Below are 507944 nucleotides of genomic sequence, written 5' to 3' on the forward strand. Positions count from 1 at the left end.
GGGGAGTTGCTGTGGGAGGTGATCCCTTTATCTCTCTTTTAACATCCTTTTCACCCCCCTCAGACCACAGCCACTGGCAGACACTGAGTGTCCTGAGTGCTGTGTGACAGTCTCCAATTTGCCCATCCTAGAGCTTCTCATGGCCCAGGGCTGTCCCACAGCCTGGGGCACAGGGATGGAGCTGTGCTGCAAGGATGGAGCAGTGTCACTGTGCTTCTGCTTACACGGGCTTTTAACATGCTGTTTCAGCCTCAGAGTTGCAGAGGCAATCTTGAATGAGGCAGTTAACTCCAAGCCCTAGACTGAACATCTGAGGGGAGAGAAAGGTATAAGAGAGGAAGCTTTGGCAGTGTGCTGCACGCTGGGGCATCCCAAGATGGGCCATGCACATCCTATGTGGACCAACATCTCGGAAGAGGGACAGCACCTTCCTCCTGGGAGGCCTCTGCCAGCAGGGCTGGGAGGTAAGGGGCATAGAGACCCTCCTGCCCTAACTGGTTCCTTCTGCACTCACAAGCTGGTTGCTTGCAAAGTCTAAGAAGCGATGGTTGCTCCATGTGTTATCTCTTCTGGAGCCAGCCACTTTCTCTTGGTGTCAAACTTGGACAATTCCCATGGGCAGTGCTGAAAAGACTTTTTCCAGTTTTAAAGATCTTCTCTGAAAGCAGTTGCTAGGATCTTGTTAGTGAGGATTAAATACTTGGAACAATACAGCACAAGCGTCAGTTTTACTGGAAGTGAATAGGGCAAACTTTCCTATAAGCTGCCCTACTTACAACCCAGAGGTGCACCACGGGATGGCTTCCACAGCCTCACAATGGAAAGAGCCACAGTTCTCCATGCTGCATGGCAAAGCAAAGGCAGGAAAGTAAACACCAGGATTCACCAGGTGCAAAGCAAACAGCTCAATAACCCCCACAGACAAAGCCTGCCCTGCTCCGGTGCTCATAGGTGGAGCTCAGAGGTGAGTTCCCAGGTGCCTCCCAGTGCCCAGCCCAAACCCAGCTGCCTTCAGCCTCTCAGCTGCCACAGGTATGTGCAATCAGATATGGAAGCCAGCTGCAACGTGAGCTATGTTTTCTTTTCAAGCTTCCTCTCTTTACCTTAAATGCTACATCTTCCACAGCTTTAAGGTTCTCCATGCCTTTGAAAAAGAATGCCAGAGCAAGAAGAGCAAACAAAAGGCTGCAGCTCCCCAGCTCCAAGAGCAGAGAAGAGGAGTCCTCACCCAGAAGTGACCTAGGGGCTTTGAACACCAGGCACTGTTAGCTGTAAATGCAGACCACTACAACGTACTCAAGATTTCCAATTGCAGTAAAGGCACTGGAAGCAAGAGATGGATAGGTTGCCAGCTGTGTCAGTATGATAAGACAAGCAAGGACACCAAAGCTTTCATTTGAAAGCAAATTGAAACCTCAGCAGTGACACAGGGCAAATCAGCACATAAGCTGCACATGGAACTCTGAGCAAGGCACTGTGGACAAACGTTTCTTATCTTCAGCTGACGTCAATAGGAATAGCAGCAAAGTGTTTCCTAGAGAGGAGGAGGAGAAAGTCCAAAAGATTTTTCAGCAGTAAAAAAGTGCTTTTCATAAAGCAGTGCTTTATAAAATGTTACTGTTTTTCACTGACAGTGAGCAGACAGAATCACCCACAAGTTCTCCCTGAAGTCTGCTTGTATGGATTTAACAGTGCCATTCCTGCAGGAACGCTGCCTGCTATCTCCACTGCATCCCAAAGACAACCTGGGAAGCAAAGTCTCTCAAACAGCACAAGGTACAGCTGTGGTAATTACCCACTTGCTCTGATGGTGTGTGAAACAGGACTCTGGGAGAGGCAGGATGTGGTGATTGAGGCTTTCTGCAAGATGATGCTCCCCACAGTCACCTCCTCATTTCTCAGAGTTCCTGCTCCTCCAGCAGCCCATCTTACTGACTTCTGCTTTGCTTTCTAGTTTTATTATTTTCATTAAATCTAATTATCAGAAGAGTGGATGAGGCCCATCTTGGATGGATTTTTTTCTTTGTCAGTAGTTTTCATTTTGCCAAGTTTGTTTTTTGTTTGTTTTTTTTTTGCTTTTAAACTCTTTTGATAATAAGAGGCAGGTGACCCAGCGGCAAAAACACTGCTCATCAGCCTGGACAGCTCAGGGGAGGCTTTCTCCCCCCCGAAAGCCCAGAGGAACGAGCCTATACTGCTGCAGAGCTGGAATTGCACCCAGACCACAGGGAACTGTCCTGAGCGTCCCAGAATATTGCCCAGTCTACCTTTAGTATCTGTCTGCTGTTTTTGGGTTGCATTTGCAGAGCGGGGCTTGGGCTGCATGCAGACCCAATGGGTCTTGTTGTTGTGAGTAATGGTGTAAGAGCAGCAGATCCCAGAGGCTAGTCTGCCAGGGGGAACAAAGAGATGGTTATAGGTTTGGGGAGAAAAAATAAGGAAACGAAAAAGAAAAGAGAACAAAGAGCCATTGACAAGAGGCACAAATAAGCTAGGTCTTAAGTGTCATTCCCCATCTGATAAAACAAAAATGTCCAGAGCAACCATTAAGAAAAAAAAATACCATGCAGGATTAAATATCTGTTTGGCTCTATGCACTGACTGTACACAGAGCTCTTTTTCCTTTTGTGCTCTCAGTTATCTTTCTTCTTGATTAATGTGGAGCTGGCCACATACTCATATGCGGATGATGCAGACCCATATTTTGGGAGCTGCCTTTGTGTAGTCTGTACTTTCAGGAGCCTGGAGCAAAGCAAAACAGCAACATGTGTGTGAAGGAAAGGGGAAGGTGCTTGGGCTGATCCTATGAGATGCATCAAAGGGGTAAGGATGAGAGTTTGAGAAGGATTCAAAGCCAGAGACAACTCCAGCAATGGGTTAAAGATGGCAAGACAGTACTGAATAAAAAATACACAGCAGAAAAGGACAAGTGTGGGGAGTGCCGCTGTGGGCTGCTTTGGGGCAAACAGGACATTGGTGACCATCAGGCAGCAAGGAGATGGACGGTGGCTGCCCCTCACTGGGCTGTGAGCAGTGAGGGGGCTGCACGCAATTTGGCTTTGCCATGCCAAAGAGAAGGGGGATAATCCATTCTCCACAGCACGTGGAGGTAAATAAGGCAAGAAATAATGAGATTAAAGTGCAGCAAGGGAAGCTCAATACAGCTGTCAGAAAAAACTTCCTAATGGTAAGGACAGCTGCATATTGCAATTGCCTCTTGGGGCCATGGCATCTCCACTGGAGTGAGACGCATGGGGCTGTCAGGAACGGCTGGGTAAAGCTGCATGCATTTCTAGGCAGCAGAGATGTGCTGGTGCTTCTTGTTAGTTTCTCTTCCAGCCACACTTTTGGAAAACAATTGAAGGACTGCCAAGGTCAATGGCACTGCGGTGATTTCCACTGGTGACAGACAGAAAGCTAGGTAAGCCCAGTACTCCTCTCCAACCATAGTATTTGTTTGCATGGAAGTAGGTGTACTGCTCAACATTCCTTTCTCTGTGCACTTCCCTGGCTTCCTCTTCTCATCATGCAGATCACCAGTGTGTCTCTGAAGCACAGGATGTGATGTCCTCTTGGGAACCCAGCTGGGGAAACTGGAATTCAAAGGTGAATAAGTAAAAATGTGGGGTGTTTTATTTTCTTCTTCTTCTTTTTTAATATATATAAAATAGAGACTGAATTCTGCAAACCTATGTGTGGTTACTTCACTGTTAACCCAAGGGTAAATATCCTCACACTCAAGGCCCATCTCCGCTGACTGGAGCTCCCCATTAAAAGGTCTGTGCTTCCCTATAGCGTGTTCTTCAAAAACCAGATGACAATAAGAAGTTGTCTTACTTCAGCAAGGCACCTCTTTCACTTCTCTCACCACATCCATAGGAAAATAGCTGTGCTAAATACACTTTGGGATCAAAGCCCCGTTAAGCAGAATAGATTCCATGCACCAAACCGACAGGCTTCTTGCAGATTTGTTGCTATGGTGCTATTGCCTTGAGAAATTAAAATATCACTCATCAGCCTCCATGGGAGCCTACCCAGAAAAGTAACCACCACAAATTAATAGAACATTGTTTTGGCCGCAGTCACCGAGCAGTTAATTTGCTTTAAGCTTTAATCATCCTTAACTTCACATTTGGCTGTTAACCCACAAACTGATCATTAACTGCATGTAATGAATGACTGATTTCTAAAGGATTGTTCCAAAGCAAGTTGCTTTTTCATTTGTTGCCAAATGACTTTAATATCTCCCACCAGCACATGGGTGACCTATTGATTCCCCCTAGGAATCTGAGGTGAAACAGGGAGGTACTTGCAGGTTATCTGCCTATAAACAGGCTGCTCAGAGCTGATAAACTTGATGGGGCTGCATCCCACTTTCCAATTTCACTCAAGCTTCCCAAAGAGGCAGGAGTAACCTGGCTGGGTTGTTGTGGGTCACAGCTGGAGGTCTTTAATCAACATTCCCAGTGAAACAGCAGGAGTTTGGTTGGCCTGAAACCCAAATCAAGATTTCGCTGGTATTTACTTTGGTGCTTGTCCCTTTCATAGCAGCTGGTCATGGATGAATGTGATGTTGCTGCAGAAATGATCAAATGCCAATTGGACTTCTTGTTTTTTCTTCTCCCTTCAGTTTTAAAATGCCTACAACTGAAATGTTCTAGTGGCAACTCGTTTAGGCTGTTTAGATGTATCTGCTAGTAAATGAAAGGAGCAATTTTTTTGTTTTAGGTAAACAAAATCTTCTGACTCACAGTCCCTATGATCAGCCACGAGACAATCCTCCTCTCCCATCTTAAGGTCTGTAAGGCCCAAGAAGCTGACTCTGACTCACTGAGGAGGCATGAGGACTGGGCCATTTCCACAGTGTGCACCTTTCTTCCTGACAGCGCAGACAGAAGTAAGACGGGAGAAAGCCTGCACCGCACTGGCTCCAGTTTCTCTTCGGGTATCACTGGGCTTTGATTGTTCTCTTTGGTACAAGAATAAGTTAAACTGATATTTGCAAGTATCTATTTGAACTCCCCTGCACTGATAGGCACAGGCATTGGGAAATTTGTATTTAGTACCACCACTGCTGCATCTTTGAACTTAATTTTGGAAGCACCCCTGTCACTCCAGTGAAAGTAAAACACGATATGGAACTAAAAGCTTCCTGCCAGACTTACAATGCTAAGTGCTGCCAGCTTTTTCTGGAGAAGAGTCTTCAGTAAAATATTTTCTAATTGAGGAATGCTGATTCCTTCAAACTGTTGACTTTCTGTTGAGAACCACAAAGAAAAACATGCCCAATATATTTCTCAAATAAAAGTAATGAAGAAAAAATTAGGAATGTCTAATGTGTTTTCATGTTACTGGCATTTATAATGGTGTTTTCTTTATTCAAATGATGCCTGCTATTTAAATAATTTTACTTTCAAGTGAACAAAAAAAAACAGCGTGAAAGTATTGAAATGCAATGTTTCAGTTAACTCCCACTGCTTTTTTTGTTGTTTGCCTGCAAACATTTTCCACAGTTTGAGTTTTCAGTTCCTTTTTGTGACCTTAGAGGTATTTCTTCCATTTCAAGTACCTTCTATTTGCAGAAAACAGCAAGCAGATAATTGTGCCCAAGCAAAAAACAGGGTGAAGCTCCAGCTAAGGCAGGCCATGGAAACACCAGGAAAACATTCCCAGTGCCTCAGCACCTGGTGCCATGGCTTCAGTGCACAGCAGGGCTCTTCTGTGGATTGTTCAGACCAAGCATGCCATGGGCCTCCTGTGAGGAGCTGCCAGCGTGGGGCCCAGCAGGACAAGGAAATGGATAGGAGCAGGCTGAGAACTGGAGGGACAGTCATTTTTTATTTTTTTTTTCTATGTACATTTATTGAATTTTCCAGTTGCAGAAATGCAATCAAGTCAATTCATAGTCCGCAGGAAGAATGTCCTGGTGTAACAAAAACACAAGGTTTCCAGTATTCATTTCTACTGCTAAAATCTTGCAGAAAAGTATCTATTACCACGCGCAAGGAGGGAATGTTCTTAACGGGAACAAAGCTCCCAGTGAAATCCTGGATTGTAGCACTGGGACCAAGGCGATGCAGAGGCTGCCACTGCTGCTATTACTGTTTTTAACCCTGCTATGTCCTGCATCACGGTGGGACCAGCAATACACCAGTAACTTCTGCTGCATTGTGCACTTTTGTAAAGCTGTCTCCTCAGACCACACCAAACTCAAATTGGAAAGAGTTTTCCAGATCTCAGTGAGCTCCCAGTTCTGCCAGCAGAGCTGATAAGAGGGCCTGAGGCAACAAGCCTGACTATAGGGACAGCCACCTCTGTGATTGCAGTCATCATTGCTCCTGAGGGCAATAACCACAATAAAGTGGTTAATAATAATAAACCCAGATCTCCAAGCAGCAGCACTGCTAGCAGCACTCCATGCCTTGGGCCAAGATGTGGAGAAGCTTGGACTGCGAGGTGCTGAGTGCTGGCCTGCAGGGCTGCTGAGCAGCGTGGGGCTGGACACAGGATGCCGGAGTGAGAGTTATCTCAGGGCGCCAGGATGCAGGATGCGGGGTGCAAAGCAGAGATGGGAGATGCGTGCTGCAGGATAAGGGGGTGTGCGGATTTCGGGATGTGAGGATGAAGGATGCGGGGAAGCTGGGACGCGAGGCTGGAGAGATGCCGAGGCTGCTGAAGGGTTACGGTGGCGGCGGCCGCCCCCTGCTGTCGGTACGGCCGCGGTGCCGGTGGCTGTGGGGCCGGGGCTCCTCTGGGAGCTGCCCCGATGCCTCCCGCTGCGCCCCGGATCGGCACCCGCTGCCTGCAGAGCCGCCCCCCTTCTGCCCCTCGATAGCCGCTTCCCGCCAGCCGGCCCCCTGCTTTGGCCCGATTTTGCAAGATGCTGACTGATCCTTGTGTTTTTTGGTTTTTTTTCCCCACCTTTGTGCCAACACTTGGAGACAAAGGAGCGCGCATTTTCCGTGCAAGCTGTCCCGCGGTGCCGTCGGGTTACTGATTTATCCCATTAGCTTAGAGGTCAGAGTAGCACAATCAGAGGCTATTTGTCCACTAGCTGGAGTCACTCACGGCTGACAAAACCGTCCTCATTTCCAGCTCCCTGCAGCTGTGTGAGAATCAGTGCTGCGAGTAGGAATGGCGCCTGAGCCCTCTGCACCCCTTTTCCCAACTGCAGATCATCCTGAATAAGGCAGCACAGCGAACCTGTGCCTACAGGCAGCTCGGTGGCTCCAGCTCTCCTTTCCCAGGGACCGCTGGGACACCTGCACAGCTCTGCACTGTCACCAGCCACCTGTGGTGGGGCTACTTTCTTATTCCTTTATTGCCTATTTTTGTTTTCTATTAAGAAAAAAAAAAGGAAAAATGAAAAAAGAAAAAAGAAAAAAAAAGAAATAGTACAATTTCACTATTATCAGAAATGTCCCAATAAAGTTACAAACAGGCTGTGCTGTACTAATTTCTTAATCTCCTCTAGGATGAACTAAAAACTTACTCATGTGATTACCCAGTTCTCATCAAATATACACAGGACCAACCCTTAGGACTGGTACATGCAGTACAGCATGTTTTCCATGGCTGTTCTGTGCCACTTGTGCAGTGGTAGCAGCACAGCTGGTGAGAACCAGGCCAGGACGTCTCTCAAGCTTCACATCTCTGTCAACCACTTCAGGGGGCTTTTTAGGCAGCTGAAAACTGGTGCTTGGAAAAAAAAAAAAAAAACAAACAAAAAAAAACCAACAAACCTGCTCACAAAGAGCAGGAGGAAATTATGCCAAGGCAGAGGTGAAATCATCCCAGGGCAGAGGTGCGGAAGTCGCCCCTGCACTCTACAGGCAGATTGTTCAGGCACCACACTGCAGAAAAAGAAATGTGTTATTCCATGATCTTTAATTTTTATCCATTTTTTTATTGGTAGAGCCTGATATTTTCCAGCAGAGTTGTAAACCATCTGTCATGAATTCAAGGCAACTGACAACAGGGTTGATTTTCTTAACTGCCTTTCCCCTACAGATAACCCAGAGGTCCCCCCAGGGCCTGAAGACAATAGGTTGCAAACTGTTGGCATTGATAGATAGGCTTCCTCCCCCTCCGTTCAGCCTGGAAAAGTGTTTGCCTGTCTTGTTGCTTAAACAAATCAAATGTTCCAACCCCAAACAATGCTAGAGCTAATAATGGAAACAGGGACTGCTTTAGGGTTTGAGTCTCCTGCTTCCTGGTCCTTTCCATTCCCACCCCTCTGCTCCATCCAGCACTGAGATTGCATTTCATTTAATTATGAAGTGTGTGCACATGTGTGGCAAGGAATTACAGAAATCATTCCAAAGATACTAGTGTCTTGAGCTGTGGCATTGGTGCAGGATTTAAACTGGCAAGGTGGAGAATTAGTCTTCTAAAGAAGCAAAACCAACAAATCACCGTATGCCTTTTCCTCACCTGGCTGACTCCATCTGATCAATGATCTCTGTATTTGCTCCCAGAGATGGGACCCAGTCATAGGAAAAACCATGGCTGCAGCACCAGTGTGAATACAGAAATACAGAAGCAGGGACATGTTTACTGCGTGCTCCTGGTGGCAAGCTTGGCTTACAGCTCCCGCACCCGTGTGCCAAAGTACCTGTGGTACAGACGTGTTAAAACCCTTGCACCACAAAATACTGGATCTATTTTGAGGGTGAGAAAGCATCTGACTAGCAAACTAGCTATGTATATTTTGTCCTGGCTCTGTTAAAAACCTCCTTTCTAACAGAATATGGGAAGTAATGAAACTGCCTGCAGTAAAATACCTGATAAGCCTTTCCTCTTCTACAGAGTGGGTAAATACATGTAATTTTCCAATTAGCTCTTGCTCTGAGCAATTATGTTGATCAAATAATTGAATAAGTGACAGGAATGTGAATTCTGGAGACAGTTAATTTCCTTCATCTGCCAGTTTATAGCTTGACTTGCATGAACACATAAACCAGGCCAACGTGTTATTTATAACTTTGGAAGAACAACTAACAGACATGAAGAGCTATGTTTTTGGTGTACAGAGATGAAGGTTTCTGCTAGTAAATTACAATAATAGCATAAAAAGTGAGTTTGGTGTTTATAGCCAGCATGTGGGACAGGAAGGATGTGGGGCTTGCAGATGAAACAGTGAGTAAGGTCAGAGGCAGTGTTAGCAGGGCTGGAAGTGGTGCTGATAACTGTAGGGGGCAGAGGGGCAGCTAAAGCCTTACTGTCATGTTTGGTGACGCATGGCATTTGTGCTGCCCTAGGGACTGTCAGCACAGCTCCAACTCTCCTAAGCATCCCTGCCCTTCCGCACACCTACCCACCCCTCCTCATATTGAAGCTGAGCATCATTTTTGAGGAAGAGCAAGGACCAAAATCACTTTGCATGGATGATCCTTTGCAAAAGAAACAAACAAGCTGTTTGGTCCTGGACAAGAACCAAGATGCTCTGAAAAAGAAGAAAAAAAAAAACAAAACAGTCCAGCATGCTCAACACTGATGCACAGGAACAACCTTCACAGACCTGGTCCTGATTTCTAGCAAAAGCACAAGACGCAATGGGAGCTTTCTTCAGAATTAACTTGTTAAAAAGAGCTAGGAAAATGCATTTGTTTTTCTTCTTCAAGCTATCTTTAGATTGTCTTAACCAGTTGTACCTTTTATCTGAAGCCCCTGTAGCAATCCAGCCTCCCATCCAACAGGAACTAATTAGCAGAGACATACAGTAATAAAAGTAGCACACAGGCATGAGCCACTGCCTCCCAGGGAGCGTTACCTGGATGAGACCTACGCTGGCTGCAAAGAGGAAAATTGTGCAATTAATTGCTTCCTGATTAAAGATGTTTGCAGTCTGGACCTTACATCTTCAAGGCCTAAGAATAGACACCAAGGTAAATCTGGAGCTTGCCCACAGTTGTTAGAAGACCTCACCACAGACTGCAGCTATTGGTGCTGTAATTTTGGTTTATGAATAAATGCTTTCCTGTCTGGGCATATTATGCCCTAAGCCGAGTCTTCAGAAAGTCAAAACGTAGGGGCAACAGAAGGTCTTGTGTGGGTTTAACTAAATTTCTAAGCCAGTTTGGTTAAAGCAGCACCCTTCTTCTTTGGGACAAGATCCGAGGGGAATTAATTTCCCAGGCTGTGAACCAGAAGACACAAAACTCCCCTGGACGATGCTTCAGGCTAGGAGGCTATTTAAATGATGATAAACATCAGGGCAAATCAAGAAATGACCAGTGATTACAGATGCAGCAGGAGAGGGGCTGTCCTAGGTGAAGGGGCCAGGCTGTGGGGAGGCCTGCTGACTCTGCGCCCTGATGCGGCCGCACCAACAAGATGGGGCTCATCCTCAGGGTGGCCCGAGACCTATTGCTGCAGGAGCTGCTGGGCCTGCAGGCTGGCTGCCGTGCAGAGAAACCATCAGGGGAAAACCAAAGGGCAAAACAAGGGTATTTTAGTGCACAAAATTCCATTCTTGCTGCCTCCTGGGAAGCTGCAGGGCTGGTGATTTATGGATCCCGCCAAAGAAGAGCTTTGTTTGGCACCACAGTTTTTCACGCTTGAGTGTCGCAGGAATACACTTTGTTTGCCTGCATTCTGCTGTTGCCCCAGTATTGTCTCACCATCACTTCTTTGCTAGCTGGCTTTGTGATATTCAGCAGAAATATGCTGATCTTTCAAGCAAGAAAGGCATTTTAATATCTAATTAACTCCGACTATAGGAGCGGGCCTGTCAAGCTCAGGGTGAATTGTTATGCTCTTAAGCATTCACTTAAGCACCTTGCTGGATGGAAGTTTGAGGAACAAAGGTGACAGGTCTTTTTTGTGAGCCCCCAGCCCTCCTCCCCACATACATTGTGTTAGTGAGAGCAGTGGGGTGTTGTATGGCCTGTATTATGGAAGGCTGATGCACGGATAGCAATTTAACATGCGATTTGACCACCCTCCTCTACAAAACCAATCCAGTACCTCTACAGGAGAAGTTACATCACGGAGAAGGAAAATTAGTGGGAGGAAAAAAAGGAAAAAAAAAATGAGCAGAATGTAGAACAGGAGCTTATCAGAGACTCAGATTTTGGGAGAAAAATTCCCTGAATCCTGAGGAAGGAAGGATCCTCTGCAGAGCTTCAAGTGCCCTTCTGACAGCCCCATCTCACAGGAGCTGGGCCCCTTCCTCTTGTGAAAACAGGGCCTGGAGAGCTGAAAATGAACTTTAACAGGAGTCCCCAGAGTGCAGCAGGGCTTTGAAGCTGTAATTAAGCAGACTGGGTCTTAACAAATCTGACTGGCACAGGCAGTCGTGTGTGAACTGTGATTTTATAAACAGTAGGAATTACTCAGAGTGCAGACAACCAAAGCTTGGAAGCATCCGAGGTGGGGCTTTCCCTCACCTCACAGTCAGACCAAGTGCCATCTGAAGTTCAGATCTCAGTTTTGCCCAAGCCTGCAGGTGTTTACATCTGCATGCCTTATATTGCAAGGGATTTGGCTAACTCACCTCCACAAGAACTTGGATTTTAACTTGTTTAGGGAACAGCTGCATTACTTATTTTTACTGACAAGAAATCATCCTTAATTAAAGCATTTATAAGGACTTCCCCAACAGCTGTGAAGTAAATTTGACCTCTCCTCCTTAGTCCACCTCCCTATGCAGTGCTTTCAGCAATCACCTGAATCATTTAGCACATCAAAATGATATTTCCTACAGCTGCAGGTTCAAATTGTCTTTTGGGTAATCTAAGCCCATATTTAAGAATCCAGATCCTGCTATTATGTGAAGGGATTTGTATCTCTCTCTTCTTATATGTTGTTAGCTCTTGTCCTGATCTGTTAGAGCAAACAGAACACAATCGTATCTGCTTGCATTAATCATCAGATGCCTGTTTTGCTCTGCTCACCAATGCAGAGTGCTTGTGAGACACCCACTGGTAACCATGTGCCATCACAGCCCTCTTCAAGTAGTTAGGGGAGCAGATTTCACTTAATCCTCCCAACATAATTTTCTGCTTGGTTGTGAAGTGGGATGTTCAGCATGTGGCAAGGAATGTAACCATGATCCAGCAAGAGCATAGGGAGGGAGAGAGGATAAATAACACAGAGTCACAGAACTGTGATCCAAAATTGCCATAAAGCTGTCCTGGTTTGTCACGTAAACTTCTGGGAAGAGAAATGCTGTTCAGTGGCCAGTACAGTCCAGGCCTCATGGTATCATTTGCTCTCTGCTGTGTCAAACTGAGGACATCTGCAGCACAGAATCTTGCTCAACCTCTAGCCCTGAAGTCAAGGATGGTATCATGGGATATGCCGCAATCGTTTAAGTTTCATTGGCAAAGTTTCCTAAATACTCAGGAAGAAATTGTTCTCTGTTACTGTGGTGGCTCAAGAAAATTCTCATGTCTTACGCTAGTTAGCATCCATTGTGTTATAAAGAACATATATTTATTTTTTATAAAAGCAGAATACTACATGTGATTGGGAAACATTCTTTCCACAGTTTGTGATGTTCGTCTTTATGCTGGCTTTCAGAATTGTAGGCACTAGACATGCAACACTACACTTAAACCTCTGGGGAAAAGGATGTGTCTACAGGCTGTACTCACAAACCTCTGACAGACAGGCCACATTCTGGAGTTTAATTTCTTCACAGAATACTTGCTGGGAGCCTTAAGTAAAAGGCAACCCAATAAAAACACGACTTGCACAGCAAAAGGAACATAAGGAGTGCTTAGGTTATGAAGATGGGTAGTAAGGATCAACTGCATGGCTGTGCTAGAGTACAAATCTGCATTATGAAAGTGAGATTGGTTGAGCTGTTGTTTGGAATTTCATTTCAATATTGAAATATAATGACAAGGAGCCATGCAGGCTTGACTATGAGACCTTTCACTTAGCCAAAACAAGTTAACAACCATAACAAAGATGAAGCTGAGATAAACAAGTTTTCACACCCCTGCAGAGGCTACCAGTCAAGCAAAATGTCTCTCAGGGAGATTGAAAGTTACTTGTTGATACATTCCTCTAAAAAAGTAGACAGCTGAGAATCTGAGATCCGCTGAAAGATGTCTGCTGATAGTGGAGAAACACAGCAGGAAATCATGAGGAATTAAGAGCCTGATGGTACAAAAATCAGCACAGGAGAACAGCACTACCAAACAAGGAAAAAAAGAACTGTGAGATGTCGGCCCTAACACCCACATCTTTTGGTTGAGCATCTTCATTTCCTATTGTACTACAAAAATGTCCAAAAACAAGTTGCAAGGTAGCACAGATTTAATGCTCATACCTACCCATGGCATGCTAAGTTTCAAGTGATAAAACTCCACCTAGTGAAAAGATGGGGCTTACTGCAACATTCAAGCTGAGTGTGATAATGGGAAAGTTCTCTCTGGAAGGTAGCAAGCCTCACAACATTACACTCACCTAGTGTTGATATGGCTTAATATATCCACCTCAAATCATAGTAGACTACAGCTGATCCTCTTGATTTTACTGAGATAGTATTTTGAAAAAGACTTTCTTCAAATTGCACCTTATTAAGCCACATGCCAACTTTATAGAAATGGAACAAAACAGACAGTGCAACTGACATCCTCTGGCTTTTATCACCTTGCTGCCTCTTACAATCACATCACAAATGTTGACTGACCCGAAGCCCTTCAATATCACTGAAGATTTATTAATGGACTTGATCTTTGAATCAGGCCCTTAATATCCTTTTTCTGATGATGTAATAACAGAAATAAATCACTAGTGTTGTATGTCCCAAAAGTTTTAATATATCGTTCCCACAGTTCAGAAAAGTTATTGCATAAAATTCTAATACATAAATTCATCTGAATAACAATTAAAGAAAGTATACACCACAATTTTGTCAGAGCAGCTAAAGGAAACCAGATTTTATATGCAAATCCCTCATAGAGAAATAAAACAAAGCCTTAGCAAAATTACAGTTCTGTCTTCCCCAAATCAACAGAACTGCATTATTTAATAGTTACTGCAAATTTTCATTGGAATCACCCTCCCTCCACAAGCAAACAGCTCAGAAAAAGAAAAACCCCATTTCAAACTGATATATGCAAATCTGAAATGTATTTATTAAACAATGACTTTCAGCACACATTGGCTTTATCTGTTAACTGAATTAACATACAAAGTGGGTTTAATGCTATTTACACTCCATTTTCCTTAAGCCAATGTTTTCCTTTCATTATGACTTTAGAACAGACTCACAAGTCTCAAAAAACCAATGCTCTTTACAGTTTATAGAACTTGACCTTGTGTGCATTGCTAACAGGTACATGAATACATTTGAGCACCGAAACAAAAGGCCAGATTCCCTCATCTATTAAAGCCAACATCCATGTACGCCTACAGCTCCATGATGGCAGCTGATAGACCATCAGGAGGACGTGCATGCTTTTATTAGATTGATGAAAGGAATGGTGACAAGGACATAACAAAGTGCGTGGCAGAATTAGATCTTACATTTCACCCTCTGGTTAGAATAAGATGTGCTGTGCCAGCTTGTAACAGAAGCATGAATAGGGCTCTTCAATTTAACAGCGTGCCAGAGCCAAAAAATGGCATCTACAATTCAGCTTCTTACACAAAATCCTCAAGCATCACACTGAGCTGTAGTTCCACAGCCACCCCTCTCCTGCACAGCAAAAAAAGGAAGTGACCTAAAGCTCAGATATTTATTCTTTGCTCACAAGTAAATATACTTTCTTCTGCTTCACATAAAACGCTGAAATATACCTGTCTTCAGAGAAAAACACCCTCCTTTCTCCCCTTCTTTCACACTACCCATCGTAATGGTGAGTTCTCACTTACAGTTCACTGAGAAATTAAGCGAGGCCAGATTACTACCCTTGCTTACTTTAAACGTTGATAGAAAATACATTACTTCAATGTAATTCACTAGGCTCTGGTATCTAAGAGAGTTCACTGGTGGAAAAAAAATGCCTGTTTGGCAACTACAGCTATTTCAGTGGTCTTCAAACCCTTTTTAGCTCAGGCTAATGAGTTACCCTTTTAAAAACACTTAGTACATTGTTTTTGTTGCTGTTATTTTCTAGCAAAATGACCAAATTGGTCATTTTGGACTTGGATAGCAAGTAAGCAGATGCTTGGCAAAATCTGACAGTTCAAAAAGCACTTTAAGAACAAGAGAATGAAAACTAGCCACTAAAGCAAAAACTGCATAGAGCTGGAAGTGTGAAAACATGGAGAAATGACAAAGCCACAGTAGAAGCAGTTACACAGGATATTATACTAGTGATTTCTTGTTTCTTCATGCAGTCATGAGGCAATCATTACCATGACATAAATCGTAAAAGCTTTCATTTGAAAACACAAGAGGAATAAGATACTCAATTATTCCACTTACGATCTTGTTAAGATCTTATTAAGTGTCCAGTATAAGATTATGCAGCTGTAACAATTTTAGCTCAATTAAGAAGGCCTGCAAAATGAAGGGGAAGAAGTTTATGCAGCTTAGAAGGCAATGCTGATAGCCTTCTAAAGACAGCCTTTGCGTAAGCCTATTTCGATTTCAATACAGAGCAATATAAGCAGCACCAATCCAAACCAAAAAACATTCTCATGGCATGAGTACCATCTACATTCAAGTTCTCAATCAAATGCAGTCCTTGTGTGTTCTGTAAAAAGGATCGTTCTTCTGGGTTGGTTATTGATATATTACAGGAAACAAGGTAACATTTTCAGGAGAGTTACAGTATGCATTTTGTAGATCACATAGTTCACAAAAGCCCTTATGGCCAGTGTCTTTATCCTCTGCTGCTTCTGTAGGGCAAAACTAGAATTCTGTTTCTCCCAAATGACACAGTACCTTCATGAAGACCCTCTCCCTGACTTGAACATTTTGAGAGCATTTATGCCTCTTTGCTGTGGTTTCTAACCTGCAGGTAATGGCCCATAATGCACTTCAGACAGAACCTCTAGCAAGAATGCACAGTTCATCTGATGCACGTGACTCCAGTGAACTCTGTGAGAAAACAAGGGGAATATGAAGGGGAAGGGAAAGTATCCTTATTTCTTCTCTGAAAGGAAAAAGTGTTTCTGACAATAAGGAGCTCTGCTTTCAGAGCTGTAACTAGACAGGCAAGCTTATTAAAGAGAGACAGCCCTTACACTCAAACACAAAAAAATCAATTCAAGATTAGTAATTTAGATCTGTTCTAGAAATGAATTAAGAGATTACATAGTAAGAGAAACTGAGGAGTCTGCACTGCTATCAAACAAAGCTGAATGTCAAAACCCATGCTGTTTATCTCGACTGCTGAGTCACATCTAATGGTGGATGTGCCTCACCAAATACCACACCCTGGGAGCGTATCAGCACTTCCCTTCTACCAGAGCACTGCCTTAAAAAAAGCACACACAGAATGATGTGACAAGAAGTGATCTTTTCCTGCTGAACCAACGTACATATATTTAAGGTTTTCACAAACATTTGGCCAAAAATTGTACATCATAGTACTTCCCAAGTCACAAACACTACATTAACCATTCTTACAGGATATGCTGTACAAGGACACATGATTTCAACAGCTACCTCTCACTTTCCTGCACCCCCTCAGAAGAAGTGTTGGACCCTTGAAGCCTTTGACTGTAACTTCAGTCTCTGCAATCTTGCAACCAGACTTCCTCATTTTCCAGGAGCTCAAAAAACCCATTTAGTTCACATATGCAATGTACAGTGTTTTCACTAACTGCTTTCACACTCTGTTCATAAGAACTGTTCGTTTACTTCACACCACAGAGGTGGTACTTTCTGGATTTACTCGCATCAATCTTGAAGCATTTCTCAGATCCTGTAGCTGCTTGGCTGGCTTTCCAACTCCCTCCTCAAATCTTTTTTCCACAACAGGAAGGACAGTTTCATAAAGGAAGGATGCATTCTGCCTAATGAATGCTTTCTTCTCAGGGTCCTGTTCGCACCGTAAACTGTAATCAACATGCTGGACAGCCACTAGGATGATTTCCACAAGGCTCTCCAAAAGAACCATGTGCAACTCTGGAAAGTAAAGCTTTAATGCTTCCTCCAAGAAGGCCATAGTCTGCTTAGTGAAAGCTACTACAGTATAGCTAAGGTTGACCCAGCAGTCATCACCAGTGTATTGGTCAAAATTGCCTACGCCGCAGCTCTTCATCTCCTCCCTGAGTTTCCCCAGAGCTTCTGGAGTCATGAGGTTCATCCTCCTCCACATCTCCTCAGAGTTGCGGTGCTTGGTGGCCTCGATGATGATATCCTTGTAGCTCTGCAAAGCACCTTTGATATCCTTTACCAGAAGGGCATGAATGATGAAAGTGAGATCCAGTCCAATGTCGCTGAGCTGCTTGCAGTGCTCTTTAGCTACCTTGGGTATTAAGGAAAAACAAAGTGTTATTTGATAAATTGGGTAAACATAAATATAAAGTGGAAAATATAAAGGGATCACAGTTCACTTACTTCTGCCTTGAGAAACTCCTTATTACTGAGAAATCAAAAATCAAAGGACAAGCCATGGTTGCCAAGAACACTGGACAATTATATTGTAATCTTTTTCTCCCCCCATAACTTGAGAAAACTGGTTACATAAAAAATTAAGGAAGCGTAGTCAGGTTTGGAAAAGCAAAAATAAGTCTTCAAAATACTCACTGTTCAGATGAGATTATACAAATTTTAGGATTTCCAATTAAAAGCAAATTAAGGAAGAACATATTCTGCATTTCTGATAAGGGCAGGGTTTTTTTCGCTGTGCATTTTCATCTTAATGTTTTGTCTGTTAAATTTAAAAAACAAACCAACTCCAAATGAAGATGAGCAGTTTAATGAAGGAAACTCTCCCAGAGTTGCACCCAGTCAACAACTACACTAGAATAAGAAATGAAGACCTGCAAGCTTTGTTCAGGCCATCATGGCACACCTCCGTCTTTGGGCACTCTTACCTTCACACACTCCGCTGCAGTTGACAAGCTCTCTTTACTGTCAAACACTTGCTTACTAAAGGCATCTACAAACATCCTCATGGAAGAGCGGGCCCACACAACGAAGGCAGAGTAGCAGCCATTGTTGCCAGCAAAGTCCGTCTCAAACTCTCTGGCCGTCTCTAGAAGGCTGGTGAAAAAGACGTGGCAGAGTTTGTGGATGTAGAGCAGCGTGGCACCTTCAATGCGCAGCTGTCGGATGGCCGTGTGCACCGCGGCCGCCCGGTTCTTCAGGAAGAGCTCGCACGCCTTGGTGGACTGGCCCAAGCGAATGAGCTGGGACACGGCTCGGCGCGTGGCTCGTGGCCCTCCTCGCAGCGAGCGGTCCGGGGACAGCTCAAAGACCAGCACGTCAGTGAGCTGCCGGACCCGCTCATCCACCTTGGCCCGCAGCTCCTTCACGGGCTGGCTCGCAGGCTTGTCTCCCAAGTACTCGTTGAGTTTATCGAGCAGGTCCACGGCCCCTTCAAAGTCCCGCTGAGCGATGCAGACGTCCAGGTCCTCCGGCAGCTCCTGGATCCACTCAAGCGAGAGGTCAACCGTCTCCTCCTCAGCGGAGGGCTCTTCCTCCTCCTCCTCCTCATCCTCGTCCTCCTCGAAGGGGTTGGTGGACTCAGGAGGTGTTGGGGCGGGCCGGGGCAGGGCCTCCTGCTCCAGGCGTCGCTTCTCACTGAGGGCCCGGTTGCGCTTGGTCTCCTCCAGCACCTCCAGCCACTCCTTCTTGATCTTAGCGTTCTCAGCCTGGAAGATGCGGCTCTCGGGGAACATGAGCAGCTTGAACATGTCCTTCATGGGCGGGTTGTCCTTGACGTTGATCACGGCCAACCCTTCCAGGGGGTACAGGGCGTCGTAGCGGTAGGCGCCGCGGCGGTTGGGCAGGGCGGTGGCCACCAGCAGGCAGTCGTTCATCAGGAAGGCGTGCACCCGCTGGATCTGCGCCATGTGGTCGGCGTCGTACTCCAGCAGGTCGCCGTTGTACACCAGGTACTTGCCGGGGCTCTCGGGCAGCAGGTCGCGGCAGCCCTCCACCTTCTCCAGCAGGGTGGTGAGCGTCCGCTGCCGGCCCTCCTCGCTGGCCGCAGCCTCCTTAGCCGACAGTGGCAGGAAGGGGTCGGCGGCGGCGGCGCGGCGGGCGCCCAGGGCGGGGTCGTCGCGGTCGGCTTGCAGGAGTAGGGCCTGTGTGACGGCCTCCATGATGCCCTTCTGCTCGGTGAGGATGTGGCTGAGCTGGTACATCTCGCTCTCCAGGTAGCTGATCTCCCGCGCCGTCTCGATGAACTGCCGGTAGTTCTGGTAGACGTTGCGCTTCAGGCTCTGCGCCGTCTCCTCTTGGAGCGCCTGGATGCGCTGCCGGTGCTCCTGCAGATCCCGGTCGCCGTCCGACTGCTGCGACAGCTGCTTCACGTACTCCGCCGCCGCGAAGCCCCCCGACTCCAGTTGCCGCCGCAGCCGGCTCCCCCCGCCGCCGCCGCCGCCCTCCCCGAGCGCCAGCGCCATGGTCAGCACCCGCCGCCTCTGCGAGGGAAACCTCGACTGCGCTTGCGCACGGAGCCCCGGACGCCTCTCGAGACGGCTTTGCTGCCTCCCTTACGCACACGCAGCCGCTCCGCAGAAGAGCAGCGTAAGAGAAGCGGCGATCGGGGAGGAGCGCAGCGCACAACGCACGCGCCGGAGGAGGCGCAGTTCGTACGTAAGCGCCCGCATGCGCAATTGGACTGAGCTGGCCGTTGGAATGCATCGCGCAGGGCGCATAGTAACAGCGGTTCGAATGTTGACAGTAGTTAGCATGGAGCGGGAGCAGCAGCAGGAGGACGATTATAACTTCGCGCTGGCGCTGCAGCTCCAGGAGATGTGGGAGGAGGACGACGAGGCGGCAGCGGCGGCGTGTATAGAGGCCCCGCCGGACCCCGCTTCTCTCAGCCCGCTGTCGGTGGTGGATGAAGCCTGGGAGCTGCTGGACCCCAACCCCGACGTGCGCGCCCTCTTCATGCAGTTCAACGAGGCGTTCTTCTGGGGACGTCTGGCGGCCGTGGAGGTGTCCTGGAGCCCGCGCATGACCCTGTACGGCCGGGAGGGATAAGAGGGGAGAGAGGAGGGGGGAGGCGGGGCTGGGAGACAACAGATGCCGTTGCTGGGGTTGTGCCCCCTCCTCTGCTGGTGCGGCTCTTCGGGCATCCGAGAGGGTGTCGAGCTGTCAATTCTCAGCTGGCTTCGCGTATTGTAAAAGCATGTCGCTGTCACTGTTTTGTTCTCGGGTCTCTTTCAGCTGCGCCGGAGTGTGTAAATACGAAGGGAACGGTGGGATGTGTTCTATTCGTCTGAGTGAGCCGCTTCTGAAGTTAAGGCCGAGGAAGGATCTGGTTGAGGTACGTGAAGGCTGCTGGTATATCCAGACATGAAATAGATTGCACCTCGCCTCCCACATCTAATGTTTCATAGGAGTTTGTGTGTATGGTGACTCAGAGATTGTGAAATAGTGGAGATGCTCAAGTTTGCTCGATGAGCAGATGCTGTAATTTCAACTTTCTTACATGTAGCTCTCTGGTTGTGGAGGGGGTGATCTCTTTAAAAGTCTGACAAGCTTCAAGATTGTTTCTTTTTGCAGTGTCACTCCGTATTGCACATAGGTAAAATTAATGAGCACACATAGAATAACCGTTGTGGAATGTCACTCAGTATTATATAGAAGTAGAGTTAATGACCTCACAGGTAGAATAACTCAGTGTTTTTATGACTCAAGCGCAATGAATTTCATATGAATGTATGAAAATTAGATCAGTGCCAAGATGAATGAAAAAGATTAAAATATTTCCAGCTTAGTTTGTAAATTACGTGTAATGCCCTTCAATTAATAACGATTTTTATTGTTTCAGACACTGTTGCACGAAATGATCCACGCCCTGCTTTTTGTTACTAACAATGACAGAGATCGTGACTCTCATGGGCCAGAGTTCCGCAAACACATGCATCGCATTAACCGTTTGACTGGAGCCAACATCACAGTAAGCACAGTCCACTTAATGTAATATAGGTAGTCATAATTTGTTACCATAGTTTTTCAATACTCTGACTGTGGTACAAATAATGCACTTGTTTTTTTTTCAAGCACTCTGTAGTTGGCACAAACACAAATTTGCAGCCACCTCTGACAATTCTGTAGGTATTTTGCTGGGAGGGTAGAGGGGTGTTGGAGGGAATAAGTTGAAGAAGATGTGTTGTAACTGTCACGTGTAACCTCTATAAGAATTTTCATTTAACACTGGTTTAAAATTTGCAACAATTTGTGAATTCAGGGTCAGAATAACTCTATGGTAACAATAATGTTTGGGGAATAGCAGCCTGTTTTAGTTGAGACCAGTAGAGCCTGATGAGTTCATGATATTTTAAGATTTGTGTGCGTGATAAGACTAATTAAGATAATAGCCAGAGGAAGAATATAATGCTAGTATTGTGTACATTTAAAATAGGTTTTATTGCAGCTAATGTAAGGCAGCCAGGATATCTTTGTGTCATGTCTTTTTTAAAGCTGTGTTTTAATTGCATTTAAATGTTCATCAAATTTTGCCCAGATTCAACTATTTTAACTGATAGCATAGAAATGAGGGCAGTAAGGTATATCTTTGGGATTAAAATGTAAAACCAGAATGTGGGGAGCAGGGAGAACTTGTTTGTCACAATAGTAGAATAAAGTTTTATCAAAGAGGTGCAGTGAACTTGGAAGGGTGTTTCAAAACACAGAGCACGTGCCAGAATCCTTAGGAGAATAAACTGTTTATTTTGCAAGGAAGGCACTTGAAGAAGGACTTTGTGCTATGTCTATTCCATTAGCAGCTAAGCTCTGTTTCCTTCTTGATGCCTTACAGGCATGCAGAAGGACTTCACCTTTGACCTGTGTTATGAAACAATGGGGTGGTGATGGTGTATGAGTGTGTATGAGAAGTTTGTAGAAATAGCAACGACTAAAGTAAGAATTCTTCTGAATGACTGGAGCTTGTTATATTTTTGTTACAACCTAGATCTATCATAACTTTCATGATGAGGTGGATTCGTACCGCCAGCACTGGTGGCGATGCAATGGCCCCTGTCGGTACATAGGACCTTACTTTGGGTATGTGAAACGTTCAATAAATAGAGCACCCTCTGCACGAGAGTTCTGGTGGGCTGAGCATCAAGCGAGTTGTGGAGGTACATTCACAAAAGTGAAAGAACCTGAGAACTTCTCTAAAAAGCGCAAGGAGAGAACCGACACAGAAAAGCTCCAGAATTCCAAGTCAAGTAAGAAAGGTATTTAAAATTATTTCTTCATTTTCCCTACTGTTCTTATAAGCAGTCCCTTGAGCAAATATCATTACGTGAGATTTACGTTAGACATTACTATTACGTAGAAAAGAACAGGGCCCATCTTGTTCATTTCTAGGTTTTTCAACTTAATTGTTCTCAAATTTTATTTTGCTGCATTGTTTTCAAGCTGCAGATTTTTTCATATAAGCCCATGGTTTATATATAAAAACGATGCTAGTTTTTGTGTTTTCTTCTTTGCAGTCCGTGTGTGTGCGGATGATAAGGAAGATAAGATAGATCCAAAGCCTTCTAGTGGGAATGAGTATCGACTTGGAGGAGCAGACAGTGGACTCTCAGGAAAAAGCTTAACATTCAGCAGCAATGTTACAAATAGTGAAAGATCTGATTCACAGCATCGTTCAGCAACAAGCACAATACCAGTTCCTAAAAATGAGATAAAATTTGAAGAATCGCCCTCTCGTAATACCTACTTTCCTCTCTTTACTGGTGATGCAAGTGAGGAAATGAACTTAGCTTCAAAGCAGGAGTTCCCTGAGCTCTCTGTTGCTAATACCAAAGCATGCAAGAATGTTAATGGATCAGCTGTTAAAGTTGCTGATGTTGTGGAAGAAAACTCAAAACAAGGTTCTGCAAAAGGCAAGAGGGCTTTGTCACCGTGCTATCACAGGTCACCAAAACAAGTTTGTCTTCAGCAGACTGCAGCAGATGAGACTCTATCCGACAAGAAGAAAAGTTTGGAAAGTACAGTGCAGCAGTGGCCAAGAAAGGAGGACCAAATTACCTTTGAAAGCTATTTCATAAAAAAGACGACTGATGCGGCTTCAAGCATAAATACACCTCTGAAAACTGAAGCTGAATCTGCAGTGTGCTCTCCAAGATCCAGCACTGCTGAAAGGCAGGAAAAAATTGTCACTTGTCCTGTATGCCAGACTCAGGTTTTGAAGTTTAAGATAAATGAGCACCTCGATTTTTGTCTTATTCTTCCAGAGGAATCCTTCATCTGGAGCACTGTCATGAAGAAAAAAGGAAAATAAAACTGCATACTTTTAAGGCAGCTCTTAAAATGGAGACGTTCTAAATCCTGCTAATTTATCTTTGTTCCTTGGACTGTAATGTATTGGTTTTAATGTATTTTTGGCTGTTCTTAAAGTTAACTACCCATAAGAGAAAAGAATTACTCTCCTTGTTGCACTGAAGTTAAACAGTAGGTATCTTTAGAATAGCAAGTATTTTGTTTAAGCCATCATTACACATTCAGGTAGTAGTTATTTTCTGTAGATAAGATAATCTCAAGGGCTTTCATTGAAGGTGGGGGAAGCATAGGCACCACAAACGTAGCTAACAATCCATTTTAAGCTTGGGATTGTGGAACAGGAAAAGGGAAACTCTAGAAGTTCAGTAAAGATGCTAAGAAATCAAAGCATGTTTGGAAAATGGGAGGGCTCTGAGCTTAAGGGCTCAATTTAAAAAGAATTAAAGTAAGCTTTGTTTTCAAAAGGATTTGAAAGTTAGCCGTGCTGTTAAAAGGGTGAGCAAATGCAGGCTAATGATTCTCAATATTCTATGTGCCTTTTGGCCAGGGATCCCAGCTAGGTCTTCTAGCTACTTTTCTTTGATGTTTTGCAAAAACTCAGTGAGAGTTCACTATTTTTGATGATGCAGTTATTAAGTATGTGAGTAACTGCCCTGCATTGTATTGATAAGTAAAAGTTACGAGCAGTGGTAGCAGTGCTGCTAAAAACTGTTATTGGCCATGTTTTAAAAGCTTCCTCCTACTCCACTGAAAGTATTTAACTGATTAAACAATTTTTAGCTTGATTACTTAGGTATAAAACTGGTTATAAATATTTTTGCTAAAAGAAGAAATATATTTTCTCATATGGCATTACTACAACAACTTTAAATGGCTATCTTAGTTGTAGATGCACATATTTTTTGCCTTTATTTATAGTTCTTTTCTAAGACTAGGAAATAAGCTGATAGGGAATAGAGGTTGGTAAATGACATGTTTGCTCCTTTAAAATACTGTTGTATTTTAAAATACTGTTGTATTTAATGTTGACACTAAGGATGTTTAAAGTGGATCAGATTGTTCTTATATGTTCTAAATAAACTGGTTCTGAATTCTACACTTTTGTTAAGCCTGGTTTTCTCATGGCAGTCATGGCCATCTTACATTAGTCATCAGTGCTCATGTTTATGTTTCCAGTGGCAGTCTAGTTTAAAATACCCTTTCTATATCAACACTTTTCCATCTTACATTTCCCTCCAAAAGCACGTACTACCAAATACGTGTTTATTGACCTCTACCATCTCCATTGTGTGTTTAATACAGTTTTACTTACAGTTATATTTCTTTGGATCCCTCCCCTTTATTTTCCTCTTCCCTAGGCTGATCAGTTCCAGCTCTCTCAGCCTTTCCTTGTAAGGGAGATGCTCCAGGCATCACCTTAGTGCCACTCTGCTGGACATTCTCCAGTAGTCTCCTGTCTTTCGTGAACTGGGGAGCCCAGAACTGGACACGGAGCTCCAGCTAGCTGTGGACTCATCAGGGCAGAGCAGAGTGAGAGGATCACCTCCCTCAACCTGCTGGTTATGCTCTTTGTAATGCACCCTAGGATACCAACATACTGAAGGGTAGCAGGAAGAAAGCATGAAGGGTAGGTTTCTGAGAAAAAGGGTGATAGACATCTCCCCTGAATAACTGGAGCAGTTCGTGGTAATCATGAGGTGATGCAGCATGTCTTTGCTGCAGAATGTTAAGAAACTGTGGCCACAGCTGTGTGCATCATGTCTTCTGGAGGCAGTCATCCCTCAGCAAGGTGCCTGCACATCTGCTGTCCCATTTGGCCAACCTGCATTGAGTGGCCACTGCGAGGTCACTTTTGAACTGAATTCCTCTGCAAGTGTACAGTTATAGCTGCCTGACACAGTCATGCCTGACAGCCGTTTCCCATCAGCTGTTTTTCACACATTAGCCACCACTCATTAATTTTTCGCTCTAAATTCCCCAGGTTCTGACTTAATCTGAACTATTATAGTCTCTTTGAAGTCCGAGGATTATGAAAACAGTTGTTTGTAAGTTAAATCAGACATTCTACTTGCATTTACCTTTACAATGTGATTTACAGGTAGGGTGTCCAGGGGAGCATCTTGCATTCAGTATGTTGTGTGCTTGTACGTGTTACAAAGCCACCAGGCGAGGGACCTTTTGGGATTCTCCAGTACGCCGTTAGATGGCACTCCTTACACTTAAGGAATGCTTATTTCTCCCTTAAGCTGTGCAGGGGAAGGGAAGGAGTGGAGTTGGTAGGGCCTTATCCTGCCTCCACCAGCACTCCAGGCTGAGGGCAGAGCCACTGCCGAGGTGGAGGAGGAAGGATAGGGATAGGAGGGAGGAAGGGAGGTCTGGAACCAAGTGAGATCTGAGAAGCAAGATCTTCAACTCGCTTTCCTTGGAGTGTTTGGCATCTCTGCAGGAGGGACTTGGAAGATGACACAAGAGCTCCTTTTTCTAGCTCAGGGTTCAGCGAATAACAACAAAGGTGTCCTTTCATAGTGTACATGTACCATGCCTATTGCATCCATTGCAATGAAGAGTCTGATTTTGTCATAATTTGGCATTAGCCCAGATAAGGGAAGGAAGGCAGAGCTGTAAGGAGCCAGAGAGGCTTATAAAGCAGAAAATGCTTCTCCTGCTCCTTTTTCTAAGCCTGGGAGGTGTGACAAGCTCAGGAAAGGAGTAATGTACCGCAAGTGTGAAAGATTAAAAAAATAAAAGTAAAAAAAGAAATAGTCCATGGCCTTAATCCCTTGTTTCCTTTTTAGCTTCTGCCAGGCCAGGCTGTTTAAGACTAGATTAAGTCACTAAGAAGGTGCAGCAGCTTGGCCTGAATACCTCACCCTGTCCCAACCATCCCTTATCATTGGCACCATCTCAGTTGCTTTTTTGTCCTGGTCTGAGAGCCTAACCTTGTACGCTGGGCAACATAGAATGGATAAAGGAGCAAGAAGCAACAAGCTGAGTATTTGGCTCCCCTATTGCCCAGTTTGGAAGCAATGAGTACTTCTTTCTTTAAATGACATCAACCTTTGGGCCTTCACTTGTGTACTCACTGCACCTGCCTTCTCCTTACAGGTCTGTCAGAGGATGCATAGAAAGCTGGGGTTAAAATGAAGGCTAGATATTCCAGTGTGGTATCTTAGCTACAGGAATAGGGTTTAGTTGGGGGTCTTTCTTAATTCAGCAAGTCACCAATAGGGGGAGCAACTACAGGTCCTCCCTGACGCTGTTTCTTACTACCCTTACCTTCCTGCTTTGTTTCCTTCTCTCATGACACCATCAACCAGGCCATGCATCAGAGGCTACAGGAGGAGACGGAAAGCACCATGGCAGAAAACAAGGTAAAGGGAGGCTCTGCCCAGCCAAGGCTGGTGGATGAGCAGGCAGCTGGGTCACTGCTTCTCACTGCCCAGCCTGGGAAGGCATTTTGTAATTGCTGCTTCCTCGTCAGGCCCTGTGGGGCGGCTGGGTTTATTGGTGCTGCAGATGACTTGGATGTAATTAATTTTGAATGTACCTGTGAGAGATTTAGAAGGCAGGAAAAGCACCTGATGGTAGGAGGTGAGAGGTATTTCAGGCACTGTAAAACCCCAAAGGACTACTTGAGCTATCTGGCAATGTTTCCCTGGCAATTTCATGTAGTTAAGAGGACATCACCCAAGGAATTTTACTGCCAATGTTTGAGCAGGCCCTGGGTTCCTGAAGTGCGTTTTTGTCAAAACAGACACATAAAATGTAGTCATAGAATCTTTAAAGTTGGAAAAGACTACTAAAATCGTCTAGACCATCCATCAGCCCATCCCCACCATGCCCACTAAATGAAGTCCCTCAGTGCCACAGCCACACATTTCCTGAACACCTCCAGGGATGGTGACCCCATCACCTCCCTGGGCAGCCTGTGCCACTGCCTCACTGCTCTTTCTGAGAAGAAATGTTTCCTAATATCCAACCTGAACTTCCCCTGGCACAACTTAAGGCTGATACCTGTCATCCCAAAGCATTCCAAACGTGATGGTAAGTGATGGTGTGATTCGGAGCAATTTTGGAAGATGTTTTGGACACCATCATTCCCTAGAAAGAATGAGGAGACTTGAGATTAGAGAAGGATGTCTAAAATTCCCCTAATCCAGGCTTTCTTGTAACCCTTTTTAGGCAGAGCTCTCCTATGCTAAGTGAAACTGCAGGGACTGAGTCACTCATAGAGTCGTGGTCAGTCCATGTCCAACCTGGAGCAGATCCCAAGAGAGATGCTGCCTGGTTTCCTCAGGAAGGGCGGAGGAGTGGAGGTCTCTGCTGCTGGGCAAGTGTCTTTGGCACTGGGTTGTTAGAGAGTGCCCAGCCCCTTAGTTTTTGTGTTTCTCTGCTCCTCCATCCCATCCCTGGTGGATTTTCTGCTGCAGGTGACATTGACAGAGCAAGATAAAGCTGCCTCACCTTATCTAAACAACAGCTTCCGCTATCATATCAAGTACCAACAGCACAACCGAGAAGCATGTCCTGTGGCCGCTGGAAGCTGAAGCAGATTAGGCTCCTTTGGGCCACTGACAACGCTAGGGGGACCCAGCTGCTCGCTGTTGCTCCCCCCCAGCTCTGCATGAGGTTTCCGAGGTACTTCTGCATTCCAGCTACATGCGATGCAGATAACAGCTCATGTGAGCAAGTTTGCTGAGTCATGAATGAAAATGATAGAGCAGGGAAAAAAAAGCCCAGCACTTCGTACTTCCATGGCCTCGTGTGAAGTCTAATTTTTACTGTAAAATAGATTTCTTCACTGGGAATTTTATACCAGAAGTTGTTCTAAATAGAACAAAAATTCAGGTCCAAATAGTTAATTGACTCTGGTTTGGTCTTGTTCATTAAAACTTGACTGTGCAGAACACGTGCCCATCATTATCTTGTAGCCGGGGAAAGGAGGACTGAAGGGAAATATGCCTTACTTAGCAGCTGAAACCTTACCATCAGCGTATCATCTCTGCTGGAAGGAATGGTGTCCGCTAGACTCTCATCTCAGAAAACAGATCTAATTATTACACACGACCCTGAGTCCTTTTACCAAATATTAGCAGTGTTTTGAACCACACTGTCCTCGGAGAAATGAAAGGTAACACACATGACTTGCGCTAGTTTTGATCTTCATTTGTTTGGGCCTTTGTACGATCCTTGCTGTCTTTAGGTACTGAAATACTGACTCACAATGCAACTTACTGTTCAGCCACGTGAAGACAGTAGTTCTGGGCTCATGGCTAAAACAGCTGGTCATCCTTCCCAGCATTTATCACCACATTGTACACTGAGTAGGCTAGAAGATCTCCTGAAGAACACGCAAGCTATTGCCAATAGAAACGTAATCCCAAGCTGTTCTTTTAATAAGAGGGAAAAGTTCCCCAAAGTCCACATCTGGAAGGCAGACAAGGAAACAGCTCAAGTAGAATGTTCAGACCTCTTATCTTCAGACATAAAAGTATGATGTTTCGCAACAGCACCCATGAAGAGAAAGGCAGATGGGATGAATCAGCAATTGCCTTTCCTGAGGCAAACATGCAGCATATCCTCTTCTCTTGTCTGTCTCCCATGGAGACACCTATAACATTTTTGCGTGGTTATGTTCCATGTTCCCCACACCCACCCCATACATTTTATTTTGGTCTCATACTTCAGTTTTCTTCCTGCCCTGCTTTCCCATTTCTAATTCAACCCTTCCTTCCTCCCTGTCCTGCTATGGACTTGAGTTGGTGATCTGCACCTCATCTGCTCCTTCCATTTTTAGAGCCAACTCTGAGTACCGATTCCCACAAGGGAGTTCTGGGCTTGTGCCTATCTTTGCTCAGGAAGCAATACATGTGCTGTATATTCCCTCCTCTTCAAAGTTACGGGAAAAAGCATGATGGAACTGAGTAAATGGCAGCAAAAGTCAACAAGGTGAATCCTCTAGAACTGGCTTTGTCTAGTACAGCAGAGGACCTTGAACCTGCTTCTGATAGCTGCCCTCCCCTCCCACCAGGCAGGGGCATGAGTTCAGAAGGGCGCATACCTCACGGCCAGCAGACCTTCTGCACTGATGCAAGGCCTCAAACGGGCTTTGATGCATTTGCAGCAATCATTCGCATTCAAGCTTTATTCACGTTCCCCAAAAAAGGCTAAATAATATTTTGTACGAAAGCCCCAAGTTTCTGCAGATCCACGCCCACCCCCAGAAAAGCAGACGAGAGCCAAACCCAAGCGAGTCCCAGGAAGTTCTTCAAAGTCTTGGCCGCTGAGTACTCACTCCCACTATGCATTTGCAAGTGCACGCAGCCATCTGCATGCCTACAGGCAAAGTACACATGCTAGTTTCTGGTTTCTCAGATTTGAGTTTGCCTTTGACATTTAGCAATCTCCCCTCTTCTTCAAAGCATTCAGGAGGCACTGAAGTGGTACTTCCCAGTCCGATTGTACTTATCAGTGTGACTTAAGAGATTTGGTCCTTCCACCCCTGACCTCCAGGCGGTCAGCACGTCCAGATGTTTTGCATAAGATACTTGCCTCCAGCACTCGGGCTGTCAGCTCGCTTCCTGTCAGATTTGCAAGTGGCTTTCTTTTGAGCAACAGCCAAAAAAGACTTCACTGTTCCTTGGTGCAGCATTTGACTTTGCTACGCAAAATGATTTCTCTGCACGTTGTGCTCAACAATATGATTATAAAAAATCACATCTGTCCAGGATGGCTGTGAGCACTACAAGTCTCCTTCCTCATTCAACACAAAAGGAAGACAGGGAAAGATTTCAAGAGAACGTAAGTCCATATCAGGACCAGCTAGTGCTCCTGCACTTAGGCTTGAGCCTAGTGCCCTGACAGAAACCATCGCCGCAGAGCAGAGGAGAGACCAGCAGGTATCCATGTGTGACAGAAGGTGCACTAAGGCTGGCAGACTCACCCCGAGGCCCAAGGAACTCCCACTGAACCAGCACAAGACAGACAATCAAACAAGCTGGGATTTCAAACAAGCTGGAGCAATGGCAGAAGCACAGTCACTGTGATGCTTCCTCGATTACTGGACAGCCATTTTGAGGCCCAATGAGGAAGCATAGAAAATTTGTGTGGCATCTTGTGTGGGCTGGCCTCTGTAAACTCTATCGCTCTTCTACCATTTCAAAAGGGCTCGAAATTCATTAGGGACCATGTAAAACTGAAGAGTTCCCAGTAAACCTTGCCATTTCATGAGGCCAAAAATGTACAAGTCTATAGGGCCCGATGACATGCATCACAGGGTCCTGAAGGAAATGGTTGATATGGTCGCCAAGCCACTCTTCATCATATTTGAGAAGTCATGGCTGTTAGACAAAGTCCCCAGTGATTGGAAAGAGACATCACTCTTGTTTCTAAGAGAGGTGAACACAGAGAACTACAGGCCAGTAAGCCTCACCTCTGTGTCTAGGAAGGAGCAGATCCTTCTAGAGGAAATGTTAAGGCACACACAAGATGGGGAAGCGACCGAGACAACTAGTATGGTTTCACCAAAGGCAGATCAGTAGCCTTCGATGATGGAGCGATGACCTCAGTGGACAAGGGCAACTGCTGTCATGTGCCTGGACTTGTGCAAGGCATGTGACGCGGTCCCACACCATATCATTATCTCTAAGTTGGAGAGAGAGGGATTCGAATGATGGCCTATTTGGTGGGTAAATAATTGGTTGGACCACCTTAGCCAGAGGGGTTGTTGTCAACAGCTCTATGTCCAAGTGAAGGCAGGTCACAAGTGGTGTGCTCCAGCTGTGCATTTTGAGACAAGAGCTCTTCAATATCTTTATCAATGACACAGACCTTCAGCAAGTGTGCTGTGTGAAATCAAGCTGAGCGATGCAGCTGACACTACAGAAGGGTTTGCCACTGCATGAAACCTGGACAGGCTCGAGAAATGGGCCCACAGAAACCTAATGAGCTTCAACAAGGGCAAGGTGTTGCAATTTGGTAGAGACAGTCCCTGATTTGCATACTGGGAACAGAATTCATTTTGAGCAGCCCTACAGAAAAGCACTTGGGAGTTTTGGCAGGCAGCATCAATGAGCGGATGGCAGCCCTGCCAAGGGCAGGGAGGTTGCAACTTGCTAATCTTTAAGGTTCTTTCCAATGCAAGCCATTCTTCAATTTGATTATTCCTATGATAAATCCTTTCATGCTATGTTTCTTGCACATATCAGAAAATGGTGAAAAATTATTAGTGCCTCTATGTAGGTCGTCACTCCAACCAGTTTAAGCTTTGGGCTGTTTTTGATGGAGAAAAGAATGAGAAAAATGATCAGCACACCCACGTGATGAAGACAGCTCAGAGAAACGGATCATTCTCCAGAGTAGAAGTTGCTCTGGTTTAAAACAGAAATCCACATACTCTACTTCATCAGGGCCATTCATAAACTAGTTACTACAGTGGTTTCCAAAAATCACATAGATCACAAATAACCACATTGTTTTCAAGAACTTTTATACATCATCTTTTTTTAATTAGATTAGCTTTACAAGCAACTTGAGAGCTCTTTCATAATGAACACTGCTTTTCAAATTACACAACTTTATAGGCAACCTGTAAATGAATCCTGAATTTCTTTGCCTGCTATAGATAAAGGTCTCATATTTTACAGCTGGCTAACATCATGAATAAAAATAGCATTATGAAGCTTTGTCTTTAACCAGGACTAGACACATACAGATCATAAGACAGTTTAAAAAATATTTTTGAAACAAGGAGCTGCTTGGTGATGCTCAAGAATGAATATTCAACCGACATGAAATAAAGTTTCTAAAGGACACTGAAGAAATGGCTGACCTGATTTGTTGACCCTATTGTAATGACTTACACAGAGTGTAAAATTAAGCACTTTTTAAACCTGTCTGGCAAGCACAAACCTACGTGATTAGAATTTGATACGCTGTATAACTGCAGAAGTTTGAATTACGGAGGGACTGAAATGAGTTTAAAGGCTTATGCTGTACATTTCTAAATTAAAACCAACCGAACCTCCATTAACGAAGTATTAAAGATGAAGTAAAAGAGGTGGCTTTTTTACTTGTTTCATTGATAGTCTAAATGCACTGCAGACCAGACAGTTAACGAAGATTTGCACTCCTTGGCCAGGTTGGCAGAGGCACTTACAGTAAAGGTATCCTATCTGTTTTTTGTCTGGGAAGAAACGAGGAAAGAGGAAGAGAATTGCAAAGGGCAAGAACGTGTTAAGAAAAGGAAAAACAAAACTGGGATTTCCATTGGTTCTCCTAATCGATACACCAATACTGAATTTTTCCCCCTTCTGTCAGTTTGTTACTAAACAATTAGCTTTTTTTCATGTTTTACATGAACAATAGTAATCTTTTTAATAAAAAATTACTGAGCTTTCCATAGAAAAGGTCTCTAATTGAATACAAACTATACAGATGCTAAAATTGTCACAAGTTGTAGTATATACAGAAATATTTCTGTACACTCACATTGTTTTGGCTAAGTAAGGAAATAAGGGACAGATAGAAAACCACAGTGGGTTAAGTTGATCAACCCCCTAGCTCCTATATATATATAAATATATATATATATGTATGAATGCAGTCTTTTATAGGTTTGTTTTTCTGAAGCTTTTAAAGCTTAGGGGGAGGGGATGGGGAGAAGAAAAAATAGAGCAGTGTCCAAAACATTTATCTCTTAAAAATTAAAATACCTAAGTTTCTGCATGTCACTTTCATTCTGTGATGTCCCCTTCTCCAAAAAAAAAAAAAAAAAAAAAAAAAAAAGTAAAAGAAAGCAAAGGTTTGTTTTTTTTTTTTACTAAACATGCGTCTCAGTGTTGATCAGAGGCCAGTGTTTTTTTTTGGGAGGGGGAAAATCCTTCAGCACAGTGAGATTCTAAAGATGTATTGCAGAAGGAGCCTACAGTGATGCGCTTCACCTTCAGTGTGCTGACCATTTCCTTGACACTATATGATAGATCAAGGTGTCAACTTACTTAAAGACTGCATGGGACAGCAACATTTGGAAAGGACATTTTTTTTAAAAAGTGAGTTTTAGATATTCTGTTAACTTATATACAAAGGAAAGGGGGATGGCAAGTATTCTTTAGAAAAGGGAGAAAGCTCAAAAATTTCTGTAAAGTACACAGGGAGGTTCTGGGTACCTCTAATAGCCTAGGAAAGCCCTTGTATGTTCTTGTATCTTGATGGTATTTACCAGGTCCCCAAAGCCAATGACAGCAACCGATAGTGTCAAGTTCACTTAGTGCCAGTCACTTAAAAACAAAACAAAATAAAAACAGAACAAAACCAAAAACAGAGACCGAAACTTCCCCTCTGTAGATTCAACATACAAAACCACAAACTGAATGTTACTAGTAGCAAGATATTGATTTGCTTCTGTTAATACGGTTCAAGAGGACATAGTCAAAAAACAATACAGCAGCAATCTTTAAAAGTTAAGATTAGTGTGAGATATGATATAAAACAATCAGGTTTTTAGCTGGTAATTAAAGTGCTCCTTCTCTGACTTAAGGTGTAAAGAAAATTAAAGTGATTATCAGTTACTGGCAACCCTTACATTAGGTCTTTCATGGCAGAGGAGAACAGTATGAACAGTTTTACAAAAATAGATTCATGTTATTTTGGAGAATACTGTAGTTTTTTCTTTTCTTTTTTTTTTTTTTCTGTTTTTACTTTTTTTTAAGACTCAATTTTGATAAACTGTACCTGGTCATACAAAAATTACCCAAAATTCAAACTTTTACCATATAAAAAAAGGAGTGATGAATTTGATTCAGCTGGATGACAGGTCTGGCAAAATATAAGGATGAACAAATTCTATGTAGGGCACTTGTTTATGTCCAGATGCATATGTTGTTCCTTACTGATTGCTTATCTTCTTCACATAAGCAGTCACAGGCCTGGAGTGACAATCACATAGTACAATGCTTCAGCAGTCAAAAAAATCTTCTATTTGATGCAACATGGAAACACTGTATGCTTCTTTATTAAAACGTTGGTTTGTTGTTGATTTTCCTTTACCTTGTTATTCACATTCAAAAGTTAATAGATAGCATCAAGGTTTCTCAGGGAGAATAGCAAGAGGAGTGGCTAAAACAAAGGCTTATAAAACGCCTTTCCCAACCGAGTCAGAAGGTTTATTAAGTTCAACCCTCACACCTTTTTCACCTGCAGAAAGACAAAAAGGAATCCAGTATTATTTTTCAGCATTTATCAAAGTATGATCTACAGAACGGCTGCACCACTTTCTTCTAGCTTAGTTTTAAGAGAATCTTCAAGGATGACTCAGTACATGTGATGCATCCAAATGCATATTTCTGTGCACCTGCTCTGCATGCTGTGCTCTGGAAAGCCAGTATGCTGTGGTTACTTGTAACCTCTGAAAGCAGGCATTTAATTGGCTGCCAAACAGAAAGCTGGATACTTGAGTCACATGTGCAGTTTTGAAATTAATTACCTCGACCTTTACAAACCTGTAAGAACAGCCTTTTCAGATGCGAGGAGGCAGTCCACTACTCTGGATCAGAATATCCAGAGTCTCTAGGTATTTATCTTTGTGAAGAAACACTGAAGGATTTTTTTTTTAAAAAATGCAACATCACAGTTGACTCAATGCTAATAATAATAATAACAATAGTAATAATTCACCTTTTCACTCCTTACAATTAACTTGAATAACGACAAGTACACCCAATGAAAACACTAGCAGACAATATTCCATATCCATAGAAAATTCACATATACTTGCATGGCTTTTGCCAAAACCTGAATGCTCTTTTATAACTATAATATCAGTGAAAAATACAAAGACTCTTGTACGATTCTCAGTTCAGATAAAGAACAAACACCGCAATTTTAACTGCAAATAAAACTGCGATTGAGATAAATAGGAATAACTGGGTAATAGGAATCTGTGCTAGACCCAGCCAATCGCAAAATTAAAGCTTCCTCCTTCCTTCCTGCTCCCTGCAGCTGAGGGGGAGACACTGCAGAGGGAGGGGGCAGAGCTCCTGCTCACCCAAGCTGCTTCCAGGAGCCCAAGCTGTATGGAGACAAACCAAATGGCTCCGACTGCTCTCCGTCAGCTTTATAAGGCACAGGGTCACATGTGTGTGGGGGCTGACTTCCAGCGCCGACACACTTCCCGCAGAGCCCCGCGGGGCCGGGCATGCGTCACCAGCATTCCCCATGGCCTGGGAGTGCCACTGCCACCCCAAGCTCACCCCGACCCCTGCCCCTTGGCTTCTTGTCCTTCCGTGCAAGCCAGGCAGGAGCAGTGTTACTCTGGCCGCTCCCAAAAGGCACTGAGCCACGACTGCACCACAAGGCAGTGGAACTGCAGTCCCAATACTACAGGAGTGTTCCAGGCACCGAAAAGTTGTGAACAAACTCTGATTTGGAAGTGACTGGGCCCACGTGTCCAAAAATTGGCTTTTTCAGAGCGATTGGTGAAACCACTGAGAAATATGCTGCGCATATGTGCACCTGCTGTACACCTGATTGTTCTTTGTTCTTATCACAGCAAGCACAAAATCGTGATGCTTTTACAAGCACGACAAAAGTCCCAAACCACTTCTCCTTATAATGCTAATTTGAACAGGAAAATTAGATCAGCTTCCTCTTGAGGAGAAGTCAGAAAAGGAAAACAGATGCTTGATACGTGGAATTGAAAATGGAGGAAGTCACTTCGTTCTTTGATTACAGATTTTAATTTTAGGTTTTTGTTTCTCCAACACAGAGATTCTAGTCAAGTCAGATCGCCATATCCCATCAGAAGGACTTACATGGCGCTCAGACCTGTGGTGCATTTATTAACCATCACTCCTACCAAAGTGGCACAGGCAGGGAGAGGCCGCATCCCCCATTTGAAAAGCCCAACCAGCCTCAGATCCCAGAGGAAGTGTGTGCAGAACAAGGAGCTGACCTGGATTTCCTAAGTCATGGGCTAGCAGCTTAGCCACTGGGTCACCATCCCTGTAAAGCCTGACTAGATGAATTATGCCTTGGTTTTTTTTCCCCCTTATTGTGTAGAAGGTGGGCTGAGGACATGAGGTTGGACTGCTCAGCTATTCTTCCAGGAAAAAAAAAAACAAAACAACCAACCAAAAAACAGGAGATATTGACAAGAGTTTACCTGTTAGATATTTTACTTTAGCTCGTGCTCTTTCATCTGCATCAAAATACCACACCGTTATTGCGTACCTAGGGAAAATGATTAAAAAAAAAAATTAAAAAAATCCTGAACTGTACTGAAAAACATTACAGTGAAGCACTTAATGAAAAAAGTCAGTGAGACCATACTTCTGCAGTTCAGCAGAAGAAAACCTTCATGAAGAGAAAGCAAGCAGTACGCACTGTCTGAATAGCTACTGAAAGGGTGACGCTGACACTGTAAGTACTTTTTCCCCCAGTGAGTTGTTATTACAGTTCTTGCCCAGAAACTGGGCAATCACTCTGCCCCATGACCTCATCTTCAGCTTCACTTGGTCAAGTCCACTGCTGAGTCACACCACAAGAAATCATTCTTGGACACTTGCCATAAGGGAAAATTAACTGCCCGTTCTTACACAGCTCCTCTGGTTTTCCACTGCCCAGAGAGGATTTAAGTATGAAGTGCCAGCTATTGAGAAAAGACATTAAGGAGCTTTAGTGTATGGCATTTCACCCTCTGCACAGAAGGGGGAAGGGAGAGTGCTGCAGCGTTGGGAAAGGCTCTAAATAAGAGGACTGCAGACTGCAGTTTCAAATTACTTCTTGCAGAGGTGCCTGCATTATCTCAGTGCTCTAGTTAATGCTCAGTGCTATGGGTGCAACAGGAAGTTTGGACCAACAACTCCAACGATTTATCTATTAACACAATCTGTCAGTGTTTACTCAAGATGTTGGGCAGTGAATGCATGTACATTTAGCATTATCATCTCCCCTAAACAATAACAAAAGGGGTTTCAAGTTCCATCTGTGACTCAAACTGGGAAGAACCCTTACAATACTCCAAAGAAAAAGAAGAGATTCACGTACTGATAGTTATTAGTGATCTCCAGCCCTCCCCCTATTCCCAAAGTAATCCAACTATAGAGTTGAAGGGAGAGGGAACTGGACCATTTGCTACCACCTACTTCCTTCCCAGGGCAAGCAGGTACAAAACTGTAGCACCCTGTCAATCTTTAAAAAGTACAGTACTGTGCTAGTGACAATGGGGGAAAAAACCACAATATAAAGCCATTACTGAGTAACACAGACGATACTCCTAGGCTACAGCAGGGTCTGTTTATGCAGGGCCAGGTACGGTCCTCTCCAGCTCTACTGAGTACATGCTCAGCAATTTCTGGTGCTTTAAGTACCACAGCCTACCTACCCTGGCTAAGAGCATGTTCTCTCCAAAATATGTGATAAAACATGGGTACAAACTCAGCAGCACAGCAGAATTCTAATCAACCATCCAGAAGAGAAAAAACAAAATTTTTTGCCATAGTACAACCAGAACTCGACATCCAGAGACCTAGGATCAGGTCATAATTCATGATTTCATTTGTTTCTCATTGGGATTCCCTCACCATTGCATCATGCAATGTATCTGAGCCCATTAGACCTACCTTGTAGCAAATGCTGGCTGTACTTCATGAGGGTTGCGGCGATCAGACCAGAAGAATAGCAGTCTATCAAATTTGGGTTCAATGTCAGCAAATTGGGCTTTACCTTCTGGAAATATCCGAAGGATGCCTCCGCTTACCTACAAATTAAGTGTTTAAAACCAATGCATTAAGTATATAGCAAGACATTATTTTCAAAGTACCACATATCACATTTAAAAATATTTCACATGTACAGAGCTGAAATTAAAGCCTTTATCACACCCAGTTAACCATATCCTTTTGCCAAATCTACCTAAATCACTGAAATGCTTGGATAATCCTTATTAAGAAGTCAGTCACCACATCTATAGAGAGTTTTAAACCACCAATAGTGAATTCTTATTTAGACCACTCAAACTGTGCCATAAATACTTATCTATTCTAAACCTCTTATCCACAATAATATAAAGATATGTGCTGATCTGAATGACACTGACACTTTGAAGATAAATGCCTCATCTACAGAACATCTCACTAACTGCAGAATCAGAGGCAAAGGACGTCCAAGTCAATGCAATGTAGGAATACATCTAGGCAAAGACAGAAGAAAGAATGTGTACAAAGCAAAGACACATTAGCAGCAAAGACACGTTAGCAAGTATATGTAAAAATGTATAGAAAGAAGTTGCATACCTTGGCATCCCAGTCTTTATTAAGATAATATATACACGTAACACATCTTCCATCTCCATTTGGGTTATCAACATGGCGAACATATCCTGTTCCATTGCCTGGGTAACAAGCCACCATGGCCTACAGTCAAGGAAGCAAAAATAATGATTAATCTTTTTCCGCTGGCGGAAAAGCACACATTTTATCTGTATTATCTGTACATAAGCAACACATAAATTGAACTAGAAATAGCAGTACTTTATTTTTATTTTACGTCTAAGCTTTCTTTCTAGGTAAGAATAGCACACAAACTGATATATATGACAAAGGCATGAAACACATTGTGAGGAACACTGTTAACATATTGCAAGTGGGGCTGCTCTCATGTTGTGGCTAACAGTCAGACTTGGCTCCCTTGACTATGATACAGGAGAAGGAAGATGTCTCCTGCATAATTAATGCTTCTCGTGAGATGGAGACTGGTTTTCCAGACTCAAGTTCACGGACAGCTATCCTTTACATCTTGGTTGTGGTTTTTTTTCTTGCCCTCATTTCTAGTGCAAAGTGTTTCTCCGCGAAAAAATGGTGTAAAACTTTATTTTAGGATGCTTTATAAGACAGCACAATTAGCCCATCTTTCTCAATTACTCCAAGTGCATTTTTTTGGTCATGTTTTCCACTGTACATTGGAGGCCTTTGAACCCCTGTTGAAAGGATACAACAAAAACATCTTTTTGATTCAAGAAGTGAGAAATTTAAAAGATGCACCGGAAGTGAAATCTAATAACCCAAGGACATTAAACCATTTCCAGTACAGTAGTACTTCTACTATGTAAATTCCTATGCCGCAAAGACAACTGCAAAGTGATTTACTTCATCAGAATCCAGACACTTGCATGTGCACAGGAAACAAACTGGACATGCTGCTCACTGATGGTCTGATCAGCTCGATCAGGACTCAGATTGCAAGCACAGCCCATTTGTGGAACAGCATGTCCGCCCATCTTTAGACTTTTCTTGGAAAAGATAATAATTCCAGGCTTTTGAAAGAGATCAGAACAAAGTTTCCCTGGCCAAGGAATTTCACGTTTACCCTGCCATCACGGTACTCAGACATCTGCAGAGACAATGTAACTTCCACGAAAAGCCATAACAAGAATTTCAGGGAAATGCAAGAAAGCAAAAATCTGATATGCTATTAACTTCACCGAATATTTGGTTTCGGGGGGGGGGGGGGGGGGCAGAAATTGAACTCAATGATACCAGTGCAGATTTAGCCTGGTTGTTACAATATGAAGTTAGACCCACACAGATTTGCAACCTTCATCCATAACACTCTTCTGTAAAACACTCTTCTGTAAACTATCAAAAATAGTTTTCCAATTAAAATGCTAACTGTGGAAATGGAGACCAAAGTTATCTCAAGTCAAGAGTATCAGTGCATTTTTTTCTTTTATATTCCAAATTTAACCTTTTTTCTTTTCTTAATGGTATCAAGTAAAGCTTTCCAGTTTGCATTAGTTCCAAGAAACTGCTCTGAGTAGGCTCAAACACTAAAATATTTGTACACAGCTTGTAAACAGAATGGATATTGCTATAGCAGCAAACATTTTAAACTTTCATTTACAGATATACTGTAATAAGAGAAAAAGCAATGCTTTGGTAGATCTTTCTAGGACCTAAGAGAACATAACGTTTACCAAACTCTGTTCACATGAAAGAGAACTAAACACACTGATACAGCATTGCAGTATAATTACTCTGAAGTACAACATTTAAATATACTTGTAATTTTAAGGTTAGGCATTTCAGCTTCTCAGTTCCTTTACTGTAACCACAGTGTAGTCATCATTACAGCTCTCATGTTATGTAAACACTCTATATATATATATCAAATAATGTGACCTCCTATTTGACAAAGCCATTACTTATCAGTTTTGCCGCAGGAAGATAAACCCACAAAATCAAAACAGTGAGTTTAAGATACCAAATAATGTAATAAGGGTTCTGCAATTTCCTCTCTTAGCAAGAAAAAAAGGAACAAAACAAAGCGAAGCTGGGCTGGAAAAGGAAGGTATTTGGTTTCTACTGAAGCAAGTCCTCTTGAAGAAAGGTCCATGGGCCAGCGTCCCTGCTGAGCTCTTGTGGAACACACACAGTGCTGGACACAGATCCTGAGTTTTGCTGAGCCAAGTCTGTACAGCAATTCTAACAAGACAAGAACTTGCAGTTTTGCTGAGGTACTGAGAAAAGCAAAGGCTGACATTTGTCATTCGTCTACACCCATGAGAAGCAGCTGCTCCAACTCATCCAGAATGAAGAAAAGATGTAGGTCAAATAGCCGCAGCAGTTTCAGTTCTCTCTGAAATCACGAGGAGTCAGACTCAGATATGGAAATGCCTCCAGGCATGTAAATGACCTATCTGTCAGTGACTTGAAACACCCCAGAGTTAGAAGTTTAGAAAGCAGATTCCAAGTCTTTCTAGCAAACACCCTATTAATTAATTTATTTTTTTTCCAACCTTGAAGTTGCTGAGGAAAGAGCAAACCAGCAGCTGGAAAGTCTGGGGGCAACATCAGCTGCTGTCAGCATAACACAGAGATCAGCCATACTTCATGTTAGAAGTGTTTTGTACCTTCTGTCACTGACACTGTAAGAAAACAACAAATGCACTTGTTTTTGGCTTTGGAACCTCAAACTTCTGCTATCATTAACTGCAAGAGAGAGTTTTGCAGCGATAAGTTATCTAATATGCATTTGTTATAACAGTAACAATGACTCAGTCTTTAGCAGCGAATTGGAAAGCAAACAAACTGGCCCATCAGCCAGTGCAGCACAATGTATGTTCCCCAGTTAGCGTGACAATTCCCTTTCTCCAACTGAACTGTGATAAGGAAAGTAACCAACTTTTCACAGGACACGTGAAGTGTAATGCCTTGTGAAACAATGCAGAGCGAGCTGGCATCAAACTGGCACACACTGCAAAATCACTCACGTTCCTCTTCTGTGGGAAAGGATGGAAAAGCTACCATGCAAATAATGAAATCATGTACTTTTCTGTTATTCTCCCATATACATAAGCATGCAAATATGTACGTCAGGAAAAGGGGAAATTTGGGGTTTGTGACTTTTTTTGAATTTTTAAATGGCGGCCAAAAAAAGAACGGGCATTTGAGATCAGAATGTCCAAAATTCCTTAAAATTTTTATGCTCAAAACAATAAGGGTGTCAGCTCTTCAAAACAAAGCTATCTGTCCTATTGGTTCTCCCATAAAAGTTACCAGCAAATTTGACTCAAGACACTGCTTCCATTTTAATAACAGACAAGGTCTCCTCTTTCGTGCTCCTCAGACTCTACAGCTTTTAAGTGTTCGGTCATCGTAAATACATTCATATTTGTGCAGAATTGAAGTCACCACTGCATTGCTCTGCACAACACTTTCAGCGTTAGCCTTTAATCCAGCAGCACTCTGCCTGAGCACTCATGCCTAGCACATGAGAGCTGTCCTAAGATACCCTCTAGAATTTATGAGTAATTGAAAAAGCATGAAGGCGCCCTCGCTGCTCTGCAATCAGCACAACTTGTGTCTGTCAAACAAAATTAATCACACACTTAAGCAGCTGTTGATCGCTCATTCACACGCATTCTGCTTCCAAGGGTTCAACTCTGAAAAACGAACTGTAGGTTATCATCCTAAACAAGCAACATTAAGTTGTTAACAGAAGAAGTGAAAACATTTTTTTTTTCCCCTATGCATTGCCATCTTTAACGTGCCAAAGGTAACAAAGGCAACAGAAGGAATAATTCATTGTCCATGCAGTTTTGCTCACTCTGTAAAGAGGTACAGATAAGACATTTGACTCTGGCACACACAGCACTGCAGTGCAGCAGAATGTGCGAGTTCCAAGGGAAGTATCCCCAGCCTTGTTCACCAAGTACAATAGCCTAACCCCTAGGTAAAGAAAAGAGCTACAGGTAAACACACTGAAGCTTTTTCCTCTCCTCTCCTATTCCTCTTACAGCTGGGTATCTGTAAGCCTACCGTTCCTTAAAAGAAGCAAGCACTAACAATAAATTCATAGGAAAGGGAGAAAAATACTACTTACGCAGTAAAATAAAATTCCTCCAGGAAAATTAAAAAACAAAATCAAAACAAAGCAATAAAATGGAGAGAGGACATGTGTTATGCCACATTAATGTATTACTATAACTTTATTGTTTAACTCAGGTTAAAGAAAACTGCATCAGTCAAGGAGATGTCACTTTTGCTGTTTGCTGAAGGAACTACAAATCCCAGAGAGCAAAACAAGATGTCTAAATGCAAGACTGATGACTTCCTAACAAAATTTATCAGATGCTCTCACAAAGACTTGAATAGAAATCCTCAGTGCGGGTCATCAGACATATTCAAAGAAAAAAACACTCACTGGAATGAAGAACCAAACTAAAGAATAAAACTTCTGACTTGTCCCTTCGTGGTCTATCTAATGCAACTCTAGTTCAAGTACTTGTTCATCCCTGCCAAACAACAGTTCTGAGGAAACATACCACAGTTTCAACATACATCAGCCATTATTTTTTGCAAGGTGTACAAAATGACAACTGAACTGAAAGAAAAGGAGAAAAAAAATCCTGCATTGGTACATTTTGGCATGAGCATAGCCACAGAATCACAGAATTGTAGGGGTTGGAAGGGACCTCCAGAGATCATTGAGTCCAACCCCTCTGCCAAAGCAGGTTCCCTACAGCAGGTAGGGAAGATTATTATAGTCAAGATTATTGACTTTAGCACACTAATGTGGTACAACTCGCCTTGGATTCATATGCTTTCTACTGCACATTCCTCACAACCAGAGACAGAAACTTTGAGCAAAGGCTATCAACTGGAAAGAACTATTAGCTGGACCCAAAACAGAGGAAGTTCAAAGTGACAAAATAAACTCTTTGGGACACAGCTAATCCAAGGATTTCAGCACCGATGTTCATCCTCCAAGTCAGTCTTTATGCTGGTCTACTCCATGATCCAGCAAATAAGGACAGAGAGCCAGGTGTTTACAGTAGCCAGAAATGCGTAATTGGAAAAGCTGGAGAGAAATATCAGCATCTGCATCTTTCAATCACTGTCAGCTGGAGAACCTATGTGCTTAAAAACTTAAACAGTGGTGGCTCACATGTCCATGAGTGAGACTGGGGATCTCTATATTTCAGTTAGAAACTAACAAAAACAAGAGATCCACCCACTGCTGCAGCTCTGAAGCTCTCCCCCCTAATAAGTAAGTTACCACCACAGACATTTAATTTGCTTATTAGCAAAGCAGAACAACTTTTATTATCTGTAACATTTTTCTCTGCAGATACGCTAAAACCACCTAATTGCAGTTAAAGGAAAGAAAAAAATACAAAAATCCTACTTAAGGCAGCAACTATCTGGATCGCATTCTGGCAAGCACACAGCAAGCAGCTCTTCTAGGAAAAACCAACTGAAGGCAAGGACGAGAAGTGCAGGTCAGCCCAGGCCACGGGGGGGGCTGTGAAGACAGCAGCAGGGGTTTTTATCAGGAGCTTGGCAAAGCTGCCTGCTCTTGAGCTGGCATGCTGAAGGCAAACTGAACAAAGTTGAAAAACAAACTCAGATAGGTAGGGAGAGAGGGAAAACAGAGCTGAAATAACTTCTTGCACTATAAATAGGAGCAGCACACAGTTATGTAGGTGGTTTATGTTTTCTATGAACTTCCAGGCAGTTGAGAAAGTAATGGCAGGCCTGACCTAATTCACCCTTCCCCACACCTTTCAGTGCAAAGGCCACTGCAGGGTTTCCAGTCACTTTGGTAGAACTGTACTTTGTAAACAGGCAAAAAATAAAAAAAAATAAAAAAAATCAAGTAACATACCATCATGTTTGGCACAACTGATAAACACTTTTACCACTTACCTCTAACTTCCTAATAATATTCAAAAGATATCATATGAGAAATCACATGATTTCTCAGTTCAGAGAAAGCTGTGCCCAGTCAGCAGTCTGGCTGCTCAGCAGCAGCCTGCTCAGTTTCTCCCCGAGTTAACTCACTCCTTCACCCATTACAGCTGCCTTCAGATTTAAGGGACAACTACCTACTTTAAAGACCCACTGCAGCCCCTCTAATAAATTGAGGCATATCAGAAAGCAGAAACGCTCATGCAGTTTCACTGGCTGTGTTCGGCCCACCCACACCTACTTTGAATTTCTGCCAAATTCTCTGCACGTAGCAGAGCTGTTGCTTGGTAAACATGCCAGGCATTTCTAGCTGCATGGGAGTCAGCACCTCCTCTCCAGTGTTCATTTCAAACTGCAAGCAACAGCAAGATGACATGAAGCTGGTTGCCAAACACCATCTCTTTCCTTCATGCATTCATAAGCTTTTAAGAAGTTTTCATGAACTCTTAAAATTGATAAACTTTGGATGCAAACTTGGATAACTCATCAGTTTTTCCCAATGGCATACATAGAAATGCCATTGCTCAAGTTTGATGTTCGTAAGATAAACATGGGATGTGCTCATACTTTAACAGACAAACCCAACAGATGTAAAAAATGACACGTAGGAAGGAGAAGCTCTCATAAAACAATCAAACAGGAGCCATTGACCTTGGGGAGATCTTGAAGATGCTTGGATGGTTGGACAGAGAGAATCTTAGCAGAGCTCTGAGGAATCCGGGAGATACACCTCCAAAGGTAAACCAACAAGTGACCAAACCCAATGTCATAGACACAAACAGCAGGAAGACCTAAAACGTGCTTCCTCTCTCCCAGAAAAGAACTCTAACATTAGTTTTACAGCCTCCAACTAGTCTACTACTTAACTGAGATAACACCACTTAAATATTAACAAAGCTCTCACTGCTTTCGTACATCTGAGCTTGTTACCAGTCTCAAATGTCCAAATGCAAAGAGCTCACCGAGCCAGTTTGCAAACTCCAGGGGAAAAACTGCAGGTGATATCTTCCTTAATAGTTAACACACTGGCATTTTCCAGGCTGCTAGCCAAGACGCCTCTTTCCTCAAAGTTATGTTAGCTTAACCAAAAGGTTTTGTTTTAAAACTAAATCTGTGAAATCAGTGCAAATACCCTTGCAGTCCTCCAATCTGATTAAGATCTGGCTTCCCTTAGCTTAATCTAATTCCTTATTAGCAAAATAAAAGTGGTTTCAATTAATAAAGTCTACAAAGAGTTGCGCGCTGACTTGAACAGGATTATTTTTTTTAAAGTAAGGTTTATCTAACACATCTCTGAATATAAACGTCTTCAAGCTTACAATACTCTACTACAATACTTAAAAAAAAAAAAAAAAAAAAAAAAAAAAAAAAAGGAGTACATTTGAGCTGCTATTTACTGATGTGCTTCAAACCATTAATAGCTTCCGTGATGTTCAACATACATAGTCGGAGTTTTAATAGCACAGTCTGCTATAAACCTAAAACTCACCAACCCATAACAAACAAACAAAAACTAATCAAGGCTTCCTAAAGAAGGTAGATGAAAATTACTGTTACCGATGACAGACAGTTATCTTTCAGTAGCACAGGCACAAATACAAAACTCTTCTCTGCAGCTGAGAAAGGTGTTTAAAGCCTAAATCTGTCCACAATATGATTAAATAATTGACCAGAACACTTTCAAACAACTGCTGAAAAGTGTAAAACACATTTGAAGAATTGGCTGGCCTTCACACATAACTCCCCTTTCTGTCCAAGAGAAGCAGACTAGTGACTCAGTGCTTTGGCACTGTGTAAAAATGACAGAGAAATAAGTCAATCAGCACAAATTTTAAGAGTCTGTTTTTAATTTAACACCATGACTGCTTTGAAATGAGTAACACCATCGAAAAATAGTCTGAAACTGCTTTTTTCCAAGAAGAGGCAGAACATTCTGCTCTTGCATGACTCCAGTCAACTTACTCATCACTAACCATTCAGAAAAAGTACAGGGAAGCAGCATCTTTAGCTAATAATAGCACAACACTGAAACAAACTATGATAGTAAACTAAAATAATAAGAGGCTAAGTGTCATTCGGATACACTACTTAAAGTATCTTCTTACAGTGTTTTGTGCAGACCACACTCTCAGATCTAACCGCATGACACTGACAGACACACTGATGATTCTGTCTTACTTGAAACAATTACTCTGTTTCCACTTTAGGGAGCAAAAGAATTGGGAAAATAAAATTCAACTTGCAGGAAATATTTCCTAATATAAAGATTCAAATGCTGTGTGACTGCACAACAAGACAATAATAGGATTGTATCTTCAGCAGTTAGTCAAATAGAAGTTAATTGTATGATGTAAGCATCTTGAATTTTCAGCGCCTATAGAAAGCATTCAAGATCTCAGCACACATAAAATTTTATCTGTAGGATTTATTGCCACAAACTCTACATCAACTAAAAATGATTTAAAAATAATGTTCATGATTCTTGCAAGGGGTTATGGAGTATTCAGCAATGCTGACAGTATTCCCAACCTGACAAATTCTTTAGTATACCAAAGCACTCACTCCTATAATTTAAAAGAATTAGCTGAGTTCTTGAAGTATTCATAAAAATGAGTAACTACACAGTGAATGTTAGCATGCAAAGTGCTGCTTTAATTCATAGTAACCTTCTGTAGAAGTTCTACTGTGGTCTGAAGCCAAATAACAGCAAACAGTCTGTAATATGCTTTCAAATCATCTACAGTTTATAGGTAAGAAATGCTGACTGTCCATATAGCTTTTTATGGGCTTCCATATGTACACTGTCTCTATTCAAGCTCTTCTATACAACCCCATCACCGCAATATAACATAGCCTCTCTCAGAACTGGTATAAACAATATTTGGGGTTTTTGGTTTTAACCAGATGACTCTGCATACAGAGTTCAAACATAAACTGGCACCTGTGCTCAGCTCACAGCACAGCTGGTAGAAAGTCTTGAGAAACAGCTATGGCCACACAGAATTATAGGCTGCTCACAAATGCCGGCAGTCCGTCTTACGATGTTGACATCAAGACATTAAATTCAGCTTAGATAAGCGTTCAGTGGCAGTAAACCCAACCCTGAATACCTCCAAGACGACTTCCACTTGAGAAATCTAAACAAAAGGTAGAAACACACTGGCCACAGACACTGGGACAGACAACTTGTTTTTCACTGCCAGTTTCAAGTGTGAAGTAAAATGCCACAGAGCCAGCCTGGGCACACAGGACCACCATCATCAGCCCCCATACACTTTTGCTGCTCCTGCTCGCTGCCCCACTTTCAGGCCCACACAAGCGCATGCTGCGACAGGAAAATCTACGCAGGCACAATGAACTCCCTGACAAGACTGGCTCAGGAATGTGATTTATTTACTTTACGAGTACGTGGCCATGTGCACAAGAGAAAGATCTGAATGTACCAAGCACCGAGTCCAGGCCGCCAGAAAAGCTTGAGGGAAATGCCTGTCCCAGCACAGTCAATACAGAACCCCACTGTCTCCTTCAACACCAATTTTACAGCACAATTCTACAATAAATTTAAGCTCGCAGCAACAATAGCATTTCTGGTTTAGGAACTGCTGTTGTTCATACAGTCTTTCCCAATCTCCCTAAAAGTCACCTCCCCAACCGCTTTTGTCCCATGAGAGCAAAATGGCTGTTATGGTGGATGGCACACACCACCCTCATGCCCTGGGAGAAATACGTACAACCTGGTCCGTTACCAACTATGTGCTGATTAAAAGGCACACATCTGGCTCACTCCAACTCGCTTACACACAGAATCACAGAACTGCTAGGAAAATAGACAATCGAAGAAAGAAAGAAAAAAAAAAAGCTAACTACTTTCCTCCTTCCTACTGCTTCAATAAGGAAAATAGTATTTTATATCCTCATCAAATTATTTACCCTTTCTAAAAGGCAGGTAGGTTCCTCTGAAGATCAGTGTTTCTCTGTAAATAATAATTAGGCAAAAAAGTCAAGAATCTGCCAAGATTCCTGTCAACCATGTTGCTATAACTGTCACTCCACAAGTACCACGGTCAGAAGCACGGTGCTAATCTCAAACTGCCTATTTCCCACTCTGATAATCAGAAGGTAGCTGAACTAAAACCCTGCAGAGCTGTTGGGTTTCTTTTATTTTTATTTATTTTTATTATTTTTTAAGAAAGTACCAAACAATCCTGTTACAGATAACCGTTAACGTCTTTACAGCATCCTGTACTTACTGAGGAAACATGGTAGGGATTAGGAATCACAGCCTAGATCTGGGGTATCCTGTCAACCCATCAGAAATCATCTGTAAGATGCATTTATGCAATGCACATGCAAGATATGCAGAACATAAGTTCTATTTTTCAAAGTCTATTCCCTACTTAAGGTTGTAACCATGAAAAGGAAAGAAATAAAAACTGTACTTAAGAAAGTATATTTGGAAACCTCCTGAAAAAACTCATGGATACAAATTCCCTGCTGTCCTATGCATCAGTGGAGGAAATCACTGATGTGAAGATGATATATAGTGCAGAAAAAAGACAAAAAAAAAAAAAAAAAGGCAAGAATAGCAACACTGCCACAAGTCAGTAGTACCAGAAGGCAAAAATAATGCTGAGTATCACAAGAGCTAAAGCGAAACAATTGCTTCTGCAAAATACCAGAATTCTCTACAAGAAATAAACTTCCTGCTCAGGTCAGCAGGCAACCACTACAGATTTCAGAGTTGAAAGAAATGAACCTTTCAGCAACAGACTGTATTTTACAATGAAACCTCTTACCATTACTGAAAGTAAGTACAGGCCTTTCTAAAACATGCATATATTATTTAACTCAATGGTGGTTAACAGCTTCTGAGTAAGAGACAACACTTCAGGAAATTTCCTGTGAACAGGCAGGTAAATGACTGTCTTCTATTACATGTAGTGGAGGGCTCCATATATTACAATAAGGATAACACAGCTTCTTACCTTCATTTGATCTGAGATCTGCAACTAAAGACAAGAAAAAGCCATTTTGAAAAGAGCATGATGGAGGGGAAACAGTGAGAGGAGAACGAAGAGCAGGCAAGAACTCATGGAACGCAGCAGCAACTTGCCAAACATGCACTGCATGATAACGAAGAGGAGCAAGTTCCAAAGCATAGGTTTTAATGCTTGCCCCATTACTAACCCCAAGACATCAATAATAACTGAGATACCCCAGAAAACCTCAGCTTTAATTTTCTGAACCCTCCAGCCTCTAAACCGAATACAAAACATCTCAGATATGAGAAGCCAATATTAGCACACAGAATTGTGACTGAAAATCAGAAGGAAAAAAAGCCCCACTACACACAGCACACTACTGCCCTGCTCGTGTCCGCCCACTAGTTCAAAAGGCAGTTCAGATAATCTGTCTCCCAGATGTAACATTCACATGGAATGCATACTGTGGCATTGCAGAAAGCTAGCTAGAAAGAAAAACAATCAATTCAAATTGCAGGTGCTGTAACAGTAGGTAACTGCAGGGCTCCTAACAAAATTCTTCCACTAGTTTTAGCTGGAATTGACTGACTTACTGCTTTAAGTCATTAATTAGCTTTTTGCTGGAGGATGGGTACACACAGAACTGTTAAAATGAACACTGAGCTTGTATTTAATTGTAAATTCTCCAAGGGAGGGCATTGTTTTTGTATGCTTTATTCATACAAGCAAAATGGAATTCAAGCTTATGGGCAGTAACACATAACAATGTTCGCTGGGTACTGAAGAACTTTTAAAAGCTAAATTCTCAAGTAAGAAAACAGCTTACAATGCCACAGGCCAGGATGCTGACCCAAGCCAGCAACACCCAGGGCTGCAGCAGCACCCTCCCAATCCCCTGCTCTGAAGGGCAGCTCTGCTCTCAGGCAGACTGACTGGTCCCCCACCTGGAACACAAAAAAGCCCTAAAGCACAAGCAAAAAGCCTGGACTGTATTTAATTCCCAGGACCAACACAAGCAACACTATGCAGTTACACATGTTATTAGCTTTGTCTTTGCACGGGTGCATCCTCAAAAAAGCAGGATGTATGCTTAGAAAGAAGAAAAGGTATAGTAAAAGCTGAAACTCTGCAACATTCTTGTTGCAATGGGATAAGATTAAGCCAAAAAAGCTAGTTGATCGTTTCTTCATCTGTGTTTCTTGTCCTTTGGGTTGAAGTCTTTCATAGTTTTTAAAACTAAATTTCTAGAATTAAATGGGTAAAAAAACCCAGTTTCTCTCATTTATACCTGCCGAGCTTATAATATATAACTCTGGCCTGGCCTTTGGCTCATGAGAAGTTACCACTCCCATTTTCTGTTTTCTCTGAGGAAAATGACAAAGTCAGGACTTCAGTCTAGGAACTCCTGTGTTGTTCTTGAGTCTATGCCAACATTAGGAGGCCTCAGGGAGCCACTGTATGTCATTTTCCCCAGGCTGCAATGGAGATTTAGTCAAGGCATTAATTTTGATGCAAAAATTAGAAAATTTTAAGTATAAAGCACTTTAAGTATGGCCCTTACTCTCAAGGCATTCTAAAGTACTGGAACAGATAAATGCAAACAGCAATAAAACCATGAGTTGAAGTAGCAATTTCACCACAGCAAACTAATTTCTGTTCAGTGAAAAACAACAGCTCCCAACAGGATCCCCACAGGGTCTGTACTTTTCACGTGACCAGGAAGAGGGAGGGAGTAGCAGGCCAGCAGCATTTACACGCAATAAGGAAACACACTATGGGAACCATTCCAACACTGACTGCAGAAAGGTGCACAGAAGGTTGGAATGATATCAAGTACCTGGACAAGAAAATGGCCATTCAGTAAAGAGGAAGTGCAAAAGAGGGAGTAGCAGATGCACAGAGCTGCATAAATGGGCAACAGGAATGTACAGAGGTATAAAACAATACCCAGCCAAAGAAACGCTAAAAAGATTCTAATTCTTCAGTTCTGGAAGGAAAAAGTATCAGCTGAAAAATGTATGAAGGAAAGCATCAGGCTTAAAACCACAGAAGATAAAACTACTGCAAAAAGAGCTTTCACAACAAAGAATCTTGAAGACGTTGAAAATCATCAGGCTGTAGGCTTTAAACAAAAGGAAGTTCCTTCCCCATCTAATCAAACTGCAGGACTCATTGTTACAGGATATCACAGAGGCCAAAAGTACAAATGGCTCTTAAAACCAAGATTACGTAAATTAATAGCAAGTACATCCATCCATCCGTGCACACTAAAAGCAGCGGTTCAGATGCAACCTCTGGCCAAGGAAGTTTTTGAATTGCTGGAAGCTATACACAAGCATCATTTTGTCAGTATTTTGAAGCTTCACCTACACACAGACTATAGATTACTTGCAATAAATGCATTATGATATGAAGAGATCACATCCTTAGGAGAAAGAGACATTTGATAGGGAAGAACAAACACCAGAAGGCAAATTGCAAGAAACTGAAACAAGATTTAGGCTGCAAGAAGAGTGTAAGCTTTCAGCAGAAGAATCGGTAGTATTTGAACAGTATCAACAGCTGCTTTAAATGTAGCTTCATCAGAAATTTTGTTCCCAGTAAGACAGAGTACTCATCTGAAGTATTTCTAAAGAATACAATTCCATCCAGCTTCAATTTACTACTAAAGATGATCAACAGGCATCTCACAAAAGGCAGGCACTCTTTATCTTTCAAATGCAGTCCTTGCAGAGGATAGCCCACTGGAGGGGTGTCTGCCCTGCCAAATATCCAGCAGGGCACAGAAACTGAGCAAAGCCTCATGCTCTGCAAGCTCAGCAGGGTCAGGCAGCCCTGCCCTTGGTGCCTGCTCCTCCTCCATCCATTCAGCAGGAATACCAGCAGCACAAGGTCTTGAGGGGACCATAGGTAGGAGCAGCAGGTATCTGTGGGGAATGCACATGAAAGAAAAATTGACAGGATTAGCAGGATGGAGGACCATAAGCTCAGGGCTGCAGGGTTTTGATTTATACAACAGCCTGGAAACATACATGAGCCTGACCCCTGCCTGTTGAGAGGTTCCTTCTGTGTACATCTATGAAATGTGTAAGTGGGTGGCATTTTTCTTGGGTAAACTAAAACATCCTGAAAATAACTTCATCCAGATGTCTGTTACAAATTCACTGCACAGAACAGAGTAAATAATACGGAGAATATTAAAGAAAAGCACTTTTTGACAGTGGCTTCGGAAATGCCTGCTACTGTAAGTTCCAAAGGATCCCTGCTGCACTATACCCTCTCACTACAGAAATCCCCTTACAAACTTCAAAACATTTCTAGACAGAGACAAGCCTGCTCTACAGACAAGGAATTGATTTTATTTTCCTTAAATTTTTCGTTAAACCAATGTGTGAAATGCACACATACTCAAAAACAGCAAGCTGCACTAAGCCAGGACCGTGTGATGGGCACAGGTTAACTGTATAATAGGTAAACTGGGAGAAAACTGTCATTAAGCTGCAGGAGAGACTGCAGTACAATTACCACCTGCATAATGAAAAGGGATCCAAGCTAGGAACATTTCAGACTGTTTTAGCCAACTTTGATGATACGATGCCCCATGAAACTGCTGAAACTGAGCGAGTTCAAGATGCCCTTATCAACTGGCCACAGCTTCCGTTCTCACAGTGGCAAGGCCGTGTGCCAGCTGCTCCAACAACAATGCAGCAGCCAACTGAAACCAGAAGGGCCTGACGCCTTCAGCTGAGTACCAGCCACACACAGCAAGAGCTGTTCACACAGCCTGATGACCACAGCAAGAGCAGATGTCTGAACAGGACAGAGAGCAGCAACAGGAAAAATACGCCATTCGTCAGCTCTGAGCTGCCTGCTCCATTCTTAAGATTTATTGCTTTAATTTAACTAGAACCTTCAGAGACAGTTCTAGCTACATATCTGTGGCTTTCTGAACTACGTTAATACAGAGATAACAGATCCTGGCACTCCAACAGGGCAACAACAAAAAGGCAGAGGAAGGGTATGCCCAGAGATGCCTCTGTCCTCTGCAGCTTTGCCAACATTTTTGAGCTATCACAAAGTGATGCAAATTGACAATACAAACTCTTCTTGTAAACAGATTTAAAATACATTTACAAATCAAAAAGTAAATTAAAAAAAACTCAAATCTTCAGTCAGTTTATTGCATCTAAAGATTTGTGAAGTCACCTGACCATCTTACCATCAATTCCCATTAGCTGTACCCCACAGGCACGTCCTTCACGTATGTTAGGGCACCATGCGTAGAACACATACATTGCTGCCCTATATCACACAAATCCGTGCACAGGCGATTCCTACCCAATACCTATTTATAACATTATATGCTAACAAAAATACTCTTGAGTCATTTCGAGTTAAATACCAAAGAACAAGAAAGTCTTCAAGCGCACGCAGCTGTTACGTGCATAGAGGCACTGCTCTATTTTTGACAGACACTGTCCTGGAACAGCGAGTGAATTAGCTTTCAACCTGAGGCTTACGACTGCAGCTTACCAGCTAGTTCTGGAACAAGCTCACACTGAAAATATGCTTGATCAGCTATGGTTAACCAATAATCTTCGGAAACTGGGAGGAGTTTACAAGGACTTAATGAGCACAAAATGACTTTTAAAAAGGCCACAAAGACCAGCATTGGTTCTCTCCTTAAACGCGTTGTAAGTAAACCATGAACGTGAAAGGCAGAAAGGATATTGTAAATAATGATTACTCCATTTAGTAGTAGCCAGAAAGTCAAACAACTGCTCTGGGGGGTAGGGCAGGCAGCACAGTGCATCAAAGCAGCAACACCATCAGAAAATGAGCAATGCCACCAAGAGGAAAAAGTTAATGACCCACTGTACACAGAGGTTACTCAAGCACGTGTACCCCTGTGGTTTGTACACCTCTGGAACAGCAACGACTGAAAATCTAACTGCATCTGTGTAGCCCAAAAGGATTGGGAATGCAACATGCAGTGAGCCAACCCAGCACTTCACAGAGTTATATCCTCATGCACCAAGGAACAGAGAGGAAATGGGACAATAAAAATAAAGCAGTACTAAAACTGTCCACTTCAGACTGAGCCTCTGCAGCTATAGAGACGAAGAAGGGGACATGGCTGAGCAGGGGCCCTCTGCTCTCACCCTCCAAATTACTGAAGCTGGAAAGATTCAAAGAAAATGTTTTCTTTCTTGCGTATGTTCAATTGAAGAAAATCAGTAAAGCTTTTGTATAAAATTGTCAAAAGAAAGATTCCTGAAGGATAGAACAACATGTTTCTGACAGCAGAAACTGAATCTCATACTAAATATGCAAGGATAAAGGACAAAGAAAGCACAAGGGGAAAAAAATGATATAGGAAGCACAGATTTCTTAACTCTTATTCAAAGTTTCATGGGCAAATTTTGAGATAATCAGTCCCAAACTGTTAAACTAAGGCTGTAGTTTGGCAAACCCTTTAAGCTGGCATAAATTAGCACTGCTGTTGAAAGAAAGTCTCAGCATCTGCCAGTCCCCTGCGCCAGCACAAACATCCAAACACTGAACCAGGAGCATTTCTTTTGCCAGTTCATTTTTCAGATGGATCAGTTCCCCACTCCAGTTCACAGGATGGCCATGTAAATACTTGTACCAATAAAGAAGAGTGACTAATTTTTCAGCCTGAAGTGCTCGGTAAACTACAGACTAAATCACAAGGATATGGAAAAGCCAATAGGGGTCACGGGCAGTGCTCCCCAACTTTGGACACATCATATGACTCTTCAGTTACGATCACTATACTAACATGTGCAGAGGGTTTTACTGTTATTTGTTATTGACAAGTATACCCACATATGCACCTGCTCCTGGAGATCAATCTGTAGGGAAAACTAACTTAGTACTTTGGTACCTACAAAAGCTCTTAATCTATCTTTTAATTCTGACTGGCCATAAAGAAGTGTCTTTTCTGGACACCCTGTTTCTCAAGTGGAAGACTATCTGCATTTAGAAATAACAGCCTTTTGAGACCCAAAACACGAGAAAGGACAAATAAAACTGTACTCAGCTCAGAGCTTTAACCCAACAGGAATGTGAAGTCTGCGGGCTGCCCTAAGCATCCATGAATCACCACATAATCCTTCGCTGAACAGCACACATGTCTAGAAGAAAATGCAATTGCCAACAAAAACACCACCAGGAGGAAAAAATCTTTAAGCTAAAGTATCTGTAAAACTCTATCAGGTTCAAGGAATTTAAGCAAGTACTGAGAGACTGAGACCTACCCCCTTTTTCCCACAACCCAGTGGCCAATTCTGGTCCATGCAAGCATCCATTACTAACAAATTAAATCAGCAAGTTTGCTATCTAGAAATAAATTAAATGCAAGGGTGATGCAGAATGATCTCTAGAAACGGACATGCCACAGGCAGACTGAGAGGAAGCTCTTCTCCTCCACAGCTGTTGCTCAGCTTTAACCACACCTTCCCTCTGCCCCAGTCAATACCCATATGGCTGTCAAGTTCTTATTCCCTACCTTTGATTTTCATCTGCCATCTTCCCACTGCACATGTAGCGTGACATCCTGCAGAGTAAGATTTGCTGGAAAGAACTCACAGAAGTCTTGCTCAGATTTCCAGCACGCTACGTTGAATGGTATCTGCAAAACTCAAGAGATACATCTTTTGCTCCCTCTGCCTCTGTTCAGTGCTACACCAGACACTGACAGCTTCAACAGCTGATTACTGCTTTTTTAGCTAAATTTCTCTGTCTTTGGTGACACTACCCAGCCTCTTTGTAGGAAAGCTGCGACACAAATGTCTCAATTAAAAAAAAAAAACAAAAAAAAAAACCCCTCTCCCTTCCAGTTTCTAGAATAGCCAACTGCATGATATGAGAAATCCACTCACTGACAGAATTTATTTTCCAAAGGAGCATTACTAACTTAAGGATATTATAGGACACAGTCAAATCCAGAGCACGCAAGGACTTCAGAAAGCTCCAGGATGCTCTAGCATGTAGTATTATACTGAAAATTGACCAGTGCCCAGGAAATGACAAGCAGCAGATAAAGTATTTACAATCAGGTTAGTTTTAGATCAAGAACAGGAGTAATTCAGCAACTTTAAAAAAAAAAAAGAAAAGAAAAAGAAAAAGAAAAGAAGCATGGGAGCAGGCTTGAACAGTAAGCAACCTATAAAGCACATTTTTAAGCCACTGGTGGCTGAGGAGCAGTGGGTGTGCTGCCATGATGCAAGAGATAGGAGAGAGTTAAAACAGAGCTGCTCAAGTTGTAGCTCTTCTGTCAGGCTACAAAGGAATGGGAATGAAACAAAGCTAAAAGAACATAATGGCAATTGTCAAGCTGTCCAGGAACTCCCCCCTCAATAAAAGGGGCAGGATAGGGACAGGAGATGGGTACTGCTGGGTGTGGGGAGAGCACAAGTAGGAACAGCTGATGGATCAGATGCTTCTTTATACGGTGATTATTAAGTCCCAGTCTGTAATTACTATCTCCCAATATTACTGTAACACTAATAAAGAACACAAAGTTTCTGAACTGAAGTCTCAGCTAATCAGCAAAGCCCTCAACAGAGGAGAGAGATACCTAGCAAAAAAAAAAAATTATAAAGCTTCCTTCTTATCAGGCTCTGTATAGAGGGAAGAAAAACCTCACCTGATGAGATTCAGGAGTACTTCACTGCATCTTTGGTGAGCACGTTGGTGAGCCACCCTCAGCAGCTATCTAGGACAGGATAGGCAGGAAACAGAAATATGTGCACGTACAAGTGCAGCAGCCGATAAGAGAAAGGGAAGAGAATTAGCATTTGGGGAGGAGATGGAAGAAGAAAAACCTGGAAAACAACAGGAAGCAGGAGAAAGGCAGCAGAGTTCACATCTGCTGGTACCTGCCATTTCTACCACAGGGAGGAAAAAAAACAGCACAATCCAGAAGGGAACAGCAGAACAAAATAAGGAATGTACTAAGTCAGGACTTCTGAGATGAGTAAATACTGAGCCAGAGTGTCCGTCCTGCAACTGTATAGTCACTCCAAAAGGAGCTGGCTGTTTATACCTACTACCATGCAGACACCTCTCAACCTACAGAATGATCTACTGACAGTCTGGGCTAGGTAGGACAACATCAGCCAGCCAATTTTAGACAGCCCAGTTAGTTTAGAGAAAATCCAAATACAAAACCTCAGATTCCTCACATTTCACCTTATTTATTGTCCTTTTCCTTAAGACTAGAATTAGAGAATGTGTATGGGTTTAAAATAAAATACTCCTGTAAATCAATGCACTTTTTCCCCATAGACAGATTTACGTAATGTCCCTCTCTTGGCCTGTACCTCAAGACTAACTTCTTTTCCCTTTTTCATGAAGTATCCAGAATCAGTTTAAGCAACAGCAAGTTCAATGGCATAACACCAGCAGCTGTACAAGTTAAGCCAAAACTAAATTTGAAGTGACAACCTTCGTATTATATATTCTATTTGATTTACTTCCCACCATCAAAAACAATTAACCTTCCTTAAAACCTTTGATCAACAACCCATTTACCCCTGTTAAAGAATCCGGCTGCTAGTTAAAGCTCGGAGAACAGAACTCTAAGATTTGACAGGTATATTTGGTTAACAAAACACTTTTGAAGACACAGTCTAGAAAAAAGGTTAATTCCAGCACGCTGTGGAGCGGATTTATTTACGATTCATTCCCTCTAGTAGGATTTGCCTGTTTACAGAGCTTGGACTAGATATGGTAAAGGTTAAAGATTCAATAAAGGCTCCTGTGACTGCTGTGACACGATGCCAACCCTTGCACAACATTCGAAAACAAAGATAGTATTCTAAGACAACACACCGCTGAACCCAACAAAAATATCATAAAGAACAGTCTGCAAGTGGTTTGGGGCTTTTGGGCTTGTTTTACACGTAGAAGTCTATTTAATAAAAATAATAATAAGGAAGTTGGACTTTAAAAAAGTCCATTCACAACTGTCTGTACAAAATTGCCTTCTCAAAGCTGTAATAGTGCACACTGGATTTCCCAGCATGTGAGGCCACGCTGGCCCCCCACCCACACAGCTGCAGGGCGAGCAGGGCCGCAGGGGCTGGCATTCTTCAGGTGCTGGGAAATACCCGTTTCACCAGTGGCACGTTGGCTCATTTAGCACCCTCAGTAAAACAGTACACCCAGTTCTCCACACACAGACTGAGCAAACCACAGAGTTGCAACATATGCATACAGGAGTAGTAAGATTATTTGGTAGAGTCTATGCATGCTGCATTTCTATCCATTTTAGTCCTTTTACTTGAAGTAGACCAGTAAAAATTAGTACTGCACAGGGACAGGTTGTTAAAAATTGCTGCTGTGAGTGCAAATCTAACTGCAGGACAAGGGGAAATGGTTTTAAGTTGAGGGAGGGGAGATTTAGGTTGGATGTCAGGGGAAATTTTTTACAGAAAGAGTGGTGAGGTGCTGGAACAGGCTGCCCAGAGAGGCTGTGGATGTCCCATACCTGGAGGTGTTCAAGGCCAGACTGGATGGGGCCCTGGGCAGCCTGGTCTAGTATTAAATGGGGAGGTTGGTGGCCCTGCATGTGGCAGGGGGGTTGGAGATTCATGATCCTTGAGGTCCTTTCCAACCTCGGCCATTCTGTGATTCTGTGATACTCGCAAATATCTGGAAATTGGCTGTAGTTGGTTAAGCAAACTAAGCCATACACTTTACATGGTGAGCTAACAGAAAAGCTTTGGAGTAACTACTGAGTAGTAGCAGCATCTCCACTGCACACTCATCTCTACAGATAAGAACAAAACACATATACACTGCAACTCCTGCAAGAATGAGACTAAACCTTGATCCAGAAAAAGCAGAGGCAAGAAGCAAACAAAAAACAGGGCTTTCCCAATAACCCAGAGGTGTCACCATGTTTCTATCCATCCAGAGCCAGGAGCTCTGACAGCAGGTGCCAAAGAAGCTCCTATCCACGGGCCCTACTCACTGTGGCAGAAGGGTGGAGGGAAAGCAGAGGCCTCCAAGGATGCATGAGAGAGGGTGGAAGTCAGTGCATCACTGCTACCTCTGCAGACATTATGAACATAGACAAACCCACCAAGTCTGACTCTTCCACTGACGGCCCCTCTCACCGATACACCTTTGCGTATTTGTGAGCTCACTAGTAAATCTGTAGCAGTGATGGACAGATTTCCTTCTACTCTTGCTGAAGCTTTAGGAAACTGAGCTTTCCTGCAACACCACAAGCACTGACTTTAGGAGATAAGCAAGGGAACAGGAGAAGACAGAACGAACTGCTCCTCACTGGTACAGAAATGCAAACCTGTTGTGATCCCTGGAAACACAGGCATTTTAGCAGCAATTGAAAACCAAGTGGTGCTCAACAGTCTGCATAACTGTACTGCCACTCTACAGAAATGCAGAGCATGCTGCAGTTAGAGATTTCTTTTCCCACCTAGATGTTCCTTCTCAGCTAGCAGAAGCGTTGCTTGGAGGTGCCACATACAGAAGCCAAAAAGTCACATCTGTGATTCAGCACTGCAAGAAGGGACATTGGGAATTGCAGCCCTGGCACACATTACTTCCAGCAGCACATCACTGTGCACACAGACAGAAGCAGCTCTCCTCTTTGATGCATAAAACTGAAGCCCACAAGGCTACAGATGTTTGCAGCAGGTGTGTCTAAAGCACTGGCACCTTAAAGAATCATAAAGGCTGGAAAAGATCACTAAGACCATCCTGTCCCAACCATCAGCCCAGCCCCCCATGCCCACTAATCACTTCCCTCACTGCCACACGCACGTTTCTGGAACACCTCCAGGGACCGTGACTCCACCACCTGCCTAGACAGTGCGAGCCGCTGCCTCACAGCTTCTTAGATTAGAAATCTCCGAGTAAATAGGTCTGGAGGAGAAATCCAAACCACGTTTGTGATAGCGTTAATAGAACATTGGTTCAGTACGCACAGTACACACAGATCGCATTTAAGAACAAAAAGAAGAAACGAAGAGTTCCCCCCACGTTCTTCTGCGGCAGGAGGTAACTCAGTGCATCCGAACAGACCCGGGGCTGTCTCTCGCCTCCCAGCTCTCCCCCTCCCACTCCCGTTTCCCACCAGCTGAGGCCCCGCAGCTGCACCAACAACAGCGCGTCTGTGCCCGGGCCGGCCGCGCTGGGCGCCCCTCGGCAGCTCACTGCCCGCCTTATTCTTGAACAGAGGTAGCAAACTGTGAAGGGGCTGAAATGACAGTAATGAATATTCATCGCAGTCCTTCACGGAGGGTGCGATCTCATGCGGCGAACCTGAAGGGAATCACCAATCAGGCCGACACAACGGGGCTCGGTTCTGCGTCCTCGGCGCGCGGCAGCACGCAGCCGCCTCCGAGCAGCGCGGGGGTCGCGGGCACGTGCCGCGGCGCTCGCGGGGACGCGAGGCAGCGCAACGCGCAGGCACTCGGCGGGGCGCGCGCATGTGCGCGCCGGCGGCCACGTGCGCGCGGGCACGATCCCGGCCGGCCGGCGGCTCTCGGCCCGTCCCCACTCAGTCCCGCACTCACTTTCGTCCTGCCGTTGATGCGGTAGTTGCCCAGCTTGCCGTTGCAGTGGCGGATGAGATCGTCCATGCTGTTCATGAGCAGGCGGATGGTCTGGCAGCCCGGCTCCTTGCCCTCCACCCAGGTGATCTTGTCGCCGCGGATGTCCTTGGAGGAGTCGCTCTTCTGGCTGACCAGCTGCCCATCGGTGAAGCGACCGGTGTGATGCAGGGCTCGCACTTCTTGGGCCACCAGCCCGCCCAGCTCCTTGCCCAGGAAGTCGTCCACTACGCAGATGCCGTGCTTGTTCATGCAGGGCACGATGTACTCCAGCGCCAGCCGCTGAGGCACTAGCGACTTGGTCTGCCCGTTGGGACGCAGCGCGGCCCCTCCGGGCCCCGCCTGCACGCCGCTCGGGTACAGGTTCGACTTGTCCCGGTACAGCAGCACCGCCTCCGCGGCGGGAGCCGGAGCCGGGGCCGGGGCCGCCGCCTCTCCGCCTCCGGCCGCCGCCGCGACGACGCGGTCGTCGTCCGGCGGGGCGACCTCGCCGGAGGGCTCGGGGCCCGACGCCGCCCCCTTCGCCGCCGCCTTGTCCTGGCGGCCCGCGGCCCCGGCGCCGTGCGCACCGCGTGCGCTGCGGGAGCCGTGGGCGCGGGGCGGCGGGGGCTGAGCGCCGCGAGGCTCCGCAGCGCCCCCTGCCGCGGCCGCCGCGCCTCCCCCACGGCAGATGAGCTTGTGCTTCTTCCAGTCCTGCCGCTGGTGCTCCTTGCTGCAGTAGAAGGAGCTGCGGCAGCGCCCGCACCGCAGCAGGTTCTCCATCTTCCCGCACAGCTCGCAGTACTGCCGGTCCCGCTCGCTGCTGCTGCCGCTGCCGCCGCCGCCGCCTCCACTGCCGCCGCCGCTCCCGCTGCCGCCGCCGCCGCCCTGTCCGGCGCCGCCGCCGTTGTCATTCGCCATGGCGCTGGTGGTGCAGCCGCAGCCCCGCTCCGCCGCCGAGCGTTATGTAAGGAGGCGGGCGGGAGCGGCGCTACGCGGGCCCCCGCCCGGCCGCGCTGGGAGCAGCGCTCACTGCATCATGGCCGCCCGGCTCGCCGCGGCCCCCGCCGCCCTGCGCGTCCGCCGGCCCGCGGCCTCCCTCCCTGCTCCTCGGGGCGGCCAGGCGCTGGGCTGCAGCGGGGGCCCTCCCTGCGCCTTTAGCGCCGCTTCATCGCCGCCCCGCCAGCGGCGGCGGAGGGCCGAGGGGCGGGCGGGCGGCTGGCGCGATGCGCGGCCGCTCTCCCGAGTGCGCGGCCCGGCGCGGCCGCCGCCTCTGCCTCTGCCCGCCGCGCCTCAGCGCCGTGTCGGGGCGAGGAGGAGGCGCCACGCTCGCGGCCCGCTCTGCACGTACGCCACTTCCAGCCCGCCAGCGCCGCCGGCGCGTCAGGCGGGCGGGGCCGCGCCGCCGGCGGGCGGGGCCGTGCCGGGCAAGCAGCGCCGGGCCGGGCCGGGCCGGGCCGGGCTGTGCTGTGCCGTGCCGCGCCGCCCCGCCCCGCGCTGTGCAGAGGGCCGGGGAGGTCCGCCGTGCTGCGAAGCTGCTGGCGGGGCGTGGCTGGGAACCTCGGAGCGAGCCCCTGCTCCCGGCGCTCGGACCGGGTGGCACCGGCGTGCCGAGGGGCAGCTGGTGATGAAAGTTGGGCTGTGGGTCCGGCGGCCGCAGCCGAGCAGAGGATCGGGTTTTGTCAATCCGTAGGCCCCAAAATAACCCGGCGAAGCAGGAGGCAGCGCCGGCACTCTCCTAAATAATGTGCGGCTTCTATTCGACCTAACCCGGCCCCTGTCATACGCCGGTGTCAGGCAGTTTAAACGCAGTAGGAAGAAAGAGCAGGTGATGGGGCCGTGAAACCACGAGGAGCTGCAGTGAGCGGGACAAAGCCCCACAGGAAAAGGAAAAGGGTTTGGCAGAGTAACAGGAGCTGCGGGGACCGCAGAGAGGAGACTCCATGGAGGGAAGCAAGTCCCGGCACTGTCATATCGGCTGTCAGCAGCCACGCGAGAAGCTCTGGGATGACGTGTGTGCTCTGATCCACCCAGCTTGAGCCTTGCTGGCTTGCAGTAGATGTCAAGTGAATGCTGTGTATCCTGTACTTCTGTGCAGTACAGCTCAAAACAGTGTGTTGAGGTGCAGCACTCGGCAAACTCTGCACTAAGCTCTAGCAGCTGTCCTTCCTGGGCTATAAGGTTCATCTGTACTGTGGCCCAGCGGGCAAGCAGAGCAGAAACCTTGGTTTGCTAGGCTGGGCAAGGGCACTCAGCTGCTGTTTGCCTCTTCTCAGGACAGAAATCCATCCTAAAGCCAAAGAGGGCCAGAGAAAGGAGCCAACGTGCAGACCTGGGAGTAGAAAAGCAAAATGTGTCCTTTGGTTAGTAACTGAAAATGAGCTATGTGAATGTTCTGCTCATGCTCTGCCAAAGTCTCTTGTGATTTTGGGGACATCGTTTGTTTTTTTTTTCAGCACTGAAGAACATACACCCATATTGTTGCTCCTCACAGGCTGTTGTGAGGGCAGGGATTGTGATGTACTCTAGTAAGAGGGCTTCATCTGTGCAATTAAAGCAGCTCATTCTTACCATCTCTCTATATAGATCTAGATTTAAAATTAACAGATGCAGCAGGACTTATAGGAATGTCAGGCGCTGCTGGTACTATGTGAGGGCTGTAACAGGAGAAACAGAGCGCACCAAGGCCACAAACATCCATCATATGCGTACAGAAAATGGAAAGGAAAACCAGACTGGATTATGAGAAAGGCAGAAGGAGGACTGAGAGGACAAGGTCATGTCATACCCATGAATCCAAGGTGAATGAGATCCGGAAGTGCCTAGGCCAACTGAAAAAAAAAAAAAAAAACCAACAAAAAAAACCCAAAATAACAACAACAAAATCTGAAAGAACTGGAAAAGCTGGGAACTAGAACCAGATAGGATACAGGTCAGTAATTGCTTTGTTCATTGCTCTTAAAGGAAGGACAACATAATAGTAGAGGCAGAAGGAAGTGGTTTAAAGACAATGTTTGAGTCCAGAACATAACGTGAACAGGTTTTTAATCCAAGTTTAATGGGAATTGCTCTTTAAATCCAGAATATGAGGTATGACTGAAGTACCAGGCCAGGCGTTCCTCTAGTAAGCTTTGTGTTGAAGTTAATGTGGCTGAATTCTTTGGACTTGCAGCATTGTTAAGCCAGACCAAATGAGAAAAGAGTCAAGCCTGTTATTTTCAAACACTTTAGAAATGCAAGCAATTATATTCTGCTGGGGAGAAGCTGAGGAGGTAAAAGACCATTTTAATTTATTGTGTACTCCTTCAGCAAACATAATGGAGATGAATGTCACAGACTCCATCATTCTATGATTCTAACTCAACACTCAGACCATGAAACCAGTAAGAAAAGGACCAAGGTACAAATATGGCATCAGGCTAAAACCCAATGATAGTTATTAATTCATGGGCTAATTAGGCTTCAGAACTCCTTTGTTCTTTTCCTCTTTCCCACATGTCAATTAAATGTCTTAATTTTTACATTTGCTAATGTGCTGAACTACGTCAAGTTCTCTTGACACAACATGTTCCCAGCGTGGTCAGAAGAAATAACAGAATCCATTTAAAATATCTGAACCATTTGCCAGTGCTTCACCAGGGGCACAAAACAATGTAATAATGGTTGTATTCCAGTGACAAAACTGAAGTAAAGTGTGGCGACGGTAGGGAAGTTCTGGAAAACAATGAGTATTTTTATCACAATCGTATCTACAACATACTAGAAATGTTTTCCAAGCACATAAAGACTCTATTCATTGCCAGAGAGCTTGTTCTTTAAAAGACAACGTAAGGGCAAAGCATGACAGAAAAGAACATACAGTATACAAAGCAAAATGACCCATAGGATGGCTGCCAAAACTAATGGGGAGGGCATTACTTCCCCCCTTTTCTGCAGGTAATTCTTCACGTGTTCCTGAATTTGATATTTCCAAACAGCTCGTGTTTTTTGTGTGTCAGTGAGTGTTGGAAAAGGGCTTGATTGGTGACTAGGTAATGATGAGACACTACTGATCCACAGAGAATGCAGATAAAAAGTCCTCAAAGCTGTACCAGTCCTCACAGGGGGATGATGTAGGATAAAGTTAATGCAAGGTTGGAGGGTTTTTTTTTCTTTAATCACTACTTTGATATAGATCTGATATAGATATGTTTATTAGAAATGCCTAAAAGAATAGGTCAGTCAGTGAATAGCTTTTCTGTTTTCATTGAGTAGTAATAATAGCAGCGTCAATATATCCTTGTAGGTGCTCTATATATCTGGGGTTCTGCAGTGTTCAGGTTGTATAAGCAGTCTGGAAGAATCTTTGAAGCAGAGGGAAAGAAGGGAGTGCAGAATAGCAACATGAGGGGGATAGAATTCACAGAACAAAATCATCTTAGAAATAAATAAATTCCATCTTCAGACAGTTTGCTGTCAACAAGATAAAAGTCCCTTAGGACTCAAGGCTGAGATTTTTACTGGTGCCAGAAACCACCTGAAGCTTCACAGAAAGTGTGTGAGGCATTGGTCAAATGAGGATGTGGCTGTGATAGTGTCACTACTCAGGTTTAAGGACACGTGGGCTTGTAGTACTTGCTCTTCCCTTCCAGACCACCCCATGTCAGCCTACCTTGTTCCACATAAGCCATTATTCCTTGATCTCAACAGTGGCATTTTTCAGGCTTACTTTTCATACCAGCAAGTGAACTCTAACAGGTTTGCAGCTTTTCCAAATAAAACTAGAGAACTGCTTGTCTCTGTTGGATTCTCTGTTAAGCTTACTTCCTTTCTAATCAGGACAGACTGTACAAAGTACACTCACAGGGCTATGCAAGCGTTCTTCTGTTGAATGCACACTTTTCCTGAGGTACTCAAAGGGTTAGCACAGTTTATTCATCTTTCAAACACTGCCCCCATTTCTGCAAAGCTAGGGAGGGTTCATCTAGGAGAGATGGTGCCAAGCACTGAGGATTACTGACAGGCTCTGCTAGCGCTGACCCCGATGGAAAAGCACACCTAGTTTTGTGCGGTGATGTCTGGGCATTTTGAGGCAATCTGCAGCTTGCACAAGCCCTGCTACACCCAGAGATTTGTACTTTGCTGTTGTGGCTACTGACCCCAGCAAGCACAAGGTGCCCCTGTACGGTGCTGTGCATACATTGCTCAGCGCAGTTGTCAGGTGGCACAGCCCTTGGGATAGCAGAGAACCAAGCTCAGGGCCCTGGAGATAAACACAGCACTCTGGAGCCACACTGCATCCAGCTTATTGCTTGTTGACACCACTGCAGAGCTTCCCTAAACACGTCTTGCTGAAATTAAAGTAACAGAATACTTTGGTTGTTTATCACTGAATATCATAATGTTGCATTGTTTAAAGGGAAAAACCTTTCATTATAATCTGAGATTATAAGGGTTGGGCTAAATTACAAGGAGAAGTATTCTCAATTACATTGTGTAAGCCTGGATAGCTCAGTGTTTAATACTGCGGGATTCCTCCAGGCTCTTCAGCTGAAATTGTTTGCTCTGTCCTTGAATCTGTTTGACACGATATGCCTTTACTCCCCTGGGAACAAAGCCTGTTTTTATTACACCAACAATACAGGTTTACAGGTTACAGGGGTTGATCAAGAGAGATTTATGCAGATTACCATGTTTGACTGCTTTAATTATTTTATTCATATTTAAAGAAAGTGAGTTACTCTAGTGAGTTACAATATAAGACAATGCTCTATCTCTATAAGGTGATGGAAATGCAGCAGAGCTTATAAAAAGCTCAAGACTGACACATTTGTCCTCATCTTAAATTTTGTACCGTGAAAAGTTCAAAAGCTTTTTCCACATTCTTTGTGAAGTTTTTCTCAGGAGGGGGTATTTCTGGCTCTGGTTAGAAAAGAGCTCCCTGACTTGCTAAAGATTGACAATTATGTACGTTTTTTGTCTCAAACTTAAGCAAGCCTGCAGGCCCTGGGGGTGCTTTAAGTCCAGTTATGGACAAAAGATTTATTTTAAAGAACATTTTTAAAACACTATTTGAAGTCCACGTTCCGATAGAGTGATAAGGAGTTCTGAAAAAAGAAAAAAGAATTCCTCCTTTATCTTTATATAGGTCATATTTATCTTAACTGTTCCAGAAGTTTTTCATGATTTTGATACAGACAGGTCTTCTGGCTTTTCAGCAAGGAACTCAGATGCAAGGAAAGTCTCTTTGGTTTTTCAGAGGGTCACAAACATTACGTGACCTTTTTACTTTGCATCTGATATGTGCTTCCTGCCCCTGTGTCATCGTGGCTCAGCATCGTGACATGCTGAAAGATCATCAAGGTGGAAACAATGCAGAGCAGCGTTAGGATGATGTGGCCTGCCATGATAATTTGGTGTGTTCCTGATGTATTGCACATCATATTTTCTCTTTCCTCTTCTTCCAGCAGCCAGGCACGTAGTTCTCTCTTCTGCCAGTGGCTTACCTTGTACTTGGAAAAGAGAACAGAGACAGCTGGAGTGCTGGCAAGGACAGTTTGCTTCCTGGGCCTTGGTTTGGGAAGCTTGAGAGAGCCTCAGCCTATGGGTTACAGTATATCCTGCTATTTAGCATGTTACAGTCTCAGTATTTTTCTCCTGATGGCCCAGAAGCTATTATCCAGTGTGCAAGGGAGGAACTCAAGAACTGTTCCTGAAGCCAAGAAGATGTGCTTTCATTAAAGGACTGGACATCATAGTTTTTTGAATGAAGATGCAGCTTCTTTTCCCTTTCTGCAGCTGGCTAGCACAATTTTTGATACTTCCAAAATCTGTTTCTTGTGAAGACTCTTGTTCTAGTGAGAGAGATTCTAAGAAAATAAAAAGCCTAGGACATTTGCTGCTGCAAAAAGAGAAACCTGTCTTGGTAATTTAAGAGAGGAACGAAAGGACAACAGTGAGGGAGTTTTTGAACTGACAACACTGTCCAGGCATTATTCCTCAAAAGATTTTGTATATATGTTTTTTTCTTTTTGGGTAAAACAATTTCTCAAGAATGAGCAGAAGCTTCATTTCCATTTGTTTTCTATGTGAACAATGGTGTCCTTCCCTTCTCTTGATCAATAGGAATATAATATAGTTGTGTTTCATTAAACACTATATACTATATATTACTATATAAACTACTTAGCTTGCTTGCGCATCAGTCCTGAAGAGCTTACTTTTTTCAGGGCTGTCTGAATACATGTTCATATGCATAAGCTTTGTGAGCCCCAGAGAGTCAGCACAGTCTAGGTGAGTTCCACGCAGCTCACACTCTGTTTGTACTTCTCCCAGGACAGTACCAGTGTGTTCCTATTGCGTGTCAGAATACAGCATCTTACTGTTCTCCTACATTGCCCAACCTCACTGTCCCAAACCATTCCAAGGTCTTTTTGATGCCTTTTCCTGCATTTCCAGCCTTCCCAAAGAGGCAGAATTATTCCATGCCATTCTATTTGCTGACTGTGCTCTTGTGTCCCTCTCCAACATTTTCTTTGGTTTTGCTACATTTAAGTCAGGGTGTTGAGCTGCTGGCCACCAAAAGAGGTGGTTGTGTGTTGTCCAGCAGCATGCTCCTTCACCCTTCCTTACCTTAGCACCACACTTGTCTAGCCCTTGGTGAGTCAGTTCAAGAGAATGGTTTTCTGATGGATTAACAAGTTGGATCGGCTTACCATGTGGTTTGATGTGGTGCAAGAGAGGGTGTGGACCCGCAGGGCCAGGATTCAGGGAGGGACAGCTGGACCACCCAAGTCAGAGCAGTAAGCTGACTCAGTCACATTAGGTAGCTTCACCCTTTTTTACTTCATGTTATAGAACTTGACCCTTTCTACTCTATCGGACGGAAGCCTTTCCATGTAACCTGTAAAAACTGTATTGAGAGAATCATCAGATCCAAGGTGCTGGATATTGTTGTGTACCTGGACAGCTGATTCTCTATCTAGGGATTTGGGGAGTGGTGTTTTCTTCTGTTAGCTCCATGAACAGCATGCCAAGAACTCAAATGTTGGAGGCTATTTTTCAGATTTTACTAGATGAATGAATCTGTCTGTTGATTAGAATAGTTCTTAATACTCCAGAACTGAACGGATGGGGAAATGAAAATTGTGATGCGTATCAACACCCAATATGATGGTGCTTCTGCATCCCCTTGTCTTCATTGCTGACAAGCACAACCCTCTGTGTGAATACTGAGTCTAATATCAAAGTAGGAAGCTTTAGCATGTTTTAAAGTACTTCCCAAGCAATTTAACTTTCACCAAGAACAGATATTTGCTAAAACAGGAGCATAATGGATGTATAGTAATTTAAATACATACAATACTATGAAAAATTGTTGTTTCCCTCCCACAGGATCTGAGCCAATACTGCTTATTTCATCTATTTAAATGGACATTCAGTTGGCATAGTACTGTTAATGACTGGTAAAACATAATGCTGGAATTCTATTAATATTTATAAAATTGTGCCTTAATATTAGGTTCCAGAAAATTAAACTTAACAGGAGTTCTTGCAAACAGACAGCTGAACATTAATTATTAACATCTTTGTTTTGCTCTTGGAGTAATAGAGTACATGTTACTGAACTGTAATTAGGGCTGGGCTGGATCTGAGTCTTCTTATCATGCTGCATCAGTTTGTCCCTGTTGGAAGCATTACCCCTGAACCTGTTCCTGGCTTTGCCAGCCAGCCAATTAGTCACCTAGAGATAAGGTGGCATTTATTGGTAGTAGAAGAATGGCCTTTCATTTTTGTGCAGAAGCAAAAAACAGGTCAACAAGCAAATTACACATTCTTCATCCACCCACAGCTCAATGGAATCAGAGAATCATCGAATGCTCATGTTGGAAAAGACCTTAAAGATATAGATATAGTATCTCTCTATATATCCTGATATCTATATATAGAGATATCAGGATATATATCCTGATATATGGATATATGAATATGTATCATTCATATATAATATATATGAATATATCAGGATATATATGGGATATAGAAGGAGATTTCACTGGAGGGAATAGGCAGAGAGAATAGATAGACTGTCCTCACCTATTTACTGAATTGTAAGTGTTGTTGAAATTCGGGTGGGAGGCAAAGCTCCTCCCTTGTGCAAACAGTAAAAGCCACGTGCTGCAGGCAGAAGTAGCTTAGAGCTTTTATTTTTATGTCATTTTATTTTTTAAACAAACAGCAACTTATCAGTGTGGGAGACCAGATGTGGCTAGCTCATTTACACACAAAGGCTTGTGTGTTTGCGGATATACCTACTCGCTGTGTTCAGCCTGGTTGGTAACTTATTTTAGACCATTTATCCCCTATTTTAAAGAATATTCTGCATTTCAGTAAAAGAAATGATGAGTCAGAAAAAGCTATAGCATGAAGCTAAAAATTCTCACTTTGTATTACCTTAAGATATTGCTGGATCACAGACCTAGAATAAAAAATATTTGAGATTGTGGGGTCATGCTAGAGAGTCTAATTCTCATTTCTAATCCAGGTGTGGAAGAGGCACATAAAGAAGACTTTGAAGGTTCATCAATGTTGTGTATAGCACCAAATGTCTGCCCCATGCACATGTGTACTGCAGGGGTCTTATGAATGCCATTTCAGGTTGGATATTAGGAAAAAATTATCCTCATCAAGAGTGGTGAGGCAGTGGCACAGGGTGCCCAGGGAGGTGATGAGGTGGTGCCGTGCTGCTTGGAAGGGTGCTTTGAGTGTAGCCTTCATCACTGCATTCGTGTAGAAAACGTTCTATTGCTCGGATGGGCTGTCCTGTGTGAGATGATATGCTGACCCAGTAACCGCAAATGCAGCTCTAGAGAACATTCCTGGGGCAGAACACTTGAAACTTTGTTTCTAAAAGATATGTAAATATAGGAAGCAACCAGCTGACTGCTGCAGAGGCTGGGAAAAAAATGTCCCGCTACCACCCATGCCATTAACATAGGTTTCTTTATGGGGACAGCAGATTAAGAAGTCTTGTCTTACCAAACGTAGCCACGCTGTGTTTTCCAAGATTTATCTACAATTTAGACATGGACAAAAATTTATTCTGGACAAACACTGTGTGGTATTTTCAAAAGAAATAACTTTACAAATGTGACTGAAAAAAAAATTGAGTATGGCTTCTGACACCTCAGCATCATGGAAATATCAAAATCTCTGTTGTTATACATTTGTTTGGTTATCTGGGGGAAAGTCTAAAAATACAGGAAAGAAGCTTACTTTTCTCAAAATGCTGTGCTTTAGAACCAACAGTGCTGGTTTGGGAGACAGAATTCTGACTGTGGAAGAAGGAAAAATTAAAACCAGTCATTTTCCTGCTCACAGACTGCATATTGAACAAACTGAATTGCAAAGCTATTATTTGAGCTCAAAAAGCATTGGTGCATAATCGTTAAGCCTTTTTTTCTTCCTGTCTGCATGGTTTTAGCATTAAACAAGATCTTCATTTTGTTAGAAAAACATGGGTATGATACACATAGGAGCACTGAGACATTGCCCTGCAAAATAGGCATCTCTCTGCCCCGCTCCAAGTGTCATCCAGATACAGGTTATTTAGAGGTGTTGGAGATGTGCTTTGTGCTTCTTTCAGTGCACTAAGTTTTTATGGTAGTGTTTTGAAATCAAAATAACCTAATCTTACATGTGCTGAAGTCTATGATAGTATGTGCTGATTACATGGCAAATTATAAGGAAAACAACAACTAGGAACAAATAACTTAGTCCAATGTATGGCTTCTTAATATGCTGTGACAAAATAGGAAAAAATGGAAAGGGATTTCATGCAGTAGTGTATTAGCTCCCAAACCCTTCCCTTTGCTTTTTGATTGAGGGAGCAAAATGACCCTACTCTACTCCGTACAGAGAGCAGGCTGATTTTTTTTCTAGAAACATGAAGCCCTAATGAAGGTCTACATCTTAACTAAAGCCTCACCCATGTTTGTCAAGAGCTTCTTGTGAGAGGAGGTGTTCTTGGACATAGACTTTGAGTCCTGACTTTTGCTATTTCTCAAGATGTGTGGTTCCTTGTCTATTGCAATCTGAAATGCCAGAGTGGGAAGAGTTTTCTTTATGTAAACAAGACTGTTTACATGCATGGGGAAGCAGTCACCCTGAAGTTAGTGTAATCCCTCTGAGCAGCTTCACAGAAACCTTAAGGCTGTACTTTTTAAAGTGGTGCACATATAACGGAGGCACGTATGGTTGTTTTCAGAATGTTTGTTACTGTTTTACTGAGTGCTGAAGTACACTGTTCAGAAGTTTAGCTGGCTGCACACTGTGTTGGTGTGAGAGTACCTGAGAAGGAAGGGAGAGGCTAGAACCTGCTTCTAAGTGGTTTATTGACTATTAAACTCTTTCAGTCAGATAAAAGCAACAGCAAATAACCCGATACATGCATTACGACAGTACATTGTCTCAGCATCTCCCTCCCTGCATCGTGTTTCCTATCTAGGTCACCGTGCAGTGTGAGGCTGTTGGTTTACCAGATAAAGTTTCTGCATGGTGACCCAGACCATAGCAATGACTGGAACACTTTCAGGCTCTTTATGCAAACCACCAATATTCTGAGCATGTTCCTGGCACATCTTACCTTCTTATCTTACCTTCTTTCTGGCTGTTTCAGGGCTTGGTGCAGCTTGCCCAGCCCTACAGACAGAGTTGGCTATACTGGCTTTTGAACAGCTTTGGAGATAAAGCCATCTTGCCATCAGCCTGTCACACAAATTCCATTACTATCCTGCACTGCTGTGTAATTAAATCTCCTTCTGCTAGGCATACTCTGGTTTAACAAGTTTTGTGAGTCATGGCAGGAAACTGAGAGTCCCCAAAACCAAGAATGGGCACAAACACCCCCTTGATAATCATCTTATTTAGAGAGAATAAGATTGCCATCTGTCCAAGGCAGTGAACACCAGATCTCCTTGGATCCCTTATCAGTGTGTCTCAAACTGCTGTACACCAAGGTATGCAAAGAAAGTGATCTTGCAGGTCTGAATTAAATGAAGCTTTGTAGTACAGATGCTTGCAAGGAAGTGGTTTGGTGTGCAGCACATTGGTTTGAGAGTGCTTGAGAAGGAAGGAAGAGGTGAGGACTTGAAGATGCAGGTGTTTATTCTCACTAACTGAAACATGAACCTGTCTACACCACAGGACACTACTACGTGTGCAAGGAGAGTATTTCTCCTCTCTGTTGCACTGGCCTGGCAACCAAGGTTCCAGCATTTAAAGCAGCACCAAACCCACTTATTACTAGCTGCAGGAAATACGTGCGTGAAAGCAGCTGGAGCAAGAAGGCTGCTTAGTGGCACCGTTCTGGCCCTGGCTGAGGCAGCAGAGAGACTGCTGTGCATGCCCAGGTCCCCCCACATTGTTGTGCTTTCACACCTAATTGCAGCAGGGAGGGACTGTGCCCCAGCAGCATGTGCCAGGCAATAAAGCATTGCCTCCAGCATGGAGATATGTGCCAGCTTTAGAGGAAAAGGCCAGTTCAAGAGGCCGTTCTCTTACTGCAGGCCTCATTTGGTGGTTGTCCTAATCCATCAGCATGAGAGAACAGCATGAACTGCTTTGCAAACACTTGCCAACCTGAGACACGCGTGTGACCTGCAAAAAAGCAGTGGGATTCACACGTAGCCTTCTCCTCTAGAAGAAGGAGATTTCTTGCTTCTTCCTTTTTCAGCCCTCCAGGCGGTTCTAGAAGTTGCCATGAAAGCAGATGCTTGAGGTACTGGCAGAAAAGAGCAGCCTGTGTGAGCAAGGAATCATGCTCTGTAGGTGAAAAGGTCTAGCATACAGCACCTTCGGTTTGCACATCCCAGGAAAAATGAAACAGTAAATAAAACTGTGCTTTCTTTGGCTTGGGTGGCTGGAGGTTGTGACGACACATGATGTAGTGTAATTCACATTTCATTTCTCCTGTGTGCTGTGAAGTTCATGCTGATTTTCTGTATCTCATGACTTTCTCAGTCTTTACAGGCTTGAGCTCTGATCTCTTTTTAATCCCTGGTATCCTTGCTATTTTTAGTCTTGCAGACTATTTTTGGTTAATATATACAAGACGTTGTCTATTTTTAGCTAGCCAAAGCAGCATCCTTTCTCTGGCTGTGAGATCCACACATGCATGTGAATAAATGTGAGGGGCTTTCTTTGCTTGCCCTTTAATCAACCTTTTCCACTAACACTCTGATCTTGGTAGAAGTGCTCATCCCACATATGTTGTGGATGAGTGTGCTGTTCTGTATGAGCAGGTTGTCTTTCTGCAAAACCAGAGGGGGTCTAATGGGACTACACCCCTAAGAACTCAGTGTGAATGAACTGCTGACGGGGTTGCTTGTCCCCAGGACCACTTTTCTGTGTCCCATGTCCCCATGGCTGTCCCACAGAGAACACACACTGTTCCCATGGTGGAGCAGGGAGCCCTACGGCAAGGCAGCATAGGGTCCCTGAAAAGCTGTCATTAAAGTCCTCCAGCCTGCAGCCTAATTGCTGTGAGCTCCAAGTGGCCCCAGGAAGTTGGTCGTCCCAGGAAGGCTCAAGGCCAAGTGACCTGGTTTTCACTAGTATAATCCATGGCTGGCCACTGGGAAACTATCTGCACCTGCAGAGCGCTCAGAGCCTTCTTCCCTAGCAGAGTACCTGCCTGGAGCATGCAGAGATTCCTTCTCACTCACCAGTAATCCTCTCTCTCTGCTGCGATGCTGTGCATCCCATTTATTGTAAGCAGCACTTCTCTGTACTTTTTCTAAGGTGCATGCTGTACATATGAAAATACCATAATGCTGCTCTCAACAAGCACAGATTGAGTTTCCCCTGATTTTAAACCATCAGACACAGCTACTTGCCTTCGCTTTCCAAAACCTTCCAATCCCACCTTTGAGGAGACATTGACACCAACCCCTGTCTGTACCTCTTCAACTTCATTCCTGCAACTTCATGTTCTATTTCACACTGACTTTGCAGGAGATGCTTCCCTTTCCCTTTCCAAAACCTCTTTCAAACAGTCCACAGCAACACTGATTATAGCCTTGCCCTTGGGCTGGCCTGGCAGTGACAACAGTGACAGTGCCATAGAGATACAAACCACAACAGTAGTGTATTGCTAAATGGCTGTGATACCAAGCAGTATCACATACAGAATATTGCTCAATTTCTCTGCTCTAATTTCAGGGCTCTGCAAATATTATTTTTTATTATTTATTATTTTTCTTTTTTTCTTTTCTTTTCTTTTTTTTTTTAAGATGATAGTTTATTTATCCCCCAGACCATGTTTTAATATTAGTGTTGTACAAAATACAGCAATTATTTAGATATTTTAGCTTGTCTACGATAGAAAATGTTGTAACTATGCAGAATTGGTCATCCCAACCTCCCATGCAGACAGTAAGGAAATGTATTATAATAGAATAGCAGTTCCCAAATAATAACCGAAAGAAATTTAATAGCTTAAGTCACCTCTCGATCATCAAAAGTAGAGCTTTTGCCAGTATAAACTAGTTTGGTTACAAAACATCACAGTTCTGACAGTAATTATTATACCAGGAAAACTTGTAGATCCGGACTGCCTACAAAAACATGACTGCAGCAGCTGCTGATATCCTGAGGACTCATTATGCCAAAGTCAGTCCAGTTGTAACTCCAGATTTCATTGAGAGTTATTCTAAGAATGGCTTTGACCCACTGGACTGGATTCTTTTTCAAAACAGGAGAGTAAAATGCACTTCTAGTAAAATGACATGTTCTGGGAAATATGTAAAAGGCATTTACTTGTTTGTTTATCTATTTATTTATTTCATTTGAGGAAGGGACTATGGGGTGAAAATGAGTCGCTTGTGAACTGTAGGAATTCTGCCACTCTATGAATACTCAGTCTCCCACAAGTGTGCTGCTCTGAGTGTTGTGCAGCTCCAAGTGGCCTCCTTTTTCCCTCCTAGATAGTGCAGCCAGGTCTCCTGGCAAATAAAATGACTAAACAGAACTTTTTTTAGCTTGATAAATATATCTGCTGTGAAGGTATCGCGCAACATGTGCGGATCCAAGTGGGGCTGAGGTGCGGACCGGGCACTGAGCAGCTCAGGACTTAGTCACATGCTCGGCAGGAGGAACTTGCTCCCAGAGAGCACGTAAGCAATGGAAACTTACAGCACGTAGGGCACAGCAGCTCTAATCCCTCTCAGCTACACAGGCTCCCAGCCCTCTGCTTTGGTTTCTACAAGCACTCAGGTGGCTCTGTGTGGGGTGTGCAAGGTTACCTGCTGAGGCAGGCCAATGTCAGCCCCATAAGTTCCCCCCTTTGTGGGTCTTATCTGGGCTTTGTTGGATCTGCTCTGCTGCCCTGTGGATTTGCTAAGTTTGGCAGAAGAATAAAAGCACTGCCACCTTGTTGTCAGGGAAAATGGAGTTTCTTCTGGATACTGAGATGCCAAGGTACAAGGCTAACATGAATCAAGCTTGACTCTCACCATCAGCAAAGGAAGCAGCTGGGAAGCAGTGACAGCTTTGCTACATACTGTAGCCAGGCTAGGCAGCAATGCTGCAAGAGAGGCTGGGATAGGAGGGGACTGTCCCTGCTCCCACCTCTGCTACTTCTGTCTCCTCCAGTGGCAGTAAGACAATGTGTCCAATGCTCCTGTTTGGCCATTTCCATCTTCCTGTGAGGGGCATAAGCAGTTCCCAGCCCTCACCTCTTATCAAAGGAGTAACAAAAGCCAGCCAGAGTAGGAAGTGAGGCTGAGACCCTGCTGCTGCAGGACTTGACCCATGCACACAGGTTCAACTCCTTTGTCTGTTTTCCTAAAGCACTGCAAAGTTTACGTATTTCATATCTATCCTATGCACATATTAGTAATTTGTTAAAAGGCTGCTGGATATTCCCCTTCTTTATCTGTTACACTGAACTGCTGTTTATCCAATTTCGGCATTTGGAAAAATCTTGTCACCAAAATTACCTTAGCAGAAGGTGAAAGTGAGAATGGAGAAAACAAGGACAACTCCATTTATTCCATAGATAGATTACTTGTTCTTTTCCTATGGAACAACTGTGGATGTTTTTCTTAGGAAAAAAAAAAATAAGAGAGAGAGAAAAAAAAATTAAAAGAAAACCCCAAGCCCCTCTGGCTAATAACCAGCTTCAACTGCACCAGCTCTGCCCAGCTGTGTGCATGTCACTGAGCGCTGCCCCACAGAGAGGGCACATTTCAGCTACTTTGCTCTTTGGGATTAACTGTCCCTTCCATCAGGTTGGCCCGGACAAACAGTGCTGTTGATCATGCAGTGCAAATCTTCCTGAGAAAGACTCTTAGGCTATTGATTACAAAAGACAGCCATTACACAACATGATTCAACCCCCACGTGTTGCAGGCAGTTGCTGTAACAGATAGGAAATGCTTATTGATCACAGCCAGATATGAAAATACACATCCTTTACACTAAGTGATGTTTAATATATAGTGTAGAAAGATCAGAGTCACCTTTATGCCACGTGGGGGAAAGATCTCTGCCAGAATGTGAGAGGACGTATATTATCTAACATCCTACCTTGCACACAATGGCTAAGAACAGACAGGAGGAGAATGTGCAATGCTTCTGCTTGTGAAATGCAGTGCCTGAGAAGCAGAAGGGCGTGGATGTACTCCCACCTCATGCTCAGTGCCTAAATGAAGGATCAGTGTCAGGAGCAGAGTCTCTCTTTGAGTGAGCTGTTCAGATTTTAGGAAGAAGAAGTTGCTCTCTGCAGGCACCTCCCTTCCAGGCACAGCAGAAGACCAGCCACCAGGGATGAGTCCAGCTGCAGTGAGGTGGCACAGAGAAGATGCTGCTGGTTGGGGCCATTGATAAGGAGAGGATGAGGGACACCCTGAAATGATGAGCTCAGGATTCCTCTGTCGAGTGGGTAAGACTGCAGCCAGCAGAAGTCAGTGCGCACAGCAGACCCTGTTATCTCCAGCCCAGAGGTGCGTGTGGGAGAAAGGTTGTGCTGGGACAGCCACTGTCAGATAAGAACCTACTATGATCCCAACCCTGAAGCTATGCTGATTAACACTAGGATGAAAATAGCCTTTGGAGGTTTCATGCTCATGAAAGGTCAGTCAGACTAGGACATCAGGACCAGTGTTTAAAGGAGTGGGAGAAATAGTACCTTTTGTCCCTGAGTGCTTAACTTCTGCTCTAAAAATATACTTCTGAACTATTTATTGGCAAGATTGTGTATCCCCTCTGCCCAGAAACAGGTTTACCACTGAATGCTGTCCCCATTCATATGGGTATCAGAGGGTTTTGAGGAGCCCTGGGCTCTAGCCAGGCTTGCATTCTATTGACAAAGAATTTGAAACACAGCCCTGTCCCACATCCACTGCTCTCAATGTGTTTGTTCTCAATCCATCCCTTGTGAATGCTCCCCACAAAGACACATCAGATCTCAAAGCCCACAGTGATCTAAGCCCAGGGCTGCCTCCACAGCAGCCCAGCTCACACCCTGGTAAACTGCAAACAAAAATATTCTGTGCAACTCCTCAGAGCAAAGGTATGCTCTCTCTTTCCCAGCAGTGACAGCTCTCACTGGGGCAGAGGAATGCCCTACAGCTGCCCACTCCTTCACTGACAACAGAAGCAGCAGCAGAGGAGGAGGAGGGAGGGTGAAGGGTTGACTTCAGAAAGGGTTTGGAGTCATTTTAGTTGTGGCAAAGCCAGAACTGTGCTGGAGAGGTGGACAATTTGGTACAGAGGTGGACAGCTTGGCCAGCAGTGCCAAGATGACATAGGGTGTTTTTCTAAGGTCACGCTTGAGCTTGTGGGGTGGGTCAACTGCGTGACAAAGCAGTTGAGGTAGAAGTGAGCACTGCTGTAAGCACATGGACAAGGCTGCTCCTCAGGAGACAATCAATGGGGCCTGATGCTCGCCAGCTGAGTGGGCTCAGCTGGCAGTGCTCACATTCCACAGCCCTACATGGACCACTCTCTCCTCTGCCTATTCCAAGCACGGGGCCTGGATGTTTGTAAACAAAGCAGAGCACTCTGTAATCTGCATTAACACCTGGCTGCCCACCATGGCCAGTATGTTGTTTTTTCGGTAGCTGGGTCTAGAGAAGATCACATTAAACTTTTCAAAACACGTATTTCTTTCTCCTGACGGTGGCTGACCCACCACAGACATATCCACAGCATGGACAATGAATGGTAGCTGCACACCTTCTTTCCCTCTCGCTCTCTCACTCCCTGTGATCTATGTGTGTTGTTCTGGCACAGGCCCTTTGTGCATTCCAACCAGGCCTGCTGCTTGCTCCACAAACCCTTGTGTCACTACAGCCAAGAGCATGGAACAGAGGCAAGCACAGCATGGGGCAGCTCAGCAGACTGCCTTCACAGTCTGGTTCTTCCCTCCTTCTTGGCAGAGGAAGCACCTGGGCTACAGAAATGAGCCATTTAACTACCACTGAAGATCAAAATGAAGAGCACTTTTGGAAACTGGCAAGTGTTAAGCAATGCCTGAGGCAGCAGGAGAAACAGAAAAGGGTTTTGTATTTTGCCCGTCATTCTGGAGAAAAGGGAGTGACCTTCCTTGAGGGCTGGGAGACAGAGGTTCAAAGATTTGCCTCATTGCCTGTGCAATCAGTGAGGCACCTGCTTGTGTAAGATCAGAGCCCAGGAATGCCACACTGGGTCATAGGAGAACAGAGGTGGGAAAGGCCCTCTCAGATGGCTGAGCCTGGTGCCCTCCATCACTGCAGGCAGCAGTGTGGCACAGGCCCCTTAGAAACTAGCTACTACTGGAAATTGGTAGCATTTGTTTGCTGCTGTCTCCTTGTGTGAGATGCTTGTTTTTTCATGCCTAAGATAACTAGGAACTTTCCTCTAATTTCAGGGCTGGTTTGCAGTCAGATGTTTTTGTGTTGCACTGTCCTTCAAGTTGAATAGTTTGTCTTTCCATACCCTGCTATTTAGGGAGAGAAATTATAAGCTCTCTCACCCTCTGTTTTGCTGAAATTCTTTCAGTGTCTCACAAGAGAGGCTGTCTAATCCACGTAATTTTCCTGCACATCTCTTCACAGTGCCTCCTGTAGTTTGAGAGTTTTCTGATTGTATTATGTAGCTAAGTGGAACTCATACAGTATTTCAGAAGAGTTTCTCCTGTGCCTTTTTTTACAGTGATATCAGCATAATTTATGTCCTTTTCTTTGTAACTAACTGTATATCCCAAGATTAGATTTTTTCTTTTTTTTTTTTTTCTTTTTTTTTTTTTTTTTTCTTATGGCTGTGTTGCTCTGGGGGCTCACAGGCATCCTGTTATCATCAGGTTTATCTTCTGGATTCAAGTTCACCTCTTCAGATATTTCAAGACCTGTTTGTTGCACATGTTCTTGTTCTTTGTTCCCTCATCTATGAATTTTTACTACAGCATTTCACTCTGTTTGCATAACTTCAGCACTTAGGGACCTCTCCCTGTGATATCCATAACTCCTTGAGTACTGGTAACACCCTCCAGCTTTCTGCCATTGACAGATTTCATCACACATCAGTCCAGTTTCACAACATTTCTGTATTATGTTACTCTTTTTTTTTTTTTAATTATTACTATTATAATATTTAAATTGATGGTAAAATATTAAAAAAAACTGAACTGATTTTTGTGAAACTCCCTGACTCCAGCACGAGACATTTCCAACATCACTTATCTTCTTCCTCCCTTCAGGCAGTTCCTCATCCTTTATGATTTGTCTGCTAACCTCCAACTTCTCCAGTTTGCCTTTTGATTATATAAGCAACGGCACTGAATCAAATGCTTTACTCAAGTCTGATAGCTGATATCTACCATCCTTCCTTTGCCTGAGAGTTTACTTATCACATCTGGAAAGATTGCTTAGTTTGGCATCATCTAGATTGGAAAGACTCATCTTGTATCTTTTCCTACTTCCCAACTACTTGTAATGTGCAATTTGTAATTAATCATTCCTCTGAGTTTGTTCTAATGGTCTCATACTGCAGCTTGCTGATATCTGGTGAGGACACTTCCTCATAAATCAGACACAGGATTTTTGTGTGACAGATCTAAAGAATACTCTATGCCTTCTTGTGCTTTAATGCAATCTATTCTTAATGCTTGTTTGAACACTTAGGTGAGTTCTTGCCCTTGGAGGTGTAGACAGGTTTATTGCCCTTATTCAAGACCTTCCATACACGCTTTATGTGTTCTCATGTATTTTATAATTTAGTTATCAGGTTATGTGCTGTGTGAATGCTTTATGCCTTCAGGTTCTGGGGAGAATGGGTTGTAAAATTTGCAAAGAGTTGTTGGACTGGCTGGTGAATACAGTAGTGTTTAAAGGGAAGAGCAAAATAGGGTAAATACTGTGTTTCTCCTTCAAGTCATGCAGGTTGTTTGGGAGCTGCTGTGTTGCAGTGGTAACCTGATGTCAGGGAGCACAGGAATTAGTTTCCCTCAGAGAGATGTTCTCCCTGCCAAGCTGGCAGCAACTGCATGGGTGAAGCTTCAGCAGGGAAGCACTTTTATCATCCCTGTTCTAGATGTGGAGTCTCCACCAGCAACTGAGACAGTATAATGATCTCCACCTCCTGATTCCTTTCCTTCTTTCTTCTGCCATATTTTTCTTGTGTAGGGAATTCTTGTCACTTCCAAATTATAGTGATGTTTTTCACAGTGATCTCCACAAGCTCTCCAGCCGTTTCTCCCTTACTCCCTAAACAAGATGCTACATGGCAGTGAACATGTATCTCTAGGGATTTGCATATTGCAAGGGTAGAATTCATGAGGTAAAATGAACAATTATTGTGTAATTTTTACTTTTCCAGCTTAGTTTTCTTCAGTCTTCACTCTGTTTTACACTAACTTTTTGAGGATCATTTCAGTGGCCTGATTTGAGTAATGGAAGTTCTGGAGTAAGCTTATTTATAGCTTTCATCCTGAATTGGGCCTCTCTGGATTGTGAGTCCAGTGGCCTCCCTACCAGGCAGGTGATCCACTGTTTTCATCTAGCCTAAGAGAGAGATTCCCTGCAGTTAAGCATCTGACTAAACCCCAGTGGGGCACAGCCCAAGGTAACAGTTTGAAGGGATGTGGATGAGGCCAGCCTAGCGATCGTGTTTGCACTTGTGCAAGTGATCTTAGTGGTGGAGGGTGTATGTCCTAGTCATGTGAGCAAACAGCAAAGGAAACATCTATTTGCAAGGGTGAAGAGGAGGTCAGAGACATAAGCATTGTGATTATTTGCCAGAATAGGGCCTTCTGGTGTTCTCTCTATGGTAGGATACACACACAAATTTGGGAAGCTAGGAAAAGGTAGCCATGGCCCTGTGGATTTAGAAATACATGAAAACAGTCTCCGCCTCTTAAATTCTGTCTCAAATCCCTTGAGAATAGGCTACATTTTCATTGCTATGGCTATTTACGGGACTATTACAGAATAATTATTCATGTTTTGAAGGATGCTGTCTGCATGCACTTGAGAAATTACTGTCACATAGCCAGTCTAATCCACTTCTTGACTGCCAGGTACATAATGCAGATGTCTGTCATCACCAACTACTTCTATCCCAGCCCAGTCCCTCAAAGCTGTTCTCAGTGCTGACTTGTGATTTTGCTGCTTTAGTCATTACTGTATTTCCTGGCCTTCCTCAGGGTTGCTGTCTCTTCTTTCCTCTTCATGTTGAAATGGGGCTTTTTTAAGGACCTGGTTATCTGGCACTCTCAAAACATGGCCAAGGTCAATCTGTATTCTCCGCTGTACTGTTTGTACAGCTGTGGGTAATCACACAGGCTCTGAAATCTCTGCATTCCTTAAGCTCCCTGATTGCTTTATGATCACTGTCCCCTGCAGGCATCCCCATAGAAAGCACTTTGATTTCTGAGGAATAGACATGTTCTTCCAAGACTTCAACTTGTACAGGTGCATGTGTAATGTATTTTTAAAAATGGTGGCTCAAAAGAGTTTACAAGGAAGCTTAGCATTGATGCTGATGACTTCCATACGGGATGCTACCCTTGCTCCCAACGCCTGGTAATAAGAGCAGCATAACCAATGCTTTTTTTAAAAGCAAACAGCCATTATCTGCAGGTAACTTTTCACCTGCCTTAGTTCCCCCCACTTTTTGGCACTGTGAAAAGCACATTTGCTTGCCAGTGCAGTGAAAACCCCTGGCACAGAGACTCTAGGATGGGATGACCCCTGTCGTGAAGTAGGAAAGTAAAACAGCATTCTGCGTCTAGATCATGATAATTGCAATGCACAGTGATTATTAAGAAGTTGACCAGATCTGCAGAAGGACTAGGTGATTAAAACCCTGGCTAAAAATAAAGCTATGCTGATTGCTAAAAGTTCTAGGTAACAATAAGCTACATTGATAGCTATAAATGTGATAATGGAGCTCTAATTATAGTTGTAACGTTGTGATGTCCTCACTCTACCCATGATCCCTAAAGAACCTCCCTGTCCCCAAAGTGTCGGGTGACAGGGAAATATTCTTGTCATGGAAACAGAGAAAAGATTCCACTCATTTCAATCTCATATTCTTAGAGCAATGAATAGAGATGTGCATGTTGTGTATAGGCATCCTGAAAAGCCCCCTGCTCCAAGCTCATGTAATGTGTTCTACTCTTATGCAGGCCATGGCAAATTTAGAAACTATTAATAAAGGCATTTATCACTGGGAAAACGTTAGGATTAATGTTTTTGCAGTTTTCTAAATGAGCATTAGTTCTATAGGATTGTTGGTACGAGTAAATTTTCCTGGAGGACAGGAAAATACAAACTTATTGCTGACATGTTAAATACGGGGTTGTAAATGTACATATCAAACCTTTAGTAGTTTCCTGTCTGGGGCCTTTGCGCTGTGACAGAACAATAAAGTGTTTCGTCTCGTAATGAACACAGTTTTGTTATGATTCCCATTATCAGGTTGGAACTGATCACGCAGCACACCAATTGGAGAGAACAAGGCCGAGCTTTTGGAGACGTGGTCAAGTAATAGACTGACCAGGTCACCACATTGGCATTGGCGTGGTAGATTCTCCAGGGTAGTTTCCATCAGCATCTTCAAGGTCATCCCCCATGAAACAAAATTACAGTCTGAGAATAATTCCTCTTGGCTCTTGGCTCTGCAGCTCACTTTCAGTGGATATATGTCTGAAGCACCGTGGTACTTTATCTACTTGTCCTTAATTATTTGTCTTGATGCAGCCAGGTATGGGACAAGAATATCACTCTCCCCTGGGGCCCAACATAGACATTCTGATTTCTATGCCTGGACCAACATGTCTTTGCTTTTCTACAGAAAATGAGGAGGCTCATAAGCTTTCTGGCACAGAGGCTTGGATAGTCTGCTGGTGATATCAGACATTTTTCCTAGAGCACCTAGATACAAAAGGCAGAACTAATTCTGTATTAGCATTTGAACAATGAGATGAAACCTGGACAGCACTGGCAATTACGACTCTATGGAGCAGATGTAAGGAGCAGCTAGGTGCAGGGAGGAATAAAACTATGTGGGAAGATAGATGGAAGACCACCAACACATGCAGGAGCTAAGGTGCACACGTCTTCTTCTGTGTAAACCCCTTTAACATGAGATTTCATCTGCCCCAGCTAGGAGTAAATAATCCAGAAGAAGCCCAGATACAAATAGCTGGTGCAAATGTAACTACTGTTTGCAGAAAGGCAACCAGATTTACTTCAGTGTTAACATACGAAGTATCTTATCCTCTAACCTAATAAAAAGGAACAGACGATTCTTTATCTCTGCCCTTGTAATGGGTCTCTTCAGTGGAGTGGTGGATCAACCATGGAGAAAAGAGCCCGGCAAAACCAAAGAAGGCCCCTGAGACCAGCAGTACCAGCAGAGTTCATGCTCAAGGGGAATTTCTTAACATTCATTTTTCTCCCTGAACTGCCAAGGCCACTATGCATGCACCAGCCACTTATGTGAGAGTTGCAGAAGCCAGAGGGTTTTGCACTGAAGCGTGTAGGAGGGATGGGTATTTCATTTGTTTCTTTATCCCGCAGAACAAGGGAAGTTTCTTGTTGGAGTCTGTCACTGGGAGTGGTTAATATGAGGCGTGAAGGTTCACCTAACCTGTCATTTCTTGTGTGGGTGTGTTTTGCCCCAGAGCAACCTTAACTGCTTTTTAACAGAACATTTTGGTGGGAATTGTTAAGAAAGCATTTCTCTAACTATTTGTGCCTTGCTGTTTTTTGGCCCTACCTACATCACAGCATAAAACATTCTGTACTTTGGGAATTCTCAAGAGCAGATAGTCATCTCAGTGGTACCCAATTTAGACAGAATTATTTCTGATTTACATCAGCACGAATGAGGGTTTTCCATATGTAATATAATATTTTGCCTCTCTCACATGCAGACACAAACACCATTCCCAGCCTCTTTCATATAGAGTTAATAGCAGATCAGATTAGCTCTTTGGCTAAGAACCATTACTTCAAACCTCCAGCATTAGAGACAACCAAGAGAGTGAAGGAAAAAAATGTGTTTGGCACTGTTTTTCCAATGGGTATTGAGTTCTGAAGAGCATCACAAACTTCTCAGGATGGGTATTGTTCAGATCAGAGTGTTTCACCCAATGCTGTGTGAAGAGTTTTTGTAGGTAAAATGGGTTCTGCATAGGATAAGGACTGGCCACAAGGGTTGTGCTTGTATTTAGAGCTTTATTATCTATGTATCTATGTATCTATGTATCTATCTATCTAAAAGCAGCATAGCTTACCGTTATCAAGAATTTTTAGCAGTCAGAATAGCTTATTGTTACAGAGAATTTTTGGTAATTAGCATGCCCTTCTAGTTATAGAATTATAGAATCACCAAGGTTGGAAAAAATCTCTAAGATCATCCAGTCCAGCCATCCACCTATCACCAATATTTCCCTCTAAACTATGTCCCTCAGTACAAAATCTAAATGTTCCTTGAACATCTCCAGGGCTGGTGACTCCACCACCTCCTTGGGCAGCCCATTCCAGTGCCTGACCACTCTTTTGGAGAAGTATTTCCTAATATCCAACTTCAATCTATTAGTTTTCTCAAGAATTTTTAGTCACCTAGAACTTTTAGTCACAGGAATCCTCTGCAGATTGAGTTGATTTCTAAATAATTAATGCATGGTAAAATAATCACGATCTAGACTTGGAACACACATAAAAGCATGAGGTACTCAGTCCTTGGAGGAAGGTGGTGATGGTGGAGATGTCCCTGACTGCTGGAGGATCATGGGGTTTTGCCATCAAGCAGCAGCTGCTTGATTATATGGTAGTATCTTGTGTGCCATTATGCTTCTGTGTTCCATGGTACCACCATGTGTACAACCTGCGTGACCCAGTGCCTGGACTTTCATAGTGCTGGTGGGCAAACCTTCTCATCACAATGACAACAGGAGGCTTTCCTGTCCTATAGCAGGTGTCACCACATCCTGGTGACAGTGCTGATGGGCAAATGTTCCTTTCACAATGCTGAAAAAGTGGGGAGAGAAGGGAAAGAAAGGGAGTGATAAATGTGATTACCCTGCTTATAAATAACAGCCATTCACCATATAAAATTCTGTTGGTTCTGATAGCTATATTACAAGATGTCAATTGCTGTGGGTACCTGCCACAGAGACCTAGATATGTGCAAAAACAGTATGCAAATTCTGCTATGATGTGATTAGACTTGCCTTTTCTATTGAGGACTGCACTTTCAGACTTCCTTGCTTTGGTGACCTCCATTTTGTGACACTCACAGCTGAAGGCAAATGTTTGCTTTTCCCTTGTTCGCAGTTCCAGTAGCATCGTCTTCTAAACTACAACATACTTCTGCTTAAGCCCACCCTTTTTCTGTGTCCTGTCACTATGATGACACTGTACTGTCACTATCTCACCTAGAGACCCACTGAGCTGGGTCAACTTTTCCCTAACTGAAGCAGCTAGAAGTGAAAAGGACTGCATTGCCCTAGTTGTATTTTGCAGGGAGCTCATGCTCAGAGAGGAACGTGGGCTCCTCTCTGGGAGGCGACGAATTGTTAATCTCTGGATGGGGGACAAATGTTCATCTCTGCACTTCTACTGCACAAAGGGTGTTGGTGATGTAGACACAGAATAAAGATATTCTCACCTTGAATTCCTCCAAAGCAATTCTTTTATGTGGTTGCCTCAGTAGAATGAAATTGTTATGAAATTGCCAGCACACCCACCCAGACATAAGCCAGACACTATTTGTGTTTAGAAACAAATTTTCCCTATGGGTACATTATTCATAGCCTGTCATTTGCCAGTTTTCCCTGGGAAGGTATAAACTAAACATTGGAAGTAAAGACAATACGCAGTTGGGTCTCTTTTTTTTTTTTTTTTTGTTTTGTTTTGTTTTTTTTTGTTTCAGCTGAACATTGCAGCAAACCTGTAGGTTCTCTCAGTCCTCCTCTGCCACACACATTAACATATCAGCTAAATATGTGGAACATAACCAAAATCTCCTGCTGATTCACTCAGAGGCTGCGCCATGGTATATTTGCACTTGGCAGGATTTTGCTGCTTCCAAGAGAATTCCCAAATTCAACTATCTGAAAAACATTAGTGATTTTCAAACATTATTCGTGGAAAGAGGAAATCATCCTCTTGATCCATCCTGCCAAAAGAAAATGGACATCTTTGCAGCCTGAGAAACGCAACAGGTTGTTGTTATAACAACTACAAACCAGATGACCTCCCATTTCCTCTCATCAGCCAGCTGCAAAAGTCCCGTAACAGTCTCAAACTGAACATCTGACCCCGGTTTATGCAACTCCCCTGTGACGGTTTCATAAGCTTTTTGTCACTTCACTCAATTGTTTGTTGAAAGTATTCACAGCTAGTTCGCCTAATGCAAATAGTTCAGTATGACAGATAGCCTTATAGTTAGGCTCTCCATCTCCAAGGCAACCTCACAACTTTGTTCTATGAGTACACTGTGTCATGAAATAAAAAAGAAAACAATAGGATACTCAGAGATAATTCCAGCTCTAACAACCCATATTGCTACTGTGTCAGTTAGCTGACTTAAAGAGACATTCTCAGGCTAGTTATTTCAGCGTGGGAAGGTGTCGCAAGTAGAGCCTTTCTCCCTGATGTTATGTAAGCCATATGGTGTCCACGAAGAGGATGTTGTATACGTTGCACTTAAACGTGGAACTCAGGATTTTAAAGTTTCCAAAGAGTTACATCGAATTGCTTGAGGGTGTGAAGATATGGTGATCTCATGGCTTCACCAGAGCACTCAAACCTTACTTCTGTACAGTTCCCTCCCTTAAGGCTGCAGGCATTGAAGAGGCTTCACTAACATGGTTTTGAGCTGGATGTATCACACTGCTCCTGTCCAGCTGTATCTGCCCATCACAGTGCTCAGCTGAGTTGGTACCAGGCTTGAGCTTTTCTAGAGGAAAGATTCATTCTTTCCTTTTAGCATCATTTCAAGGTGGCCTCTGCGGACAATGCTGCAGCAGTATCCTGTAGGAGTGTTATTAATATGGGTCCCTACTGAGAGTAGCAGATCTCAGCAATAAAATGAATGAAGTTTGTCAGTCCTGTAGTGGTTACATATTCAGTTGGTTTGCCCACTCAGAAGGACAAAGATCATATGAAGTCCACTCAGTCTTGCTCTTTCCTTATGACCCTGAGTCTTAAAACTCATTTTTTCCACATGAAAGTTATTGCCAGCCTTGTCTTCAAATCTATATTATGCAGTCTCTCGATGCAGCTTTAGACTCTGAGAAAACTTTGTTGTGAGGTTGTTTGGTGTTTTTTTCTTGCCCTACTCTAAACCCCCACACCTTCTTTTACTATGTTCTCCCCCGGAATGTTGCTATTCTTTCTTCACTAGAAGGAGTCAGAGGGGTCTCACAATCAGCAGAAAGAAAGGGAAAGATTTTACAAATAACAACCTGTTTCTAAAGAAGAGTAACACTGCCACACTTAAAGAGACTGTCTCAGGAGAAATCAGTTCTTATTGCTGAGGGATGCCAAGAGCTGCTGAATATCTCTGGGCAAGTGCAGAGTGTTGTTGAATCTCAGTGGAAGCTGACACCTCCATCTCCCACAGTCAGTTGGAAACTTTCCACTGCTGGGAAGCATGTGAACATCATTACTCTTTCCGCTATCCCGAGACAGCAGCATAACCAAAAATGCTCTGCTTTTTGTCCAAATGGCTGCTGAGAACACAGAAATAACACTGTTGGAGGAAAAAAAAAAAAAAAAAGTTAAAAAAAAAAAAAAAAAAGGAGTAATTGTTTCTAAAAGCAGTTTTCTATGTCTTCTAAAATCAAAGGCTGAGAACAAATGTGTGCAGGGTTAACGCTGACAGAAATCATTCCGTGTTCTGATTCTGCTGCTCTCAAGGCTGGAAGCTCCTGTGCAGCTGGGAGCACAGCTATCAAAGCTGTTGTGCATCCCAATCCATGGGTTGGGCCTGAGGAAGTTCTGCTGGGATTCCCTCTGTACTCTGGCCTTCAAATGTGATTAACATCTGTTTTCTTAAATTAGGAAATAGGAGAGAGGCTTTATGCCTTTGAATACTTTTGAATGCTGCATGACAGTCATATATTCTAGGTATTTGGCAGTATGAGGGTTTGGTGATTCTGCCTGGCTGCCTGAAGACTGCTTAGAGCTGTTGTCAAAGCTTTATTCACGTACTATCTGAATTAGGTAATGTGTCACCCTTCTGCTGCTGTAATTTGGATCTTTGCATAGGAGTACCTCTGCCAACAGGACACTTTCTTCAGTGTTAGGACAGAAGCTACCTTCTGCAATGAACTTTATACTACAAACAAGAGCTATTAGTTCACTTGCAGTGTTCTCAGCACCTCTGACGGTCATCTTGCTCTGTAGCTTACAGATTCCCATTCTAGTAAGGTGGTTTTTTGTTTGTTTGTTTTTCCTTAGTTGTCGTTTTTGTGATTGTTTTTTGGCCGCTAACGTCCTGAATCAGTTGACACATTCACCTGGCATTCAAGCTGCCAACAGATGTACGTGTTTGTCGTCACGCACAGGGCTGGGCCAGGGTCAGTGTCCCCGGGCTCAGCCTTGTGGACTTAGACGCGTTTGCATCTGCTATCCAGGACAGCTCGGATCCCGGTGTAGTGCGAATTCCACCCGAACCTTTTCCCGTGGCCACGACGTTTATAATCGCTCTTGGAAACGCTTCCCCTCTGTCACACTGGACCAATTGATCAACAAGTTAAAAATTATTAAGGGTGTGGAAGAAGGAGAAGCACACACAAACGCAGGCCCATACACAAAGGCTGCGAGCGCTCCGCCGGCGTGCTCGGATGGGTCGTTTCACAGGCAGGCAGCAGCCGCGAGCAGGACCGGGCACCTGGCAGCGGGACAATGCGGCTGGCAACCCGCGAGCCACAGATTCCTTTCGCCTTCTGGTTTTGGGCACGTAGAGCCGCGAGTGCGGGCAGCCATAGCGGGGCAGCCGGACGAGCACCTGCCCGTCACCCCGAACTCGCCCCAACCACACAGCCCAACTCCGCCGGCCAGCAACACCACGCGGCCCGCCCTGCTCCGCGCTGGGGAAGCCCCCGGCGGGACCTCAGCGCGGCCGTCCCGAGGAGAGCCTGCTCAAAACCACGGCGGGGCCCGAGCTCTGCTCCTAGTTTGAGGTCACCGAGCCCGGTATCGTCCACCGTCTCCCCACGGCTCTGCTCCGCGCCTCCGTTCCCGTGGCCGACGGGCCGAGAGACTGCGGCACGGCGGGTCTTGCCGTCAGGCAGGCTGTCGGGCACCTCAGCGCAGTGCCGTGGGGCCCTGGAGGCGTTGTTGGGGGGGGGAAGCGATTCTACTTGGGGACGCCTGGCTCGGCGGCTGCAGCGAGATGAGCGGCAAGGAAGGTGACGGTGCGCCGCCTGCCGCTGCCTCCCGCGGGCCGGCGGAGCTCTCGAAGCCGGCGGGGAACGGGGCAGCGGGAGAGGCATGAGGAGGGTGGACGGGGGGAGAGGACCGGCTCGGCTGGGCTGTGTGGTGCCCCAGCTGTTCCCTCGGCCGGGCCTGTGCTAGCTCTTGCAGTTCCCGTCCCTGCTGTTAAAAAACACGCAGCAAAACCTGAATTTGTTATTGGGCCTGTAAAGTGTTAGGAAGTGTCTGTCAGATCTCGCCGTCAGCCTGTGTGCTGCTCAGACAGAGCCTCCTCCTACCAGAAAGCAGATAGCGTGGCCTTCCTTTGCTTTTCTCATCTATTTTCCTGTCGTTTTCTGAAATTCACATTGCTGTTTATGCAGCGGCCCCTCATCTCTCTCTATTTCTCTCTGATTTTTTGCCCCTGCTTCAGGAGGACCTGGTCTGTCTTATCTATCTATCTATCTATCTATCCTTTTATTTATTTTCCTGTGAATTATTTTGATGTTCCTAACGTCTGGTGCAAGGCAGCGAACTGAATGCGCTGCTTCAAGGGCTTGTGTTTGTAACGTGCTCAGTGCTACAGGGAAAACAAAGCCCTGAACCCACGTCCTAACAGAAAAGAAGGGAAAAATGATGTTCAGTTTCCTCTTTTAGAAAGTAACAACGCCCACTTCTGGTTCGAGTTTGGGATAATAAACAAACGGAAGCATTTTAAAATCCAGTGTTCTTCTGTAACTTCTAAGTAGCTTCCTTTTGTTTGTCTTTTAAGGAAATTAAGAGAACTACACGTGTTCAGAAAGGTTTGCTAGTATGCAAATGTGCCAAATATTGGCCTCTGCTCGGAACACAAAGCTTGCAGCTGTCACGAGGAGGAGATAACAAAGAGAAGTGGTTACAATGTGAATGATTCTCTCCTTGGTGAAGGAGAGACTGAAGGAAGGAACAGGACCAAGTGCAAGTTGACAGTAAAAGGCAATCCAGAAGAGAGGGGTTTTGAGTAATGGTTTGAAAAGGGACACTAAGACAGGAGCTAGTAATGGCAGTTGAAGGAAACAGCTTTTGCAGGGTAAAAAGAAGCCTTTAAATGAGCGGAGTGTAAGGACCTAAGGTGCTGCACCACAGGAGGTAAATCTAGATAGATGAATAGTGGCAGTCTGCCTAATTTATGCCTTGAGTACTTTTTTTTATTACCGAAGACCAATGACAAAAATTATGGTCACTTAGGAGAAGAAGGCTGAGAGGAAACTATAAGTGTCTTCAAATTGTCTTCAAATACCTGTAAGGTGATTGCACTCAGAGCGGGGTGGGTTTCTTCTCACTGTTGACAAGATGAGGAGAAATGGCCTCAAGGTGCACCAGGGGAGGGTTAGGTTGTATATCAGGAAAAACTTCTTTACTGAAAGAGTTGTTAAGCACTGGAATAGGCTCCCCAGGGAGGTGGTTGAGTCACCATCCCTGGATGTGTTAAGAACTGTTTAGGTGTGCTCAAGGACATGATATAGCAGAGGGTTGTGAGAGTTAGGGTGTTATGATTAGGTTTGATTGCGGTTTGACTTGATGATCTTAAGGTCTTTTCCAACCTGAGCATTCTGTGATTTGGTAATTATTGTACAATAAACTACTACTGGTAGGAGTTTAAATATTTTCTGTCAAGTTGGATATTAAAAAAAAAATAATTAAAAAAAAAACACAACAAAACATTGTCGAATGCTGTAGGTCCTTTTTAACGCAATAATTTCCATGCAGTTATTCCTTTATGGAAAGGAAACATAAAAGAATATGAACAGCTTATGACAAAAGTACTTGGGATCCTACTCTGGTCATCCATTAGAATTGGTAAAAGTTGTCCCATTATTCACTAGGAATGTGGTGGAACAAATAGTGTGGTATTGTAGAGATGACAGCAGCTGCTAATAAAAGTTACTTCATTCTATCATGCAAAATATCAATGGAGCCATAAATCCTCTGAAGACAGTGTTCTGACATTAGGCATGTTCTGGCAAAACTAGTTTATTTTTTAAATATTTTTGTTTGTGTGTGTTTGTTTTTTATTAATAGGATCAGGTGGCTTCAGAAAACGAAAGCACGATAATTTTCCACATGGTCAAAGAAGAGAGGAAAAAGAGAATGTTAATCCTTCTTCTCCTTTGATGACATCTTTTAAATGTAAGAAAGAATTTGGAAAGCCAGATTATTAAAAGTGTGCATTGCGGAATTTGCTAGGAATGATGTATTTAGTGATGGAATAAGCCAACTTTCTCAGGGGGAGAGATTTGAAACTAGTGTAACTTGTGCTTTCGACATTTAGAAGATGCTGTTTTGCTGTTTATACAATCAAGGCCTGAGAGAAGGGTTTGGCATGGCTGCACCTGGCGTGTGACCTGCTCCCTTTTTCATCTTGCGTCCTGTTCCCCTTTCCCACCCTGCTGAACCTGATGCTAATTAAACTGCAGCATTCCAACAGGCACTGGGCCCTTTGGTAGCAGGGAAATGCATGAATTGCACAGATGCAAAATCTTGGCTGTTGTGACAAAAGGACGTGGCTGCCTTTGGGGAGGCTGAGAAGGTTCCCAACTGCTGACCATAGTTATGGTGGTGCATGGATGACCAAGTTTCTTAAATGGAAATCTGGATGCGTGGATTTATGAATTGGTATCTGCTTATACGTGTGCTTTCTGAGAATCTGAGTTTAACAAACTGCAGTAGGCCGTTATGGAGACACTTTGATTGCCTTTTTTAAGAACAGCTTATATTTCAGTTTTGTTGTTGTTTTTCCCCAAATAAGCAGGTGTGAACTGCCCTCAAGCAAAACTGTTTTCAGAGTATTTACGTCAGACTCAAATGTTAGTTAGTCAATTCAGTTTGATTCTCTCAAACTCTCTCATTAGGTAAGCCCTGACAAGCAAAAGGTGGTCTTCAGAAATGAGGAACATTAACAGATGAAGGAAGGGAATGTGATACAGGGCACAGATCTGATCTCAGTGTAAAATTTTCCCTGCTTCCTGTATTATTATTATTTTTTTTCCTAAAGAAGATGAAGAAATAAAAGCTGGATGACTGTTAGAGATGATGCCTTGAGCACCATATAATTTCCTTGGTGTCTTTAACCACATGTTAAAGCAGCTGTATGAGTCAGCTTGGCAGATTATTAACTTTGACCCCGGCACTTTTATCTTGAATAATGTCTATACACTTGTACTCTAAATTGAGTAGTGCAATTGTACTTTCAAGTTTAATTTTTCACTCTCAAATGTATCAGGATTTTTCTTGAGGATGCTGCTAATTTGAATTCAAAACATCCCTTATTTCCCTCCTTTCTCATGAGATCCAATCAGTAGCGTTTGATAAATTTCAGAACAGAGTAAGGGATGCAGTTCATCCTGACTTTTCAGGGTTGTAGTGTTTGTGTTCCACAGAGTTATGAAGTATTTCTTGTTGGTAATTCACTGGTGGACTCAACTCAAATAATTTGGTGGAGACAGACCAGTCATGCGTATGAAAGACTTGGAGCTCAGCAGGGGCATTTGTGCTCATGTTTCAGAAGAACAAAAAAAAAAAACCAAAAAACAAACCATATTTTTTCTCAAGGCAATGGGAATTTTTAGCTTCATCTAAACTTTGTAAACTGCTACACTTTTCTGAGAGATATTCACTTGTTAGATACTCTATTAAAAAAAAAAAAAGAGAGAGACCTCTTAGCTTGCTTTCACCATCTTCTTGCGTGGATCCTTTAATGCCTCAGATAGTTATGCAGGAAATGTACTTAAACACTTCTAAGTATCTATTAATAGTTTATTTAGTGGACTAATGGTGTATAAAATGTTAATGTTGTATGTGAAACATTTGTTCACAGTTTTCACTAAGAAAATTACATATGCATCCTCTCTTAATCTTCTTTCTCGTTAGGCAGAGAAAATTTATGTCAGTAAGTCAGAAATCTTATTTTAAATAAGATTTTAAATATTTTAAATATTTATTTTAAATAATTGGCCTCACTTTTCTATTTTTAGTTCTTAGGGATATTAAAATACTTTTGCTCAATTCTAGTTTTGATGTAAAATAGAACCTTTCTTTTTAGTATTCTGTTCATTTTTAAGTGTATGGTTTGGGCTGCTTAAAACAGTATCAGGGTTGATGTGTATTTAAACCTGACTTACTAAACAAAAAATTATATTAATGATGAATTTTGCTGCTCAAGACTGAGGTTTCATAGATACGTAGCTGTCTAAATATACAGGTTGATCCCTCAAGGAGGCTTTTCAGAAATATGTGCGGTTTTTGAAGAGCCAAAAATGGGACCTGGGTTCCTGCATACTTGTGAGTCCCTGCCTGGTGCATACCTGCACCATAAGACCTGCTGTATTTTGTTCAGAAGTTCTTCTGTGCCTTTGCTCAGCGTTGAGCTGCAGGGTTGCGCAGTAGCTGTGGCAGGCAGGGGGCAATGGTGGTCTCCACAGCTATGTGCCGTGCAGGAGCACTGCCCACACTGGGGAAAGGCTGATGGGGACAGGGACCCACAGCTGTTACTGTGGCGCAGGATCTGAGCTTTTCCCTTACGCTGTATACTGTGATAATCATGCTTATTTCTGTAAACACTGCCTCTGCAGCATTTCAGCTGGAGCTCGACACCAGGCATGATAAGTATGAACGGCTTGTGAAGCTCAGTCGTGATATAACAATCGAAAGCAAAAGAACGATATTTCTACTCCACAGGTATATCAGGTGAGTCACACCGAGAGCTAAAGTGTTTGTGGAAACCTATAAACTGTCTTTTGTTTGTGATTCACAGCTGAGATCTTTTGTTGAGCAAGATTAATTTCTCATAAACATTCTTTAGCAGCTGATTGCATGCACCAGTTAGAGAATTAATAGATGCTGGCTCAGGTTTTTTAGTTGGTTTTATTGGAATGTTAAACAGGTTCAAAGTAGAGTGTAACAGCAGATGAGAGCTTTTCAGCTTTCAGCAAGCTGGGAGAGAGGAGCATGCAGCCTTCCTTCACATTAGTCACCTCTGCTGTTACTTCCCCTTTTGGGTTCTTGTAACCTCATCCTCAGTGATCAGTGCAAAAAGTGTGGGTAGCCTGGGTTGTTCACTGCATTCTTCAATCTAAGAGACTTGTCTGTGAAGTTTTGAACTTCTGTATGTTTTGTGTCCTCCAAAGCCTTCAAGCAATCACTGGAAGCCAGAAACGAAGCAGGAAAAGAATGGGAAAATTTAGAGCTTTGTGTATCCAGCTGAATAAAATATTTATTCGTCCTACATGTAACTGCTATAAACAGCTCTCCCTGTTCCTTCTCCCAGATTTATTTTTTTCTTTCTTACCTGTGCACATCTGTTGTGGTAGTATCTATTTATAGTTGCCATAGTAGTAACAGTTATAAATAGGGATTAGGAAATTGCCCTCTTTTTAACTTGGTCTTCTGTGAGGAGCTACTGCGATAATTCTAGTAACTGCCTCAACCTTGACTGTGAATAGCTGTTCCCACTGCAGGGGCTAGATGTGCTGGCAACTGGAAGAGGAAAGAACAATAATGAGACACTCATTTATTCTGAATTTTAGATTCCTGTTTTTAAGATACGTGTGTTATTGTGAGAGTGGAAGCTTTCTGTGCTATATTTTGATTTCCCAGTCCTTTGGTTTTAGCCATTATTATGGCTTTACTTTCTGAAGTCTGTTTGCTTTTAAATGTTTTCTTCAGACCAGTCTATCTGTGGTCTCCACATAGCCAATAAACCTATTAATATACTACGTTGATAGTTTGAGGTTGGAGGAGGAATGGTTTTAAACTAAATCTTATATGCCAAATATATATTGTTTGTTAATCAGGTATTTCAGCTGTTCTTTCACAACACAGTTCATAATTACTTTCTAAAAATGTGTATACTTCACGTGTGTTCTGTAACATGTTGCAGAATAGTGATATATTTTTTTAATGAACTTCTGCAAATACTGCTTGTTTCTCAGAATACTCTAATGAAGCATTTGTTCTTACTCAAGCAGTTGTTTAAAATTATTAATTAATTGTTAAAATTATTACCTGGAATAAATGTCGTGCTACCAGAGCATTTGACTAGCTGGTTCTGCATAGTCTCTCTTTCAGAGTCTACAATAAGTGTCAATGAAAGTTAAACCATTTCTGATTCCAATGTCTGCTTTATTTTCTTCCTTGAAGTCTATGAACGTGTATTAGTAATAGAAAACCTGTAACATTTTTTTTAAGTGTCTGCTCGTATTCTGAAAGCTGCTGTTTCATTTCAGTGCTCCCAATGGTGAAGAAGTACTAAATGAATCAGAAGTCAAGTTAGATGGTGTCAGACGGAAGATTAAGCAGGTTGCACAAGAGCTGATAGGTGAAGACATGTATCAGTTTCACAGAGCTATATCTCCAGGTAAATTATTTTAAGATACACAAAGTGTGCTATTTTGCACTGAACTTGATTTCTTGCCTAGCAGTGGTTCCTCTTCATGCAGCAGGTTTGAATGTAGCTCATTTCTGTGATTATAAAGCAGGACTCAGAGTTATCTTTGTGGTTAGCTGAGTTAGCTCTGATACTCAGAGTATCACACAGTCTTGTTAGCACTGCTGTTAAACAAGGATTTGCTGAAACTGGAAAACTTTGTACCCTGACCTACACTGAAGTTGGGAGTGATTCTAATGAATGTACTGGTCAGTTGTCTTTGACTGGGAGGAGTATGTGCTGCATACATACATACATTTACCCGAGTTGAAAAGGTTGTAACCTCAGGGAGGAAGAAGGAATGACTAGCTTGTGAAATAGTACCTTTGTGAATTCATAAAGTTCATAAATTAAAATCCCTAGATGAGCATTTTCTTTCTTATAAAGACTTGTAATGTGCACTTTGTATGTTTCAGTTACATCTTTTTCTGCTCTTCTCTGTAAAATAGCAATTTTTACTGCCATCCTGGTGACAGTATGTACCAGTGCTTTCATCACTCTTGCTTGACTTTTTTTTTGCTATGGAATTTGATTGTTACCTAAAATTCTTTTGCCTTGTTTATGGCAAAATATAAGTAGTATCTGTAACTGCTTCTTTCCTATCTTGGTCATGCTCTAGAAGTATCTTGCATTTACCTATTTTATATATATATTCCTGTGCATCTTTACTTGTTTAGGCAAGAATTCTTCAGTGACTTCAGGGGATTTCAGGGGAGAGCTGCCCAGATTTAATTTTTAGAAAGTATTTTACTTTTATAAACTGTTGATAAATAAGTCTGTGAAGAGATGTAATTTACAAGACAAACAGAGCACAGGTAAACTTTTACTTGTGTGTGTGAGCTTAAGGTCATCTAAGAGTGAAATGTCTCTTAACTTACAGTACCAATTTTCAGTGGTTCTAATTCAATTCCACAGCTTGCTTGTGGTGCTGCATTTGGTTATTCAATTCAAATGTGAACAGCTACTTTTAGGAGAGCCATTTACAACCTGTGTGAATCTTGCTGCTCTCTGTCACTTAGTATTTTAACAAGGCAATGAAAAAAGTGGTTCAAAACACTGTCACTGCAGATGACCTTGAACTGTGAACAGTAATTGTTCCAAGTGTTTGGATTTTCATTTTAAGTTCTGTTTATAAATGCTGAGAATCCAGTCCATTCATTCAGTTTTATGAATTAAGGCTTTTTAAAGCTTCCTTAAGACCTGTAAACATTGTCTGAATAACCTGTGAAGTTCATATTTTCTTTGCTATCTATATAACAGCATTGCTTGAGGTGTGCGAATCTTTGTGAGACCTCATGCTGCAAGCTATCAGCTTTGCCACATGGGCAGTTATTACAGGGTAACCAGCTACCACCTGTTGGTTGCTTTACACCAGTTCCTCCTGGTTTCTTAGTATGGGGCTTAGCGTGGGTGAATTCAGGGAGACATACCTACTTCTGTTTTTACAGAAAGTAGATTTTAGTTTTTAAATAAATGCTTCCTTGCCAACCTGAATAATTAGAGTTTTATGTAAAAGATAGGTAAACTTAGTTTATTTATTTTCAGGTTGTTATTACTAGCTTAACAAGTTTCTGTTCAGGTTTGCGTTGTTTGATAAGCACTCATATACAGTTAGTTACGCTAATTCGCCTTTGCTGATCTGTGACTTGCATAAAGATACCTTTTAATATCAAAATGGACCAGAATAAGCTCTTCACAAAGCAACTGGAAATACCCTGTCAGCTGCAGTTCAACATTTCTCAAACTTATCTTTGCTGTTTTAAATACTAGACTTTTAAAATAACAAACACATGTCCGTCCACTGTAGAACAGGCTGAATATAGACCTGTAGTAGAGGAAATTAGTTGCCTGCTGTGTATGTATGATGACTCAGTGCCTCCACAGCTGCAAAGCTTTTATATATGCAGTATATCCCCAACACTTGCATGTGGCTTGCAGTGAAGTGAGACTGTAGTAGAATTACAAAAAATCTTAGTAGTCTTAAGACAATTAAAGAGAATTGATCTTTAATAGGAATAGGAATAGAAGAGTAGAAGCAGGCTTTGCTGTCTATGTTTTCTTTTGATCAGGTATGCATACAAATGCCTGAAATTTAGCAGTTTTGTGGACTAATGCAGAAGATATAAAAATGCAGCCCTTCCATTGGACTTTTCCTTGTAGGTTGTTATTGACTGGACTTGGACTGTTTGGGTTAGAAATGGAAATGGTTGTGCTTTCACCTTTGTTTGCTCTTTAGATGTCCATGAATCAATAGCAAGTCTGGAATCTCCTCAGTTGTATAATACTGCCTAGCCCAGGGAGCTCCCAGTTGTTTCTGCAATTAGGTAGTTCTTTCCTCATTATAAAATATATATTGTATAAAATCCAACTGAAGTACAGTGACCTTCATTCTGTTTCTGCAGGTCACCTGCATGGTTTATTGAATTATAGAATGGCTTGGGGGGAAAGGACCTTGATGTTAGTTCCAACCTTAGTTCCATGTTAGACCTTAGTTCCAACCCCATGCTGTGGGCAGTGTTGCCACTCATCAGTTCAGGCTGCCCATCCAGTCTGGCCTTGAGCACGTTTAGGGATGAGGCATCCCCAGCTAATCTGGGTAGCACGTGCCAAGGCTTCACTGCCCTCTGAGTAAAAATCTTCCTCTAATACATGATCTAAATCTCCCCTCTTTTTACTTTTAAACCATTTCTCCTTGTCCTGTCATGATCTGCCCATGTAAAAAAAAAAAAAAGTCAGTACTTAAATTTTGGCTCTTCCCTCAGTAGGCAGAGTTTGTGTTTGCTGGTGCCTGCTATGCATGTTTTGTAAGGGAGCATGCTAGAATATAGGAGTGTGTCACTGGGAAGACAGAGATTGTGTTTAGGCATTGATTATATGAGCTCATGTCTATGCCAAGTATGAAAGGCGAACTTGTAGCACAAACATTCCTCTCACCTTGTTTGTTGAATCCTCCACTCTTCAGTTAGTCATTGGGATGGAAAAAAGAGTTGCTTAAAGACTTGTAGATTTTGATGCAGCTGACACTGGGATCAAAGTGACAGATATGAAGATGCTTGCTGTCAGGATCATGAAGCTGAGATAGAAAACCTAGAAGCACGAGGAAAGAAGGAACAATTAGGATAAGAACAACTGTGAGAGGGAATGCTTTGTCCGACCTGACCACACTGTTTATGAAATACTGTAATTGTAAGGGAAAACACTGATAAGAGTTAAGAATGTTGCTTTTGGTTTTGTTTTTAAGTCTAGTGATTTTTAATTGTTGCCTTGCTTTTTTTCGCAGTGGAAAAGTTTGCATGCCTTTCTGAGAATAAACATAATTAGGAAAAGTGCTAGATTGTTTAGGTATTTCCTGAAGCTGTAAGTCTTGACTTTCTCTTAGTATTCAAGTCTGATTTTGTGTTCTGAAGAATTTCTGGAGAATTTGTTGAAAGTGTTCTCATGAGCAAAAACATTGCAGTTAAAGTGTGGTTTTTTTCTTCCAAAAAGAATAAAGAAACGCCTGTGTCCCATATCTCAAAAGCAGCATGTCCAATTAACCTCAAACTTCCTAAAAATATTCTCCTTTGTCTTGAAACCAAACATGAAACATCCTCCTGTTCCCCACCCTATGTCTCTCTGAGTAAAAGGGATCAAAACTGGGCTCGTAATGGAAACTGCCGTCGCAGCCTCAGTTAAGGAGTCACAACTGTCTGCATCATAAAGCTGCCTAATACATATTTTATTCAGTATAATAACTGTTCACCTATAAATAGAACAGTGCTATGAGTATAATGCTTGGGAATATTGTTTTCCACTTGTAATTGTTAAATGCTTTTTTTGGGGTTACTCCAAACAGTTGTTCTTTTGACTCGAAGATAAAACAATTCTGGCAGAGCACTAAAGGAGTTTCATGCTTTCCCTCATTAAGATTAGTGCTAATGGCACGCAGGACGTTTCCCCAAAGGACACTTGCATGAGCTCAAACACTGAGTATAGCACTAATTGAACAACAACAAAAACTGATGACTGTTTTCTACACGTTTCTTAACAGTACAGATTGTCCCAGGGGATGATTAAACAAGCAAACAAAGAGATACTGAAATAATGAAGTCTTTTTTTAATGTGGAGCTCTTCATTTGTTATGTTAGGATGTTCGGCTTTGTTGATATTTTTAAAGCTTTACTATTTGTAATATAGAATTCCTGCTCTTTGCCCCACTTTGCAGTGTATACCTTATATATCCTGTGAGGAAATGTGTACTGTTTCTTTAAAATTCTTGAAAGATGCTGTGCAAGAAAAGGGCTGAGAAAGAGGTTATGAACGTATGAAGTGAAGGGAATAAACTTTTCAGGATTTTATTTATGTAGTATTATATTATTTATGAAAAACTCCAAAATATTACTGCAAAATATCAGCAAAGGACAGGAAAAAGCTGTATAAACTCTAAAGACAGAGTATGCTCTGAACATTTTAGGATTTATGTAAATATTCCAAGTATGACCTGCATGTGCACTGCATAAATGCAAAACATATATTGCAGAGGGGAGCTTTGAGTTCGTGGCAGGTTGGCATTGGGTGGGAAGGAATGGAGCACCTTTCTAACATGGCTTATTAAGTGAAATCTCTAACTGGTGGAAGCAAGTCTTGCCCAGTTTTTGTCCCTTAACAGTATGAGGTGGGATCATGTGTGAGAATTGTAAGGCTGTTAAGCAATCTGTTAAGAGCGATCACTTAAGGTACGTGTTGGTGTCTTTACAGTGAGGTCAAGATTTTGCTAGGGACAAGTATAGGTGTGGCATTATCTTTGCAGCTGATAGGCGCGCGTAGCTCCTTATGCAATGAGGAACCCATGTTTCTTTTGGGGCTTCTTTGCTAATACAGTGGAGAGTGATGATAACAGATGTAACTGGAAAGCTGTTGGCTGACCTTTCTGTTTGCTGTGTGTCAGTATTAGCAGTAACAGTGAATGGAGTGGGTTGCACAGAGGAGCTCATTAGCTCTTTATCATGTCTGCACTTGCTCTGAATGGGATTAGATGATGAGGCTGTAAAATGTCAGCACCTTGTCAAAACTACTGCCCTGTGACTGCTTCTCTGATGTTGATGCGGGAAATTCTGTGTAAAAGTTCAGCATTGACGCAGTGGATTTATCTTGTGCAGATGCTATTTATGCTCTGAGAGAATGTTATAATGTAGCTTATTTCTGTCTCCTACCTTATGCCATCTGAAGGCACTTCAGAATTCTTAGTGTGCTGCAGTAAATTGCACTGTTGGAGTGGATAAAGCAAACTGTGCTACCTTTTCCTATATATGTATTTGTAAAACAAAGCTAGGCTCAAGAACAATGATGTACCTCTGAATAAGAACTTTTTTTTTTTGGTCTTACAGTTTAAAAACTGTAATAAAGTAGGTGACATACAGAGGAAAAGCTTTTTACTGCTTAAGGAAGGGTATCATGAATTGTAATCATCTCACCCAGGAAAAAATTTCAATACACCTAAAACTTGAAAGGAAAGCTATCCGTGGAGGAAGCAATCAGATTTCTGCAAGATGGTGGGAAAACATAATAACACAGGAACAGGATGTAGCTAAAGAATTAAGTTCATCTCTTTGCTGTTGTGGGTGAGAGGTAAAACGCCAGAAATGGAATCAAAGTTTCCTGATTATACTGAAAAATTAATGGAATTTGCAGTGTAGAAGCCAATGTTTATCAGATACAATTTTGTTAATTTCTGTTTTCTTACTTTGTGCATTTCTTTGTTCTTGCACAGCCAAGAGTGCCAACAAACTATAAAACTGATTTCCAGTAAGTAAACTGCTTGTTTGAAACTCACTGTTATATTTTACTACTCTTAGACTATTTCTAGCTCATGCCTATTTTCTAGGTTCTTCCAAGGAAGGTGAAATATCAGTATAGTAACTGTGCTGAATTCAGCAAGTAACCTTGGTACATCCCTCAGATCTTCAAGGGGGGATGAAATAACTGGTTGTGAACTTATTTTCCACAGTGTCTCCTGCAAGAAAACCATTGTCTATTTGTACACTTGTTTCTAAAATTAATAACATAAGGTCAATTAAATTGATCTCTACAATGAGAGAATAAAACTCTCTGCAATTCTCTGTGGAGTTTTTGTGTCTGAGAAATAATTTAACTGTCATGGGCACTTATGCCTATTAAGTAGGAAGCCTGTGTTTGTTTCTTTAGTTTTGAGGAACACAGGCAAACCTCTGGTTTACCTTTCCCCCAGCTGTGGTGTGTATGCAGCTTTAGACTAAGTGCAAACAATGCTAACGTCTCAGCATCTGAAATTTATCACTTACACATGCAGCTGGGAAGGAGCAGAGCTGCAGGATGGTCATGGATGTGTCACATAGCAATTGACTAATCAATAAAGCATTTGGGATTTAGTAAGAGAAATTTTCACCAATTTAATTATTGATTTGATCGTAAACCAGCTTAGATAAATCGTTGCTAGATGCAATATATGTTCTGGTTTCAGTTGCTACCTTGAACTGATTAGTGATAGAATGCATACAGTATCTTTCTCTGACAAATATTCCTATATGAGCTTGCACTGACTGTCAAAGTGATTTCAAAACTGAATTGTTAAAATGGAGCAGTTTATCTGGAAATGGACTTGGCTGTGTTTTTCTCTTCCTCAGTTCCCTTTAAAATTCAAAAGCTGTGTATAGCTCTGCATGACATACATACCTGGCTCCATGAACGTATTACTCAGTGAATAGAAATAGCAGATTTTTTTTTTTTTCCAAATTCATGTGCTTTTAGTTGTATGTGGTAGTTATCCCCATTGTTCAAAACCTGCTCTTCAGGAGTAATATGAAGCCTTTTTTACAGCAATATCCAGGTGGTGAGTATGTCTGAGTATAGCTGGTTTTACAGCTGTCTTTAGAATCTTTCTGTAAGCTGTTAGAAAATTAACCTTTGATTTCGTACTCACAATCAACTAAGAAGCTGTTGGATTGTTTCATAGCCTCAGTTTTAATTACTTCAGTTTTTACCATTTCTGGACAGAAAGAAGTGTGAATCTAGGAATTGTTGCTGCCATCTGTGGACAAATTGAAATGGGTGAGGTGTGAGTTGTCAGTTTCGTCTTAATAGGATGGCAATGATGAGGTATGATTATTTTCTAATTGTCATTTGTTTATGGATGCATTTAAATTTATTGCTTGCACTTGTTTCAGTTGGTGTACTTGGTCCATGTAGTTATTTTACCAGTTCTCATTGATCAGCAGGCTTGTAGAAGTGGGTTCTTCTCATTCTACCATCTTCCTTGGGTTCTGCAGAGTTCACTGACAGAAGCTCTCCAGTTATCTTTGTTTTTTTTTCGCAGTTTGGATTTTCCACAACAATTTGACTTTTTTTTTTTTTTCTTTCTTCCTATTTTTAAGAGAGGGTCACTCACTAGCCTAAGTGTGATAAGGTTGTGTTGCTTTGATTTGATGATGAATTCACAATTGGGTAGCTTCATGTGACTTGCCCTAAAAATAATGTTCTGCACCGGTGATGCTGGTAGAAAACTGCTGCAACTGTGTATGTTTTCAGACAGCTCTTTTGGTGACTGCTGTTGGTTTGTGATTCCTGCTTCATGGTTTAGAGGAGGAGCTGGGAAGGTAACAGAGGCTGTCTGTGTGAGCAAAAAGATGCAGGTAGGGAGGAAAGCAAGAGGATGAAGGAAGAGAAGGAAGATAACTTGAGAAGAAATAGGGACCAACATCATTCAGGAAACTGACAGCTAGTGTTGGTGTTTATAACTTCAAGACCTGAGATGCATGGAACCCATTTTAACCCATTTTTAAGTGTTGAACAGATACTTAAATGAAAAAATCCAGTAAATTAAATGTTAAGAGACACTTTCCCCTTCTTTGATCTGTCATTTCAGTACATGCATGCATGTACATCTTAGGTAGAATTAGATTGTATTTACCTTAATCTGACTCCTCTAATTAAGGGACTGTTACCCATTGTTAAAATAGAAACATCTTTTCCTTCCTCTTACATGGTCATTTTTTTCTTGGAGAGAGTGCTACAATGAGCTGAGAGTTTGAAGAGACCCGATTCCTTGCTAATACGATATTAGTTTTGTTTGTTGTTTTTTTTCATTGCTTTAGAGAAATTGCTTAACTCTTACTTCTCAGAGTCTGTATATGCAGATGAATATTATCAGATGATTCAACTGGAAAAAAATTGTACAAACTTTTAGGCATGAAATTTCCTTCTCAATAGATGTGTGCTGAGAAGATACCTCTGTGTAACTTTCCAGTTTGTATGCAAAAAATATATTTTCAAAATATAGAAGGAAGATATTATATGTGTGACGGTAGCCTATCACTAGTACAAGCTATTTATACAGAATAAATATAATAAGATATCAAAATGTTTAACTTTCTGTAGTTTCACCTTTCTAATTTTAAGACATGCTAGTGGAAGTAACGCCATGCTTTTATTTGCAGTTTCCTATGTGTGTTCTAAGAAAAAACATGCATAAAAACAGTTTTACAAACTATTACTGGCAGCTCAATCTGTAAATAATCAAGTTTTGGAATAAATCCAAAATAAAAGCATGAGGGGAAAGGTACTGTTGGATAGTGTAGTGAAATGGGATGGAGCTTTTCACCTTGGGGATTATTTGCTGAACATAGCGGATGTCCTTCCATGAAGCTAAAACATAACATATTCAAACATTCTTCTACCTGCATATAAAAACGCCTTCTTTCAAGGTCTTGGGTCGCTAAGAGGTTATGTTGCAGCTACTTTTGGAAGGACTTAAAATATAAATATTTTTGCAGAGGAGTTGCTACCAGTCTATTTGTGATGCTAACAGTGTCACATAACGTTTTGTAACCTTACTTGTCAATACTGTGAGGTAGATTCCCAAACTGTGCAAGGTGAAATAACAAACCAGAATGTGTGTACTATATTCACATAGTGGTGTTAAAGAGAAGGGAGGAAAATAGTGGAACAAGTCAGTGTGGATTGGAAAGGAGGAGGTAAAAATGTGCATGTATTTGTGTGTGTGTATGGAGAGAGAGAAAGGAAAATAAATACATATAGATATAGAAATGAAAGGAGGAACCAAACACCCTGGAAAATGTGTGTGGAGGAGTTAAAGTGAAATGAGTTGAAGCTGGGGAGTTAAGATTGATCAAGAAACCTGTATATTGGAAGGTTTGAGAGCTGATTTGATCACTTTGAGAACTTGGGTAAGTGCCACGTTGATTTTCCATAACTGATAAGTCTATCAGATATCTCCATAGATAGGAGATTCTCACAGATGTTGTCATATTAAGTGCTGTGGTATTGGGTAACTTACAGCTTATCAATAGGAAAAGCCAAAATGTCATAATGAATTACTGGTTGTGTTATATCAGCAGAGTAAATCAGGAGAAGAAGCAATTGAATAAGTCTTCCTCTCTGCAACTTCTGAAGTTACTAGTTTTGGAAAATCCCAAGTAGTTTTCCTTTATTATTCCTCTGTGACTTCTGCCCAGAATGCTTCACCCGAACTCAGTTGATGAAGCTATTGCATTTAATTGGCCTTGCAGTTCCCTGTGTACGAGAAATGAGTGTGGCTCTGGTTGCTGGATCTTATTCTACTTTTCAAGCTACTGCTGGGTAGGAGCATGAAGGATGCAAACTGAAATGCCTTTCTCAATTGCCCTCACTCACTTTGCAAATTCATATTTCGAAGGAAGAAATGCAGGTCATTCGTTAAGCTTTTTTGATTGTAACATGAAAAGCATTTTCTCTTGTGGTCTCCTCTAGTTTTCTGGGGATCGTTCGGCTTTCCTCTGTTACTCAAGGCTGTGTTCCCTTGTTATTGATTTAGACTTTCTCTTTGATCCAAATGAAGCCTAAATTCTTTGCTTCCTAGATATCTCTTGTGGGCTGAGATTCTGGCCCTAGAGTGGTCAGTTGGAGTTTCTAAAATTATTCCAATGGAAACAGGATTCTGCTGCTAGTTACCTTGGGTACCTCCATTTTTTTTCACTTGACATATTGGCAAAGCTGTTGTCTATTCATGGCCCTTTTCAGCGTGTTACAGCAGTGTCACCTCTGAGCTTCTCTCAAAGTGAAACCATCCCCTTAGAATTGTTCAGTCCTTCTGCTAAGATCGATCATGTTACAGTATGTTCCTTTAACTTCCTCTGTTGGCTCTCTCTCTGCCCCATGGTCAGATACACACGTATTGTTATTGTCTTTAAAACTTTTTAGCTTAATCCTACCGTGGCTGTTTGCTCCAGATTCATTTCTGCTTTTTATTTTTCCACCATCAGAGCCAATTTCAGATTTGTGCTGAAATCCCACATGCTTCCCCCAGATTTCTCCTCTACATATAAGGAAAAATTAACAGAACCTATGAATCACCGTCTCAACATTCAAGCTGTATTTTTGATCTCACTTTTGTTGCTAACGCATACAGAAAATTGCCATCTGCTGAGTTGATAGTGAGAGGTAATTGTGACAGGTGGCTGCAGATGGCATATAAATCTGGAACAAGCTGTATTTGTTATCCTATCTTTTATTTCCTTGCTGGCACACCTTTTGTTCTTCCTGCATGCCTTATTTTCAGAGTGTAAGTTCTTGACGATAGGGCTGTCCTTCATTGTATTCATCTTGCCAAACATTGCAGTCTTGTCTGGCTTATTGTAATTATAACAATAATAGTTTTTGGTCTGGATTTGTTTGTAAGAAAATGTGCTTTGTCCTGAACATGTATTTCACCTAGCCTGTCTTTTAAGGAGCCTATTCACTAATTCCTACAAAACAAAGAAATGGGAAATGAAGTTTTAAACAGACATTTTCTGTTGCTAACAACAGATTTAAAGGAAACATTACCTGTATTTTGTGGACCATCTGCCTTGTTTTTGATTTATCTGCAGTCTTTTTTTTGTGTTGTGCCCCGTGTCTGTGACCTCGTGTAATATAAATGCAACGCTTTAGCAGCTTCGTTATGGGGAACAACTTCTTGATATGTTTCTGGGAGTGAGTAGCACTATACTTTCTACTGATATACTGAAGGATCTGAATAAAAAATGCACTTGTAGTAAAAACTCAAAAATGTTGATCTGCTGTTCTTTTAGTCTCATATGTCAGAAGTGTGCTATGTTAAATAGCTTTTCAGTGTTATTTCTGGATTTCACTTTCTGCAAGTAATCTTAAAATAGTTTCACATACAAATTTTCTAAAAAAAAAAAAAAGCAAGCATGGGTCATGGGTCATTGATCTAAAGTTTGAATCATTTGCTTAATAATTTTGTGGTTTGGTTGGTTTTTTTTCAGGACTTCAAGAATATATTGAAGCTGTTTCATTTCAGTATTTTATCAAAACCCGATCTTTAATTAGTGTTGAAGAGATCAACAAACAACTAATATTTACAGCAGAAGACAGAGAAGAAACAACAAACATGGTAAAAGTTTTTCTCTTCTCATATGACATATCTTTCTGGAATGGTAATGCAACGACTGAGCTTAGTCATACTTTTGGCATTTGATTAAATAAGTTCAGTTAATGGAATGGTATTAGATATACATGTGGGCTTTGACTCAGTCATTCAAAACGTGCTTTTTATTCTGAGACGTATTAAACTAGGTCAGTAGGCTTCAAGTTTATTCACTTCACATCCCCTTTAGGGCAAAATGAACACCTCCTGGCAGGGAGAAGGATTTGGGATTGTAAAATACCGGGAAGCAGATATGGAAAAGGGATTTTTAATGTCTGTGTTTGTATCTGTAACATCCACCAGTGTATAGTGGTATAGCAAAAGTTGGAGGAGACTAATGAATTTGAGACAAAATGAAATCTTCCTACCTCATACTAAGCTAATCAGGGCAGGCACTCTGATTAGCTTCTGTTAGTATTCATTATGTGTTTTAGCTTGGTAATTTGTAGCATTCCTAGAGTTGCTCTTTATGTTTTCAGGGCACAAACTCATTTACTCCTTTACCTTACACCTCATGTGGTATCTGCTGTTTCTTTATGTGGCCATACCTTTACCCTGCCCTACACAATTATTTGCACAGACACTGCTGCCAATGACCACAGTAAACTGGGAACACTTTGTAGATGGGGCTCAGAGGCTGTCTGTGGTAAAGTATAGAAATGGTCATGTAGTGCACATGCAATGTACAGTAATACACAGCATTAGTGCTTTAGAGACTACTTCTGTTGAAGAGATTCTGTTCTACAGCACTTTTTTTTTTTCCTTCCTCATTCTTTTAGTAAGATATTTGTAAAGAAGCCAGGTTTTCAGCTTAATTTCTCTTTTTCTTACCTACAATGGCATGCTTCTTTTCCCTATTTGCAAAGTTATTGATGTCTGCGTGCACACCTGACCAGATTGGTGATGTTTGGATGGGTGTTCCCTTGTGGGAACAAGGGGATAGAAGCAAACCTGTGCTGTCTCCAATATCACCAATATTTCGGAAATCAAAAGTATTGTAGCTTGGAGAGCAAATTTGTCACTTGTGGTAATTTTTTTCATGAATATTTATTTAGATATTTTGATGAATTCAATTGATATAAAAAACAGATCTGAGAGGAATCCACTTGTCAGCTTCTTCTAGAAAGCATTTTGAAATTCAAGATATTATTACAGAATGATGTGATTTGTTTTTATAATGCAGACTCTCTTATTGTTTCTTGAATGTTTGGATTTGTGTATCTTTGGACAAGACCATTCAACCAAAATTTAAATCCATTAGGCTGAAGTTTGCAAGCCCAAAAAAAAAAAAAAAGGCAGATGCAAATAAATGTTCATACAAAAAAATGTTTGTTCTATTTGCATGTAAAAATTGTAGAAGCATGGTATGTTTGGTATGTTCATCATGCTTTTCAGAGAGGAAGTCACATCTCAATGGAATGGATACTTTTATGTCTTACAGCACGCTGGAGGAAGGATTAGTAAATAGTACTTCTGAAATCAGACTGTGGAAGTGGCATGCACTAGAATGTTTGTAATTCCTATTGCTTTACAGTGCATTAGGTAAATTAGTGTGCATTTGAACCATTTTAGACTGTCTTTTTCCATAATCCTCTGAAAGGAACTTTGCTCTATTCTGTCCTCAGACCTCCAGTTCCCAGGATAAACAGCCACACACTTGGAGCCTGAAGGTGACACCTGTAGATTACCTGCTGGGAGTGGCTGATCTAACTGGAGAGCTGATGCGACTGTGCATCAGCAGCGTTGGCAATGGTGACATCGACACACCTTTTGAACTGAGCCAGTTCTTACGTCAGATTTATGACGGTTTTACTTTCATTGGCAACACTGGACCTTACGAAGTATCCAAGAAACTGTACACTTTGAAACAGAGTCTGGCAAAAGTAGAGAATGCCTGCTACACATTAAAAGTACGGGGCTCTGAAATCCCAAAGCACATGTTGGCTGATGTGTTCTCCACCAAAACAGAATTGATTGACCAAGAGGAAGGCCTTTCTTAAAATAAGGAGACTGTCACAGCCCAGAAAGGGAGAGGACTTGCACGGAGAAATCTTGTTAGTTGTGATTTTTAGGTTTTTGACCCTCAACGCTTTTTAGGTAGAGACATTTTTAGTTTTATCTACGACAAGATTGTTTGCAATAGTGATTTGTAACCAAAAATACTTTTTTATGGTGTGCAAGAGAACAAATGTTTGACTTTGTCCTCTCGGCATGGAATTTCCTGTATTGCTCCATTGTATCCTCTTTCAGAACAACCAGATGTTCCACTGCGTTTTGCACCAGTGACTGTCAGTGGTGCCAGTCACCTTGAACAGGTGTGGTTGCTCTTATCACTAATTAGCAGTGGAAAAAAATGGTCAGGTACTGGTTGTTCAGCATTATCCGTAGGTTTTTGCTGAGCTTTGTTTTCTGACTGTTTGGGTTCTATCTTCACATTGTATCTAAAATAGCACACCTACATGTGTGAAAGTTCGACCTTTGACTTGAAGTTGAGGTGGTCTTGAAACTGAAGCTAAGTCAGCTTTTCTCCAGTTGGTAATGAGGCTAATTGCACCAGGCATGTGTTACTGTGTACTCATCATTCTGGGACTCGGTTAAAATTGAGCTCTGTTTTGGTTACACAGATTCTTTAGATATTTTGATATGAGTTAGGAAATCATTTAAAAATGTGGAACTTAATGGTTTAAATTTTGGTAACATGTTTTAATGCAGAATCTGCCATTTTTTGTAGACAAAAGCAGAAGAAAGACCTGCCAAGTATGCTTAACACACACAAATTGGTTAAGGCAAGAGCTTCTTGAACAAAACCAATGAGGCTTTGTGCTGGAAGTCTGTTCTCTGGTGTTTGTGCTGCCCTGAGGACCTCCAGTGGGGCTGAGCTGGTACAAGTATAGAAAGGGCCAGCAAAGCTTTAAATATCTGTTAGCAGGAACTATATCATGTGCATGTTCCTATGGAAAGGAAATTGCAAACAGAAATAAGGCAGACATTCTGACTTCCAGGTTTATCTTTGAGGTGGGTATGTCACCGCTGGCAAAAAATCAGGGCTTTCTGCCGGTGTCTGAAGTTATGGAAGTCTGATAATGTACGTTATGCTAAAGGAAAACAGATAAAACAACATGATCTTTAGACTCCAGGAAATAGGCCTCCCAACTGCAATTGAAAATACTGCATGTTTTTTATTTTCACTTCCATATGCTGTGATAGTGCCAATATTTTTCCCATGAGCATGTCCTGAGTAGCACGGATCATCTGATACATGGACAGGAACGGGTAAATATATTTCTGTCACATTTTTCCATTGTTTCCACATAAAGCAATATGTGGTGGGTGCTTTATTTTCTTCCTATTATTACTTTTTTTTTTTTAATTATTATTTTTTAAACAATAAATTCTGAAAGCAGTCACTGCCTGGATGTTGTTGGTTTTTTTTTTTTTTTTTTTTTTTTTTTTTTTTTTTTGCTATTTAGTCCTAGAGGTAAGTAAAGGTGTGAGCTTCCCCCTGATGTGCAGAACTACTTTCTCAGCCGTTTTATTCAGGGAAGTCTAATAGTAGCTAGGTTTGAAACTTCATGTGATCCTCTTGAGTTAAAAAAAAAACAACAATTAAAAAAAGCAGCAAGGGATTCAGATGGCAGAACAATTTTACACTAGTATAAATCTGCAATGGTAGACAATATTTTTTCTTGTTGTTTTCCTCTTTTTTGGCGAGGGGGGGGAGGAGAAGTGAGGAGGAGTAAGTGAAACCTATTCATAAGGAATCCTTTTTAAAAATTTTTCTTAAGTTTACGTATGCTTTTAGTGTTTCACTTGAAACAGGTGCAAGAGTAGTACTGTGTCTTTTGGCACTGCTAAATTTACTGCAAGTAATTGCAGGAGGACGTTTGTGAGTTGAAAGCCTATCGTATCGTTATTAGATGTATTGTCTGATACTAAACAGAAGGCTGTATGTTGTCTGTCCCAGCAACTACTGGGCAGAAGCTGAATATTTTCATGTCACAGTTTGACAAGGGATGAGATGAGTGACATTGAAAGCCTGCCACAGAATGAGCACGGAGCGGCCACTGCTGCAGTCAAACCACTGTTATCCCCGTACAGTCGTTTGTGATTATGAAATTACAGATGTATAAAAATGGTATTTTTTAGCAGAATTTAGAGGTTTCTTCAAAGAATATGTTTTGATTCCAACCTTAAAATTTCATTAAGCCTAGAGAACTTCCTTAAGGGCAGATGAGATTTCTGAATTCCTTTAGGCTGCCTGTTTATAATCAGAAGCCATAGTAATCCCTAATAGGGAGGAAAGTGTGTGTGTGGTGTATTAGAGCAGCAGCACAGATGGGAAATTGCTAGCGGCCTGCAAACCTCCTGCTCAAGGAAATATTTTCCCCAAAAAACAATTAGACTGTAGCTATTTGAAAAGTGACAGACATTTATCAGCAAAACAAGTTCCTAAACAAGCAATGGCAATTTTCCCATTTCTTATCCCATTGCTCTGTGGAGCCATTGATATGCTTGGTCTACAGCCAGAGCAGGACTACGTCATAGCAGATGTTTCATGGGGGCAGCTCTGTGTGCTAAAAACCATCTGCCTTTCTGAAATCTTTCTCAGAGGTGATATTTCTTCATGCTTGACTTTTGTCCTGGCTACTAATTTGCAGAGAGGAAAATAGATTCAATCACATTTAGCTTTCCAGAACTGCAGTGAAGTTATATAAGAGAAGCTTCCTGTTGACAGGACACGTGTGTCTATCTACTCGGTCTTCCTTACTTGGATTTTTCAGTGAGTTTATTCAAAATAATTCAAAAATAATAATAATAAAAATTACAATAGACTTTACATTATATATTTTGCCTTCTAGAATTCTATGGACTAGACTCTGGGACTACCCTCAAAGAGTTTCTGAACTTCAGAGCAGACAAAGGAACATCCAAGAAAAATAAAGGGAAGATGGTGGAGGAAAGCGATGAGATGGAAGTGGGAGGACAGGACCTTTACCAGAAGACTGCAGGATAGCAGTTTGGTTTAACACTTCTGATTTTGGAAAGGGAACTTTTCAAAACTTTTAAAAGTCTGAAATGTTGACAGTAAAGAGTTAGTTGGGAAGGAAGAAGGCAGTAGAGCAGGAAAATGGAAGGAAGTAAGGTGAAAACAAAGAGGGGAAGAGTGGCAAGGAGTGGGAGAGCATGGAGGAAGAGCAGGATGAGCTGCAGGACAGAAGGGACACACTTAGGGTGGGACTTGGGGAGGACATGGGACAGGAAGGCAGCCCTGCAAGAAGCTGGAAACTGCTTTGCAACTGAGTGTCTCAGCCATAAAAGTCTTGGAGCTGACCTTTAGGAATGGTAGGACCACAAGATACCCAAAGCATCTACTCTTGAGTAATGAGTAAAGGGAACTTAATTTTCTGAGCTGTGAGAACCTGCAAGTCCTGCTTTGAGCAGGGTTTATAGCATCCAGCTGTGCTGTCACAGATTTAGCTCTTTGTTCCCATACCACCCCACCTCCCATGCTTGTTCACCATCATTCCCATACTGGTAGCCGTAGTCATTGATTGGTGATCTACCAGTGTTTGCAACTGCTAGAAACAAGGTTAGATGTATTCTGTAACATAAAGGAATGCTTACTGTGACCACTGTTTTCCACTTGCATGCTGTTAATCTGTCAGTTTCGCTGTCACTGTTGTTGCTGCTTCAACTCTTCCTTTTCTTCCCTTTCTTAACTTGTAATTTCTTGCACTTTACTGTTCTTTTGATTCATTGCATCCATTCCATGGTTTGGTCTTTTCCATGTCTGGCTGATGTCTTGGGGTAAACCATCTCCATGCAGGAAGAAGAAGAATCAGTTGGTTTCTTAAGCAGGCTTGTCTATTCACACCTCCAAATCTGAAAACATCACTCAGCTGTGGGGGGAGAGTTCTGCTATTCCTGCACTCCAAAGACCTGGTGCTATGTTCTACGGCAGCCATGGTGCTGTGTGTCAGGATGGGTGGGTAAGCACATCTCGTGATGCTTTTGTGGCTGTGCAAACCTCAGTTATTTTGAGGCCTGCAATCATCGCAAGCCAAGAGAAATGGTCTACAAAGATGGAGGCAGCTGCTTCTCCAGTTCTCAGGAAGGTTGTCATTGAGGAGTATTCCCACCAGTCCCACCTTTCTTTACCTAACTGATTACCCCTTTGAAAAGCCTGTTTGCAGACTGCAGCAGGAGACGCTTGCCTATGGGTTCTTCTGGAGCCAGTCAGCATCTTCCTGAACACTGGCCAGACTTGAGGAGATGGCTCCTCTCAGCTCCTCCCACAGGCTGACACCGCTGGCCCTGGTTGTCCCTCCTGCCCCCCAGTGAGGGGGGCTGAGCGCCCAGCCTGCCCTACTGGATTTCACAGACCAGTGTCATCTTCTTTCTTCCTACTGTTCTTTTCATTCAGATGTTTACTCCTCCCGAAGAAAGCAGCTGTTGTGTGAGCTCTGCTCCTCCATTGCCACAACAGGCCAGATGACCTCCTAAGCCCATCGTTAGATGCTGTTCCTTGGCTCCTGATGCACAGCAGGTTTCGTGGGACATCGCTTATCTTTGGGCACTTCTCCCACAGCTCTTTGCTTTCTTTCAGGCTTATGAATTCCTTTTAATCTGGTTGGGTCCCACCACTTCTGTTTAGTTCCTTCTCAAGGTCCTCTCCTCTCGTGGCTTCAGGAAAAAACACCTGGCAAAACTGACTCTCCGTAAGTGGGTTTGGAAATACCCCAGGTTTTGTTAAAATGAACTTTTTGAGGACAGGAATCAGGTGTTTGAAGGATGCAATTGTATGAACGGTTTCAATGTCACAGGAATACTGTTAAGTGCTGGCTGTCTTGTCTTGGATGTGTATAAGGGGGTGGATCTCTCCTTGCAGCAAGGGCTTAGGTTAAGAAGATTTTGCTTTGTATACCTCACACCTCCACGTGAAGATGACAGACAGGAGATGCCATGACCATGAAGGAAAATAAGTAAGATGAAATGGTGTAAGGTCATATAGCAAATCAGTCAGGAGCCAGGAGTTGGACTTGGCTCTTTCAGCTTCCAGTCCAGCTCATACGGCTGCTGATCTGAGCACTTGTTGCACTCCAGAGCTTGTGAGCTCGTGGGGCAGCCCAAGCCCTTTTATGGGGCTGAAATGCTAAGGTCCCTCATGTGCCATCCAGTCATGTGCAAAGTGTGTGCAGCATCCTGCAGGCAGATAGCAACATTAGAAGCACTCATTCTGAACTTCCAGCTGGCTTTAGTGAGCTGCTGTGCTTTATGCTCTCGGTGGAACCTGTTTTCCTGCTGGTTTCCCATTCATTGAACTGCCCTGGGCTACTGGATCTCCAGACCTTGCCCCATCCTGCAGCTCAAGGCAAAGCCAGAGCTGGGCCACGCTTGGGGCACAAACCTTGAGCGAGCGGTGTCTGGTGCCTGCAGAGATCTCATAGTGCACAACAGTCCTGCTTGGTTCTTCTCAGGTCTTTTTTTTTTGCAGCATTTTCAGCCCAGCATTTACCCATGATTACTCTTAATTATTTAACTGTTTAAATAGGTATATTCTTCCTCTGGAAGAAGTGTTGCTTTGCGGGAGCAAATAATTTAGATTCTAATTACGTAATGGTATCTACCCATGAAGAGCATTCCACTGATTGGCAGCTGCACTGACGTTCCTAAATTACTTGAGCTCAATTGAGGTTTCTTATCTGCATCTAAAAACTTGTATCACCCACTCAGAGTTGTGGTAGAGTTTTCCTGTGTCCTACTTTAAACGTGTTGTGTGAGAGAAGGGAAGATGCTGGCGTTTGTTCAGGGAGATGGGAGCTCGTGACTATCACCAAATTGAAGGTAACACTCAGGGTGAAGGACATAAAAAGTTTAAACCTAGTCTTATCAGAGCCTGTGCTCTACAGGAACTGATTGGCCCAAGTGGAAAAGCTGTAGGCTTTCCATTTATTTCAGATATAGTCTATTTCAGCTCTCTGGTCCTGCCTTGCTATTAAAAGGATGCCTCTTAGGAAATTGTTAGAGAATGTTTATTTGTTCTGCCATCTAGTGTCCATCTCTAGAAATACAAGAGGCTTTTTTTCGTTTCCAGTCACAAGTTATTTGTTGTTTGCCTTTTATGCCCTTAAAACACAGTTAGCAGTGCAGCATAAGCTTCATTTTTAGACTTTAGCTACATCTCTGGTAGTAATAAATGATATGCAGCACCTTCTGCTATTCAGAAATTTGGGGAATATGAGGGAAAAGCGTATCTCATCATGTGTGTATGGTGGTTTGGAGAGAAAGAAAGAAAGAAAAATGCATGAGAAAGTTTGGCCAGACATGTACTTGCAGACCTGTACGTTATACAAATGCTTTTATCTGAAGCAGTACACTGGAGAGTACTGGTGCTAATAAGGATTCATAGACCAGAATCCTAATTCCTTAATATATATTATAATTACGTTTCCCATATAAGAAAATGCAAGTCTTTTAGCTGTTGAACTTCTGGTATAAAAGCAAACAGTCCGGCATGTGTGAACATGTCTGTGTGCCTACCTACTGTGACCATGCTTGTCACAAAAACCCCTTGGTTAGACAGCAGTTGTCCCCAGGCCACCAGGAGAGACCCAGCACACTCCATAGAGCATCACCAGACACCACAGCAGGCTTTGAAAGGGGATCACGCAGCCTGAGCTGTTCCTTGTGCTGGGCATGACTTGTGTGTCTAAGAATGTGTTGGAGATGGCTATTGCTGCCCAGGCACCTCTGCAATACAAAGTTGTCCCTGTAGTACATCATATGGTCACGGTCCTATCTGAGCATCTTTGGCTTAGCTAAGCTGGGGGCTCAATTCCCCATTCATGTAAACTGTTTTCTGGATTGCAGCCACAGGAGGAAGGAGATGCTGGTTTGTTTTAGGGCAGTTCCTTTGCCTTTGGAAGATCACAGGTTTCAGAGGGATTTCCGTCTTTTTCTACTGCTGTTTAACAAATATTGAGATCTTGTATGAGCCTCTGAATTTATAGGATGTAACTTGCACTGCGAGTAAAGGAAGGAGAGTGCTGGAGTCCCTTGAGTTTCCTGGATGAAACTGAGTGAAATTCCAGCTGTGGTCCTCCACAACAACATTCTGAAATGACTGGCTCTGGTGGGAAACTCAGCGGCTCTATCCTGTGGCTGTGCCTCAGGTCAGAGCTCTCCCTAGAGTCACCAGGAGCTTTGCACTGATGAGACACTCTCTCTGGGTACCAGGAAAGCCCTAGGACAGCTGCTACACGTGTTCTCTGTGCCCCACAGCCTTTCCGTGGCCATCTATGGACCTGCTTCATTGCTGATGCCGGGCTCCTTTGCTTTCGGGAATTGCATTTTGCTGTATTGTTACCAGCAGGGTTTGCTAGTGCAGCACCTGAAAGCAGAACAGCTGGCATGTGGGGGTGTTCCTGTAGTTTTGCCTTGTTTCCTGGGCACTTCTTCCTTGAAATGCACTCTGAGCATATCCATGAAGTTGTGGAAAAAGAGGTGAGCGGTGCAGTGAACAAGTTTGTTAATAGAACAGAATATTCTGAGCTCCATGAGGATCATGGAGCCCAATCCTTGGCTTTGCACAGCAACACCCAAAATCCAAACCTTATGTTTGAGAGCAGTGTCCAACTGCTCCTTGAGCTCCAGCACTTGTGGCTGCGCTACACAGGTTTCCATGTCAATATCCTTAAATTGTTTGCCTGTGCTTGTGACAGGCTTGTATTGATTTAGGTTAATTTGGTTTCCCAAAAAGGGTTGTGCTGATTGCTCTAAATGGATTAAATAGTGATTTTAGTTAAACTGCTGGTTGGATGGTGTGTAGACAGGGCCTGGAGCTTTGTAAGCTAATGACTTGGCAGTAGTACAACAAGATTTTTTTTAGACACCTGAGTCCAAGCTGTTGTTTTAAATATAGGACTGTAAGTGTTACTGTTCTAGAAATTGTTCCCAAGCATAAGAATTTTCCAGTAGATCAGTTTCCTGGCACATCTCTTTACCAACTCATGCTTTTCTGATAAAAATTTGACAAGCACTCGTAATGTAAATGGATTTTGGATTAAATTCAAATGAATAACATGGAAAAAAAATTTTTTTTTGCAAGGTTCCTTAATTTTTGTCTACTTTTCCAGCCTGCATTTTTTTTTCTCCCACATTTCTGGCAACGAAGAAAAAAAGTTGTATTCATTTTTATCAAAATTCAGATATTTTGAAGAAAAATGTGAATGTGATCACCTCCTGCCAACACCAGCAAATCTTTCTCCCAGGTGAGACCTGATAGGAGGGGTCTAGGAGCAGCCACCATTTAACTTTTCACTCAAGAAAGTACAAACAGGTTGCACCTCACCTTGTGAGGTTATGCCTTTCAAGCCCACGTCATCTCAGTTTGAAGAAAACCTTGCATCTGCATAAAGAGGAAGGAGTACAGGAGGACGGAAAAGCTGAGGTCTGCCTACAGGATTGTGATTGCCTATTGAGCCTATGTATCCTCTCTGGTTTGCATCGGGTGGTGACTGATTTCCTTCTAAACACCTTCAAAGCTGCCCTGGGCTCATACCACAAGCCCTGTCCTTGAGGGATACCACACCCTGGACCATGGTTCTCCCTGGGCTGTGAATCATAAGATAAAAACTCAGATCTGAATGGCCAGCTTTGCAACAGAGGGGTACAAAGCTCACAGTCGACAAAATAATATCCTTCAGAATCCTCCTTCATAATTTGCTGAGCCTCTTCCATGGAACAATTAGTGGATGCTCTTGTTTGGAACTCCATGACTCACTCCTGTTCTTCAGTCGTGGTTTGTGGTCACTCAAGTCACTCAGTGCACCATGGGGAAACAGGCAATTGTGAGAATTTCCTCCCATTCTGTGCTATGTGACACCACAGCTCCGTATGTTCATGGGCTGTGTGTTCATGTCCTGGACGTGTGGGCTCACCCCTCAGGCAACACTTTATGGCCTCAGTGATCAGCAAGATTTGTCAGAAAGAAAACACAATTCACAGCATGTTGCAGTACTTTGTGATCTATCTGCAGGCATAATTCTTTTGTCATTGAGCTGTAACTCTTACATCGTGGCTCGGTTCCAGTAGAATTTTATTTCTACCTGTGTATCTTTGTGTATGCATGTGTGTGCCTGTGCCTGTGCGCTCTTGTAGAAGCTCCAGTAGAAATAGTAAACACCATTAAAGAGGTTACACTAGCTCATGCCTCCCACATTCTTTGCTGTTAGCCATACTCAGATTTGCCAGTCGGCAATGAACTGCTAGGAACTAGTAGGTGATCTTAGCCATTCTGCATCACCTAAACATCTTTGTAACTTTCCAAGTGTGTGGTGGATGTGAAGGACTCTTAACAACTAAAGTTCCAGGGATTTTTCCAGGGATATTTCCAGCAATTCCAAAGAATATTTGGAGGCTTCTGTGAGCCCACCTTGCCTTGATCACGCTGTGATCACTTTGGTAGCAGATCAAGTAAAAAGCCTTCAGTAATTTGTAAACTTTTGCAGATCTAAGAGAGAATGAAAACACAAAACTGTGGTGTACTGCTGGTATCAAGCATCAGAGACCTTGCTTGATGTCCATCAAACAGTGTCATGGGCTTGTCACAATGGGCAGATCATTTCATTCTGGCTGCTGTCTTCCAGGTATTGCTCCCCTGTGAGTTTTGAGGCTTTTCCACGGAAAGCACAGATTTCTCACTTGTCAGCTTTTGATTTTCCCCTGCTCGATCCCCTGCTCCAACTCCTTGTTCTCTTGGTCTCTTTGCTGTTTCCCTTTCGTGGTTGCTTTCATTCTTACCACTCATCTTCATTTTGTTCCGTTTCTCCTCTTTCCCCTCTTTTCACTTCCCTTTTTCTTATTTTTCCCTCTGACTGCCTAACAGCACACACCACCTTCTCCATTGCACATCATTTTCCAATGCACTTCACTGTGGCAACTCTTTTTTCATGTTCTAGAGTCATCTCCCTTAGTGTGTGTCTCTTGGCTGAGGAATGCAATCTACCTGGGGAAAGAAGAGGGCCTTCAGAAGGTGCCTCAGCCCCTACAGGTGTTAAAGGAGCTTGTGAAGACTCTGCTCTCTTGCCATGGTCTGCCAGTAACACAGACAAATCAGAATCAGATGTTTTGAACTGGGGGCCCAAAGTTAGAACAAGTTTCTTCCACTCAATCTTCTGCTTTAGACAGTGAGCTCCAAGCAGGGCATTTTCCCTCTGCCCAAGGTGCCCGCCTCGTGGTGAACATATGACATGTTCAGAGAAGCTGCAGCATTGCTGGTAGAGCCTTGCAGCACCTTTCTTCCCCCATCATCCTGCTTCTGTGCTACAGACAGGGCATTCAGTACTGCATTCAGAAGACAAGGAAGCATTTTCAGTCCTGTTCCGTTTTCGCTCTAAAAGTAGGCATAATGTAAGGAATAAGGAAATAAAAGTGAAAAGGGAAGAACAACTTTAATCCTTAGCCAGGTGCTCTGAAAGCAGTCTTCTGTACTGTTTCAGTGGCTTTCACTCCACCAGTTCTCCTAGGGGCTGGCATCAACACTGTGAGAGGAGCTGTGCTTTGGCCTTTTCTGTAGCAAATCACACAGGAACTGTGAACTCCGAATACAGCCTTATTTCCACCCAGGCGTTCATTCCTGGAGAGATTTTTCAGTTTGCTGTGATCAGACCCAGAAAATGCAAGAGGCGTTATGGCAACCCCCCCAGAGTTTCTGTGCAGGCACTCTGCTGAACATAGTGGCTGCAGACAAGCTGCTGCATGCTGAAGGTCTATTTTGCAGGCAAGACTCTGGTCCCACCACCCGCCTGTGAAATGTTCTCAATGGCTTTTCTGTGATTTATCCCCCAGTCTGGATCATTATTTTGTTATATACTGGCCCAGCAATGCAAAGGTTTGTTGAAGTCACAAGCCTCCTTCCCTCTTCGTGCATCTCTGCCTTCCTATCATGGGGGATAAATATGGGGGACACTGGAGGGACAGCTGCTCTCCAATGCAGGTCACTTCCCCAGGGCAGAAACACTCTGCACTGGCCCAGTGGGACCCTTATCCCCTCTCTTAGGTCACTGGTGAGGGAAAGCTGGGTCCATATCCGTGTGTTCCTTGGCACAAATAGCTGTTGGGAGCAATTTCGTTCAGTTTCATCACTGACCATGAGAAATGATGGACCGTTGGTCTTGTATCTGACTCAGGGGCTGTCCTGGCAGTGCCTGTGTGACTCTCTTTCTCCCCACCATTGCCATCCTGTGCACAGCTGCCCCTGTGACTTTGATAATCAATTTTTTATTGGCTTGTTAAATAAAGAACTGGCACCGAGCCATTGGCAAGTTACAAAGCTGGCCAAATAATTGGAATAATAATTCACTCACATGGGAAGTGATCCGTTTAAAGGTGTTGTGTATTTCCTGGATGGAAATGAATCTCTTCTAAGGGTTTGGTTTAGATTAGTTCTCCATGCAGTTTACAGGAGCCCTATTATATTACCACTGATACATAAAATAGGCTCATAAATACAGTGATAGAACCGGACCTTGGCTGTGCTAGGAGATAGTGCTGTGCATTAATGTGTATTATAAATGTAAAGCTAGAAAACCTAGCAAGCCCAGCTGGCAGACTTCCATGTATTATCTCAAAATAATTGCTTCCAGCCAGTAGACATTTTTTTGTACTGCAGAAGACAGGTTATTTATATTATATATTTAGCCTAAAACTGTAATAACATCCTCTGGCAAAAGTATTATCTGATGGCATCTGAAATGGAACCAGCTTTCCTATTTCCAGGCATTAAGAGATGACAATCTTTGAGTCCTCTCGTGGCATTTCCTGAATTTGTGAATAAAATGCGGATGATTTTTTAATACGTATCGTTTATTTCTTAAAAAGTAAAGATGTATTTCTGACAACCAAGGTTTCCCAGAATTGTTACATGTGGTTTGTACCGCTGACCATGGGGAATATTTCCTTTGTGATTCTGGTCGGGCTAAAACAACGGTAGTGCTGTCAGGGTTGCTGCTTGGTTTAGCACAGTCAGAAAAATACCTGTGAGCAGCAAGGGATGCAGAGGTCACAGAAAACATTGTGTTTCTTCCTGTTGCCTCAGACATATTTGGATGCTCGCTCTTTTGCCCACCGGTGCATTTTCAGGCAAACAGTAGTGAGGATGTGAAGTGTGAGAGAGAGAGGATAAGAGGGGCTGATTCTAACCTAAAAGAGAGGAGATTCAGGTTAGATATTAAGCAGAAATTATGCACTCAGAAGGTTGTGAGGCACTGGCACAGGTTGTTTGAAGAAGAATCAGATAATAGATTTATTTGTATATCATTTAATTTTTTACTTTTTAGAAACTTCGTACTATGTATAAAATCAATATGTTAAATGTCATGAGGCTTGGCGGACTGAAAAAATGTAAATGTCTCAGGAGGGCTGTTAAAGAACAGGTGCTGCTATAGTGAAGTCTGTATAGAGCAGTATTAGACTTAGTGCTATTCAGTGTTTTTTGAGCAACCTGATCTAGCTGTTGGTGTCCCTGTTCATTGACCGGGAGTTGGACTAGATGACCTTTAAAAGTCCCTTCCAACTCAAATGATTCTGTGAGTTCTGTGAGTTTTTAATCTGTGAGTTAAGGAAAATAGGAAGTGGAAACAATTACCAGATGGCAAATCACATGGAGTTGCCAGGACTGCTCTGTAGGGAGCCCATCCCAACAAGACATGTCTCAGTACAGTTTTGAGATACCTAGCTAAATTAGATACCTAAAAAGAAGAAATGCGGGTTATATTTGCAGGAGGGGAGTTTCAGAGAGTATACAGTGACTCTGAAATACTTAAGAAAGGTCAGAACAGAGAAGCAACTCAGTAGGACCTCCCAGTGTGATAGGGAATAAGGTGTTGACCATCTTTGGATACACAATTGGTGAGAAGTGGGGAGGGATCAAAAACACTGTGTGAAACCATTTCTGGAATACATATCCTGCTGGAGTGACCCCATTTAAAAAGAGCACTGAAGGATTCTCTGCCAGCACATCAAAGAGTCACAGAAGTAAAGGCTTTTCATCAGCGGCTGTAGAGTTACTTAATTGGAAGAGGAAGATAGCAGTCTTCATCACCTTGGGTATAAACACAGATACTGGAGTAAAACCCCAAGGAGGGACGTGATTGCCTGAAGTGTGCTCCCCTCCTCCTCTGGGCAGAGGGAAGGCATAGTAAATTCTCAGTGCCTTGCGCTGTCCTGTACCCAGACTCACAGTAAGGAACTGCCTGCATTCTCTGTACAAAGACCCTCAGCCTTCCTCTGGCAGTGAGTTCCCCCAGCTGCTCTAATGGCAGAGCACCAAAAGAAGCCCAAACTCACAGTTATTGCCAATGTAGTCACATACACTCAGTATATAACCTGCAGCTCCTGGTGTGAAGGTGGTTTCAGTGCAGATATACATGGATCAAGTGCTTCATGCAGGATTAGAAGCCAGACCGCACCAACCAGCTACAGACAAAATGCTTTACGTGTTCACACTTTTAATACTGTGTGCTTAATAAGTCATTCAATTACTGCTACATATGTAAGATGTACTGGCAAATGAGGAAATCAAAGGAGCTTGGTGGTAAAGCTAATGTATTTGCGTGCTCTTTGTGTTGCATTTGAGGGTGCCTTGGGGACCCCTGTACAACCCGGGACACTGACTTCCCACCTCTCGAGTCTGAGAAATACTGATTCCCTCAGCATTCCCACCAGCATGCTCAGGTAATTGCAGGAGAACATGCATGCAGCTACTCAGGTATGAGTGCATCATGGGTGCTCCCACATGGCCTCAGCCAGTCCCTATGCCCTGATGCTGGTACATGCTCCCATGAGAGACTCATGCCAGCTCTATTTGTCTGTGTGAGAGAAATGAATCGGAGATGATCCAGCATTTCTGAGGTACAATAAAAAGGATAGTGGTGGAGAAAAACACACTTATTCTGCTTTTCAAAACACCAGTGATGCTGCTTTCATTTTTCCCAGTTTTGTTCCTTACTGAATTACTAAGAGTTCATTCTGTCTAGTCCACACTAGCATGAACAACACATGGCCAACACCCATTTTTGAAGCAACAGCAATATGAACTTGTTGGCTTTTTGGCTACTGATCAGGGCGTCTGCAGGGAAACTAACTCTTTTCTTGTTCTAATTTAAATTTACAGGAAAGCAGTGAAAATAGGCATTCATGCTTAACTTTTTGATTTGTCTATCCAGCAGATTAGGGCTTGAAACATTTCTAAGTTATCATTGATATATGACTCTTAATCCTGTAAATATTTTGAGCTGACTGGTAACAAGCTACCAGCTTTACTCTTGTTTTGAAGTCTGTCCCAACACCAGAAACAAATCAAATCAAATCAAATCAAAACAAAACAAAACAAAACAGCAACCCCATGCAGTTGAGCCACTGTCTTTGGAAAAAAATCAGAAAATGATGACCTGAACCACTGATTGAACACGTGGGGAAAGAACCCAGTCAGCCTTGGGAGCACAGGTGAAGGCAATTCAGCTGTGTGACTGGAAGGGGTGGAGCCTGGCTGCACCTCTCATAGACCTCATTTAAGGGCTGACTGACCACTGGGAAGGATCTGTGGTTGGAGATCCTTTCTTTATGGAGCTTTCCTCTTCATACTTGGAATCTTCTGGTATAGACAGGCAATCTTCTTCCCTTCCATTATTGTGATTTTTCTATTATGCCAGTTCTTCCATCATTACACCTTTGTTGCAATGTATTTCCTGTTGTCTAATTGCTACAACAGGCAAGCCGTGTTTGGGCATGTGCCTCATCACCAAAGTTGAAACTGGTTCTTTTGGTCTGGAATATGAAAATGAAGTAAGTGTGGAAGGAAGAGCCAACCTTCCCTGTGAAGGATATTGCTGGGGAAAGATGAGGTGGCAGGCTGAGTGATGCAGTGAATGGATGACAAGGCAACAGCTCAGAGCTCTGGCTCTGGCAGGACCTGGCCATGGAAAGGCACTCTGTAGGTTCCTCCCTATGCAGAGCAGAGCAATGTGGAGGTAAGGAACCCACAGCTGTGGCACATCATTGCTGTCAGCTGCTGTTTTCCAGCCCCTGGGTGGCTCTGGTCATTGTCCTACCTTGCCCTGGGTATGATGGTGAGATGCAGTGTCCCCAGCCTGCACTGACAGCAGCCTTTGAAAGATCTCAGGTTTCTAAACTGTGAAGAAGATATCAGGATAAAAGAACAGCTTGAGAATGTCTGTAGCTGTGTGCTGTCTGATAGATATTGAGATGCCCTGTGTGAACCTAACTTAAAAAATTTGAGATGTCCTGATACTGGAAAGATCAAAATACATGGCTCTAGCATTTCTGGATTTTCTCATTTGTATGCTAGGTAAAAACCCTGTTTTTTTTCTGCTTGATTTGCCTAAAATTTGCAAGTAGAGTTGGCTTGACTACTGCGACATGTTTTGGTGAATGTTATTTACCACTGGAGTAGAAAAGCTCTCTGGTGTAACAATGAATGAATGAAAAATAAAAAAGAAAGATAAATATGAGAATAGGAAAAGGGGAGTTTGCAGGTGAGTTTTGAGATGAAACAGAGGTCATAAAGGACAGAGAGGGCTACAGGAAACCCATTCATGATGGCAGCAGGTGCCTGTAAGAGTTCTCATAAACTGATGTCAATCTGGTGTGAAAGTACCATACAAACAAGCAGCCATGTGTAGATGATGAGAATCAGAGAGACTGAGACAAGGAATGGAAAGCAGAGAGGGCAATTTTCAGCTGGCATGGGGTCTCAAGAAGTGGCTTGAGGAGGAAAGGGCACATGGGAGAGATTGTTAGGATTTGCCAGGATTTCTGGTGCAGTGAGTAGTGCTGTTGTTACACAATCACCTTCAATTGGAGAAAGGCTTTTGGTGAAAAAGATAAAAGGTTTAAACTCACACCTCTTCTCAGTGTGCTGTATAACAAATGCTTGCCAGCATAGAGCAGACAGTAGCATGGGGATGGGGAGGAAGGCGCAGCTGAGGAGGAGTGAGGTGTGTGTGTGGGGGGGGGAACAGGCACGGCTGTTTTTCCTGGCAGCTGTGCCTTGCATATACCAGCTCACTGGAAACCTGAAATGGAGAAGCAGCCAAACACTCCAACTGCCTCCTGTGTAATCTAAAATAGAAGATAGCCATGCAGTACACACCAATAAATAAGCTCTGCTGAGCAATTTCGTGCAACGTCTATCTCACTTTAAACACCTGAACACCATCTGTAAGTTATTAGGTCTTAACTGTAGGTGGAAGATTTCTTTTGTAAGATCTCATCTGGTCACTCGGGTCAGACATTCCATGAAGGATGCAATTTGAAAAGCATTAAAAACAGAAATTCTGTTCTCATGTGCTAATATGTGCTTCAGTTGTGTGTCTTCCTCCTGTGCCTTTTTCTCCAAGTATATTTCAGTCCTCTGTAAAATCTCCCTCCAGGCCCTTCCTGACAGGCTGGTGCTTGAGTAAGGATGGTTATCAGAAAGCAACTCTGTTCTTAATAAGGGGACAGATTCACATCCACTCTGCCTGACAAACACTGCTGATTATCTACCCAGCTAATTAATTATAGTCTGCTGTATTCTGTTATGGTGTAGAATTTGATTTCTTTGTTTAAATGTATGCATTATGTGAGTACGTATGCGATAAGACAAAGCCACTTCAAGCTGAAGCATTGAAGTTTTGGGTTAAACTTCAGCTTTTGGAGTAGATTCAGACTTCCAGAGTAGGAAAACTGATTAAAAGGGTCTCCTATCTGAGGATGGATTATGATTCTTTAGAATATTAGCATATAGAACTGCTGCCTTCTGGTAGCTTTGGGCAGTTTAGCTTTTCTAGGACCTCTGCTGTTCAACATCAGAGTGGTTGAAGCAAGCCTGCTGATGGTACTGGGTCATCTGCTGCAGTATGAACAAGAGCTGACTGCAAAGAAGTGCAGAAGGAAAAGTCAAACAACAAGTGGTGCATAAGCTGAATTGCTGCCTTCCACTATGAACAATACCAACTTCCCATTTAAGGTGAAAAGCTATGATACAACCACTACCCCTGAGAAGGAAGCTGTGGGGTTAGCTACATATCAGAACATATCAGCCAAGTGTGTGTCAGAAGTCAGAGGAAAGCAAATCAAATGCTATGACCTTCTGGTAGTGGAACATGGAATATGGCAGGAAACACAAAGATAACACTGCTGTAGCAATCCATAGCTAACCTTATCTGGAAAAACACAAAGAAAAGGTTTAGAGATGGGCAACAAAGGCAATCAAAGGTATGAAGCAGTTTCTGTATAAGGCAAGTCTGAATAACTCTGCACCATGTAGTGTGGAAAGGGGTCACAAGTTGTGATAGCACATACAAAAGGCATGAGCAGTTGGACAAGTATGTTCCTTCCAGCATAAAAACCTGGCATCTGTAGAAGGAAGCCAGCCATAGCTGGGCCTGAAGCAAACATCAGGAGCTAGTGCAATGCACAGTGCTGGAGACCTGGGGCAGTTTGTAATGAAGGGTGCTGAAGTGAGCTCCAAGAAAGGTTGGACAAGCAGCAGGGAGTCAGTGAGACCCAAACAAATCACTAACTAACAACGTGAACGGAGTAAGGAAACCAATAGGCTGACATTGGTCAGGAGGAGAGAGAGGCAAAAGAGGAAGTGCTGTGTGCACTGGCCTCATTCCTGCTCTTGAGGCCACTGCCTTGGGCTCAAGTTGGAGGAGTGCTGTGCTAGATGAGCCCTTTATTTGCACCCGTGCAGCTGTTCTTTTATAACAAATTGATCTCTGAGTGATGGGAGCTAGTACTGATATAAGCTGACATCATCCGAATCAGCAACAGCACAGCACATTTGAAGAAAGGAGGATGTGTGTCTATTTTTGGCTTGCAAGGCACAGCTGCCCATTGTCTTCTCTCACAAGACAGGAAGGGCACAGCCTGGAGTATGAGGTTACATCTCTCTTAGCATGTCCTGTATTTCTTAATAAATGGACCAAAACCCAAGAACATTAGTAAGTTCTTAGCTGTTAAATAAATCAGGGCTTTTTTGTAGCAGCATCTCTGGATGTCATGAAAACTTCTCAGCATGAGAGGTGATTTTTTAATGTATAGAAGCACTATGCATATCTGAGAAGACATTTTTGAATTCTAGGATGGAGGACATCTTGAAAAATGCTTAATGTGAAATTAAAATTGAAGAATGGTTGATGTAGTGGATGTGATGATAGCTAAGGAGAGATTCAGGTCATATATCAGTGAAAATTTCTTCTCCCAAAGAGCGGTGAGGCAGTGGCACAGGCTGCCCAGGGAGGTGGTGGAGTCACTGTCCCTGAATGTGTTCAAGAAACGTGCAGATGTGGCACTGAGGGATGTGGTTAGTGGGTGTGGTGGGCATGGGCTGATAATTGGACTAGAAGATCTTAGCGTTTTTTTCCAAACCTAATGATTCTATGATTCTATAATTGAAGCAGGTACTACTTGAGCAGACTTGATACAAAGCTGTTGTCGATAGACAGTCGTGAGCTTCTATAAAGCTGATAATTATGGCTATCAAAAGATGTAAAACTACCAGTTTAGGAAAACCAGTGAAAGCAAAATAGGCATGTGCTAAGGAGAAGATACCTCATAAATGAGAGAGCTCTAAAATTAACTACAATGCAAAACGGGAGAGAGTTTTAGCAGAAATTTATGCTGTTGCTGTGAAATGTAACTTAAAGGGGAGAGCCTCAAAATGTACAGTGAGTTCAGCAGAAAAAAAGTATATAAAATGTTGGGTTGTATATAAGGATGATAGCAGAACAAAACAAAATCGAGAAGTTGTGTTTGACTTTGATAGATCACAGTATTTAGTGAAGCCTTGCAAAAGTGATAGTGACAGGACAAGGGGAATGGTTTTAAATTAAAAAATGAAAGATTTAGATTAGATATCAGGGGGAAATCTTTCGCTGTGAGGGCAGAGAGGCCCTGGCACAAATGCCCAGAGAAGTTGTGGGTGCCCCAACCCTGAAGGTGCTTGAGGCCAAGTTGGATGGGACCCTGGCCAGCCTGAGCTGGCACAGGGCAGGAGGTTGGTGCTGGGTGGGCTTTAAGTCCCTTTCACCCTAAGCTGTTCTGTGATGCTATGGAAAGTAATGGAAGCACTGCAGTCGTTGGTGCAGAGTTTGAACTACAGAAAGCCAATGAGCTGTGTGTTACCTTGTTGCATGCAAGCCTTGTTGAATTCAGCAACAATCTGGCAGGATGCGGGGATAGGGTAGGGCTCCAGAACAGTCACATGATGGCTGTAAAACTAAAAAAAATGTGCAATGTGGATGAATCCTACAGCAAATTATTTCCTGATGGCGTGCTCGGTGCTCAGCGCCCTCAGCAGTAACCCCATGTGAAATAGCGCTGGGCTTGCAGCAACCAGGGGGCACGGGGAGGAGGCCGAATCCCATCTGGGTGCGTGTAGAAGCAGCCCTTCAGCTTGCTGCAGTCGGGGCTTCGGGCCACAGCCCCATCTTCCCCCTAGTCTAATCTAACGCCCGTGCGCTGCAAAGCCGGGGCTGCCCGCGGCTCGCAGGAGGCCGGCCCAGAGGAGGGGCAGCGGGTGCCGCCGGGCGGGCCGCGCCCCGTGGCTCCGAGCCGCCGGGGGTGTGGCCGGGGCCGCCGCTTTCCGCCCCGCTCGACGCGCCCGGGGAGAGCCGCTTCGTCCCTCCGGGGACGGGATGTGGCGCCCGCAGCCCCGTTCGGGCGGCACCGACAGGCGGCGCCGCGACGGCGGTAGCGGGAAGGAGGCGGCTGGCCCAGGTGAGCGGGGCCGGGGGCTGCGGGGCGACACGGCGCCTGGGAGGGAGCCGGGAGGAGCCCCGTGAGCGCGACGGAGCCGTGATGGGGCCCGGGTCGTCCCGCAGCGGCTCTCTCCGCTGCCGGAGGGGTCTGGGCGCTGCTCCTGGCCCCTTCGAGTGGGATCCGAAGTTTGAGTGGGTCGGGCGGCTTTGGGACGCTCGGTGCGGGCGGGCGGTGCGGAGGAATTAGATACAAAGACTCGTTGCTTGCTTCTTAGTTTCAAGCCCGCTTTGCTTTCTTAGTTTTCAGTCCCCGGAGGTTTTGTCTTGGCGAGGGTTCTCACAGCGTTGCCTAGGAAACTTTGTTATAATGCTGAAATAATACTTTTTTTTCCCTTCTTGCTTTAACCCTAAAATTCCTATTATTTCCCCACTGCTAATGTGGGAGCAGTTATATTACTACATAAATGTGTGTGATTTGTATGTATGTGTATATATATACATACATACATATGTTTGTGTATATAAGTGGATGTGTATGTGTACGTACATCTACATAACCATGTGCTGCGAGGGAAGTAGATGCACTCTTAGAAGTCAGCAGTCTGGTACCTCCAAACTTGGTTTAAAAAGGAAGCTGCCATTTTCATGAGAAAAAGCCAAGCTCATGTATCAGTCCGTGCATAAACGAGCACTGAATGGCTGCGGCTGGCGGGGCAGGTGAGCTGCTCTCCCTCCATCATACAGCTGGTAGCCTGAGCAGGAATCATCTCTGACAGTGGTGCTGGTGAAGGGCTGGAGCTGTGGGTAACACGAAAAAGTAATGTGCCCTTCTCAAGAGAGTTCAGGAGGGAAGGCACAGCACGCACCAGGCACATCAGCTGCCTTTCTGGCTTTTTTGGATACGCACTACTCGGAAGCAAAACTTCCTGCAAACACTCCAGTCATCCTTGCCAACGTATCAGTGGAGAGCAGCTCATTCATGTTTGGGTAATCCACGCTAATCTCTGTGTACAAGTGGTTGAGTAACTTTCTGCTGTGCTTCTGAATAGTGCTTTAAGAGCTCTGTGGTGAAGTGCCTTTAGCATAAAAGCTTTTCTATGTATATTACCGAGCATATGCCAAGTGGTGCTAGCAATTAAAGTAGAGTTTTGAAAGAGATGCACAAAGTACCTTGAGGTGCATTATCTCTGTTTTTGTCCTTTTATTTTTGTTCATTTACTTGCTAATTTGCAATTGGTCTTGCAATAACTCGTGAAAATGGGAGAAAAGTGCCTCTTTACTTAGTTTTGTTTAATTTCCAAGTATCTTTAGTTATCTTGTATTAGTGTTCTCTCATATTATTGCTGAAATCGAAGTTGTGGTTTCTTTTGGGAAGAGATTGACAGTGGTGTTACAGCCAAAGTTCTAGAGCATCATTTCCTATCAATAGGATTTTTAGGCACTTTGCAAACTAAGAAGGAGGGTTTTAAAATATGTGGTCAAAAAGAAAAATAGTTGAGTTTAGAGGTTTGTGATCCCTTAGAAATGGGACCTGGGATCTAAAGGACATGGTCTTAATATCAAATGTACAGAACATTTGTGAGTTCCATCTGTGTGTTTTTTCTTGCTTCCTGGTGCTATTAAACTTATCAATTTTCTGTACGGTTCTTTCAGATCGGTCAGTGAAAATAACCTAACATACACTGTACTTACATACACTTACATACACTTACATACACTTAGCAGCACAAAGCTCTGAAGTGTGGTCACAGGCAAGTGCTATATTGCCACTGGCTTTCTCCCTCTTTAAATTCAGATAAATCAGCTTTTGTTCTCTTCAGCAAAATGAAGTCAAAAAGTTTGGGCCTAAGATGCTGCTTCTGGAATTGTAGTGGGGTCGTGCAAGAAAGGAGGATTTATTAGCACCAGTATGAATTAATTGTAAGGAACAGAAGGACAGAAAGCACTGCAAACAATGTTTTGTACTCACAAAAGCACAGCACCCTAAAGGTTAATTCTGACTTTGTTCACAAATTAGGCACACTCGGGTAGGTTTTTTTTTTTTTTTTTTTTACTCAGCATAACTTGGGCCTCCCGCAGCTCCTGATCCACCTGACCTCTCAATTGAGATCTACTGGAGTGTGTGGCACACCCTGAGTGCTCATCAGGAGTTATGATTCTTTCATTTCAGTGTTTGGTTTCCTTGAGCAAATGTTCTTCCCAATTGAGTGTCAAGCAGTCTGCAGCCTTTCCTGCTTTTGGACGTAATACATATTAACAACTCCTGTGACAATAGCTTTTCTTACTTCTTTTGGAGTACCAGGCGCAAAGGTAAACGGGGAGGAACCTGTGGAGTTGCCGTAGAGATTTCCAAGTTCATCCTTAGCGCTGTTGCGTCTCTTTCCAGACAGCAGCCCTTTCTTGCTGTGTCACTTGGATTAGGATTGAGTGTGTGGTACTCAGTCCTACTCGGTGTTCTTGGAGGAAAACTGCCGCAAAGCCCTTATGTGTGAGGGATGAATGTGCCCTTTGTAAATCAGCAGTCACACAGGAAAAACTTGGCCCTCTGGTACTGAACAAAGGCTGCTGTGCCCATGTGAAGGTCTGTAGTACCCTTGTTTGGAGGTGTTTACTTAATTCGGTGTAACATTAACAGTTTAACAGTGCAATTTGTGCTCTGTTTTATCATTGCATTAACTGCTCACCTGAAAAGTGCTTTCAGGAAGAGATGTTTCTTTACCCAGTCTCCCAATCACAGATGCTATGTAACAGGAGCTGAAATTAACTGCTGATATTCTTTGTTTGCTAAATGTGAGTTTACCATATGAAAACTGAATCAGCAGTTGTCATATTTTATTGACATATAAATGTGCAGTTATTTCCCTGTTCACTGATGCTGCAAATGTAAAATGGCTTAATGACTAATCTGAAGTCTACAGGCAGAGTGGTGAAATCATGTGCTTGCCTGAAGTACGGTTCCTTTGTTCAGCATGATTCCTTTGGTGTACGCAGAATTTGGATTCTGTCTCCCCTTTGTGTGATGTGCCACATCTGCGTGCTGTACAATAATGCAGTTTTTATCTCAGATCCTCCTTCACCTAACAGCCTCTTCCCAACACACGCATCTCTTATTATCTCAGTATGATATTTAATAACAGGAACACTGTTGTCTAATGAATCAAATTGGTGGTACTTTCGATTCTTTCCCACAACCTCACCCCTCCCCCCCCCTTACCTACCTTTCTTTCTGTCTTACAAATAAGTTTGTTTGGTGTCAGAGTAGTTTATCTCGTTTCTTGGCTCTTTTTGCCTTCTGTCAGTATGCTTATTTGTAGCAGCACCAAGTGCAAAAACATTTGGATTTTACATTGAAAAAGCAAATACTTTCTACATAAGCAGTTGTGTAATCAGGATTAGAGATGGAAAATGCATTTTCTTGATAGTACTTATCTATCTCCCTTCTTTTCAAAGATAGGTGTTACCTGCGTTTATAGATAGTATCAAACTGTACTCAAGTCAGAACTGGAACTGCAGATGAGCTAAGCAAGGTGTATATGCTAAGATGATAAAATCTTCATGTAAAAGAACTGTATGAGAGAAGTGTCTGCTTCAACCTAAGAATAGAATAAATGTCATATATGTGAAATTCTCTTCCACCTTTCCCTCCTATGCACAGTGGCAGAGGAATGGGATTTAGCGGGCTCTGGCTGAGAGGTTTCTTTGTTAGGGTCATCAGGGCAGGAAACCATTATAGAGGAAATCTCTTAGTGGAGCAACTCTGAGGCAACCTGTGGAGTGAAAAGTCAAGAGGTTGATGGTGGGTATTGTAAAACTAAGTGAAAATGGAAGGGTTGGTATCTGTGGACAAAACAGGAAATGGGAATTGCAATAATTAGATACTCTGAACTGTTCTGCAGGTCTCCGTATTAGTACAAGATGAGGCATGTGGCATTGGTGTAGCTTTTCAAAACCTTGCTAAATTCCATATAGTAATATTAATGCAAAGTAGAGTCAAATGGTAGGGTTGTTTTCAATGTGCCTGTGTATAATGAAGTTTGACAGTGGCTTCATGACCTCAGTGATTGATGGGGTGAGCAGGATAGTCCCTAGCTCAGCTCATTTAGCTGGCCCCACTTCTGGATTTATTGTTAGTCGTGCTTTGGGTCTAAAAAGTGTTTTGAGCATTCTTAGAGTCTTTTGTTTTAGTTTTGGAAGACTCTAAGGTCTCCAGAGAGCCTGGGAAGGGAAGGCCTGGCTTGCTAGGCTGAGGCGCTTCCTGTTGCAGACTGTCCGTAAAGACCTGGGGGATGTGGAGCAGTGAGCTGGACAGCTGCTTCAGAACTGGGGGTAGGCTCTTCCTGTTAATAGAAAAGTGCATTGCCCTCTGAGTCTGCACTGATGCTTTGAACTGTGATCTGTGGGAGCCGAGCTGTTGAGCCCTGCTTCTCTCATGAAAGTGAAGACATGCCAGCCTCAGGAGAGTGGGACAGACAGTTGCTCAGTTTGGTGGTGTTTTGCACTTCCTGCCAGATCTCTTGCCTAGCAGAACAGCACATTTCTGTTTGTTTAGAGCAGTGAAAATCCTGAGAAACCCTTGCTGAAACTGCGTGAGAAATCTCCTGGCTGCCGTCACGTGTAGTGCAGCACCAGCACAGATGTTCCTCAGTGTGGTTTTGCTCCTTCATGTCAAGCTCATTAATAATCAACAGGTATTGCATTTCCTTTCCCTGGGAAATCTGAACGTGGTTGTGCTGAGACTGCTGCTGTAGTATTCACGTATTTGTGGTCTGCCTGAGTCCTGTATGGACTTGGCTGGGAGAAGGGCTGCTCAGCTAATGAGCAGTGGGAAAGGCTGCTTGCAGGCTTCCTGAGCAAATGAGGACAGGAGAAGGAAAATCATCTTTGTCAGGTGGTCTCAGTTTGCTGCAAGGTGAGCAGAGGCTAACTTTCACATCTCACTTTGTATGTGGTGAGCACTAATAGTTGTGTATCTGCTCTTTCAGCAGGAAGCTGGGGATTTTCCTGATTATGTTGCCAGTTTTGTCAATAGCAAAATTTTCCATGAGATTGTCTGCTCTGAGACCAAGTGAAAAACCATTTCACATCAGCTGAGAGGTGTTCTCTATGTGTCCTTAGTACATAATTCATAAGATGCTTACTTCCTTAGAGCTGTGTTTTTGGTTTTTCTTGTGTGTGATAGGACTGTGGGTTTACAATCAGTGCTACCATTCCAGAAAAGACAATCTATGGAACTTCTCATCACTCTTTGTGAATTGTGCTGGTGTGCCCTGTTCTTGTTGGTTCTTTTTGTTATCTCTTGTGGAATGGATGGTAAGGTTTTTAATCATTGCTGAGTACTATAGGCTGTGTATATTGATGCCATTCACTTTCTGACTTGATTATTATCATTTAAAGATAACTTACCTTTGTTCTGACTCTGTGATATTTGATATATATATATTTGATATATATTTGTGATATAACATGTGCACAGCCATGTTTCTGGTGAGCATGGAGTAGCACTGGAGTCCTAGGTGAGAGCTTGGACTTCTCCAATAGGTTTGCACACACTTGTTATATGTGTGGCTGCTTTCTGTGTTGCCAGGTCTTAGTGAAACTGTGTGCTTTGTGCATTAAATTGAAAGTCTGTGACCATAGCAAATGTACAGTAGCTGTATTTTTAATATTGAAAAGCCAGCATGAATGTTCTGTGCACTCATGTGAGAGGTGCCTCTAGCAGATGGTACCCTCTTGTCTTTCAGTTGAAAAGCAGCCTAGAAAAAGGTATCAGAATAATTTTTTTTTTTTTATAGCAAGCTGAATAATGCCTTGGGAGAAATGCTTTCCAGTGATTGTACAGCCAATAAAGAAGTCTCGGAAATAAACATTTTTGTGAAATAACTGCAGTAGATCAAAGTGACATTTAAGTGATGCTCATGAGCATCATTTAATCACCAGCTGACTACTAAAGGTCTGCTGCTTTGGAACAATAGGAGTTTTTATATTATAATGACTTATTGTGTCTATCTTGCTTATGGCACTGACTGTCACTGAAGCCTGTGATTTCTGTGTTGTGTGTATGTATGTGTGTGTTGAATGCTATTTTTTTATTTTTGAGAACCTATTTACTTCAAGTACTTAACTTTATTCTTAATATTGTTGATAGAAAGGCAGCTGTTTCCATCTTCCAGGATGTGTTGAAACTATTGTTTACAAACTTCCTTGTGATTTTAACTTCACTTCCTTTGTGAAGTTAGACCAGCTAAATTATGTTCTTTCTGAGTTGGATGTCTCGTCATGGATTGTATGCTTGAACTTCTGTTGTATGTAGAGAACACACAGTGAAATACTGTATATATATTTAAAGCTTGGTTGTATAGTGTGAGATTGCTTGAGTTGGAGGGCTAGCAAGTCTCTGGTCCTATACATAGCAGAGTTGGCTGAGGCTGGAGCAGGTTGCTCTGAGCTTCATCCTGCTGGGCCATGCATCGCTCCGAAGGCTGCACAACTAACTTGCCGTGGTCACTTCCTCCGCTGCTTGTCTTGCCTCAAGATGAAGGAGTTTTTATTCATACCCAGTCTGAAGCTCTCTTCTTTCCATTTTTCTCTGTTTCTTGCCTTTCCACGACATGTTGGTTTGGTTTTAACCTCACTGCATGTACCTAGCAGCTTGGGAACATCATTGCTAGAAAATGGAATCAGACTTCACTTACAATCTAATTAAAAGTTTTAGAGTAGAACACTTAGCATTCTTTTATTTGCTTTCCTCCCTGTGGCATAAAATAGCAACTGTATTTGATGAAAATTGCTGCAAGTATATCCTTATACCCAAAGAGGGCATTCTAACCTTAAAGATGTCCTTAGTTCTGTCTTCATGATTTCTCTGTTACAGAAGTCCTTGCTTATGACTCAGACTTTAAGGTAATATAAATTTAAGACATTTCATATGTTTTTGTTCAGTAACATGCTATGACATTTTTATTGTACAGAAATGAAAATCTATGCATCTTCTCAGTATCTCTCACAGCCTTGTTGTCACCTCTGTTTTTGTAGGCTGTTCTTGCAGCTCGCTCACTCATGTTTCTGCTCTCTAAGGGCTGGAGGGAGAGGATGACTTTAGGTTGCAGAGCTTTTGCAAATCACTTCAAAATCTTTTGAGTTGTCCCTTCTCTAGTCAGTAGAGGATTTAAAAGGCTTCCAGCTTAAAGGTGGAACTGTTTCACTTGGGAATTATAGGAGCCTATCAGTGAACCTATTCTTCCAATAAACTATCCTTCTGGACTGACTTGACATGGATATTTTATAAATAAATCTGCTCTCCTATATCAGCTCTGTGGATTAATATAAACCAGTTGAGTTCAGAGCACAAAAATGTAGGCGAACTCAAATTGTATTATAGGTAAGCTGAGGATTTATTTAAATAGGATGCTTGTATTTCTTTCAAATTTGCAGTGAAAAGTTATGTTAAACCTGAGTTTTCCAATGAAATTCTCACTTAAAATAGCATAATTGGCAGGATCTGCCTTGGGGAGATCTGTGGCTCCAGTTTGAGTTTTGAGCATACTAAATGTTGTTTTTCACATCTCTAGTCTTTTCAATAGAGAAAGGAATTCTAAAGGCGCAAAGCCTTATGTGTATTTTTATAATGACTTTTTTTTCCTATTGCTCATTTAGGAATCCTGTGTAAGTCATTAGCTCTTGTGGCGTGGCTCACTTGTAGTCTGTTTTAACCACAAACCAATGCATCAGATTACTGCTGTACCTCAGGACTGGAGGGATCAAGTGTCTCTAAAAATGCCAAGCTTCTCTTGAAAGGGAGCAGCAGCAGTGCTGTCTGCTGCTTTCTAATAACAAGGATACTGTGTGCGAAAGTGCTGTGCAACAAAAGTGCTCTACCCACCGGGTGGGACTGGCCACTGCCAGTTACCTTGTGGGGGACTCCGACAACCCTAGATTCTGAATTCATCTTTTTTAAAGCTTGCAGTAGATTCAAGAAAAAGCGTTGAAAATAGTTACGTGCATGACCTATGGTAAGTCTGGAAGATGGTTTGAATGATACTCAAAGTTGTGGGTGTTTTTTTTTTTTTTTTTGGCTAAGCATTTTGATGTTCAAGATGATCTTTTCAGGTGTGTGTGCTTAGCACCATGTGTTACAATCAACACTTTTTACCCCCTTTAAAATGCTAAGTTGAACTGAGAATATATTGACATGAAAGGCCTTTTCATTAGCTTGCTTTGTGTAGAGGATATTTTCCAAGGGTCAGTGTGAATGCTGTGGGTTTTTTTTTTTTTTTTTTTTTTTTGTGACTTGAAGTATTTTACCTAAGATTTCGTTTCATTTCAGTGTTATACAGGGCCTTTAGTGCCCAGGAAACATCTGCAAGCCATCTCATGAAAGGCCATGATTTCTTTGAAGAGAAGTACTGTTCTTTAACTTTCTTGGGTAACAAGAGCAGACAGGAAGGGTTCAACGAAAGGTGGAATAGCCTGTAGCCTCGTACTTAGGTAGGAATGCTTAGGGAAGGAGTTACAAATAAGTTGTGACAGAAGGTGGGTTTTTTTTATTAAACCTCTGGCAAAAATCTATGGTTTTGTTGAACATTAATAAATGCAACCTGTATTATTGGCCGAGGGAGAATGTCAGAGTAAATTGTGGCAAGTAATTGTCTTGATTTCCTAGATGTGAATAGCAGCAATTTACTGTCTTGAGAAAGAAGCTCTTAAAATAGTGTTTTCATAGAGATGATCTCCAATGGGATGAATGGAGCCATTGTACGCTTAAAGTGGAATAGAGTTTATATGAAAGAGGTAACAGGAGCCCTTCAGACTTGCTTGTCCTTGCAGCCAAAATGCTGCACACCTTGAGATGATCAAAGAAATCAGTGGGTACAGCTGATGTAGGATGGGGCTGCTTTTAAATGGGCTTGGAGAAGCCTGGAGACATATTAGTTGTGCTAGTGGGGCAAGTGAAGTAGAAGGGCTCTTCACTTGGGAAGGGATGGGGTGGTATGGAAGGGCTCAGAGTTCAGGAATGTTGTGCAGGAGGGATTTTTTTGCAGCATACTTGTTTGTTGTTGTGAGGGGTGTGCTGATAGAGGGGTTGTGGCAGAGAGGAGAAACTGGAAAGGGCTAAAGAGGTGGTATTGAGCGATGGTGCAGGGGAATCTGTGTGGCTCTGATTGTTTGGGAGCTTTGTGGAGGGCCATCACTCTGGACTGTATAGTGTGTAAGTGTGAACTATGCAGTGTTAGGTCAGATCCAGGTTTGGGAAAGTTTCTGGTTCAAATGTCTTTCATGCTTGCTATAAGAGGAATGAGCAGATTTGTGGGGACTAATTGGGGATTAAGAAGAGAAATGCAATGGAAGCTGGTGAAAAGGGAGGCTGGGTTTGGTGGGAGCAGTGGAAAAATTGTAGATAGCATTGGTATTGGCAGAGTCAGATGAAGGCACAAGTGAAAGAATCAAAGCAGAGCTGTCAGTGTTGATCACATCTCCCCCCTCAGCAGGGGGTCTGGCTGACTGCCACCTGACCGTATGCACTAATCCTCATTTGCTTCCAGCAGTCCTGACTTTGCAATTTGTGTGAAGGCAGGATTTCAGGTCTGCTGAGAAGCCTTGTTCTCTGGATGTGATATGACATATGTGGGGTGGCTCTCAGCTCCTGACTAGTGGTGACTTTCCTGAGCAAGCAGTCATACAGAATGCATGTGTTGTTGCTGCAGAAGTCCTTTGCCCAGACAGTGCTCCCGTGTTGTAATGGGAATCTCAGGTGATGAGAGTTTGCAGTACTAAGGTTAGCCTGTAGGGCCAGGGCTCTTGCCTGAGGGCTGCTCGCTGTCCAAGGCTGCTGGGTGCCTTCTTGACTTGCTTGTACCCTTCTGCCCTTTCTTCTGAACCTAAGGTTGAGTGCCATAGCATTGCCCCATCTGCTAAAATATCTCTTTCCTACTTTTTACAGAAACGCTGTGAACATTTACCTTTGGACTTTGGTCATGGCTTTGTGGCATAGCTGTTTGGTACCACCAAGGAGACACTGCTTTGCTTGTCTGGGAAATATGGGCTTACTGCTAGGAAATGCATGTTGGAACATGTTTGCTTAAATGAAAGAGGATCTTGGTAACAGCTGTAACAGTGTCTAAACATTGGACTTGTCACTGTACAAAGCTTTGACTGCTTTTCATGGTTTCAATGTGGCTTTTTTTTTGGTGGGGTATTACTTTTCTTCTCTTTTTTTTTTCTGTTACAGTTTTCTTCCTTAAACGTGAACTGCTGTTGATATCATACTAACGGCAACGTAAATTAGTTGTATGTTGTCAGAGTGGGAGGGAAGGTATAATTTTTCCTGTAACTCAGTGGATTTTTCTTTATACAGAGAAACTATATTCTTTCGTGAGGGATATTTATGTATTTATTTGAGATACCTGATTGAAGGCTGAGCATCTTTTGTCTCACCCTGTTCAGAAGGAGCTGCGATTTCTCAGTTGTGTTGTATGCCTATGGTTGGTATTCTGCTGCAGATTCAGCAGTGTTAATTACAGTGCTTCTTCTATGGCTCGTTCTTAACACAGTCCCAGATTTCACCTTCACTTTTTTTCCTCCACTCTGGATGAAAAGGATATAGCCAATATCTTCTTTTCTATGTTCTCAGACACAATAAAGAAAACTTCCAGCTTCCATTTTGTCTGCCTGCAGCCTCAAGTGAGTGAGGGTTGTAAAGGTCAAGCAGTATCCTTGTGGAAGTCCTTGGAAGGGATACTGCGTGCATCCTTCTCACCTACCAGCACTGGTCTCTCATGGAACCCACGCTTGACCCCTTGTTGGTTTCTAACATCTGTAATGTAGTATTGATGAACAACCTGCTGGCCTTTAGCTAGGACTTGCGTTAACTGCAGTTGTCTGTGCAGCTGTGGAGGTCAGGAGAGCAGTGCTGTAATCTGTACCTAGTCATTCAGCTTCATCTCACCAGAGTGGCTATTTCTTGTCAGTGCACAAAAGCCCAGTCTGCACAGCTGCTGTTGCAAAGAGTACTAGAGTGTGCAAGTTTTGTGGAAGCAGGAAGCATGGCAGGGATTTGTTCTAAATCCTGAGATTATATTCTGAGGGGAGCAGGGTGAGGGAATGTTGCTGTGTGTTCACATGCTTCCTTCCCACTGCAGCTGAGCTCTATGTCCCACATATTGCTATTACTGTGAAAATCAACTGTGTATACAGACTGCAGTATCTTATGCTCAGGCTGCATCCTAGTGGTGCTGTGTATTCTGTGTGATGTTTTTACTCAGCTATCCTGATGTCTGAAACTTCCCTTCACTTCCATTGTTGTCTAGATGGCTCCGACATTGGGTTCTGACAGCCTGGCTGGGGCTGGGAGGCAAACTTCCTTCAGCAGGCAGGGGAGGAGCGTTTGCCCTGGGACTTTGATATTAAATTGTGAAGTTAAAAGCATACTGACTCTTCACCCTTGACAATATAGGAACTGCCATGTTGTTTTATTTTCATTATATGTGATGACTACTGAGCTGTTAAGAGCAAATTACTTTCTATTTCAGTAAACTCAATTCTGCTTTCATACTGGCTGTGCATCAGATGCTTAATTTGGAACCTGCTTTCTCTTGGTGAAATTAAAAATTCAAATCTCCAAGCTGGAGCACTCAAACTGTGCTTGAATTAGAAATTGACTGCTGTCAATGTGCTCTCACACTTCGCTCTCTCCCTCACCCCGATGCGTTTTATATTAGAGTCTTGCTGTGGCTGATCTGACGGAGCAGAAGTAGTGGGAATCTGCACTATCACTCAGTAGACAGAGTGATGAAAGAGAAGTGTGGTGTGTTAAATAGACCATTCTTGAGAAGGACTGCTGTGTACCAATTTGATAATTATACACATGTTTGGTGAAATACTTTTATGGGATACGACTGCAAACCATTAAGCATTGTCGACAAATTAATTAAGGACCTGGGCAAACTTAAATTTCTTCTTGCGGACTTCGCAAGAAATCCTTGCTTCCTTATTTCTGTGTCATGTTGAAAGGTTTCCAGATCCAGGCTGAAAGAACAAAAGTATTCTCTCCCTTTGAGACATTAGCATGAGCTGCCTCTACAGACTGTTGCACCAAAATTGCAAATGTGGTTTTTTTTTCCCTGAAAGGAAAACAACAAATATAAAAATAATAATAAAAAGCACACCAACCAACCAAAAAAAGAACAAAACCAAAAATGCAACAAACCAAAAAACTCCACAGCATCTCTTCAAACTTGCAACTTCTGTGTCGTTCTGCCTTTTGAAAAAGTGGGAAAGCTACTCTCAAACATTTAGCTAAAAGTAAAAATAATGTCGGCAGACTTGAAACAGATTGGGGCTGGGTATTTCTGGGAAAGTGCTTTCTGTTACTGCCTGTGCTGAAGGCACCTAGTGCTGGTACTTGTGTTCCCAGACCCAGTTGCACCTTTACCTGTGTTGGTCATCCGTGGGGTGGGCTGTTAAAAGTACTGCAAATCTGAAGTGGGCTATGCTGTGACTGGGGAGGCTTGGCAAGTAACTGCTGTGTTGTGTGGCAGTGTATGTGACTTGGGCAGTTCCAGCTAGCCTAGGTCTATGGCAGTGAGTTGGAGCGTGAGCGAGCTGCATAAAGAAGTTTGGAGACTGGCTGGGCTGAGGCTTTCAACCAGAGATGCATTTATTTATTTTGCTTGTGACATTTTAACAGTAGCTGACTGCCTGAAAACAGAGAAGTAACAAAGCAGGAACATCACTTTTGAGAAAAGGACAGATGTAATTTTTCAGAGGTATTCTGCTATGTAAATGGTCCTGCTTTGCTGAGGCAGCAAGGTGTCACTTGGTTGCTCCTTAGTGTATTCAGCCACTTGTTCTACTCACCAACAAAATGAGCTTCCTTGTAGCACTGCAGTAGTGAGGTTATGAGGGGTAATTCACGTTTTAACTTGGAAAAATGCAATTTTCTGTGATAGCCAAGCATTGGATCGCCAGCCATAGGATGTTGATTAGTTATCAAATAGACCTCCGCAGTGCAACTGCATGCTTTCACAGACTAGGCAGTTATTGCCTTTTTAAATTTAAAAGGGTCAGAAATGCATATTTCTGGTTTTTTTTTTTTTCATATCCAAGTGAAGAGATGAGGCACTTGCTTGAGGAAAAAAGCCTGCTTGTATGCATTGTCAACGCACTGCTGAAGAGTGATGGATGCAGACGTGTACTTGCATTTTAAAGTGTTGGCAATATAAAGCACTGTGGTATGTGATTAAGGAAAGAGGTGTTTCTCTTATGCTTCTATGGCTAAATAAGTGTTTGTTACTAACACTGGGAGTGTTATGATATTTAAGAGCATACATCTTCATAGATCATGTATTTTTTCCTTAGAGTTAACAAGGCAAAAGCAGGTTTAAAACACCTTTAGGAGAAGAAAAAATCTGATAGGCGTATTAAAGCTGGTATCAACTAGTGAGATCATTACTCTAGAGAGAAGTGTTGCAATTTCCTCAAATGGCTTAGGATGAGTTGTTACATTCAAGCCACTTACCTCCTTAATATAACAACTCAATGATGTGCATTATGGGAGTGTATCAATAAAAATAATTTTATTGAAACACTGGCTAAGGAAGACCACTCTTGCATCTAAAATGTCTTTGAAGTATTTTTAACGAAGAATAACAACTAATAAACACTTAATGACTTCAGAGTATATTTCATACATGACATGCTGGAAATTTAGCAGCTAAATAACTGATCTCAGCATGTGATCTTAGAAATTGCAGGAGCTTTTGGTGAGGGAATAATTTCTATGTAGCTCAGCCATTGCTCGCCTTCTATAGATGCCCTTTGGGAAGTGCTGGATAAATCAAGGTATAGCTAACATTCAGTAATTAGGTGAAAAATCTGGATGAGGCATTCACATTTTATTATTTATGAAAAGCTTATGTTCAAAGGTAACTTTGTTTGAAAGCACACTTGTGTAAAGAAACTGTAATGGCTTATTTTGAAACAGGCTGTGTTGAGATTGATGCCACCTTATTTTGAGAATTCTGTGGTATCTTTTGAAATTCACCAAACAAGTCGAAATTTAGCTAATTAGAAATCACAGCGTATTTTGTCATATTTTTGATAGAAGAACTGATCCATAATAATAGTTACTACAATGTTGGATTGATTAATCTTTGAGAAAGGTTAAGCTTGTGTATCTTTGTAAAGAATAAATATTTTCATCTCACTTTATGTACAGTTTAATGCAGGTTTTTAAGGCTTCTTCAACAGAAGTAGCACTATAGAGTTTGATTGGAGCAGTGCTTTGATATCTGGCTTTGAATATGACCAAGTATCTTTCCTCAGGCACTATGGCTGCCACCCACCAATGTTCTATAGCTGAATTTGTTATTTTAATGGACATCAGCAGTGTAATGTAGGTGCAAACGACTGAGCTCTTCTTAAAACTACATGTGTAATTTCTCATTTATATTCAGGGATAACTTAATGATCCCGCAGGCATTCTGAGTTAGTGGACCAAAGTTAGGGCAGAGAGATTTTGTGAAATATGGTGTTTCTGTACTTTCTTTAAAGCCCCAGTGGATTTTGTAAGAATTTTTCACATTCTCCTGGCACTCTACCTATAGATGTAATTGGAGCATTTGGTCAGGAAGCGTGGATTTTGTGGCTGAAAATGGAGACTCATGATAGATAACTGTCCTGCTATGCGTTAGCATCAAGTTGAATGAAAAAGGATGTGCTGTTCCAACAGCAGTAAATGCTCTTTGGCTTCCCCTTTCCCTACTTCATCCTGCTGACTCAAACGAGACTTGAGCAGCATTGCTGCATGAGTTGCTTTGCAGTGTTGGAAAATGTTCATTCTGTGTTCTGGCTCTGAGTTGTTACTCATTGGGAAAGATTTGCTATGATGAAAGATTTGATCAAATCAAATAGATTCTTCTCTGAGCCTTCATAGTTAGGATTGGAAGCCACTTGCTCATGATAGAACATTTGATTGGAAAATACATGTTGCATCTTCTAGAATTATAACAGGCATTTTAAGAGCTGATTTGTAGTATTACAATTAGAAGACCTATGTGGTTTTTTTTGTTGTTGCTCCGAAGTATCTCATACAAGGCATAACATTGTAGTGTTATATAATTCTGAATCATCTTCCTTTGCTTTCATAGTGTTTCAAGGTGCAATTCTGATTTGGTAGTTACTTGCCAGAGTAAATAACTTATCTGCTCTTTGAGGTGCTTGAAAGAAAACTGAGAGAATCCTGAGAAAAGTGAGACCTGTCACTTGAACAAGCCATCTGAATTGTTCCACTGTAGTTTCTTTGTCAGGACATAAGATATACTGATGATATGAGGATGCTCCAAAAGTAATGCCTTCTGTTTACTTCCATGGAAACTGAAGCATCTACAAAGAGCACAATGACACTATTTGATAGAGCAAATTCTCAGCTGTAGAACAGTATTTTTCAACACAGTCACCACCAGTTGCTGTGCATTTTCACCAGCAATGAACAGAAGCCTGCTTGCCACGCTCTTCAAAATTTGTACCAGCAGAGGTGGCCCACTTTCACTGTCCTCACTGCTGAAACCCACTGCTTCCCTGTGCTCACATCCACTGTTTGGTCTCTGCAAGTGTTCAGCAAGAATGGATGAAGATCAATGGGTACCACTTTTTCCACATCGAGGAATTCAATGTCACACCTGTGCTTCATCCACTCTTCCATGTCAGATGCCATTTTGTTACACTGCCCCTCTGCTGCCATCTGTCCCATGGCAACATTTTATGGAACAGTGATGGAAAGTTTCAACCCCTACCGCTGTACCAACATCATCTGCCTCTTGTTCTAGGCCAACATCATGAAATAGGAGGCATTGCTTTCAGAGCAGACCTTGTAGTTTAGAAGGCTAACAGACTGTTTAATTAAATTTCAGATATGTGATGATAAACAACCAAAGTGATTCTGAACTTCACATCACGGGATATAATAGAAGGATGAAGGGTGTGAAAACAGTATGGCCAAAGCCCTAGAAATATCCTATCTGGATTTCATAATGGCTGAGTGTACAGAGGTGCTCTCTAGCTGGTGACTGGGCTCTGCCTGCAGTTTTCTTTTCCTTCTCTTTCCTCTGAGCAAGATAGGCCTTGGGGCCTGCTGGAATGTGCCTTGTGGAGCTCTTTAGTTTTTGCCTCTTGTGTGGGTCTAGTCAGCAGCTCAGGCTGTCTCAGTAGATCTCTGCTGGGCTATGGATGTAATCTTGGTGCCATTTTGGCTGCTGTGCAGTAGCCAGGTGAGGGGCTTGTGCTGGTGGGCTTGTGAGAAGGCAGATCTGGAGTCCACAAAGGAGCTGATTGGCAAACCTTGAACTAGAAAGATACTTGTTCGAGGAGGCATGTGCAGGTGTGGGGCTTCCTACTGTGTGGACTAATTCAGGATAATGAAGTCATACCAATTGTACTAAAATTGCTTTTAGAATTGCATCTAGGTAGTATGGTACAAATATTTAACAATTTAAACTTAACTTACATTAGAATAGTTTAAATGTGGTGTTTGAAGAGCTGTAATTATCTATTTGCCCTAGAAATTCATGGTGATTTGCTGTGATCAATTTTAAATTGGTCATAATTCAACCATGAACTTCTATTTTTATCACACAAGGCCTGCGGCTGGCCTTTGTAAACTGTGATAAAATATATCCAGTCTTAGAATGACTTCTTTTGTGTGATGGATTTTTTCTGCTGAAGGCCAATTTTGACCATTATTTTGTATATAAAATAATTAAATTTGAAGAACACTCTGTTCAATTTTTGTTCCCTTACATCAAGAATAGTTTCTATTTGTTATAATTTCTATTAAATTACTCCCAGCAGAGCATTTTCACTGTCTTTTTATGTTAGACAGGTTGATGGACTCTATGACCTTCTTTATTTCTGACTTCTGGAAGGTTTTTTTCCTCTAACAAGAGAGAGTGTGAGACAGCTGGGCTCCCCTAGTTTATGCAATAGGAAGCAAAATACAGAAACAACTGCAGTTCCATAGTGAGCTGCTGGTATTGTAATATGTGGAACATGTTCAGATTGCTTTCATTGAAGGTTACTTGGAGAAGACACAGTGAATGCTGAAAAAAGTCTGTTGGGAAAATTCAGGTTGAGTGCTTATATGTTTGTATACCGTGTCCTTCTGATGAGGTATGTTTTAGGCTTCTGTTAGGAGTTGCTGAGGTATTCAGAGTATGTGCAAGTCTGTCAATATAAAAATCGACAAAAGGTTGTGACTGGAGGTGAATATTTAATGCATTTTGTGGGGGGGGGGAGGGAAGCAAAAATTGCCTTTTGGAATACCACTATGCCTGTGATCAGAATAATTCTGGTACCTGGGGTTCTGGCAGTGGATTCTGTTTCAATGAATAGAAGGCAGCTAATCCGGGGCATAATTCAGCTAGTCACTAAGTTCCTTTGAAGTGCTAGTCTTGCAAATAAGCCATTTCAGTATGTTTTTGTGATACAAAATGGGTAACAGGCAGAGCTGATATTCCCCTGATTGTGTGCAAGATAGAAGAATGGAATACATTTCCAAAAGTAGTAAATCCTTAAGAAGCTGGGAGTAGTCTTCCTGTGATCTTTATCTTTGCCTCTTGGCACAGCAGACTTATTTAAATATATATATACATGTATTTAAAATGGAGGTAGCAAAAATAGAGTGCTACATTTTGATCTTTCTCTTTCAGTGATCTTTTTTTTTTTTAATCTTGATTCTTTCTATTGTACTCTGAAAGCAGCTAATCTGTGTTTTCATCTATATATATTGAATTTACATGGGGAAATTTAGCTGTTGAGTATAAGACCTTTTTACATAACATTGCATTAATGTTAGCAATCTTATGGTGGTATTAGTTTTCTCAGACTGAGAGTCCTGCATTCAAAACTTTAACGCTTATTATTTGGGTGACAGGTAAAACAGAATCACAGAATTGTAGGGGTTGGAAGGGACCTCCAGAGATCATTGAGTCCAACCCCCCTGCCAAAGCAGGTTCCCTACAGCAGGTGAAAACAGTAAATGAAGATCTATAAAATATCTCACTAGAATAACAGATATGCAGCCATAGATTTTTAAAGAGCTGCAGCTGTTCTGGAAGCTGAATTTGAAATGCTTGTATTAATAAAACACCAGAGAACTAGGCATGAGCAGTAACAAGTTATGTGAAAAATTTTCTAGTGTTGTTCCCTTTTTTTTTGATGCAGATTTGGTCTTATGTGATTGTATGTCTTTTCAGACATTGTTCTGTATCAGTGAGACTAAATAAGTTCTGTACTGTGAGTGATCTGAGAATGAGAAATAGCAGAGCACAGCTACAGACAGGAAGGCCACGGATTCATTGTTTGTGGGTTTGTGTCCTGTTGTATCAGCGAGTTCACTTAAAAGCAGGTGCAAGAAAGTGAGTGAATGCACACAGTTCTCTGGTAACACCTTATCACGTCTGTCTGCAATACAGGCAGCGTCTTTGTTTTGTTGAAGTGGAAATTGATGCATTGTCTGAAATTGCTGAATGCTACAATATACTACCCTTAAGAAACTGCAGAAGTGCTTTACTGACATAATTTTTTTTTTTTTTTTTTTTTTTTTTTTTAAACCCCCTCCAGATGGTCTGGAGCACTTGATACCTTCTGGCTCTCTTCGTAAAAAGAAACTGGCAAAAAGACCTGGATACATGAGGCCAGAGGCTCAGCGACAGCTCCAATTTCAGTCCCTGGGTGCCTGCAAGTCCTTCAGTCCAGAGGAGTTCAAGCATGACAAGAGGCACTGTGAAGAGCTGGAGGACTTCTCTCTCTGCAGAGAACAGAAAAATAACGTTGAGTTCTTATGCTGTAGTTCAATTGCAAGTAGTGCTGTAGTTCTTGCTGATGGGGTAACAGCTTTGGGCACTACTGTAAATATGCCAGGAAGTTGCAAAAATCTTTCATGTTCCAAGAATCCATGGTCAGAAAACATAGCATCGATTTACCCTGCTGAAACAAGCAAAGTTGTTTCTGTAGTAAGTGGTACACGGCAGACGAACTGCGGAACTGAAGTGGGTGAGCCCCTAAAGATACATGTGTTGGATCAGGCAGAAGTGAATAATAACTGTGAATATCAAAACAGGGAAGCTGTTTCTTGTTCTGGTGGTCCACGTGATAGTTTTCGTTCGAGTTTCAGCTTCATACAGCTCTCTCTGAATTCAGCCTCTGGAGTAAGTGATGCTGGACTCAAGACAAGTGTTCTGCATCCCAGCAGTGCCAGAGATCTGCAGGAGCCAGGAGAGGCAACAAAAACTCAGGAGCACTCAGGGGCTTTGTGTTGCTTCTCTAGGCTCAGTGAGGATTTAAAGTCTGAAATTGAGAACACAGTAAATGATAAACTTCAGGATTGTGAGACCTTCTCTCTCTCTGATACGGATGCAACACTGTCATATTCTACAGATTCCTCAGATGTGGCATCTGCTGGCTCCTCTGTTACCTCAGGCTATGAAAGTAGTTTTACTGTCAGTGACCAAAATTGGGATACTTTGATAAAAAGGTATGAACCAGCACTACTGGACTGCCAGCTTGGCAACTGGAGTACAATAAAGGTTTGTAATCTCGTTTCATCTTTGATTCCTCCTCTTGGCACCCAAAACATATATATTCGTAGTGTCGATGTCTTAATTTAATGTGGGTATTGGGATGTTAACAGGTTTCATGATACTTTTCCATAGAAGCTTTCAGTATCTGTCTGCATGATAAAAATGAAGGAACCTGTGTGTTTTGTTTTGAAAAGAACCAAAACAAGAGAAACCCAACAAAGTGATGATGTTGCAGTAATTGGCTCCTATGGCATACTGAGACTATGATCTTATTTCTACTGTCATACATCAACTTCTGAATTTAGCAAGGGCTGCTTTTGCAGGTGGATTTCTTGACTGCAGATTACTGGAGTGTATGTAGAGCAAAATTTGAAGGTGGTAACATCTTTTTTCCTTGAAGCATCATGATTTAATGAAACAGAACTTTGTAATTGAAAATGTGTAAATTTAGCCAAAGATTTCTAGGGGAAAGGCATACGTGTGAGGGTAGCCTTCAAACTAATACACAATTGCACTCCGCACAAGATGATAGATGGAGTTCCGTTCCCTGCTCTAATTCAGGCTGGGAATTAAATATTTTTTTTTCCTTCCACCTTACAAGAGTTATGGGCTGTTGATTAGAAGTCATTTTTTTGGATGTATGTGTGTGTATCCACATGTATACTTACCATGTATACAAGTAGCCTCATTCACTGTATTCTTTGTGGGAGGGGAGTGAGGAGACCTTAAAAAGGATCCATTATTCTTTTTATTGTACAGGAGGATTTTTTCTAATCTTTGATAGTTTTGGGGTGGCGGAGGAGCATCAGAAGAAAGCCATTACGAGCCTAGATGCAACAAGGAGCCAAATTTTGGTTCTGTTGTGCACTCCGGAAGTGGTAATCTGGAGTTCAGTATGGACATGCTGGATCTCATGAATTTTAAAACTATTAAAATTCCTCTGAGTGTGGGTGGTGTGCTTGCTGAGCCTCTCATCGGTGCCCTTAGTGCCCTGGAGCAATGCCTGGGATGTGTGTACCTTACATGTAGAAAGGTGCACCAGTTCTGCCCATGCTATCTGTGTTAACCCTAGAATGAAAAGCCTTCAGAAAGCAGGTTCTTGTGACTTCTTAGCACAGGCGTATCTATTGAGATGCACTGTGTTGTCTTGAGGCCTAAGGGAGTAGGGTGGCTGTTCACAGCCCTTCTATCTGGGTAAGGCAGTATGCTGAGAAGCATTATTCTTACTTTTTTGTCTGTGTCATCTGACCTGAGTTTACAACACTCTCTGATCCCTGTTTTTCGTGGGGATGCATGTAGGACTCAAACTAAGTTCTCTTGCACACTTATGCAGACTTTACACGCATTACCATGGAACAACTGTTTTGGCTTCAGGCCCGGAATGGCGATGTTCCCATAGTGTGGGATGACTTGGGAAATTAATTTTCTACAAATCTGGGAATGTATGACATAATAAAAATACAAAATGATTTTCTGTCTTTTTCAGTCTGCTTATTTGATAGGCACAAAGAAACATTGCTATCTTTAATTTCTGTATTCATTAATTCATTGAATGGAGAATTGGGGAATTGCGCCTTCAGATGTCTTTCTCTTGGTCCTGTGTGTTTAATTTGAAACACCTTCCTATTGCAATGATAATGAGCAACTTTCAAACTTTTCACAAAGGGAACAAAGACAACTGTAGTCAGAAAAAGGAGACAGTACCAAAGCTGTTAAAACTGTGCTTCTTCTGCACTCATTTTAATTAAAAAAAAAAAAAAAGAGGGTACTCATCACCTGGTACAGGTTTAGGATGTTCTGATCTGAAGCACCTCCTTCAGCAGTCAAGCTCCAAATGTCTTTCTAGCCTGCAAACAGGAGAACTTGATTGTTGCACCATCAGTCACTTAGCCATGGGCATGGCTGTACTGCGGTACCCAAGCAGATTTTAAATGACCTGCCATTGGGAGTGCATGATGGAATAAACAGTGCAAAAATCAGCAATGCTCTATTCGCAGTGTAAATGGTTGTTATATATCATATATATGAAAAAAGTGTCATTTGAACCATTTCTACTGTAAGCTTCTTTAGAACTCTATAAAAATATGCCATAAAATACAGAAAACGATTTATGGTGAGGATTCAGTACTTCTTCAGTTCCTTCTACATGTTATATGTTCATTGCCAGCCTCAGAGAAAAAACACTGATGTTTCTGTATGTGAAAAACAATACTACTGAAAACAAAACAAAAACAACAGAAATTTTGAGGGTAAGGGACTATGTGCAGTGGTTTGGTTTTTTTCATTTGTTTTTCCTCCAGAGGATCCTAGAGCCTGCTATTAATCTAGCTTTTTTTCCCCCCTCCTGCCTATACCTTTTATATATGTTTTCTGACCAGTCCATTTCACTACTATATTTGTAAGAGATGCAATTAATTTACATGTCTTGCTGGATTTGCACTGACTGTGTTGATGTGACAACTGAATGGTTCTAGTAAGTTACACAGCTGCACCTCTTTTTCTGTATGCTATTTAGAGTTTTAACTATAAAGATTTAAATACAAAAGTGCTTTAGGAAGGAGCAAAGTTTTTGTACATGCAGGATGCCTCAAGTATGAATTTTCTTGCTTTCCCAAGCACTTTCAGGCTTTGGACTATGAGGATATATGTTGATTCTTTTTCTGGGTTTACCTTTCTCAGTGCTGATAATGGCTTGTTGGTACAGGTCAAGTGTAAATTTAAGTAAGAAAACACTTCTCAAATTTATAACTGTAACTGTGCTAGACTGTGATGGGAATGGGGCAATGAGGAAAGGAGTGCATACCTTTAACCAAATTCTTGTTATATAATAAAAACTGTTAATATCCTTTGGATGCACACCTGCCCTTCTGAAATACTTTGGTAAAAGATGTAGATTCATTAGAAAGAAGCATTTTCTTTTGAAAGAAAACTGTACCCTAATAAGAATGTCTTTGGTATGTAAAGGCACTTTCTATGTGGTATAGGGTTTTTTTTTCTCACCCCTCCCACTTGTAATATGGACATTTCTAAAAATGCAAACATCAGTGTTTTCTAGATAAGCTTAAAATATATTTTAATTAAACTTCATTGATTGCAATTGAGCACAGTTCTCTCTGCCTTAATCTGAGTATTCTTGATCCAAAATATCCATTCTACATTTCTCTTTTTGTTTGCATACTGAAATTCTGGATGTTGTCTGTGCAAAACTTGTATAGCCACAAAGGTAAGTGGGCTAGAGAACAGAACAGTGAGTTAGAATGGGATCAGAAGTAGACGCTAGGTTGACAGAATCCTATAATAATCCTTACTTGGAAAAGGGTGAAAAATATCCTATGATCACACAATCTGTTTTGCTTTTCAAGAAAAGCTGTTGATGTCCCTTGTAGATGTTTGGACCAAAGCCATTCTTGACTGAAGTGGCTGCAGTTCAGCTGATTTCAGTAGGTCTGTCTACTTAACAAATGTGAGGTTTAATTCTCAAGGTCATTCTAGTGAGGTAATAGTAATTCTGTAGATTTATATGATGTAGAGATTAATAGTGATTCTTACATGTAACTTCTATATAACTAACTTTTTTTTCTATGCACAGGTAAAATCCATGATATTACGGATTCAGAGGCTTCAGCAGAAAGCAATAGAAGCAGATGATTATGATAGAGGTGAGAGTTGCCCCCTCCTTCCTCCCCTGAATCATGCTGCTTCCTCTCATTTCACTCCTCCCCCAGTTAATTTTATTTTGTATTTTTTACACTGCAGTGGTTAGGTATGGAAGATGAGTTCAATGAACTCTATTGTTCATTCTATAATGTGGCAGGAAACAAATTAAATAGAGAGAAGTAGGTCAGCAGCAGGTAGCAACAGTTTTTATTTTCTTGAGCAACATCACCATGTGGGAAGGTTGAAATGCGAATAGCCACCATCTGGATCAGCTGTTTTGAAGCAGCATGACTTTAAAAAATACAGAAATGAATTAAAGCTTTGAAAAGAGAAAGGACAGGCCCTGGCTGCTGACAGGGTGTGATTTGTTGCTTGCCACATTTAGTCATGACACTACAGCAGAGCTCTAACACAGAAAAATGAGGTCAGTAGCTATAATAAAAGTGAATGATACTGTCCTGTGGGATTAACTTGATGTCCACTGAGTTGAATAAAAAGCACCTAAAGAATGATGATACATCTGGTGTCGAGTATCTATATTTGAGTAGTGCTTTTCAAATGGATTGGCACTTCTGATAAGCTGTGTGTTAATAATTAGAGCATCCATTAACATCTCAGGTTTCTTATTATTTTCTGGTATGGCAGTCTGTGTTCAGATAATCATATTTTGACAATCTTGAAGTTTCATCCTAGATGAAATTCTTCCCAGCAGATTTATCTTTGTTTGGAAAGTACTGCAAGTGTTTCAGTAAGCTGCATTGATAATTCAGAGAATGCAGGTGGAAAAATACAGTTTTACCCTTTCTCTTCGTATTTTTCCTCAGGTTTTTATTGGGGAATGGAGAGCAGACCAACTTGCAGCTTTCCTATCAAAATTAATGTTTTGAGCTGTGCAGTTTTACCATGGGGTTTGAAAGACGTGGGAGGGAGGGAACATAACCAAGGTAACTCAAATGTGTTTTAACAGCGTCTGGGGAGTAGGTGGTTCTGCTGGCCTCTCAAAGCCTTGTCAGTATAGGAGACAAAAAAAAAAAAAGTCTGCTAGTCTCACAAGTCATTCTTCTAGTATGATGTTTCCCAAAGGGGAAAACCTTTAGCTATGTTATCAGCTGAGCATATTGTAGACATTCATTGGTTTAATCTCTGTCAAACTGAATAGATGTTATTGATATGTGTTTTAACTATGGTATGCTTACTATTCTTTATGTACCTTTTGATTGAGTTTCTGGTAGGAGACTTTCTGAGAGCTGTATAATAAGTGCATATGGTTCCTTCAGATTTTTAGCCAGAATTCACTGGGTACTCATATAATTCAATTAAAAACAAACAAACATATCAGGCTTAAGATCGGAGTGTGATGCCCTGTAGTTTTCTAGCTTTGCACAGAGAATTCTTGGGTAGTCTCCCTGGTTGCTAGTTTGGTCTATTCAAAACAGGACCACTGTTATGTTATCCCTGATTTTTATCAACTACCCTTTCCAGTTTCCACCCTGATTCTCACACGGGTAGCATGGAGGGCAATTGGCAGCCTTCTATTTATTTCCCTCAGGAAAATGGTCTGGATGAAAACTGATCTCGTTGATCAGAATAAAAGCTGGACCAGGACAAAGGCGAAGAGGAGTATCTGAGGGTGAAATTGTTCTCTTTTTGCTAAGGCTGGCTCATATGGGTGGAAAGCATTTGTTACGTTACGTGTCTAGATACTGAGGCACCTGAAAGATTTTGTGTTGGGCTCCTGCATCTCTGAGAAGTGGAACGTTATCTTTGATGCAAGTGCTCCTAGAAAATGCCATGTTACTGTGTAAAATGAGACCGTGTATCCTTAATTTTCTCCTCAGTTTTCGAGTCCTTGACCTACTTTCTGTCTTATTGGTCTTAGCTCCTCTTCTAATATAACCATCAGCCGTTTTAATGTGTGTGAAACTACTTTTCATTATTATCCTGACACCTGAACTGACTTCTGAGTTTTTTCTCCTGTGAAACATAGGCAGATTATCTCCTGGGAAAGACATATATGGAGAAGTTGTGGCTCTGCAAGAAGAGTTGGAGCTGTGATACTTCCTTCCTCTTCCTGAGCTTTCCACCTTTGTGTTTAGAACTAAAGAGCCCCTGCTCTTAGAAGAATACAAAGACTTGAGTGGTGTAAAAGTATAGTTTGAAAGCTTATTACAGAGCTTACAGGTTGGCCCGGTACCAATTTTAGTTCAGCTGAAATTTGAAATTAGTCCTCTTTAAATGGGATTTTATTGCCAAATACTGCTATCAGGGAATGAAATAGCTAAATGTGCACAGCTATGCATAATGCTACGTTGTGTGTTCCTGCAAACGTAGCATCTTGAAGTCAAATATCTGAATGACGTGAATGCTTTCCTGCTCTACAGAGCTTTGGGAGAGTTGCCATAGTTTCTAGTAAATCTTGAATCTGAAGTGCAATTAAAATGTTGCACCTATAGAGAAGGAGAAGTGGTGCACTATTTTCTTTTCCCTTATGGTGCAAGAGACAGACTCAGAGATAACAGGAAGTTTCTCCCGCTGCACAGCCATAAACAGATACCTTGTTGCAAACAGGTAGGGACTAAGGATATATCACCTATTTCTTGAAGGTGAGATGATATTTTTTTTGTGAGGGATGTTTAGAACCACAACCCTCCACTGTCTGTGGGAGTCATGAGAGCTTGTTTAAATGCTATAAGCCTCAGCTTCCTCCCCTCAAGCTTAGGAGGAGCACAGCAGAAATGTCTTTGCCATTACTTGTTTGTGTTCTGTGCCTTCCTTAAGTCTTGCCGTGGTTAGAGGGTTTAATCAGTCATTCAAATAAGTGCAGTTTATTCCCATGCTTTCTGGCAGTGCTGTATGTTTGCACCCTGAAAGCAGCAGAGGCTCAGCTGGGAGCAGAGTCTTCCCTCCTGTCCCACATCTGCTCCTCTGCTGCAGGTCACCAAATCAGAGTGGTGCTATGAGACCTGCCGGATGCCACCAAACTCCTCTCTTCATGCTCACTGAATGTGTTTTGTTTAAACACAGACGTTTCTTGTGTCAAATACATATATAAAGAAATGAACATCATCCTCAATCCTCACATAATTTTGATATGAGACATCAGGGTTTTTTTTTTTTTTTTTTTTTTTTTTTTCTCACTCTGTGCCTCTGGGTGACTAAATATCTGGAAGTAGCTTAGTTGCTTCTGTATTTACTTGTGATCTCCTCTTGATGGCCACATTACTGTATATTTTCCAAGCAGGTACTATACCATGGGAACATGATAACAGCATTTTGCTTTGCATAGCATGTAGTAAAAATCAGTCTGTTCACCAAGGATCACTTGGAATGTTGTCACGGCTTATTATTTCTGATGGAGCTTGGCAACTCCAAGGTTAAACATGTTGCTGAATGCAGGAGGAAAAAAAAGTATATTTTTGTATCTGTGGGAGCTGTGCTTGCAGTAGAAGCAAATGTATTTTGCTCAGTGCAAATCTTTTGCCTAAGCATTTTAAAGCCCTTTTCCTGTGGTTTCCCAACTTCCAAAGTTCACATGGTACAGATGGCAGAGGGGTTGGTGATACAGTGTCAAAACTGAGACTAGCTGCTGAACTACAGTACTGGCTCATGTGCCCTGGTGTTATTTCAGGTATAAGTATACACACAACTATTGTTTTCGTTTTTAGGTTGGTCTTTCCAATTTTTTCTTTGTGTTTTGAAGAGGAAAAGTATTATTTTAGTTAAGTTTTATTTGTAATCGTTGGTTTAAAACATTTAAACCAATTTGACTTTCAAGCGGGTGACAGGTATCTTGCTTTTTTCTTTTTCATTTCTTTCTTTTTTTTTTTTTTTTTTTCTTTTTTTGTTAATAGAACTATTTGTAGATGAAATTTTACTGTACTTGGAATAAGATGTTTTCTTGACAAGCAGTTTTCCTGATGGGACAGATAATGAATGCAAGTTAGCTTTGTAAGAATGAGGATCCTGGAGTTGCTTGGGTTGGAGGGACCTTAAAGACTATTCAGTCCCTACCCCCTGCTATGGGCAGGGCTGCTGCCCACCAGATCAGGCTGCCCAGGACCACATCCAATCTGGCCTTGGATGTGTCCTATAGTTAGGATAGCATGTACTTCCAGAAGTAGAATCCTTAAACTTAGCTGCATATTGAAAAAAGCATGAATTGTGATGCTGCTGATGAGGTAGAAGATGGTGGACACCTTTGTTTGTTTGTTTGTTTTTTAATCTTACTGGAATAAAGTTTTTAAGGGGGTGGGGGAGAAGATAATTTGCTCAAGCAAATAATCAGAATCAAATCTTCTTTTTATTAACTTGCTTATCCTGTCTTTGAACGATTCATATAACCTCAGAAAAGGTTTTGGGTGATTATGGAAAGCAAGTGCTTGTGTGAAGTGTGTGAATAAATTAAACCTGATTTTCTATGCAACAGAATAGCAACCTCACAACTCTTCCATCTTGTCTGAGTTTCTTTGTTTAAGACACCAGTCTGAAAATGAAATTGTACATTTTTTTTTTTAGAAATATCCATATCCATTTATTATTCGTCGTGTCTGTTCTTTTTTATTTCACAGAATTGAAAAAGGAATTGAGTTAGTTACAATTTAAAGGTGTGAAACTCCTTATCGTGCTGTCAGACAGCAGGAAAAACCCTGAGTTTATGTTTAAATGTAGTGGTTATTACTAGAGGTGTAGCACACGCATGGTCAGCAACTTCTGGATGCACTTTGGATGAGTCCTCTCAGTTTAGCTCTGTTGCTCAGTGTCTACCATGCCTCCCTGAAGCAGAACAGGATCTTGCTATTGGTTGGTTCATGCCCACACTTAGAAAATGCACCCACGTTTTCTTTATCTTTAATCCCTTAGTCAATATTGAAGAGGAATTTACTTTAGTAGCGCAATATCTGCAGCCCAAATGTTTTTTAGGAAGCAGCAGTATTTTATGGGTTTCTACTATGTCCTCTTTTAATTTGGCCAGTGTAGAAAGATTCAACTACATTTTGGGCTTCTGGAAGCTGCCTGAGTACAAGAAAATTGCTGAAGTTTTGGCATGCCATGTGCTTGGAAGCTCTCTACTCCCAGCCATCTGCTGTCTAAAACTAACACCACAGGCTACCCCTCCTCTGATAGCAGGACTCTTTCTCAGTCCATGATGCAGCCAAGCTGTTCCCAGACAGCCTGGCTAGTCTTTTACAAACAAACAAGCAACAAAGAAATCAGAACAAAATAAGCAGTTATGTGTAATTGACTAGAGTACTTGCTGAATTGCAGTTTGAGGCATGGAATTCTGATGGTTGTAGCTCATGAGAAGTGTTGATATGCTATCTGGACAGTACCCACTGACTGAGTGACACGGCTTTCTCGCTACACAGCCCATCTGCTTACTTTTCACTTGCAAAAACATGTAGCCTTTTATATATATATTTATATATTCAGGACAGATTTATCTTTCCCTTTCTCTTTAGGAATATTAACTCCAAATAAGAAAGTTGTCATCCATTTGCAATGTGACTCTGGAGGCAGTAAGACTATTAATTCAACCAACAACTAGAAATTGATTTTGCTGCTCTTGTCTTACACTTCAGGTATATGCTTTTCAGGGGAGTGGAGCCTTCTATTTTCAATTATTGCCTGCTTAATAGATAACTGAATGTGGACAGAAACTGCTAGATGGCATGAGATGGCATGGTAGCACAATTTTCATGTAATTGGGGGTTAAATATGTGCTGAGTGGCTGTAGCTACAACTTGAAAGCTAATATGAAAGACTTTCAGTGCCAGCCCTCTATGTGGAGCTGATAACACTTATTGCTGATTGCTGGATGATATCTGGCTGAATTCCTTAAGATACTTTTATTGGAGACCTCTATGAACCTTCAATTACTTGTTAAACTCATCTGCAAAGTGGGATTGCCTTGAATCAGTTAACTCCTCCTTTCTTCTGAGGTTTCCTTTTGGTCCCTCCCCACTCATGTCCCTAGACCAACTGACCATACTTGGGAGTACTCATAGCTGGGTAGGCATGTCTGACCTTCACATATTTCCTTGTGCTGCCTTTGGTGTGTGTGACTTTTTTGGACATTCCTTTCTTATCTGTCACCTATGGAAAGTGAGAGATGGCTAGAGTAGTAAAAAGTTCCTGTTAGCTTTTTTTTTTTTTTTTAAAGTAATGGTAGGGATAAGCACCAATGGAAAGGTAAAGACAGGAAATTTCAATTCCTATTGCTCTTGTGCAATAGCAAGCTTTGCAGAAAATGTTAAGAGACTGAAGGCTGCCAGTGGGAGTGTACAAAATGACCCTGTATGGGAATTGCTGAATCACACCCTGAACCTCTGATTGACCAGCTGACGCAAGCAATGTGTCAGCCCTGGGAGCACAGGTGAAGGCAATTCTCCTGTGCTACTGGAAGGGATGGAGCCTGGCTTCACGTCTCCTAGACCCCATTTAAGAGCTGACTACCACCGGGGAAGAATCTCTTTTGGAGATCCCTCCTCTTGGAGTCTTCTCAATGAGCCCAGGACAAGGGCAAGCTTTCCAGCCATTCTTCTTTAGTGTGGTAACTTGTTTATTTCTTGTATATTTCTTGTATATTTCTTAATTATAACATCTGTATATTCACTGATTATACAGACCCCTGTGCTGTGAGTTTTAAGCTTCTGCTGCAGATACCATACCATCCTATCAGTCTAGTGTTAGTCAGAATTTCTGTTTGATTTTGATTTTTTTGAGGGAGTTGTATGGTGATTGGAACATCTCCAGGTGCAATGGGATTTTTAAGGCGTGAAGAATTAAATGAATTTGATGAATTGGGTTTGTTTGATGTATGGCAAATTTGAACAGAAAGCAAAGTAATGTGCTATCTGCATAACTCAGATATGATGTTGGGAACAAGTAGAAATGAAGATTTACAGCCTTTCCAATTAGGTTATTGCAGAATATACTGTTCCACAGTTATTTGTGGGTGTTAATTTATGCACCCCCTCCAACACTGCCAAGTGCCTTCACTTCCTTACTAGTAGTAGCCCACCGGAGAAGTAAGTCCTGGGGAAAAGGCTTTGATTTTTGGATGGCTAGGAGCCATGCTAGGGTTCATTAAACTTCCTGAGACATTGTCAGGGGCAGTAAAGAACAAGACCAGACTTAGTCTGGATATGCTATGGCAACGTACAAAGCACCTGTTGTGTTGCAGCAGAATGCTGGTGATGGTGGTGTAGAATAGAGCACTTGTAATAAAAGTCTGAAAAAAAGGGCCTTGTCACAAATAAGTGAGTCTCCAGAGTTTCTTTCCCCCCCCGACCTGCTGAGATATTTCTATGCTGTCCTAATGTCCAACTCTAAAACCTTGACCTTGTAACAGATGCAGCTGAGTTAACATTGAGAATTACTAAATTATCTAAACTAGAAATGATCTTGTTTCCAAACTCTGCCTCTGCCTGAATAAGCACACTTTTGAAAGTGTGATGCAAATACTAACTGCTGTGTCCTGAAATGCTGGTGTGTAAGGCATGCTAAGTGAAAGCTCACAGAAGACAAAGGCTTGAATTTGACATGCATAACAATATGAATTTAATACTTATTACTCTGCCTTGAATAAATGTTTTTTTTTTTTTTTTTTTTTAATAACACTTTGTACTAGATCTAGGATTTCAGATGTGCAAGCTATGTGGGAAGTTTTTTTTGTTTTTTTTCCCCTCTCGTGTTGTGAGGCGGTTGGGTAAGAGCAGTCTACGACTGTAGCCACAGGTGTTGATGAAGTTAAACTGCAGGGTGAAGGCCATTGTGACCTCCTGGACAAGAGAAATATTTTTAAGTATCTGATCATAACCTGGCAAACTATTGGACACGCCAGCTTCAGGAAGGGTTTTTGAATTCTCTAGTTGTCTAGCTGTCCAGTTAGCTGGATAAGCCTTGTTCAACTGATTTCATAGTGTTATAGTGAAATGCGTTATAGGCATTGCTGTATAGATAATATTACTGTGATTTACGTGGGAATGAAACAGTTCTAGCTTCACATTATAAAATGGTAGACTTTGTGCCTACCGCTGAAATTTTAGGGTGAAAATATGGAAATTGCTTCTCTAATTGTTCTCTAAATTATCAACGTGGTATGTTGTGAGTTTTAAATGGGTTTGCAACTAGATGATCTTTAAGATCCCTTTTGAACTAAGCCATTTTATGATAAGGCATTTAAGCGCACATTATTAAGCACACGTAAGCTTTCATGTGCACAGTGGTTGCACAGGATGAGATGGCACGAGGGTAGTTAAATACAAATAGAGATGAACTGTGTGAGATCTCTCCTGGTACAAGAACAAAGGGGCATACAATGATTCAGGTTCCAGACAAACCAAAGAAAATGATTCTATGGTGTGCACTGTCTAATGGTTCAGGTGTCTATTGCATGAAGCTCTCTTCATTAAGGCATGTTCTGGATGCAGAGTGACAGCAAGGGCAGGCTGGACTAAACACGCAAGCAAACAACAACAAAAAACATGCTCTGGAAATCCCTGGAGCTGGAAAAATTCAGAAGCTGCGGAAATATTCAGGGGAACTATCGCATGTGTGCTTCCACCACAAGCAGCATTTTCTTCTGGTTACTGTTGGGGAAATTCTTAAGAATTAATACAATTTAACTTACAGAAAAATGCACTATTCTTATATAGACATGTTCATTTGGGCTGCTGGAAGTCTTCTGAAGTTATAGGTGGAGGTCTTGCTAGCATGTGTTTCTGTGACTTTTTCATCTTCAGATTATAAAGGTGAATGTCAGCCATGCAGACTCACCAGCAATATGACACTTGTAGAATTGTACGTGTTATTGAAGCAAATTGTGGCTTTTGAGAATGACATATCAATAGGGATGTGACTATCAGACAATTTCTTAAACTCTGCTTCATCATTTTTTTGACTAATTATTACTTCCAAAACATTTTGTAATTTATAAGAGGCATGTATGATGCAAAACAAAATAAAAAAAAACTTGTAAGTGAATTTATCTGATGTTATCAAATGCATATGAAAATATCTCATGTAGCTTTTGTAAAGGGATTATTAAATTGGTTTGCTACCCCAAAACAACAGAAAGCCATTAAAAAAGAGTAAGTTAAATTCTTGAAAAATGCAAGGCACCCCTCTATAACTATGTGCAAGCATACTCTGTTATCTACTGAAGATCAAATCTTCTTTGTATTAACTTGCTTATCCTGTCTTTGAAAGATTCATATAACCTCAGAAAAGGTTTTGGGTGATTATGGAAGATGCATTCCCAAATATTATGTCACTTACCAAAACATTTTTTTCCCTGAAAAATGTTAATGTAATAAGGAGCTTATGAAATACAGATATATTTACAGGAATGGTATAGACAATGCAGCAGATGCCCTGAAAGAGGGTCATCGGCTAGAGGAGAGGCTTACTTTCTGGAATGGGTTGCTGTTCTGAGATAGTTGCCTTAACGGTGAGACTGAATGCTCAGCTTTACTTACAGTAGAAGACTTGCATAACGTAGGCGGAGCAGCTGCAAGCTTTAGGAATGGTTGTTTATGCCAAAAAGATGACATGTCTTTCAGCTGACCTTGTTGATGTTTACTCTGTGTCTTCATCTATTACATCATCATATATTTAGTCGTTGTGAATTTGAACTGTGTGTATTCAAGTTGCTGTACACATTCCTCTGTTACTTTGGTTCTTGTAGGGAACAAATTGTTTTGTTGTCTGTTCATTACAGCCACTTCATCTGTGAGACCAATGGCAGTTAGTGGAATAGGTCATTAAATGATTGCTGCTGGCATGCTAAAATAAGCATAAGAGGCAGTTAGGGTCTTGCTGTACATGAAAAAACATATTTCAAAGAAAACAAATGACCTTGCAAGCCATTAAAGCAAACCTGAGGTTGATTTGAGAATTGAGGCCTTTCTTAGGAAAGAGAGGAGAGGGAACCTAACTTAGATCCACAGCTTTGTAGGGATGTCTGTACTGAAAAAGATGGCAGGATTTCAGTTTTTTGTGGGATTATGGGATGAAAGGAAATGCTATAGCCAGGAAGTGTGGTTTAGCATTGCATTAAATCTGTGGAGTATAGTCCTAAATATGGCTAAGTTCCAAATGGAAGCAGCAACTTATTTCCATCTTTTAATGACATCTAAATTACAACATTTCATACAGGCCTCAGGAATAGAAGGAAAGGAGCTGAGTTGTAGGAAATTATTAGCATGGTTGAATTTTCTGGAAGAGCTAAAGAGTTCAAAGAGCTTTAAGATCACAATAAATTGGACCTACAGAATTTGTAAAGTGCACGTGAATTCCTATTTGTTTGAGCTCAAGTATCTGAGGGTCTGTTTCTAAGGAAAAAAAAAAAAAAAAAGGCATTCAAATATTTTGCCAAAAAGGGTTTGTATTTTTTCCCCTCTTTGTTTTGACCATCATCTGCTCAGTCTCAAGGGCACAGGTGACTTCCACTGCTGTCGAATGCTCCAGTGTTAGTGGGATGACTTTTGGCTGCTCTGTGCTGGGTTCTTTTCACTCTGATTCCCCAGTGACAGCAAGAACTTTCTCAGCAGAATCTGCTGAAGTTATATGCCTCTTTTAATGATGACCATACAGAAATTCAGTGAGAGAAGGTCCCTGCTGCATACCATACTGCAGTGGACAGCCTACTAGTGGGATTTATTGCTCAAAAAATCCTTCTGTCAAATACCATTCAAGGGAAATCAATCTGAGAAAGAGTCAGGGCTGGTGAAGTGGAAGCAGAAAGCTCAATAGCACATTAATAATTCTTCTGAAGTCTTATTTTTTCACATTAAAGAAAGTAGCTCTGGCTACTAAAGGATGCTAAGCTTATCCCAACCTTCTCCCAGTGCATACAAGCCATTAAGCCAAATACCATGTTTTGTTATCCACGGACAGCAGATTCTCCATGAGCTGCCATTTAAAGAGAAAAATAATAACAGACCTTAGAGTGCACCAGTAATTAAAAGCAATGTGAAATACTATCTGTAAACACGGCACCCAAATTCATAACTTAGTGCAGGGGTGTAAGTTTGAAATATTTTAATTTGATTTCTTGTTGCTGGAGAAAACATTTATGAGCAAGAGTGGAAATTACCTAAATTGTCAGCTGAAGACAGGCTTTGACGGTTATGCTAGTGCCATCTGAGCAGGAAGGTTCAGGAGTTGTCTGCTTCTCAGGAATTAGGGGAGGAGGATCAAGAGTTTAAAATAATATAAGTATCTGACAGGAACTGGTCTTTGTTTCCCCATTGTGTTCTATTTGTGCTATTACCAAACTTGTTCATTTTTTTTCACAAGGACAGTGTTTCATCTTCTTGTGTCATGTATGTGCAATTCTGCTCATTGGTTGAACATGATATTTTGTGCAAGATATGTTAGAGATGTTTCTCTCTTTCTTGCTTTCAAAATATTTAGGCTATACTTATTTGTAGGTGTTGTACTGAATGCTCTGTTCAGTCTGAACTTTTTTTGAGCAGACTTATGTGCTCAGCAAAGCTATTTCATTGCTATTCTCTCAGGAAAAAAAGCGCTTTCTTTTTAAATTGAGCAACAAGAAGGTAAGACTGCATGTCTCTGAACAGCTCTCTAATGACTCCCCAGTGTAAGCAGGCAAGAGTTATTTAGAAGCAGACTAGGTAGCAAAGCAGTGGAGCTGTATTTGACTCTTCCTTCTCTCATGGAATTCTTACTTGTTGAGCGCAAGTGGAAAAACATTGTCTCAAAAAAATGTGAAACTGAGGTTTTTTTTTTTTTTTTTTTTTTTTTTTTGCTTGTAAAGATATCAAGAAAATTCTGCTTTTGATCAGATGAGGAGAAAAGTGAATCCAGTTCCTATCCAAGTCAGAGCTCGGTTATTTAATGGCTACAAGGAATGTAGGTTGTGTAATGGCCAGGGTTGTTTGTGAGGGATTCATGGCCTGCCTGGACTGCTGGACAAGCATCCCCTGGGTTACAGCTTTAAGGAAGCAAACTTGGACTCTGACTCCACAAGCCGGTGCAAGAGTTTCTTATGCTTCCATGTATGTTCCTGCAGAGAGTGTGCTGTTAGTGATGTCAGGCCTTGTTTCCTTGCTTCCTTTGAGTGTAAGCAACAGCATCGTGTCTTTTTAGAGGCTGTCTGCCCTACATGCTGTGCCTGCTTTAATTTGTCTACATGCCCTTTCTTCATTGCTTTCATTTTATAGGGTATAATTGCTTAACAGAAACTTGCTTGTGAAGTGCCTCTAATTATCCTTCAGAATAAATGCTGTTAAGAGGAACTAATGAAGAAATGAAATGGTCGTCTACAAAATCAATTTTTATTTCAGAAGTTAGAAGGATTGGAAAATTAGTTCCCCTGAGAATCTTATTCTCTTTGCTCTTACAAACTTTCCCTTCCCAAAGAGTCAGCCTTACTATATGTATGTTAGAAAATGTGAGCTCTTAGAGTTCTGCTCCAGAATTCTCTGCACGTGCTACTGTCATTTTGTGATTCTGCCCAAGTTACTTCTTTCCATAGCAAGTTTGTCAGGTCATTGGTTTGTCTACTTGTTCTAGTGCTGCAGCAGAGAGCCTAGACCTTGCAGAATTCTTAACCAAGATATGTGCTGTGGGCTTTTTCTTTTCCAGATCCCTCTTCCTACTTCCCTTTATGTAAGGCAGATTCCTGTGGGGCTCATATTTCTCTGTGTAGCAATGTCTGATCTAAAGAGTTATGTGGATGTTTGGTGGTTCTGATTTGTATGCTTGATGCCTGTTAGTTTTAGGCACATCTTCATTCTCATGCGTTTTTAAGATCTTGATTTCTTTCCCCTCACCATTACAAAGATATATTGTATGTCCACTTAAATTCACCGAGATATTTTTAATATTCAAAATTTTTCTGTCATTTGACTCAACAGTGCACATTTTTTCAAATATTTCCTATACGTACCTAAAAGAAATATTACTAAATGCTATTTGTGGTGTAGAGTTTTTTTTAAATACCTTGGGAAGGATACAGAAAGTATTTGCACAGCCCTGGTGGGCTGCCAGAAAGGCTACCTATGACAATATACTGCATAACCTTCAGAAAAATCAAGAAAACAGTGTGAAATATTAGATTTTTATTCAATTCTCATCTACAGGCCAATTGACTCTTGACAGTTGGAGTTCTTTAAACTACAGAGCACAAACCTATCATCTCAGCTTCTGAGCGAGTGGGTGGAAGGTACTGGGGCCAGCTAGGGGCCACAGGTGTTTGATACAAAGAGGAGCAAAGCAACAGCACAAACCTGCTTGCAGAAGAGAGGCTCAGAGACACTGGTGTTGATATTCTGCTCAGCTAAGGTTTACTAACTGCCCAAGATTTCTATAGAAGGTTAGGATGAAGCTGCAGTGTTAGTTCTAGTCAGAGAGCTCTCCTTGGGAGCTCAGGTAGGTTCAAATAGTTTAAAGAATAACTTAATCACTCTCAGCTCCTGCTGAATTAATGACTATCCTACCTATCAGGAAGGAGGCCTCCAATATCAGTTTGGAAAAGATTCTATAGATTTAGGAAATATTTAGCAGTGGTGTGTCATGTTCGGTGTCTTTCTGTGTGGGCAGTGCTTTTGCTGTGTATGGCTTTTTCCTATAGGTATTTGTGTGGCTGCTTGCTTCATTACTGCCTGGTAACTTCCAAGCATAGGCAGCTTCTTGCTAGTGAAATGGGTGTGCATAACAATAATGAAAAAGGGAACATTAATTTCCAGGGTAAACCCAGTGGGAAATATGTATCAGTCAGAACATCTGTCCTCATGAACTTTTCTCTTGGGCTTCCGCATGTGTTTGTTTAGAAATGTGTTACCTGGTACTTCACTCTGGCGAAAGGCTAGCAAGTGGTTTTCTCTTTTTACTGCCTTTCCTTTGTCAGGGGTGAGTTGACCAGGTTCTTGCTGTGCAATTCAGCCCTAGTAGATGCTCTTTTAAAATGAAGGTTTCCAGTCTTCCAAACATGAGAGCTGTACCTGGAAAAGAAGAGTACAGCCTGCATGTACAGGATGCTATGGTGAACTTCTGTGTCTGGAAGGCAAGAAACTCATTTTCCTGCTCTTCTCTGATTTTCTTCTTCTGCATTATGATATTAGGATCTTTCCTGGCAGTAACTTTTCCCTGTACTTCAGGAACATGCTTGGCATGTGCCTCTCATTTCCTACTCTGAGTCCTTGCATCATCTTCTCCTGGGTTCTTGGTATGCATTCATTCAGCCAGCAGGCTCCGTTAGACTGTGCTGCTGCTGTCTCCTGCTGTGTAGGAATTAGATTTGCTTCTCAACTCGTAATTGTGGTCATCTGAGGGTGGTAGTTGATAGCTGCTGCAATGAACTGCACTGATAGTAGCTGTCCTCTGACCTTCAGAGCTGGTATAAAAATAGTCAGTCTGTCTCCTAGTAACCTGAAATTAAGGCATAGGCATGATGACAGGTGCATCTTCCTTATCCTTCACTTAGTGAGTTAATTTTCACTAGACTGGAAAGCTATTGACCTTTTTACTACAGATGATGTTCTTCTGCCTTCCTTTATATTTGCCATAGCACCACAGGAACCTGAGGAACTATCAGGCTGGAGGCCAAGCCATTGTGCTCTTTGATGCTGGAGGGAGCTTCTCATGGTATATCTGTTTGCATCAGTTAAACTCCAGTGATTTGAATTTCCCTGGAAACTACTAAAAAGGATTTGGGTGATGGCAGCATGTTTCTGTGTGATGTTTTTTCTATTAGCCAAGAATACCTTGGGTCAAATTCTGTAGGCTATTTTCAGTCCCTAACAAAGTTCCATGTCCCAGAAGTTTCAAGCCTTTACATGTGATGGCAGAGTAAGAATAATAGGAAAAGGCATCACATGAATGGACTGTATTAAACTTTTTGGTTTTGTAGGCAAAAGGTGAACAGAACTGTACCTCTGTTTTGGTTTTTTTTTGCCAGGAGTTTTGTCCTTGCCCTTGTCAGACATACCTATTTTGGATGAATGAAAGGATTTCTGTAGGGTTTTTTTTTTTTTTTTTTTAATGCAAGCATTTACATTGAAATGTGTAGGGTTTTTTTTTTTTTTCCCACTTTGTGTTTTTCCATGAGAATGGTGGAGGTTATGATAAATACCTGGCCTCAAGTACCCCTGTTTTAGATTTCCTCCCTTACTGCTACCTCCTAGCTGAATAGATCACATTCTGTCAGACTTTTCAGCTTTTGTGTTCTCTGCCATGCCTTTTAGTACGGGTGGGAACATTTGCATCTTCTTAATCACATCCACCACTGTTTCTTTTTTTCCCTATTTCTAGTAATATTTCTCTATTTCTAGTAATTCCATGAATTTACATTCTTCCTTTACTACCTTCCTTTACTTCTATCTATCCTGTAGGAAATTTCCAGATGGCCTTTGCTACTGGGAGTGGAGCAGCAAGAAAAAGAAGTAATTTTAAGAGTCAGGTTAGGTAAAAATGATAAGTTATTTGAATTCCAAAGATAATTTTTTGAAGTGGGAATGTCTGAATTGGAGAAGACGTATTTTTGTTACTTGCATAAGATTTGCTTTGAGAATTTTATGCTAATTCTCCTACCTAATAAGAGGGGAGGAAGAAGGTGAATATAAATTAGAATGATGATGGTGTAAATTTAGCTGCATCAGGAAGAACTTATGTGGAATTTATTTGAAAAAAGTATAAAAATGGCTTTTGATCTTCAGTGAAGCTCAGAAAGAGAGACGTAAAGTAAATGTACAGAGGGAAATATTCTGTAGAAGGTTTCTGAAAGAATTACATACGGGCTTTGAAACTTTACACAAATTATTTTTGTATTTTGATATACTTTTTCATGTATTTGACTCAACACCTATCACACTATGATTGTGGCTTCTGGTTAGATCTGTTTAAAAACACATTTTTTTTGAGAAAGGTCTTGGAAACTTAGCATTCTGGAACTTCATTTGAAGGTTTGTTTCTCAAGACTCATGATAGCATAATTGCATTAACTATAGACTGTTACAGCCTTGTAATTTCTGGAACCTGCTGAAGAAATTGTTTGGATTTCCTGGTACTAGGAGCAGGTACAGCATTCCAGAGATTGGCAGACTGCCCCTGTATGCCTTTCTCTCCATCCTTAGAAATGTTGAAACAGCCAGTTGTCACTGCTGTAGGCAGGATCTTGCGCTAGATGGAAATGAGTCTGACCTAGTCTGTCATTGTTGTCATTTCAACAGTTTTTGATTCTTCTGCTGGTGTAATGCTCCCATGTTGTGTTGTATATACACACGTGCTGGGTTGTGCTTGGAAATGTATGAGATATGGTCTACGAACTTTTCATTCCCTTATATATATATTAAAAAAAAAAAAAAAAAAAAAAAAGGGAAAAACCAACCAACAAAAAATCTTTATTGATTTAGACCCTTCTTATAACCATTCCAGGCTGTGCACCTGAAGATCCTACTGACATCTGAGGCTATAAGACTCCTTATGTTTAGCTTATTAAATATGGATTTTTAAGCCTTTACCTCTTCAGGTAGGAGAAAGCTGCCAAGGATGAATTTTCTTTTTATGATAATGCACTCATTTGATGAATTTTCCTGGTGAACATAAGTAAGGTTTTCCAGAAGGGAGGTGGTATTTTTGAACTTACTATAAAGCATCTATGTCTCAAGGAAGATTCTTCAAATACAGGGCTATGTTGACAACACAACAATAAAATTCTTTTCTGTCTTCCTTGCTGAACAGCTAGAAAAAAAAAATAGCGTTGAAACTGATTTTGTTTTCCTCTGGTTGTGCTTTACTGCAGCTGTTTGCAACCTGAAGTTATGAAACTGCCATCGTTCATAGTACTTGTTACTGAAGAAAGCTACAGTTGCATTATGGCTGTCTAAGGTCTTGATAGTGTTGCTATTGAGTTTCTTTGAATAACGAGTAGAATTTGACACGCTTAGGAAACATGCCAGAGGGTAAGGCAAACATCACTTCCATTCTTTCATGTGGCAACTGAAGTGGCAGCAAAGAGGTCTGTGAAAAATCCCACCCCATCCTTTGGCCTGCATCCAACCTTCACAGGAGAAATGAAAATCAATGAAAGGAGCTGCAAGTTACTGTACTATTCTTCTCTCCTTATCTTTTTTCTCTCTCTTTTTTTTTTTTTTTCTTTTAATTTAAGAGAAGTACATTGAAAGCTTTAACTGAAGAATAAAGCATGCACAGGGTGCATACAGCCTTTGCTAATATTCAGTAGGCATTGGGGAAGTCTAGCAAGATCTAGGTAACTTTGCAAGCACTGGGCATCCAGGTTTGTCATAATCAGAGTGCTTACTGCATGCTGTGGTGAGAGAGATCCTTCGGGTTTTTGGCTTTAGAATCTGGAGTGTAATCTTCCCAGTAACTGCAAAATTTCTTTCAGAATTGTCTTAATGTACAGGATCTGAATTTTATGCTGTAGTGTTCAATTTTTAAACTTTCATTAATAATGAAGACTGAGAGTATACTGAACTGTAAATGAGCCACCTTTGGACTGATTAAGTGAGATGAGATGAACAAGTATGTTTTCCTTTCCCTTCTTTTCTGTCATTGTGCAGTGCAACCCAGGCATTGTCTGGAGATGAGGGTCAGGCATTAGCTTGTTGTTCAGCTTTACAACTATAGCTGCAGTGTTTAATGGTATTTTAATGCATTATTTCGCAAGTTATGACTTACGTATTTCCAAATAATACAGCTACACTTTTTTGGAGAAACAAACATTTTGGTGAGAGGGAATGAATTCTTATGCAGGGACAGGAGGATATAAGGGGGGAAAAAAACCCACAACCTTTCAACTTCTTAAAACTTAAGACTATCTGATCATTTTTGCTTGTGGATATTTTAACTTTAGGCAAGCTACTTTAATCTGCTTCAGACAAAGTGCCCATAAAATGAGTACATCGCTTATCAGACCACAGGAATCAGAATTTTAGTTGGACTTTAGCCCTTTGAAACCATATAATGACTGAAGCTTTAGGTTTGTAACACATACTCAGATTTTAATTTGTAGATTTTTTTACAGAAAAGTTGTCCTCAAGGAATTTTGTGTTCTACTTCTGTACTTGTGAAAGCTGTAGAAACTCTAGGTTAAGCTGTTCTCATTAAACTGTATTGGCCATAAGAAAACAATACTAATGTTAGTACATCACATCTTGGGAAAAAATGAAGGTTCTGAATATTTTTTTTTTCTTTTAAATCATGTAGATTGCAAGGTTATTTTCTGTCCTAGCAGTTATTGGATGGAGTGACCTTTACCAGCTTATGATATTGATGTAGTGGAAGGGACATTTTTCCACTTGACCTTTATAGAATGTGTCAGCTTGTCCTGTAGCAGAAAATGAGTGGCAATTGGCAGATTTGATGGAACACTGACTTGACAGGAGCTTATTGTTAGGAAACAGATATGTGTTGAAATGTGAACCCTCTAGTAAATAACATGAGAAAAGCCATTCACATGTTCGCTGTCACTGGAGAATGCCATGCTTAGAAATGACCACTGCTAAATTGCAATCCAAACACTGATTAACTGAGATTCTAGCAAAACAATCATCAAAGAGTGATATTTCAGAGTCAAATGTGTTCTATTAACTCCGGTCATCAGTCAATTATATTTTTCTTTATTTAACCTTGTATCTTAACACATTTGTCCTAAAAAGAAAGAGGAGTAAAATTCAGATAAATGGTTTTCAATATACAAAAAGACACTTTTTCTATACATTGAGTAATTATTATGTATATATAAATATATAAAATTACATTAATATAATACGTATATATTGTATATAAAATAATTATATGTTCATTACATACAATAAATATAATATATAATTATATATTATATTCAGGTTCAGTTATAGCCACCCTCTCACAAACAGGTTCAGAAAAGGCAAGGAATTTGCCATTTTAATATGAATTCACATACAAAAGAAGGAGCATATATCTGGCTTATATATATACAAGGAATATTTTTACATTAAAGAAATATTTTGTATTGAAGAAATATTAGATTAAATAAATTTTTTTTTCAGATATGTTGTAGAAAGAGGGAAACAGTATAGAAAGAAACATAGCTACAAGCACATCTCAGGGTCAGAGTGAATGTAGCAAAGAGAACTGTGAAGGAAGCCATGATAACTCTGGCCCATTGCTCCAGCTGGGAGAGTGCAGTACACAGCTTCTATTCAAATTTGGTGAAATAAAAGAGTAGGAAGATCATGCTTTTTGAGGAGAAATCTGAAAGCAAAGAACAGAAATGAGTTATTGCAGGTGTCTTGTAGTTCTGGTCTCTCTTTCTGGCATAGTCAAAGGTTTTGATGTTTCCTGTAAGTAGAGATGATTCCTCTTTAAAAACAGGGAAGAAAAGGTTGTAATGGAACAGGGATCTATCTGGAATTCTTTAAGAGATAAATTACCATGACTTTTGAAAACTACTGAGCAGGATTGATAAAAGAGCAGCAAATACCATCTGTCTTATTTACATGTTTTACCACAGTTCTTAAGCCATCCAGTTGAGGTAAGGAAAAAAGCAGCTGAATGGGTATGGAAGGGGGAATCTTCTATTGCATTTGCAGGAGGAATATGAAGAAGAAAAATAAAGTCAATAGAGGCTGATGTTTAGACATATCCATTCAATCCTTACTATTTCAAAGCCATGGTGTTCAAACAATACCAATGGCAGAAGATGCTGCTGGACAAAATCAAGGTGCAATGTCAGATGACAGTGTTTATTTTGCTATGGTAGAACAAATTCAGCATTTGTATAAAACTACTGAGGTATTGTGGATGTGTAGGTATCGTGTGAAATTCATATCAAAATTCACTACTGTAGCTCTAATTTAATTGTAATATTAATTTAATTAATTGTAATACTAAGCAGTTATATTTAATTGTAACTCACTGAGAAGGTAGATATTAAGTGTTGTGAACCTGTGTGCTAATGAACTTATTTCTTACAGTGCTTCCATTTGTAGTTACTATGTGCTACAGGAAAGAATGGGCTTCAATGTATTTATTTTACATTCATGCAGGGAATATGTGGAGAGTTTGGTTGCAGAGCTGAAGCAGAACCTGCATCCTCCATGTTGCAGTTCCAGGCCCTACAAAATTACACTTGTAAGGTGCTCCTTCTTTTGTATGTGAATTCATATTAAAATGGCAAATTCCATGCCCTTTCTGCAGCATCTGCTTTTCTGAACCTGCGTATGAGAGGTGGCTATAACTGAACCTCTGCCTGAGCTCTGTTGCTGGCAGGTGCTCCTGCGCTTGCCTCTGCTGGCCGAATCCCATCCATCTCTGACCTCTTTCTCCTTTCCTCCTGGCTCTGGTTCTCACCTGGCTCTCAGTCAAGGCACATACTGGTCTGGCAGCACACATTTCCAGCCAGGGAGGCTCTAGTGAGCAGGTGGAGAGGCTACTGGAGGCAGTGATTGGTGCGGTTGCCCTGGAACTGTTCTTCACTTGGATGGGACCTGCTTAGGGTGCAGCTGGGTGCCTGGCTACACTTTGGGGTCAGTGGGATATTCTTTCATTCTTGACTGTGTTGCCAAATGGGGGCCTCAGCACAGTTATAGGACTGTGGGACTTGCATAAAATCCAGGATGGAAAGAAGATCATAAATGTGGAAAGAGTAAGATGTGTGTAACAGGGAGGGAAATGGGCAGATGGAGACTTTTTTTTTGTTGGTTTGAAGGAAGGACTCAATACTCCTTTGAAAATAGGAAAGAGAGTCTGGATTTTACCTGTTTTCAAAATGAGAAGATTGGGAGATGATTCCAGGAAGTAAAGCTGTCTTTTATAGGGAGCAGAGTCCAGTAAAAGTGCAAGAAAAGCACCAACTTATGAGAAAAGGTCAAGTTATGAAAGGGATAATACAAGGTTTCTTATGCAAGAAGCACTTTATATTGTGTAATGATAGTAATCTTTTAATCTGAAGATCTCATGAAAGTGTTAATTAAGCTTAATGAGGCTCCTGCAGAGCACTTGTTAGAATATACATTTTTAAAGAGAGGGGACTTAGAAGCTGAAAGAAATGGTGCTATTTGTTTGATATGATGTAGCTGTTCTGTGGCAACCACACTCCTAAGAGAATACAGCGTGACTTCATGCAGCCTAACAGCCATGGACAGAACCCCTTCCATGCTGTATATCCCTACTGCTTTTTATTTTTCTTGAAAATATATGTATATGTAGATGCATAAAAAAGCCTCTGGACAAAGTGTTTCTAGATGATGTTTCTTGATCATACTCATAAGCCTGTAGCTATTCTTTAATTTTGTCTAAATGTATGCTTAGGGTTTACAGGGTCCCATAATGTTTTGATTAGCATTCAGTTTTATCAGAGCCTTATGGGAAGCAGCAAAACAGAAAATGTATCTGTGTTGGTGAGATTTTGTATGTAAATTCTTTCCTTTTTTCAGTTCATCCTTTCTGATGCAGAGCAGACTGAGGAATCCCTTTGTGAGTTTCCTATGTGGATATCAAACAACTCTTAGCAGTTTCCTTCCTGTAATTCTCTTAAACTGCAGCTATTTCAGCATAAAATTCTACCAAAAATGTAATGAATGGGTGAGGATGGGAAGCAGAAAATTTTGCACACTGTTGTCCAACTGGACAACACCCTCAGACTTAGCGTTTGAATTTTAGCTGGTGCTGAGTGGAGCTGGGAGTTGTAACAGGTGATCCTAATGAGTCCCTTCCAACTTGGGATATTCTGATTTATTAATGATGATTTTGTGGTGGAAGTTCCAGTTTTTCAAAGTTTTGTTCCTCAGGTGCAGAACACAAAGCTACTGTTCTAAGGAAAGTGTGTTATATCTGTTCATCTTCATAATAGAAGTTTACAGGCTGTGTAAGGGGAAATAGCTCAGCAGATAGAAGTAATTTTTGGAATGAGAACCTGCTGAGCAAGAGTTTTTGTTTTAAGGTGGATCTCAGAGAATAGCAGCCCTTGAAAGTGTATTGCTTCCAGTATGGAGTGTTATCCTTAGAGGGCTCTTTGCTGGTGGGCAGCTTGTCCACAGTAGTTGTGAAAACATAATCACTCAGCAACATGTTGGATAAGAATCATTTTTATAAGACGTGGCTTATAAAGACGAGGTCTGCTTGAAGCTGTTGGTCTTCCTTTGGGATTCTATTTTATCTGAAGGAAGATCTCACTTTGCTTCAGTGTGACAGTTCACGGCAAGAAGTAGGCACTGAGGGGGCTGTAGCATGTACATGTGGAATAGAGTGAATATTTCAGAGCAACATGATTGCACTGCAAGTCGTTGCCTTCTGCCATATGATGCAGCTAGGAAGCTGCTGATGTGAAGTACAGTGTGATAGCAGGGGAAGTTTCCTGTGAGGTTTTTGCAATGAGATGTGCTTTTGTTACAGATCAGCTTGAGAACCTGTTTCAGTAGAGGGGCTTACTTTTCACACTGCTCTGAAACCCTCAAACTTACTGTAATTTTATCTTAAAAAAAATGCTGATGCCTTTATGGATGTTTTGTGAAATATTTAATGGTTTGAAAATTGGGGTTGCTTGGACAAAGTATACTTGAGGGAGTTTCCAGAAAAAAAAAAAAGGGCTACAGCTTTTATGTTTGACTTTCTGTATTTCTTTCTCCTTTACAGTTGTTTGATTAAATTATAGTTGTCACTGCCCAAAATGAGTTAAATTATTTCTGTTCTCTCTATGCATGCATTACTACCAAAGCAATCTTAGGAAAGTGATGTTGAATGATAGTAGTTAGGAAACAGTCAAGATTTCAGTATTAGCAAGCCAAAGAAACTGCACCTATATGTCATATCGCTAAATCACTTTATTTTCTCTGTTTTGTTCTGTGTTCCACTGAAGGTTAACTTTATTCTAACCTTCAATTGAAGTCTGAATGCAGTGAGGGAGATGGGGGAGTTTTCAGGAAGATGTCTGTAAATCTGGCAGCAAATTTCTACATACAACAGGAATTAACAACAGAAATTAAGGAGGAACCCAGATTACTGTTGAGGAAGAAAGGAGACAAAAGAAATGCTGGCTGAGATGGAGGATATGGCAAGGGAGAAGAATGAAGGGGCAGAGCAATAGAGAAGGGAGAAACTGAGGTAAGAGTGTTCCAGAGAAGAGGAAACTGGATTGCAAAACTGAGTTTAAAAGTTCTCTACTTCTATCTTTTGTAGAATATAGCTTTCTGGATGATGCAGAACAATGTGACTGCTGGGTGCTAAAACAGCGATAGAGGGTGGAAATTAGAAATGGGACTAGACAACTACACTGACATCTTTTAATAGTTCTTAAACAGCTTTTGATTTGGAGTCTACTGATGCAGAGCACTTGGAGAGTGTATCCGTTTAATACAAGATGAAGTTTTAATCCTTAAAGGGTATTGAGGACAAAGAAGAAACATTGAAACAAGAGATTATATATATATTTGAAATTATATAGACTGTTAGAATTGAGACTTGGAATATCGACCACTATTGTGGAGAACTCATGAAGGAGAAATTGGGAAGTGAGGGAGAAGAAAAAGAAAAAAGCAAAATGATGGCATCCAGGTACTCATTCATAATGAACAGTTGCTTTTTTGGTCAGCTCAACTTCCATGAACATTTCTTTGCCCAATCTCCCACTCTTCATTTGTAGAGCAAAACTTCAAGTTCATTTGCAGTTTCTCACTGCAGAGTAATCAGTTTGAGGTTGTGTGTGCATGTTTATATTTTCATTGTAGTCAGCTGTATGTGATATCCTTTCTATAGGAACATTTGATAGATTTTCATCAATGTGCCCTACTGCAGAAGGAAAATAGTCTAATTGCGTTCTGATTTTGGTGCTACTGACCCATAGCTGGTAGCTTCAGCAGAACTGCAAGCCAGTATATTTCTATAGATATCACAATTGCACAATGTAATGTACACCACATTTCAAAATCTGTGTTATTTTCTTTCAGACTACAATGTGAAGTAACACTGCATCATCTTGCTGGTGTCTCAGCCTAGAATGTGTTGTTTTGTTGTGCATTTTTAGTGTGGTTTTTAAAACTATGAAGATTAATCTTTGAAGAAAATTCCTTTTCTTATCTACATGCTATTCTTATACTTCTAGCACATGCATGCACAAATCTTTCAGAATGGTGTATTAGGATGGTATTCTTAATATGCTCAGGTTAGTTGATAACAAAGGAGCCTTTTCTTTGTCTGACAGCTGGAACACAGAGCTTTAGATCCACTATAAGTGCTTGAATAGAGCCTGGTGCAAAAAATAAATAAATAAAATCCCAACATAATCTGCCTATAGTTGCAACAAAGCCAATGTGAAGTTCATTAGATATTATTTCTTGCAGACTGTTTAGAATTTACTTTGTAGAAATGACCAGTGTTACTCAATATAATGCAATTTGCTGTAGAATATTGCCTTGTTTCTCTGTTAATTGACTGTCTATACTCTAATTGACCAATGGCATTTATTCAGAGGCAGTTAAGGAAGGCAGACATTGGCTTAAAGATTCAAGAGTGAGGAAAGGGACAGTGTGGACTGGAGTTGAATCCTTCTCTGTTCAAATTAAAATACTGCTGACAGTCATTTGTAGGCAGTGCTGATGGGAAACCTTTACCCGTGTTCCTCCTCTTTCATCTCCAATAACAGAAGGAGCTGTACTGTAACCAAGGACCTTTCATTTCTGACAGCTTCTTGATTTTGTGGGCTCTGTTTAAGAACATTTTATGCAGAGCAGAGACCTATCCCATTGTGCTAGATAGTCTTGCCTCTTTTTTTAAATTCAGGTTTAGCCTGGAATCAGCTGTACATATTTCTCCTTATTTATGTACAATTTCATATATAGTGACAGTACTGTCAGTACTGCCTAGAAAATAATGTTGATATCAAATAAAGTGCACCAGCAATCAGCTTGTTTTTCCCTTTAATGTATCTTTAACTGCTCTTGGATATTATTTTTACTGTTAAGTTACATTGGAAATGCAGAGTTCTTGGTGGTTCCAGTGGAAATTTAATGCTTACAAAAGAATATGAAAAGCAAGCACTGTTTATTTTGAGCTATGAATTCAATTAAAACAAAAATGATGTCTCTAGAAAGTGCCTGCACATTGAAAAACTTATTGTGTTTGAGCGAACTTAACAATTGCAGCAAATCCGAAGATAATGACTGTATGGGCTAGATACTGCGTAGCATTGTACCATTATTTTAGTGCAATTAAAAAGATGAGTAAGGGGTTGTCATACAGAGGAAATTGTCCAATATTTTAGTAATTGTTACTCATGTCAGACACTTAAAAAAAAAAAAAAAAAAAAAAAAGTAATTACTCCAACATTTAGAAAATTATGGAAATGCCTACATTATGCTGCAATGCGAAATACTTATTAAACTCTTGCTATTAAAAATGTTGCTATTAAAAACACTTTTGAAATGTAGTGTTTTTCAAAAGTATATTAAGGGCAGTGGAGAATAAGCTACAGTTATTGTGAAAGTACTGTGCACCATTTTCATCCGTACTTTGTGACTTTGTCTTCGTCTTTCAGCTATCCTTTATTTTGCTGATTCTAACTTTACTGGTGTAGGACTCTTCCTGTTGTCTGAGCCTTGTACACTTGGCATACATTGGTGTCTTCTCTGTGAGACAGCAGTGGCAAATAATGACTGTTTTGCTTGCAGGTTGGTTATGCTACAGAAGTTTGTGATGTGAGTTTATCCAGATAGTCCTGACAGTCTAGAAAGTACAGCTGTAAGGATAAGTTAGCCTACATCACATTCTGGTGATAATGAGAAAGTATAACATTAGAAAGCAATATTTTTCTAATGCTGGCCAAGGTACTTAAGAGGTTAATCACACAAATCAGTATTCTGATATTTCCAGCTGACTGCTTTCCCCTGTTCTTTGCCAGAGGCATGTCAGAGGAACTTTTCAGTTTTTGTGGCTTTTTGCTCTTCTTCAGGCTAAGTTGACACTAACTCAAAATCCACTGAGTCTTATGGCTTGTGCTCATAAATCACTGTTTGATTTAGCTCATGTTATTAAGAAATATTAAAACATTACTGATTTGCTAGGAGTTTACCAGTGATGTTTCTCCTCTAGAAAGGTGTATGGTATCTGCTGAGTCACGGCCTGAACCCCTGATTGAGCACCTGGGGAGGGGACCTGGTCAGTGGCAGGAGCACAGGTGAAGGCAATTCAGCTGTGTGACTGGAAGGGGTGGAGCCTGGCTGCATCTCTCTTAGACCTCATTTAAGGGCTGACTGACCACTGGGGAAGGATTTCTTTCTGGAAATCCCTTCTTTGTGGAATTTTCCCCTGTGAGCCTAAATCCTTGGAGACAGGTGAGCAGTCCTTTTTCTTTCCCTTATAACATTTCTACTGTGTTAGTCTCTCTGTTATTACACCTCTTGTATCGCCTTTCCATTGTATTGATCTTTCTGATTGTTACAATTAGAAATGGGGACACTGCTCAAAGCTTAGGCTGAAAGTCTATACTAGCTTCTCACTTGTGTCCACCTGGTAAAAAGTTTTCTTATACAGAATAGGATTTTCGATGTTGAAGTGTTTTATGTATTTATTTCAGTTTTAAAAGTTTTGTTTAAAACATTGTTGTATGACTGTGTTGCCTTGAATGTGGCACCCTAGACTTCATTCATTTTTGTGGAAGATCTTTCTTGAGTGTTCTGAGAAGAGGTCCCAGCAAGCCTGACTTCACATTCACCAGTGCCTGGGAGAGAAAAGGAGGGCAGATTTAGTTGAACGGCAGATGGAGTGCAAAGAATCCATGGAAAACTATAGGGTGTGATAGGAGTGTGCAAAGATCTGGAGAGATTTGAAGCCACCAGCAGGGAAACAAAGGAAGACAGGAACACAGACAAAGCAAGATTTTTCATGCTTGACTATCAGGCAGCTAGCTTTCTGAAGGTGGCAAAGGAAATTCCATAGCATATACATGGGGAATAATCCCACCTCTTAAAGACCTGGCCACTGAAGAACAGAAAGTAAAGCTGTCTGTCTGAAAGAAATGCAGGTCCTCCACTCTGTCTTTGGTGTTGCCCAGAGTCATTGGTCTCACAATACAGAAATTTCTTTGTGGGTCATCCTGAGGCCTTTGTCCTTGGTTTCTGCTGGCCTTTCATTAGCTTTGCAAAAAAGGCAGAGGCGTGCAAGAACTGCTGTTGCTCACATTGTCACAGGTCTTCCACTACACTAGCAGGCCAGTAGGGTTGTAGATTTAGGGAAGTTGGCATCTGAGTTTCTTAGCCAGATGCTCTGCTTCTCACGCTTCCAAACTATGTTGTATTTATGGGACTTCTCCCACAAGGTAATAACAACACAGGACTATTTTCAGTGAAAACTCAAACTGAAGAGGCTCTGTCATGAGTGACACTGAATGGATTATTTCTGTCTCACAGTAATAATTCTTCTTTCCTTACCTCTAGTAGGAAAGAGGAGAAGATTACTGATAATTCTTACATGAAAACTAACTAATTTTTTCCTGAAACTTCAAAGTCAGAAAGGGAAAAGAAAAGTCCTCGGGAATAGGAGGGATCAAAGTGTGCTCTTGTGAGAAGTACTTTGTCTTGAACAGGCATCCATTATGTGGACTGGAACCAAGACAAGGATGTTGGATAGAACAGTCATGACAAGAGGAGGAATATTGTATTATTTGAGGGAAGACCAACCAAATGACAGTAAACCACCACCACCAAGAAAAGGAGAAAATGTTTTCACTTACTTGTCTTATTTATTTGCAAGGCTTCTTCTAATGTCCTCACCCACCCAGAACAGTTTTTCTGACAAGTCTAGCTCTGCTTGCCAGTGTGCTACTTGCCGCAAGCTCTCCTGATGCATGCTTTGGTCTCTCTCCATTTCTGATGTCAGAGCTGCAATTCTCTGCCTCTGTTCCTTTCTAAACGTTGCTTCTCTGGCATTGATCTCCTCTAGCTTGCTTTGAGAAGCTGCCTGCATCGGAAGAAGACAGTGCAACTTGAAGGAACAGGAAGAGGCAGACAGTGCCACATCCATGTGTCCTTGCAGCCAGTTCCCATACCCAATGGAAACAAGATAGCCCTGCTCGGTGAAGGAGCCGTGCTTCATCCCTACCATCAACACTCAGGGAAGAAGTCAGAAATGACTAAATATCATTTTTACAATGTTATTTTTACCTCAGAAAGAAGGTAAAAAAAACCCAGCTCTTCTGCTGTTTTTACATGAAAGCTGATATTGAGCCACCTCCAACTCTATAAGGAAGGGGATGAGGAAAAGGCTGCCTATTTCTTATGCACCAAGATCACACGACACACACAGAGACACTTTCACACATCTCTCTTCAGCTCTCCAGCTTCCTTACAAGGAAGCCAGAGGCTCTGCACTAACAGAACTAACTGTAAGAACTAAACGTGTAACAGAAAACTCCCAAAAGCAATGAGCGCAGCGACAACTCAACGCGGTGTGGATACAGATAGGCATGGCACATCAGTTTACCAGAGAAAAGAGGCTGGGCTCTTGCTTCAGCCCCATTTCTTTTGGAGCACTTTCTTCGTGCCACCTTCCACTCTGTGACAATGGGATACAGCCCGCTGCAGTGGCCTGTGGGCGATATTGGTGAGCCAGGTCCTGCAGCGCCCGATTTGTCATTTCTAGCTGCAGCGAGTTCTGCCGTTCCATCTCCAGCTGTACGGAAAGTTCAAACACCTGCATGCAGTGGAAAAAAACAATCTCCCTTAATCAGAGAGCTCTAAAATCCCCACAACCTGGGGAACTCATTCACATGTGTGTGTTGATGGAGCCCCTAGCGTAATGCACTAAGGCTGTAACTTTTGCCAAGGAAAAGAGGTGGGTTTTTTGTAAAGCAAGCACGACTTTCTGATCTTTGCTGAGAAGACTGCTGCAGTCTTGACCCTTCTTTCCAGAATGGCTCCAAAGGAAAGGCACTTGACTCCAACGGAATTATGCAACTCCCATGCCTGTGAAGTAATGCTCCCGCCACAGACCTCCCTGGAGACAGCTAGTAGGAGAGGTGGAGAACGGGATGCGTCCCAGTAGCAGTCAGTGCAAATGGTTTGCACAACACCCATCTCCTGAGCTGAAATTGTTTATAGGGGAGGAAAGCAGCAGGTGCTGATATTTTCATCCTGAATTACGGCGGCACCAGCGGGCAGTGGACAAGAAGAGCGGTCCTGTTCTCTGCCGGCGCTTTCACCGCAAACCAGGCTGGCTCCTTTCCTTTTCATTTGCACTCACCTGTGCTAATGTCCTCTCAGCGTGGAGGGAAAACGCGAGAGAGTACTTTTGTTTGTCACCAACTCTACTAACAGGGAACAAAGATCTCATTTTGCTGTTGAGAACTTGCAAACAGAGCTGCTGAACTCAGAGACGCTTTGTGAGGGCATGCCTTGTGGTGTCACAGTACTGCCACAACATCAGGAAAGGCATCAGGAAAGGCATCAGAACAGCAGTGAGTCTCGAAGGAGGACAAGGTGCTGCACTCTTCCTTCCTTGGATGCTGCTCCCAAGCCACTGCTTTGCCCCTCAGCCTGAAAATGAGCTCCCTGAGAAGCTGCTTGTGTTCTGTGAAGTGACAGGGGAGGAGGCAAGGAGAGTAATGTACTCTATGGACCAAGTAAGAGCTTCCACTGCCCCTCTGCAGCAAGGGATTGCCTCTTACTTGTGGCTGAAAGCAGATGGCTTTGTTGATGTTTCAGATCAGATCATGCTCTGATCAGGAAAGCCATTGCTAACAATGATGTGTCTTTTACTGCTTTCAGGTAAACGCATCCTGCACTTGTTTTCAGATTATTTCTTCTCTTGTTCATTTCTCCTAAATAGTGCAGCTTAACCTGCGCCAACAGGCATTGCATACCTTGGCATTAGCCTTGTCCAAGCCTTCGTTCAGCATCAAGATGTCGTTCTCCAGGTAACGGCAGTAATCTTCAGAATGCTTCAGAGATGTTTCTGAAGCCGACTGCTTTCTGAAACTGTTGGCAAGTTTCTTCTGCATTTTTTCTTCTCGCCTCTTTTCAAGCTGCAGTGATATTTTATAATCTGCTTCTGCAGCCTCTAGGCGCTGCTGGAGAACAGCCTCCTTTACTCGCAGCTCCTCATTTGCCCTTTTTTGCAGCAGCAACTTTGAGTGCTCCAACTCCAGCTGTGCATAAAGGTCACGCACCTGTACGCAGTGGAAAAACAACAGTGTCTTACGTTTGTTCTCATCTTATTTCTTCTCTTTCACTTGTTGGAGGAAATGAACAGCTTTGCCCCTATTAAGGCGTGTTCACAGATGTTGCATACCTTGGCATTAGCCTTATCCAGATCCTCTTGCAATTTCAAGTTTTCTTTCTTCAGTGAGTCACTTAACTCAGCAGAAGTTTTCCGGAATGCTTCTGCAATCTGCTGCTTTCTAACAGCCGTAGCAAGTTCTTGTTGCAGCTGTCCAACTATTCTCTAGAGAAATGTGTGAAACAAAAGGTAAAAAACTAAAGCCTGCATTTTTACTTCTGCTTACCAGTTCCTATACTTAGATCATATCCTTAAGTGAACAACAAAGGGAAGAAAAGTGGTAGAGGACAATTGCCCAACGCTCACTGGGGTGCAGAGCTGGGATTTGCCACTTTCCAAATGGCAGCAGAAAGGGAACAAAACAGAGGCAACTCAAGGAATGGCCTTCCAGGCAGGTAGCTCATAGCTGGTAAATTCTAGAAGCGCCAGATGCCTTTGGGAGCTGCTCTACTTCAGTGTCCACCTGACCTTTTTCTTGTACTTTGTTTCATGTTTAAAGACATCACACTGCTCTTACCTGGTTGGTGTTCCGCACATCTTCCAGCTGCTGACGCAGTGAAAGGTTTTCATGCTGGAGCCGGGCCACTTGTTCCTGCAGAACTTCCCACTCTGCAGTTTCTTTTCTTGGTTCACCTTTTGCAAGGCGTGAAGCACAACATTCCTTTGCCTGCCTCTGGGCCTGGGAAAGTGCTCTTTCTGTTGCTTCTAAAAGCAATGCCTCTTTCTTGAGCATTTCTTCCCATTGCTCCAGTGTTGTCTTTTGCCTGTGAGCTCTCCTATTGGATTTCTTCTGCTGCTGACTTAAGGTCCTGTTGCTCTTTTGCAACTCAGGGATGTTCCCAGAGAGGTTTTCCACGCAGGAGAGCTCAAGTTGTGTCTTAAATCGCTGCTTTTTATCATCTGCTAAGCTTGAGTGACTTCCAGAAGTCTCAGTGAGACTGAGCAGGGCAGAAATTTCCACTTCTACTCCATCTTTGTTGGAGAGAATGAATGCGGCAGAAGTTGCCGCTGCCACTCCATCTATGTTGGAGGGATTGAGTGGGGCAGATTTTGCCGCTGCAACTCCACCTGCGCTGCCCTCTGCCTGTTCAAAGTTAAAGAATAGAAATTGTCAACATTTAAGGAAATCAGCTCAAAAGAGGATGCCATGGCAAGCATTTTATAAAACCAGAAGAAGACTGTCACCTGTTTGACTTCATATTCCAAAGGGCCTTCTCCCTGGCTTTCCTGCTCTGTGCAGTCCCTGGGGTGCACGCGAGCACTGCGCCTAGAAAAGACAGAAGGCACGTTCAGTTGCGCACACTGCCTGTCGCACTCCTCACGGCCCTTTCTTGGCCACCCGTTCCAGACTGACAGCAAACTGGGAGAGAGCAGCACACACTTGCTAGTACACACTTAAATGTTGTTTTCCTGTATGCTACGGTATATCGGCAAGGTCTTCCTCAAAGCAAGACTGCTGTGAAAGACACAGCGCGCTTTACTCCCAGGGGTGCTGACAGCCCACAGTAGCCCAGGCAGCCTTTCTTCCTGCTTCCAGTTGATACTGGCCAATGGAGGCAGGAGATGGAGGGGGTGACCAGAGGGGAAGAAATGTCTAGAATGGGTGTCCCGTTATTCTGGAAGGTATATATGCACAGGACGGGCTATGTGCAGGGAGGCCAAATCTGCCTGTGGGTTGAGCTGCCGTCATCAGGACATGTGCTGATTTTGCCAGGCTTTTACGCACCCTATATGCCCTCGAGAACAGAAACTAAGAGGCACAGACCTTCTCCGTGTCATTCTCAATCTCCAGAAAAACTTCTGGATCTTCTCCATGATCCGTTGGGACTGGGCACTACCACCAGCACCACCACCAACGCTGCCAGTACCAATACCAGCACCAGCACTAGCACCTGCACCTGCAGACACTGTGCTTGTGTCTGTTGTGGGGCCTCAGTTCTGCTGAGTGCTTTGTGACATCACAAAGGGTTTAGTGACTCTTGGTGATGTGAAGTGACATGTGGTGACAGTTGCCAGGGCTACCAGTACCAGTGTTCCCTTTGTAAGGCCCTTGGGGTAGGGGGAAGGGCACGTGTTCATAGAATTATGCATTTACTGGGGCAATATGGCTGAAGAAAGCAACCTTGCATACCTGCAGGAGTACATGATGCTCAAGTTTGTTGCTCCAAATCTCTTCTATTGCTGTCATAGAGAGCCCCTCCATTCTCTGTGGTGTGTCTTCATGCCTACTCTGGCTGCAAGTACTGAGTTGCCCTTATCCCCTTAGTTCACAGGCACATCCCCTTCAGTCCTTTCCACAGCATTCCAGCATCCTCCTTTTTCCCTTTAGGGATTGCTGGAGTCCCTTAAGCATCCCTTCCAGGCATGCTTACATCCTTTCTGCTCCCTCCCAAAGCTGCTGGCGTAGCCTCTGCTCCCTCCCAGTATGCTCGCATGCCTTCCACTTCCCATGGCCAAGCTCATCTCTCTCCTCATTGCACGCTCTCCCCTTTGCGCTTCCATAGCCCAGTGCTTACTGCTCATCTATAGCCTTCCAGCTGCTCTTGTGGATCCTCTGGTCCCCTCTGGACATGCACTGAACCTCCACTTTTCCCACTGGCTAAGCTAAGTGCCCCTCAGTGCTTATCCTCCAAATGGGGATTTGGACTGAAAGAGAACACTTTGAATCCTGAAATGACTCTCTGGGTTTTAAGACTACGGTTTTGGACCCTGAAGTGAGACTCAGAATTTTTCAAATGAAGCTTTGAATCCTCAGCATGGAGGGTTGTGGCTTAAAAATGAGGCGGTGGGCCATGGAATGAGGCTGTAACCTCTGAAAATGGATAGGGATCTGGAATGAAAAAGGAGACCTTGCAGGATGCAATGAAGCTTTGGGCTCCCTGGCTGTCTGGATCTGGAAGAACTTCCTCACATTATGAGCATATACGCAGTTTATGGCGTTTCCCCCTTACACCATGAAAACATCTATACTTTTTGTAACATACTGTTTCCCTTTTAAGAAGGAATAAACCAAGAGTAAAATTTTTTAAATACAATGCAGAGAAGCACAATTTTTCTTCTCTTCACTTTAGGGGCAGCAGGACACATCAGGGAGCTGGTAGAAACAGGGAAGGGAAATGTCCCTGCAGAAAAGAATGAAGAGCCATTCTCAGGAAAGGGAAAGGCAGAGGCAGTGTCATGCCTTTTCCACAACGGGGGAACAGGGACTTGTAATATCAGTGTTGAAAAGAGGAGAAAGAAGAATCAAATTAGATACATTTAAAGTTCAACTCAGTGACAAGTAGTCAGTAAATATTCTTGACCTAAAAGAATGTACTTGAGAGGCAGTCCTTCCTAAAGTGAAATCACTGTCGTGCAGCCTGATGCTTCAGCAATGAGGGCTCAAATTAGCATTTCACTGACTGCCATAAAGTGATTAACTTATAATAAAAGTTAGAATTATTACAACATTGCTCTTGACCTCTAACGTAATTTGTCATCAGTTATTTGTTAAGGACAGCTTCCTTAAACATCTGCCAGCTCTGCTGTGCTCCCTTGTCCTTAAGAACAGATTCTCAGAGGGTTTTGTTGATTGTCACCCTGAAGAGCTGGAAGTTGGCTTTCTTAAGTTTTAGCACCCTGGTTTTACTCTTTGTTACACCTCCCTCAGGTTTGAAACAGCACTGTTGCATGGTCACTACAGCACAGGCAGATCTGCATGTGGATGTGCCTCCATTCACTCCTTTCCTTCTTGCCTTCAGCTTGGGAGTGAGAGGATATAGGCTGCCTTGGATCTTGTGTTTTCTCCTGTGGTAAAGCCTGTCTGTACGAGGGCAGGTTGTGGTTCCTCTGCTCCTCTCTTTTTAGCCCCTTTTGACACTTTCAAACCCATTTATTTCATCATGCAACCTCGCAAGCAGACTGAGCAGATTATCTGTGTGCTTGCACCTCGCACAGCTCTCCTCGTTGCTGTCACAGGATGCAGATGAAAGGCTCAAGCACCGTGGTGAAAACAGAAATTGGAACAAATGGCAACCAAGAAAGTTATTACTAAAACTAAGGAATTATCAGTTACCCTAAAAATGAGGTTTTGGACCTGAAATGAGACTGCATCTTTCAGATGAAGCCTTGAACCATCATGTTGTGGCTTAAAAATGAGTGAACCTCTTTCACAAACTGTTACATGTATTTATTTCAGTTTAAAAAGTTTTACTTAAAGCATTGTCCTGTGTACCTGAGGCCTTCTAAGGATGAGCATATTCTTTCCTTAGTTTCTGTGTCTATGGCTGCTGCACTAGAGCATGTCCTCTCTTGTATCGTAGGACTTTGCTACTCTGCTGTACAATTAATAGATGTGCAGAGGTTAGGCTAAGTAGGATTATCATAGTGGAAAGATAATAAATGAAAAATGCTCACCGGTGTTGTAGGCTTGCAATAAACTCCATGAGGAGTGATCTCCAGAAAGAGATCCTTCCTCAGCAGCAGTCAGCACAGATCTAGGAGAAGTGGAGCCAGGCTCCATTCCTTCCGGTAGCACAGGTGAATTGCCTTCACCTGTGCTCCTGCGGCTGACTCATTGCTTGCCTCAGGTGGTCAATCAGAGGTTCAAGCCGTGATTCAGCAGTTCCTGTACATCTGCTATCACTGCTGTGTTTTCCATCGTGTTACAGCAATACAGAGCAGAAACTGTGGGCAGGTAAGGTTGCATGCAGCAGGGGAAACTAGGAGTTGAATGTGTCATTGTGTCATTGCTGTGCTTTTTGGCTATTCCAGTGCCCGTGTCCCTGCCCTGCCCGTGGCAGGGAATTCAGGAGTCTGACTCTCTTCTGCTTTTTACATTACCGAGCTTCCAACTCTAAATAGCATTAGAGTCAGAGGTAAACATCCATCTAGTGTCTCAACAGGGTAAAGCAGGAATTAGAAGGATTTGTCACATATCTTAAGAGTGCCAAGTATCTGAGAAATACGTGTAAAACAAAGAGTTGTGGAATGTAGCATTGCCAACAGATTTTTAGGTGAATTCTGCGGTATTTGCTTCAGACTTCAAAGGATGTTCAGCACCTAGGAGTTCAGTTTGCTCAACTATTCCTAAGGTCATTTTGATAGTTCAGGAATCTTCTTGGTTGAAATGGAAAAATTAAGCAGTGGGAAAACAGGGTATTTACACCTGCATTACTCTCTAGCAGCCATTGTGCTCTAGACTTTTATGAACATGAAAGAGGATGTAAGGGGTTATAGCGTTGTCTGGAACACTTTATCCTCTATTCACTGTTAGTTCCAGCAGCTACTTTTTCACTGGCTATTAGAAGTATTCAGAAGACACTGACTCAAACAGTATTTCAGTTTGGATTAGGTGTATGAACCTTTGAAGGGGATTTCCCAGTTGTCTCATCTACTGTGCTTTGTTTCGTATTGTAGAGCAGTCAAGAATGCTTGAACTGTTTTTCTTTCAGGTGAAACAAGGAAGAAATGTGCTCTAGAGACTAACTGGCCTTAAGTGCACGGGACTGTGCTAAGCATAGTATGTGTGAAGACCCTTTGAGCTGTGAATATTAAGTTCTCAGAACTGAATTGTTTTGTTGTGCTGTTAGTCTGCAAGGTCAATAGGGTAGGCAGAACTCTGGAGTACAGCTGCTGCTCCTGTTGCTCTGGTTGGATCTTCTACTGGCTTTCCCCAGATCTGTGCCTTCTCGGAGTCTGCCTACCTTAGCAGTTTCACTCTCTTAAGTTTGCTGGTTTCCTTGTGCAAGTCTGAATGGAAGGTGGAAAGTGTTCACTAGCAGTGACCAGAAAATTCGTGGTGAGGGAAGCTGTCCATATGTAATGTAAATCTCCCTTTCATGCATATGTGATGAGCTAGGATTTGTAAGAAATTGAATATTTTCTATTATGCATCTGCTCACAGCTGTTAAATAGTTCATTTCTTTATTTTCTTCAATTATTTTATGATAAAAAATTAAAGAAATTACAAGTTGCTTGTAATGCCTTTGTTTCTGATCACAGTGCAGGTCTTTGCATATCATATTTGAATACTAATTGGTATGTATGTTCTCCCACAAGTGATTTTGCAGGAGACTAATGTTAGTAATTGGGCTATAGACCTCTTGCTTACTAAGCTGTCATCCAGCTTCACCTCAGCCACGTATTCAGGCTCCCAATTACTCCTTACTTTGTAGCCTTTGTAACATTGCTTCAGCTAATGTAAAGTCACTGTCCAGAAAAATGAGATGTGCAATGTGAATATAAAAGTGCCTAAATTATTAATGTGTAGGAAAGTGAAGAGAATGTTATCTTGCATTCATAGTAGTAAAAAAAATAAAAAAAATAAAAAAAATAAAAAAATTGATGTGGTATGTATTTATAGCATTCCTAATTCTATTTTGAAATTGTCTGTCATAGGATATTTTGAAGACGAAAAGCATAGATAGCTTCAAAAAAGGGAATTTTGTAGTGGATAGTTGTTCATCCACTCATGATTTTTTCCTACTCTCTCAAGGTACTGGTCTAAAAGTAGTGTCTTGTTCAGGAAATCTTTTTCCTGATAATCATCGTAGGTTCAGGAAGCAGCATTGAGGTAAGGGGACCCTTTGTGCTTTGCTTCTTTGTGTGCTTTCCTAAGACCTGCTCCTGTGTACAGGAGAAGGATGAGAGTCAGGATTGAGGAAAGAAGAATAGGTAAATTTTCAGAGTTCTGTAGTTCTTACAAAGCAGGTATCAAAATATTTTTGTTGCTGATTTTGCAAAAACATTCTGGTCATCTTGGAAGCTCTAAGTTTTATGAAAGTGAGTACTAGGAAGGTTATCTGGCTCTGGAAGCATCTAGCAGATAAGAAGGCAGCTTTAGAACTGCAAGGTGTGATTTCCATGTGTAGGCTCTGCGCTAATCCTGTTTTAGGATCTTCAGACTGTGATGGAAATCTTAAACATTTATTACATGATGATAAATAGTTTTGATAAAGTGAAGCTACTCCTCTCCATGGGAATAAAGAAAATGCATTAAAATATGTAAGAATTAAAATGGTAGCCAGATGTTCTTATGTGGACAATTAAGAATTAAGCAAATTGCTTCATTTGCCTTGAAGCTGTAACAAAACATGATCCTTGGAGGCAATGCGTTTCTTGGACTGCTCTCTGTTTGACTGAAAACAGCAGTTAGTCAATGTCTTCCAGGCCTGTAGCCTGAGTTGGCTTCAAGTGGAATGGGATGTTTGATGCACATCAGGGAATAACCTGTAGGAAGGAGGGTAACTTAAAGATTGATTTCTGCACAGAGTAGAAACCTGTATCTCTAGGGCTGCATCGAGTCAGTAGCTAGTAAAGTGATGAAATAAGAGAAAATTATTCTTTATTCCAAGTACTTGTCAGTATGTATTGATATACTGAAGTTCCTTCATTTTAGAACAAATATCTACAAATATGCTACTACTTCTAATAGAAGAATTGCTTTTTACACATAAACTGGTGTTAAATAACTTATTTTGTGGTGAAGCATGGGCTAGAAGACATCAAAAAAAGACATCAACATTAAACTTTTTCTATGTGATGTATATATTTGAGACCGTGTGGTTTCGTTCTGTGCTTCAGTTCATCAGTGAGCTTTGGAATTCTGTGGAGATCTTTTCTGTGTGCTTAAACTAATGCTTCCCTTTCCTGGAGGCATTCAAGGCCAGGCTGGATGGGGCTTTGAGCAACCTGGTCTAGAGGGAATTATCTCTGCCTGTAGAACTAGGTTTGAACTAGAATGTCTCTTAAATGTCCCTTGTAACCCAAACTATACAATGATTCTAAAATGAAGGTAAAGAAAAGTGGTGTTTTTGAGCCTGATAGCTCATGAGTAGCAAAGATTTTTTTTGTCTGATTTTTGGCTAGAAGGTCCTGGAAAGTATGGCGGAAAGAGATCTCAGGAGAATATATTCAATTTTGCTGGCTTTGACCTTAACAACTGTGCCAAATCTCCCCCTGAGATGCTTGATCTGGAAACAAAAGCTGATGGGAATTTCCTGGTTGCCCAAAGCAGCCAGTTTTAGTGCTTTACTGCCTCTATTTTTCCTGATGTCCATTGTTGCAATAGAGATTTGTTACTCAGGACCAAAGTTCTGAGTAAATGCATTTTATTAACTCTTTCTTTGCATCTATCTGGTATGGAATAGGACTGAAAGTTTTTCCCCTCAGTCTTTATCTTCACTAGATAAAGGGTTTTTGAACTCTTTCACGTATCATGTTTGTTAGACAACTGATTATTTCTGTAACTTCTGCTTGATCTAGGTCTTTCGTGATCTGCAGCACTGAAAGCTAGCTGAGGTGAACTTTATTAGCTTGGTTCCCTTTTCAGCAATTGGGACTGAGATGCCCTAATGTCTCCATGCACCAAAAACATCAGCCAGATGAGACCTCAAGGAGAGGAGCCCAAAAGCAGAAGTACTGCACTATTCAGATAGAAGGTGGTGGGGTTTCTTTGGACGTAACCTCTAATGATAGTGCTGAAAGGATAAACAGTCATTTAGTTCTGAAAGATGACAAGCAGATATGACCAGCAATAATACTTATAAAATACCAGTGGAACAAATTATTTAGAAACGCCTGTTAGTAGGAACTAATTGAGTTCTGTGTAACCTGGAATATACAGAGCAGGATGCAGCCAAGAATTAATGACAGAGATAATGAAGTGGCATATGGATTCCTTCAGCTGTTTTCATTCCCAGAATAGCCAATTTCAAGGACTAGGAAGGATGAATCAATGGATGCATAAACATAGTGTTAACATAATTATGTCAAAAAACAAGTTAAAGTATCATGGAATGAGTTTTGTCTCATGTAGTTCTTTGGTGCAAGTTTTCCAACTACTCACCCTGGGTACAGACAACACCAGCCTGCTGCCTCCTCCAGCTACACAGTTCTATACTGTGTTTTTAACTGCCCATCTCTCAATTACAGTAGTACATTTGAATACTGTCACATGGATCTCTTAGAATGATTCTGTGTTTTCCTGCCTTGTAAAGATGCCAGTCCAAACATGAGCTAGTTTTTTTTTTTTTTTTTTTTTTTTTTCGTTCTCCCTGGGCTGTCTTTTGTGACTTGCATCTGGACTTGAGTCTTTATATCTTCTGTGAAGTCTGCTATTTTACTGTGATCTGTTGTGGATGAACACTTGGGAGGCTTCGCAATAGTAAATGCTGCTACCGTGCTCTATGGGAATAGGAAAGCATGTCTTTGCATGTGTTCAAACTATTAAAGAGGACTTCCACAACTCTCATTCAGGTAATGCAGGAAGTCCAGCAATGAATGATCTAAGTAAAAGGAAGTAATTCTGCTTGTTTTGATGGTCAATAGATGTTGGCCACCATTTACTCCTTACTTTTCTGATTATAATAGTGATATTTTTGATACCAGTGTTTGAAGTTCTATATGAGATGAGGAATATTCTTCTGGTCAAAATCTGGTCTGTTTTTATGGACTTAGGAATCTCACCTAAGTTCTTGTATCATAGAATGGCTTAGGTAGGAAGAGACCTTCAAGATCATCTGGTTCCTGCTATAGGCAGGAATACCTCCCACTGGACCACGTTGCTCAAAGCCCCATCCAGCCTGGCCTTGAATGCTTCCAGGGAGGGGGCAACCACAACCTCTCTGGGCAACCTGTCTCACCACCTTCACAGTAAAGAATTTCTTCCTTGACGTCTTAAGCCTGTCCAGATCTCTCTGGATAGCATCTCTTCCTTCTAACATGAAAGGTGAGAAGGGACCCATAAGTGAAATTGAAAAGGCAAGAAGGATTCACAGTGACTGAGAATGAGGGAGGTGAAGGGGGGATAGTTAGAGATAGTTTATAGAAGTAAGAATGTAGAGCTTGTTAGAAAAATAAGGGATGGCAGACACTGGTCTGGGATAGTGAGGGAAAAAAGGCCATGCCAATAAGGTTTGAGAATAACCCAGAGACCTCTGGCAGGGAGGTGATTAGATGTCCACAGGGCTAGAAGAAACCAGTTTGGGGGATGCCCCCCCAGCAGGTCAGAAGTTTACAGTGAGAAGGGTCAGAAGCCTTTGTGAGGAAAACAACAAGTCTTCATCCCATGACCCACAAGAGGGGAGGGTCTGCATGCTAATGAACTCTTGGGGCTGTAATGAATGTGTATCTAAATTCTGGAAAAACTATTGATTACGTATTATTTTGGCCTATATCTGTAGCACAATTTTTCCAGACAGTGTGCAAGTTAGGTAGATCTATCACCCTTGCATTCAGCATACACGTGTCACTGAATAAACCATACCTGCTTTGTAATCTTACTTGGGTTACAGAGTTTGATTCTGCATGTCAAGCATGTAAAATGCACCATTCAGCTTGATGTCATTTGTAGATGTCCTGTGGAGTTGCTGATAAAGGAGGGTTTTGGACGTGTGCCAGAATGGAACAATCTTACCTACTTTGGCATCCAAGATCACCTGGTATTTCTTTTAAAATCTGACTGCTAGATGATTATATGCTACACACATAGAGTGAGTGCTTCTAGAGGTTGTTTCTGATCTTAAGACAGTAAATCTGTATGATGCTCTGCAATAGACATCCTGCTTTGGGTTGGCATTAACTTGGATGTTTGCTTATTACTTTTTTTTTTGTTTTTTTTTTCTTCCTACCTGTAAGAAGCTACTAATATATCCTTGTCGAAACCGTTGTCTGCTATTGTCTGCGATCAGTTGCTTGGTTGCCTCATCTGCTGTGACAGAGTCTCAGGGAAAGAAAGCTAACTCAAGGCGTTTCCACAAGGCTCAGGGCTTGTTCCACAATTAGTTGTCCTACTTTCTGATTTGAATAATCTGGTTTAGGTAGTGCATGAGGAGCTACGTCAGCACCCATTGCTCCTTGCAGTCCTTTAGGCCATGTTCAAGCAATGCCTGGAATCTGCAGTAACCTGGGAGATGACCATCTTGGCTAGAGCATTCTGAAAGCATTTTCCACCTTAATAATAATAATAGCATGGGTTAAGCTATTTTGAACAATGTACTGGCCTAGGGAGAAAATCTAGTCTTGTTAGCATGTTATATGTCTTAATTTTTCCCATCACCACCATAGCAGAAGGGATATCAAAACTAATGATGGATTATTGTGAAAATGGATCATTGTACTGAAGTAGCTAATGTAAACAACCCCTCTTCTAAAAACCTCTTTGAGAATAAAGAAGAAAATGAGCAGTAAAAAGCATTCACAAATGGGAGTTATTCTGGTAGTAACATGTATTGAAAATGTTAGAGGGAAAGGAATGCTTATCACACAAAAATTGTGGACAGTAATGTCACAAGGAAAGTACTGAGCTGTAAAGATTTTCCATTTGTGGACCAACTCAAAACTCTCTGATTTGATTAATGTATCATCAAAGGTGTTTCATCTTGTATCAGTGAGACTCCTTGGCTGTGGTTTTTTTATTTTTTATTAATTTTTTTTTTTTTGCCTAGTATACTTGCACCATATAAATAGAGGATAAATGTACCAGAAATAACTATCTGTGTTCGGAACCATTTTCCTTTCTTTTCTACACAGAGAAAGGAGACAAAGTAAAGACTAACTTATCTAAGAAGTGACTCTAGGTCAATAAAGATATAGTAGAGTCAAAGCACTGCCATTTGTGTTTGATAAGCTAGATGTAATTCAGGAGAGCCTAGAGTGAGAGAATTGTTAAGATTTCTATAACTGCATGTGCATTTTCTGCTGAAATGTAATCTTGGGATTCGGGCAGTTCTGCAGTTCTTGATCTAGTAACAATGCTGTTTTTCAAAATTCAGACTTCAGATGTGTAATCGTCATCTAAGATTGTTTTAAAATAGATCAGTGAAGAATGAGTTTTCATATAATTTAGTTTCAGAGTTATCTTAGGAAAAGAGTATGGATGATAACTTAGAGCTTTACCAAATTAAAACTCAATAAAATTGCTGAGAATCCTGCAATTTTGTTCTTGTCATAGAAGAAAGTCATTTAGCATCCTGATTATCTGATATTGACTGTTGTACTCTTAATACTTCATTCTAAAGGAAAAGAGACTGAAATATTTTATCAAAAGAGAAGAACTGTTTGTGATACAGATTTTACTTCCTATTGATCAATCTTCTTCAAGTAAAACCATTTTTTCTCACTTTTTTTTTTTTTTTTTAATTTCTTCTCTAGCTGAGAAATATAGACGGAAATTAGAAGAACTGGAGAAAGAAAAACATTCTTTAAAATTTCAACTTCCTTCTAGACATCCTTCAATTAGCAGTTTTTTGGATAGGTTTGTCACCCAAATTCAAGCAGTATTGTGTTGGGCTGCTGATGGGTAAGTTCATTGACTCCTTATATAAAATGACACTTCTGCTTTTCGTGAAGTATGGAACACAGTTTGTGATGAATTTTAATGCAAATTTGTAAGGACCTTCTGGCATAGAAATATGAAGCACATTTACGAAAAGTTGCTGTCTCCTCTTTTTTTCCTATGTTTCATTTAGAATTGCTTTTAAAAAGGCTGATTATTGTGAACTGGTGAATCAAACTGAACTTTTCTCAATGATGTTGAGTGAGAATGGGATTGAATCCTGACCCAGCAACAGTGTAAGGCGGTTTGAGTAATGGCTCCTTATGGAGTTAATTCTGGTGCTCCTTTTTCAAGCAATGAAAGAGCATTCAAATATCAAGTGAAAACAGGTTATTCTCCGAGATGTGTCGATCTTTGGGAGCTTCCTTTTATGCATTGCTTGTTAGGTGGCAGTAATGCACTCTGCACTGTACAAAGTCACAGAAATAACTTCTCAGCCTTCTCTTGAAGCAAGAACAGCTTCAAAGTCAGGGGGAATGTGAGATGCCTTGCATGACCCAAGGGAGGTAGTTAGCTTAGAAAGAAAAGGTTGTCTTTATTCCTAGATCTTTCTTCAGCTGTGCTACTGGTTACTGTTGTTAAAAGTAAGAGGATTATTCGTTTCCAGGTTTTGGAAGCTATAATCAAATAGCATAAATAAAAGAAGAAAAGCCTTTGATATCTTGGTAGCTTATACATATAAAGGCTGCAATATTGGCTAGTTAGTAAATTTTGGTATATATAAATTTTTAATATATCTGAAATTAGTTAAAATCTCTACAGATTATTTCTCAGTAAATCCTATTATCTATTGAATTTTAAAGGTCTTTTTAGCCAATATGTGTAGAATTTAGTAATGAGAACTGTTTAGCTCCACTCTCTATTTTCTTCTGCCTACTGTGCCCTTAACAAGATGTTTTACTGTTAGTTAAAGATTACTTTAAAGCATTTTGTCATTAAAATATTTTCCCTGTATTCATTAATTTATAACAATGTTTTTTACTTTAGAGGTGGGGTTGTTTTCTATGTCATGTGAATTGATTCAGTATAGCATCCCTGATGTGTGGCCTGCTAATTTTTATTAAAAAAAAAAAAAAAAAAAGTATTCTAAATATGTGAATACATATATCTGCTCCAAAAGTAATGCTTTCAAATTTATTTTGTTGACTCATGGTGTCAGAAACAGATAGTGGTGATACGATAGCAGGGGCTGAACCTTCCTGCCAATATTCTGTTACATGTTGTTGCTGCATGACAGATGGCAGCAGAGGGGCAGGGCAGTCTGGCAAAGTAATGTCTGACATGGGAGTGCATGGGAAGCAAAAGCGTGGCATGAAATTCCTCCATGTGGAAAAAGTTGCGCCCACTGACACCTTGATTGATGTTTGCTGAATGTATGGAGACCAAACAGTGGGTGTGTGCACAGTCAGGTGTTTGGGTGGTGTGTTTCAGTGATGGTGACAGTGGTCATCTCTGCCATGTTCTGGACTCCCATGCAGATATTTGAGTGTGGCATACAGGCTTTTGTTTGTTGTTGGCAAAAGGGTATAGCTAATGAAGATGACTGTGTTGAAAAATAGTATTTTGTGGCTGAGAATTTGTTCTATCAAGTAGTGTTATTATGCTCTTTGTGTCAGAAATAAGTAGGAGGCATTACTTTTGGAGCACCCTATGTGCATTATATATTATGTATACAGTTATGGAAGTTTTTCTGTTCTCTTTCTGATGGCTTTATCTGTAACTCTTCTCTTTGCAGAGGTGTGAGAGCATTGCCATTCTTGAGGGTCAGATGAATATCCTCTTACTCCTCACTTTTATGTCTTGAACACTCTCCTTTCTTTGAGCTTGACTGTTGTTGTGCACCTTTTATCTTTCTTGCTTGATTCGTAGCCTTTCACACCACTTTGTCTGCAGTCTGGCTGCTTTGTTGATAGAGCAAGCAAAACTTTGTCTTCCCCAGGGGTGAAGAATGGTTTAAAGTTTAACGTTCCAACAGTTTTTTTTTTGTATAAAATACAGCTGGAAAACACTACCACTTCCTCAAGGAAAATTTGTTGGCTTCATTCTTTGTTTTTTGTTTTGAATCAGAATAAAGCCACGATCTCCAAGGTTTCTTTTTTCATCTGGAAAATGAAGCAAATTAGACAGACTAGCCCCAGAAGACCAGAACATTATAGTTTTACAGTAACCAAGCCAATCTCATCTTTTTGCAAATGAAGAACCTTATAAATTTGAAGTTTATACGGCAAGTTTAATATATGAGACTGATATTCATGCCATGGATTTGTTTTATGTGATTAAGTTACAAGAACAATTTTTGGTAAATACGTTCACTATCTGACACTGGGATATTGTGGGTGCATGGTAGGAGTCAGGTTTGGATAGGAGCAGTGCCGTGTTCATTTGATCACATAGGCTCAGTGAGATCAGGGAGATCTTGTTTCTGTTTCCTTAAAATCAAACAAACAGAAGTACAGGCGATTTCCCAGGGATACTAAGAATAACGTTTGTTGATTGTGGAATATTTTCTAAATTTGGATCAGCTGCTCAGAATTTCTATTGCGTTCAGTTTTCAGAAAGGTACAGATTTTTCTTTCTTTCTTTCTTTGTTTTTTTTTATACTCTTCAGAGTTGCTGGGAAGTGTTGTTGTTCAAAACCACAATGATCTGTAATGCTAGGCACATATATGCAGAGATGGCCTAGAACCTCACACACAAGTGTTTGATTTACTTTGTCCTTGTAGAAATGCAGGTACACAATCCTTATGTCAATTTTAAGTATTAATGTCATTTACACTAGGACACCTCCTTTCGCTTCCGTAGGGAAGGGTGTAAAGGGTGTGTGTTCTAATGATCCTGCAGGAGAAACATGAATCGCTTTTGCTCCATATTGTTAAGCAACTGTGCATGGAGATCATAATTGTGTGATTAGTTCTGCTTGTACCACTTCTGATGCATGTTTTGTGCGCAGCACGAATGTATCTTTGGCAAGATAACAGTATGAAATCATGCTTTAAAACTGTCCTTCATCTGAGACAGTTTTTTTTTTTTTTTTTAATTTTTAAACAAGATATTGAAATGTATCATTATCTTTTATGTGGAAATGCATATGTTGCTTGTCTCTAGAGATGGACATGGACATGCAATTGGTCTTACAAGTGCGCATGCCCTTATGCAGAAACGTGTGACAGAATAGGTTTGCCTTGTTTGCAGGTGCATTTTGAGAGGATTATTATAAACTTGACACTTAATGTAACACACTGATTACCTTGGGGTCCAATCATGCAAAGATTTACAGCTGAGGGTTGTACCAACCACTGTGAGGAATCCCACTGACTGCGATTTTGAAAGAACTCGCTGTGCAAGAGGAAAAATAAAATCTGGCACTGTGGAGCAAATGCTCCAGATGATCTCTAGTGTGGGTTCCAAAAGCTGACAGAAGCTGCAAAAATGGCTTTGGCAAGTTTCTAAACTTCTGTCTAAAAGAGATTTCTCTCTGTATTGATAGAAATTACATGCCTTAGTTTTGTCTCTTTGAAGGCGGTGAAGGATAAATTTCTGAAAAGTGAAGTAGCTGGTGGAAGCCTCGAGCTACATAAGTTTTCCTTTTACTTTCTTCAGCGTGTTGTAAAAACAGTGTAAATGTTTGATATAATAAGGAAGATATGCCAAGGAGAATGTCTTGTTCTCTAACTGTGTAGATGTTTAAGATGTAATCGTTCTGGTGATGGAGTGTTACAGCTCTGAAGGTAACATGTAGTATTCTTGTCTCTTTAATCTTTGTGAAGTCAATACCCAGTGAGAAAACTGACTTTTAGCTTTTGTCTTTCCTCTCTGAAAAGGCATGGAAATGAAGAAACCCAACTTTGGCACGAAAACAGACATAAACTGTTGAGATCCACTTACCAGGAGAGGATACAGGTTTTGGCCATGAAACGAAATGACCTTTTGCAAGAAAAGAAATGTTTACAGGTAAAAGGACTGCCAAGTTATCTATAATAATCAGTGCTGTGTGGGGGAAAAGCTTGTAAGCTGCCACATAGAATTAAATAAACTTATTGTAGTATTTTGTTCAGTGCAGCAATTAAAGCCTTGGCTGTAGTCCATTTGATAATCTAAGTGATGATTGGAGATGGCAGCCATAGGAGTTGTGTTAATCTCATTAAAGAAAAGCAGAGCTGGAAGGCTCAGTGGCTTGTGTGCATGCTTTAATTTTTCCTGTTAGCCTTCTAAGTGTGCTCCTTATGTTCTAATTTGCCATTTTTAAATTTCACTAATCTTCAGAAGTTTTTATTTGAAGATGGGAGGAATTTTGGAGGAAGCAATCTGTGACCAATTTCTGGTTAGATTTGATTATCAATATGTGATTTGCCAGCTTTTGATCCTGAAAGGTGATCAAAATGTTTCAGTACAATGCAGCAGTCTGTATGGAGCACTTGTCATTTGTCAATGATAGCTTTACACTGTCACATGATGTCATTGTTGTGGTAATGGTTGGTAATTGGTTGAATGTTTTAAGACAGGTTCTGTCCAATTGTAAATCTACAAGCTTTTATGTATATTTTAGGTTTTTTTTCTCTGTCCTTCAAAAATCTGTTTCCTATCTCTTACAAGTCTTTGCTCCGTCTCCTTTTAAACTTCAGTGATCACACTCAGCAGTTGGACATCTTAGCTTTATTTCTGTGCTCTTTCTTTCCCTGAAATATCATTAATTTTGTTTTCCTCCTTTTTGAATCCAATAGCATTTCTATATAATGATGCTAGGGACAAATTAGCATGCCCATTACAGGCATGCTATGAGGGCTTGTCAAAATGATTGTGAATTCTGAGTGCTGAAGAAATCTGACCAGTAATGGTTGGTGACTCCTGGCATTTCTTAAAAATTGATCTAGCCTAAAATCACACGTAATCTGATCTATTTATTAATTTTCCTCTGCCCTACTTTCCCTTTCCTTTTGCTGTCTCTTATTCCATTTCTGCATACACATTCTGGGCTTCTAAAGTGCATGTCACAGTATCTAAAATTTAAATTGTAATATTTCTACCGTGACCTATACTTTGCGGACAACATGAGCCTGTACATGAAATCAGGAGCCTCACAATCAGTAGTGATTAGCTGTCATGTTAGAAATCTCAGTTTAAACTGAAATCCAAAAAGTAAATCTCTGGGTTATGTTTAGTGAGCTAAATATCATCTGTTGCTCCATGCTGAGACTTTAAGTCCTTTTTATCCATCCCTGGAGGCTGCCCCAGAGCATATTAAAAGCTCCTTGACATTTCTGGAAAAGAAAGAGAGAAAATTCCAGCTTGCAGGCTAAAATTTCCATTCTCCCAAGAATAAATGTATACTGTTCCTGAGCAGAATAGTTTTTTCTTTGTGAATGCTGATTCTGGTATCTGAGTTGTAAAAATGTTTCAGTACTAAAAGTGTATTTTTAAAACCAAATTCTGTTCATCTCCTGTTCTGTTCCCCTTTAGGCCGCATATTGCAGCGACTGCAATTACTACATTTTCAAAGAATATGAAGGTCTTTGTATTAAGTAGAGCTATTAAGATTTTGGCAGTATTCCCAATCCAGTAATACAGAGACAGAATTGTCCTTTGTGCACACTAAAAGCCTGATTTGAGACTCAGAGAAACAAAACTGATGCTTTTGGCCTGCTGACCTTTTTGTTCTTGACAAATGCCTGTGGGTTGAAATACGGGCCACTCTGTTTTCTTGTAGCTAAATCTAAAAGAATAAAAAGGAAGAAAACAATTGGTAAATGTAGTCCAGAGCATTAATATAAGTAGAATTCTTTGAGCCGGTTCAGTCTTTTAATGTGCAAGCATCTATTTCTTCTTGTTTTAAGTAATACTCCTGGTGTCAGAGAGCTTGCTAGAGCAACAAACCTGAATACATTTGTTTATAAAGTGAATATTAGTGAACTGAACTTCCCTTAAAATACACTGAAAATGTTAAAAAAAAACCTGAAAGTCAATTGTATAAGCATGCTATTTTTTTTCTGAATGTCTGCTTTATATATTGTTGAAAATGGAAAATGCTTCTTGAGATAGATACAAAGAATAACATTTTATCTTCATTACTCAATATTTGGCTTCCAAAGCTTTTTACTCTGCACCATTGAAACCTTCTTCGGATGCAGATTCATTACTTTGTGAATGGGCTCTCCTTAAAACATTAATCAACATGGTATCTGAGTGATTCAAATCGACTTAATTTTGTCTCTGCAATTGCCCTGGAGTGAAGAGATGTTTCTATTGCCATTTTACAGATAGAGAATTAAGTAGTGAATTATAATAAAAAGCTACATGGTACTTTTTAAAGTGAATTTTGTAATGCCTACTTACTTACCTGGAAAAGGTCCCTGAAAAAGGTCTTTTCTCTTTGATTGGTCTGAATATGGTAATGGGGTATTTGAGCTTTGATTTCTGTTGAGAGTCTCTGGGTAGCACTTCAAAGACTCTTCCTTTTGATTGTGTGGAAGATGGTGAACATTCAGTCTGTGACTGTGCATGCAGATAATAGATTAAGTGGCTTGCAGTTTCACAGAGAACATAAGAAATGTAGAAATAAAAGCAGATGCTCCAGTATGACATTCAACAACTTAGCAAATAGCTCTCCTTTGATTTTTTTTTTTTTTTTTTTTTTTTTTTCCTTAACTCGCTTTTCAAATCCTAGGATAAGTGAGCCAACGGCCATATATTAAGTAATTTTAGTAACTAGACAACTCAGATTCCTTTATGAAGTGCTCCTTCCCTTGGTGCAAGCTGTCTCTTGGATTTCCAAGAAAAAAATGGAATATTCTTTTGCAAGAAACACCACTACCATAAAATGTTTAATATTGAATGAGAAGTCTATAGGAACCACTGCAGGGATATGCTGCAGTAGGATGGACAGGTTGTTGATCACTTGCCAGTCTGATGTAGGATTCTATGACTGTGGTTGGACTGAGATTTTTTTTTTTAAAGTTTTTAACAGAAGTTTTTTAACTTAGGAAGTAGTGTTAATAGGCAAAATGTGCCTGTCACAGATGATTCTGTCATAGGAATCTGAAATACAGTGTTGAGAAGCATGGGGGGAGTTTCAGACTGTGCAATTGCTAGAGCTTCTAAGCACAATGGATGTAAGAAATTTTGCAAGTCAACAGAAGGCTGTTTACTCATCTAGTGTTGCATTAAATGGAACAACCTTAATTTATGCTATTTCTAAGATGTTTTCCTAGGAGCATGGCCATTTCTTTGATTTTGTTCATAGTAAACTGAGGTTTCTGTTCTATGCAGAAAGAAATTGAAGACCTCCGAGTGAGACTGTCTGTATTAGAAGAAAAAGATCAACAGCTACAGAGAGAAATTGAAGAACAGGATAGACTTATTCAGCCACAGGACTGTGAACTGACTACTTTACTTGGCTGTGTTTCTTTGAGAGAACTACAGGAAATAAGCAAGGCTGTGGATGACACTTTAGCATCCTCCTATCAAATTCCATTCAGATTGGATCTACCAGGGACAATAAAGAGGTATTTAAATATCAATACGTTATCATTGATGTAAAGTCTTGTACCTTTCCAGTGTGATGTAGAGTTCACTGCCAGTTGTTTTGTTAGTAATCATGCCTGCTAATTACCTGGATTTGGAAAGTAAAGAATTTCTAAGAACAGATATTGATATTCTAAAATATCCTTCCTTAGGAATCACAGATCACAGAATCACAGAATCACCCGGGTTGGAAGGGACCTCAAGGATCATGTAGTTCCAACCCCCCTGCCTAACAGGGCCAGGACCTTGTAGTGATTTAAAGATTTTGTACTTCATATTTTTATGTAAAAGAGTCATCAACAGAAAGCATTTGATGATAGGTATTAAAAACTGATGGATTTGATTTGAATTATTTTTTGGTAACTGGTGACATTTATTTCCTAGCTTGGTAATGCAGTAATTGCAGCATATTTCTCAGTCTGAAAGTGTGCACCAGGCACCATCCAAATAAATGTTAGAGCTGTCTCTTGCTTCAATGAACTTCCAAAATAATAAAGACTGCTATGAAGAATGTTAGGCTCAGACATTGGAATTGAGGTAGTGGGGGAAGGGATAGGGCTTGAAGGCTTTTGAGACACCTACAGTTAAATGCAGAGCATATGATTCTTTTAGATGGAAATGTGGCTACTTTTAGTAACTTTCTTTTTTTTTTTTTTTTTTAAATAACCTCATCTTTATTTTAAAAAGGGCAATAGAAGAATTTCAGCACCTAAACATTATAGATAGTCAATGAAACGTCAGTGATGGAACTTGGAAAGTGTTATTTCTTCTGTGTCATCAGGACAAAATAGAATTCCTATTTCTCCTAACTTACTTTCCTTCCAGATAAGCAGTAGTTGTGTTGCTTTCTCATCTGTTTTTCCTCTCTTTGCATTTATTGGATTTAGATTATTTGTATTAACATTCATGAGAAGCTGCTGCTCATGTGTGCTAATTTATACAGGTTTTTTCTTAAAGTCAGCAGAATGTCTCATAGAAGACATCCCTCTGTTTTGGAGGCTTGTTTAAAATTTTAAATTAGGTTGTGGGAATCTTGAATTTAGTTTGTTTTAATGGTTGCTTATACTTATGTTTCAAAGATTGAGGAATTAAAGGTTTCAAACAGTCTGAGAACATATACTTTGATTTGAGTTTTCTCTTAGTTTTGGGTTTGCTTACAAAAGAATATTCAGGTTTATTTTTTTTCACTCACATTGCTGATGCAACATTTTAGTTGCGCTTACTCTTTAAGAAACTCTTTAATGATGTCTTAAATTAGTACTGGTTCAGGAGCAGCTTTCTCTGAGTTATTCACTCACCAGTGGCATAAATAACATATTCACTTGAAAGAAATCAGGCATTTGTCATTGGAAGTGAGTTCAGAACTTTAACAAAGATGTATGAATACTTTTTTTTTTTGTTCATTTTTGAATCAGCCCTAGAATGATTCTTTTTTGTTTTCATTTTGTTTGTTGATCAAGTTTGGTTATCATGGGAGCCGATGATTCATAGAATCATAGGAGAGGTTTTCCATAGTCATAGAATCATAGAATGGCCTGGGTTGAAAAGGACCAGAATGATCATCTAGTTTCAACCCCTCTGTTGTGGGCAGGATTGCCAATCACTAGACCAGGCTGCCCAGAGCAACGTCCAGCCTGGCCTTGAATATTTCCAGGGATGGGGCATCCACAACCTCTCTGGGAAACCTGTTCCAATGTGTCACCACCCTCGGAAAAACTTCCTCCTAGAATCTAACCTAAACCTCCCCTGTCTTAGTTTAAAACCATTTCCTTTTGTTCTATTGCTACCAACCAATCTAAACAATTGTTCCCCCTCCTGTTTATACACTCCAAGTATTGGAAGACCACAATGAGATCTCCCCAGAGCCTTCTCCAAGCTAAACAAGCCAGTTCCCTCAACCTTTCCTCATAGGAGAGGTGCTCCAGCCTTCTAATCATTTTAGTGGCCCTCCTCTGAACCTTTTCCAAGAACTCTGCATCTTTCTTGTTCTGGGGACCCCAGGCCTGCACACAGTACTGCAGATGGCCTCTTCCCTTGCCTGTATTTTTTGGATCTCTTAGTTTAAACCACTTGCTTCTTTAGGTACCTGAAATAATTCCAGGGCTGTTCTGTGTGACGGTCATGTATGTTTCCAGGATGGGTTCTCAGCCACTTTTTGCTTCCAGAGTAAAATATATTTCCAGAAGTGATGAGAAAAGTAATATACTCCTGCATTGGTTTCAGCTAATAGTGTGATGTCTGTGAAATATTACTCTTAAAGAGATGGGTGTCTTTTTAAATCCATGCAATCCATCATACCTTGGATACAGTGATCTTATATTTGCATCCAGTTATACTGTTTTTTTTTTCTTTTTTCTTTATGTAAGGTGAAAACATTGCAAATGCATAAGTCAGCTAGCATGTGTACAGTTCCAGTGGGCCCATGGAAGTCCTCCACATTGTCATAAAGTTATAGGGTAAATTCCTGCTGAAAGCAGGGCTACAATTTCAAAGTGAGACCATGTCCCTTAGGGCCCTATCTATCTTGGTTTTGAATATCTCCAAGGAAGAAGATCTTGCAGCCTCACTTCGTGTCCTATCTTTGACCACTCCACTGTGTTCTCCTCTCCTACTGTATCTTGCCAAAATTTCTCTGGTTGCAACTTTCATTGACTTATCCTAGATCAGTATGTCTTGTGAAAGACAATATGTTAGGTAAGAGGTTGAAAACAAAACCAGTTCTGCATATTAGTTCTAAGTTTCAGAGTCTTATGCTATTAAGTAGAAATGTTCATTTTATTTTATGATCTATTACTTAAGAAAAAGTTTATTTTTTTCTGAAGTTTGGGCTACATATGTGAGAAATAAATAGACCTGTAATTAAAAACAGTGTTTATGTAGAAAGTCTGGTAGAAATACTGGTAGGCTGCTGACTGATGGCAAGTTTCTGGGTACCAGAATGAAAGATACTGTGCATTCTAACTGTATTGTGCTAGTCAGTAAAGTAGTGCTGTAATGTGCTTTTGCATAATTAATTGTTGAGTTGCTTTCAGCACTAGGATAGCACAGGGCTGATGTGAAGCATCTCTTAAGATAATTTCTGCTATAATGAATCATGTTCAGTAGCTTGCATTTCACCACAAAAATTCAAATTATTTTGCTTTTCTTGGTCTAAATGTTATCAGCTAGAAAGTTATTAAAGCAAACTTAAGGGAAAGTGATAGAACATCTTAAATGAAGAATAATTACCCATATAGAATGTAACATTAGCTTGAGCATTGTTTCAAGCTTATTTTTCTTGTCAAGCATTGTTATTTTCTGGAAGATTAATAATCCTTTGTTTAGCTTTGTTTATCTTTTTTATGTGGTAGATTTTTTTTGAAAATTATAAGCCTTTGTCAGTAATTTTAACATGCTTAGAGTTTGAAGACTTGAGAAATGTTACATGCTTTACTCTGGGATCTTTCTTGAGGTCTAGTAGAGGCCCAGGTTAAAGCAGGGGCAGGTAATTTCCAGTCAAGCTAGCTAGTGATTTGACAGGGATTCTTATCCAGCTTGAGACCATGAAATATGGTTATTTTGCTCATCAAGACAGGATTAATTACCCTTGATAAACTAAAGGGCATAATCGTTATAAAATGAGGAAATTGCTCAGACTCCTTGCATGGGGTTCTGTGCTAGAAACGTTCAAAAAGTGGTAGGAGCAGCTGGTCTTTCGTGTGCTCTGACATTATTGTGTGTTACTTGAAGACTATATACTGAAATCAGAGAAAAATAGTTCTGAGTGTTAAGTGTGAAGGACTTATTCCTGGTGATTGCAAAGATAAAAAAACAGCACAAGAAGTACAATTGCCATATCCTTCACTGACGAGGGGGCAGTTAAAAATATATATTTCTGAAACTGTGTAGCTTGTATCTTATTATAAAGTAAGACAACGTTAATTATTTGACTTATTCTCCACAGTGCCCATTCTTGCTTCTATCTGTGAGGAAGTTTGCACTTCTGTTCATATTTAGGTTCATTGAGTATTTTTAGTTTTGATTTTACATTTATCTTCATATATATATATGACCGCGCAGTATGTCATCCTTGAAATAAATTACACAGTTCCATATGGGTTATTGTCTAGGCAATGGATGCTGGTTGAAGGAAAGAAATTCAATTAAATATCTTTCAAAAATTTGAATCCTCCACCTCTTTTTCCATCCCTCTTGAATGGAGCAATTTTTAATTGGTAGGAATATTTTCCACAGTGGGATCTTCTAAAGATATGAAAATTTTCTACTCTGTGTATTAGTTATTATAGGACTGTCTTGGCTGGTGGCACAAGGAACTGACCTAGAAGTTTTATGCAACAAGTTCAGTCTGTTTTAGTTACCTGGAGCTTATCTGAAAAAGATTAATTCAAAGTGAAATGGAAACGTTCAAGGGACTGAAAGCCTTATTATATGGAATGTACTCAGAGCATTCAGCAGCTTCAGTTTAGGCTAAAGCCTGGTGAAGCCAAGAAAGGTGTTCTTTCTAGTGAAGATAGTTTTCTAGGGAAAAGCAGGGAGGAAAAACTTGTATGTAGTTTCCCTTATTAAGTTAGGAAAAGTAGAAGCACCATTGAGAACAGTCTACTATCGTTAGGACAGTTGGCATTATGCATGCTTTGTTGCTCTTCAAAATATATGTCTACTTGAAATTTCTAGTCACATTAGTGGTTAGCAAGCTACGTGAAATTACTGAGGAAGTCTGAGTGTAGCCATGAGCACTCACATCAGCCTTTCCACAAAAATCGGGACTTTACAGATTTGTATTTAGATGAAGCAAAACAAATTATACCCTATCATTCCAAAAAGGTATGTATTTTTTTCAACAAAATGTGAATTTTGTCCAGAGAAGTCTTTTTTAAATGTATGATATAAGGTTTTCTTTGGCTATTTCTGAGAAAATGCATACATATTAAAAATATCCTCTGGAAACAGAGGCATAGTGCAAATACAAAGAGCAAAGGGATGAAATGGATTTAGAATATCTAAACGTTTCTACTATTTGAGGAGAGAAATATATGAGAATATTTCTTAGTGTTTGGTGGGCCCCTATGTAGGATAGCAGAGAAGTTGTACTTGGAATGCCTGATACTCTGAGCCTTTATGTCTTGGAGTATTTTATTCTTTCTGGGATGATTTGAGCTTTTTTGTTATCTGCACTTTTTCTTGATTTTATTAATCTAGTGCTGCTCTGTTATAGGTAGAAAGTGATATTGGTAGATTGGTTGATAGAAGCAAATTCATCTCAACTTTTTTTTATATTCTTGAACATCTTGAGAGATTGCTATGCCATGATGTGAATCAGACCATGAAGACAGTTTAGTAGACCTGTAGGCATAATGTGTCATTTTGAGCTGCATTCTGGCCTCATTTGATGCTGGAGGACTTAGTTGGTCCGGGAACTGGGTACACATGGAGCTGTTTTAAGTTAGTTGCTGTTGCATTCTACTTCTGATGCAACTTGATTTAGTTGTCTGTCATGAGCTGTCAGGTGGGCTGACAAAGCAGATAATTTCTGTAGTGGCCGCTACAGCTAGGGATTAATCACTGAGTAATGGGAGTAAAGAAGAGCAAGCTCTCGGATGTCTCAGTAGTTGAATTAACTTAACTTTATGGGTCTGAAGAAATGGAAAAACAGATTGCATATGAATTACATCACATGAAGAAGCTCTGAGCAAAAAACTGTTCTTCCTGTTTTTTAACTTGTCCATCCATAAGCTTTGGACATGGGAGTCTTCAAGACTTCTGGCAGCTTCAGTTTCCCCTGCAGGCCTGCTTGTGTTGGCTTAATTTGTAACACTATCATTTTTCCATTGACGTGAAGACAATTCATGGGCCAATCTGAGTATTAGTTTACTAGTTTGACTTAAGGCCTTTCTAGTCATTCTGATTTTATTTTTTTTTCTAAAGCTCAACATGGGAATGTAAGCCTCTTCTCCCTGACAGGAGAGGTTTCTGACTGCACTACGTTAGGTGAACCAAAATACAGTTATGAGGTTCTTAATACGTAACAGTGCTTTTACTGCTACTGCTATAACAGCTAGATATGATAAAGACATGGTGTCCTGTTTTAATTGTAGAATTTTTCTTCTGTAATGATCCGTTAATCCATCTTCTTCTGTAGCTAAACTACAGACAGCTTCACAGAAACTATAGCAGTTTGCAGTTAAGATGCAGTGCCAGAGAAGATGTGTTCTGGTACTGTGAGAGGACCTTGCCCTTGGAAATTCCTCAGGCTTTTTCCCCTGAAAGAGTCTGAACCCACAACAAAATACCTCTGCCATGGTGTTTTAGGGTTTTTTTTGAAGAAACTCCAGATTTCAGGTCAAACATCAGATCTTAGCCTGAGTAATATTACAATTGCATCATTATTAACCATGTTTCACAGCTGGGTTTGTGTTTTGAGGAAGAGGTTGTCACAGCTTCCTCAAAGAATTTTTCTGCAAGCTTTTGTGAGAGGCAAGGTTGCATCATGGTTGAGAGAAAAAGCCTCTCTCTTGCTCTGTGATCTAACTGGACTCTAGAAATTCTATTTCTAGATAGGTAGAAGCTTTCATCACTTTGTCTACCTAGGGTTGATTTAATTCTCTTGTTCTCTGCTGAAGTTTGAAGTGCAGGACACTTGGGCATGTGGCTTTCTTTCTTTTTCATTTGTGGGAGAAACACTGGAAAAAACTTCATATTTTAACATGCCAGATAATGTCTGTGCTTCAGCACATGAAATGAATTTGTTTCTTGTAAAGTTGCTAACAAAAGTCATCAGGCAGAAGTTTCTCAAAGTTAGAAGTTGTAGCAGGGGACTTTTTCACTGAGTTGCCTGTGTGTCGATGTCAGTTCTGAACTCACTTCCCTTTTCCATGACTCTGCAGTTCAGTGACTTGGATCCCAGGGGTTGGAGCCCCTGTTGTAGGGAGGAGAAGGACTTCTACAAAGTCTGCTTGTGCACAGCAGACACTGACCATCCTTGGAAAGAGCAGGAGGAGCTGGAAATACAGTGGGAAAAGGAAAAAGTCAGTCTTCCAACACTCAGAATAAAACAGTGCTAGAAAACTGAAATTACAATAATGGAGGTAGATCTTTAACTTTCCAAAGCAGCAGAAAGATGAGTACCATTTGCTTGAGTACCCATGTGTGCTATGTAGTGAGTAATCTGTTTTCCCCTGCTGAGCATCTGGTTTCCCCTGCTTGCCTTAACATCATCCACTGGGATGCAGCAGCCCATAAAGCCCAGGTTACATGTGTGCTGATTCCTCTGGGTGCACGTGCATTTTAAAGACGTTTATTTCTCCTTAGGGAAAAATGACCAGCTGTCTCTGTCAGTATAGGATACTGCATTCATTTGTATGTAATAAATAGTTAACAACAGTCCATGGATAGACCATTTTGGCCAGTGAAATCCAGAGGATGTTATTCTTAAGGGAATATTTGCAGCTGCCCTGGTCATGGTCTATTTTTTGCTGTTCTATGACACGCTGCAGAATGATGCAGTAGAAAAATGAGAATTTATTAACTTAACAGAAAATTTAAGGAGAATGTTGATGAGTAGCTGCTGCAGGGGAACCACTTGATGATGCCTTTGTTTTCCATCTGATACTCCTGTTTCAAGTAGCAGTTTGAGCAACAACTGCCACAACCACTCTGTGGCAGCAGCTGACTGTAATGGGAATACAGCAGTGTGCAAATGGCTGGTTGGAACAGATGGACAGCTTAGCTCTCAGAACGGTGTTTTATAAGGCCAGAAGGCTTCTCAATTCGTGACAATAAAAATTCAGTTTGGTAACTCAGATGCCAGCAACATCTAGCTGTTCTTGTAGTACATTTTGCATGAATATGACTAAGATGCAGGTTTTTTTTTTTTTTTTTTTTTAGAGTAGATGAAGCCAAATGCAGTCATCCTATGCTTCAACAGGAAAGCTTACTGATGAGCTGAGGTTGTACAAGCATAACAGGAAAGGGTACTTCTAGTACTGCCTCTTAACAAATAGCAAGTTGAGAAGCACGTGTATTGAAGTCACCACATAAGACAACACCAAAAACGTACTGCTCTGCAGAATGATAGCTGGAAGGGCATTTGGAGCAAAATCAGCTCCCTGATGTTTCAGAGGTAGGTAGATAATTCTGGATTCTCATTCACATGTCTTGGAGAACTCACCTTGGAGAATATGGAAATGTGCAGAAGGTCCAATGTTCCTGTACCTTGAAGTATATCTCTTGATAATTTTTGTCTCAAATCAGATTGATTTTGAGATTGGAAGCTTTTCAAGGTGATACTTGACATTTTACTTCTTTTTCAGGTAGCTAGTCTTTATAACTGATACAAATTTCACTTTCATTATGAATTAAACACAATTTTTCTCTCCTTCTGCTTAGTGTCAAAGTCTGCCCCTCAGCAGCACTGACAGACAGAGAAATTGGATTCTTACCTATTCAGTTTGACAGAAATTCAGCTTTATTTTTGTCAGTGTTTAACTAGTTCTGTTGTCTTATAAATATTTTCCATGGTCTGCATATCTAAGGAAAAAGGAGTTACTTTGAAAAACTCAACATTTTATGTATCAAGTATGATTTTGCTTCCGAACCTGGAGATGAGCTACTGTGAAAACCCCATTGTTTAAGTCCCATGGATCAGTGCAAGAAGTTGAAAAGGAACTTATGTGCTTGACTGAAATATTACTATGGTAATATCCAGATATATAAGCCAAATCATTATGAACAGATCACACGGAATGAAGATAAAATTGACATCCATTGTCTTACGTGATTATGCTCCAAATTTGGTGTGGAATAGACGAATATATGAAGTATATATTTCACCTTTGTATACTTGAAGTGACCTAGTTCTGCAAGTTATTAATTTGGCAGAAGTATAGAACTGACAACATCCCTGTAGGTCTTGTCCTTGTGAAAATCTTCACATGGTTTCTGTAATTGTGAATTTGTTGAATTTACCCAAGAAAATTTAGATTTTACTCAAGAAAACTTACGTATGTGTGTTTTCTTAGTTTTCTTGTTCTTCACTCCTAGTGGCAGGTATCTAACTTAAAGCAGCCTTGTGCTAAGTACAGTTTTCCTCAAAAGCTTTTTTTTTTAATTTTGACTTCTCTTCAAAGTCTCTGGAAATATGTTCATTAAGAGAATTGTAGAAGTGCAAGAAAGTTATTTATTGTTTGAATTGATTTTTATACAGTGGATTTCTTCCTTGAAAGCCTGCTGACATCCCTAGACTTAAAATTTCTAGTAGATTTTTGCTTTGATGTAGGCTGATGTTTACACCAAATGTTCCATGAACAATGCTTCAGATTTTGTAAAGGACTGGACAAAGGCTTTTTTGAAGGTCAGCTACTGTTTATTGCTAAAAGCAAGATTACAAGTGTAAGGCTTGGAATACGTGTTTTTATCTTCTAAGAAACTACAACTTTTTGTTACTTCATAATCTGAGGAGTCCTCCTCTTAGGAACTTCACATCAGAAAAGCCATTCTGTCTGCAGGTTTTATTGGGTTATTGATTGATTATCAGGCAGTCAAAGGCCAAATTCAAACATACTGCAAGTTGTTTAATAATCAATAAACGTAAGAGGAAGGGAATGCATACTCATATAAAATGAAGTTCAGCCCATTGTGCTTTCTCATATGCATATAACTTGAATGTAATTTTATATTATTCTGATTGTACTTAGATTTATAGAAATGAAAGTGTGTGCTTTTTGCTGAAGGATATGGGGATAGTGAGTGAAATACCAGGACCTAGAAAAATCTTTCAGGTAACAGCAGTATAAGGAAGAATGCTTGCTGTAAAGTGTACCCTTTGTCTTTCAGTTTCTGCAGACTTAGCTCAAAAATGGTCCCTCACTCTCTTTATAAAAATAAAAATATCCAGTATAGAATTTACTTATTAATACTTGTACCCCATTTGTAATAAGTTCTTTTGTGCACTTATACAGACTACATTTTGACTACAGTTTTTTTGGTCAGTGTATATATATTTTATCATTAACACTGGAACTGTATCTGTTTAAGCTGTATATTTATGTATTTTGAACATAGAGATCAGCGTGACTTTGCCAATTTTCGTTCTTTGAGTTCTTTCTTAGGAAGCCAAATATAACATAAATACACAATAACCTCACATTTGAAGGGAAGTATACTAGCAAAGTGGAAGGAAAGAAATTCAGAAACATAGCTTCCTTTAGTAGAAAACCATTCTTCCCAGTATTGTACTATTCAGCCTTCCTCTGAACAAAGCTGCTTCCAACTATCTGCAATTCCTGCATATAAATCACAGATTCTTGGAATGTTCTTTAAACAGATTTTAAACTGTTACAAAATGAAATTTAACATCCTTTGTGGTCATATCGGAAATCTCTGATTGAATGACCAGACCTCTTGATTTCCAGTCTTCCTTCTCTGTCAGTCTGGGCAGAGTGGTTTTGGCTATTTTTTTTTTTTTTGGTCTACCTGCTGTTCCTGATTATGAACGTCATCTCAGCAGTTTCCAGCTGTGTTATTACAAATCGACACACCCAATGCCTGTATTCCTTTATGGTCACTGAAATGAGATCCTCACAAGGCGTTAGTTTGTTTGAAGTGTTTGGACCTTACAATTTTTCCATCGACTACAGTTGTGTGCTACGCCAGCCTCAGATCCTGAATATACAACATTTCTACATCCTTGTGCAATTCTTCATCTTAAGTCTATGTTTTGCTAATATAGTACTTGTTTCATCATCCAAAAAGTGTAATTCCTTAGCTCCTGATTTCCTAGTCTGATGTGTATACAGAGAGACCCCTTGACGTAGCAAGTCTATGCTGTTTTTCTTATCTCTTTATTAGGAATTCTAATGTGTGTGAATCCATTGCAAACAATTTAAATAGCTTATACAACTATTGTATATGACACATAGGGAAAATAGCAGATGATATATAAGTTGCCATCGGTTCTATGACTGTTAAAAGCCATTCTTCTCTTGCATTTAATCAGTTAAATTTGTATTAATTGAATTCCTGTCTTATTCTACTCCTTCCATCAGTCAGGTCAAGAACTTTGCATTCTCTATGATGGAGTTAGCTTATATTGGATTTGAGAAGTAACTTCTAAATGGCTCTTATAATAGATTGCAGAGGCTGTGAGAACAAGCAGTCAAATTCTTGATTATCTGTTCTACCAGAGAAGAATAGCAATGAATCAAAACTATGGCCGTTTTCTCAGGCAAGAATTAAGTGTTATTCCAAGGAGCTTTTTAATGCTGTTTTCACCAGTAGTCATAAGTAAAGCAACTTCTAAGCAGACAGCCTACCCCTTTTAAACTGAAATATGATGCTCCGGGGTGCTGGTAAAAGAAAATACTGTTTCTGGTTCAAGTCACGTGTAACAGATCATGGCTGTTAAAACCCTTTGTTGGTGGAATGAATCCGTATTGACCGCCTGGTTTCTGCTGTGGGTCAGCTGGAGCATTAGCTTGTCAGTTAATTGGAAACTTGTGAGGGGCTTCTCCATGATGGTGTTTGGTGGTAGAAGAGGAAAGCCTGGGAATAAGATTAATGATAAACCATTCTTGCTGGTAAAAGAAAACGCTGTTTTCTGTAAAAATTCTGGCTAGTTCATGCTCAGTTCTGATTATTGCTTGTGAATAATATGAGTTGATTTCTAAAGGGATAAGGAGTTCCTACAGTAGCACACTGATGGCTAACAAATAAATTCGAAGCAGGATACTACTGTGAAATTCATACAGTAAGTAATAAAGAAGATGGATGTGAGGGTTTGTATGAATGCTGTAAATGTAATAAAAAAACTTTAGATTTTGTGATCAATGCATATCAGTATCTTGAGTTAAAACTAGTTTATTGATGCTGTTGTTTTTTACTGATGTTGCTCAGATTAATGTAGAACTTTCTCAAAATTCTACTCTCACTGAAATAGCAGTTTGTAGTAGTTTGTATTATTTTTCAGTGGCTTTAATAGATGATCATAAAAGAAATCTGAGGATAAAGGTGCCTTTTCTCACTCAAGTATTAGACCTGAGTCCGTGTGGGTTTGCAAATTGTCAGTAAGGATTCTACAACTAGGCCATAGTTTGCAATGCTGTTTGAGACATGTGGTTTAAAAAGAAATAAAAAATTGATCTTGTTTCCTCTTAGCTATGTGAATTCTACAGAGGACTGAGACATCATATAAAGCTGTGTGTGTGTGGGGGGGTTCTTTGTGAGGAAAGTAAACAGCTGAGAGGAAATACATACTGAAGAGGTTTGTTAAATAGAGGTGCCATTTTGCGTTGTAGTTCTTCTGGCTATAACTGCACTTTACGTTTTTATTATGTCTTGGATCTTTGGAGCTGAATTTTATAAGTCAGGTTGAGAACAACTGGGTCAGTCACCCATTACTCATTCAATTACACACTGCAGCCCTGCTGCTCCCAGCTGACATCTGTACACAAGGCATGGCTCTTTTCTACATAACCTGCCCAGCTCCAATGCTACTTGTATAGATGCTAAGTCCCTGGGAACTCCACAGTCTAAGAAGAGAAATGGTGTAAGAGTTTATTCCCCCCGGAGTGCCCAGGGGCAGGCAGGAAGCTGCTAATGGCATAATTTTGCATGTAATATTATGTATTTTGCCCGTATATTGCTGTAGAAGAGGTTGCTTAGGGAGAAATTTGAGAATGCTATTTGGGAAATGTTGTTAAATCACTTTTGTGGAGGTAGCCAGTGTATTTCTGTTTGCTACTTTACACAGGCAATAGCTTACATTGTCATAAACTGTTTCTGAGTGGTCTGCTTCATGTGGAGCTGGGAGGGATCCTGGTGTGCTGTGGTGTTAATGAGGTGCTTGACCTTGCTGTTCTGTGGGCTGAAGGTGTGCGCTTTGCAAAGGAGGGTGTTAGAGAAAGCAATACAAATAGGTTCATCATTAACTCAATTAGATGATAATTGCGCAGCTGGATTCTGCCTGAGTCCATCTCTCTTTCTATGCGAAGTGGGGCAGAGTGTTTCAGCCAGGCTCTGTAGATGCTCAGTAGCTGAATGCAAGTCCAACTGCACGTTTGCTGGAGTTTGGGCTGAGTGCTAACTTTTGAAGCTGAGCCCAATAAGTGCTGTGCTTAGGAAATGAGAACCAACAAGTTATAGAAAGAAAAACTGAAACGCATGCAAGTAGGTAGCAGGGCTCACGTGTGTCTCAAAGTGAGCACTCAGTGTTAATGCTTGTTCTGATTAACAATGTCTTTGTGTTTCTCTCATCTGTTAAATGAATACAAAGGTGCCTTATCTTGCAAGGGTGTCACTAGAATAAATCCAATCTTTTTTTTTTTTCTGAAATGTTTGGGTACTTCAGTGATGAACATTAATGAAAAGCTCAGAAATATGTGAAAGTTTCTTTATTCAGAAAGAATATCACTCTTAGGTTGTAAAGGACAATTTTTATAATGCATTTAAAAGAAAGAATTGAAATATTGCTGAAGGGGGAGCAGTGTATGTGAATTGAGTGGTCTTATGGAAAAGAAAATAGTGTCTGACAATAACTGAATGTTGTATAAAAGTATACACCTGCAAAATAGGAGGGAGGGAATTACTGCAGTAGCAAAAAGTGTCTATACTCACTCCTGATGTTTTATTGGCCTAGTATTTGAACTTTGTTAAAAATGTAACTAGTGCCCTTGGTGCTTGTAAATAAATTCCCAAAGTTATGTCAACAAAATCCTAGTGTTAAACTTTGTATATGGAAGAAAACCTTGAGTTTGTCTTCACTGCGTGCATTATGTCTCAAAATCTGAATTTCAAATCAATTTTATACAAGTATTTTGCAGATTTTTATTAAACAATGGGAGATGAGTAGCAGTATTTCGTATAAAATCAGCATGAGAACAAATGACTGCATTTGAATTTTCACTGGCAAACTAACTTCTAAGAGGATAGTTGACTGCAAACTGTATTAGAATTGCCTTTCTTGTTAGGTCTTTTCTTGGTAGCTTAACAAGGCACCAGTTCTAGACCCTGCTTTGACCTCACATAGAGCAGTTACACAAGTGGTCATAATTGTGTTTTAGATGCTGAAATGTATTTATTGTACAACTCATTAACGGAGACATGTACTCTATAAATTGTTTTGCAAATTAAGGGAGTTAATGGATAGAAGTTGGGTAGAAAAAATCTCAGTTAACCACCAACAATGTTGAAACCAAATTTACGGATTTTATTTATTTTTAGCTCCTTGTACTGTTGTGAGTCACCTTAAAGCCTACGTATTTCATTTCGTATAAAAATGTGTCTTGTGTAGCAGACCATGATGAGTAGAGAAGGTCAACTTTATTTTATTTTAATCCTTTCTAGCCTTCAGGAAAAAGAACAGTCGCTCAGAGTGTCCATTAAAGAAACTACTGCCAAAGTAAGTACCCATCAGCTATCAGTTATTCTTCAGAATATTTAGAGAATTGCCTAATACATTGCATTATAATTGTCTGTATTCTGTAAAGTTTGTTTTGTTGTGTTTCCTCTGAACAGATTTTACTGTTAAATATTTTTAAACATACACCCTAAAAAAAGATAATTACATTTTGACGGGCCACAGAGATTATGCTTAAGGAAGCAGATGGAATCATCTATTGTTTCTTGCCTTATGTTTACAAGTGATCAGTCTTGTTGCTGGCCTCAATTTAGGAACAGACTCCTTAGTACTTCATGGAAAGAAAGTGAACTCCACTCACAGATGAATGTTTTCACGCTTTTGCCTCTTACTTCCTAGCTGTCAGATTTGGCTGGTGTGAAGAAAGAATAGAAACAAAGTTCCTCTTTCCCCTGTATTTCACTAATAATAAACTAGCAATCTTTTTAAAACTGCAAAGAAATGTAATGTTATTTGTCATATGTTGGTTTTTAATTGGAGGTGTTACAACTTTCCTTTTAGTTTTTGTTTTTCTCATGGTCGTCTTTCCATTAAATACACTACTGTATTTTCCTTGTTATTGCAAAAGTGGCTCATTGCACACCATAGCTTCCTTGCTCTGAGTACTCTAGGAAGGTTTATTTATTTATAATTCTTATAGAAATATATGGAGCATAAAGGGGAAAACATTTGTTATTCAATCATTAATTTTTCTGAAATACATTTTTTCTCTCATGTTAGTTCTCTAATCTCTCAAAAATTAATGAAATATTTATCCTATGTACTCTATTTTTCATAATCATTTTCCAAACACTTTTAGCATGCACTGTTAAAAAGAATGACTGCATCACTGCATCTGCATACTTCTCCTTCCCCTTCTCCTGCTTTGATTTATTTTTTTTTCCTCCTCTGTTCCATGCATATGACTATCTCTTGGGGAATATTAATATAGATCATTATAATACGGCACTCCTCTCTGTATTTTTTTAAAATGACTCCAAATAAAGTGTCAGGAAAAGGATTATAATTTACCTTTGGGCCATCCACTGAAATGAATAAGAGATTTGGTAGCTCAAATTGGTGTGTCAATCTATTGGCAAGTTAAAACATATGTTATGCAGTTTGTCTTTTCTCCTAAAAATGTGTGCCTGTACATTTTGAAGGTTTTTTTTAACCTGAAGTTAAAATAAGAAGTTTAACCTGAATTTTTGAATAAGAACTGAAACATTAGGTAGCAACTGAAAAGTGAACATGGAAGAATTCCACAACCTATTTTGTTTCTTTAAATATTCAGTAGGTAAAATATTACTTTAATTTCATTCCATTCTTGTGTGATGGCTTCTATTTATTAAAAACAGTAAATAGGAAGCAGGTAATCAGACTCCTCCAAATCACTTATTAAATTCAATTGTTCAAATCTCATCATATTTTCTTCTCAACCTTATCAGTGCTGCTCTTTTTAAACCTTTTCATTTTATGGGAAAAATATTACTCTGTGAAAGGCTTCTTCCTTCCCCCTGTACCACAAGTGTTTATGTGGCCTTTTCTGTCTCATCTGTGCTGTTTTCAGCTGGGGTTGCAGAAGGTAAGATCAGACTGTCAGGGAAGGCAGACTCCTTTATCTATAAATCCTTCATCTATATTCTTCCTGCAGCCATTAATATCAGCTTTTACAAATGTGAAGATTGTGCTGTGTGAAGGTATCCAGGTGGACTCCTCTTTCTTTTCGGGTGGCATAAAGACAATTTCCACGTCTTTTCTAAAGCACTGTTGAAAGGAAATGTGAAAGCTACTCAAAATTCTTTTTCTTTTTTCTTTGGGATGGTTAGAGGAAGAGTTAATTTCAATGTTTTGGTCTATATCCTTGTTCCTGTTTCTGCCACTTGAGATTAACATCATATGCTGTCAAGACAGAAAGAATAAAAATGGGTAAATTTTGCTTCTTTTCAGATTGATTCCACGTAGCTTTTCTAAACAGCATTCCACATTTTTAATTACAACTACCTTCTGAAGTGCTGTTTATGTACGTAACCAAAGATCTGTAGGATTTATTCCAAAAAAAAAGGGACACTTTTTTTTTTTAAGTCGACAGAAACTAAAACCAACCAACCAAACAACACTAAGGATTTTTAAGAGAAATACTTTAATATTAGGCTGTAAAGAAGCTCCCATTTGGTTTTAGGGAAGTTTTTTGTAACTGGAGCTCCTTGGTCCAATTACTGAGTCCTCAAACATGAGTACGGGCTATCTGAATAGGAGCACAATGATAGCATGTTCACCTGGAGCAAAGGAGGGTGTGAGCTTTGTGAATGCTCTTCATTATTGTTAGCTAGGAAATAAATAAATAAACAATTTTTCCTCAGAGGCTGAAAAAGCTGCTGTAACAAATAATGGTAGTTGCTGTTAGGGTAAAATAATAATAACAATAAAAAAAAATTACAGGAATTGGACCTCATAGATTAGAATTGATGTAAAATAGAAGCAGGGCTATTAGTTTAGAAGACGTTAAATTATTTGCCTCTTCCAGTCTTTCATTTAATTTTGTTGAACTATGCCATATGATAGCTCTGAAGATTAATGTTTTTCATTTATCTGCAGAATGCATGTGATGTAGATACACTCAGAGGCTCAGTAATGTATTTATCTCATGTTCCAGAAGAATTATCTCTGAGTTAGAGTATCCTTCTTTCAGCCTTTGGTCCCTGCATTTGGTCCATTAATAAAAAGTGCAAGCAAGCTTCATTCTGACAGTAATGCTTACAAAGTGCACAGTGTTTACTAGAAACTGTTTAAACCTCCTCCCATCTTGTTTTGCATAATTGCCAAATGTCTGTTTAGTGGTAATGACTTTAAGTTACTACCAGCATGAGATGTATTCACACAGTTTTCCTAGAGCTGAAAGACTCCCAATCTAATTGCAATTCACTGAGCCATTCAGTACCCCTAAAGAGAGAACACTGCTTAGAAGGAAGTCATTAAAAACTTTAAGATTTGTTTTGGAGATGAGGGACAGACATGGCCTTGGGTTCTATGTGCACATTTATTCACCTCTGACAGTTTTGGGGTTATTTTAACATTTAAAGTAAATCAGTAGGCAGATCACTGAGAAGGAAATATTGAAATAAAGTGAAATACCTGGAAACTGAAAAATTATAATTAATGCAAAAGTGACATGTGTTTTTAAATTAATAAGAAGATTCTGAATTGTTTACAGACTTGGATGATTAGATCTGTTCATTCAAAAACTCCATGATCCATCCATAGTTAATGGATACTCTCAGCTAAAGTAAGAGGGTATTCACCATTTAGTAAGATTTACAATTAGTGCTGTATCTGAATTATTATCCTTCAATTATGCAAACAGGTAAGCCATGAGAGCTGTAAGGCTCCTAAAAAGCAGAGTTAGAGCTGTGCTTTTTGTTAATATGCATGGAATATACACATGCTTTGAGAAAAAAATATCAGAAAGAGCTGAGAAACATTCCTCTGGAGATTTCATTTCACATCTCATCTCTTCACAACTGCCCTGCCTCTTTCTTGATTATTGCTTTACCCTTGGTTCCAATGAATGCAATGTTTTCTCAAGTGTCAGCTACAATTCTGAGCAACTGCTTGATTTCTGCCTTCAGAACAAGAGGGTTGGCCTTAACTAGGTGAGGGATTTTTGTTCATTTTTCTATTCTTCCCAGTTGATGCGATATGGAGTAAAAATCAACGCTTTTGAATACGTAGTGGTTATATAATTTGTGTACAGTGTTTGAAGTCATTCTGAGGTGACAGTGTACACTTCAAGTATACAAACAATCGAGCTACCTTTCTTCTCATCTTTCTCTCTCTCTCTCTCTCTCTCTCTCTCTCTCTCCATATTTCTAATACTAGCCATGATTCATTGCTGAAAGATGTCCAGGTTGGTTGGTTTGTTTGTTTTATATAGTCAAACCTGAACCCAATTCAGCTGTGTCTTCTGGTGGTGAAATGAAGTGTTGAGCTGTTATTGCCTTTTCGGGAGCATGGCAGCTACTTTTTTTCTTTTTCATTAAGATACGTGGCAACAAGTTCTGATTGAAAGTTATTGTGTATTCCGAGTTACGAGGTCTTAAATTCCAAACATTGGTTCATTTACATTCTACTCATTCCAAGAATCACTGCTAATTTTGAAAATGTACAGAATTCATTGGCTTGCCTATCTTCTAAATACAGCCTCAATGTCTAGTGGTAAAGCACATCCTCTCCTATATGGATAGCCAACGTCACTACTCTTCTCTATTTTTTAAGAGAATGTGTGGTAAGCCTAGAAATTTTGATTCACCTTTGATACTTCTCTGAAGACATCACTTTTTATTAAGTTTCTTTGCCTTGCTGTAGGATGTTATGTCATGTCTATAAACCAAGAACATTTGAAGCTCCATTTAAATTGCCTTATATTTGTACATGAATGAATTATATATCATGCCTGTCTGCCTCAATCTAGGTTTGCACGAGTCAGAAGCTCTGCAGTACTTTAAGGAAGAAAGTGAATGATATTGAGATGCAACTACCAGCTCTACTTGAGGCCAAAATGCTGGCTGTATCGGGTAAGTTTTAAATTCTAAGAAGGGCTGATGTTGATGAGTGGCACATTAGATCTTTATATAGCTGAACCATCTTGGGAAAAGTCATTGATCTACGCTCATATAGATCCCTTAGAGTCTTGGTAAGCATGGTAGGACCAGGCTGTGTCATGGCTAGCTTAAGGTACTTCAGGCCTCTCTCCACAGATGGGAACTACTTGTTAAGAGATTACTGTGTGGTAGACAGTAAATACGCAAAGAACATGATGTTTTTCCATTTTCCATAAATGACATGGGTAAATAATAAAACTTTTTTTTTTATTACTTTATGATTCTTGGACTATACAAGTTAAATACCTAGAGCTCTCAAGCTAAGGGTCATAATAAATTTATGACAAAGGTGCAATAATTACAAATATGGCTTTAAATGACCTTTCAAAATGGAATAAAATAATTGGCTACAACTACAATTCAGATCAGTAAACAACTAGTGTTCACAACGTAAAAGCCATTTGGTCATTGGAGCACTCATGCATGTTATTTACAACCAGCATAACATTAAGATGTCATTACAGAGTCTGACTTGTGACAATTTTACGTGACAGTTATTTGGGACTAATGCACTTTTTACTAAGGAAAGAAAGCAAAGCACAGCTATTTCTCTACACTGAATTACTTTCTATTGAAACTTTGTGCAGTGTCACATGATTTGTTTGTGAGAAGTGGATAATGTCAAATTTCAACAAAATCCAGAAGGAAATTCAAGTCGAGATCTTGTGATAGTAATGAGTGTAGCCACTTTCTTTTGCTTTTGTGACACCTTTCAGAGTAGAAACCCTATTTTTTTTTTCCTGTGTTCACCTACAAGGTAAGCTGAGCAAACGCCCTTCTCTGCCCCTTAGACCATTTGAGCCATTTCATTATTTTCTTGGGAATATAGTAGCCCAAAAACTGAATCTGCAACTGCTCCTTCTTGCCGGCAAGAAGTGGTTGGCTGGAAAAGATGCACTTCAGTTTGAGACTTTAAGAGAGCAAATAAATACTGGAGTACTATTTCCAAAACATTTGGGACAATATTTTGTACTTATTAGCTCTTAAGAGAGGTTGATTGCTTCAGAGATGAATTCAAGAGTCAATTTAATGCTGATATTTCTACAAAATGCTTTTTTACTACTGTGACCGTAATACTGTGTCTTTGCAAGATTTTTTAAAAATATTGGTACTATTTCTTTCTATGATAAGGAGCAATATTTCTTTTTTTCTTAATCTGAAAAACTCTTTATTCAGGGGAATTTTAATGACTAAGCATTACAATCTTAAATTGTTGTTAAGGTAAAATTCTTTAATTATCTTTCTGAGAATCTCAACAGGATTTGAGTGTTTTTTGCTATGTAAGTTCATCCCCAGCATCTTCCATGGCTGTGTTGAACAACTTTTGATATTGCCTTCCCATTCTGTCCAAAGTTTTTTATAGGAAACAATACCCACTAGTACCATGTTCTGAATTTGGTGCTACAAATTAAAACATATGAAGTCCATCTGAGTAAACGAATGCTATTTTACAATGTGAGTGATAGAACTAGGAGCCTTTTGGGATCTTCCACAACTGAAAACCTCTGAGCACTATAACATAAACATATATTTTCATGCGGTATAAATCTTTGTTTGACTACAGTATACGTAAAAGTAAATCCAAAAAAAGTGTGAAGTCCAACTGTGTTCTGCTGTAGTAGATGATGGAAAGCAACAATGATACTGAGAAGAGAAGATTTTTTGTCGTTTGGTGGCTTATTTACAGTGAGGTTGCAGGTGGAGACTTTTTCAAGAACATCTGGAAATTGTTTCTCAATCCTAGGCTTGCTGATGAAGAAACTGTCTGGACTCATATGCAAGGATTAGTTTGTCTGAACTGTATGCGAGTGTAAAATAAGAGGCACATTTATGATCAAAACCAGTTTCAGATAATCCCCATCTTAAATAGTGTCTACTGACATCAATATGAGGGCTTTGACTTAATGTGTATTTATCAAGACTTAACTGTTGTCTCCAAATCTAATCTGGATAGCTTTCATTTCTAGGTTATGCTGGGAGGCACAATTGCATAGACGTGCTGTACATTGTACCACTGTTCTTGGGTTTCTCTCTTGGAAAAAAATGTGGGATTTCAATTACAGCTTTGTAGAATGACCATGACTTTAAGTCTGTAAGTGAGCTGCTTTTTAGAAATGCTTAGAAGTGTAAAGAAGGAGAATGATGAAGCAGGTTATGTGCCTTAGATGTGTGTGCATGAAGAGAATGAAGAGAGTTTAAAAGAAAAAAGATGAACTTCTGGCATACCATCAAATGTGAATCAATATTGCAGAGATTTGGTAGAGGAAGCTGAGACGTGTAACTTCAGTTAGTTACAAATTATAGTGTATTGTGATAGGCAAGCAGAGGGAAAGATATTGCATTGCATAATAAATAAATAAAAGCAAAAATGTGACTTCTGAAGCTGGGGCAAAGATGTAAAACAATGTAATTTAATGCCCCTATGTGAGAATACTCGAACAATGTCTTGTTACCATTGTATCAGAAACAGAAGGTGACTGGGGCTCTTCAGGTCCAACTAGTAGTAGAGTTGAAAGCCTGGAGTTAAAAATAATGGGTGCTTGTTCCTAACAGATAAGTAATGCTAAAATGGGAAGAAAGCATCAAAGATGATTAAGCAAGGTAGTGAGTTGTGATGAAGATAACTTCTTTGCAGGGGCAGGGAGGTAGGAAAAATGCATACAAGTACAAGGGGAGCAAGTAATTTAGATCTCATTTTTGTACCTGGAGGGAACTGGTCAGAAATCAAAGGTGAAAGGTAATTTTGTAACAGTGGCTGCTGCAATTTCTTTCACTTGTATTAAGAAATGGCTAATTATATTAGATGTAATGGCTCTCATTTTTGTTAAAGGCAGAATAGTATGTAATGTATAATGGAATGACAAAAAAAAAAAAAGGTGCTCTGATGACTGGAAAGCTGAAAAGAGATTCTGAAGGAAAACAAACAAACAAAAAACCTAAAATAAAAACACTTTAGAGCACAAACTTCTAAAAATCAGAAAAGACAGGACACAGGCAGTAGGAAAGAGGGTCAGGAAGAAATTATTTGGTAAATTCAGAAGAGGAAAGGGGAAGAAGGAGATAAAATAGCAGGTGTGGATTTTGTTGTTGTTGTTGTTGTTGTTTTTTGTTGTTGTTGTTTTTTGTTGTTTTGCTTAAAAAGGCAAAAACAATGAGCAATGAATAATACAGAGAAAGCTGAAGTATTTAGGTCTTGTGTAGTCATGTGTCATACATAAATGAATGGTATCTCTTAAGTAAGGCATAGTTAAGAAATAAGTCTCAACCTTAAAAATACCAGTCATCATTTAAGCAAGATATTGTATGTAAATATCCCCTGAAATGGTGGTACTAAATCATGAGAAGTGACAGAATTCTCAGTTGGGAAATACGCAGCTGTTTAAATCGTAGAATCATTAAGGTTTGAAAAGACCTCTAAGATCATCCAGTCCAACTATCCACCTACCACCAATATTGCCCACTAAACCACGTCCCTAAGTACTACATGCACCCTTTCCTTGAACACCTTCAGGGACCGTGACTCCACCACTTTCCTGGGCAGCCTGTTCCAAAATGCCTCACTGCTTTTTCTGTAAAGTGTTTTTTTTTTTTCTAATATCTGATCCTGAGTCTTCCCTGACAACTAGAGGTTTCCCTCTCCCCTTATGGCTGTTACCTGAGAGAAGAGGCTGACCTCCATCTTGCTACAACCTTCTTGCAGGTCATTGCAGAGAGAATAAAGTCCCCCCTGAGCCTTCTCTACTTCAGACTAAATGGACAGCCTTGGAATAGTACAAAATGCAAAGGGAATTATTAATTGTGCAGTAACATTTAATTTTACTGGACATACTTTTCATTTAGTCTTGGAAACGTTAGGATAAACATTATTTCTGCTTTTTTTTTTTTTTTTTTTTTTTTCTTTTCACCGTAGCAACTAGATCATTCAGTGAGATAATTTCCTTAAACAACAATACTAACAATCTGAGAACAACTGTTTTCTTTTGAGCAGATGTTGCATTGTCTTCATTTAACACAGCATTTCCCCCCAGGAACAAGTTAGTGTTAAATGTTTTTGGAGCAGTGTCAAAGCAAGAAAGTAACTGAATGCAATTTACATGGGGCTTGTGTATCCCCATAGTTAAGCTAGGTAAAATTAATGTTTTAATACTTATTTTCTTTTCAGAGCTTTCGTATGTGTGATGATGTGATGGTTTGGAATGCATGATATACACCTCAGAATTAAAAAACTGCCTGAATAGCTTTGGAAAGTACTAATGTTCTATATGTACTGCACTTTCTATTGCAGTTACAGTGATTTACAGTTTTTGTGTATGTATACTAGAATATATGCAAATAATATATCTGGTCTTGTTCTGGTAAAAAAAAAAAAACCAGCATAAATGCAATGTAAGCATAGCAATTCTGCCATTTTGTCGATCCAATACCTTTGATTTTAAGACTGTGTAATAAAAGATTCTGTAAACCAGAATCAGATGACAGCAGAGATGATACCACGTATGTACAAGTTCTTCCTTGCTATTATTTCTTCTTTGAAAGAAGTGTAAAACTAAATTCAGAGGAGAAACAGAAAAGAATTAATGCTCAGATTTTTGAAGGCTGTAGAATAAATACAGCAGACTAATGGCATTATGATGAGATTTCATCAGGAAACAAACAAACAAAATCCTTATTATTGAATGCTCAAGAGCTATTTCTATCAATAGTTAAAATTCAGGTTATCTATATACGCAGCTCTTTAAATTCTGATTGGCATTTGCCTACTGTGATAGATAACTCTAATACTCCTGAGATGCTAGTTAAGAATTTTTCTCCAGACATAACTGATAGAATCTATTATATTGTTCACTGTTCTGAAGTTAGTAGCTTTAGCAAATTATAAGTAACAAATACTCTTCATTGCATGAGATTTTACTGTTGATGTACACATTTATAAATAATTTTTGGTAAAATCTTTTGGTTTACCATCCAATAGTTGGATTGCTATTTTTTGTTGCCGTTGTTTTGTTTAATTTGATGAACAAATGAGGAAAAACACCTTAATTGTCAGTGCTTGAAAACCTGTGTGCAAATGTTATAGTAATTGCTTCTTATAAGAGCTCTTAATGTGTTTATAAAATGTCTGTCATCAGTTATAGGAAAAATATGACAGTACACAATACAGTGTTCATTCTGCTAGTATGGTGGGTGTATTTAGCACAAAAGCTACTGGAATCAAATAAACCTAAAACATTAAGAAAAATTCAAAAATTTGGTACGTAAGCAACTGTGAATACAACTGCAGAAATATTATTAAAATTTGTTTTTTACTCTAGGCTGTTTTGTATGAAATCAAATAATATGTGAGAGGGTGCACTTCTCATTTTTTCCTCAGTGAGAAATTAATTAAGAACGAGGAGAGTTGTAACCTAAAATACATTTTTCAACATCATTTGATCTGTTTTCTATATGTGAATAAAGTAGATCGTTTGAGATATATTGCAATTTGTTCATATATACAAACATGTATACACATGCACACATACAATAGCTATATGATTTTTTTCTTCTCTTGAGGATGCGTGACAGTATGGGATCAGATAGCCAGAACTAGTGGGTAGTTAAGAAAATGTGAATGAAAAATGGAAAGTGTTATGTACTTATCTATGAGATGCACATCATTAACTTTCCTTATGTCTGCAGATGCAAATTAGGTACAATCACAGAAATTAGAATGAGTGACTTCTTAAGTAGTTTGAAAAATATATATACTTTGATCTCTACCGGTAGGAGATTTTGTGTCATCATTTTATTATTATCTCAATCTCTATTTCATTAAATATCTGCAAATACATCGGAACAACTGGAAATGTTGTAGGATGATTTCCAGCAGTACAATGAAAAGTGCAGAAGTGCAGCTTCTAAACAATATGACATGTATACTAAACACAAAATTTAATGCTGGCATTGTTGTTTCTTTGACTACTTAGATGCTGATTTAGGTCAAGTTCTGAATGGCTTAAAGGGCACCGCATGCTACAGAGAGGACATGTCCTTTGGTCTATACTGACATCTACCAGCCTGACTGCCGTTACCAAAACACGCAGATCCAAGGTTGAAAATGTGGATGCTTGTTTTCATTACTATATTGCTTTTTGTCACTTCATGCAGGTTAAGTGTAGTCACCACGTTCTCAACAAGATGTTGACATATTCCCTGCCACTCTGCATACTGTTTTTATTGTTTTCTGCTCAAAGGCAGTAGTGCTCCTGTTTGTATATTTAAATTTTGAGAGGGACTGTTTGGTGACAGATGGAAAACTTAACTAGTGTTAGAGACAAGAATACCAAGGCCCCTCTGTACCTTCTTATATAGGCTTAAGTTTTTTGGTGAATTGGTGTTTTACAGAAACCTGGGTCTTGTCAGATGACAAAATTGCTTCTCTGCATTTAGCATCTTACTTTTGGCAGCGGACTGGATTGATGCCTCAGAAGCATATTGCAATTTGTTCTTCATCACAGAATCACAGAAACACCAAGGTTGGAAAAGATCTACAAGATCATCCAGTCCAGCCATCCAGCTATCAACAGTAGTTCTTACTAAAATTCATGCTTGTATCACATCCTGCTCCGGCATACAGCGCTGTGTACTGGCATGCGTTCCCACAATTACCAGTTTATGCCCCATCCAAGTGTCTTGCTACAAGTTATGAACCTTCTGAAAAGCTTATTAACCTACTTACAAAAATAACTCTAGTGAGCTCCAAAGCTAAGTCCTTAACGGTCACATAGACCTAAGAAAACTATGCTATTTGTCTTTTTATCTTACATCCAAATGAGATTGACAGGTTTTATTGACTTTCAGTGAAAAAGATAAGTTACAGTAGCTGAAACTCCAAAATGATATGTGACCAGACAGCAGAAAATCATTGCTTCTGTTTGAGCAGTCAGTCAGCCATGCAGAGACTTACTCTCTTTCTCTCCTGTTACTTAACCTGCTCTCCCTGGAGGAAGGAAGAGAGGAATAATCTTTCTGGCAGTTCCTTTTCTGGATGGGCAGAGCTGTGAAGGGTGGATGTTCTCACCACATGGGAAGATCTCTGGGAAGGATGCAAGAAAACCTCTTGTGTGGTCTGTAGAAAGGGTTAGTGCTGTCCCTCCTACAATTTGTCCAGGAGAACATGATGAAAATCCCATGAATTTCAGTGTAGGCACTTTTAGTACAAAAATCTAGGTGACTTCGTTAGGTTGGTAAAAAGAGCATGATGATTTCATGAAGCCTTCTAAATAATGAAGATTTGGTCTGAGCTGTTCCCCTACTCTCAGGTGTGTCTGTCTTCTCCTTTGACAGTGGTGTGGAGGAGAGGCAGAGGCAAGAGAGAGGGGAGATGAGCTGATCCTATGCTCATCTCTCCCAGTGCAGGCACCAGAGCATCAGAGGAACACTGTGGTCACTGGTCTCTATTGCTCTTTAAAACAGGTTACATCTCGGCGTTGCTGAATTACCAACTTCCAAATCTGAGTTTTCTCCTCAAGGCTTTTGTGCCTTTTCTCACTGATAATTTTCACTTGAGTCTTTGAATTGTTAATACTGATTTAATTTATTAATTTATTTGATCAATGATGAATTTCTGAGTCGCCGCTCTTTGGTGCTTGATTATACCTGGTACAATAGGCTTTCCAAGGCAGAGAATTCCGCTTCTAAATGTATGTTTTGGGGTCTGTTGCCTACTTCTAAATGGATTATCTTATTTCATCTTTCAGAATCACATCAATCATTTCAGTAGCATTTGCTTCATAAACGTGTTAGCACATGTTATTACTTGACAAAAATAATTGCACAAATACACTGGCACTATCTCCAAAATCTTTTTATTCCCCCCATGTTTTTACTGTTTTTTCTTTGTGAGAAGCTGAATGATATTTATTTTCTTCAAGTTTTGTTCTGGTTGGAATTGTTTTGTATTCTCACGGCGTGGAGGATTTTCAGGCTTGAATTCCAGTGCCTTTGATAAATAGCATGGTGGTGAATGCCCTAAGCTAAAACGTGAATTTTCACTTCTTTGTGTCATTAAAGGCACCATTAGTCTATGAAGGATTAGCATATAGGTAATGATAAATACAGACCAGTTTCTTTCCTACATGGGTCTGAATGTCTGGTACATATGCTTCAGTGTTACGCAAAAATTGTTCCTTTGCTTGTATTGTAATGAATATAGTTTCAGAAGGGGTGATACGTACCTCTCTGCATCAAGCATAAATAATGGAAAATATGAGTGTACTTTCTGGCATAAATATGAGAGACTTAGAGCAAAAAGACTGCATCATTAACTTTGTCCTATGTTTTGAGGACTTCAAAGGATATTTTTAGTCAATTTGTTACTGGCAAATATTATAAAATTAATGAGATGTTAGTTTGAGAGAAATATGTGGACAATAATCTGCTTGATAAAGTAATATCTGATAATGTAATTACGAATAGAGAAAAGATATGTGTGCTGAGTGCCATTTAGTTGTTGTATGTGGCCATACTAGTAGAATTTTCAGAAAAGAGGAAAACAATCTAAGTTAAATGTTGGATGCAATTTAGTTTCACAATGAATAGAAAGAATTATATGGCTACTTTTTTCCTGGATATACTTCTTCATTTTTCAATTTTTCCAGTGTTTTGCTTAATTTGGCTGGTGTTTTTTGTGCTCTCATCAAGCCAGTGGAGTTTAGCTGATCTTATTGTCTGTAGGGATAGGGAGATGAACGATGCTCATAGAAATATGAGTTTTTCCAAGCAAAAGTGAATAATTTTGAATTTTATTATAATCCCAATTCCATGTGGTTCCTGGAAAGGAAATCCTTGCGTTACATTGAAACAGGCTGATCAGGGAGGTGATGATGCTACTGTTCCTGGAGTTGTTCAAGAAATGTGTGGATGGGACACTGAAGGATATGGTTAGTGGACATGATGGGGATGGGTTTGTGGTTGGACTAGATGATCTTAGAGGTCTTTTCCAAACTTTATGATTCTAAGAGCTATGACTAACTTTTTCATTTGATATCAGCCAACTTGTTCTCCCAGTGGTATGGCTATGTAAAACACAACTTTGAGTGCTTGATAAAGTATCAGGTTTTTTGTTCACTTATGTTCACTTTTGTTCAGATGAAATATAATTATTTTACCAAAAGAAGAATTTTAACATTTTCATGTAAGTAAGCAGAATAAAATATTTTAACATGTCTGAAGATTATTTCTACAGCATCCAAATTGACTTTGTCTCTTAAAAATCCCAGGAGGGCATGTCTTTTAATGCTAGCAGCTAGGGGTTGTGCATTAATTTTTAAATCAACCTTCTTATGGCATTTAGAAAACAGTTATTTTGGTTGCTGTGATTGAGGTCAGAAGCTCACTGATAATACTTATGTTGCCTGAGTTTGAATATGCTTTTCTGAAATTTCACTGCAGACTTTGACATCTCTGCTGTCAGGAGAAGCTGTATCAGGCAGTTTGGCTTCTGGGCATGTATCTGTTGCCATTCCCTCATAGCCTCAGTTTTGATATAAACTTTACCTCTGGGAATTAAGATCCATTTAATATGTATAAAACTTTCATATAAAATATCATACCTTTTTCCTTGCTGTCTTCTGAAATGTAAGAGAAGTTCCAGGTTCTAATGAAAAATTTCTTGCCTTCATGTTTTATTAAGGCTGTTGTGCACTGATGCTTGGGATGAGTTCAGGAGAAATAAAGGCACACTGTTTAATTATTTGTCTTGTTGCCTTAGAAACATCTGAATATCTACTTTTTTTTCCTGGCAATTTTTTGTGGCGGTCATGCTTATCTTCTGCTGTGTTCCATCCATTTGGAAATGTGTGCATTAAGATATGTTTGCCCTCTTGTTTCTTCATAAATGCACTGGCAAACAGTAAGATCCTACTACTTGTAAATAGGAAAATAAATAATCTATAATTATTTAATTGTATAATTCCTTGTAACATAGAACTGGCAAACTGTCAGAGGAGCAGGAATTAGGGGTGTTTTGAAGAAGAAATGATTAATTTAAGCAAGGAAGGGTTTGCTGAAACTGTTGTATCTTCATGACTAAATAAACAACAGGAAAAAAGGGAGTTTTAGCAAGGTTTAATCTTTAGACCTGAGTGATTTGATACAGTCTTATCCAAAATTTTGAGAAGTGCAATCTTCTTTGGTATGTCTGTCTTCATATGACTACTTGAATTTTCATCAATACCTTTCTTCAAGGACTTTCTTCAAGTTAATTGATGGAAGTGTTTCTGTTCACTCTTCTGCTCTGGAGGAATGGAGCCACTCTCAGCATTTAGCCATAATTTGTGGTCTTCTGATATGTATAAGTACTTGCACCTTGTTTTTCCTACCATGTCCTGAGAGAACTAGCCAGCAGGGAAATGTTAAGTGGCAGATGTTACTAATGTGCGTACTCGAAACCAGTTGGGAATTGAACTTCTGATTCTGGATCACTGTCCAGAGGGCCTGAAAACTTTTTGGAATTTCCAGAGCAAGGTAAGCAGGCAACATTTGAGGTGTTGTGCTACCTCCGAGGCTTAGGGACAGTCAGAAGCAGGGAGTCTTGACTTTAGTTATGTCCTCTCAGAATTTTCTTTTGAAATTCTTTACAGCAGTTGCTCGCTACCTAACAAATGCACTGTGCTTCTTTGCTCAAAAAGGAATATTTCAGAGTTCAGCAGATTGATGGCAGCTGTTGTAGAAGTATGACAAGTTGAGGTGTTCTCCAAAACATGAAAATGGTCTGGCAGGTGACAGCACAGTAATCAGTATGTTTCAGTATGAATTTTCTAAAGTGTAGGCTTAAGGAATAAGTGTTATTCAAGAATCTTAACTTTCTATGACTTTAGGTTTGCTGTAGTTATGACTTTTTTAATCTGTTAACATAATACATACTTGAAAAAAGACTGGTTTGCTTTATTTCCCCCTATTTGTCCTCTCCCAATTTGGTCTTACTGCTGTTGGGAACTATAATTGCTTAATTTTCCTTGTTTGCTGTGTAACTTACTGATGTTACAAATGTCTCCTTTATTGTCTCTTTCCTCCCTCCCCCTGCTACCCCCCAAAAATACGCAGGAAGTAATTTTGGTACTGCTAATGATCTGACAGAAGAAATAAGATCATTAACATCTGAGAAGAAAGAACTGGAAGGACTTCTCAGTGAGCTTCTAGTTTTGAGTGCCCGAAACATCCGGAAACTAGAGAGAATTAAAGATGATTACAACAAACTGAAGCAAGAGCTTGAACATGGAGAGACTGCCTTTGGTAAGTAGTTCACAGGCTGTCACAGCCTTTGCTCCGTCACAGACATCTGGAAGTCTACTGGCTTTGATAAAACCGTCATGCATTTACAAAACATACAGATTTTCAGTAGAAAGATTGGCCAGAACTTAGATAAGCAATGTGCTAGATAAGCTTTCATCTGTTTGCTCTGGGGAAGAGTGAGCTCAGGGAGAGAGGGGATATCCTGGCAATATACTGCTTTTTGAGCTCAGTTTTAACCCAGTTCTCAATACTTTTTTTTTTTTTCTAAATCTCATCAGAATTATAGTGATGATGATAATGTGCATGAATTCACATACAGAAAAACATATGCAGTCTTTTATGTGCTGACAGTAGGTGGTGTTGGTTGTAATAACAGTGCAGCCTATTTAATAAATCTCTGGTAATGACTCTGAATGAATGAGGTGTGATAGGTACATGGTTCTGAAGGAAAGAGTTATTTTCTTAAACTCATGCTTGAAGTGGTTTTAAAGCTTATCAAATGCAGCTTGAATTCAAACACAAGGGCAGTGTGCTGAGGTGGCACTGTTATGATGGACTGGGAAAATTCTCTGTAATTACTGGGAAAACTGCTGACAAATTATCAAAATTAGCAAAGCCACTATTAGTCTTGGATTACCCTATCTTCTACTGTTCTCCTTCCTGAAGTTAGGCAGATAAAACAGGCTTGTTGTTTGATTAAATGAATAGGCTGAATAACTATTACTTGCAAATATAGTTACTATAGATACCTCTAAATAGAAAAGTATAAATATGAGAGCTATTATGAAGCTTTAGAAACTTGAAATTTCTTTCCTTTTTCAGAATTTTATGAGCAGTAAGTTGGTTGAGAAGAGAAAGAATGTCTGCTTTTGAAGCACATGTAGACTCTTCATAGGGAATTGGACAGGCAGATGTATCTTAGAAACAAAGTTTTTGTAAACAACTGAATACATCCAGGGCTGTAGTTTTTAAAAGAAAAATAGAAAAATAAACACACACGCACCTTAGATTAGAAATTGCTCTGCTAGAAACTAAACGGCCGTTTAAACAATTTTTTGATCTTTTTGGTTCCTGATAGTGTGTAATTACCTAAGCCATGTCATCCAAACCCACAGAAAGAAAACACATCAGACAGTGTTTCCTCATCACCTAAAATTGCAAATCAGTTGAAGGGGGGAGTATTCTGACTTTCCAATCTGTCCATTGTGTTTCTCCTTTTGTTTCTCAGACAATTAAATCTCCTCTAATACATACACACTTCTCATTTGTGTTTTTCTTCAGCAACATTTCAAACAAAACCTCTGCAAGAGTATTGCTGAAGTAACAGAATTGTTGGCACTGAAGAGGCTCTATTTTTTTTTCCATTTGCATTTCTGTAACTGTAATGAGATTTCCTTTAGGTATGACCTCTACTGTCCTAAAATTAGTGAAAACAAATTGCGAAGCACTTCATGTTTACTGCTTGGATTGTTTTTTAATTTATTATAATTCTGTAGGCATAAAGAGAAATTTATTCCTTCGTAACATAACTCTACCAAGCACATAACGGTCAGAGATACATAAATTGAAATCTAAGATATTCTCATTTTCTTGTCCCTGACCTCCTTGCATGTATTCTGAACTGTTTTCTTCTTAAAAATATGGAAACACTTCTAGGTTTGAAATTGGTAGCATGAAATTGGTACCACCATGTTTAACTGAATAACAGCATTCTGATACACTCTAGAAAATGTGAACAAATTATGTCTTAAAAATGACATCCACTTTTATGAACCAGTTGCTATTTTGTGTGGTACTTTTATGTTTAGAAAATAAAGCACGAAAATTTGGAATAGGATTTTATTGCCTTGGCATAATTAAAAGATGTAGTATACTATGATTGACCAGGTTGTTGCTATAGCTGTTTCTCTATCTCTTGTTTGGTTGAATGCCACACAATACTGCCTATGGTGGCTTTATCATGGATGAGGAAGCCCATACCCTTATGGGCTTATGGGATACATTAGGGTGAAAAGAGAGCTGCCAAATGCTGAGAAATACATGTTGCTTTTATACATGGTGTGTCATGTTCGGTTTTGCTGTGATCTGTGGCATTTTCTTTGTTATTTTAAGTAACTGGAGAAAATCGAGTTTATTTTTCTGCACTGTGAAAGGTACAACTTGAGTGAGGGCTGGAGCACCTCTCCTATGAAGAAAGGTTGAGGGAGTTGGACTTGTTTAGCTTGGAGAAGAGAAGGCTCTGGGGAGATCTCACTGTGGCCTTCCAGTACTTGAAAGAGGGATGGGGATGGATGTTTTACATAGTCTAGTAATGATACAACCAAGGGCAGAATGGATTGAAACTAAAAGAGGAGAGATTTGGATTAGGTATTAGGCAGAAATTCTTTAATTGGAGGGTGGTGAAAAGCAGGAACAGGTTGCCCAGAGAATCTGTGGATGCCCCATCACTGGAGCCATTCAAGGCCAAGTTGGATCGGGCCGTTGGCAACCTGATCTGGCAGCCCTTTCCTTTGTCTTTTCTACTAGCCCTCTGCTCAGAGTTCGTAGTTAACTTGAGGCAAAATTAACCATGCTAATTTAAATAGCAAAAATGAGCAAGACTAGCATGATTGATTCTTGATACACAGTTGAGATGTATTTGTGATTTGTCCTTGTGCAGAGTTGTGCTGTGCTTTGACCCAGCTCAACTTCTTATGAGATAGCTGCCTGTCTATCAGTTAGAAGTAGGTTACTGAAATTAACACGTGGAAAGTAGTTCTAGTCTCAGGATAGTGGCATGGTTGAAGTTGGAAAGGATGCCAGCTGGTCCAAACCTCACTGCTCTAACAGGGCCACCAAGTTAACAGAGACCACCTCTATGTCTCTTAGTCTGTTATTTGTAGGCTTTGGTCTTGTTTAAATACATCAGTGGTTTTAAACATCTTTTGCTGTAGAAAAAAGATGCTTTGTTTTTCTCTTGAAAATGAAGTTAAGGTGGCAAGATCTGTTGTCACCTCAGTCTTGCTTTTCTCTTGTGTTCAGGCAATAACATTCTATTTACTCCCCTCCTTTGTTTTGTAACGTCTTGAAACCTTCTGCACAGGTATTCCTACTCATAGTTATTCCTGTGTAATTTGGCACTTGAACTGTTATCTTACATGCCTGTCAACTTCTTAAAACTTTTTGGAGATATCTTCTACTGAAAATAATACCACTTTGTCTGGGAAGCATTAGAAAACAACAACAAAGGAAATGCTGACATGTGTGTATGTTTCTCTTGCGTATAAATTGGTCACCTGTTTTTTTTTTTTACTTCATTACTAATTGTTGATTTCTCACAATAATGCAGGTATAAGGAAGCAGACGTCAAGGGAAGAGACTTAATCACACAATAATCAGAGCTGGAATTTTAAATAGTACAGATCATTAGTATGCTAATGAATTTTCTCACTTTTTGCCAGCTGCCCAAGTATAAAAGATATTGCAGATGTAGTGCAGTGGCTCTCTGTGCTGAGAGCTGTCAGTGCTCCTTATAAAGGAGATTTGACAAAAATCCTTTCATAATTTTAGAGATGCTCAAAAATGTTTTTCTTATTGGACAGTAGAGGCATTAACAAGTAACATATTGATCTGTATTTTAAAATGAATAGTACTGATTTTCCCTTTCCTATAGTAAATTTCTTCTGAGGGAATCAGAAAGCTTCTATAAATGGGATTAACTGTTGTTGCTGTTTTATAGTTATGAAAGCCAGACAAATGGGAGTTATGATGTTTTACCTGAAGTTTTGTTAAAACCAAGTTTTATGGTCTAATATTAGATATGGAAGTTGGTCTTGCCTGTGTCAGAGGTGTTGGAGCTTGATGATTCCTGAGGTCTCTTCTAAGCCAAGCCATTCTAGTTTGAGTTGAATTAATCACTTTCATAAACAGATTTGAAATGATGGTTTATGTGAGCTTTGAATTTTTCTAGACCACAGAAATTTTTGTAGCTTAAGAGTGGTGATTCAAGATTTCCAGTGCTTTTATCAGAACTTTGCTGTTGACCAAACCTGCCTTTTAAAGTCCAAAGATTCAGTTATGGCAAGGAAGATAATTGCTTTACAGCTCAGAACAGCCATAACCACACTCCAAAAACGTGAAACATAATTACTTCCCTGTCCAGCAAACTGCTGGATTGTACTTAAATATCCTGGCTTGTGCTGATTGGCCTTTGTAAGTTAGGACTGGAAATGAAATCTACCCTCCTTGTCTCAATTTCCTCATTATCACTAGTACCTCATTTGCTGAATTCTTCTTCTGTCTACATTTACCCAATTTTTCAGGGAAAGAGTCTCCTGGTAAATAATGTATGTATTTCACAATCTAATTGCTAGGTTATGCTCGCCAATTCATCTTAAGTAGAATTTCTATACTGAATTAATTTCTAAAGGAAATATAAAATAAAGACTATTGTGTACATCATAATCGCTTTTTAATAACTCCAACTTTATTTTTATTTTGTTTAGAATGTGATATTTTTATTTTTATTGCTGCACTCCCACTGAGGGTTTTATTGTCTAAGAAATTTCTGGTGTAAGTCTTAAAGCTCTTGCCAGCCTGCTTGTAGGCTGTTTAACACTATGTGGAAATGAACAAAATGAGAAGCTCAACCTTTCTGAGCTCTTTTTAGATTGTATTTGCCAAATGCAGCATGTGTAATTGCATTCTGCTCATTGGTACTCTTTTTGCTATTTCATTTGAGAAATTGGTATTTATGTATTTGCTTAGGCTTCTACTGTTGTGTATATTATCAGCATTTAATTGATTATGAGTATGATTCTCATTTTCTTGTATCATCTGTCAGATTAAGTGTAGCTACATTCTTTCTTTGGACTTAGAATTCTGTAATAGTAGGTAGAGGCCATGTTACGAATTGTTATGCAACTTTAAGGATCGAGTCTGGACTGACAGTTTTCATTCCATTTCAGGCTTTCACAAAATCTATATAGAATAAGTGAAAATGTGAGTTGGTTGTTGTGTGTTTGCATTTGTGTTTGCTTGTTTGTTTGTTTTTTTTGAGTGAGTACTCCGAAAAATAATATTCAAGTAGTTTTAAAGGGTTGTTTCTTTGTTTTTTGTTACGGAATTACCTTTTTGACAAATGTTAAGTCTATAATTTAGTAGATAAAGAACATGTTCTGCTGGGCATTTCCTATAACCAAAATATAAAAAATATATATTTTTAATACATAATTTTTTGTCAGTGTTGGAAAGAACAGAAACTAGTCTGTTTTAGCATATTTCTTTACCATATAGCTTAAGTCGCTTGTAAACTGTGTTAGTCATAATTGTGACTGTAAAGGTCTGCTTGTGTGGTGGTGTTCTTATGAATATGTGAAGTACTTCATTATTTTCACTTAGAGGATGGGGCTTTCATTTATATGAATTCAGTGAGGGTATTAAATTGAATCTGACTGTTCTATATGCTTAAATGCAGAAAACATAAAAACTGTGTTAATGCAACTTGAACTGTCATAGTCGCTTAATTCAAAGCCCACTGGTATCTGCAGGAGTCTTTTGATCAGGCCATTTCTATACCGAAGCTGAAAGGTTAGTGTCTCTTTTATTCCTTTCTTCTGAGATATGATGGAGTAAACTTTACTGAAATGTTATACTCATGCAGTATTTTCTTTGTAGACAGCAATACGACCTGATTACATAACGTAAAAGAAACTCCTGAAATGTCCCAGTGTTGGTTCTGTGATCGTGGAGAACTGAGTTTAAGAAATAGAACCTGTCTGAAGTTTTGGGCTGTCTCTCTTCATGGCAAATTATCTTTTAGTAGGATAATTAATAAAGGTGACAAGGTTTTCCAAGTTGCAGTGTCACAGAAATTTAGAGCGGCTCTTTTAGAATTACAGAAGTGTAATTTGATGGTGTAAAGTGCTACTGAACAACCCTCTGCTATAATAGAAGCTAGGAATCGAAACTGAGTAGGTAACTTTCAACTCTGTGTCATTCAACATTCACACCTTAATGTGCTGCTGTGTGTATAAATAAGTGCAAAGTTCTGAGAGAGAATGCCTGATGACTTGTTCCTTTGCATCTGAAATGCTGTTGCTCAGAGTATTGCTCTTTTGGGATAATGACAAATAATTCCCCGCTTGCCGTCCATGTTCTAGATTTTTATCACTTCTTAACATAGTTCTGCTTTGCATGATTAAGTTGTATTGGAATAAATTTGAAGCAACACAGAAGAAGGAATTTGAAGTCATTTTAGTAGTATGTGTCACCAGTTCTGATCAATTTCATTTGATTAAAGTTCTGCAACTGCATCTTCCTAAGATTCTGAGGGGCTCAGATTTGAACTTTCACAATTTGGTTTCTGTTTATCTTCTTGTTTTGTGCAGATATTGCCTGCGTGTGTTTGGTCAGAACATGTTGGATGGGGTTACAAAATGAGTCTTATATCATTGAGTTTATCCTGAAACACTGACAGATTACAAGTATAAAGACAGGGTTCTTTATTTTGTACTGTTCATTTCAGTTTTGATTCTCAGTGTCTTGATCAGGAATTCGTTACGTTTTCTTGCACTGTTGACATTGCTCATGTTATGTTAATGTGGAATGGTATTTTCTGTTCCCAAAAATTCATTCTATAGTGTATTTGGCCTATTTTGTGGTTTAACACAGCATCACAATTGTTCGTTTCCCAATGTGATGAGAGGGAGAACTGGGGAGAAAAAAAACAAAATAGAACTCTTGAGTTGAGATAAAAGTTACTTATTAAGATAGATAAGAAAATAATGGTTATTACAACATGTATATATGAACATATATAATAAGTAGTGGACAAGCAATTGCTCACCACTTCCTAATCGAAGACCAGCTAGCTCCAAGCAGCAGAAGAGAGTGAGACAATCTCCCACCCCCTTCAAAACTCCTTTCTCTTGATGTCATGAGGTATTGAACATCCCTTTGACCAGTGTAAGTCAGCTGTCCTAGTTCTGTTCTCTCACAACTCCTTGGGCCCTTTGCTGAAAATGGCCTTGGCTCCGTACAGCACTGCTTAGCAGGAGCTATATAAGCATCAGTGTGTCATCAACATTGTTTTTATCTTAGAACCTAAACGTAACATGATACCAAACACTATGAAAAAAACCAATTCTATCCCAGCCGAGGCTAAGCCTCATTTACTTTCTTTTGAGCATGGGTATGGAGATGGATAGAATACTTAAGGGACTGTGTCAGTTTGTTTTCAAGCAGCACTTCAGTGAAACCAGTCAGGCAGTCATTCTTCCATTAGTTTAAGCAGCCTGCAGATTGAATATGAAAATAGTACAGCATTTTACATTCAGTTTATGCTTTGGATTTTTGCTTTTTCTTTTCTTTCTTTTTCTTTATTTTTTTTTTTTTTTTCTGTTAAAGATAAAATGTTGTTTTAGATCATTTGAGATCACTGATGTAAAATTGATGGCCTGAAAAAGGATTACACCATGGCAGAAACAGAGAATTAAAGTGTTGTTTATCTTTTTAGCTACAGATGTGCTTTTAGGATATATTTTGAATAAAAAGGTCTTGGCACACCAACATTTCACCCCAAAGTTTTCATTTACGAGCGTTCATGGTATCCTTGAGATACTGCGCAAATCTGATTCCATGCCTTCATTAATATATGCAATTTGTGCATAAATCTAAAGATTTATACTTGCTTATGTTGGTGGTAAATTCATGTCAGTGACTACATGGAAAGTTTGATAATTTTCTGATACTTTTCATCTTTGTTTTGAAATAGATTGGCATTAGTCAAGTGCAGCATCTAAGAGTATGAATATCTAAGCAAAAGAAACCCCTGGGATGTCATTCCATTGGAATGGTATTCAAGGTGTCACTCTTATGAAATACATTTAGTTTCCCAGTTTTTGTTCTTAGTGATTGTCAGATAAAGATTAGTCTTTCTTTTCTGTTTTGTTCTTATTGTTACTGTTTCAAGGATTTCTTTGGGAAGTTTGCAAATACTGTAGTGAAAGTACAAGGTAAATGAAATCTTCTATTATGATATTCTAGAATGATATCATCCTTGTCTGACTTCTTGCTTAATGCTCACATGTTTAAAAAGAGTGAAATAACTATCTGCTGTACAGCATTACTTTAATCATACAGGGTTCTAAGCATGCTGCAGAATTTATATACATAGATAAATAGAAATAAAACCCAAACTGGAATGGTGGAAAATATTCCCTGAAAGATGGAGGAGGTATGATTTTGATTAAAAATATAATAGAAATATTGAAATTGTAATCCTTTACAGAACAGCTGGCTTTGTCCCCAAAATTATTTTGATGCTACATGCACGTATTATTCTAAAGCATGCTATACAGTAAAAAAGCAAAAAACAAAAAACAAAACTTGACCAATTCTCAGCTTTTACTAAGATATAAAAGTGATGCAGAGATTATTTGTTCCCAGTATTATTCCAAGAGGACATATATTTGTATTTCTTGTTTTTATGCTTGCTTTGTTTTTTGTGTTTTTTTTTTTTTTTTTTAAATATACTTCTACTAAATCCTAACTAATTACTGTGAGGTAATGTAAGCCTTACTACTCAATGGAGAGCCCTGTATCTCCTGTTCAGGAATTGAAATTTTTCATCCAAGAATTTTATTCCTGCCTCTGTCCTTGAAGATATAATCTGAGGTAAAAGAGAAAAGCAAGGAATCGCTAATATCTAGAGTCAAGAGATATAGAGCCGGAGTACTGCATCCATCAGGTTTGATTTCTGTTTTCCTGGTGCAGGAACAGAATGTGCTTGCTTGTGGTTCAGTTGGTTTCCGATGTGGTTCCATGATAAAGAGTGGAGGTAGTGACTGCTGCTTCTGCCATTACATTGTGAAATCTGTGGTCCATGGGCTCAACGCTTAAGCACAGGAGGTTATAGTAACAGCCTGTAGTATGAGACCAGGAATTTTGCCACGTATAATTACACAGAACCTGTGTTGCACAGGAGGTGCCAAGTGAGTAGTATTATTTCTGATTACATGTCAAGTTACAGCTGATAGACTAAGAATACAGAAACCAGTTAATTCTTCGTGTAAGCAATGCATTTAACTGGATATTCTAAAGAATTTACATTTTCCCAGTTGTGTTCAAACTCTGCTTTATTTCTTTATATAAAAATATTGTTGTAGGCGGAATATAATTAAAACTACAAATGAAGCTAACTGAAAAGAAGATTCAGTCATATTTGCAAAAGATATGTTTGGTTTGATGTGCATGTTGAAAGCTTGAGTAAAGATAAACAGTGTTTGTCAGGCTGCATAAGATTAAACAGTTCATTACCTGTTCGAATTATCAGCTGGAAGACATATTGTATAAATTGGACTACAACCTCTACATGCTTTTGCCTGGATTATACCTCTTATCATGTGAGGTGCATTGAAATATAATTAACATGAGCTGGAAATGACAGGCTGAATATATGTGTATTTCTGTGCAAATAATCCTATAACTAGATTAGCAGTACTGGTAACATTTTTCTCTGCTGTTCTTCCTTTCCTCCCAGTGTCTGTATTCTAAAACATTGTATAGGGAAGAGTTATCTATGTTCAATGCCTCAAAAAAGCAAATAGGCACCAACCACCTACCTTGTGGATTTGACATTAAGGATCTTTGAAAAATGTTAAGTTCTGAAGGGAAAAAAAGCAAGAATTGCTGATCTATTGTAATCTTGATATTGAAATATGGATTTGAAAGATAATTTTGAAAATACATGGAATCAGAAATTCTGGTACAATTGATATCAGTCAAAGGCTTGCCTCCAGTTTCTTCAGAGTTGAGTCTTTTACCTCAGGTGTCATGCTGCATCAGAATTTACAGCATCCATCTGAGCTACCTGGATGCAGGTTCTGTTTCTGTCCATGTAGAAAAGAGCAAAACAGTCAGAAATTATTATAATTAGAAAATATTTCAGTTTTGTCATAAAAAAAATAATACGTCTTGCAGTTGGAAGGCCTCTCCTATTGAATAAACCTGTTTTATTTTGTAGTCTTTAAGCTAAAATGTGATTGTTTTAGATCAGTGAACTTCAAGCCACTTGATTCTCACAAAGAGCTATTTCAGGACTTTGTTTCTTTGTATCTCTGTGACTTTCTGATTGTCTTAGCTGGCATTCAGTGATAGAATGAAGACGATATTTTCAAAAATTAAAGAGAATTTATAGGGGAGTCACAGGAGATTAAAAGTTTGGGAGGCGGCCCAAAGTGCTTAGTGTGTCTACTCAGTTCAATAAACAGAAGACTGAGATCATTTGATGGAAGTCTGCAACTGCCTGCTCAAACTTAATGGGAAGATTTTTATGATTGTAGATGAAAATATAAGTGATTACTTCTGATGGCTAGCAATTGGAGCTGACAACTTCAGTTTTAAAATGAGTCCATCTTTTAATGGAAAACAATTAGTTTGTCAGAGTTCTTCAAAAATTGTTGCAAATTTTCACACTGTTCTTTTATATATATATATAATTTATATATATATATAAAATTTATATATAAAAGAACAGTGTGAAAATATATATATATATATAAATATATATATATATATACCTAATTCCAACTGGATTAAATCCATGTTTTGTGGATAGCCAGCATAGGTGAATACAATATGCTCTATTAAACTTGCTTTCTGGAATTATTGTATTATCAGTATAATGATAACTGGATAACTCCAGATTTTTCAAGATGAATGGTATCCAATGCAGAACGTTAGTAACATTTTCTATCAATTCACTGTATTCTGCAGGTACTTCTTGTTCTCTTCCTTCTCCCTTTTTTCTTTCATTTTTAATTTACCAACTTCTGATGATTTTTTCTCCCCCAGTCTTTGCATGGTTTATTTTGTCTGGCTTATTAAAATATTGAAGTCCAGTTCATCAGAACTCCTAATTACACAGAACACAATTTCACACCTTTTCCAGAGCAGTACACAATGCCCCAAGATCAGTCTCTATCTCTACCTGAGTTATTTATTCTTGAAGCTGCCATGTACAAGACTTCTATCACTTCTCTAATTCCTCAAAGGCACAGTGTGTAGGTGTTATCTCATTCTTATGCTGCTTGCGTTTTTCCTCTCATGGTGACCCCTGCTGAGGTCACTTACATAGCGTGTGAGTGGATTGGTTAGGGAAATGGAGACTGCAGGAAAACACAGAACACTGTAAAAGTGCATAGCATCTTACAAGCTGTCTGCCTGACCTTGAAAACCAGTATTTGCTGGTCTAAATGGAAGATGTAATCACGGTTCTGCAGAGTACAGTATGAGGGCACCAAGATCTTTCCTGAGTTAAAATACTTTTTCACAACTCTGAAATGCTGAACTGTTAGTTCTGTTTCTATAGCATTCCCTGAAGTAGGGTACCAGGCGTCTTTTGTGCCTTCCCAAGGAATATAAAGAAGTAAGAAATTCTGTATCTTCTAGAAGTCTTTTGGGTTTTGGGAGTTGTTTTGAAAGTTCTGAACCCCTGGAGTCTGTCATCTTCAGCATTCCTATGTTTGTTTTGTGTGTTCTTTCTAAGCATTCTGTGAAACGTGTATTTTAATACTCTATCTTTAATAAATGCCATGCATCTTTACAGCAGGAAAAAAAGCATTTTAGCCTCTAAAATCTGAGTATTATGTTAATAACTTATTTTTAATTGCTCTTCTCATCTTATTTGTATGCTCACCTTCATTGCCCAGGTGGATGAAAAACATAACATGAGCCAGCAGTGTGCTCTTGCACCTCGGAAATCAAATGGTATCCAGGGCTCCATCAGAAGAATGGTGATCAGCAGGGACAGGGAGGTGATTGTCCCCCTCTACTCTGCTCTTGTGAGGCCCCATCTGGAGTACTGTGTCCACGTCTGGAGCCCCCAGTACAAGAAAGACAGAGAGCTGATGGAGAGGGTCACAAGAGCCACAAAGACGATCAGGGGACTGGAACACCTCCCTACGAAGACAGGCTGAGGAAGCTGGGCTTGTTCAGCCTAGAGAAAAGAAGGCTGCAGGGTGATCTCAGTGCAGCCTTTCAGTACTAAAGGGAGCCTACAAACAGGAGGGGAATCAACTCTTTGAAAGGGTTGATAACAGCAGGACAAGGGGAAATGGTTTCAAGTTGAGGGAGAGGAGATTTAGAATGGACGTCAGGGGCAAATTCTTTACAGAAAGAGTGGTGAGGTGCTGGAACAGGCTGCCCAGAGAGGTTGTGAATGCCCTGTCCCTGGAAGTGTTCAAGGCCAGGTTGGATGGGGCCCTGGGCAGCCTGGTCTACCAATTAGGTATGGAGATTGGTGGCCCCGCCCGTGGTGGCGAGGTTGGAGATTCATGATCCTTGAGGTCCCTTCCAATCCTGGCCATTCTGTGATTCTGTGATTGTAATCCTTCATCATTTCACAGTCCAGTTGACATGTACAGTTCATTTTATTATTTAATTTTCTCTCCTTTTTGTTTCACATCTTTTGGATTTTCTGGGATCTTTCTATTTGTATCTTGCTTGTGCAAACAAATTCTCCTATTTCGGATAGCTCTTTTCTTTTTCTTCTGCTGCAAATGGTTCCTGAAGTAAGCTGCACAGACAGGCTTTTGGTTCTAACTTCATTTTCTATTCTGTTTATTATTTTTATCAAGTTATTTTCCCCAGTTCAACTGTGCTTTCCACATCTGATGCCTAATATTATTGTTTTTTTAGAAAACAAAACAAGCTGCTTCCTAGTTGCAAACTGTATGCAGTAAACTTAAGTTACAGAAAGATTCTTCTTTCAACTTGCATAATTTGGGGACTTGCTAATTAGTCTACAGATAGCACTAAAATGATCAATACTTGACAAGTATTTCTCCAGCCTACTAGTGTAAGAGAGTAAGCCAAACAGGCAGATATTTCTGTGCCTTTCTCTTGAGTACAGGCCTTCTTTTTAGCCCACTGTAGAGCAAACGAAGGCAATGACAAATCCTTTATTTGAGAAATAGGTGCTATAGGAAAAGATATCGAAGAAGAATTAACTCATCCCTCCTGGTAACAGTTTGGAGAAAGGGATAAGCTGAGGAATGTGACCTCCCCCATTTGTACCATCATGCTGCAACAGAGAAGTATGGGGGGAAAGGGGACCCACGCAGACTCAGATGTCACGAGAAATATCACCGACACAGAAGGGGTGGTTCTAGACCACCCCCATGCCTGGTCCAGGCACTCATGTAGCTCACCCATTGGTTCAGGCTGTGACCTTGGAATTCCACTACACCCACTAAATTTCTTTAGACTGTATTTTACTCCGTGCAGTCACCAGCAATGTACTGTTATAGTGGTGGAAATAAACACATCTGTTCCATTGGTAGACAAGTTGAGTAATATTTTATTCTGCCAGGTCTCTTCCCTGTCCCAGAGTTAGAAGGGTGCCCTGTTGAAGTGCTTTCACTTAAAATATTGCTTTCCTATTCTACAGAGTGATTTGTTCTTGTAAGCAGTAACTGGACTAGAGACAATCCAGCACTGGTCGTGGATGAACATACTCTGTTGTATGGTTTCCTTATCATGAAGCTGCTTATTTCCTTACCATGCTTATTATCCCTGTTCAATGTGGTGTTCAAAGCATTTGTGGCTTGGTAGCTCTGCCATAGTTGTACCATTACACATTACAAACGTGTTTCTTTCAGCAGTGTTTTCCAAGTTGCCATCTGTTCTTTCAGTTGAAAAAGGCCCACGTTGGGCTGTGATGAAGTACTAAGCTTGTGAGGCACAATGTGATTATCCCACAGAGGAGTATTTCTGCTATGTTAAGCCTCAGTAAGCTCAAGCTGACGTGGCTATGGAATTATTCTCTTTCTTTATTTTCTCTATGGTGTTTTGCTACTGAGCAACAGAGCTTGTGACAAAATTGTATACCCGAGTTGTTTCTGTAAATTATGTTAGCTTTGAAGTTGAAAAAGGCAAGGAGATGTGTTTCTGGAAACAACCTACTTAAAAATTGTTTAATGAAGAACACTGAGATTTAGGAAGTAGAGATTCTTTAGGGAAAAGTTTAACTGTGAGTATTGTCTGCTTTTTATGTTATAAAGTAATAAGCGCAGTAATAAGAGTTGCTGCCCAAAAATAACCATATAAGAATTTGGGTAGAAAGAGTTATCATAATCTTATAGTCAAAGGTCATTAGCACAGGCAAAACTCATTTAGCTTTTGTTCCCCACTTGTATTGTAGATGATTGATTTCTTCACACATTATTTTCTTTATTTTTGCTCACTATGTGCAAGTGGCAGCAAACTCTTTAACTCTTCCCATCTTTGGCAAGGCTCCCTCTATGTACTGATAGTCTTGTATGTAGGTTTGAATAAGACATTATTTGAACTAAAGATAAAGTTGATTTTATTAGACTGAAATATGTTCTTGCTTCCTCCTTTGATGTGAGTTATTGCTTTAACAAACACAGGAAAATCTGATTTACTGTAAGAAGTTTTAACAGCAGAGTAGGTATGTGCGCTGTAAATTGCTTGGAAAACAGGTGCAAATTGCTAGAAGAGAGAAACTAGCTTTGAGTTAAACTGCTGTAGCATGCAATAGAGACTATATCATCAACTATGCCAGCTTAACTAAGTATCGCTGGCCTTATTCCAGATCTTGTATTACTATTTACCTTGTGCCACCTGTTGGAAATCTTAGATTCATCTCAGCTTCCCAAAGCAGTGGTCTTCATTAACAGAGAGCACTGATGAAATGCTTCCCTATGCTGTCAGGGCACGATACAGGCCCAGGTTTAATGCAAGTGTAGAAAATCAGTCCAGTAAGGAAGAAAAAGAAAGGGGCTGATTCTCCATTTCTGAGAGGGCAGTTGTGATTTGGCTACTGCAAATAATTTGTTTATCATTTTGTCTAATGAACTGGAAATTGAAGAGAAAAAACAATGCCTTGAGGGAATAGTTTAAAAGGAGAAAAGGGTTCTCATCAAAACCAAGATGACATTTGAAGACAGGATTGTAGTTTGGAAGAAATTCTTCTGGGTAAGTAACCAAGTGAATTTATTTATTCCTTTATTTATTCTTAATGAAGAGGTAGGAGATCAGTGATCTGGAGGCTAGGGTGCTATCTCAGTGTGAGAAACTCCCTCATCTGGGTCTCCTGGCCTGCAGGGCAGAGACATGGCTGGGGGTGAGGAGGGTGGGGGGGTGTTGTTGGTCCCTCTTCTCTGGAGCACAGCATTCAGCTGGAGAAAGTTGTTGAACATGCTCTGGAGAAGGGACTGTGCTATCACCTCTGTGTCCTGATGACTATTCTTGATCTTTCTTTTCCTGGATACTATAAAAGTCATCTCACTTTATCATTCACTGCTTTTCCTAGCACAAATTGTCTCTGGAGCCATGGGAAGTTGTAATTATGCAATTTATATGATTTATCTCTTGCACTGAGCAGCCACACTGCACTGCTGTTTCCATTACTTCTGAATTGGATCCATCTAAAAGTTTAATGTTCTCACAAATATAACATAAATATAATTACAGGTAGGATAACAGCATTGGCCAGTCTCATTTGGAGAAGAATTGTTTTCAATAAAAGGTATTTTCAAGAATGAACTGATTTAGAGAAAAGCCTCACTGAATTCTGTTTGCTGTGAGCTGAAAGGTCACTATTTTTGTACTAAAGAGAGATGCCTTACTGGACAGTTTTTCAACACAAGAAGCAATCTCTGTTATGAAGGCTAAAATTTCACATCTAGCATTAAAAAAGGCTTTTTAACATTATGTATTTTCTGCATGATACCCTTTATGCTGCCTCTGAGTGTTCCTTTTGACCTTGGTGAAGAGCTGTAATTAATCTGCAATTAAAGTAATGACAGCCTTCAGAGGCTGGGAGGCTCCTTTGCTGTCCTCGCAGCACGAGAGGGCGATGTTGTCGCAACAGACGTGGCTGCCTGGGGCCAGCGGGACAGCTTCCAAAGGGAGCATCTTTGCACAACCTTATTTAGGCTCCTCGTCAACAGAATAGATACCAGCGCAGGGTGGGCCAAAATAAGATAGATCAATGCAATTGCACTACTTTTTAATAGCAAAACGTCCTCCTAAAGCCTGATTTAAGAATGTTTTTCTTGGTTTTGAATTATACTTTGTTCTCTCTGGGTTGTTCTAGAATACCCATCTTGCTATAATATTCCAGATGGCTGTCGTCTTAACAACAGATAAGAATTAAGAATGGTAATAGGGGATTTTTTATTGAAATTCACTTCTTTATCTTTCATTACTTATTCACACTCTATTATGCCCTAGTGCAGTATTCAAAACACGTGAGATTGTAACGGAAAAAATAACCATTTAAAATTAGGATATTATGTCAGCCCCTTTTTGAATGGTAAATTTTTAAAGGAATAGTGCAGTGTGAAAGACCTGCAGCTGTTTCACGTAGTGGAAACATGAACTCAGTGTCATTCAGGTTTTTCATAGGCTGAGTTAATTCCAAAAGAGGAAAAGACCAACTGATACAGTTCAGTGGGTAAATGTGACAAGTAAGCATACTCACAGACTTCATGTGTACTGCTAAAATGATGGGTCTAGCCGAATCTTGTTGATCACGCTAATAATAATCTCTAAAAATGATAATTGGAGCTATACATGGAACATTGACACATTTGTATTTTGTTCTACTTCTGCTGCATAACAGAATAATGATATTCTGCATTTCCTTTATAACGGTTCAAAAAAAGTACTACAAAGTTTCAGTACAGAATGTGTAATAGGAAAAAAGTTGTAAAACTTCTGCTAAGTCTTTTGGTTTGTTGGAGCATCACAGAATGTTTTGATGAGGCGTCTGATTTCTGACTAACATTTCCTAAAGCAAAAGATGCAAAACAGATGGCAAATGCAGAGGGTTGGGAAGTGAAATATTCTTGAACAGGTCCATGTTTGACTTGTTTCAGAGCGATCTTGGACACCAATCTCTTCACAGAATGGGGTGGTGGAGGAATAGCAAGGTCACACTGAGCCCCTGACCCACCTTGCCTGTGAACCAGATTTCCTGGAGTGGATAGGGCCGTGTTCTTTGCTTAAAAACAGACACTTCAAGGGAATTATGTTTCTGAAGACCAGACAAGTCTGGGCATTGTCTGACCAAACTTCAGTACATCAGAATGCTTCTCTGAAACTGATTTATTATCCGTGATCAACACTGAAGATGCTGTACAATGTAATGAAGCCAAATTTTACAGTGTCTATATGGCAATGTGTGATTGGGCTGCATAATTTTTGCTGTTTTCATAGTAGATGAATCTCTTCAAATATGAGCAAAAGGAGGAAACAAGGGAGTATGTTAGTGCAGTGGATTTTTTTCTGTGTAGCCATTATACAAAACTACGCTGAGTTTTACCAATAGAGATAGGAAAGTGGAAATTTTCTATTGTTATTTGTGGATATGAACTTATCATTGAGTTTTTTGACTGTGGCAACTATGCTTAGTTTCAGTAGGGCAATTAGATGCTTGAAGTAACTGATAACAAAGGGCAAGCCCCTCTCTACCTTGATTTCTGTTTTGCTCTGAGATGCATCTGCTTGTGGAAAAATTTCAGTTGCTGGTAGTCCATATAAAATGAATTATTGATTGCTATTCATTTTCCTAAGCGCACAAATAGGTAGTTCAGCTGTTCAGTGTATCTCATAATCTTTTACACCTTGGTGGAAATAGCACGTGAGAACTAATACTGTCTTATAAGCATGGTACTTGCAGAGAAGCCTAAAAAAGAATTCAAGTCAGGATTTAATTGGAATAGTGACAGAAGGGGATATGCTTTAATGGTGAGAATGAATGCTCATATCTTGATGTGTACAATAGGAGATTTTGACTCCTGTGTTTTGTAGTCTGTTAAGATGATGTGCATTGTTAATGATTTTTAATAGTCCCCAAGTATCTCTCTCGACTACCTAAATACAGACTTTTTATTTTAGAATCTGCTATAAATGCAATTGTAGTTTTCATGAATGTTATTGATATCTTGATAAGCATATGTAATGGGACCTTTCAATATAATGTCAAAATCATATCTATAAAACTTAACGTGTTGTCCTCCAGTTTAAACTAGAACTCAGTGATTATGGGCTAAAAATATCAGGACCTGTATCAAGAGGGAAACTAAAAAATATTAATAATTTGCCAACATAAAATATATGAAGGAAATACAGAATGAAAGAACATGTTAAAAAAAAAAAAAAGTGGGGGGGAGATGGTGGAAGGAAACAGGATTCTTTTTACTTAACGTGCACTGCCTGACTATTTATGAAGCTCAACATAATTGCAGAACATGTATGTGTAGCTAAAAGCCCTGTTAGACTGGTTGAAAAATTTATAAAACTCTCTTGAAGAGTGGAGTAAAAATGAGATGAAATGTGTTTTAAGGGGGGATATTATTATCTGTTAGGATCAATACAAATGTTGTGGATGAATTACTGTTTCAGAATATGATACGTTGAGTTATGCAGCCATTTTCCTTTCACTGCTATCACTTAGTCATTTGCTCAAAATAACAGGAAAATATGAATTTCGTGATTGGCCTTACTGAGATGATGATTTTTCCTACTATTTTATTTTTATTTTAAATGTGTTCATATTACTGATTCTAACGTATGAGAGCCAAGAAAACCTGCCTCTTACTTTGCTGTTGGGCTTCTTTCTTTTTGTTCTTCAAGTAGTATACCTAGTATAAGATGAACTTGAACAGTTTTGGTGAATGCAGGTTCCTGAACCCTTTATATGCACAATTAATATGATAATTAAGGAAAAAATGAGAACAGCTGTTGAAAGCTAAGTTGTCATAGCTCAGTAATGCTTAGAATTATTGTGGAAGAGAATTTCAAAATGGTTGGCAGGTCTGGATCAGCAATGTCCTTTGGACCCAAAGTGTTTTGAACCCAATGTCAGGAGTTGGTATTTGCACAGATTTGTTAACATGACATGAGAAGTCCTTGTGTACAAGAAAGACAACTCATCAAGTCTTTTATCTGTCAAGTTTTGACTACAATTTCATGTTTTGATCTGTACAATTTGTTTGACGTATGCTGGGAACATATCTATGCCTTCCATACAGGGAAGTGATCTAGGTGGAAAGGAAGTAATTGAAACAGTTGTTCTTGAAAGTCCATGGCAAGTTTGGTGTACATGCACACATGCAACTAACCAAATGTGCCCAAAATGCCTACCCTGCTGTGTGGTAGTGAGTCTAGCATAATTTGGGACTGGACAAGGTCAGGAATATAAAGCCAAATTTGAATAATTGCATGTGGCTACTGGAAAAGGTGCATTCAAACCTTTGACTGTGTCCAAACTATTTTATCTGTTCAGAGTGCAGGTATCAATGCAGCAATACTATGAAAAGCTGTTTGTTTTTCAGAATTTGCTTCTACAGATTTGGCTGTCTCTAACTTGCTTTTCCCAAGGAAAATAAATGCTTCAGTAAAGTGTTTCTGGTGGTGTAGTTATGGACTTGTGACAAGCAGGAAGATTTCTGCCAGCGTTCTAGAAATCAAGGTTTGTTCTTGTGTATCACAGAAACATAGAATTATGATTCTAATAGGTTTGGGTTGGAAGGGACCTTTAAGATCACCTAGTTCCAACCCCCTGCTGTAGCATGGACGCTCCCACTATACCAAGTTGCTCAAAGCCCCGTTCAGCCAGGCTTTGATCACTTCTAGGGGAGAAGGGTGTTCACACCCTCTCTAGGTAACCTGTTCCAATTTCTCACCACACTCACAGTGAAGAATATTTTCCTAATATCTAGTCTAAAGCTACCGTCTTCCAATTTAAAACCATTTCCCTCATCCTGTATCCACATGTTCTTATAAAAAGTCTCTCACCAGCTTTCCTGTAGATCCCCTTCAGGTTCTGGAAGGCTGCTATAAGGTGGCCTCACAGCCTTCTCCAGGCTGAAGAACACCAACTCTCTCATTCTCTCCCCATAACGGAGACAATCCAGACCTCTGATCATCTTCATGGCCCTCTTGACCTGCTCCAACAACTCCATATCCTTCTTGTGTTGGGGGCTCCATATTTTTATGTCAAATAGTTTTGATGTGAGCATGACTGAAAAGAATTTTTGAAAGTCACTTTAAGAAAAAAATCAACCCTTACTTACAATGTAACAAGCTGAGCACTTGGCTTTGGATTTATGTAAAGGCAGTGGGCATTTCTGGTGTCAGTGTGAAATGAAGGAATTGGGTTTGAATGGGTTGTCAACTTTAGAAGGTGAAATGAAAGCTGGTGAGGGGTCTGGAGCACAGGCATTATGAGGAGTGGCTGAAGGAGCTGGGATTGTTCAGTCTGGAGAAGAGGAGACTCAGGGGCAACCTTATTGCTCTCTATAACTACCTTAGAGGTTGTAGTGAGATAGAGGTTGGTCTCTTCTCTCATGTAACTAGTGATAGAACTAGAGGGAATAGCTTCAAGCTGCACCAGGGAGATTTAGGCTGGACGTTAGGAAATACTACTTTTCTGAAAGAGTAGTCAGGCACTGGAATGGACTGCCCAGGGTGGTGGAGTCACCGACACTAGAGGTGTTCAAGGAATGTTTGGATTTTGTGTTGAGGGACATGGTTTAGTGAGAACTGTTGGTGATAGTGGATGATTGGACTGGATGATATTTTAGGTCTATTCCTATTGGTGATTCTGCGATACCTTCTCCCCCTGAGCAGCACAGTGGTGCAGGGAGTGGGAGCTGCAGTCAGTCTACAGTGCTTTTCCTCTGCTGCTTCTCCACAGCCCATCTCTGTCCTACCCCCTTGTGGGTTCCATCCATCCCATCCTTCCTAAACTGATTCCACATGTACTTTTCATAGGCTGCAGCTTCTAACGTGGCTCCAAAATGGCTCCATGTACCACCCTTCAGCGGCCATCCCTGCAATTCTCTACCAAAACCTTGCCATGTAAACCTAGTATATCACTGCATTCTTCCTAGCACAAGGTGGTTGTGGTTTAGATTCTCTCCTGATATAAAATCGAGTTCATGTAAAATGTGGCTGTTGTACCTTGTTTTTTACAGGCAACTACAGTGTGATGGGAGTAGTGCTTTCTTTTTGGCTCCAAACCAGGGAGCTCTGAGATTGTTCAATTGCTTTACTTAATTATGGAAGTTCACGTGTTGAAAGCAACAAAATAACATTGGTCATCACAGGGAGAAAGTGTTCAACTTTTCATAGCATTGAAAACTTTTTCCAGCTGTTACCACTTCTCTTTTCCCTCATCCATTCTCCTCCTTGGCATTTTTTTTCCTGTTTTTTCCCCTGATAATCAGTCTACTCAGATACCAATCTTCTCTTGTGGGTCTTTAACTGACTGCTAAAGAAAAGAGCGAAGAATTGCTTTGGGAATCTCACAAGGATAGGCTTTCCAATGGAATTCCAATCAGATTTGGTTGATGGGATTTGTTGCAGTTGTGCCTTTGCTTGTTGCTGTGGTAGTGGTAAGCTGAATGTTCTTGGCTTCAGCACAACTGGCATACAGTTAAGGCATCCTAAAAAAAAAAATAAATTAAAAAATACTTAACATCACATGAGATGACAAATACGCTGTTATTCTTCTTTATTTAGAGCTCATTTCCCACCAGTATTACAAAACTATTTGTCACTGTGTTTTTCTTGCCTTTGGTTTTTATGGGTTTTGAAAAATGCATCTGACTGAGAGTGCTACTTGACAATTGAAATGGTGAAGATGGCAGCAACCTTTCTTAGGATGAATGTGTCTCTAGAGTCTCCCCTCACTTGGCTTTTCCTATGGGGTAAATCATCCAAAGTCCCATTGACTTGGACAAGAAATTAGGCTGTATAATGACATAACTGACATAAATGACAATAAAAGTAAGATACACATCCTGCTTTAAATATATTACTTCATGCATATGTATTTAATTTTGGATCACTAATTATTTAATGAAAAATGAGTAAAAATATATTTTTCCATCTCAGTAAAGCTTCACAATTTTGAAAGAAAAAAAAAAAAAGGAAAAAAAACCAGTTCCTACCAAAATCAAACTTTGACGAAGAAAATAATTTCTATGAATAAAAATGTAGAAGTTTTCCACAAACACTTGTGTGTCATTTGACTGAAACAGAACTAGAAATGTTCAATTTTTTGTCTTTTTAATTCTTTCTCATATTATCCTTAGAAAGAGAAGCTACTTAGTAAGAGTTTCTGAAGTTTGCAACTGTGTAAATGGAATGTTTAGAGTATGTCATTAATGAGGTAGGAGTGTTTATCTCCATCATTTTACTTTAATGTAAGTTACTTTTTGGAATATCTTTTTTTTTTTTTTTTTTTTTTTAATATATGCAGAACAGTATGTAACAGATGCTTCGTATGCTTAATTAGGATCATTTAAGCAACAAAGTGTCTCTGGAAAACTCGTCCCTTTGTTGGTCAACAGTATTTCATGTGGCAGCTGCATTGCCTCTGAAGAAAGTTCACCTAACAGCAATGTGGGCAGGCAGTATCTTAGCCCAAAACAGACATTCAAGACAAGTATATAGTTGTTAGTGATACGTGATTCTGAGCTAATAATTGCGAGGAGTCTGAAATACATTAATATCCAGATGAAATATTTCATTTTTAAAGGGAGACTTTGTCAGAGGAGTATCTAGGTATGCTGCTACCAGCTATAACTTGCTCCCACTGATCTTATGAGTAGTTGATGACTTGATCTCATTCTGAACGCCTTAAAGGACAACATATCAATATATAGCTATGCATATCCCTTCATGATCTTTAGTTTTGGTAAATGCTAACATGGGAAGCAAATCCATTGGCTCTTCAAATCAAACAGGATTTCTACACTGAGTTTTGTATGAGCATCAATAAATAGTGAGAGCTCTGATTGAAACACATCCTTAGAAAATAGAGATGTGTGTTGATGCGGATTGTTATGAAAGTAACCCTAGAGGTGAATAGTTATAATTTGAGAAGTGGTGTCTGAACATGCACTTAAAGATGGAATCACAATGCATACGAATGTCCTGTATGTATCTTTAAACAATGCCTTTTCTCACTTTGTACTAGATTTTAGTTTCAATATTTACTTTTTTTTCCTCTTCTAGACAATTTCTATCTCCTTTCTGTCCATTTCCTACCAGTTTCCATACCTATCTTTTTTTTTTTTTTTTTTTTTTTGGAGCATTCTAATGCATTTTTTGTGTTTTTAAAGTACTTCCTCTTCCTAGGAGTTATTTTTCTACTGGAATGTACACGAAGTCCCCCAGATCCATCACTGATGTAAGAGTTTATGCCTTGAAAATAAAACTGCAGTTTGTGCTAACACAGACTTCTTTCCTCCCTTGGAATTGGCTATTATTTGTGGAGCACCATCAACACTCTCAGCACTGTGTAATATAAAGAAAGAGGAGGATGGGATTTCTGCCCCAAAGGGCTTGCAGTCTGTTAGATGCACAAAGCAGATTAGATAATGCTAAATATGGCACCGGTCAGATGCACAGATTAGTCTGAAAATGCCACAGATCTTTTTAATATAACTTCCTTCTTTGATGGATGTAGTCTCTGTTTTAATGAAAGTATAAAAATACTCTTGGCTTCCCTGAAGACTTTACAAAAAGCTACATCTGAATAACTGACAGGTAGGATCTATCATGCCAAGCTTAAGCTTATTGCTAAGCCAAAATATCTGATAAGCTGGTTTGCCTACTGGCAAAGAATTAATTGGATTTCATACTTGGAGTCCTTTCTTTTGCTCCATCATTATTATCATAGAGTTACAGGAGGCAGAGATACAAAAGACCTATTAAGTCATCCAGGCGATAGACTTCTCAAAGCCTTGCTTCTATTACCCTTCTTTTTTTTTTCCTTGAGTTTCAAACCTCCCTTAATTTCATCCTGTTGTTTCTAATTGTAACTGGTTTTTGCCATCCTCAATAATTCATTTTTCCTTACTGACGTAAATATCCTTCAAGTATGAACAGGCTGTTGTTGTATCCCCCAGAAAGTTTTTTCCTTTGGCAGCCTCTGTGTAGTTAACTTTTAAGGTCTCCATGTAATTAATCTCTTCAATCTCCACTTATCATTTTTGTTGCTTCTCTAATAACCTATTTAATGTGTTATCTTTCTGGTAATGAGTTGTCCAGAGCTGAATGCAATATTTCCTGTGTGTCTGCACCAGGGCTCCATGGAGAGGGACTTTCAGCTCTCTGCTCTGGGAACTGATGCATCTACAAATGAAAAAAAACAAAAAACAAAAAACAAAAAAAAAAAAAAAAAAAAAACCTTGAGCTTTACTGTGCTTTATTATGTAGGAAACGAGACCAATTGATTCAGATTACAATGGCTTTGTATGATTTCAGGTGATAAAGCAATATTAGATATGTTTATTTGACAAAAGCGTGTGTGGATTCATCTACATTTTGCCTCTACAAGAGTGAACTACATTCATAGAAAAGATTTGTTTCTATTATCTGCTCTTTGTAATGTGGACATTTAAAGCTGAACAGACAAAGGAGGTGAAAATGGCACTGAGGTGACTGGCAGTGCCCTGCTGGTGCTCTGTCTTATAACATCTGTAGGCACCCTCCAGGTGATGTGGTTAGGGTAGGAGTGATTTCTGCTGACTCTTGGTGGTTTGTTAGCACCAAATTGGATGTGTTGGTAGTGGAGATTTTCCTGGGGAAGTGGTAGCTAGAGGAACTGCTGCTCTAGCTATGGGTACGGTATGCCTGTTTTTTAATGATTAAAAATAAGTAAAACCTTCCACTGGCAAGGGATAAGGATTTGTAGTCAGGATGAGGCTTTGGGAAAGATTGTGAAACAACAAATAATGCAGAGTTTTAAACTCAAGGGAAGCAGCAAATGATTTGAAATTGGTTTGCTACTATTATGAAGCAGTGAAGGACTAAGCTTGCTATGAGATGTTAAATACAGTTTTTCATAACTAGCTTTCTGTGAACAGAACTAGTAATATTTTAACAGGAAGCTGCATCTGCTGATCTGAAGGGGAGTTTGGACTCCAGGCACTCAGGGTCCTATTTATTTGAAATACTGTAGTTTTGATAGCAGCTTATCTTCCTTGCCTCTCCTAGAGGAGCTGTGAGATCATTTTGTGTTTGTTTGACTGACTCAGTTTAGTGGCTGGCTTATTGAACACTGAGAAACTGACTGAGTTAAACTAGCGAGGAGCCTGTTTTCCTTCTTGCAGTCTGCAAATCACACCTGTGTTTGGACGTAAGACCTGCCAGGCTTGTAATCTTGGGAGACTTTGAGACTCAGCACTGGCTGTGTCCACTGTTTAGTTTGAGGCCATGCTTCCTTTTGTAAAATACAGTTTTGAATAAACCTGTCTTACTGTTTGTACACAACTTGTCAAAGTAATGTTTTTAGTGATTAATACAGTTTTGCAGTGTTCTTTTGTACCTTTTTAAAATATCTTGTTTTCGTTCATGCTGAGCTTCTTATAAATACTGCATTAAAATCACTCTGTAAATATATCTTAAGATTTTCTAATGAAATAATCAAGATGCAACTCTGCTAAGTAGTAACTTTTAAAAAATATCTGCATGTGACATAAGCACTATTTGTATTAAGCATCATCTGTTTGCAAATAAACCTGCTTTAATCATTGTTATTCAAAGAGAATCACATCTTTCTTTTGAAGATTAGCTAGAAAGTGGGAGTGCAGATTAAGACTGATTTAAAGCCGGGCTGCGTTTTAGTTATAATCCAAGATTGCAACTGTTTTACAGACAGGTACTTTTTGCTTTTTCTCCAGTTGTGTATTTGACCTCCGCATTCCTGTGCAAGTTCTGTTGTGCTGAGTAGCTGGCCTGAGAAATTTCTCCATTTGCTTTGGTACCTAAGTGTCCGTGGGGAGTGCCTGATCAATCCCAAGACTAATATACTGCGGTCCCTGTTATCATGTCTTTGAGACAGCATGTTCCCAGCATCTGGATTAGTATCCCTGTGTCTGAGATAGTTTTGCACTGTTCAGTAGTCTCTGTAATGTACGTACTTTGAATCAGATCCTGTTTTTTTGAACAGTGGGCATTGTGTACAGGGTTTTATTATTCCATAATTTGGATTGTCTGCCTTCAAATTGGATCTCGCAGTAATACATAAAGGAATTTTTTGTATTAGGTGATCATAATCTGGCACAGGTGTGCAGTCATGCATCATGCCCAATGTTCTGACATGTTGAGGACAACAGAGATGAAAAAAGAGCAAAACCTCTTTACAGTCTAAAGTTGTGATTTATTTTTAAAATTTTCAGTCAGATTAGCATATCCAGAATTTAAAATTGATGCTTTGAAGCAGAGTACACAAATGTAATTACTGAACTTATGAAACGGATTGAAAAGCATTCTACTTCCATGTTGTATTTGGTGCATTTACTGTGGGATCACAGATGTAGGCCAAGGGAAAGGGAGTCTGAATTAAATTAAACTGAAGAAGAATTAATACTCTGTAAGCAGAGTAACATTATTCTTCCAAGTTTCTGAAGACTGTTTTTAAAGCACAAATTAATTAGTTTCTCAGCCCCTCTGAGATCCTTTTACACAGGCTGAAGCCAATGGGGACTGCTGCATCACTTAGTATGCAGGTCTCCATAATGTGTGCCAGACAAATGCTCTCTGGATCTCTAGCAGGCAACCTAATGTGTCTTGCTTACTGGTCTTTGAAGAGTTACAGAGAAAACAATGTGAGAGCACTGGATGCTACAGTGCTGATTGCTGACATTTGGACTCTAGAACTTCCATGTGTAATTGTGCATGCACACAAACAGAATATCAGAGATTGGAAGGAACATTCACTGTGTCATCTGTATCAACTTCCTATACATACACGTATACTCCCTAGTACTTAGGGAGAATTAGTACCTTGAAGGAGATTGGCAGAAGCTGCTCGGAGTTAGTTGGTAAGAAAGATTAAGGAAAGAGGTGTATTCTCAGCTTCATGCCTCTCTGGAGCTTTGGTATTCTGCCCAGAACTTCAACGGCAGTGATTCTTTCCACTTGAGTTCATAGCCTGCAGCCCTGTTCTGCAACAGGACAAAGAGCTGCTTTTCTAAAACTCAGGTGGGTCTGGGTCCTTTAAAGATAATAATTATTTTTTCTTTTATCTGAAGGGTTAGATTGACAGATCTGTCATCTTTGGATAAAAATCCAGACTGCCAGGGAGGAACAAGGACCTAGGTTTACTGCCAGAACTCTGTCCCTAACAATGGAATAGGCAGCGTCATTTCCTGATTATCTCTCTTCTCTAGTGAGAAGTGGGATAACAGACCAATACCAGAGAAATAAATGTTGAGCATTGGGCTGTTGTCAAAACAGGGATGCTAAACCTGGAATGCTTTACGTGATGATGGATGTCGAAGGTTGATCTCAGAGGAGGTGTGTTGGGTGGTTTAGGTTACCACCAAATTACAAGGTTGATGTGTTCTGATTAGCTAATGAAGTAGGTTAAAATTTTAGTAGGGATGAAAATGTTTGAAAAGAGTCATATTTTGTTATAAACAGACTTCTCTTGATTAACAAGACCCAACAGCACATGGTGCCAAGTCACTTCCACAGAGGGTTCCTGGGATGTTTCATGCCTATTCCAAAGTCCTTCATTATTTCCAGCTTAATGCTTACATGCTTTTGAAGCATCAAACAAATAGTAGGAGCAAAAAAATAATTTCAAATAGAGTGTATTTTCCAAAAATTTCCTTTCCCCCAGACCTTTAAAATATTTTTCAAGTTGATTTTTAAAACAAAAGTTTTGTCCATTCATCTCTATTAAAACATCATCAAAACTTAGAGTACAAAGGACTGCTAAATTATTTTTTAATCTAATCCACTCTTGCCAACTCTAAGTCAGCACTGTCTATCATTTTTGCTAAGACAGCATTGTATTTCTTATGTGAATACTATAAATTCCTACCTACAAATTACTGCAGAAATCCAGGGTAAATTTAAGTTATAATGCAGTAAAATAGCCCTTCTGAAGAGGCTACATTAATCATGGGATTTTGATATCAGGACTTTCTGTACAAGGCTCATTTTCACCTTGTTTGGGATTTTAAGTTGCTCTCAATAGATCCAGTTAAACAAGAGGGAGAGAAGCAGATTTGTCTTCACCACAGTCACATCTCCTACTCTGGTGAGGATTTTGTTCTAGTTAGGGATGTCTTACAAAAGCATATTTCAATGACTGAGTAAAGGTCATGGTTTTCAAAAAGTCCAGTAGGATTTGGAACCTTAAGTTACATACTCCGAATGATTTGGTGCTGCAGAGCATCTCTTTAGGTGCTAGTGGAGGTTAGGCACCTTGGTACTTACACTACTGAAAAGGAGAATAAGGCTTCCTGTGGAGAATCTTGATCTTGTTTGGTTTTTTTTTGTTGTTGTTTGTTTGTTTTTGTTTGTTTTTGTTTGTTTTTTTTTTGTTCCTGGAGTTGCTGCATTTTACTCACATGCCTCTGAGGAACATTTACTTTGAGGTTGCCTTCCAATACCAGCCTGTTCTCTTCTGTCTTTTCCATTTTTTCCTCTAAGCAAGTGGGAAGTTCCTGTAATTAGGAAGCAATGGCTTTATACTAGGTAGATCAACACTCTTTTGAAGCACTGTTTTATGTTGTCATCTAGAAGCTTCCCATATATGAAAAGGTTGCTAGCATTATATTAGAAATCATCATTCAATGATTTTTTGCCTCCCATCTTCCTTTGTTACTGCACAGCTCTTTCAGGATTTTCACAGTCATTTTTCATATGACATCCATGTCTCAAATAGTTTCGGCTGGTTATGAAGACTGTACGTTTCTGAACACAGAAACACCAAAATCTTAACTGATGTAACTGAGATTCTGAGCAACGTTGTTGAGATGTTTGAGGAGTAGCATGTGGGAAGACAAGGAAAAAAAAAGCTTATTGGAAAATAATAGTGTAACACTTGTTTTTTCATCCTATGATGATATCTGATATTCATTTATGTTGGACCTTTGTAATGTGATCTTTCTCATGCGTATTGTCTAGTGCTGCCTTTTGGAAACATTTTATTTTTTTCTGTGCAGATCTTCTGGCACATTTTGTACCAGTTTAGTAAAGGAAATAACTATTGGGTTTACTATTTCATACCTCTTTAAGCCATTGAATCCTCATGGAAAACGTCTTGAAATACTCTTCTGTGGGGATGATTCTAGCTGTGTAGTATATTTGCTTTCTTTTGATAGCTTAAGTGAGATCTGCAGCAAAATGAATCCTACTGTTTATATTGGTTTGCCGATCCCTAGTGGTTGTCCCCTTGCTGAATTCTTCATTGTCTATGATGCTGGCAGTGGTGTGGTGGAAATATTAATGCTGTTTTAAGTGAAGGAGGAACACTTCAGAAAGTAAATGACCAGCATGGTCAGTTGAATTTTAGCAGTAGATTTTCTGGAAGAGGGATTCCTACTTGATTTTATCTTATTTTTTGCACATTTTAAAAAAAACTCCAAATACATCTCAAAGATTTGTGCCACTAGCTTTAACTATGCAACATGTAGTTTAGGAAACCATGTTCAGTTCAATTACTACTGAACGGAAACTGACAGAGAGATCTTGAAGAACTGATTTTACATAGCTAACAGGTCATTCACAGTTACAGTATGGGGCAATCAAGTGACTTGTAGTAAGCTATCAAACCTAATCAGGGGTATGATTCTATGATATAAGCTGGTGCTATCACTTGCTATTGTATTTATTAATTATCTCACTATGCTTTATACTTAGTGGTCAGATTGACCTCTACACTGGAATTTTAGTTCATTTTTAGTGCAACCTTTTTATTTGTAGTTCTAGGTGACATTTCAGATGAAGTTACTTTATTGAATCTCTCTGGGGAAATTAAAGGAGGAGGAGGAGATTAGAATTGAATTGTTAACACAAAAACATGCTTCGTTAAGTTACTAAAAGAGCTACTTAGGGGACCTTTTTTGCTGCAGCATGTATGGATAAAAGTGTATTGATCGTGCACCAAGCAATTTTTTTGCAAGCCTTCCCTATTCTTTTCACTGGAGGGGGATGGAGAAAAAAAAGAATATTTCTATATATGTACGCATGTATTCTTTCATTTAACTAGTTTACTTTCTTCCTTAACTGTGTTAGTCACTTTTAGACAACAGTAGTATGGTGCGTTGTTTTTTTTGCCAGCACTCCCTCTTTGCACAGCTTGGCTTAGATGCGCTTTGAGTTACCCTTCAGTGAACAAGTACAGGCCACTTATTTCACAGAAAAAGTGCTGAATGAATCATCTTGCTTTCCTCCCTCTTCCTTTTTCTCCAGCCTTCAGCATATTCGTATTGCCTGAAAAACAGCCTTGCTGTGAAATTTTGCAGAAGTTCATTATGCAATCTCTAAGCTTGGGTTGCCGTCAGCATTCTGCAGTGAACTTGCCACGGTTGCATTTATTCTTCTCTAGTTTGCTGTGATAGTGGCTTTCAGTACCTTTTGTGACCCATCCTTTGTTTTTCTGGAACAGCAATAGGGAATGTAACAGATTAAACTGTTGAGTGGTCTCACAGTATGCATTAGCTCGGGCTGGTCCAGCCCATGGGCTGCCTATAGCCCAGCACAGCTTGCACTGTGGCCCAGTCTCTGCACTGTGCCATCATGTTGATGACTTTCTCCCGTGTATCACTTAGCACCAGCCAAACATCAGTTCACTATTAACCCCATCTGGGCTGAAACCAGGATAGTGCAGTGCCAGCTCAAGTTATGGCAAATAATGCATTTTGATACACTGACTGAACACATTCCCATGAATAGCAAAAAATAGGCAGCTGTGCTTCCTATTCTCATAAAAGAATCTGAGAACAGATTTCAAGATTGAAAAAAAAAAAAAAAATTTTTTTTTGTATATTTGCCACCCCATTTCCAGTTGACAAATAAATTACCTGCAAATTTTTCAACTGTGATGTGTAGAGTTGCAATCAGACACTCAACTCAAAAGTCTGACTGGATCTCCCTACCAGACCTTTATAGGCCCTATCTTAGCAGAGAGAAACACCCTCTCACTTGACAGCAATAGTTTGTCACCTCCAGTGGTGCAGATTGTTATGCATGCAGTCTCCTGTCCATCACTGACAAAAAAGCATAGCCCAAGACAACTCCTCTTCGTTCAGTGCAGTCCAGGCAAACCAAAAGGTTTGGACAATCATGCATTAGCTGATGCCCATTGAATTTGCTTTACAGTGAAGTAATGAACAGCAACACACCAATTTTTGCACTTCCCACCCCTTTGCTGCTTCCCATAAGTGAAGGGGTAATTTTCCCTCTCCTCTCTTGGGAGATGACTGTGAGTAACTTCAGTGTGAAGACTTCTTATGCATTTGATTACATTGATTAGTTAAGCAGAATTCACATCCACAGTAGGGATCTGTTTTTCATATTTGTTGCCAATTTTAACTAATTTAATCCCCTTTGATTTTAAAGACTATATCAAGTCACTGATATTACTGTGGATGTTTGTTTGTGTCATCTGTTCTTACTTTTGAGATTTAACTATCTCTGCCTGCAATAAGTCAGCAATAACCTCAAAATTAACGAATATGGAACTTCTCAAGGCTTAAAAGTATCAAACCACCTGAAGTATAATTTATAATTTTGTGATATCTTTGCAGTTCACTTCCGTATTTTTGCTTGTTTAAGCTAGTACCTAATTCTTAATTCTATGACTGAAGACATTGTGTTACATTATTTGATCCTATCAGTCCTGCATCTTGGCTCAGTACTTGCTTCCCTCATCTTAGCATCTGTGCAACTGGAAGAAAAACCATCCACAGCTGCTGATGTCCACTTCCAAGCTCACCTTGATTCTCAGTTGCCTTAAGTCTCTTCTGAACATTTCAGTGTTCCATCAAAATTATTTAGTCTGGCACTTCTATCTCTTTTTTTTTTTTTTTTAATTATATGTGAGCAGAGACAGAATTATTTGGAAGATAAGGCAGATTGTTTGTTTTCAAATAAGGATTTTTTTCAGTGTTTAAAAAAATAAAACCTCAAAAAACAAAAAAACAAACAAAAAAAAAACCAACCATGACAGACTACAATCTAAAGTATGACTAATAACAAATTAAGCATGAACAAATCCTGTGCACCAGCACAAAAGCTTTGTGATGAATATGATGTTCCTATTGCAGTATTATCCCCTGGTTCATGTTAATTATTAAATTTCGAGTATCTGAAAGAGAAGATGGAAGCAACTGTGTTTCTAATGAATCTGTAATGAGTTCTAAGTCTGGGTAACCATGTGGAGTTGGGGGATTTGCATAGTAATTATTGTAACTGAAGAACAACTATATGGCTGTTGGGCTCTTTTGCAGAAGAAATGGTCTCAGCAGTGAGGGAAAATTCTGGTTTTGTAGCTTGGCCTGTGATACCACAACAGTAACTAAGGAAAAAAAGTATAAGGAAGATAGAGTGGTGGCACTTCACTCGTGCACACATAGAAGTGTGCCTGAAAGCAATGGAATTTATGATCTGTATAATTACCAGGAAATAAATTTGAATTTTATATTAATTGGATCTCCTTCAGTCATTATCAGAGCGCAGAAAAGTTAGGTAACTGAAAAGCATAGTGTAGGTAAAAACCTCCCCAGCATTGTTACACCACCATATGCAGAGATGATTCTTTTTTAGTATGATGATCAACCATGAAGGAAAAAGTACTGTTTGATTTCAATTACAGGAAGGTCTTTACTTAGCTCTTAGATATTGTATGCTAATGCTGATGGTTATTTTCTTCTTTTTGTTCAGTTAACTTTCTGCTTACATTCCTAAGAATACAATGAATAGTCCACAACTGTGCTTACTGATTTTGTGTAGTATACTAATAAATAATTAAAAATTTGTGTTTTGACTGGGTCCAGGGGCTACTGAGAGCTCTAAAACAATGAGTGCAAACTGTACAGTGATACAGTTCTAGAAGCAACTAATGTTTTACAACAAAATAACTTAATCTGTATGCTGCCTGTCTTTATTTACTCCATCTTTTATTCTGTCAGGAATTATTTTTCATATTGTATAAACGTAGCATTTTCTTGTAGATTTGACAGAGTAGAATTCAAATGAGCCCTGTTTTGTCTCCAAACGGTGTGACTGGAGAGCACTTGGTACACAGTATTATGCTTTCCATTCACAGCACTATGCAGGACTAATAATTAGCAGTCACAGTTATTATTCTTGTTGTTTTTTTTTTTACTCTTGTTCTATTAGGTAGTCAGTCCTTGCTGCTTGGCTTCATTTTACAGCTAACTTGCTTCTCATTCTGTAAGGATCCTTTTCTGACCTGTTTTTGCCAAACACTTGCTACTAATATGTTCTCAATATTTCTGTTACTTCACTGCACTGATCGTTTCCCCAGGTTTGTTCTCTGTTCTGCTGCTCTGTTTCTACTGAGGTTGTCCTGCTTGCATCTGTCAGCATTTTTCTGGTGACTCTATGGATGTTGGAGGCTCTAACAACACTGGTTGATTCAGTCACTGGCAGACAGTGAGGGAAAATACCTCTGGTTCTCCCCCACGACAGGAAGCCCCTGTCTGTGAAATTGAATAGGACTGTACTTATGTTGACTGTAGGTGTCTTTGAGAGTGAGCTCCTCGTTGGGTGTAGCAGGCATTGTCACATTATTCCACTCTTTTCCTTCTAGAGGTGTATAAATCTCAAGCTAGACCTTTTCTTTTCTTTTTCCCGTGAGCATACTGTGGTAATTCATTTGTCTTATGCAGTTGAAAAATCGAGGGCAGCAGCCACTGGCAGAGCACTCAGAGCAGTATGAGGTCAGCAGAACCAACCAGCTCACCTCTGCCTGTAGGCTAATGAAGCAGTTCATCTCAATGTGAGATGTCTTGTTGTCATGGTCAGTCCCTTGCAAAGATGGAATTTTCTTTTTCTAATCTCCAGAGAGGAAACTTGAAGTTGAATGTCATGGTGTCACATACAGAGACACATAGGTTACCTCTACTCTTATCTGATTCCTGTTGCTCTGGTACAATATAGAGGGAACTGTCTTTTCTTTCTTTTCCAATTTGAAATTCCTTAACATGCTGTCTTTGGTCCCCATTTTAACTGTTGTAGATGGGAACTTATCTGGTTTTCTACATGGTCTTCTGCCCCTAGCATCCAAGGGCTTTCCACTTTTTTGGCACTCTGGTCACATGGTGCTATAGCAAGCCTCAACAGTTGGAGTTTTCCTCCATTTGCAGGTAGGAAGTGCCTGTTGTAGCTGCACCATCTCTCCAATTGAAGTGAGGTGATAAACTGAGCACTTGTTGTTCAGCAGCTGACCTAATTGAAGCAGGATTTCTATTGCATTCAAGAAGTTTCTTTTAGGGAATTTCTGTGTTTCAAGTCCAAGAAACATGAGTCCAGATGAGACGCTCTGAATTCAAGTCAGATCAATACATGTCTGTTGCTGAGCTGAAGTGATCTGTTAATGGTGCCTGTAACAGTGAATGACTTGATTAGGAGGAGAAGAACTGATTGATAAGCTGCTTTTCTAGCAGAATGACAAAATGATCTGGTTTTTCTGAAGTCATGCTGCTTTTGAATTATTACCATGATATTTTTTATGTGTTCCTGTATTCCAAAACCTTTTTTTTTTTTTAATGGGGTCTCTAACAAGCATTAACAAATACTTTTCACTCAAATGCAATTTCAGGAATATTTTGGAGACACAAATGGACATGTTTCCTACAAGCAAATGGCAGTGTTTTTTAAACTGCCTGTTTTTAGTTTATCTTCACCAAAAACAATCAAGAGATTACCAAGCAATGATTTTTGTCCCTAATTCCCATATCAAAGCTGTTTGTGTTAACTAGATAAAATGTATTCTGAGGCAGTATGTGCAATGCTTGTTTATTAGCAAGAAGGATAAAGTGAAGTTATCCTCACTTGACCTGAATTTTTTTCTTTGTTTTGTGCTTTTATCTGGATGCTTCTAAAGCATTTAAATGAAAAAATATATATTTGATCCTCACTAGCATAATTTTATATTCTTGTTCTCTGTTTTATTACTTAATTTAAACCAAAGCTGTGAGAACTAATGGTAATGTTAATAAAATAGTGCTGTTATTTAAAAAAAAATAAAAAATAAAAAATCCTACACAAGTTACTGCTACTGAGACTCATACATCTTTTTAAGTTTTATTAGGCAGCAGTGTTACTCATTAAAGAAAACTGCCACTTCCTAATTCTTACAATTATGAATATAAATCTAACTATGTTTGCTTGTACAAGTGTAATGTTACAGGTTTTCACCATGAAAACTACTGCCATAGCTTTGCTATCTTATTTGCATCAATTCTGTGCATTCCAATTGAGCCTCAGAACCACTATATTTTGTATTTGACTTACCCTTCCATACAGATCATTAAAAGGAGGTCAAACCTCTGACCCTTTGCTCTGTCCTTGCATCTTCTTGAGCTGGTTACCTACTGTGAACCATCAGTGCTCATCAGAAGCTGTAGTCTTCCAGGCTCTGTCTGTGATTTTTATGCAGGTAGACAAAGGAGCTGTGATTGAGGCAAATAAATTTGTGCTTCTTTCTCCAATGGCAGTGTTGTGATCACTGTCTATTTGAACTTTTTGATTTGATGTGCAATGCCTCGCTCCATCAGTAATTTGTTCCAGCATACTTTATCATGAATCTGATACAATCTCCATGGAAAACATGAGCTAGTCACTTTAAATCCTAGAATATTTTTGTGGAGTTTGAAGATGATTTAGGGCTATTTTGATGTGACACCCCTGAATGCTATGGGAGATAGCTGAACTCAAAATCAATTATTATTACAGAGTTTAGTTGCTCAGTGTGAACAATTAAAGACAAATTTTGCAGCTGTGGTTTTGGTCCCCAAGAACTGGAAGTGCTGAGATATGCTCATCTCAGCAGATCACCAGGAAGAGGATTCAAAGCAGAATAGCATTAGCGAGAGAATTAGTAGCAGAATTTGTTAAAAATGACCTTTAGAATGAGATAGGTAGGATAGATTACTTTTTCACTTTTCCATGTGCGTGCATGCCATCTCTGGAAGGAGAGGGCATTCTGTTTCACATGAAATTTTATCTCACCTAAGTGACATAGAAGTGCTTGAAGCTTGTATCTCAAAATTTGTGGGTTTGTTTTTTTAGGGCTTTTGCTAAGACTGTTAAAGGTAAGGCAGCTGCAGAGGCTCATGCTTCTGTTTTTCGTGGTTTGTACTCCTCTAATTCTTAAGCATTCTGTTTTTCTTTTTGCCTCTTTGTTTCACTGATAAATCGATAAATAGTTCAACTTAGCTAAAGCTCATCAGAGCTGAAATACATTTTTCCAAGGGATTTTATTGAATATTTTCTTTTTTGTTCTTAATTATTATTATTAATTTTAAGTTCAACTAGGAAGTCTGCAAAACTATGTGTGGGGACACAAAAGTTTTACAAGGAAATATGATAAATGATAGCAAGATGACAAAATCTAAATGAAAGCATTACTTTAAAATGTTGTTTGATTTGTGTTTGGATTGAGCGTACCCTGTTATGGCCTATGGGAAATAACTTACGTGTGATGTGTTGTGCTGATGCAGCTGTTCACACTGAGGTTGGTCTTTGTATGTGTTGGCCATTCAGAAGAGTGAATAGAAGTAGAAAAAGGAGGCCAAAGCCAGAGCCTACTGGGAGGGGTGAGAGTAGATTTCTGTGGTACGTACCAGCCTATTAACTTTTTGCTTTGACCTCTCCAAGTTATACTCTCTCTTTGAGGCAAGTCTGAGGGCCCTTTTGGTAGGCATTGTCAATTGTAATCTGCAGATCTGGCACCTGGGATGCTCTGCCCTCCATGATCTGCTGGCCTCCCTTAAGTCTCCTTTGGTGAGAGGTGGTGAATTCTTGTGCGGAAGGCTGGGAAGCAGCTCCCTTAACGCTGGCTGTTTTTGACATTAAGGATGCCACAGGTCTTCTGAATCACTCTGGACCTTCAGATCCACAAAAATCCAGCTCATCATCTGTGGTGAAATGCATGTTGGCAAGATGCATTATGTCCTCTTCTACAGGTAGGGAGTGGGATTTGGATTAGCCTCAGTAATGCAATTAGAAATGAAATGCCAAAAATAGCCTTAATTTTGGTTAGAAGTTTAATAGGCTTAGTCTGTGAGTCTGAAGCAGCATGCAATTCAGAGTAACAAGCTGAACTGTTGAATTCAGCTCACATCTCTGCCTCTAATTTCAGTGACACAGTGCCTATGCTTGTCTGCTCACGTAGTTGCAAAACAATGAAATGATTTATCTCCTCAAGAATTGTTCCTCTGTTTTTGGGATCCAGAAGCGAGCGGTGCTCTTTTAAAGGCAGGGCTCTGAGCAGGACCTGGGTGCAGAAGCTTCCTTGTGGAGGAGGTACTCTGCAGCCATCATCTGAATACTGCTAGTAAGGATCAGGAAGTTCCCTGTGCAGCCCAAAAGCTGCTCTAATTTTTGGCAGGAAGTAATTCCTGAAGGGGTCTTCTATTAGCAATCATAAGCAGGGTGTGCTTGCTCTCTGCATTCAGTAGACACTTCATTTGCTTACTGTCTTAGACAAAAGTGTGAATCCTCTCTTCAGAGTCGTAGTGGCAATAAGCACATTTACAGGAGGCTGAGATCTGTCCTTAAGGACAGTCTAGACGTACAAGCTGTGCTTTTACTCTGAAGCTCCTTGATTTGAAATAGTTGTGGTTCCAGCCAGCTTGAATTCCCATCACTGCAACCAAAGCACATTCCTGCTTCCGTGCTTTTTGTAAGAAACCTTTCCCTGAAATAAAGGTTTTTGAACAGTGAAGGATTTTTTGCCTCTGTTGTCTATCTGGTCCTTTCCTTCATATCTGGAATGCCAGAATTACCCAATCCACAGCACTAGAGGCAATTTAAGAATCTTTAAAAAAAATTAAAAAGGCAGAAATTTGTGGAAATAACTTATTTATATGGGTTTTTATTAGGCCTTTATTTAGGCTTTTTATTTCTAGGGTGTCTGTATGTTTTTATGTCTAAAGAACCTTTGCAATGTTGAGTTCTTTCTAAAGATGAAATTGCTCTCAAGAATAATGGAGGTAACCACTGAAACTACAGTTTGTTTCTTGCTCAGTTTAGATCAAAACAATAAAAGTTATTGAAATAATTGGCGGATGGATAATAACTTATATTTTTGTTATATATGGGTTATGTCTGTGTTGCATTTCCTGTGCCCTGGAAGAAAAATGATAACATTAACAACTTTCAGAACTGTTATTGTCTCAAAACAGTAGAAATCAAATACAGGCAATCCAATTTAATTTAGTGCCTTAGTAGCTTATTTCTTGGCTAAGGAGGCCAGAAGATAAAAGCTAATCAAAGATGATTCTTACTAGAATGCAAGGTGTTTTTTTTGTCTGGATGCTAGAAGCTGTTACACCAGGATTTCTTTCCATCCTCCTTCATTTTTTCTGCCCCTCTGTTCTTCCCTGCACAGTACAATCTTGGCAGGTCTGCCCTGCCATCTGAATCTGGGTAAGTCATTACATGGCTGGCTGACTGCAGAAGGCTGGCATGCCCCAGGAGCTCAGGCAGGGGATCAGAAGATGGCAGTGTTTACTTACCATAGGGATAGAGTGCTGCCAGGGTGCTCCTGAAGTGCTGGGCTGAAGACCAGCCCCTGGAGTGTCTGCTGCAGAGATTGGTCCTGGTCCTGAACCTTCAAGAAAGGGAAAATCCTACTTTCCAAGTAGAAAATGGATGACTAAGGTAGCACCTGAAGGTGGGGTGGAAAATGGTTTGAGAAGAGCTCTTGTAAATTACAGAGAGTGGATTTTAAGGAATTGCTAAGAATCTCAAGAGGAAAAGTTGGCAACACCAGGCACTGAGAGTTGAAATGTCAGAATTTTCTGAATTGACCGTGCCTGGCCCCTTGTTGTGTATTTGACCAGCTCAGCTGGCCAGTAACTCTTACAGATCATCCAGCCAATAGGATAACAAGTGCTCATAAATAAAAATTGAAAATATTTAAAAAAAATAAAAAAATAAAAATCAACATATTCACATTTTTCAAAGAATTGCAGCTGTCCAGATATCACAGAACTCTTCCCCCAAGAATACATTTTTTAGTAAGGATGCAATGGCAGAAATCAAATTTCAGCAGCTGCACTTTTCTTTGCTGACATACTCCACTTTCCAATATTAGTGAAGCAGTACTTGTTCTCTGCTGCAGATTACTGTATTGTACCCTGTTTGAAAATGTTCTGGGGAGAACCACAGAGAATGAGACTATTAAAAAATTTTGCACTTCTCTGGGATCATTTCAAATGAATCATTATTAAGCAATTCTGCCTCACAACTTCTAAGAATGTGAGTATTTAATTGCTCTTACTCAAATGCATTTTTTTAGGGAATGGTTCCCCTTTGGACAGCCCCTTTCTCTTTGGGTAATTTAGTCTTAAAAGTGATGAAAATTGGAATAATGCACAATTAGGAATAATAGTTACACCAGTCTCTCATTAGGGAAGCAGTAGCAGACTGACAGTCTCATGTGAAACAAAGAAAGCAAAAAGAGAAGATTTTTCTCCTCGGTTTGTCCTGACCCTGAGTGGATATAACTTGAGGAAGTCTGGTGCATTTGTGTCTGTGTATGTAAAACAGAAATTTCTAATTGATGTTTCTGTGATGATATAGAAACACAGAATGACAGGAAATCTTTTATTTTCACAGAATAAAATATTTAGCAGTTTATTTGCCTCTTTAATAGATATAAAACATGTAGGAAGAAACAGTCCCCACCAACAACCTAATAGAAAACAAGAACAAATTGAAACGAAGAAAGGAAGTACAAAATTTAGAGAATTCAAATTCAGCGGAGTAGTCCTGAAAAGGCAGAATTTTAATCACAGTGGCTCCTCCTGTGTCTTGCAGTAAAATGTTACTTTCCTGCCTCTGTAAATTCATTTCTGCTTGCAGTCTAATCTTTCAAAGGCTAATCTGAGCTTTACTATGCTACTAAATATGTAGATACAGTAAATAATCCATTGATTTGTGTCACTCTATATGGTTTCAGAAGCACTTATACTAAACACATTTTATTTTGCTGATCGCTCTATCTCATCTGGTTTTGCAGTTGAGTTTTCATGTAGTAGTAGGAGTCTTATAGTGCTTGCTTCCTAAAATATGCCTCTTGTTAGTTTCTATTCTGCTAATGTATTCATTTTCTTTCAGTTTATGTGTAGTTTCTCATCTTCCTTGTGTTTACTGCAGTCCATATAGTAGAGTGGAATCTGTTGTGTATTTAAATGCTGTTCTCTGCCAAACAAACATGCCCAATTTCTCACACAGGCAAATAATTTCATTCTTACAATTTCATCCACAAGGAAAATTCCAGCTATTTAGCTGGTGATGATTTGGGAACTGGAGGCATTTCATGAGGTTACTTCACTCAAACTTCCTCATTCATTTTCCAGTATCTCTTCTTGATACCTTTCTACCTCGTTCTGCACGTATCCCAGACATTTCTTCCAGGGCTTGTCAGGAACTTCAGTGTGTTCTGAAGTTAAGCCTATTAGATAGTTACCAAAGAGTTGTGTATGTGGTTAAAAGGAAAGCCTTATAAATATTAATGATGAAATCTTAGTCTGTTTCACGGTTATAACCACCTCAGTGCATAAGGAATGACCATTCTTATGCACTGGACTATGAAAACTCTTATTGAATGATTTATTTTGTGTAATCTAAAATCCAATTGTTTGATTCAAGATTATGTAATTTTTGGAGTTACCTAGCCACTACCTTAAAAATGTTTCTGCAGAGAGTAATGTTTTATGATTATTATGGGTTAATGTTTAAAGAAGAAGTTTGTTATTATAAGGCCGTTGATCAGAAAACAAACAAACAAACAAAAAAAAACCAACAAAACAAAAACAAAACAAAAAAAGAAGCTAACCACAGGAATGAATCTCTGATCATCTTTGGCTGAGTAGACATAGCTCATATTGACTTGACAGCTTGGAATGACTGACTTGAATTGACTAGAAGGTTTGGACCAGTCAACTGACCAGATAGTAACATCCTTTGGCCTCTTATTTTTTTTGGGACATCCCTTGGCTTCATCAGAATTATAGTCCTGAGATAGAACAACATTATTGTATCTCTTCTCCTGGTGCTTCTTTTCCAGCAGTTTTGTTCAAGGGTGCTGTTTGCTTGTGATCTGTGGAATTCATCAACTACTTGCAGAGTTATCTGCTGTTGTGAATGCTCACATGCTGTTTACCCAAAAAGTAAGTAGTCCTACAGTGTATTGCTGGGATCGTATGGCTTATTGTTCCTGGAAATTCCCTGTCTCAGCACTACAAAATTGTGACTTTTTGATTCGTGGCTGTGGGCTTAATTGTGCTGGGTAGTGGTAGTATGCTTTCTGTGGTAGAAAAATAAATTTAATAAGCTCTTCCTAGCTAATTGAATTTTCATGTAAGAAATACGTGCTATGTTGAACTCTCAGGTCCTCAAAGTTTTCCTCATACTTACCTGTTCTTTTAATTTGAATGGGGAAGACAGTGTCTCTATGGTAACTTGAGGACTTTCATGTGAACTGCAAGCTAATTTTCCCCTGCTTTAGAATAGGTCAGCACTGCTTATGAGGCCTTGGGTCACTGGCATCAGGCTGCACTTGTGTGAGCTGAGGCATTCTGGTCTCTCCCGGAGGCAAAACCAGCCTTCTTCCGAGAGGCTCTTAGCCAAGATAGGAGAGGATTTCCTAGAATTTTAATCACACCCTTTATGATTTCACCCAAACTAATGTGCTTTTGTGCAGTGCTAATTGACCTGATGTTCTGGTTTTAGATTTGTGGTAGTAACCCTTGGAGCTAATTTACACAATGTGCTTTGAACTGAACATGGTAATGCAAATATAGTGTCCTATTAACAAACTATGAATGGCTCCTACTGGGATTTGTACAATGATTCTGAGCTCATTATTACTGTCATTCAATACTATGGATGAGTGGAAGAAAAATAATTAAACAAAACAGTACTTTAAATCCCAACAGGAATATAAAATCAACAAAGTTGAAAACATACAAGTCTTAACTTGTGTTTAATATATATAGGTTGTGGAAAGGGAGGGGAAGCAGGGATATGTGTTAAACATTCAGTGTAAATGCCCAGCCTAATTGGATGGAAAAATTGATACTCAGTGAAGCATTTATTTCCCCCAAATGATTCCACACTTCTCCAAATTTAAAACTGATAGTGTTACACAGAAAATGGGGTAAGAGGTATTTTCTTCTTATCCTCTTTTAAATGTAAGTCATCCTCCAAAAGTGTTGCTTGGGGATTTAGCTGTGTGACTTCTACTGATACCACTGAAAGTTTCACAGCTAAAATGCACAATCACAGCTTTGAAAATGCCTTTTGCAATCTAACACTGTGGAAGCATTGCTGTGTGAGCATTTTTCATTTCCATGAGTTGGCCAGATGTGAGCAGCAGAAATCTGTGAGAAACCTTGACATTCAGAAAACTGCCACACATTCCTCAGCTTTCCATAAACATACACGTTGATATAAGTCCACTTATATTAAACTATGGGTATTCAGGCCCAGCTTTATAAAATTCAAGTGGGAAAAAGAAGAGGGAAGGTCAAAGGAAAAAAAAAAAGTACACGTTCATCTGGCGTGTCGGTCCATCAGCCAAGGAAAAAGGCAGCATTTCAGTTGAGAAAATGTGCAGCATGCACTTGTCTCTGCTCAGACCTCAACTTAGTACCCTAGAAAGTGGGCTTTAACATGTTCGTCAGCTGCCAGGCCAGCTCAGACCCACAGAGCTTTCCCTTGGGCTCAATTCTCTAAGCAGTCACTTTCCAACATGATCTTTGTCTTGTGACTTTTTCCTACTTGACTCCATCCGCTTCTCTTTCTGACAAACAGATTCGTAATACTGCTGTTGCTAAGGATTTTTGTATGTCCTGAAGATTAGAAGCTTGACTTAACCAGAGTTTGACTGCTAGTTCATCTTTTCAAAACTTCTCAAAAACTTAAATCATTCCAGATGATACTGGAAAGATAATTTGAGTCATAAAGATTAAATTGATAAATATTTGCATTAATACTTAAGGAACATTTTATATCAGAACACATTAAGTAGGAAGAGTGTACATCAGCCATCGGGAATTTAATTCAAAAATCAACAGAATGACCAGCAAAGTGTCCTCAAACTGCAGACTTTGAAGTCTCTGTTAGAAGTTTTCTTTTCTGGTAGTAAATTAAGCTCTGCAAATTTAGTATTGGGAGCAAAGCCAGAAGTAAAATTCCCTGTGGTACTAAATTATTTACAGCCTGAGGGAAAAAGGAATTTGAAAGGCAGAGGAAGAATGGAAAAAAAAAAAAGAAGAGAAGAGAAAATGGGACACAAACCATATAGACTTAGGAGTCAAAGAGGAAAACATCTGGAGAAACATGGCAGGCAAAATGTACAGAAATTAAAATCATAGGGACCATTCAAGAGAAAAGGCCAACTCCACCAGAAATGATTATTGTCATTAGGGATGAAAAAGAAAAAAAGGCTGCATTAAAGCATTGTGCTGCTTTGAAGAACCAATGTATCCATCCTACTTACAGTATAGGCAGGCTGAGATGATGCATGAAGGGCAAGGACTTGAATGCCTTTCTTTTATGGACATTACTCAAGCAGAGGTCTTATAGTTTAATTCAAGTAAAAGATTTTCTGTTGATGCTGAAACTGTCAGTTTCAATTGAGAAAGACATTTTAAACTTGTAATAGGGCTGCTTTTTCTATCATCTCTCAATGTAAAGTATGAATTAAGTCTCTTCTTTAGCCAAAAAGATTACCAGGAAGCTAAAGCATTTCATGGTTTGTCTGGATAATGTGCAAATTTATCTCTGGCTCTGGTGACAGAAGAGGGTATCAAGGAAAAAAAAATAAAATATGGAGTAACATGGGTGGAAATTACCTAGTAAAGTGTGATGTGGAAGGTGTTTTCTTCCACTGGAACATTATTGGAATCTCTTGCTTACTGTGCAATTGAAATGTACTTCATCACCTCATGGGAAAATGCTTCCTGCATGCCACTTTAATTTAGAGATATTAAAGTTGTCTTTTTCAATATCTCCAGCAAATTAAAATTTTGTGCTAGAAAGTAAGAAAGCTAATAATGATTTTATACTCAAAGCATTATTTTTAAATCAGCTGATTAAATCAATAATTGTGTCTTGAAAGTTCAGAAAATACCTGTCCATTCAGCAGTATTCATTTGTATCTGTGCATCTGCCCTTTCGGTGTTCAGGGTTAGTAAGGGCATTTAGTGTGTATACATTCTTGTAGCTACATCTGTTTTGTTCAACTTCTGGAATTTTTCCAAATCTCTTAAATCTCTGTTTCAGCTTTAAAGGTTAATAGGTGAAAGTCTTTTAAGAAGTGACTGCATGTTCATGGTCAAAAGCATCATGTTTACTAGATGTGTCAAGTATAGCTAAATATTACTGATGAGCTTCTTGAAATTTGTGAGCGGTTTGAATAATGCTAGGAGGAAGAGGTCAAAATGAAGTTTATTAGGGATTAAGAAATGCAGTATGTTAAGGTTGTGTGCTTCAGTTCTCCTGTCTGGAGTGACTGCAGAACAAGGTCTGCTCAGCAGCTCTGTGTTTTTTCAGTGTTTTGGTTTTTTTTTTTTTTTTTTTTTTTTTTTTAGAAGCCCTGTAATTGCAATGCAGCAACCATTCCTGATACAGCCAACAGTAGTGGCCAAGAGATTTACAAAGGTTTCTGAAAACTTCAGTGTACGTGCCTTCCCCCACTTGCTCTTCACTGTCAGCTATTTAAAAAAAAAAAAATGGCAGCTTTTCCACAGGTGTTCTGTAGTTTGAAGACCTGTTCTTGGAGGTTCTTGCATAAAACACTAGTGCAAAAATGCAAGTTGGTGCTATCTGCTGTTAGCGCTTTAAAGTATTGGTGTAGGAAGCCACTGCTTTATTTGATGTCATTTCAAGGTTGTTAAAAATAGTTTGCAATGCTGAATATTCCTTTTTCGCATAGCTACTGCAATTTGTACTAGTTCTAACCTTCACAAGATACCTTTAAGCTCTACTTTCTTTTCTTTAAAATAATCCAAAGGACTGATGTTTTAGCAGCCATTTGTTCTACTAGGGTGAAGATGTGTCATTTTCCATTCTCAGTGGTAACATTAGTCTTTTTTTTTTTTTTTTAACACACTTTTTTTTCTTGTTGCTTTTCAAAGCAACATCTTTCAAAGCACATCTATACTCATCTCTCCTTTTCATCTCTTTCAGGAGCTGGAGTCCATGGCAGCATTTGGAAGCAAATTTAAATTATTTTTTTTTTCACTCTGTGTTTTGTTGTGTTTTCAGCATTAAATTATTATATTTGTTGCGGTATAAAAAGTATTTTATCTTCTAGATGAAGGCTGTCTCTGTGTAGGTGCCAGGATTCTCACTGAATTGTATAGTTTGACTAGCCAACAGTTTGAGCTGTAGAAAAGATAATCAATAATATTAGTACTCTCAGGAGAGTTTACAGAGTCCTTTCATTTTCAAAGATTTTCTGGAAGGGCTAGAAAGGGTCAAGAAATCTTTCTGTTTCATTTATGACCTTGAATTAAAAAGCCAAAGTGGTTTACTCATTTAATATAAATTTTGTTCTAACTCTAGAACTGAAATACTATGTGTAGTACTGAATACCTGAAAGTTCAGTGAAACAACCACTGTAAAAAGAACTTAAACCAAGTAGTGTTTTAAGTAGCTACAAGGCTTCTTAGGAGACTTGACATTGTTTAACTGTTGTGATGTAAGTCTGATCATCTACCAGATCATCCCTATTAACAATGAGAGATACAGCTGAGACAAAAATTAAATTGAGATTTCTTGTAGTTTATCAGTCAAAAAAAATTTTGACTTCTTCCTTCTTTTCATGATTTAGGTATTAGGTTTTCTCAGTTACTGGCACGGAGCTTAGCCACTGAATATAGCCTAATTGTTCTCTTTTGTTTGTCTTGGATGGCTATATAAATGGCTTGTTCAGGGTCTTTTTGTTTTATACAACTGTGTTAAAATAAATCTTACTTTCAGGAAAAACTTGTGGCAGTTCAAGTAACAAGTTTGAACTCTTTTGGTGCCTATGCACATGTCAAGTCTGGCTGCCTTGTTAGCTTGTGTAAATGGTTTCCAGATGATCTTTTGTGATGGCTGACAATCCACAGAGATCAAACTGGATGCATGGATCTCCTTGATGCTCAGGCTCTGCTTTGCAAAAAGAAGTGAGAAAGATGGTGTTTTTTTGGGGGGGTGGTGTTTGAACAGATGGTTGGCAGAGGAATGAAACTAGATAAGAGAGAGAGAAAAAAAAAAAAAAAAAAAAAAGAGCTCTCCTTTCCTCCTTTCCCATTTTCCTCTTCATTTCTCCTCCGTTACTCAGTGAAGAATGGAAGGGAAAAATAGGAATGGAAAGCAAAGGGAAACTTTCTACATAGCTTTTGGGAAGATGCTTCCAAAGTTAAGGCGTGTTGATAAATGTATAGTGGCTTGGGTGACTGCAAACAAGCTATCAAAACAGATGTTTGTGTGATAGTTTGGAAGAGTAAAACACAAACCTCATCTTGTCTGTAGGAGACTTGAAGAGTCTTAGTTACCTGAACATGTTTGAGGCAGAGATCCCCAGCATATTTCCAAAATGGCACTGTGTGGTCACGCCGTAGCTGAAAAATTCACAGTTTCACATCTCACCTAATTGTGAATAACGTAAAATCTTATCTGTAATAGAGAAAGCATTTCTGGGTGATGTTGGCTTCTTTATGTCAGAATTACAAAGAAAGAGAGATATCCAGATGTGGTGTTTTGTTCAGGCTTACCACAAGTGAGAATGTTGCCATCCAGTGCCAAGTTTATGGAGAGGCAGGAATGATTTTCTTCACATTTTTGGCTTGTTTATTCTACCTTTGGTGCTTCCCAGATGCAGTATTTGTAAGCTTTTGAGCTGTGTGTGGACAAGTAACCAAAGCTGTGATTAAATGTCTGTGCCTGGCCTGTGATTACCTGAGAGCTGTTATGGGCAAGACATCCTGCCTGGAAGGCTTGGAGGCTGTATGAGTGGGTGGTCTTGTGCTAAATGCTCAATGACCGAGGGCCTTACCCTCCTTCCCAATGCTTTTTGTAGCCTCTTAAAGTATCAGGGTGTTTGTCCTGTAATTTCAGTGCTCTGTTGCTGCTGATTCAGTATTTCACCTACAGTCCCTTTAATGGAAAGGCAGCAAGCTTCACTTGATATTGAATACTGAAAAGTTTATTTGAATTTCAGCTGTATTTTTTTTAACAGTAGATTATTTTCTGAAAGTATTTAGAAAGAAATTTGCCTTTTTCCTGCTGCTTTCTCCCACGTGTATATCACAGGAGGAACCACTGTGTCTGAGTCACTAGATTTTACAGAAATCTGAAAGAAACATCGCATCCAGATGATGCTGTGGTAATTCCCTTCAATTTAGGCAATTTAATCATCACAGAACTTGAGGAGTCAACTGTCTCTTTCAATGAAAAGTACCACATACAATGCAGAAGGTTGAGGAGGTAAATTATAGGAATGTCTGGTTTTCAAATGTGCCTTTTTATGCAGGGCAGCCCTGCCTACCTCTTTTTGGCTCTGCAAACTGTTTATGCCTTGCCCAGAAAGAAATGTAAATTGTGATAGGCAGAGTTGCTAGCATCTCCTGTCATTTCTCTTTGTAAGATCTGGTTTTCTGGTTTTATTTTTTTGTCAAAATTCCATTCATGGTAAGATTTTCTGTGTTGTATATCTGAACTGATGACCAGCCTGAGGCCAGAATGTGGCCTCCTTGCTCAAGTCAATCATTTCTATACATCATCTATGTTTAGCTGTATTTTTTTCACATCAAAATCAGGGTATCACTTGACTTATTGTAGGCTCAAAGTAATTAATTTTGCACCAAGATCTACAAATTAAGTGAACTACAAATAGGATGGGAGCCTTGTATTCAGAGGGATGAGCAGATGGAGCTGCTATTTGGTATTTCTGGGGTCTCCTAAAGTGAGAAGGCTGGCTGTCTTGAGTACTGCAATGTCCACCTACTTCAGACATGTCTAGAGTTTAGACTGTACTCTTCTTCCTGTTCAGAATGTACCCAGATGTTTGAGTGAAGGTTAGACCTACAGTGTCAATAAACTCGCGGGAAACATTCTAAGAGGAATTGTGTTGCAAGACAGCAGTGCTCAAGCTGGATCCTCTAACTGGTGATTTGTTATAATCAGAAGAGTTACCTTACTGTATCAGAGCAGTTGACCACCTAGTGCTTGGAAAAGCACCTGGAAATAGTACTGGAAACTTCCATATGGTCAAGATGCAACATTCTGTATCCACCATAGTTGTGAAAGCAGCAGAGTGGCATTTCATAATAGATCCTGAAAAGCACTATCATCTTGTGGGATGAGATTGTTACAATAATCAGCATTACTGAGTTACCTAGCAGTTGCTTCAGTTTCTCATCCATGCAGAGGGGTAGAGAATGTCTGTTAGTTCACACAACTCAATCTCAGCAGAAGAACTGCGTTTGAACAACCCACTAGTGTCATCTAACTGCAAAGTACAGCTTTGCATTTGTGTAGCAGGGTATTCTCCAGGCCAAGTGCTTTCAGAGGGAGTAAAAAACCTTGTGGTTGTGTTATGGAATCTCCTATTAGGTAGATATTCAACTCTGTCAGTTCTGGGTTATGTCTTTGCTTGTGAGACTGTGATACTGTAAGCTATTCAGTACTGTTTTTTATCATAACAATTCACCTTTGTGTAGTCATCTTATTTATGGAATAGCAGACCATTTAGACCATTTAGGCTGAGTCATCTCAGTGACACTAATTTCCCTAGGCTAATTTTGTTCTGTTCTGTAATGATATTTAAAGGATTAACAGATTCCTTGGTGCAAAACATACTCACTGGAAGAGACAGGTAGTAACAATATTTCTCAGTAGTTACTTCGTTCCTGAAAAAATAATCAGTGAACCAGAATAGAATGTAGTTGATAGAGTCGACTCAGAATGTTAGATTTTATTGGAGTATTTACATGTCTTTATTTGAACTGCCTATTTTTCTCTCTTCAAACCAGGCCTTTCTCATTCTTTCTTAGGGTTTTTCCTCTGCCTGTCTGCGAGTTGCAAAATTCCTTGCTATTCTGTAATCCAAAATCTTGTTACTGTGGCTTGATAAATCATCTTGACATGTATTTGAGTAGCTGACACATCTTCTCTGAAGTTTGACTGGCTTTTCAAGTTCACCTTTAAATATACTGAAGCTTTTCCGCAGTTTTTCAGACTGCAGCTTCACAAATGAATACAGCACATCTTCCACTACAGGAGAGATAAGATGTTTTCAGCTGATCATGTTCTGCTTTTGCATTTCTCTTAGTGTTTGTAATCACTTTATAGGTTTCAAAAATAGAATAGTGACAGGACAAGAAATGTCAACCTTGTTTGCACCTAGTTCTTCCCTCAATATTTATGGCAGCTGGATCAATGTGTGTCCTTGCAGATACTTGTATTTTTTATATCATTCTGAATAACCAAATCTCATTCTACTTCCTTAAGTTGAGCAAAAGTTTCACTGAAATCATTGGGGTTTTGTTTTGCTTCACTAACTGAGTACTTGAGAAAGAAAGTTACACATCGGAAAATGAGAGGTTAGTTGAATTGTCTTTGGGCTTGCTGCACAGGCTAGCAATGTGTGGCACTTTTTTTTTGTATTTGGTCTGTGTCTGCTAGCAGCCATTGCAGCTTTTCCAGCATTCCAAAATGTGTCACCATTCACCCACAAGAAGAGAAAAATGAACAAGAAAAAAGCCCCGATAATATGGGAGGCAAAAATTGAACTTGTGATTTTCCCCCTGAAACTCAAGTTGTGGATCACTAGTGTGATGGAATGCTTAAGACCTGCAGAAGGCTATGCAAAATGGCCGGGATGTTGAGGAATCTACTTTGGTTTTAAGGAGCTGGTCTTCTGAAGTGCTGAGCATTCACATCTGGAATTTCCACTGGGTTCCAGGTGTACCAAGTTAACAATTTTTTGAAAATATTAATTATAGAATGCAAAGCATGTGTCATTGTCCCTGAAAACACAGTTAGTGGCAGCGAAGGCTGAGGATAAAAATAATAAAGCTTTACATGGAAGCTCAAATCATATCTGTAATTAAGAACTGTAACATTGCCCCAATGGAGGTGCTTTCAGATGGGAAACCACACGCGATGTTTTGAAGTAATGCTGTGTAGGTTAATTATTGGAAGATATTTATGCAGCTTTTAAAATGGTACATTTATACTCTGTGGCGACTGAAAAACCACCACAGAAGCCTGCTGCTCCCCCTCAGCTACATCTGACCAGGAATGATTCCAGGACTGGACTTTGCTGCTGTAGGCAGGAAGAAACATAAACATAATAAGAGAACGAAAAGCTGAATTCACTTTTCTTCAATTAAGGTTTCAGAAGAAAAGTCTATTTTTAATCTTAGCAAATACCCTAGTGTCTCATCTTCCCATAGGTATTTATACATTTTTATTTTAATAACTCCACTTAAGGCCAATGTGAGCTAACTGTAAAAATCTCTAGAGAACTCATGAAAAAAGCAATCCCATTCATTTAAATATAAAAATAAACCGTTTGGCATGTTTATGCAGAAAGGAGTCTCATAAATTATTATTACTTTTTTTTTTTGGTCTGTCATCAAGTACTCTCCTAGCTAGATTTAAGGCACGCATGGCTTCTAGCTTGAAGTTTTTGTGCTTTGAAGCGTTGGTGAATAAAGATTCATTTAAACTAGAACAAAAAAAGCTGCTAATTTATTGGTTGTCTTCTATTACAAATAGACGATCTAAAAAAGCTGAAAGAATTTGTGTATCCAGCCTGCAATTTGTTACGATGGAAGTAACCCCCATAGAATTTTTAAGCAGTATTTTCCTTCAAGCAAAATCTCCAGGTCACAGCTCTTTCAATCGCATGCACAAGTGGCAAGGAGACAAAGCTAGTCTGGGTGGCTTTCTCTTTAAGCAGCAAAGTTTGCATTCCTTTTAATGTAGTTAAAACATTTGACAGCAGAGAGTGCGGTTTAGTGATGTGAGGTGATTTCCAAATGAGTGTTAGCTTTTAACTGACCTACTTTTGACTACTGGTGTATTCTTGTCCATTACTTTTTGTCATTGAATAATGCTGATATATTAAGCTGTGTGCTTCAAGGGCATTGTAAAATTGCATGTAGGGGCAGGACTGAGCTGTGAAAGTGCGAATTACTCTATCAGATCATACCCAATTAAAAAGTGACAAGCACAGTAGGAGATGTTGAAAGCAAGGTTTATCTTTCATGTATTGTAAGAAGTCACTATATCGGTTAGAAACAAAGTGAGTGTGAAACAGATTCTCCACCTCATCTCATTCCTCTCCAAAATTAATATTTGCCGACTTTATTATGGGAATGAATGAGACCCTGAGTTGTAACAGCTTGTGTTCAAGGATATTGTGACAATGGCAAGAGAATGGGAAGTACAGCAGCAATGTACCTCCAAGGTATCTGTTATCAAAGTGTATGTTGAACCACAGGTCAACACATTGCCAATTGTCAGAGAGTTTTGAAAAGCTGCTTGTATTTTATATTAAACTGTACCATGTCATTAAAAGAAGACTTGCAGGCTTTCTGCACTTCCACAGGAAGCACAGGAATAAAAGAACGATAATGAAAGCAGGAACTTTTAGTGAGCTCTGTACTTATTATAAAACTGCTACAAGATTAGGAAACTTGTATAGTTTCCAGTGCTGTTGCAAAAATCCTTGAATAACCTTTTGCTTAACATTCATCAGCACTTTTCTAATGGTAGGATGGACCTGTGAATGTAGCATTTAATGCAGTTGTCCATACACAACATAATCTTCCATAATCCTGCTGGCTTAAGGTATTGTACTGCCAAACCTATTCTGACAGTGGTACCATGGATAAAACTGTGATGCTTTAATAGAGAATTAGTATGTGTATATATATATATATGTGTATGTGTGTGTATATGTATATATATATGAATCTGACAGCTTTTCTCAACTGCATCAACACTGCAAAATGTGCTTGCCATCAGAATGCAGATTGCTTCAGTGATGCTTGACTTCTGTCTGACCAGATGAACACCTTCTGAAGACAATCTATGTCACGTATACCCTGATGTTTGCTGCTAATGATATTATCTGAGCAGTTTTAATGAGCTTCTGTGTGTGCACACATGCAACTTCGGAACAGCTGATCTGGTTAACTTTGTGTTTTCATATTAGTCTTTAGTGTGTGAATCTTTATGTTGTGAGGAGAAAATAACAGGGGGAAAGTGAGAAAATATGTGGGGCACTGGAGGCACTGAATTGTAAAGAAGAGGGGGAAGAGGAGGTGAATATTTAAATTCATAGTGCCTAATCCAAGCAGCAAGTTTCACCCTTAGAAACAGTGATGCTCTATAGAAAGTATCTTCTTAAATAAGTTATCTTTAAAGGGATGTGTGCAGTGAGCTAAGAGTTTCAAAATGACCAACCAATTAACAGTCCTACTAGGCTGTTAAGGAGATAAAATTAAAAGAAAATGATGTAATGATCCACAGAAAGCTTCCATTTTCCTGGAGGAGGTTTACCTTCTAATACTAAACATAGAGTACCAAGGATCATACAAGCAATAGCTTTGTTATTTTTTGTTACATTGAGCAGGAAGTTTGCTGAGTTTGTTCCATGTGAAGAAGTTGTAGAGACTCATGTGAAGCTGATACCTCAGTTCTGAGTTGGTTGGTTGGTTTTTAAGTCATTAAAAGCTTCTCTGGAAACTCTGTCCATGCCGCAGTGTTTCAGTTCTGTCAGAAAAAAATGGATACACATTTCATAAGACTTTAAGAGACTCTTGTTCAGGAAATCTCTTGCCTGTATCTGCTGTTGGTGAAGAGGAAGAAATAGCTGTATTGTGTGTTTTTTGTTTTGCTTTTTCTAGAGTGAACTTCTACAGTATTTGTTAATCTTACCATTTTTTCTGGTGCGAACATGGTTAATTCAGTGATGTGCTAATTAGTAGATATATTAATTCAGTACAACAGACTTTCAAGAAAAAGGGGGAATGCAATGTACTGTGAATGTGGAAATGATTAATGGAATTTATGAGTAAGAGATCAGATGATATAAAACAAAATGAAAACAAAAAAAGAAAAAAACACTAAATAGTTATAACATTATCTAACTTTTGAATTTTATCTTGCAGCGACCAGCATAAAGGAAAATGCTGAAAAATACATGGAGATGCTGGAAGACAAACTACATAGGTAAGGAAGATATCATGGAAACCTTCAAAGATTAAAAATGATTCTTAATGCAGCATTGGCATGCATAAATATTATAGGGATGCTTTTGAATTTGCGTGAGAATAATACCAGAATACTTTGAAGTTGGAAATCCCATAAACATCACTGCTGTGACCTCTGTTCCTGGCCATGTTCAACAGATTTGCTAGCAGCCTGTCAATGAATATAGGTAAAAGAAAGAATTGCTGGGGTTGGATTCTCCAGTGCACAAGACTGCTCTTGAACAGAGCTGGTAGGGCCAGAGACAAGGGAGCACACATGTGGTTGGTGCACACCTCACCACCAAGCTCAGCTCAGCCTTCAGGTGCTGTAGTCTGTGGTGTGAACTGTTGAACATCCAAAAGTTGTGGAGCTTTGGGGCTGTTGCAGCTGGTTGGAAAGGCACTGCTGTATTCCTTTGCAAAACCCAACTCTGAGCAGAGCCAAGGAAATCTTTACTTCGGTCCTGGGTGTCCTTAAAAAGTAATGACCATCTATATAACAGTTTTGAATGAATGCTATTTTGAGGGTTTGGAAAGCAATAGAAACCAAAACAACAATGGAGATATTTTCGGAACTGAATCCTAACACAGAATACATGTATTTCTTGCTGTGTGAAGAGGGCTCTAGATTACCCTCAAGTTTTAAGCTGCTTCTTGAAGGATTAGGCAATTGTTAGCAACTGTTACACTGTTGTGATAGAAAAGTGGACTTTTCTTCCCCGTGCGTTTTTATTAGAAAAAGCTTTCATAGGCTGTAATTGGAGTTTTTGACTAAATGAAAGTGCAATTCCCAGACTAACTTTACTTCTCTTTCTATTTCTGAGTAGGTATAATTAATAATCTAGTTGCATTCATTATTTGTGTTTGTTGTCATATTGGTAGAGATGGTTCTAAATTTTTTTATTTGCTCACTCATAATGTGGAATAAAGGCACTTATTTGACTAACTCTCATGCTTAAAGGTAATTCAGAACGGAGTGAAAAATGGTGGAAGCAGACTTCAAAGATCAAACTGTCTGTGTATTGCCTGTCCCCCCTAACTTTAATACTTCATAACCAATTTCAGAACTGTGTCTGATTTCAATGTAGCTGAAGAGGCTTCATATCCATAACTGTAAGACAAGTTTTCCTGTGGATTAATTAAAAAAAAAAAAAACAAAAACAACCAACAAACAAAGAAAACAACAGCAACAACAAAAGAACACTAATAAGCAAACATAAATACCTTGCTCTTAATTAAAAATTAGATATAAGGTATAGTAACATATATTGATGCTTCTAAGCTGTAAGTACTTAACTGATATAGCGGGCGACAAAATGTAATGGAATGTATTGACAGTAAAGTTCTACCTCTACTGCCATACCACCAATATCCACGTTAATGTTATGGATCTACATCATAAAATAGGACACATTACTTTCAGAACACCCCCTGTAAGGCTTTTATATCTAAGAAAATTAAGAATTATTAGTAGCAGAAAAAACCGCTCCATGAGATATAGTATGAGATAAGTGCTTTATTTTTCAAGAGTACATCTGTTAAATATTTGTAGAAACAAATTTGGAATTAATTATCCTTTGTGAAACTTATTAGAAATTGATAACCTGTGAAATTTGCACTCTGGAGTGATAGAGGTGTTCCTTTTTTTGTGGCCCAGTTCACATTTACCTTAAGAATCCTTTTGTTTCTTTTTTTCTTATGCCAAATATTTCTTGGGTGGCATTGCATGTAAACAGAAAAGTTATGCGTAAACCGTAGCCTGAACAATTAATGACAGGCATGCAATGTGATGAAGGGAAAAATGCATTTGGGTAGGGGAAGTGGCAAAGAAAAATGCATTTTTAAGGGGGATGAGGCAGTGAACAAAGGAAACATCAGGAAAAACGAAAGACCTGGGGACCATCATTTATCCCTCTGCGGAATGCAAGAGCCAGACCTGCTGTAGCAAATTGAACCCTGAGGCAGCAGAAACCCCAGAAGGACCTGGCTTCATCACTAATTAAATCATTAGACTTTTAAACATTTCTTGAGACAGCGATGAATTTCTGCAGTAAGGTGAGGTCCCTGTGTCCAACTGGAGCTCTTTAGTCTCCTGCACTCAAGAGCTCTGTCTGAAGTCTGACACCATGCCTTCAAAAAGTGTTATTCAAGCCTGCAAGTCTAAGGTTGCAAATGTTTTAATGATAGAACCCCTCTGTGGCAGCCTACAGCCTCTTACGTACTGTAAGGGAAAGATTTCAGCTTGGGTTGTTGGTGTTCTGTGTATCCTGTGTATGTGATGCAGAAAGCCAGCCCTCTGCTTGAGGTGAGTTGCCACTCTAAGGCTGCTCTCTGGCTGTGTAATGCTTCTTCTCACATGCACAGCAGCACAGGCTTGCCTGGGAATGCCAGATGGCCTACAGTCATTTTGTGTAACCCCTGACCTGCCTCGCTTGAACTGAGGGCTGTTCAGATGGTGGCAGCATCTTAGCAGAGCGTGGATATGGCTGAAATACCATTTCTGCTCTCTCTAAGACTGCATGTTACGTGTATTTCTTTCAAGGGAACCCACAGCTCCATCCGTGCTGTATAATCATCAGATCTTATTTTGCTTACCCGCGGTTCTGCTGCAGCAGTGTTAAACACAGGTTAGGCAAAATACTGGATTCTTCCAGCGACTCATTTAGTCCCTTTCTTCTTCCCAGCTGGTCTAAGTCACACACAGCTGTGAGAACATTAGTTCCGAAATGGTGAGCAACAGACGCTGTATATGCTGTGGTGCATTCCTTTGTATCTCATGGGCCACATGGTGATGGCTTCTAAATCCCTTATCGTAACTGCCTCAGGCTGGAAACAATTTTTTGTACCAGCTGATGTAAAGATGACATTTCTTGAGCTGAGGGAATTTAATGTGATTGTACTTGTCTTCAGGCCTCAGAAGATTATTCTGTGACTTCCATTCATCACATAAACGTGGATTTTTAATTCCCAGATAGAAATCATGAAATTATTTTGGGGGAATAATGTTTTTCAGGAATAACTGGTGACAATTACACAAAGGTGTTTTATTGAGCTATTTTATCTTATTCTGCAAGTATAGGGAAATGAATAGATATGCCTGTGAGTAAGATGTAGTACTGCAATGCCTGTTCTTTGCCATTACTGAATGTTAATGATACAGCACCTTGTTACTTTTCAAACGTATGTAAAACCTTTTGTCTTTAATTGATTCTCTTCCGATATTTGTCTTCCTTTGTTTTTTCTTTGGCAGTGACTGTTCTCATTTTAGTGGTGGCTTTTTTCAGCTCAAGGGTGCACAGAGTGGGAAATGCAGTGAAGTCCTGCTCCACTGTAAGATTTGCTCATTTGCACTTGTTCAGTGAGGGGTGAAGGGGATTGTGTGCGTTTAGCACAACTTGCATTCCTGTAATGGAAATTTGTGGTTTTTCCATGCAAGTGATATTTTTATGTAGTGTGTTTGAATGTGTCACCTTCCTTGAGCTTCCTGCTTTTAGGCAAGACCTCCAGTGTCCTGAGGGGGCCATACCATAACATACAGGTCAACATTAATTGCTAACCCATCACTTCCCAGTTTACTTAAAAATGAATGCTTTTATAACAGCCATTCTCTTCCTCTGTTACTCATCATGTTAGCTTACATACTATGTGTCTCAGGCCTCCTTTGTAAGGTACTATGATTCAGAAACGTTTTTGGGAGCAGAGCTAAGTATGAACACTCTCAAAGTACACTAAGGGGACAGTATTTCTTGTAGCTGATGGTCTTAAAGCTCAGAACACATGGAAAAGACTGTGTCCCTGTGGATGGATAGCTCTGTCATCTGGTTACAACATTCTGTACTGTTCTTGTCTGTATGGACTATAAATTAATACGACATTGAATATATGAAGTTAGTTACCCAAAATGAGTTGTTTGCCCATGACTTTAAGCTGCTGCTTGAGAGATCCTTTTCTACCTGAAAAACTGCTTGTGCATGTAAGTGCGCTCACCTGTGCTTTTGTAACAAAGGGATGTCACACTATGTATGCTCTGTGATTATCTGGAATGCTGAAAATGTGGAACATCTTTAGAAGTTGATGGCACTGAATGTGAAAATGGTAAACAAGTTATCAGATAGGCTTGTAAAACTGAAAGAAAACTCTTCTGTGACATCTGAAGGCATTCGGCCGCAAATGTGTTTTTATGCTCTTTAGAGTAGAATTCTCTCTTTAACATACTGTGTAGTTTTAGCATACAGATGGGTTCCCATAAAGCCTTCAACCACCAGCGAAACACCTATCTGGGTTCAGGAATGTTTAAAAAACTCTGAGGTGTTGCCAAACTCACATGGGGATGATTGAATATGTTTCTTTGGAGAATCAGTTCTCCTTGTTCTGAACAGTACATTCTCTTTGTTTCAGTTACATTATTTTTCAGTTTACATGAGAGGCATTGTCATGAATTCAGGCTTATTGTTTCTTAAAGGCTTGTGTTATCCTAATATTCTTATCCAGCCTGAAAGCAACAACTTATGTCTTTGCGCTCGCTTGCTATGGAGAGGTTATGATATCATGAATTGGAGTATTGTATCTTCAGCTGTGTAGCTGGTAACAAGAACTTAGGATCTCATAAACAAAAATAGCATTTTGAATAGATTTCTGTAGGGAAGGGAGAAATTAGCAAAATCAGTATGTATATGCAAAGTGGCTCCCACTCGACCAGAAACAATATTCAAGCTGTTTTATTATCCCACTGATCTTTTGTGTTGGTGCGATTCTTGTGAGTGAAAGTTCACTAACCCAAAATATCCACGAATAAAAGGAGCTGTGAATGATGAAAAGCAAACTGCTAAATGTGCTAGCCAATAAATTACAGGTAATTTTTGCTTGCTGTGCAAGCCCAGCTTTATTTAGTGTATCTTAAATAGTTATGAAAATTTAGTTTACATGATAGTGTGTCCATTTAATGAATAAGTCTTAAGTAGCCTTTCTGAGTGCTCTTTTTTTTTTTTCTTTATCACCTCTACTTTAGATGTTTGTGTGCCTCCTTGTTTGCAATTCTTCAAGTTAATGTTCCTGGAGAGAGAGCTTTCTGATTATCCCAATCTCTATTTTGATTTCTCTCTCTGTCTTTCTTCTATTCATCTCATTTCCATTTTTTAAATAGTGTTTTATTCTTACTCTCTTCATTTTGTTTCCAGCTTTATTTCTTAGTACTCTTTATTTTGTGTGTCTTCTCTCTGTATGTCACCAAGGACAAAAAAAAAAGTGATGAAGTAGAAGTATAGGAATGCACTTGATTCATAGAAAATCTGTTCTCACTCTTAAACTTTGAAGATTGTTTCCAAGTTATCTTAGACTGTATGACCATAGTGCAGACTCTCATTAAATGTTCTTATTGTCTTCACAGTCCCTTGCAGTATATTTGAAAATGTCTGTGATGACCTGCCAGCACACAGTATCTTAGAAATGCTTAGCAAATTTAAATCTAAATAACCTCGTGAGAAATTTAATGATACTTTCTCATGGAAATGGATTAGCCTAGATTAACAAGGATTGGAGGAAGGGGGAGAATGTTTGCTGTTCTTTTTGTTTCTGGATTATCATTTTCCACTGAGGGTGTAAGCTGAAATAATCTTTCTGAAAGTGCAGCAGATTACAGCTTGTAATCATGCCTCTTGGGCATAATGTGCATTTCATCTTCATGGTGATCTGGTCCCATGGCAGAGATCCTTTGAGGATAAACTTGTGTTTTCTGCCAGGATATAACTCTTGGTTCCCAACATCTTACTTGTGTCCTTCAACACCAGCATTACCAGTATTCCCACCCATCTGTGGATGAACACATTCTGTATGGGCTGTAAAGATGAGGTAGGGCAAAGGATCTGCTTCTTCCACTAAGGATCTTGGTTTCAGTGGGGACGGAGTGGTGCACGTATGTACATACTCAAATATCAAGTGCAAAAATGAAAAAGATCCTTGCTCCTGGCATTCACCAGATAATTTTACCAGTGGGACCCACCATGTCTTTTGAGACAGCAACAGGGATCTCCTGGCTCTGTAATGGTAGGAAAGTGCTTGCTGCTAGTGGAAAAGAATTTTGTTTTGATTCCCAAGTAAGCATCTGCTGGCTGAAGTTTGAAGAGAGCCCTTTGCAGAAGAGAAGGGCTGTGCTGGAGGGGCTTTCAAATCTAGTATTTCTCTATGGGGAAGGAAGTATACACAGATTTTACTTTTTCTCTTTAAGGAGAAATATGCGTTTTCATAAATATTTTTTTCCCAGAACATTTTAAAATTAATGTTTGGCTACTATATGAAATAATAAACTGAAGAAGAGCACAAGAATTGTAAACTTAGTGGTTTTCATTGCTTTTTATCCTTTAACTTTTTAAAATTAGTTTATTTTTGACTAGTAGAGGAATGCTGGATTACAAATATTGATTTATTTTTATCTTTTTAATTGGTCAATGGAGGAACTTTGATACATGAAAATACTAGTTTATGATAAGCAGAGGAAAGCTCTGTTTCTTTTAAATCTGGTCTCAGTATTGAAACTAGCTTGGTTTTTTTGTTGTAATTTTGTTTTAAAGAGAAAGGAGGTCAGATTTGGGACCACTTTCCAATGTCTCTTAAAGCTTTAGAAAAAACAAAGCACGTGGTCACACAGCCTTTAGTAACTCTGTCCATATTAATTAAGATTTCATCCAGGCTAGAGGTTTTTTTTTAAAGTTACTGAATTAACTTCAGTAGTTAGTGCGCAGCATAGGCAAAGACAGAGTGACAGAGGATTGTGCTGCTTATTCATAAGAAATCTTACTCCCTTCACTCTTTTCCTTCAGGCTCTTTGTATTCCACTAATTTTATACTTAGCATAGCAAAAATCATTGGACGGCAAGGCTGGGTCTCCTCTTCTAAAAACAGAAAGTATTTTCCTTGCCTACAGAAAAAAAAAGTACTAAAAGTTCACAGCCTTTCTAGATGATTAGTAATTGTGTATTTTGTTAGGATCTTTTCTTCGCCTGTATGCCTTTTTCTTATGCTGCATTGTTCTAGTGCTGGTCAGTCATGCCTGCAAAACTGCAGTTTAACAATCTGCTGGAACTCATTATCGTCACAGTAGTCCTCTATGCTGCAAACTCTTGCCTCACCAAGAATAAGTAATTCCACTTCTCTTCGCTGCTGCTTTGGTGTACTGAGATTTCTCAGTTTTGGAGCAGAAGTAATGTGTTCTCTTTTATTTATTTATTTATTTATTTATTTATTTATTTATTTATTGTCAGGCATTTGCACTCTTCCATGTTTTGTCATCTCTTCCTACGTCACCGAATTATGTGAATTTTATTAAGAGTTTGTAATTCTAATTCATCTTTTTTTCCTTAATCATTGATACTCATGAATGTGAGAGGATCTCGTTCTGTGAACGGTGAATGTCCGACATGGCTAATATCAGATGCACTGGCTTCTTCCTCCTGAGAGTAGACTACATTAGCATTTTGACTTGAAAGCCTGTACAGTTTCCTTGCAGGTGTTTGTGCGAGTTTGTAATTGCATTAATGAAGGAAAGGTTGAGGCAGTGAGCTTTGGTAATTTGTTTTAAATATTTTTCCATTTCCCATGCAAAGAGGCTTTGGCTGTGAGATAGAAAGCTCCACTTGTTTCAGAAAGTGTCTTCAGCCACTTTATATTTTATAGAATGTTTTTATATATTATATATTATATATATATATATATATATATAAAATTTATATATTTTATGTATATTTTAAGATGAGGTCCTGCACCTTCACCTTGACTGTGCAGTTTCTAGAAAGAATAGTACTTGCTGTATGCTGTAGCTGCTGAGGTGTTGCCTTTGGTTGCTCTGTCAAGTTGAAGTGCAGAGGTTTCATCTTCCCATATGGATAATGGAAGCAGATGTTTTGTAAGACAACAGTGTCAGCTGAGAGGCATTCCAAAACTAGGGGTTGAGTTTGATAACTTGATGAAAGGCATCCAGTTAAGCAGATGACTGTTTTCAGTAATTTTATGAGTCTTTTCTCAATCTTTTAATTTTTGCTGAGATGAAGGAGTGCTGTAAATGGCTGTAAATGCTTAAAAGTTCTTCTCTTTGCCCACCACCATTATCTGTACCTTGCCCAGCTCTGCCCAGCTGTTGTCTACTCTGTGAGCTGATCTCATGCAAAACTTTCTCCACTGTGGACATGTAATTATGTACATACATGAAGGAGGGAGAGATGTGCAAAGCTGTTTGTTACCTTAGTATCAGCTATTTTAACAGGTTCCCTGGTGGCTGCATGTAAGTTAATATAGGTACTGAGAAAGATCTGATCCCTTCTAAACTTGGCAAGAAAGTTGTTCATAAATGGACACACAGTTTCTTACTGCTGCTCTTTTTGAGTACTTCCCTACGAGCAAGACTCAAAAATAAGATATCACCACCTGTATAGCCTGAATAGGAAGATGTAGGATAACACTACCTTGCCTACAACTGGAACAGTCCTTCCCTCTGGCATTTGGAAGCATTCATTACTTAATGTACTAACTGATGGTAGCATACTGCCAGGTTGAGCAGGCATGCGGGCCCTAACCTGCATGGTGCAGCTAACAGAATCCAAAAGGGAGAATCTGTAGGCCTTTCCTCTATACCAGTATAGGATTTGACCTTATTCAACCCCACAGCTCCAGCGGCTTGTATTGTGCTTTCAGTTCTTTCAGGAAAGCTCTGGAAGCATTTACCTATTGACATCAGTATTTTGCCAGCTCTCTCATTTTTCCAGGCATGTCTTCCTAGTTACAAAGGTTCAGTTTCGAGGTACATTCCTACATGGTAAGAATATGTTATCTCTCCTGATAGTATCTTTTCTAAAAGGGCATTTCTTTATGTGTGCTTAATTCTTGCTCAGTCAGCAGTACACAAGATGATTCATGTTCCCAAATTCACTTGACACTGATATTCGCAATCTGGCGCCCTTTCAGAGAGGGAATATATTATAAACTGGCATTTTAAATTAGAGAGCAAAGGTGAATAAAGAATAAACACGGGAGAATTGTAAATACCTTCTGTACTCTTCCTAGCACTTGTGGCCAGAGATGATAATAAACACTAAGAGATCAGGCTCATTATTCTAATTGGTTTGCGATAAGAATGCATTCTTCTGTCGGTATAAATAGACATAGCTGTGATTGCAACAGCATGGATTTCTGACAGCTGAGAATGTGGCCTCAATTCAAATGCTGTGTTTTTTTCCCATTGCATACTTTTGGAAACAAATGTGTTTTCTTGGATTAGAGCTGGTTGTGGCTTTGAAAGCCACTAATTTCCTTCATTTTCAGTGAAAGCCACTAGAATTTGAATCTATTTTGAGGCTCAAGTTCGTGATAGTACTTACAGTTGTGCGACAGCTCAGTGATTTGAGCAGACCTTAGATGAATGCACAAACCCTGAGGTACATGCTTTCCAAAACTAGGCTTAATTTCTGTTCCTCCTTTAAATCTCATTTGGGATCAGATATTAAACAGTGCAGATAAAGATCTCATTCCAGCAATCTCCATCCACTCAGAAACAAAACAAAACAAAACAAAAACCAACCGTTAAATGACATTGTGGGGCTTTGCTGTTATTGCAGGAGCCAAAGGCAAGTGGGATGCAGACTGAATTATCAGTGTTGCTACCAAACTTGAAGGTGCTTAATCAGATTATGAATGAGGTGAATGATAAACCATGGTTGAGAAGCTGACTTTGTGGCTTACTTAATAAGAAGAATTCCCTGATCGCTTTCTCTTCATCTATCAAAGTTAAATTTTTCTCTTTTAGAACAGACTATTTATAATTAATGCTCTCAGTAGAGGTGAGGGTAAAGGTTTGTAACTCTATACCTTTTCTTAAGAGAAATAAATAGTCCTAAGACCAAGCAGTAAATTTTGACATTATAGATTAGGTAATATAATAAAAATAAACTACAATAAATGTAGGGACTAAATTGAGTAGTAAATTCTTCCTACAAGGTGCCTTCCTCCTTCCCTTGTAAATTAGTTGATTTCCTGCATTTGATGCATAGGTTTCCATTCCCACATCCATCTTGCATTAACGATCAAAGTGAAAAGCATCAGCTGCAGCAGCCTGTCATTTTGTGTTTCCAGTGGAGATAATTTAAGGATAACACGGTGACATTGAATATTGATAGAAAAATGACAGGCTGTGATTAAAGTTTTGTGCTGGATAAAATAAAAGGCTGGAGGATTGGAGAGAAAACAAAAAAGTTGTTCAGCATTGTATGCTATCTTTTTTTTAAATAACCTTAATCAAGTTTCCATTACTGGTTTTAAGCACTAGAAAAATTGTTCATGCTCCTTATTTTGAACAGGTCTTTCAGGAAAGAAAGAGCAGTCATAAAGCATAAATACATTTCACAAAAAAATATCAGCATAACACAGAATTTACTTCTTATGTCAATTTTTTCTTCTGTGGATTTCAGTTTAGCTTTTGCTTCCTCAGTATCCCAAAAACAATAGGCAATGTTTTATTTTGAGTAGAAAAGTCTGTGGATAATGATTCTGTAGTTTAAAGGCCTTTTTTAAAAAAAAAATAAAAATTAGCAAACATTGTCAGACGTGTTTTTCTCCTTACTGAGATCACCAAGAGGGGCCACATACTTTAAAGTGAAGTTAACAGTCCACTTGCAGCTCTTCCTCCTGATGCACAGTTTGTCTTGCTTTCTACCCTAAAGGTTATGTTTTCAGCAGTGTGCATCTCAGCTGCTGGCAGAAATAATTCAGTTACAAGTGAAATATTGGAAACTGCCTACGCTCACAGCTCCCCTTTGTTTATCCTGCTTTGTCAATTTCTTTGTATCACTTTGTCAATTATTTTTATCACTGTGAAATATTTAAAAGACGTGGTACATTGATCTTGACTTCATTGCTATTACCATTATATTAAAAGTATACTAATTAAAAGGGCATAATTTCTCTCTGCATATACCTCTTCACATACATACATCTTCACATTCTCACATACTGTAAAATCCTTTGCACAAAGGGAAGAAAAGCAGGGAAGGTAAGAGTTAAGTTTTCATCTGGAAGGAATATGAAGACCTTTGGAGGTTGTTGTTGCAAGCCAGCAGGGAAGATACACTGTCCCTGGAGTGATGGTTCAGGCAGGGGCAAAGAGAGATGTGAAAGAAGCAAGGTCCGTGAAACAGGCAGTAGTAGTCTAAAGGAGTTTGTGCAGCACTTGTATTAGCTGTGTTGCAGCATGGTGTTTTTCCCTCCAAAGTGGTTTTGTTATGTTTCAATTCCATTCTATGTTTCTTACACTGGCATTAGGGTGTCTGCAATGTCATCTGTTTATGAGTGGGATTTCTAACAGCGCCATCAGTAGGACACTAAGCTAGGCAATGTGAAACATGTTGGTTAGAGCATACCTTCATAGTGAGATATTCTTTTCTATTCTCCCAGTAAGTAAGAATTAGGAGTTTGATTGTATTGCATTCCTCTAGAATTTAGGAACAAATTGGAAATTGAACTTTTGTTCTTCCTGCTCACCAAGCCAAGAAGAGATAGCTCTTAACCCCAGCATACTTAGAAGAATATTGGCATTCCCTAGCAACACTATAGAGGTTTAAAGGATGCAGGAGGCCTGGTTCCTTGTACTCTGCCCACTGCATCACCATGTATATTCTGCCCTACTGCATCCCTGAGTAGGCAAGAGGAGGATGCCACAACCACAGTGTTGAGGGCTAGTCTGGGCTGGAGTCTCAGCTCACCTCTTTCTTCAAATCTGTTCCTCTTTGCACATTTGCCTCTGCTCCTGAGATGCTGTAGAAAGCAGAACCACTACTATTATCCATTCTTTCAGCTGCAGGAAAGCAGTGTCTATGTCTACTGCACTATCATGCATTAGAGTAGTTCTCTGTTGCACAGAGAATAAGTTCGTGGCTCATAAATTTAGGTTTAGAAAAGTCATCCCAGGGCATAACTTTAGAAGTTAAAAATGTAGGAGTCTGGAAGTTAGTTGGAGATTTTGAGGATTGATTTCTTGGTGTTTGTGGTCCAGAGCATTCTCCAGCAAATCATTAAATATCACATTTAAAGAGGGTCAGCTACTTGTTACTTTCTTCAAACTACTTTCCGCAAAATATTATGTTGAATAGTCTGCTAGATATTATTGTATGTTTTACAAGGGAGAAGGCAAGGTTAGAGAAGCAAATCACTTGTGTCAGAGAAGCATACTGCAAGCTTCAGACTTTGCTGAGGAGTTCCATTTAGTCTGTAAAGTAGGAGTACGAGTAGGCTGTCATCTGGCAGGGGAGTATGAAGTCTCCTAACCTCCTGGGAGTGAGTCTTGTTTTTACACGGAGAAATGCAATAATAGTGCCGAACAGCAAATAAGTGTTGTCACTGAGCTTTGAAATAAGGGAGTAGGAAAAATAAGTCTTGCACACTGGGGGAGAAACACATGATCAAAACAATACAAAGTGAATTCATGAGAATTTCAGCTCCTGAGGAGATTGCAGAGAAGAGACACAATGCAGGGAATTGAGTTGTGAAATTGAGATTCTGTGACTGGTGTGTAAAGAAGGGGTTTATAGGATTAAAGAAAGTTGCAGGAAGAAAAGAAAGAAAAAATTCTTTTTATTTCAAATATTCGGAAAAGGTGACTTTCTGGGGTGCAGGCAATTGAGGGGGGGAGGTGGGGAGTTTTGCCGTTCAGACAGAGTTCAGATTTTTACCCTTTTCCTGACCCTTTTTTTCTTCTAAGTTCATCATCTGTGAGTTGCAATACGATGAGCCCTAGCTATACCTTCTCCTTTATCAAAACTGCTGTTGCACATCAGCCAGATGGACAGGGAAAACAGGGTTATGAGCCTTCCTCTGCCTAGAGCCTCATGTGACATACTGATAGGAATACTGTAATTCTCAGTTTGTTCGACAGATTGGCTGTAGGCATCTTAAAATATACAGCTAACATTAAAATCAAGAACAGATCAGGCTGGAAATCTTGTTTTTATAAATGAGAAAAGCTACACACATTCCTGAAGTTGTAAATACTTGGCAAATACAAATAGAGCTCTTAATGCATGAATGAATTAATACAATAAAACAAATCAGAAAGGTGGGTTTCTGCAAAGAATAAAGCAATATGGTTTTCTTCCATCCTCTAGTTCCCTGTCAGTTAAGTATTGCTCCATACTTTCTTTCTTTTGCTTGCTTCCTTTGTTCACTGTGTGGCTGTTGCCTTAAGAAAAGACAGCAAAGTTACAACTAAATGTGGAGTAAAAAGATCTAGTTCTTTCCCCTGTTGCAAAATATAAATAGGATATTAGAGACCAATACAAATAAACTTTCCCTAGCTTGTACAGTAGAACAACAGTGAAGCTGTGTATACAGCAAAGACTCCAATTGCTGTTTTCCATCAGCCTCACTATTTTAACTGTCACAGTGAAAATCCCTTTGGTTTCTGCCCAGTTGTTGCACTTTGTTTGCTGTCTTGTCAAGAGAAAACTACCTTGAGTGTCAGTGAGTGCAGTGTGTGAACAAACGTGCCTAGCACTGGAAAAGGGTAATGGCTCACTCATTAGAAGGAAATTGTCTGGAGTAGTTCTTCTTAGTTAATCACCCCTCCTATGTTAGCCTTTGTTTATGCAGTTTCTAAATATATGTTGCGCTGTGTAGACTTTTAGCTCAGCTCTTACTCTCAGTGGCTTCTTACAGGGATTTCCCCTTGCTGTCCTTAAAATAAGCAAGATCTTGTATCAACATACGATGTTGACCTCAGGGTGTCATAAACCACTTTTAACAGTTCACGCACAAATTGGCATTCCTAAAAGCGAGAGATAGTGAGATTTACAAGTACTGACATCTCCCTGTGTTGATTCCAATTTACTTTCTAGGAGTTTGGGGGGAATTTTTTTCTAAGTGAGGCTTAATGTAAAGTCTTTTGACTATTTTTACATAGGCATGTTTTCATTTAGAGTATAATATTCCGGAACTGAGTGTGCCTTTTGTATGTCTGCAAAGCTTTCAATAAGAAAGTCGTGTTCTCAGAGTTCCAGTTAACACTATAAATAGCTTTAGAATAATGTTGTGCTGAGAGCCACAGTACTCCCATTGGTATTTCTGGGAATCTTGTGGAGAGACTGAGGAGCAATGTTCAAGGAAGAAAGGGAATCCTTGTTGGATTTGACTCTCAACAAGATTTTTACAGTGTTACATTTAGGTTGAAGTTGCCCTCCATATTCCTGCACTTCCTGGTGTTTGGTGGTATTTCTTGGGAAACTACATGTGGCTGCCACTTCCTACTTGAGACTTTGCAAAGGCATCTGCAACTACAATTTCAACAGCTGCTGTATGAAGAGAGCTTACAGATAAGCCTCTCTGTTCCACAGTCATTTCCTCCTGTCTATAAACAGCTTTGTTTTTGTGACAGTTCTTTCATCATCATCAACTTGACTGAATCCAGAATTCTCTTTCCTCCTTCTATTCATGTTGTGGATGTCTCAGGCACTCTGCAGGTCAGCTAGGCCTACTTGTGTAGATTGTTTTTGCATGGTATTGTGGAGATAAGATCCATCCGAGCTATCCATCCAGCTAAAAAATTACTTGTATTGAGTCTTGCATCTCAGTCATTTCGAAATACATCAGCTTGACAAAAGCAACCTTGCCCTACCCTCATCCAGTCAAAATGCCATTGCTAATGCAGTGACTGCTCTCTTTCTTTCCCTCCTGTTTTTAAACTCTGTGATTCTGATCATGTCATCCTGTTTGATTTTCTTCATTGGTTCCTTCTTTTCTGTTATGTTAAACATAACAGCTAGCCTTCACTCCCTAGGCTGTTCAAGGTCTTTTTATTTGATATCAAAAGACCATCTGAACAACATTGGTATCCATCACTTTCCCATTATGCTTTTATGCTAGCATCTTTTGTCTTTCCTCCGTGATCAGTTTATGGAGGAATGGAAAACTTCAACAACCACAGACCTGTTTCATTGGCCTCCTGCAAATCCTTGGAATTCTCATTCACTGTGATACCTCCATGTGCTTGACTGTGATTAGACTAATTACTTACTGATGTACCTAATTGAACTGTTGTACTGTGGCTAATGTGCTATGTTCAGTCCACTGTTGTCTTAGCGTTTCTTTGAACATTCCTGCTTGCATCTAGCTCCTTGTAATCTGCCTAGTATTTGTACAAAACCCAGCACTTGGGACTCATGAGCCCTCTGGCACTTGGAAGTTCAGAATCATTGAGTGATTAAGGTATGCTTTGTTGTTACTGAGTCTGTATAAATGGCTGATGGATTATGACATGTTGTGGATTCCAGTAAATAATTTCTCCCGCCTCTGTTGAACTTACATACCACTTCATTAGGAATGAATACAGACAGGCATATAGCATCTAGAGATTAATACATCATAAAGTATTTGTAGATATAGGAATAATAAAAAACAAAAACAAACTCAATCTTGACCCATTTTTTTGAAGAGTTGCATACATGAGAAGCTCTCTTCAACATAGGTACCCACAGACTTTTGACTTCCTAGAGACTACAAGTGTGCTTTTACTATATATGCTTAGAAAAACTCTGAAATTCACTTGACCTTCCATACCTGATATAAAACATATAGATTTTTCCTTTTGGGGCCAAAATAATTTGTAATGATTATTTGTTCTTTCTTTCTTTGTCAACTATTTACAGCTTTCAAATAATTTCCATTGTAATAGTGTTTTTGAAAAGTGCTTCTATACACTGAATTTTGAAATGAAGACTTAAAGGTGGAAAGTCTTTGGGCTTAGATAGACCTGTAACATCCAAGCCTATGTACGTTTACAGATTTCAGTTGAAAAATTCAGTGTAACATCATTTAATAATTTTTGGTGTCTTAGTTCAAGAGTTGTACTAATGCAGTGATAAAACAAAGGTGCCTTTGAAATAAGAGCAAGCTATTAGAGGTATATTCAGTAATTGCTGATTAATTAAACAAGGATAAAACATAACCAAAAGCATATTGACCAAGGAGCTGAATCAGTGATGAATAAGTGCAGCCCAGGCACAATAACTTTTATGTATGTTGTTCATCTTTTCCACTGTGTATATCACATGTATCAGTGTCTCTGTCCCAGTTTTGTCAATAGAGCTCTTCATTAAAATGAAGAGTCAAAACAAAGCTAGTCACTGAAAATTATTATTCAGGTTTGTAGTGTGTCTTGAACCTTTTATAATTTGGCATATATAACTGCAAACAAACCGGCAAAAAGCAAGTAAATGGGCGTATGCATATCTGCAAAGAAATGTTCACTGTAACCATGATGGTGTGACTGACAAGTACAGAAACAGTGGAGGTTATCTAATGTTTCTGGTTTGAGAAGTAAAATGCTACCTATGTAGAACTATAATCCAGTCAAGATTTTTTTTACTAATTAGTGACACTATGAACAACGTGAGGGAGACCAATTCGCAGACCTCATGCTGCATGCTGCATTCAATAGCCACTGGTTCTGACTTACAAGACCAGATCGAATATCTCAGCTTATGGAGCCCAGTTTTGCTTCAGTCTCAAAATACTGCTTTGTGAAATGTACAGCTTGGCATCTTGAGTTTGCAGAGTTTAAAAATGTACCTTTGTTAGATTAATGAATTCATTGTAAGCAGTGCAGCTCCTTTATCCCTCATACAGAATAAAAGATAAGCTAGTATTTAATTTGGTCAGAAAATTTAAAATCAAATAGTTATTTTCCTTCTTTTAATCAGTTTTAATTGCCTACTATTATATTGCAAATTGTATAATTTGAAAAGCACTGAGAAAAAGTTTTGTGGTTATTAGATATTAGTATTCAAATCTGCCTGGAAGTGTGTATTGCCATGGGAATCAGTGCTTCTGAATACCATTCCAGGCCATACCAGTGATATTCTATATTTTTGCAGGCAACTTAATCCTTTGGTTCCTTAGAGACAAGATGTATTAAATGGAGATGTGACCACATCTCTTAAGAGCAATGTGATGTTAGTATTCTGTGCCATGTTCTGAAGAAGTGACTATTCCTGGAATTCCTTTTTTACTTCAGATGACAATATCTATTTGAAAAAATCTCAGTATTTGTAATTTACATGTATTTGTAATGTACATGTACAGCTATGGGAAATGAGTAATACATTAAAAGAATGAAGAAATTTGGTATTTTGAATTTCCTAATAATTTTTTTGTAGAATTACAGAATTAAAAAAGAAAAAACATGTACACAAGAAAACCCAAAAGAACACTTCAAGAAGAGATAAGGACGACTTCAAAAGTAGAAGTCTGAAAGAGAGGGTATTACCAGCTTAATCTGATTCTCTAGGTCAAAGCATGCACATTTCTGCATAATGAAAAAGTTAGAAGTCATGGTTGTACCTATTTTCTAAACATTAGAGCTGATTTAACGTGGTAAATAATGTGATTGCTGATCCATTATCTTCTACAAGAATTCAAAAGCTGCAAGACTGCTTTTGGGCTGGTTTACCTGATAAAATCAAGAAAGCGCTGGTGGTGAGTGCAAGGCTTCTGGACTTGCATCAAATCAGGAGGTGGTCACATGTAGCCAGTTGGAAACAACGTCTTGAAGATTTCTTTTTAATGACATCTGCTTTGCAATAAGACCACCACGTTTTTGCTTTTCAGTTTGAAATAGCTCCGTGGAAGCATTTTGATTTGCTGTTGTTTTTCCATTGTTTTTGTTTTCCTATCTAATCACAAGCAGTAACCCCGAAGTTACTTGAAATAGCAACTGTTCTCCCTGAACTGCAGTTTTATTTTCTTTTGGCTTTTATTTCAGCTGCGGGAGCCAGCTGCTTCAGAGAGTGTGGGAAGCTGACTTGGAGGCCTGTCAGCTGTTGATCCGAGGGTTTCAACTGAAAGAAACCAGTTGCTGTGGCTTTGAGGAAGCAGAGAACCAAATGGATGAGCTGGAGATGACTGCTAGTGGCCCTTCTAATTCTGAAAAGAGGAAAGAAGATCACTTTCCAAAGGGCACAGAGTGGAACAATGTTTCCTGTCCCGGGCACAGTAAGCTGAAACAGGTATCTGGAATGCCCTACAGCTGGATTTGAGGCAATAGAGCTGTTTCTTATTTTGAGAGAAAAAGTTAAATCTGGTCAGAAGGGCAGGTTAAGAATGATCTTAACATCTGTCCTCCAATATGAGATATGAATAAAATAGCTTATTATTTACTCAGAAGCCCTTCAACTCTTTTTCCTGGAACCATCAGTCTTTTCAAAATGTGGAAATTATTCAGGCAGTGAATACAGAGTATACATAAGGGTTCAAAGGAAAAACAATTTTCTTAAAGATTCTTTAAGTAGTTAACAGAAATTACCAGCTGCTCCTCATCATACCAATGAGTTTCACTGTGAGTTAATTCTGCTGACTTGTTAGCCTTCGGTTAGCTGAAGTGGGGAGTGGGTGAGTTTTCCTGCTCTAATGGAGAGGTCAAAGGCTTTGTAGCTCAGCTTCCAGTTGGCTTCCAGCACATAGCCAATATTAAAAGAAGGAAAAAATCATGGGGGTTAAAGGGTCTGAGAAATTTCTTAGAAGTTTTTGTGTTCTTCTCTGGAATGCCATCCTTACTTAAATATTTCTAACAACCTAAAATAAAATAAAATCACTGCACTGTCAAGGAAAAAAAAAAAAAAAAAAAAAAAAAAAAGCTGTTGAAAAGCTTTGTCACCCAATAATAGTAATGTGACAAAAAGGCACTCCAACAGGAGTTGTCAGTTTTACTACCTTGGAACTTGATTGACAAAAATTGAAAGTGTGCTTAATCGCGTGTGCTGCTAGGTGCCATTGAACTGTGCAATACATTGAAAGCTGATATCACATTTTGCATTTATTCTGGCTGAGACTTAGCAGAAAGCAAGGTGTTACCTTACTGTAAAAATCTTCCATTTGAGTAAAATTCTATTTTTAAAGTGGGGTTCATCAGTACTTGCAGGCTAGGAAAGGTGGTCTGCAGACTGAATCCACACAGAGGGCTTTTTTGTTGGAAATAGTATCTGTGGCTTTGATTTAGGTTTTTTTCTCTGTGATTTCTTTTCTTTTTCTTTCTTTTTTTTTTTTTTCTCTTTTTTTTTTTTTTTTTTCATATTATATCCCTGATGAGTAGGCTGAAATAATTTGAGCAGCTTGGCTGGTTATGGGAAGTTGTGATTCCCTTTCAAAAGTGCAGCTGAGAAGCTCTGATGGGTTCAGTGTTGTGTTTTTTTCCTGTAGTGCTCTTGAAATTCGTGCAATAGGTATCATTTCATCTGCAAGCCCAAGTCACTTCTATGAAAAGTGGGACTGCTGTCCCCTGGAATGACATAAAGGTAAATGAAGTGTGGTGACTTTTGGTTCTAGAGTGAGTCGCAGTAATCAGAAGGCTGGGTTGTAGAAAGAAAGTCTTACTGGTGCCTGTTTTTATAAACAAGTGGAAGCATCTAATGGAAAAACATGTATTTGTCAATATACCCTATTTGATATTATCTACAAGGCTGTGCTGTCCTTGTGAGAGGAATAACTTGATGAGGTTACCTTCCTTCTAGAATGATCCATCCCTCCAGCTGTCCTAATACCTAAAGGGAGGGTTGATCATTGAAGCAAAATGAGGAGTGGCATTCCTTATATTTAGAGCTTACTGAATAGCCAGTTTCAAAAGAGTACAGCAAGGGAGTAATAATGCAAATACAGATGCCTTGGAAGATGCAGGTAATTAATTTACTTGATGGTGAAATGCTATAGACGAAGTGTCCCAGTTCATGTCGTATCTGGCTAAATATAACAGAGAAGTGGATTTGTTTTTGTTTATGTGTATTATAAATACAATTTTGCATATAATTATGTCCTACAGTGTATGCAGAAAGGAAGAAACAAGAAGCAGAAGAATGAGAAAAACAGAATAGATGAATGGAAATGGAAATCAGATACTGCTTTGCAGGATGGCCATTTTTCATTTTGAAATGCAAATTATCACTATATATAATTTGTCCTGGTATAAAATATGCAAGGTGTAAATTCTTTGAAAGTCCAGATATGTTACCATCAAATGTGAGCACAGTTTTATTAACTATCAGCAGTTACTTAGTCATCATAACTGTTTTCTAGGACAGCGCTGATGTTTTTTTCCCCAATTCATTTGTGCAGTAGACTATGGCACTGTAAGTAAGGCTTCCTTTGTAAAACTGACTGTTAACTGGTGAAGACTATCACGTGCTTTGGCAGCTCAGCTTACTGAAACATAATTACTCATTTGTTGGACAAATTAAATAAAATAGGGCCAGAAAAGTTATCCTCACATAATCTGGTTTACTTAGAAATTAAGGTGTACCCCTCTCAACCACAGATACCTCAGACAAATACAATATTTTTTAAAATGATGAAGCAAAGTGATAGACAGCGGGCCTAGTTTCAGTCATGTCAAAGTCAGCTTGCTGTCTAATGTAGTTAAAATAGATTCTCGAATTTTCATACAGGCATGTACTTTCTATACAGTGACTGACTTGCTGAAAATAAGGTGCCCTGCCAATGCAGTTCCAGTTGGTCTTCTGCAAACTAATTGGACTTGTTTTTTCTCCCAAGTCTCAGAGGAATTCAAGATGGATTCTAGTTTTCATTGCAGAAATATTCCAAGCTTTTAAACTGTATGCAAATTCCATTGTCCACATTGCATGTGAGCAAGGTTAAAGTTGCCGAGATAGTTAAAGTTGTAGTTAGATATAAATAAGTACAAGTGATTTCTAAAATATGTAGTAACGTTTCATTTCTCTTCAGACATAAATGCCTGTATATTCTACTCTTTAGGAAATCTTGCTTTATCCTTTGCTTGTTGGTAATGCATGTATATATAAAAAACAGCATTCAATAACACTAGAAATATCAACAATAACTAATAAACAGAGATGTATGTGTGCTGGGACCTCCTTAACACCAAGTGTCTTGATGAATTTGAGTGTGTGTGCACTGCAAGCTGGAGTTCCTGACCTATCCTTTTTTCTTTTGCTGCTGCTGTCTGGCATGCTGTGCAGTGTTCCCTCTTAATCACTATGAAGGAAAGAAACACCTACTAGATTTCAAGAAAATTGAGGTGATTAAAGTTACAAGGTAAAAAAAAAAAAAAATTCAGTAGTGTTAACTTTAGTAAGTCAGCATTTTTGGTAGCTTTCCTATCAGAATTCTTTGTAGATCTTTTTTTTTTTTTCACTATAACTAAAGCAAGGAAAAAGGCTAAGAGTTAGAGCTGTTTTTCTTTACTCACATCTGCATTCTTCAGTTTTGCCACCTGGGAAGATATTTCAGAACGTTTTCTTGATCGCTGACTGGTGTTGGGAAAGGGTTCTTTCATTGCAAAACGTTCATATCACTCACTGTTTTTACAATAAGTAAAAGTCATATTAAATGGACAATTGTGTGGGGAAAAAAACCGTAATGTTCAGGGTGATGTCTCTCGTTAAAAAGAAGTCATCACAGTGTATGACACAGTTTTCAGAATTTATTAATAGCAACCAACAAGAAAGCTTTGGTCAGCAGGCTGCAGCCCACTAACATGAATTGAGATAGCCTGTGATCCAGGAGGCAATTGTGCCATGTGTAAAGGACAAAGCCTTTAGAAAGCTAAATAAACAGTGCTCTCATTTGAGTTTTAATTAAATGTTGTGTTTGTAGAGCTTTAAATGTAATTTGGAAACTTTAAATTTAATCATCTTTTTGAATGTCAGCATTAAGCATCAGGGAAAGTCAGTGTTTAACTGTTTTCTGCATTAATCCAGGGAAGGAGTTGCTGTTTAAAAAAAAAAAAAAAAAGTAGCTGGCTTGTATGCAATGGTCAGATCACTGCTGAACAGTCACACACATAGTTGTGCAATAAGATGGCACTTAGTTGTGAGCAATTCTGTCCTAGCTATTGAGCTATTGGCAAACACCATGCCAATTCTTTAGATACAGTTCACAGAATTGCACCAAACCAGAGAACTGCAGCCATTGGAAGAGACCTCAAGAGATCATAGAGTCCAACCCCATTGCTCAAGCAGGTACCCCACAATGGGTAGCACAGGTAGGTGACCAGGATATGGATCTTGAATATCTCCATAGAAGGAGACTCCATCACTTCTCTGGGCAACCTGTGCCAGTGCTCCCTCATTCTTACAATGAAGAAATTCTTCTATCTTGTTAGTATGGAACTTCCTATGTTCAAATTTTAGGCCATCACTCCCTGTCCTATCACTGCACACCATCGAGAAGAGCCAGGCCTCATCCGTTTGCCCTCCAACCCCCCTTTAGACACTTATAAACATTAATCAGATCCCCTCCCAGTCTTCTTTTCCCCAGGCTGATCAGACCCAGGTAACCCAGCCTTTCTTCATAAGCAAGATGTTCCAGGCCCTTAATCATCTTTGTGGCCCTTTGATGGACTCCATCGAGGAGATCCCCATCTTTTTTTAAATTGGGGAGCCCAGAATTGGGCACAGTATTTTAAATATGGCCTCACCAGGGCAGAGTAGAAGGCAAGGATTATCTCCTTTGACCTTTCAGCCACATTCTTTTTAATGCACCCCAGGATATCATTGGCCTTCTTGGGAACTGTTACCTTGAGACACTGTTGTCTCAATACCTGCAATGATTGCAAGTATGTTACAGTAAAATTACAATGAGAAAATGAATTCTACAGGTAAAATAAATTTAAACAATCTTTCTTCAGATAGACTTAGGAAATGTCCAATAATAACAATGATCTCATGGCAGAGTAATGACTTTATGCTTTAATATAGAAATACATATATGCTTGTGATAATAAGTATTGACCTATCAAAGCAATATCCCTATCTCAGTTTATTTAAATATTATCAATATTGTTGTGTATGGTAAGTATTAATGCTTTTCCAATGATATTAACTGAGTGTGGTTTTTTTTTTTTTGTTGCTCCTCAACCAATCAAGGAAATATTGGCTAATTACTTATAGAATTTACAAATCAGTTAAGTTTTGACAGAGGAACATAGTTACCACAGATTATTAATATGAACCATCTCTGGTGTTCTCTCACTTCTTTTGCCCAAAGTGACTTAGAAGATTTGTGCTAGAAAACTTCTGTAGACTTCTGAATGGTGTATGTAGATTGGTAAGAGTCTGGTAGATAAGTTTATCTCAGTTTTTCAGTTTTAGAGCCCATGTCCATGTTGGTTCTAACAGAGAAGCCAAAAGTCAGGCTTTAATAAAAAGTATTTAAATTTAACTTCAAATATTGGGTGGCTGCCACAGCTCCACTATAAACCTGACTGAAATATTTCATAGATGTGTAGTGAAATGATGTAATTGTTCACCTTATACAAGTTTATGTGCTATACCGTTTTTGTAAGTTCCATTGAAATCTTAATGTTTATACAACTTCTATCTACCATATATTTAATAACTTATATCTAACAGGTTGTTGAAGACATTTCATTTGGAGCAGAGGGTCATTTATCTGAGGTAAGTGTTTTCTAGACAGCATAAAGTGGTGATATTATACAGACACTTCTTGGGCTGAATTAAAACTAATGATATCTATTTCTATAGTGTTACCTTTGAGTAAAAATATGAGAGCAAAATCACTATGAAGTACTCAGACATTTAGAAAAATGGCATAGGCACAAATACAGTAGTCCCATTCTTTTATTCTGTAAAAGATAATGGCAAAATTACTGTGTATTCTGGAGAGTTTATAGTTAAATTGCACTTTTCTAATGCTTTTTATACAAATGAATGACAGAATGGATATGCTGGGGGAATGTAGGATAGATTATATTTAGCCAGCTGTACTGTAGCACCATAATAATGCTTAAGAATGGAACAAAATCATGATATTTTACTTGGCTCCTTGTGTACCACTAAAAATACCTTTATAAATCCCTTTGAATTTATTTGAGAAGAATAAAAGCATACGGCAGCAGAATATATGTCAATAGGAATTTCACCTGAATAAAAATACTGAATGTTTGTCATTTTACACTATTTTCATAAATAAAAAGGTGTCAGATCCTATTCAATATATTTCAGCAAATTCCAGAATAATTGAGTAGCATGAGATGTATTCCCTATGAGAGTAAGTGTTGAGAAAAATCTGCTTGTTACTGTCTACATGCAAACTAGAAGTTCAGGTAATACTTGCATAAAGGAGATTCATACTGGTTTGTGGAGTTGTACTGTTTGAGTGTCCAATTTTGGATCAGTATGCCTTGGGTTGCAAGCCACATATTAAAGAAATTAACATCTATGCATTATGTCCAGCCAGCAAAGCAATGGCATGGGTAAATAATGCCCTATTCACCTTCCACAATAGTGCACATCCCACGTGACAAGTATGAGTTATAAGCATTAGCCCAGCAAATTTATAAAAAATAAAATAAAATGAAAATTTGCAGTTCAGGATATCTACTTCCATGATGACTTTCTTTGGATTCCCATCAAAGATTTCAATGGCTGTAGAGCAGCTGAAATGCTCCAGGAAAGAAAATCTACTCTAAAACTGAAGACTGATCAGTGATCATGTATACAAGGGGACTGCTGCATGAGAACATGCCTAAGATCCCCTGCTTAGCTATATGTGAATTCAGCATAAATGAAAATGGGAATCCTTGAGTGTGAAGGTGAACTTTGCAAAAAATGGTCACCAGAAAATGCAAATAGACAGTCTCAACCATGAATTTTGCTGGGAGTTATAGCAAAACCGTTCAGGTACACAGTGGATGACATGAAGTAGAAGCAGTGGTCCCACAGAATAATGGTAGCAAAAAGCTCTACTGCTGGAAAGGCAAAATGAGAGAATGTGGGTAGTGATAGATGCCAAGAGAGCAAAAGATTTTCTGGAAATTGCATTTGATTCAGACCAATACAGATGAGAGGTCTGCAGAAAGCTTGTGTGCAGCAGTGACCTGCACTGAAAGCCCAGACCTTGCCTGCAGAAGTTGTCCTTTTACTCAGCAGCAAATAAGCCTGGAACATGAAAGTATTGTGCATGCTGGGCTTATGAATACACCAGAGAGCCCAGGCATGGAGGGTTAATGCTGTGGAAGCCTTTAGTAAGAAATTATGGTCTTATAGTCCTCAGAGACAGAACAACTTTCAAAGTGTTGAGGGAAAAATTGCATAAAGAAAATTGAGAGCAACAATATAAAAAAAGGGAAATGGAAATGAGTTAGAAGTCCAGGCTCTCACCCACACTGCCACAGCTGGATTGATGTTGACTTATAGACAGCTCTATAAAGAATCTGTGAAACTGTCAGCACTCCGTACCATGTCAAGGCTTTGCCCAAATGTTCCTTTTACAGTCTGGTCCCTAAATCTTTGTCAGTCTCCCCATTGCCTGCAGGAGGTCACTCTGTTAGTCATTCCAGATTGTTGCATCTAAGTGACTTGGGAGCAGAGATGAGAATGAACAATACTACAAGCCACCTATAAATGGTACTCAGCTATGGTGACTCCTATCACAGCAGGATGTGGATGTTAAAAAACAGTTTGGTGCTTTTGTTTCTTTTCCAAGTCCTGGCCCACTGTGAGTTTTTATTTGCGAGTCCATAAATAGCCTTATTTTCCCACAAGTGGAACTGGAATTGTCACAGTTTAATTAGATGAGCCAGTAAAGTATTTTGCATGGTTTGGGAAGTCTGCACTCAGGGAAGACCTGGAGTCTACTAAGAGGAGAATGAAAAGACTGCTGTCACACAGACTGTTTCCACTGCTGAAAGGCAATGGGAAGCTCTATGTCTGCATACCTACTTTTCCAAGGATGTTCCTCCTTGGCTATAGTGGAAGAGACAAGAAGGGAAGAATTGCCAACATCAAGCTGTACTTTTGATGAGTCATTTAACATTCTCTTGTGTTGTCATATCCCTGCAGAGGAGGGATCAGTGCAAGCAAAGGGAATGTGGGAAAAGTGTGTGATTGTGGAGAAGAGATTGTTCACAGTTAGAAAACAGCTGTCTGGAAAGCTTTATGCCTGATTTATGCATATGAGAAACTAGAGCATGTTGTAGTGCTGAATTCTCCCAAATATGCACAAGTAGGCTGATGGAACAAGCCAGCAATCTGCAAGTAGGTGATAAGGGCAGAAGTAATTGGGAAAAAGACTTGAACTTAGTTCTGAGAGCTATCTCCATTAAAAATAAAATAACAAGTCATTTGAAGAAAATTGAGGGAACAATAGGTAGAAGGAAGCAGCTGATGATATTTGCTACTCTTCAGATGATGTCGTATTTCCAGTAAAGTGTCATATCCTTTTGGTGCAGAAGAGAGCACACAGTTACAGATTGTGTCTGTGTCAGAGCTTCTTTAGTGGCCGAAAAGAATTTTGAGAAGGAAAAAATGTTACTGACAATGAGCCTAAAAGAATAATGCACAGTGTAAAAGTGAACCAGGAAGACCACAGTGCACATTAAATAGTAAGCAAAAGATGCAAACTGGCAGGAGACTTCAGTGGTGAGGGACGCATTAGGGATAGCTGAAAGAAAGCATCGCATGTCTTCTAATAAGGGTTAATGAGAGAATAATAAAAAGAGAACAAAGTGCAGATTATTTTTCTTTATTTATTTTTTTACTTTTGTTTTTTTTCTAGAAGTAATAAATTGTGTCCATACGTATGGAACGCTCTTAGTATTTACCTGAAGCTAGCAAGAGAAGATCATGGTAAAGGGTCTGAAGGTAAATGGGATGCACTCAAGTCAGGCTAGACTGATGAAATTCTTTCTAGAATTCATAGGAATCAAGAAAAACAATCTCCAAACCATTAACAAGGCTCTCTGGGAAATCCAAATGAAGGCTGAAGTCCCAGGAGATCTGTAAAAAGCAGAGCTGGTATTTGCTTTTAAAAAGGAGATAGACTAGGAGTCTGTGCACCAGTCAACATAACTTCAATTAGGATTGGAATTCCAAATGTTCTTGATAAATTGAAAGAGTAGCCTGAAATCAATACGACTGGATATATTAAAAGACGGGTGCAAATTACATTTGGAGAAGAAAAAAGTTATGTTTATGTATACAGATGGCAAATAACAGCTAAGATGGCAATATTGCAGAGTTGGAAAGGAGAGTTATAATGGACTACAAATAAAGTGGGATTCATTACCATGATCCTGTTGCAACAAAAAGCAAAAGTCATTTGCAGCCTCATTAATGGGAATGTCAGTTGTAAGAAATAATTACTTTGCTTAGTTGAGAATGTCAGAGCCTCCACATGAATACGACATCGGTCTGCGCACCTCTCTATGTAGAAGATAGGGCATGCTGGAGAAAGGAAGAAAACCTATAGGAATAAAATGTTCATTAACTAGCCATTCATGCCATGATACTTGGATGACTGTGGTCAAGAGTAAGAGGCGTTATTTTCGGAGTCTGAGATTAGGCCTGCTATCAGTGTCTGCTTTGTCCTCCTCATCTACAACACCAGCCCCTAGCAGTGCACTCAGTAGGAATTCTGGGAGCAGGGCAGAGGCAAAGGCTTCTTTTAGCTGTGCTTTAGACACTATGGCTATGTAGCTCACTAACTGAGGGCGTACACACACAGCCTGCATGTGACACAAACATCTGCTCAAGCAAGACAAGCATATGGATGTTTGCATTTTATTCTTAGAAATGATTTAAGAAGTGCCCTGGCCTGACTTTCTGGAGTTTCAAGTGCTCACAATTTCCATTAACTTTGGTGAGGGGTGAGGGCAAGCATGCAGCACTTCTGCAAACAATAAGTCACTGTTCTAAGCCCTGTGCCATAACAAGAAGTATCTGTTTCCAAGGGCGGCATTTTGTAGTTATTTATGTTGCTTTAAATGATTTTACCTTTTATGGGAGTGAGAGGATTTAGTAGTGAGAAGATTTTTTTTGGTAGAGAGAGCAATTTTTGGTGAAAAAAATCTGGCTATGATGTTCTGCAGGTCTTCTAAGGCTTTTATTTTCCAATTTCATTGGGGTGATGATACTGCTAGGTTGAAGAAAAGCAACTTCTTTTTACCACGTTCCTGTGAAGGAAGAACAGATTTTCAGGATGTATCTGGAATCCTTCTTCTCAGTGCAGCAACCATACTAATACACACTCTAATTCCTAGCGGAATTAGATTTATCTAGCTGCTGGAACACTGATTCTTCTGCACAAAGTTGCTGAGCTGAATTCAAGAGAGCATAGAAGGTATTTGCACTGGAATATTTGATCAAACATTTAACTTGAGAAATGCTGTTGAGGAGCTGTTGCTCATAGGTGACTAAAATGGCTGTTGAAAAGATAAAACAAAATGCAGAAGACTGAAGTGAAGCCATTTCCTCTGCTCTTAATTCAGTGCACTAATTCTGTGCAGCAGCTGGAACATTGTCTGCTTTTTATGTTTCTCACATCCCTGTGACACAGAGAGGATTTCCAATTCCCACTTTGCGTGAGAAGGCAGAGGAATTCTTCAGTTATTAAAAAAACAAAACAAACAAATTAACAAATCGCATCCTAATTTGTATCATTTCTACCTGCTTCGGGATTTTGAAGACAATCCCAACCTCCTCCATGATCAGTTCACAGAAAAATCCATAAAGCAATATTGCATCTCAGCTCTTTCCTGGCTGCTTCAATCTCTCTCCTAGCTGCTAATTAAAATTGCTGTTAGGGCAGAAATAACTAAAGTCTTAAGACTTCCAGTACCTCGTGGCACTGACATCACTTACAAGCTTGAATGAATTGTATCTTATTTATATGTCAAGCTGGAGGCAGAGTCCACTTCCCTCTCAAAGTGCTGTTGATCAGTGTACAGTTCCACTTTCCAATCAGGAGATGTTGTGAATAGTGTGTGTGTGTCAGTGCCAGCAGTTTCCCTACCTACATGGACAAACATCAAACAAAAATGCCACTAGTGATATTAGTAGGCATAGAAGGCACTGAAAGGAACCTTTCCTACTTCTCTGGGTTATTGGGCTTTTTTCATATGAGGATCTGGGGGTGAGAGCTGTGGAATTAACTGAATCTTTAGAATTTTTCCTGTTTGTTTTTTGAGAGCAATGTGTTTTTGCCATCTCGTCTAGAGCTCTTGGTATTAAACTAAAATTAGAGTTATCTGTACCAGTACACCATAATAAAAAACGATTATATATAAATATAGGCCAAAATAAAATAGGCCACTCGCATATACTGTAAAATCACAATCTGTGGGATAGCCCTCCTGTGAGTTTCGCATGATGTCTGTGAATATTTTCTTAGGAAACAATGCTTTTTCTAAACTATGGAGGAACTTCTCTTTTCAGCTGAAAAGGCAGCTCTGTGCCTTAAAGGTACAAAAATAGTTTATCTGTACATAGTTATTGCTATATTGAAGCTGTAGAGTTCACATCAGAAGTTTAGCATTAATGGAATGTAACACCTAAATTATGGAGTTATTGTAGTTATACCACAGAAAAGGCATAGCCATACAGTTGTGATTAAATAGGCTGCAAGTGTTCGGTGATTAAACAAGTTTAATTAATTTTTTTTACCTAGTAACTTCCTGCCTCTCTGTATTGTTTGAACAATTCTGCATTGAGCACTTAGTTTTTCCTAGTACTCATTTTGTCATTTATCTTAGTTTCTAAAGTAAACAGGATTTCAGTTGCATTTTTAGACAATTAAATATGTACTTGAAATGTGCTGTAGCTTTACTATGTTTTTTACATTTGAGATATTTTACTTTAAGTGGGAATGTAAGTATTTAGCTGACAAACAAATTAATGCCTATAGTTGTAACAATTACAGAATGTTATTTCTGAGCATGTTTAATGTGAGAACAATGCAGAACCCCAAAACACAAATTTGTATTTACACAAAGCTTCATGGCTTTGCTACAGAATGAACATTAACCCTAATTCCTTTGGGCCTGAGGGCTTGTTCAGGGCTTCCTTCCATCACTCCTGAGACTCTTCTTTACCTGACCATAAAGTTTTATTTAAAAATGAAAAGAAAATATCTAACATAAGATCAGAATAGATAGCCACACACTAGTAAATGTAGTCATCCTTTTGCATTGCTGCTGTGAATTTCAAGTTATAGTTATATTTTATCTCAAATTTTCAGGATTTGAGGACCTCAGAACTAGGCCATACTTGCAACTTGGAGCCTCTTTTTTAACCATGTATCTAAATGCTTCTCATCAATCTCTCTTATCTCATCTGATGGTGTAGGTCAGCGAGGGTGTAGGTCTAAAAGGCCCATTTTACCCTCTTTGTCCACTGGCATGCAGATAAGGAATGTATTTTCCACTGTGGATGTTCACAACAGGGCTAGACAAATGCATGTGCTTATCATTTAGATTAGATGCTCAGTGTGACTCCTTGTGCTTCTGTTTACTAGACAGGAAACATGAGGACCATTTTAAACTGGAGGAAATACGTAGATCTTCTCTTAGAGCAAAGTTGTGGCAGTACTAATTCATTGAATGATTATTTGGACAAACTGTCCCACTGTCAACAGTATTGCCTTGCTAAAAGCAGTAAATGGATCAGACAAAAGTATATAATACATTGATGTTGCATGAGCTGTACTCTGCTTTTTATGTGATGCTGCAAAATACTATTTCCTCAGCATCTGTACAGGAATACTTTTTGCCTAAGTACACAATCTGTAGAAAGAATCTGATCTGAATTCATTTATGGATTTTGTCTGTCAGAGCAACCCTTAGGAGTCTATGCATTAATTAAAAGCGATTGTTCCTAAATTAACTCTTCAATGCTGATGTAACGCTGCATATTTTTTGTCTTGTTTTCTTGCGTGTTTGTGATGAGAGTTGTGTGAAGATCTGATTTTCTTACGAGTAACTGCTAAAGAAAAATCTCTGCTCAGAATGTGGAGGTTTGTCTAGAATGGTCATCATTTTAGTTGTGTTTTCAGAGTAGTTTTACTTACAATTTACTGAATCTTTTACAGTTTTGCTACAATTTACTCAACTTTTTCTTTCTAGCATGAGGCCTAGGTCCTTTTAGACAACTGACATCTGTTCTTGTATGCGTGTCATAGAATGATCCTTGAAAGCTTTCTGTTGATATAAATTGCCTGGGTTATCCCACTTTCTAAAAACATATGGAGTCCTGCTGGTGTATCGAATAACAATTTAGCAGCTGGATGGAAGACTGTTCTTCATCTTCTGTCCCCAGCCCTGAAACAAGGACATTTCTAGTTGATGCAGGAAGAACATATATCTTCTCCTCCCCTGTTCTTACTTTAAAAACAATGGGGTAATTTTACTTCCATAGATTCTGTTGAATGATGTCATACATTCTGGTATCTGATAATGACTCTGAAGATGGCTGCCAAGGTTCTGTGCACCAACCAGAGATTCAAACAGCTGATTCTGATGTGTATCCCAATGTCTAAGCTGTAGGCATTTGCAGCATAACCTCTTCCCAACTCACTTGTCCAGGCTTTGAGCTGAAGCTTATTGTATCCCTGTGCAATCTGCTCAATAGCTGTGTCTGGCAGCAAGCATAGAAAGGCAGAAAGGTCAGAGCTCTGTGCTGTAGCAGAGGATGTAACAGACTATGTACCAGCAAGCAGAGCTCTTCTGACATTTGACTCTATGTGCGCAATGCGTGACACAAACTGTAAGGGCAGCATGAAATCAAGGAGCGGTAAATGTGTTTACCAAAAATCAGAGTGCTTCACAATGGGCAATGTTCCTCCAATTCCTAGAATGATTTCATTGACTGAGGGTTTGATTTCTCTCACATAGCCAAAGATGCCTGCTATTACATCAGCAGGTCAGTGCAAAGGACTATGAATACTTTTCCAAAGGAACAAAAGTTTTCTGACGTTTGTAGATGGCAACATGTGTGGCTGGCTTTATACATGAATACATACATATCTAGGGAAAATATAGTTATCTGGACTCCAGTTGATGAATGATCCATTTTTTTTTTCAGCATAGTTCCAGGAGAAGTTCATCTTGACACCATAGTCTTTTCCCCCTTTTTCCTCAGGGCTGGGGGCACGCAGAGACTAGCCTCAGTGATGTACAAATTATTTGATTTTTTTCCACTCAAATATGACACCTGAGTCATTTCTCAAAGAGGAAGTGAATACAAAATATGGAAGATATAAATTATCTTTGCTCAGTACATCCAAAAGCAAACAAATCTGTAGGAACTGCCTTTCTAATGGGTTCAGAATATTCAATTTAAAATAGAAGAAGCAGTTGTCTATATAAAGTTGAAAGTGGGCAACCATTATTTTCGAGAATTTGTACTTGTTATACGTAGTAACAGAGTGTAGTTTCATCTTGTATTTCCTAAGAATTTAATGTGTTTTCTCTGATCGGTTGAGCAATGTTCCTAAGTATTCTAGCCAAATTTTTCCTCAGGCAGCAAGTATATTTTTGTTGTTATATGAGATGCCAAAAGTGACGCTTCATGAAATGCTGAAATGGCCTCAATGTGTAAATCATATTTAGAAAAACAACCTAAAATTTAGGAACCTAAATGGTGTAGTCAGCGTGAGCTTTCCCTCCCCTGCTGTGGTGAGACAACATGGAGGAGAGAGAGCAGTTCAGACTTCACACTCCTTTAATCCTGTGCGGAAAGTGAGATCACGGCTTCTTTCTAATGGGAAATAGACTGAGATGACAAGCTCGTTTCAATCCATATAAATCAACAAATTACTGTATAGCAATAACTTTTTATCTCTTTAACTTGGATTAGGTTTCAAACAATATCTTAGCTCTTCAAAACATCATATCCCCCCCACTAATATTTTATTTTCACCCTTAGTTTGATGCAAATATTAGATAGAAAAGTACAATTGGCAATAAACATGATTTCTTTTTCCACTATCTCTAGGAGTTCTTCATATTTTCTGCAGAACTGGGGGAGAAATGTGAAGCAATAAGTGAGAAACTAGTGCATCTGGAAGACCAACTGCAATCTTCAGTCTGCAGAGTTGATGAAGGTATAATTCATATCCTTTTTGATATATCTATAGATAGTATCGACCTATGTAAGTACGTATGATGCAAAATACTTTCAGATTCAAATGGGGTAGTAGTTTTTAATGCAGATTAGTATTATACTAAGACAGCTATAACAGATTGTTTTGCTGAAGTGAAATTTCTTGTTGTAACAAGTCGTCCTACAGTGCATTCTCACCATGGTCTGATCTACATTTAATTGATTAAACTGAAATTATTTCTTTGTTAATTGAGATTAGGCATTGAAATGCTTTTACGTTTTCAAAAGATTGCTACAGTCCTTTCACTGGTACTGCCCACATAAGTGAACAACTACCAAAAACTGCATGAATACAAGCATCCACATGCATACCTTTGTTGGCATGATTTAGTTAAATTGTACATCGTTGACTCAGGCTGTGTATATGGTCAGGTGTAACTTGGCTTTTCTTTCTCTTTTGAAAAACTTGCCAGCACAGGCATCATACGGTATCCTATGCAATCTTATCTGCCTCTGACACTCCAGTGCAAGTAGCTGGATGAGATATATTATAAAACACTCTTATCATTTTCTGTGCTTCATCTGTTTGAAGACTGCTTAACCTTTACAGGGGCATTTGTTAGGCCTTCATCTGTGGAAATTTTTCAAAATTTAATGGCATAGAATATTTCTCTCATTTACGACTTCCATAAAAACTTACCACAAATGAGATTTTGTTCTTCTAAGACAGGAAAAAGAGAATAAGAACCAAGAGATCAAAGAAGATTAGAATACTCAGTTACTTTTTACTAGAAAAGAGGTGGTAGACGAGTGGATAAGGAAGAAGGATGAGTGCATTCATGTGATGAACACAGTTGCCCTTATAGAAACCTGAAGGTGAGCTCAGGTAATGATGGTGCTAAAAAGTATTCAGTTCCTCCCAAGGTGAAGTGAGCAGTCATGCAGGAAAAAGTGCAGCGCAAAACTAGAAAAGAGAATCAGTAGAACTTGTGAAAATACTACCTTATTTTCTGTAACTGAGCATCTATTTCTAGCTCTGGCTAAGTATGGAGAGGAGAAATCCAGTTACTAATTTGTCAACCACTTTAAACCTTTCTTTTCAAAGCATCTTAATGTACCAAAATACTTCTTATTGTACTTATCACAAGGATAGCTTCAATATTCTGTCAATCATATTTGCAGCATATGTGCTCTGTTGCAGCTTTTCCCCTCCAACATTTCTTATAAGCATTCTTTTCAGAGAAACCCATGTTTATCTATCTTGTGTGTATGCACAGCATCTACTTCCTTCCCTCCATCCCTTACATATGTTTCCTCGCAAATGAATGTCATTCTTTAACTCTGGTAGAACACTGAGGTTTACATTGATAGGTTTTTTTCTATTGAAGTTTATATTCAGACCTGTTTACTAAGATAGGTCTGATCATAGTTAGTTTGCTATGCAGAGTGCATTAACTCAAAAAAAAACCCTGCATTTTTTATTCGTGATGAAGATAGTCTGCAATTACATAACGTAGTACTTAGCTGTATTTTCTATGGACCCTGTACATTTCTTTGTAGCTGCTGAAACTGCAAAAGTAAGCTGAGAAGATTAAACCTAATCATTGGAAGTTGAGAAGAGTTGTAGATTAAACTCATTCTTAGCCAAAACTGTCTGATACAGATCTGGTGTCCTGTATTGGTGAAATTCAGCTCACATTATCTAAATAAAGAAATGTACAACCTGTGATATCTTGGTTCTCCTAGTAAGAACATAAGCTACAAAATATGAAATTATGTTTCAAATATAGGGACATACAGACAAGCAGTTCAGCAATTCAGCTACCGCTCATTAACATTCAGTTATTATTTCAGAAGTAGTCCAGACCAACATGCATAAAATGTTACCATCTGGCACATGTAATCACTGTGCTGTACTTCAAAAAGGAATGAGAATAGCTACCACAACACTACAGACCTATAGACTGGACTTTTTTTTAGTTTTTTTTTTTTGTTTTTTGTTTGTTTTTTAATAAAAACTGCCCAGAGTCTGTAAAATAAACATTTACTCATTAGTAACTCGCCTATGTTGCAGGAACCAGCACTGAGACTGGTGTCAGTCATTAGTATCAATAGATTGCCCTTCTCATCCCTCTAAAAACTATCTTACATATACCTATTACAAACTGCAATAGGTAAAAAATCTAAGGGACTACAAGAATGTAGATTGGTTCTGTTGTCTTCTAAACACTTCTAAAGACCCCACTGAGAAAAATAAATGCTCTTGAGCCATTTGCCAATGTTATTGTGTGTTATAGCTTTGATTAATAATTAAGTTTGTATTAGAAGAAAAATCCCAGATGTCACTGTTTTTCATTCTGCATTTTGATGGCATGAAACACTTAATTCAATAATGCTGCTAGTTGTAATTGCTAGCACAACCTGCACAAAAGAGAAATCTAGTGGAATTTCTTGGTCCTAAGTATTTGCACAAACCCACTCAGAATTCTCAGTTTATATTGAAGCTTTTCATGGTAAATATTAATCTGTACTTTTGTATAAAAAGCATCAAACAATGAAGGGGAAGGAGGAGAAGAGTTCATCTCTAGCACTATGATATATTTGCTAAATTCATTGTAGTATAGACAAATAAACCCACAAAACATTCAATTACAGTTAATCATTGGAAAGTGTAAGAAAACAGTCCACATCATTAATTAGAAAAACCAAAGGAGGAGAGGTGACTCATTCTGGTGTCTGCAGAGCTGATGAGAGGTGTTACTCTCCTGACAGTAAAGGCCTGGAATTCCCAGTAAAATTAAATGGAGCCTATATTGCAATTTCACAGTCATTTTTGTTCTTAATTAGCAGTTGCATTTTGACAGACAACTTGAATGCATGTAATAGATCTTCCCGGTGAAAAAGCTTTTGTTGGAAGAAGAGCTGGCTGGACTATTATTTAAAAGCCACATAAAATCTCCATATCTCAACATAAATGAATGTTTTAAACAGTTTTTCTGAAAATAGAGTGTTGTGCCTAAACGTCCATTAGGCACTAGAAATTACCTTGCCAGTCTTTCACTGTTATGTGACAGACTCTTGTGTATAACTTGCTTTACACCAGTATAGATTTTGCACAGAATCAGTGATACAGAATTCAGTCCTTGACTGTACTTCACTGAACAATCTCATTGAGTGAACCTGTAAATAATGTTGGGATCCCACAAGAGTGAGGATTGCCAATGGTATGCTCTTACATTTTTATTTTGAATGACAGGAGAAATGGTCCGTTGTGGTGTGTCACACTGAGAGAATGTGGTTACACCTTCCTTGTTCGTGCTGTGACAGAGGTAGGTCAGTGCTTTTCCACCCATGCACTTGGTTGTCTTCTGTACTCACTAGAGCAAGTGTTTCAAAGGCAGCTGTTATCCAGATCACTGGAAAGGCAAAGTTTTTAAAAATGTTTTGGTGATTCTGGTTTTTGTTGTTGCTGCTAAGCAGGAGTGTTGAGTTATTTTGTAGAACTATGTCTTACAGCTGTGAAAGAGGGAGACATGAATGGAAAAGGGAAGTGGAATATTCTTGATGTGGATTCACTACCGTTGTAGTGTCAGGTGCTCTCTTCAGCCACTGCAGCACTCAGCTACTAAAAACAAGAAAAATACTTAAATAAAAACTGTTTCTGATTTTTTTCTGCTCTTAATTTGCTTTCCAGATGTCCAAAATTGCTGTTATTCTCTAAAATCCCGTAAGATTAACTTCCTTTGTCTCAGCCCTAGGACAGCCAACTACTCAGCTGTCTTTCCAAGGTCTTTTGTCTTACAATATACTCAGTTTCTAATAGTTCCTATAGGATGACAGTTGTTTCGTAATATCTACTTTTGGTCTCTTTTCTCTAAACATCTGTGCTAGGAGACAGAAGATATGCTGATGAACCAGTGGCCCCTTTTTATTTTTTTCACTAAAAATTAAGCAACTCTACAATCATTAGACAGACAATCATTAGACAGATCTGCTTTTATCTTCTTGACAATCCTAGATTCTGCTATGATGTGAGTTCAAATATTCTTCTTCAGGAGGATCTTGACAGATCTTTCACAAGACTTTTTTCAAAGACAAAGTCAAATGGACAAAAAGCTTCAAGACTACATTAGAGTAGCATTGTTATTGCTGATAATGGATTGGATTTGTATGATATTGTTTCCAAGTACTTTAGCTTACTACTTGTACTACATTGGAGATATTTTGCCAATTTTTCACTGGCAGATAATAGAACCAGAACATATTCCTTGCTGAAACTTGTTCAGGGCTACTGCCTTTGATACTGGCTCAACATCTGCAACACTGGATAGAGAATTTAAGCATGAAGGGGGCATTTACATATGGACCCATGCAAATGCATGTGTTTGTTTTTTGGTGGGGGGGTTGTTTTGTTTTTTTTTTCATTTTTAAAATGAGCAAAGCTGATGATTCAGACATAACCTCTGTAACATGGATAGAAATTCCATGCTTAGCCTTATGTCATGTATTTTTCCTAGCCATAAGGACTTGCTTGATAGTTATGGATCTACATCTGACTGTGGAGCTATGAGTAACACCACACTGTTATTGAAACACAAAGAGTTTATTGAATCTTGCTGTAGGTAAGACTAAGCAGTCATTGCTCTCATTGCCCCCATCTTTCTATTGGTTAAGAGTTTATTTTCCCACCTATTTTTTTTCATCCTCCAATTTTTCAAATGTTTCAATTTTTCTTTATACCTGAAAAGAATTTTGTAATTGCTTGGGATATTACAAATAACAGCATGTAGTCAGAGGCTGCACATCAGAAGTAATTAAATTTCAGAGGCTTCATGGTGTTCATATGCTGAAGAATTTTCAGCAGAGCCTCTTGATTGAATTGCAGAGTGGTAGACAGTCCAGGAGCACTTATAAGAGAATAATGATGTTTCTTACTTCGGAGAAGCTGTGAGGCATAATTGATTTGTCCTTGTATGGCATTTTGAGATCCTAGGATAAGAAGTTACTGGGTGCTGCTGTGACTGCCTGTGAGTAGTCGGAGACAGAATCTACTCACCTTATTAGAGCTGTCCAGAAATCAGAAATATGTATGATTACTCATGGTCAATGAATTAAATCATCATACTAAATACTTACAACCACACAGAGATGAAATTTTGAGGAAGTGAAACAGAACCAAAAGCAGCCAAAAGGGTTTTCAGAGGCCTTTAACTACCTGAAGTAGCAATATTTTTGAATGGCTTTACTGTGGTTTGGTGTAGTCACAATTTTTCAAAGGCAGAAACTCACATTTTATGATTGCATAACCTGAGGCCATCTTTCTTTTGTTGACATTGTGTTGACATCATGTTTAGGTAAAACAACATTTCATAATGGATGGTCTCCATAAAGGATAAAGCCTGTCCTTGTGCATTATTCTTCCTCTGCATTGTGTTTTTAAAGTGAGTTGTTTTGGTGTCAACCTGTTTCATTCCTCATGAAAAAGTGTATTTTTGATTCTCTTGTAAATCCTCCAATTGGTGAATTACTTCTAGAGCTGAGCTTATGTTTTTTTTCCCTTGAGCCTTTTACATTTGCAGTTTGGGGTCCTTGCCCTGTAATTGTATCTGTACATCAGGGAACACTGGCTTCAGTGTGGTTGAAGATGGCCTTAGCTTTCATTCACAGAAACGTGGTTGTTGGTTTGCTTGTCCAGCTTCAAAATCCACCCTGTAACCAGCAGGAAACCAACAGTTTGTATGGTTGTCTTTTCAATATAGCATCGTCTCCCTCCTTCCCATGAGAAGGGTATCCAAGCAGTATCTTCCCTTCCCTCCCCATTTTATAACTGCTAAATAATGCTATTTGAGAACTTTGCCTGTTTGGGGTTTTTTTTGGTGGTTTTTTTTTTTTTTTTTTTTTTTTTTTTTTTTTTTTTTTTGTGAAAGCAAGTGAGATAAATGTATTAATATTTAATCTAAATAATTTGGAAGAACTTGAAGCTACAATTAGATAGCCATGGCCATCTGCTCTGAGCAGAGCAACCATTTATTAAATAACTTGGAAAGAGAAAAGGAGCTGCCAATCACCTATGGAATTATTCCTTAATAAAGCTTGCACAGTCTCTGCAGAGGGAGATCCAGGTGGTGAAGGAGACGCTCCAGACCGTGCTGCTGCAACTTCAGCCAGCCAGGGAGGCAGGGGACGAAAAAGCTGGAGACTTCCTCTGTGACAGCTGGTGTCCAGGAAAGCAGGACTCAAAGGAATAATGAGCAGAAAGAGCTGGTAGGATGACATTAATACACAAAGGGCTGCTTTTAGTAACTGAATACTCTTTTACCAAGCCTCAGGGATCTCTTCCCTCCCTGCATAACTAATAACTAAATCAATTATGGAGAAAGAGAGCCTGGAGGTCTATCATCAGAAGTATTCTACACAGCCTCGCATGTTTTGGCACAGATTGGGAAACAGCTTTCAGAGCAGAACATCCCTTGTAAATGTGTAGATTACAAATTGATACATTTCAAGTGAGTCTGCAAAGTTGCCTTTAATGTCAGTGAAATGTTCTCCTTGAAGACTTGTAAACAGTATCTGTCTTCCTTACTCACGGATTTTTTCCCATTTAAAAAATGTAGTGTTAAAGCTGGAACATCTAGTATTTCTCAAAAAAATAGCTGTAAGAACAAGAACTTGTGTGGGTTTTTTTTTGTTTTTTTTTTGTTCCCCCCCCCCCCCCCCCCCCCCCTTTGGCTTTAGCAGCTTTCTTACACTGAATGTATTTACACATTCCTACCAATAATTAAATCAACAGGATGAAATTCAAGCTAACAGAGTTCTTTTAAGTGAAATTTGAAGCTCATTTACTCAATGGTATTGAGTACAGGAAAGGTAACTAACAGCAGCCCCTACAGCAGTAGTTCAACTGTTTTCATTAGGTATTAATATAAAGTCATTTTAGTATTACAGGGATTGTAAAACACACACAGAATACTTTGTTGGTGATTTGTGCTCCTTTTATTTAAGTATGGTATGACCAATATGTCATTTAAGTTGCCTTGTAAAGTTTACTATTACTGTTGTATTACTTTGATCTTCCTTCTTATAAACTCCAGAAGGAACGCAGATTTTTTTTTTTTTTACTCCTGTCAGGCACATATATATACTTAAACATGTATTTTTAATAGGAAAGAGAAGCAATGTTCCATTGAAGCCAGCTAACACAAGTGACCTATATTTAGATCACTGCTCAAAACAGTTAAATCTTCGAAGGAATTCAGATTGAACACTTGGATACCCAAATGTATCTGATATTATCTGACATCACAAAGTTCTACTTCTGCCATCTAGTGCAGAGGGAGAACTTACAAACAAATTATCACTGGCCTCCTTTTTTAAGCCACTAGAACAAACAAGTGTCTTGCAACTCATTACTGTACTTTCTGATATTGTTAGTATGACATTTTAAAGACTACTTTGTTTCTGCTTCTTCAGTTACACATTTTGTAGCCACATTGGGAAAGTTTTTGCCAGTTTTGAAGGTCCTTGAACTACTGGCCCACTACAACTGTGTTCATTTTCTTTTGTGTGTTTTAATACTGGTTGAAACTTCTACCTCAGTGTTAAGGACATAGGGAAGAAAAAAAGTGCTAGGCAGCTGCCACATACAACCAGATTATGATTGCATACAGGGGCACAGCTCAGGTGTTTCCTGGAATCGTTGGATCCTCAGGATAGAATTACAGCCCTGTAATTCAGAACATGGTCAACTTTTTCATTGTATAATATATGGATCAGCATCTGTAGTGTGGTAAAGAAGCTTGGACCTTTACCTTACATGGACTCCAGTACTGCTCCCACCTCTAGTCTCAGACAGTAGTCTCTGATGCTTTGCTGCTGCTCTTACAGGTCTGTTTCTCCCTGGCAGCTTCCTGCCTCTCCTCAGTATATTTAGCACTTTCTGGAACCAACAAGCACATGGCAGCTTGTGTTTCACCGACATTCAGCTCATGAAAAGCCATGGGGAACCCTGCCTGGGCACAGGGGACACAATTGTTAGACAGAAGATGCTCATGGAAACACACCTGAACATAGGTTTAAAAAAATATATATATATAAATCTCTCCTACTATGATATTAAGGCTGCTTATGGGTTAATACCATAAACTTCCAGTAGTGAGCAGTTACAGGGCTATAAGCTCACTGCAAAGATAGCCCAGATATGCAGTGCGCTAAGACTGCACCGCTCCTCTCTCCCTCATGCTGAGGATTTTGTGGAGCTTTGTCTTTTACAATCCTGAGTGTCTGAAAGCCAAGATCAGCCACAGCCCACAGCTGAGGTGAGAGACTTTCCTCATGGCAGCAGCAACAGGGACTATAACCCACAGAGGGACAGGACAACTGCATTCGTGTTCTCAGTAGTACAATCTTTTGTAGACATTTCCACTCCTTCACTTAAGAAAAAAAAAAAAAAAAAAGAGGAAAGCCAAATCAATCATTCTTATCATATTTGTATGTATTAACATTTATTTTATAATGTGGACTACTATTACTTTAATTTATTATTCCATTAACTTCACCGTTTTTTGTGGGAAGTTAGAGCCAGTAACCATTTCTTCTCAGATATGCTGAATAATAAGAATAATTGGAAAAAAAAAAAAAAAAAAAAAAAAAAAAAAGCACAAAGAAGGTGTACTATGCAACTTACCAGCTGCCTTTTAGCTGTGGATAGAAAGCTTTCAAATAAAGAGAAACATTATTTTAACTAAACAAATGTCTGCCTGGATTCCTTACAGTGCACAAGCATTCACAGATTTCACCCTGGAGAGAGAGGGATGAGGAGGAAAGGGAGGAGAGGAAAGGAGAAAATACGCATGACTATTATTATGCTTTGACAATAGTGATTCCTATGCTTGAGAAATTCATAGAATCATCATAGAATGGTTTGGGGTAGAAAGGATCTTAAAGATCACCTAGTTCCAATCCCTTGCCTTGGGCAGGGTTGCCAAATTTTGTGACGCCTTTTGAAAACAGCCTAAAAATACATTCAAAGCTAGAGTCAGGTGAGCTATACAGACAGGTGTGCCTTCAGCCCTGGATTGCATTAGCCTGCCTGTGCCACTCCCCCTGGAGTAGGGCTGGGTGTAGGGATATATGTCTACATAGCTACAAAACTATCACAGAATCATTAAGGTTGGAAAAGACCCTTAAGATCATCGTGTCTGATTGTCCACCTACCATCAGTATTTTCCACTGAACTATGTCCTTAAGTAACACATCTCCATGTTTCTTGAACACCTTCAGAGACAGTAACTCCACTACCTCCCTAGGCAGCCTGTGCCAATGCCTCATGACTCTTTAGAGAGAAAGTTTTTCCTAATATCCAACAGTTTGAGGCCATTCCATCAGTAGTTTCATATATACATGCTAGGATGCTGTCACCTCCAGGTAGATACTGGTCTCTCACCATCTGCGAACATGCCTTTTTCTGCCTGGCACACATACTCTCCCCAGCTAAGATTCTAGTCCTCAAGAGGTTTGAGGAGTAGGCAAAGCTTTGTGCACAGAAACCTCCACTCCAGCACTGGGAAGTGCAGGAAGAGACACAGCTCACCTCAGCCACAAAAGTGTATTTGCATTAGAGGAGGAGGACTGAGCTTTGTTTAACACCTGCACACACAAACATACCCAAGGGCAGAAAGAAGGATGATGCAAAGGGGACAGGCATCCCCAAGAAGTCTTTAGCTCCAGCCTAATGTTTTTCCTCACTCAATTAATTAATCTGTTCTTTCTGAAGCCTGACATTCAGTCTTTTCCTTTTTCTATGTTACTTGTTAAATCAAGATAAGCACACTTTTTCTAGAGCACTCAAGAAGGAAGTAAAATAATGGCTCCCAGATAGGCAGCAGAGCTGGAGGGAGCTTCAGGGTGAGATTAGAATAATCCTCATGTATCCTCTTAGCTTACTATCCTATTAAAAATGAGACTGGGACCAAGAGATTTTTTTAGTCTCAGAGATTAACATATGCTACAAAGAAGCTCTAAAATATTACGCACACGCGAATATTTTTCTGCACTACTAAAGAGGATAATACAAGTTTCTGGAGAGAGGTATTTAAAACAAGACAAACAAAAAGACACCCTATGGATGCAAGAGATTCTTTCTGAACCTGAAAAGCAGCCAAGCCAGCAGACACAGTAAAGCATTTCTCCTAAATTTCTGATGAAGTCTCAAGTATGACACCTTGGAAAAGAGCATATGAGGTTGGGTGAGTAAAGAAATGTCGTCTTCTTAACATGCATGGCATTCAGTCCCTCTCTCCTTGTTGAACAGGATCTTAAGGAAGGGGGTGTTGGGGCATTGTCAAAGACACAGGTAAAAATCAATACATCACTGGGCTATTTGTTCTTATAATAGCCTGCAAAGTTGAACAAATAGTTCATAATAATAAGCTGCAATACAGGAATACTAAGTGGAGAAAAAGAGAGATAGCAGGAAAATAATCAGAGTGGCAGCTAAAAGATGCATGATAGATCTCACTGTAGAAATGCAAAATTAAAAAGCCTTTCCACAATGACAACCCAATTTACAAGGGGAAAAAAAGAATGTCACATCTATTATTTTTCCAACAAAGAGACTGAAAAATGCCAAAATGCACCCCTCGCGTCTGTCTCACCAAGTAGACACAAACCTCGAGTGTATTGGTTTGCCCCGAAAACACAGAGCTTTGTGTCTACACTCAGGCTTCCCAGTACAAGCAGCCCTAGTGCAGGACTCATAAGCAGCAAACCTGAAGCCAGGCACTTGTCAGCACACACCTATCACAGCTTCTTACTTCTTTTCATCCCTATGCTGCAGGAGTTTTCAGCAGCAGGAATTCTTACAGCAGTAGCTAAATGGTCGCCCACAACTTCCCAAGAAACATGGCATTGCCACTTGCACACGCTGCCTGGTGGACTTCATGAGCACTGCCAGATCTGCTGTCCCCACAGTGTAAAAGCAGATTTGGTTTCAGGAAAGGAGGTACAAGATTGACTCGAAGTTAGGAAAACTCTCTTATTACAAAAGAATAACAGAGCTCAGTATGAATAACTTAGCCTGCTAAATGCCAAGATGTGATCCACTCACGTTCAGGGAAGCCTTTCCAGTGTCTACAGGCTGTTTTGTCTAGCAGAATGCTCCACAAAGAGAAGACAAGGCATTTCTTGCAAGGAGAGAGAATGGCCATTGAAGCAAGAAACTCTGGAAGTTAAAGCTAGAGTTATTTTTTTTCCCAGAAGGTGTGAAAAGAAGTCCTCTCACAACCTAGATGTAGCATGCTTGATTCAGAAACCACCACAACTCAGCCTCCTAAAGCCTGCATTGTACGTACGTCACTGTAGAAGGGTCACAGTACTCTGCCTTAAACATAAGCATTTCCCTTAATGGCTATAAAATAATAAAAATGAAAAAGCAACAGCAAAATACAGATAGCATAAATGCTTTAATAAGTACTGTTTATCTGCAGAGGTGAAGCTAGAGGATAGGGCAGTTGAGTGGCTACAAGCTGGAAAACCCCATTTCCCTGAATATTAAGGAAGGGCTTGTTGTCAGTCTTTCCTGTGATACCAAAACTAAAGCTATTACAGAAGAGTTCAGAGCTAGGCTAGGAAGGGACAGATAAAGGGACACTGACCAATGTGCCCGCTTCTTGGCCAGCAGTGAGGATACCCTTGTCTCAAGAGTCCAAGATCAGGGTTATAGATGCAACATTCACACCCAGTCCACCTGGCCACCAATTCAGAGGAAAAGGAAGGACTGCCTTCAACCAGGTTTCTCTATGGCAGAAAAGCAACCATACATGGAAACGGGGGGTTGGACACAATGATCCCTGGAGGTCCCTTCCAACCCCTACAATTCTGTGATTCTATGAAACAAGCCTAAATAAAAGTAGTAGGGAGGAAAAAGACGGTAACTATCTACAGATTGGAGAGAGGACAAAAATGCTCTTCTTATTTGTCTCACCTCTCTCTTAGAAGCTTGTTTTTGCACTAAATCCGTGCAACACAATCAGCATTCATAGCATTGTATAAATAAACTCCAGAGACCTGGATCTAGAGCTCTGCTCAAACAGAGAACTGGGGAACTTCAGTGCCTGGCTCTTGGCATCCTGCTTTTGCAAGAGAGCTCTCTTATGCCCAAGAGAAGGGCATCTGGTGTCTCATTCATATAATCATCCTCCTTAGATCATCAGTCTCTAGGGAGTAATTCAGAGACCACCACGACTGTTGTTTGAACTACAGTCCTCTGCAAAGGCAGACAAAACAAAGAAACCCAACCAGCTCAGTACCCATCAGACACTGACTATCTTGGCTCAGAGTACTGGCATTTGATCAATCTATTGCAGCTTATTTTCATTAAATGAGAAGGAAAAGGTGAAAAGAGCACACTGCCTCTCACAGCCATACGTTATTTGTCATCGCTAATTTTCTATAATGAGCCGCAGTAAGCGAAGCCAGTCTCTCTCCATTAATCCTGATGGGAAAGATCTTTTTTTTGTCTCCTCATCAAGTGCCCCATATTCTTTGAATGAATATACACTATGGCTGTACCAAACACCCAGCTCTTCTTGAAACGCCTCCCACTGCTGTGAGTGGCAGTAGCAGCACTCAGCAGCTCCTTGGCTGCGACATGGAATAGTGAGGCATCATCAACCTCTATTCTCTCATGGTTTTGGTTGTTTGTTGGGTTTTTTTGTTTGTTTGTTTGTTTTTCCCCAATATTCTGAATTCGGTATGATTGGATCTGCTTAAAAGTCAGGGCTTAATAATCCTATTAAAATAAAGAATCTGCAGTAGAAAAAAAAAAAAAGCAGAAAGAAAAAAGCTGTAAATGTTCTCTCCTGAAAGACAAATAAATCACCAAGCCTGGTTAATGTTTCCCCTTCTGCAACCTTAGTTTGTGGTCTTTACCAAGTTCTTCCTAGAAGATATATTGAGGCCAAGGGGATGATCTTTCAGGCTTTCTTTACTCACTTTCCCCGTAAACTGGTAACAGAGCCTGCTTATTTTTAGCAAAAGGTATTGGTTGGTAAGATTCAGGTTTTGCTTCTGGAACTATTAATGGATATTGGGCCATTTATCACAGAAAGTATTTTTAGCTTGAGGAGTTAATAGGGGAAAATCCCATGGGGTAGAGTGTTAGAAGGTAAGGGGGCCCACGAGAGCTGGTTGGCACTTAAACATCACTTCTTCCAAGTGCAACATCAGTGAATCCCTAAGAATAAGAAATCAGGAAAAGGTAGCCTGTGTGGATGAGCAAGGAATTCATGGATAAACTGAAAGGAAAGAAAAACATCTGTGAAATGCGGAAAAAGGGCCTGCCCACCTAGGAAGAATATAGCAATGTTGTCAGAGCCCTGAGGTTGGCAGCCATGGTAGTTTTATGCAAAAGGTTGGGGCCAGCCAAATATGGAGCAGAACCATTTGTCTTTGGCCTGAATGCCCAAAACACCAGAAAGCCTTTTCCCTACAACTGCAAGAACATGAACAAGGCATGACCTGCTAGGCAAGAAAGTTTAGTTTGTGCAGTTGAAACAGGAGGCAGAAGGCACATTCTGGGCAGGCATGGGCTTGCTGCAGTGATTCCTAGGAAGGAAAGGTAAAAGATCCACAACATAGATCTGCACTATGAACTCAAGATCCCTTTGGGGCTCATCAACTTCAGCCTGAGACACCAGAGTAACACGCCTACACACCTTCTTTCCCGTGTTTTCAAGAGCAAAGCCAGCTCCTGTGCCTTGACATACCACAAAGACAAATTCAAGAGTCAAGAATAGGCTGTCCTCCTGCCCCTTCCAGAGCTCAGCTGTGCTTTCTACACCTGGCTTTACCACTCTCAGCTGGGATTAATACACCAGTCCCACATGGTTACTGCACAGATTGGTTATTAGATATGAAGTGCTTTAGAGAAACAGGAGATCCCCAAAGGAGAGCCTCTCACACCCAAAAGACAATCCTAAGCTACCCCATACAGATGAAGGGCAGAGACCCTTGGATTCATAAGCACACCAGTGATTTTGAGAATACGAAGTTAAAATTGCCTAGTGAATTTTACCTTAGTATACAAACATAGAACCATAGAATCATAGAATACTTAGAGTTGGAAGGGACATTTAGAGGTCATCCCAATGAATGAGAATCAAACAGAAAACTTCTCCTATGCCTCAACACACAATTTCTCATCCTACCCCCACTCTCTCCCATATTGAGTCTTGAATATGGCACTCCTTCCCAAGCCTGGTAGGCAGCGCTAACAGCTTTCAAAAACAAAACAAAACAAACAAACAAAAAAAAAACACCACACACACACACACACAAACCCCAACTAAATAAAAAAGGGGGGAAAGAAAAAAAAAAAAAGCCCAGAAAGCAAAATGCGCAGCTTTGTTGAAAGTCTCAGATCTAGCAAGTATTCCCTGCTACTTCTAATCGCAAGTAAAAGTAATCCTTTAAGAGCTTTGCTGGAGGGAACATTTCAGTGTTCAGCATCATGCAGAGTTCTCCAGGGAAAGCCAAACAGTGATACCAGAAGAAAAAACTGAGGCAAGAGGCACCACACTGATATGGCTCCCATATTCTGTTCTTAAGATGCTAGGGAAACCCAAGATTAGACAGATATTCACATGGTATGCTTGCAATAGCAGCCAGTATGCATTTCTTAATTGCATTTATTCAGACAGCACTGACCTGAACATCAGATTTAAGCACAAGGAACAGTTTCCAGCCCCTGCAAAAGTAACAGCTGAGCTGCTTAAGGAAATGACAACGAGATAAGGACCGCTGACTTCTGCAGGCACAGATGCCCACTGCATCCGAACTACAGTAGGGCTCCTCTCAAATCTCTCTCCTTTGAAATGATATTAGGCAGTTCACTTTTAGTTCATCTATTTCTTGCTCATAAAACCTCAAATTGATGACATTTGCGACTGAAACATCGCACCAGAAGATAGGCATTGCAGAAGTAAAGTACAAGCCTAGCTCCTTGCCGGGGATGACAGGAACTTATTCTTGCAATAAAAAGAAAACAGCTTTCTATGCTTTGGCCAGACACTTCAAAGTTTCCACAAAAATTGATCACGAGCCTGACATTTTTCATCCAGTGAGGCAGGAGATATCCAGTGGGGCAGATCCTATCAAAAGACACAACTTATTTCAGAGTCCCCTCTCTATAAAGTTTTATAAGTCATTAGAGGTCCTTATGCATACAAAAGTGGCAGCGACATTGCTGTAATTGTATTCATTAAGGAAAACAATACCCTGGATTTCTACTACAACTCTTATCCAAAAAACACTGCAATCATTTTTTCCCCCACCTTTAAGTACTCTTTTACAAAAACATGGTAGATACTGGAGGGTAAAGACACTGCACTACTACATTAAAAAAAAAAAGGAATATTTGGTCCATAATAAAAGGATGAAAGTCAACAATGCTGATTGTCATTCGATAAGAACAAGGTTTCCAAAACAGGCTCTACCTCTCATTATGTATCTAATACAGACCCACCCTCTCTGCAGCTCTATCACAACAGAAGTGGCCACATACATAATATCTGCCACATCGGTCCTGAGCATGAGTCATTGCCACCCCTTTGCAAGCAGCGCAATTCATTGCTCAGGCAAAACTCACAGTCAGGACAAGATGTGAAATTGGAGCTACCTCAAGAAAACCCCTCTTGTTAGGCAAGCAGATCATTTCTCTTTGGTTGGGCTGTTTAGAGAGTAGCTAGTGGACAGGCACATGAGCTTGTATCCCTTCTCTGTCCTTGAGAGTCAGCATCCATTCCTGCAGCCTGCACAGCAGGAAGGGCCCAAGCTGTCAACTCACCCCAAACTGCACTGCATGCCTTAAGGGCGCCCTTCACGATGAGCACACAGGGCCTAGCATGCTATTGAGTCAGATTACACTTTGACGCATGAGCTTTTTATGAGAGCTCCAGCACGTCTATCTCCATCAGATGATGCTTAACCAGTTTTAAAGCAGCTCTGCAGGAGTTACAACACCTTTGAGGCTGTCCTGACTCAGTAGCTATATCATGGGTGCTGGTGCCAAGAAGTCTGTGGACCAAGAGAAGCGGCTCTATTGAGCTCCACTGAAGCAGGGAACAGGACATTCATCCCCAGGAATGCTGGCAAAGCAACATTTCATATACCATGTTGAACCACAGAGATCAGTTCACTCTGCAAATGGTACTGAGTTTCAAATATCAAGTGCTCCATGTGAACATGATATTTCTCCTCACCATCCCCTCAACTCCCACCCTCAGAGCTACATTTCCCTCCTGTTTCCAGCTTGCTGACTTCTTAATGAAGCTGCTGTACATCTCTTTACAATCTGGTCAGCAGTGGACAGATGACATCAAGAACAGACACTGTCTTCCACCCAGTTTACATGCAATCTGTGACTAAAACCAAGAGAACACTTTGTTGAATTTTAGAGATCTCAAAACAGGATAGTTTTGTTTTTTTGTTTTTTTGTTTTTTTTTTTTTTTTTAAATATGTTAGAGTAAACCAAGACCAATGGACTGGTATCCATTGTAATACTCATCACCCTCCTACTCTGAATTACGAAGTGTTCCTGTTAGATGGGTCCAGCAATGTTTCTGCTAAAACAAGCAGGGAAGAGCAGTTTGCCCACACACCCCTGTGCTGAGTGTCCAACATGTGAGCCAGTGCAAGTACCTCTGCCCTCCTCCCATACCCATAACTTAAAGTGTTGCATCCTATCACCTCTTGAATCACTAGCAATTTACTACAGGTAGTGCTTGGGCTAGGTCTATGATTTAGACATCCTCTTGCCTTTTGACTTCATGAAAGGTCTTGGAGGTTAGGAAAGATATCAACGCCTATCCACATTTCTAGAAGAATACACAAAGCTAACAGAGAGCAACCACTTTATTAGCTACTATGAAGATTCCTCTATCCCATAGCAGATGGCAGCATCACAGATTGGAGCATTTTTAGGTTAGCTTGCTGTATGTGCCAGGAAGAAGACTCACACCATGTCAGCAGTTCCCAAGAACAGGGAATTTCAGAAATTCATCTGCTGCCATTCTAAGTCTTCCAAAAAGGCATTTGTGAGACCTTCTGCCCCTTCATGAATGTTTCCCTGTTATTTCCCTGCCCCCAATAGCTGGAAGGTGCATTTTATGTTTTCTCCCCTTGGATTCCTACAACAGCTTCAGAAAGATTCTGCAAAGTGTCATGTGGAAGCCCACAGTTCATCTGCCCTGCCTGGCTTCCTACATCTTTAAAGAAACTACATTGGATAGACTCAGAGTCCAACAAGTTATGGTCACAAAACCTGCAAGAATGGGACCTCCCCAGCTTGGCCTCCATCTACATTAGTAGCACAACCTCTGCAACACATATCACAGCCTGGCCAGATATGGAACTGATGTCATCAACTACTGTAATTTCACTGCTGATCCTCAGGGAGATGAAGTATTCAGTACTACAGGTATTAATGCTCTTATCACAAGCTCTTCTGACACCCCCATTGAGCACAGAGGATACTTGATGGAAAAGGTCAGTTACTTGATCCATGCCCCACTTTCTGGATATTAGTAATTTATCTCTTAGCCTTATTAAATAATGTGTGAGGTATTCCAGCGTGGCCACAGCCTCCTTTGAGTACCAGTCGCAGGTGAATATCTGAGTACCCACATTCCTCAATAATCTCTGAAATCTTTAGAGGCTTAGATGAGCATATGAAATCATGTTCCCTCTGTCACAGCAGAGGCATTAAGAAGCTATGTCAGACAAAACATTTTAGAAAGCTGCTGTCAAGGATATCTAAGCAATTGCTAAAGCAAAAGGGAGAGCTGGGGATCAAGCAGTGAAATAGCAGTGAGCAGCCTGAACTGAGCCACCCAGTGGGGTCTGGGACCCTGAAACTCCAGCCCTAAGCCAGAAATGTTCAACAGATAAAGCTGGGGCGAGTTTATTCCTGAGAAATGAACAATGAGAAACACGATCTGCAGTTTTAAGATCACTTAAGTTTACATCGCTTACATTTACATAACCAACGGCACAGTAAAGAAGTAAAACCACACAAATAATTTCCTAAATCATATTTAAATAAATGCCATATTATTCTGTTCCTCAGAGCAAGTTTATAGGGTGGTGGGGTTTTCCTGCCTAAATGTACGGTTGAGACTTATTCACTAGCCACAACATCAGCCAGGATCTGAACTACTGGAGAGCAGCAGCACCCTACTATAAAGGACCTACCAGGGTTAAGTAAAAAAGGCCTGTACTAGCTCATCACAAAGTAGCATCCAATAATTTTGCATTTCTCTAGCCCAGCATGGCCAGGTCCCGTGGGTTACAAGTTCATGGATAAGCATAATCCATACAAATGCAATTACAGATCTTTATGGCTCTTAGCAAGCTCTGCATATTTGTCATGTGCTGAACTACAAGCACTTTTCAAATCCCCTTTTATGATTCCCCTCCCCCACAAAGAACATCACCCAGTTCACCTTTATCCAGATTGAATTCTGATGCTTTTGATATGATGGAACTGAAAACTGTATGTTGCCCAGCACAAGGATTATTTTGCTTATCTCTTCTTCCACACCCTCTATAGGCTGTACAGCCACGAGAAAATGGTCAAGACAGATGTCAGGCTGAGAGATCCATAACAGCAGCCAGATTTTAACCACAGGCCTATCCCACACTTAATATACACCATGTTCCTCTCAGGATAAGCACCACGAAAGGATACACCTGGGACAGATCAGGACATTGGGAATGCTGCTGGAACAAGATGGGCCATAGCTGGCATTCTGTACAGGACAGAAAGACTATGCCTCATCCTCCCACCTCAAATGCCTTATTCAAGGGCTAACTAAATACTGTGAGTGTGAGCACAAAACTACCAGCATCAACGTCCTCCTGACGCTGGGAGGAAAGAAGTTGCCTTTCTCAGGTCTCTTTGGAGATTACAATGACCTTGTATATATTCTAGTGGTCAGTTCCCAGTCTTGACAATCTTGTAGTACACCTATCTCTGGTCCTATATGCATGTAGCCTAACTAACTAAAAGTCCTACGTGGCTTTCAGGTGCCCTGGATATCTCAGGACCTTCCCTGTGGACCTGTAACTTACCCCTAGAACAAGCATGTGGAGTTGTTCAAGGATTCTTCCGTCCTTGTATTTTTTCCTCACTAAATTTGCTGCCAGCCTCTCCATTTGAGGTCAGGTCTAAAATTCAGGCATTCCTAGTGTTGCAAGGGAAGATAAGTATGCTCTGTCAGGCCACTGCAGTAGGCAGAGTACCATTTACATCAGCAGAACTTCCCAGAATTCCTTTCTAGTTAATCTGGGAACACAATGAGATAAGGTGAGCTCTGAGTGTAACCCAGCATCTCTGCTACCCACCAGCTCTGCAGGGAGCCTACAGAGGCCACGCAAGTAACAAGCAACGCAGCACCAGTTCACCCCAAGGGCTGCTTTAGGAAGGGGCAATTAAAGAGCTTCAGACTGGAGAAGTTTTCAGCCTGTCACCCGTATCATTCCCCAAGACACATACATACGGGTTTAAGTGCTGGCAAAGGATGCCCTTGCTGACAGCCTCAGGTGCCGGTGTTCATAGAGCAGCCAGGTGCTCCTCTCACACAGCCAGCACTCCTCATTCCCACTCTGCAGGGACCCCTTCAAGGGGCATAGGCAGAGTTGATTCTTCCTGACCTATTATGTTAATGGCCCCCGTGATGGAGGCATACAAGAAGTATGCCGTTAATAGTGGTTATAATGAGGGAGAGAAGCAATCCTTTTTCCAGTTGAGGTCGATAACAAGGCTCCCATGGGCACCTATGGGAAGTGGATGAGGACAGTTACAGGAAATTAAGATGTACGCAGAGGAGTGTCAAAGGAACCCTGGTGAGATTCTTGTAGCCTGATGAGAAATGATTCACTTATTTTCCCCAGATGAATTTTAAGAGAACGGACAGAGTCACACATATGGAAGAAACTCTATATATTCACTGAAAATAGGTATGCTACAAACATTTTGCTCAGCTCTTAAGTTTCTCTCTGTACTTGAGTAGATGTAATCGCAGATGGTGTTCACAACTCCTGTTAGTAAACACCTCATTTGCAATTAACTTCACTTGAAATGAAGGTAACGCTGGTTAATCTGCTATCCTTATTCCCTTCCACCTTGATGCTTTTTTAGTGAAACCTCAGACAGGGTCAGCAAAAATGACCATGGCAGATGAACCAAAGCCATAGCCCTGTTGCAGCCCTAAAACAGCATACACCAGGGCTGTCAAGGCATGCTGAATAGGAACAAAGTGTTCTCAGCACAACCACCATTTCCCACAGGCAGAGAAGTCTGTATTCAACCAGTTGTTGCATACTGCCCTGTCCGGGAAGGTGTTCGACCCTTCCCATCTCTCCTGGCCACCACAGCCTGGAGCCAGAGCCTCACTTCTCACTGGATGAGTCACACCTCCAGCAAGCCCCAGCCATAGTTAAAGTGAGGGCAGCTCCAGCCCAGCTTCCCACTGCTTCCAGTTCTGTCAGCTGTGAGACACTTCCCCAGCCTGGGCACTCTGTCTCCCAGTCCACATGCTTGGGGCTGACCCATGCTCCTTTTGCATACAGATGGCCAGCTGCAGTGTCAATTAGCACAAGTCCCTGTTTTGCTTCCTGATGTGAACATGTGCATTTGGCACAGAAACCAAACGACCTGGCTTATTTCACTGATCAGCCAGCTCCAAAACAGCTGATGCTGCATTACCAGTGAGGGTCACATCAGATGGCTCATAGTTACCAATTCTCTGAGCTATTCACAGCAAACCAAACAGAAAACACTTTGGGTCTTGGAGGAGTTGGTCCTTTTCCAACTCAAGTCTCATCCACATTCACTGTCTTCCAACATCTGAAAAACATTTGCTTTGCTGTTTTGAAAAGTAATGAATGCTAATTTTCCAGGTAGCCAGGGACAGCCACACTGCTTCAGTTAAGTCAAAACAGCACAGGTTTCTTCCATGCTGATGAGCTTAGTACTTCTATCAACAGCAGAAATAAGCAAGTAACACACATATGCAAGAGCATCAAGGAGTACACTGAAACTGTGCTGTTGCAATCTCTGAAACCATGAACAACAAAAAAACAGAAGTCAAAACTAACTTGGACAATAGCATTTGAGTAAAATAATATCATCATCCTCTCCCCTGCGTGAGGGCTCCTTTCCCTCTGCAGCCCAGGCTGCCAAATGTTACAGGGTATAACACTATGACCAAAGGGCTGAAGCCTATCTTTTATTCATATAGTGGAACAGCAAAGACAAAATACAAAAGCTCTCTTTCCCATCTCCTTTTCAGAACATCAGTAAAAGCCCAGATTTAGTTTTTCACAGATATATCTCACTGAGATGTGAGGTCCTGTCTCTGAAATGGACAGTAATATTTTTCCAATGTCACCACCTTCTTTTTGGCTTCAAAGAAGCAGAGAAGCTGTGCTAGTTTCCTAAGGAGAGGAGCATTTGGTCTTCTCACCAGATTCTGTGGGAGCTGCAGATGCCACAGCCATGAAGATTATGATTCTTCTGTGAGGATCAGGGCCCAGGAGGGGAACAGTTAAGGGAGGAATAAGATGACTGCAGGGAACAGAAAGGCACTCTTGTGAAGCACCATCCCACAGAAGAACTGTCAAACAGAATAAACTCAAATAGAGTGCAAACTCTCATTTTCAACCATCCAGTAACACACTGATAATACTTTAATTTTTAAGAGCTTTTCCCGTAGAAGATGCTTAATGAATTAATGATGGCAAAATCCTGAAATGCCTGCAACCTCTTAATCTGATTTGAAGTTCCTCCACATTGAAGTGCTTTTCCTGGTGCCATGTGCAAGTGCAACAATACCTGGAAATTCGATTACAGGCTTTTGTTCCACCTCAAAAGTCATCTCTGATATTCTTTTATTATAGTTACAGTGAAAAGGGATCTTGCAGAGCTTTTAGAAATGCTGACATCAAAGCCCATCTAAGATTAGCAAAGTACTCATTTGCTATATGGTTTCAAGGACTACAGGAAGCTTCTCCCTTATTTAGCAGCTATACTCATCTCTCAAACATTGAGAGTAATTCAGATATTGAAAGGCAGAAAGGGTGCAGGGAATGTCTAATTCTTTGCCACACAGAGTTTCAAATGAGGGCTCCTATCCATCTCAACTGTACACAGCAATTCAGGTGGTGAGGGAAAATGTTCATTAGCAGCATGCAGGTCAGAGACAATGTGGTTCTCTCCCCCTCCCTTCACTGGCTCAGTCACAGCAAGAGCATCTGCAACAAATTAATTCCCCGGTGCACCACAGCCCCCTGGCCTCACACAGGCTGCACGTTCAGCATCTGCTGCCTTTCCTCACAAGTCCATGGGATGCTTTCAGCCAGTTGTCACAGCTTCTGCAACTGGGGACTTTCAAAGGGTTTTTACAACTGGATACAAGATGGATTTTCAAACCCAGAATCCAAAGACGACAAATATGTTACTTTTCACACGTTGTCCAATTGAAAAAAATGGGAACAGGCTCCTCTTGCAAGAAAAGCTAGGTACAAAACTTCAGAGGACCCACATGCCTTTAAAAACCATAGCATTACAACCAGTCTAAGCTCCTTAGGAAGTCCCCTTGTTGACTATTCTGTCCCTTCACACGAACAAGGTAGGATATGAACAATTTCAAGGCACTGCACATTTTGACAGTCATAGAGCATCAGCTGTGAGTAATAAAAGAGCAACAGTTATGAAACAAATGACCAGAAACCCACTAAAAACTCTGTTGTGTAATTTTATTACTATTAAAAGAGTAGCTTAAAGCATGAGTTCCAGAGACATGCCAGTCACTGAAGATTCTTTACAAAGTTCATATGAACTTGATGTAAAGAGGGATAAGGAGAGGGAGTAGTATTTACAAAATTAGAGTTGCCAGATTCCGACATGAGTTACAGAATATCAACAAGAGCTGATTTTTTTTTAGCCCTTCAATTTCTAATTTTCAAAGCTTCTTGACACTGACAGACCCTTTCTTCTACGTCAACACCTCTGGGTTCTTTTTCTCACCAGCTTGGAGAAACTTCCAAGGACAAACAGCAAACGGCCTAGCTCAGGTCATCCTAGCACTACTTGCCAGAAGGAAATACCTCCCATTCCAGGAGTGGTATCACTGTTTAACCATCAGTGTGATGTCCTCACTGGGAAATGGCTGGAAAGGACAAAGGAAGCAAAACAAGTGAAACCCATAAGACTTATTTGCCAAGAGATTGCAGCAGCCCTTTGGAGACCAGTGATGCGATGTCCACACGTATGGGCAGGAAGAGCTGCCTCTAGAATTTGTCCTTGCACCAAGGCATTAGTTACAGCAGTCAGCCTCCATAACCTGCCTGCTGGACCCTTCTTGTTACAGTCCCATACCCCTGCATGCAAAAGGGCTCAGCATGCCACCCTCTGGATAGGCTCTGTCAGAAACCCTCCCCTCTGCTTCTGGAAACAAGTTCAGTTTTTCACCTCTTGGAGTTGCTGTTCTGCAGTATCAAAAATAGCTCTAGGTTGTGTTGGTAGGATCTCAGTAGAGCTTATGTTTCTTCCAATGTACTGTAGCCTGAAATAAGAATGAAGCAGCCTAGACAGGAAAACCTAAACTTTAAGCAAAGAGCCTGGGATCTTTATCATGCAATTTAAAACAAACAAACAACAACAAAAAAAAAAAAAAAACAAAAAAAAAACCACACTGAGAATCACATTGTTCCTTTAGCACATGCAACTCATCGGCTTTCATAGCTCAAAATCCCCTCTGTTACCCAAATGTTTCCTCCATGCACTTGTGTTTCCTGCCTATTTCTCTAGTAGCCCTGCATAACTTGAGATTTCCTTTTCTCCCAGCATATCACAAAACAGAAGGGGTTTAAAACTTTGCTATGTAAGGAGGAGGGTGGCATCATCCTTCTTTGCAAGGACCAGAAGTAAAAAAAGATGCGTGTTCATATTCACACTCTTTTGACTGCAGAGGGACACATGGTAAACACTTAGGCATAAACAGCAACAGCAATAACAAAAAAAATACCAAGAGACAATACTGGTAGACTTGTCTTTTAGAATTATAGATTCTTTTTAGTTGGAAGGGACACTAAAAGGTCACCTAGTCCAACTCCCCTGCAATGAACAGTGACACTTAGCTAGATCAGGCAGCTCAGAGCCCCCTCCAGCCTGACCTTGAATGTCTCTCAGAACAGAGCATCCACCATCTCTCTGGGCAACACATCCAAGTGCCTCACCATCCTCTTGTAAAACACCTCCTTATATCCAGCTGTCTAAATCTCCCCTCTTTTAGTTTGAAACCATTCCCCTTGTCCTATATCACAACAGACTTTGCTAAAGAGTTTATCCCCCTCTTTCTCATAACCACCATTAGATACTGAAGTACCACTCTCAGGCCTCCCTTGAGCCTTCCCTTCTCCAGGATGAACAGCCCCAGCTCTCTCAGCCTGTCCTCACAGGGGAGGTGTTTCATACCTTGGATCATTCTTGTGGCTCTATTTACAATATATGTGCATGTGACTACTTATAGAATAGAATGACAGAGTCCTCAACAACAACTCTGTATTTTGAATATCCCTAGTAATACAGATGTAAATTGGCCTAGTTTCAATGGCTTTCATCTGTCATCTAAAGCTTCAGCAGCCTTCTTTTTTTAAACGATACTTATTTTGTTCTGTATTCATCCTTGCTGTGCTCTAAAAACTATCTGGGGGAAAAGACAACAGGGCTAAGCTCCAAGTGGGAAAGAAAAAAAAAAAAAAAAAAAAGAGATGTAGCAACAAAAACACATTTCCTTGGAGTAAAGCTGTGAACAACAGGACTTTCTATTAAGTAAGCACTAATTTGCAGGATTTATTGGCTGCATGGTAGCATGCCAGTGTCTGCTTGAACCAATCTGTACACAGGAACACCTGCAAAACCTGTTGGATTGTTCCATCTAGTCAGGGAACATGGGCCCCGAGCACAACCTGTCCAATAGTATGCTGTCCCTACAGCAGCACAAGAGCACCAAGTGGTAAAAGAAGAAATTTGAGAAGCTACAGAGAAGGTCGGGACAGAAGCTATAACATGCTCCAAATGCTAAGTCATCCCTGCTCCTCCCTGTTACTTGCTACTCTTTCAGTTTTATGCTTTGCTGGTACTTGCTGTTGTCCTCCACCACCCTGAGGAAAAGAGCCAAGCTACTCTCATCTTTGAGAGAGGTGGTTGCTTTCCCTTCTCCTCTGACAAGAGCACTTACTTACAAGTTCCCATAAACTGCTTTGATGAACTTCGATGAGGGAATTACGTTAATAGAATAAGAACCTTTGGCCAAAACAAAGTTCAACTCATACCAAAGCTGAGTTAGCTTTCAAGCTTGGTTAACCACAAGTATGAACAACAAAGCTCCCCCTTCCTGAGGCACCTTCTGCCTCCCTTGGAAGCTGAACATGGAGAATGGAAGTAGATGAGAGGTCATCTTTGAGGAGCTCTAGACTTGAGCAGGAGCCAAAAAATATTGGAAACAGATTGTTCCTAAGAGGAAACTTTTTTTTTTTCCCCCAGAAGTTTCCCAACAAAATGGAGAAATTGCTTACCTGAAATCGTGTCTAAACTGGTAGAATAGCAGTGTTAGAGCTGGGAAGGAAATACTTTTTCTATCCTATAAACGGAAGCCTTCCTTTGCTCTCCCTCCCTCAGTTCTTCCTCCTGAGGAAATTGTGCCTTTGTTATTCTTCTTACTTAAGGAAAGCAAAGCAAAACAACAGAAGAAAAATAGCAGCAATGAAGAAACCATCTGTGCAGACAAGAAGCTGTGCACTATCCTGTGTCCCTGGAACACGGGAGATTCAGATTCAAATTTGTGATTCAAGTAAGTGACTGCTACAGTAGTACTGTTATTTCCACAGAAATCCAGGATATCTTGAGGTTTTTGTCTTTCTTACACTCAGGAACCTAACTTAAACTTCTGTCCTTCAGTGCACTTCCCTCCATCTGAACCATCACAGGTAGACATTATCCTTTTTCCCTACACTATTCTACTTGCACAAGCATAGTATCCTCATCACCATTAAATGAAGAGCTATTGATAAAAAGCATCGTTTTATGTCTATCTAATCAGCGTCCCTTTGAAAAGCTCGAGGTCTTCTCCATCTCACTTTCTGAGGAAGTCCGCATTCATCTTACACAAAAATCGTGAAGCTCTGGGACCAAAGCTTTGTCATAATTGACTATTTTCAAATCAAAGAAGAGAAGGTTGAATATATTTTGTCTCCTTCAAGTAACTGTAAACACTCTGCTCAACTGTAGACACTTGAGTAATTCACAAACTGTATCCCCCTATCTATTCAATGATGATTTTCCTAATAGAAGTTCTGATCAATATGAAATACTCCAGAAGATATCAGCATGCCTGGAGCCCTGACACATGCTATGGATCTACAACACAGGTAGTCACCAAGTATCTCTTGCTATCTCTTAAGAGTACTCAAATTTCCCCTGGGAGAGGCTATAGAAACTGCAAAAACAAACTTAAAAGTCTTCTGTAGTGTTGACAAGATTATTACTGATTACTTGAAAACCATGTCCCAGGCAACAAGAGAGATCATCAGACTTATGTAAAATAAGTTACCTCTCATGAGGAAATAACATATCATTAACAGGTAAGAAAGTGCCCCAGTCTGTTATTCCTACTATTTTTCAGTCCAAATGTATTCATCTTGTTTATTAAACTTGAGAGAGAGTTACATACATCACACAAATTCAGAGCTTCTCCCAGAATCATCTGACTTAAGATGAAATAAGTGAGCTCAACAGGCAGAATGAAACCAGTCTGGCAGCTTTACACAGGGAAACAGTTGTGTTGATAGGCAGAAACTTTTGAAACAGCAGACAAAAAGGTATACAGCTACCATAACCAAAGTGTTTTGGAAAGACTTCTGAAACTGCTGACCTCAAAGAGTGCTGGAAATCATTTCTCATATTACTTTGTAGTTCTGCACAGGAAACCTGGTCTGGTAAAATTTTACTTCCCTGTACACATCTTTTCTCCTCCTTTACTTACACAGAGAGAGTGCCAGATATATCTTGGAACAAAGACTTCACCAAGTGGCCCTAGACAGCCTTAGAATAATTTCCATCTTTGCCTTAATCCTCAGCAGCATTCTTCAAGGAATAAAGTCAATAGCGCATACTTCAAATCATATAAGGCTACAGTACAGACAGATTAACATCTGTGCTAGCAAGAGAAATGCCTTATTACTGATAGACCCATCCCAAGAGGAAATTGAAGTTCTTGGTTCAAGAACAAAAATAAAAATCTATTTTCAATGCCTTTAGCCAGCCTGTGAAGCATAAAGGCCTTTTACGCAAGTTGTCATGCAGGTAATTAGAAGAGCCAATAGGTTTGACCTACAGATCAGAAACAATAGATTCATTTGTTCTGATCTAGATTGAGTTAGATTAGTGCCAACATATCACAGCAAGAACTCAGACTACAGGCTATCCCATCTTCCACAAAACTGAAATACACCTACATGCGCACACATGGAAACATTCTTTCACAGAACTTCAGTAGATCCAACTAAGACTGCGTCAGAAATGAGACCACATATTAGTTCTGTATGCTCATCAATGAATGTATAAATCAGATCATCCCCAATACCTAATATCTCGACTCAGAAAAAAAACAACAAACCAAACAACAGGGTATGGCTTTTGTAGAGCTACGAAAGCTACAGGCTGTTTTCTTTCCCCTCTCCTCCCCCCCCCCCCAATTCTAAAGAGACTGTAAAGTACGTAAAGACAATTCTAGGTAAAGCTAGAATAATTCTTGATAAAAGTTGTAAAATTTTAGTTTGTATACGCTCAACAGAGGAAAAAAAACACTTTCAGACAGACAGGCAATTCGAGCATTGTTTTTCCTATCAGCAAGGAAAAGGCTGAAAAAACAGATTGGATTTTTATTATCTTTTCACAAGGCTGCTTACTAGAGTTTGGTAAAATGTGAGCATAACTGAGCCTTAATTTAAAAATCATAGAATGGCTTAGGTTGAAGAGGACCTTAAAGATCATCTAGTTCCAACCTCCCTGTCATGGGCAGGGCTGCCACCCACCAGATCAGGCTGCCCAGAGTCCCATCCAACCTGGCCTTGATCACCTCCAGGGACAGGGCACCCACAGCTTCTCTGGACAGTCTGCGCCAGCACATCACCACCCTCTGAATAAAGAATTTCTTCCTAACATCCAACCTAAGCGCCCCCTCTTTTAGTTTAAAGCCATTCCTCCTTGTCCTGTCACTACTGCAACTGTAAAAAGTTGGTCCCCTTCCTGCTTGTTAGCTCCCTTCAAGTGCTGGAAGGCCACAGTGAGGTCTTCCCAGATCCTTCTCTTCTCCAAGCTAAACAAGCCCAACTCCCTCAACCTTTCTTCAGAGGAGAGGTGCTTCAGCCCATTGAACATCTTCAGGTAGCTCCTCTGGACCCATTCCAAGAGTTCTGCATCTTTCCTGTACTGTGGGCTCCAGGCTTGGAAGCAGTAATCCAGATGGGGCCTCACAGGGACGGAATAGATGGAGACAATCATCTCCTCCCTGCAGGCCACCCCACATTTGATGCAACTCAAGATACTTCTGGTCTTCCAGGCTGCAAGAGCACACTGACTCCTGTCCAGCTTTTTGTCCCTCAGGACCCCTAAGTCCTTCTCTGCAGAGCTGCTCCCAAGTTTTTAATCCCAGCCTGTACTCGTATGTGGGATTGCCTTGAACCAAGCACCTTGCTCTGGCCCTTGTTAAACCTGATTAGATTCTCACATGCAATTATTTTCCTTTTGCCAGTTTACAGTGCATGGAAACACTGCGTCAATTTCAAGCTGGGAAAAAAAAATAATAAATCCATTGATTTAAATGAATTCAAAGAAGTCTTTGGCGCACAAATTTATAGTGAAACATACCCTTGCAGTTAGCCTTCCTTTCACCATATACATGACTATGGCAGTTTAAAACCAGGAAGTTAGATTTGGCCATACAGAAGTGCCTTGAGACACAGGCTTCCTTGCTAAACACTCAGCTGTTGCCTGTCATCATTGCTGTGAGTGGAGAGAGCCAGCACCCCTTCCTGGTAACCTCAGCTTACCATGTCGGTAGCACATATCTCTGTCAGCTCTCTGCAGCATGCTAACTATTAACAGTATTCTCTTGGGTTGCTTTGATTTCTAAGACTCCTCTATCTTTTTTCTATATTCCCTCACTCTCACTAGATTAATCCTTTTGTGCAAGGCTTGAAGAGTATGGTCTCATTAAAGGCTGCAGCAGATGGCAAAGATGCGCTATGGGAATGACAGCAGGATGCACATGAGATCTACATGAAGGAGTGCTGAATAGCAGCAATACAATACTGTGGCATCATTCATCATTGTAGAAAGCAAGATATAAGGTTGTCTCTAGAGGTTAATAGTGTGAAGTCCCACGAGGTCCTTCCAACCATTGACATGCAGTTTCTGATACTGAGCAATTGCAATCCCTGCTGTTCATCTTGGTGGGTTAGCATGGGATTGGAGCGAGGGAGAAGGGATGATTGGAGAAGCATTTTATTGCCCATATAGCTCTTTCTACAGGGAAATGAACAATCTTACAGAACACTAAGAGTTGAGGAAGCAAGAACTCTTAGCTTGTGGGAAAAAAATAACAGGAAGAAAAATCATCCACACAAAGCTATGAGGCAATAATCAGGAGCAGAGCAGGAATGAGGCGTTAACCCTCAAGCACTGCTAATTCCCCTGGACCATAATCTTGTTCACAGAAAGGCTGAACAAAAGCAGCTTCCCTCTGAACTCCAATCAGTTCCTTTACCAGATACTCCTAAATCTAACTTTATCCCCTGATTGCTGCAATTCTGCTACATTAAAGAGATTCTCTGAAGTAACTCTGATTCATCCACAATACTGCTATTTAGCAACCAGAGCATGAGAGCAATGCAGTTATGTTTGGATTTCAATTCAATTATCAGCAAAGTCATAGCAGAGATCCAAGATGTCTCAGTGGAGCTGCAATTGCATGCTGACGGCACCTTTCCTCCTCTTCCCCAAATTAAAGCCTTTCTGGAAACATCCCTCTGCCACACAGCACTGTGGCTGCTGGGTCAGCGACTAGGGGCACACGTGCTTTATATGAGTGCTCCTCTGGGAACAAGAAGACATTTTCAGAAAAATATTGAGACTCCTCCTTGCTTCCAGGGACAAAGCTGGTTTCTGGAAGCAGAGCTAGTCAGAGATACCATAGAAGCAAGGCTCGAGGAAAGGGAAATACCACATCCCATAGGGACACAGGCTTATAACATGAAACAGAAGTAAGAGCTGAGATTAAAATAGTTCAAATGGAGCACTTTTCTTTTCAGAGGAGAAAGGAGAAGTCACCCCAGGCCAGACCAAGAATAGCTCTTACTATAGACCTATTTCAGCATAACTAGGACCAGTCCCTCCAAGCAAAGGGGCTGGGGGCCCAGACCTCAGCACAGCAAAGAAAAGCCCAACTAGGAAAGATGACACTCACGTTTAACTCTACTGCCAACTTCAAACATCAGAGCAACACAGTTTCAGCATTTGAAGGTATAATTATCCCTTCTGAAAGCAATATTTTTCAAAAGACCCTTTCAATCAGGCAGCTGAAGAGAGGCTAGGATATAATGAAAAAGGACACAAAGACTTTCTGCAGTGAGTTCTCACTATCTTCCATTCTGATGATTATAGCTAAGCTACTGCAAGAGGGTGTTAAAGGTAGAAATCAATACTCACCAATAATTTTTAGCAGATATCTACAAAGCTCAGTCCACAAAAACTACTTCTGTTCTTCTTAGCACGTACAGCTCCACAACACCATCAGCCATCTGAAAACGACAAGGAACCGACAAGCAGGACCAACTTCATTCTGGGCAGCGCATCCAAAGGGCCCTTAGAGAGGCACCTCATCATAAGCCACAGCTGGTAAGCAGCTACTCACCACAGATGGAGACTCCAGTGCTCGTAGGTCCTGAAAGTAATTACAACTTTGGCTACCACATGCTGGGAAATTCAATTACATCCTTCAGGTGGTCTAAATGAGCAGAAGTGGGCCCTACCCCACACACAGGGAATTAAAGCAAAAAAAGCTCTTCTAGAAAATAACGGATCAGTACATCAGATTATTAGTACAGTTCTCTACCAAAAGTCTTGGTGCTTGTCTTATTCCCATGTTTTTTTCATTACTTCTGAGAAACTTCTAAGTAGCATCTAGTTCTGCATGTCCTAGATAACACTCATTGCTTTTCTACCTGGAGTTGAAAGAACCTGCTTTCAGGGAATGTCTATGCTTTACCTGGAGGAACAATACACTTTTAAGTAGCATTTGCTAATGTGACTAAGCCGTATCACTAATATCTGCAGCAGAGTTCTGCTGGGAAGCATCTGTATTTCCTTAAAGTCTGACTGGAAACTCTGTTAGCTCTAATGGCTGCCCCAGAGATGCTTCTACAGCACTGTGAGCTCTGAAGAGCAATCGCCTCCCTCTGTCTTTTCTTCCTTTATGTCTGGGGAAGAGTTTTTTACTGTAATACTAAAGACTGCAGCTTTGACTAGGTTGATAGCTTAATTCAAGAAGTTGTCACCCTCAATTCAAAAGTAACAATGCTGAAATAAAAATGTCCTTCCTTGTCACCTCTTGGAGATACAAACAAAGCCAAAGCTATTCATTTATTTTCTGTGGTCCCTGGGAGCTCTGAGGAACTGTATGTCCTGCTCTGAGGAGCCATCCATGGCTGTTTTCTTGCTGTTTTACAGCTGGTGATTTACAGCAGAGGTTGAAATCTTTAAGAGTAAACACTATAGTTTTATTTTACATTAAGGCTTTGCTGTGTCTCATGTTCCATTTAACAGAGTGCAGTGATTCTTAAATGGTTTAAAGGCTGTTTTCTCAGAGCAAGACCTTATAAAACAGTTGACTGTTTAATGTGAATTCCACAACAGAGCCACAACAATTCCCTCACTAAATTTTTGGAGGTCTAATAGCCATCTGGTAGAGCTGCGTGGCTTTGAGGGAGGTAAAAGGATCAAATTTAGATTGGAGACCTAGCTTGGGATGACTAAGTTAGGTGAGAGGAATCCCTACCAAGATGCTGCAACAGCTGCTGAGATTATTTGTGGAGCAGCCACCAAATGAAATGTAACACCAGATTTTCAATGGAGTACTCTACTGTTTTTAGAAATTAAGCTCCCCAGCCCTGTTCTTGTTTTGGAATTCATTTTAATGTTGAAGATGCAGGAAGTACTTTTGTTCATCACCACAAAGGAAACTAAGTGCCTAAGTCCCAGTGGCTTCAGTAGGAGTTAAAATCATTCAACCTTGGGACTTTGAACTCCATTTAGTTTTCTTCTCCAGTGATGATGTAAATAAATGTGAGCTTTAAATCTTTACATAATGGACAAATTGGTAGGTTCCATGAATATTTCTGAGCAGAATTCAGTGAAATCTGGGAGGAAATATCCTCTCCTGAGGCCTAGATTTGCTGGTATATGGAAGGAGATGTTGCTCCTTCCACTGATATTCCCTGGTGGAGCAGAGCAGCCCAAGTGCTGGGTGGTGGTTGTAGTGGGGTGCTGGTAACCCTCCTCTGTACACCTAACCCAGCCATGGGCCTCTCCACACTCCCCCTTTGTTGGCTAGCACTGGTTTAAATGTGGTAGATTTTTTTCTATCTTTTTTTCTATCCAGTCACACCCCGATGGCTGGATAGTAGCCATAAGCAAATAAATGGACCATGCTATCTGTGAGCTCTGAAATTAGCTACTGTTAGCAGTCATCTTACACTCCCTGTTACTGCACTGGTATCTAACTGGTTGGTATTGTCTGTTTTATTCCTCCTTATGCACACAGCCAAGCAGGACAATAGTATATAATTGACTAAATAGTTTTCAACAGACTGTCTGTACTCAGTGAAAACAGCCCCAAAGCATAAGACCGTTTGCTGTTCTGTTGTATTCATATCTGGAATGTACTAAACTATCACGTGTACATTTACTTACTATGAACATTAAGATTCTCACACACAAGCCATGCTAGTTCTAAAAACAGTAAACTCCTAGACAGCATTTCTTCTAAGAGTTAATATGACTGCTTACTGCTACACTTGATACACAATGGAGTAGGGAGAAGTTTCTTTAATTATTTAGAAGCTAAGAAAAAAGGGGGAAAGAAAGACTATTGAACGATCCCTGAAAGATTCTTAACCTTTCCCAGGCAAATATTTTGGATGAATTTTCTGATTTTAAGAAGAGAAGAGAATTACTCATCACATTTGTGACAGTAAGTTACAAGATATCCTGAACTGATAATTTAGCATGTAAAATCATAAAAGATTTAGCTGCCAAGTTGAAAAAAATCACAAAAAAATTGTAATTCCCTGAACTGTTATAATTGCTTACTACTGGCATGAAGCCAATGAATAAATTAATGTGGTAGGAAGCAATGGTTAGACAATGACTTATCTTAGTAGACTGTCAAGTGTTCACCAGCCATGTGGGTGAGCCAGCCATCCATCAATCACAATGTTATGCGACTGCTGGATACAGCTTTGCTCATACGGCTGGAGTGTTCTCCCTAGCACACCCCCTCGTAATGTACTCCCTACATTACGCCAGGCTGGGCACAGCATGATGGAGGCCCTTGTTTCCTGGCACCTCCTAAGAGGAGACGGTGTGGGCACAAGATGGCAAGGGCTCGGAGTCAGCTTCAAATGTTAACAGTAAAACAACAGCTGCAGAAAGAGACACTGTGCTGTAAACCAAGATGTAAACTGCTCTCAGAAAGGAGCCCAGCTGGAGTTCAAACAAGACGTGACTGCAGGTTTGAAAAGAACTTTTTGCCAGAAAACAGCTTGATCTTGACTGAAAGCGCATACCAAACTGAAGTTTCTCTAAGCAAAAGGTTGCATCTGACTGTGAGTGAAGTGATTAAACAACAGCTTTAAGGTTCAGCAACAAAAGTCTCAGCAGAATCTGAAGACATTTAAGGGGCCTGATGCTCCTTGTTTTACAGCATGACAAGGAGAGAAAAAATGTCTTCAGAAAAGAAATGGGAATGCACTGCATGTAAAAGCAAAATGGGGTTCACCCTGATCCTTCAGGACAAATATTCCTGCTCTTGCTCACCAGCAGCCGCTGCCTTTGTTTCCAGGGCTAAGTGCTATTTTAAGCACTTTGCAGTAGTTGAATAGCTAAACAACCTGCTGCTGCCAGAGCATGCTGAAGGCCAAGCAGTGGCAAAATAGGCTGCAGACCTAATTGACCCACACAAAGCCACTGGACATACTGTCTGTGGGCTTGTTTGGTTAATTTTTGAGGATTCTGCAGCTAGGTTGAAGCTTAATGGCCTTCAGCTGTGGGAGTGAGGAGTGGTTTTAGGAGCAGGAAGGTAGACAAAAAGGGAGGAAAGAAATTATTTGTTTCCCTCTGAAATTAAGAAGCGGCTGACTTTAGCTAAACTAAAAGCTCGCACTTGCACTCACAGATGCTCATCACGGGCAGAAGAAAAAATACAGGAAAGATTACCTAAAATGTTTAAATTCTGCAAATAGCCAAATTAAGAGAATTAGACTAGAACTTCACTTAACAGTGTATGTTATATAGGCATGACATAATACTACCTATTTTGGAGTACTTAAAAATTTGCTACAGTCCTTTTAAACCCCTCCAGAGAGACCTAGACAGGCTTGAACAGTGGACCCAGGTGAACACCAAACTCAAGTACAACAAACCAAGGTGCAACAAACCAAAGTACAAGGTCTTGCACCTGTGTGCTGGCAATCCCTGCTGTCAGTACAAGCTGAGAGACAAAAAGATGAAGAACAGCCCTGCCAGAAAGGAATTGGGAGTACTGGTGGATGGCAAGATGGACATGAGCCAGCAACGTGCCCTTGCAGCCCAGAAAGCCAACCGTATCCTGGGCTGCATCAAAAGAAGCATGGCCAGCAGGGAAAGGTAGGTGGCCCTGCCCCTCTGCTCTGTGCTGTTGAGGCCTCATCTGGAGTACTGTGTCCAGATGTGGAGTCCTCAGTACAGGTGTGGTGTAGACCTGTTAGAGCACATCCAGAGGAGAGCCACAAAAATGATTCAAGGGATGGAACATCTCTCCTTTGAGGACAGACTGAGAGAGCTGGAGCTGTTCAGCCTGCAGAAGAAAAGGCTCCAGGGAGTTATGACAGTGGCCTTTCAGTATCTAAAGGAGGTCTGTAAGAAAGAAAAGGACAGACTCCTTTACAGAGTCTGCTGTGATAAGAAAAGAGGAACTGGTTTCCAAACTGAAGGAGGGGACGTATAGATTGGATGTAAAGAAAAAGTGTTTTACAATAGGAGTGGTGAAGTACTGGAGCTGGCTGCCCAGAGAGGAGGCGAATGCCCCATCCCTGAAGACATATAAGGTCCGGCACTCTGAGCAGACTGACCTAGCTGTAAGTGTCCTAGTTCATTGCAAGGGAGTTGGACTAGATGGCCTGTTAGGGTCCCTTCCAACTCAAACGATTCTATGATTCCATGAAAATCCTTGCCCTTGCTGACACCAGCACAACAAGCATCTGCCCTTTCACATCACATGGCTTGGTGCCTAGATGATGTTGAATCAAAGCCTCAGCGCAATTGAACAGTCTCTGGGATATCCCTGTTCATAGTTACTTCATTGTTTGGCATGGCATCAAACAGCAATAAGCAAAGCAAATGAGCAAGCAAAGCGTGACAAGAGGATGCCTCTCACCAGCTACCCACAGCTCCCACGGTCTTTCCTGTCTGTGTTTGTTTTGGGGGGAAATGAAGCATCTCAGTCAGGGCACACTTAATAGGCAGAACTAGCGCAAGAAAGCCTTGTAATATGTGTCTAGTGACATGCTAGGCAGAAATGACAGTAACCTGATGGAAATATATGGAAATTCAACATCCTGCCTCTCCATCCCCCCTCGCTACCCCCTGGTATGCATGACTTTGAATCTGCTTTTGAGAGCTCCTGCAGTGCAGGGGCTGCCCATCCATCTGGCAAGGTTACAAACACATTTCAGCGCTGTCTGCAACGAGCCTGATGTAACCTCTCTTCTCCAGCCCCTGCTCTCCTCCTCCCGAGCTTTGTGTGCTGCAGAGGAATGAGGACGGGCAAAGCAAAACCAATGAACCGCAAAGAATCACGGGGCCCAAACTGCCCAGTCCCACGAGGGAAAGGGGGGTGGGGAAGCAGGAAAGGGAGAAAGGGGAGAGAAGGGGAGAAAAAAGAGGGGAAAACACACAAAGAGCTCGCAGTGGAGGGGTAGTGGAGGAGTAATAAGAAAGCCAGCAGGGACAGGCTGCACCCTCGCTGCAGGGCTTAACACTGAGTTATGGCTTGCTTTGCAGCTATGTTACATTTGTCAAAATCTCTGGTTCTGGCTGTCGAGGTATTTTCATGATGCTTGCTCATGACAGCAGCCAGCCTGTCACTAACTTCCCCTCTCTTCTCCAGGGCAGTAAAGGAGAGAGAAGGCCTTTGTTTGTCAGTTGTCATTTTTTTTTTTTTTCCTCTGGGAGCTTTTCCATAGCCAGGTCATAGAGTAACCCCTGTTATATAGGAGGCACCATGCACTGCAGGTATTGATGATTGTTATGGCAGGTGTGGTAAAATTCTGCAGTTCCCATGTTAATCAAGAATTGCCTTTACTTTAACTAAGAGCTGAAGTGTAGATTTAGTTATTCAACAATTTATTTTGGTTTCTCTCTGGCACTAAGCAAGCTACAATGTACACATTAATCAGAAGTTCTACAGCCCATGACTTTAGGATATTTTATTAAAAATTAGCTAAGAAAAAATGGAAATATTCAGATCTCCTTCTGATACAACCCCATAGAATAGCTGTTTTTATGTCAAGAGCCAGGACACAGCATGCAAATACGTGGGTCAGCACTTAGAAATAAAACAAACTTGTTTCTGTTTCTCTAAGAAAGAAATTTATATTATCCTCACAATTTATGGAGGAAGTTTCTGCCTTACTAGCTTGACTCCTCTGAATGAGAAGAATAACAGGGAAGCTTTTCTAAATAATCTGCTCAGGGAATATTCACCTTAGACCTCCCCCAGCAATTTGAGGGGCAGCTGGACATAGGAACACTGGAGAAGACTGATGTCCAGAAGCCAGCTTCATAGAATCACAGAATCATAGATTGGCTTAGGTAGGAAGGGACCTTAAAGATCATCAAGCTCCCACCTCCCTGCCCCAGATTCTCCTTCTGATCCTGGGTGCAACTTGAAAGCATTGTTCAAATACAGGTGCCAGCCCAAGTGGCCATACATCTGCACTAGGGGCATCAAATGTGTTAGCAGTGAATGTAGGAACATCTCAGCAATTTTCCATCTCAGTTTTTTTTCCAAGAGCAAGTCATGCTCTGACTCAGCCTCACTAAAAATAAGCCCTTCAAAAATTAAATAAATTCCCCTCTGCCACAGCTTCCAAGACTGCAGAGATTCCTGACCTCACATGAGCCCCTAGCAGCCTTCCACTGACTTAAAAAAAAATTCCTTCTTTTGACCTTCACTATTCATCCACTGCATTGCTAATACTAAAAATGAAGCACTTGAAAAGGCAGGGAGAGTGGTTGTGTAGCCATTTGTTTTATTTTACTTGGAACTTCAAGGACAGTTTGAAAAGAAAGGTGTGGACTGCAAAACTCCCTGTCAGGTCTGCAACCCTTATCAAATCGGTGGTTCAACTCCAACAAAAGGAGCAATATTCTTTGGCCCTGCTGTTCTGTATTGCAAAGGCAGATAAAACAGAAAACGTTCCCCATCATTTCTGAAATTAGCCCCACTTCCCCATTTCTTTCTAACAGGAATTGAAGTTGAGTAGTGGTTACTCTCTGCTGAAGCGCACAGGCTACTGCAAAATCAAAATTTGCTTGTATAACTACAGAGGAAGATCATGTAGCTGCTTGCAGCCTTTCATATCTATTAAACTTAATCCAGTTTGCCAGGCAACAAATAAGAGATGGGATCACTCTTGTGCTGTATTATTCTACTTAAGGGCCTGTTAACAATTTGCTATTGTTTGAAAAAAATTGCATGTCATCGGTATTAGTCACACTCTCCTTCCCAGGAACATAACCTTAATTACCCTTACTAGGTTTGCGTGCCTGATGTGTTTGGTCCCACCTATTTTGCTTGTGAACCTGTTATTTTCAATCACTGCATTAAAAAGAAGTACTTAATTATGATGATCATGTTGCTTCTTCATAAAATGCCATGATACTTATTTTCCTCTAGGCAGCAAGGATGATCAGAGTATTTTGACTGCTTTGTTTGGAACAGTTACTCACAAACTGTAGATATAGATGGTTCAAAAAACAGAAAAATAAATTGACCCAAATGTTTTGTCTCTTTTTTTTCCTCCTTGAAATTAGATGGATTTACAATGCTCCGTATATATATATGTATATATATTTACCTTTGCTGCTTACTAGAAGTTCCCTAACACCTGCTCCCTTTCTTTCATCTCCACTGCAAGACACATACAACTTTATGAAGACATCTCTTGTCTATTATCATGTACAAAAGGTCACAGGGGAAAAGGATCTATAGAAAGTTGTTTACTTTTCCAGAAGACAGTGTTTTTTGGATTGGTGCTTGCTTTGTCACCAAAGATGTCATCTTTGTACTCCATTTCCCATCAGCACTCTTTGCAGCTTAAAGTGTGTTGCAGTCATTAATATGAAAAATTGCTTGAGGAGATTAGATCATTTAGCACGGTATTCGACAGTGCAGGTTCTTGCAAGCTCAGACTGTCCCAAAGGTGATATGTGCCTTAGTGTTCTCAGCACAGGCATTGCTGGACTGAAGTTCAAGAGAACCACTGGGTGAAGCTGAAAATATCCTGCTCCTGCCGTAGGCAGGCTGATGAAAATGTCCCAAATACCAGTCGTTACTGGAAAAAAAACAGAACTAAAGAGTTTTGTTAACATTGCCAAATTAAGTTCTCAAAAAGCAGGTAATTAGAAATGCATCATGTCCAAAACTACTTATTGCCCACATCTCTTTTTTTTTTGTCACAGGAGCTGTTCCAGTAATTGTGCAGTGTGTGTCATGCTCACTCAATGGGCAGGTGCTCAGTATTTTCTGTTTCCTGCACAGCCTTGTGCAAGTGAAACCTACTTCACTGCATACTGTGCAAACTCTCCTGAAAACTGGGTGTTTCCTCACATGGCTGTCCACCCTGCTGAGCACTACTACAATCTTTGAACCTATCTTATATGTCAGAATGACAGTTCCCAAGCTGTTTTTGCCCATACTACAAGCCTCCTTGTCTCCCTTATAAAATAAAGAAGCATCACCTGTGCTAAATTTGGTTTAATCACTGTGTCGAGTCTGACCCAGGATTTCTTTGATTGTTGTAGGGACAGAATTGGATTTTTCAAAGTAGTGATCTGTTGCTCTAGCCTCGAGAGAAGCTTTTAATTTCCTGTATTTCAGTGCCTAATTCATCCTATACCTTCCAGTTTCTCTAACAGTTGAGGTTTTTCCCTTTCCTAGTCAAATCCATTTTCCCTCCTATCTTGAGTTATGCTCCCTGGCTTTCCCCTCAACAAGGTGTTGCACTTGGGTCGGGATAATCCCAGATGTGTGTACAGACTGGGAGAAGAACTCACTGAGAGTAGTCCTATAAAGCAGGACTTTGGTATTCTGGTGGATGAGAAGCTGAACATGAGCCAGCAGTGTGCTCTCACAGCCCAAAAGGCCAACAGTATTGTGGGCTGCATCTAAGGAAGGGTAGCCATCTGGGAGTGGGAGGTCCAGCTTTGCACAGCACCAGCTTCCCTTCCTCCCCTCCCTTGTCGCTCCCTCCATTCCCAGATTCTCCTCACAGACAGAGTCTCACAGGGACACAGGGCAGCAGCCATCACACTGGCCAATTACCACAGTAGTTGAGCATGGAACACTTGTTTCAGCATCCAAAGTGTTGCAGGAGACCCAGGGAGACAGATATAGCTCCCCAGTGCTGCTAGCATCTTAATAGTTAAACTAAATTAAATAAATAAAATGGCCACAGGTTCATAAATACAAGCACTGGTGCTGCAAAGCAGATTTTATCAAGCTGTTTTCGCTCCATAGTGGGGAGTACTCAAAGACTACTTCAATAATAGCAAAAATTTCCAATTACAGATGTGCTGCAAAGTGGGAACCTAATAGAAAGGTAACAAGGTGCAAGTACATGAACTAATCTGTATGTTTATTTTTCAGATGTGGCCATTTGTTGCTTTTTTTCCTTCTTATAGTCAGATATAAAACAGAAAAAAAGGTGAGAAAAATGATGTATAGAGGACCTAGTACTTCCAGTTCCTTGAAATATCTGCCCAAAATTTTGAGTTACAAATAAATCTATGTGAATAAAGACCATTTATTTAGACCATTTATTTTTTTCCTTTGGGATAACATCATATTTTCATCTCTGTACAGTTTGAACTGCGGGTTATGGTTGCATTTTCCTTTAGCTACACTCAGTGTTTATTTCTCTTTTTCTGCTTTTGCCTTAGAATCATTCCTGGCACTGACATAGTTATATTGCAGTTTTATGGATGAAAAGAAATACGTATTTCTCTCGCTTTTTCCCTGCTATTCTATCTGTAAAATTTTTTTCATCCTGTTGAAATAAACAAAAAAACAGGCAATAAATCACCTGACAGCACATAAAAGCTGTAAGCAGAAGACTTTGCAAGTGTTAGTTACTAGTTTTGAAAGTCTCCATAAATAGCTATTGAGAATTGAGAAATGTAACAAAATTATCACAAGCATGTGGAAAAAAAAAAAAGAGAGAAGTTGATATATAAGTGCATATGTTGAGGGAAGTTTGGGCGTTTTCACTAACTTCCAATTTCACCTTACTACCACGGAGCAACATTAGCTCCATGCGCCCTTATAATTTATTTGTGCTTCACCAGGCAAACACTCCTTCTTTTAATAAAATGAAGACTTAGCAGTCCAGAGCTCCCTACAAGATTCTTTACCTGGTGAATACCAACCACAGGTCACTGCCTCAGGACTGAAGGGCTCTGAGCAGGGAGGCCTGGTTGGTGGTTCTGAGACATCAAAGACCTCAGTAGCATCTGCTGCAAGCTGCTGCCAACGCACCTGCCTGCCTTCCAACACTGAGAACACAGTGAGATTTCTACTGAAGGCTGGCTTGTGCTAAGAAAAATGATGGGAACTGAGATTTTTCAAAGGCAAGAACCTACTCTCTTTTGATTATCTCCTAAAAAGGTCCAATAATCAAATGATGGCAATTGTCGAGGGTTTTTTACTCTGTGAACAATATTCTGTGTGCTGCTCATTACAAAACATTAAAACACTTTGAATATGTGAAGCATACAATGAGCAATTAATACAGGACTAGACCAGAGCCTAACAGGCCACCTGAAAGAAGCTGTCTGTCCAGCTTACTAGGTCAGCAAAAGAATGGAGTTGGGGAAGCAATGGCTGCACCTCATCGAGGACAGAGCAAAACTCATTAGGTCTTGTGGATTCCTTCCCAGTGTTCCCAGGACTAGGACAGCATTAGTGACAGTGACAGCACCACTTTTGTGAGTCTAAAGTGATATCTTCTGCTCACAGGAGAAAAGTTTGAGCTTGCCTTCATCTTTTTGACTCATGTCACCAAAGGCAAGTGGATCTTCTGGGAAGAAGAGAGTTGCAGTGCTACACATTTTATTCTGTAACAAGTACATTTAGGGAAGTGAAAACAAGTCAGCTAATGGTGAAAAATCAGCGAGCATAAGTTAAAATGTGTTTAAACTCTATGCAGATGCCCTTGTTTGGGAATCAAGAAGTTATCCTCAAGACAGGATTATGTTACAGTGAGAATACAGTGCATGTCTGAATGCAGATTCTCACCTGGAGATTTAACACATCATGCACCCAATGTAATTCACATTGTATGCTATCACTACACATTGAGTTGAATTGCTATATAGTCATTGATTGTAACTCATGTTTACATAATCACAGTGTGACAACTCTTATCTTTGTGCTCCATCCCTTCTTCCATTTCTGTCTCTGTTGAAGGAAGGTCTTCAGTCAATGCCAGAACCCTTCTATCATGTGTATATGTGTACTCTGCCTATCACTGATTATATACAGTCCCATGACATTACCACAGTACAGCCAATACAAGTCAGAAAGTATCCCTTCATGGTATCCAGCACATATTTTGTATAGCTCACTTCTAAGAATAAGGATTGAAGTTAAGACTTGAGTTTGGTATGTATGATAAGACATGAGCTCTGCAAAATGGCAGGTTGGACAGAAACACCTATCCGTGCTAGCTTCAGAACTGAAGCTTGTATCATAACTTTATGCTATCACTATTGCTATAGTTAATTAGTTCTCTTGACAGACAAGACTAATTAACTTAGGTTCAGCCCTGCTACCTCGCAGCTATACATCTTAAGGGAATCAACATTTGTTACGGCTGATAACTTGCAGCCCATGTTATGTGTTGGCCTGAGACAAACCAATGGAGCCTGCGTTTCCTGGCACTGTGCTACCATGTGAACTCCGAGGTAATCCTGAGATCCCTGGCAGCATTTTCTGGTTATCAGGAAAGAAGTAGCCAGAATAATACTTCAGAGTCCATGTGCAATCTTTTGTAGCATTCTAATCCACTGTCTGAAAACAAGTCTCCCACTTTACTTTTTTTTTTTCCCTTAGACACGATCAGAATTTTTTTCCCTGACAATATATTGATTGAATGTACTGCAGTTTCATTGACATTCACATGTTAATTCCACTCTTGTCTGACATCACAGAAACTTTTGCTTCCTTATGCAGTGTAAATTAGCTTCAGCTCAATTAACCTTTTGACATATTGTTTTTTTCCAATTTCTTTTCAGACCAGCTAGTTTTCCTTTAGACCATCAGCACTAACCTTCTTTGATGAACACTTCCCCACCTTGCAATACTGCTCTGTTTCAACAGTGGCAGATATGACTCAAGGGTACAAAGCCACTTTACCATATGTTTTTCTCTAAGAAAGGCAGCTGAGTGCTGTGGTGCCTGAAATACTCTGGCCTTCGGACCAGAAACTCTGCTTTATTTCATTTAAAAAGAAATTAGAGAAGGGAAGAGCACAAGAACGGGGGACACTGATGTGCATTTTGTGAACTTACTTTTCCATTTAATGTCTATACAAGGAAGAATTTTGCTCGTGTTATCAGGGCTGTGTATATATGATGCAGTATACTGAAGCAGTTTACCCTATTTATCTTCATTAACTCCTTTCCTTTAAGTTCCCCCTAATTCAAAAAGGCAAGCTGTGCTCATTATGGTCAAGAAGGGTATTATTGCATGTGAAGAACACACACATTTCTAATGGTGAGTTCCTACTTAATTGAATTCAACGAATGACAACACCATGACATTGCTAAGATTAATGACTCAATAATTTTTGAGACAAGGCAAAACGTGAAGTAAATTGATTGCATTATTTTTTTTCCTTGGGAACACCACTGCATACTAGCTCAGCAGTGTCCTGAAGGGGACTCATTGCTGTTATACAATGAAGACCCACTACCCCTTCTCTGTTCCAATATTGCACTCTGACATTACTTTGGAGTAACTTCTAATGTAATTTCCTAGTTGCAGAGATGCAGGCTGAAGATAATTGTGCTGAGATCTCAACAGACCAAATGATTAATGCAGAGGGCTTTTTGGAGTGGAAACTTCAGTTATTATTAGATTATTCAAGAGAAGAAGGTGCCAGAGCATGGAATAGAGAACTGCAATGACTGCACATTTCACTCTTGAAAAAATATGAATAGATTTTCATTTCTGCCATCTTGTTAACAGCACTCATTCACTCAAAAACCTCTTCTTTCCTAAATGCAATGTCAGTTGTAACATCTTGCTTGCAAAGCCATTTGCAGACAATGTGATGGCTTCTTTTTCCCTACGTGACTTCAGTTCACAGTGAGTTTCACATAGTATATGGAGCAGCATCTGTTGAAAGAGTTTCTGTAAAATATAAAAACTGGGTTTGATATTGCACAACATCATCTGCAATATCATATATATTTTTTACAAGATAGTAATGGCAAAACAACAGTTGCGAATCTAGTGGGCATTTAGTATTTTCTAGTACAGAGGAATAGTGTTCTGTTAGTAGGAGTCTGTGACAAAGGCAAGTATTCCCAAGCTAGAATTTCACTAATTATGAAATGGACTATTGATGTTAACTAGAGGATCCTGAGAAATAGAAAATACAGAAGTAAGGTCATTTTCCTCTGATAACCTGGTGTCCAGAAAAGAATGGCAGGTTTGACAAGAATATTTCCTCAAGAAAGCTAGATGTGTTTTGCACATGGAGTATTTCAACTTTGGATGAAGGAAAAGTGGTTTCAGTTTTAGCCTTCTACCTTTCCCTCCCTTGGGAGTATGGGGAGTGAGAATGAAAGCAGCACTAGCTACATGGCAAAGAAACTTCATCATATGCTGAAGATAAAAGAAAAACATTAAATTGTTGAGATCCAAAGAGGATCTTTAGTGGGAAGAGTAATCTTAAGAGTACATTTTTATTACTTTATCTGTTTGCAATTTATTGCAAATACTTTTGTCTTCAATTTCACCTAATAATAAAACTATCAAGGTAAATGCTAAGTGACATCATGTCCTTCAGCCAGGTTTTGGAGACCCACAGAGCAAGGGTTGAACCACACTGGATACACAACACTGGATTACTCCTACAGAAACTGCCGAAGAGCCTATACCTCTGAGAACCTAGGTCCTTAGAGATTATCTGCCTACTTCTAGCTAGAGGTTGTTTTATTGCAAAAGGGCTCTAAATATATAGGCTCTGGGTGGTACTTCAGGTGGAGTAACAGCATAGGAGAAAAGACCTGAGTTCAACACTACTGCTATGTGATAGGTCTTTGAAATGTAATGTAAGGGAGTTGTTCATGGGACTGTTATTTAGGAGCACCTGAAGTGCACACTTTAGTCTTTATTTGCTGTTTAAATGAAGAGAATTTCATCACTGCAGACATTTATTTGAAGTACAATTTTGGTTCTGCCCCAGCTTGTCTTGTTTTGTAATGGCCAGTATCAAAGAAAAATAAGTATTTTCAGTCTGAAAAGAGATTGTATTCTACCTTGGTGGCTAATGTGATCTCTTTGGTTTAGTGTTATCCCATTACCTTGCTATACAACTGCAGGCCATCTCACCCAGATCAAAGTGCACATGAGATGACAAAGTGCACAAGAGCAGGGAAAACTGCTTCTTTCAATAATATTGCAGCAGCACAGAGAGTTTATGACCCCGAAAAGATGGAGACTTATAGTCAGGGACAACTGAATCATTACAAGCTTTGAAGGAAAAAGGGAAAGGACAAGCTTTCCCTGAAAAATAAATAAACTTGCAGTGTTCAAATATCTTTTGGTATGAGCTGATGATCAGCATGCAGGGAGTAAGACTCCACTGCAGAAGCAGAACTTGTGCATTCAAGGAGTCCTGTGACAGTGCTCTTACATGTCTGTACAAAGTTTTGCTGTACACTTCTTGTCACATTTTCCTAAACGCCCACTCTTTCATTTGGGGAACAGTCATCTCTGCAGTTCGATTTTCAGGCACGATGTTTCTGGGTAGTGCTGGAGGCTCAAAAGTCTGTATGAAGCTTATGGGAACTGAAGTTAAAGACCATTCCTGAAAATCAGAGCATGGGTGCCAAAAGCCTGATGTTCAGAAGCAATAAAAATGTTGATATTTCAGGAGATCTAGTCATGGACAGACTGACATGAATGTGATGTTTGGCCTGGAATCCCTGTCTTCTAAAGGGCTTGCTAGGAAAGAAGTATGCTAGTAATGTAGTTTGACCCTAAGCAGAGGAAAATGAGCTTAAATGTAGTCCATGGTCCATGAGAGTTTGCTCCATCAGTACTTTCCAGTGCATCTGGAAGTGGAGGGAAGCAGGGTAGTAAAAATCAGCACTGGCTAAAAGCTTCCCAGGCAAGTAGCAATCTATAGAACTGGTCTTACTCCTCTTGTCACTGTGGAAACGGGCAGAATGGGGACAATGATTGTCCTGGCAATAAAGGCTGCCCTTTAATAGCCAGTTCCTTATACACTTTGACTTTCTCTAGCTGTCAGGAGTGCCAGGAGCCAGCCTGGTTTCCAGGGTAGTGATATAGGTAGAGCAGGCAGATGGGAAACTAGGCAAGAGTCTGAGCTAGTGAGTTGTGACTCTCTGAGATGCCCTGCCCTCCCACCCTCATCACTGCTGGTTTTGACTTTCCAACTATTTTTTCACCCTTCTCACACATTCATTGGAGTTAAAGTTTTCCATAAATTCTTGGTTGCCAAAGGAGAACATCTCCGATGGATTCTTCATTGAAGTGGCAGAAGCAGGCAATACTTAAGGGAATGCAGATACAATACATAAGGCTCTGAGTTTTACTGTGAGATGAAAGGCAGAGATTTCATCAGTGTTACATTTGCCATCATTAATAAGTAGGAAAAAAAAATCCTTCTGACAATTCCAGTCTTGGCTTCCTACTAGATTTAGGTCAGATATGACTCCAGTAACATGACAGTTGTGGAAAAAGTAATAATTGCTCCTTTTTATTTTGTAAGTGAGAAACCTGCAAATGCTCAGCTCCTAATTAAATAATGATTATAAAGTGTGCAAGTGGAAGAGGCATCCAGGTGGATTTCTGGTGCTCAGTTGTGTGCTGTCAATGCCTTCACTGAGTTCAGTTCAGACAATAGCTAGATTAGACAGAGTTTTCCCCCTTTGCTCTTCTCCTTGAACCAGAGACAGCATGGGTACTGAAATGAGACTCCATTCTACTACCACTCTTTGGCTTATTCCTTGATGCAGCTAATCTGGAAAGAGAAGACTATGAGAGTCAGCACCTCTTCTATTTTCCTTGATCTATGCTAAAAAACACATCATCTACCCAATTACACTATCTGCGTTCTTTTCAAATATGCCTGAACCCTTCAGGGCTTCACAAGCATCAGAGTTTGCCTAGTGTTTTGTCCACTCTAAGTGGTGTTGTACTGCAGCTCAGGATGGAAGGTAAGCTACAGCAGGAGGCTTCCAGTAAAAATGACCTGTCTAAGTTGGGTTGTCCTTTGCTTTGTGTCAATACATAGAACAGCACTATCAGGAAATCTTGATAAGTCTTCCCATATAATCCTATAAGGAAAAACACTGCCTGTAGTATTTCTGGGTTATGCTCAGAAGAGTAAGACAAACACTGAGTGCTGATTTAGGTGAAGTCAGACATGGTTCATAAATGCACAAGTCTTACACTGATTGCAGTAAGTGTGGAACAGAGCTTACCACTAAGAAGAAACTGACTTGGGATTCAAGATGCCTTTATAGAGTTCTGGCATCAGCTTTCTTATTGACAGTGTCTGATGGACTCAGAATGATGAAGAACATTTCCAAAGCCACAGTAAATACTATTTTTATTCAAGAGATAATTTGCATAAATTCTTCCAAGTGCCTAAAACAATAGGCATAATATAAGCAGCCTTCAAGGAGTCTCTGGATAAATTACAAATAATAAATGGTGGGATGCTGGCACTGTGTGACACCTTTCATCCAAATAAGCCAATGTTCTCAAAATACTGGACAAGTCCAGTACATCTGTATAATCACAGATGGCCTGGGTACAGGAACATTATCTGTCCTGCAGACTATGAGGAAGTAGGGAGAAGAAAGTAAGAAGTAATGCCCCAGAGTAGTGGGTCTGGGCCATGCCTGGAAGCATTACAAGCACATCCAGAAGACCAGGGAGTAACAGCTCATGCTGAAAAACATCTTCCGGCTTTGAAGTCACTGGTGAAGGGCCAGCTCAGGATACAAGATCTGAGGCATGCTCCTGAGTGGGTATTTCTCTTTGCCTGACTGCCTTTAGTGAGGCTGTAGAGGAGGAGAGTTGTGTGTTTATGTGTGCATGGGTGCAGCTCACTCAACCATCACTAAACCACAGTCTGCTCTGAAGTGGTAGACAGATGCCTCTGAACTGGATGTGTGTCTACAAAAAATGCTGGTGATAGTACTTCACTCAAATAAGATATAAGGAAACTGAAACATGTAACCTGCAATAACATAGCTGGAACTCAACCAGAACAATCAAGGCAATAACCTTCCAGTACTTCTATGAAGACTGATGTGGCAGGTGAAAGAGCTCTACAAATGCCTAGATAACTTGTAGATAGCAAACTCTCTTCTGGCACTGGTTTACTGCAATAAGTGGGAAGGAAAAAAGCTAACTGCTGACCTACATCTCATGGCACCTACATTTGCCTTATGTCCAGGGAAAGCCTCGAACTCACCTCATCATGATATTCAGCTGTGTATCAGTGCGAGACTGTGAGGTAGTCTGTGGAAGAGAAAACACAACTGTATAATAAAATGTGCTACAAATAAAGTAACAGGCCAGAGAATAATGATAAATAGCCAAGTAGCATGGAAATGATCATTTTACTAGTTTGAATTACAATGTACCAAGGGAATTGTCATTGAGTCCAGTTTTATTAATGCAATACATAACTGATTCAGAGGAGGCAAAATGCAAACTCCCTCCAGAATTAGTTTAACCAGTGTGAATTTGCGGGTAGACCAGGCCTCAGTCAGAACAAAAGAGAAAATAATCCCCTTGTAATGCAGCATTTAACACCTAGCAGGCAGGTGATAATTGCTTCAGTCCAAGGGGATTAGCACATTGTAACCTCATTATATTGCAAAACGTAACTTCCCTACATGGGGTTGTCTACATGGAAAACTTACAGTGGCATAAACAAAGGCATGAATTTAAACTGATTTAGTTTTACTGGAATAATTCCTGGTGTGAATTTATTTCTTAGGAAAGAAGAACGCATTTTATTTGTAGTGATTGTTTTTTTTTGTTTGGTTGGGTTTTTTTTTCTCCCTTTTTTCCTTCCCTGCCGTTTAGTCAGTGGTGTTTTGGAATTAATTTAAGATAAATTGAAAACTACCATTTTTCTTGAACAAGAACATTCACACAAAAGGTCTGATATAAACTATACTTTTTAAGTCAAGCTAAATTGTTTTAGGAATGTAACTGCTAAAATTTTCTTCTATAAGCAAACTTTAGTCAAAATGAAACATTACTTCAAGTGGATGGCATAGTTTCAGGGTACATTAATAGGCCCTGAATTAATGTTGCCTCTACATGTCATGATGACGTTAATATTTCTGTATATCCAGACAGATCAGATGCTTTTACAATAATCTTATAAATAAATAATTGAGAGGGGAAAAAAAAGGAGGGAGGAACAAAACAAAACAAGAAAGAGGAAGGATTCCTTTTGTCCATTTTGAGGAAGGATCAGTAGAAGGGTGGGAAGTGAGAGATGGCAGGTTGCCTCCATCTAGAAAGATTTAGACTGATGTCAGCTGACTGTGAAACCACACGGTGTTTTTCTTATATCCTGGGTATGGTAACTTAAGTTGTTTAAAAACCAAACACTCAGTCTGAATTAGAATTTCAGCCTTTTTCAGTTGCCAGTCCCTATGGTCTATTGACCTGCCTTAAGCACTCAGCTTAGTTGATTCTATTTCTCTTCATTATTTAATGCCAGATGAGACAAACCCCACCCTGAATGTCGACTGAAATATGCTGAAATATGCTGAAACTACTCAGTCAGCTTCCCTTCATATATTGTGATTTTTAAGAGTTCACTCAAAATGAGGGACACTGGATGTCAGAGAAGCCCCACTCCTCCACCCCCTCTCCACCAGTTAATGAAACAATAACATTCCTAAACTAAAGAAATATATGGTTGGGGAATCCTTTTTTATTAACTGGCAAGTGTGCCTAAATACATGCAGCTAAGTATGAATGCATTTAGGGAACACTCATACGCTGAAATACTAGACAAATATGCATTCTTGCTAAAGCAAAATTTTTTCTGATGCTAGAGGGAGTTTTGTCATAATTAGTGGTGCAGGACCAGATGCACGGGATACTTGCAACCTGAAGATATATGGAAAGAGAGCAATTACCAGTTGTTCCTCCACTAGAGTTGGTAATATTCAATATTCTTTTTAATGGCTTAGACAAATAATAACAAATACTGTAAAATAAATAAAAATGAAAACAACGTCAGAGCAATAGCTAAAAATCTTAGGAGGACTTGTTCAGAATGATCTTAAATTGGAAAATAATAAGAAGTAAAAGAGATGTAATTTCAGAAGTATAAATGCAGACTACTCCTTAAATTACCAAATGTTAAAATATGAGGAAGCAATGGCAGGGCAGAGGCTCTGCTGGAAAGGAACAAGTGGTTAGAATGGATCATGACAACATGAATGAACAATGCAAACATCCGCAAAGAGAGGCAGAATGTCATCCGTAGGGTACATGAAATCACCTTTACTTCCTTCTCTATTTTCTCAGAGCTTCTGCAAGATTAGCATATCCAGTTTGGCAAATCAGACTTCAGGAAAAGTAAAAAGAAAGAAAAGGCAGAGAAGACCAATACAAACAGCTGGACATTTAAGATGCTTGGCTAAAGAGGGGCAAAAAGATCTGTATACAAACAGAGGAAACTGGCAAGAAGGTGAAGATATTCAGATTAAAAATAAACAAACAAAAAACCCAACAACACTAGATGTAAAATATGAATTTGTAATCTATTCTTTGTGAGTACTTGGGCCAGATTAAGAAGTAGTGGGCTATAATTGCAGCAAGGGAAATTTACTCTAAATATTAGGAAAATCTTTTCAATAGCCAGGATAATTAAGCAATGGAAAGGAATGCTCATGGAGGCTACACATCTTCTATATGTGGGGATGTCTGAGGACTTATACAACAAACATCCATCAGGAAGGACTTAGGTAGACCTGGTGATGCCCTACGGTGGCAGAATTGCCTAGATGACCTTTTAGACTCTACTCTATCCCACTTTTCCATGACTTGTTTTTCTCCAAGGGAGAAAATTCAGAACTGTCAGCAATTATGTCATAGTACATGGCTCAGGAATGGGTTGTGCACATGGGAAGTGAGTAGAGAGCCATATACTTGACCCTCTTCAGAGGGCTCCCCTCCCATAACCCGTAAGAGGAAGAGCAGAGGAGCTCAGACAGCAAGGAAGGAAACAGATCAAAACAATGACCTTGGCATCACCAGACTGGTAGGTAAGGCAACATCCATGTCACTGAAAGTGCCAACTTTTGGGAAACCATTCTGTGCCCATGGGCATATGAGTGGAGAAGGAAAGTAGTGAAGGGTTGTGATGAAGCTAGACCATGGTATCATGGCTCTGAGGTGTGAAGGACACTGTGGTAGCATCCCCAGTGTCCTCACAACCCAGGAGCCTGTAGATATCAGGCTGGCTGCCAAGGCACCCTTAGCTGACCTGGGCATCCAGAACATGGCTGGAGCTGGCAGAGGGGAAAAGTTCTTAACAAATGCACCATAACAAAAGCATCAGTAAAAGCTGCTGTCAAGGTACAGGAACAGCTCTACACCAGTGTAACCACTGTGCTCTAGGGCAGCTGTGCTTGGCCTGTTAGTGCAACAAAATTCTAATACCTTTTTTGTTTTTGCAGACAAGGCCTGAGAAAAGTTTCCAGATGATACTTTACTTTTGAATGTATTTCTGTTTTTCATTGCATCAAGACACTTCGGCAGTACCAAACAGGAAAACTGTATTTTATTGAGGACTCAGAACTAACGTAATCAGTCTCAAGCTCACCCTGCAAATACATGGTGCTGTGAAACTGTACAAGTGAACTAAGCAAAGGAAGGAGTTAAGAGAACCGTGCCTCAGCCACAGCATGCAGTAGGGTGGGAGTGGAGCCACACTGCTTCTCAGGGTACTCTTCCAGATAATGGCAGAATTAAGAGTTTTGTCACACTCTCCTTTCATTTCTGTCTAAGGAGCAAGACCTGATGAGGTATCACCTGGCTGTCATTTTATGCAAGGCCTAGATCACAACAAAGACTTAAATATGAAAATCTAATCTTCTTTATTAATGCAAAATAACCTCTTTCTGTATGTGACCTGGCACAGAGTTCAGCCACTTAGCTCCAACAGACTAAAGACTGCTTTCAAAGCCTTAATTCAATTCCAGCCAGCTTGTTGCAAGCTCTCAGGGAGAACGTGGGGGACTCCCTGCCTCTCCCAAAAGGAATCTGTCACAAAGCTCTCTGCCATGAGCTCTTTGATTTCAGATTCACTCTTACACACATCAGTCAGCTCAGATGCTTCCTTCAAATGCGAATCACCTGGAGATCTGGCTGCCTTACAAACAACACAGATTGCCACTTGCCAGATAATTACATACCAGAGTACTCTAAAGTAAAATTTTCTTCCGGGAGCTATAAGATTTCTCTTAGCAAATATGAGTGCATACAAGGGCATATATTTTTTCTACTTTTTCTAGTAGGATTTCTACTATAGATAAAATAGCACATAACAGTCCAGCTATGTTTTGCTCTAAGCATCCCTTAAATAAGTACTCAAAGGTCCTTTGGCCCTTCTTGTGCAGGGATGATCAAGTTGTTCTGTAAACTTCTTACCACTTGCTGATGCCAGTGGAGTTAGGCACTGAGAGCATTTGAAAATTCAAGATATATAGCAATCTCTTCTGCCACTTGAACCACTTTAAAAACCTCATCTATATTTCTTTGCACTACCCTCTGAAGAACGTGTCACTGTTAATACAGGATAATGGATAGACTGATTAAGTTTTTGTCTTTTCTCTGTTTCATCCCCATGCATGCTACTGGTGACAATGGAAGCTTGCCTTTTGGGGATACATGAGATCATATATGGAATCAGCATTAAGGCCTGCATTATTTTCTGGAAAGCCAGAATGACAAGGCAGAAATAGCTATGAAAACACGATAGTGGTATACATTTATCAAAATGCCCTCCCTTACGTTCCCAAGTGTAGCTGCAAATGACTCTTGATCTCCCTGCCAAATCTTACCAGGTGTGCTTTATAGCCAAATGCCTTCCTTTATAGTGGCATCACATTCTTCAGGTAATTAGGATTGGCAATTTCTTACATAAAAACTATTAGCATCACTAACAAGCAATATAGCATCTGTGAAATGAAACAGGTTGTTCAATTTAATAGAAAGTATCTGATAGGGCCATCTGGAAGAAGGTTTTTTTTTCCAGGAAACAAACACTTACCTCCCCCAAAGCGAGTGCAGTTAATGTTTTGCTAATTCTTTATGTGAAACATTAATTTTTTCTGTGCTCATTCCCCACAAATAACTGGAAGAAATTAAGTTTCTTTTTAATTATTCTGCAGCACATTTACTATATTACTAAATCCAGCTTTAATAATAATAATAATAATAATAATAATTTGCACATACAGAGCATTTTATATCTTCATAGTGGCCTACAGAATTAACTACTGCATCCCAAAATGTGCTGCAATTGAGTTAAGTCCACTACTGCTGGCAAATAAACATTTACTTTGCACTTTGTTGGATGTAACAATTTTATACACATACAGTGGAAATTACATTGCTGTTCTGTTTCTAGGACCCAGGTTCTGGGACTTCTTGGCTTTCTGGGACAGCATCCAGGACAAAGGCTTCCCCTGTGTCACTATGCTGCTGCTCTGGTGTTAAGTACAGAGCAGCAGCTGACTTCTGCATGTTGTGTTTTTCCTCTGGGGAGGAACTGTTTCCAGAGCTGTTCTGCTGTGTCCCTTTGCAGCCACCTTCCCATCCCACCCATAGAATCCCTTGCAGGCTGAGCAGCTGCTTAGCTGCAGCCTCAAGTTCTCATGCAGAGGTCTTGCGCCTCTCCTGTTCACTTGTCCCCTCCTCAAGGCATACATGGCAAGGTTCTGTACAGTGCAGACATAAGGAATATTGCAGAGGAATAGCTAGAATTTCTCCCTGTACTGTTTACCTCCAATTGCTCTTTGAAGTGACTTTTCCATCACGTGCTCCTAGTGAATAAAAGTATGAGTCCTTTTGGGATAAAGTATGCATAACGTTCTTTTAGGAAACTATAAACTGGAGACAGTTCTACAGCCTGGGAAAGGAGATATAAAGTTATTTTTATTCTTAAATTCCTTAGAGGGTGAGGCACTCAGATACGAGTGTGATGAGAGCCATACAAGTACATAGAGAGAGAGCGCAAGAGAAGGAAAGGAGTGATTAATGCAGCCAGGCTATGCTGCTTGCTGGAAGATGAAACCGAACCCACAAAACCAGCATTTTGACATAAACATTCCACTCCTACTATGGTAACTTTCAAATTAAATATACCAGAGGCGCTATTAACCCTGGTTTCAAACTACTGTGACAGAAGCCATTGCCACCAGCTAAGGATGGCTGCTGCTCCTTGCATAAGTGACCAGAGATGACCAGCCCCAGAACCCTCTCCCAGACACACTGGCTGCCACCAAGTTGTAAATTGGTAGCAGAACAGAAGGCATGAAGAGAGAGTAGCATAACTGATGTTGCTTTCGGCTATTTAAAGAAGATGGAAATTTCTAGAAAAGTCTGGCAGCTGCATCTCTAGAAAGACCATGTATTTTCATGCTTTGTTTTTTGAGGGATGTCTGCGAGTCTGCAAACACGATTAGTAGGCAGATCAAACTGCAGCCTAAAAAACCCCGAGACACGTTTCACAGTGTGGACATTTCTCCTCAGGAGCTGTTTGTGACTCACTGTTCCTGTCAAGGAGGATAATGTGCCTCTAAATTTCCCCTGACAGAAAATGTATCACACTGTCAGCTGCATTAGGGAATGACAAACACAGCTTGGTGGTGGTACTGCTGGACACCTCTTGGATGCTTGCAGCAAGCACAGGTGCAGAAGTTACCTGCATCAGTGCCAGCAGAGTAAAAGGACCTGGCCAGCTCTGGAACACACTTAGACAAGTTCAGCAACTTGTAAAAAGCACTCATTAATCTCTGTAAAATGAGCCTCCCTGGCTCCTGGGAGGAGGATATACTGAGGTGGAATCTGGGTGACCCGATTATAAAACTGACATAGAAGCAATGTTTGGCTTCTGAACAACAGCTGCTGTTTGAAAGGGCCTTCCAACAGCCCACCACACGCTGCAGGCACAGCCTGTGCAGCTGGTGGGGGCTTCTTGGCTGCAAGTGGCCAGCCATGCCAAAACAGGGCACAGTCCGCAAAGTGCTGATGTTGCAGACCAGGGGAGCACCTGACAGCTGACCCACCCTGGAAGAACCTGTGTAATGGGTGTGTCAGCCTGCACAAGGTTAGCTGGAGACACTTCTGTGCCTAACAGAGGTATGCATGGACCGCTACTGCTTCTACGTGAGAAGAACAGAGCTTTCGCTTTGGCCATACCAACTGGAGCTTTTTGATGGAGAGAGAGAAATTCACTCCCTGTGAACTAATGGGAATTAGGATCACATCCAGAAATTGTGTTTTTCTTTCTGGAACTGGTATTCCCATGTCACATGATACCTGTGTTTCATATTTCAGGTTCCTGTCTGTTACAGCAGAAGCCAGGACCTGGCAAAGAACAATGCCATTTCTTGTACTGGAGGCTTCTGGAACACTGTACACCAGTGGTTGCAGAGCTGGACTGGTGAATCCAAAGATCTGAAGTGAACCCAGGCGCAAGCAGCACCTGGTTCCATCCATGGGAGGTTTCCATTTCCCATCCTTACTGGCTGCTCTGGGAGTTGTTACACTGTGTTTTATCAAAGCTGAAACAGATGCTATCAGTCCACCATAAGATTTCAGGTCCTCTGCAGTTTGATTACTTTTCCTTGTCTTTTTAAAACCCTTTTTCAAAAGAGCAGAAAAGCTATATATATATATATATGCATATATACTAAAGCAATTGCTATCACCTTTGACTTTGCCATATATCTTTATCTATTCAGTGATGTATTCTTTTAATAGATCTGAAAGAAATGGATGGTGGGTACAGGGAGAATACATCCAGCGAGACTCTAAAAAAGGACTAGAAGGAAAAAATATCACGTATAAGGGAACTGTTTTTGATCTAATGACAAAGGCCTGAACCAAACAGGGCTGATAGTCCGGCCTACCTGTCTGCACAGGGCTTGTTTAGCTCTAGCCCTCCTGATGCAAAGCAGATGTCCAGCAGCACACCTCCCAGATAACTGCTGCAGGAGCTACGGGGCCCTGGCCAGATTTGCAGTGTGTATTCCAAGAGTAATATGCAAAGTCTTTGAAATCTTTGCCTTTCTGGATTCCCTCAGAGTCCCTTTCTTCACATAATAAACAAAGGCAAACACTGTAAAAAAGATTTACTGCAATAAAGGTATCCATCTGCTCCTACATCTCTACAAACCCACATTTGGTGAAGTGAGATTAAGCAGTTGGCCAGACAAGGTAGCCAGTGCATCAACAAACATAATTGCAGCATAAATAAAATAGAATAAAGTGAACAAAGGCAGTTAATGACAAACTTGCTTATTTTTCAAAATCCCAGAAATTCACTACAGAAACCCAAAGGGCCTTTCATTCTAGCTGCATTCTTTCTGACCCTACAAGTGACATAGTACCCACCCTTTGCTCTTCCCAGACAATCAGTTTGGATGTGAAACTGAAAAAAAAACACCACCAACAAAAAAAAAAACAAACAAATTACAGAAAGTTGAATTCTTTTCAAAGTGATTTTTCTATTGTGAAAATTATAAATGAGTTTGCTACAAAAAAAAAAAAAAAAAAAAAAAAAAAAAAAAAAAATGTTCAGGTAACCATTTGTTTCCAAAGTCTCATTAAATCTTAAGCTATCACAAGGCAGTGGATAAAACAACAGAGCTGGCAATATCAGAACGTCATATTAAATTAAATGCAAGAAGCTAGACTGCAAGTGGGTCCTTTGAGGATCTCCAGGCTGTAACCACTCTCACCAATCACAGCCAGGATGCTGCAGAGCAATAGGAGTAATCTTCTCTTCCTCAAGATTTCATCAAAGCTACATTGGAGCCATCTCCTCTCTGCATGGAGAGAGTGAGACAGGTAGAGAAATAATCATCTGTCCAGACAGGATGGGAAAAAAATACAGTAAATGCACTGGTGCTTGGAGCATGATTTAGCTCATGCCTAGTGAGGCCCTTAGTAACAGATACCTGTTTTTGTATCTACTTCTCAAGCAGGAAGCCAAGCCAATACTGTTTTGAGGCAAGCCACTTCCTCATCTGTTCATCACCCATTTCTGCTACAGCTGTGATTTCTCCAGCAGTAAGGCTTACTTTCCTCTTGGTGGGGTAGTATCAGGTGGTTGCTGAGCACCAGCCATCACAGCCAGATCAAACCCCACCTCTGCGTGAGGCTTTTCTCTTACCCACTGAAGTGAACAGGTGGGGAGCTGTGGTGAAGCCAGAAACCAGTCAGAGCATTCTTGGTGGCTCATGACTTGATTGGATTTAGGTGACTATATATCATTGTTATCATTGTCTCTTTGGCTCACAATTTCTCAAGCTTGGTTCCCAAGACATCATTTTGACCCCTGTTGGAATCATACTGCCCTCCACTCCATAGTTTATCACTTAGCCTTGGGGTGGAGTCTGAAGTAACAAGATTTGCCTTCAAGGCCATTGAAACATTAAATCCTTCATGTGTTCACAGACTGGCTGTGCACTTCTGTCCCTGAGGTCAGATCCAGAACACCCTCACAAAGGCCATTAAAGTTCCTGGAAAGACATGTTGTGCACAGTGACTGGATCAGGTGGGCAATGCCTTCATAATTGAAAGCACTTTAAAAATTCATGATCAGCTAATCACTGGTGGCAACTCATTAGCAGGCAACTGATTTTTGAGATGCTGCCTGTCCAGCCCTCATAAATCAACCCAAATTCCCAGGGTACCAGCAAGGACGAGTATGCTTGGCAGCCCTGAAGTGAGTCCTAGGAGCACTCTAAGGGTCAGCACCCAAAGACACTTTAAGTTTAGGGCCTGTGGAACTCAAGAGGTTGAACTCCTTCTCAAAACTTTGTCTCCAGAATATTGGTGGAAGAGCTTTGCTGCATATGAGTCAGATCCTTCTGGAAGCCCTCGCGGTTACCCCTGTTGTTTTTCTGAGCACATATTGTTACTATTTTTTGAGAAACAGCGTCTCCCTATGTTCTTCCCCTAATCTAAGAATAGAAATTTTCCAGTGAAATAGCTTTATTGCCCAGTGGCCTTGATGCAAAGATGAAACTGTCTCTTCTCAAGATAGAGGGTTTCCCAGTTTATTAAAAACTACATACATTTGACAATTTTACTGTAACTTATTTTGAGTGTGTAACAAAATAGGGGAATTTTTGTGGTTTGATTTGCGTTTCTGCACTTCTACATGGTAATTAAATGTAAAAAAAAAAGTCAATTAAAAACAAACTTTGGCAAGACATTAGTCAAAATATGTGTGCTTGAATTTTTTAGAGGCTTGAGGGGGCATTCCTTTGACATTTGTTTTTTTTTAAAAAAGTGCCTTAAAATACAACACTTCAAAAGCAGCTGCTTTGCAATCACAGAGCATTTCCATATGCAGAGTCAGTGTCAGATGAACAAACACTGATGTGCCTAAATGACCATAACTGTTGGTAACAGGTTAGCTAATAGTTTGCACAATATCTTTTCAAGAGTGGTGGAGCCCTGTTAGTGCTCATTTCATAAGCAATAATTAAGAACGGAAGGTGAACTTTACCAGCAGTGTATGCTCCCATCCAGTACAGTGTGCCAGGCAATGAATTAGTATTGGGGCCATGAAAGAAGAACAACCAACCATATACAACTCTGAGTTTTACAGCCTTCCACGCCTATTTCTGCAAGTGCTGTTGGGCATTGATCTAGTCACATACCTTCTCTCTATCTCATCTTCCTCATTCGTAGAGTGGGGATAGTCATCTCTTCAAGTGCTGCCTGGTATAACAAAGCCAAGTGCACCCGAAGTGCAAAAAATCATTGCAAGAAGGGGGTTGTTAATAAAATTGCCTGATTAGCTCATGCTGTTATACAAGATAGGAAAGCAGAATAAGAGCTCATTAATTTTTTTTTTTTTTTATCGTAGCAAAAAATTGTTTAAAACAAGCTAAAGGTTCAGATGAGCTATGAGCAGAAGGGATGGCATCCAGCCTGCCATGCTCTGTTTCTGCCCTGTGGGCTCTGCTCTGCTACAGGGCAGCAGCTCTGTCCCCACTCCATTCCCTGCTCCCACCAGCAGGCACCTTCCAGTCTCATGCCTGCTTCAGGGACTGCTCAGTGCTGGGCCTTGACAGTTTCTCCTGCAAGGGAAAATGCAGCCTCTGAGAGCAAAACCATCTGCTCTGATAAACACCCTGCAGCAAAGCCAGGCAAGCGTGAGGTCTCCTGGGACTGGGAGCACTAGTGCAATACACAGTCATCACGAGAGGCAATTTAGAAATCTGCTCACAAAAGAAGCAAGGGTAAACATGCTATTGTGTGCTACCCACTGTTTATTGCAGGGATTTTGAATTTAGAAGATAAATAAACAGGCAGGCTGTGAGTGGTAAGGAAAGAGTTGCAAATTTGTGTCCAATCATGCTACATCTAGCTCATCAGGGTTGAATTGGCAGAAGGAGGCTGTCCCTGGGAGGTACCAGGAAGAATGTGCCAGGCCACGTTCTCCTTGCCGATGTCTCCATCACATATAGAATGAACTGGACGCACAGCCACAGCCCCAGTGATCCCAGTGGCACCTGCCATCTAGTTACTCCTAGTCATGGCTGGTCTGGGGTTTACATTTATGGTCATCAGCATTTTTATTCTTCAATACTGTTGGTGACCAATGATTGTTTTGGTGCATTTCAGGCAAAAGCTGGCATATAATAGACATTTGTGCTAACAGGAACAGATGTAGTGATTGATCAAATATCGATATCAAAATTAACTATCAAATATAATTTGCACAGTAACATCTTCTAGTCACTAACTGCAGGGCAGCAACCTGAGACATCTGCAGAAATTAGGGTGAAAGGAGGATGAGGGTAATAAGAAAAACATTATCTGTGATATGATATTCTGACATTTCAGTCATCAAAAGAGGAATACAACTCCAATATCCAATCATAGATATTAACACTCAAGCAAACACACTTTAAAGAAGGTAAAAAACAAATAAAGATGTAGTCGCCCAGAGCAATTTTGGCACATCTTCATTATATTAAAGCTCAGAGGAGTTGAAGTATTTTTTGTGGCAGTGCTTGCAAGGAATGTGTCACAGAGCTGGAGGGAAGATTTTTCCATTCAGTTCTCTGTCACTCTGGTGGTGAGTACCAGAGAACCTCATTTTTTCCTAAATGTGTTTTTGGTTTGCTTGCTTTGTCAAAGGCAGCTTTGTGGGAGCAGTGCACTTTTCCAGGTGTTTTTTAGGAGGCTGCTTTTCTCCCACTGGGTGGGCAGTCAGTGGTCCCTTAGGACACAGGACCTGTCACAAAATACAAGAGGTAGAGTTCCTTTCACCCAGATCCTGTGTCCAGTGGTCCCCTCCACAGACTGCTTGGGAGAGATGACAGCAGTAATCCCATGGAGGATCCTGCTCATTTCCTTTTAAACTCTCTTAGAAAATAGCCATAGAATGAGGCTTTCCAACTTCTCCAGAATCCTGTTTCTTTGAAATATTGACTTTCACCTTTTGGCAAAGAATTTTGCAGGCTATGAGCCCATTTTGGGGGGGAAAGCACTAGTCAGTTCATCACTCACATGGGAACAGATGCTGAACTAGGGAGAAGGCAGTTTAAAGCTCGTCCAGACGAAAAACCTTCTTTTAAAATGCAGCTTTTTCAGGTCTTGTCAGCAGCTCTAGGCATCACCAGAGCATATTGAAAAGCAATTTGTGACATCTGCATTCAGCAATTTCAGTCTGGATTTTGCCACAACGAGCTTAAACTAGAAGAGCATTAAAAGGTTAAAAGGCCAGAGCTGCACAGAGCAAGTTCTCCCCAGGGATGCAATATTAGTTGGTTTCATGGTTCTGGATGTAGGGGGAGGTTAAGAGATGACTGCAGACGTACTGCTGAGCCATTGTGTGGCTGAGAAAGTCACTCTCCCTCTGCAGTCTCAACTGCACAAGGAAGATGCTGAACAAAGACCTGCACTTCACATACCTTAGCAACTTCACCTTAACTGAACAATACAATGGGCTTCCCTTGCAAATGGGCACATGCCTGGAATGAGATGATCTTTAAGGTCCCTTCCAACCTAAATCAGTCAATGATTCTATGCTGTGGACAGCAGAAACATACAAAGCCAGGAACCCATAGCTAAACACTGGGGGCCAAAAACTCTCATACCAGCTGTGTGGAAAAACCACAACATCCATTCACTTTGCCGGATGCTAGGGGGTGTATATCAGAATTTGGCCCTGAATAGCCATGCAGAAAATGGGAAGCAGGAGGTTCAGGGCCAGGCAGGGTGGTGGGAAGGAGCTCCATCCCCAGCCCCTTCCTTCCTCACACACCCACTGTACTTCTCTCCATCCCCAGCAGAGCACTTTGGGTGCATGCCAATACTACATTCACTGCCCACCAGCCTTGTCTTCATTACTGATGCATGCTGCATCGAGCTGGGTGCTTCCTTTGGAGTCCCCTGCTCTTTGTCCTATCTAAACAGAAGAGGAAAAAAAAGTTGCTGCCCAATATTGGGATGGCAATGGGAAACTTTATGATGTAATCCTACAAAGTTATTATATATTCTTTTCTTTTATCTGTCCTATTGCCACAGCTTAGCAGTTTAAGTGTTCTTCAAAATGGATTTAGTACACTAGGATACAATCTTAATGTATAACATTTAATACAACTATTTCAACTAAAGTTCTGCTGCAATAGTTCTGCACAGAGTTGTTCCTTTATACTGTCTGAAATCAAAGCCAGCTCTTTCTCTGTCATACAGGAACTAGAAAATGAAATGTTCAATAAATAGGAAACCTTTTCCTTTACTGTCCAAGCTAAAAAATAAAAAATAAAAAATAAAAATAAAAAAATCCACCCAACATCCATAAAATAAAAGAAACATTCTCCAACAGAGGCAAAGAGACTTATTTTAAAATCTTGTTGATTTTGAAAGTATAATTTAAATAATTTACTCAAATATATGAGTTTATGTTATAAGATTTCTATCCATACACTGAACACAATTTGACTCCTACTGCGTGCCTGTAGGTTACTGTAATGCTATAATAGGACAATAATAACAGGGTAGCAAAGTCACTGGCTACAGCAAAAGAGAACAAGCCCAAATGCACCAACCACAGAAGCAGAAATTAAGGAAAAGAGCTGCTTACCTTTAGAAGGCCTCAGGTACAAAGGAATCTCCAGCAAGAGACACCCTTACCTCCACTGCCAACCCTTACATGAAATCTGGAAAGCGGTGCATCCTGGCTCCACCCCTTCCAGTCACTCCAGTGCATTGCATACACCTGAGCATCCCTGGGTTGGCCTTGCCTTCCCACCATGTGCTCAATCACTGTTTCTGGCTATTCCCACTGCAGTTACATATAACTGCATTGTAACAAACAGAAAACAAACTGAGAAACTTGGCATGGAGTTTTGGAAACTTGGAGTTTTTCTTTTCTGAGGTGAACTTATGTTCCACCTGTGGAGTCTCATTTCATGCCATGTATGCTAAAATAATTACTTGCTTACTAACAAGTATAGTTGGGAAATAAAGAGCATAGGGTAATATCAATATAAGCTTTTGTCACCAGTCCACCGTCAGTGGCAAACAGCAAGAAAAGCCCTGCATGAGAAGCAGCAAAGACTGCAATGCTATTTCTTTTCCCAGAGATAATTTTTTCCACATGCTGTTTACCCACTGATTTTTCCAAACCACATCTTGGCTGGAAAACAGGTGATGACAGGTCACAGGAGAAGCAAAAGAATTTTACAGCTTGTCTTGGCTGTACCAAGTATGCCCTCACACTTGGAACAAATCAAATGCTTTGTGCCATTAGCAAGCTGTGGTCAGTCCAGGAGGTCTTTCCTCCCTGGCAGGGACTGTAGAGATGCACCAGGACTATAGATAACAGAGAGCAAAGGGCTTAGTTCAGCAGACTAACAGTCACAGGGAGAAAATGAGGCATGGGCTTGCTTTATAGGGACAACTGTACCTTATTTGTACAAGTGTGCCTTACTCTAGTTGGGTGGCAAGGGACAGGGAGATGTTCTTGTTGATGAATATGTGTCATGTATATCATCTTCCCTTACTTTCTGCTTGGGAGCTGCCATGAAGTAACAAGAGTGCTCTCATATTACTCCAGTTTTCAGTGTCATTCACAAATTTCTCCTGTGAATTTCCTGTCCTACAGGACACCATGGTGTCAAATGTTACAGGTGAATTCTGCAAAGTATCTTGCATAGTTCACAAACACAGCGAGTTTACATGTATCATTGTAAAATTGTACAATTGCACTGGCTATCAACACTTCACAGTCAACTAACCCCAGCCCCTTAGGAGATCTGCACAAATTATAGCTCATGTGGCACAACATTAATTTTTAATAAATATGCAACATAAATAGGCATGTTTTGCAAGTTGTTCTTACTCCAGATGATGCAAAGGGAATGGACTGTACACCTCTGTCTCCATCATCCCCCTTGAATAGAAAAAGAGGTACATGTTTCCTTGTTAATATCTTTGCTTCTCCAGGCACTGTTAAAGAAATGGCCAAAATTTCACCTGTTCAGTGAGCAGTGAGAGTGAGAGGCTAAGAATTTGTGAGAGCTTGTGACAGTGTGTCCACAGTGAGTGTGTCTCTGTCCATTTCATACGGAGTGTCCAGAAAGGGCTGCACAAGCAATAGGACTAAGACTGAGCACAGACTCAGTGGCAGCTGAATAAATGCACATGGATTTGCGTCAGCATGTTATTTTTGGTGTTGGACCATGCTGAATTTATTTAACCTGGAAGTCACTGATCATCTGCCCAGATGGGAACAGAACAGCAGCATGTGGTGTGATCTGTGTAAAAATCTAAGCTACAATGGCTAAGAGAAAAAGAGGAATTTAGTGAGGTATATTTATGTGCCTGTGTCGAAAGATCAAGTCTACAGAATCACTGAATTACACCAGTATATGTCTCTGTACCTAAAGATGAAAAGATAGTGAAAAAATGCCTGTTGTGCCATGCTGTCCATCCAGTTCATTTCAATGACAATGTACATCCATTTTCATCAACTCATTTCCAGATTTTTGCTGGTCTTTTAATGTCCCAAGAAGGGGAACTTTCCCCATTCCTCTGAAAAGTTACTTCATAGACCTCTCTCTGCCTGGTCTGCTTTTTTTGTTTGTTTTTTGTTTTTTTGTTTTTTGTTTATTTGTTTGTTTGTTTGTTTCTAATTTCTGCCAGAATTTCAAACTTTTTAATTTCAGACTTACAACTCTTAATTTCACTTAATGTCTGATTTAAAAATTTCACAGATGTTTATCTCTTTACCAATATGTTTTTAAATTACTCTTTTCAGAGATGCAAATATTTTGTTGTGCCTCTGTTGTATCATTTTTTGCCTTGGTAAGACAGCACAATACTTCCTGACACCTCTACCACCAGCCACTCTGAAGATTGGCACGTTAGCATCTGTGAGGGTCTCTCGGGTGGTAGAAGAGCCTAGAATATCCTAGACTTCATTGCAGTTCATCAAGATTTACTCTTAGGGAAAACTAGATTAACCGAGCCCTTCTTCAAAAGTGCCTGAATGCAACCTTGAGAAAATCTATTAATTGATGCAAATATTCTCCTGAGCTGCACCCCCTCACTCAGTTGTGTGAAATGCACATTTTCCTTCCCCATTCGAAAGCTGTGAGCATGTCAGAAGATGTCTGAAGGGAGCAAGCCAGCTCAACACTGTGTGCCTGTGATATCTACTTAGCACAACCTTAACTCCAGTCTTTGTCTTTCATTTCCCCGATAGGATTTATCAGTGTGCCAAAATTCAGGTACAGTCAACCATTCTCCAACTTTGCCACTTCTGTGAAGAATTCATGTAGAAATTTTAGTAGGCTAAAGCCTGGTAACATTCCTGCCATCTTCAAGATTGTCTCCTTATCAGGTTGCAATCAGCAGTTTGAAACTAGCATCTCAGTATCTTCTTGCATGTGCCAACATCAAAGAGAAAGTACGTGCTCCTGTCTTCAAATAAGAGACACTTTCCATATGTGCACTCTTCATTCTGTCCTGCCTAATGACTATACATTAAGATATTATGCAGGAAAGGTTGCAACATTTTGTAGCATATGCTTGCACAAGCGAGAAGCATGTTTCACACCTGCTTCTTGGCACCGGGACATTATTCCTCATAACGTTGTTACTACAGCTTCACTGGCTTGTGATGCAGCATGTTTCAAATGGCAAGCTGGGGCAGTAAAGTGGGCCCTTCCCCACTTGGGATGCCAAGCAGTGTGAAAGCCATTTACAGTTGGAATTATTTCTGTGGTCTTGTGTGAGTGGGGAAGCGGCACGTCACAAAAGACCCCCTGCAAAACAATTCTGCCAAATCGCTTCCAAATGAGGCTCCAGTTTATTTGCATGGAAAAATACAACTTATATTTGCACTCAAAATTCAGAGACCTGGTCTGTGGGAAATAGATATGGTTTTCTGCTAAATAACATGGACAGTGGTGGAACAGGATTACATCTGTCACAGATAAAAATGCTCTTTTTATACCTTATCGTAATCCATTCACTGGTTTATGGTCCTCGTGTCCTTCAGGGAGTGTCAGAAACCCACACAGTGTTCCCAAGTGCTGCGTTTTGCATTTGGATCTTTGATGCTGTTGACAGAAGTGTACAATCATGGACAGCAGACAGACAACTCCCTCTTGACTCTGCATTGGAGGAAATGCGACAGGGCAAATTATTTCAGCTGAGGTCAGCACTTACTGAAGCTCAAAATACTCCCTCCAGATCCACCTGTTTCAGACAGAAGCATGCGGATAAGCGGTGCTCTTCAGTGAATTCCCACTGCTTCCCTATTTCACATCCTGTTCTGGGGCTCTGCCATCACAGATGTAGATAGCACACGTATACTTGGTTAAACAAATAGGGCTGCAGTCAGCCTGATAAAGCAAAAAATGCCCTCACAATGCAAGTGTGCTATAATGGGTAGGTAAACACATATTCCCCATTTTATGTAAAAGCACTGAATATATAAATAGAGGAATGTTCCTGGGTGCTTCAGGTAAAATATTATAAATAGTACCCTACTAAAGATGTTGGGGAACATCCAGAAGCAGAATCCTGCTCTTGTCAGTCCTATAAACTGATAGTGTGTGTACTAATGGCGTCTCTCAAGCCCCTTGCAGCTACTTCCCAGATAAAGTTACCTGGGATTCAAGGACAGACTTTCAGAGGGCCTTGGGTAGCAAGGCCAGGGCTTCCTCTTGTAACCACCATCATTGTTGAAATATCCTTTGTCAACATAAATCTGCTTTCCTTTATATCCACTTAAGTTAAAGTTTATACTCTCAAGAACGGATATTTTTTTTTTTCTGAATAACCATAAAGCATCTTATATATAGCTGGAGGCCAAACTGAAGGGAGGTACCACCATATTAACCTCAGGCAGCTGTGATATTTTTCTTGGCTGTATCCTCAGAAAATGATGGTATTAGCAGCTCTGACTAAAATACAGAGAGCTGCAGCTCCCTCACAGCAGGTAAACAATCTGTGCAATTGGGCACAAATGCTGATAACAAGGCCTCCTTCCAATTAGGACGCAACAAAACAAACTGCATCAGCAAAAAATTCCTGAGAGGCTATTCCTTAAGGCTTCTTTGTACTCTTTATAAAACACAAACATTCTCACCATGCAATACCCCCAAATTCATCAGCTGCTGGCAGGAATACTTAAGCACGGCTTCTTTGTGAAGCTGCACAGAAAAGATTGCCTGGTGCTGCTGCAGCCAAACCTCAGGGTCACAGCCAGCGGGACGCTTTTACACAGGAGTGGCAAAGAGTGACATGCACTGCCAGACAACTGCAGCCTTCTTTTGCAAGAGCAGTTTGCTAAGTTGGGATGAAACCTCAGTGTAGACATTTTAATCTACAGAAAGCTGCTTGAGTGGAATGTACTTCAAAAGCAGATTGAGAGCAGCCACAGCAGCTAACAAATGTGAGTGATGTGTGGGTCTGAGACTGCACCATCAGAAACATCTTCAGTCCCCCTCTATGTGAACATGGAGGGCTGGCTTCTAATGCTGAAGAAGGACAGGAGCACTCCTAGAGACAGATAGAGCATGAGTTTTGCAGATTGTTTCTCACCAATGTCTACAGTTTCCCAGAAGTTATACTGACACACAATTACATTTTATCTCACTGTCTCAGCAGTTTTTTCTTGACCCACACATGGCCATCCCTGGTGTATCCTGTGGGCCTTTGTCTCCATCTTCTTCCAGATTTGAATCACAGGCACTGACAGCACATCTACTCTGCACAAGTAAAGCAAGAGGATTTCAATCTTGCAGTGCAGTGGTGAAGAAAGATTGAAGGGAACCAAGGAGATACTGAGACCAGAAGATACTGGACTCATGATGAAACAGTTGTTGACTGCATTTGAGGTTTTTCCTGACTTCTAGAAAGTCATCTGCGAATGGCATTAGTAACTCTTGGAAAAATTGCCAATAAGCAATTTCTTGAGGTAAGATGGGGTTTAGGGGTTTAAAAGGGGTTTAAAACATCATCAAACAAATGTGAAAAAAGAGCAACAGAGAAGAGTTTATAAGACAATAGAAGTCAACAGTGGTAACACTGGAAAACATCTTTTCCCTTACAATGCGCAGGCATGGCCATGTTTTTCCTGTTGTCTCAAGGGTGTGTTCCCACAGCTTGCCTCAACACAATGGACATTGCCATTAGAATAAGAGCTCTTTGTAGGGCCACTGGCACTTGGAGGGCTTGTGGTAAGAGCAGGTGATGGGCCACTTCAGTGTGATGTGGTGAGATGATCTCCTGCTCTCTTGGGGCAGTCAACCCTGAGGCTTCCAGGCTGGAGATTTAGTGGGTGGGCTACAAAGATGCAGTTCTCCTAGAAAAGTATAGCCGCACTGACTCTGGGAACTGGAGATCAGTGGCAGAAAATGGAGACTGCCAAAAGCAGTTTTTAACAGCCAATTTGGCTGTGATCTTGACAGCCAGCTCTATCAAACCAGGCTGAATCATCTCCAGCACAGCTCTGTCTAGGCAAGAGACATAGGAATTATAACGATATATTGGAACAATTTTGTAAGTGCTTTGTAAATGGTCCTCTGATTTGCTCATAACTTTCTTCAGTGGAGATACTGAGCATCATTCAAGTCATGTAGCTGTCAGTGAATGGGATAAATATGTGCTCACTCTTTTCTGGTAGCAAAGGCCTTTGCTGTAGCTCGCAGTATGAATGATCCTTTCAGTTACAGTAACGATTCATGATTATGCTGAAAGTTGAGAGCTCAGCATGCCTATGTCTATCTATGCCAACACCCCGCGTGGGATGTCTGGACAGTAGCCCGGGTGGGGAAAGGAAAGTTATGCATGATCTGGCTAAGAAGTCCAGACAACTCCCAAAATTTAGTTGCAACCCTGGTGGCAAAGTTAGGTAGCTCAGGATGAATGCTTGTGTTTAGTCAGATCTCATTATAAGACTTAGATACCTCTGCCACATTTGAATGACCTTGTCACAACATCAGAGGGCTGGACTGAGTGGAAACAGCTCTGTATTAGTAAGATTTGCTCTTATGCAAACAGTATAGCCATGTTTTCCTTCCAGAGTAATTAGCAGGGTCATGGCTTTTAATAGTAAAGCAGCAAGCAAAAAGAAAATGTGTGTTTTCTGAAGGGAGTTTGCCCTCCTGGAGAAAGATCTGCCTATGAGTGCAGAGCCCTTAAACATCCAAGGCCTTTCAGGGATGGGATTAAAGGTCCTTTTTAAAAGGAGGTTTATCTCAATAATCACCTGAGAATCCATCTTGCACTTATTCTGGAACTTCAGTGGTTGAAGTTTGAGTTTTCCCAGATCTGGACAGAGCGGAGATAACTGAAGCTTATCTCCAGAATGTAAAAGTAACAAAGACATTTACACTCAAAGACATTTACACATCTAATAAGAATAATTTAAATGCTCCTTCTCCTGAGGAGAATGAAAACAGCAAAAGAAATAGAAGGTGGAAAGCCGAGAAGAAATGTTTTGTTTAAGAGAAGATGGAAGGCAATCAGAAGTATGTCTGAGCTGTAAGGTGTGACCTGCTGGTGTCTTCACAGATTTTAAGAAAGGGGGCTATTGTAGAAAGTGAAATGTTAGAGACATTTCTGAGGATGCAAACAGTCAAGGACAAAGTTAAGGAAAACGATCAAACAAGCAGATCAGCAAAGTGTCAGAAAACAAAAACACCTGGATGAGAGGGTCTGGGACACCAATAGAACGTGGGAGGAAATGGAAATCAAAGGGTGCATGTCTGTAGCATGCAGCAAGAAGTGTTAGCTTGCTGCAAGAAAGGAAAGAATCAAATTCAGTGAAAGGCTTTATTGAATAGAATGAAACAGATGCACCATAAGGAGTTAATAGCAAAAGATTGTTACAGACACACTTAAATCCATTAAGGATCTCTGCAATTTTTTTTTTTTCATTAAAAAAAGATCTATTCGGTGAAACGCTTCAAGATATTTCTACTGAAAAATACTCAGTGATAAAAACGTTGTTTGAACTAAAGCATGTAGATGTGTGTGCATGTGTGCCTGTGTGCCTGTGCATATTTTGCATTGAGATGGATGAAATTCTCCAGGAAACAAACCATGGCCTTTTGAACTGATCTACTTTTCAGCACTAAGGCTCATTTTACAGGCTTCTTTGCTTTTCAAGGATTCTCCTCATACAAACAGATTAGTTAGAACAGTTCTACATCTTTAAAGAGCTGCTCTCTCAGGAGTATGCCATGCAGATTCCTTGTCCCATTGGAGATTTTCATGATTCCTTTTTGTTTGCAAGCTTATCAGAGTTAAAAACTGTCTGTTTTGCTTTTCACAATCTTTGTACCTAGAAACTTCCAGAGAGAGGTTTGTTATGAGAGAAAAGAGGAAGAACCTTGTGTATTGCCCTTGGAAATTTCCACTGGTACTGCAGCTATTTCTAATTGCATACACTGCAGCCATGAAGTGGAAATGTGAATCCTCTTTTTCTTTTTCACTATAATAATGGCAAGTGGATGACACGACTGAAATACATCAGTGAGAGTGTTTCTATAACTGAGATAGCACAAGGACAAGGAGAAGACAAGCTGTTTGTTTGGAGCTACTTTCATAAATAAGCACCTCTGTTTTGGGTCCATGTCTTCCCCCAAGCATTTTGATTGGAACCGCCCTGCTGCAGAGTGGGGCCATTGTGGAGAGGTGGGAGCTGGATACCTCTTGTTAAAACTCAGATTTTCCCCCACGGGCTGTATTTTATTAGTCCAAAGGAGTGTGGCTGGAAAAGATTAGACAAGGTTTCTAGAATGTAGCACCTTCGCTAGGTCTGAAGCACAGCAGCAGACTTCAGAGCAAAAAGCAAATCAGAAACAGTTGTTCAAAATTTGGTCCCTTGGTGTACATTTCTCCTTTATCGTAACAATACTTTCAGTCATTTTTTCTAGCTGAAGTAGGATGTTGAAGACTGAAATATTTGCCTAGAAGTGTCTATTCAAGTGAGAAAGGAAAGGAGCAACAAAGAAACCAAATTCTCTGCTCTGGGAAGTGGGCAAAGCTTAATAATTTGCACCAACAGTAAGCTCAACACTGGGAAGGAAGGAACAGAAAACAAAGTGTCTGAGTATTCCAGAATGGATTATACACCCCTTATTCTATTTATAAATCTTTTAAATGGGACCAGTGGCAAGATAATCCAGTGTCTGCTACTCCCAAGCTGTTTCCTTGGGATGCTTCCCTCCATTAACAAGGTGGACAGAGTGGCTCAGCAGCACAATGCTCTGCTTCCAGAAAGCAGCTCCCACACTCCCAGCCGTCTCCATCTTTCTTAGAATTTTGCTGGCCCTTCAGCTTTCCCTACACTTCCCTAGTTAAATTGCTCTGGCCCTGGATGCAGGAAACCATACACATCTGCTCACTCAACTTTCCAGCCTGCTGCTGTGATGATGGGAGCTTCTGGTCAAAACCTTGGAAACAGATTTTTAATTTAGATTTTTGGCCAAACTGTGGCCTATTTTAAACCTTTCAAAACACCCTGCATCTTGTGCAGCTCTCAGTTGTCTCAAAGTAAATGAGAAGCAGCACAAGGGAGAATCCCACCAGCAGTCCTGGGTGAAACCATAGGGAGAGGGCATCAGGATGCCGCCTGCTGCTTTACTGGTTGCACAGAGAGAGCAGCATCCAGTTCTGTTTCAGGCTCTCAGCAGAGAGGGATTTCTGCTGTTGTTTTTTTAATTATTATTTTTTATTTTGTTGACATTTTAATGGAAATTTAATGTGTCTTTTTCTTCTCTCCAGATGTGTTAACAGATACACAGATCTGCAGCTTTGTAGCCACATCCCTGAGCAAATGTACAAAGAAGATAAGGGTGCTAAGAGCTTTCCCTTGTCTTCTCTGGACAATGCCAAAGCCTGTTCCAGCCCCCACAGTTCCTGTGCCACCTTCCTTGCTGGCTTGCAGGACCTGGTAGCTAAGCTGGAGAGGAAGAGCCAGCTGAGCCCTGACAAAGGGACAGCCACCATTTTCCGAAGGTCTGTGCATTCCAGTTGTAGAACATCAACACCAACATTATCAATCCCTGGTATTTCAGATGAAGGAATAGTGCTTTCCTGGACAGCTCAGTGGCACTGCTCAGCTACTGAGATCTGTGCTCTTCTAGCACTGTGAGGAATCTCACATGAGCGTTGCCACCTTCCCTGTGCCAAAGCATCTCTGCTTTGAAAGGAATACTTCTGCATTACCATGGCGTGATGGAGACTTCAGTAGTGTGCAGGAGCACAGTAACTTATAGGAGGAAGAGCACTTTTCCTTGTCTTTCATGTAGGGTTATCAGTGTTGTATATTATCTCTGTTGCTGGTGAGGGGGCCACAGTGTAAGTCTGAAAGAAGGATGTCTGAACATAAGTTGTAACCTTCTTACCAGTGCAAGTTTTGGAGATGAGACTTGCCTCAGCTCAAATGAGTTCCTGATACTTAACTGCTTCAAGTCGTAGTTCTATCTCTGCAAATGAATGAACGCAGCAGTGATAGCTGTGTTGGAGGCCTGAGTCAGATATAGGGCATTTCTCTTTGCTGTAGGTGGCATTACTAATTGAGCGCTCTTAGGCAGCACGTACACTGGCAGGATTTTTTCATAGTCTACAGTTGGGCTGAGGCCTTTGGTGCCAGGGAGATTAAAATGTATGCATCACTGTTCATTTTCAGCTACTATTCCTTTCCTTTACTGTTAAAAATGGAACATAGTTTCATAGTTCACATACACAAGATATCGGATGACTAACACAAGCACTGGCCTTAGGACTGGTCTACTTGCTGCAGAGACTGAAGCATTGCTCTGCTCTGAGACATTATTTTCTCTGTGCACACAAACTCAGTGAAGACCGTGACTGAATTGACTGTGGCAGTTTTATAAATCCCTTCTCACACCTTACACATACTAAGTTTGAGTTCTTTTGAGTTGGACTTTCTTACCATTCTGTCTTGTCACTAGTGTATTATGTCATCCATCACTACAGGGAAAATGACAATCACAGAATCACAGAATTGTAGGGGTTGGAAGGGACCTCCAGAGATCATTGAGTCCAACCCCCCTGCCAAAGCAGGTTCAATGACTAACTTATGCACATTGGAATCAGATAGGCTAATTATAAGGTGTCTACTGCTATTCAGCATTTGCTAAGCGGTTAATGTATATCTTTTTAGCTAACAGTGCTTGTTGTAACTGAAAGTCTAATTGGAGCAAGAGACTTGCACAAATCTTCTGTCCTATCAATGTGCAATACAGTCAGTTCCACTGATGCTCTGATTTCTTTTTTCTTGAATGTTTTTATTTTAAATAGTGCGTTGTTTTATGTGTAAAAAATCCCAGGGTGGCAAGTGAGAGAATATTGCTGCACAGCATCCTGGAAAGCTCTGCAGTGCTGAGCAAGTAGAGAAGAATTCTCATGATTCCCTGACATAGCAACATCTCCAATAATGAAGATGTGTAATAAAAGCTTTTGAAAGGAGTCAAAACTTGTTTGCTAGAGACAGCCTTTGTGAAGATTTGAGTTTAACATGAATTTCCATTTAGCTTCTCCTCATTTCCTGATGATGAGGGGTAAGCTTTCTGCTCACTGACAGCTACCTGCTTGCTCCACTCCTGAGAGCTGACCCACAGTCTCCTGTGGAGCTGAGTCTGTTTAGTTTAGAGATTTTGTTGAAGTTAAAGTGATGGAGACTGAGGGCAGATGTCTGGTGAAGGGCCAGCGGGTAGTTGAAATGGACTAGAAGCTCTGGAGGCTCCCCCCAGGACTAGAAGTCCAGTTGAAGGAAGTAGAAAGGCAATAATGCGGATCTGGAAGTCAAGGATGAAGTCATCAAGGAATGTACAACACAAACAGACAGCTAGCAAAAAAGTGCATATCCCAAACTCCATGATGTTATTTTTTCAAGTAATTTTCAGTGAAAATAAATGTAGCATCCTGCCAAGATGACAGCTATAACCAGTGAGAAAATCATTTCACAAACAAAATAACCAGAGATCAAATATTCAGGCTAGGAGAAGTGAGAAGTGTGGTCCCTTCCAACCTTGAAATAACCTTGAGGTAAGGTCCAGACTGGGAAGAAAACAGCAGAAGTCAATGTGACTTGGCAGTGGCCATAGCCAAGGGAGTGAGATATGTCAGACTCATTTCTAAAAATCCCTTCTCTGTCTGTCTGAATTATCAAGGACTGGAGTGCAGACACAGGATGGGGCATGGGCACACTGTAGCATCCCAAATCTGTTCTTTGACCTGGCCAAGGTCCATCCCTGCAAGTAAGGATGACTTGTCCCTTCTCTCCTCCAAGGCAGAAATCTCTTCATAAAGGGATGGGAAGGAGGCCAGGGTCTTGTCAGTCTATTCCCTTCTGCCCCTGCATTATTATCCTGGTCTGGGGGAGGCATGTGGTCCCATCCCCCATCAACCAGCCACAGACAAGCTTAGCAGCAGAGGGCACAGATACAGCACACACACTGGGCAGCAGTGGCAGGGGGTTGGACTCCTACAACACCTCAGAATGCCTGTGTCTTGTCTTTAATTGAACAGCTGTTTATGTTTTAATCTTCATTCAGTGCATAGTCTGGGTGATAAAAGTTCAATATGAAGTTTTACCTGCACAAAAATGTAAATGTACCTCCCGAAGAAAAACAGCAATTACTTTCTTCTGTAGCCAGTTTGCATGCAAAAGGAGCAGACCACTTGCTTCTGCAAGGATTTTAAGTTCTAAACTGAAAAGAAATCTTACTGCAGAGCTATACAACTGACAGGCTTTGTCACTTTGCATTCATCAGTTTAAAAATCAAAGGAAAGACTACTTGCTTACTTGTCGGTTTCTGAGAAATACAGTCTAAGATACAAAAGTACAAAAATGCATTGTGTCTGCAAAACAACCCAGAGTAAATAATATCTATTCACACTGTATGTAAATTCATGCCCTAGATACGCAAATGCTAGTTCAGAAACTTGTTGGCATGAGCTGCAATAGACAAGTATACAAGCTATTGGCAGAAGAAGTACTTCCATTATTCATTTGTCACTGGTATCCAGGATAGTGATGCTATTCAAGGTAATGTACTCTCTCAAAATAAATCTTTTATCACTACGCACTTCAGCAGCTGGAACTGGTGATGTATACAAGCACATTCTGCATACTGATACATAGCCAGGAGAGAGCCATGTCTTGCTGGAACTGCTCCACTGCAGCACAGTTTTACTTAAACATTATGCACTGTTTTCTCTCTTTTTAAAAAATCTAATTAAGTTAATGGTCAGATATATCTCTGCCAATGTGTACAGTGTCTTGTGCGCACAACATCTAATAAGGCACTGTTACAGTAAACACTGGAATCTGTGGGAGTCTGCATAGAGAAGTAGTAAAGATGAATTACAGTAATGCAAAAGGTCACGGGATTTTATGCTTTTCTCTAGCCTAGGTCACAATAGTTATAATAAGACCCAGAACAGAGAAGAAGCAAGATTTAAATATAAATAGATAGAATATACTTCAGTAGGCTGGGCTGATGTTAAGATAAATGAAACCTTCTTTAATTCCTGTAGAGATAAAGCAGTTTATAGTGTTAATAATATTGATCCAAACTGAAGTCTATCTTATTTAAATCAAATCAAGCTTTTTATCAATTTAGGTGTTAGTGTAGACATGGAACTTGAGAAAAAGTAAAGTGCTGAAGATTTGCCTCAGAGCAACACAGGAACTATTTATGCACAATCACATTTAATTACAGTTTCATATAGAAAAACCAGAATGACAACTTTGTGCTCAAGAGAGTATTTTAAGTTTAAAACTTGTCATTCAGAGTCCTATCTTATGTCTGAAAGGTGGAGAGGAACTGGTATGTGGAATGTAAAGCATAGCAAGGAAGACTCCTTTATAGTGTAGAAATTGGAAGAGATGGGAGGAATGAGGCAGAGAAAGATGGTTATTGCTGAGATTAATCCACTTTTTTCCTAGTAAGATTGTAGTAAAGGTCCTCATGCTGGGTTAAAATACTAAAAAGAGAAGACCTAAGTGCTTCCTAAAGAATTTTAGTGGTGATTTCTTGAAATGGTGTAAGGCAAACTCCATAGACTTTCAGGTGCACTCTTTTGTTCCCTCCTCCATAAATAGCAAATGGATATAAATGAATAAGGAGAGTAATGCTCTGTGGGAAAATATTTATTTTTGGAGAAGGACAGTATTTAAGGGGCCTGAGGTACACTGGAGGACCTGCTGCTCCCATAGTCATCATAAGACATCATTCCAAAGAAGCGAAGCTTGGCTCCAGTGATTTATTTTGCAGCTGGCAGTGAAAAAAGATGGAGAAAGGATTAAAGGCTGTGAAAATAGGGCTGGTGATGGGGAAGCCATCAGCAAGAACTGCTGAGGCTTAAGCAGACACAGATGCTTCTGTGTAAAGTTCACAGCTACTGAAAGTTATCTCCAGTGCATGGCTGGCCATTGCCCTATCAGGGGCATCCCCCATGGCTTACAGAAGCACTGCTGTCCTGGAGGAGCATCATACCCCACAAAGACACCCTCCCCCCAGGGACTTTCACCAGCCAGTTTGCTGCTCCTAGAGTGCTGCTAACCATGGCCAGTGCTAAGCCACAGCCCACCATCTGCAAAAGAAAATTTGCTGTGGCTTGCAGGCCATCCCCATTAATGCATGTTCTTCCTCTCCTCCACTAACGCCCATGACATATGGATGGCTGCAAAAGATGGCTTTAAGCACCCCTCCTCTTCTGCTTCTGCCTGGTCAGGCTTGGTCTTAGAGGAAGGGACAAAAAATGGTGTTTCAATACACAGATGAGTTGGCTAGGGGCTAGAATCTGCAGCGTAGCATGTTTGAGATAATTGCATATGTGGTTCTTAGAAACTCACTCCTTTAGGGTCTGATTAACAAGAAACTCCTTGCTTCTCAAACAGCTGATGAGAACAGTTGACAGAGATATTGTAGCTTTAATCCAGACCAAGAAAATACTGTATTTTAATTAATTTCACAGTTATCATCATGAGCTGCAAAGATAGCAGCAACAGTTAGGCTCCAGTCAGCAACATTAAAAACCTTATTTTTCTTATCCGATACTTTTTTCAATATTGTTGTAGTTTAACCTGGTAGGCAGCTCAGCAGCACACATCTCACTGCTTCCCGGTGGGATGGGGTAAAGAACTGGAAAAAAAATTGAACTCATAAGCTGAGATAAAGACAGTTTAACAGGACAGAAAAGGAAGGGAAAATAATAACAACAATGACAACAACAACGACAACAACAGCAATAATAAATATACAGGGGAGTCAAGTAATACATAATGATTCATTCCTTTGGCCAGTTTGGTCCGCTGTCCTGGCTCTGTCCCCTCCCAGCTCACTCCTCGCTAGCAGGGCAGCATGAGAAGCTGAAAAGCTTAAGAACTGCTCAGCAACAACTAAAATATTGGTGTGTTATCAACATCATGTTTGTCCTAAATCCAAACATGGAAACATACCAGCCACTATGTAGAAAATAAACTCTATCTCAGTCAAAACTGGGACAAGTATGTAGATGTTTGTCCTTCAGAAATCCTTCCTGTACTAGCCAGTTCTTCATGACAGTTGAAATTGCTGTTTATTGATCTTATATGTTGTTAATCCACCATTCACTAGAGTATGCAGACATTATGATTCAATAGCCTGAGGAAGAGTCAGTCTTATGGAATACATTCCTGGTCCATCTTCTGAGGAGCAAAACAAGATTGCCTGCTTTGGCTGAAGAGTTATTTCTCCCACCCATTATGCTGCGTGCCTGTGAGTGCTAAAGGCATCTGTTCTTTGAGCAGGGCAGCCATTCTTCTAAGCCAGATTAAAATGTGGTCTTGCAGAGAAGTTTGTTGGGTGAACATTCTGGTCATCTACTCTGAGCACCACAGTATCTATTGCCGTACACATTGTCATGAAGAATCACTGTATGCATAAAAAATTTCTTTGACCAAACCTGTATCATAATATGATCTTGGTCTTTGATAGTCTCGGAAAGTGAGAAACTATGAGGTTCAATAACTGCCACATAAGCATGAGGACTAATAATTTTTGGCTGGAGCATTCATTTCTGCTCTGCTCTCAGCCTCAAACCAGCATCCCTTGTTCATGCTATTACAATTCAAGAGGAATAAATGCAAATAAGCATCTCTGTGTCGGGTTTACAAGAGCTTAAATACAGTGGGAACATCCTCAGTAAGGAGAGAAAGTATGGGAAATTGTAGGCTTCAATAATGCATCATACAAATTAAAGATAAAAGGGTATAGAGGAAATAGTATTGTAGGAAGATGCCCTCTGAGAACCTGCAAATCCCAGAGCCCATTGACAGGTTCCCATTGGCCATTGGCATTACAGGATGCATCATTCCTATGTCATATGGTCAGGAGAAGGGAGCACTAGTGTATGTCTGGGCAGCACAAAGTATGTGACAGTGAGCTCTGTACTGATGGCTCATCAGATCTGACCAAATTGTCTGGGATGGGAAAAATTTGTGTTCTGAGTGTAGGAATGGGAAGACAGCCTAAGTGAAAGTAGAGATCAGAGAGACGCCAATCTGCATATAGGCTCCATGTATGGACTGCAGTTCTTCACCTTAATTACTGTAAGAAGAATATTTACCCTAAATGTCTGTCTCTGGATCCAATTTCTCATTGTCTTTAAATGTAAGTCTCCTTCCCTATATCTCATGCTGTCATGGGTGCATCTTCAGGGTGCACTTACACAACATAATACTGCCTTTGCAAAAAGTTTTTTTGCTCGACCTCATATAGCTTACTCATACCGTTGGATTTTTCCTGGGGCTTAAGCTCATTTGATCAAAGCTACTTCTGCCTGATGCATCCTGGTGCCATAATGAGAGCCTGTAAGGCACATCCATTAGCAAATTTCCACCTCTCCACAGAGGAATTCAGAGAAATTTCTGGCCTTTGTTTAATAAATCTGATTCCTTGGTTCCCACTTTGATGACTGTTTAATCAGGTAGTTTTGCCTAAAATAAAAAAAACCTCAAAATGAGTCCAGAGGCAGCTCAGAATTAATTGTAATCTACCCAACTAAAACTTCTTCATAGTAAGAAATTACCTTGTGTTATTTTTGGTATTATAAAATTGTGAAAAAAAAAGAAAAAAAGAGAAAACTCATATGTTAGTTTAAAATGAGAAAAGCAAGTCTAATGAGCAGCTGTTAACTCAGCCAAACCCCTTTCCTAACCTGACATGTACTATCTTATGTCAGAAAGATACACTGAATCCAGGAAATTTATAATCGTGATTGAAATGATAAGAAAAAGAAGAGGGCCAAGTAACTGAAGGAAATTCCCAACTCCTTCAAAAAAAAAAAAAAAAAAGGATGCAGAAAATTCCAGAACAGGAAATGTAGCTGGTACTGCCCCAAATGGAAATTCTTTACAGCAAACTGGAATCAGCAGCACCCATTAGTACTTTATTTCTAGCTGTACATACTGTGCTGAAATGTTACTGCTAAAAACATTCAAATTTTTTTCATATATAAGAGTCTCACGTAATTGCAAACATACATTAATTTAGGTAAATGCTTTGCCTTTTTTTTATTATTATTTTTTAAACAGGTCAATAAACTACTGTCTTTTTGTCCATATTCTGTACTCATGGTACATATGGGTGAATGGATTGTGCACTTGGGTTGGTGAGATTTTGCAACAGCTTATTAGGCTGATAAGCATTGCTGTTTCTCCACCTGTGCAAGCATGCAATGGAGTTAAAAACATCACAGTGCGTTAATTACCCATAGGCTCCAAGAGTGGTGTTGCTGCTGATGCAAGGAAAATGTTGTGCATACAACCTCTCTAATATTTGAGACTGATAAACCTGAAAGCACACAGGAGCACATGCACACACATGCAAGTACTGATGCTGTGCACTCAGACAAAACCTGCTCTGTGTGCAGTTTTACTTCTCTGTGCAGCTGGGAGCATGGGGGTTGTGCCTGGCTGGGGATTGTCAGTCACTGAAACTTATCCCTGAGGGACTATAATTACCCAAACCCAACTGTTCAGGAAAGGGTACTAAAAGAAAAGAGTTCTGAATAATGACATCTTCCTAATTACCCATAGGTTTCTTTAAGAAACTGATCAATTCTCTTGTCAGAAACTGTGAAGCTAAAGTTCATACTGTGCTGAGGAAGATGAATCCCATTGTGTTTGCTTTCTTCAAGTATCTACAAGTGGCAAAAGCCATCCTTCATCCTCGTGGCTCTGCCAAAGACTGTTGATACTTTGGTTGGAGGATGCTATAAACATACACATAAGATTCCAAAAATCATATGTTATTCAGAAACCTAACTATAAAGCTCCTCAGCCTCTTCTGTCCAAAAATTTAGATGAAAATCTCATGACAGAAAGCTTTCCTGTGACAATTGCCAAAATGCTCCCTCCTTAATGGGCCAGACAGAAGTTTCCTGAGAACCACTTTGACTGCTGTACAAAAGCATAGCCCCTTCCTGACCCCTTGCCTGCAGGAGCTCCCACAGTATTGCTGCCACAGTTTCATCAAGCTGTGGTTGCAAATGGATTACTTCATCAGCAGTGCGTGGCCTGTTATTTCCAGAGTCTGTCCCCTTTTCCCTTTAGCTATAAAAAGAAAGAAGAGAAGGCCTTGGAACTCTTCCTCTGTAACAGTGGTTCATAATATTTTTAGCTCATATTCCCCTTTCTTTTCTGTATTAACGTGTCCCTTCTTCCACTTCTTATATTTGCTGTCTTGTCCTGATGCTCAAACCTCTAGCCTTCCTCTCAAGACCTGACAATTTAACTCACCTTTTCTCCCAGAGAAGATCAGTGATTCCCATTGTGCAGCAAAGGCACCCCTGCCTCTGAGCTCTTGGCCACTGCTCTGTCCATCTGCCTCCACTCATATCTCTCTTGCTCCCCATGCACTGGCCCGGTGGCTTGGGGCACATACCTCGCCCTTCACCCTGCTACTCATTAAAACTGCATCCCTACCTGCCTGCCATTATTTATTTGTTATTCAAAGCATGTGGGCTTTGAATTGTTTATTCAAAGCATTCTTGCTTTTGCTGTTTGCCTGGGCATGTGAAATTTTAGAAGCAGGCCCAAACACATCAGACTCAATAGTGAGATGGTTATACTCTTTTAAGGAAGCTTGTGCAGTGATAGATCTCCAGAATGAAACAGTTAACATTCATCAAATGTATTCATGCCAATGAGTAGACACAGAAACGTAGACTGACATTAGGAGAATTCATACAACTGCGTGTGCACAAAGTAGATAGATAGTCATTTCAACTCTTCATGAGTTAAAGTCAACTTTAATGGCAGTCCACAGATGCAAACTGTCCTTGTTCTTAAGAATGAGACACTAGCAGTTTTTCAGCTGAAAGAATGGGTTTTCATCAATTTCAGTGGAAAGACAGCAAAGATCTTATTGCCTCCAATGAGCTGGAGAAAAAGAAAGAAGGAGAAAAAGAGTAAAGAGATTTTTCCTGCCATAACTAATCATTGCAAACATATTTATTTCTGATAAGTATTGTAACATACATAAAGCTAAAAAATATTTGAATAAGATTGATTTGAACTTTGGTAAAATATTGCCTTTGACTTAAAGGTATACATAGATCATTTCAACTGAAAAGGAAGAATTTTCAGGTTATTATAAGCAGAAAAAAAAGTTTTCTAATGGAAGTTAAACACAAAGCTTAGTTGAACATAAGTTACTGGACAATTAGACCCTAACTAAAACTAAAACTTTCTTTACAAAGACAGGAAAAAAAGCTTGGATTCCACTGAAAACATATTTTTAACAAGCTGTTCTTTATTGTATTAAATCACACTGTTCATGTTTTTCCTTCTACAAACAATGTTGTGTGCTTTAGACAGAATAAGGCAGGAACAAAGAAGTTAAAAAAGTCAGAACAAAGCAACTTATAAATGAACTCAGATTCATTCAGCTGAGATAATCAACACATGCTGTACTTCAAAACTGTTGGAAAGGACACCAGAATGACTCTATTAGACAGGTTATTTTGCAAAAGTACTGACCAACTGAAGCAAGATACCTTGTGGAACCTTAGAAAATACATATCAATCATTAGAGCTGGCTTTCCCTCCTTTCAGTACAGTCCAGAATGAACAATATGCGACATTTGAGTTGTAACAACTAAAGACTAATGGATAGGAAACTCATTTCATTTTCTTCCTTCTCACTACTCGATTGGCATTTTTGATGGAGCAGTACAGACTCTCATGGTATTCTCAAGACAATCCCTGTTTTAGACTTCAGGGAGCCCATGAACACAGCACAGCTCATCAAATTCTGCAGAATTCATTCTGAACCATAACTGTCACCTATTTCTCTTAGCAAAGAAGAGATTTCCCACTGGCAAAAAAAAAAAAAAAAAACAAAAACAAAAACAAAAAAACTAAACTAAACTAAATAAAAGAACTGTGGCCTTGAAAGCCTACTAAGTCTAGTGATCCACAAAGAGAGGAGATAACAACGCAACATGGATGCTTCTTCCTGGTGCTCCTATGAATGATAGCTTGTTCTTCTGTGGTTATTTCTCTGGTACAAAGTGGGCAGAAACACCTGGGTCTCAATGCTCTAATAAACAACAGCTTGTAAGTGGTGTGGCAATTGGATCAATACATAAATATGGAAATACAAAGCAATTATAAGTGAAAGCTATATGTTTCCGTGTGACAAATGAAAAGGTGTTCAAAGACTAAGACCTGCAGAAAAAAATGATTAATACAATGAGCTGTACGAATTTCTATGTGGAACTCAGGGATATTGCCTTCCTAGTCCGTCATGGAGAGTAATAGCTGTTCAGAACTAGAAAATCTGTGTGGTTTTTTTGTTTGTTTGTTCATTTCCATGGTTTTTCCCCATACAATTTTATGCATTACTTTAACTAGACCATTATCTTCAAGGTAGCCTACTCCTTTAAATGAAACTACATTACACTGAATATTGGAAGGAAAAACTGCCATAACGTATTAGGGTGTCATTTAGCTCAGCTCTACGAGAAACTGCATATATGTTTGCTTCAGTGCTGTGCTGATCCAGTGAGGAAATTGATTTGCAGCTGGTTTAATAAAAGAATGTCAGAGTCCACTTGTCAGGACAAGGAAGGCAGTAGATGGATCTTTGAAATTGTTTATGCTCACTGTAACAAGAATGGAGATAAATTTTGGGGTTTCTAGAAAGGTTTTGGCTGGTGGTTCTGAGAGCCTTTGGGCTCTGGGCAGCCTTTTCCATAGTGTGAGGATCAGGGACATGGGAACAGTGCAGGGTACCCTCACACAGCACTGTGCTGGCTCTTCCATTCTTGTCCCCATCAGCTATTGCAGATGATATCCCCAGTTTCAGCTAGGCCTCCATAAATTGCACAGTTAGCTGCACCAGGTTCCTCAGGAAGATTTTCATACCAGAGGGAAGAAGCTATACACGTACTTTGTGTTGGTGACCAGGCAGCACAGGTTAGGGTCTAATTGTCCAGTAACTTGTGTTCAAACTGAGGTTTTCCTTAATGTATACACTTAATCTTTCTTCTCTGCATTGCATCCTGTGTTCTCTTTGGTTCTCATACACATAATTTACATTGTTTTTATTCACTAATTATAGATACATTTAGCATGCATAGATGTTATGATCACTAGTTATACCTTTATTCAGCTAGAGTGATATCATTTGATATTGTATTTGGATATTGGTCCACTTGTACATACAATTTTCTCCACACAATACTTGGTGTATTTTGTGCAGACCTGTACAGATGACAGGCATCAGCTTTCTGCTTGTTTGGTCTATTATCAGTTGCGTTTTCAGCCTCACTGTTTCTACTTTTATATAACTGCAGCACTTAGATGTCACATTTCTTAGGTCTCAGTAGCAGTGCTTTGACCTCCTGGAGTGACTCCTTCAGTTCATTTGCAGCATTTCAATACAGAATTACTTATGCAGTACTACAAAGGAGGACCAAGCACTATGTTCAATTCAAGGTTCAGAAATAAATCTGTACAAAAAAACCCAGTGTGCTTTGTAGATGATACTGATAGTTGATGTGGAAGGAAGGATTTTTAGAAACTGAATTGTTCAAACAGAGGGAAGCAATGAAACTCAAAGCTGCTGAATGCCAGTGTGGTTTGCCATCATATTTCTGCATCCATAATGTAGAAGGTAAGAAACTCACTGAACATCCCTGGATGTCACAGAAGAGAATTTGGAAATACCCTAGCAACTCCGGGGCATGATGGCTGAAGACCTGTTTTGGAGGCAGATCTAGGAGTAAAAGAATTAAAATTTCCGAATTGGGCTGCTGTCTTATCTGTGAGGCATAGACTTCTAGAAGGCTGACATCAAACCCCTCCCTGACATTTGAGTACTTTCCTGTTTTCCATCTGCAGAAAATGCTGGTATATACATTTCAGTGACTGGTAAGAAATGCAAGTGTGCACCAGGCCCTTGTCAGTCTGCCCTCGGGACTCAATCTGCTGCATGTGTCACACAGGCTAAGCCTAACAGATGGGACTGACTGATGAATACTTGCCAGTAACAAAGATCAAACTAGGAGCTGTATTCCTGTGGCTGGATGAAAGACACAAAGAGGCAGAACAACTTCTAAACTTCCATGGCTGACAGACAACCTGCATGTCTCATAAAACAAATTCCACAGTTCCCTAGGTGGATGGGACTGTGGTTGCAGAATGTGTGTGCAAACATGTGGCTTGCATTCTAGACCTGACAAAAATGTAGTTTCTGGGTCAAAGAGAAATTCAGGTTTTAAAAATGTGTATTTTTAAAACATCTACTCTTTGTCATCTATCCTGCATTCATTTTTCCATTTATCCTATCCACGCTTATCTAACTTACACACAAGGAGACAGAAATAAAATTAAATGCTCTGAGATCACTGTGATACACAAGTGTTTCTGCTTGCATGCGCTAGTTGCTTTTCTCACCTTCCTGGTTACTGAACGGTAATTTCCATGGGTCAGAAACTGTCAGCTAATCTTGTACAACAACGATTCATCTGCAGTTGGTCTTAAGGCACTAGAACAATAAACGTGAATGATTCATCCTGCACAGTGTCACCCAATTAGTTTCACTTTGACCTATAGTAGTAGATCAGCAAATTTAACTTGTGGCCTGGCCATTTACTTTAGAGGGTTCTTGCACCCCTCACTTCAGGAAGGAAAATTTGTTTCCAGAGTATTTCTGGGGTTTATTCACTTCATAACCATCTCCACCCAAGGCATTAAAACCATGGTTTTGTTCCTAGGAGGTAGTGGAGATGAAAAACAAAGACAGATTTAAACATGCTTTGATGAATTTTGCATTGATGTTCTTTTGCAATGTGGTGTAAAATGCATTTTGGCTAGGTGGTTTGAGTCTCCTCTGCAGAGTAAGAAACAAATATGTTCCTGACAATCCTTCACAACTCCATGCCAGCTTTCCTGTGCTGAGATTCAGGAGGATGAGAATACAAAATATTTTGTCAAAAGGAATAAAAACAGCATCCTATGGTTCAGAAGTCACATCAGCTATTGTCAGGGTGATACTATGGCTTCCCTGAGTCCTCTGGAAGTGAGCCACACTGAGGAATGGTGGAAGCATATGAAGTGAGGTGACTCTGTCTTACTTGCCAGTTGTTACCTCCTCTCCTGTGGGATTGGCAACTGTCTCAAAAGAGCTGGAAATCACTATCTCTGAAGCAGAATATTTGAAAAAAGAAAGCATTTTCAGATAGGCCAAATCTACCCATGTTTGTATTGTGTAGAAAGATGTATAGAAGGGTGGTGCACATCCTCTGGTCCTGAGCTCCCACCAGGTGGAAGGATGAATGTGGGGACATGTGATTCGCAGAGGGGTGGCAGTGCCAAGTTCCTCCAGATGAACACTTCCCAAGGGTTGAGTATTTATGTGTCTTTATGGGTGTCACTCTTCCACAGCCAACATCAGTGGAGGTCACTGGCAGCTGGGAGGAAGGGAAGTAGGAAGGAGGAAAATAAATGAAAAGAAGGGAGTGGAAAGTCCACACAGTCTTTCAATGAGGTGCACATTTTAACTAGAAGGGATTTGTTAGAAGAAAATTGTTCAGATTCCTTCCACGTGCATTTCCTAGGGGCAGTATATTTGGGATATTTGCCTGTCGGTGTTGATACCCATATCTTAAACTGATGCCAGATATTGGGGGTATTCAGCTTCTTTCAGCTGTTTTCAGAGAGAAAATCCCAGGAGCCAAATCTTCATGGGGACATCAGAAGAGAGTCACCCTGAGACACCCCAGCATTGTACTTCACTGCTGTAAGTAATATCAGGAGCCTCAAAGCATGTGTGAGGAACGGGCACCCTCAGAGACTCTGGAGGCGTAAAGCAGAACTGGATGGGTAGCTCAAAGCAATTAAGTGGTGGGTTTTGAGATGGGTTTGTGTATTTCCCTGTAGAGTAAGGCTGTTGTTGATAAGTGAAAATTAAATGTCTTTTGCTAGTCCCCTCAGGGTGACAATACCTGTCAGTTGTATCCATCATGCACTCAAATCTCATTCACTTCCTCCCACTCTTTAAAGTAATAGTTATCTTCAACACCTCTGGGCTTGTATACTGTCACTGAGCTGGAACACACCTCAAACTGCTACCTACTGCAAGGACGAAGGGAAGGAAGGGAAGGAAAGATCAAATAAAGAAAAAGAGGAACAAGAAGCCCACATAAAATTTATTTGTTGTTAAAACTTTTCTTGTTGGGGAAGCTGTTCTTCCTTGTCACCATTCCTACTCCTGAAAAGCTTTTCCTGCTACCTATTTACATCTCATTTAAACATGCACAGACTAAACTCAGTATTCAGGTTGTGCCTTCAGTGCAGTGTAGAGTAGGAATCTTCAAATATCTTAGAGACCTCTTTTCTATTTTGGCAACCTAGAATGATGTTTTCTTCTATACACAAAATTCACAACAATGTTCATGTGCATTTCTGCGGTACTCCAACCTAATCAGTTATTCCCAAACGGTTTTGTACCCAGTTCCTCCTCAAGAGCTGTGGCTTGCTCTTTTTAGTTTCCTTTTAGTAACTCATAGCTTCTTAGATATCAATCTGCCCAAGGTCATTCTGTGATAGAGATCTTCTCTCCAGTCCCTTGCTTGGTGTCTCCCTACACTGAATGACTGTGCTGTATTGTGGTCAGAATATAAGCAAAAGCACCACATAGGAAAGGTGACAGGGAAGACTATATAGACTCCTCTGTTTGTCCTTACATTTTGACCAAATAGAAGGTTTCTGAACTCCTTTTTTTAACTTCTTCCTACACAATGCTTTTCTAGTTTGCTTGTGAGAACCTGTGATGTACTGGAAAAGCATTTATAAGCTGAAATGCAGGACACCAATGCCTTTCTGCTACTTGCGAAGTCCCAAATCTGTTGTAGCAGGAAACTGAATGTTTGCCACAATTTGTCCTTGACAAATCTATGATATTTCTTACACTTCTTATTTTTTCTTACTGGGGCATGCAGGTTATCCTGCTGACTGGTAGCTGACAGTTTTCTTCTAACAACTGAATTGTCAGGTCTGTAATCCTTGAGATAATCCAGTCTCTATGCTTTTCAAAAAAGATGAAATGTTTACCTTTCATCCATCTCGTGATACCTCTCCTATTTTTCACCAGATCTTAAAAAATAGTAGTTAATGCAAATAAAATTAGACAGGATCATAAATGGTGTAGGGTGAAGTACACTGGAACCCACAAATTTGAAAACATCATCCTTACTTATACATTGTAAACCAATCTAGTCGAAACATCTTCTATTACATTTGGTCTCAGTTCATCATACTTGCACTTTCCTTGTCTTCACCTGAGGTTCATAGCATTAAGGACTAGTCCTAATCTAATCAGAGAAACAAGGGCAAAGAAGAGAGGGTTTTCTGATTTAAAGAGGTTTTTTGTTTTTGTTTTTTTTTCCACTCCTTTAAGGAAGCCCCAGTGAACTGTCCCTGCCAAATTTTTGGCAAATTCAAGCAGTGAACTCTGGTGCTCCACTAATCCCTAAGCTGCCATGGTGTGGGTGCATCATCCTCCATGGGACTGTAGGACAGAATAATTGCCCTTCGTTATTGACAGCTTGTCATCATTGTGTGAAGAAAGGCATATTTTGCACTCCTGAAGTTTCATGAAAGAATGTTGAACAAATAATAAGTTATGGTACTTGAAAAGAGGAGGTTAAAGCCTTCTCCATAACAGCAAAACTGAACCTCCAAAAAGAGGCAGAAAATACCCTTTTCTTGCTGATGTGAGATTCGTTCACAGGTAATTTGCTGAGGTCATTGAAATTATTCCTTACAGAAATGCTCTGAGAACAAAATTCCAACACAAATTTTGTTAGAAAACATCTAGGGAAAGCAAGAAGTGGAAGTTTGTGCTTACAGCAAAAAGCTGACTTTGACTGCATTTCCTTGTGTAAAAATGTGCCTGAAGTACAGGTACAGCACAGAAAAAAATCTATAAATGAGGAATTCATACAATTAGGGGTCAGTGGAGTTTCTTGATATAAAGCTAAGAATAATTTGAGCCGCAGTCAAGGTGCCTGGAGATATCAGTGGCAGTAATTAGCTTCATGCTGGGTTTAAAAGATAATGTATCAGATGTAATCATCAACAGCTCATGAGACAACAGAGGACAGGTTCAAATAACTGGTACATAGAGGGAGAAGGTACACCGAGTCAGCACTGTGTGAGACAGTTTTCCTTTTGCTGGTTTCTTATCAGTGAAATATGATGGTCACAGATGTGCCCAAATTTCAAGAAAAATAATGTTTTACATCTTGTACGTGGAATGCAGTCTTTCACGATAGGAACACCAAAAATAACCAGTGCAACATTTAAGTTTCAAGCCTGTTCCTTCTCCCAGCTTTTTGAAAGCTTTCTTGTATTAAGAGCCAGGTTTCCCACTTCTCCCATGTGTGAAGGGAGGTACCTCACTGGTGTTAAGGCTGCAGGTAGGTGCTTATGTGCAGCGGGCAGATCCACGTTCCCACTTCACCCACTCTTCCTCTCTGCTCTCCAGATACAAGGGTGCATGACACAACAGTGCCAGAGATGTTCACAGCTACTCTGGGACAGCGGAGGGCCTCCTGTCTTCCAGCACTCCTCCTGGGAAAGCTCTGCCTGAGGCACACAAGAGTGAGGAAAAAGGCAGCTTGGTTCCAGCCAGGGTTGGAAATTATTCTGGCAAGGTGTTCATGAACCAGAAGGTGAAAACCTGTTGGTGTCAGTGGGAGAAAGAGACTAAAGAGGCAGATGGTGTCAGTTAAGCAAGCTGGAATCACAGGCTGCTTCTTTTCTGAATGATTATCAGGTACACTGATTGTGGGTTTTGGAGTAGTTAAGGCAGTCATTTATTCGGGTTCATGTTATTCTGCTGTTCTTACAGATGGCTTTGTAACATTTCTTTCTCAGTAGGGTTAGAGACTGATGCCTGAAGAGATGCTGGGTGAATTATGTACACTTGAGAAGGCTCTTCACTCACATGGAATGAACACAAGGTGTGCCTTTTCTTTGCTAGGTAAAGGGAAGATTTCAGCTTCCAGCAAGAAACCAAGCAGGAAGTTTTTTTCTTGGGCAAAAGAGGTCATTTTATTTACAGTATACGGAGCTAAGAAGCAGTGGTTTCAGAAGCAATTGCTACCAGGTGTGAATCTGTAGCATACATTAGCTCCGTGCCATCTGTAGAGTCAGATGTGTCCCAGAATGAGAATCCCAAAAGCTGATTGGCTAGACAGCACAGTCTTCATGAACCATTGACTTCCAAGCTGAACAGGGTAACTGCTATGCTGAGTTAGAGATTTATTTCCCAGAAGTAAAGTACGAGCTTAAAGAAATGCAACTCAATTAATGGGCAGACTAAATTCCTGGGGAAATAGGAATTATTTTCTTTTTTTTTTTTTTTTTTGACATGCTCGTTACCATTGGAGGTGCAGCAAAGATGAAGCTGAAGGTCACTGAAAAGAAAAAGATTGAATCTCAAGTACTTTATCACTGAAATTGCAGCATTTTCCCCTTACCAGTTTTTAAAACCTAAATATCCATTATAATTCATTGGTGCTTAGCTTATCTGTTCTGTTCCATTTTATTATTAGCAAGTGTGCTTGTAGGGGTATAATTGCATGGCAGAATGAGAGCGGAATGACTTTGTTTCCTTGCTCAAGAGCTTCAGAAGAGTTCCAGCTGCTTTGAAATCATACAGTAGGGTTGCTAAGTACACCAAGTCAGAGGCAGAGTTGAAAAGCTCTGTTATCCATCATAGACTCATTTTTCAAACTGGTTTTTCTTCAGTTATAAGAATATGATGTGTGCAATTTTGTATAATACAAAACGTGTGAGCAAATGACATTTTGTCTGTTTCTATTGTTGTTCTGAGACAACACTTTCCTTTTTCAGCTAAGTGTTCCCAAATTATTCCAATAGCTTCCTAAATTACCCTTATACAGCTACTAGAAAAAATAATTTAGTAGGAAACAAGGAAGAACACAATATTGAGAAATAAAATGTAAAACATGAGAAAAGTAACAGGGAAGAATCGTAACGATCTTTTTATCTATATCCTGCAAATTTTGTGATATGTGCTATATATATATACCCTAGTTTATCAGTGCCTCTGGGAAAATTGCCAATATACTAGCCTAACCAATTAATGGGAGAAACCAAAGTCTACTCCTAGAATGTCATTGTCATAGCAGATTTCCCATTTAATGGAACATATAGAAAATGAGAAATCTCAAACAGTGGGATTCAGAAAGAGTAACTGATAAATCAAAGGCTCAATTCATCAATGCGCTGCCTTTGGTACACATTGGAGCAGCTCTGTCAGCCTTGGATTTCTACAAACATAAAAGCCAGAGGGAGATATTGGTGAGTCAAGAGAGAAAGACTGATGCAATCAATACTTTTTTGTTAGTGGCTTTTTCCCAGTTCATTTAAGTCTTTTCAGATTGTTTTTTCTGCCTCAGGAAAATATTCATTTGGTATTTGATTCTTTCCAGAACATGTGTGGCTTCCATAAGAACAGATCACAACAAAAGCAAACCAAGGAGCCTTGTATTAAATGTAGCAACCATGAATTAAGTAGGTGCATAGCAATCAAGTCACCCTATTTGGTAATGGGTATGAAAATTAAGGAGAGAAAGTAAAATTAGTGCCTGATCCAAACCCCACTGGAATTGATGAGTTAGGGACAATTCCACAGGCAGAGGGACTCAATTCTTCTGCTGAGCTTGGGGGTTGGTGCCTCACAAGCAGCACAACCATATTTGCATATGAAGTCCCATCTCTGCACCCTCTGCTGTGCACCAAGCAAAGGTTCTGGAGAAAAATGCTGCCAATCAACACAGGAAGGTACTGGGTTATTTTAATCTAAGAAAATTGCCATTTAAAATTTGTGGCCATTAAAATTTGTAACCCTTCAAATGAAAGGGATAGCTACAGTTCTAGAAAGAAAGTAGCCAACATAGTGCGTGGAAAAAAATACCTGATAAGATTCACTACATTCAGCTAGACCTTGGTAGAGATTTCTTTGAAACATCCTGGGATATTTGAAATCCCTTCCCTGAGTGGACAGACATGCCACAGAAGAGCTCCTGGAGATGTGCACCTTCTGTGGCCATGCTGGAGGCTGGCAGGATGCCCAAGGTGATGCCAGTGGCACTGGAGGCATTTTTGGTGGTACCACTATACCTATGCCATGCTGGGGGAACCAGATCTCCCATATAGTGGATGCCTCAGATTTCAGACTGACTGCTTCAACTCAGGAGGTTCCCAGAACTTTCACATGAGCACTGAGAAGTTTAGAGCCCTAATTGGGGTAGCTGGAATAGATGACAAACTGCAGATCTCAATATTTAGGAGATCAAGAACCTTACTTGTAACATGACTGAATCAACTTAAAAGAGCATTTTCAAGGCAAATAATCTAGTAAAGACAATCTCATTAAACTATGCAGTTTCCCAGCTCTGGATTAAGGCACTTATTTCAGATGAACCTAAATGGAAAACAGAGGAAATTTTATTGTAATTTTCTAGTTCTGTGGAAACGTGATTCAGCTAGCATATATGGTGTCAAGTATACTGCTAACTAAATATTTATGTGAACCCTATTGTGCAGTTAGAAAATCTCCAAGGAGTTTTCTTGATAGATGCCATAGGCAAGTGGAAATGTACTGTGGAAAAGAAGCACCTCTGGAATACTTGCTGTGCAGGAGATTTCGAAGAACAGAAGAGAGGAACACTTAGCACAGAGCACAAAGAAATAATTGATCCCTCCGTGAACTGGGAAGATAGATTCAATAGCATCTTACAGGCCTTCAGTAACTTGATTAATTCCCACCTGAGCCCTCAATATAATGTAGAATTCTTCACATGCCTAAAATTTCCTTGTCCTCTGGCTTCTACACAAACTGTCACGTTCAACTTTCCTTAATTCTTTCTGTGGAGTTCCTCTCCTTATAGAGTGCCAGTCAGTAATTTCTATAGACAACTGAAAGAAGCATAGATCAGATCGTGATATCAAATAATCAAAGCTGTTAAAAAAAAAAAAAAAAAAAAAAAGCAGAGTGGAAAATTAAATTACATGTTCTGGTTTGTTACTTATGTTTTATTTATGTTCATGAACAAGTGTGATGGAGCATACATTCAAAATACCTTGTAAATTAAGATATGTAGGATAAAAATCCATGAAAAATCCCAGCCACTTTCGTTCCCTCATAGTTACATTTGTGCCTCAGCCCCAATCTTTCTGCTGCTCAGACCCGCAAGGAGTGTGAACTGCTTCTGGCTCCGATGTTAATCTCACTTGCACTAATTTAAATCCAAAATAGCTACTCTGAAGTCAGTTTAAAATGTTGTAGTTGAGAACAGGATTAAAGTTTTAAGGCCATTTTTTTAAAGGGAATTAGGTACCCAGTCTCTCAAAATTCAATTGTAATCGGATTAAAATTTGGCTCTAGGGAGTTTATTACCCAGTCTCTCAAAATTCATTTGTAATCAGATTAAAATTTGGCTCTAGGGACTTGATCCTACTGCTGATTACTTCTCATGGTGACCTCAGGGGCGTTCAGTGGGAACTGGGTGCCTGGGTGTTTTAAAGGTATAGCCCTCTCTATCTCAAGAAAAGCTCAGTTTCTCTTCATACAAATTTTAGTGTGCTAGTGTCAGTGTTTACTAGTCCCTTGCCTGGCATCAGAAACAAAATGTTGATTTTTGGCTGAGCCTCCTATATTTTGAAGTCCCCATCAATCACAGCTGTGCTCCTCCTTTCTGACATGTACTCACATGTGACCTCTTACAATATTCCATTCCTTATTTCAAGGATATATTAGGACTGTAGCATTTTTCTTTAGCTGATATTTGAGTAAACATGTATTTCCATCACCACATTTTTTTTCTGTCTAATGAAATTTGTTGACTGCATAGAAATGTTCAGTTAGTAGAGGCAGTGAAATTATTCACTGCAAATGAATTATCAGATAAGGTCATCTTTCTCATCAATCCTTCAGTACAGAACTTACATCTGAAAAAATCCTTCATTATTTCCAAAAATGGTTTAAATTTGTTTATTTCAATCAGTTATATTTTTGGAATTCTTTCATTAAATCAGAAATTACTTATTATTTTCAGTGCACAGTGGTCACCCAGAATTATTTCTTCTCTCTAATTAGATGATTGTATTTATTTAAAGCAGGAATTAAATGAAGGCAGATGGGGATGCATACAAATTAGCAGACCTCAGCAAAACTTTCATGGTAAAGTTCAGCTTGGGCACAAATACATTGTTAATAAACCTCTTATTAAGTCATTATTTTTAGATTTATGCAGAAGTATATGAAGTATCTCAAGTGCTTCTTTGCACACAGGGAAGTTGGTACATGGTCTGTGTGTTTTGTATACTTTGTGTCTTTACAGCTGATGGAAGCAGCTCATTGTAGCTGCTAAGGGGAGTGTGGTGACCGGGGGGGACCAAAGGCATGGGGAAGCAGCAGAGGCTTCAGCTGACATTAGGAACCATGGGACAGACCCCTTTGTTGAGTGGGTTTGCAATACAAACCGGTGTGATTGTGGTGGTGGATGCCACACTGACCTCTTCCATCTGATGTGACAAAAAACTACTCTGCTTTCTCCCTGCCTCACCGACATAGAAAGTCACCCAGATATACATGTCCACTCTTAAAATACAGATGGGTCATGCAAAACACTTTCTTTCTTTAACTGATTTATCGGTGGGTTAGCAGTGCTGTGAGCTTGGCAAAAGCTAACAGTAGCCTTCCACTAAAAACTGGAGAAATTAGTTATTTCCCTTGTGTAACCCAATTTGTGTGCAGTGTATCACTTTGGCTCTACTACAGGCAGTTGACTTCCTTTACAAACTGTCACTTTCATACTGTTGGGATTTTTCTATATTTTTAATAATTAAAGTTTGGATAAGAGCCTTTTTTAGCATTACTTGTAGAATAAATTAAAAAAAAAAAAAGAAAGAAGAAGATGAACAAGGCAAAGCTTCTGAGTCACCAAAACTACTTCACTTAGTCTGAATTCACACAGATTAAAAGGTATGCAGCTCTTGTGGGCAAAAATAATTGTTTTGAGTGAGGGAATTCCAATCAATTGAATTTATTGCCTATTAACATAAACCTCCAATTACTGATTCCAGTATTGAGAAAATAAGTAAATGAATAAATGAAAGCTTACAGAAAACATCTTATCTTCCAGTAGATATTCCCTGGGCTCTGACTTAACTACTACTGGCTATAACAGCTGCTTGCAAGACTAGGTCATATACAATGAACTGATTGTGAATGTGGCTGTGAAATCCCAGCCTCATCTTCTACACAGGCCTGTATGAATATCACATAGGAAACCTAGCTAGTCATGTGCCAACATAACCTAGTTATGTTGAAAACTAAGATCAGTGTGACCTGTAGGCAGAAATCAGGAGGAACAGTGTAGAGAGAATCTATGAAATGCAGCACATTGAAGAAGCAGGTACATGTGCTGGAAAACCACTTGTGAAAAGAAACAGGGACTCTGTAGCCTAAATTAATCTAGAAGACAGTGCTGGTGGGCAGAACACCAAAAAACTGCTCCAGAATCTAACAGAAAAAGTCTGAAAGTGTAGGATACAAAGCCAGGCAGTGCTAAGATGATAGAAACATGTCTCACTTGTAATACAAATTTTAAGACTGTAAAGTATGCAGAACAAAGGAATGGTAGAAGAAGAAAAATGCCATGAGGGAGCACAGTAATAATGCAGGAAATGTGACTGCAAATTTTGAAGAAAAAATTTGGAAAATAATGGTGTAAGTCAACTTTAGTTTAGAGAAGGACAGATGAAGAATTTTTAGTAGGATTGTGCTACAGCTTTCTGGTGAGTTCTTACACTTAGAAATGAACAGAGATTTCTGCACTGTTAGAACTGCTGTCAGATATTTTAATAGTAATAGAATGAGTACAACTTCAGCTCTGCATTAGAATGTGTATGAGTTACAGACATACGTTGGTCCCAGATAAAAGTAATATTATTGCTATGCTAGCCTGTCACATTGTTCTTAATTTCATTGTGTCTAATCAGACTTTGTAAGTGGGCAGGTTACAAAATTCTCCAAGTATCTTTCTAAATGCATTACTATTATTTCAGAAAGGCAAATTCTGATGAATAAAAAGAAGTCACTGGTGAAGTGGATTAGATTTGCATTGGACTGCTGGTTAGCCTGGAAATCTGAACATCAGAGAAGCATACAATTTCTTCAATCAAAAGACAAAATCTATTTGGACCTTGCCCTCAAGTGATGGAAAGAAATCTCTAAGGAAGGGCTTTCTAAGGAAGGCTACAAGATACGAAGAAAAAGAAAGGGGAAGAAAAAGAAAAGGGAAGAAAAACAGCCTCCAGATAGTCAGAACTAAGAAACACTTTCCAAAAAATGCTTTAATAAAAGCTTTATCTTATATCACATTCTTTGCTAGTTTTTTAATGTCTTTGCTGCCAGCCTGCATGGATTAGATTAATTAAGAAAGGAGAACAAAGGGAGGCCACTTATGAGAAGCATTCTCTAGAGATCATCAGTCCTGTTTTCCTTTTGCCACACTATGTATCAGGAAGTAAACATGAAGACATGACACAAAGAAATGAACTCGAGCTGTTGGAACAGGTCTAGAGGAAGGCCATGAAGACGATCAGAGGGCTGGAGAATCTCCCCTACGAAGACAGGCTTCTAGTACCTGAAGGGAGCCTACAGGAAAGCTGGGTAGGTACAATTTATAAGAGCATGTGGCTACAGGATGAGGGGAAATGGCTTTGAATTGGAAGAGGGTAGATTTAGACTAGATATTAAGAAGAAATTATTTGCTGTGAGGGTAGTAGACACTGGAACAGGTTGCCCAGTGAGGCTGTAGATGCCTCCTCCCTGGGAGCATTCAAGGCCAGGCTAGATGGGCTCTGAGGAACTTGATCTGGAGGGAGGTGTCCCTGCCTATAGCAGGGGGGTTGGAACTGGGTTATCTTAAAGATCTCTTCCAACCCAAATTATTCTATGATGCTATGACACCAGCACTCACTGCAGGAACCCTGCAAAGTGAATGTGACTTTTTCCTAGCCGCCAGTGTAAGCATTTTTGTATCTCCCCCTGGACCTATCCTGTAGTATGAAAGACTCTAGCAAATGGAGGATGGAAGTAAGGAATATTTGTCCCATTCTCGCATGGCAGAAGAATGGTGAAGCTGATGGTGGAAACAGTTTGATATTCATGTTTTTTTCTGGTAGTTCATGGAGGTCTTCACTGAATCAGGCTTTCAAGGAGAATCCCAGACGTGTAAGATGAACTCAGGAAGACCCAAAACGTCCGAGTCCTGAATATATCTGCCCAAAGATTCACTGGGCTGAGATCCCTGCACTCCCCTGTGACAGGCCATGCACTCACTTTTGCACTACCTATGTAGCCCATGCTGCACAGATCCTCCATGATCACCAGCTCTATCTGAGGGAAAGGTGAAATGTATTGACATAGAAGTTGAAAAGTGCTTATTAGCACTTGCAGGCTGCTCTGTTTTGAGCAATTGGATTGTATGGGAAGCCTGGAGGGGCAGATGTTCTCTACTGTTTCTTATTTGCCCAACACTTAACATTGAGGATGAATGGCTCCTGTCTTTGACATCTGGGAAAAAAAAAGCAATGCGAATGAGACTATTAACTCTCCTTCAAACAAATACATCATCCCTTTAGTGGCTATTGGAAGCTGAAGTGTACTCCAAATGAAAAAAACAAAACCACTCCCAAAAAGCAAGAAACTGATTTTGCTTTAACAAAGCTCCAGGGTAATTTGCTTCATTTGCCTAACAGAAATCTCTTGGCTATGTTGTTGTTCCTTATCTTATTAAGTGCTTTCCCCACTAGTTATTATTATTCCTTCTCAGGTTGTACTTTAATTATAAAATATCAATTACAGTTTCTGCATGTTTATTGGCTGGAATAGCTACCCAATCAAACAATTATCTGGAGTGCTACACTGAATCCAAGCTCAAACTTTCTCTCTTGAAAAGAGGATAATAATGTGAAGATGTACCAATCCCCCTGACTGACCACAGGAGATAATGTCTTCATACCAACTTTAATAATAAACTACAAAAACTGATTTCTGAGTATCAATTAAGGTGTTTTCCAAAGCAGTTCTCCTGCTTTTTTCATTCAATTTTGATGGTTATTTTTATTGAAAGTATGGGGAACTACTAAAAAGGATAATTGCATAGTTTTCAGCGCAAGAAAAAGATGAGATGGAAGATTTTTATTGCAAAGATTTGGATATGTTCAATTTGGCTGCTTCATATCTTCTTCAAATGCAGCTTACAGGGCCCAAACACTGCCTCTGGGCTACACTGTCCAGGAAACGTCCAAATCCATATTGTGGGAATGAATAGCCAAAAGAGCTCTGGGGCAAGTTTGTGTTTTCTAATAGCAATCTGGCTTCATTATATAAAGCCATAGGGATATTCTACTGCTTGCTTCAGAGGAGCTTTTTTTGCATTTGCATTAACAAAGAATATCATTTTTGTTGGCCAATTTATGCAGTGCTTGGGATGAATGTTGCACCTTAGCACTGCTGGCTGCAATGAGACCACTCTTGCAGGAAAGCACTGCTCAGCATTAGTAAAGGTGGCAGGAGCTATTTCTGAATTGAATGGACATAGGGTTAGAGCCCTCCATACAAACCCCATGCATTTCCTTTCCCCACCGAGCCCAGATTTCCTGCCATAGCAGTGCTGAGTGCATTCAGTTCTAATGAAAATACTAGCGCTGCTTTTGTACAGTATGAAAGGCATGATTAGAAATCTGTCCAGTGCAGGAAAAAAATACACACCCTGTCAAAGCTGTTCTGGCCTGCAGATGGGTGGGGAAGTACCTCTGGTGAATTTTCCTGCACCAGCTGCTGGATGTGCCTTCCTCTTTCCTGTTCCTTAACTCCTGCAATGTATTTGCATACATGCTTTGCATGCATCCTTTCCTCTGCAGAGTACTTGTGCTTCTGCCTTCAGTGAGAACTTGCTCTCATGTTTTTCCTGCATTTCCTGCCTCCCTACACAGGAAGGCACCTCCCTGTTCAGTCCTCTTGTTCCTCACCTTGAGCTATTGCTGTCTCACCTGCAGTGTTCTAGATTTGCAACCAGTCATGCTGGAGAGAACCAGAGCAAGAAAGTGAGCTAAGCTGTGCAGTCACCATGATCTATCCTAACAAGGTCTTTGATGCCATGCCATGATCCTTTCAGTCCTTCTTCTTCTTCTTCCCCAGCTAGAGTACTCAACATCTCATGACTTGGAACAGAGCCCTGGAGCACCTTTTATTAGGCTCCCTGTCTATCCCTACAGCCAGGAGCACAAACAGGGCTCCTGGCTCCTCCTGTTGGGGCTGGCTCCTCAGCTGAAATCTTAAACCCCCACCTGCATTCCTGCTTTCTGCCTTGGGATTTGCCTTTGGCGCTTCCTATAAGATCCCATAAGTTCTGCTGTCCTGCCAAGAGCTAGGTGCCAAAGAGAAAGGGGAAGAAACATGAGATCCTTTGGATGATGAGGGAGATCAATGAATTAAATGAAAGTTTCGGGGAAGAAAAGGAGAGGTTGGTCTGAGAGGTGCAACTTGTAGTAAGGTTGTCATTTTGACACTTACTGCTCAACTCTTCCAACTCAAACTGAGTCTTCTACCCCAACTTGTTAGTCTTTGGCAGTTGAAAACAGACAAACCACTCATGAGGTTTGTTCCACAAGACATTTGTAGTGGCCGCTTCAACCAAGTCTCAACTTCAATACACAAAGTGATAAGAAAATATTAGTATATGGCAAACTCAGTAAGTTGGGGCAACAGAGACATGGCAAGAGAAGTGCCTATGAGAGACTGTGTGGATATTGTCTTTAACGCTGCAGGCACTTGGGTGCTGCAAACCCAATGGTCATATTGTGATGACAGATGGATTACTCAGCAATTGGCTATGTATGGATGGTAACACCTCACCATGCTGTTAGGTGCTGAGTATTTGTGGATAGGAGCCATCTTTTTACCTGTGTTTTGCACGTCTCCCAGCAGTAAAACCTTGGGGTTTTTGTTTTGTTTTGTTTTGTTTCGTTTCTTTGTGGTTTTTTTTTTTGTTTTTTTCTTTTTTCCCCAAGTGGCAAAGTGCTGCTGTGCCACAAATGAGTAACAAAAAGCACAGCAGGAGGATCTGGTTGTAAGCTTTTCTATTAACTGCACGAATGCATTTTGATGGCAACTCTGCATTGTGGATTGTACCATTTCTTCTCCAGTGTCTTTATCATGGGTGCCAATTAACCCTTTTCAGTGTCCATGCTTGTCTGTAGGTGTTACACTGTGACGGAAGCACAAAGTTCTGTTTGTCACCAGCTGGTGCAATGCCAAGCCCACTTGTGCCATCCCAGGGACTGGCACACTATTGCTGCCTTAGCTATACCTTGATGAATGGGGCCACAACAAATATATCCATGATGTGAAGCTCATAAACACTAAGCTATATGGAACACACAGCTGGAATCCAGTACTGCTATTGCTGTGCCTCTCTCAAGTGACAGACGTGAGAACTCCCTGTGCCTTGGCAGGAAACTGGCATTCTCATGATTGTTTGCAACATGCTATTGATGATGAATAGATGAGTACGAGTGCAAACATGCTTCTGAGTTCATGACTGAACTGCACCCTTTGCAAACATGTTTCTTCCTGAGCTAGGACACAGCAGTGACTGCAGCATCACTCTGTTGTTCCTGTCTATCACATTCAGTGACTCTGTTTATGGGTCATGGGAATAGCTGGGTTAGTTACTATGCTCACTGGACTCAGAATGCTCCAAGCTGCGCGTTGTTTGCTGATACAAGTCACCCCATGATTTTGTCCAGAGACAATGGTGATTCTTAAGAGCACTCTATGAACATTTCTATCCTTGACATTTCTTTCCCTTTCTACTGCTTGTGCAGTTTCTCTTTGTTGTCTTTGTCGAACCTAATTTAATCTGTTTGCTCTCATCTACACAGACACCTCAGCAGCTGCAGATCTCAGAGTCTGAGTATGATTGTGCTTTGCTTTCTATTCTTGGGAATAGTATGATTGGTATCCAAATCCTTTCCTCCCCTGCAGTCTGACTTGCCTGACATCAGCTACTCTTTCAAACCACAGTCATAGCAATCACTGAGTCGTAAAAAATAGAATGGTAAGGGCCTCCAGACATCCCTAGAATATTCCTTCTTTCTTGAATAACCGTGTTGAAAACATGCTTGCATTTCTTAGCCTACAGAGGCCTCGTTATCAATAAACTCTATGACCTTGCACATAAATGCATCCAACTGTTATTTAGCTCATGTTTCCCACTGTCTTCATTCTTATGTGCCACTACCTTTTAGGGTTTTGCTGTCCTCATGGTATTTCCTCATCTAGGTTCTTCAGCTGCAGTTTGGAAAAACTGCAGGACATGATGCACCCAGCCCAGAGAATCTAAAATAAGTCTTCCTGATACTGCTCTACAAACATGATTGCAAAACTAACATTGAGGATTCACTTTTTATGGGAGAGAAAACAATTAAGAACACGAAAGCAAGGAAAAAACACCAGAGGGTCAGAGCAAAGATCCTCTTTCCCAGTACTCTGTCTATGATGGTGGAACTGGGAAGTGTTACCCTGAAAGTTCATATGACATCGATTATTTTCTGTAGTCCATTCCCCGAATGCTTCATCAGTAGTCAGTCTCTATTAGAGTGGGAAAGAATACTGGCTGCAAGGATATCCATTTCCCACAGGGAAACACTGGGATCTGGGTTTTATCTATTTTATAGCAAATTACAAGTACTCATTTGTGACTACTTCTAATGTAAGGACAAGAGTAACTTCCAACTAATCATACCTCCACTGGGAATAGAGCTTGCGAGTGGGACACTTCATTCTCATTCAGGAATAGATCCAGCACTGTCTTGAAACTACTTAGGGTTTTTCCATTTCTGTGTTTCTGCTCTGCTGCTGAAGTATTTATTAGCCTCTCTCTTATTTCCCTTCTAACTTTACAACAGGCGGTAGACGCTGACCTGTTCTTTTGTCACATGGGCTTGCCTTGCAGGTTGGTCTTTCCCAACCCAGCATAGGAAACAGTCTTCCCCTTTCAGCTAACCAAGACAGGTTCTTGAAGTTTTTGTTGTGTTCTATAGGTAATATGAATTACTCTTTTCTGCCCTTTCCTCCAGGGTAATCCATACTATATTCTTGTCTGCAATGTTTTCCAGATTAGACTGGTTTCAGTTATATCAGAATTTAAAGGCTGGATGCAATGAATCCATTTCACATAGTCTGTGCTTAAGGACACTCCAGAGAAACGGTTTGCAGGTGCTAATTACTTCAGCTAGATTTGAATTATTGAGCCGATTTTCTCTAGTAAACAACATCGGCCAGAATATTGGGTCACATCAAAATCAGCAACTGAAAGCTGGGAATCCATGGTTCAATCAATCAATCAATCAATCAATAAAGTTACCAAATAACAGAAAACCCAGACAGTCTGATGAGAATTCCCATACCTTGGGTGGAAGTCTTGTATAAACCACTGAGACTTGCCTGTTTTTCTGTTTTTCTTAATCTGCAGCTGCATCCAGCTCTGTACTGACAAACAACGTGACCTACTCCCCTGGGTCCGTCCCTTCGCATACCTCACCCTCTCCACCACTTCTGGATCCAATAGAGGGCTACAGCCATAGGGGTGGATTCAGTTTCACACAGTCATAACAAAACTGTGAAAAATACTTTATAAAAGTATTCAGTTTTAGAGGATCGGAATCAAGCTTCTTTAATACTGCAACAGAAACTAAGGGTGCAGATAGAAATTTACGCTTAAGGAGTAAGTTCTCAGTGCAAAGTCTTGGCTGTGTAGTCTTGGAGATTTTTTTTTTGTTTTAATCAATTTTCTGTGAAACATTTTAGCATTGCAGTGTGTGGAGACGCATTTTTAGGCACTTTGGAAACCTCAATACAACAAATCTGTGAGAGAATGACCATAGAAGGAGAAAACAAGACAAAACAAATCAAGCCCAGAGGCAGTACTTTCTGAAGTAGAAGTATCTCTTCTCAAAGAGTTTCTACACAAAAATCAGAAAGCTCATAAACTGAGGCTCTATTACATCCTATAAATGCACAAAGTTTACATAAAGATGAGCAGCTTCAGAAAAGCTTTCCACAGCTTTTAAAGTGTGTGATACTACAACACAAAAGCAAACAAGAACTGGCAAATTTTTTTAAACACACAGTGTCTGCTCCAGGAAGGTATCTTCTGATACTCCCTTAAGCTTCTTTTTCTAAAGGAGCAAGAAAGTTTATCCCTTTTTTTCAGCCTACTTTCATTCATAAAAAGAAAACTTAGCACTGCCTCCAAAATTGGGATACACAAAGTCTGTTTTTTGGCTGTGAGAAGACACAAATCATGCATTGGCAACAATGTTATGCTAAGGAAATCTTCTTGTCAGAATACTGCACACATTCTCTCTTCTGTGTGCGTTCATCAGCATGGTACACCTCAGGCAACAAAACCATGAGTTAATCTTTAAGTCTTTTTCTTAAACACCAGTCATTAGCTTCATTTTATGTAAACCTATTCACCTGAGAGCTTTCCAAGACCAATATAATCTGTCACCTGCGTATAACATTTCAAAATTAAAGCACACCTGTGTTTGCTGATTTCATCTGAAGAAAGTTAACTACTTATTAACACTCCACCCACCTCCATTTTGAGCATATTTATTCCCTTCCTCATTATTTTGTGCAGTTCTTCCAAGTTTCAGCGTTTGCATAATTATTTTGGTCCTTTGAGAAAGACAAGGTTGTCCCTGTTTAAGTTATAATACAAACTAAGAATCCTCAAAGCATCATAGGCCCAGAGTGCTTTTAATGTCTATCTGGAGGAAATATTTGGGAGGTTGAAGTAGGGGATTTGCAGACCTATCATTGACTGTCCATCATGGGAAAGAAGCTAAGAGTATGCAGAGAATGCAACAGGAGCTTAGCAGCTCCCCTGAAAGCCCTGGTTACACACTCATGTGCCTATGTATAGCTGTAGATACATATGTATAAGTACATGTGGATATATATGTCATCGATCTATGCACAGATGGAGAGAGGGAGATTTTTAAGCCAGGAGGGGAAGGGGAGCTTCACCCCTCTAAAAGACCTGTGACCTCCAAAAGTCCCACGAAAAAGAACCTCCTGGGGCTTGCAGCCCTGATTCTGGGCTCTTTATGCCTAAGGAGATCAAAAACTCCCAAATATTTGATTTCTATTAAAAGGAGTAATTATCAGATTAATGACTATATAAGGGATGCGGTATTTCTTCTTAATAGCAGTGGTGTGGCAATTCTAATTACTTCTCTAGATATTACAGCATTTACTATTTTTGAAGAGAACAATTAGTTTAATTACGCATGGTTTCCAAAGTGGCTGAGCGCTCGTCTGGCTCTAAATGTGCACAGAGGTTAAAGTGCCTCAGCTGTTCACTCTGAGCGGGAACACTGGGGCCAGTACAGCTCATTAGTGATCTCATCAGCTGCTCCACCCCAAAAACTGGCTGCAGAGCCTGAAAGCTGCTCGCTGCTTCCAAGCTGTCTGCATAGAACATGGAAAGGGAACATTGTGTGGGAGCAGATGAGATCAGTCCAGGGGCAGTCTGTCTCACAACGGCGGTGATGATGGATTTAAGTCCTCTCAGGAGCATAGCAGAAGAGCAGTGCCACATGAGGATGGTAGGGACACTCTTGGACACAAGCACAGGGAGAAAATAAATCAAAATCATGCTGTTTTCAGGGGGACACACACTTGTTCCTGGGAACAGGTAGATACTGGACAATGTGCCTTGCATTTTTTTAAGGTAGTGGTAGCTCTACCGAAGTTGAAGAAGGGAAGGAGGTAGGGTGACATTAGAGGCAACTCTATGGTTACGTTCCCTAAACAGAGAGATGTAAATGTCTGGGTTGATAGAAGGAGGTGCAGCTTATAGGGATGTGGAGCTAGACGATGTCTCCAGGAGCAAGGCTGTATGAACAAAAAGCAAGATTTCCCGTGAGCTTCATGTTCAAAACAAGGAAGAGTATTTCTCTCTAGCTCCATGCTGCTCCTGTTTTACAGACATTGTCCACACCTTTGCAGCCTGCAGATCTTAATCCAAGATTTTATTTTCCATCCTTCATGATTGTATATTGTTGTTTTTTTTTTTTTCTTTTCTTTTTCTTTTTTTTTTTTTTGGTTTATTTTGCCAGATCTGTGACAAATGTAGAAAACGTGACAAGATAATGAAACTGTGTAATTAGCCCTGAAGACTGCAATCACCTCCAATTCCAGTTTATAAATCACTTAACCCTACTGTCTTATGCTGAGGGAGATAGGAGTTTGTGTGTTGACCTTATGTGCTGCTTCTGCAGCTGCTCAGCCTCATTGATCTCTCTGAAGGCTGGTAGGGTCTTGCTGGAAAAATCCAGCTACTGTAGACAGGCAAAGAGGATGAAGCACAGCTGTAAAGACCTTACATCCCCCATTCAGTATGAATGAGTGTTGTTTGAGGATGCCTGCAGACTTTCCCACAAACCTTCATTAAAGGACTAATTTGCAGGAGAATATCTAATCAGAAGATCTCAGAAAAAAGCTGGGTGTGGATATTCATTCATAACAGTGGCAACCACAAAAATGAAATAATGAAACACGACATGCAGTATGCCACAGTGCGTGTTCACAGGTGCACTGCTAGACATGAGCACAGAGAGTGTGTTGCAGCCACCCAGCACTCTGCCGTGCCAAGCTGTCGCTTCATTGCATGTCACCCCAAGGAGAGCAATCTGGAGAAATAAACCATGTTTCCACATCGGTATGCTCATAGGCCCTCTGGGTTTGGGGTGTGAAGATCCTGACACTGCTCCAAGTAATAAAGTTCTGATCCATATTAGTAGCACAATGTGAGTCCTGTGCTGCATACATCCCTCCCCTGTTCTGCACTGGGGCATCAGAGCTGGGAGCGGAGCCTTGCGCTTGTTTTGTTGCTGATTGCTCCTGTTAGCAAACCACTGCAGGAGAAACCTGTTATGAGTCTTTATAACAAGGCTGCATTCCTGCCTTCTGGATTGTTAATAGTTCAGTGAAAATCACTTGTAATATTTCTCACTTCTGTAACACATTCTGTCTGGGGAATCTTGGACCATTTTACAAACAATAATTAATTAGACTTGCAGCTCCAGTATTTACTAGCTAATCGTTCACATTGTTTTCACTGTTTACGTCTGCTCTAGATGCTCCATCTCCCACATCCAGAAAAACCTATGTCAGGACACATGCAGGCGATGGATGTGCTATTGAAATGCCCATGCTACCCAAACCCCATGTCTGCACTATGCCATCAGATTATGAACTTTAAATACACAGGCAGGCCCTAGAACTGAGACATTTGGGTAATTAGGATGCTATTTGTATTGTAAAAGCCTAGAAAACAAGAACTGAATGAGTTGATGGTTAAATTCAAATGACGCTTGTGTTAGATAAAAAGAGTCTTTGATATTTGGAATTTACAGACTTTTTTTTTTTCCGTGGACTTTTGTTGCTGAAATTCAAACAATTTTTTTACTTCAGTTGACTTGCTCATGCTGGGAATTTTTAATGGTTTTCAGCAAAGAATGCAATTTGAAAAGATTGTATTTGCTGCTTTCTGTTAGCTATATGATAGACATCTTTTTTTTTTTCAGACAGATCCATTACTCTTGTTCGTATTTTCAGACCTTCTCTTTACACACTTCTTACATAGACAATGTGATTTCTGTGACACAATTACAAATAACAGCCTCGTTTCCTTTATCTTTCAGTATGATACTTTATTAGTCCTCACCCTCCAAATTCAACTAAAATCTCTAGAAAGATATGAAGACTGACAGAAATGATTTTTATTTTACTTTATTACATTTGATTATTGGCAGCTCACAGTGATACCTTAAGGGTTACTCCTATTCCTGGTTTTTATTTTCTTCCCAATTCCTGTTGTGCATTTCTTTTTGTGCTGAATCAATACAATGCCAGACAATCTGGAAAAAAAAAGCCACAAAAAAACCACATCTATGGAATGACAATAAATCTGCCATAAATAATCTGAGACTTGGCTATAAAAAAAATCACATTACCAGAATGTGATGCAGGGGGAGACAAACACTGTTGCCAAAACTGTTTCTTGCTGTTTCTATTTACTTTAATTTGCCTTTATCTAGACTTTGCTGATCCCTCATTCCACAGTTTCTGTGTGTGAAAAAAACACCATCATCTGTCTGTCCCCCACTGTTTCCCAGGAAAACATCAAGTCTCTTCCTCTCTTTGGTCTCACTCAAGACCCACTACTTTTAAACAGCAAGTACTGCAGAAATTGATTTGCTTTAAATGAGAAAATCTTGCTATAGGAGAAACCGGCAGGGCACAGAAGGGCCACAAAGTTGAACTGCATTGAAATTCTGATTACTTTACTTTTTTTTACATCCTTAGCTATGGTTGGGGCAGCAGTAAGAGAGTCAGTCCTCTTACCCATGCTCAGCAATACAATATCCCACAACAGCAGTAGGGTAATAGAAGTGCTGTGATGAATTGATGGGTTCATTAGTCTACAATCAATGGATAAAACTTCATAATAGAATAGACCTCACAGGAGCCAAATACCAGTGCTTTAATTGCAGCAGGTGCTCAGTGCCAGGGCTTGTATTAAAAAGAAAAATTAAATGTTTCCCTGGAACAAAAAAAAAAAAGAAAAAAATCCCTAGAATCAAGTAGACCACAAGAACAAAGACAAATTTGTCAAGAGAGAAAAGAAAGGAAAGGGAACACACTGCTATGCTCATTTCTAGCTTTTCAATCTGGAGCTGTATGCCTGAAAGCCGAGTTTCTGTCATCTATTATTCTGCCTATGGAGAGAATTATTTTTGCTTTTGGGACAAATTTGGTTCTTAGTTACTCAATTTGCCTCTGCGGAGGCAGTGGGATGCCTGAATGGTGGTGTGGTTTGACACAAATAGACTAACCTCGCCCTGGTTTTAAATAGAGGCTACACAGTTTATTTCTGTGCTAGTTGTCTGCCACTGTACACAGTCAAGTTCCAGTTGAGATATATGATAAACCTCTGTTTAGAAAATTTTAAGGAAGTAAGCTAACAAGAAGCATCCTTGGAGATGTCCATTGTCAACAGAAAAGTGGCTGAGATGATATTTTTTATATCTAAGAGCAAACCTGTTTAAAAAGCAAGCGACCAACCAAACAAAACACAACTATGATAAATATGCATGTTATTATATGCATGCACATACATGTTATGTTATCTGTATGTATATATATTTGTGCTTGTCTGTGCATGTATGTAGGGGGACTAACAAGTTTATAGAGAGATATATATGTGAATATTTATACAGGAGTAAAATTACAGTGTAGATGTGTGAGCTTTCTTAAGTAAATTTGTATATATCTATATATATATCTATGCACACATGATATATGAGGCTATGATACTTATGAGGATGCTTGTTCCTATGGTAATTAAAATTTCTGTAGCGGAACTGCATGCTCTTCATATTTTTACAAGATAGGAATTTTTCAAACTTCAGAGATAAGCATCTGTTCAATTTACCATTAGCCAGCAACTTGACATAATAAGAATGAAAATAAGCTGCTTATGATTGATCCTCGTTTCCTCATGTAGTATGTCTTGATGTCACGCTCTTGCATCTTTTAGATATGCTCATGCCCAGTTACCTATGAGCTCTCACACTCTGCTTAGGGATGTACAGTTCTGCTCTCTTATCACGGAGCCATATTATCTCCAGTGCTTCCAACCTGCCGTCACCACCAGCAGAAGGGGCATCCTAGATGAAACTGAGATTATGAGCTTCCCAGTGACAGCCTAGTTTTGTGAAGCCGTGTCTCACTTGGTCTAGTCATTCTTTCTAGTGCTACTTGATCTGTTTTCATCTTTGGCTTTGTATGACCAAAGAACTGGAGAGCTGGGCTTTTCTCCAGGAGAACAAAGGTGATGATGATGGAGGCAATGATAAACTGACTCCAGCATTTTCAAAATGCGGCTACTGGTTCTTGGTTCCAAATGTAGGACATTACCCATTTACTTGTATTTCAACATCTATCTTTGGCAACCTAGTCTGAATACTTTATCCTGAGCAAACAGTACTGCTTGTAAAGTTAAGAAGGTTTAACATACACTTTCAAGGATGAGAAACAGTTTCAGCAAAATACTCTCTTCATGTGCAGAGAAACTGCTATCTGTTGCTACTGTATTACTTTATATGCACTGTGCATACACTGAGTATTATCACGGCAAATTCCATTTTACTGTGGCTACTGGAGGCGACTGTTCTTTTGTTCAGTGTGTTTTGGGAGAGCACAACTACAACTCACTACTGTTGCTTTTCCAGTGTTACCAGAGTTTGTTTTGTACTTTCTTGAACAGATAGCTCTACACGACCATCAGCCAGATAATACAGTTAGGAAGGCGTGCAAAAAAAAATGCTTGAGATTAGCCTACTGCATTCTGTCAGTTCCTTGTTAACAATAGCTGAAGGCAAGACCTAATGATATGCGGTTGTTAGGAAGCACAAGTCTGAATGTGTGAGGAAGTACATCATGAAAGAGATATAAAAATAGGGGCAATAATATGAATGTTTTATCTACTAGGAGTTTGCTGAAAGATAATGGGTTGCTATTGAACAGCCTAATGAGAAAGAATAAAATATGTATGCCATATAAATAAAGGAATCAAATGCAAGATATAGTAAGAGGGACTGGGGGCCTGAAACAGAGTGGAAAGCAGTATCTGCTAACTTTGTAAGAAAACACTTCTACACAGCATGCTGTCTGCATGGCTGGTCAGAATTCTCTCCAGGGACATTGCCAGCAAAGCCTCTGATAGAGGATGGATGGGGGCAAGGACACGGTTATGCGCAGGAAAGTGTCTGGGGAGCTCTTGAACTACCCAGTGTTAGGAATAGGAAAAGAATGAAGAGATGTGAGATGCTTGGTACTGACAGCTGGAATGGAAAAGTGGGAAAATCTTGATCTTTATATTTTTTGAGGACAGAAGCGGTAAAAATTTTTGTTAGAATCCTACAATACAAATTATATTTTACCAGCAAGACAGTGCTTTAGTAGTCTCAAGGCAGACGATAATAGGAGAATGAGCCCTGAAGACAAAAGAAAAGCTTCCTACAGGAAATTAAAACCAAGCTTTGCAAATAAGAACAATAGCCCACAATCCAGGTAAAACTACAGGCACAAATGAATGAATACGAAATGAACATTAGCAGAGCCTGAAGCAGCAACACCTCAAAATACAAAAGAGAGGAGAGTGGCTTCACAACACCGACTGAAATGAATTTCTAACAATATGCATACTAATGAACCTGAAACGCCACTTAGTTTTTGCATCCATTATTCATTGTTCAGCTTTATAGGAAACACAGCGGTACAATTGAACGATTACAGAGCATCACTGGTAGCAGGATGATAACAGAGAGGACGCAGGAGCAGCAGCTGTTCCTTCACCTGAGCCCTCTTGCATGAAAATTACCTTAGCACTGGAACCGAGAAGGGCTGCAAGGAGAGAAACCAGATGAGATGCACAAAATCTCTCAGAGCTTTCTGCTTTACCTCCTGGAGTCTGTGGGATTGCTTATGGGATTGTCCTGATGAGAACAGCTAGAAAATGAAAAGAACACCCTACAAGGGCCCGTGCTCTCCCTCAGCTGCCTGGGCATATTTCCTGAGGCTGATATGTTCTTCTGAGATCACAAACTGTCTGCTGATGATTAAAGAGCCTTATGTAAAAGAAACGCTATAGATAATAAGTGCATCCAACACTGTGGGAGCTCCTGGGAGCAGGGCTGAAGGAAGGCATTCAGAGAAAACAAATGAGGCAGCAGTGATATTTTGGGCATCCTGGGCTCTCTGTGGGTCCTGTGCCTCTATGGCTGTGCAAGCCAAGGCTTTTCTGAGCCAAAAGGTCACCTTCGGTGCTGAAGGACATGCCGAATCTGACCTGCTGTTGAATTTATACCATAGCCAAGAGAGATAATTAGTGCATTCTCTATAATGATCTGGGATATTTTTAGCCCTAGGCAAATTCGATGAAGAATTTTTTTTACTTATATGATACATATTTCAAGATTTCCAATGTTCTTCCTAAGCCATGCACCCTTTCATACCTTATTTCCTAAGTTTCCAGGACCGCAACAAAACCACCGGGGCTGGAGGACACCTGCTGGGATAGCCATCTTAATGTGAGACCCATGAGCTGATCTCATTTCACTGCAAGCTGTGATATGACCAATAGGACCAAAAGCTTCTTTTGTAGACAAAAAGTGAAAACTGTTCGCAACGAATGGGGCAAAGGCTCCTTCAGATATGAAGACCACAAGTTTCCAGGCACCGTATTCATGCTTCCAAATAAATATTTGGAATACAAGACACATTTACAAATTTTTGATGTAGGATCTGTGGCTAAACTATAAAATTTAATAGGGAAAATACTTGCATATTATATTACAGAAAGAGAGTATAAAGTAAAGAGGTTCACTGAAACCATAGGAGCTTTTGCTCTTCTACATTCTATACAGAACAGTATAAGGTGATAAATCGTATGTTTAGGAGCTACACTTTTTGCACATATATTCTGATGATACTATGTTTCCTAGGGTTCAAAATTGAGCTGAAATCTTTGGAAAAGTTTAAAATCATCAGGAGCTAGAAAAAAAAAAAAATCATGCACCTGGGTTAAACTAGAGTGGCTGGTATATGTTTCTCCAGAAGAACTGCTCCTACTGGCTTTGATATCATAAGTTTCTACTGAAAACAAATTAAGGTAATTTTTTTTAATTATTATTATTATTATTATTTTTTTTTACTATTTCAAATTTTGGAAAGTAATTGGGGGTGGATGGGGACGACATGGCTTTTCTTCCCCCAAATCCCAATGGGCTTGATAGTTGGAACATGCATAATCTTTGTTTTCTCCCTACAAAAGGATTGAAACCAATTAAAACTGAAATTCAATGTGAAAGTTACATTGTCCTACAGCTAAATAGCACTTCAAGTTTCTGTGAGAAAGTTCAGAACAATTGGAGTGCTGAATTTATACAGGCTGTGATGAGCCATGGTCATGAAGAAGTACCTTCAAAACGAACTTCAATCACTTGTGAGCAGTGAATTTCTGTTTCATCCAACTTTCCCAATAATAGGAAAAAACTAAGCAAATGTAGAATTAATGTAGGAAAAATAGACTGTTTTCTTTGCTTGAAGTCTGTCTGTGCGATAGTATTCTTGTTCTCATGTCTGCATCTCTATTTTCAATGAAAACCTAACTAAAAAGTCTGGCATCCCAAATAAAATATCTTAGGAAAAAAGCATAAGATTCATGCTCAGACATTTATTTTGTCAGCAGAAAACCATCAGCGAGCCTAGATTCGTAGCATACACATGTGTTGGTCATTATCACTTTATGTATATAATGAATAAATCATAAAGACCAAATAAAATTATAAATATTTATATTCATTCACTCATGCAGATGAGGTTGCAGTAAATCATCATTATCCGCCCTACCTTGTGCTGGTTTTTTTTTATTATCAAATGCATAGGAGCTGGGGAATTGTGTAATTTCCTTTCCATCCTGTTGTACATAATGTTCAGATCTCCTGACACCTGCAACTTGCGTATTTTGCATTTGTGTTGGAAAAAAAAAAAACCACTCACAAAAAAAATAAAAAACAAAAAAACAATAGAAAACTCAGCTAATTTGTCAATGAAATCAAAACAGACCTTGATAAACTGGGTGGTAAAACACTTTTTCAGAAATCCTATCAGTTTGAATTATAGTTACACTCAGAAAACGCTAAGGCTCCGTCACATCCCAGTGGGCTGTGGATCCTCATTGGATTACAGGTGCTGCACTGTAGCCTCAGTTCTGCAACAGGTAGACCTTGAACCATGACATCTCCCTTCTCCACTCTCACTGCGATGGTATTTTCTTGCATATCTCAGGAATTTAGTTGTAACTGGGTACTCTACATCCTACAGTGATAACAAATGGTAACTCCAAATGGGTCTAGACTTGGTGGAAGATGCATTGCTGGTTCTGACAACAGGGCATGTATTCCTGCGTCTGGCACAAACGTAAGAGAAGACTTATAGTGAATTACTCTTTAATATCAACTCACTTGCTGCTACTAATAACAAATACCTTTTAGAGAATACAACTAATTACTGAGTGTCATTCTTGCAAAATGATCAGAAGTCCTTTTAGGAGACATCCTTTCAGGAGATGATCCTTTTAGAATCATCTTTGTTGTCTGATAGCAAAAGAGACTAAAATGAAATTAACGTTATGCTGCAGGTCATAGTATGACTGAGAGCAAACAATAAGAGGTTTATCTGTCAAGTTCATATTGTTATTCTGGCTTTCTTGAAGCTGAAATCTAAATATTCTGGTGGATGGTGGCTTACGAATCTCCCTGAGCACAGGCTTGTAAAAAAAGTATGCTGGACAATTTGTGGTTTGTGGTTAAACTGTTATATACTGCCTATGATTTAATTCCTCCTCCATATTCTTGTGTAGAAGACGACGATGGCCGTTCATCTGCTACAATAACTACATCTTCACATCTTGCTTGTTTCCACCACTGTGAATATCTAGATGAAGAAAGAGAAGCTGTTCCATTTATAACTGGCAATTCCTCTGATTCCATTCTAAGTAGGTTTTGGTCTCATGACTGAGACTGGAGCAAGAGGTGGAAGAAAACAACAGAATATTTTGTGGTCTTCTCTCAGTACAGCCACCCAGGCTGCTGCTTACCTCTAATGGAGAACCCCAAGATGATTTGGTAACCCTTCAGTGAGATCAAAGACTAGTGGTAAAAAAGTGCTGGTTATAAGCACTGTTCTGACAAAACTGAGTTTTACCTCAGTATACATAAGTTGTGCTGGGCTGGAGAAGCACTTCACCATCTTTGTCCTAGAGCTTTAGAAAAACTCACATCCTCATCCCAAAATCTGAAAGATGAGGGCCTTTTGGGAATTTAGTTCTATACCATATTGGGTTCAAGCACGTGGAGAAGGACTCACTGCCTGAAAGCTAGATATGCTATTCAGTGCATTTGCCATGGTTTCTTTGAATGAATAATATTCCCACCTAGTTTCAGAAGCATGTAAGAGATTAAGGAGTGCAAGCTAGCTGGTTTGAAAGCCTTTCAAGAACTGCTGCTTGGCAAAAGCAAGTACATTATTTTTCTATACCACTTACCAAATACACACTTAGAGTGGAATAATTTAAGACTTCTCAGTTTTTTCTCTTTCCTCTCATGTTTCTGCCATTTTATTGTGCTCATCCAAGGTTACCTTCTCATTTTCTTTCAATATGAACCTCTGCAAATCACACCCCTCTGGTCTACTCAAGGACATTGCAAACAAGTACATGAGGCTGGGTGTATGCATTCAGGGAGGTGTGTGCATTTCTGCTCTGGCATGCTGCTTTCCTCTGATCTACATGTTGGCAATCCCAGTTGGAATCCACATGTATTCTTTGCAAAGATCAGTATCTAGGAGCAGGGATGGATCTCATCTACCTTCTCTCTGACAATCCCTGCCTGCTCAGAGGTCAGTGGGAGGTCTGCACGATCATGGTCTTTTTCTTCTTATTCTTTGGGAGACAACTGAGCTCCTTACCATGTACCTGGCACCTAGTGCCCAGGGTGCAATTTACCCATGTAAGTACAAAAGCATGGAAGTTCGGGGTGAGCTTTACAATGAAGCAAAGGGCAAAAAAATTTATCACTGTGTGGCTGAGGAGTTGGCTGGGAGAAGGATTGTTTATACAGTTACAGCCCTGAGTCTAAGCTTCTGTTTCACATTAACTAAGCTCCCAATGGCCATATACAAACTGCCTCTCTATAAGGATATTAAACACGTTGTTATCATCAGGAATAAAATGGATCCATTTTAGTGAGGCTGTGTTGAACATATTGATTGTTCTCCCTTCCATACTATCTGCTGCATACTAGATGATGACATGCTTATCTCTTAAGAAAAACATAAGCTTGGACAGGGCATATGAAATACTCTAAGACAGAAATAGGATGGGGAAAAAAAAAAAAAAAACAAAGGATTACCTGAAATGTACATTTTCAGACACGGTTCTGTTGCTATATGGCATCAAATGAAGCTAATCCTTCATTTCACGTTTATTCACTTGGCTTCATTTCTTAGGTCTATATTCTCCCATCTGATTTATAGTGTGGATCTTAGATAAGGTAGAGGAATGAAGGACATTCTCAGGCTGCAAAGTTCATCTGCTGCATGCTTCTAGACTGCAGGTAATACTTTCTTCTGGGTGTTTTACTATCACTGCTCTGGGGTAGGCAGATATTTTTAGTCCCACACCAGCTGAAATTTTGGCTGTTTCAAGCACAAAATGCCTGAGGTGTAATAACTGCTGTGCAGCATTCTGCTCAGATGTAGTGCCAGGGCCCACATCAATGGCTGCGCTGGACTACACTGTTTTGCTGCTGCCCCTTTAAAGCCATAGGTGTGCTACCCACCAGCATCAGCCCCTTGTGGAGAGCACCCTTCAGACCTCACTGCTACTGCTGTGGGAAGGCATTAGCTGGATCACCTACATTTTCTCGCTCATCCTTAAGGAACAACTCCTCTAAGCCACAGTCTCATGCTGCTGAGTGAAACCTTCCTCTGAACAACAGGACTCAGCACACTGATAGCAATAGTAAATGGCTGGTGCTGGATGACACAAGCTGGATTGGGTTTGGTTTTGCTCGTAGATTTCATATACAGCAAGAACTAATTCTGAATGGAGCGAAACTCAGCATTTTTAAAGCTGCAGTTGTTTAAACCAAATATTTGATTAAAAAAAGACACCCTGGACCATTTCCATGTTTTTGTAAAAGTATTTTAAGGCATGGATTCTTATTTATTTATTAAGATGTTCTGTAGGTAAATATATTCCTTCCTATTGATAAAAACCATAGGTTCCACATCTTGAATAACTTTGTATCAAAGCATATGTGTGCCTTTGATGACAACTCAGCACAAAAGTCATGCAAAGTTAGTAAAACATGACTTGACTAAAGAATTGCTGCTACAACTGAGAGACTTACTGGGTAAAACTAAGTTTTGTTCCAGAAAAACAGCAGTCTATGGATGCCTCTGGGGACCTGATGGTGATAAGCCTTCCATTCTACAGGATGTGAGGGCATGCAGCCTTCTCCCCTATCACGACTCATGGTGAGCTCCTGAATGGCAGCAGTGTGATGGCTGCCTCAGGAGGCTCCCTACCTTCTTGGTCTGTACTCTCAGGCTTCTGAGTGTCAGGGGGTGGTTTGACACAGGTCACAGGCAGTATTACAGAGCAGAAGCTAGCTAGCATCATGTAAACATCCTCCTCACACAGCTGTTCAGTGAGACTCTGAGCCCATATCTGGCAACAAAAGGCTTGTAGCTATCAGTCATATCTGCTTTCTTTGTTTTGATTCACATCATGGAGGAGGTGCATGAGCTGGGATTCTTGTGGGTGAAGTGAAACTAACACTCATCTTGGTCACTAACAGGAGTTAATCTCCACTGCAGAGCAGTCTCCGTCTTAACACTAACACTACTACTCCTAGGTTGTCTTCCTATCGCCCCCAAATGCATATCAGTACCATTTGGAAGCATTGCAGATGTCACTCACTGAGATCAGTCAACTCTGCAGTCAAATCTTTCGTCACTCCCAATTTCTTACAAAAATGATGGAAGATACATGATCTAGAAAAACAGCATGGCAGCACAGGAAATAGAGCCCAGCCAGCCTTCATCCAGGACCTGCTCTTACTGCCATCACCTTTCCTGTAGTGACTCAAGGCAAGGGAGCACCACAGATTCACCGTGGTAGGCTCTGTCTATCAGCAGCAGACATCAAGACCATGAGAACTCCAGGGTGCTGGTCCTGTTCCCTGCCCATTGCTCTGCTATACCCCATGCAGGTGGAGAGGGAACAGGGCAGCCATGGGAGCAAAGCCAACAGGGAAACAGAAGGTGAAAGAAAGACCATGCAAAAATAGTCATCCAAATGGTGTCATGAAAGTCTCAGTTAATTGGCTGTATTCTTACTAATAGGCATAGAAGTCAAGGAAAGGGCTCAAAGAGTAACCATTTGCACACTTTTCAAGTAGCCTTGCCTCCAGAAAAGAAATCAATTGACAGCAGGCCTTTAAGAGCATGACCAGCTGTATGTGTGATTTCTGGCCAGGCAACAATGTTGCATCTGTCTCTGTAAGGAGCGCAGGACAAAAATATGGCATATCTGTTTTTGAGCCCTTCTCAGTAAACAGAAGCCTTAATGTGCTGCTTTTCTTCACAAGGACATTACTCTAGCAAATACTTTTGTTGATTTTCAAGCCACACAACCATACAGATTAACAATTATAAATAAACTTCCCACTCAGAATGAATGAACAGTGCACTGATAACCCCCTTCAGACAGTGACTGCAGTGCTGCTCAGCACCAGAGGACAGAAGGTACAGAATATACAGCTCAGCTTTTTCTTTCTGACAATTTCCATCCCAAGTTTCCAGTGGAAGTTCTCCAGTTCATTCCTTTTCTGATTCCTGATGGTGGTCCATGGAAAGAGAGTGGCCATGGTAATGACAGCTTTCTACTTAGGCTCATATATCACTGTCTCTAGCTATTCTTAGCAATGCTTGGGAGGCAGGAAGAGTAACCTGTGAGACTGGCCAGTGATGCTGACAGCATCTTACCAGAATTATGATTATGTATACAGTGCTAGCTAATAAGACTGGGGAAAAATACCAACGCAAGAGAACACACTCTAATTTCCTTCCCCCCCCCCCCCCCCCCCCCCCCCCGAGGTGTCAGCATGAAGGATTTCAGGGAAGGGAGGGAAAGAGGGAGTTAGGAAGGACACTGAAAAGGACGCACAAAAAAATGTCGGAAATAGAAAACTTCTCTTCAGGCTCTTGTTCACTTTAGATTAATTTGATTGTCAATAAATCTGACTCAAAGAAATGAGGATTACTGAGCTGGATTTCAGAAAGCTTCAAATTCAGTGTGGCTTCAGAATAAGAAGAGAAAGAAAATTAAGCTTGTTATATATAAAGGATTGAAGTTCTTAAGGATGTATCCTTCACTGATATACATGAGAGAAAACTTTATGTTGGGCAAGGAAACACTGCTGATTTATGCCAAATCAAGCTTTGGCATGGGAAGAGCAAGCTATTATTCTTTCCACTGCAGAGGTTTTCAGAACCTTACCCCTCTCACGATGTCCATTACAAACTCTCACTGTCAAAAGATTATGCTAAAACTCAGTCATTAAAAAGCAAGTAAGCCACTGGCATGAGAAGAATGCAGGGGAGGCATCCATGAGAACAGACAAATGGAGAGTTCTGTTTAATCATTGAATGCTTACTCAAGGAGCTGCAAAAGCAACATTGCTTGCTCCTTTGGACTTTGTGGAGCCAAACACATGTATTGCAGGGAGGAATAATCCTGCCTGTGTGCCATGAGAAGGAGGACATCCAATTTGTTGCACTGCCAACTTCTAGAGTATAGAACAAGGCAGCTGGGAGAAGAGTCAGTCAGCACGAGTACTGTTGAAGGCAGCAAGAAAATAAGCAAAGCACAAGGCAATTCTCCATCCAAAGCAGTAACACCTTACTGAAATTAAAACGTGGGATTTTTAGAGTGGTTTGTAACTGCTGGGGGAGCAAAAGGGGCTGTCTAACAGCAGCTCTGCTGAAGGCCTGAGTCCAGTCTTCCCACCAAGAATGAGCTTGCATCAGACTCACTCTCCTGTCCTGCTGCTGCCTCATGGATACAGGAGCATATTAGTACTCTGTCTGTACTATAGTGAGAGTCCAGCATCTTCACAGAAGCCAAATACTAGCAGCAATCACTTCTCCAGTGCACATTACAATTTTTTGCTGAACAGCAAACAACTGAAGGTAAAGAGAACTGCAGTTCGTAGAAATACAGTAGAACCCTGATCTCACCCAACTGTAGGGATGTATTCAACCCAAGATCTGGGATCCAACTGGAGCTACACACATGAATTAAACATTGCTGGAAACTCTGATACATAGCTTCTTGTCCAGCCATCCACGGAAGAGGCAACAACATCAGTCTACTGATGTAACAACTCTCTCCGGCCTCACTATAAGCTCTGGTAGTGGGGTTCAGGAACCCAGAAACAGAATTTTGTGAACTAAAAGTGAGAAGTTTAATACAATTAGGTCAGCCAGTCTCCTCTTATAAGGCACAGAGGCAGATGAGTAAATCCAGAGGACTTGTCCTTGAGCCTTAAGCATCTTTTGTTGTGCTGATCTAAACCCATTGCCAGAGATGGCATTATACAGACAGTTGCAGGGCCTGAACTACTGGTTCAGGTCTGACTTTTACATAGCTAACATCAGATGAAATTAATTCTCTCTCCTTCTCACGTTTCCTGTTCTCCAGGAAAGAATGAAAAGCTCATTGGAACTGGGCTAAATCCCATAAATTTTGAGCAAAGCTCAATATGGTGAGGACATAGTGTTAGAGGAAACTTCACTAACCAGACAGGTGACTACATAGGGGCAGCAACAATGGAAGCTATATAAACATAAGCATTACTGTAAAAGACCCATTTGTAGTAGGGAAGTCATTCACTGCTACCTATATCAAATACCTGAGCATCATTAAGAGCCCTTCTACTAGATGTGGTTTCTGGGTAAGTCAGGGATAATGTGTTTTTTGACCACATTTAGTTTTAGATGTTTTAGTTCCCAAGGGATTACAAAGCTGGTAAAAATATAAGGGGTAGCCAAATGGTGCCCCTGATAGCTACAGTTCAGATCTGAGCAACAGCCTTGTTAGTGTTTCTTGTACTGGCTCAACCATCTCAAGGCATTACATTCTGCTTCTCCTTCTCATGAGCACAACATGCCACCTTGGTGTGAGTTTTTGTGCTCTGTATGAGTGTAATCCTCCCATAGCTGCAAAGGAGTGGCTCAGCAAATAGCACATGCCTAAGTTAAAAAAAAAAAAAAAAAAAAGTGAAGATTCATTCCATTCTACTATGGAAGCAGCTTAAAACCAGCTGCTCTATGAGAAGGCAGGCTAGGATAAGGAGAAATGAGAGGACCTTGCAGGTGTTTGCAGGGAGCTCTCCCCTGTTAGAGGAAGCATGTGAGAAAGCACACGGCCCACAGCCACACAACCAAGGAGACCTTGAGAATTACGTCACCAGCCCTGCTTCATTCCCACAGGCTGCTGTGGCTCTCCATGCACTATCTAATGCTATTCAAGGCAGGCTGGTGAGAGTTAAACACAGCACTGTGCCTTAACATGAAATCCAGTGCAATCCCATGAAGTATTCAAAGCAGAAGGCAAGAGTCCCCTACCGCAGCACCATGGAGGGTGCAGCCTTGCTTGGGTAAACCAGCACGTGCTACGAAATTAACGGCCATTCCTGTTGGATTTCTTTCCCTTTACACTCTCTTCTCTGAGTGCTTCCCAAAACAGTTACAGCCAACTCAGAGTAATTCCCAGGAAAATGCAGGATCTATTACAACCAGTGGGCAACATTGGAAGGGAAGAGTTGATTTCTAGAGAAACTGTAACAAATCACAACTTGCAGAGAGCACGAAAGCAAAGCATGTATCAGACACCACTCTGTGGAGATAAGGCAGCGTTCTCCCTTGTTAATGTTGTGCCTTGTTTTAAAGTTCAAGAGATACTGCAACTTGGCTTGCCTCCCTTGACTGGAATTCATCACTACTAATAGAACAGAACCACAGGGTGAGCTGTTAAACATACACTGGCAAGAGCAAACTGTTACTGCATGAAAATCAACCTGTATTAACACTCCTGAAGATCTAGACCCTGGGCCAAGGATGTGCTTCCCTGCTATGCCTGAGGGGGACTCATTGCAATGGTTTCCATTTGGCTACCTGGCTTAAGGGTTAGCTGTTCCAATTTTCCTCACTGTTCAGTCCTAGAGTTTGCCCTTTCTGCCCCCTGTTCAGCTGCCCCTCACAGAGAACAATACAAATGAGAAGTCAGGGCAATTTATATGTGTTTGTATGTGCATCTTTAGAAGGTAGAATTTCTTCCTATCAGAGAATAAAACAGTCGTGATTTTTTCAAGTTTTACTTTTTTAACACATCTAATTAGATACAGTGTTATGACATACACCAGGTGAGAAACCTTTCCTGTGATTCTGAAGTGAGTAGTAGCTTCATACTGGGATGCCTTTTGTTTCCTGTCTTTTCCTAAGATCTCCACCATACTACACACAAATAATCCATTTTGTCCTCAAAAGTGCTAGAGCCTCATACAACAGCAGACACAACATTCTCTCTCATTGAGTCTTAACTTCTGTTCTTTCCACTTCTTTCTTTCTTCCAAAGAAGTCATAAATCAGTAAATAATGCTACTCACTTGCTCACAGAAATTTCCCCTCCATTAATCACCTGTCCCACAGAAGCCAGCTGGCAGTGCTGCAGGCAGCAGGCCTGAGCATTTCATGACTGTTGGAGTCCAACAGCAGGAACTGAGTGCCCTGCTTGTTAATGTTCAGCAGCTTCCCTTCCTCCCCTACCTAAAGTCCCCTATGGTTTCTATAGCAAGATCCAGAGTTCTGACAGTATTTCTCCCCTCCAGAAACTGAAGCACCTTCAGAATAACCAATTATGCATTTCTTAACCATTTCTATACCTCCCCCCCCACTAAAAATCTGTGATAAATATCAACACAAATACCAGACACACAGGCACTACTTGAAAACTAACCTTATAATGCTATAACATGATGGAAAACACAGCAATGACAGCAGGGTAGCAGAGTTCCAAGCTTCAGTAAGTGAAGATAATTCCAAACACAGCAGATGCATTCTGTAGCTACAGAAACAAAAGAAAAAAAAGCAGCTTACCTCCCAAAAGCCTCAGGTATGCAGGGATCTCCTACAAGATACCCCTATCTTCACTGTCAACCCTTAAATGAGGTCTAGGAAGGGATGGATCCCAGCTCCACCCCTTCTGGTCACTCAGGTGTGCTGCATCTGAGCTCCATTGGGTTGGCCCTGCCTTCCCACCAGGTGCTCAATCACTGGTTCAGGCTATGACTTAGCATTTCTGCTACAAACCTCATTTCCTACAACCTGGAAGTGTTTACATCCCTGTGTTCAAGAACACTGTGGATATAGCACCAAAGGAATGTTGGTAGTGGGCATGGTGGGGATGGGCTGATAGCTGGTCTAGATGATCTTAGAAGTCTTTTCCAACCTTAATGATTCTATATCTTGATGTTGAAAAGTGGACTCTTTAAATGTAGATATTTTTAAAGCAAAAAAAAAAGTAAACTGGGAAATCAAAGAATACTTGTATTGAAACCTGACTTGTGCATTCCTGAAAGACTGTAACTCTGATAACATATTCACCTAAACACTATATCCAAAGCAATTTGTGCGCCAAGATTGATTACAAGGCTTTTCCTCTTACAAAAAAAAGCATGCTGTATGCAAACCTATTTTTCTTTCATTTCAAATAAATGAAGTAATTATTTTATCTTAGCATGATTAATTACTTTGAGGCCTGGCTGCTAAACTGCAGGCTAACAATGTTTTTGTCCAGTATACTGCTTCAAGTAAGGAAAGCAAAGAAGCAACTACAGTAAGAAAAACCAGGAATCCCCCAGGAATCTGCCACAGAAGTGACATTGTAAGAGATACTTAAGCCAAAGGCTTAAAGATCTTAACCTTTACATTTTTGAATAATGAGACATCTGTGAATACATTTTCAATTCTTCCCAAGAAGACTGGGTGGTGAAGTAGAGTGTTTTAAAGCTCTAACACATGAGTTGCTCAGTGCTGGTAGGACTATGCATGACTGAACAAAGTTGTCTGAATTGCCCGGAGAAAGCAAAAAGCACAAATCAGTGACATTTCTGTGGGCCTGAGTGCCTAAGACTTTGAGACATTATCACAAATCACAGTCCTTCTTTCTCTCTGTATTAGATTCAACCTCCAGCTCAGGGGAGGATGATGAAGAAGGACAAGCAGAAGATTGTAACTACTGCAAGAGACAGTTTTTGCCTGTCTGGGCAGAAAACAACAATAAAAAGGAAAGGACCTAAAGACAGAAACAAAAGCAGAGAAGGATTGGCGTCACTAAGTAATTCAACCTCCAGTCATTCCTTCCACCAAGGGAGATGAGATTGTTTCGTTTTTATCATGCCACGATATGCAAATTGACATAACTGGCTGCAACACACGCTTCCATGGCATGCAAAAGATTTGCTTTTGTAAAATTGGAAAGTAATATTCAGAGCAAAACTGATGACAGAAGATTGGTTTTCCATCTTATTGAAGCTGTGATTTGCCGATCATTTATAGATACAAATGATGGCTCTTTTACATAATATTTTGGTAAGAAATAATTAATAATATGCTCTGAAACAAGAAAATATGCTAAAATGCACATTATTTTTCAATACTTGAGAGCTTTAGAGCATTTTCTGCAATGGAAGGCCTATTTTTTGTAATGATTTACATCTGTGCTAGTATTATTAAGTGCTTCTGCATTTGCCAACAACAATTGACTGTTGATTGCAAGCAGAGCTTTGTTACCTGCTTCAGTTGTTTTCAAAAACAACTCCATCTTTTGATGACCAGAAAAGAATGTGATATTTTTCCAGCTGACCATGTGACAGTTTGTGAGAGGATCTTCAAGCTGAGCTATGCCTCTGCAGGTGCCAGAGAAGCAGATTTCTGCAGCGTCACACATGCAGTGATTTCTGGAGTGATGTAGTGATGACCTAGAGATATTGCTCATGTTTTGCACTGAACTGAGAAAGCAGAATTGTGACCTAATGTTTATTTTCAGCCACAAAAATCATCATCAACTCCACAGGAATTATGAGGTTCTAAAAGAAGAATGGAAAACTGAGATTATATTTTGTATTTATAATTAAGCTTGACGAAAGATATTAAGGGTGCCAATATATTTAGTTTTGTCCCCTTCACTATGCACATATCAGATGTACAGATGTTCAAGATTCATATCTACCTATTCCCATCAATTATACCACACACCACTCTTTAGTGAGATTTATTACCTTGCTGTATTGCTGGGACTTGGATAGTAAAGAATTACAAATGTACAAGCTATTGTGAAGTGTTTTCCACTATCTAGGGAAAGTCATTTCAGTAAAAACAATTATTTCTTGTGGGTTTCTGGAGGCATTCAACTCTTAACTAGAGATTGGCCTCATGCTTATACGGGAATAGTTCAGATGTGGAATCAGAGGGATGTGGGCAGGACGAGTACTACATTGCAACATTCAGATCTTCCCATCTGTGTGAAGAACAGTTTTAGAACAGCTGTTCTCATCTGGGCCTTTCTCTACATTGTCAAAACAACAGCAGAATGAAAGAACCCAAATATTCAATGAGGCTGTGAGGCTTTTGAGTCTTCAGAGGAAAAATTGCAAGTTTAGTGGTTTTATAGGCATCTTTTTGGACAAATGCATATTGCATATTGTCAGAATAGAGCTGCCTGGGAAATAAAAAAAAAGTGGACTAAGCTTTTTGATTGTTGGAACTGCCAGCTGACAAGGTCAAAATGTTCCATAAAAGGTGAGTTTTAGAAGCAGCTCTGGCAGGGTGCAGGATTGGCCAAACCTTGTCATGTTTCCCATCAGCTTCTCAGCCCAGGGCTGCCCTAGCTCTCTGGATGGGTACTCTGCTCTCTTCCTGGAGGAGCAGCAGCCTCAGGGTTTCACTCCAAATCCAGATGAAACCTGCTTTGGAAATACTGATATCTCCTGACAATGGGATTAACCTGTCAACTCAGCTTCCACCGTTTGATCTGTGCTAGCAAAGAGTGCTTAGGTAAAAGCTTTAAATTATGTATCAGAACCCAGAGCTGCTTAGCTCAGTTCCTTGGCTTAGGGGAGTGCTTTGTGCTCCTCATCACTGATGGAGCAAGGAAAGAAATGCACTCCCTGACACAGGCAGCCAGGGTGGACATGGAAGGTATCTAGGGACATCCCTGAGCCTTGTGTCCTTGCTGGCAGATGGCTTTTGGGTTGCTAAATATTGAGACATATTTTCCAGCCAGCTACCCAGGGAAAGCCACTCAGGGACAGGGGCAGACAGTTCAGATAGTCTTGTGTCTAAGATGGATACTGCTAAGCAGGCACTCTGCTTTGGACATCCAGTTCCACAGATACTTTTGTCAAAGGAGACCTAAGGATCTCCGTGGGCTGAACTCCCTTTTGAGCTTCCTTCTACCACTTGTCACCTTGGAGGACAGTAATGCTTTTTACCCATAATTTTACAAGGGAATTTGGCATCATTTATCTCATTTTACAGTTAAAAGAAATCAGGCTCCAAGGACTGAGGTGAGATTTTCTCCAAGTGCCAAGACTGCCAAGACAGTGGAAGAGGCAAAAGAGACTCAGTCCTCTGTATTCCAGGGTGATGCTCCATGCAGGAGGGCATCTCCACACTAAACTGAATTGATGCAGACATCCAAGCACTGTTTAATGTCTGTGTAGCAAAGGGCAGAAGACAAACAGCAGGTCTGCAAATTCTGGTTTTCTGTCTTCTCTCTCTGAGGTGTGACTTGTACCTGAGTCAGCTTTATTAAAATGACGATAATCTAATAGGAAGGAGCAAAAAGCTGATTTGACTGCTGCTGGAGAAAATCATCTAGCAACAATTAAGTATCTATCCATCCTTCCATCTTAAAAGCATGAATAGCACATATATGTGGGGAACATGCCCCTCAGATGGGTGGATAAATGGATTTTCTATTTTTATGGATCTTTTATTTAAATCCTGTAAGTAGTAAGACAGCAATTTTAACAAAAAATATGCTATGCATGGAAGAATTGCTGCTTTTCATCTGCAAAGTTGCAAAGTGAAGAGTTTCCTTTATTTTTACTAATTTTCAATTTGATGCAGATGTGATTCCAATGCTAATTATGCCCCCCACTGTCTCTATCCTCCAGCGAAATGTGACTCCCTGATGTTTCTCATTGTCTTTTGTTTATATTTATAAGAAGTTGATAGAAATCATCTGGTTTTTGCTTCTGTATTGCAGTGGGATTTGTACAGCAGGAACCTGTCAAACTCATGACCTCTGGCACAAGGAACTGCGGCCAGCTCAGGCTGTGGTCACAGCTGGAATCTTGGTATTGAGCTATTTCTCTCTCATCCCCTGCATATCTATGATGAAACTGTTCCTGAATCATGGAAGGATAATCTCAGAGTTAAGGGTAAGCAGCAGGGTCTTCATAAGTGAATTTTGATACCCAGTTTTTCTATACATGCTCTTGCTCAAGATTCCTCTTTCTGTGCCTATTTTTTTATTTTTATTTTCTTTTTTTTTCCTCAAGAAAGAATTAGTAATTCAGATGTGCTGTGAGCATTATTTCACTAATGTTTCCAAAGGTTTGGGACATTCTGGAGGCTGGAACGCTGTCTCAGCACCTACATACTATCTCCAGATCCAGGATCCATTAAATGAAAATGACTTTTTTATAATTTGCTAATGACCTGATCATGACATTCCTCAGATTGGACAGTCTGTGAATATATTTCCATTTGCTAGAGTTTTATTGATATATGAGGCACCTGGATGTATGAGGCATGAGGATCAACCACGTGTGTCAGGGACAAGCAAAGTTTATCTTCTCAGTAGATAAGTAATGGAGTTCATCTTTAATTATATATAATGTACCTGAGCATCTTGTACATATACATGCAACAGAAGTGAAATCATTACCACGAAAAACCATCTGGATTTAAGTGTTGTATAGAAACCATCAGACAAATCAGCTTGCTATCTCACAAGCTAATTCAATTCATTCCATTACTTTAAAGTGGAATATATGGTAAAATTAACAGCTGCACACACAGATTGCGTTCTGCACAGAGGTACAAGAGAAGACTTCCCTGATTCTTAGAGATTTTTATCCTAGTTTTTCTTAAGTTCCACCTTTTTTCTATATTCCTTAGTTCATTCTCTGTTCCCATTGTTTCCCTTCTTCGAACCTGGGGCTGTTGGTGCAAGGACATGTGCACAGTGGTGGCAGTAGTGCTGCTGATGTTCATATTGCAGATGCCATCTACTTCTCTAGAGGGATGGGAGCATCTTTTTCAGCTCTGTGATGAGAGTGGCCTTGATTTGCCTTGCTCTTGCACTCTTCCACTAATTTTCACAGTGAATTTGGATATTTAATGCCTCAGATCTCACTTGCCTGTTTCCTGAGTTGAGCTGCTTTTCATAAACACTACTCAAACACATGTATGTCAGGTAATGAATACTTAGTTTCAAGAAGGATCTTAAAAGCCCTTCAGTGCAAAGCTGATCCCCACAAATGCTAGCAGATACTTCTAGTGGATGTGGTAGCAATGAACTCATGATTTGTTCCAGGAAGCAGAGAGCAGTGTTGCACAGAGATACACTGCCGTATCTACATGGCAGATGCAAGTACATATTAGGTGATCCATGAATTCTTGTGGTTTTCCCTGAATTAGCTCCCCAAGATTTCCTGTTAGCATGTTGATACTTGCCAGAGATCATGTTTTCAGATATGTGCTTATGTGTTGCCAGTTCAAGTCTATGGATGTAGTGGGGACAGAAGGAAGCTTAGCCTTTGTCTGCACTGTGAAAATGTTGCTTCCTGCACCCAGAGCACTGTGCCATAGGCTGCCATGCGCCACAGAACTTGAGCTCATTGAACTAGCTGGTGTGCTAGTTGTATATCTTGTGATGAAAACATATTTGTATGAAGTCCAACAAGAGGTAAGATTAAGGGCTGGGAACTGGGATTTCCTAGTGTCTCTAATCAGTATACTTGGTAAGCCCTGACTGATCACCACTGTTTTCTGCAAAACGTATGTATTAACAGCATCTAATAATAGCAACAGTGATGTTTCTAGCTACGTTTCCTATGTTCAGTTGGGAGAACAGATAAGTAGTGTGGGTATCAAAGTCAGAACTGGAAAAAACTTGCTTGGGTTTCTGATTTACTGGAAAAATGTGAGAGTCAGCTTTGGAAAATACAGAGATATTCACATGACAGTCTGTTTTGGCATGCTGTTCCTTCAGAAGAACACAGAGATTGAGCCAGTGTGATGAATGAATCACTTCCAATCACTAGAGGGCAAAGCTGAAAAGATTGCAACTTCATGTTGCAACCTGCAATCATCCATACTTTTCCACTGAGTATGGAAACCACATGAGATGCCTTAAATTCACCTGCAGCTTCATATTGTTAGTGTAACTTCAATATCAGTGGGTATTTGAGACTTAATATATTGTAAATGAGAGGAGAAAGTAAAAAATATAACATCTTAAATATACTGATGCACAAATATGCTAATTTGTCCACAAAAAAGTTCACATATAGTGAGCATGAAATAAACTGGCTGTGCATTTCTGACAAATCCACATTTCATGCTGCACTCATCACAACCAGTCAGTAGTTAGTGCATGACTTGTGCTGCAACAGCCAACCAGGCAGCCTCCTCTTTGCATGCACCAAGTAAAGCAATGATCCCCAGCTGATTGTTCTCACTTTAAAGCTGCCAAACAGAGAAAGATGTGTAAGAGTCCTAGAATACACTGCACTTCAGTCACCCATTGAGCCTTCAGGAACACTGTCCTACTTCCTCATCTCCACAGCCTACTTGGTCAGATCTCACACTCAGCCCCACAGACACAGATTTGAAGCATCTTCTGCCTCAGAAAGAGCACAGCAAAGTGGGGGCTCTCCAGCTGTAACCTCAGTGGTGCACAGGGAGGAAAGAAAAGTCAGTTTTGTTAAAACATGCTGCTGGTAACAACACCAAATAGGTGACAGTGGAGGAAAAAGTGAATTCCTGTAGCAAAAGCACTAACAACCCCTGCTGCTGTGTCCACCTGCTGCTGTCTTCCTCCCAGCCCTCTCACCTGCCAAGACTCAATGCTGCCCATGGCACTTTGCTTGACAGGCTGATGTGACTCCCTCCTGCTCTGTTTGCCTTCCCTTTTAGAAAATACACCTCTTTTCTTAGGGGACAACGTAGAAGCTGATCATGTCAGGGAAGCAGCACCTATTCCAGCTCTGAAGCCCTACCAACATCTTCAGGTTGAACCTGTCTGGTTTTCAGCATCTCTGAAAACCAGATTGCTGACACATGCACCCAGTCACCCAGGTAGAGCCCTCTGCTGTAGCCTGGGTAAGGCTCTCAAAATCAATTAAATGGCCAGAGGAGACAAAGCTCGACCTAATCCCTTTCACAAACCCACATGAAGTGATGGGGCATAGTCTACCTCTTCCACTAGAAGCGCTCTGGGTGTCTGTGTGAAACATTGCAGGCTGTTCCCAGCCAGCATCAGGTAAGGAAGATGGTGCAGAACAAATATAGTTTTAATCCACGGGTAATGTATTTTTACTGAAATTCAGAATATCTGGGGACATCCGGGAACCAACAATATCTCATTTTGTGGTTTCAGGCAGCACTTCTCTGTGTCTTCATTAGTTCATTTGCAAAAATGCAGTGCTCATACAGATATTTGGAACCCACATAATTCAGAGCATTTTAGTCTAAACACCATAGACTTCACTAGGTCAGTGAGTAAAAAAAGGGCCCAGAGACTTGAAGTGAATTGCCCAGAGTCTAATAGCAGCCTCGGGATGGATCTGATATTCCAGATCTCCAAAATCATGCAATAATCTTTTATTCACTAGATAGTATTGCTTCCCTGAAGCTGATATAATGATATCCACTAATGAGGTTGCTAGGTTTAATTAAAGCTGGTAGAGTGCATTACGTAGAAGGAATGAAATTACTGTTTCATTATTGTATATTATAATAATTACAGAATAGCTAGACTTCTGCATTAACCACAGAGAGATACCACCTAAATTCTGTATCCTTGTAATTAGTTAGACACATTGCACAGGAATTGCAGCAGACAAAAGGACTGATGGTGCTCAACATCAAGTGTTAGTACTTACTTGAAACCTTCTGGGCTTTTGGTTACTGCATTTTTTATTACATGTTTAAAATAAAATTAGTCGAGAATGAGATTTTAATCATGGAATGGCTGATTCTTTGAAACCTCAAATTGTTACTGAAGGTCTCTTTTAAGATACAGAGATATGTGCCAAAATACTTGGGTGAGGGGAGACTTCAAAATACTGAAGTATGAAATGTGGTGTCATAAAAATTTAAGGAAAATACTCTGCATTGTTTCCAATCCTAACTGACTCCTAGCTGAAAAATGTGAACTGAATTTAAGGCAAAGCTAAAATTGGAATAAACAATAAAACAGCTAAAATCGGAATAGAAAATTTCTAAATTACTCCATTTGGGTTTGTTTACCCCTTCATTATAAATTTACAATTGCATTACTACAGAGTGACACATGTTCTTTTAGCAGATGGATTTCCCTGAGGACCAGATGTTGATCCTGTAAGTGTACCCTCAGAGAAGATAAATATAAGCTGCATAGAAAGATCTGCAATCTTGGCACACACTAAAAAGCACCTTGTTTCATAGAATTCCACTCTGAGTCTTCTTGTGCTACGTTATGAAAGTAAGGGCATCAGAATCAATTCCATAATTTGCTTGCCTGATACTTTTGCACATATTTATTCCCTGAAATGCTATCCAAGGACAACAGCAGCATGCAATACAGTTCGAATGCATCGGCTCTTCTTCTGTGAGGACACAAGCATATTGGAAGCCACTCCTCACCTGAGCGCTCCCCAGCACAGAGGTGGGTTAGGGTGAATACCTTGACCTTGGAGAGCAGAAACCATTCCAGAGGTCCCACTTTAGTACCCATGGTGATGAGATAGTCATGCTGCCCAAACCATCTTTAAATCTTATAGAATTGGCATGAAAGGAAATAGCTAAATGAGTTTATAGCTAGCAGCCTGAGCAGTATATAAATAGCACCAGTCTTTTTTGTTGTTGTTTCCTATTCCTTGCAAGCGAGAAAACCAGGAACAAGAACAACAGCCATAACAAGTATTGCGTAAGTCTCATTTTTCTTGTTGTAATTAACAACACATACAATTAGAAACTGCAGAGAAGATTCCTGCCCTGTGCAGACTGAATGTTCACATACTGCAATAAGATGCAGCCCATAAAGCCTAAAAATGTTTCCTATATTCGGTAACATTTTTGTCTCCTTTCCTCCCTTCTACATTGCAAATAGGGCAAGACTTCCTATTTTTGTCTGACTGCTCAGGTCTTTGTGGTTCACAGCAGAGCCACAGATTTTGGGGGGTTGTCTTGAGTACTCCATTCTTAGCAGATTCTCCAAACACGCTGGATCATTTCAGTCTTTGACTACAGTCACACATCATGTAGACAGAAGCATGCACAGGCACTCAGATAAAGAAATTCATATTCCTGGTTACACAGAACAACAAACTGCTTACAACAGATAAGGAGGTGTGCATGTCTGTGTCCAACTGCTCATTTGCTCTTCTGAGCACATCTTCAATTGTGCAATTTACTACCAGCCACAAACAGAAGCAACAAACTTTCTATTGACTGCCAATAGCTTTAAGTTAGGCAAAGGTAGCTTTTCTAATAACCATTCTCAAAAGAACTTCAGCTTAAGACTATGCTGTCAACTCCATTACTTATGAAAACTTGTATATATTTGATATAGTTCAGCACGTGGGATATAAAGACTCCATACACAAAATATCTCAAAGCATTATACAGAAAAAGTGGGATGCCAGGAAATGTACTTCCGGCCCCTGGAAGGAGGCAAAAAACAAGGCATGGATTTTTTGCCTTCAACAGAAGGATCATATAACCATGCTGCAACACTTAGGTACTTTTGCAAAGCTGGAGCCTAGGAGCCCAAGCAGGGCTCACATGTATCACCTGCATCCCAAAGACAGAGCCTCAAAACTTGCTTGATCTCACAGTTCTGGCCAGTTTCGCAAGCTAATATTCTGTCACAATTGTTTTGGCAGAGACCAAACCAGTAAATATGTCCTCAGAAGGTCAAAACTCTCATGAAGTGGTGAGAAGTCTCTTTTACACAGTCACCCCTTTGCCCACACAGGGCTAGGGCCTTGGACAAGTGCAAACCTAATTTCCAGAACAGTGCCTGGCCATCAGCAAGTACAGCTTCCTGAGTTACATGGCCCTGAAATCATTATTTGCATCTCTGTCATTTTTCCCATTGTTCTCAAGGGATCTACTAGGGACATGGGAGGGTCTATGCCTGGTCTATACATGTATGAGGTCCAGGGTAAGATAGCGCAGTTTCAGTGAGAGATCCTGAAGAAATCTCATGCTTAGGAGTGCTGAAGTCAGAAAAGAGTACCAAGAGTATCCATGGGTCCCAATGAGATGCATTCCAGAGTCTTGAAGGAACTGGCTGATGTAGTTGCCACCAACTCTCAATGATATTTGAAAAGTCATGGTGATCAGGTGAAATCCCTGGTGACTGGAAAAAAGGCAACATCACACCCATTTTTAAGAAGGATGGAAAGGATGACTTAGGGAACTGCCAACCTGTTAGCCTCACCTCTGTGCTGGGGAAGGTCATGGAGCAGATCCTCCTGAAATCTATGCTAAGGCACATGGAAGAGAGGGAGATGATATGGAATAACCAGCATGGCTTCACCAAGGACAGGTCCTACCTGACCAACCCCGTGGCCTTCTATGATGGTATAAGTGCATCAGTGGATAAGGGAAGAGACACTGGTGTCAAAAGGCCTTTGACATGGTCCCCCACAACATTTTTCTCTCCAAATTGGAAAGATGTGGATCTGATGAGTAGCAGGTTGTGACGTTGTACCCAGAAAGTGGTGGTCAATGGCTAAATGTCTGGATGGAGATCAGTGATGAATGGTGTCCCTCAAGAGTCAGTACTGTGACATTAATATCTTCACTGATGACATTGATAGTGGGATTAAGCACACCTTGAGCACATTTGTGGGTAACACCAAGCTGTGTGGTGTGGTCAACACATCCAAGGGATGGGATTCCATCCAGGGGAACCTAGACAGGCTCAAGAAGTGGGCCCAGGAAAACCTCATGAGGTTCAACAAAACCAAGTACAAGGTCTTGCACCTGGGTTGTGGCAATCCCTGCTATCAATTCATGCTGAGGGATGTAAGGATGGAGCATAACCCTGCTGAAAAGGACTTGAGGATACTGGCGCATGGCAAGATGGACACAAGCCAGTAATGTGCCCTTGCAGCTCAGAAAGCCTACTGTATCCTGGACTGCACCAAAAGAAGTATGGTCAGCAGGTTGAGGGAAGTGATCTTGCCCCTCTACTCTGCACTAGTGAGACCTCATCTGGAGTACTGCATCCAAATATGGAGCCCTCTGTACAGGAAAAATGTGGACCTTTTAGAATGCATCCAGAGGAGGGCCACAAATGTGATCCAAAGGATGGAACTCCTCCCTGTGAGGAAGCTGAGAGAGCTGGGGCTGTTCAGCCTGATAAAGAAAAGGCTCCAGGGAGACCTGGAACAGCCTTTCAGTATCCAAAGTAGAGCATTAAGAAAGAAAGGGACAAACTGTTTTGCAGGATCTGTTATGATAGGACAAGAGGAAATTGTTCCAAACTGAAAGAGAGGAAACTTAGATTAGATTTAAGGAATATATTTTTTCCACTAAGTGTGGAGAGACACTAGAATAGGCTGCCCAGAGAGGTGGTGGATGCTCCATTCTTGGAGAATCTCTAAGCACCGTGATCTAACTGTAGGGGAGTTGAACTAGATGACCTTTGGGAGTTGCTTCTGACTCCAGTGATTCTATGATTCTATGAAGAGTGAAATCCATGATGCTGGGAGGATTTGAAAGAATGAATTCATTTCTCAAAAGAGTGTTCCACATGGAGAGAAACACCACCATTTTCTCCAAGGAAGGGCTGATCTAGCTCAAGGGCTCAGCTGATGAATATGTTAAATGCTAGATCCACCCCCCTTTCTTCAGCATTTCCTACCAGCTATTTTAGGCAGCACCTGATTGGCATGCTGCCTGCTTCACCCCACAAGCTAGGGCCTCTCACCCATGCTCTCCTCCAGGCAAGAGGCTGTGCTGTGGGTATGGGGTGAGGGCCAGGCCACAGTTCCAAGCTGCATAAGGGGGCAAGATATAACCCCAGATAAATTTGAAAGGGTGGTGAGGCTGAGGCACATGTTGGGCATCCAGATCCATGCATCTGAGCCATGATTTTCAGTGGGGCATCTCAGGTCAGAGCTCCAAGTCCTTCTGCCCTCTCCAACTAGACCTTCTTTTCTGCAGAGACAGCCATCAGCCACAAGCAAGCCCATCTGGTGGGCTAAACATTAATTCCATCAGTTTAACACACAGAATTGAGCCACATCCAGCCAGGAAATCGGGAGCTTCAGCAATTTGCATTCATGCAGGAAATGCTTCTGTGCCAGTGGCAAAGCCACAACAACCAAACATTAGTTTCCAAGAGTGCCAAAGATAACATCTTCTTAAGCAGCAAATATAGAGACTTAATTTAATGAGTTGTAACATAGCAGCTCTTCAGAATGTCTGAGAAACTCTTGTAGAAAAGAAATACTGTTCACATGAAAATGAAAGAGGGGGGGAAATTCAGGCATCCATTATTTTCTTACCTTCCCTCTGCTCATGTCTCCCCTTACTTGTTATCCTCTTACTTTCACCTTTTCCTGAAGCTCATTGCATCATTATGGCGATCAAAGGGAGAGACGGAGAACACTGAAGAAGAGAGAGAATGCCCACAGCTGCATGTTATCAGCAAGGTAGCAAGGTCTGCTTAGCTTCAAATTAAGGCTGGTCTTGGTGAAAGCACTGATCTGAGATCTGAAGGGAAGCCTGGAAGCAAAAAAGGCTAAAGCAGGCAAAGAAATAGCAAAATACTTTAATTGAGAGAGTGTAAGAAATGGATGGATACCAAAATGTCCCAGTATTTACCTCGATTTTAATGATTTATCTACCTGGGTTATAGGTGGAAAGCTCATGTAAACAGCTGCTTTTGTATGTTTCCAAGGCCTCTTGGCTTCTGTCAGGGGATTTACAGAAAATAATCTTCTTACAGTTTTTCCGGATGATTTTCATAGCTGGAACCACAAGCTAGCAGTCATGTAAAGATGCATGTATACAAGTGGCCATTTTCTAAGCTCAAAAACATCTTGAGCTTCATTCTGGCTCTAAGCAAACACCCATAATGGTTGTTATGCTATCTGAGGGGTTCACCCTTCTGCAATTATTTCTGGCTCTATCCTAAGACTAAAAACAATTGCCTCCTGTCAGATTTACATCTAAAATATTCAACATCTTGTTCTTCAGTGCTTGGTGCTTATCAAAGAAGCAAAATATTGCCGTGAAATAGACTGTGCTAAGGATCCAAGAGGGAACTTAAATTCATGACAGCTGTGATACAAGAGATGCATTTTACTTTCAAAACAGTATTTTTTTTTTCTACTGAAAAAAAATAAATGTAGAGTGAAATGCACAGAAAAATGTTTTGTTATAACTGGACCACCAGTTATCATTTTTTCCAAGCTAAGCCTTCTCATACAGAGACGATTCAACAGAAGCACAGAAAAAGCTTTTTGTTACACTGCACAATAGCTCCAACAAATCAATTTCTAGCAATTGGGTCACTTTGCACATAAGATGAGATTCTTAAGTCCACGAGGTAAATTCTAATTTGAATATTCTGTTCTTCTTTTCTATAATGGGGAGCTAAATGATGACAATAATGAAGCAGAACATGAAAATATTATAACTGGCACTTCAAATGACTCTTTTTTTTTCTTTCCCCCAATGTGAACATGCATTATTTTCAGTCTAGCTTCCAGAATATGGCTACATACATGTGAAATGTCACCAGGCTAATGCTATTGTACTAATTGGCCAAATAATGAACAATTGCAGAGCCTACTCTAAGCACGCCTGGAGGGTGACTCTTCCAAAGCAGAGCTAAGACACACTGCCAGTGCACCAGCTGCACAGGAAAAGGCCTGTGAGGCTGTGCCTATTCAATATCCAAAGGGAAGAGTGCAAACACACCAAGCAATTCAGCACATCCTCTGTCAGAATTTCTGCATCTATATAAAAAAAAAAATTTTAGAAGGGCCTCTCAATGAACTGCCATGTCTAGGTGTAATTTAACTTGGTTTAGAATCTGATCCAAATTTCTTCCCATCCTTATTATTTTACATTTTCACACAAGACTTCATGATTATTGGTTTGGAACATTAAAATGCAAATGATAGAGGAAGCAATACATATTTAAATGTACAGTGTCAGCTTGGTATAAAAGCCCTTCTGGAACAGAATGACACTATTTTCTTCTGTAACTTCTAAAAGTGGCAAAATAAAAATGAGAGGGAAAAAAAAAAGATTGGGTCTATTTGTATTCATGCTTTATTGGTCATGCTGAAAGAAAAAGCTTAGTAAATAAGTCTGGGAAGGGTAGCAGGGGGAGAAAAACAGTCATTAGTGTAAATGCAACCCACAGCTAACTGTGACTTCCCAGTCAGTGCAGGGAGGAGGAGAGAACACAAGGAGCATTAGATTTGATACAAGAGTAACCTCCTCTCACAGAATAAAAAAGAGGAGTTTTGACTTGTCTTTGTCATTTCTGCAATCAATACATTCTCCAAGTAAACACAAAAGAGAAAGAGAAAAGAAAGGACGAAGCAGGGCAGAATGCAAAAAGGCTCTCTGCCTCCCATCCCATCCTTGTGGGATGCCCTGTTATTTTGCTAATCTAACTTCTGTCTAAGAAGTGACAGAAGGTCACTTATTCTCTCTGTGCATTTTAAAAGCTTGTATGGTTTCCAGGGTAATTCACATTGCTTCCCACTTTACCTTTTTATTAACAGTGCCATATTCAGTTTCCTGAAGAGATAAACCAATATTTAAAAAATGTGCAAGGTATTTTTCATAGTCTAAAGCTGTAACTCATCTCTGGGTACCTGTGCATTCCCTTTTTTTACTGATTTTCTGCACCTTTTACTTATGCAGCCATGAAATGTCCATGCTAGCTCTTGCTCCATTAGACATGGCTCTTCATCCCATGGAGAGAATAACATGGTTGGGATCTGTTTTAGCAAATGTGAATGTTTATTAGAAATATCTCCCAAAAATAAATCTCTGTGCTTAGTCTCTAAAATCCATGAAATTAAGGAGTGTCAGAACACAGGCCTGGGTCAGTTCGTTTATAGAACAGCATGTCTTAGTGAACTGACAAAGTCAACAGAAAACCTGATTCAAGGACCCCTGTGAGCATGCAATTGAACACTGGTAAAAACAATCCCTCTCAGGTAGAGATTAAGTCAGTTCCCAGAATTTAGTCTGAATGTGTTGTCAAAAAACATTTTTTTGCTAGAGAAGTTGTTTCTTTATTTTCTTTTGGCAGGATAGTTAGTGGTAAAGATGGGACAATAACAGTCTTGGCTGACATAGGCTAATGACTTGGCAAAGCTGCAGAGTGCACCAGCCCTGGTGAGGGCAGAATTAGAAGCTTTGAAACTTGTCTCTTTTGCAAGTACTTACATTTCAATTATCACATGATTGGAATTCCAGAAGGTTGCAGCGTAACAAATTTGAAAAAATATTAGGAAAAATATCTCTTTAGGAAACTTGGAATTATTACCCTTTAAGTTATAACTCCGGCAATACTCTAAAGAGAACATTCACAGGGATCAGACAGTCTTGAAAAGAGACAGCACTAAGCTTACAAATTCTGAGCTGTATTTCTATTTGTAGATAATCAAGCCATAAGTGAATTAGCATGTTAGAGTTCACTGCTGGCATTTCCCTTTACCACCAGATCAGGCATCCTGTGCCCACTCTAAGGACACGATCACCACATCAGGGCTGCAGCCAGCAGGATGAGTGCCTGGGTGGTAGTTGCTCTTTTTCTGCTACTCTTTTCCTTTGGCACATGGAAAACTGCTGAGCCATGAGTACACTTCAGAATCATAGAATTATTAAAGTTGGAAAAGATCTCTAAGATCGTCTAGTTCAACTGTCCACCTATTATCAATGTTGCACACTAATTGTGTTCCTATGCACCACACTTACATACTTCATGAATGCTCCAGGAACAGTGATTACACCAACTATCTGGGCAGCCTTTTCCAGTGCCTCACCACTCTTTCTGAGAAGAATTTACTCCTAATATCCAACCTGATGTTCCTGCAGCTTAAGGCCATTTCCTTTCATCCTATCACCATTACTTGGGAGAAGAAACCTCCCCCCATCTCATCACAACCTCCTTTCAAGGAGTTAAAAGAGGGATGAAGTCTCCCCTGAGCCTCCTCTTCTCCATACAAAACAATCCCAGTTCCCTCTCTCACTCTTCAAAAAGATGTCTTCTATAATGCTGATTTATGGTTATAAATATAAATTAATTCCAAATAGTGTCACCCGTGCCTCTGTTCATCCCCACACAGGCATTATTCAAATGAAAGGCTGCCTGTTCCCCGGAGTGGATCCAACTTGAACCAGGCAAGTCTTGCTCTGGGACTCCAGCTTCCTGTGCTAGTCAGTGAATTACACTGGAAATTATGATGAATGTGAATTAAAATATTCTGTGAAAACACTCTGAAAAGCTCTTCTTCATCAGCTGAATGTCAGCAACAGGGCAATGATCACGATAGTAAATCTGATTCTATGCTCCAGAGGATCCAGTCAGTTCTCTAATGCCTTTCTGGAGAAGCTGCTGTCCCCAAATCAAGACAGTTACTTATTTGTGCTCCATTTGGCAAGGGTCAGACTGGCCAGGCATTCTGTTTCCTTCTAAATCACCCCTTTCAAAATAGGCTTTGATTTGCCGTGTTCTGAGTGTCTTTATGGCTCCCTATTGATTGCTGAGAGAGTAAAAGATTTCCTTCCCAGACTTCCATCACAAATGGCCTTGCCTGGAGAGTATTCTGATACTAACAGAGGAATTTTGTCCTTGTTGTCTTCACTCTAGAGCACTTCCACAGATCAGGAAATACGAAGTTATTATCTCTCATTACAACGAAGAACTTTTTTCTTCATAAACTGACACCAGCGTACGAAGTCCATAGGTCAACTCAGCTTTTTCCCAGACATTCCTTAGTTTGCAGATTTTTCACGTATCCACTCACCTGAGTGTCTTCTTCAGCATCTCCTTCCTGACTGAATCCTCTTCCTTGGATTCACATCTCCTGGCCTTTGCAGTCACTTCATTTTTCTTCTCCATTATTTCCACTATAACTTATGAAGATCTATTTTGTTTTGTTTCCTACCTGCTGCTATTCTTTTCACTCAGTAACTTGCTTCTAAAGAGCAATAAGAATGGAAATTAAAATGTACCTTGTATTTTCCTAAGAAGCATCCAAAGGTGCAATGAGCAGCTACCTTAGTAAAACTGAGCAAGCTACTGCTACCTTGAGCCACTCTGCAGTCCCGTGCTACCCCTCTTTAATGGGAATTAAGAGGTCATTGAGGCTCAGAGACAGCCATGAAGTACAATTGAGGCACACATTCCAGAAAAATACAAAATGTGGTAACAATTCTGTTATATGTTTTTGCTCCAAAAGTGTACCTATTTTCATAATGATCCGTCCTGTTTTCAGCTGAGGCAGCACTAACAGTATACTGGTGTTTTCGTTATTGATGGGTATGCACCCAGGGCTGGGTCAAGCCTTAGCAAGAAAGAGCTATCACCAAGAGGGCACAGGGGACAGGGTAGAACCAGGGCAGGCAGCCTGAATTAGGCCAGGAGAAGACCATAAAGCTTTGGGGAGTTAAACCACAACATTATCCTTGCTGTTTCTCACAGGGTAGTAAAATATGGATAAGTTGTGGTAAATCTCATCCTCAAGGCATAGATTTGGCAGAAAGGTAATAATTAAAGATAATCAGATGACAAATTGTGTGTTTCTGTTTAGCTATCCAGGATGAGCAGGATATCTAAAGCTGCTTAACAAAGCACTAGTTTTGCAGCATTCATAATCTGCTGATAGAGATCTAGTCATGCCATACCACTGAAGCCTTGATTTTTAGAACAGGGTTAGATGTGTATGTGGATAACCGCTAATCACTAGCAGTTACATTAGATACATTTTTGTTTTGTTTTGCTTTAAGCAGGGATACACAGCTTCTCTGGGCAAGGTAAACATGAGCAAAGGTAGGAAGAAATTTCAGCATAGTTTCAGTTCTGTCACAGAGCACAGGTACTGACCTTGTGCTTGAAACCAAGAAGGTAAGTGTGATGGCACCCTTCATCACCGAGGACCTTCAGGTTCTGACAGGGTGGGGACTGCTTGCCTTCATTAACCTGTGATACTGCACTTCTGTCAGCAGCCTGATGTGTCTTCTCCTCCATTGTAACTTGTGCTTCCTCTAGGAACTGCTCTTAAGCCCATTTTGCTTTTCAGTCAGGATTCAGCTCTGGTCCTCAGATATGCATGGAGGTGGCTTGACACATCACAAGGTGATAAGTCAGGCTACACGTCTGGTAGCTTGGCTGGCTGACTCAGCTCCTCTGCCTCTCTCACAGTCTCCCAGGCTGGAGCATCCCATGGGCTGTGCCCAAGCTCTGGGGAGGCCAGCACAAAGCCCTCACCTCACCCACATGGGCCTGGCCAGAAGCTGGACATCTCCTCCCAGCTGCTGTCTGCATGGCCTCTGTGGCTGGTGGTAACAGGGCAGGCAACACTGTCTGATTCATCCCATTTAATCCAGGAATAGTGGTTAGTGGGATGAATCACCGTCTGGCACTGCCTCCATTGACTGCAGAATGAATTAGGCAATGAACTTAGGTGAGATGTTTCATCCCTAAGAGAACTAAAATTAGGTTCAATTAATCCCACCATGTTTTGCAGTGTGATGAGGAAGGCTAAAGATGGCACATTATTTGTAGAGAGATACTTTTACTCACCTCAGTAAAATAAAATCACTTTGTCATTTGTTTTCCAGCTGTGCTATTTGTTCGTACGTGTGGATTGCTGTTTTCTAATACTGCAGGTAAAATGAGAGGAGACACCTAAACCACTGATGCAATATTGCCAATTGTTTGTATCTTATTTCTGGCTTCTAACAGTATGTGCTATTTCTTGAAGCCTTAGGCATTGAAAACAAATGAGAATATCACCTTTCTTTTTTATTATAAACCAGAAGTTTATACTTCTAGTCATCTGGAAAACAAGTGTAAAAAAAGCAAGATTTGAGAGTTCTATGCAAGCCAAATAAAAAACAGCAAAAACCCACAACAAAGGCAAGTAAAGACTATAAAGACTACCCTGCAAATACTGAATAAGAACTACTGTCCTTCATGTCCTTCATGACACGTATGTCATGAGTTATGCTCATGACATATATGTTTACAAAAAAAGCAGAACGGTCCCTGAGATTACTGTAAACACAAACAGTTTAAAAAAAAAGGTCTTGAACTGTAGTATCCATTATGGCACAGTCAATGAATGGCACCAAAAACATTAGCTTTGCATCTGCTCCTTTATGAGCCAGACACTCTAGGATTTCCATTCTATTTTTTCCACACACAAAGCCCATAGGCAAAACTGAGAGTCCATCTCTGACTGCTGCTTTGTAATTGAGCTGTTGTGTGAAAGCAGGAGAGAGCTCAAAAAGGTCCTCTGGCCTTCTGTGCTTCCCTGCAGTGCAGCCAGTGGGGTCCTAGGACACACAGAAGAGTCATGCAGTACTGGGCAAGACAAAATAACCCTGCTTTGACTTGTTGCCCCTGTAGTTACCAATTCCTTCAGGGAATCCTCAAGGCTCTATTAGCTGCAGGTGAAAGTCTTCACCTCTTCCACCACAAAAAATCCCCCCAAAAGATAATCTACTTAATTTCATGCACGTGACTTACTGTTCAGTCCAACTCTTGAGGAAGCCAGTAAAAGTTAAGACTTGAATAATAAGGAGGATTAATCTAACAGTGTATCTTTTATTTTAAAGGATGAATTAAGATGCCACAACCACCCTTGAAGCAAGTAACACATAGCAGTGCAGTTCTCAGAAGCAAAGTGCCATAAGAATGAAGACACTGGAGTGGGAATTCAAAAGGTTTTCCTTACATTTTACTGACTTCTAAATAGAGGTGCAGGTACTTATCATTATCTTAAAACGAAACTGGAGAACTACTTGGTGCACACCATAGAATCATAAAATCTTTTGATTTGGAAGAGACCCTTAGAGGCCAGCTAGTCCAAGTCCCCTGCAATGAACAGGTGCACCTACAGCTAGATCAGATTGCTCAGAGCATTGTCCAGCCTGACCTTGAAGGATCCATGGATGTGACATCCACCGCCTCTCTGAGCAACTTGTCCCAGTGCCTCACCACCCTTATTGTAAAAAACTTCCTGCAGCCTAAATCTCTCCTCTCCTACTAGTTGGAGAGTGAGCAGGACTCATGTCTTGACAGTTGATTTCTGTCTTATTTGAGCATGCCACTGCGATTCTAGACTTAGTTAAGCAGTGGTATTTGAAATGGACTCATTCTGCTTCACCTATTGTGGATGACAGAGAGCTTAAATCGTCTTAGAAACATTCTGAAATTCTGCAAAGCGAGGAATTATACATGGCTACGAATGATGACTAATATTATTCTGAGTCACTGACTGTGTTACCAAAGATAGTTTTAGTAAAATGAATATGCAGAAAATAAGGCTGATCCTGCAAAACCCACAGATCTTCCACTGTGTATGCTCTGCATATGAGCACACCGAATGGTGCACTGGGATTTTCCCAAGCACCCCACCACTGCCTGCTCCAGCCTGCTTCAAAGTGATGCAAAATGCCCAAGCCAGGCCATGGTTGAGGGCTTTGGATGTCTTGCTGTGTCTTCTTGTTATGTATGAAAAAGCAGAAGGGCCTGAAAGAGAAAAGAAAAAGGAATCTTGCCCACAGTCAGAGGAAATGTTGGGCCGTGATGCTCTGGCTGGCCATGTTGCACTCAGAAGCACTGATGGATGTCAAGCCAGTGAGCTAGCCATCTGGTACCCACAGCGTGCTGCAGCAGGAAGAAAGGAGAGCTGTTCTCCAGCAGCGCTGTGGCCAAGCAGCCAGCAGCAGTGACAACCAGGGAAATGTCCTTATTCTTTTGGCAAAAGCCTCTCTGTGCATCCGTATGTCTGTTCCCTCACCCACCCCCTGTCTGAATGAGAAATCAGAGCCTTCCTGACATGAGGCAGCACGTGCCAGATGCTGAGCAGTCAGCAAGGCAGATGCTGCCAGGGGGACAAAAGAGATAATCATATAAATACTTAAAAGCTCTTTTTAATCAAAGTGCTCATTGTCCTTTTTAAAAGGAAGGTACTTTTTAATAGACATTTAATTCATTTTGAAGGCGAGGAAAGGGCGGAGGTAATATTTCTTTATGAGCATGAGATATTATTTTCCTTTCATAAAACATAATAACTTAGTTGAAACTTTTTATTTTCACAGTGATTTTTCCCCGAGGGAGCTTATGAGGTGAGAAAATTTGGGGCTGACTGTCTCCAATATTTGCTTTTATTATTCATTTCTGTATTTATTTCTAATATTTCTAATGAAGGGCATATAGATTATACATTTTTCTTTACTGCATATGCAGCAAAGCTAAAGGGGAAGCACTTGCCTCTCCTAGAAGAGGAACAGCTGCTTTTGGGAGCCGCAGTACTAGCTTTGCCTGCTGCTTTGTCTGCTGCATGGAGGAAAGGTAGAGGGATGGCAGCAGGACGTGACATCCCGGGTTGAAGTGCATGCATGCTCCATCCCAGCCCCTCTGCCCTCTCTGCTCCCTGTGAGGATGCTGGCACTGATCACATGCCCACCATGGTCCTAGGGGCTGGTACCATCTGCACTGAGACTGATGAGTTGGGCTCTGCATGCCAGTGGTGGGCAGCACAGGCAGTGCCTGGCCCACTCAGCTGATGTGGAAGTAATGACAGGGGGAGAAACCTTGTTTTGTCATTTTCCTGAGCATGTCCCAGATAAATGCTTCCCTATCTCCTCTCGTTTGTGAATGCAGCGTTCATGATGGCCCCTACAGCAAATCCACCACTGGCGGTGCCAGTTTCTGTGCACGGCTCTGCTCTGAGCCCTCCCTCTGTATCTGAAGGGCCCAGCCACAGTCTGCTAAAGCATCTTATTTCTGGTATGTAAATAGCATGAGATCAGTGTCGTCTCTCACATCGCACAGCCTATGCACTAAGCATCTCTTTACTGTGGCACAAGCAATTCAAAAAGGTGAAGCTGGCTTAACAGGCACAGACAGACCCAGTGCTGAATCTCTTACTCTAATTTTGTTTCCTCTAACTCAGAAAGCAAGGCCAGAATTTCACCTGGTGGTGGATTTTGCCCAGCTCAAACAACAGCATTCAACATGGCCCAGGATGATTACTCAGCAGCATGTCCCACATGCGTCACAATTCTGTGACTGGTAGCTGCCAGATTGTGCCTCTGGAGAGGGCAGAAACAGGCAATATTTTAGAATATTTCTGTCTTTGGGAGAAAGCAGACATGAAGCATGCAAGAGGCAACGTCCCTGGAGAGGACAGGTTAAACATAGCAATGTCCTGTTTTGGCTTGGACCTTCAGTGCACACTCAGTGCACACTTACTAGCCATTACCTCAGGATCATTGAAGTTGGTCCCCTATCCACACAAAGTGAAGAAAAACAAAGCAAGTCAGGAAGTGGAGAGAAGCCAGGCTGTTCTCATCCTGGTGAGAGCTGAAGCACACAAACACTGACAAAATCCTCTGTAGGAATCACAAGAACTTGTAGCAGAGGCTATGCATTCATGCTATTCATTCCAATTTGAATGGGCACTTGATCCTCTCCTGGCAAGCAGGGGATGTTGAGTGGTGTGGTGAGGTCACTGCCAGGTCTCTGGGGCTCCGTCCATGTGAGAGAGCTGTGCACTGGAATCAGCCTCCAGGCTTTCAGCCATCACAGTTCAGGTATCTTCACAATTCCCTTCTGTGTATAGGAGGTGCCATCCAGCATACAGCCACAGTGCAGGAAAGTATTAGAAAAACACTGGCTGATAAGAATAGTTAGCATATTGATCAATTGCTGCTTGATTTCATGCACAACACACGCGTTTCTGAGGTATTGCCCCTCCCAAATTGCTTAAAATCCATGTGAAAAACAATTTGAAGAAAGTTCACTAAAAACCCTGTGTTTCATTTCTCTTCAGAGCTAGCAACACTAACAATTGAAAGCTGTTTGTCTTTCTGTGCAAATCTCGGGTAAAGAGATCAGCTCCTTTCATTAGAGACCATGAAATAACATGCATCAAACTTTCATGTGGCAGAACACTGGTAACATCTGAGCCCTCCAGTAAGTATGAAAGGAGATCTCCTGCCTTCAGTGAACAGCCTGGTTTGAAAAAGTAACTAGAAGCTGCAAGGTGCCAGGTATTGAAAGAGAATCCTATTGAACATAAGCAGACAGCAGTTCTCACCAAAACTTTCACACTGGTGGTCCTTTCATGCCACTCACCCATGCTTTTATTTGCACACCAGTGGGAGGAAAGCGTGAGCACTCCCTGAGGGGAAAATCTCTTGGTGGCTTCCTGCAGGGTCAGAAATTCATGTCAGTGTGAATGCTCAGGGATGGATCTTGAGTTATTTACCACTACTGATCTGTACAATCAATGCAACTTTTGTTTTCATTCATGAAGCCTCCACAAAGAGGAAAAGTCTTTTACGAGCATTTTCTTTCTTTTTTTTAAGTTTGTATGACTCCATGGTTTGTTTTAGCTCTAATAGCTCAGAGCATTAGAAGACGTTTGCTATAAACCTGTGACCAAAGCTGTCATCCAACTTCTACTTTGGCTGGGACAATCAAAGAATTACAAACAGGGCTGGTGTTTTCTCTCATTTACTACTTACTGTCAAAGATTTGCAATCACAGAGAAAATCTAGTATGAATTTTATGAAATATTTAAAAATAGACAGGGCACTACTGTCTAGGCCCAGCTTCTTACACTGCTGGTATTTTTGATGTTTTGATTTCTATCAGTAATTCCACAAGTCAGAGCGCATCCATGCCTGTAAAAGGCAAAGGAAAGGACTAGAGGTACAGCAACAGCAGCTTTTATTTTCACAGGCAATTGTGAATACTTATTTGTTGCATTAACAAAAGATCTTCTTTCTTGCCAGCTAAACAGAAGATGGCAAGATGTAAGCTCTCAAAGCTTCCCCTCCTTGCTCTCTTGATGGTTAAGCACGCACAACCCACACGCATGGTGGGGGCAAATGCACACAGAATCATCAGTTCACCTGATAATCCACAGTTCCTACTTCCCCAAACAGCACCAATGAAATGTCACTGACTCTTAACAGCCTGACACAGACCTCACAGTCTTTCCATCAAAGTCCCATTACATTCACTGGGAGCTGGAACAAATCAGACTGTTCCCTGCAGTTGGCATCCCTTCACAGTTCTGAAATAACATCTCTTACGGCTTGTTTTCAGGTGCTGATGTTCAAGCCAGTGCAAACACAAAGACTGAGGATTCTACATATCTGCAGCAGCATATCTGATATTCATCTGTTCCTTCCAGTAGAAGCCAGCTGATTCATGCTTCATTAACCTGCACAAAATTTGCAGTCTTCCCTCTATCCCTAAGCAATAATTAACAGCTGAGTGCTGTAATGACTTCATGTTTTACTAAGACTTCATTTTTTACTAAACACAAAACAGCACATTTACTAGCACATTATGGAATATTACTATCAATAATTAAAAACTGAACTACAACTGTCCAAATAAATGAAAAGAGCATATTTTATAACTGATGCTTCTTGCTCTTATATTGCACTTAGTCACTTCCTAATTTGCAGCAGCTAGTGATTCACTGCAAATTAACATTATTCTAATGCGCATATGTTTTAGGAATGAATCTTTAAACATCTGTTCTTTCCCTCTCTTTGCTAAAGGTACCTGGGAGTGCAACTGGGAGGAAAAGTGATCAGTCAGCAGAAAAAAATGAAATATAAAGAGACACACAGGAGCCACACAAAACAAGCAGGGAAAGTCCTGCTTCACCTGTCAATAACTATCAGGAAGCAACAGAAGATATTTTGATTTGCAGGGTTTCCAATTGGGACCAAAAGGGTCATTAGTGCTGTGTTTATAAGCCAAAGGATTGTTGAGGGACTCTACACTTGCTTAGGACAGGATCTGACTTAGCCCAGTTTAGGCAGAAACATGTAGATTAACACATTGTGTTGAGAGACAAAGGGTGAGACAGAAAAGGAGATTGATAATCATAATTAAAAATCTATGAAACACTCATAAATGATGCTTTGTTATCGAGGTAGGTTGTACAGTCTCTGTGCCAGTGGAACTTAATAGCAGGTCATTAGCCATCAAATCACTAATGCTGATTTTAAATCAAATAACTTCTCTTTAAGATTCATCTGTATGAACTTGAGTGTCTGAAAAATAATTTGCTACTTAATCATTAGACCAATTAGGGGTTACAGGTTAAATATGCTGGGTAAAGGAGAGACAATTTTCCGCAAGACAATAGGCCTGGTTCTGATTTCCTTTACCCAGACAGCCTTCACTACATCTGATATCTGATGTTAGACCAGTTAGATCAGAATTTGGCCTAACCTTTCAGATTATCGTTTTTTCACCCAGTGTATAAGCAGCAGAAAACCTAATTAGATGTGATTGGCTGCTCTGACATACTATTTTAAATGTGAGTTTTTCAAGGTGCATGAAAGTGAGAAAACCAAAGCAGATTAAATTAAAAACTCATGGCTTTCTTTTTTGCCTTGCAGTGTATTTATATATATACACACCTTCCTGTTTATATTGCAAAAATAGATAAAACTGATGAAAATCAAATCAGTTCCTGGCTAGCACTTTAAAGGCAAGTTTGAGCCTGGAGGAAGTTTCACAGTTGAGGGAAATGGAAGGCTGTGTAACAGCAGTACTGCTGACGCAACATTTAGAGCCAGAGTGCTGGCAGTGCACAAGGTCTTTTAGCCTGAAAAGAGGTAAAAAAAAATTGAAGGCAGTTTGTTTTCAAAAGCATCACTTTGCATCTTATCATGGGTAGGTTCCAGTTATAGGGATACATACTTGTGCTCCATGATCTCTCTTGCCCCTTTTAACACTTCCTAACCAGAATACAGGTTGGAAGAGGGCATAGTTATACGTGGTTATATAGGAAAGCATGATGGGTGGCAGGGACATAGGAGAAAACTCACATGAATTTAAAGTGAGACCTGTGAAGAGCCCATGGTGAAGCATTACACTGCTACAGCATGTGTTGAGGTAACACTAAAAACCATTCCCACATCACTGCTCAGCAGATCTTGTGAACCACAGCAACATCAGCCGCACAAATCCCCACTGCCCACTGGGCTTACTGCTGTAGTTCTTCGTGGTCATTTCCCACCATTATTTGCTTGTATCTGAAGCACATTCATGAAAAGCATAAGGAAGAAAATGAACCTGACCCACAGCAATACATGGCACATATATTTAATGTATTCCCTTTAATGTCACACAAGGGACATTCATCCAAATGACTTGCCATACATCAGCCAGGGGCAATGTTCCAAGCCTTACTCTTCAAGGAAATCTTAAGGGTTGAGTAGAGAGCTGAGCTTTCTTAAATTATAACTATGCACTGCCAAACCCACAATATTTTTCATGATGTGGGCTGTGGGCCTCTTACTCTGTTGTTTGTAATCTAGAAAGTAGAAATTACATGTCCTCTTCACCTGCCATTTAGCTTCCAATTTCAAAAACACGAGCTCTTGTTTTCTCCACTGTTAACCATTTTTCTGCTGTTTATCCATTTCAGCTGTGGGGAAATGCTTATCTTTTGCACTAGAGCTTCACAGATGCCAGAGTAGAGCCTTGGGGGTACATCTGCAGTGTCAGTTGGCCCAATCTCTGTGGAGAGCCATGGAACAGTGAAAGTCTGAATGGAAATGCCCTGCCCTCCCCTCTGCCTGGGGGTTACAGTCCCATCTGCTGCACAAGCTATTGGCATCCAAGTCTGCACCACGTGCCTGTGAGGAAAAGCAGGTAGCTCTGCTGGTGCCACAGCCCCAGGCCTTCACTGCAGATGGTAAGTGGAGCCCTACTGCCTCTTTCACCTCTTGGCTCCATCCCTCCAGGGAGGAACGGCTGACCTCAAGCTGCAATGAAGGCTCAAGGATGTGGTTTGTCCTTACCTTAACTGGAAGATGCTGGAAGCATGCAGCCAGCTGGCTGGCTTCTCTATTGAGTAAATAGCACGGTCTTTGAAGCCAGGTAGCAACACTGGGTCACTGGTTTGGGAAGGAAGGAACTACTGGCCAAGTATTTGTGATTTCAGCTTCTTGTGACCTCAGGAATATCAGAAGTCTTTGCTGAGGCTTAAAAATGAGCCCACCAGAAGGATGACTTCTACACAGTGAACTAAATTATTTTAGAGATTAGGATTTTGGAAAGGCATGAAGATTCATACTGCAGATTTCTGTTCAGTATTTATGTCTGTCCACAAGAATCCAAGAGCTACTAAATATGTCAGATATGTTTTAATAACTCAGCAAAAACCTAAATTACTAATCTGTCAATACAGAAAAGGTATATTGTTGTGGGAAAGCAAGTCCACTCGGTGCAAGCAAATATTTTGCTGAATGTGAGAGGATTATGGACACTGATAATCTCCCACTTTTGCTGCTGGTTTATATTGTCTGTTAGCTGTCCTCTATTCCAAAAGCTCATCTCTTGCCGCTTGTCAGCTTTTAGGTGGAATTTGCAAGGTATGTATAATTGCAGAGAGACACACACACATACAGACCTACATGTACATTGCATGAATGTGCTGCTTACTACATTGCAGAAAGTGTTGTACAGGCATTTCCATTTTAAATAAATAAATCAATCAAATCTTATTCATTGATGAATGCTTTTTCAGTTGTTAACATTTCTGGCTCATTTTGGCAGATCTGAATAAGCTGATTCATCTCTCTGTGGCTGGAACACGGGGACAGCAGACCTACATATGCAGCTCTTCAAAGTTTCTCCCATCCTGTAAGAAGAAAGGAGACCTCTGGGATAAGAATAGAGAACAAAACTTAGGGCAAGTTCAAGGTTGCATCAGAAAATCCTGATGGGTGATATGGGAGTTTCATCAGGCTCTGAATGAGACAGTAGGTTAAGACCGCTTCTGATAAGGATACAAAGAGAAACCAGAGCAGGTACTCAGTGACTGCACAGCTGCACAGTGCCCTTACTTCCAGAGGAAAACATAAATAAACCATTATGCGTGGCTGCAGTGAAAGTCTGCTTTGTCCTGCACAGCATACAGTGTTACAGATGTGAGAACTCCAAGGACAACTTTATCACAGCAATTTCCCCGCAGCTGGCTTTGCAGCTGGAAGAACCTAAATGCTCTTCTAATGTTTAACTTTCTGTATGGAGTTTTATGACTTCATTTGTCATATAGTTTTATCTTAGGAGGTGCTGTCTTTATTTGTGCTTGAAACCAGAAGGTGTGTGGAGAAAGGGCAATAACTTGCCTGTAATGGGGGGCAGAAAGAACAATTTCCTTGCCTCTTTCTGCATGAAGCAGAGGCAAAATATTCAGTGTAAGAGAGTTTTGATGATACCTTATCTTTCAAGTCTTTCTCATATTTCCCAGTAATGGTGCTATTATGTATCTTTGATTCTTTTTATGATTACAGCCTGTGACATCCTAGCTTAATGCATGAATTTAGCCATTTGCAATGATATGGAAGCTTTCATTTCCACTTCACTGCTTCCCTTATCTGCCAGCTGCCCATCACTCTGCCTCCTTTGGCGCCTTCTCTTTTTCTTCACTCCTCATACCCCCTTGGTCCCCAAAGAGAGAAATCGACTTTTGATTGAAAAATAATCTTTTTATGATAACTTTCTGACCCTGGGTGGAAATAATAGCTACAAATGGGACCTCCCGGCCTCATGTTGATCAAGGGGGGGGAAGTTAAGACAGCACCAACGGTGGAAAACACATAAAAGTGCCTCAGCACTCTCTGTGCAGGACTGCAAGGCTGGAAGAAGCACATGCCTTTGCTCACGTATGTGCTTTGATCACAGTGGCCAAAACTATGGTGGTTTTCTTTACAGATAGGTGAGGTCACAGGAGGCCTGGAATTACTTTGGTGACAGGATATACAGGTACAACAGTAATTAATAGATTAGAGAGATCTGATGTGACCTACATAATCACAGGTACTTAAAGCTGCTGGGAAGGGAAGGGAAGGGTTACGGTTAGGAAGGGAAGGGGAGATCCATTCCATCATAACTGACTGAGGGACAGGTGACAGATTGACTGCTATGTTTCTCTGGTTTCCACCTGGTGCAGTGCCAACATAAATGCAGCAGCAGTTCCCTGGCCTTAGAGCTCCTCAGATTCACCACTTGCCAATAACTGCTTCTTCATTTAGCAACCCGTAGACCACAGCCTCTCTTCCTGAAGAAGGCTGCTTCATTGATTTCAGTGAGCACTCCAACTCTCTCCCCACATAATTTAACCACAGATGTGGTTAAAATTATCTCCATGTACAATCTTGGAGTTAAATATGACCTTCCTGGTAGCAAACCTGGTTCATTGAGTCTTATATTTTATATACTTCCATATGCAAAATATAGCTTCAAAAAGGTATATTTATCACATTTTCAGTAAAAATAAAGAGAATAGCCACAATTTCTTATCCTAAAATAAAACCTGCTCAGTCTTCAAAATGTTCTGTATGAAAATTAAACAATCAGCTTAAGTTCTATTTCCTCTTCCCTTCCCAAGAATAATATTAGTTTCTGCTTCTGCAAAGCTCATAGCAGGAGCCAGGTAGAGCACATTAGAGAAGAAATGATACAGTGGATTAGGGTTTATGAAGAGAAGAGGCAGTGCCTGCTTGGTCTAACCACGAAGCATTGTCTGGCTGAGGTATGTTTAATCTTCTGCTATACAGACACCTACTAAGCAACTTATCTTCTTACGGGATATTTTTAATAGCCTTTTTAGAAGCATTGAATAAAGCTTGTCTCAGTGTCATGCAGTGATCCTGTTTACTGCAAACTTTTCTGGACACTAGGGGTGCACAGACCTCAGGAATTTCACATTTAAAATAAATATTTGCTCACTGTGATTTGGTTAAAGTCTGAGGCAAAGCAGTGATCCAAATCAACACTTCAAGGAAATGTAGGTCTCATTTAAACAGAAGGAAAAGGAAACAAAGTCTCAATCCCTACTTATATCAGAAGCATTCTGTACAATACACAGGGACATCCACAAGTGATGGGGTGGAAGTACCCAGCTGGTAAGCTGGTTTCCTCCATGGAGCAGATCTATTTAATTACAGATGTAAAGCATCCTTGACCACTTCATACACAGAAATCGTGACCAAGCCTGGGACAGCATCTTCCTCATCAAAACAGAAAGGGTTTTTACGTAGTCAGCTTTTTTTTTCATCTTGCATCTGTTCTAGGGCCAAAAAGCAGCCAAAAAAATCACTGGATTCAACTGAGCAGGTTGCCTTTACCTCACTTTATGCCCTGGGGAGAGCAAAAACTTGTTACATTGGTCGTTTCCTCTGCTCCCTTTTGACACCTTTGAAGCCAACTCTTGGTGAAAGTCTACTGCTTTAATTTCCACATCCAAAATGGGAAAATACTGTTGTTGTCTCCACCTCCCAAAGCTTATGCAAGATTTAATTCATCCATTTATCTGTTCGCTCCTGTTGTAAATGGCTTTGGGTATGCGTAAGGCCAGGTTAGCTTACCCACCTGTCATTGTGGTGCAGATATGTGTCATCCTCTTGTAGAGAAAATCTTGCGCACAATCCAGTGCTAAACTCTCAGACCTTTCGGTGGAAGTGAAAAATTTTGCAGCACTTAAAAAAAAATACATTTCTCTTTTGGCATTCTCTAATATGCTCATTCCTCATAAGCATTCATGATGTTAGTTCTGCTTGCCTTGCAATCTCAGCCATGAGTAAAATGTTGCAGGAGCTAAAATAAAAGACCTCTCTGCACAGATCTGCATTTGCATTTTTAGTACCACAGTCCATGTGTGCTGAGGCTTCCTCTGGAAAGCTGATTTACTGTGAGGAGTGTTTTTTTTCCCCTGCTGTGTCTTCATCTTTACTACTTATCATGCTCCTCAATGCTAGCCCAGGAATTGCCTGGATAACAGCAGGATGCTGGTGGGATTGTGCTCTGACTTACCTGGGGCTGGGGCTTCCAGCAGTGCCTGGAGGAAGTGCTCATGTGAGAGAGCATCTGCAATGGTTGCTTTTTGGCTGCAGTAATGGTAAGGGCACAGGCAGCTGGTGTAACCAGCAGCTGGTTGGAATGTGCTGAACTAGGTTCTCATATCGGCTTGTCTACAGGTCTGCTGAGGTGACTAGAATCCTTTGTGAGGTCTTCATAGACCTTTGTGCTTGATGCAGTTTCTTTCTTCCATCCCAGCACTTAAAAAGAAGGAAAGTAAGTGTAGTGTTTTCAATCAAAGTTATTCTGCATCAGTACTGAGTTTTACAATCATCCTTCTTGTTAGCTTCTCCTAATAATGCTACCAAGCTGAATCCTTCACCATGCACATGTGCACATGCATAGTCTCCACCATCTCCACTCAGGCCTCTGATTGCTCCATGACCTGGATACAGGGTTCTAAACGGATATTAGGAAAAATTTCTTCTCTGAAAGAGTGAGAAGGTATTAGAAATGCTGTCCAAGTAGAGTCATTGTCACTGGAACTGTTCAGGAAAACTGTAGATGTCTCACTCAGTCACATGGTCCAGAGCAGCTACAGTCAGGAGTAGTTGGTTAAACTGGATGATCTTAGTGCTCTTTCCGACCTTAATTATTCTATGATTCTAAGGTAAGTTCTCCCAGAAGCACAGCAAGGATGTGGTAACAAGGCTTAATTCAGTTTTATTTCCAGGAGAAGAAAAGTTTGTGGCTGCTTTTGGAAAACATGTTAACCCGGTGTTGCTTTTGAGAGTAGTGGACTGCAGAGAGGAAGAAGCAAAGACTGGCATGGGGCCACCACACAGAAGGGTTGTTCTGGGGCTGGGGTTGGGGATGGTAATGGGGGTGGGGATGGGGATGGAGATGATCTGTGCATATATCAGCTTCCTGTGTGTGACGGACAGTGCCCAGTTCTCCGTGAGAGGAGGGCTGTGCCTCTTGGGCACCACACATCTACAGGGATGGGCCGTGGCTCCTGGCAGAGCTCCCAGAATTTGGCTTGTTCCCATACAGCAAAGTCAGGGAGCACTGCTAACACCCTGAGTTGTCTCAGGAACAACTATAAAACAAAAAATCTTCAGCTGAAATTACTGCTAGGAAACTTGCTCCCAAGCAGTATATGTTTTTATGTTTCTATATTTAAGATAAGACTGAAAAGAAATTCACTGACACACGGAAAATGTCCAAGGAAATTTTGATGCACACTAACAATGTTCCAATTAATTAATAGCAAGTGACATAGGGAGGCCACTTGCGATGCGGGACCATCTGCTTGGCACTGTGGCAGTGCTGTGGCATGGGGCAAGGGAACTGTGCGTAATCGAGGGCTCCCCGCTGCACTTTGACGCAGGTGGCTCTGGAGCTGTGAAAGGAGATTTTTGAAGGGCACAGGAGTTTACTAATTAAAAAGATAAATCTTGTAAATTGCACTCCCATAATTATATTGTCAGTGCAGCAAGCACAGCTAAATTAACTTACAGGAGCATGGCTTTTGCCTTGTCTCCAATGTTTACATACAAATCCCTTTGTGTAGCAGCCCCTTGGCTGCTTTGCTGGCTTGTTCAGTACCATATGTTTTACCCTGTACACTTCAATGGTCAAATCCAGTCTTCTTGATAATCCCAGTAACCACATCTTTAAGTCCAGAACATTGATTTTGGTCATATGGTTCCCTATCTCCCCAGTGGAGGGGGATTCTGACTCACTGCTGGAGCTCAGATTGACTGTCGGGACTCATCTTTTCTCCTTAAATAATTGTGTTTGTTATTTTTCTGCTGCAGCAACACCCTCAGACCTTTATTTCTTTTGAAGCTCAGCCCTGCCAGCCCACTGTTCATCTCTGTGGCTGGGGATTTGTGCACACAGCTCTCTGAGGCCATTCAACTAAACTTGGCAATAGGTTGCTCTATAAGGAACAGTTCTGCCGGAGGAAAACTGGAAAATTTTCCCTTATGAAACAGAGGAAAGAACATGACATGACAGGTCCAGTCTTTCTGGGAACACTCCATTCCAGAGTTCAGTGGAGCAGCCCCAGCTGTTTGCCACTACCATCAGCAGCAAATGATGGGTATAGGCCTGCCTCCTGCCTCCCTGTCTCCCATAAGCAGCCTCCCATTGGAGCAAAAAGGGAGCTGCTGTTTAAAATTCACATTAAACTATCCAGGGTCACTGTCTGTAACAACATGAGGGGTTAAGAGTCACACAAATTTCCATTCATAAGGCTTTTAAGGGTCTGTTGATAGGGAGGAGCCCTTCATTTTATGTCACTTCACAAAATACAATGCCAGTGCATCAGCAGCTTGGTGCTCTTTGTATATCTTTGCAATTCTTTCCTCTCTGAAATGAAACAAAACCAAAGCAAGGTGACTCCCGCTGTTTGCTGGGCTCAACACCCAGCTGCATGCCATTCTTTAGACTTTTTTCCTAAGGCACTCAGGGAGCAGGATCATTATAAAGAAGAGCAATGTGATCACCACCTTCCCATTTAACTGATGGGAAAGTCTCTACATAGCACGCTTCATTTCCCTTCATTTCCCACAACCCCACAGACCCACATCAGGACAGAGCTGCAGAAGTAACTGCTGTGACTGAAGACCCACACAGTGACCAAATCCAGCCCTGTGACAGACTGAGGTGAGGGAATTCTTTTCTAAGGCAAGTGCCCACATGCAGAGGGATCTGTATGCTCCTGTCAGCACTCTGGTAATACAGTTACCATCATCCCCAGTGAATGGGAAAAAAGGAGGAAGAACCATCCTCATGCTTTTCTATGCCCAGTACTATCTTTTGAAACCATACATTTAAATACTGCGTCAAGCCTAAGTGTTCTCAGACCAGATTTCTTGTTTGGAGCATTGCTTCTCCACTATCACTCCATTCATTTTCTGTACAATAACCCTGTCAAAGGAAAGAGTGACAAGGTTACATGCCTTTCCTGCTTCAGGGGCCTCCTAGAGAGAGCATTTTACTCAAAGCTTTACTTTTTAGCATATCATCCTTCTGCTTCTTGAAAAAGAAGATTTGTGATTTTTTTTTTTTTTCCTGAAGCAGGAGTGTGACTACGTTGCTGTCATGGAGCAAACTTCCCTATGGAGATCCAGGGGATGTTGGATGTCAGCAGGGCAAAAGCACAGTCACCATCTCCCTCTCCCTGAGGGGAGGCAAGACCATGGGCTGTGAGTTTAGGGAGAGGAGGAGGAGGCCTGCCATGCTGCAGGTCTTCCAGCTCTGTCTCCCAGCACCTCCTGGGGATGCTCATGGTGTGAAGATGCAACAGAGCTGCTGGAGCACCGTGGTACACCATGGTGGTCTTTGTGAAGCCCTAAGAAAGGGTTTCAAGTACACAAAAAGCTCTTCCTTGATTATGACCATGGCTTTTATTTGTCAGATCACACAATGAGTCTGGCTCTTCTGAAGTCTATTCAGTTTGCAGCCTGCACAGTCACAGCTCCCAAGCATCTAGATACGTTGTTGTGCCCCTTCTCATAAAGCTTTTTTAAAGATCGAGCACAAAAGAGTCTGGAATGTGCTGGAGATCTGTGCCAGAGCTGGCATTCCGGGTAGAGAAAGGCAGGAAACAGAATTGGTAGTTTAACTGTCTTGATTTTGTACGCACAAAACCACATATGCCTTTGCTTCACTTAACCAGCAGCAGAATGCTGGAAAACTCTCTTTTGCATCTAATATATTTCTTGCAGGTGTGCAGAGCTCAATAATTAAGAGCAATGCTGTATTCAAGACACATACAACAAATCTTGATTACTATAGATGCTTATCTTAATTTAAATCCAGCTGAATCTGTACTTAACAGGTTTCTGTGTTATTGCTGTTGCAATATGAAGATTCATGCAGCTGTGAGGACCAAGGACTGGTGGCTGACAGGATGCTTTTTATTTCACATTGTTTCCTCCTTGCTTCTGCCAGAAGCCCACACATTTCTCTCAGAGGTGAAGTGCAAGGGCTGCTCCAAAAGTAATGCTTCCTATTTTATGATGTTGGCCCATGATATCAGAGGCAGATGTTGGTGCTATGGCAGTAGAGATTGAACCTTCTCACCAATATTCTGTTACATTTTGTTGCCTCATGACAGATGTCAGCAGAGGGGCAGTCTGAAAAAAATGACATCTGATGTGGAAGTGCATATGAAACACAGATGTAGCATTGAATTCCTCTGTGCAGAAAACACTGCACTCACTGACATTTATGGACAATTGCTGAACATTTCTGGAGACCAAACAGTGAATGTGAGCAGTGGTAACAATAATTGGAAGGATAAACCATATATTGGATGGCCATGCACAGTTTGTCACACCACAAAGTGAAGAGCATCTTGATCAGCTCATCCACAGATTAGGATCAGGAAACTGCGTACAGAATTGAATATAATCTTCAATACATTGGAAACAATGATAACAACACTAAAATATCACAAACTTTGTGCCAAGTGGGTCCCATGAATGCTCATCCATGAACAGGAAGAATGCTATGAAGTTTATCAGTACCTACTGAATCAATACAAGACTGAAGGTGACAATTTTCTGGATTGCATCATTACTAGTGACAAGACTTGATGTCACCACTGCGTGCCAGAGTCAAAACAGTGTCTATGGAATGGCAACATGTGAATTCCCCAACAAAGAAAAAAAACCTAGATGAAACCCTTAGTGGGTAAAGTGGGCAGATGTGCACTGCCCTTTGGGACAGGAAAGGGAAGAGCCTTATGGATTTCCTGGAAACCAGACATACCATCAACTCTTACCACTACATCACAATGCTGACTAAGCTCCAACTTCCAGAGTCAGGCCAAAGAAGAAGACAAACATTTTTTTTGCAAAGCAGGAGAAATATTTGTTGTACACTGCAAGCGGTCCTATCCCTAAGCCTCAGATGCAGGGTTCCGCAATTCAAACTTCAGTGGTCTGCAGGTAGTGTGAGTCTGGAACAGCCCAGCACGACTCCAAGGGAAATGTGCAAGGAGATTTGACTGGAAGAAGAGACAGGGCAGGAGGGAAACTTGAAAGTTTACATGCATATATCCCAACACGAAGAAAAAGAGGATTTAGAGCATGAAGTCCAGGCACTCAAACTCTAGAAAATGCTTGCATAAACCCAGCTTCTCCCTTATCTTCACATGTTCATAGCATATAATTTCTAGGCACATTTATTCGGTCCCAGTAGCACGTAGGATGTGAAAATTTGTGGATAAATCATGACTAAGTAGAGCAGAAGTCTCTTCAGGTGAAGATTTATAATTAAAGAGGTGGGAAAGGACTTCTGAAGGAGAAAGAGCAGTTTCCTGGGAACTGTCTGAACACTGCTCAGGAACACAAGATGTGAGACAAGCTTTTGCCACTAGATCCCTGTGTAAAGCCGGGTGAGTCACTTACCCAATTTCTTGTTTTCTGCATATTTAACATGAAATTTGGGTTAGTTTTCAGGCATAGGCAAGCCCTTAGAGCCATGAGGTTTTCCTTCCTTCTTGTCCTTTCTCAGTTACAGAGGAAAGAAATTCATTGATGTGTCTGAGGTCCTCCCATACCATAGTGATAAATCTCTTACAAAAATCTGATGGAAACACATAGCTCTAGCTTGACAACAGTGCTTACACAGCAAACTGCAAACAAGGCAAGGGGCCATGTACCCAACAAAATAGCAGCCAGCCACTGCAGAAGCCAGCTTTGTGTTTTCTGTACACTCGAGCAGACAAGAATGAGTAAAAGCAATGTAAAACCTCCCTTCCTTGCAATGTCTGCAGTAAATCTGACTTTGGTGAGAAGCCTGGAGCTCTAGGCTCCTGACTTGCTTTGTTGACAGGCCCTTTCTTCTCCCACTCCCTTATTTGTGTACCTGGATCCATCATTTCTGCTTTGTCCAACCACTCTGGGGCAGGGATGGCACAGGGTATGGCTTACATTGATGTAGATATGAGTGCAACAGCCAAAGCAAGTTCTGGGACTATTCTAATGCATATACTAAATGACTGAAATAATGTAAACACGTACACAAACTTTGTTCCAGTCTTCTCTCTTGCTTGTGCAGTTTCCTCTTTGCCTACCCTTTCCCCTCTCTGCTTTAATGAGGCTGCAGCTCTGCAGTACTTTAACTCAGCTTATCTCAGTGCTCTGGCTTGCAGCCAGCCCCAAAATGCCTTCTGATGGGAGAACTGGCAGGGCGTGGGCCTGCAGTGAGGGGGGGGGGGGGGGTCAGGGTAGCTCACTGTACTTCTTCCAGGCAGCTAGCGGTGATCTCCTGGGCTCCTCACATAACACCTTGCAACACTCTTTCCTCCCATGCTCCCAAAATCCCCAGAGCTCCCTCTAAACAAAACTCCAGACAAGCAGCCAGGGAGGCTTTTCAAGGGCTGTGCGTGATCTGAAGTGGAAACAACAATTTGTCTGCGTTTCCCAGGGGATCAGGGCGTGAGATATTTCACATTAAAGAGGAGGGCAGGCTAAGGCACATTAATAAGAAACTGCCTTTCCCTTCCAGATTATCAGCAATAAACTGTCCCCTCATAGTCCCTTGCTGCCCATCTGCTTGGACATGCTTCCCTGAGTGAAGTTGGCTATGCTGACTTTGGGAAGCCATGTTGCTGAAAAGCCCTGTGCTGTGTTTGGGCACCACTGAGAGCTGTGATGGTGTAGAGTGGCTCTATTCTTGCCCAGACCCCAACTTTGGGATGGATTCTCAGAAGTACCTATCGGCTGTGATTTAAAAACCAGCAGCCTATATTTTCTTTAAAATTCCCCTCGGCACTTATTGTAAACCCTCCAGTTTCTAAATACATTTGAAAATATTGGCCCAGAGGTGTTTAAACAACAGCACCCCGTACCTTGGGTAGCTCCCACGCATTTTGCAGAGTGACCCTTGCCAGCTCCCAAAAGCTCTGCAATGCTTTGCCCAAGCTCAGATTTTTAAGGAAATAAAACAGCAGCTGAGAACATCAGTTACAGCAAGGATTGTTTTGGCAACACACAAAACTCTGGATTAGGTCATGCGCAAATGGCATATGTGCAATTACTGCTTTAGTTACAGGCTGAAATGTGGGTATCTCACACAAAAAGGACTTTTTATTTTTGGACTAAGTATTTTAAGAGGTTTTTCAGTTGAAACGGGAGAAGAGGGAGACAATGTGAAGGGGTTATCATCACATAATGAAGTGGTCATCCTGTCATGACACATGTCCCTCGTGAGAGGCTGGTGAGGAGCAGGGGAATATGGTAAGGAATTTCTCCACATCCCCAGACACAGGCAGTGTGCACACTAGCTTGTGCCTCAGGCAACAGCAGGATCCCACTGTGTGTGCTGTTCCTCCCAGAGGTGCTATTAAAGCAGCCTCTCTTACTAGGAAAACCTGTGGCTTTAAGTCAGAGAGAAGCTGGCAATGTAAGTCAGGAGAGAGGAGTAGGACCCCTTTGCATGAGCAAGGAAGGACTTTTGCTTTCTTTTCCCTGAATAGCAAGGTTGACCTTGCACAATGTGTTGCAGTGAGGTTTTGTGCTGCTTTCCTTTTTTTTCCCAGATTTTCTTATAGAGTGGCAAGGTCCAGATCACACACAGTTTACAGGAAGATCCATCATATGGATGGTCACGCAGTCAGGCCTATTGACTCACTGCTGCTCCTCTTGTGAGCGATGCCTACATGCTGTAGATGTCCTTGCCTCAATTTCTGTGGCTGGCCAAAGCCCTGCCAGGAGTGATGGGCTGTAGAACCTGCAAGGTGGGTAGGTCTTCCCCCCCACTGCCCTCTAGGTGTTCATTATGGGGAGGCTGCAGCTGGTGCAGGCCTCAAGCTGGCCTCCAGCCATCACCACAGCTTTAGTGAAATCACTGCCTCAGCAGGATGGAAATAGAGTGGATGGTGGTGAAGCACAGAAAACTGGGAGATTTGATTCCAAGAATAATTTCCTTTTATTCCTTTTTCTCTCTTTTAAACAGAAGTATATTAATGGCAAATATCCATGAAGCTATTGTAGCAGATATGAGCCAAATATACAGCAGAAATCTGCGTCACAAAACTATTTCTAGCAAGCATTGCTTCTGTCTTTCCTTTCATTAAAGGTATCCACCAATGTCCCTGCCTGCCTTTGAGCCATTCATGTGGGGACTCTGTTCTTCAATGCAGAGCACAGTGATGTATAGTGGGGCACAAGATCAGGCCCCTAGGAAGTGCTGGGTTACAGGAAGAGAGCAGGGAACAAGGGTATAGTTTCAAATCCTGTGGGGGCTGCTGCATGGAAAATGCGTCTCATTCAGTCCTGATGGTAAAGGGACAAAGGAAGTGAGGTGTTACATAGAAAAGTGAAAGTGAGAGAAGTGTTGTGTGAAATCAGGACTATGTCACAGCACCTCCTTAGGATGAACTTTCCATTTCATTTTTTGGTTATCTGTTTTTCGGCCACACAGGTTGCAATGATGTATGGCCATAGCAGTGTCACTACCTCTCCTGCTGAGGGGAGCTGGTCTCCATCCCCACAGGCTTACAACCCTGCCCACCTGGGTGCTACCTGCCTCAGTGGTCCTGTGCAGACCCAGGATTCTTGGGAAGCACCGCTGACCTCCAGGGATCCCGCACAGACAGCAAGTCCCACTGTGAGGACCACATGTAGAAGAGACCTGAACAAATATAGGATCAAGCGACTCAGAGAGAAGAGCAGCTTAGCAAGTGTCTAACTTAGTAAGGGGACACAAATCTTCTGTTGGGACAATGAAGGCTCTTTTTTCCTTACGGCTTCACACAGAATACCACTGAAAATTCACAGAATCAAATTACAGTCTAGCTTTTCACAGCTCCTGTTCTGAGCAACACCCTGCCATGCACAGTCTTCCCTCCTGCTGGTCATCACACACTACCTGCATCCGCCCACTTCTCATCAAGATTCCCCTCAGCTGCTCTCTGAAAGCTGTGCCTGGCTGCAGACCAGTTCAGGATCATTAGGAGGACATGGTACTGCAGCCATCTCTGAGCAAGGACTTAGGAGCATGCAGCCAACTGATTCCTGCCAGAAAAACAGCCTCAAGACTTGGAAGGCTCTCAAGCATCAGACAGCTGGCCTGAAAATACTGTGTTTGGGTGACTAAATGGGGACACGGGGATAAGGAACATGCCAGTTCCCACCAGCTTTGCTTATTTCAATTTTTGCCACACAGCCATCTCTTCCCAAGCCACAAATAACACTGGAGTATGAGCACTGGGGTTTGGAACTCACCTCTCTTCTTTTAGAGGTCTGAGGTTTAGTCATGCCAGCCTTAGCTACTCCACATGGGCTCCATGAACAGCCAGGAAAGAATGGTAGGCACTGGCTTCTGGAAATCGGTATATGTCATCCATTTTGACAGCCTGGTGACGCTGATTGAGTTGATAAAAGAAAGCTTGAAAGTCAGGACAAGACAGGGTTTCTGCAGGTAGAGGAAAATCAAATGTAGGCTGTGTCTCTGAGGCCTTCACTCAGTTTGTCACAAGCAGCATCATGCAAACTTAAGTAAATAGTGATGTACTAAGTCCTGTGTATTTCACTCTCTTCTCTATGTCCTCCAAAAGAAGCAAGAACAATAAAATGTCTGCAAATTCAATTGTCATTATAAAGAAAAGAGGCTCTCTGTTGTTCTGCTCTCTAGAAATCACAAGGACACTTGCTGGGTTAGTGACGGCTTCAAATGCTTTTTGTTCACCTTGGGAAAATGGCATCACACAGCAAACAAGAGAGCAACCTTTGTGAGTACAGCACTGCAATTGCAGCTACATTGGCATGCATGGGAGAAAAAAAGTCATCAGTAAGTCTACTTAGGGGCAGAAAAGAAAATCCAGACCAATTAGCTTCTAAAGTAACTCAGAAAACCTGGCAGCTACCCCAGAGAAGTCAGAAGAAACACCAGACTATGAGGGATCAGCCTCAAGAAACACAAGCCAGAATGCAAATCTTCTCAATCCTTCTCTAAATAAGAGCTTGGGAACAGAGTTAATCTGAATAATATGGATCTAATGTAATAATATTGAAACTCCTGTCTATAGCCGGAGTGGATTGGCTGTGCAGGTGCCTGGGGAGGAGCTGCCACGAGCCTGCAGCCACAAGGCAGAGCACAGACTGGCTCCTAGCCTGCTCAGCACCAAGCTGCTCCTGGGAAGATCTGGCTTAGGAAGTGGAGATAAGAAAATAAAGGCTATGAGTACACAGGTAGAACAATTTCTTGTCACACAGCAGGTAGCAAGGCTGCCAAATCTGCCACTTAATGCTCTTCTTTGTCTTTGGACTCACTGTACAGTCAAGTCTATCAAGTTCTGCCCTCCCTGTACTGCCATTGAGTATAGGCAGCTGAAAAGACTTTCCTAGTGGTGATACAGTCTTTCTTCCTCTTTGCCACACATCTCTCACTGGAAGCTTCCCTCTCCTGCACCCTCCCTGAGGTCCGGTGGCGTGGGGTACCTGAGGGTCTCACTGCAATAACAGGAGCAGGAGGTGCCAGGTCTCATGGGGCTGCATGGAAGTAGCCTGTATTTCAGATACTTCTCCTTCAAGCTCTTCCACGAGGGGCCCAAGTGCAGCACAGCTATAGAGTGACTTTCCAGGGAAAAAATGGTTTTTACTCAGAAAAGTTGGAAGAAGGGAAACCAAGAAAGGAAGAGCTGATTGGTGGACAAAGTCAGTGAAAAAGAACAGCAAGAGGTTTGCAAAGCAGATGCAAAACCTTGATCCTGTGCTGCCATACCCTGACATAAGTCACAGATACCTGTAGGCTGCTATAATTTACTGCAGGTTGCCAATGATCCCATGAACAACTGCAGCAGCTACTACTACAAAAAGAAACTTTGTGAGTAGTATCTCCCACTGTAAGGCAGAACTAGGTGGGAGAGCAATGTCTTCTGCATGGCATTTTGGGAGCCAGTGTGGTATTTTGCCATGACTGCACTGCTAATGATGGACTCCATCTGGAAAATACTGGCTGGCATCAGTCCCTGGCTGTTACATCACTGTGATAGCTCTCACGCTCTCAGGATGCTGCAGCATCCAGCCAGGCAGAGCCGCACTTCACACCACTCACCTCAGCACGTCAGCACAATTGGCGTAAGGAGATATGACTCAGAGTGAAATTGAGGTGTTCGCCTTGGGGAATCTGAAAAGAAAAAGAAAATTAGAATGCTTTTAACACTGTAAATGAAAGGTGAGCTTACCACAACAGAGCTGAGGGTATAGGTTGGGTGTAGGAGTTTCCTAGGGGGAAGGACGGTGGGATAAGCATGGCATTTGCAGGGACAGGTGCAGCATCTCCACACCAGCCCCACAGAAGGCAAAGGCATTGAGCTGCCTCTGACTTGCAGTGTGCCTCTCCTGTCGCAAGAACAAAAGGGCAAACAGCACCAATTGCTTCTGGGGCAGAGTGGTCATTTACAAATGGCTTCAGAGAGAGTGACTTGGCAAAGCTGTAAAATTTTTCAGGATGACAGGATACTAAGGATCTCAGAGCTGAAGCCTCACTTGCTGTAAAGATATTCACCTCTGGCCTTGCTGGTCAGTGCCTCCAGCTTTGGGTCTCATCAGCTCCTTCAAACAAGGCAGGCATCCCCTGCAGAGTCCCTGACAGTCACATTCTCCTCCTTGCTGATGCAGAGGTTAAACACAGAGGACTGTCCCTCCTGCCTGCTGAACAAGTGCTTTGTGCCTTCCATTCCCCAAGGACTTTCTCTTATGAAACATGAACCCATATGAACACAAAGATCTGCTGTGCCTTCCAAGGAAGAGTGACAAGAGGTGCCTAGTAGGTCCCTGAGTCAGGAGACTTGCTTCAGAGGAGAGACAGGCAAGTAAAGAATGAGTGGCAGCCTGGCCATTGGGTTCAAGGAGGAGAGGTCCCTGTAGACCTTGCTTCAAAGAAACAGCTCAGAAAACACTGGAAGGGAGAGGGAGAAGTAACCTTGAAGGTGCCTGGTGCCTCTGCAGAGGAAGGAAGGACAGGGAAGAAGGACTTAGGGAAGAACTTGGGATGAGCTGAGCGTATTTCACACTGATAACACTGCATCGTTACATTTGAAATGTTCACATCTTTGTGAGCGTTAGTGAGCTCCATACCTTTCAGGTGAGCTAATTAATGCAGCTTCTTTATGGCTGAAAATATGTGGTTGTGAATGGGTTCCTTGTAGGTAGTGGGGAAGGTGGTTAGCAGAGCTACCCGCATTGGTTCCCAGAGTAAGGAGATAGCAGCACTTGCGTGGTGACACCGCACTGGAGCAGTAAGTGCCGCTGCTATGCCACCCCTCTGAGTTTCAGTGCTCCCCAGCCCTAGGGTTGCTGGCTGCAGAGGGATGCTGATGTTATATCTCTGCACACTTCACATATTTTTGTTCAGTTTCGTCTCATAGACGGTAAATTGAGGTCCCTTTGACATCTGAGAAAAGCTGAGGGTTCATACAGATTCTGAGAGAGGGGGAAAAAACATTAGGCTGAAGAAGGACAGGTGATTGAAATTCTGAAGAAAAACAATAACAGTTTTACTGCAGCTGACATTCCGCTTGGAAAGATAGTAAGAATATTTGTTATTTTCTGTTCCAGAATGGTCATGTCCTGGTTTATTGATGTTATCTTGAAATGACAGAAAAAAAGTGTATTAATCTACTTGAAATGAGAATCTGAGCTTTAAGAACAGCAGTTGACACCTTCTAAGGGACAGAGTGATAAGAATTGACCATGTTTCATAACTCATAGAAGTCAGTTTCTGTAAGAAACTCAGAGACTCAGCTGCCCCACTGCTACCACCTCCTTCAGTTTCTCCCCATCTGTTGTATACTCCAGCCCTCTATATTTGTCTGCTGAGCTTGTCCAGAGAGCCACAAAGATGACTTTGGGCCGATCATCTCCTTAGGAGAAAAGGCTGAACGAGCTGAGGCTGTTAACCCTGGAGAGGAGAAGACTCAAGGGGGATCTTCTCAACATTTACAAATAAAAAATCCTGGCTGTTGATGAAGATACTAAACAGTGTCTACTCCAGTATTAAATCTTGCAGACAACCACTCATTACAAAAGGTGCCATTTGGTCTTTGAACTGTTGACCCTTTCACCCTGATGATCCAACCAGAAGAAGCTGTCCAGATGCTCTTCGCTCCTCTCTTTCACTTTCTGTTTTCCTCCCTGTGTATTCTTTTATCTGATTAATATTACATGCGAAGATCAGGAAAATGCATGACAGAATGCGCATATGTATCCCAGCATCACACTTTTTCCTTTAAAGTAACATCTCTGTTCATATGTCTGGCAGCACTGCCCGTGTAATTCCCTCCTGGTTGATTAAAACTATCAGCAGGAAATAGTAAAGTTTCCTGAGAAATAAAGCATGACAGTTGTCTCAGCAGGCACCAGACTTCCACACAATGCACATACACTATTCTGAAAGACAAAAAGAGCTGATTATTAGTTCTTATCAACTTATTTACATTAATACATTCAGAGATCCCACTCAAGAGATTCAAAGAATGGCATTGTTGAATATCAGTGGTCTGAAGGCAGCAGAAAACCAGCTTCCCTCACGTCTGACTCTCAGGGATTGTCTAAAGCTCTCAGCTCTGCACCATGCTGATTCCCACACACTCATTGGTGACATTAATGCTTCACTACCATAATGATGTGGGGCAGAGCTGAGCAGAGAGAATATGAGATCAAAGGTGCAAATTCGTGCTAAGTGGGATGCAAACACTCACCCAATGGTACAGAGGCACTGGCTTTTCCCCTGCTTGTCTGCTGTGTCAATGTATGCAGTCTGTTTGCACAAGGCCTATCTTGCTGAGCATCCCAATGGAACTGATGGCCATCCAGCCTGCCAGCTGTTGGACATGCATCAGCTTGAGCTGATTCTGTACCTCTGACTCCTGTCAGCAAAAAGTGACAAAGACGGCATGTAAAATCTGAAGGTATAACAGGGAGAAGGAAACATCACCAGGTATATCCTCTATGTTTGTGTACACAAGCTCTTTACCACATATAGCTACTGTGCTCATGCTTATGAACTGTAAAGCATTGAGGTAGTAAGCACAGCCATTTTACACTGCTTTCTACAAACTTCTCACCTGATTTCAACCAGGTTGAAATTAAAGCTTAAAGAAATATTTTCAGTACACACTGGGCTCTGAGCCAATTCTGAGCTAGCGAAGACCCCTTATTCCAGCTCTATTACCCGGTGCATACAAAGAGAGATGCAAGACAACAGGGGTGAAAGACTCCGCAATACGGACCAGTGAATGCTTTGCAGTCAGAGGGGCCAAGCACAGCTGTGCCCTCAGCTGTCTGAGGCAGCCCACTGGGAAGTCCAAGTGCTCATATCTGCAGAAAATACATGAGGGTAGACAAGGAAATCAATGTAGGCATCAGCATGTTGTACAGCTGCCACAGTTCCAACCTCAGACAGCTCAGACATACAAGCCATCCCACTAAACACTCAGCCTGAGAGCTGCCCTGAGAGAGAGGCATATAATTAATGAATTACTCAATAAAAGTAGGCACTTGCTTATTGTTTGTTGGTCACCAGACATCATATGGAGCTATATTTACCTAACACTGCTAGAAACATACTGCTGGAAAGACCTATCCCCAGCCTCTCTCTGTTTGCCATTGGGTTGGCTGCTGGCCTCAGCAGAGACACCATCAGGCTCAAGGATTACTGCATACCTGCAGTACCAGCTGCTTTTTCTCTTGGATATTGCTGAACCATCTAGACCTTTGCTTTGTGGAAATGCTTCATTTGCACATAGATCTGTTTTTCCTTAGTCAGGCTGGATGACTTGCAAGCTTTCTAGAGCACAAAGTAGTGCACAGTCCTTTTTTCCTCTTGCTGCCATTGGTAAAGGGATGCCAGATCTCCATCCCTTTCCACAGTCAGGAGCTTACCAAAGTGAAGCTGATAGTCCAACATTCCCATTTCCTCCTGTACAAAGGATCAGCCCCATGACCTATGAGTCTGAGGGCTTCTTAGAAGACAACAAAGACCTTGTTACTTCTGCATCTGGGTGCCTCACAACTGAGGCTGCAGAAATTAAATAATTAAGTCTTTCCCGTGGACTTTGCCTTCAAGGATGTTGTAATGTTCCTTAATAAGTTTTAATTTGGATAGGAAAAACATGCTCCTGAATGTAATTCTTCTAATGCTCTAATGCTTTCATCCAACTATAATACTAAGGAAAGTGAGTAATATTGGCAAAATAAAGCACTAATTCAAAGTGTTTAGTGTAAGAGGGATCTAAATTGAGTTTTTGAACTTATTGTTCACTAAATATAGCTAGGACCAAAAGGAAGTTGCTGGCTCGCTCCCAGGAAGCCAGGCCAGCATCTGGGCTTCTGAGATTTGCATTCCCTTTATCAAACCCTTGAGTGCACAGGAATTTGTTGGCTCTTTCCAGAGCAAAAATGGCAACTGTCTGCACTCAGTGTTTTCCAATGAGTTTATCGTGCCCACAGTAGCATTTTTAATATGTGACTTGACGTTTTTTTTCATGACATTTCTTGTGCATCATCAAGCAGAGTTAATTACATTATTTATTTTTTAAACCCAGCCTGAGTTTTCAGTGTGTATTACATGGACGTGGTACACATGATTTCTCCAGTAATTAAAAATGTGAATGGAGCATACCTGCATTTGTAATGCTTGGAGTACCTCTGTTCTCTTTGCCTGCCCTGTAGCACATAAATGTGTCTCATCATACCATACATTAAGAGTTCTTCCATTCGCAGAATCACAGAGTATTCTGAGTTGGAGGGGAACTCAACTCCTGGCTCCACACAACACCACTCAAAATTCAAGATTTATGTCTCAGAGTATTGTTGAAACACTTCTTGAACTCCAACAGTTTGGGGCTGTGACCATTGCCCTGGGGAGCCTATTTGAATGTGCCCATGCAAATTTGGAAAAGGAATGTCAGTTTGCCATATTATTGAGGTACATACATCAAATCAATTGGTCATTGAGCATGAGTCAAGAAAAATTGTTTGGCCCTGTTTGATACTGGAGGCATGGTGTTTGCTGTACTCCTGTCAGGCTCGGTCATTTATGAATCATTGTTGTTCCCTAAGGAGAGCCAGCTCTGGCTGGTCTGCTTTGTATGGGTACACAGGCTTAGGAAAGAAGACCTGCTCCTGCTAAGAATGCACTTATCCCTATGGAGATAGAGGCAGTGCAGTATGAACGAAATTCCAAGTTCACCAGGGGTTAAGGAGAGATTAAGGCAGAACTGAGGGTGTTCCTGTGCCTAGAACTCTCTTTTCAGCATCACCTTATTTCCTATGACTTCCCTGCTTACCCTCCTCTAACAAAGAGATGATTGAGAAGAGCCTGTACAAGCAAACAGTTGAAGCTTCCTAGGTGAGTAATCCTGACACACAGGGAAAGACCGAGGCCCTGGGGCCTGGCCAGCATGTGAAGCAATGCCAGGGTACAAGGGTGTAGTGCAAGGGTGAAGGATGAATACCCCTACCTGTACTAAGCTGCATGATAAATTGTACCTGCAAGGGATTCACAGTGATACAGATATTATCCCACTGGTATCACTTCAGGTATTGCATAGGAAGCAATACCTACTTGGGAAGAGAAACTACTATTTTTTGAGGTTACTTTTATTGTTTCATCTACCTTACCATACTTCATACCATTAAGAAATGTTGAAGGAAATTCTTAATGTTGTACCACATAAAATCGTAGAATCCTTAGAATCAGAAAAGTCCTTAAAGATCATCTAGTCTAATTCTTCTGCAATGAACAGGGACATGCACATCTTGATTAGGTTGCCGAGGGCCTGATCCAGCTTGAAAGTCGTCAGGGACAGGGCATCCACCACATCTCTGGGCAACCTGTTCTAGTGCCTCACCACCCTCATTGTAAAACACTTTTTCCTTATATCCAAACTAAATCTACCCTCTTTTAAGCTGGAAACCGTTTTCCCCTGTTCTATCACCACAGACCCTGCTAAAGAGTCAATTCCCTTCTTTCCTGTAGCTCCCCTTTAGATAATGAAAGGCTGCTATCAGGTCACCTCAGAGCCTTCTCTTCTGCAGGCTGAACAGCCCCAGCTCTCTCAGCCTGTAGGAGAGGTGCTCCATCCCTTGGATCATTTCTGTGGCCCTCCTCTGGATGCACTCCAACATGTCTGTGTCTTTCCTGTTCTGAGGACTCCACATCTGGACACAGTACACCAGGTGAGGTCTCACCGATGCAGAGCAGCGAGGCAGGATTACCTCCCTTTCCCTGCTGGCCATACTTCTTTTGATGCAGCCCAGGATATGGTTGACTTTCTGGGCTTCAAGGGCACATTGCTGGCTCATGTTCAGCTTCCCATCCACCAGTATCCCCATGTCTTTTTCATCAGGGCTACACTCAATCTACTGTGTGTAGATTGAGTAAGTCAGTAAAAATTAAAACAAAATACAGGGTCTGTCTTTAGCTGTATTAGTTGTGCCATCTTCTACCTGGCCGTCCCCTGCACTTTGGAAGACAAATGTCCATGTGTGACTAGACATCAATGTGCCCATATCTCCAGCAGGGCAGAACAAAATTCTAAGATGCTCATACTATCATCTAGTTGCCTGGAACGCATGGGGAATGCTGGTGGGTTCAGCTCTCCCTCAGTTTTTCATCATTTCTATACCTGCACCTCACAATGCCCTCTTTTAGTTACTATTTTGGATATTGGCCTTGTAGAAGGCTAATGAAGGAAAATAACACCTACAGTTTATAAATAAGTTCACTCACTTTATTAGTTGGCTAATTCTAAAACAGATTTTATGTAGGTGAAGATAAGGTATGTCTTCACATCAAGATCTCTCCTTGTGCCAAATTCTGCTAATGACAATTCTAGGGAAAAAAAAAAAAAACAAACCTAAAAAAAATCTCTTGTACTGGAAAGCATGCAGCAGTTCAAGCATATAGGAAGAAAGCAGCAACACCCAGGCTCCCCACTCTTTAAAGAGCAAACTTAGGAATGGGGAAAACATCACACAAAGCACTTGCTTTAATTTGGTTTTTGTGTGTCCAGTATTAGGTAGAAATACGGGTATGAAAATCTGTCCATGAAAAGTCACTTGGATTTTAATTTTAAATAAATGCAAGTAAAACTAGCAAATATGTTGTCTTTGCTGGAACACGGACATTATTCCAGGGCATTATTGCGGGGATTTGAATATTTTATTGCAGCCCACTGCCTTTTCCCAATAGTCTCATCTTTAGTTACCTCCATAGCTATTGATGAGATCCAAGTCGCACACACCCCAGTATGCAGGACTCCCACATGGGTTGTGGTGAAACCATCATCTGCTCTACAAGACTTCTGTCATCATCACAGTGTTGGCCGAGGGCAGAATTGACAGCGCTGAACTAGAAAACTAGAATGAAGATTTTCAGCATGGCAGTGAAAAGGATAAAAAAAAATCAACCCAAACTACTTCTTGTGATCCATAACTACTTTTAGTGAGGATTCCTACAATGTTTCTGTGACAGATGCACCTTTCTGCAAATCTTCTACCAGCATACGATTACACACACTTTAGGATACTCAACAGCATCCTGTATTTTCTGTAGTTGTCAGATTGCTTTGACGATTACAGCAAGAAACTTTACTAATATATTATTAATGCCGTTATTCAAGCCATTCCTTCATTAGAAGTTATGAAATATGGATTATGAATAGAATCTGAATAAGAACATATTTCCTTTGTTGTGTTAATGGCCTGGCTGAGGTCCACAAAAACAGGCTTGTGTGTACAGCTGATTGTTTTGTTTCAAACCTCTGGATACTTTATCTATACAGGCTAGAAAGAAGGCACTCTGCATAGATTTGTTTAGTTGTGCTAACTAAACCAGGACAATAGCATCATTTGAAAACTTTTTAATTGAGGTATTCTTATAAAAACAATTTCATAATTGACTCTTGGAAGATATTTCTTTTAGTAATAGACAATGTGAGATACGTCTTTTTTTTTCTTTAGGATAAGAGAATAATGGCTTCAAATTGTACCAGGAATGGAGAGAAAGGGTTCAAGTGTGATATTGGGAAAAACTCAAAAAAAAGATGTTGGGCACTGGCACAGGCTGTCCAGGGAGGTGGTGGAGTCACTGTCCCTGGAGGCATTCAAGAAATGTGTAGATATGGTACTAAGGAAAATGGTTTACTGTGGAACATTGGTGGTAGGTATATGATAGGACTAGATGACCTTAGAGGTCTTTTTCAACCTTGGTGATTCTATAAGACAGAGTATTTCTGATATTTATCAAAGCTTACTTCAGTATCAACCAGATACTCTAATACTTTTTAGTTTCTGTGATGTCGATACTTGCCCAAGCAATGAAAGCAGTTAAACCATGAGCTGAAGAGATGGGAATATAATCTAAAGGCTGACCACTAAATCTCATCAGGACATACATACTACCTCTCTTTAGGAAAACTGATGGAAATGGATTTTTTTTTTTTTTTCTGATTCACAGCATTTTGGCCTGATTTGAATAGCACAGCAGTGTGAATATTTTCAGTTTTTCCACCTCTGATTGTAGCGACCTTGCATTTTAGCTTCTTAGCTGATCAGCATTCAGGAATGTAATTGCATTTTTTCACACTCCAAGCTCTTAGCATTTTGAAAAAAGACCGTCACAAACTACTTTTCCCCAGTAGGCAGATGGGCAAACTATATAGCTGAGTCTGAAGAAATACTCAGCCGCCTGAGAACAGTGAGCACGTAAGGTGGCCAAAATAACAGCCCTTCAGACTTCAAAAATTTCCAGGAGGCACTGAGACGGTTTCCTGAAATCAGGCCTCTTCACTCACCAGTTACTTCAATGAACCTTAGGTATTTGCTTTAGTCCTGGCAATTTGCTTCAGAATAACTTCTTGTGAGCTCATTGCATTCAGATGGATTAGTAAATTAAGCTTCCCCGATGACCTCTCCTGAAACATCTGATGTTCACCTCTATTCATGCACTTACTACAAACCATCACAAGCTTTTGATCAGAGCCTTCAGTTTCCCGATACTATGCAAATTTAGGCTCGTATTAACCACCAGCCTTCACTTCTGTTTTGTTTCACTGACATGGATTTGGAGCTTGTGGGAGACTTCCCTCCGACAGCTCTGGCACAGAAGCACTGTGTGCAGTCACACAGGACACCTGGAGCCAGAGTGTGTGATGCAGTGTTTGTATTTCATGTCTGGACTGGACTGAGCATATTCAGGTTGAGGATCCTGTCTATAACTCAGCCTTTTGCCACCCTTTCAAGACTGACAACAAAGTGTCCACGAGCATCAGCTGTGATATTAATACCTTTTAGAAATGCTTCTAAGTACCTAATTGAAGTATGACAGCATACTGCTGCACCACATCAAAGCTACTCAAAACCTGCTGCTCTCTTCACTTCATGCAGGCCAGGGAGCAGCATAGGGAGTGGGGTGGGAAGGAGGAGGCAGGAGTGCTATTGTAAGCATGTGAGGTACAACCAAACCTCTGAATCCTCTTTCCCTCTCCTTTACTTTATTCCTAAGCCAGAAGTAGTTACTGTCATTCTGAGAATAACATTAAGTCATCAAAAGTGTTGTGCCTGCCAAACGACTCACCAGAGATGAGGTTCTTTTGAGTGGTGCTGCTCCAGAGCCATTGCCTCTCAAAGCACAATGCTGACACCAAACCAGGTAACCAAATAGGAGAACTAGTTCCCAAGGAATTGCAGACTGTGGGATTTGGCATCTTGCTCTGCTTTTGCATGGCGTTTAAATCAGTCATAATGCATGCCTATGAGTGACCTTACACCCAGGCTCACCCAGAATGGAGACATTCCACCTTGGCTCCTTAGAGGAGCAGACACAAACCCTTGGGCCATAGAAGTGCAAACAACTTGACGAATTCTCCCACATTCTGAGTTTTCAAAAGACATAAATACAGCCCTACAATTTCATTTTGGGTTTGGCCAAAACCCATACGTTCAAGGAAGGCACACCTGGAAGTAAGGTTCCAAGAGAGAGGAGGCTGGTAGAAGCAAACGTGGATTAGACCTTTCTCCCAACACAGATGTGATTTGCTGTGTCAAGAATGCTGCTTCACCTGTCTCACGCTGTCTGCTGCCTGCCCTGCTCTTCTTACAGGATCCTGGGCTGGAGCTAGCACAGGCAAGTAAACCTGCCCAGGCCTACTGTGGATGAGAAGCTTTCTTCAAGGGGGGAATCCTGCCCAGGAATCTGGTAGCTCTGTAAATCACAAGACTAATGTACCTTGTAAATTTGATTAGAATCAGCCACGCAGGAAACTCCAATAGCTGAACTTACCATGCATTATAAATAGGAGTAGTTGCTTTGTACAACCTGAAATAACCGAGGCAACAGGATGTCCCTTACATTGCAGCTATAGCGACCTTCTCCAAGCACCTGGAGGAAGCATGTGCTGCAATAATATCATATATTTTATGATCAGTGCTTAGGCTTCAAAGACAAGTTCACCTTCTTTTTTCTTGGCTACTCTCGGGTGAAATTGAGTTTGTTTCTCGCTTCCTGTTCTATAAAGAAGAAAGCTTTATGCATTGTTCATCTTTTATCAACATCAAAGAGAAATAAACAGATTTAAATTTAACATTTCCCTGGCTCCAACTCTTATCAAAATGCTATTGAGCCTGCTATCAGGCTGAGGTTTAATGACATACTTAGACGTACGGAAACACCCAAATCTCAAGGCTTCTCTGGGGTCAAGAGAGAGCCCTATGCACCAGGCTTGGAATGGGCTGTCAGCAGAATGTGTGGAGGGGATGGCAGTGATTCTGCCTTCCAGGTGGGCCTCCCCATCTGCTCAGCTTATTACGATGTCCTCTACCAGCATAAAAAGCCTGATTCTGCACAAACATAGAAAACACAGAGACAGCACGTATTTAGACACAAACACCCCCACCCAGCCTTCTCCAGATGTCTGTTGCTTGAGGAAGCAGAAATCAGCTGCTGAGGAAGCAGATATATATTCAGAAACAAATGAGATTTCTGTCATCAATAGGTTGTATCTGCCTTCCTGCACAGTGACACTGCCTGGGGCTGTCCATGGCGGTCTCAGGTTGGGCACTCCTGGGAGCTGAGACAGATGGCTCCACATGGGATGAGAAGATCCATGGGACCCGCAGTAGACGGGAAAACATCAGCCCTGTGCTCCAGGAGAATATCTGTACAGGGCCACTCTTTCCTACACTCTCCGTGGCCTCCCTGCTGAAGCTGCCCTCACCTCCCCCAGACCAGCACTTTCGCTTTTGCAAAGAGCTCCTTGAACTTGCCATGCTTTTTCAGCTATAGTAGGCACCTGAAATGATGATATCAATGGTCTACAGCGCAAGCATCCAATTCACTCACTACAGTACTTCAGTAGTAGGAAATAATCATTCACACCTGGAAAATATCAATCCTCTCCATTCTTCATAGGAAGATCACAGTCTCACAGTGTTTATAGAGATTCTTCTTCTCTCTTCCCTCACACCTCACACTCCTTTATATGTCCCAAATATGCAGCTTTTGCTCACCCATCAATAGCACATGTTCTTTGCAGACGTGGGTGGGAGCCACAGACTGAATGGTGTTTTTTGATGCTACACAGTTTTCCTTTAAGATTAAAGTAACCCATACTCCCTGGTAGACACTCTGGCCTTCACAAAATACCCTTTTGTGTCTTTAGTCTGTGGCCTAAGAACGGAATTACAAATCATAACCAAGCACAACACCAGTTCAGCAAAAACAGATGAACATTCTACAGCTAGTGAAATGAAGGCAAAGTGTGTTTGCCTAATAGAATGTCCAGAGGACATGTAATGATGACTTTGTGCTGATGAATCAAGTATCACTGCCTGTTTGTGGCTTTGACTAGTTGTCAGCTTGGCACATCCCTCAGAGACTGATGCAATGCATGAAGGATCTTGAAGTCATAGCAGACAGGAGGATACCTAACTCCAATGCACTTAATGGGATCTAAGCAAAGAAATTAGGCAAAGGAGACCGCAGAGTTCAAATGCTTCTACTGTAACACGTGCTATGTAGCTTAACAGGACTCCTGTTACTGCCCTGGGGCTGCTCAGGTAGAGCAATTGCAATAGGAGTACATGGGACTCTGTACCCTCCCACAAGACATTAATAGGAGAAGTGGAGATAGTACCTCAATAAACCTGTCTGATCATTCACAGACTCATGGAAAGTAGTGGGGGCTGTTTCTTTTAATCTGCACTCTTCTTTTTCTTCAAGTGTCCCAATTCCCTCAAGCACAGTCACTTAGTCTGAGACTATCAATGAGCACTTTTCAAGGCTTCAGGAGATGGAGTCACCCTATGAAATCTTGCATTTCTTGAATGTAAAAGAACATTAGAAAGATGGTTAGAAATGATTTAAGAGCATATGTGTTCCATATATGGAAAATTTCCAAATTGGAAAATAATTTTATTAATTTTCTAAAGGACACGAACAATATATAGGCTGGAAGTTAGGAATAGCATGGTTTCCCATTCTGAAAACAGGTCTTCTCTGCTGTCAGACTAGCAGTGTGGTTTTGTTTTCAGTGGGGGAAGCCCAAAATATGGCATTCAGCTTCAGCTGCTTTGGTTTTCTTCCACCGCAATGCCTGAAACAGCCTTTTGGAAAAAGGAAATGAACATTTTCTCAGCAATGATCATAGAAACTCCTGATTTCAGAGACACACCATGACTTTGACTGCCATTTGTGTACAGTGAGGCAAGCAGTAGAATCGGTGAGTCCTCTGCTTACTTTCAAAGCGTGGCAACTTATTCATCTACACATACCTTATAACCCCTCATGTATATGAGCTCAAACAGTTACTTAGACAATCTATGGGGGAAAAGTTTGTGACCGGAAAACTGAAATGTGGTATAATCCTAATAACTCCTCAGTATCTGTATATAGTTCTTATCACAATTTTCTCTCCTCTCACTTGATTTTGCTACTAAATCCCTCATGCTTTCTCAAGCTCCTTATCCTTGCAGGCTGTAGGTCAGGTTTACTCAGAGTGGCAGATTCTTCCTGATAGCACGCACAATATGAGGGAAATTCCCTGCCTTCAGCAAGTTTTTTAAATGAGGTTATTGATTTCACTTTGCAATCGAATCAAAGTAGATTACCTGACCGAGTGCGATGGGATTTCATCCGTGGGGTGAGGACAAAAGGTGAAGGTTTTTCTGTGGAATATCAGCAGAACAAGCAAGGAAACTCGTAACTCTGCCTTGGAGGTTATCAGAGAAAAAGAAGTAACAGAAACCCCACTTTTATTAGCTTGTTGACTTGCGGTTGTTTAATGTAAGATTTTCTTGAAGGCACTCACCTAATACAAGTTACCTTCTTTATGTTGATTATCTGACCTAGGTATCGAGACCTTTAAGTGCATCCTTGCTGCAGATCCGTGGCTGAGGCACTCCATCCTCCCAGAGTTCAGATATCACAAATACATGTGTGCATAGTTGTATAGACAAAGGTCTATTTTCTGGCCATTAACAGTGCTTTGGTCACTCTAAAAGAGAATATGATATTAACTGATGTTAATGGCACCGGCAAACATGTGCTCCATATTGACTCCCAGACAGCTATCCCTGGCTGCAGCAAGGAAGCCCAGAGCACGAAGAGGGAAAGGCCAAGATGTTGCTCTTCCAGCTACTCTGGTTCTAAAGAGGCTGGCTCTGTTTCCAAGCATTATTTCCATGACCTTGAAGAATGATCCAAACAACTCCAGTAGCACAATCTAAAGTGTATGCAAAAGATCCAGAGGTGACTCAGTAGGGTTCCTAAGAAGCACAAATGTAGCAATGTACCTCCATCTTCCCATTCTTGCTGCCTCCTACAAAATCAGTGGTGCCACTGGGGCAGCTCTGAGCACCACCAGTAACAGAGGGGAGTAGCAGCACAAAGCACAACTCTCCTTGACATTTCTTCTACAGTTGCTATACCTGAACCCCAACTGCCTCTTTGGCAGAGCACAGAAATGTTTCAGTGCACTAAGAAAACATCTTCTGGAACAGTAGGAGTTCCTGCACTCATTACTGGGTTTTGTGTACTTTTGCTCTCTAGAAACAATCAGCTATCAGCTGTGGCATGTTAGACAAATCATAAGAAAGATCCCTCATACTGTTTCCTTTCTTTTTTTTTTTTTTTGGATGATGATGATTCTTGTGCTTTACTGCCAATGACACTTGAAACAGGCCAGAATAATGAATCTATTTATTGGTTCCTTGTATTACGTAGCATATTGAGTTTCATTACAAATAAGTGGGAAATGTTTCTGTTCAGATAAACCTTCATAGCCCTCATGTTCAAGGATCAATTAATCTCACAAGATGAAACAGACGTCAAAAATTCAATACAACATGAGAATATTCTGTTATTCTACTTATTATTGTGGCAACAAGCACTGGTACCAGAAGTGTTAAGGTTTGCATAAACATTCCTGTTTTAAATCTTATTTTTAGAGAACTGTAGCTTAGTCAGAAATTTGCTGTAGGCAGAACATGTCATACAAATATTCAGCCTAGAACTAATTTTCCTTAACATGTTTAAACACCTTCCAAAACAAATAAACAAATACTTCAGCACTTTCAAAAACACACTTCTATCTTGATCTAAACACGGGGCTTGATTCAACAATGAGCAGCTCTACTTTGAAGCTAATATGAAGTATAATAACATTTACTGAATTGGGTTACCCTAGAAGTAAACTAGAATGAAATAGTGGTAGATCAGACTCAAAGGCTCTTCATTTATCAAAAGTTTGATGTGCCTTTACTCGATCCTGCTTTAACACCAGACTGAAAACAGCTGACCTCCACTCATAACAATCTGTCCAAAAGGATAGAAATCCTGGGTTATAAAACTGGCTTCCAGATGACCATATATTATTATCTAGGGCATCCAACAATGCTTCAAATGTGTCTCAGCCAAAATAAGATAGGTGAGTGCATTCCACATACTCTGTTCTCATTTATTCTAAATGAAAAATCCCCTTAGAGGGATATTACTTTTTACAGAACTCAAAGCAGCGCTGACTGCAAATACCAACACTTCTCACTGCACCTATCACAAGCATGTGTGCATCTGTGCATGTCTTCACCCTCGTTGCTACTTCCACTGATGCCATAAACAGCAAAGCATTTTCTGTCCTCAAACTGTAGTTAGATGTAACAAAAAGAAAAATTACAGCATCTTCAAAGAGAGTTTGGATAGGTGGGAAAAGGAAGGAAACTACAGTTACTCTGTGTTCCTGGATATACAAGATAGGTAACTGTACCTGTAAGGCACATTGGAACATTGTTTGAGTTTGGACTCCCGGTACAAGAGGGATGCAACAAACTGAAGAGAGAGCAGCAGAAACATTACATACATAAAAAATAGACTCCGGACCCTGCAAATCCAAGTAGGCCAGATGAAGAACATTCACTTTGATATGAAGGAAAGTGTTTACATTTCTGGCAGTGTTGCCTTAGCAGGTTTAAAGTCATCATGTAATAAAGTGATCAAAAACCAGGCTCCCTGAAAATTGAGAGTTCTCCATATATTCTGCTCATAGCTGGAACAATAGCCTCAGTAGAAGGAGGTTCATAGAGGAGTGCTTTTTTCAGACATCACAATATCTTAAGCATACTGGCGGTTAAAGATGCTTTCAAAGAGGTAGATCTTTAGCTGTACAGTTGACTGCTTTTGAATGCCAGAAAAGCTACTCTATGCACAGCAAACTCCTGCAGTTACTTTCAAAATAACCTAGGAATCCTGAACCTATTTGTTTGCCACCAGAAACATTTCTACAATCAAGTGTCGAACCGTCTCAGAGCCTTCAAAGTATTTGAAGATTCTTGTGCTGCTTCTCATTGTAGATGACTTCAATCAGACCAAGCTGTTTACATTTTTTCAAGCCCGCTTTATTTCCTGCATTTCCAGCTGCAGTCCACAGTATGCACTTAGTACTGGTAACACCAGATTTTCCAGAGTTCTCGTTATACAACCACAAGCAAATGTTTCAGAAAATGAGTAGATAATTGGGAGGGATGGTATCAGCTGTATTTGTTTGATCACTGTTTACTGTATGAGCATTGTGTGCTAGGTACAATTTAAAAGGCTACAGCTGGACAGCAGAAAGGAAGGCTGCTTTGCTCTGGCATGCAAGCAAGCAGCTTGCTGCAGCATGTGAAGCAGGTGAAACCAGTGGTGAAAGGCAAGGAGTAGACAGCAGGGAGATTGCAAGCTGGCTGGGGACTCCCAAAGGGAACAGAAAGCCTTCCTGTGACACTAGGATTCACAAATAGCCATAGGCTGCCAGAAGAAAACAGTTTCCTCAAGTATCAGATGGGATCCTGCAGTCCAGAAAGCTGCTCAAAGCTCTATGGTGCAAGCAAGAGGAAACAGCCAGCCCTCATGGGTAGAGAATAAAGATTTATTTTTCAACACTGGAAAAAAATAGGTTTGTCTCCATCAAAAGATCAGAGTATCTCTGTCAGCAATTACATTTCTCTCATCTGTATTCTAATCAAATTATGCATTTGACTGGGAGCCCTTTTGATATTTCAGGCATTTTCCCTTCAAGGAAAGGTGCAGGAATATCTGCTTCTCTGCTCTGGATATCTCATTTTTCTGTCAGCATAGATCAGAATCCCAGTCTCATTCATAATACTAAAGGCTTCATAACATTAACAGTAAGTATTTCCACATCATTTCCACAAAAATGCAGCAGGGGTATTTCTGAGAATTTTCTTTGGGGTGAAAACTGTGATTTTTATGGAGGAAATTCATAGCAAGTGGACGAGTCATGATCACCATATTGTTGGCCATTCAAGGTAATGTGGTTTGCTGTCTGCATGGATTGACAGAGAACATTTGATGCATTCAGGAATTATACACTGGCCAGTTAAATAAGCATGCCTAATCATTCCTCTCTTTTTCCCTCTGTGGAGATTATTAAATTATCTCTATGATGTTACAGAATCATGTAAAAAGGATGCTCATCCATACTAGTCCGAATCTTCTTAGATCTCTTATATTTCATACTTGTTTTAGATACAAAAATAAGAAATCAGCAACTGAACAACTTCAACTTGCTGTGCAATAACAAACTAGGACAGACAGAAGGAAAGCACCTATACACAGTCTTAGCGACAATCCACATTTCAAGTGTCCAAGAGGATTTTCTGCATGAACCTTAATAAGGCTATTTACAAACGATGAAACTCTCCTGTCAGCATCCCTTTAACGTTTCGCAGCATAAACATTTCTCTTGCCGGACAATTGGCGAGACGTTAGGAGGCTTAGTGCATGCTGTGCTGTGAGGCTATCTAGTTTTAAAGAGCAAATGACTCATTTAATAGATATGGTTCTGTTGAAAGAACATTCTTCAGAGCTTAGTAAGAGGTTTAAACCACATTAACATTAGAAATCAATGAGCCAAAAAACTGCGGGCTACTGAGGTCATGGTTAATAAAGACAGGCTTCAATTTTATTTTCATATCCTGTTTTGGTCTAATCCCTTGACCTCATTTTTTAAGCATGGTCTGGATGTAATTCACCATTTCAGACAAAGAGACTGATCATTTTTCCCACTTTTACTCTCTTCAGCGATTTTAATTATATTAAACTTTTAACTGTTATTAACACCAGAGGAATTGAATCATATTTACTGATATTTCCAAAGAAATCTGCCACCCAGTATGCACACGCCCACAACATGCAGTCCAATTTAATGGTGCCATTTGGAGTACTTCTGGCTAAATGATAGGAATCTTCTGATGGCTAGATGCCATTAAAATGCAAAGGAATGAGCCCATTGTTTTCTCTTTTGAATGGTAGATAACTCATTCCTCAATGTCCACATCAATGTCTGTATGCAGTCTGAAAGCATGCTGAACAGTTTCTAACATTAATTAGTGCTAATATTTAGGGTCCCATACTAATCAAAAAACATCTCACAAAAAGGGATTTTGAATTGTTTAGGTGCCGAGCTGCCTCGGCAGCTAAAGTAAAAGAAAGCCCAGAAAAAAGGAGTGGATTTTTCTACCTTTAAAAAAAACGTATTTCCTACAAAATGAAGATACTAGAAGTCTAAAATTCTGTGCTTATTCAAACTGAAACCCCTACTGATAAACACTTTGCTCCTAGCAAAGGAAGGGATGATCAAGAATCTGGGAGTTATGAGACAAAATGCTGTCAACAGTTCAATTTCAAAAGCATTTCAAATCTGTTAGGGAAGAACCTCGAGCTCAGCAGCTTGAAGTGTGCTTAAAGCACGTATTTCCTGGAGCACTTGTTCTTTCAAAGAAACAATATGTCTTGGGCTTGTGAATAAAGTGTTTTTAGAGCAAGAAACGCAGCACTGATGAGAACACAGATCTCAGATTTACATGCAAAAAAAAAAAATCTTAAAAATATACTATCGACAAAGTCGTGAAATAATGTTATGGGTAATGAAAGATGGGTAGGCTGGTATTTACTTCTGGACAGCTGTAGGGCATATATTTATTCTATCACTGGTAGCTTTGGTCACTTAAATAGTCATACACTTTCACCAGTTTCAAACAGGAAAAGATGAAAAGGACTGAGTTACCAACACTTTACATTTCAGACTAACGAAGTGTCCCAGCTTACATACTAAGTCTGAATATTGTAGATCTTCTTCCAGATTTCTTCTGGGCTTAAGTCATGAGAAAACTTTTTCTTGAGGTAGTCACAATTGCTTTCTAGGTTCCAAACAGTGGATTTACAAAAGAATAGGCAGGATACATAAATATTTCCAATTTTATTAAAATTCTAATATTTGGAGATAGAGTTATCTGTCATCAATAAAAGTACAACTCAAATAATGCCCCCAATTACTATTAGTGTATTTTGCACATCCCACTTTCTGACATGGAACATTTTGTCTCTTTACTTTCCGTCATCTTGTCTCAGATTTACTGCAAACACTTCCAGCTACTCTACAGACACGAGGACACATAAATTGATATTACAGAATATATAATCATCATTTGGATTTTCTGATGTTGGTCAGAAAATGCCCATCTACTGCTTCTCAGATTTTGAGATTTAATGATTTGCTATAACAGGAACACAGAAAAACACAAAATAGATTTATAGCTTTTCTGCAAAACTAACATATTTGTGTTGCTCCTCTAACAGCTTCTGGTTGCTCCTGTTACAATATCAGTGTGACTTTTATCATATTAAGGAGCCTTTGAGTATCAACTGTTAGTGGAAAAAAAAAGCTCATCTGTCTGAAAAACAGAACAAAGGACATAAAACTACCTCTCTAAAGAGTAGTAAATAAAATAAATAAAAATCTCATATTGAACAGTTTGATACCTTCACACGATCTCTTAAGAAGAAGGGAACAATTAAGTGGAAAAGTGGAACAATTAAGCTCATTCATTCCATTCTGTGGTCCTACTGGTTTCCCATAATTTGGCACAACAGCCAGAAGTGTCATTTGCCTGTCTGGAAGGATGGAAAAGAAAATCAAAAGAATTGAAAATGTAAGCAAATATCCTCCCTACCTCCTCCTCCCCTCTCTACACCCTTTCTCTTTTGTTTTGTTTTGTTTTGTTTTATTTGCGTCCCTGGTTAAGATTTTAGGAATCTGCTAGATATAGCTATTTTGGAAACACATATTCTTGACTGGCTTTCCTCATGACTCAAAAATGATTCCAAAGGCTAGTACTGTGATAAGAGAGTGAGAAACTTAAGAAATTTAATGTTGAATGCTAATTCACTCTCATACCACAGTAAAGTTTTACATTTTGCAAGGCTGGATGGAGGTCTACCTGTCTTGCTTTCTGTTCTACAGGCACTGTGGACAATGTCAGAGGAGCAAAGACTGAAAAATGTTCAGTCTCTGCCTCTCTGTGGCTTTGTCCAAACCCATATAAAACTGTTCCTGGCTGTCCAGACCAGGGGGCTACTGCAGGCCAATATGTGCTCCTTCTGGACCACATGCTATTGGATTCGTCTTGAGAGAAAGCAAGGGAACTTGCTAAGGAGTGAAATAAAGGAAGTGTGGGAAATCAAACAAAAAGGCATCCTGTGCGCACAGAGAAAAGAGCTGAGATTAAGGCTTATTTTCAGGGCAAATTGATTTCTGGATTCCTAAAATACTTATTTCCTTCCCAGTTTGCATAATTTGCTCCCAAACACACAGAAGCAAGCTTTTGTCTAAAAACTTTGCTTTTGGATTGAAATACTTTCTTTTCCTTCTAGTTTTTGCTGTGGAAGTGAGAAACTGGGGTAACAAATAATTTGTTAGCAATATTTAATGTTATGATGTTTTCAAATGATACAACACCAGCTCCTCGGTTTCACTAAATTTCTTAGAAACTAGAACAAAAATTTAATTTTAGAGCATTTCAGACTAAAAGAAGTATTACAGAGAGCTCATGAAATACTAGTGCAAAAATATCATAATGTCTAGCAATTTTTTTACAGACTGAAAGTTGTTTTTCCAATTGTTTGCTCTACAGTTTACTTATGTGTTTGCATTGCAAGTAATTGAAACTTTATTTCTCAAAATTTATTTCTCAAACAACTTGATTTGGGGCACAGAAAAAAAGGCAAATTAATTTCAGAATTTATATTAAACAATACACAGAAGACATAAAGAATCACAGAATCATAGAATGGCTTGGGTTGGAAGGGACGTCAAGGATCATCGGGTTCCCAGTCCCCGCTGCAGGCAGGGTTGCCGACTGCTAGATCAGGTAGCAGATCAGGTTGCCCAGGGCCCCATCCAACCCGGTCTTAACACCTCCAGGGACAGAGCATCACAACTTCTCTCGGCAACCAGTTACAGCACCTCACAACCCTTCCCCACCTCTAATCTAAATCTTCCCTCACTTGGTTTGAAGCCCTTTCTCTTTGTTCTGTCACTATCTATCCACGTAAAACTTGATTTCCCTTCCATTTATAATTTCTCTTTAAATACTGGAAGGCTGCAATGAGGTCTCCTCGCAGCCTTCTCTACTTCAGACTGAACAAGCCCAGTTCCTTCCTTCTTTGTAGGAGAGGTGCTCCAGCCCTTTGATCATTTTTGTGAACCTTCTGTGGACCCTCTCTAAACGCTCCTCGTCTTTCCTGAGTTGGGGGCCTGAGACCTGGACGCAGTGCTCCAGCTGGGGCCTTTCGAGGGCAGAGCAGAGAGGGACAATCACATCCCTCAAACTGCTGGCCATCCCTCTTCTGATGTACCCAGGATATCGTTGATCTTCTAGACTGCTAGCACACATTGCTGGCTCATGTTAAGTTTTTCATCTACCAAGATCCTTACATCTTTCTTAGCCGGGCTACTCTCAAAGAGCTCTTCTCCCAGTCTGCATACATGTCTGGGATTATCTTGACCTAAGTGCAAAATCTTGCACTTTTCTTTTTTGAACCTCATTAGGTTCTCATGGGCCTTTTGACATTATCAAGGTTCCTCTGGATAGTACCCCTTCCTTCTGCCATTATCAACTGCACCACTCGGATTGGAGTCAGCAAATTTGCTGAGGGTGCACTCAATCCCACTGTCTGTGTCATGATAAAGATATGAAAGAACACTGGTACAAAAACAGAACCCTGAGGGATACAACTTGTGACCTGCCTCCCCTTTGACACAGAGACATTGACTATAACCCTCAAGCTATGACCTTCCAACTAATTCCTTATCCGCCAATTAGTTGACACTTTGAATCTGTATCTCTCCAATTTTGAGACAAGGATGTGGTGGAGGACCATGTCAAAAGTCTTGCATAAGCCTAGGAAGATGACCTCAGTTGCCTTCCCTTTGTCCACCAGTGCTGTCACTCCATCACAGAAGACCATCAGATCGGCCAGCCATGAACTTCCCTTGGTGAAGCTATGCTGTCTGTTTCAGGTCACCTTCCTGTTCCTCCAGTGCCTTATAAAAATTCTGTATAAAGCTATCACATGCCTACTGACCACAGTAAAAATATGTTGTCAACAAAATAGCAAAAATTAGCCCTGATTTTTTTAGCAGTGATCTCAGAAAAGAAACCTATACACAATAAAATACAGCCCATGTTGTGACAAAAGTCTCAGTAAGGATCTCTTTGAATAAGGATCCGTATATAAATTATGATATCATTTTTAAGGCAGAAGTTGAACATTTGGTAATCTTGCCACAATTTATATTTTTCCCTTACAGCAGAAAATGCCTGAGTTGGTTTGGTTTCTGCATCTTGGTATACTTCACAGCACAGTCTACTGTGCTGGAAAGACTTCTCTGACATCTAAATCACTTCCATATTATTGTTTCAGTTCAGAACACAAAAGAATCTTTGAAGTGAATTTTCAGACCATCCCCACTTACTATGCTTTGGTTCATATGGATTGGATTTATTGCACAGTGCCTGGCATCCTTCCAGATAAAACTAAACCAGAGCCAACCTAACATACCATTTCAGCCACCAAAGGCTACCCAATCACAAGACCGGACAAGAGCGAGCCTGATTGATCTCCTCTCACTTTCAAAGCTTGCGTTATCAACAGTGTCAATTTTTCTAGTGTTCCACACTAGTTGCTAACATTGACTTAAGCCTTTGTCTCTCCATGTATATAAATCAGGCATTTTTAACAGTAAAATGTCTCAAAGTATTATTCTTAAAAAAATCAGATAACTGCAGTGTCCAATTAAATACTCATTACCTTTGCCAAACCTGTATCATGATCCCTAATAAATACTGTATTCACATGTCACTAAAACATCTTATGGTGAAAGAAACTTGAGGAAGAAGAACACACCTCTGACAAATCTACTTTTGTGAGGAAGTGGTCAGCAAAGGCAGTAAGAGATTTGTGGGAAAGATTTCTGCCACTGTCAGAAACAAAACGTTTTTAATTGGTGGGAAAAGGCGAAAAACAACTATGGAAAATCCTTCTTGCAAAGCTAATTAAAATAATGCTGCTTTTTTCTTTCTTTTTTTTTTTTTTTTTTTTGGTAATTGAGAGATAAAGATGAACACTGAAATTAACATTGGACTATAAAATCTCACACAAACCTAACAGCATTCCTTCAGACAAAGCTCACTTCCATTAACACAGCTTCTCAAAAAGGCCAAACCAGTCCTCATGAAAACATGTTCACAGACAAATTGCACGAGTTGTTCAGCACTGCTATTTTGGCAAGGTCTCCAGCCAGATGGATTTGCTAATGACTCTTGTAAGGTGTTTAAATTAGAATCTAGTGTAACACATGACTGCCATGTTTAATTACTCTTTGCTGATATAGCTTAATGAATATTCTTTGGTATGTAAGAGTCAAAGTTTTTGATGAAAAATACAAAGACAAAATAGACTTTTTCATCTGAATATGAAGATATCAAAGCGTCAGTTTACTGCCCATGTAACTCTTCCTAAGACTGGATAATCAGAACAATGATTAGAGCAGGAATATACATTTGTCTTATGAAACATTTCTTAGCCGATACAAGCTAACAATGGATACAGAATTTTATTTGCATCAGTTGCATATATATTTTAACAATTCTACAATTTTCTGTAGGTCTGCCTGAATGCAGTCAGCCACTGAAATGTAAATGGGATACAAACATGATCTCAAATGATTTCGTTTTCTTTCAGAAGGATAACTTCAAAGGATCTTATTGGCTTCATTTCATTTTGTAAACTTCTAATTTTTTGGAGCAGACTTAGTACATATAGCTCAATATCACACACAAAACTGTTACAAAAGAAGAGGAACAAAGTAGTGCAAGCTATCATCAAGCTACTTTCACATCTCACATGCTAACACTGCAATCAAATCTTCAATTGCAGACACAAGAGGAGGATGGATGTTATTTGCTGTTTTGATAAATATAAAATAATACAGAAAAGCTAGACATCTTTTCAATTTTTTTTTTTCTTTAGAACATATTTATGCATAAAGCAGTTTTTCTCATTGGTCACTAATGAACATATGCCCATAAA

General features: G+C 40.6%; 5 protein-coding genes and 3 long non-coding RNA genes across 14 annotated transcripts; 5 read left to right on the top strand and 3 right to left on the bottom strand.

Moving 5' to 3' along the window:
- The first annotated feature begins 415 nt into the window (after nt 1-415).
- Nucleotides 416-5281, top strand: LOC128081436 (uncharacterized). 2 transcript variants are annotated; one of them, XR_008207188.1, is made up of 4 exons: nt 416-1776; nt 3297-3421; nt 3533-3606; nt 4729-5281. It is a non-coding gene; the product is annotated as an uncharacterized LOC128081436 (long non-coding RNA). The 2 variants fall into 2 exon arrangements; XR_008207185.1 differs by having other exon boundaries at nt 416-3421.
- Nucleotides 5282-13752: 8471 nt separating this feature from the next.
- On the bottom strand, nt 13753-19503 carry EXOC8 (exocyst complex component 8). The gene is made up of 2 exons (XM_052684478.1): nt 17953-19503; nt 13753-17381 (listed from the first exon to the last, which is right to left on the bottom strand). The coding sequence occupies exons 1-2, from the start codon at nt 19486-19488 to the stop codon at nt 16773-16775; spliced, it is 2145 nt and encodes a 714-aa protein (XP_052540438.1). The 5' UTR covers nt 19489-19503; the 3' UTR covers nt 13753-16772.
- SPRTN (SprT-like N-terminal domain) lies at nt 19487-24422 on the top strand. Its single transcript, XM_052684625.1, has 5 exons — nt 19487-20052; nt 20258-20357; nt 20865-20993; nt 22008-22275; nt 22534-24422. Exons 1-5 carry the CDS (start codon nt 19487-19489, stop codon nt 23325-23327), a joined length of 1857 nt encoding a protein of 618 aa, XP_052540585.1. The 3' UTR covers nt 23328-24422.
- Nucleotides 24423-33129: 8707 nt separating this feature from the next.
- EGLN1 (egl-9 family hypoxia inducible factor 1) lies at nt 33130-62166 on the bottom strand. Its single transcript, XM_052684518.1, has 5 exons — nt 61127-62166; nt 38617-38736; nt 37945-38081; nt 36486-36553; nt 33130-34519 (listed from the first exon to the last, which is right to left on the bottom strand). Exons 1-5 carry the CDS (start codon nt 62060-62062, stop codon nt 34455-34457), a joined length of 1326 nt encoding a protein of 441 aa, XP_052540478.1. The 5' UTR covers nt 62063-62166; the 3' UTR covers nt 33130-34454.
- Nucleotides 62167-90963: 28797 nt separating this feature from the next.
- TSNAX (translin associated factor X) lies at nt 90964-112346 on the top strand. Of its 3 annotated transcripts, none has more exons than XM_052684541.1 (6): nt 90964-91034; nt 93094-93201; nt 95643-95757; nt 97296-97426; nt 108775-108902; nt 110561-112346. In XM_052684541.1, the coding sequence occupies exons 1-6, from the start codon at nt 91013-91015 to the stop codon at nt 110933-110935; spliced, it is 879 nt and encodes a 292-aa protein (XP_052540501.1). In that variant the 5' UTR covers nt 90964-91012; the 3' UTR covers nt 110936-112346. The 3 variants fall into 3 exon arrangements, with proteins under 3 accessions (XP_052540501.1, XP_052540509.1, XP_052540513.1); XM_052684549.1 differs by having other exon boundaries at nt 90964-91028; XM_052684553.1 differs by lacking the exon at nt 90964-91034 and adding an exon at nt 91117-92160.
- Nucleotides 112347-130583: 18237 nt separating this feature from the next.
- On the top strand, nt 130584-409449 carry DISC1 (DISC1 scaffold protein). Of its 3 annotated transcripts, none has more exons than XR_008204742.1 (14): nt 130584-130721; nt 149315-150279; nt 153863-153932; nt 196300-196447; nt 200305-200434; nt 203747-203982; nt 218339-218393; nt 222862-222964; nt 234137-234325; nt 287530-287590; nt 305399-305642; nt 308622-308697; nt 311016-311060; nt 320394-320458. XR_008204742.1 is itself a non-coding variant. In XM_052675558.1 (14 exons), the coding sequence occupies exons 1-14, from the start codon at nt 130640-130642 to the stop codon at nt 409432-409434; spliced, it is 2616 nt and encodes an 871-aa protein (XP_052531518.1). In that variant the 5' UTR covers nt 130584-130639; the 3' UTR covers nt 409435-409449. The 3 variants fall into 3 exon arrangements, 2 of the variants coding, with proteins under 2 accessions (XP_052531518.1, XP_052531527.1); XM_052675558.1 differs by lacking the exon at nt 308622-308697 and adding an exon at nt 409256-409449 and having other exon boundaries at nt 320394-320502; XM_052675567.1 differs by lacking the exon at nt 308622-308697 and adding an exon at nt 326600-326749 and having other exon boundaries at nt 320394-320510.
- LOC128076971 (uncharacterized) lies at nt 325646-351533 on the bottom strand. 2 transcript variants are annotated; one of them, XR_008204753.1, is made up of 3 exons: nt 351329-351532; nt 326570-326762; nt 325646-326210 (listed from the first exon to the last, which is right to left on the bottom strand). It is a non-coding gene; the product is annotated as an uncharacterized LOC128076971 (long non-coding RNA). The 2 variants fall into 2 exon arrangements; XR_008204746.1 differs by lacking the exon at nt 325646-326210 and having other exon boundaries at nt 326600-326762; nt 351329-351533.
- A 36473-nt stretch (nt 409450-445922) lies between the features above and the next one.
- Nucleotides 445923-463267, top strand: LOC128082261 (uncharacterized). Its single transcript, XR_008207600.1, has 3 exons — nt 445923-446091; nt 450484-450597; nt 463241-463267. It is a non-coding gene; the product is annotated as an uncharacterized LOC128082261 (long non-coding RNA).
- Nucleotides 463268-507944: the final 44677 nt, after the last annotated feature.

This window comes from Tympanuchus pallidicinctus, unplaced genomic scaffold (genome assembly GCF_026119805.1).
Source record: "Tympanuchus pallidicinctus isolate F22 unplaced genomic scaffold, pur_lepc_1.0 scaffold1, whole genome shotgun sequence".
In the NCBI taxonomy this organism is placed as follows: Eukaryota; Metazoa; Chordata; class Aves; order Galliformes; family Phasianidae; genus Tympanuchus; species Tympanuchus pallidicinctus.

Coding starts and splice junctions, on each gene's coding strand:
- EXOC8 (XM_052684478.1), bottom strand. CDS start 19,488: ATGGCGCTGGCGCTCGGGGAGGGCGGCGGCGGCGGCGGGGGGAGCCGG. Junction 17,382..17,952: donor CTGCAGCGGAGTGTGTGAAG/GTAAGAGTGCCC, acceptor TTAATACCCAAG/GTAGCTAAAGAGCACTGCAA.
- DISC1 (XM_052675558.1), top strand. CDS start 130,640: ATGTGGCGCCCGCAGCCCCGTTCGGGCGGCACCGACAGGCGGCGCCGC. Junction 130,722..149,314: donor GAAGGAGGCGGCTGGCCCAG/GTGAGCGGGGCC, acceptor AACCCCCTCCAG/ATGGTCTGGAGCACTTGATA. Junction 287,591..305,398: donor CTGGAAGACAAACTACATAG/GTAAGGAAGATA, acceptor CTTTTATTTCAG/CTGCGGGAGCCAGCTGCTTC.
- TSNAX (XM_052684541.1), top strand. CDS start 91,013: ATGAGCGGCAAGGAAGGTGACG. Junction 95,758..97,295: donor CTACTCCACAGGTATATCAG/GTGAGTCACACC, acceptor GTTTCATTTCAG/TGCTCCCAATGGTGAAGAAG. Junction 97,427..108,774: donor TCACAGAGCTATATCTCCAG/GTAAATTATTTT, acceptor GTTTTTTTTCAG/GACTTCAAGAATATATTGAA.
- SPRTN (XM_052684625.1), top strand. CDS start 19,487: ATGGTCAGCACCCGCCGCCTCTGCGAGGGAAACCTCGACTGCGCTTGC. Junction 20,358..20,864: donor CGAGGAAGGATCTGGTTGAG/GTACGTGAAGGC, acceptor TTATTGTTTCAG/ACACTGTTGCACGAAATGAT. Junction 22,276..22,533: donor TTCCAAGTCAAGTAAGAAAG/GTATTTAAAATT, acceptor TCTTCTTTGCAG/TCCGTGTGTGTGCGGATGAT.
- EGLN1 (XM_052684518.1), bottom strand. CDS start 62,062: ATGGCGAATGACAACGGCGGCGGCGCCGGACAGGGCGGCGGCGGCGGC. Junction 36,554..37,944: donor CAGCCAGCATTTGCTACAAG/GTAGGTCTAATG, acceptor CATTTTCCCTAG/GTACGCAATAACGGTGTGGT. Junction 34,520..36,485: donor TAAAGTAAAATATCTAACAG/GTAAACTCTTGT, acceptor GTCTTTCTGCAG/GTGAAAAAGGTGTGAGGGTT.